Source organism: Erpetoichthys calabaricus, chromosome 1, assembly GCF_900747795.2.
Source record: "Erpetoichthys calabaricus chromosome 1, fErpCal1.3, whole genome shotgun sequence".
NCBI classification, from domain to species: domain Eukaryota; kingdom Metazoa; phylum Chordata; class Cladistia; order Polypteriformes; family Polypteridae; genus Erpetoichthys; species Erpetoichthys calabaricus.
In genome coordinates, this window is record NC_041394.2 from 324,819,081 (window position 1) to 325,395,796 (window position 576,716).

Below are 576,716 nucleotides of genomic sequence, written 5' to 3' on the forward strand. Positions count from 1 at the left end.
TTTCTTTACAAAGTCCAAAACGCATGCTTGCTTTCATTCCTTGAAGTCAACAATGTTCCTCACTCTTTGTGGGCATTGCATGCATTTCAGTTTCCTGAACACTTATTAGAATACTGCGGATGAGAACAGGCCATTCAGCCCAGCAGAGCCTGCCAGACGAATCCATTTAATTCTACCAAAATAGCATCAAGTCTACTTTTGAAAGTCCCTAAAGTCTTACTGCTTAATGTGCTATTTGGTAGCTTATTCCAAGTGTCTATGGCTCTCTGGGTGAAGAAACAACTATCTAATGTTTGTACGAAAACCCTAACCCTTAACAAGTTTCCAACTGTGTCCCTGTGTTGTTGATTAACTCATTTTAAAGTAACAGTCTCGATCCACTGGACTACTTTACTTCATCATTTTAAGCACTTCATGTCACAATTAAGGGATTGTGTTAAAAAAATGCTTTAGTTGCCTCACATTTTTATGCAATCGTTTTGTTCACCCCACTGAATTAAAGCTGAAAGTCTGCACTTCAACTGCATCTGAGTTGTTTCATTTAAAATTCATTGTGGTAATGTACAGAACCAAAATTAGAAAAAAGTTGTCTCTGTCCAAATATTTATGGACCTAACTGTACCAATACTAACATGCCCATGCTGGAACTGCCTACAACTTGCCATGACATTCTTAGGCTACATGGCATTTTTAAATGAAAATGATCTCCATCTGCACGAGAGTTGTCATATTATTTGCAAAAGTTTCTCTACCCACACTAACATGACTGAAAATGCATATGATGTAGCCATTCGCCTACACTGGGCTTGCATAGTTTAATGCTGTGAGTGAGAATAAACATTCTAGGGTTTTCCCAACATCCTTCAAGAACCACAACTTCTTTTGCAAAATTGTCCCATCAAGCACTGCTCTGTCCAGGTCATACCCAAAACTCATGATCCTTGATTGGACTGGTAACACAATGTGCCATGGGATTTATCACAAAATTGTAACAACTGGTAAATGACTTGCTTTTTGAATATTTATACTGAATTTATATGGGAGAAATGAGGTTTTGATGCAAACAGGTAAGCAGCACAACAAATACCATGGCAAGCAACTTCTCTCTGTCTGCCATATTTGAGTATGGTTTTCTTCCATTGAGGGTATAGGAGCCAGTCTTGGAATGTTTAATGTTAATATTAAAATGCACCAAAGGTATTGCTTAATTTGTTTAGAATGTGAGTTTCTCATTACTACATAGATAATGTGTCCTGGCTTGACCAACTAATATTTTGAGTCGAACTGGGTGATTAAAACAAATAACATGCACTCAAAAGCCAGGCAAGACTCGAAATTCAGTAACGAAGAGAGAGTTTCTATTAGAGTTTAAAGGATTTATCTGCAGGTGGGATAAAGTTTGGTGCAACTGCTCACTTTTTATCCCATCGTGCTGATGAACTCGAAGTCACAACCCCGGAGACCACAACCCTAGAAACACGGGATATAACCAGGGCTGTCTTAACGCATGGGCACGCTGGGCAGTTGCCCGGGGACCCCACGAGTATAGGGGCCCTATGCTGTATGGTTTACCAATTAAGTAGCATTTATATGTTGAGATGTTTGTGTTTTTCAAGGCTTGTGTTACATTGTTGAAACGTTTGTGTTGATTAATCTTTGCTGTACAGCATGTTTTTTAATGTTTAAACACTGATTTTGTTGGAACTACCAATACAATAAATATATGTTTAATTTTATCGACCATTTACATTTTTATTCCTGTGAGTTGTGAGTGGTTGTATAGGTAGCCTATAACGCTGTTAAGACAGCCCTAACTACAGTTTCCCAAAATGGCGTCTACTATAGAAAAAAGATATAAGACCCTGAAATTCAGCCCTGATCATTATATAATGGATGATTATGTTTAACACCTAAAGTTAACCTGTAAAAGAACTTCTTTATTGATCAGCTTTATGTCCAGTAATAAGTCAAGCAAACTGACACCTTTTATTGGCTAACTAAAAAGATTACAATATGCAAGCTTTTGAGGTTGAAGAAGGGGCCTCAGTTGCCTCGAAAGCTTGCATATTGTAATCTTTCTAGTTAGCCACTAAAAGGTGTCATTTTGCTTGACGTCTCACTACATTCATAATGGCTAACACGGTACAACACCCTAGTTCTCCAGTAATACAATTTTAAAAGAAGTTCTACAGGACGGTAGTGAGACCAGCTTTGTTATATGGGTTGGAGACGGTGGCACTGACCAGAAAGCAGGAGACAGAGTTGGAGGTGGCAGATGCTAAAATTTGCATTGGGTGTGACGAGGATGGACAGGAATAGACATTAGAGGGTCAGCTCAGGTTGGATGGTTGGAAGACAAAGTCAGAGAGGCGAGATTGCGTTGGTTTGGACATGTGCAGAGGGGAGATGCTGGGTATATTGGGAGAAGGATGCTAAGGATAGAGCTGCCAGGGAAGAGGAAAAGAGGAAGGCCTAAGAGAAGGTTTATGGATGTGGTGAGAGAGGACATGCAGGTGATGGGTGTAACAGAACAAGATGTAGAGGACAGAAAGATATGGAAGAAGATGATCCGCTGTGGCGACCCCTATTGGGAGCAGCCAAAAGAAGAAGTCAGTCCATAGTTAGCTAGAAACATAACTGTTTGATATAGCTTGTTTTCAGTGAGGTAACGATAGTATACAGTTTTCAGATCGCTCATGTAGCATGTCTACAAATTTGACAGGTGAACGTATGACTGTATATTATATACTGTAGAGAACTTACAAGAAAAACTCAAAGAAACATAAGATATACAAGATTTGAACAGGAACATCTTATATGAGAATGTTCTTTTGTATAATCGATTTTTCTCATTATTTTTTTGTAAACTGTTTTGCTTTGAATTTTTACTAAAACTTCTCAAATGAAGACATGTGCGTATATATCAGCAAGTTACAGTGATGGCCTGAACCCCATTAGAAAGCTAGGAAGTTTTGGAAACCAGACGAGTGTAGCTACAGGGAATTAGATGTTGTAGTGAAGAGGGAAGAGCCATGGAATAAGCATGTGTACAATTAGATTCTGTGTTTTCAAAAGCTTTCAATTTTCTTCACTGTTGGTATTTTCAGAACCCTATAGCACTAGAAAGCATTTTTAAACATAAAAACACTAGGGTAGTTTAGACAAAAATGCAAAAATTAAGACTAACATTATGTGTTTTTAAATGAAAACATAGTAGTCTTAGCCTTATGTAAGTGAAGCCTATTACATTAAAATCATGGAAGAAGCTTTGTAGTGTAATGTCGGCCTTATCTGGGGCTGTGTATAGGTAATAAATCCCATTTTTGGTGGACTAATGCATTTGAGATGACTTAAAATAGAAAAAAAGAACTTGATTAAATATTTCACAAAGAGAAACAACTCTAAAGCTTTATTTTAAATGTCATAAAGGTTGTCACAACCAATGCATAAATCTTAAATGATGCACCAAGTAATTGCTGAAAATCGTCATTTTTAATGACAAAGTGATGCAACAAGTCTGGAATTTTGAGAACTGCTTTTGTCAATAATTTGTTTTCCCAGATGGTGTCAGACACAAATGGGAGAAATTCATGAAATCATAGCAGGGGATGTGACACACACATAAAACAATGACAAAGACAAGCAATATAGAGTTAGATTATCATATTTGTTTGGATGCCTCTTCACATTACAGTGCAAACAAAACATTACATTTACAATCTTAATTCACTGACTTAAGTGTAAGCTTAAGGACTGTAAACAGTTGAAAACAAATGTTATTGCAGTTACTCACAGTTAAGCTAGAACTCTGTGATGAAGACTTTGAATCACAAGATACGACAAGATGAAGCAGCTACAACTTACAGTTATTAACATTTTTTAAAAATAAAATCAGTTTTTGTCATCAAAATTTTGCAGCATGACAGTTTCATCGATTATGTTAAGATCAGGGCTGCTGTCATCAAAGGCAACGGTGATGTGCCACACATGACTCTGTTTATATTGCAAATAACTTAAACAATAAAGATGACACCTTTAGAGAGTGTTAAATGAAATTCTCACAGTGCTGACATCCCTGTTACAGCACACCAGTGTGCTAATTTCCACACGATTAAAGCAAAATCACATTGAAGAGTTAATAATAATAATGAAAGACTGATACCAGATAACGCCATGTTTGCTACCTCTGGCATGTTAAGCAGAGATAGTTATAAATTACACAGACAGAAATTTGCACAGCACAAGATGTCGAGAGTGATCCACATGTATTGTTAAGCAGGATGAAGAACAAGGACCTCGGTGTTGGCCTGTATATAGGAAGCGACAGCCTCTAGGTGGCTCAGATTCCCAAGTATTTGTTCATCTTGCTCAAAGCATCGCACACTGTATTGAGATCACTTCTTAATTCTTGGACCACATTTTCAATGCTTCTGGTGTCCTTCAGCATATCCACACTCTGGGTGTAGGGGTTATAGTGCACAGAGAAGGGTCGTTTGATTGTTTTTGCAAAGTCCCTAAGAAAAATAAGAATAGTTGTGAAAAAAAAACATTAGCAAAATAATAATTTCTGCATATAATATTGAGAGAGTCCTAACTTAGCAAATGTTCACTTAGGAAGGCCTTTGCAGAAGTTATGCAGAAACAGTCAAGGACTGCTTTGAGTGAAATAACGCTTTCTATACCAAAATAAGTACACACGAGTTGTACGTGAAATTGGGGTAACCTGATGATATCTAAGGATACACTGATATTAGTGAAACATCCATCCATTATCCAACCCGCTATATCCTAACTACAGGGTCATGGGGGGTCTGCTGGAGCCAATCCCAGCCAACACAGGGTGAAAGGCAGGAAACAAACCCCGGGCAGGGCACACACACACACACACACACACGGGACAATTTAGAATCGCCAATGCACCTAACCTGCATGTCTTTGGACTGTGAAAGGAAACCGGAGCACCAGGAGGAAACCCACACAGACACGGGGAGAACATGCAAACTCCACGCAGGGAGGACTCGGGAAGTGAACCCGGGTCTCCTAACTGCGAGGCAGCAGCACTACCCACTGCGCCACCATGCCGCCCCTAGTGAAACATGCTAAGGGAAATTATTGATCATTTAATTGTTCCAGGATTACCAAATTATGAAGTATTATACACGGAATTGCTTAATCCAAAAGCATTTATGAAGTTTCAGCATTTAAGAGAAACATTATAGTATACAGCAAGAACAGTTTTTTAAAATATTTGTTATATTTATGAGACCCCACTTTCTCATAAACAATCAGGAAGTCCCTAGGAACAAAACCTTGCCAGTAGGTCAGTTCATCACAGAGCACACACACCCACACTCACCCATGGAGGGCCAATTTAGAGGTGCCAATCAAACTGAAATGCAAAGCCCATTAAGACGCGGTGAGAATGTTTAAAGTGGTCATCTAATGCAGTGTTTCCCAACCTTTTTCAGCCACGGCACATATTTCACATTAAAAAAATCACAAGGCACGCCACCAAACAAAAATGTTAGAAAATGTATATTTATTGAAATATAATGAAAATCTAGTCTCAATTTACTCAATTTACTTACTCAGTGTGAAACCTAGGCCTGTTTAGTTGAACACAAAGCTAATATTCTTGCAGGAACTGAAGAAAGACACACACGAAGATCTTCCTCAACAGCTCTGAGTCTCTCTCTTTTTTTCGTCTTTATAGCAGTCATGGTTGAAAAGCCCACCTCACATAGATAGGTTGTGGAGAAAGGGAGCAGAACTGAAATAGCTTTGTTTGCCAGAATGCGGAACTCCTTGGCAGCAGTCAGCCAAAAACTCTGTCCAAAGGTAGATCAGCAAAGCTCAGTTTTAAACCACGATTTTGTCTCAGTTCAGTTATTTCTTCTTGCTCCTTCAAAGTCATGTCCTTTCCACTGCAGTTGAGCTGTATGGATTCCTAACCCAGTCAAGGCAATCAGTGGAAAGTGAAGGGAAATAACATGACAACTTCTGTTCAAGACTTTGCCGATGTTTACCTATTGTCTCACACACTGCAGCACTGTTGTCACTCTGCCATTTCTGGGTGTGTGGGAACATGTTAAGGTTGGCACTTTCGATATGTTGTTTCCAGAGCTTCACCTTTGAAAAAAATCCCTTTATTTTATCTGTACTTGTGAGCAGGTTTTCATTTCGGCTTTGCATTCGTGTGTTCAGGTCATTCAGATGTTGAAATATATCTGCCAGATATGCCAGTCTTGCACACCACTCATCACTTGAGAGCAACTTAGTGTCATCATACTTCTGATTTGTCAAAAATGCTTTAAGTTCCTCCTGCAGCTCATACACACGGGCTAAAACTTTGCCATGGAACAGCCACTGGACCTCCGTGTGGAGTAATAACACTTTATGTTGCGCTACCATTTCCTCACACAGTGATGCAAAAATGCGACTTTTTAAAGGTCTCATTTTCACAAAGTTTATCATGTGCACAACATCTTCCAGTACAGCAGCTAGGCCTGCCGGCAATGTCTTGGCAACGAGTTGTTTCCCGGTGCAGAAAACAATGCGTCACAATGACATCTGGATGTTGTTCTTTTACTCTGTTTACAAATCCTTTGGTCTGCCCGAGCATGGCAGCTGCTCCATCAGTGCAAACACTTACGCAGTTTTGCCACTTCAGTCCTCCTTGTTCAAGGTACTCTGGCACAACTTGAAAAAGTTCCTCTCCTGTTGTTCTTTCTTGCAATTCCTTTCAAAACAGAAAGTTTTCTCTGATGATGTCTCCATGTACAAAGCACACATTTGCCATAAGTTGTGCAAGTCCACTGAAATCCGTAGATTCATCGATTTGCAATGCAAATTTGCTGCTAATGCGCAGCTTTTCCAAAACTATCTTTTCAATGTTAACAGACAAGTCTTCAATACGTCTGGAAATTGTATTATTTGAGAGAGGGACTTAAGCTATTTCTTTAACAGCACCATGGCCGATCATCTCTTTTAAGATAATTTTGCAGGCAGGCAGTATTAATGTCTCTGCTATACGATGTGTGGCTGTTTTGATTTAGCGATGAGTTCAGCAACTTGGTAGCTAGCTTTAAGTGCTCTCTCATTTGTCTTGGTGATTTTCCTAATTAACGCTGCCTGTTTCTCAGTCTGTTCACGCAGTTGAACAAAATAGTCCGTGTTCTTGTTTTGAAGTGATGGGCGTTTTGTCTGGAGATGGCGTTTAAGCTTACTTGGAACCATGGCACTGTTTGACAATTTTTCCCCACACACCAGGCATAGCGGAATTGGCTTGGTTGGTTCCCCAGTATAAGTGAATCCAAAGGTAAGATAACTTTCATTGTATTGTCTTGAGCTCACCATTTTTGCTTTCTTCTGCCCACTACTCATGCTAGGGCCTTCATCTGGGTCAGAATTTTCTCCAGGACCCAGGTCAGATTGACTACTTTTTCTTTTCAAATATTTAGCCATCGCTATTACCTGCGCCATTGTCTCACTCGCAGCATGACTATGTACTTTCATATTTCTTCTTCGTCTTCTTCTGTTTTATTGGCGGTTGGCAACACACATAATTGGAGCAAGAAGTTTTATTGCCCTCTAGTGACAGGCAGAACAAACAGGCAGCCTTAGAGTTCCAATCAGGTGAAACTGGATAATCTTCCATGGCACACCTGATGATTTCTCACGGCACACTTACTGTATGTGCCACGGCACAGTGGTTGGGAAACACTGATCTAATGTGACCAGGTCAAGAATCAGACGCTGTAAGACAGCAACATTAACCATTGTGTTAAACATGCGGGCAGCATTCTCTAAAAAATGCAATTTTTATTTCTCTTCAAAAACGTGAATGGACTGTAAAATAATATTTCTGTTAAGAATATTTTCATAAACACTAGTACCACTAACCCCATTTAACAGAAACACGACACTTTTCACTTTTTAACATAGTTAGTTACTATTATTACAAAGAATATTCTTCACAATGCACACTGTATATGTATTTTATTAAAAAAATAATTGCCTGAATTTAATAGTGATATTGGTCAACATTATTGTAGTGAATCTGAGGTTTCAGCATAAAACTAATAATTTATTATACTTACTTTGTTTTTTTTAAGAGTTAAGAGTTTGTTTTTTATTGTTATTACTGTAAAGTAATTAGGTTGCCATTTTGTGGTAACACTTTCTTATTAGTCCTGCCATTTCTTGACATTTTTCAGCATCATCACCATCATGTTGTTTGTAGAAAGAAGTTTAATATCTGGTCATGTCTCTGACTTTGTTTTGTGATTCTTTGCTTTAAGAGATGATTACCATACCTCATCTCCATGCTTGGATTACTATAAACAACAAATTCTTTGTCATGTCTGCTTTTTTAACAGAAAAGCTTAATACATTAGGAATCCAAAGTTTGACTTTTGACTAGGACGGCTTGGATTACACTTCCGTTTTGATTATCTTTTTCCTATTTTTTTTGTTTCATTTTGAACTTGGCCCCTTTACTGACTCTGACTCATAGAAACCTCCTCTGTCATTGGCAAATTCAGGTAAATTATTTACCCTTTCTTTGACAGTCAGTCAGTCATTGTCTAACCCACTTAGTCCTGAACAGGGTTGTTGGGATCTGTTGAAGCCTATCCCATCTGTCATAGTGAGCAAAACAGGAACAAACATTGGATAGAGAGCTAGTCCATCACAGGGCGAGCAAACACATGTACACACCCACACCCCAATCTCACACTAGGACCAATTTAAGATCGCCAATTCACCTAGCCTGCATGTCTTTGGACTGTGGGAGGACACCAGAGAACATCCATACAGACACGGGAGAACATGCAAACTCAATGCAGGCAGGACAGGGAGACAGACCCTGGTCTCCTTACTGTGAGGCAGCAGTGCCATTACGCGCCCCCCCCCCCCCCCCCCCCCACTTTGTCTGTTGTTATACCAAACTATCAGTTCTGAGACCATCCTTAACATAGTTTTTATTGCTATAAAAATAGATTTTGTATGTAAATGGTAAGTACTTCTTTGAACTGGAAATATATTCTTATGTACTACATAATAAAACATTAAAGTCTCTGTGTCCAGTCCCTCTGAGCAATCTGATAGGTCAGTTTGGCTTTGGTGACACAACAAAACAAGTGTGAGTGTCAGACACATGAGGAGGAGTAAAGATGTAAGACGCATGCTGACAGAGTCATCTTTAAAGACCTGTATTATAAAACCAGATAGGATGTGAGAATGGTGCTTAGAAAATCATGAGAGTCTGAGAAGCAAGCTTTGCAGGAACATGAGCTGCTAGTGAAGAGATGTTCACAAACAGTGTATACCGAGGAATGACGCTGAAGGTTTATGTAGAACAAAAGAGAGCAAATGTTTTTAATTATTCTATTACCTGTCATCAACAGGTACTATGGCTAGTGATCTATAGTATAAGCTATTTGTTCATAGTTCATAAGGAATAAGAATAAGAAATGTGTCACAAAATGTATTTTTTGTTTGTTTATTTCTTTACGTATTTCTTTATTTTTTTATTTATTTCAGAGACACCACATGCAACATGAAATAAATTGTGAAATGAAAATGATCACTTTCATTCATCAAAGATGAGAGGGTAGACAGTATTGAGTCCTGTTTTTTGATTAACGTATCGTGACAGACTGGATGTACGCACTTTGCTTGACTTGGGAATCCTGTGGCTCATGTGTATGCTCAAAGTTGTGACTAAGTGCGTTAGTTTATGAGTGAAAGAAAAGTTTGCCTATAATTAATGTGCAAAGTGACTATTTTAATTCAGGAAACTGCAAATTTATCATTAGGAGTTTGCACCTGAAGTGTCTGCTGTAAATGTGGCCCTTCATGGTCAAAGGTTTATGTCCACTCTACTGAATAATTACCAATCAAAAAGCAGGACTCAATAGAGCCCGCCCTCACAACTTTGACGTTGAAAGTGACAGTTTCTGTTTCAGGGCTTATTTCATGTTGCATGCAGTGTCACTGAAATGAATAAATAAAGCAATAATTAAATAAATGCATAAAGAAATATAACAAAAACATATTTTGTGATACATTTACTTATTTATACTGACATTTCATGTTGTAATTATATATTTATTGTCAGTTTTGACAGTACTTTTATTTATTTGTGAATGTATTTATTACATTTTGTCCAAAATATGAGATAAGCAATGAAATGAAAACTGTCATTTTCACCAGTCAAAGTTGAGAGGGAGGGCTCTAGCGAGTAATGTATTGTAAGTAGTAAATCATTTGTAGAGTGCACATAAATCTTTGGCCATCAAGTGCTACATTTTAAAGGCAGACACATCAGATGCAGATCCCTGAGGGGTTAATGAATTCAGGGCTACTAGAATTGTATAGAAATTCTGGCCAACCTTTTCGTGCCCTCATTTCCACTGTGGACATGTAGTGTTTCAAATCATTGTATGCAGTTTGCTTGCCTTGATAATCCTGTGACTGTGAAATTATCAAGGGAGTGTCACTCCTGCTGACAATTAACCAATCAAAACACAGCACTCTGTAGAGCCTGCCCTCTCAGCCTTAATGGGTGAAAATGACAGCGTTCATTTGAAGGCATATTTTATGTAGCATGTAATGTCAATTAAATAAATACATAAATAAAGAAATAACTAAAGACATAAGAAGATGACATGGCATGTTTAATTATTTATGCTCAAATGTGTTTTTATTTATATATTGTCATATTCCATAATACATCTTTCTTTCTTTCTTTCTTTCTTTCTTTCTTTCTTTCTTTCTTTCTTTCTTTCTTTCTTTCTTTCTTAAATGTTCTTCCATAACTAACAAATGTTGCAATAGATTATAATTAAAGTTTATAAGAATTACCCCATGAAATGGGTTTAAAATGAGTTCACCATCCCTCTTGCGTGTTGCAAAAGGTGACAAGAGGAGGTTGACAATCAGGAGTGGCATCCTGCAGCAAAAATGTCTACTCCGATACTCACATAATTTTGGGAAGCAACAAGGAAAACTGGTTGAACCAAGAACATGGTTGGCAAACCAGCAAAAAGAGAGTGAGAGAGAGTGACGCAGATGGTTCTAAGGGTATTTTTTCCATAATACATGTCTTGCAAGGGTGACATGATGGTGTACAGTGGTAGCATAGCTGCCTCACAATAAGGAGACCAGAGTTCACATCCCTGCTCCTTCCTAAGTGAAGTTTGCATTTTCTCCCCATTTCTGAGTGGGTTTCCCCCCCCACAGTTCAGTGAAATACAGGTGGACTGGAGATACTAAAGTGGCCCTGGTGTGCATGTATTTGTGCATTCTGTGATGGTCTGGCTCCCTGTCCATTGATTGTTCCTGCCTTGTGCCCTATGTTATGGCTCCAGTTTCCCTGCAACCCTGCTCAGGATACAGTGGCTTTAGAAGATGGAAGAGTGTTTCACATTGCCCTATTTTTTCATTTTAACAGTTAAGAGAATTCTGTACTAAGCTGAGGGTGGCACGGTGGCACAGTGGTAGCGCTGCTGCCTCGCAGTTAGGAGACCCGGGTTCGCTTCCCGGGTCCTCCCTGCGTGGAGTTTGCATGTTCTCCCCGTATATGCGTGGGTTTCCTCCGGGCGTTCCAGTTTCCTCCCAAAGTCCAAAGACATGCAGGTTAGGTGGATTGCCGATTCTAAATTGGCCCTAGTGTGTGCTTGGTGTGTTTGTGTGTGTCCTGCAGTGGGTTGGCACCCTGCCCGGGATTGGTTCCTGCCTTGTGCCCTGTGTTGGCTGGGATTGGCTCCAGCAGACCCCCGTGACCCTGTGTTCGGATTCAGCGGGTTGGAAAATGGATGGATGGATGTACTTAGCCGTACTATTCTGAAAATATATTCACTAGGAGGGAAATTATTATTTTTTTTTTTTTTGCTTTTATTCATATTACATTTTATGTGAGTTTCAAACAACCTGTTACAATGGCTGACCCTGCACTCTCAACTCCAAAGGTCATGCGAAAAGATAGTTTCAGCTCAGGGATTAATACAGTGTACCAAATACCAAAAACATAAAAAAATAACAGTTTTGTTAATATTTATTATATCTTAGAATAATATTTATGAAATTAGCAGGAGATGAGAGCCTTTCAGGGCAGCTCAAGTCACAAGGCGGAAAACAGCTCAGGGCAGGGTGACAGTTCATCACAGGATGCATACTTGTACACCCTCACACCTTTACTTGCATTGAAATCACCAATGAACCTAATGCAGACATCTTCTGGTATGTGTAAGGAAAACCAACATACAACTCAGACACAGGGAGAATGTGAAAATGCCACATGGACAACAATCAGGTTTACAATTGAAAACCAGAACTCTTTGCTATCGTTCCTGGCCCTTGCAATAGCAGGTATTGAATAAATTAAAATCTATTAAATACATAGAATGAAGTTGTTAATGAAAAGATAAGTGCTGCCTAGTTATGGTTCTTACATTGTACCTGGAAGAGTAGTTCTAAACTTTCTTACTTTCACCTCCGTAACCTATCACGTGTTCGCTCCTTCCTTTCCTTTTCTAATGCTGAGAATCTTTTTCATGCTTTTATCACATCCCGCATCGATTATTGTAACTCGCTGCTGGCAGGTGCCCCTTCTAATCTTATATCACAGCTCCAGTTGATTCAAAACTCTGCTGCAAGAGTCCTTACACAAAACCAGCAACAGTGAGCACATCACACCCATCCTGCTTCGCCTTCACTGGCTCCCTGTGTCTTACAGAATCGAATATAAAATCCTACTAATAACCTACAAAGCTTTAAATGGCCTCGCACCAGACTACATCAGTGACCTTCTCCATTACTCTGCTCCTGTTCGCCTACTAAGGTCCTCTGATTCTGGTAATGTTGTTGTGCCTCACACTAACCTGCACTCCATGGGTGACACGGCCTCAGACATCCTGAAATTAATGAGATCAGCTGACACCATTCATTCCTTTAAAAAACAACTTAAAACTCATCTATTTAGGAAGGCTTTTAACTTAACTTAACATTCTGCCCTTTCTTTCAGTTTACCTCTCTGTCCAGTTGCTCAGGATAATTTGTGTGTCTGCTATATCACAAATTAGGTTGTTTTTCTTTTAGTATTGAATTTAGTATTTTACTCTGGTTTATTGTCCTTTATTCTATTTAATGATTTGTTATCTGTTTCATTGTTCTATTCAGGAAAACATTTGTATCCAATGTACCCTGCTGTTTTTTTTCTAAGGCTCTGTGAAGCTATCCCATGCTCAAGGCGCTATATAAATAAAATGTTTTATTATTATTATTATTATTAAACTGTCTCTCCAAGGAAAAAGTACACACATTTTTTTCAAATGCTAAAAACATGATGCATGCAGTATGCAAGTATTCTTAACCTTCGATAGGCTGAAGTAAACATTGAGGCTTACATGCTTACCAATAAGCATAAGATACCAATTTAAAAAAAAAACAAAAACACACATACGTCATTCAGATTACATAACGTTATGCTCCTATTTGAGAGCAAAACTGCTGAACAGGTACATCAGGAAGGGCATCCGGTGTAAAATTTTGACAAATCAATATGCGGACAACAATACAAATTTAAATAAGATGATCCGCTGTGGCAACCCCTAACGGGAGCAGCCGAAAGAAGAAGAAGAAGAATGTTTGTTGAAATTATAATTAGCTTTAACAGTGGCTCTACAAACACAGTAAGAATAAAAAAATTGTAAGTACTAATAATAAAGGGGAGAAGAAGGCATAAACTCTCTTTACCTCATCTTTTCTTTTGCTTCCTCAAAACTTTCCGAAACAAAGTACACATCTTGGAAAGTAGTAATGAGGCACTCTTGAGTGCACGTTGTTTTAGGATCAAATGGTTTCACGCAGGCTTTATCGGATAATGAATGCTGAGTTATTATAAAAAGAAAAAGATTTAAATGAAGGTTAGCTTAATAGTAATTGTTCAAGGAGTAATTGTCTAATTCATTAAATGAACAGTGTATAAATTAATGAACTAATTAACTGATTAAATAATTAAACCCCAATTAAATAAATAAACTTCAGATACCTTCAGCTCACCAATTGATGACAGCAGTCCTGCTCCGTAGGCCCGGAGTTGTCCATCCTGCTTACACAGGCCAAACTCTATAGTAAAGAAATAGCACTGAAAATAATAAAAGAATAATCACCAGTAAGCATGTATCTGAGCACCATAACAGCAATGGGCCTTGTTCACTGACATCAGCCCCTCACGTATAGAAATTAAGAACCCACATATGAGTAGACTGCCAATGGTGAGGAATTTTCTTTTATAATATTTTACCCTCTTCAATACAGATTTCATAACTGATTAAACATTTCCTAAGTAACATGTTTATGTACTGTATTTAAATACATGTTTGTGTGGGTATATTGTAAGTGCCCTAAAGGATGGACTGGCAAACTGACTGGGATGAGGGGCGTTTCTTGATCATAATGGATGGTTCAGGATGGTGCTTGATTATTATCCCAGTTGGGGTGGAAGATTGATGGATGGACTGCAGGAGGTCTGTTAAGAGCAGTTACTTCCCCGGTACAATAGATGGCAGTGGTCCTTTGGCATGGCCCCTGTATGGACATCCTGCAGGGATCCATGATATTCAAGGTCCTGAGGGAAAACTCTGTCAAGGTCCTTGGGTGCTGCTCAAGAACATCACATTGTTTTGTGGGGCTTCTGCATGACCCGGACATGCTTCCACCATTCAGTGTTATGGCAGTGGAAGTACTTATGGGTCCAACATAAAAGAAGCTGCTTGACCTAATTCAGGTGAGTTAGAGTGGAAGGAGAAGAAAAAGGGAGAATAAGAGTTGTGTGTGTGTGTGTGTGTGTGTGTTAAGTGGTCTGTGGAGATGTTCTGCTTTGAAATAAATAATCGTACCCTGATCCCTAAGATAGGTGCAAGTATGTGCGTTAGGCAGGCGCCTCATTAATTACTTGGAGGGAGCAGTGTGTGCACACCTGTGCCCCATTAGGAGTAGAAGGGTAGAAAAAGAGTCTGCATGGGTAGAGGGGGAGACAGAAAAATACAAAGAAAGATGGAGATGCCCTGAGGACAATAGGAGAGGCAGGACAAGCCAGCCTAGTTGTGTGTGAAAGGCAGCATGTTTGAAGGTGACACGATGGACCAGATGGCGCTCTAGGGGCAGATCACCCCCCACTGATGGTCCAGAGGAGTAGGTGCGATTGAGGTGGAGTCCCCTCTAAGGATCTGAGGTACACCAGACACAGAGAGAAGGAAGACGAGAAGACAACCGACCCCGAGTGGTCTGGCCGATGCCACTCATGGCAGTCAAGACAGGGGTCGGGTTGTTGAGGACCACAGCTGTGAGTGTCTCTGCCACCTGAATGAGCAATGGGTGAGCTGGGGAGACGATGAGGGAGATGTGCTGGGGCTCATCCAAGAGGGAAAGGTACATTGCCCCTATGACTGTGTTGGTGGTTTTTAATTGCCATTTTAAGTCTTGCTTTTAAACTCACAGATTGTCACTGTGTTATTTATTTATTTATTGCAGATTTTGCACTGCACTTTGGACACTTTGATTTGGACTTACCTCAAAGCATCCAGCCACAGCAAGCCAGAGTCTTTGTGTTCTCAGGGTGAGAAGAATAGCTTCATTAACTGTCATTTATTAACCATCTTTTTATTTAATCATTTACTGGCACAAGAACTTTGGCACCTTGATGCACCTACCCCTTGTCTGGCTATATGTGTCCTCATCTGCTAGGATCATCCCTTGGTTACGTTACAGGAAGGAACCGGAAGCATGGAGCTGACCAGCATCGTCACAATGTGCTATTTTCCTAAGAAGCCTATTTGTAAGGTACTTTATTGTAAAACAACTTGCATTTGCGCCTGGGACTTGTGTCTGTGGGTATGGGGTGCTGCAAGGCTCACTACTGGTCAGTTTTATATATATATTTATATTATATTAGGGAAGGAAAAATCCAAGATACTGGACTCAAGCAGCTTCAGTTTTGTTTAAGCTGTAGTTTTCCATTTTGTTTTCTGTCTAACTGTACTACAGGGGTTACCAGGTATAAAATGGCCTGCTTTCCGCACCTTTTTGCATCACTGATGCTGATAGTTCATGGCTGGTGATAAGCAAAATGATTGTTGCAAAATTGAATTAGCGTTTCTCTCCGCAAGCAAAACTATAAAAATTTGCTTATGGGTGAAATTTGTGCCATTTACACAAGAAGAAAGAAGTGTTTGTATTCGATAATTCTGCATGTGCCTGCATGATATTTAGTGTTTAAATACAGTAAAGTGTTTACCGTATATACTCGCGTTACTCAAGTCAGATCTTAGAACCCGAAAAATTGATCATAAAATCAGACCCCGACTTTTACAACTGTTCAAAAATGCAAAACTTAATTTTTTTTTTTTACATCTTCTTGCTTCCTCCAGTCTCGCACCAGTTTATCAAGATACATCGAAATTTGTTGCAGCAGTGCAGTTACCAATTTCTTTCACCACTTCAACGACTTTTAATTAAAAACCAGCTTCATATTTCCTTCTGATCGAAGGGTCCATCATAGATAAGGGATGCTCTTACGATAAGGTGTAGGAGAGTGTAAGATACAAAAAACACAAAACAGTGCAAACATCGCTTTGGAATAGTTTGGGTATTACCGTGTGATCACGTAGGCACAATACATGGAAGAAAAGGCTGTGTGCTCCGTGGTTACTCTCTCAGGTGGGTGTAGCATATCATAATCTCTTGCACCAACAGTGTGAGTTTTTCTCATTCTACTTATAAAACACCGGAAATTATACGGTAAAATCAAGCCCTGACTTATCTGCGGGAGAACTTAAGTGCGAGTATATATGGTAAATACAGTAAAGAAATCTAGTGAAAAAAAATAAGTTTGCATATCTTCAACAGTTAGTTGCCATGTAAAAACAGGTAGGTGGGTTTGGTAGCGGCATCTTTAGGGGTCGTAAAAAGACAGTAACATGCATGATGGTGCATTTTAGTGTGTCTTTGTGGGAAAAATGAGTATGAAGTCACATTTTTAAAAAGCATACTGCACTCATCCGCAGTGATGTGAATAACATGTATATATAGAATTGATTTTACCAGTGTGGTACGGATTACATCCGTTACACAGCTGCAGAAAAGAGCACAGGCAAATGGGAAGTGTCAATGAGGCTTTAGGGAGCAACATTATTTCTTTCATACTCCAAAAAAACATAGAACTTTAAAAAAATCTCTTTAGTGAGTTTTACATTTCACAAATACAAAATCTCCTGCAAAACATATTTTAGTGTCAGCATCGCAGAATTGTAAGTGATTCAAAACTGGCTTGTTTCACTCATCACGTTTAATGACAATATTTCCCCACAGAACTTTATTATTTAATGGAAACATCTTGTTGTAGAACACATTTAAGAATGCATTTATTTATTAATATAAAATTTCTTAAAATATCAATATTGTGTATGTGGATGGAATGATCATGATTATAAATTAATAATGTGAATGAAAATGTACAGTTTCACAGAATAAAAGAGGGACATTTCACAAAAGCAAATGAACAAATTTCAAAGGCCTTAGACTTTATGAACGGCATCTCAAATTGATACTCCAATTAGCTTCACGGGAAGGTGTTTGCTTTTTTTTTTTTTTCCCAAGTTGAGACATTGACAGTCTTGATAATCCTGTTCACTACACCTCTTCTTATAATTAATATACCACTTACCTCAAAGCATCCAGCCACAACAAGCCAGAGCCTTTGTGTTCTCAAGGTGAGAAGAATTGCTTCATTAACTGTCATTTATTAACCATCTTTTATCATTTAATGATTTACTGGTACAATGCACTGTATTACCTTTGACTTTAAGCTGAAGGTGTTTTATTAAGGCGAAAACAAATTATGTTTGGTCTACATTATGACAATTTTCTATTTCTTATCAGAGAAGCACTTCATTATATATTGTTTCATTATTTGTTAAACGTTTTTGGTCATACAGTAGTAGCATTGTATAACAAGGATTGGCTATGCAGCACTTTGAATTTTGTTGTCTGTTGCTTATTAACTTTATACTTTCACATTGCTAAAATTGTATGTATAATGGTTTATTTTTATAATTCACTGTGTATAGAGGTGTCTGTTAAATATATGACATAATACAGGTGCTGGTCATAAAATTAGAATATCATGACAAAGTTGATTTATTTCAGTAATTCCATTCAAAAAGTGAAACTTGTATATTAGATTCATTCATTACACACAGACTGATGTATTTCAAATGTTTATTTCTTTTAATGTTGATGATTATAACTGACAACTAATGAAAGTCCCAAATTCAGTATCTCAGTATTTTGTCGGTCTCAATTCTTTTGTTTACAACTTCATCAGTTTGTTTTGTCACATATGCACATCACAGGGTCACCATCCGGGTTCCCCCCAGGTATGTAATTCCACTGTGGGCTGAGAGGGGGTGCTACCACTGTGTCGACTTCCTTTGCCTCCAGAGAAAGAAACCGCCCAGTGATGGCAATTGGCTCTGCACCTTCTGGTCCCAGGACCTTAAAAGCCCAGCTGGCCGGAAGGAGGCATCACTCATTGACTAGAGAACAGAGGAGACGGAGCTTCTACAATCCAAGGTTGGATCCCGTAAAGGGAAGCAAAGGTGCGTACAACTGCTGTGCCCCAATAGGGATAAAAATGTTTTATATACTTTTTATATTAATAATAATAATAATAATAATAATAATAATAATAATTCATTACATTTATATAGCGCTTTTCTCAGTACTCAAAGCGCTATCCACACAGGGAGGAACCGGGAAGCGAACCCACAATCTTCCACAGTGTCCTTACTGCAAAGCAGCAGCACTACCCCTGCGCCACCTGTGAGGATATTATATATACAGTATATTGCGATGTTTCTGAACTCTTTTTGGAACCCCCACAACATGACTGTGAACAATTTTTAAAACCTTCTCCCTATGCCCACTTGGCACCACCAGCTGCTCGATATGCCCGTCGCCCATGCAATCAGAAATCACCTGATACAAGAAAACATCCTTAATTAAAAAATGTGGTGTTCTAAAGTTTGGGTCTTCTCTCCTCAGAGAGTAAAAGTCATTTGCAACGTGGGCTTGTTTGAATGCGAAACCCAAGGTGTTATTGACTTGTTGCAGGCGAGTAAACTCCTTCTGAATGCCAGCCGCTGCTTCCTCTGTGTCCGATGCAGCTCACCTCCCACTGCTATTTCGTTTTTGTCTGGGTCCGTACTGGGTGTTCGATCTGGGGAGGCTGTTGGTGTGAGCGACTGCATGGACAAGTCTGCCAGCTGTCTTGGGTCTTCACTTGAGGATTTGTCCCCCACCTTGCTGGACAACCTGCGGGTGCCTCGATGACAGACAAGAAGTCCTCCACAGAGGTGGCAGTCGCACTTCAGTGTGTCGTCCCCGTTGGGTGGGGGGGTCCTAATAAGGTTCAGAAACCACAAAATATATATATATTATATTTGTGCCCTGTGTTGGCTGGGATTGGCTCCAGCAGACCCCCGTGACCCTGTGTTCGGATTCAGCGGGTTGGAAAATGGATGGATGGATGGATGGATATATATATATTTATATATATATAAAATATTAAATAATACTGTATTTAAATATATATATGTATACACTGTCAACACTAGGTGGCACTGTTGCCCCTTTAAACCCAACAGACAGATACTCAGGACACCAGGTAAATGCAACAAGAAGTACTTTCATTCTTTTTTCTTCTTGTACAGTGCCCCTAAGCACCACAGCCACCAATAAATAGGCAAGTAATCAAATAATAAACACAACTCTCACTCTCACTCTCTCTCTCTCTCTCTCTCTCTCTCCCTCTCTCTCTCCTCTACACCTCCCAGCAAGTATTGTCCACCTCCACCCAACTCTGGCTCACTTGCTGGGTCTCCAGCAGGCCTTTATATAGTCCTTGACCCGGAAGTGCTTCTGTTCTTCCTCCCACATGACTTGCCAGTACTTCTGGGTCAGATGGAGAATTCCAGGTCTTTAATTAGCCCGGATGTACTTCGGGGCTTCCGACCTTGTGACTTCCTAGTACTTCCGGGCAATAAGGGAAGCATGACTCCCCAGGTCCTTTCACAGCACCCCCTGGTGGCACCTACAGCACCCAACAGGGCTCAGAAACCAAACTCCAAGTCCCAGAATGTCCTATGGGAACCCGGAGCACCGCTACACTCCAGGGGAGTTGCCATCTAGAGTTTTTGGGGAGACAGTGTAGCTGCCTTCCCCCATCCTTCCATTTCAGGGGCATCCCAGCCAGGCTGAGCTGCCGGCCATCTCTCAAAACACATGCACACAAAGCATTGTAAAATCCACTTGATCCAATTCAGAGTCATTGAGGTTAGAATCATTACAGACAATTGAAAGATGCTATAAAATATAGGCTGTCCATTTCTTTATATTAAAAATTTGTCCTTTTCATATTTAATGCTACTACTCTCCCTGCTTCAGGCTACCACATTTAATCCTTCACATCAGGTATTGACCTGTTGTTCGTATTGACTTTTTTCCGCCAGTACAGTCTTATAGCCGCAAGCCATTAATCCTCCCTGAGACCCAAACCTCTAGCTTTGGCCTCTCTCCTTATTTCCCTGGCGAATGACACTCAATGCTCTGTAATGTCACACATTCAACGCAAGAGCACAGACTCTGTGGGCAGTTGCAATTAACTGCAGCTGCAGGTCTAATGAGTCATTCCTTACCTTTGGTGTCTTGCAGACGTTTCCCCTCATCATCTGTTTGTAAGAATAACCATCTGAGGTGCAGTCAGTCTTAATAAAAGAGTGACTTTTCACATAAGAAAAAGAAAACCTATTGATCTCTAATAACAGGAGAGAACATTATGACACACTGTGGAGGCGGAGTGGACTAAACAAACAGAGAGCTTTACAAAAGGTTAAAGCCTGATTTTAGGAAAGATACAAAACTAAAGCCGCATTGTGGACTTGGGACACAGCACTCAATATAAGCATTACTTATCAGACAAGGGAACAAAAGGACACTGTTTGGAGGTTAGCTGCATGCTCTGTCAATGGTAACAAAATTTAAGACAAATGATGAAGTCCCTTTGGAGGAAACACATTTCCACCTGTTTTAATGCCCATAATAGCAGTCACTTTTAACTCAGATTGGATTTTTGTAATAGACTGGGGATAGAGGAACAGCAAATAGCCTGAATGTAGGAAGTGCCACCAGGGGCCAACATCTGACAGGGAAGAGGGGTCCTTGATAACTGGCCTCAGTGAACTTCTTGTGCTTGAAGGGGGTTTTTTAATGATAAACTCTAGAGGCAGTGAAGTGGTAAGAATACATGCCAAGTCTGTAACTGAAAAGTCAAAAGAATCCTAAAACTGATCCAAAAATCTAAATCCCTAAACAAAGTCTAAATCTTTTATTATTAGAATTACACCAAAAAAATATTGCACTAAATGTTCTCCAGTATCCAAATCTCAGAAAACTGTGGGAAGCATGGGCTGACCTTAATATGGTTGCTCCAGTAATATTACATGGGCTGCATCCCTTATTTTGAAAACACATCTTTTTATTAAATATTTTGGAACTGCTTAGTTTCTCTCCAACAGGATAGCTGCTGCTGAAATGACAAATGATTTTTGTACTTTTCTAGCTTCAGGTGTATTTATGTAGTTTTTCTAATGCCCTTGTGTTTGTTTTTTTATCTTGTCCTCTGCTGCTTGTGATGCTTGTATTTAACTTGCTTTGTAAGTCACCTTGGATAAAGGCGTCTGCTAAATAAATAATAACCCAATGCCTTCTGGGTCTTTATATTCACAATATTCGGGCATCAGTTTTCTGATATGAAATAGCCCGCCATCATGACATTACCAGGTATGCGACTTACATGAACAGAAGCAGACAGTGTCACAACAGGAAAATGGCAGCAATCATCAAATCTCCACTAACCCAAGGAATCAAATTAAAAATAAAATATTGCAATGCATTGTCTCTCTATTATAAAAAAAATCTTGGGAGGGAGACGAGACGTTGTCTTCTCGGAAGACAATTTGACGTCCCGCGAGACAAAGCAGTGAGACAACATCGAAAAGAAGTTCATTGACATCTAACCTAGCAATTGTTGGAAATGCTTTTGGCAGACACACTTCATGTGCTCCCAGCTCTTAAAACAATGACAAGCGACAAGCAGAACACACAGATCGCCAGCAGCAGCAAGCCAGCAGATGATCTGACCACTTCTCCTTAGCGTGCGTTCAAACCCCCCCCCCCCCCTCACAACGTGAGCGGCAGAGACATGAAGTGGCAAAAGGACAGCTGCTGTACAGGCTTGTAAATGATCGATGCGCAGCGTGACAAGCAGAAGACGCAGCTTACCAGCAGCAGCAACAAGCCAGCAGATGATCCAACCGCTCCTCCTTAGTGTGTGTTCAGCCGCACCCCCTTCACAACACGAGCAGCGTTATACGTCCTGCGAGAAAGAGATGTAACCACGTCCGGGGCCGGAAATAAAGGACAAGTATTGTTTCTACAAAAGTTTGAAAGTAAAAGTGAAAATAATAATAATAATTATAATAATAATAATTCATTACATTTATATGGCACTTTTCTCAGTACTCAATAATGCATATGTAACAATTCCCATTCAAATAACCATCTCTTTAAATTGTATATTCAGTAAACCAAACCCGGGGGTGGGCGAGCAAAGCGAGTAGGGGCAGAGACCTCTAGTATTTTTAAATATTCAACAGTTCTATGTGTTTTTTGTAATTTTAAACTAAGTGTGCTTTCACTTGGTTTGAAGTTGTTATATTCTGGAAAATTTGGAGTGGCACTGTGCCATCCCACTAGATAAATCCGTAGCTATGCATGTATGCCTGGTTCCTATTAGCACAGGTCCTGATTCATTATGTTTAGTTTCTTTTTGTGGTTATACTGACATTATTTTGATGTGTTATGAGCATGAGCGCCACCAGGTTGTTAATCTACTGTAGTATGTTGCTCTCCATTTTGGCCAACCGCAGTGCTGCACGTGATGCTGACACACTGCTGCCATAAAAGAGAGCAGTGCTCACCACCTCAAGTCTGAACTTTGTGAAAGATTAAAGGAAAGCGTAGAAATTGTATCATGCAAGAGCACTAGGAACACCATCTGTCATCCTAGGGTGTGGTTTCTTTCATTCACTTTTATTTTTGTGGTTGCTCTCCTGGAGAAACCATTTTGTGTTATTCTTTCTGCAGCCCTTTAGTGAATATTTTTGTGGAGATACAATCTTATCGTTTACAGTTGCTAAGTTTGTTGCTTGTCATGAGACACAGAGGTCATGTGATGAAGTGTGCTATCATTTCCAGTCTATCTAAGATGGCACCACACAGCTGCTGGCTTCCAAGACCAAATGACTTTGTTAAGAGATACTGTAGTTAAGAGCAATTTAAACAAGTTAGGACCATGGCAACCTATTTCTGGTTTATAGTTCTGACTTTGAGGATCATTTCAGTGAGACTCTATTGAGCATTTGACCCATGTGTTCTCCCTTTGCTGCTTTCAATCTCTGATCATTTTCATTCTCTTATTTTTCTCTCTCTCTCAATGCCTTTTAATATAACAGGCTAATAGTTGCCATTTTCCAATTTTGTTTTAGTGGTTTGTTTTGTATTTTGATTTATTTTGCAAAGCTACAGTTCCCATACTGCTTGCACAATACACCATGTAGCATCACATGACCTCTTATGTTGCATTGCTGACATCACAGGATGTGACACTATAAACACAATAGATGTAATTACAACTCATTATTCTCAGTACAGTTAGCTCAATTTCCAAGTAGGACCAGGCTTTGAGTGTTTCCCAAAGCGAATGTGAACTTTTTCCCAAAGTGAATGTGAACTTTGAGGTATTACTGACTTAAGTGAAGACAGCAAAAAAAAAAAAAAACATTATTTTTGCTGGTCTCTCTGTGGGAGTCAGAAAAAACCCCAAGAGCAGCTGAGTTGAGAGAGCAAAACAAAAAAAATGATTATTTTGCCAGGTCAATATCAGTGTTGCACTGGAAACAATTCTCCTTACATTCGACTTACAACTAATATCCAAACGTCTTTGAATTGGCATTGTATTGACACCCTGGGAGACAAGGTCTGCACCAACCGTGCACTCTTTTTGGCTCATCTCAGGTACATGTTTCTGCAATATCGTATGCAATTCTGCACCATCACAATGTGGCAGACCTTTGTGGGGCTGTGCAGCAGTGTGGCTCAGCATGCAGGGAGTGAGTTTTTAGGGATCGCAATGTGTTCTTGGCTCATGATGGTAGCTGGTTTATAAGCCAATTCAGACTTCCAAGAGCTATCCTGTTGTCCGGAGTTGTGCACTGAAATGGAGCCTACCTTACAGATACCATCATACTGAAATCATGTGATCCTAGTTCTATAGAAGGTTTGAACAACTCTTGGGCATTAGGCAATGGGCACTTTTCGGACTGAACTGGCATAACTGGTCAGGAATCTCACAGTCATAACTGAGCCACATCATGCCATCTGTATGGGATGGTGTAATCAGTACCATTGTCCATTGTCTCCCGCTTATCCGAGGTCGGGTCGCGGGGGCAGCAGCTTGAGCAGAGATGCCCAGACTTCCCTCTCCCCGGCCACTTCTTCTAGCTCTTCCGGGAGAATCCCAAGGCGTTCCCAGGCCAGTCGAGAGACATAGTCCCTCCAGCGTGTCCTGGGTCTTCCCCGGGGCCTCCTCCCGGTTGGACGTGCCCGGAACACCTCACCAGGGAGGCGTCCAGGAGGCATCCTGATCAGATGCCCGAGCCACCTCATCTGACTCCTCTCGATGCGGAGGAGCAGCGGCTCTACTCTGAGCCCCTCCCGGATGACTGAGCTTCTCACCCTATCTTTAAGGGAAAGCCCAGACACCCTGCGGAGGAAACTCATTTCAGCCGCTTGTATTCGCGATCTCGTTCTTTCGGTCACTACCCATAGCTCATGACCATAGGTGAGGGTAGGAACATAGATCGACTGGTAAATTGAGAGCTTCGCCTTGCGGCTCAGCTCCTTTTTCACCACGACAGACCGATGCAATGCCCGCATTACTGCGGATGCCGCACCGATCCGCCTGTCGATCTCACGCTCCATTCTTCCCTGACTCGTGAACAAGACCCCGAGATACTTGAACTCCTCCACTTGGGGCAGGATCTCGCTACCAACCCTGAGAGGGCACTCCACCCTTTTCCGGCTGAGGACCATGGTCTCGGATTTGGAGGTGCTGATTCTCATCCCAGCCGCTTCACACTCGGCTGCGAACCGATCCAGAGAGAGCTGAAGATCACGGCCTGATGAAGCAAACAGGACAACATCATCTGCAAAAAGCAGTGACCCAATCCTGAGCCCACCAAACTGGACCCCCTCAACACCCTGGCTGCGCCTAGAAATTCTGTCCATAAAAGATATGAACAGAATCGGTGACAAAGGGCAGCCCTGGCGGAGTCCAACTCTCACTGGAAACGGGTTCGACTTACTGCCGGCAATGCGGACCAAGCTCTGGCACCGATCGTACAGGGACCAAACAGCCCTTATCAGGGGGGCCGGTACCCCATACTCTCGGAGTACCCCCCACAGGATTCCCTGAGGGACACGGTCGAATGCCTTTTCTAAGTCCACAAAACACATGTAGACTGGTTGGGCAAACTCCCATGCTCCCTCCAGGACCCTGCTAAGGGTATAGAGCTGGTCCACTGTTCCGCGACCAGGACGAAAACCACACTGTTCCTCCTGAATCCGAGGCTCGACTATCCGACGGACCCTCCTCTCCAGGACCCCTGAATAGACTTTTCCAGGGAGGCTGAGGAGTGTGATCCCTCTGTAGTTGGAACACACCCTCCGATCCCCCTTCTTAAAGAGGGGGACCACCACCCCGGTCTGCCAATCCAGAGGCACTGTCCCTGATGTCCATGCGATGTTGCAGAGGCGTGTCAGCCAAGACAGTCCTACAACATCCAGAGCCTTGAGGAACTCCGGGCGTATCTCATCCACCCCCGGGGCCCTACCACCAAGGAGTTTTTTGACCACCTCGGTGACCTCAGTCCCAGAGATGGGGGAGTCCACCTCTGAGTCCCCAGGCTCTGCTTCCTCATTGGAAGGCATGTTAATGGGATTGAGGAGGTCTTCGAAGTATTCCCCCCACCGACCCACAACATCCCGAGTCGAGGTCAGCAGCGCACCATCCCCACCATATACAGTGTTGACACTGCACTGCTTCCCCTTCCTGAGACGCCGGATGGTGGACCAGAATCTCCTCGAAGCCGTCCGAAAGTCATTCTCCATGGCCTCCCCAAACTCCTCCCACGCCCGAGTTTTTGCCTCAGCAACCACCAAAGCCGCATTCCGCTTGGCCTGCCGGTACCTATCAGCTGCCTCCGGGGTCCCATAGGACAAAAGGGTCCTGTAGGACTCCTTCTTCAGCTTGACGGCATCCTTCACCGCCGGTGTCCACCAGCGGGTTCGGGGATTGCCGCCACGACAGGCACCGACCACCTTACGGCCACAGCTCCGGTCAGCTGCCTCAACAATAGAGGCACGGAACATGGCCCATTCGGACTCAATGTCCCCCACCTCCCTCGGGATGTGGTCGAAGTTCTGCCGGAGGTGGGAGTTGAAGCTACTTCTGACAGGGGGCTCTGCCAGACGTTCCCAGCAGACCCTCACAACACGTTTGGGCCTACCACGCCTGACCGGCATCCTCCCCCACCATCGAAGCCAACTCACCACCAGGTGGTGATCAGTTGACAGCTCCGCCCCTCTCTTCACCCGAGTGTCCAAGACATGTGGCCGCAAGTCCGATGACACGACCACAAAGTCGATCATCGAACTGAGGCCTAGGGTGTCCTGGTGCCAAGTACACATATGAACACCCCTATGCTTGAACATGGTGTTCGTTATGGACAATCCGTGACGAGCACAGAAGTCCAATAACAAAACACCGCTCGGGTTCAGATCAGGGGGGCCATTCCTCCCAATCACGCCCTTCCAGGTCTCACTGTCATTGCCCACGTGAGCATTGAAGTCTCCCAGCAGAACGAGGGAGTCCCCAGAAGGTATGCCCTCTAGCACCCCCTCCAGGGACTCCAAAAAGGGTGGGTACTCCGAACTGCTGTTCGGTGCATACGCACAAACAACAGTTAGGACCCGTCCCCCCACCCGAAGGCGAAGGGAGGCTACCCTCTCGTCCACCGGGGTAAACCCCAATGTACAGGCTCCAAGTTGGGGGGCAATAAGTATACCCACACCTGCTTGGCGCCTCTCACCGGGGGCAACTCCAGAGTGGTAGAGAGTCCAGCCCCTCTCAAGGAGATTGGTTCCAGAGTCCAAGCTGTGCGTCGAGGTGAGTCCGACTATATCTAGCCGGAACCTCTCAACTTCGCGCACTAGCTCAGGCTCCTTCCCCTTCAGAGAGGTGACATTCCACGTCCCAAGAGCCAGTTTCTGTAGCCGAGGATCAGACCGCCAAGGTCCCCGCCTTCGGCCACCACCCAACTCACACTGCACCCGACCTCCTTGGCCCCTCCCATAGGTGGTGAGCCCATGGGAAGGGGGACCCACGTTGCCTCTTCGGGCTGTGCCCGGCCGGGCCCCATGGGTGCAGGCCCGGCCACCAGGCGCTCGCCATCGAGCCCCACCTCCAGGCCTGGCTCCAGAGTAGGGCCCCGGTGACCCGCGTCCGGGCAAGGGAAAACGCCGTCCAAAATTGTTTTTCTTCATAGGAGGTTTGTTTAACCGCTCTTTGTCTCATCCCTCACCTAGGACCAGTTTGCCTTGGGTGGCCCTACCAGGGGCATAAAGCCCCGGACAACAGAGCTCCTAGGATCATTGGGACACGCAAACCCCTCCACCACGATAAGGTGACGGTTAAAGGAGGGGTAATCAGTACTTGAAGTGGAAATAAATAACTGCCAGTGAGCTCTTTATCGCATCTGCTTCCTCTTCACAATGACTTATAAAATGCACAAACTTGCTCCAGAGAGCAGAAGTTTCTTTGATTGTGCTTAAATACAGGCAAGGTCAGAGTGTGCTGTGCCAGTATGCATCCACTATCTGCCGCAAAAGCAGGGAAGTGCCGGGACCCCAAGTCCCTTATGTTCCTTATGGTCAGAGTGTGAAAAGCAAGATCAAAAGGCAGTTTGCAAGGATTGCTCATTGTCTACACCCTTGTTGTGAACAAAGCATCATCACAGAATAAATTTGCTTTTGTAAACAGAAAGCACCTTCATTCAATTAATCTACAACTAATATGTGGTGCTCAAATGTGTCCGACTAACGTTATTGATCGGTGGTCTGGCTGAACCCACTATTCCTGTATTTATCAAACTAGCTGTGCTACCCATCTAAGATTGGTTGAAATCTAAACTATCGATGTAGACCTCAGTAATGCATCGTGCAATGCACATGTCTCTGTTGTATGCCATTTGATACAGAATTTGTAAAAGCAGTGTTAATTTATGTGATGCACCATCTATTGAAGTGCAAATGCAATGCATTTTATTAGTAAAAAATGTTTGTGATATCCCATCTTTTGGAATGATAGAGACATAAACAAACAAAGTCTCACAAACAGACGCTTATTCTTTTCCTAATTTGGATATTAATATGGGAAACAGACTTCAAGGTCATGATGTATGTAATGGTAACATTGCCATTGCCACTTATGTCGTACAGCACACCCTTTTTACAGACGAAATAAACAGGCTAAAGCAATTAACAGCTAATGCACCTGATGTTATTAAAAATGTTGAAGATGACTGAGAGAAATGTGATTGAGAGAAAATGTCAGTCAACTGTAAAAAATGAGTACAAGAGCATCAGACTAGGACTGATGAATAATTGTAATGTGCAATGAAATGAGATTTTCTGTTCACTTCATTATTCTGCCACCTAGAGTCGCTAAAAAGCCAACATCAAAGCAGTCTGCATAGGACTTACAGAAGATTAAAACTTACTAGAACGTTAAGACAATTTCCACAGCAAGTTTGTGCTTTATTAATCCCGACTTTAGTGTAAGAAGAAGCAGTAGCATGTTTCCGAGCATATGCACATTTTATACAAGGCCCCTAATCTTTCATTTTCTCAAAAAATCTTCAGACACATTTGTGTCTCATAACAAAACCAAAGCGAAGTGAACATTAAAGCCAAAGCTCTAAAGAAAATCATAGAAATCAAAAAACAAGCAACATGCCCTAATTCTAAATTCTTTGTGGAATCACTCTTTCACTTCTTCTACGCTTTCAAAGAACACAAGTGAGAGAAAGTCGAGGTAAGTAATGAGAGACCTCCAAACTAAAGCTGCTGAAACTTGCACATCATCACATGGACATAATATGCTTTTATAGGGTTATTACTATCATGTGCACAGAGTAACGTGAGATTCTCAGTTGCATTAGCTATTCAAAATGCAACACGTCACCACTTTCCCTTGCCATGACTGGTGGATGTAAGGATCTTTTCTACAAAATTATGTCTTTCTTACTTGACAAATCATAGAACATATGTGTCATAGTATGTATGAGTTAGACTAGAAGGCATAGTCTAACATTATTAGTTAACTATGAGCATATTGCTGTTGGTTTGGAACAGAGCTGCTGAAGACTAATGAACAACTTCTTCAACAGATGAAAGAGAGGATGAATAAAATGTGACATAACTTGCATGTCACATACTTTTATCAGTGTTATGTTATAGCCAGGATTCCTTTCCTGGCTTATTAGCTATTTAGAAAAAATGAGAAAAGCCATGCAGCACAACAAAGCTTGCCAGTCCTATCCACTTAACACTAGAATCCCTGAAGCCTATGAAAAAAGTCGTAATACTGGGACACCTTAAATTCCTTTGTACTTCTCCTCATCAGCATCTTTTGTTTTTTAAATGTGTCGATCAGCACAAGCAGCAAGCAGCCTGCTGTCCCATCCCCCCACAAACACAGACGCAGCTGAAGCTCTCCAGGCTCAAGTCTCTTTATCTGGGTGTGAGGTATCTGAAGTTGTAAAGGGTAAATAATACATCGTTATTTGGAATACATATACAGTGTTTCATTTGTCTTCTATGTCTACAACGATATGGGTAAATTTAGGATGACAGGAAATGTGAGGCAAGAAATGTTGAACATATAACTAAAACAGAAATTTTTTTCATGTTATAATATTGACAAATGCAAACATGAAATGTATAATATGTGATGACTGAAGTCCAAATATCAAATAAACACTTTCAAAAAAGGTACAACAAAACAAGTGTGCCTTTATTCAGACTCAAAGCAAATGCATGTTTTTATTATATAGTAGTAATAACAATAGAAGCTCACTACTCAAAATGGAAAATGCAGGGAAGACCCAGGCTCGAACCCACAACTTCCTGATTCAGAAGCAGCTGTTCTTATCTCTACACCAGCCATGCAATTGAAATTTTGGCTTTATCTCTCTATTATAAAAAAAAATCTTTGGGAAGGAGACGAGATGTGATCTTCTCAGAAGAGAAGAGTCGCCAATCCACCTAACCTGCATGTCTTTGGACTGTGGGAGGAAACCCACGCAGCCACGGGGAGAACATGCAAACTCCACGCAGGGAAGACCCGGGAAGCGAACCCAGGTCCCCAGGTCTCCCAACTGCGAGGCAGCAGCGCTACCCACTGCGCCACCGTGCCGCCCAAAGGACAAGTATTGTTTTTACAAAAGTTTTAAAGTAAAAGTGAAAATAATGCATATGTAACAATTCCCATGAAAATAACAATCTCTTTAAAATGTTTATCTGATAAACCAAACCCGGGGGTGGACGAGCAAAGAGAGCAGGGGGCGGAGCCCCCTAGTTTTTTATATATTGGCAGCAACATGTAAAATTAAAATTTTCACTTTCTTCAGTTATATTTTTGAATAAAGACACACTTGTTTTGTTATACCTTTTGTGAAAGTGCTTATTTGAAATTTGGACTTTAGTCTTCACATGTTATACATTTCATGTCGCCATTTTTTCATTATTATAACATGAAAAACATTTCTGTTTTAGCAATGTGTTGAACATTTCTTACCTCATATTTTCTGTCATCCTACATTTACACAGAGCATTGTAGACATGGAACACATATGAAATGCATATACAGTACAGTGGAACCTCGGTTCACAAACGTCTCGGAACACGTACAAATCGGTTTACGACCAAAAAGTTCGCCAAACTTTTGCATCTGTTCACAACCACACACTCTGTATACGAACAAGCCAGTTTCCCTTTCAGTTTGTACATATTCAGTCTCTCCCTGTGCATTTCCTGTAGAGCGAGCGAGCGAGCAAGAGAGAAAGAGTGAGAGAGAGCCACACACACACACAGGTGCGCAAGAGAGAGAGACACACACACAAACACAGGCGCACGCGAGAGAGACACACATGCACACACGAGAGACAGAGCAAGCGAGCGAGTGAGAGAGAGAGAGGGCTGGACGCATAAGGTAGAGAAGGCAGTTAAAGAATGCACTGGGCTTGATTTTGTTTTCACTTCTGTTTACAGCGATCGCTTCGTAGTGTGCATTGTTCCAATGTTACTTTTCTTGGTGGTTTATTAAATTACAGATTTTTCAAATGTTCATTTTTTTCCCTGTGCTTAAAACTCATTAAAAAAAAGTGTTTTTAGCAAGCGGTTCGTAGCGCTATAGCGCAAACTATTGCAGTGTTAGTTGTCTCTGTTTTCTTAGTGTTATTCAATGTTTTTACATTTAGTTTACTATTACGTTGTGCATTCTATGGTATAATTAACTATATTTGTGCTTAAAAACTTAAAAAAAATATTTACATACAGTTCATACGGTCTGGAACGGATTAATTGTATTTACATACAATTCTATGGGGGAAATTACTTCAGTTCATGACCAAATCGGGTTACAACCAGAGTTTTGCAACAAATTATGTGTGAACCGAGGTTCCACTGTATTCCAAATAACGATATATTATTTACCCTCTACAACACCAGGCACCTCACACCTAGATTAAGAGCCTTTAATTGGCAGAACTTCAGCTGCGACAGTGGGGGATGCGATAGCAGGCTGCTTGCTGCTTGTGCTGATCGACACATTTGCAATACAAAAGATGCTGATGAGGAGGTGCGAAGGAATTTAAGGTGGCCCGGGATTACGTTTTTTCATAGGCTACAGAAGTTCTAGTGTTAACTCCTCCAAAATAACATCAAGTTGAGTTTTGAAAGCCCCTAAAATCCCTACTTGGTAACTTATTTCATGTGTCTATGGTTCTCTGTGTGAAGAAAAACTTTTGTTTATTATGATTATTGGTATCGTTATTATTGAACTGCGCATTTATGATTTAGTCGATTTGTTCAATGTATTACTGTGTTTGTTATGTTTGGGAATACTTATGTACTCTTTCTTTAAATGTCTTTATCTTCCTTGTGTTTTGGGAGTGGAACCCCCCAAGAGGTGGGGCCACCTCTTGCAGCACAGCAATGGACCACCTCCAGCTATATAAAAGGGACCCTGGGAAGAGGAGTTTCTGTGGTTCACTGCATGTGTGGTGCACTCAAAAAAAAAAAAAAAGAGTGGCCACAATAGTTTTTTATTAATGTAAAAAATTACCAAAAGTGATGCAATTTGGGAAACAATGGGTTCCTGTTATAGAGTGGACCATGAAAACGGACAGTGGAACAGAGCAGTAATCAGTAGGAACGTGTTTCACACTGAAGTGGTTCCCTCAGGGTTGCAGTAAAGGGACGAACTTCTGTGCGCCCCCCAGATACAACTGAGACAACAAACTGAAAGCGGTATGCTCTCATTGCTGCTCCACTTTATCTATTCCACAGGTTAGCATACAATAAATTAGAAGATTTTACCTTTTAACTGAGAGTCAAGTATACTCAGAATGCTACAGTAGTATGGTGATATGCATTGCTAAAGAGATACTAAGTCAAAACTCGCTAAATGCAGGCGGCAAGCTATTTGGTTGCAGAGACCACTACCGCTCTGCAGATAGATGGCGGTGCTGTGGATCACCACCTGGACAAGAGTGCAGTTTTAAATAGTTGCTCGGCTCCTAAACACTTGGTACTCTTGCTAAATGTATATTTTGTAAACTGTATTAGGTGTAAATAAGTTATAGAATGGCTGAGATATTTGTAGTGAATGGTTATTGTTGTATTCTGTTATACATGAATGAATATGAAACGATTAGTTTATGAAAGTATTTGAAATATAATGAGTAGCATTGAACCAAGCAAGTTTTTGGTTAATGCTTAATGCTGTTGTTTCATACCTTTAGAAATGTTATTTAAAAAAAAAGAGTTATATAATGAAGAAACTAGTTGTGCCTCTACATATACTGTAATTTAATACAGTATATAGCTTGTTTTAAATACAGTATTTCTGTAATCTTTTTCTATATTACCCTAGCGGCTAGGGATTAGTTACTGTATGTACAACTGTATGTGTATGTGATCCTGTTTATTGAGACTCTTGGTGGCATGAAGAGGTGTTGGGAGGATACCTTAGAATGTGAATATAAAATAATGAAATAAATATGTAGGGTTATAATGACTTTATTGAATGTGAATAAAGAGATGCAACTTGGACATGAACTGAAAGTGGTGTGCTCTCATTGCTGCTCCACTTTACAAAATCCAATAGATAGAAGACTTCAGGGCTAAAGACCTAGATTACATCACCATTGAAGGCTGGTGGAGTTCAGTTCCACACCTGGTTAATGTAGCTCATCCTCTGGTGGAGGCGAAGTTCGCATACACTTTGGGTTTTGCTATGTTTTTTATTTTTGTTGCTGTGGCCCGCTTGTGGGGTCCGTAACACATGTGCTTGGGTGGAGTGGAGTTTTTCCTGTTAATATTGCTTTGTTTCTTTGACTTCAGGTTGCCTTATTGACAACTCTTTTTGCCTCTTTTTGCACTTTCAAGCAAATTTTCTTATTTTTGTTAATAAATTTCCATTTATAAAGATTTTTTATGGACCATCAATCTACAAGCCAGGGGTTTACTGCAAATCTCTTTCTCACATTTTGATTTAGGACATATACCCTGTATATATATGTTTACTTTTGAAGCAAAAGTCCATTTGGCCTGGTGTAGGCTGAAGTCCACCATTGAAGTGGGTTTGCCTGGGAGAGAGCCTTATTTGGTCTAAAGCCATGTAAAATTAGCACAAAATGGTGGTGTCCAAAAAACAAAATGGTGCTATAGTGATGTCAACAACGATGGAAATATCTCTCTATTATAAAAAAAAAAAAATCTTGGAAGGCTTGGAAGAAGACGATATGTGATTTTCTCGGAGACACTATTACGTCCCACGAGACAAGGCAGTGAGACAAAAGGACAGCTGCTGTACAGGCTTTTAAATGATCAACGTGCAGCGCAACAAGCAGAACACGCAGCTCGGCAGCAGCAGCAGCAAGCCAGCAGCTGATCTGACCGTATCTTCTTAGCGTGCATTTTGGAATTAACCAAAATTCACATCACTAAACAAAATTATGCTAATTGGATCTTAACATACATATTGCATCACCATGCTAGTAAATTGAATCTCCTGCACTGTAGGTTCATGCCAGAGACATAAAGTACTGAATTTCACTTTAATCAGGTTAATCGGGTAATTGCTCCTTTTATTATCAATATACTTTACTAATTCATTCATAGTGTAACATCGCCATATCATTAGCTTTATCTGGCCTTATGCATTCTTCATGCAGAATAAATGTGAAAGTCTGAGCTCATAAGGTTAACATAAACGATCACATTAGAGAGAGGTTTGAATGCTGGGTTCAGCTCTTGGCCGTTGCACCCTAAGTGTAGAGACTGTATGTTTTTTCTCAAAGCACTTCTATCTCCGAGCCCCCAGACACACAAGTAAGGCTGAGTGTTGACTTCCCACCTTACACTCTATTCAATTGTGACCCTGTACTGAAGTTAGCAGGCTGAAGAAATAGATGCATCAATGGATGGACGTGATGTGCAGAATTTATACTTTACACACAGGCACTGCACCAGCCAGCCAGAACAGTGCTTGAAAAAAAAAGCATTTCTGAACTGAGGTACTTAATAAATAAATAAATAAATCAATCAACAGTGCAAGATTTATATTATTGGCATACGAATTTGACACTTCATTTATTTATTTAGCTCAATGGTCAACTACCATGAACAAAAAATGTAAGCAGTAGCGCTTTTTATCTAGTGGGATGACAGCCTTTAATATTTTTAAGTTTAGTCAATATTATTTAACAGACCTCTCTACAACCCTAAATTTGAATGAGAGAATACAGATATTAAATGGAGGGATAGATAATTTAAAGGCATTCATTAAATGGAGTTAATAAAATACCAATACAACAATAATATGAAATGACTAAAGTACAAATACTTATGATAAAATAAGGTTTGGCATTGAAATTAGATGTGCATTATTATGTAAGTTGTTTATTATTAATTGTATTATTAATGATATGGAGCACACAGACAGTATTATCAGACTTCAACAATGCTTGGGGTCAATTTTGCCAACTCTGTGCCACAATAATGTATCCCTTACAGTTACATAAACAGAAGCCCTCTGTGTACATACACAAAGAACACACCCTTCAATTTTACTATTTTAATTAATTTATTTATTTTTGTTGTTTGAGCACCCTGTGCCACCGAGATGCCGCTCTGGGTGGCTGCCAATGTCACCCATACCTAAATCCACCACTGGGTATGTTTAATTGTATTTTAAATTGGGCTTCTAGAAATCCTGACAGTTGAAATGCAGTTTTATTACATTTATGTTTTTGTAAACTGCATGGCTAATGTAAAAGTTGCTTGCAACTTTTCATTCAATTTGTGTACACTTTTGTGCAGCACAAGTATTACAGTAAGGAATGTAAAAACCCAATTCATACTACAACAAAAACATATTCTGAAAATAAGTGTTGTATTTTGTATCATATAAACTTTTTGTTTTTATATTAGAAATGAACGCAGCTTTTTTGGCACACTGGTTAGTTTCTTTCTCACAGCTACAGAGTGCTGAGCTCTGGTTCAGGCCCAGGCACTAGCTGTATAGAGTCTGCTCATCTCTGTGGCTTTTCTCCGTGTACTGCAGCTTTTCTTCTGTTGATGTGATGTTAGGGTGATAGGTGACTCTGATAGGTGATAGGTTGCCCCATTCAGACTTCTGACCCCGCGATGGAGTGAACCAAGCCCTGAATTTAGCTGTGCGAGTTCGGTGACATATGCATACACATTACAAATGAATATATACTCAAGTGTGTATAAGGTCCATGCAGAATGATACATCAGGGAGATGCTGGATGGTCTTTGCAGATGGTTCATAGAAGCAGTGGCATGCTGATTAATTAAAGTAAATAAAAATTACATTTGAAACCCATCTTCTCATTTAATGCCAACAGGGACAGCTAAAAGACCACGCTGCACCATGATGTTAAACTGACTTCTATAAGGCCACCACTATGAATTTTAAGAAGGTCAGCCAGATGCTAGTTTAGGTGCCTGGACCAACCTGTCACCCTTTCGAAACTGAAGAAAATTGCAAAACCTCTTAAAGTTTATAATGAAAAAAATTGTGAATTCATGTATAGTCTTAATACTCAATGAGGAATTTATCTTGTCTCTAGTTAATTGCAAACCACTGTACATCTGACCTCATTTTGCCTGTCAGTTACTCCTTTGAAAATGTCTACTGCCATCTTATCTCATAAATTAAAATAAGCAAAGAAAAACCTCAAATGAAGCTTGTTCTGAGACATATGCCCATCCGCATCACTGCAAAATGTTTCATAAATGTTAAACAATAATAGTAATACTTTTGATATAGTGTGGAAGAAACAAGCTTCACTCTTAGTTTAGGGGAGAGAATTCCAAGCATTTTTATTCAAAATAATAAAAAGAATCATCATGAAAGCATGAATCCCATGCATTTTATAACACAGCCCAAGTCGGTTTATGATACGTCCTGCATGTAAAACCCCTCCAGAAAAACAGCAATATTACATTTTGATCAATTGAATTACAAAACATGTCCTCTACCTGAAAAGGTAAGTTTGTTTATAAGCTATATGCAGTATAGTCTTCTGCTGTGCAAATATAATGATAATTCTTTACATTTATATAGCACTTCTCTTCCTATGCAAAGTGATTTTCATATTAAGTGGGAAGCCACTTCAACCACCTGGATGCGAAAGTAAGCTCACCACACATTAGCTATTAGGTAGTGAACTGGTGAAAGAGAGACCCAATCATAGACAGGGGATGAGTAAGCGACCAGAATGACTAGGCCATGGTGGGCAATATAGCCAGGGCATCGGGGTTCACTCTATTCTTTATGAAGGATGCACAGGAATCTTATATGACCACAAAGTGTCAGGACTTTGGTTTTAAATCTCATCTGAAGGATGGCACCATTTTTACAGTACAGTGTCCCCTGTCACTGCATTAGAAAATTGGGATCTACATTCAAACCACATAGTAAGCACCCGCCTATATATTTATGAGCCACAGCATGAAGTTATGGGAAAAAGTAGTGGAAGCTAGGTTAAGAAGGGAGGTGATGATTAGTGAGCAGCAGTATGGCTTCATGCCAAGAAAGAGCACCACAGATGCGATGTTTGCTCTGAGGATGTTGATGGAGAAGTTTAGAGAAGGCCAGAAGAAGTTGCATTGCATCTTTGTGGACCTGGAGAAAGCATATGACAGGGTGCCTCGAGAGGAGCTGTGGTATTGTATGAGGAAGTCGGGAGTGGCAGAGAAGTGCCTAAGAGTTGTACAGGAAATGTACGAGGGAAGTGTGGCAGTGGTGAGGTCTGCAGTAGGAGTGACGGATGTATTCAAGTTGAAGGTGGGATTACATCAGGGATCAGCTCTGAGCCCTTTCTTATTTGCAATGGTGATGGACAGGTTGACAAATGAGATTAGACAGGAGTCCCCGTGGACTGTGATGTTTGCTGATGACATTGTGATCTGTAGTGATAGTAGGGAGCAGGTTGAGGAGACCCTGGAGAAGTGGAGATATGCTCTAGAGAGGAGAGGAATTATGGTCAGTAGGAACAAGACAGGATACATGTGTGTAAATGTGAGGGAGGTCATTGGAATGGTGAAGATGCAGGGAGTAGAGCTGGTGAAGGTGGATAAGTTTAAATACTTGGGATCAACAGTACAGAGTAATGGGGAGTGTGGAAGAGAAGAGAAAAAGAGAGTGCAGGCAGGGTGGAATGGGTGGAGAAGAGTGTCAGGAGTAATTTGTGATAGACGGGTATTAGCAAGAGTGACAGGGAAGGTCTAAAGGACGGTAGTGAGACCAGAAGAAGAAGAAGAAGTAAGCACCCTCTACTGGCTTCACCAACACCTCTTCCAGCAGAAACCCAAGCTTTCCTAGATGGTTTCCCATCCAAGTACTGGTCAGGCTTGAACCTGCTAAGTTTAGGGATGGATAACCTCTTCTGAAGTGCATGTGGTATGGCTGCTGAAATCTAAATGCTTAAAGGCCCAGCCCTTGAATGTAGTAAATATACCACTTGCAAATTCTTAGGCCAACGATTAGAATTAGAACTACCATATTCTCCTCCAATAGAACTGAGAGCTCACCACTTTAAACATTTCAATTAACCTCTGACATTCTGACGCTTTTGATGTTGCCTTTTAAAATTAGGTGTGTGATAACCATTCTGGAGGTTTATTCAGGGTGGATGTTTCTATAATTTGACCCACCAGTTAGTTGGCAGGGGCCAAAATCCCTAAGGTATACTTCCAGAATCTTTTTCAATCAATGCCTCAAAGAATTTTGGCTATTCTGGAGGTAAGTGGATGTCCTACCTATTACTAGATGTAGTGAACCTAATAAAATGGTCACTGATTAAATATAAAGTATATACACCCGCAGGCCACAGCAACTTAATTAGAATGTAAGAATGAATGTTGAACAACTGAGAGGAGGTCATCAAGCTTGTTAACTACTTTGTCAGCTACCTCACCTCGATAACCTGGATGAATCCCAACTCACCTACCATTTTATAACAGGAACAGGATTAAAACACAACTACCAGAGGAGTTCCATAAATTACTGCTTCTCGAAATGCTTTATTAAAGATCAGTTTAGCAATACTTGAAATACTTTCCTCACTGGCTCAGAAGTTTCAGAGTGATGCAAGTTTGGCCCTACTCTTAGGACTAGCAATAAAAGCATTATTTTATCAGTTTCCTAATTTTGGAAACTATTCCAAATGTCACCAAGATTTAGGAGAACTTGTGAGCTGCCCTACCTCGCTAGGACCTGCCAGAAGATGGTGTTCAGACAGAGGTTGGAACACACATCCTGGGAAAGGTGGAATGTTTTCAAAACGTTGGATAACAAAGAACCCATAAAACAATGCTGATTTGACAAAGATGGAATATTATTTGTAACAAATCTTGTATGTTACATGCTCAATCCATCAACACGAAAAAGCCATGAGCTGTCAGATTAAAGAGTTGGTAACATTACATTTTTAGGCCACAGGGAAAAAGTAGCTTTGTAATAGCGATGATTAGGATATGTCAGATGCAAGCATTCCTTGAATGTTGCACCAAACTTTGAATGCCCTTACAAGGCATAATGTAATACACAGATTATACATTTGCCCACAACACATCGTGGGCTAATGTTAAAGCACAGCTGCATTCATGCAAATCTGCATACACATAAAGATCATTGCCCCAAGTGTGGATTAGCACACATATGTAATCATAAGCAATATCACAGTATCAACACAGAGGTGGTCATGGACGCCAACTGTACTGCAGTAGCCAGCATATTACTCTGTAGACAAGAGGGGCTGGATGGGTGATGAAACAGTGAGCTCTCCAGTCCACAAACCCCTGGAACATTTGCTTTACACCTTATAATCCAGGGAAGGTTCTAGAGGTCGGATGGAGACTTCTGGGGTTTTAGAATCAAAAAAGGGAGGCACGGCACAGCACGCAACTCTGGAAGACAATCAGGAACAGTACAAGAGGGAAGGCAACTTCAGTAACAGTACACGAAAAGCCGTGGCTGTTTTCAATGTAACTGTTACTTTACGAGGCATTTCCTGCGTACCTTAACAGCGGGAAGATGATTCTTCTGATAGTACAGGTATGGATCAGTAATTGTTAAATAAATGTGCCTGTTATTGGGCATAAGTCTTATTCACTGTGTGTCTTGGTCTTTTAATCTCGATCTTTACAATATCACTCATGATGTTACAAAGTGGCATCAATTATGTGCAGTTTAGCCCTTATGTCTTCTTTCTTTTTCCTCTTTGATTGTTATCATTATTATTATTATTATCTTTGTGGTGAAGCCTCAACATTAGTATCAGAAAACCACAAAATGTCATCATGTGTGTCAATTTGCGTCAAGGGATGTCATAAAATCTTGAAGCCACTTATTTTCAAATGTGGACTGGTAGTGGGATGCTTTGTAACTGCTTCTCATGTCCTACTCTTGAGTGAGACAAATTCTTATCCTAGTCAGATTGTTGGTGCAATTCCTAGGAATAATTTTGAGATGGTTCATAAATACAGACCGCTATCAGGCAAAATAAAAATACTATGTTAGGGGTGCAGGGGAGTGAAATCATAGAAAGAGAAAACCTTCCACTTGTCACATATATGCATTCTAGTTTCCTGTTAACATCACATGACACTCTCAAATCAAATCAGGGTAATGGTGGGCTGCAGCCTGCCCAAGCAGCACTGGGTGCCAATCAGGAAAGAGCACCGGTAAGTTGCAGGGCCCACTTACTCACATACCCATACTTGCACAGGGCCAGTTTGGGGTTGCCAATTAACTTTACCTGCATATCTTTGGAAAAGTGGGAGTAAAAATAGTTAATCCAGAAGAAACCCCACTGACATACATGACAAAATTGTAAACTCTACACAGACAATGACTGGGCGCAATATTTGAGCTAACAGTGCTAAGCACTATGCCACTATGTTGCTCTTGCTTCCAGTTACACTGCTAAATGTTATTATAACAGGGTGCCTTTTGTGGAACATTCCAACCTAAAAGTAAAAGTAACCAACAAAAGGTTTATTAAATCAAAAGTTACTTGTTGAAGTGGTTTGTCTGTGTGCCTAACTGGACAGCACCATCCACTTACCTCTTCATTTCTGCCTTCTTCTCTATCATTCTTAACCCCTTTTTTCTATTATTAGCCCTTCTTCTCACCTCATCTTTCAACTACAAGATCTCTAACAAGTTGTATAAGGCAAGCATTTCTACTTCATTCTCAGAATTACTTCAAAACTATCCCAGGATGCTCTATTGGTCCCAAATCCCTAGGACTCTTGAGTAATGTTCTCTTTACATATTTAGATAAGCATAAAGACCTCCGGTCATTCCCAGTATCAGAATTGGGTGTATAGACCTGCATTATCCTATGCTGGTAAGTTAGGGAATTTAGCTCATGTTCAGTTAGCCCCCACTAGTATTTTTCAGTCAGTGGCCACAAGCCTGTAAGCCATGTTTATATAGTGCATCCGGAAAGTATTCACAGCACATCACTTTTTCCACATTTTGTTATGTTACAGCCTTATTCCAAAATGGATTAAATTCATTTTTTTCATCAGAATTCTACACACAACACCCCATAATGACAACGTGAAAAAAGTTTACTTGAGGTTTTTGCAAATTTATTAAAAATAAAAAAACTGAGAAAGCACATGTACATAAGTATTCACAGCCTTTGCTCAATACTTTTTCGATGCACCTTTGGCAGCAATTACATCCTCAAGTCTTTTTGAATATGATGCCACAAGCTTAGCTCACCTATCCTTGGCCAGTTTCGCCCCTTCCTCTTTGCAGCACCTCTCAAGCTCCATCAGGTTGGATGGGAAGTGTTGGTGCACAGCCATTTTAAGATCTCTCCAGAGATGTTCAATCGGATTCAAGTCTGGGCTCTGGCTGGGCCACTCAGGGACATTCACAGAGTTGTCCTGAAGCCACTCCTTTGATATCTTGGCTGTGTGCTTAGGGTCGTTGTCCTGCTGAAAGATGAACCGTCGCCCCAGTCTGAGGTCAAGAGTTCTCTGGAGCAGGTTTTCATCCAGGATGTCTCTGTACATTGCTGCAGTCATCTTTCCCTTTATCCTGACTAGTCTCCCAGTCCCTGCCACTGAAAAACATCCCCACAGCATAATGCTGCCACCACCATGCTTCACTGTAGGGATGGTATTGGCCTGGTGATGAGCGGTGCCTGGTTTCCTCCAAACATGACGCCTGGCATTCACACCAAAGAGTTCAACCTTTGTCTCATCAGACCAAAGAATTTTCTTTCTCATGGTCTGAGAGTCCTTCAGGTGCCTTTTGGCAAACTCCAGGTGGGCTGCCGTGTGCCTTTTACTAAGGAGTGGCTTCCATCTGGCCACTCTACCATACAGGCCTGATTAGTGGATTGCTGCAGAGATGGTTGTCCTTCTGGAAGGTTCTCCTCTCTCCACAGAGGACCTCTGGAACTCTGACAGAGTGACCATCGGGTTCTTGGTCACCTCCCTGACTAAGGCCCTTCTCCCCCGATCACTCAGTTTAGATGGCCGGCCAGCTCTAGGAAGAGTCCTGGTGGTTTCGAACTTCTTCCACTTACGGATGATGGAGGCCACTGAGCTCATTGGGACCTTCAAAGAAGCAGAAATTTTTCTGTAACCTTCCCCAGATTTGTGCCTCGAGACAATCCTGTCTCAGAGGTCTGCAGACAACTCCTTTGACTTCATGCTTGGTTTGTGCTCTGACATGAACTGTCAACTGTGGGACCTTATATAGACAGGTGTGTGCCTTTCCAAATCATGTCCAATCAACTGAATTTACCACAGGTGGACTCCAATGAAGCTGCAGAAACATCTCAAGGATGATCAGGGGAAACAGGATGCACCTGAGCTCAATTTTGAGCTTCATGGCAAAGGCTGTGACTACTTATGTACATGTGCTTTCTCAGTTTTTTTTATTTTTAATAAATTTGCAAAAACCTCAAGTAAACTTTTTTCATGTTGTCATTATGGGGTGTTGTGTGTAGAATTCTGAGGGAAAAAATGAATTTAATCCATTATGGAATAAGGCTGTAACATAACAAAATGTGGAAAAAGTGATGTGCTGTGAATATTTTTCGGATGCACTGTATGTCTCGCAACCATATAGCAAGACAGGAAGCACCAGGACTCTAAAGACTTGGACCTTCTTCCTTTTGCATAGATATTGGGAGCATCACACACCCCTTTCCAGCAACCTCAAATGATGGACAGATGCGAATGTACGCTTACTTATTTGGCTAACGCCTTTATCTATGATACAATTGCTTACATTTCTTTTGGTTTTCCAATTGGAGCACAAGCAGGTCAAGTGACTTGCTCAGGGTCACAGTGTCAGTAGCAGGATTTGAACCCACAACCACAGGTTTTAAAGTCCAGAGCCTTAACCACTACATCACACTGCCTGAACCAATTACAGCAGCAGCAGCTATTCCTGTTCTGCAGCTAAAATGAAGTCTGTCTGAGCAACAGCTACTTCAAGCAAAATAGCTCACAAGAAAATATTAACAGCTCTGAAAAGCAGTTTCAGTAATGAGTTAGATTACGTTTGCATTTGTAGAAGATGAAGGACAGCATTAAGGGATGTGCATACAGCAGGGAAAATAAGTATTGAACGCGGCAACATTTTTCTCAGTAAATATATTTCTAATGGGGCTATTGACATGAAATTTACACCAGATGTCCAAACTAATCCACAAGTACAAAGAAATCAAAACAAATAAGTCCATAAATTAAGTTATGCGTCATAAAGTGGAATGACACAGGAAAAAAGTATTGAACACACTACTGAAATGTAAGAATTTGCTTTTGTTGGTAATGACAGCTTCAATACAGCCTCCTGTATGGAGAAACTAGTCACATGCATTTCTCAGGTGTGATTTTGGCCCATTTTTACGCTCAAACTGTCTTCAAATCTTGAAGGTTCCAGGGTTCTCTTCTATGAATTCTATTGATCTTCAGTTATTTCCATAGATTTTCAATTGGATTCAAGTCAGGTGATTGACTGGGCCATTCTAGTAGCTTAATTTTCTTTCTCTGAAACCAATTGAGAGTTTCCTTGGCTGTGAGTTTGGAATCATTGTCTTGCTGAAATGCCCACCCTCGTTTCATCTTCAGCATCCTGGCAGATGGCTGCAGATTCTTATCAAGAATGTTCCGGTACATTTCTCCATTCATGCTTCCTTCAAATACATGAAGTCTGCCAGTACCATGAGATGAGAAACAGCCCCACACCATAATGTTCCCACCATCAAACTTCACTGTTGGTGTGGTGTTTTTGGGCTGAGGTGCAGTGCCATTTCTCCTCCAGACATGGTGTGTGCAATGACATTCAAAGAGTTCATTTTTGGCCTCATCTCACACCCGACTCTATTCTCCCAGTATTTCATAGGCTTGTCCAGATGTTGTGCAGCATACTTTACATAAGCTTCAACATGCTTTTTCGTTAGCAGTGGAGTCTTGCGCGGTGAATGTGCATAGAGGTCATAGAGGTTGAGTGCATTACTTATTACTTTCTTTGAAACAACTGTACCTGCTAATTCCAGGTCTTTCTAAAGCTCTCCGCGAGTGGTCCTTGGCTCTTAGACAACTCTTCAGATTATTCTTTTGACTCCTCTGTCAGAAGTCTTTTGAGGAGCACCTAGTCGGGGTCGGTTTATAGTGAAATGATGTTCTTTCCACTTCCGGATTATGGCCCCAACAGTGCTCACTGGAACATTCAAAGGTTTAGAAATATGTCCGCAACCAATGCCATTAGTATGTTTTGCAACCATAAAGTTGCAAAGGTCTTGAGAGAGCTCTTTGTTTTTACCCATCATGAGATGCTTCTTGTCTGACACCTTGGTAATGAGAAACCTTTTCATAGGCCATCAATTTGGACTAAACCAGCTGACATTCATTTGCACTGATGGGAGCTATCAGGATTGCTTTCTAAATCCTGACAGATGTCCGCTGGTTTCTTGGCTTTCCATGCCTTTTTGAACCTCCTTTTCTTCATGTGTTCAACACTTATTCCCTGTGTCATTCTACTTTATTAATATACTTAATTTATGGACTTATTTGTTTTGATTTGTTTGTATGTGGCCAGACTCCAAGATCAAGTAGTTTCTAATAAGCTTGCACGCAGTTTGTGTGAGGAACTTGCAGATTTGGGTGCAACTGCCAATCCTAATGTGATGTGGGAGACCTTCCGTGACAAGACCCTGAAGGTTGCTGAGGGTTGTGTTGGTGTTACCGGTGTTCTCAGAAGGAGGTGTTTCATTTCACAGGGCACCCTGGATATCATCGAGAGGAGTCGCAGCGCACGGCTCAATGGCAAGTCTGTTCTGTACTGGGAACTGAGAAGGACGGCTGCGACGGGTCTGAAGGCAGATAAAGAGGCGTTTGTTAGAGGAATCTGTGAGCAAGTGACACACCATCTGTGGTCTAGTGGCCCACATCCTGCTTACAGAGGAATCAAAGCATTATGCACATCTGAATTTGTTCTTCAGAAAGTCGCAGTCAGGGCGACTGATAGAACTGTCCTTACGGATGACACTGCAGTTGTGACCCGCTGGTTGGCTACTTTGAGAAGTCGTTCAAAGCCGATCCTCCGGCTAGGACATAGGATATCTCTGGGTCCACAGTCCTAGTGGCTCATCCTTCAATTAGCTGTGAACCATCCAGTCTCACTGAGATTGCACAGGTGGTGAACCAGCTCTCCGGGTTGGGTAGGTTTTTGGGGGTAGGCTGCAGGGATCTGTGGTATCCGGGGTGAACTTCTCCAGGCTGGTGGTAAGGCTGTCTTCCTGGCATTCCAAGCAATCTTTGCTTCCATTTGGGAGACTGGCATCATCCCAACTGACTGTAAAATGGGACTTGTCGTCCCTATATGGAAAGGGAAGGATGATCACCTGGATTGCAACAACTACAGGGGGATAACACTGCTCTCGGTGCCGGGTAAGGTCCTTGCTAGGGTCATCCTCAATAGGAACCGTGATCACTTGCTCACCTACCAGCGAATGGAACAGTCTGGCTTTATGCCTAAGAAGTCTGCCATCGACCGCATCCTAGCACTAAGGGTTCTCATGGAGTGCAAACGCAAATATCGGCAGAGTTTCTTTGTAGCCTTTGTTGATTTTTGTAAAGCGTTTGACTCAGTTGATCAAGCTGCCCTGTGGGACATCCTCAGGGTTCGCAGGATCCCCTCAAGGTTGCTGGATATCAGGGCTGGCCTGTACACTGGTACTGTGAGTGCTGTGCAGATTGGAGGCAGAACCTCTCCATTTTTCCAGGTTGATTCTGGGGTTTGTCAGGGATGTGTTCTTGCTCCTACTCTGTTCAATGCTTGTATGGACTGGGTGTTGGGCAAGGTTGTGGGATCCAGCGACTGTGGGGCATCTGTTGGTGAAGAAAGATTCATGGATCTTGACTTTGCTGACGATGCTGTGATCTTTGCGGAGTCAATAGAGTCTCTGATCGGGGCACTCGAAAGACTGAGTGAGGAGTCTGAGTGTCTGGGCTTGTGAATGTCCTGATAAAAACCAAGATCCAGTGCTTTAATGACCTCTTGGGCACAACCACCAGCAAGCAGTGTGTTTGTTTCTGGAGAGAGTGTCAACCATGTCTCTGGTGACTCTTACTATGAAGTCAGTAGATGGATTGGGAGAGCATGGGGGGTCATGAGGTCGCTGGAAAGAGGTGTGTGGCACTCCCGATATCTATGCAAAAGGATGAAGGTCCAAGTCTTTAGAGTCCTGGTGCTTCCTGTCTTGCTATATGGTTGTGAGACATGGAAGCTATCCAGTGACCTGAAATGAAGACTGAACTCATTGGTACTGTGTCTCTCCAGAAAATAGTTGGGTACCGTTGGTTCGACTTTGTGTCAAATGAGTGGTTGCTCATGGAGTCCCAAATGAGGCACATTACCTGCATTGTGAAGGAGCGTCAGTTACGGCGCTACAGCCATGTGGTGCATTTCCCAGAGGGTGATCCAGCTCATAAGATCCTCATTGTTAGGGACCCAAGTAGCTGGACCAGGCCAAGGGGTCGCCCGGCGTAACACCTGGCTGCGGCAGGTAAAGGTCATTTCCGGAGGGTGGGACTTGACTGCATGTCTGCCAGGGGGGTTGCCAACCGGGATCCCGAGTTGTTTTGTGGTGTAGTGGGTGTGGCAATGCACTGTACCAGTGCATACTCCTCAACTTGACTTTATGTGTGGATTACTTGGGTTGTTACCAACATCTGGTGAAAATGTCATGTCAATAGCCCCGTTAGAAATATACTTACTGAGTAAAACGTTGACGCATTCAATACTTAATTTCCCTGCTGTACATATAGAGGGCAAATGTTGGACCAGACTATTTCTTGGTCATAGTTACTATCAAGATGAAGCTCATGACACAAAAGAAAGAGCAGTGGGTTAAGAAACTCTAAGATTGCAGTAGGCTTAAGGACTATGAAGTGAATAAACTACACCAAAATAATCCCATCAACTGCTTCAAAACCTTACAGCACATCACTAATATAAAAAAACAATAGGTGCAGTTTAACAAGACAGTGAATGAAGTGGCAGAAGAATAGCAGTTTGAGGAGTCAAAGGATAAAAGAGAGAACATGGAGGTTGATAGACGAGCAAAGTCAGTGAAGGCCAAAAGAGAGCAGGGAAAGGAGACTTTTTCAACAAAGTTCAGAGACCTCAATCATCTTGTCAAATGCAGCTGAAGAAGAGGTAAAAGCATGGCTTGAATAAAACAGTGAGGATGTAGAAAGAGCTGCCAAGAGTAAAAATCACAGGAATTCCCCAAGATCATTAAATACCTTACTGGTATAAGAACCAACTGCAGTGTTTTTATGAAGTACAAAAACTGCAAAATTCTGCTAATAACAGAAGAACAAGGAGAAAGTAAGCCAAAGCCTGCAGAGATACTTGTAGGTTTGGACATCCAATGCTACCATCACGTGGTGGTGATGTAGGTGAAATATTGGTCAGAGCAGTCAAGGCTATGCATAAGAAAAAGATTCTAGGGGAAAAAAAGATAACAGTTAAATTGATTGAAAACAACACTCCAGAAACAGTGGCGAAGGTGGATGAGTTTAAATACCTGGGATTAACAGTACTGAGTAATAGGGAGCATGTAAGAGAGGTGAAGAAGAGACTGCAGGCTGGTTGGAGAAGAGTGTCAGGAGTAATTTGTGACAGACGGATACCAGCAAGAGAGAAAGGAAAGGTCTACAGGACAGTAGTGAGACTACCTATATTATAAGGGTTGGAGACGGTGGCACTGATTAAAAGACAGGAGACAGAGCTGGAGGTGGCAGAGTTAAAAATGTTAAGATTTGCATTGGGTGTGATAAGGATGGACAGGATTAGGAATGAGTACATTAGAGGGTCAGCTCAGGTTGGACAGTTCGGAGACAAAGTCTGAGATGGCGTTGGTTTGGACATGTGCAGAGGAGAGATGCCAGGTATATTGGGAAAAGGATGCTAAGGTAAGTGGAAAAGAGGAAAGCCTAAGAAGAAGTTTATGGATGTGGTGGGAGAAGACATACAGTACAGGTGATGGGTGTAACAGAGAAAGATGCAGAAGACAGGAAGATATGGAAAAAGATGATTTGTTGTGGTTACCCCTAATGGGAGCAGCCTAAAGAAGAAGAAGAAGCTTAAAAGAGCAGACAAGTACCGAAAGACTGGGTTAAAGGAAAATGTGGCAGAATGTAACAACTGGTGAAGCATCACAAAAAAGTCTGACCCCAGAAGATAATTCTGAACTACCATGCTATACAGGCTGGAAATTGATGGCAACCTTCATAGTAAAATAGCAGGTTTCAGAACTGGCAAATACTGCACAAATTAAGTCTCTGTACCAAACCCGAAATTCTATTATCGGATGGACCTTGCAGTGACCTTCTTTAATGTATACAAGGCCTCCAACATTACCCATAGACAATCCCTCTAGAAGATATGAGCAAACTACAGGAAACAACATATTTTCATCAGAATCTTCAGGAGCCTTTATTTGGAAAAAGATGTAGAATGACTACACAGAGTACTTCAGCAAAGACATAATGGTGTGGTAGGAATGCATCCATAGCATATTCCTGTTCTTTTTGGTCATTATATTTGTAATGTAAAGAGTAACAAGTAACATCACTGCTGGGATCCCAAGGAATCCAGATCACCCAATGCTAAAAGAATTGGATCTTGCAGATGATGTACTCTAGTTGACGGAAGTCATGGGCAGACTGTAAGATCTCACAACCAGGCTAGTGATAGAGGCAAAGAAGGTCACACTCAAGATACATACAGAAAATTATATACAACCCTAGGAGTTTTTTGATAAAATATAAATACCAATGGGCAGAAGAACGTGAAAAAACACAGACACTTTTAGAAATACAGGATGGTATAACTCATCAAGTGGGAAAGCTGCATGCCAAGATGGCTACCCAGTTTTATAAAAAAAAATAAATAAATTGGCAGTTATTGTTAACATTTATAGAAGCCAAATTTAGCCAACTTCTATCCTAAACATTCTACTAAGCACTAATAACAATATAAGAATGTGCAACACTGAGTGTGAAGCGACTGGGATGAGAATCAGCACCTCCAAATCCGAGACCATGGTCCTCAGCCGGAAAAGGGTGGAGTGCCCTCTCAGGGTTGGTAGCGAGATCCTGCCTCAAGTGGAGGAGTTCAAGTATCTCGGGATCTTGTTCACGAGTGAGGGAAGAATGGAGCGTGAGATCGACAGGCGGATCGGTGCGGCATCCGCAGTAATGCGGGCGCTGCATTGGTCTGTCGTGGTGAAAAAGGAGCTGAGCCGCAAGGCGAAGCTCTCAATTTACCAGTCGATCTATGTTCCTACCCTCACCTATGGTCATGAACTATGGGTAGTGACCGAAAGAACGAGATCGCGAATACAAGCGGCTGAAATGAGTTTCCTCCGCAGGGTGTCTGGGCTTTCCCTTAAAGATAGGGTGAGAAGCTCAGTCATCCGGGAGGGGCTCAGAGTAGAGCCGCTGCTCCTCCATATCGAGAGGAGTCAGATGAGGTGGCTTGGGCATCTGATCAGGATGCCTCCTGGACGCCTCCCTGGTGAGGTGTTCCGGGCACGTCCAACTGGGAAGAGGCCCCAGGGAAGACCCAGGACACGTTGGAGGGACTATGTCTCTCGACTGGCCTGGGAACGCCTTGGGATTCTCCCGGAAGAGCTAGAAGAAGTGGCCGGGGAGAGGGAAGTCTGGGCATCTCTGCTCAAGCTGCTGCCCCCGCGACCCGACCTCGGATAAGCGGGAGACAATGGATGGATGGATGGATGGACAACACCACAGTCCTGGTCTCAATAATTCATTATTAAAACTTAGCATGGGAAACCCATAAATGAATCCTTTGAATAATTATTATCATTTGACTTATACCCACTCCTCACAAAGTTAATTGTGCACACTTTGGTGGTTATTGACTTTGAAGTAACTGGTTTGTGAAACACAATGAAGCAAAGCTCAGAGCTTAATAACCAAATATTTCAACAAATAAAAGCTATTAAATCAGAAGAGAACTCCAGAGATGGCAGTTTAGGATGAATTAGCTGACGAAATTTGCAACAATTAGAATATTCTGACACATCACACTGTTTGTACTCACAATTAGGTGTGAAGTGTAACTAGTTGGAAGACAGCATAGTGGGAAATGCCACTTTCTGCAAAATGTGCAAACACAACTATACACTATTGTGTAAAGAGTGTTAATGAATGTGAACCATGGGGCTCCTTGGATTAAAAACAAGGAGATCATCTCAGTCTTTAACATGGAGAACCTCCTCATCCAACACTGTTTAGGGTAAGCCTAAAATTTTCTTATCCTATGCACTCTGTAATTTATTTTTCTGAAGTGTGATTGGTGATGTAGCATTTTCTCGTCTGGGTTCGATTTCTGCCTTGAACCTAATGTCAGACTCTGTTGAATTAGGTGGATTTGTTAATGAATGAATGCCTTCAGACATACGTGCTTAGGAGATCCAACAAGGTAGGTCTCTCTGAGTCTTGGGCAGAAACAATTGCTAACATCTTCTCTCATTTTCCCCTGTACTGCCACCTGGCAAATGACTGATGTCACTTCCTCCCCAATTCTGAAAGCCAAGACTCTCCCGCTTTTTGCTCAATTTAAGCCTGCAATGGACTGAAATTCAGAGTTCGATAGCAGGTCCACAATTGAGAATGACAGAACTCCTCTACAGAAGCATTGGAACTTATTTGTGTTTGTCAGATAACACCGTAAACCATTCTTTCCTTCCTTTGTTCTGGCACCCTTATTATACACCCTGGAGGTACCCCAACCCTTCATCATGTTGCATTCTCCTTATAGTAATGATTGTAATAAATACAATTTTCAGATAGCTACGAGGGTACAAAAAGTAAAGGCGTTTTGAAAATTACATGGCAAACGCAACAGACAGAAGCTGACACAATACAAAACTTTTGCAATTGCTTATGGGTAGTTCAAACGCACATAAGTCTGCCGTTAGTCTAGTTGAAACCAAGGTCAAATGAACATGGACAATCTGCTGCAGAATTGCACCACTGATAAACAACGCAGAGTAGTGAGATTCCTTTGGGCGTGGGAAGTGAAACCTGTTGAAATTCACACAAAAATGTTGGCTCAGAACGGATGTGAAAACAGCATGACTGAATGAAAAGTTTATGAATTGGAAGAAAGGCTTAAAGCTGGAAGAACAAGTGTAACCAATGAAGCTCAATATGGTCAACCATCAACATCACACACACAAGCCCACATTAACATGGTGAATGACTACATCAGAGAAGACCTTTTCTGCCTTTGCTGCATATTTGGATATCAGCTATGCATCTGCACATGCCATAGAGCATGATGACGTGGGGTAGCATAAAGCTTGTGCAAGATGGGTACCCAAACAGCTTACTGACCTGCACAAGACAATTTCAACAGGTTTTACTCCCTCTGCCCAAATAAATCTCACTATTGTACAAATGTTCAACAATAATGCAGTCCCGCAGTGGAGTGCCCATGTTACTTAGCTCTAGGCGTCAATGTGACTAACAGTCGAGCTCTGTGCTTTGCATTGTCAAACTACCCATAAGCCATTGCAAACTTGTTGTACTGCGTCAGCTTCTGTCTATTGCCGTTACTGTGTAATTTTGAAATTGCCTTTACTTTTTGATTCACCCTCATACATATCAACAGAAAATTATATGGCATAATAGTAAGTAGTATTCAAAAGAAAATCTTTGCTAACTCCAACCAGGTCCTTAGAGGGAACATTGTGATTGACTATCCCTCTTTTTATACTAAATGTCTGTATACTCTATAGCTATACAGACTCATGAGCATGGTGGTTGTCAGATGCCTAGACAGACTGCTTTTGAACATTTGTGCATCTGAAGATAGTGTCTTTCTGAATGTACTCTATGACAGTAACAGTAAAAAGACCAAGTGTGCAGCTGATGACATGGTGGTCAAGTATGTAGAATGCAGTTAAAGGAAAGAACCTGACATATTTCAAAACCCTTACACTGCTTTCATGTGGTAAAAATTGGAATGACTTTGACACAAAACTCATTCCAGCATTTACCACACCCTAATAAATAGGTTAAAATGACAGGCTAGGTTGGTAGAGATAAAGTGTGTTGGCACAAATGTTTATTGAATGTCAAGCAGGTTACATGAATTACCTGCCATTGTGACAGATGTTTACTCAATGATGTTGACCTCCTTTGTAAGTTACTTTGAACAAAAGTGTCAGTTAAATGAATAAATGTAAGTATGGCGCTATAATTTACCTGATCTGAAACTTAAAATCCGAAGTGCTGCCAAAGTAAACTGCTATCTCCTTGAACAGATGGACACTGCTATGGTGCAAACAGACACACTTTACAAAATGTTCAAGTGATGGCTATTTGTATACATGGCTGGGGCAAAAAAAAGAACCTCCCTGAGTGTATTATGGACATACCTGCATGTTGCTACGATCCCTTTAGTATGTAGGCCACAACATGTATTATTCTAAGCTAAAATGAAAACTAACCTGACATGGTTGTCTCCAAATAAAACATAATTGAGGTAATTCACTAAAAATAACAGCAGAAATGGTCAAAAGTTCATAAAACTAAAATGAAAATGAAATTACAGAAGAGAATAGTGTAGAAATAAAAAACAAATTTAAAAACTGGAACTTAAAGAACCTTGATAGATACAATATACGCACACATACAATATACAAATAAGCTTTAAACTGCCCTATTTTCCAGAGTAAGAATCTTATCGCCACTTCCCAGGTGTGATATTCGACAAGTATATTAATATAGAAATGAGAATCATTAGCATCCCTGCCTCAGTTTCACTGCTCTGTAGGCACCAAGCCTTAGCTTCTCTCTTACCAAAAGCGAGCACATATCACCAATAATAAGATATGTGAAGTCTTTTAAAATTATTGTGAAAGCCCTCTGAATCTGACAGCTCTCAGGAGTCTGGTTTCTTTGCAGAGCAGCAGCAGCAGCCCCTTGCCTTCGCCCAACACGTCCAATGAGAATTACTATCATTTGCATTTCTTACTTTTTAAAAATAAAATGTGACCCATTTTTCATTTAACTCAAATGTAGTCAGATGAAGGTACCCCTTTAGGCCATTGCGGGAGCCTGTTGCCAAAGATATGATGAGATCACAAATCCCCTTCTGTCATCGCCCTCACCCCATCATACTATCAATTCAATTTAGGTTTTTGTATAGTGTTCTTCACTGAGTGCTGGTGCAGAGTGCTGTACCAACTTCACAGTCACTTTACAAATGACTCATTACAGAATGAGTACACATAAATGTTTAAACAGACAGGAGAACACAGTGGTTCAAAACTGATTAACATAAATGGAGACCTGCAATGACTGTCCTTTAGCTAATTGTTGAATTGTCATCTCCTCTCCCTGACACTCTCCCCTTCATACTGTCGGGCAGTATTCCATTTAACCTCCCTTTCCCATCACAGGCATGCCACTATGATCCTTACATGCAACAAGTAGGTGGAAAATTCTTTAGATCTGTGAGTTGAACGAAAAGCATATGGTAGCAGGATAGCATTCAGAAGAGGGACTTGTTAAAGTGTGTGAATAAAGCTATTGCAACATTATTACAGAAATATGTAATACTGTGACGGACCCATAAGTCTATGGTCAGAACTCATAGGGTTCAGAGGATACATAGAATGCTATTAGTTGATTGTATCCTCAAGCGTAGAACTGATAAAAAGAGTTTTAAATTAAATTTAAGAAACAAAGATTCTTTTAAGTCCAGGTCAGACTTTATGATTTGTTGGTTTATGATTCACAGAAATGCCTAACCATGAGTTTGTCATCAATATTTGAATAGAAATTATTTTGTGAGTTTTGTGACCAATTCTGAAAAAAAAACACATATGATTCTGAAGCAGTGCTACTTAAATGGACCCAGCACCCCCCGGGACTACTGCACTATTGGCCATGAGGGCTGCTGGCTGGAACAAGGTAAAGGGAATAAGATATTTGGGTGTTTTTTTGTTTCAATACTTCACCACAAAATTGCTTTACGATTACACTCATTGGATTATGGTTTTCTCTGGATTTATGTTCTTGTCCTCTTCATGCTTGGTCATGGAATTTCATCTGGGTTGGAAAACGTCTTCGTCTGCGAATTTCATCTGGGTTGGAAAATGTCTTCGTCTGCTGAGTGCTCCCGACTTATACAAATCTTCACTAACATCAGCATCACGGTAGGACAAAACTTTACATAACTTTCAGGAGGTTGTTCACATGGGATTTCATTTCATAACTACACCACCATTATCTGCACTTGCCAAAGTTAACTATGTTGTATGTGTTTATCGTTTTGTGCATATTGTTTTGTTGGATTTCTTTTGTATGTGCAATATTAATCATTTTTATCATTTACTACCATACATATACAGTACACACACATTTATCATAAGTTAAATTTTGACAAAAGTTACAGTTAATTAAAGAACTATACACTCACTGGCCCTTTATTAGATATACCTGTTTAATTGCTTGTTAACACAAATATTTAATTAGCCAATCATATGGCAGCAACTCAATGCATGTAGGCCTGTAGACATTGTCATGATGACCTGCTGAAGGTCAAACCGAGCATTAGAATGGGGAAGAAAGGTGACTGAAGTGACTTTGAACATGGCATGCTTGGTGGTGCCTGACGGGCTTCGGATTTCAGAAAGTTCTCATCTACTGGGATTTCCATGCACAACTATTTCTAGGGATTACAGAGAATGGTCCGAAAAAGGGAAAATATCCAGTGAGTTGCAGTTCTCTGGGCCTTGTTTATGCCAGAGGTTAGAAGTGAATGGCCAGACTGGTTTCAGCTGGTAAAAAGGCAACAGTAACTCAAATAACCACTCGTTACAACTGAGGTAAACAGAAGAGCATCTCTGAATGCACAACACATTGAACCTTGAAGCAGATGGCCTACAGCAGCAGTAGACCACACTGGCGGACACTAATCCCAGCTAGGACAAGCAACTGAAGCTACAATTCACATGAGCTCACCAAAAATGGACAATAGAAGATTGGAAAAACGTTTCCTGGTCCAATGAGTCTCAATTTCTGCTTCAACATTCAGATGGTTGAGTCAGAATTTGGCATCAACAACATGAAAGCATGGATCCATCCTGCCTTGTATCAATGGTTCAGGCTGGTGTTGGTGGTGTAATGGTGCAGGGACATTTTCTTGGCATACTTTAGGCCCCTTAGTACCAACTGAGTGTTGTTTAAATGTCACACAAGAAATCGACAGCAGAAACACGAAATGCAGTTTATAGCATTCCATGCAGTTCTTGCTCAGCGGTACACATAGGACAAACTTCAAAAAGAATTGCAACACGCAGGAACATCACAACGCCGTCAGAAGAAATGACTCACGATCACTGATCTACACGTATACTAAATCAACAGGACATACATTTAACTGGGACAATGTACAAGTAAAATTCAAGGCCAGTACTAAAAGTGCCACAGAGCTGGCCGAATCCTGGTTATCAAATGAGAACGGCATCAACAAACACTTGGACATAAATCCAGCATATGCAAACTTAAGAAGAACATATTCATAATAAACAAGACTTTACACCCAATACCCCCCCCCCTCCTGATCACACTGACTTAGCTGCCCCCCCCCCCTCCACTACGTAATTTTTTGCTATATATTGCCTTTGATTCTTGGCAGGGGTTGAAAGCTCAGGAATAAAAACAACTTTATGATACGTGATTCATTTTTCACCCCTTGTGGATCTCCAGCTGCACATGCATATATATATATATATATATATATATATATATATTGTGGTGTGTGGCTGGCTAAATATTCCAGCCCTCACCCCCAGGCCGCCAGATGGAGCTCTCCCAACAGCGTGGACGTTCCCCGAATTCCAGCAGGGCCTCATGGACTTTGTAGTTTATATGCACAGCCCTGCTGGATACCTTGGGGACCACCAGGAGTCGCTGTGGGGAGACTGCCGGACTCTTACTTGCCCTATAACCCGGAGGTGTGTCATGATCACGTGACAAGGGGAAACGACGTGCTTCCGGGTTGAAGAAAGGAGCTTTTTATCCGACCCGGAAGTGTTCATGATCACATGGACAGAAGGGAGAAACACTTCCGGGTCAGGGTGTATAAAGGACTCATGGGAAAGCCCAGACATTGAGCTGAGCTGGGTAGAAGGGTGGCAACGTGTCTGGGAGTGGAGGATTGATTATTGTATTGTTTATTAGAATTATTATTATTTGAGTATTGTGGAGTGGAGGGTGCTTTGTGCACTGTACATTGTCCAAATAAATATTACTATTGGACTTTTACCTGGTGTCTGGAGTGGTCGAAGGGTTCAGGAGGACAGCAAGGGAATCAATCTGTGACAATATATATATATATATATATATATATATATATATATATATATATATATATATATATATAATGTGGAAGATTGTGTGTTCGCTTCCCGGTTCCTCCCTGTGTGGATAGCGCTTTGAGTACTGGGAAAAGCGCTATATAAATGTAATGAATTATTGTTTATGACTGCAGTGTACTCATCTTCTGATGGCAACTTCCAGCAGGATAACACGCCATGTCACAAAGCTCAGATCATCTCAGGCTAGTTTCTTGAACATGACAATGAGCTCACTGGACTCAAATGGCTTCCACAGTTACCAGATCTCAATCTAATAGAGCAAATTTGAGATGTGATGGGTTTGAGATTCATATCATGGATGTGAAGCTGAGAAATCTGCAGCAACCGCATGATGATATCAGGTCAATATGGACCAAAATCCAAACAAGATGTAGAACCGTCTCAACAATGATCGACATGATGGGATTCACCTGGGCCAAATTGCAAGTGTCATAGCATGGTGTCTGAATACTTGTGCCAATGTGATATTTTACAAAAATTTCTAAAATCCTGTTTTCACTTTGTCAGTGTGGGAATATTCAGTGTTTCCTGATGAAAAAAATAATTTAAATGATTTTAGCACAAGGCTGCAACATAAGAAAATGTGAAAAAAGTGAAGGAGTCTGAATACTTTCTAAAGGCACCATACATTAAACTGAAGTAAAAATTCTCTAAAGTTAATCAATTCTGTATTTCTGGTTAGTGTCACATAAATAATGTATAGATGGTCAGTTCTGAGGACTGGAGGAAGTTATTGGCTATTTCCTCCTTGTTGGGGAGACGTCTTTGACATATTCTAGAGGTATTCTCATAGGATTCTTTCAGAGATTCTGACAGGCATTGTAGCTTAGTGATTAAGGAAATTGACTTTAAAGCACAAGAATGACAGTTAAATCTCACCCCTGAAAAATCACTCTGTGATCCTGAGCAAAGTGTGTCATCCTGCCTTTGCCGCACTTGCACGGTGAATGTAAATTCTTGCACTCCAGGTCTGAACTTGTAAAGTGAAGCGAAAAGAAGTTTAAAATAGAAAAACGCTGAATAAAACAAAGGTTATTTGTTTGCTTCCACAGTCAAAATACAAGCCATGGTGACTCTCTACTGACCAAGTGTAAGTGTGCTCTGTGATGCACTTGGTAAAGTTCAGCTGTCATGCCCTTCACCCTCGGCGGAAATGGAAAATGTTATGCTAACTGACTAAAAAGACATTAAACATATTTAATGATGATAATACATTTTGTTTGCGTAGCACCTCTTAATAGACTATCCAGTAAGCATTCTGTAAGGTACATTAATAGCACTTACTTAAATTATATTTGCATTTAACTTATTAAAAATCTATCTGTCCATTTTCTGATAATTCCATCACAGGCTTACAACTGCTGGGTTTCCTATCCAGAAGAACTGGACAGAAGGCAAAAACAAACCCAAGACAGGATGCCTTTTTGTTGCAGGGTTCTGTTACACAGACACTGACTCACACACACTCACACACACACATCAGGCTGTGGTAAGTGGAAATAAACCGATTAATTAAAGGGTTCATACAGTTATTGCTGGCCACTGCTTATGAGCTTCTGTCGTGGTGTGAAATTTTGTATAAAAGTTGATAAATATTTTGTATGTCTTTATTTGTAACTTAGGCAAAGCAATGTACTATTAGTGTTACATTAGTGAGAAGTATTCATGTTTACTCCCTAGGACTAAGTCAGGATAGTGAATTTTACGACAGGGTTGGGGAAAGTGCCTCAAACCAGTTTGGCAAGTGTTTCTCTGCAGCTCTCAATCAACCCCCACAGGAAAGCCAGATTGCCTAGCTGGCAAGCTTCACTGGGGCAGGTGTGAAGCTGTTCTATTCCCCAATTGGTCTGAAGTATGGCTGTTTGGAACTGGCTTGTATCAGAAGCCATTAAGTACCATGACGTCCTATTGGCTCTAGGGGTTGGACAGAAAACCTATAAAATTGCTTGCTTACCTCATTCTCTCTCTCTGACCAACTGATCAAAGACTATCTCACACACCATGAAATGAAAAGGACAACACAATGAAGAGCACAGCTTGGCAGCCATACTGAACAGGCATGCGGCCTGTTCTGAAGAAAGCTGACCACAAATGATGCCTTAACTAGAGACATCTTAAGTAACTAACAAGTCTGTGTGCCGCCTGAAACTAAACATCAACATTTATCAGGTTGTATGGCTGCCAATATGCGAATGTACTTTGCTTATTGTTATTATTTATGAATGTTATCAATAATACATTATTTAAAGTGTAACTTAACTCCTGCTTGTCCTTTACTACACCTAATTTCCTGAGGTTATACATGCAGAAGGGAAGGTGGGAAGAAGTCATATAGTACAATACCTTATAAGTAGTAGTAAGTCTAAGGGATTTGAGGCATTCTGACAAAGGCTACATATTAATAATAAAAAAGGGAAAGTAGAGTAATATAATACTCTACCAAGACAAAACAGCTTCTCAACCCACACACAGGAAGTGTTGCTTGTTATATATGATGTTATTGGTAAAGAATAATGTTATTTTTTTTTTTTTTAATTTTATTTTCAATGTGCTATTTCAGGTGATCCTAGGTATGATGTTAAACTGTATCAGTTCCTGCAAGTGGTCCTTCAATTTGCAGGGAAAACTCAGGGGTTGCTGGCAGGATTGGCACTCCAGCCACCGTTAAAAACTTCACGCAGCTCCGGAATGACAATCATTGAGGTTTACAGAGAGTTCCTTGGACTTCATGGCTTTTTTTTTGTCCTAAGTGGCATTTTGAATTCTGGACTTTCTATACACAGGTATCCGACCAATTTAGTTTACCGCAGGTGGACTCCAATCAAGTTCTTGACCAGGGTTGGGCAAAGTCATTCCTGGAGGGCTGCAGTGGCTGCAGATTTTCTTCCACCGGAAGCCGTTTCAGGTCCAGTGTAAAATGCACCTGCTGCCTTAACTCAGAGAGTCCCAGTCAGGATGTAGCAGGCAACTCTCAACTGGAGACAGAAGGAGAGGATAGAGTCTCCTTGTTTATATAGTTATTGGTTGTGCTTCACTATACAAATTGCTGGGTGGATTAAACATTATTTGAACCCTTGACTGTGTTTGGTAGTTTTGGGTCTGGAGTTTGAGGCCCACTGGTGCCCACTACTGGGTATAGCTGTAAAATTCATCTTGCGCTACTAAGGTTGCAGTTGTATCTTTTTGGGTTTGGAGTTTGCTCAGGAGTTGCCCTATAGTTCACGGCTGGATGACCTTCTTTAGACACAAACCTGAGGAGATGGTGGTGCTTGGGATGGTGGAGTTCACCCCTTAAGAGGATGTTTAAGTCAATATGAGTTGGGCAGGGACCCAGTCTTGTAAAAGTTTGCTAAAAAATTAATGGACTCTAAATGTGTGTTGTTGTTGTTGCAGGTAGTATGGCTTACTGGACACAACCATTGTCATAACGAAGCACAACTGACATTAGCATGTCACTTCATCTTCCAGTGCTAGAAATACTGAGATTAGTATGCCAGTCATAGTGAAGGCTTTGGAACAGACATTATAAAGATAAGGGTGGCTGGTTTCTTTGCTGTTTAACATTGTCATTAACACAGATGCCCATTATTTAAGATAGTAGAAGTTTTTGAATAATTTATAAAGCAAGGATCATTCTTGTTGAGCTAATCTATGTACATTTCAGCAGGTGGTTGTAAACATCAACACATTGTACTTCTTTGATAAAGACAATCAGTTAAAAAAAAGCTAGAAATACATGTCAGCAAGGGGTTAAATTGAGCAATATTTTATCAAAGTATTGTGAATAAACGAAAACATTTGAGCAGCATGGATGAATTGGTTGCTTTAATTATCCATCTATCCATTTTCCAACCCGCTGAATCCGAACACAGGGTCACGGGGGTCTGCTGGAGCCAATCCCACCCAACACAGGGCACAAGGCAGGAACCAATCCCGGGCAGGGTGCCAACACACCGCATGCTTTAATTATTTATAGGTAAAATGAGAAAAGAGATGATTTAAAGGGAAGCAACAAGCAGTGTGCCTCATCACAGATGATGAATTGTCAAAAAAGAAAAATCTATAAGCCAATGTTTTTTTTTACATTATTTTATTAGTGAAGTATATTTGGTTATAATTATAATCATTCAGGCTTCCAAAGTAATTTTTCATTTAATTAGTGATAATCGATTCTAAGTTTGATTATTTTCAACTGCAGCCAAGCGTGCCAAGTTTACTTTAACGGAGAGGTGAGCTTGGCCTACTTCAGTATCTTCTGCCGACATCCTATTAGCTACTTTACTACCCTTATTTAGGAATCAAAATCAAAATTAATGACATTTCAGTTTTTACTGTATTATCAATTGTTTCTGTATTCTGTTAATGCAGGAGACAAAAGGGTGATGCCTTTTGAAGAACACAAACTTTTAAGCTTAGATAGACTTTGAATGTTCCTTTAGCTCTTGAATGCACAGACAGCAGTTCAATTCAGTTCAGCTCAGTTTATTTTATATAGCGCTCTTCACTAACTGCAGGTGCAAGGGACTGAATACAGAATTAGTACAATTAAAGACACAGGTTTAGTAAAACACACAGAAAATAAATTAGAAACTGATTAACATAAATGGAAGCCAACTAATTCTGTCCATTAATTAATTGTTGAACTTTGGCCAGTACTTGAGTCCGTGGTTGTACTGTGGTAAGCATGGCTGCAGATGTTCACCTCTGATTTAATCCCTCAGCAGGGCCTCCATATCTACACTGGAGAAAACCGCTTGGTTCTAAAAGCTAAGATGTATTCTCTTTGCTTCCCAATGGTTTCTTCCTCCTGGTCCTGTTCTTCCCAATTATTTTAAAATCTAAAGACAAGTGGGAGACTATCTGATACACTTTGAAAAGTATTTTGTTAAAGTATTTTTAAAGAAGTACTCTTTTTATTCCCACAAACATGGCATGAATTTATTTAGGCATCAGTGCTGCTTAAAGATGAATATTTGGAAAGTCTTAATGCTTCTGGTGCCTTGTTGACTACCAGTGTAATATTTATGTGTCAAGAAAATATATATACATATATATTATATATACATACATACATACATATATTATATATATAGATATATATTTATATTTATTTGCAGCTGGAGATCCACAAGGGGAGAAAAATGAATCACGTATCATAAAGTAGTTTTTATTCCTGAGCTTTCAACCCCTGCCAGGGGTCTTCATCAGAGGATAATGCTTAGACTTGCAAGAATCAAACGGCAATATATAGCAACACATTAAGTGGGGGGGGGGGGGGGGGGGGGGGGGGCAGCTAAGTCAGTGTGATCAGGGTATTGGGTGTAAAGTCTTGTTTATTATGAATATGTTCTTCTTAAGTTTGCATATGCTGGATTTATGTCCAAGTGTCTGTTGATGGCGTTCTCATTTGATAACCAGGATTCGGCCAGCTCTCTGGCACTTTTAATACTGGCCTTGAATTTTACTTGTACATTGTCCCAGTTAAATGTATGTCCTGTTGATTTAGTATGCGTATAGATCAGTGATTGTGAGTCATTTCTTCTGACGGCGTTGCGATGTTCCTGCGTGTTGCGATTCTTTTTGATGTTTGTCCTATGTATACCGCTGAGCAAGAACTGCATGGAATGCTATCAACTGCATTTCGTGTTTCTGCTGTCGATTTCTTGTTTATAGCATTAAAGAGGACTGTGCGCAGATTGTTCGTGGGTTTGTGTGCTATTCTGATGCCTGACTTGGCCAGGATGCGCGCTGCACTTTCAGACACCTTGTGGTGATAAGGGAGTGAGTGCCAGGTGGGGTGGGGGTTCTGATTCAAGTCGATTATTTGCTGAGTTTTTTGGCGTCTTCTGTGTAAGCTCCGACTAATGAATGTTTTTCAGTATCCGTTTGAAGTGAAAAGATGGAAGAGATAGCGTCTCTCATTCATTTTTGTTTCCTTCGTGTTACAATGGGTGTGGACTCTTCTGAATAGAGTTTTAACACAGCTCCGTTTATGAGATACTATGAGGGGCCAAACAGGCCATAAATCATATATTTCTGTGTGTAATCTATTGGTTTACGTGTGAACACTATTGGTTTATGAATATTTACTATCGGTTTGCATGCATACTTAATTGGTTTGCGTGCGTACAATACTGGTTTCATTCATATGAACTATATTGGTTCGTGTCCGTATATTATTGGTTTGTGCGTGAACTATATCCGTTTGTACGTGCATACCACTGGTTTGCATATGAACTATATTGATTTGCATGTGTATATCACTGGTTCCAGTACGTTTGTTATTGGTTTGTTAGTGAACTGCATTGGTTTTCGGTTGTATATTATCGGTTTGCGAATGAACTATATTGGCTTGCGTTCTGTGTCGGTCTAACAATGGATTTGCGTATGCACTATATTGGTTTCATGCACGTCTTATACTGGTTTCATGTGGGTAACCTGTCGATTTTGCGCTTGAACTCAATTAGTTGTATGTGTGCACTATGTCGGTTTCGTGTATGAAACATATTGGTTATGCGTGCGCACCCTATCGCAACTCTGTGTATGAACTATATCGGTTCTGCGTGTGAACTATTATTGGTTGTTCACGTGATCTTCAGAGGAAATGGGCGGGGCAAGAAACAGGAACTCAAGGGCCGGTAGAGTCATGGAGTGTAAAGAGATGTGTCTAGGAGACGGCACTATATGTTTTTTCCACACCATACATTTGCGAAAGGACTTGGTGGTAATTATTACTATTTAACAGAATCTACCCTTGAGTCTGTAATGAACACAAGGCTGAAGTTAGGTATGTATTTTGGCCGACTTCTTATTCAGTCCCATCTACATGCTTTATTGCAACCCGCAGCTGTACTTCTTCACACAGTATTTGCAAAACTGTTACTTATTCTAAAGGCAAAATATTCAACATTTACGATTGACGTCTTTATGCAACATAACATTTAGTTACTATTAGTTAGATTTATTATGCCCGATGACGCCGCACCGCGCCGCACAGACAGGTGAAGTGACTTGCTCAGGGTCACACAGTGTCAGTCTCAGGACTTGAACACACGAACAAAGGGTTGAAAGTGCAAAGCCCTAACCACAATGCTTGTGCATCTATAACGTGTATATTAATTGACTAAACGTGTCAATTCTTTGAAAAGCTAAACATTTAACATTTAGGACCTGCATGGGTCAGTTCCATCATATTGGGCCACCTTACCTTTCACAGTTTTGTGAAAAGGCAGATGCGTTTTTTTAAGATGCAGCGGAGTTTTGCTCTGCCCAGTGCGAGTATCAGGGTGAAACTGACAAAGTATTCCCACTTTAATATCAGATAAATGGGATTTACTGTGATATTTAATGGGCACTGTAAAGTGTTAAATGACGTTGGACCACCTTAATTTTCATAGTTTTGTGACATTGACATATATAAACTTGTCCAGGACAGATTCATTTGTTAAATTAGAGTCTAACAATTTTGACCCGTGCAGGACCAAAATGTGGAATATTTATTTTTTTCAAATAATGGATCAGTCTGTAATGATGCCGATTAATGTACACACTGTATAATATTTTGCCTTGCTGTTATAATAGAATAAGAAGCTGGTTTGCAAAAGCTGTGTGAATAAGTAGCTGACTGCAAGCTTATACTGGGAGTAGCTAGGAGTGAATAAAATGCCAGCTGAATGCATACTTACTGTAACTTCAGCCCTGTGATCATTTCAGAATTAAGTGAAAATACTGGTAAAAATAATTACCATCAAGCCCTTTCACAAACATATAGTGACGTGCAAAGGTATTCAATCCCTTTAAAAGTCATCCTAATTTTCTGCATGACAAAAGATTTGTCCACATATTTATCCATTTGGTATTTTTAATGTGAACTCTTGTGTTGTAACAAAACGTTATCAAACTCCAAATAACTTAACTAAAGAAAAACTCCAAAGTGATTGTTTGCCTAAGTATTCAAGCCCAACACTTTCATACTTTGTCATTCTTTTGGGGTACGTAAATGAGCACATTGCTCATTCTTCCCTATTCTTCTTGGCATTATTTCTAGGTACCCTCTATGTTGGTGGGATGGCATCTCTGAACAGCAGTTTTCAATCAGTGCCCCAGATTCTCAACAGGGTTAAGATCAGGGCTTTGACTTGGCCATTCCGAAACATTCACCTGTCTGTTGTTGATCCATCCCAGTGTCACTTTGGTCTAATGCTTAGGGTCATTGTCATCTTGAAAGATGAATCTTCTCCCGAGCTTTAAATTCATAGCAGACTGGAACGAGTTCTTCTGCAATATTGTGTGGTATTTGTGCCCATCCATTGTCCCTTCAACTCTGACAAGATTCTCAGTCCCAGCACATGAAAAACATCCCCATAGCAAGATGCTGCCACCACCATATTCCACTGTAGGTCTGGTGTTTCTTGTGGCATGGACAGTGTTTGTTTTACGCCACACATTCTGTACCTCTTTGAAGTCTGAACAAAAAGTTCTATTTAGGTTTCATTTGACCATAAAACCTTCTCCCCACATTTGACTGGAAAAGCGCCATATGTGCTTTTATGTGGACCATCTTAAGGAATGGCTTCTTTCTTTCCACCCTCCTGTAGAGGCCTGTTTAATGGAGAGCTCTTGAAATTGTGGACCCCTGCACCTTCACTCCAGTTTCAGCCAAAAAGCATTGCAAACATCTGAGAGTGACGGTTGGATTTCTAGTTTCCTCTCTCTCTCCAGTTGATGTCTAACTCTGATGTTCAGTTGTGAGGGAGGGCCTTTTCTAGTAAGAGTCTGGGTGCTGTGATGAACCTTCCACTTTCTGATGATCGATCCAGCAGTGCGCAATGGGACATTCAAACTCTTGATATTTTTATAGTTATTTCCTGCAACCTTGTGCATTTCAATAACTTTGTTTCTCACATCAGCAGAATGCTCCTCTCTCTTCATTTTTTCAGTGACTGTCTACCAAAGACTACGGCCCCTACAAAGGGGGCTTTTTATATCCAGAGAGAAAACAGCACCTCATTATGTTTAATTATGACTGTCAAATGTCTGCCACCTTTGTAATTAATTTGTCATTGGTGTAAACCTCGAGCTTCCAAAGCACAGAGGTTTAAACACTTATGTAAACACTAACTTTGGAGATTTTCTTCTTCAATTAAATGTCTACATAAAATAGTTTATTTTTGACTTTGGAAATGTTTTGTTACAGCATAAGAAAAAATACTGAATGAATAAATATGTGTACAAATATTTTGTCTTGCATAAAATTATGACAACTTTCAAGGGGACTGAATACTTTTGCACATCACTGTATGTTTGTGAAAGGGTTTGGTGGTAATTATTTTTAAGTTAGGTGCGCATTCAGCTGCCTTTTTATTCACTTCTAGCTACATCCAGTATAAGCTTGAAGTCAGCTACTTATTCACAAACCAGCTTCTTCTTCTACTGTATATTAACAGCAAGGCAAAATATTCTACAGTGTGTACATTAATCCGCAAATTGATCCATTATTTGAAAAAAAAAATATTCCAGATTTTTAACCAAAATTTGAACGGGTTGAAAATGTTAAACTCAACTTTAACAATGGAATCTGTCATGGACAAGTTTATATTATGCGAATTAATATACACGTTGTAGATGTGCAAGCATTGTGGTGTAGACCACCAGGGCCGTATTCATTGTTCATGTCTGAATTTAGCAACCTTTTATCTGACTTGGCTATAAATTATGATCACGTAGTACTGATGGGAGATTTTAATGTACACATTGATGTGGAAACTGACACTTTTAGCAAATGTTTTACTTATTTGTTAAATTCAGTAGGATTTTGTCAGAATGTCAGAGGTCCAACTCATAATCATAACCACACATTAGATTTAATTATAACTTACAAAGTTGAAATTCAAAATTTAATTATTACTCCATTAAATGAAGTTATTTCTGATCACTACTTAATTACATTTGATTTAGTCCTGCCCTTGCCAACACACTCCAAGATTAAAACAAAGACAGTGCGACATCTAGATTGTACTTCTGCTTCAAAATTTATAGATACTTTGAGTAAGTCGAGTGTAATTGTAGATCAGTTAACATCAAATGTAAACACGGAAAACAATTTAGAAGAGCTAACATCACATTATAATGTGACCTTGAGAGATGCTCTGGACACAGTGGCACCCCTTAAAACAAAAGTGATCAAAGCACATAGAAACTCTCCCTGGTTTAATGAAAACACTCGAGCTCTTAAATTAGAGTGTCGAAAGCTGGAACGCAGATGGAGAACAACAAAGCTACAGGTCTTTCAAATTGCATGGACAGAGAGTGTTAAAAAATATAAAAAAGCCCTCTTTAAAGCTCGGTCAGAATATTATTCTACATTAATAGATAGCAATAATAAAAATCCTCGGGCACTGTTTAGAACAGTGGCTAAATTAACAAATGGAAATTCAGATCAACAGTGCAAAATACCAACAGACATCAGCAGTACAGACTTTATGAACTTCTTCAATGAGAAAATTAAAAATATAAGATCCCAGATCTCTGCATCACAGTACAAACCAAATACTAGCTTAGCAGACCCTGTCTCACATTGCACTCAGCACTTTAGTAATTTTAATCCTGTAACTGAGCAGGAAGTTTTAAGTTTAATTTCTAAAATGAAGCCCACTACTTGTTCCCTAGATCCAGTGCCAACAAAACTAGTAAAAAGTGCAATGGATGTTCTTGCAGCGCCTATCCTAAACATTATCAATAGTTCATTATTGCATGGCACAGTACCTGATGCACTAAAAGTGTCAGTCATTAAACCATTACTTAAAAAGTCAGACCTTGACCCACATATACTAAATAATTATAGGCCTATTTCAAATTTACCGTTTCTCTCTAAAATACTAGAAAAAGTAGTCGCCAGTCAGCTTCAGACACACCTTATGCATTACAATTTATTTGAGAAATTCCAGTCTGGTTTTCGCACTGGTCATAGTACAGAAACGGCACTAACACGGGTTGTAAATGACATTCTGATATCCTCTGATGAAGGAAACTCCACTGTAATTATGTTGTTGGACTTAAGTGCAGCATTTGACACCATCGACCATTCTATTTTACTGCACAGGCTAGAAAATGATGTTGGGCTTACAGGCACCGTGCTCGCTTGGTTTAGTTCTTACTTATCAAATCGATTCCAATATGTACAGAAATGTGCTGACAGTACTCCATCATTATACACAGAAGTTCAATATGGTGTCCCGCAGGGCTCAGTACTGGGACCTTTACTGTTTTCACTGTACATGCTTCCACTGGGATCTATCATTAGGAAACATAATGTTAATTTTCACTCGTATGCAGATGACACCCAGTTATACCTTTCATTTAAATCAAATGAAGTTTCTCCAATGTTGTCTTTAATTAGTTGTGTTAGTGAATTAAAGGAGTGGATGAATAAGAACTACTTGTCTTTAAATACAGATAAAACAGAGATGTTAATTGTTGGAGGGAATGATGCTGATCACAACAATATTCTGTCATCATTTAACTCAGTGGGAATCCCTGTCAATTTTACTGAATCAGCCCGCAATCTAGAAGTTATCTTTGACTCTAGCATGTCATTTAAATCGAATATTATAAAGTTGTCCAAGACATGTTTCTTCCATCTTAAAAATGTTAGGAAATTAAGGCGCTTTTTAAATAAACAGGATTCTGAGAAACTAATTCATGCATTTATCTCTAGTAGGATTGACTACTGCAATGCGGTGTTCACTGGATGTTCAAACTGTTCTTTAGACAGCCTCCAGTTAATCCACAATGCGGCTGCGAGAATTATTACAAGAACAAGAAAATACGAACACATAACTCCAGTTCTTAAATCCTTACACTGGCTCCCGGTTAAGTTTAGGGCAGATTTCAAAATCCTTCTTTTAACATATAAAGCATTAAATGGTCGAGGTCCGGCTTACTTGTCTGAACTTATCATGACTTACAAACCAGAGCGCACATTAAGATCTCAAGATGCCGGTCTGCTTATGATTCCAAGGATTAATAAAATAACAGTGGGAGGTCGAGCTTTTAGTTACAGGGCCCCTAAACTGTGGAATGGCCTGCCTGCTACTATAAGAGATGCCCCTTCAGTCTCAGCTTTTAAATCCCGGCTGAAGACTCACTACTTCAGTTTAGCACATCCTGACTAGAGCTGCTGATTAACTGTACAGACTGCATCTCTGTTGTTAGTCATTAGCACTTAAACATAAGTAACATGACAGTTATAATTGTATACTAACCCTCACTTATTCTGTTTTTCTTCTCGGTACTCAAATGTGGCACTTGGTGCCATGGCCCACCTGCCAAGTTGTTTTGCCTGCCTAAGGAAAAGTCATCCCAGATGGAGGATCGCGGGAATCGTGGGAAAGAGTGGTCCTTTCATCGGATTGGCTGGCCCAGCACTGTTTCAGCCGTGGAATGGCCAAATGGGGGAGGCAGCTTGAAGGATGAGGTCTCCAGGACTCTATACAAATCCAAATCTTATTATGGGATATATCATCTACTGTTAAATTCTGCTCTGTACTTCTAAAATTTATTTTTTTTATTTCTTACTATATTGAGAAATTGTTCTGTTCTGTGTACTGCATTGTATTGTATTGACCCCCTTCTTTTGACACCCACTGCACGCCCAACCTACCTGGAAAGGGGTCTCTCTTTGAACTGCCTTTCCCAAGGTTTCTTCCATTTTTCCCTACTAGGTTTTTTTTGGGAGTTTTTCCTTGTCTTCTTAGAGAGTCAAGGCTGGGGGTCTGTCAAGAGGCAGGGCCTGTTAAAGCCCATTGCGGCACTTCCTGTGTGATTTTGGGCTATACAAAAATAAACTATTGTATTGTATTGTAGTGTTTAAGACTGCACTTTTAAACTCTGAGTTCAAGTTCAAGTCCTGATAATGACACTATGTGACCATAAACAAGTCACTTCACCTGTCTGTGCGGTGCGGGGGGCACTGGGCGAATCTAACCAGCAGTATCTAAATGTTGTATGTTGGATAAAGGCGTTAGTAAATGTAGAATATTTTGCCTTCAGAATGAATAACTGGTGATATACACACGCAAATCAATATAGTTCATATGAAAACCAGTGGTATGCACGTAAAAAACGGATATAGTTCACGCACAAACCGATAATATACGGACACGAACCAATATAGTTCATATGAATGAAACCAGTATTGAACGCACGCAAACCAATTAAGTATGCATGCAAACCGATAGTAAATATTCAGAAACCAATAGTGTTCACACGTAAACCAATAGATTACGCACAGAAATATATGATTTATGGCCTGTTTGGCCCCTCATAATATACCGGGTGGTTGCTGGTGAAGTGTAATATCTTATATATATGTAGATATGTATAGATATGTGTATATATATATATATATGTATAGATATGTGTATATATATATATATATATATATATATATATATATATATATATATATATATTGTGAAAGTTTATTGTAGTTTATGAGTGTGGAGTGGAGGGTGCTTTGTGCACTGTACTTAAAGAAATTAAAGAAGTCTTGGACTTTTATCCAGTGTCTGGAGTGGTACCTGAGGGTGATAGAGGTGGCTCCATGCCTCTACTGCTACAATATATACACACACACATATATATATATATCCATCCATCCATCCATTTTCCAACTCGCTGAATCCGAACACAGGGTCACGGGGGTCTGCTGGAGCCAATCCCAGCCAACACAGGGCACAAGGCAGGAAACAATCCTGGGCAGGGTGCCAACCCACCGCAGTATATATATATATATATATATATATATATATATATATATATATATAGTGGAACCTCGGTTTACGAACGTCTCGGTATACGTACAACTCGGTTTACGACCAAAAAGTTCGCCAAACTTTTGCCTCGGTTCACGACCAAACACTCGGTTTACGAACAAGCCAGGTTCCCTTTCGGTTTGTTGATGTTCATTCTCTCCCTGTGCATTTCCTGTGCAGCAAGCGAGAGAGAGCACGAGCACGCGCACGCGCACACACACACACACACACACACAGAGAGGCAGCGCAAGAGACAGAGGGCTGTACACACACACACACACACACACACAGGAACACGCGCGAGAGAGGCGTGTGCACACACACACAGGAGCGCTCTAGACAGACACACTGTGAGCTGCAAAGCTGATCGCACCCCCAGAGAATACAGAGGCCCCTGGGAAAACCCCTAAGAAACATGGACAGACTACCTTCACATTTCTCCTTTCCCTTCTTGCCGGCTCTGTCGCCTAATATGCCTCTCGTGCGGTGCTCCGCCTTCTTAAAAAGCCTGCACGGGCTTCTTTCAGTTTGTTAAATTGGTTGCTTGCTTCTCCTTCTTTCTCTCTCAGACAATCTGTGCTCCTGGCGGAGCTGTCATCTCTGACTTGTCATGGAGCACGTTTAAACTGTTGAAAAGAGACAAATGTTTGTTTGCAGTGCTTTGAATAAAGTTCCTTTTTTTCTACAACCTCCTGTGTCTCTGTGCAAATCTGTGACCCAAGCGTGACAATACACACAGGCGCTCCAGGCTCGCAAAAGAGAGACGCACGCACACACAGGCGGGGGAGAGAGAGAGGCGCGCGCTAGAGAGACACACACAGGTGCTCCAGGCTCGCAAAAGAGAGACGCACGCACACACACACAGAGCGATTGAGGGACTCATAAGTTAGAGAAGGCTTGTTTTTGTTTTCAGTTATGTTTCCGGTGATCGGTTCGTAGCCTGCATTGTTGCAGTGTTACTTTTCTTGGTGGTTTATTAAATTACGGATTTTTCAAATGTTCCTTTTTTCCCCTGTGCTTAAAACTCATTAAAAAAAGTGTTTTTAGTGAGAGCGGTTCCTAGCACTATAGCGCGAACTATTGCAGTGTTAGTTTTCTCTGTTGTTAAAGGTTTTCTCAGTGTTATTCAATGTTTTTACATTTAGTTTACCATTACGCTGTGCATTCTATGGTATAATTAACTATATTTGTGCTTAAAAACTGAAAAAATGTATATATTTACATACAGTTTCTACGGTCTGGAACGGATTAATTGTATTTACATACAATCCTATGGAAGAAATTGCTTCGGTTCACGACCAACTCGGTTTACGACCAGAGTTGTGGAACGAATTATGGTCGTAAACCGAGGTTCCACTGTATATATATATATATATATATATATATATATATATATACAGTATATATAAATAAATTTGCCAGTCTCCTCACTCACTCACGTCCGTCCGAAGCCGAATGCGCAGCCGCCTTCTGCGCACATCGCCTTCTGCGCATGTCCGAAGCCGAATGCGCAGTCGCCTTTTGTGCAGCTGCCCAAAAAACCTTACGAGACCAACATCACGGCAGGCGGCGGATTTACGGTCGCGAAAATTCAAAGAGAAAGGCGACTTCGATTAAAGCTCTAGAGGCCTGAAAGGCGATTTCGACTACAGCTCGAGGCCTAATTACGCATTCATTCAATACACCTATATCAGGTTTGTGGTGCTTATAATTATTACTATTCCACTCGTGCCCGTTTCATCTTACGTTGTCGAAAAGGGCTCTTTGTCTAGTATATATATAAACATTCATGAGCCCCCACAAATCAGCAATCTGGTAATCTGTAACTTTTCATCTTACCTTTTTTCTTCTTCTTTCTTCCTGAAAATAACTTACTTTAAACCATTAAAATAACCATAATCAGCAGAGTTCAAGAAGTAAATTTCAATAAAGAAATCTGTTCTTAAACAGGCATAAACATCCACAGTGTCAAAGCACATTTTGTTTCTCTTTGGTGGACTAAGAGTGTCCCCACTCCTGCCATCTGTCACAACCATGGAGAAATGTTAACCTCCTTAGCATTAACCCCAAGCCTCTCTCAGGCTAGGAATTTTTTGTAAAAACAGTTAATCCCGAGTGTCTCTCTGGGATAGCTGTTATGATCCAATGTATGGAGTGTCACACGAATGTGCATGGGAGATAGCTTAAGGGCTCTTTTGATAGTAATCATCTTCCTGGAACTGTTGCCTGACATCTTTTTTCCTTCGTGATGAAGGATTTAAGAGTCTTAGCAGACTCAACACTATCAACTGCCAGACGGTGTTCAGAAGCCATTAAGAAGGCTAACAGAATGTCATGTTACATAGTGCCCTGATGTGTGGAGTGCAGGTCACAGGAGGTTCTGCTCAAGGTTTATAACGCACTAGTGAGGCCTCATCTGGAGTACTGGGTACAGTTTTGGTCTCCAGGGTTCGAAGAGGTCCAGAGAAGAGCAACTAGGCTGATTCCAGGGCTACAGGGGATGAGTTATGAGGAAAGATTAAAAGAGCTGAGCCTTTTCAGTTTAAGCAAAAGAAGATTAAGAGGTGACATGATTGAAATTATGAAGGGAATTAGTACAATGGATCGAGACTGTTATTTTAAAATGAGTTCATCAAGAACACATGGACACAGTTGGAAACTTGTTAAGGGTAAATTTTGTAAAAACATTAGAAAGTTTTTTTTTTTACACAAAGATAGACACTTGGAATAAGCTACCAAGTAGTGTGGTAGGCAGTAGGAATTTAGGGACTTTCAAAACCAGACTTGAAGTTTTTTTTAGAAGAATTAAGTGGATAGTACTGGCAAGCTTTGTTGGGCTGAATGGCCTGTTCTCATCTAGATTGTTCTAACGTTCTTTCTCCTACTGCAGAATGGAGGATCGACAGCCAGACCATCTATGAAGGTCACTTCCATCATCTACTCTTCTGAACCCGCCTCGTCCTGCTGGGCCATTGAAAACTGGCTCCAATGCCATCTTTGTACAGTCTGCAGTATGACTTGCATCTAACAAGATGTTTGCTTTGTTATTTACAGTAACTTAACCATCAATTATACAGGGATCACTTTGGTGCCCCAACTCTTCATGATCTTTTGTTTTTATTTGTTACAATCTTAAATCTGAAATAACAATTGGAACAGTATTCTGCTGCCATCTATTGGATAACATAATGTCATGCAGTAACATCATCAAATAACATCGTATTTCTATGCAGTTTGCCACAATATAGTAACTCTGCAATATTCATAAGTGAGACAGAGCCTTCAACAAAGACGTACAAGGGCATAGAAACAAAAAGCTGTAAAGTCAGTTTTACAACAAACTGAAATTAAACCATTAGCTGAATCAGGCAATAATGAAGACAATGTGAATTGGTCATTGGTCTGATGTTAACACAGATAGTGAATCTGATGCATACAGTGTTGAATGAAACCATTGTGATAAGCCTGGTAACTTCAGTCACTTGAAGCTGCTGCATGGTGCCATATCAATGTGATGAAAAGGCACAATGATCGTGATGAAGTACAGAGCAAGCAAGATGTTAGACCGCTAAGCACCATTCATAATACAGCAAATGTTCATTTCAGGGGAAATGTGGAAGTCACTAAGCCTTGTGCTGTGGTAGCCTACACTTGCACAATGGGCATGTTGATCATTCAGATCAAACATTGACGTTCTAGGCCATAGGTTCCCAACCTTTTTTGGGTTTTCAGAGCCCCCTTTTTCAGAGTGATTCGATAGCGTCCCCCTTAGGTGAACTATACTATAATATATATTGAAAAACAAGGACAGATTTTAAAAATTATTTTATTAGAAGATATTAACAATATTGGTGTATTGCTCAAAGTATGAATAAAAAAATATATATTATTAAAAAAAATAATATAATTTTATTAGTGAAAGGGCTGAGCTTGGTGTGATGACATAATTTTTAGATGTTTGGTGCCATTTTTGTCATCAGTAATCTTAAATTGCTGCATTCCACTACTGACAATCTGTTTCTTTTCTTTGTTAAGAAAAGCCAAGCAAAATGACACCTTTTATTGGCTAACTAAAAAGATTACAATATGCAAGCTTTCGAGGCAACTCAGGCCCCTTCTTCAGGAAAGATGTAATACATATTGTAATCTTTTTAGTTAGCCAATAAAAGGTGTCATTTTGCTTGGCTTTTCTCTACATTCATAATGGCTAACATGGTACAACACCTTAGTACTACAGATTTTCTTTGTTAATAGATTGCTGACCATGTTAAATCTATTTTCGGCTAAATATGATGATGGGAGACTTGTAGATCGTCTACTTCGTGTTGCCATCAGGGAAAAGTAAGTCTTCCCAATGAAGAGGCCTTTGTGCGAGAATTAAAAGATTTGTTGTTTGGTGAAAGTGAAATCCACATATGCGAGTGGCAGACACACGAAGTGGCTGGCGTGTAGCGCAGGCAGGGGGATTCCACTTACGGTAAGTTTTCCTTTGAATGTAATCTGTAGGTACCACACTGTAATTTTAGGTTTACACTTGCTCTGAAGAAATTCTGAAACAATGAGGCATTGATAAAAAACTTCTCACGTATTTATAATAATGTTCAATGAACCTGTCAAAACATGCATAGATTCGGTCCTGTACACGTGCATTAATCTTGTAAGGACATGCATGATCTGAGAATGCATGACTTGTGCAAACTTGTAAATATAATGTACCAATACCTACTATTTAATACGGACGGGTCTTTCTTAATGGACATTTAGAATGATTGGTTGAAACATGCGTTCGATGATTTTTAGTATTAATCAAACTTTTCAGTGTGTTTTTGCGAGTATTGCCCAAGGGGTCGGCAGCTGGTCCTCAACGCCCTTTAATATGTCTTGGACCAGAAATACTCCCTTAGATTTCTTCAGCGCCCATTGGTCGGCAGTACTGCCCCCATTGGGAACCTTAGTTCTAGACTCTCATTCACAAAAAACAGAAAATTTTTTTTAAGATTAGTGCAGAATGAAACACACTTCTACTCTCCCGATTGCAAGGTTGGGCTGTACATTGAGGACTGTTTCAAAACACGAAGGACGTGTAATAATCTGCATCACTACAGCAGTGGGCACCAGATGTACCTTTCCCACTGTATTTATGTTGATATTTTGGTATATAAATGTTTCTATCATAAACAATGACATATCCTGTTGAAAAAAATCAATGTTTTTGATTCATTTTTACTGGGGTAAACAAAGCCCTATGAGGTTAATGTGAGTCCTCACAGACAAGTGAAAAGAAGAGTGGCAGACATCTGCTTTAAGTCGTTTTAGGGCACTTCAAAAGATTTGTTGGACTAAGTAGATGTTGATGCCCAAGACTGAGATCAATAACCAAGGCTAATAGGACAATACAAAAACAAAGTCATAACCAGAGAATAAGCTGAAGTCTTGCCTTCATTTGCAAGCAGTGTTCATATATTACTTTAACACAGCAGCCTTGATGTTATGAGTCATATGGCATATTCATCACATGCCTAGCTGGCATATAGCATCATAACTACCAGACACAAAAATGGCAACACCCATGAAAATCAGAGGCACAAAATGCAGAGAATGTGAGGTTACAAAAACAATGATAAAAAATATAATTAAATCAATTAATGAAACAAAAATGGAAAATTATTTACATAGTCCAGACTGCATTATGTAAACCATTTGAATTTTAAATTATTTATTTAAAGGTAGCAAGAGGAACTTCAAGGAATTATCCAAGAGAGGAGTCAGACAGGGATAATCTGTAAACACTATAATCATAAATGTGAGCAGAATCAACGTGGTAAGCAGAAATCTCTTAAAGTCTTTAAGCGCAACATGTATTCATTTTTTAACCCTACTCTATCCTGAGCAGGATCGCAAGCAAGCAAGCATAGAGTGCAAAGTAGGAATGACACCTGGAGGGGGCACCAAACCATTGCATTTTATGAAAAGTGAAAACCAAATGAAAACCTAAAAAAAAATTCAAGTGCTCATGAAGCAAGTAAGACTTTTTTCTTGATGACATCACGCTCATGCAGTTTGTGCACATGCAAATCACCCTAACAGCACACAGAATTGTAAAAATGGAATGCAAAATTGCACCAGTGGTGATGTCACCAAAAGAATCTCTCAAAATAGTAAAGCAAAATCAATATATATATCTGTATGTGTGTGTGCGTGTGCGTGTGTGTGTGTGTGTGTGTGTGTGTATATATATACAGTGGTGTGAAAAACTATTTGCCCCCTTCCTGATTTCTTATTCTTTTACATGTTTGTGACACAAAATGTTTCTGATCATCAAACACATTTAGCCATTAGTCAAATATAACACAAGTAAACACAAAATGCAGTTTGTAAATGGTGGTTTTTATTATTTAGGGAGAAAAAAAAATCCAAACCTACATGGCCCTGTGTGAAAAAGTAATTGCCCCCTGAACCTAATAACTGGTTGGGCCACCCTTAGCAGCAATAACTGCAATCAAGCGTTTGCGATAACTTGCAATGAGTCTATTACAGCGCTCTGGAGGAATTTTGGCCCACTCATCTTTGCAAAATTGTTGTAATTCAGCTTTATTTGAGGGTTTTCTAGCATGAACCGCCTTTTTAAGGTCATGCCATAGCATCTCAATTGGATTCAGGTCAGGACTTTGACTAGGCCACTCCAAAGTCTTCATTTTGTTTTTCTTCAGCCATTCAGAGGTGGATTTGCTGGTGTGTTTTGGGTCATTGTCCTGTTGCAGCACCCAAGATCGCTTCAGCTTGAGTTGACGAACAGATGGCCGGACATTCTCCTTCAGGATTTTTTGGTAGACAGTAGAATTCATGGTTCCATCTATCACAGCAAGCCTTCCAGGTCCTGAAGCAGCAAAACAACCCCAGACCATCACACTACCACCAGCATATTTTACTGTTGGTATGATGTTCTTTTTCTGAAATGCTGTGTTCCTTTTACGCCAGATGTAACGGGACATTTGCCTTCCAAAAAGTTCAACTTTTGACTCATCAGTCCACAAGGTATTTTCCCAAAAGTCTTGGCAATCATTGAGATGTTTCTTAGCAAAATTGAGACGAGCCCTAATGTTCTTTTTGCTTAACAGTGGTTTGCGTCTTGGAAATCTGCCATGCAGGCCATTTTTGCCCAGTCTCTTTCTTATGGTGGAGTCGTGAACACTGACCTTAATTGAGGCAAGTGAGGCCTGCAGTTCTTTAGACGTTGTCCTGGGGTCTTTTGTGACCTCTCGGATAAGTCGTGTCTGCGCTCTTGGGGTAATTTTGGTCGGCCGGCCACTCCTGGGAAGGTTCACTACTGTTCCATGTTTTTGCCATTTGTGGATAATGGCTCTCACTGTGGTTCGCTGGAGTCCCAAAGCTTTAGAAATGGCTTTATAACCTTTACCAGACTGATAGATCTCAATTACTTCTGTTCTCATTTGTTCCTGAATTTCTTTGGATCTTGGCATGATGTCTAGTTTTTGAGGTGCTTTTGGTCTACTTCTCTGTGTCAGGCAGCTCCTATTTAAGTGATTTCTTGATTGAAACAGGTGTGGCAGTAATCAGGCCTGGGGGTGGCTACGGAAATTGAACTCAGGTGTGATACACCACAGTTAGGTTATTTTTTAACAAGGGGGCAATTACTTTTTCACACAGGGTAGGTTTGGATTTTTTTTCTCCCTAAATAATAAAAACCATCATTTAAAAACTGCATTTTGTGTTTACTTGTGTTATATTTGACTAATGGTTAAATGTGTTTGATGATCAGAAACATTTTGTGTGACAAACATGCAAAAGAATAAGAAATCAGGAAGGGGGCAAATAGTTTTTTACACCACTGTGTGTATATATATATATATATATATATATATATATATATATATATATATATATATATATATATATATATATATATATATATATATATATATACAGGTGCTGGTCATAAAATTAGAATGCCATGACAAAGTTGATTTATTTCAGTAATTCCATTCAAAAAGTTAAACTTGTATATTAGATTCATTCATTACACACAGACTGATGTATTTCAAATGTTTATTTCTTTTAATGTTGATGATTATAACTGACAACTAATGAAAGTCCCAAATTCAGTATCTCGGAAAATTTGAATATTGTGAAAAGGTTCAATATTGAAGACATCTGGTGCCACACTCTAATCAGCTAATTAACTCAAAACACCTGCAAAAGCCTTTAAATGGTCTCTCAGTCTAGTTCTGTAGGCTACACAATCATGGGGAAGACTGCTGACTTGACAGTTGTCCAAAAGACGACCATTGACACCTTGCACAAGGAGGGCAAGACACAAAAGGTCATTGCTAAAGAGGCTGGCTGTTCACAGAGCTCTGTGTCCAAGCACATTAATATAGAGGCGAAGGGAAGGACAAGATGTGGTAGAAAGTGTACAAGCAATAGAGATAACCGCACCCTGGAGAGGACTGTGAAACAAAACCCATTCAAAAATGTGGGGGAGATTCACAAAGAGTGGACTGCAGCTGGAGTCAGTGCTTCAAGAACCACCACGCACAGACGTATGCAAGACATGGGTTTCAGCTGTCACATTCCTTGTGTCAAGCCACTTTTGAACAAGAGACAGCGTCAGAAGCGTCTCGCCTTTGGACTGCTGCTGAGTGGTCCAAAGTTATGTTCTCTGATGAAAGTAAATTTTGCATTTCCTTTGGAAATCAAGGTCCCAGAGTCTGGAGGAAGAGAGGAGAGGCACAGAATCCACGTTGCTTGAGGTCCAGTGTAAAGTTTCCACAGTCAGTGATGGTTTGGGGTGCCATGTCATCTGCTGGTGTTGGTCCATTGTGTTTTCTGAGGTCCAAGGTCAACGCAGCCATCTACCAGGAAGTTTTAGAGCACTTCATGCTTCCTGCTGCTGACGAACTTTATGGAGATGCAGATTTCATTTTCCAACAGGACCTGGCACCTGCACATAGTGCCAAAGCTACCAGTACCTGGTTTAAGGACCATGGTATCCCTGTTCTTGATTGGCCAGCAAACTCGCCTGACCTTAACCCCATAGAAAATCTATGGGGTATTGTGAAGAAGAAGATGCAATACGCCAGACCCAACAATTCAGAAGAGCTGAAGCCAACTATCAGAGCAACATGAGCTCTCATAACACCTGAGCAGTGCCACAGACTGATCGACTCCATGCCACGCCGCATTGCTGCAGTAATCCAGGCCAAAGGAGCCCCAACTAAATACTGATTGCTGTACGTGCTCATACTTTTCATGTTCATACCTTTCAGTTGGCCAACATTTCTAAAAATCCTTTTTTTGCATTGGTCTTAATTGATATTCTAATTTTCCGAGATACTGAATTTGGGACTTTCATTAGTTGTCAGTTATAATCATCAACATTAAACAAAATAAACATTTGAAATACATCAGTCTGTGCGTAATGAATGAATCTAATACAGTAATCCCTCCTCCATCGCAGGGGTTGCATTCCAGAGCCACCCGCGAAATAAGAAAATCCGCGAAGTAGAAACCATATGTTTATATGATTATTTTTATATTGTCATGCTTGGGTCACAGATTTGCGCAGAAACACAGGAGGTTGTAGAGAGACATGAACTTTATTCAAACACTGCAAACAAACATTTGTCTCTTTTTCAAAAGTTTAAACTGTGCTCCATGATAAGACAGAGATGACAGTTCAGTCTCACAATTAAAAGAATGCAAACATATCTTTCTCTTCAAAGGAGCAAACAAATCAATAGGACTGTTTGGCTTTTTAAGTATGCGAAGCACCGTGGCACAAAGCTGTTGAAGGTGGCAGCTCACACCCCCTCCGTCAGGAGCAGAGAGAGAGAGAGACAGATAAAAAAATCAATACGTGCCCTTCGTGCTTTTAAGTATGCGAAGCACCGTGCAGCTTGTCGCTTCACGAAGCAGCTGCACAGAAGGTAGCCAACGTGAAGATAATCTTTCAGCATTTTTAGACGAGTGTCCGTATCATCTAGGTGTGCGAACAGCCCCCCTGCTCAATCCCCCTACGTCAGGATCAGAAAAAGTCAGCGCAAGAGAGAGACAGAGAAAAGTAAGTTGGGTAGCTTCTCAGCCATCTGCCAATAGCGTCCCTTGTATGAAATCAACTGGGCAAACCAACTGAGGAAGCATGTACCAGAAATTAAAAGACCCATTGTCCGCAGAAATCCGCGAACCAGCAAAAAATCTGCGATATATATTTAAATATGCTTACATATAAAATCCGCGATAGAGTGAAGCCGTGAAAGGTGAAGTGCGATATAGCGAGGGATCACTGTATACAAGTTTCACTTTTTGAATGGAATTACTGAAATAAATCAACTTTGTCATGATATTCTAATTTTATGACCAGCACCTGTATATATATAGTGAGAGATTACCAGCATCAGGGGGAGATGGCTTTTGAAGGGTGCTATCTCACTCAAACTGGTACTTGGCAGCCTCCCTGGGCTGCAACGGTGCCTTGGATTCCCACAGGGCTGTATGGGAATTGGTATTTGTTGGCTCATCCCTGTTGGGCTCAGGGGATGCTACCAGGGGGAGCTGTGGAGGCTGCAGAACCCTACTTTGGGCTTTCACCACACCTGGAAGTGATTCCAGACCTCGCTAATGAGTCACCTGGTGCACTCCCAGGTGCAGCATAAAGGGAGCTGCCCGCTTTCATTCTGGGAGCCACAGCCAGAGTCAGGAGGAGGGAAGACAAAGCTTACCAGGAGGAGTGCAGGCAGAACGAGAGAAGGAAGACAAGAGAAAAGAAGAAGTGCTGTAATTTGCTCTTTGTGTTTTTGTACTTTGCTGCTGAGGGGAACAATTTGGGAAGTATTTACCCATGGAAATGAATGTGTGTATTGCTGCACTTGTGACCTTGTCTGTTGTGTCAAATGTTTGGGTAGTGCCCGTGCCCCCAGTAGTCACTATATATATCCATTAATTCCTGACAAGTCTTTTGTGTATTGTCAGGATTGAAAGAGATTCTATGTGTTGCCAGTGTGCAAAAGTGGATCTGTAATCCTGCTTCATCTGTAAATAAGTACACTCTCTGTTGTCACAAGGTGAGGTCCATGGTGGGGCAAATGTTAAAAAAAAAACAAAACAAAAAGGACTGGGACTTTGTGAAGTGTGGTCTACTGTCACACGGGGAAGCAAAATGGTGGGGTGGGGGGATAAGGGGGGGAGAGAAAGAGAGCAAGCTATATCTAATCTATCCTTTTAATCCTTATACTTATAACTTCCAATGTAACAATAGGCTGCATGGCAATAACTCGTGGGAAAATTGGAAATTAAGGTTAAAGCTGTCTCACTTCCAGTTAAGACTATAAAATGACATCAAAATTCAGAATCAATGTCTCCATGATGGGACAGTTAACTTTCTAAGCTGGAATGTTAAAGGCCTGAATCACGAATTAAAGAGAAAGAAAGTATTTTCTCACCTAACAGGTTTATATGCTAAAATAGTATTTTTACAGGAGACCCACTTATTAAGCAAAGATTAGTTCCGGCTGCAAAAAGACTGGACTGGCCAAATATTCCATTCCAGCTTTACAAAGAAAACTAGGTGTGTGGGAAATCTCATACATAGAACAGTCTCATTTGTGGTATAAGATGTAGTATCTGTATAGGTAATTTATTTAACTGTAAAGTGATTTTGATAAATGTTTATGCACCCAATGTCGATGATAGGGAATTCATGCAAAATGTATTTGCATCCATTCCCAATGTGAACACTCATAAAATTATAATGGCTGGGGACTTTAATTGTGTTTTAAATCCACTCTTAGATAGGTCTCCTGTCACAGAGGTGATGACATCTAATACTGCAAAGACAATTACACAGTTTTTAACCAACTTATCAGACCCCTGGAGATTTCTAAACCCAAACTCAAGAACATATTCCTTCTACTCACCAGTGCATCATTGCTACTCAAGAATTGATTATTTCTTTATAGATAATAATTTCTTGCCAGCAATTAAATATTGCAAGTACGACGCTATTGTTATTTCTGACCATGCCCCTCTGATTTTGGAGCTGAAATCATTATGCCCCACATACTCATCTCACAGTTGGCATCTTAACTCACTTCTATTAGCAGATGAGAACTGTACAGAATTTATATCAAAACAAATCAGTTTCTTCCTAGAGACAAATACATCCTCAGAGGTCTCTGTAAGAATACTCTGGGAAACTCTAAATGCCTTCTTAAGATGACAGATCATTTCATATCTTTCCCACAGAAATAAATTAGAAACCAAGAAGGTAACATAGCTAACCAGCAAAATTACTAGAATAGATCAAGAACATGCCAGGTGTCCAAGTGAAGCTCTTCATAGGAAAAGACAGGCTCTGCTTTCAGAGCTCAACCTCTTAACAACCAAAGAAACTGAACAACTCATTTTTAAATAAAGACATCATTACTATCAATATGGAGAGATAGCTAATAAGCTCTTAGCTCAACAATTCCACAAGCTAGAAGTTCGCAATACAATCCCAGCAATCACCAACACAAACGGAGATAAAATCATTGACCATAAAAATATAATGCACACATTTAGAGACTACTATAAATCATTATATTCTACTGAGTTCAAATAAGACAACACACAAACTAATGCACTTCTGGATACATTACAGATACCACAAATAGATCATTTTATTGCAGAGGAATTGGATAAACCACTGGCACTATCAGAATTACTAGATGCTATAAAGTCACTTCAGAGCGGTAAAGCAGCAGGAAATTCTAGCTCCCCTCTTATTAGCAACATTTACAGAAGCTAGAGACAATCAAATCCTACCTCAAACATTTGCCAAGCATTAATCACCGTCTTTCCTAAACAAAACAAGGACTTATTACAATGTGCATCATACAGACCAATTTTACTTCTGAATAATGATGTTAAGATACTCTCCAAAATCCTAGCTAGAAGAATGGAGAAAGTGCTGCCTTCAGTAATATCACAAGATCAAACTGGATTTATTAAAGGCCGACCCTTAGCTTCCAATCTCCGACGCCTGTTTAATGTAATATATTCACCTGCAAAGTCAAACACCCCGGATATATTGTTATCGTTGGATGCAGAAAAAGCATTTGATATGATTGAATGGAACTACCTTTTCATTACATTAGAGAAATTTGGGTTTGGCCCGAATATTTGTACATGGTTCAAACTACTGTATACCAATCCAGAAGCTTCAGTTTGTATTAACAACATTTGCTCAGACTACTTTAAACTAGAACATGGTACCAGACAAGGATGCCCTTTGTCATCACTGCTTTTTGCAATCGCCATTGAACCACTGGCAGTTCACTGTCAAAATGTTTATCAGATAAAGGGGATTATCAGAGAAGGACTGGAACAGAAAATTTCTCTATATGCAGATGATATGGTTTTGTATATTTCAGACCCAGAAAACACTGTGCCTCCAGTTTTAACAGCACTTACAGAATTTCAAAAAATCTCTGGTCTCAGAATTAATTTGAATAAAAGTGTGCTCTTTCCAGTGAATTGTCAAGCATACAATATTAAATTGAACATCTTCCCTTTTATTATAGCAGATCAGTTTAAATACCTAGGGGTAAATATCATAAGTAAACATAAAGCTCTTTATCAACCAAATTTCGCCATCTGTATGGAAAAAATTAAGCAAGACTTGCATAGATGGTCAACCCTCCATCTCATTCTAGCTGGAAGAATTAACGTTGTTAAGATGAATATCCTTCCTAAGCTTCTCTTTTTATTTCAAAGCATTCCAATATACATCAATAAATCATTCTTTAAGCAATGTGATTCAACCATAATCTAATTTATTTGGAATTCAAAACATACATGTATCCAAAGAGCAACCCTACAAAGACCTAAGACAGAAGGTGGCATGGCTCTACCTAACTTTCAGTTTTACTACTGGGCAGCAAACATGCAAGCTATAAAAATCTGGACACAAATAGATGAACATACACAGGCTTGGTTCGCAATAGAAATAAAATCCTGCAGTACTTCTCTATATTCCCTGCTTTGTGCTCCAATAAATGCAAGTTATCGCCAATATACTAATAACCCAATTCTGCTTCACTCACTAAGAATATGGAACCAACATAGAAAGCATTTTAAGATGGAGAAGCTTTTAACTTTGGCACCTTCTGCATGAGAAGCACCTTTTTCAACCCTCACAAACATATGCAGTTTTTAATATTTGAAAAACATTTGGGATTAAATTGCTTAGAGATCTTTATATAGACAACATCTTTGCATCCTATGAACAATTACATTCCAAATTAAATTTTCCAGCAACACATTTCTTTCACTATCTTCAAATTAGAAACTTTGTCAAACAGAGCCTGCCCGATTTTCCCCATTTCCCACCTTCCTCTATGCTGGAAAAAATATTGCTCAGTTTCGAGGACTCAGACAACATTTCTGCAATATATAAAAATATTTTAAAGTCCCTCCCTTTCAAAGATCCAAGAGGACAGTAGGAAAAGCATCTCTCAATCAACATATCAGAAAAGGAGTGGAAGGTAGCAATGCAGAGAATTCATTCGAGCTCCATATGCGCAAAGCATACAATTATTCAACTCAAAATTATATGTCGAGCACATCTGTCTTGCTTGAAATTGTCTAAAATGTTTCCAGGGCAAGATTCAACCTGTGAACGCTGCAATGAAGCTCCAGCCTCACTGGGTTTGTTTTCAATCCATTTTTTTATAAAAATTAATCTGTTTGTATGGAATGATTACAATCAAATCAATAAAATTATAAAAAAAAAAAAAAAAAAAAAAAAACTTTGGTTGTCCTTCACCAGTCCATTTCTCAGAACCAGCTTTCTCAGAACCATAAACGCTGTGGAGGTGGCTTTTTGCATATAATGCCTTTAGAAAGTTTTCAGATTCTTTCATTTGTTCACATTTTCTTATGTTGCATCCTTTATATTAAAATCACTTAAATTATTTTTCACTCATCAAACAACACACAGTGCTCCAGAATAGCAAAGTGATTTTAAGATATTTTTGTAAATTTATAAAAAATAAAAAAACTGAAATATTCACACAATCATATAATGGCTCAGGTGCATCGCATTCTGTTGATCAGCATTGAGATGTTAGGAGTTTGCGTGTGGTCAATTCAGTTGATCGGACATGACAGGGAAAATTAATCATCTGTTTATAGAAGGTCAAAGTTGAACAAACACCAAGCTATGAGTTGAAGAAATTGCCTGCCGAACTTAGAAGCAGGAATGTGTCAAGACACAGATATAGGGAAGGCTACAAAAATGTCTGCATCATTGATGCTTTCCAAGATTACCTTTGCCTCCATAATTCTTAAACAGAAGATGCTTAAAAAGTCCACAACTCTTTGTAGAGGTGGCTGTAGTTCACGCTAACCAGTCGTGAAAGAAGTACATTAGTAAGAGAGTTGATGAAGAACCTGAGCTCCAGAGAATCTGTGTGGAGATTGGAGGAATGTACAGAAAAACCACCACCACTGCAACACTCCAAATATATTGGCTTCATGAAAGAGTGGCCAGATGACACATGAAAGCCCTTCTAGAGTTTGGACTTTCAGATTATGAGAAAAAGATTCTCTGGTCTGATGAACTCAAGATTGAACTGCTTGTCCTCAAAACTAAATGTCATGTCTTGAAGAAACCAGGCACCACTCATCACATGTACAATACCATTCTAACAGTAAAGCATGGTGGTCACAGCATTGGGTTCTTTTTCAGAAGCAGGGATTTGGAGATTAGTCAGGGTTGATGAAAGCTGAACAAAGCAAAGTACAGAGATATTCTTAAAGAAACCTGCTCTGAAGCTCTCTGAACCACACTTATCAACAGGACAAAGACCCTAACCACAAAGCAAAGACAATACAGGAGTGTCCTAGAGACAACTCAGTCAACACTTCTTGTGTGACTTTGGGCTATTTAAACATCTCTAGAGAGACCTAAAATAGCTGTCCTCTGATTGTCTCAATCCAAACTGACAGAGTTTGAGAGGAACCTGAAGAGAAGAACTGCAGAAAACCTCAAAATCTGTGTGTGGAGCTTTTCCTGCCAAACCCAAGAAGAATCCAGGCATGGAACCACTTCAAAATTTGCTTCAACAAAGTACTGAGTAAAGGTTCTAAATACCCATGGCAATGGGATATTTCAGTTTTTTATTTTAATACATTTGCAAAAATTCCCCAAATCCTGTTTTTCGATTGGTCATTCTGAGATATTAAGTGTTACAAGTGAAACAATTAATTGACGTGATTTTAGCATAAGGCTGCCACGTAACAAAATATGTAAAAAAAGTGAAGGTCTCATATTACTTTCTGAATGCACTGTATGTCCTTAAGCACATGGCTATTTTTAGTTTTGAAGAAAACCTCAGCCCTTTACAGTGAGCAACACCACAATATTTGACATTCAAAATAGCCCTGAGTGTCATAATTTACAGGAGATATGACCACAACATGGCTGGGGATGTCCTCCTTAATATTTAACTTCCTAAAGAGCTGTGGCTGTTGGTGACCATAGGTAATGTCACAGTCCTCTCTTTTAGTACTATGCACTAGAGATCCTTGTCACCCTTTTATATCCAAGAGGAAAGTGACTATTTAAATTTTTAATGAAACTGAAGTGAAAGAAGGGTGTGTGCCTCTTTTAGTATCCCAGGTTCACTAGTGACGCTTTCCCAAATTAAGACATGGATACCAACTTCAGGCAGTGATGTCCCATTTTTCACTTAGCTAATTAAACAACGGTGGTGTTCACTGGGCCATGCCTAAATAAATCACACAAAACCAGTAACCCTCACTCCATCCCAGTTTCTCTGCTATTATTGAGACACATCTCTGCCAGAGACCCTTCACTGGCCTCTGGCTTTGAAGCACACAGACATTTATGTTTAAGACTTTTACACCACACTGAAATTTCATCATTCTTTGTTCAGATCCCATAAAGCTAGAGTGAACTCTAGTGGTCATTTGTTCCTCTGCCTATCTGAGTTCTCTTTAGTGTAATAATGTGGCAATCCTGAATGGCTAGTGCTGCTGCCACACAGCTCTACAGACCTAAGTTTCTTTGTTGACTCTTTGTTCATTATCCTCCATGTTGTTTTTTTGTCTCTAAGTACTTTTTAGGTACATCAAAGATGCGCTAGTTAGTTGAACTGGTTACTCAAAATTTAGTGACTAAGGGTGTTTGCATTGTGCGTGGCTTTGTGATGGACTGCCATCCCATCAAAGGCAGTTTTTCCCGATGCTGTGGGTGACAGACGCTAACACTCAGGAGTAGGTTGTGGAAAAGGAATGAGAAAATGGATGGATGGAATTCCTGGGGACTATTTAATGAATTAGGGACAATAAAGGTGAAATGCTAATCCATAAAAGTATTTTATGTTAAGGTTAATTCCAAATTGGCTCTGTATGAGAGAGCTTTGTGAGCAGATCCTGGTTTCTGCAAAGTGTTATCAAGATAGGATCCAGTCCCCTTTGACCCTTTTAAAAATGTATGTTTTTAAAAAGTTATGGTGCCTCCAGAGGATTCTCAACTTGGACCCTCTTCCCAAGCTGGCTGCCCAATTGGCTGGCATGGGTTCTTCATAAATAATACCTCTGGTCCACTATTTTTCATATCATTTTTACCCATTCCAGCTGGGAGCCAGAAATTCATTGTATCATTTTTCAAACTGTCAAACAAACAATCTTCTACAAATGTTAACCTTTTATGGGAATTAACAATATGATACACAGAAATAAGGTTTTCACGTTTAAATTTAAGAAAACATAAATGATTCCAGCAGAAATGGGGTACACCGTATGACTGTGCTGCCATTTTAGAAAATCACAATCGTAATTTCTCAAGATCTTTAAATGAGCTGCAACATAAAGGGCTGTCAAAAAGCTTATTGAATAATCAGCGTCACTGCACAAACAGCAGCAGGTAGCGACTCACGACAGATTTTAATTAGACAACCGCACTCTGTGGTGTGGCAATCTCAAAACATGCAATGTGGAAACACTCACTGTGGCTAACTTCTGCACTTCTTCATCTGAAGCTCCCAGCGATGCCAAGCCTATTTCTTGTGAAAACTGGGCAAATTTGGGGTCAGCAAGCAGAGGAACGTGTCCCAGCAGCTCATGGCAAGTGTCCCTGAAAGCAAAGCGATTATTGTAGCTAGGGTATCATTCACAGATTGTTAAAGGAAAGTGCTAATAAATAGAAATTAATTATTTTATAGCTTTCTTTTACCAAAGGACAAAACATCTGAAAAGAGCTTAAATTCCTAGATAAGTTATCTGTTAAACCAAAATATCAATATTCAGTTCTGACAGAGGCAGGCTACAAATCCTAAATCTCACAAAATTAACAACATCATTTGTATGGAATGTCCTGTTTGATTTTAAACAGAAGTCATGAACCACAAAGCTATTAAAAAGCAAAACAACATGACAACTCTTTCAAACTCAAAGCAGGAGCAGCTCTGGAGAGTGTATTGGTCCATCACAGTGTCCATTCTCACACTCACACACACAGGGTCACTTGGGAATTGCCCATTAACCTAACCTGTGGATGGATGGATAGCTCAAGAACAGAGAAACCCAGGGCACCAAAAGCATAGCATATGATAACAACACTAACCACATTGCTTAATGGTAGATCGATAGACAGACAGACATACAGACAGAAAATGTGCTATATGATAGATAGATAGATAGATAGATAGATAGATAGATAGATAGATAGATAGATAGATAGATAGATAGATAGATAGATAGATAGATAGATAGATAGATAGATAGATAGATAGATAGATAGATAGATAGATAGATAGATAGATAGATAGATAGATAGATAGATAGATAGATAGATAGATAGATTTGGGGAAATGGGAAGAAAAGTCCATACAGACACTTGTATACTCCACATAGGCCAGTACCAGGCCTGACATTTGATCCCAGGATACTAAACCCATGAGACAACAACTCTGCTCACTGCACCACCCCTATACTGTATATGAATTTGTAGAATTAATAACTTCTTGTACTGATTAAACAATCTCAACCTACCACATAAAAGCAACCTACAGTAAATCCTTTAGTGACTTCCTATAAAATGAAGGAAATGGCAGGTGCAGGATGGGGAGGAGCTAGGAAGCTGCTGATTTTGCTGACTGTTTGAATAAAAGCTTCTTTACTAAATAAAGTCTTAATGCTGTTCATGCTAGTCCCAGAATAATGTTATCTATCTATCTATCTATCTATCTATCTATCTATCTATCTATCTATCTATCTATCTATCTATCTATCTATCTATCTATCTATCTATCTATCTATCAGCACATTTTCTGTCTGTATGTCTGTCTGTCTGTCTATCGATCTACCATTAAGCAATGTGGTTAGTGTTGTTATCATATGCTATGCTTTCTGTGCCCTGGGTTTCTCTGTTCTTGTTCTTGTTCTCAGTTTGTCTGGGACATTTCTTTCTGTAAGTACTCCAGTTTTCCTTCCCACAAGTGGTTTGATACTTGTATGCTATATCATAATTCCACTTTTTCATTACAGGATTGCTGAGACTTTTTGCAATATTCCAATTATAGCAGATAGCATAAGGTAATTATTATTATGAGAGTGACAAATATTCATAGTTACCTAGGACACTGAAAAAATATATTTATAGAATTTCTTTATTTGCTAAATTAAGTTAACATAAATTTACATATTCTGTTATATTTGTAATCTAACATACTGTGTGTGTGTGCATGTGTGTTTACTGTTATATATTTGCCCTGTACACAGTATATTATTTATTTAAAAATAAATACACAATGTATCTTCATCAGTCTTGGCTAGTGAATGTACATTTGGAAGTGATTATGTCTGGCATTGGTTCACTGTGAATTGTTTCCAACACTATCTGTCACCCAGATAGTGTATAGGAATGTGAAAATAAAACTCTGTTTTCTATAATTTATAGGTTTCCGTTTTTTGAATATTAGCCAAAAAAAACCTGTATAAAATAAAACATTATCTCTAACAAAAATCCTCTCTGTGGTTGTCATCTTGGCAGTCCCTGAAACCTGCTGGGATCCAGACAATAACAACCATCATCCTTATGATTGTCCATTTACTATAGATATCATTTGCATTCATTTAATGAATGGAAAGTGGAAAGAACTATAACAGAAATGATAGTTATAACCTTTATAATCTTTATTATGGTTGGCAGTAGTTAAGAGCGCTGCATTTCAACTCCAAACAACTTAGCTGGAATCCTGTCCCAATCACTACCTGCATGAGAATGCATCTGAGTACATCAAATTGTCCTTCTACATCCTAATGATTTCCTTTGTTAGGTAAATTAGAAACTGTAAACTGGCATCTTGAGAGTGAGTGTGCGTGCGTGTGTGTGCGTGTGTGTGTGTGTGTGTGTGTGCGAGTGAAAGTGCCCAGTAATGTGCCCACCTGATGTTGCTGGGATAGCCATCTGATGATTAACTTTATTTGAATGTATTCATAATAGAAACTGATAATAATAATAATACATTTTATTTATATAGTACCTCTTTCATGAGCAAAGTGCTGCTGTACAAAGAATCAGGATTTGAACTGATTATCCGCACACAGTTAGGCAGCTGCATCAACTACTGTGCCACCATACTCCTCATTGAAATAAAAATAACAAAAATATAATTAATTAATCACTACTACTACTAGTACTACTACTACTACTACTACTAATAATAATAATAATTAAAATTTGTGGGTAGTGTCATCCTTTTGTCAGAAGGGGACCTTGTTTTTTGATTTCCTGGATAATCCAGTTACTGATTGTGTCAGGGTTGTCTGCAGGATGTTGGTATTTGCTGTCTTGCAAAGGAATCACCGCTTTGAAGTCTGGCTGGTTGAGTATACAAACAATATCAAGTTGTGATAACAGACCTGCTCCTTCCTTGGAGGATGTGTGTATTTACCTGACTTGGAGATTACATGTCTGACGCTATTGGTTTCTAATCAGCATATCTTTACTTATTCATGGTTGGTAACAATACATTTTGTTAATTTGTGTTTTCATTAATTGTTAAACCCAGGAAATATAGATGTGCCATTGTTTAATCCGATTGTCCAGAACTGATAATGGCAGGGACTGAAGGAGATTTAAACTTCTGGGCAGGAGAAGGCAAGAAGGAGGAGCAAGGACAGTCCACAGAGAATGCTGCCAAGACACTTGGACAGAGCACAGGGGCTCGCAGGCAGACAAGGGTACGTGGTTGGCACGACGTGAGGCACAAGGACAGCAACACTTCCAGGGAGGAAGAGACAGCTCCACAAGGAGATGCATGTTGTGGGTCCAGCGAGAGAGGGAAGCCGCATGAAAGGACCAAGCAAAGCTGGCAGACAAGAAATGAGGCATGACTAGGTCACAGCAACACAAGGAGCCCAGAGTGGGAAAAAAAAGGAATGACGAAGAGATGCTGACAGGGATTCAATGTTTTGACACAACTTCTGTATGGAAACAAGTGTCCGGTGAACAGAGTGCATCCGTGGACAGCTGAACAATCAAGTGTTGGGTTAGCACAGTGCGCAAACTGGACTCTGAACCACTAAAGGTTGTATCCTCCAATTCTTGTTTATAACGGACTTTTAGAGTGTGGACTGTGTGTTTTCCTTTTAAAAAAAGGAAATTCTTTCCTGATATGTTTAGATTTTGTTATGTTCGTTTATCTTTTTAATGTAATTTATATTGTCTTGTGTAATAGAACTTACTGTGGCTTTTTTTTTCTGAAATTACTGTTGTGTCTTTCATTATGTGTTTAATCACCTCCCAATTTAAAGAAACCTGTGTGCTATTTTCAGTAAATTTCAAGAGTTCCCAGTCTCTTAATAAAACTGGGTGGCGTAGTCGGATAATTTAATGGTGACTAAGTTAGATTACCTGTAAGTGTGACCAGACACCTGTTACACTTTACATATTCTTTACATACGTTCTTACATTATTTACATCTATCTATCTCTCTGTCTATCTATCTCTCTATCTATCTATCTATCATTATTATTAATATTATTTCTTGTTACTGGAGATCCTTTTCATGCTTATTTTATTTAATTTTATCATATTTTATTTTATTTCTTTTTTTATACTGAACCAACCTCTGTTTCTGTTTTTAGTATTAATGAATAAATGGAGCAAGACAAGAGCCACTGATCAATACAAAACTAGTTAAATTAATTAAAAGTCTATAGTTTTAACTGATTGTTTTTTAATTTGCAGGAGGTGTTGTTCAGTATGTACTTTTGGAAAAACTATTAAAAGGTCTGAGTTACTGATGAATTCCAAAAATGGATTGCTTGATTGTTTTATTTATTTCCCAACTGAAAAATATACCTACCATTTGTCCATTCATTCTCAAGCTAGCTTAATCCAATTCAGTGTCATGGAGTTAAACAATTATAAATACATAAAATGTCTTGCAATATCTATATAAAAATTAAAACATTGGGCCATTACAGCCAAAATTCAAGACAGATAGATAGATAGATAGATAGATAGATAGATAGATAGATAGATAGATAGATAGATAGATAGATAGATAGATAGATAGATAGATAGATAGATAGATAGTCTTTTGCATTGACTTTATTTCTCTGTGTTATCCTCGCATTACCATGTTCTGTCCTGTCCTAACTGTTATTTAATTCCCTATGGATATTTTTATAAAGCATATTTGTATATAAGCTATTGATTGACAAGGAATTCTTGGATATTTGCACACAACATCAGAAAAGTGATTTGTTTTTTTTTTGATTATTGAATAAATCTCACAGCCCTGAGGGCCAGAAATTTCCGACATCACCAAAAGATAGATTGTGGTTGTTCCCAGTGACAGCAGTCCGACTGCAAGTCAGCACCACCAAATCCCACCTGGACCCGTTCTTTTTCATCTTCACTTTATTTATGCTTTGTGTACAAAAATTAATACAGAAGAATAATTATCATCACTAGGTAATTAATATCAAAAATCAAAAATTAATTGTTTATTCCTTCAATCCATATAGCTAACATTGTTTAAAAAAGATAATGTAAGTTTTTGGAATTACATATATTTTCAACATAATTAAAACTATGAATTAAATAAAATAATGATATATTATTAATTTCACCAATAAGAAGGAATTAAGCTTTGTGAGGCTTATTAGAATATTATTTTTAAACAAATGCCATATTTTTCTAAAAAGTCATACTATACTGAACCCTAACATTTCATATGATTACAGTAGCCTGTTTTTTCCTTATGCTTTAAGATGTTAAGATGCTAACATCTTCTGATTTCCTTGGCTCTTTCCATTTCTGTCTTCTGTACTCTGTAATTCAAGCTGACTGCATTAGCAATATCCCTTAAGAAGTCAGAATTGTTGCTGTTTCCATCTGTTCAGCATTGCTATTTATCAGTTCACATATCTGACTTCCTACTTCACAATTATTTTAGGATTTAAGAAGATGACCTGAGTTCATAAGTATAGCATTAGAATTCTCTATACATTTTTCTGTTCATATTTTTAATGTGACAACTGTTTTCCATTACACAAGAAAAATAAAAAAACAGTGCAGAGTGCAAGCCTTAGTTACTTTCTATGCAGTATACTACATGTTCTGGCTGTTCTGGGGTCAACCACATGGAAAAACAGAAGAAGGAATTTAAAATGGCAGACTAAGAGTCCTCTATTCCTATCTGCAGCAGAGACCACCTCCACCAACCAAAAGGACTGAAAAGCCTCTAAGCCACGCCTCTCTGTCAGCCTCAATGCCATTTAAAAGACAGCCCTTAAACCCAAGTCTGTCATTCAGACCAGCAGTAAATCAATCAGAAAGATAAGATGTCAGCAATTTACTTGAACGACCTTAGAAAAGATGACAGACAATGTTTGTTGCAAGGACACAGACACGTGTGGTGTGTACCCCCCAATGTCTACTCTATATATTTATAAAATCCTAAGCCTAAACGTGCAACAATTTTGTACAATGATTTATGTGATGTTTTTATGTCGTGTGTTTTGTCACGCTGTTAATTGGGCTTATTTTAAAACCTACATATATATGTTTGGTATCATTCTTTTCAGAATTTATCAATGTGATGTTGTTATGTGATATTGTTAGATTTTCAGATTCTTATTCCATTTTTTTTTTAGGCTGCAACTGGGGTTTGGGTGCCAAAGGGGCTTATACCATCCATCCATCCATTTTCCAACCCGCTGAATCCGAACACAGGGTCATGGGGGTCTGCTGGAGCCAATCCCAGCCAACACAGGGCACAAGGCAGGAACCAATCCCGGGCAGGGTGCCAACCCACCGCAGGGGCTTATACCATATTTTTAAATACAATTGCTTTCTCTAACAGAGCAGCTCAGCTGTGGGATAGATGGGGGCCCAGCACTCACCCCCCGGTTTGGTGAGCGAAGCGAGCAGTGGGTGGAGCCTCCTAGTATATGTTTATTTATATATCATTCATCCAACTTCTAAATCCTCTTATTCTGAGAAGGGCCACATTTCAGTTAGAGAATATCCCAGCAAATATTAGGTAGAAAGAGCCCCTATACAGGGTGTCAATTCATCGTAGGGAGAACACGCACACATATTAGTCCACCTAACCTGTATGTCTTTGGATTGTGTGAGGAAATCCACATAGACTTGGGCAAAACAGTCACGCAGGGACGAACTGAGATGTCAATCCTGGTCTCCTTACTGTGAGGCAACAGTGGTACCTTGTACAGGGGGTCCTCGGGTTACGACACAATTCCGTTCCTACAACAGTGATGTAACCTGAATTTTGGTGTAAGTCGAAACACACCCTAGCCTAAGTCACTTACCTATCCTAACACATTTGCAAAATCATAATCTAGAACATAAAAACACAACTAAGCCACAGAAAAAGGAAAAGGACATAAATATACTATACTATACATTGTATTGTAGTAACAGAAAAAATAAGGGAAAAAAAATCCTTACCTTTATTACTTGTCACGTCTCAATTTTTTAAAGTTTTTATGGGAGTGAGTGTTGCAAACTCGAAACGTCGTATGTCGAGACGTTGTAACCCGAGGACCCTCTTTAGTTTGTTTGTTCATTTTATATATTGTCAAGTTTGTGCGCCATAAAGGCATCTTCCAGGCTCACCTAAGATATGTGTTACCACTCTGAATCAAGAGAGGGCATTGTCACTAACAGTTTTGTCTCCTTTTTCCCTCATAGTGCTGAGACCCTGCCCCTTGAGGGCAACAGAGCCAGAAAAGCCCCGCCCATTCTGGTCCAGGCATATATAAAAGGGAAAGGTCCCCAGAAGGTATGCACCTCATTTGGACCTGAGTGACTGACTGACAGGAACTCCTTCAGTGGCAGAACCACCCAAAAACACCATTAGAGAGGAATAAGAGGCTACTCCAGATTTTGTTTGATTGTGTGTCTGTTAACGTTTGTTTTATGTTTATTTCTTGCAAATTAAACAGGGTGTTCCCCAGTTATTTTGGGACTTGCTCTGCCTTCTCACTCATCCCCCTAATATATATATATATATATATATAAATATATGATATATATAATACAAATTATAATATAAATAATATAAATATCCATCCATCCATTTTCCAACCCACTGAATCCAAACACAGGGTCATGGGGGTCTGCTGGAGCCAATCCCAGCCAACACAGGGCACAAGGCAGGAACCAATCCCGGGCAGGGTGCCAACCCACCGCAGGATACACACAAACACACCCACACACCAAGCACACACTAGGGCCAATTTAGAATCGCCAATCCACCTAACCTGCATGTCTTTGGACTGTGGGAGGAAACCGGAGCCCAATAATATAAATATAATATATATATATATATATATATATATATATATATATATACTGTGTGTATATATATATATATATATATATATATATATATATATACTGTGTGTATATATATATATATATATATATATATATATATATATATATATATATATATTAGATATATATATATATATCAGATTGTGATCAGATCTATGCATGTAATAATTTGATTTACAACCTGTCAAATAAGTGAACCAGCTGCCGTGGTGCAACGTCTTTGCCTCATATATATATAGTCACACATGTGTGATTAGGGGGCAGCTCGAGGGCCTAAATAATAGTAGTACCACTCCAGACTAGGGGGCCACGAGCTGCACTAACTTTCTCTCTCTGTCCTCTGCAGGCTATCTCCGGGAAATCCCACTAGGTGCCTGTGCAATTGATGACGTCATTTCCGGTACCGGTGCTATCGATGACATCACTTGAGGTACCAGTACCATGGATGGTGTCACTTCCGGTCTTGAAGAAGTTACTTCCTGTTCAGCGCTACGGTTGACGTCACTTCCAGTCTCAACGACATCACTTCCGATTCCGGTCCACATAATGTCACTTCCTGTCATGGCCTTTAAAGCCGCCATCTTATCAAACCAAAATCATTTCTGTTTTGGACTTCAACCTGAACACATACCCATGTCTTTCTTATTACAATATATATATATATATATACACTGTGGTGGGTTGGCACCCTGCCCGGGATTGGTTCCTGCCTTGTGCCCTATGTTGGCTGGGATTGGCTCCAGCAGACCCCTGTGATCCTGTGTTCGGATTCAGCAGGTTGGAAAATGGATGGATGGATATATATATATATATATTGTGGTGGATTGCCAGCTTCCTATTCTGGCCCTCACCCCCAGGCTGCCAGGTGGAGCTCTCCCAACAGCATGGACGTGCCCCGAGTTCCAGCAGGGCCTCATGGACTATGTAGTTTTTATACACAGCCCTGCTGGATACCTTGGGGACCACTGGGAGTCACTGTCGGGAGGCCAGTAGACTCATATGTGCCCTATAACCTGGAAGTACGTCCTGGTCACGTGAGCAGGAGAGATGCCGTGCTTCCAGGTTGAAGATAAGGACTGTTTACCCTGACCCGGAAGGAATAAGGAATTGTGGACTGTTGGGCAGGAACACCTTCGGGTCAGGGTGTATAAAAGGACTCTGGGAAAGCCCATACACTGAGCTGAGCTGGGAGGTAGGGTGGCGAAGTGTCTGGGCGAGGAGGAAAGAGTTTTGTGATTAGTTATTGTTTATATGAGTAGTGTGGAGTGGAAGGTGCTTTGGGCACTGTATAAGAAGAAAATAAAAGAGTCTTGTACTTTCACCTGGTGTTTGGAGTAGTACCTGAGGGTTCAAGAGGTGGACACACGCCTCTACTGCTACACTGGCGTAGTCGGCAGGATTCTCTGGCCATCTGTTGGCAGGGGACCTGAATTTCAAATAAATAGTGTGTATGCAGACGACCCTAAGAAGGTCCCGCTTCAACACACACGAAGGTGAAAACACCACCCGCTACAGAGAGTGCTGCGTTAGTGAGCCTTATTATACTTCGGACCACGATGGGGAAGAAATCCGGGAAGAAGACTGGATCTATCCAGAAGACTTCGGTCCCAACTGGTGTTGAGATGCTGTGGACTTACCTGACAGGCGGTGAGTAAGACCGGGCGCGGTTTAAAGCCGAGCAAACCCAAGCGGGGCGGCAGCCGGAACGTTGCAGGATAGCGACTCCAGAAGACTATTATAAAGAACTTGAACTGGATCGTCTACGTTCCCAGGTATGTGCTGGAGAAACGCCCGAAGCGCCGGGGACATTTTATTCCTATTTTGCAGAGGCCTGTCTGCACAAAGCGGACAGAGAATCGGACGCCCGCCTCATACCTAGGCAAGATGGCCACGATAAAAAGAAGTCGGACCGGTCTAGGAGTCTGCAGAGGCGAAGCCCATACGTGGAAAACCACCACATGACCTCGCGCGATGGATGCCAGGACGGAGAAGGTCATTTTGGATCCTTAGGTGAGGTCATACATTCCCCGAGGGTTCTGAGCTCCCTGAAAAGGAAGGGGAAGGCGAGCGAAGTAGCGCCGATATTAAATAAAGGAAAAGAGGAGCGGGATGTGACTGAACGGTCCTGCTGACAAATTAGAAAAGGCAGATCGCAGTCAGCCGCTGGAGGCTACCCGATCCTCTTCGGACTCCAAATCCCAGGCGCCTGTGCGCGACCCAGCAGAACACGTGCCAGAAGCGGACGTGCTCATTGGCTCCCGGCTGGCAGGTAAGGAAAATAAGGAAGCGAACTTACCTCCGGCCGAAGTAAATAACTTTGTGGACTTACGGGATCTCGAGAAGTACCTCGAGCCCGTATATACTTTCTTTCAGGGCTTGAAGGAAGTGAAAGAACGTGTGGAGGAGCTGGGAGCTACAGCCAAGGCGCCGCTGAAAGGACTACTGGAATACCTGCGGCGATTAGGCCAAGAAGCCCCGGTCTTGATTGATTCGGCGGTACAGGTAAGCCGAAGCTGTACCGTATATAATAGAGGGACACAGTGCGATCCGGCCCCGCGGTTAATAAGTAGCGGATGCCAAAGCGCTGTGTGCCTGACAGTAGAGCGTGGCATGGTAACCGAAAGGTCAGGGGAAGGAACGAACGAGCCGGGGCATGCGTATGACGCGGCCTCCCGGAGCGAATCGAACCTCCAGACCCCAGCCCGTGTGTTGAGCGAGGTGTCGCTGGTAACAGGAGGGGCGGGGGAAGTGCCGATCGCACCGGTACAGCTAAACAGTGCTGTTACCCGGAGTGATACGGTGCTGATGACCAGGAGGAGTTCTCCCAACAGCATGGACGTGCCCCGTCCTGGAAGTACGTCCTGGTCACGTGAGCAGGAGAGATGACGTGCTTCCAGGTTGAAGATAAGGACTGTTTACCCTGACCCAGAAGGAATAAGGAATTGTGGACTGTTGGGCAGGAACACCTTCGGGTCAGGGTGTATAAAAGGACTCTGGGAAAACCCATACACTGAGCTGAGCTGGGGGATAGGGTGGCAAAGTATCTGGGCGAGGAGGAAAGAGTTTTGTGATTAGTTATTGTTTATATGAGTAGTGTGGAGTGGAGGGTGCTTTGTGCACGGTATAAGAAGAAAATAAAAGAGTCTTGTACTTTCACCTTTTGTTTGGAGTGGTACCTGAGGGTTCAAGAGGTGGACACACGCCTCTACTGCTATAATATATATATATATATATACTGTATATTTATAAACTTATCTGTAGGATGAAAACTACTGTATATTAATATATTTGATTCTTTAAAAGATCATTTCAGTCACAGGTCACCACACTCTGCCTTTTATTTTACATTGCCCTTTGTTGTTGTTGATTTAGCTACTCCTTATCCAAGTATCAATTCTTTTATAATTAAATAAGGGATTAGAAGAACCTTTCCATTTTTACTGTGCTTTAAATTTTACAGTTATTACAAGACTTAAGTGCATATAAAAAGCACATCTCTCCCTCCTAGACACATAGAATGAACTGAACAGTTTCATTTATGCACAAAGTAAAAGAATATAATAAAGTCCATGTTATAAATAAGTCCTGAATGTTCAATAGCAGAGGTTTAAAATTATTCATGGTCTTTATTGATCCCTATTCAGGATATGTCAGAGTCTTTAGCTGAGGCTAAGAGGCCTTGTGACATGAGCCCCTCGCAGATAACAGCCTGGAATTAATGCCCACGTGTTATTTTCTATAACATATCGATTGAAATCCCCATCAAACAGCTTTGTAGCCAGTCTGTTAAGGCAAGAGACTTACGGTTCAGGAGTGTAGAGGGGGTCAGTGCCATGGCGAATATACTGCGTGCAGTTGAAGACTCGGTAAGCAAGTCCCGCTAGGAAGTCTCTGGGTGACAGGTAGCCAGCTACGGGTCGCACTGTGAATCCAGACCTCTCTGTAAAGATCAATGAATGCAGGCGGCGTGAGCATTGCTGATTCCAGCACACTGCACATTTAAATACTGCTTATACAAAAAAGCAGCAACAATGGGATACAAAAATATCTGTCTGTAATGTAGTTAGATGGGGATGAAATGGATATGTGATGACATTTTCAAAAGCACTCTGGACCAGGGTTGTGGATGTTTCTTAAGCTAGCAAATGGCACAAGGCAGGAACAGTCCTAGACAGGGCAGCAGTCCATCACAGGGCAGACACGCAGACACACACACACACACACACACACTAGGGCACATTTGGTATCGCCAGTTCACCTAACATGCACAGTGGGAGGAAACTGGAGCACCTGGAGGTGTAGACAAAGGCAGAACATTTAAACTCCATGCAGTGAGGACCCAGGATGCAAACCCTGGTCTCCATACTGCAATGCAGCAGCACCACAATACTGCCCTTAAGCTAAAACAGAAGGAAGGAAAACAGAAAAGGTGCAAAAATGCAGACTACCTGGTAATTTTTTAATTAGAAATGTCCATCAGCCATTATTAGATTTGACACTTTTTAAAGGCATGTAAATTTTACATAAACGTAAAATTTTACAGAGCAAACAAAAGACAATACAATAAAAAGAGATCACTGATTTTGGAGAATATTTTTTGGAGTTTTAAGAAGAGGGCGAGGCACGGGGGGAGGGGGGGGGGTTTCCTAAGGGTCAGGGTCTTTGCCTCCTTTCATGGATGCATCTTCATATATAACATCATATAGCAGGTGATGGAGGTCCCTGTTGGGGTACCAGTCGTATTAAGTTATGTATATTACATCAAAAATTTGGGGGGTCCATCTTGGGGTTATTTTAAGCACATTCAAAAATTATGGAACATCAAAGAGTGGGGGGGGGTCCTCTGGGTGTGGGAATAAATAGTAAATGAATGAAAAGCTCAGTACAAAAAATTGGGGCCTTAGCCTCTAAAGCCTACAAGTAGACTCTTGCATGAACCATTTCAAGCACAACAGATCACACTGTAGTGGCAAGCATAAAACATGTCAATATGGAATTTACCGTATATACTCGCGTATAACTGCGGTGGGTTGGCAGCCTGCCCGGGATTGATTCCTGCCTTGTGCCCTGTGTTGGCTGGGATTGGCTCCAGCAGACCCTCGTGACCCTGTGTTCGGATTCAGCGGGTTGGAAAATGGATGGATGGATACTCACGTATAAGTCGGGTCCTGAAACCGAAAAATCAATCATAAAATCAGACCCCGACTTATACGCCCGTTGAAAAATGCGACACTTAATTTTTTTTTTTTACATATTCTTGCCTCCTCCAATCTAACACCAGTTTCTCAGACACATTGAATTTTGTTGCAGCAGCGCAGTTACCAATTTCCTTCGCTACTTCAATGATGTTTAATTTAAAACCAGCTTCATATTTTCTTCTGATCGAACGCTCCATTGTAGATAAGGGATGCTCTTCCGATAAAGGTGTATGAGGGTGAGAGATGCAAAAAACACAAAACAGTGCAAACTTGGCTTCTGAATACTTCGGGTATTACAGTGTGGTCACGTAGGCACAATAGAGCGAGCGAGCGAGCGAGAGAGAGAGGCTAGGAGCACATGGTGATACAGCGCATTGCCACACCCACATAGAAAAAAAAGGCAGTGTGCTCTGTGGTTACTCTCTCAGGTGGGCATTAGCATATCATAATCTCGTGGACCAATAGCATGAGTTATCCGCATTCGACTTATATGACCGCCATTATAAAATACCAGAAATTATGCAATAAAATCAAGTCCTGACTTATCTCTGGGAAAACTTATCTGCAAGTATATATGGTATATGTTTATTGGACATTTTTGGGTTAAACTAATAATACCTGTATACAGCACTAGCATCCCAATCTGGGTTGCTTCCTATCCTGCACCCTTTCCCCACAGCCTTGAAACTGGGGTCTGGGTCAATTGATGCACAGATTTTATTTGCATTAGTACAGGAAATCAAAAGGTGAGCAGTAAAAGCTTGTAGATAGCAAGGACAGAAAGAGGTACACATAATAGGGTAATAAATGCAATGGACCACTTCCTCAACAAGGACACATGGCTACATAAGAGTAAACATCAAAACTTCCATTTAAACATTCAGCAATAGAAGATATTAGTTTACACATTATATGAGATGCATAAGGGGTTGTTTTGTATTAATTCACTAGAATAATTAGGCAAAAATGAAAGGTTCAAAATGCAGTAGTTTGACCAGTTTCTTCCCTTAAATGATTTTCATTATTGAACCTAGCTTCCCTTTACTCGTTCCCTCCAATGTTTAGCAAAAGCCATTTAAAGAAGACCTTTGGCTGCTGGTGATTTGCTCAGATTGAAGACCAACTATATATATATTACTACTATACAACTATAACTATATATTCAGGACAACCCCTCCTAACACCCAGAGGCTCCCAGGTCTGGTGATGTACTGCCATTTTATACAGACATCCTTATCCTCCTCATATTGTGGTGCTGCTCATTTCATGTCTGTGCTTGACTCATGTTTTGTACTTCAGGCCTTCTTTATCATATCCCTCTTGCGTGTGTCACTTTTTATGGATGAGAACTCCAGAAAACCATTTTAGAAATACAGCAAACAGACATCCTCCTCCCCTTTTCCCAGTTAAGGACTGGCTTCACACATACACTGTAGACAACAGCATTCTAACACATCAGAACAATTTGTGGAAAAAAGAGTAAATTCAAAAACAAATTTAGTTTTTGAATGGAAGGCACATAGTCATGCTGTTTATCAGCGGTGGTCACCAAAAGTGCACAGAGCCTAATGGGTTGGGAAAGAGTTATAGAGAGAAGGCTTGGGGAAGAGACCACCATAGGGGAGGAGCAGTTTGGTTTATGCCATAGAGAGGAACAACCTATGCAGTCTTTACATTGACACACCTTGTAGAGAAGAATCAAGAAAAGCAGAAAGGACTGCATATGGTGTTTATACATTTGGAGAAGCCTGGTGTCATGTCAAGAAGTCTGGATGTACATGAGAGAGAATGGAGGACCAGAAATGTGTGTGAGGATTGTCCATGAGGTGTATGATAGAGTGAGGACTTGGGTTAAAAGCAGTGTTGGGGTAACAGACAAGATCATAGTTAGAGTAGCTCTGCACCAGGGATCTTCTTTAAGTAAGTCCTTACCTCTTTGATCTGGTTATGGATGTTTTGAGTCATGGGATAAAGGACCAGTTCCCCTGGTGTAGGCTTTTTGCTGATGACTTTGTGTTGTGTGGTGCCAGAAAAGAAGTGGGAAGTGCTTTGGAAGATAGAGAGTTGAAGATAAATAGGAAGAAGAAGAAAGAATATCTGAGGTTTAATGATGATCAGAATTCAGAAGTTAGCCAGCAGGAAGAGCTTTTAAAAAGAATGGATAAGTTTAAATATCTAGGATCAGTGGTAGCCGAAGATGGAGAATTGTAGGCAGAGATAACCCATAGAGTGCAGTGTGGATGGAACAATTATAAGAAAGTATCAGGCGTATTGTGTGATTGAAGAATTAAGGCAAAGGATTTAAAGGTCAGGTTTTTAAGACAGTGGTAAGACCAGCAATGATGTATGGAGCTGAGAAATGTGCAGAAAAGGGAGCACAGCAGGAGAAGAAGTGAGATGTGGCAGAAATGAGAATGTTGAGATGGATGAGCGCAGTTACAGAAAAAGGACAGAATAAGAAATGAGATAATCCGAGGTACAACAAAACTGGGAGAGATATCTATGAAAGTGCAGAAAAGTACTAGATTTAAGATTATTTAGATTAGGTATCAGCAAAATATATTACAATCTTGTATTAAAAACAACACAATGTATTAATGGTTAAAAATTGGTCAAAACAGACAATAAAATATTTAAAACACAAAAATACACTGCAGAACATAAAAGATAATGAAAAGGAAACAATAATAAACTAGTCTACTATATAATAAAATGCTAAGGTCTGTCTATGTGTGTGTGTGTGTGTCTGGTCTGATTGGTCAATTTGGCATTAGTGATGTGACTGAAAGAGGAAGGGCAAGCGTTAGGCACACTAGGAGGTGTCAGAAGGCATGCTGAAGGCGAACCCTAACCCTAATCCTAATCCTAACTCTAACCCTAACCCTTCAAGGATGGAAAGTTTTAAAGTGGACAGGAAATAACAGAGTCTCAGAAGCAGAATTTAAGGGAATGCACTCAACAAAGGAAGTGCTGGACAAGAGAGGTTCAGAAACACAAGGATACCGAGGAAAGGCACTGAAGGTACTCATAGGGCAAGAGATAGCAAATATTTAAAAAGGCATTTTGTTAGTTATTTTTGAGAGGAAGCGTGGTTAGTAATAATATTAATAACACTCTCAACAGAAACTCAATCAGGAGAGATCCTATTAGTGTTAACAGGCCTGCCTCTTGATGAAAAGAAGATGATAAGAATTTGGAAACGCGTAAAGAGTTCAGGACTTTCACATTTTAGATGTAGACCAGAAGTAGGAGAGTTTGTGTTTGTTAACATCAACTTCACGTGACAAATGTGAGCAGATGAGGCCTGTTCTGAGATGCCTGCCATTTATCTTGAATTTCAGAATGCATTTAATAAGGTGCCAAATGAGAGGTTGGGCATCAGACTAAAAGAAGTGAGGGCTCAGGGTTTAGTATGTAGATGCGTGCAGAATTAAGGAACCCTATCAGAACTGGTTGATGTTCAGAGTGGTGTTCCATAGTGGTCGATGCTAGGGCTGTTGCTATTTTTAATATATATAAATGATTTGGATAAGAAGAGAAGTAACAAGCTGGTTATATTTGCAAATGATACCAAGCTAGGAGGATTGTCAGATAATCTCAAATCCATTAAGTCATTACAGGGGGACTTGGACAGCATACAGGCTTGGGTAGATTTGTGGCAGATGAAATTTAATGTAAGTAAATGTAAAGTATTATACGTAGGAAGTAAACATATTAGGTTTAAATATAAAATGGGAGGACTGAAAACTGAGAGTACACCTTATGAGAAGGATTTAGGAGTCATAGTGGACTCAACACTATCAACTACCAGGCAGTATTCAAAAGCCATTAAGAAGGCTAACAGAATGTCAGTTTATATAGTGTCCTGAGGTGTGGAGTACAAGTCCAAGGAGTTTCTGCTCAAGCTTTATAAGACACTGGTGAGGCCTCATCTGGAGTACTGTGTGCAGTTTTGGTCTCCAGGGTACAAAAAGGACATAGCAGCACTAGAAAAGGTACAGAGAAGAGCAACAAGGCTGTGATACAAGGGAAGAATGATGAATAAAGATTAAAACAGCTGAGCTTTTTCAGGTTAAGCAACAGAAGATTAAGATGAGACGTGATTGAAGTGTTTAAAATTATGAAGGGAATTAGTCCACTGGATATTTTAAAATGAGTTAATCAAGGACACGGGAACATGTTGGAAATTTGTTACGGTAAATTTCGCACAAGCATTAAGAAGTTTCTGTTCACACAAAGAACCATGGAAATATGGAATAAGTTACCAAGTATTTGGTAGACAGTAGAACTTTAGGGACCTTCAAAACTCAACCTGATGTTATTTTGTTATTTATGTGGATAGGACTTGTAAGCTTTGTTAGGCTGAATGTCTTGTTCTTGTTTAGATTATTCTAAGGCACTGTGACCAAAAAAGTAAACTTAATCTGCACTGATCTTATTGGAAGATTGGCTAAATAATTATACTTTTTGCTCTTTGCCCCTCACTCCCTTGCTTTTTTCCATGATGTATTCCTAATTTTTCAAAGTTTCAGGTGGTAGCGCTAGTGCTGGACTCTGTTGGGTCAAATTGGTTCAGCTGGCCTGAAGCCAGCCCTGGAGTTAATGGCAAATGATCTTGGCATTTTTGAGGATTTAGAATTTGACAAAATTAACATGTAAAAGAATAAAAGAGCAGAATCTTTCAACTTTATTCATAGCTGTGACACGTCCTGACACGACAGATGTGGCATTCACGTAATTGATAATCTGAAATTCTTTGTAACTGCAGTTCAGTTTGTTGTTTTTAACAGCCTGAAGACTGTATGTTTGAGTCTGTAACATGTATTTAATGAGGCTTTAAAATGTATCTCTTAAATATGTATATATTACGCTGTTTGAATTATCTATGTCATTATTGCAATGCCTGCTTCACAACCCATAAAATTGACTTTAGATTTCAATTAAAATAACATTCTCAAACTCAGTTATTCTAATTCAGGGTTATGGGAGCTGGAGCTTATCCTTGCAGACCCAGGAGCCAAGTAGGAACTCAGCCTGGACAGGCGGTTTGACAGCATTAGCTGTGTGAATGTTATTTTGTTTGTTTTTTATTTAAATTGCACTATGAAATGTGTTCCTTGTTCCTAATGTAGAGGAAGTGTGTATCTTTTCATAAATGGAATTGTGGACAGAGCTTTAATTTCATCGTATGTTAGCACAAATACACCCTAAGTTGAGTTGTGACTCATTATTATGTACTGCAAATTCACACAACCTACAATTCTACTAATAATGCAAAACATGGTAGGTTTAATAGTTTTATGGCAAATGGATGATTTTATTACTGATTATTTATGAGTACATTGTATTCCCATTCAGGTTTGATTTGTTAAGTGTAGATAATGTGATGTCAACATTCAATGGTTTGTCAGCACATTATCCAATCCACTGGAAAGTCATTTTAAAATCCTGATAAACTGACTCTACACCAAGGACATTGAACAAAAACAACATTTATTTATATGGCATGTTTTCATACAAATGATGTAGCTCAAAGTGCTTTATAAGATGAAGAAAGAAAAAATATAAAAATAAAATTAGGCAATACTAATTAACAAAGAATAAAGGTCCGATGGCCAGGGAGGACAGAAAAAACAAATAAAACTCCAGACGGTTGGAGAAAAAAGCAAAATCTGCAATATTTCTGAGGCCATGAGACCGCCCGGCACCCCCTAGGCACTCTACCTAACATAAATGACCTCAATCAGTCCTAATGGTTTTCAGGCTTCCCGTGGAAGAATTAGACAATGATGGTCATGTGGAGGATGTTGTTACTGCTACTACCGTCTCTGGCCCTGCTAAAACTTTTTACACAAATGGAAGGCCTCTTAAATGAACTTGAAGCAACCCCCACCAACATGGACTGAATTAGGGTCACCACCTAAGAAAGTGTGATATGAGTGTACTGGCAGCAGCAATGCTCCTCACCTTTCTAGTGAACAAAGAAGGCACCTCCAAGGGGTGGTATTCCATGTGTTCATACTGGATGGTCTGGAAGGGATACAGGTAGGGGAAAAAAGGAAGAGGAGAGAGGGGAGGGCAAGCTGGGACAAAGCCAGGAATGCTACCTCTCAACACTAGAAAGAAGGCAATCCGGCAGGTACTAAGGAAGCAAAGCCCTCTTTATGAAGAATTAATGAGACCATGGAGGAATGGGAAAAGGATAAAGAACCTTCTGGCCAATAGAGGTCAACACAAGGTTTCAGTACGGCAGTGCAAAGACTTGTGATCGTATTTGTCTAGCTTCTAAGAATTACTCTAAAAGTCTGACAAGGATAAGAATCTGTCCTAGCCCAAAGTAAACAAGAGAAGCATCCCACACTCACTCCATGTTTGAGAATGGATAATGTTATGATTTTATAGTACCCTGAGCATCAAAATGGCACTCATGAAGGCTTTTCTAATTACCTTGGAAATCACAATGACATTTCAGTTTTCTAAAACTATCACTTCACCACAAAGATAATAATAATAATAATATAATAATAATAATAGTAATTAAAAAGAAGAAGAAGAAGAAATAGAAGATGGAAAACATAATAAGGTAGGATATTGCACTATAAGCTGTAAGTAAACTTTGCCACTTTGCAACAACATTAAGAACAATGCTGAGATGAAAAGACCGAGACACACACCGAATGACAGTAGAGCCAGATAACAAACAGGTTTATTTAACAATGAATAGTCCCCAGCCATATTTCAAGGAGACTTATCTACTCACTGTTCAGGCCACAGAAAATGTGTCTTAAAGTAACGGTGACTGAAACTAGTTATGGCTATTCCGGCACTGTTTCTGAAGTCACATTCATTCTTCCAGTGTTCCTGATTGTCTTCCAGAGTCGCTTGTCACATCTGTCTCAGTGATCCCCCTTTAGCTTTTCTGAGGCTCTGTTTATGTTATTTATGCCCTGGAAGTCTGTTCCTGCCTTTCTGAAACCCCTCCCAGGCTTTTAAAGTGTAATATGAATAATCCAGGGGTTCACGGAATGCAGAGCACAGCTTACCTATGTGCCAGTCACCCATTGAGGCCACTTACTCATCGACAGATAAATGTTCCGGCTACTATAATACAATCTGCACCCATGACCACCTGTGTGTTGATACTGTGATATCGCTTGCAATTCACTTGTGTATGCTCATCCACATTTGGGGTAAAGATCTTTATGGATGTGCCATCAGTCACACTGACAATTCCAAGAAAACCAGCAGTTTGCATGAATGCAGCTTAATTTGTGTTGGGGAAATGAATAAATCTACATATCACCTCACGCTTTGCTAGTGCATTCAAAGTTTGGTGCAAAATTCAAGAAATAATTACTTTTGACATATCCAAATCAGCGGTATTACAAAATGTAACATGCTTAATTTCGGCTCATAGTGCATAGTTTCTCTACTTAGAGGGGGCAATCACGTGATGTACAAGATTGGTAACTAATATTTTTCCATCTCTGTCAAATCAATATCTTTTAACGAGTTTATTGTTGTCCATTTCCAAAACATTTCACCTTTCCCAAAATGCATGTGCAGGTCGATGCCTGAAAGCCATCTTCTGGCAGCTCCTAGTGACTTACGACAACTCAGTAAACCCTGGTGAAGTTAGTTTAGGAAAAGTAATAAAATGCTTATACTTCTATTCCAATAAAAGGCCCAAATTTGCATCACTCTGAGATTTTTGAGCCAGGTAAGACCGTTTTCTTACTTGAAATGTGGGCACTGCTTGAAGTTTGTCAGCAAGGCATCTGCCTTGACAGACGTAAGAGAACTGGCAGCGCAGGGGAATGACCACTAGCTTGTTGTTTCTATTCACATAAGCCTTCAACTGTCCACCTCTTTTCTTTGGGAATTTCACTGTTGTCTTCATCTTCAACTTATCGAACTCTGCCAACTCCTCATTTTTTAATGGCAGAAAATGAGAATCAAGTGTACCAAATAAATAGCTGGATTAAAACTACTGTAAACTGACACTTTATTAATAGGTTACTTTTCCTGGATTGCAAGCAGTACACCCTTTTCTGCCATGCTGTGCGACTAAGCCCTGCCAGGGACCGGCGTAACCTGTACATGATCATCTCATCTTATGTCCAGTGCTGCTGCAATAATAGTAATGCAGGTATTTTCGCTTCAATAAAATAAGTATTGTGTTACATTGCTTATTACTCAAGAAAATAGTCGAACTATGCAACGGCCAATACTGCCTGTTCAAATCATTCTTTATGCAGCCTTCAGATAATTTAAAATGCTGCTGCAAGAATTATTACAAGAACCAGAAAGTATGAACACATAACTGCAATTCTAAAGTCCTTACACTGGCTCCCAGTTAAATTTAGGGCAGATTTCTTAAATCCATGTTTTAACCTATAAAGCCTTAAATGGCAAAGGCACTGCTTACTTATCTGAACTTATCATTACTTACAGACCAGAGTGCACTTTGAGATCTCAATATGCTGGCCTGCTCTTGATTCCAGGATTAATAAAATAACAGTGGGAGGACAAGCTTCTAGTTACTGTGGAATGGTCTGCCTGTTACTGTAAAAGGTGCCCCTTCAGTCTCTACTTTTGAATCCCAGCAGAAGACTCACTACTTCGGTTCAGCATACCCTGACTAGAGCTGATGTGCATACTGCATTCCTGTTAATAGTCATTAGTACTAAAATATAAGTAATACGAAGTTTATAAACTGTTACTAACCCTCCCCTATTCTCTTTCTCATCTCAATATCCTCATGTGACACTTGGGGCCATTGCTCTACTGCCAAATTGTTTGCCAGCCTATGGAAAAGTTGTCTCAGATAAAGGGGCGTGGGACAGAAGGGTTCTGTCATCAAATTGGCCGGCCCAGCACTGACTCAGCTGTAAAATGGCCTGTAGTGGGGAGGTGGGTTGTTGGCCGAGGTCTCCAGGACTCTGTGTCTGGCTGGTCTGACTTCTTTTCAACAATCTGGCCTTGGTTCTATAATTAGCTGATGGATGGATGTTGTTGTTTTTCATTTTTGGAACATTCTGGGTATCTCTGTTTCATTTCTTTTTTTTTCCTTTTCCAGATAATCTAAGGCTTTTGATGAGCTGTCAAAGAAATGCAAACAAAATTTATGTTGTTTTTGATGCATTTGAACAAATCTGTATTCTCAAATGTGATAGTTGTGTATTTAGTGAGTGGTATAATCTGTTCTTTCATTTTGCCTTGAGAGTTGTCTCACCTGCAATTGGTGATTAGCACTGTGCATGAATAAAGTAATTTGTACTGTTGTGTTGTATTTCTGAGGTGGCCATGACAGAGTGACCATTTTGCTCTGTGAAGAGGATTACTTGTGTTCTATTTTGTGTATTGTATTCACCCAATTTTTTGACACCCATTGCACACCCAACCTACCTGGAAGTTGGTCTCACTCCGAATTACCCTTAACAAGATTTCTTCCATCTTTTTTTCACTGTACAGTATTTTTGGGAGTTTTTGTTCTTGTCTTCTTAGAGAGTCAAGACTTGGGGTGGGTGGCTGTCATAAAACAGGGCATGTTAAAGCGCATTGAGTCATTCCTTTTGTGATTTTGGGCTATGCAAGAAATAAATTGTTGTTGTTACTTTTAACACATTTCTCCAAACACTCCTCCCATGATCATCCTGCTGAGCTTAGCACTGTATGTTAAGCTCCTCAACATAAATTTAGCAATTTCTGAAAGACTGAGATTATTTCAACTAGGAGAAGGAACAATGTAATTGCTTGAGCATTTGGCTCAGGAAATTTACCTTTGTGGACACTTCCATCATTTTCTTCCCGGAGCTGGTGGATGTGTGTGTAGCCTAACAGAGTGCAATATGGGTAGACTATGAAATCCTTAAGTATAAACTGGTTAAGGGTTTACATGGACAAGTAAATGGACTACTCATGGAGAAATCTGTGTGTGTTAACTTGGTTTCTCTAATACAGGATTAAGGATTTACATTGGCATTTTAGAAAATAATAATAATAATAATAATAATAATAATAATGCATTTTATTTATAGGGGCACTTTACATTAGCAGTAAATCTCAAAGTGCAACATAAAAGGATTAAACAAAGGCAAGGCAAGATAAAAACAGAGATAAAACAACAATAATTATAGCATTCTTGTTAATAAGCTTTCCTAAATAGAAAAGTCTTTAACTGTTTTTTAAAACAGCCCACCATCTGCTGTGTTCTCAGGCTCTCTGGTAGTTGCATTCCAGAGCCGTGGAGCAGCGGCTGCAAAGGCTCGGTCTCCGATTGTATGAAGTTTGGTCACAGGGGGGTGAAGGCGGTAGGTATTTGTAAAACGGAGGTTTCTTGTAGTGGATTGTAATATAAGGAGTTCTTTAAGATATTGTGGAGCATTTCCATGGATACACTGGTGAGTAAACAAACAAGAGTCGGTATTCGATACGGAGATGGATAGGGAGCCAATGAAGTGACCGAAGGATTTGTGAGATATTGGTGAGATAAAATGGGTTTCTGTGAATAACCAGGTTGTTCAAGTAACTGATAACAGATGGTGAGAGTGTGCTGATTCATTCTTTCATTCACACTTGCTTATTCCATTTCCAGTTTTTTGGGAACCAGGGACCTACCCTAGAAGAGATGCCAGTGTATCACAGCATACACATCATGTTACAAGAAAGATGTTTAGTTTCTGTCTGGGAGCATCTTTATGCTTTAATTCCACATGTGTCTCCCTTGTTATTTAGTATTTAAATAAAATAATAAATAAAACCCATGAAGTGACCAGGTGGACATGTGAACCCAGATCTCTAGAAACGTGAAACTGCAAAGCTAACCACTGTCACCCCATAATATACTCACAATAAATAAATTTGGCAGGGTTGCTCTTGTTTCATATAAAATAATTGCCTTATTTTTCTGCCTGTTGTAACAATGCTGATACATGCAGACGTGATGGGTGCAGACAGGCGGCAGAGAGGCAGCAATTTTGTGGGTGGAGTTCCTTGTTTAAAAAAAGAGGGAGTCAAACAGATGTTAAAATATGCAGATGGTAATTATGAGGAAAATAAATATTACAAATTCTGATCACGGACTGCATGAACCTTTTAAAGAACTATTAAGAAGCACAGAAGCCTCAGAAGAGAGGTTAATTATAAGGCCAGGGCCTGAGGAAAAGCCTCATTAGTCGCAAGGCAGGGGAGTTGTGCTTCCATTGGAATGTTCTCGGTATCTGCGTTTCCTTTTTTTTCTTTCCTTTTTCCAGATAATCTAAAGCTTTTGATGAGCTGTCAAAGAAATGCAAACGAAGTTAATGTGAAAGTCAATTTTCTTCACCGATTTCAAGTATGCTACGACAGACCATCAATATGTTAAATGAACATAAGCACGTCTGACTCCTACAAGCATCAGTGGCTGAACCAGAGCACATCCTGGCCTAGTTTCTCAATTTTCGGATTGTGTAGCATTTGTTACCACCATTTTTATTTTTTGTACATTTCAATTATTCTGGGATTTTCAGCGTTGTTACTTTTTCCCACTATAATACGGTCCTGCACTTCCAGGGTGTTTTACCGAACCAGGAAGTCTCAAACTACACCCATCCATTCACTTTCCAATTTTTCTTTCCTTACAGGCTCACAAGGTGGCATATTATGTAAAGCAGGGACCATCCACAGACGGGACAATGGTCCCTACACACTCATACATACCAGTCCAGTCTGAACTGACCAGTGTAACAAGTGGTGAACAGTGCTTCTTTTAGGCTGGAATTTTCATTCCATGTTCAAGGGCGAATCAAAAATTATCCACACTCCGGATATATTAAAACTTCTGTTGGCAGCACTGTCTTTTCGTACGAGGTCCCTTTCTCCCCAGTCACTGCTCTGCAGGTGTGAATGTGTTACGTCAGATCATTTGTAACTGCGGTGTGAGAAACAATGGCTGCCCTATTTGTGATTTCAATGATAGAAGAACAACGAGCAGTGATTTGTTTTTTTGTTGTCTGAGGGTGTGCCTGGTGCCGATATTTATCGAAGACTTTGTGCACAGTATGGAGAAAGTGTTTTGTCGTGAAGAAGTGTGTATGAATAGATAGAGAAGTTCAAGGAAGGCTGCACAAGTGCCAGCCATGAAGAAGGAGCTGGATGCCCATCCACGTCCACAACTGACGACAACATTGCCTATGCAATAATCCACGACAGACTTGGGTTTCCAAAGAAACCCTACGAGGATGAAGATTCACATCTGATGAAGATAGTGGTGCATTTGTGGCTCGCAGCCTAAAACATTTTTTAATGAAGGAATGTGAAAGCTTGTTGGCAGACGGACAAAGTGTATTGAAAAGCAGGGAGATTATGTCGAAAAATGATGTCTTTGTCTTTTCTGAGAGTTGATTAAAATAAATTCAACAGCTGAAGTGTGGATAATTTTTGACTCACTGTTGTATTTCAGGGGTTTTGCTCCTGTACTCTGATCTTCCTCACCCACTCTCACATGTGTGCCAGTTTGGTTAATTAGTGACTCTAAATTGGCTCTTGGTGGGTGTGTGCATGAGTAAGCCCTGTGATGGACCCCCTGACCTGTCCAGAAAGTGTTCCTGCCTGGTGCTGACTTCTCTCCAGCCCCCAATGAACCAAAAAGTCATTAAGAAAGTATGGAAATGTAATATCAAAAAAAATGAACATAACACATTACACTCTGAAAAACCAAGTTCCAATAATTACTGAAATGAGTATTTACTAGACCATTAAATAAATAGTGATTCTGGGTAAAGAGGTAAACTTTAAGCAAGGATTAATAATTAAGGGAGAGAAGCAAATAAATAGTCAGGGAACAGCAATAACAAATATAGGAATAAAAGGTAAAGAGAAGCTAAAAAAAAAAAATAAAAAAAAAACTGGAAATTATTAATATCCAAACCATAAACTCAAACCCAAAACCATAAGAACTGAGAAACGTTAAGAGTCATAAAAAGTTGTTTACAATACTCAATAGTACAAGAATCCTAAATCTTAATAAACTGGAGAGCAATTCCAAATGAGCAACCGTAAAAGTGCAAAACCAGCAAAACGGAAAGAACAAAGTAAAAGGAAACACGCAGGGAGAACTCTGAAGAGGCTGCTTGTCGGCCCTTAATGTCCTTGCTTAGAGAGTATTAGCTCAGAAGATGGCATGGAAGCATTGCCAGAAAGTCCTTTAGAGCTGCACTCCTAATTCACCAGTTAAACACAATACACAAACAAAGGACACTCGTAGTTAGCCGTAGATAATCTTGGATTTCCATTTACCAACACACCCAGCACTACTGATTACCAGGCTAGAGTGTATCTAAAAACAGGAACATCCAAATAATAAATAAGACTTTATGACTAAGCTACCTTGCTAACATTTCATCTGATATATATTTTCTTTGATTCCTGTATGTCTAATCATTTTCCTCTGATGATGACACCTTGCTGGTTGTCAAAAGCTTAGGAATAAAAAACTCTTTTAATATACATGACTCATTTTCTCCCTTTGTGGATCTCTAGCTACAAATATGCTAACCGTATCACAGACCTTGGCTTCCAGAGCACATCTAAATATCAATGGCTGCTTAAAACTAAAACACCTTAAATCTGGGTTGCCTACTGTGCTTTCAAGCACTAAATAAGCACAATACAAGTTACACATTTTTGGAATGCAATCAAACCTGAACATCAACCATGGCAGTGACCCCTGTTGACCACAGCAATAAGATGTAAAGGGTTTTATCCATACTTAGAATAAACATGATGAGTTAACAAAGTGTTAGAGAAAGAAAACAAGAAATAGGTATTCAGTACTATAGGGACTACCTGAAGAGATCTCTCTGCAGCATAAACCCTGCCTGAAGTATACTGTGGATCTGGATGAGCAGTCATAGAAACGGGCATGACAACAGATACGAAGGGAAGGCTATGCAAACAAATAAGTCTGTGATGTAAAATGGTACTCCAGATAACATAGATAGATAGATAGATAGATAGATAGATAGATAGATAGATAGATAGATAGATAGATAGATAGATAGATAGATAGATAGATAGATAGATAGATAGATAGATAGATAGATAGATAGATAGATAGATAGATAGATAGATAGATAGATAGATAGATAGATAGATAGATAGATAGATAGAACTTTATTTGTCCCCAGAGGAGATTTGGGATTTTATAGAAGCTCAATAAATAAATAAAGGGGCAAAAGTCACAAACAAATACGAGACTTCTGGTAATGGATTCTCCCAATGTTGGATTGTTGCTTTATAAGCATTGCACAGTAATAGAAACAGATAGAAGGATCCAAGGCCAAATAACAAGTACAGGGAAGAAGCTGGAGTGGCAATCCAGTTCCTGAAATTGTTAAGGGTCTTCTTATCTATCTATCTATCTATCTATCTATCTATCTATCTATCTATCTATCTATCTATCTATCTATCTATCTATCTATCTATCTATCTATCTATCTATCTATCTATCTATCTATCTATCTATCTATCTATCTATCTATCTATCTATCTATCTATCTATCTATAATTAGAAACACACTTGTCTTGCTTCAAGTGGAAATTGGACTGAAGGGTCATGGCACCAGGTGTTTCCCTCCAAGCCACCGGATGGTGTTTACTCGTGACAATAAAGACTCTAACTACTGATCCTACCAGAACAGTGGCATCCCTTGAACAATTTACATTTTATTCATGCTGTATAACCAAACAGCAGAATTAACAGAACTTTAGGGGTTATATCTCATTTGTGGAATGTGCTAAATGTATTCATTGTCATGTTCTGTTTTGTGATGGATAAATAATTGCTGATAAAAATGAATTCTATACAATAATACTTCAAACATTATTATAACAGTGTCACATAAGTTAGGGAACACCAAGATTAATCAGAAAATGTTTACATTATAGAAGTTCTTTAAACCTGCTTTCTTATAAGAACACGTTTTGTCAAATCTGGCTTGTTTGACAATCCCTTTGTTAGGTTTGCTGTCAAATGATGGAGATATTAGGTAGATAATAACACTTACTGAAGAGTAACATCTACTGGACACACCACCTGATGCTTTACTTTTCCAAGATGTCTTTTTCTGTTTGTCCACACTTAAAGGATTCCTTTGTGAAATTAAAGTCATCAAATGAAGATCAATCCATTATTTCAGAACTCCTGTGAAACGGCCTTTGCTGTGTTGCATTAGGATGCCTGATATGCGTAATCAGACTTTGTTTTTGCTTATGCTCATCTACTGATGATACAGAATTAGCCATTCAACTGGACTGACCCTAAAAGTAGCAATTACTCTGAACTGGAGATTGCATCCCATTCTCTCCCAAATCATTGAAATATGTGTGTTATGTGTTTCCACCACATTTGTTACATTTTAGTTGTTATACTAATGCACATTACTTTGGCTTCAAAAAGTAAATAACATAATTTAATTGTTCACTGATTCGCTTTCAGCAATGTATAAAACTGCCTTACCAGCTCCACTAACTACGCTTATCCACAATTATGTGCTTCTGTTAACACATTAAGTGTCATATCATTAGAGAGATTGGCCTGGTGTTTCACTTTACGAGCCGAGCCACAAGAATGACTGGCCAGCATAGTGGGTTTCAATCACAAGCTAAATACATTTTATTGTGAAATGATCACATAGATCAGTTGTCAGTGTTCATTTAAAACTTGCTTCAATTTCTACTTGCTATAGTTGAAGCTGCTCTGCCCATGTTCAGTTTTCTTTTTGTTCATATTCACGACCATTTGTTGTCTTCAGTATTTCTGACAACACTCCAGTTGAGACCGCTATGATACTTCTTCTCACCTATTTTGGTGCACTACTGATTTTCTCTTTCAAAAATGTGCATCACCTTCCTTCTATTTTCGCACAATAAACACCATTGTGTTATTTGCTGTTCACACTCAAAAATGTTTTCATGTACTTCTTCCATATCCTCAGTCCCATTACTATCAATCACAATAGTCGTGCTGCAGCCAGACGTGTAATATTATACGTCTGGAGACAAGCGTGAGTAAATTGTGTTTAAAACTGGGTGGGATCAATTAGACGGCTCACTGAGTGTCACATTTCTAAACCAATCCGATGTACGAAGCAAGTGTGACAGTGGTGAGGTCAGCGGAAGGAGTGACAGACGTGTTTAAGGTGGAGGTAGGATTACATCAGGGATCAGCTTTGAGCCCTTTCTTATTTGCAAAGGTAAAATGAGATTAGACAGGAGTCCCCGTGGACTATGATGTTTGCTGATGACATTGTGATCCGTAGCAATAGTAGGGAGCAGGTTGAGAACTCCCTGGAGAGGTAGATATGCTCTAGAGAGAAGAAGAATGAAGGTCAGTAGGAACAAGACAGAATACATGTGTGTAAATGAGAGGGAGGTCAGTGGAATGGTGAGAATGCAGGGAGTAGAGTTGGCGAATGTGGATGAGTTTACATACTTAGGATCAATAGTACAGAGTGATGGGGTTTGTGGAAGAGAGGTGAAGAAGAGAGTGCAGGCAGGTTGGAGAAGAGTGTCATGAGTGACAGACGGATATCAGCAAGAGTGAAAGGGAAGGTCTACAGGATGGCAGTGAGACCAGCTATGTTATATGGGTTGGAAACAGTGGCATCTGACCAGAAAGCAGGAGACAGAGCTGGAGGTGGCAGAGTTAAAGATGCTAAGATTTGCATTAGGTGTGGCGAGGATGGATAGGATTAGAAATGAGGACATTAGAGGGTCAGCTCAAGTTGGATGGTTTGGAGACAAAGTCAGAGAGGCGAGATTGTGTTGGTTTGGACATGTGCAGAGGAGAGATGCTGGGTATATTGGGAGAAGGATGCTAAAAATAGATCTGCCAGGCAAGAGGAAAAGAGGAAGGCCTAAGAAAATGTTTATGGATGTGGTGAGAGAGGACATGCAGGTGATTGGCGTGACAGAGCAAGACATAGAGGACAGGAAGATATAGAAGAAGATGATCCACTGTGGCAACCCCTAACAGGAGCAGCCGAAAGAAGATGTTATATAGTGATGAAATAGTTAAAATGACAGAAAGATATTGTAGCAAACAGAGGCACTTCTCAAACATGTGGAGCCCAATAGCTGCGGTGGTCTACGTGGTGTGTGTAGTTGTGTGTGTGTCTCCACTGTTGCAGCACTCATTACAATGTGCAAATGAATTATTAAGTTTCAGTTACCTTGTGCTACTGAACTCCTTAATGGATGATAGGAATTTCAGCTTTTTATTTTCTCTCAGCGTCTTTTCTTCTGTATCATTTACTCTCTTTCTAATGTCCCGGCAGCAGATTAAAATGTACAGACTGGAGGAATTGAAAGCGGGAGTTTTAGGAAGACGCCCTGTGGGTGTAGACTTTGACGGGAAGGATTTTGCTGCTTTTTAATAGGTTGTCCACAGACATGTATTCTCATTTGAGAATCATGTCTGGCCCTGCAAAACTAAATCACAATGTCCTATTCAGCATTTTTAAATGCATTTCACACTTACCATATCCTGCCTTTCTTGTGTCATCTACTTCATAATCCTGAACACATTTCCCTTCCTTTCCTTATTCTACAGCTCACTTGCAAACTCCCATCAGTTGGCTTCTTGTGTCCTTTACAGACACTTTTCTTGAATTTTGCTTTGCTTCCTTCTAGACTGCCTTGTCACTTTGTGTCTTTTTTTCTGCCACCACTTACAACATCTGCTCCTTTCCTCAAATCCCATCTGTTATGCTTTGTTCCCCTTGAGATTTTTTTTTTCTCTTGAAAAAATTTTTTTAGAATACAAATGTGTGTGGGAATAAGACTTGCTTTTTTCAGGAACTTTTCTGTGTGGATTCTTTGTGCTTTAATGTTTTCTGAATATAAGGATGAATTAATTTGCAATGTTTTTTTGTTTTGAATTTGGGTGCCTCCAGGTTGTGATTCCAATTGTCAGCTCATTGCTCCTGGTTGCCTTTGAAAGTTGTCTCGGATGTCACCACACCTTGCATCATCAACACAACCCTTAAAATCTGGTGCAAAGATTTGTTCTCTAGCCATGATTTGCATAAAAACATAGCACTTTCTTCTCACTTTCTTCTCAAATTTCTAACTTTTGATCTTACCGTTTTCTCTCTGACTTTAATTTCTGTTTAGCATATACACTTTGGTGCAAGAAAGGTTTTGTCTTTAAGGTTTTAGCTCATTTTTGGTTTTTGACTACATTTCATCTCCTGGAGCTCTTCTCGGACCTTGGCAGAATACCACCTCCACCTGGTGCCAACATGCCCATTCAAGCTACCCATTACAATTACCTCTCCTGAGTTACCCCAGAAGTCATTTTCATCAAACTCATCTTTCTGTTCATCACTATGGACTCTTTGTGGTGCATATATCAAGGCTATATATTGTCACGCATGGGTACATATGGATCCCCCACAGCACTCTGGTGACACTTTCAATACCACTCTGGGGCGAGAGGGGGCGCACACGCCAACTGTATAATCTCTTCCTTCCACTGCAGTATCGAGAAATTGACCAGTGAGGACAACTGAGCCCCACCCACAAACTCAGCCACTTCCTGTCCCGCCCTATAAGTATCGACATCCACAGAAGGAATGTAATCAGACTAGAAGCAAAGATCCTGAAAGTCAGATGTTCCTGAACTTGATCCACTTGAAAGAGCCTCACAAGCAGAGAAGCCAAGTAGGCTATTCAGGTATTTTCTACTCTTGTGCCACCAAGTGCCTATTTTAGTTCTTTTGCTTAAACCCAGTTGGTCCCCGAACTTTTTCCGAGGACTCCTCTGCAGTTTTGTTGCTTCCTAATATGTAAGTTATTTACCTAGAAACACCTTAACAGAGACAACATGCTCTTTCCCACTGTTCACCTTCACCACTATATCTGCCCATTTTTCACACACAGGTACCCTAGCCCCAGCAGTGATATTCCCTCCCAAAAGAACTTGTACATTCCATCCATTCATCTAAGCCTTCTTCGACTTTGTCTCCTGTACGCAGCACATATTCTCTTCAGCATTTCCACCACATTCCCCCAAATTTTCCTGTCTCACTCCCAATATTCCAAGTCACATTTGCTCTCCCTCCTTCACCCCACTGCTCATCACTGCCACTCCTTTGCCACTAAACCAGCCTCCATACAGTGCATCAGGTCTGGGGCAGCCACTTGGTACAATGGCTTTCCCTTGCTCTGTTATTCTGAACTCTGTATGTCATAACCAACAAAGTTTAGGAGTAGAAATACTTAAGAAGTCCTCCCTGACTGCGGAATCCTTTAGTCAGTGAACTTATTCAAAGAACAGCCTGCCACACAAGAGCAAACTGAATTAAAATGCTTGGTGACATTGACATGTCCAAAAGGGCTGGCCTTCAAACACTACTCTGTGGACATGTGTCACCAGCTTTTCCTTTCTAGGTATAAAATTATCGTCTCCAGTAAACTTTGTTTGTAACAATTCTGAATTCAAATGTCGCCAGCAGTCCAGGGTCGATTTTTTGATTAAAAAATAAATGTATACCAGTTGCAAATTACAGCTAAAGGAATTATGGGTATTTGTGGAAAAGGCACTGACCCTCTTATAGAATGTCACTTTTAGAATCTTCCAAGTTAGAATATTAATCCATCTCTGCTTTAAATGTATTGTTCAGTCTGATTATATCAGTAGATAAATGTGCAAATACACAAATTCGTTCATATTATAAAAATTTTACTCTTCTCCAACAAGAACCATCTGCACTGATTTGCTATAACATTGCTAATTAAGAAAAGAAAAACACTATTAAAACATGCAAGAGACTAAACCATACGGCACAAAGTCTTTTTTACATTATCAAACCACATTCATTCACGATGTACCTTTCAGGAATGCCGACACATCCTCGAGCTGGGGAACGTTGTCTTCTCTGTATCCACAATACTTGGTGAGTAATGGAAAGTTTTTGAGGTACTCCTGGCAGGCATGTGTTGGGTACAGCTTTGTCAGTTCTCGGAACACTGTGCCCCACGTTTTTATTTCTTCTTCTGTATATTCAATTCGAGGAATTGGCTGTCCACTGGAGAAAAAAACAGAGAAAATATTTAACTGGAGAAATGTTTGCAGTAATAATGGTGCATAACTTGCAATGCCTACAATAAACTCGAATGGGAATCCTGTGAACATGGATTTGATGCAGTCCTGCAGATTGTCAGGTGGCAGTGGGGGGGCAAAATACGTCCATTTAATTTTCTGAATGAAGCCAATAACACATAATGGCTTTTAATAGCCCTTACCTTTGGCCATACAGGGTACACGCAATGCACACAAACACACTCAGTTCCTTTTCTCCAACTCAGTTTGCTCACCATAGGAGTGAGTAGGATTGCCATTTCTAATATAGTACAACACATGGAACTCTGGGTTACCGTTACTGTGTTGCACTTGTTGGAGGAGAGCTGCTACACTTTTTTCACATGAAAAATGTATTTTAAAGTTAACACTGCTTAAGGATTGTATCAGTAGGTCAAAGATAACATTTAAGGAGAGAGGCCAATCTTAACATGTCCTGGCCAGATAAGCAAGAAAGTCCCTTAAATTATTTTTGTATTATTTCTATATCACTATTATACTGTATTGAGGATTACTTGTGTTCTGTTCTGTGTATTGCACTGTATTGACCCCCTTTTTTGACACCCACTGCACACCCAACCTACCTGGAAAGGGGTCTCTTTTTGAACTGCCTTTCCCAAGGTTTCTTCCATTTTTTCCTTACAAGGTTTTATTTTGGGAGTTTTTCCTTGTCTTCTTAGAGCAGGGGTCACCAACTCCAGTCCTGGAGGACCACTGTGGCTGCAGGTTTTCATTCTAATACTTTTTTAATGAGTGCCCTGTTTGTGCTGCTAATTAACTTTCACTATTAATTTAATTGCTTTTCTAAGATTTGTTCCCCTGAATTTGTTCATTTTTTTTCCTTAAATGGCACCCACACAGAAATGTGAGGTGAGGGAGCCAACAGAATACCAATTAAGTCTGGGCCTCAAACTCCAACCAATTTCACTCCAACCAGTTGCTTAATTAGGTGCCGAGTCTTGTTGTTAATTAAATGTGCTCTTTAATTCAGTGGTTTGTTGTTGCTCTCCTGGTACATTAACAGACATTTCTGAAATTGTTGCTTTTCTCTTTTCTAAGAGCCCTGGTTAAATGTTTTGGGGACCAGAGCAGATAAACATTCCTGAGACTTTCATCTTCCTTTATTTTCAGATATTGTATGATGGACACCAGTTGTTTTGGCTCACTTTGTATCTCATTATTATTTGGCTCTAATTAAGGAAAAAGAAACAATTAAGGGGTCTTAAGGTGTCTTCAGGAGCAAGTCAATTAAAATTAGTTCAAAAGCAGTTAATTAGCAGCAAAAAACGGTCACTCATTAGGAAAAGGGTTAGAATAACCTGCAGCCACACTGGTCCTCCAGGACTGGAGTTGACGACCCCTGTCTTAAAGAGTCAAGGCTGGGGGCTGTCAAAATCAGGGCCTGTTAAACCCAAATGCGGCACTGCTTGTGTGATTTTGGGATATACATAAATAAATTGTATTGTATTGTAAATTGTGTGTGGCACGGTGCTGGCCCGTGTCTGCGTGGGTTTCCTCCCATAGTCCAAAGACATGCAGGTTAGGTGCATTGGCGATTCTAAATTGTCCCTAGTGTGTGCATGTCCTGTGGTGGGCTGGCGCCCTGCCCAGGGTTTGTTCCTGCCTTGCTTCCTGTGTTGGCTGGGATTGGCTCCCGCAGACCCCCTTGACCCTGTGTAGTGGGTTGGATGGATGGATGTAAATTGTATTCCTTGGATATGATATAATCAGTGGAAAATGAACAAATTGTATATATTCTCCATCCTTGTAACTGGTAGCAGCAAGAGGTTGCTATTGAAGATCCGGCAGGGTTAAGTGAATGTTTGCAGAAATACATAGGGGTTCCTGCTTGCCCATCTCAAGGCAGTGTAACTTCCATCACCAGAGCCCTTAAGCTGTCTCCCAAGTGCATGCTCGACTATACAGTATATATATATATATATATATATATTTGCAGTTGGAGATCCACAAAGGGAGAAAAAACGAATCACGTATCATAAAATAGTTTTATTCCTGAGCTTTCAACCCCTGTCAGGGGTCTTCATCAGAGGATAATGCTTAGACTTACAAGAATCAAAGGCAATATATAGCAACACATTCAGTGGGGGGTGGGTGGAGGTGACTAAGTCCATATGATCAAAGGGGGGGGGGGGTGTATTGTTAAATTAAAGTGCATATGTCCTTCTTAAGTTGGCATAAGCTGGGTTTATGTCCAAGTGTCTGTTGATGGCATTTTCATCTGATAGCCAAGACTCGGCCAACTCTCTGGCGCTTTTTGTACTGGCCTTAAATTTTACTTTCACGTTGTCCCAGTTGAATGTGTGTCCTGTCGATTTAGTATGTGCATATATCAAAGAGAGTGCGTCCTTTCTTCTGACGGCGTTGCGATGTTCCTGTACACGTGTTGAGATTTTTTTTTGACGTTTGTCCTATGTATACAGCTGAGCAAGAATTGCATGGAATACTATAAACTGCGTTTCGTGTTTCGGCTGTCGATTTCTTGTTTTTAGCATTAAACAGGACCGTGCGCAGATTGTTGGTGGGTTTATGTGCTATTTTGATGCCCCACTTGGTCAGGGTGCGTGCCGTGCCTTCTGACACATTATGGTGGTACGGGAGTGAATGCCAGGTGGGGTGGAGGTTCTGATTTACGTCGCTTGTATGCTGATTCCTTTGGCGCCTGCTGTGTAGACTCCGATTAATGAATGATTTTGAGTATCCGTTCGAGGTGAAAAGTTGAAACAGATAGCGTCTCTCATTAGTTTTTGTTTCCTTGGTATTACAATGCGTGTGGACTCGTTTAAATAGGGTTTTCACGCAGCTCCGTTTATGAGATACCGGGTGATTGCTGGCGTAGTGTAGAATCTTGTCTGCGTGGCATTGTTTGCGGTAAACACTTGTGGTCAGGGTGGCGTCACTATTTCTTTTGATGTAAATGTCCAGGAAATTGATGTGTCGATTATTTTCTTTTTCCATTGTGAACTGGATTGCAGGGAATATTGTGTTAATATGATTGAAGAATTCATTCAGCTGGTTCTTTCTTAATATGACGAATGTGTCGTCTACATAGCGTATCCAAATTTTGGGTGTAATCTGGGATAAAGCTATGTTTTCAAATCGTTGCATTACCAGTTCAGCTAGGAGTCCCGATAACGGTGATCCCATCGGCATGCCTTCTTTCTGTGTGTAATACTTGCCGTTGAAATGAAAGTGCGTTTTTTGGCAAAGTGATATTAGGTGCATTAAGTCTTTGATGGACAGTTTGGGTCTTGTCTCTATGGTGGGGTCACTATCCAGTTTCATTAATAATGTTTCTGTGGCCAGTTGGATCGGGATCATGGTGTATAGCGATATAACATCAAACGAGACAATGATCTCGTCCTCGGCGATGGATACGTCATTCAAGCGCTGTAATGCCGACTCAGCGCTGTTGACAGAATAATCGGAGTCGTCCGTTAAATGTTTAAGTAGTTGGAAAAGTCTTTTTGACAAGTTGTATGATGGTCCGCCTATTAGGCTAACCACTGGTCTGTATTTTAGTGGTGTTTTGTGTATTTTTGGGAGTCCATAAAATTCCGGGCAGTTAGCATCATTGGATTTCATTTTGTGAAAGTTCTGTACATCCAGGCGGTTACCATTTCGGAGTTTTGTCAGAGTATAGTTTATTTTATTCTGTGTGGTTTTTGTTGGGTCGTTATTTAGCTGTTGATAAGTATTAGTGTCTGAAAGCATTTCTTCTATAGCTGTGGTGTATTGTTCTCTGTCTAGGATAACAGTTGCGCCTCCTTTGTCAGCTGGTGTAATAATAATGCTGTTGTCATTCCTTAAAGATCTTAAAGCTTTCTGTTCACTTGCCAGAATACGTGTGGTTGGTTGTCTTGTGTGTAGCTGGCTGGCGACGTTGCATCTTATTTCTTGTCCCTGTTCTGTTGGTATTTTTTCAGTTGCTAAGATATGTTCTAACGAACCGAGGAAGTTCATGTTAGATGCGTCCTTATAATTGAATTTTAATCCTCTGGAGAGAATATTGTGTTCTGTGGTGGAGAGCCGTCTTTTGGATAGGTTGTGTACTCCGGGTTGGGGGTTGTTCATATATTGATTTCCAGTGAGTTTACCCCATTTTTTGTTGAGTGTATTTCGTTTAGAAATACGGTTTTTGGAAGCGGTGTCCTGGATCCTTTTTGTCCATTCCTCCGTAACCGTTTGTCCACATGTTGTGATTAGTTTAGCGTGTTGCTCCATAATTACAGATCGGTAAAAGTTTCGTTGGCGGTGTGTTTCCGTGATAAGTTCGTACAAAACTCGTTTAGTAAACTGTTGCATGATGGTTGACATTTTCGGGATGTTTGTTGGTGGCTTGAAAAACTCTTCTTCCTCCACAGTTGCATCAGGCACGATGTAACTCCGAGATGCCTACGATTCAAGCCACCAACGAACACCCCGAAAATGTCAACCATCATGCAACAGTTTACTAAACGAGTTTTGTACGAACTTATCACGGAAACACACCGCCAACGAAACTTTTACCGATCTGTAATTATGGAGCAACACGCTAAACTAATCACAACATGTAGACAAACGGTTACAGAGGAATGGACAAAAAGGATCCAGGACACCGCTTCCAAAAACCGTATTTCTAAACGAAATACACTCAACAAAAAATGGGGTAAACTCACTGGAAATCAATATATGAACAACCCCCAACCCGGAGTACACAACCTATCCAAAAGACGGCTCTCCACCACAGAACACAATATTCTCTCCAGAGGATTAAAATTCAATTATAAGGACGCATCTAACATGAACTTCCTCGGTTCGTTAGAACATATCTTAGCAACTGAAAAAATACCAACAGAACAGGGACAAGAAATAAGATGCAACGTCGCCAGCCAGCTACACACAAGACAACCAACCACACGTATTCTGGCAAGTGAACAGAAAGCTTTAAGATCTTTACGGAATGACAACAGCATTATTATTACACCAGCTGACAAAGGAGGCGCAACTGTTATCCTAGACAGAGAACAATACACCACAGCTATAGAAGAAATGCTTTCAGACACTAATACTTATCAACAGCTAAATAACGACCCAACAAAAACCACACAGAATAAAATAAACTATACTCTGACAAAACTCCGAAATGGTAACCGCCTGGATGTACAGAACTTTCACAAAATGAAATCCAATGATGCTAACTGCCCGGAATTTTATGGACTCCCAAAAATACACAAAACACCACTAAAATACAGACCAGTGGTTAGCCTAATAGGCGGACCATCATACAACTTGTCAAAAAGACTTTTCCAACTACTTAAACATTTAACGGACGACTCCGATTATTCTGTCAACAGCGCTGAGTCGGCATTACAGCGCTTGAATGACGTATCCATCGCCGAGGACGAGATCATGGTCTCGTTTGATGTTATATCGCTATACACCATGATCCCGATCCAACTGGCCACAGAAACATTATTAATGAAACTGGATAGTGACCCCACCATAGAGACAAGAACCAAACTGTCCATCAAAGACTTAATGCACCTAATATCACTTTGCCAAAAAACGCACTTTCATTTCAACGGCAAGTATTACACACAGAAAGAAGGCATGCCGATGGGATCACCGTTATCGGGACTCCTAGCTGAACTGGTAATGCAACGATTTGAAAACATAGCTTTATCCCAGATTACACCCAAAATTTGGATACGCTATGTAGACGACACATTCGTCATATTAAGAAAGAACCAGCTGAATGAATTCTTCAATCATATTAACACAGTATTCCCTGCAATCCAGTTCACAATGGAAAAAGAAAATAATCGACACATCAATTTCCTGGACATTTACATCAAAAGAAATAGTGACGCCACCTTGACCACAAGTGTTTACCGTAAACAATGCCACGCAGACAAGATTCTACACTACGCCAGCAATCACCCGGTATCTCATAAACGGAGCTGCATGAAAACCCTATTTAAACGAGTCCACACGCATTGTAATACCAAGGAAACAAAAACTAATGAGAGACGCTATCTGTTTCAACTTTTCACCTCGAACGGATACTCAAAATCATTCATTAATCGGAGTCTACACAGCAGGCGCCAAAGGAATCAGCATACAAGCGACGTAAATCAGAACCTCCACCCCACCTGGCATTCACTCCCGTACCACCATAATGTGTCAGAAGGCACGGCACGCACCCTGACCAAGTGGGGCATCAAAATAGCACATAAACCCACCAACAATCTGCGCATGGTCCTGTTTAATGCTAAAAACAAGAAATCGACAGCCGAAACACGAAACGCAGTTTATAGTATTCCATGCAATTCTTGCTCAGCGGTATACATAGGACAAACGTCAAAAAAAATCTCAACACGTGTACAGGAACATCGCAACGCCGTCAGAAGAAAGGACGCACTATCTTTGATCTATGCACATACTAAATCGACAGGACACACATTCAACTGGGACAACGTGAAAGTAAAATTTAAGGCCAGTACAAAAAGCGCCAGAGAGTTGGCCGAGTCTTGGCTATCAGATGAAAATGCCATCAACAGACACTTGGACATAAACCCAGCATATGCCAACTTAAGAAGGACATATGCACTTTAATTTAACGATACACCCCCCCCCCCCTTTGATCATACGGACTTAGTCACCTCCACCCACCCCCCACTGAATGTGTTGCTATATATTGCCTTTGATTCTTGTAAGTCTAAGCATTATCCTCTGATGAAGACCCCTGACAGGGGTTGAAAGCTCAGGAATAAAACTATTTTATGATACGTGATTCGTTTTTTCTCCCTTTGTGGATCTCCAACTGCAAATATGCAAACCGTATCACAGACCTTCTCTTCCATATATATATATATATATATATATATATATATATATATAACCACCCATACAATCAGACTGTGATTCAGACTACGAATGCCGTGAATATATATATATATATATATATATATATATATATATATATATATATATATACTCCATTGCATCCCCTCGTGGGGATCGAACCTTGGACGAGAGGGCATGGTGGACGTTTGCCGACTTGCAGACCAACCACATGCGTTACCTGATAGGTAACCCCATATACAATCAGATCGTGTTTCAGACTACGAATGCTATGAATGTAATTACTCCAATCTCCAGGCTGTCAAATAAACAAACCACACGCCGTGGCACAGCGTAAATGGGTTTCGCCTCTGACACTGACGTCCGAGGTTCGATCCCGGGGAGGAGATGCAGTGGAGTGTGTATGCCTGATGAGCCCAAATAAGAGCGAAACACATGTTGCATACTCTTTGCATTATTTGACAGTAAACTATACAACTATATATATACTGTATAGTCGAGCATGCACTTGAGAGACAGCTTAAGGGCTCTGGTGATGAAAGTTACACTGCCTTGAGATGGACAAGCAGGTCACACCAACCGGGAAGGAACTTTGTTGAAGAGGCATCAAGTGTGCTTTTTGAGCTTTAGAACATTAGAAGAATTCCTTTTGGACTCCTGGTTTTTGTTATGCTACAGGTCACCACAGTCTTTATGGGGGCCTCCTCACTGGCTGAACAGCACCCCAAAATTCAACAAGTGGTGCAACCAGCAGTGGCAGTTCCCAAGGGAGACCTGGCTGAGTTCATGGGGGAGCAGGCCCTCTAACTGGAAAACTGTCCACAAAGTTATAAGTTCCAAAAATACTTTAGCAAATCTCAGACAAGGAGAGGGTAACCATAAACCCCTGGCTGTACAATAAAGAATCATCATAAAAATAAGTTTTATTTTCAAAAGGCCCTGAATCTCCAAAATGCTCAAAAAGTGCAAAAAGGCAAAAATAGATGTTCCTGAGGACACCTGACAAAGTCCCAAAGTAGAATATTAGAAGTGTGGTCAAACACCAAGCATGAGACACAAGACAACAGTTTATTAAATACAGCAGAACTCAGCAACAGCAATAGCAGACAAATGAACCGCATTAGACCGGTGGGTTTTTCCTGCCTTTATAGGGCTGGGGGAAGTTCAGCACGGAGACCGACAGGTGGTGCTGCCTCTTGGGAAATCACCCACAAAGAACAGAACTATGCAATGATGAAGAATTATGTAAATAAGTATAATAAGCATACAGAAAAAAACAGAAAAAGCATAAGCATAAGCTGTAAGCATAAGCATACAGAAAAAACAGAAAAAAACAAAATTAAAACGAAGGCATAAAAGGAACTAAATAGTGAGTACAAAACATAAAAAAGTAGAACCATGACAGTTTTGACCCCTACTTTAATGATTCTGATTTTGTGATTACTGGATTTGATTGCCTTTCTAGGAAAAACCTATTTTTGTTATTTTTTGTGGTTATTTTTTTTTTCATTAAATAAAGATTTAATAATTAAAAAAAATGTGATTTTCTTTAGGAACAGAGGATTAATGTGTTTTCCTCTTATCCATTTGTTGTGAACAGTATTTGAACTTTAATAACTTTACCTCCATTTTTGGGCCAGGCCTCCCATTCACGTTGGGATTAGGCTGCCTATAGTGAGGCCTATTCCAGGGGCCCAGACCTGAATTGGCCTTTTGTCTATATTTTTAGATGGAAGAACTTCTTTTTTGGCTTGATGGTGTAAGGAATTTACATCAACCAATACCTGAAATATCCTTTACAATGTTAGGCATTGGACTTCTGCCCCCTGCAGGGCAGTTCTTCACATTGTGTTCAATGAAATTGGGATAGATTTTGGCACATTCAGAATTCAGTCTGCAAGGTGCCTCTAATGAGGAGTAATATCTCTGCAATGTACAATATAAAAAGTTGTGGAATCCATTGAGTCACATTAAGAAAAATTAAGGCTTATGAAATATTCAATGAGGAAACATTTGATGGAAATAAAATAGTAAATTGTGCAGAGACTGGCATCCAAACCAGAGCTGATTCCTGCTACCAAGCTGCCAAGACACTCCATTGGACGATGTAGTTTGGAAAATTGGATAAATGGACAGATGGTAACTGAGTCTTCCCCTGGTAATAGGCTTACTTCAGTTAAAAAAAAAAAAAGTTAGTGGCCAGGGGACTTAAGCATGCCAATTACAAGTGGGCACCTGCCTGTTTTAGTGACTGATTGACAGGCGGTACTTCAACAACAGCTTGTGTGAATTCAAAGTCCCAGTTCATATTTAGTTAACCCTAAGAAGTGGCCAACAAACAGCATGCTATTTGCCTTCTAATTACACATAATGGTAGGATATACATTTTTATATCAGTTTTTTTTCTCTCCCCCAAATGTTCTTCAAAAATGTAATAATATCATGACAGGCTTCTTCATTGAATAAAGATTGTTAGAGACACAGACTAAGAAAGGTTCATCAGGAGGAGCCGCCATCCACCACTTTTGGCAAGTAAGATGGGCCGCATTTCCCTGATGTCCCGAGGTGGGGCTGACTTTGCTCCAATGATGTTTCTGATGTTAGTGTGCTACTGTATTTGGAGACAAGCAGTCCATACTGATGAGGCTGGGAAGTCTAAGAATAGTTGTGAGTTCCTTTGGTTATTAAATTAAAAATTACTGGACTGGGATTTGAACTCATGTCTCTAGAGTGATAAGTCAGCACTATTAACCATAGTACCACACCAGAAACATCTATGCAAGTCTCAAAGTAATGGCATTAAACCACTTTGTGGTGGCATTTGCTGAGTGGCATCATAGAAGTAAAGACTGTTTTATGGACGGCAGACAGTGTAACATAGTGGTTAGGGCCTTGGACTTCAGACCCTGAGGCTGTGGGTTCAAATTCCAGTACTGACGCTGTGTGACCCTGAGCAAGTCACTTCATCTGCCTGTGCTCCAATTGGAAAAACGAAAGAATTGTACTTCAAATGTTGTGAGTTGCCTTGGATAAAGGATTCAGCCAAATAAGTAAATGTCTAATGTCAAATTCAGGGCCAGTGAGAAATGAAGACAGTAAGATCCTGCCATTTAATAGAGCAACCCTTGAGGTTGGATTGACTCTGGGACTTTGCGACAAGATGAGGTGCAAGTAAACAAAATTAAGCTTCCCTTTTATCTATTATTCACTGTCCATAGTGAATAATATTGTAAGGCCCATTTCTGAACAGCAAGCCTTAGATTGTGGAGACTATGGCTTTGCCAGCAGAAGTAGACCTAAAGAGTTCACTGAGATCTCACCTCAAACTCAAGAAGCAGACTTCAGGCCTGCAGAGGCCCAACAAAAAAGGTAGGCTTATAAACTTTCCAAAAATTAAAACAAACTCAGAAAGTAAAGAGGACATCCATAAAACCCCTGCCCCATCCCTCCAAAAAAAATCAAAAACAAGAGCTAAAAAGACAAACCAAAGTGAAAAAGGAAAATAAAAAGTTTGTAACCCCATAACACAATCCTAGTAACAAAAGCAAAAAAAAAAAAAAAAAAGAGAATTAAACTCTTACTTTCCAATAGTCAAAAATCCCAGGCTATATAAAAAGTTGAAAGACAGAAGTTAACCCCAATGCCGCAACAACTATGACATGTACTGCTGGGATTTTAAATAGAATGGCGTTACCCCAGCTCCGGCTTCAGCTCCATTGTCAAGGTGAACTCAGTGTGTACAAACTATTAGGGACACCTGTCCACCTGCAATTATGTAATCAGCCAATCATAAAGTCATGCAGGTACAGGTCAGCAGCTTCAGTTCATTTTCACATCAAACACCAGAATAGGGAAATACTGTGATCTCAGTGATTTTGACTGTGGCATGATTGCTGCTACCAGCCATCTGGTTTGAGTATTTCTGCAAATGCTTATCTCCGAGGATTTTCACAACACAATTTTTTTATTTTTAATAAATTTGCAAAAACCTCAAGTAAACGTTTTTTCACGTTGTCATTATGGGGTGTTGTGTGTAGAATTCTGAGGAAAAAAATGAATTTAATCCATTTTGGAATAAGGTTGTAACATAACAAAATGTGGAAAAAGTGATGCGCTGTGAATACTTTCTGGATGCACTGATACATAGGCTTCAGAAACATCATGCCCATTGCACCCATATGTTAAGACAGCCTTTCTTTACCTCTGTGAACAAATTGCTTCCTGTCATCGGCCTTTTCATTGAGCGCACTGCTGCCAGCTCCTCCATAATCTCAAAGTCTTTGTTATCCCGTGTACAAAGACGAGTAACTGAGCTGTATCGTGGACATCACAGCATTCGTCCAGAGCCAAGGAGAAAAAGGCAAAATTGACCGCTTTGTTTTGCTGCTGAAACTCCAGATTTCCTACAAGGTCCTCAATCCTTCTTATTACGGTTTCGCCTGGCATGGGGCACGTTCTGAAATGCTTCTTTTTTCTCATGGGATATTAGCGGTCTGGAGCCCACCAAACACTCTGATAAACACACTTTTTTACGATTTTGTAGGGTATCACAAAGCTAGTCTTGACTGCTCCATCCATGGATGTGTAAACCTTGGTAAAAAGTCCTTGTTGCTTTTGTAGCTTAGCTAGCAAAGTTTCTGATGTCTGTACTTGCTCTACAACAGTGACACTCTTACAGTATATTTCTCTGCGCGCTTTCAGGGCCACCTTAACGTATGGGCATAAAGGACACTAGCCAGGGGTCCCAGGAGCAAAGGAGCCCACGATGTTTCTGATGCCTAGATATGTTTCAAAACAGGGGTCCCAGTGCACTACTTTGCCTGAGGGTCTATGACGCTATTAAGAAGGTCCTGCTTTTAGTCTTGTAATGGCGATTCAAATAAATAGTGAATAAACACTTAGAAACCACTGTTTTATTAAAAGTCTACATTCTTTATCAATCTTTCTTTTTTTAATGTGAGCTGACAATTTTGAGGGCTAACAGCTAAATCACCTTTCTCGTATATGTATATTCATTAACTCATTTATGTACAAAAAAAAAAAAAATAGCAGTCACCTTCAACATAAAAACAGTGCAGTTGTATTGCATGCATTATGTGTAATTATTATGTTTGATTCCTATTTCCCATCCACCACATGCGGGCCTGTCAGGGACAGCCAAAAGGCCGTGTGGCCTGGGGGCCGTACAATGCCCAGGTCTGCTATAGGTGGCAGTTGTATTTGTTAAAATCAAAGAAAGTGCTGCTTAAGGTCTGGTGAGTTACATAACACTAACTGAGGCACATTTCTTATAATGTGTCACAGAAAAAATGCAGTCATGTTGTACTATTGTTATGATCAGCTGCTCTGTTTAAATTTCTTTTTGGTTTTCCTTGGGCTTTAAACCAAAAATATTCTAAACTAGGGCTTTGAAACCCAAGGAATTCACTTTTTTTCTTTATTCGTTTAAAGTTAATTTAATGGTGCTAAAATTAATTGTGAACTCCCACAGCACCATTTTATTTATCTTATGGGTGCCATCAGTTGTTTTTGGTCCCACTGGACTGACTGAATGGTATCTTTTTTGTGAGTTTGTAAAGATTTGGCACTTACTCTTATTACTAACTGGGGTTTGACGGTGATATCCCCTTTCTACTGGGCCTTATTGGAAGGGTTTGGGACGACATGCTTTGGAACTCTTTGGGGTTTGGTTCACAACAGTTCTTGACTACACTTCATCACCTGGTCCCTTACTATAAATTCATTGCCATATTCACTTTCACAGGCAGTACAATTATGGTGTATTGTCGACAACAGTGAAGTTCAATCAACACCTAATATGTCACTGTGGTCTTTGTTTTTCATATGCTTTGCACTCATATACATAAACTGTGACATATTATTGTTTTGTACTTTCAATAAAATATGCTTTTCATTTTTGCTTGTTATTAATTATTATTATTCCTGTTTCCTTGAATGTTTCTTCTTTTTGTTATACATGTTTGTTTTCTTATTTTCATTATTATGCTGATCCATCTAGTGGAAAGCATTTCTTTACTTCTGCCAGGAGATTAATTGAAGAAGTTTTTTCTTTGATGCGACTTTTAGAAGAAGGAAGTGAAGCTTCTTATTTAACTAACATAATATTATCCTTAAATTACAAAATACATTACCACACCCTGATGTTATAAGACATACAGGAGTCTGCAGATTATTGTGAGAGGTAGAAGAATGACTTGGAGATGATAAACAGAGTGTGACCAATTAGGTTGCCGTTTCACTTTTCAGAACTGATTCAATTACAGAGAAAACACACTTTCAGACAGGTAGATGTTTTGACAGTGTGGGATTAGATGCAGGTTTCGGCGAGTCTCAAATTTCATGGTAATAAAAACCTTTAAAGCCCATTAATATACTATGGTTTTTGTTCATTACCCAAGTGAGTTTTCTTTCTTGTAGATTGTTCACAGAGCGTGTTAGGGCTGCTGAAGATGCCTGTGAATTTTTTCATTTCCATGAAGTAAGATAACTGGATTCAAATGAGTGAAGAAGTTTTTCATGTTTGCTGTGCATCTTTAAAAGACTTTGATAATGTCCTTTCAAGTTCAAGAATTAGTGTATTTAAAAGGACTTTTCTCAGTGTTATTTGTGGGACCCTAGATCCGATATATGAATAGTGGTACCACAAGTGGGGTTAGGCAGAAATAGATCAAAATCTGCAACAGTATGGTTCTCAACATATTCGACTTCCTCCTGACCGAGAGGAAAGGGATTCTATCCCTATTTGCACTAGAGTTATGCTGCAGAAAGTGTCCCTTACCAATGACTCTGAGTGGTTTTTATTAATCTTTGAGTGAACAGCCACGATAATGCTATGGGAGAGAGGGAATTAGGCCGCAATCCTGGCCACTCTATTGCCTGGCAATAATCAGCAGGCTATACAGAATATTCTCTTTGACTGGTTGGATGATTATTATTTTTTAAGCAGAAAATTATTCTTTGTACCTCTCTAGGTTCTCTGGCCAAGGGAAGAAAGTTCAGAGTCAGGCAAACTGATACAAATCTTACAGAAAGACCTTAAGCTGAAGACTTTGTGAACATCATTCAGAACTGGTTCCTGGGTGATCCTGTGGAGAGTATCACAGAGAAACTTGCTAGGGATGGGAAAGCTGAATAGAATAAGTGATAGGCTCTGTGAAGAGATGCTTAGAAGAAATATGCTGGATTCAGTAAGAAGACAACTTGGAGGGAGAAAAGCTATCCAATTCCGACACCTGCTTCTGAACTGGCGATTTATCATTATTCAGTTCTTTGTGGAGGAAATGAAGATTGACACGTGTTTATAGCAGAGCCTCACCCTCAGAATTCTGCCAGTCAGGGTACCAGTGCTCCAGTGGTTAGCAAGGGACCAAGCCAGTATTCTGGTCAGAAGATGCGGCCATGGCAACTCTGTAGTTAGGAATGAACACGCTGCCACACACATGTGCATGGGAGGCAGCACGGGGGTCTGACTAATGCTGAAACGCATGCACAGGGGGTGATCAATTGTACTAATGCCTTTTCTCCCATTCTTACAGGAGCAATAAGAACTAATCTCCTTCCTCTTCTGGCTTCAGACCACACCCCCTGATGACCTCACATCCACCTTCCTTCCAAATGACCCACCTCTTCCTGTCCCTCAACTATAAAATCTCACCACCTTTCCTCTGCAGACAGTCCTTGTTGATGACTCAGTCTCGGCAGAGCATCATGCAATCTTTTTGTTTCAAGATATCTGACAATATACGGGGTGGTACACCCACAAACCTTTTTCCTGTCTTCGTCTCTCATTACAACGCTTAAATACAGGGCTGAAAGTTTACTTTGGTAACCAATCATGTACCGTTAGAATGGCTCTTTCGGCAAAAGGGTACCAATTCTAGACTCACTAGATATTTTTTTTCAGTTACAACCATTTTATTTTTCTGTCCTGGTGCACTGCACATTGCAGAGGATGTCCTTTCTGAACTTGCTGGCCTGCTATTGGAAAGTCAAATGAGTGACAAAGATTATTACAATTTCTATGTGGCTTTAAAAGACTCTAATTAATTTTTCATTCAAGTTCAAGAATAGAGCTTTTAAAGTGTTTTAAAGAACTTTTCTGAATGTTATTTGTGCAGCTCTGGACCAGATACATGACAGCAAGCTTAAACAGAGTCAAGACAAGCAAGATGTTAAAAGTGAAAAGTTAAATATACCAGTAAACCAGGAATCAAAAAACCAGAATGAGAATCAGTAGTCAAAAACAAAAAGAAAAAACTGACACTAGGGCCTACTTTGAAGTAAAGGAAATTATACTAGAGAGTTTCAAGATGTTGTTTATCCACTGAGGGATAAAGAAAAATCCATAACCATATTTATAGCATCAGTGCTGTAATGTCATTGGCATGACACTAGCAGTCACATGATTCATCCCAAAAAAGAAGAACAAAAAACTAATCTTTGTGAGAATAAATCAAAATGAAAAATACACCTCAAAACCAGTTATCTGATTACAAAAAAAAAAAGAAGAAAAAAAAATCATTTCTAAAATGGATTAGACAGCACGCCTATCACTCGAAAGCCCCACGACACCACAGTCACTGACATGCTCATTACTGGGACTTCTGAATGATGCGTCTCCATAAACTTCCAGCCTTGGAGTTTAAATGTTTACTCATGTTCTGCCACCCGAAGGTAAAGATTGATTTTTATTTTGAATAAAAAGATCAACACATGAAACTGTAGTCAAAAAGTCAGGCCAAGTTCACTATCAAAAAATGAATAAACTGAGACATCCAACCTTAAACACCAAACCAAAATTGTTAATCAGGAAAAAAAACACACTCAGAGAATTGTTATCTAGAAAAACAAGTAAAGAAAATCTGCACTAACAAGTCTTTCCAAATAGGGTTTGCAATGTCAGAAAACCAAAAAGTTTATGATTCTGATTTATATACCTTTGTCCCAGTGATGTCACACACCATTCAGAATGTCAAAGCAACTGTCAACAAAAATTCCTTAATGGAATACTCCACCCAAAAATGATATTTTATTTAAATTTTACTTACCCCTAGTGTGTTTTATAGTGAAGGATGAGAACATTTTTTTTCTCACATTCTCATGTAGAATGACAGAAAATGTATCATATAATAGAACATAATGATCACCAATGCCAGACAACAGGAAACAACATGAAAATGTCCATGGAAAAAAAAAAACATTCTCACGTAACTCGTGTTACATAATCCATCTATTTGTTATCCAGTCAAATGCTCAAAAGATACAAAAAGTAGGCATTTTTGCTAAAATATTATTAACATTTACATCTGGAAAAAGCAGCATGCTTTGTAAACAGTACAACACATTCCAGCAATTCTGTGCTCTTGTATTGAAGACAGGGTTCTTGACCAATGAATGAGGGAGAGAGGATGGTCTTTAACTCAGACACTCATTTGCATGTATTTGCATTTGTTCTTCATTAATGAGAGCTTTTCCCTTAAGTGATTTATGTTTTGCATGTTGTAAGTATTCAAATGGGCAACTTTGCATGTGGATTATGTGACACAAGACATGTGGATGTTTTAATATTGATTGCTGTTGTCCTTTGTCAGTCGCCTACTGTGACTGTTGAATCTTCCCTACTTTCTGCATGAAACCATAAAATTACATTTTTTTTGGCTGTTACTATAAAACACATGGGGTAAGTAACATTTAAAACTAATATTGTTTTTGGTTTGAGTGTTACTTTAAAATGGTGGCACCCAGGGGAAAACAAAATGGCATCACAGAAGAACTCTTTTAACATTATGAAACTAATCTAAAACAAGAAACAAATGTCATAAATTGACTCCTTGGACTTCAAAGCTCTATTCTATATGTAGAATTTTTGATAAAAGTCAAAGGAAAACTTGGGAAAAATTAAGTAAGATGATCATAACAGTCTGTTTCTGTCTGCCATGGAATACTGTGAATCAGTGGTCCCCAAGCTCGGTCCAGGGGACCCCCTGGGGCTGCAGGTTTTTGTTCTAACCAACTTCTGCTTTTAGTTGGACCTCCAGCCTAATTAAGTGAGCTGTAGTGAGCTGAGGTCAATGAAGAAATGATAAAAGTAAGTATGTTAATACATGTTAATAAAAATTAAACAGTTACTGTATATGTGATACTGTATTTTTTGTTTTACTTTGTATTTATGTTCATCCTGATTTCCATTCTGCCTTTCCATTATTGACTAATTAGTAGGTCAGAAGCTTTAGCAGTTGCAGCCTTCCATCATTTAATGTTGTTCGCCTGGGTGTCTGCTTTGGTTGTTTTTAATTGTCACTATTAGGATACAGTGACTGGAGTGGGGAAAATAATAGAAAAACAACAGAAAGAGTTTAAAAAGCATTTAAAGCCATTGCAAAAAACTGAAGTATTTCTAAAAGTCCTATAATATAACACCATGCTGCCATGCTTTTCTGAATGCAGAATAAGAGATCAATTATTAGTAATTATTATCACTTATTGTGACTCTGGTTGGAACAAACACCTGCAGCCACAGGAGGATCCCAGGGCTGAGTTTGGGAACCATTGGTATCAATAATACATTTACGGTTAAGTAAATGCTAACACTTACTGATAGACACGTATATGATAGTTTTATTGTAGAGTTGTTTTCTGTTTGGGACTGGTGGCTCAATGATTAGTGCAGCTGCCTCACAGCACCACGGAGTTGGTTTCTTTCCCAGTTTGCTTACTAACTTTGTGAAGTTTGCATGTTCTTGACATGCATCCATTAGTTAACTGCTCTTATTCCAAAGACTGAAACTCCAAAATGTGAAGGGTCTGTACACCAGCATTCCATCCGGAGCTGGCTTCTATTTTGGGCTCAGTGCTCCCAAAAGCCTGTAAAAAGCTTTTTTGAAATTTTTGCACCAGTGAAATTTATTACTGTTTACAGATAACTAATTAAATATTACTACTGGAAAATGTTAGCATTTGAATGATGTGCACAACTGAAAGGAGTAGAGAAAAAATAGGAATCTTCATTAAATCAAAGTGAGTCTCTGTACAAGGTAGATTGTCATCAACATGGGCATTAAGGGTTTTAAGGGAAACACATGTCTTTGTTAGAAAATTAGAAAATTTATCAGATGTGTGATATTCTTTGATTTGAAAGGCACTATAAAGAATTATAGTCTTTAGGAACACCACTGGAAAGTATATAAAGTATTAGAACTGTGTGACTTTGGGGGTGTCACTTAGATAGATAGATAGATAGATAGATAGATAGATAGATAGATAGATAGATAGATAGATAGATAGATAGATAGATAGATAGATAGATAGATAGATAGATAGATAGATAGATAGATAGATAGATAGATAGATAGATAGATAGATAGATAGATAGATAGAAGATTTGGCTTTTTACATAAGCTGTTTAAATAAATAAACAAATAAATAAATAAGTATTGAACTAACATTTCTTACATTTTAGAAGTATTTCAACAATTGTAGTACACCTATATAGCACCATAGCATTCTGCTAACTACAGCAAGACCCTGCATAAAATTGTACGTTTGTTGTGTTGTTACATTTTAAGTCATTCACGTCCCTTCTCAAGGTTACAAGTATAAAACACAAAGCAGCACAGGCTGTCAATGATGATTTTCAAAGACATATTATTGGCACTCAAGGATGCGATGCTATTCCAGAATGCACTGGTCAGTTTCACACATACAGAGCAAAGATGCTTATTTCTTCAAAGATCACTGTAGAAATATCATTTTATGATGGTATGACTGTGACAATGGCCAAGACCTATGCACTAATGCCCTCTAATGGCTAGCAGATGCAGATTACTTTCATAATGCTTAAAGAAAGACATAGGCATGAATTGGTAATCACAGCTTGCTTTTCATGTCTATCTATTATATAGTACCATTCACATCTATCTATCTATCTATCTATCTATCTATCTATCTATCTATCTATCTATCTATCTATCTATCTATCTATCTATCTATCTATCTATCTATCTATCTATCTATCTATCTATCTATCTATCTATCTATTAAGAGACAGCCACCAATATCCAAGTATTTTATCTTAAATGTTACTTTATTACTTTGACTTATCTTCTAATTAGAGCTGAAACTTACTATTTGTAGTTCATGGCCACATCCACAAAGTATTTTCGCCGTTGTCGATAAACATTATCCTTAAAGCCCTAAAAGATAAAGAGACAAAAGCCGTTATTTGCATAGAGTGTAGATATATGCCGCAGTTAAATCCAGGAAATATCAGACATGCAGATGAGGAAGTAACAACTTCATGATTTTTTTTCTTCCACAGAAATAAAAGCTGAGAACTGAGTGGCTTCAGGCAATTTTGAAACCATTACGTGTTAATTAGAGTGGGCTTGTGCAGTTTACTCGGCGAGAGGTTGATCCCATGACTATTGTGACTATTAGCACATTCTTACCTCTCCAAGGTGTCATCTGGAAAAGTCACAGGTCATTTGCCTTATTTGTTATGATAATAACTCCATTATTTTTTCATGTATTTTTTTTTCTCTGTGTAATAGTTCTTTACCGGTGGTTGTTCTCTTTTAATTAACTTTTCTCTGTGAAGGTCTCAGTTTCTCCATCAGTATTTATAATGTGTGGGATTTCAGCACTTTGGACAGCTCACTGTGTAATTGCAGCACTCTTTAGCTCTATCTAGCACCACCTAAAGTAAATGTTCTTTTGTCATGAACTTAATCTTATGTTTGAAGATGAACACCAGTTGACCACAGTCTGTCTTATCCACCATGAGTTTCACGTGAAGTAATGAAATTAAAGATTGTTGCATTTAACAGACCCCAAACACCTTTCCTTTCTCTATTTCTGCAATGTCAATACAGTTTGAGACTCCCCCTGTGCTTTTCTTTTTAATTTAAAGAACCAAACACAGTTTTTTTTTTCATACTAAATATCATGTCAAGGTGCTTTACAGGTACAATACAAGTGTATTCTCTATTTCTGAGCACTAGCATGTTGAGACTCTATTGGCAGCCATGAAGTTCAATGTGTTCAAAGCATCCCAGTGATCAGTGTATTCAATAAATTATATGTGAATACACATTCCTGGGTTTTAAAGTATTATTCTTTTAAATATAATATATACTTCAATTATTGCTAATATTAAATGACATTGCTTCCTTTTCCTTTTGTTATTCCCTTGTTTTCATTATTGTATTGTATCGGTCTCTTTAGGGAAAGTATTTCTTGGGCTCTGTCAGGAGAAATACTAAGAAAATGGATAATTTGCAGAGATTTGTAGCAAAAGGAGATGAAGCTCATAATTACAAACTGATTGGTTTATTGTATCAAAACAATATTAAGTTAATATCATAAAAAGTGTTCTCACACCCTGATATCCGAGAACCTTAAAGCTGCTGGACTACAGACATGCTGGAGCACCACAGCGGCTGACTTGCTCTACCCAGGGACTTCTGAACTGTTGCCCTCTGTAGCCTGCACACCCTGACTGTATGTGTAGAATACAAAATACACCTCACCTAACAGACATAGAGAAAGACAGACAGACAGACAGGGAGTGTCCACACCACTGCAGCAGGAGTTCATTCTGCTGACATTTAATGGAGTTACCTCAGCAGAAAATGCCATGAATTATACACTGAATGATTCTCTGGTACAAGCTAAGTAAGGACATACATACTGTATTGTGGTTGGTCTCTGTTGTTGTCATCATGCCACACTTGTGGCTGACTAGCTCTCCAACTCTAAACCTGGTCCATCCATTAAGATGACGCTCATACTCCCTCTAGTCATATGAGGTGTCAGTGGCCAGGGCTGTAAGAACAACCTTCTTCTTTGGAGTTCATCTAAGCCTCCTTTAAACTGGCACCGCAAAGACACCATCAATACCACTCGTCACTCTCTAAGCCTGCAGAACAGCCGCAAGAATTCAGAATTGCGCTGCTTTCTCATTCCTCTTCTGGTGAGACACTTTCAGCTCGGTTCTGTCCCATTGTGTCACCATTTAGCTCCATTCTCATACCCATCTTTTCTCTATTGTGTAACTTTAAATGGGAAGGGTGCTATATAATTAAAATTATTTTCTTCATGGGGTGCCTTGAGTCTGTGCAGGGAACAATGAAATCTTAAGATTATCAAGATATTCTGGTGCAAAACATACTGCCGTGTGTCAGAAAGCTCCATCTCAGCCGCAGGTCATGGTCCCTCCAACAGGATAATGAGCCGAAACACACAACTAAAAACACCAAGAATGGCTAAGATCAAAACACTGGACTATTCTGAAGTGGTCTTCCATGAGCCCTTATTTGAATCTTTTCAAACATCTATGGAAGAAACTGAAACATGCAGTCTGGAGAAGACCCCTTCAAACCTATCACAGCTGGAGCAATTTGTTCAGGAAGGGTGGGCCAAACTACCAAAGGACAGGTGCCGAGGTCTCATTGAGAGCTCCAGGAATCAATTGTGTGCAGTGATTGCCAACTCTAAAGATTGTTCAATAAAATATTAGGTTAAGGGTCCTATCATTTATATCCATGCCATTTTCATTTTATTTTTATATGAAATATTCTGTTGAATCAAAACAAATTAATACAAAATTACAATGAATTAATACAAAAAAAACCCTATAATGGATGCCAATTACTTTTATCTGTTTCATATTATTTCAATTATGGGTTCTCCTTTTCTCATGAAGGGGTACCAAAAAATTGTGCACATCTATATAAAGTAAAAAAGGTACAGGGAATAAATTCCTTACCTCATACAGCACTCTTCATGGTACATTACACAAATTACACATTACAGGATGACACAAGAATTCACACAGAAAAGAATCTCAGGGCAGTGAATATGTAAGAGGTGACTAGTTGTCTCATTGACAAGGAGGTGATGTTCCTGAACTTTATATGTTTGTGGCTTTTTTTGGAAGATTTTAGAGATAAGCAATCTCAAGACATCTGTGTTACTTCCGCATGCTTCAGGAATCCTTTCCATAATCTTAGAGATGTGCTGTCCTAAATGTTTTGCAGTGCATTAGATAGACAGTGTGAGGGATGGCCGGGATGCCCAAAGGATGGAAGGATGGGGGAAGGCAGCTTTTCCAGGACACTGCCTCCCCCAAAACGCTAGATGGCAGCTTCCCCGGAGTGCAGAGGTGCCCTGATTCCCGCAGGGCATCCTGTGACTTGGAGTCCAGTTTCTCAGCCCTGTTGGGTGCCGTGGGTGCTGCCAGGGGCAGCTGTGAGAGGACCTGGGGAGTCATGCTTCACTTGCAACCCGGAAGTACTAGGACATCATGAGAACGGAAGCCCCAAAGTACTTCTGGGCTGATTAAAGAATTGGAATTCTCCATCTGACCCAGAAGTGCTAGCAAGTTACATGGGAGGAAGAGTAGAAGCACTTCCGGGTCAAGCACTATTTAAAGGACTGTTGGAGATCCAGAAAGTGAGCCAGAGTCGGGAGGAGTGTGACAGAGCTTGCTGGGAGGAGTGGAGGAGAGAATTATTGTTATTATTATTAAGAATATTGTGTTCATTTAATTGCTTGTTTAGTGAGGCTGGGGTGCTTTGAAGAAGCACTATTTAAAAAAAGAAATTATTAAAATACTTCTTAGTGCTTTTACACTGTGTCCTGAACATCTGTCTGTTGGGTTTAAGGGGCAATAACGACCCCTAGCATCGACTCAGTTACGCTAGATAGATAGATAGATAGATAGATAGATAGATAGATAGATAGATAGATAGATAGATAGATAGATAGATAGATAGATAGATAGATAGATAGATAGATAGATAGATAGATAGATAGATAGATAGATAGATAGATAGATAGATAGATAGATAGATAGATAGATAGATAGATAGAGTCATATGAAAATGTTTGGGAACCCCTCTCAGCCTGCATAATAATTTACTCTACAGTACTTTCAACAAAAAAGATAACAGTGGCATGTCTTTCATTTCCTAGGAACATCTGAGTACTGGGGTGTTTTCCAAACAAAGATTTTTAGTTAAGCAGTATTTAGTTGTATGAAATTAAATCAAATGTGAAAACTGGCTGTGCAAAAATGTGGGTCCCCTTGTAATTCTGCTGATTTGAATGCATGTAATTGCTCAATGCTGATTACTTGCAACATCAAACTGGTCAGATTAGCTCATTAAGCCTTGAACTTCATAGACAGGTGTGTCAAATCATGAGATATAAAGGTATTTAAGGTGGTCAATTGCAAGTTGTGCTTCCCTTTGACTCCCCTCAGAAGAGTGACAGCATGGGATCCTCAAAGCAACTCTCAAAAGAACTGAAAACAAATTGTTCAGTCTCATGGTTTAGGGGAAGGCTACAAAAAGCTATCTCAGAGGTTTAAACTGTCAGTTTCAACTGTAAGGAATGGAATCAGGAAATGGAAGGCCACAGGCACAGTTGCTGTTAAACCCAGCAGGTCTGGCAAGCCAAGAAAAATACAGGAGCAGCATATGCTCAGGATTGCAAGAATGGTTACAGACAACCCACAGATCACATCCAAAGACCTGCAAGAACATCTTGCTGTAGATGGTGTATCTGTACATCGTTCTACAATTCATCGCAATTTGCACAAAGAACATCTGCATGGCAGGGTGATGAAAAATAAGCCCTTTCTGCACTCACGCCACAAACAGAGTCGCTTGTTGTATGCAAATGCTCATTTAGACAAGCCAGATTCATTTTGGAGCAAAGTGCTTTGGACTGATGAGACAAAAATTGAGTTATTTGGTCATAATAAAAAGCGCCTTGCATGGAGGAAGAAGAACACCGCATTCCAAGAAAAACACCTGCTACCTACTGTCAAATTATTTGGAGGTTCCATCATGCTGTGGGGTTGTGTGGCTAGTTCAGGGACTGGGGCCCTTGTTAAACTCGAGGGTCGGATGAATTCAATTCAATATCAACAAATCATTCAGGATAATGTTCAAGCATCAGTCACAAAGTTGAAGTTATGCAGGGGTTGGATATTCCATCAAGACAATGACCCAAAACACAGTTCGAAATCTACAAAGGTATTCATGCAGAGGGAGAAGTACAATGTTCTAGAATGGCTGTCACAGTCCCCTGACTTGAATATCATCGAAAATCTATGGGATGATTTGAAGCAGGCTGTCCATGCTCGGCAGCCATCAAATTTAACTGAACTGGAGTGATTTTGTATGGAAGAATGGTCACAAATACCTCCATCCAGAATCCAGACACTCATCAAAGGCTATAGGAGTTATATTTGCAAAAGGAGGCTCAACTAAGTATTGATGTCATATCTCTGGTGCCCAAATTTATGCACCTGTCTAATTTTGTTATGATGCATATTGCATATTTTCTGTTAAACTAATAAACTTAATGTCACTGCTGAAATACTACTGTTTCCATAAGGCATGGCACATATTAAAAGGAAGTTGGTACTTTGAAAGCTCAGCCAATGATAAACAAAAATCCAAAGAATTAAGGGGAGCTCCCAGACTTTTTCATATGACTGTAGATAGATAGATAGATAGATAGATAGATAGATAGATAGATAGATAGATAGATAGATAGATAGATAGATAGATAGATAGATAGATAGATAGATAGATAGATAGATAGATAGATAGATAGATAGATAGATAGATAGATAGATAGGGCAAGTGCCAGGCAAGATCATCTGGCATTCGGTCCAGGAGAAAAGGGAGACCCTTGCCAAGAAGGGAGGATAGAATGGAAGGACAGTGATGGAATAGCATCCAATCTGGGTTAGGTATGGGACCCTTACCCAGATAAGAGGATCAGTGAGGGAAGGCTTCGATTTCAGAATATTTTTTATCCCTAATCCACTAGATGGCAGCATCCCAGGACCTTGCTAACCATGTGGACGACTGCAGGGCATGATGGGAGTTGTAGTGCCATGAATCAGCCCCATGGGTGAGCCAAGGGGGTGCTGATCCAGAAGTGCATCCGTCAGGCTATGCCCTGGCATCGTAAGTACTCCTGGGTCCAACATAAAAGGAAGCCATCCAGCCTCCTCCACTGGAGTCAGAGTCGGGAGGAAGGCAGGTGGCACCCATGGAGGAGGTGGACAGAGAGAGAAGAATTTTCTCATTATTGTGCCTGATAAATACATAAATAGGAAGAACATTTAAGAAGAAGGAAAACTTCTGACTTCGCAAGCCCAGTCCCAGTCCCAGTGAAGTGTTTATTATGCAGATGTATTGCTGTTGGTATAAAGGAGCCCCCCGTCATGTTTTCTGACACACTTCTGCTGAATGATTCATTGTCTGAAAGGCCTCAGTGTGAGTGTGTCAGAGAGAAGATGTACAGCATTGTTCATAATGGCACTCAGTTTTGCTTTCATTTTTCCTTCACTATGACCTCCAGGGGGTCCAGTGTGTCTCCTCTAAATGAGTGTGCCCTTTTAATTAGCTTGTTGGTTTGGTGGGCCTCTCTTGAAGTGATGTTACCAGTCCAGCACAACACAGTGTAGAAAATCTCACAGGTGATCACAAAGTTAAAGAAGGATGTCACTTGAAAGGAGCACAGTGTCCTAAGGGGTGCTGTGATAGTGATGGCTACGAAATGCACTATAATAAAGATTGCTTGATTAAGGACAGATCAAGCTCTGTAATATTAGCACTACAAAACCCGAGTTTCACATTAAGGCCGAACAGTATACTGAAAACTATTACATAAAGTTCTGAGCATGGAAGGCACTATATATTTAAGAATAAGGGGGGGCGTGCAGAATAAGATATTTAAGATATTATATAAGATATATAAGAATAAGGGGAATATGCAGAACTGTAGTAACTACAGAGGGATAAAATTGATGAGCCACAGCATGAAGTTATGGGAAAGAGTAGTGGAAGCTAGGTTAAGAAGGGAGGTGATGATTAGGGAGCAACAGTATGGTTTAATGCTGAGAAAGACCACCACAGTTGCGATGTTTGCTCTGAGGGTGTTGATGGAGGAGCATAGAGAAGGCAGAAGGAGTTGCATTGCGTCTTTGTGGACCTGGAGAAAGCATATGACAGGGTGCCTCGAGAGGAGCTGTGGTATTGTATGAGGAAGTCGGGAGTGGCAGAGAAGTATGTAAGAGTTGTACAGGATATGTATGAGGGAAGTGTGACAGTGGTGAGGTCTGCGGTAGGAGTGATGGATGAATTCAAGGTGGAGGTGGGATTACATCAGGGATCAGCTCTGAGCCCTTTCTTATTTGCAATGGTGATGGACAGGTTGACAGACGAGATTAGACAGGAGTCCCCGTGGACTATGATGTTTTCTGATGACATTGTGATCTGTAGCGATAGTATGGAGCAGGTTGAGGAGACCCTGGAGAAGTGGAGATATGCTCTAGAGAGGAGAGGAATGAAGGTCAGTAGGAACAAGACAGAATACATGTGTGTAAATGAGAGGGAGGTCAGTGGAATGGTGAGGAAGAAGGGAGTAGAGTTGGCGGAGGTGGATGAGTTTAAATACTTGGGATCAACAGTACAGAGTAACAGTGATTTGTGACAGACGGATATCAGCAAGAGTGAAATGGAAGGTGAACAGGACAGTAGTAAGACCAGCTATGTTATATGGGTTGGAGACGGTGGCACTGACCAGAAAGCAGGAGACAGAGCTGGAGGTGGCAGAGTTAAAGATGCTAAGATTTGCACTGAGTGAGACAAGGATGGATAGGATTAGAAATGAGGCCATTAGAGGATCAACTCAGGTTTGACAGTTGGGAGACAAAGTCAGAGAGGGGAGATTGCGTTAGTTTGGACATGTACAGAGGAGAGATGCTGGGTATATTGGGAGAAGGATGCTAAGGATAGAGCTGCCAGGCAAGAGGAAAAGAGGAAGCCCTAAGAGAAGGTTTATGGATGTGGTGAGAGAGGACATGCAGGTGGTGGGTGTGACAAAGCAAAATGCAGAGAACAGAAAGATATGGAAGAAGATGATCCGCTGTGGCCAACCCTAACAGGAGCAGACAAAAAAAGAACAAGATGGAAGGTACTATATAAAGGATAATGTTGATTAGTGCTGCAAAGCTCTAGCAAAAGAAAATGTGTACACTACCTTTAGGCTCTGTGCTGTAATGTAAATTACTTTATATGCTGTATTGTGATAGTGTTGGCTATTAAAGGCGCTATGAAACAGTGTCACACAAGTGCACTTGGGAGTCAACCGAAGGGACCAGACAATGCCAATCCCACACCAGGCCAGGGGGTGGCGGGTTGCGCTAAACCTCTCTATTTTCTCTCAGCAGACCAAATACAAGAAATCCTTCCTGTCCCGGCCCCGAGGACGTCACTTCCTAGGAACAGACTATAAAAACCCGTCATCTTTCATACCTAATCAGTTCTACTTTGGACTTCGAACCTGTACACATTGTATTCCACTAAAAGCCTTTCACAGCTAGGGAAACTATACGGGTGGCTGTCCCAAACCTTTGTTGTGTGTCCAGTCATTTATTTCACAACAGATTGTTTGAATGAGAAGAAATTAAGCTCTGTGGTGTCAGAAGTACAAAGCCTGAGTTCTTCATTAAGGCTGTGTACTACCCTGAATGGTATTTAATAAGGTTCTGCTTATGGAAGGCCCTATAACAAGATATCCTGAAGTAAGGCAATACAAGAAAATGTGAATAGCACTTTGTGGCTCTACAAATTATTTTATAGGGTGTATTATGATAGCAACAGGTATGAAAGGTGCCATGTAAAGTAAGCTGCACAGACATATCTATAGTGAAACTTGCGCCCTCTGGGTTGTGTAATGCAAATAGCTTTGATAATGTGAGCTATGAAAGGCACTATATAAAGTCCATTGCTCCTACTGCCCTTTAGCTATACTGTTATGGTTATTTTACATATGTCTGTGATGTAGGACCAGGCTTGAACAGCCTGCATTCACTCTTGAATCTTTCCTTTATACTTTATGGCTTTATTGACGTCATCTCTAATAGACTTTATTTTCTATGACGCCTTATAAAATTTAGGAGGACTGAAATTCTTACACTTTCTCCCTAGCCTACTTGGTTCCCTGTCATGCTGATTCCATCCCCGGTAGCCCTCATCTCCTACGGCCGCTCAGGTTGGCACCCCCTCTCTCCTGATGCTGCTGTTACTGCTGCATGTGCACTTGGGCCGGCAGGGTCTTTATGATATATGAGTCCTCACCTCAAGCTCATATAAAAATGTGATGGGTTTTGCCATACGTTATTATGAGAGAACAGTGAAAAATGTATCCCTAAGAGCATTTTTCAGTGTTTTTATTACCTTCTCAGAAAACTGAAAAGCAAAGCTGAAACTCTCCTAAGAAATCAGGGAGGTAAAAGGCAGATGATCTGTCACATCGGCGCGCTGTTTCATTACAAATGCGGAAGCAGCTTTGGCTTTTTTCTTTTGCTTTGTTGTGACTGCCATGAAGAATTGTTGTGATCTGATAATTATTAATGTCGGCCGCACATTCTTGCTGTACATCACACATCCACTTTTTTAAATGCTTTGTATGGTTGGGCGGAGGGTTGGCAGCACTGCCTACTGTAAGGTGAAGGGGTGCACATATCCAGGGACTGGCACTGCACTGTACATCACTGAGCATTAAACATCTCAGCCATTGATGAGTCGCTTTTGTGAGGTACTTGAAGATCGCATTATATGAAAAAGGGTTACTGGGCTGATCCAAGTAGTTTAACGTGAATCTCACAGGGAAGTTAATGGAAGAAATTATTAAGAACAGGATTGAGCAAGAACAGGAGTTTTACTGAACAGCCAGCATGGGTTCAGACGAGGGAGGTCGTGTTTTACTAACATGCTGGAATTCTATGAGGAAGCAACAACAAAAGGATACGATCAAAGTGGAGCAGATGGTATTATTTATCTGGAGTTTCAGAAAGGATTTGATAAGGTGCCACATGAGAGTTTGGGCATCAAACTAAAATAAGTGGGAGTTCAGGATGATGGGTGCAGAATTGGCTCAGACACAGGAAGCAGAAGGTGATGGTGTGAAGAACCTCATCAGAACTGGCCGATGTTAAGAGTGGTGTCCAGCATGGGTCAGTACTAGGGCCACTGCTATCTTTATATAGCATAGCATTTCTTTATATGTACATAAATCGTCCGGACAAGAATATCATCAATAAGCTGGTTAAGTCTGCAGATGATACCAAACCAAATGGAAGGGCAGTGTAAGTGCCCAAGAGGATGGACGGGCATCCTGGCTGGGATGGTGGATAATTTCTTGCCCGGATGGGAAGTCAGGATGGATTCACAGATGAGCTGGCCAGCAGGACAAGGTAATTACTTCATGCCTGGCTGGAATAATATAATTGTTGGACCAGTGGAAGCCGGAAGCTGGGAGCAGTTCCATCCCCCAGATGGCAGGTGACAGTGGTCCTCTTGTAGAATCCCAATTGGGAGACCTGCAGGGGTGCTTGGATGTTGGAGTCTGGAAGTGCAACCCTTTTGGGGGAGGACCTCCCTGCTTTAAATATGACCCAGAAGTGCTTCCAAGAAGACATATTGTGGTGCCGGAAGCATTCCTGGGCCTGTTGCCTTACGTCGGAGAGTCGGGAGGCAGTGGGCAACACTCTTGGAGGACAGAAGGAGGAAGAAGTTGATTTGAATTCTGTGTAGTTTGTTGATCATTGCACGCGTAATTGTTGGAAAGGAGCTTTAGTTTAATAAATACCTTTTATTTAAGCCTAAAAGCGTGTTCGGAATTCCTGTGTCTGAGGTTTGGGGCTCAATGGTGCCCCCAGGTGGTTACAGCACAATATGTGGAATCAGCAAAATTGTTATAGAGAGACTTGGAAAGCAAAAATATAAATGTAAATAAATGTGAACATATTAAACATAGGATGTAGAAATGTTAGATTAAATACACAGTGGGACGTCTGAAACTTGAAAGTATCCCTTATGAGAAGAACCCAGGAGACATAGTGGACTCATCACTGTCAACATTCAGACAATGTTCGGAAGCCAGCTAACAAAATTTTAAGTTACATAGCGCCCATGATTTGTGAAGTACAAGTTGTAAGTGCCCTAAGGGATGGACTGGCACCCCGACTGGGATGACGGGAGATTCCTGGCCCAGTTGGGAGGCCATAATGCATGGACACTGTAGATGGAGGCATAAACTGGCTGGGATGGGCCTTGATTAATAGCCTAGTATGGGTGGAAGATTAAGAGAGAGACTGGGGGAGGTTGTCTATCAAGAGCAGTTCAATCCCTAGTAAAGCAGTGCTCCTCTGGCATGGCCCAATTATGGACACCCGTAGGGATCCATGCCATATATAGTCCTGATGGACAACCCTGCTGAGGTACTTGGGTGCTGCCAAAGGGTGCTGCAGGGAGATGAGCCTCCACCTGACCCAAAAGTGCTTCTGCCATTCTGTGCTCTGACACCAGGAGTACTCCCAGGTCCAACATAAAGGAGGCCCCTTGGGTCGGATGAAAGAGGACAACATTTGCCTTGAAGTGTGTGGAGGGAGATTATTGAATTTGACCGCAAGATCATTTTATATGTTGGAAGGTACGCTGGTATAATAAAATTGACTTTATTTGGATTGTTCACTGTGTGGGTACTTTTGTGTTTGGAGTCTTTGGCTCTGAGGTTACAAAGTCAAAAAGTCAAAGGAGGTCATCCTTAAGTTATATAACACGCTCATCTGGGGGTACTGGGTTCAGTTGTGGTCTCCATTTTACAAAAAATTATGTAACAGCACCAGAAAAAGTTTAGAGAAAAGCAAATGGGCTGAGAGGTCTGAGATAAGAGGAGAAATTGAAGGAGTTTAAGCATATGGATACAAGAGGCAGCATGACTGAAGTGTTTAAAATTATGAAGAGAATTAGTACAGTGGGTCCACACTGTTACTGAATGCTTCAGCAAGAACACAGGGCTTGACTGGAAACTTACTAAGTGCAAACTTTTTACAAATCATACAATGTTCTTCTACAAACAAAAAAAACGGCAGACACAAAATATAAATGACCAAGTAGTGTGGTGAAGAGTAAATTTTAGGGACCTTCAGATCTCAAATTGATGCTATTGTGGAAAATCTAGGAGAACGGGATTGATGAGCTTATAGGGATGAATGGCCTGTCAATAAGCAAATATCAGGCACAGGTCCCTTAAAAATTAATTACACGCACCTCATCTTGTTTTGGATGCAGAAGAAAACCCTGGCAAAAACTCACATGGAGCTGTTAGACTACCGTGCTACGCACTCCTGCCACAATTATATGATATTACTAGCTGATTACCCAGTGACTTCGCTCACTGAGTGCAAGGGAAAAAAATAAAATGTAGTCTATAAGTTATTAAACAGTAAAACATTAACATTTTAAGAAGTAAAGATACATTGAGTACTACTTGAGTGGTTTCGGGTAAACTACATTTTAAAGGCGGTATAACACAACAGGTAAGTAGTACTAACAGCAGCTAAAATGTATTTGGATCATCTCTCAGTAGTAGATCCCTTATGAAAGGCGCTACACGACCGCTGTGGTATAGAAATTACATTTTCTATGTGATCGTCCAAATTTCTGCTTGACAACCTTACACTATGTGCCTGTGATTTTAGAGAAAAATAATTCTGATAAATGTGGAAGCTGCCCTTTCGTGGTTAACGGGCAGAAGGTCCAAACAATTTCCAAGTCTAACACTTTACATGAAGAGGTCTATACATCTTCTTAGATGTAAACTCTCCATCTTCTTAAAATAATTGATCACAAAAGCAACCTTGAATGTTGCGGGGTTTTAGTGACCTGAACTCACCTTAAGGGATAGTAAGTAGTAGTGCAGGGCAATTTACAAACAGAGTCCTGCTTTGATGGCGCCGATTACACTCATTCACAAAGATTTCCACTCTCCCAGGAGCCGACGGGGCACTTGAAGTGTCACAAACAGTGCGAGAAGAGAAGATGCTGCCCGAAACTGCGAAGCTCTCGACCCGGTAGAGCATCCCGACATTCCGCGCCTCCCAGCATCCACTTTGTTCTCACGACCCCTCGCAGCTGAAGGCAGTCTTGTCTTCACACTGTTTACAGCTCGGCACAGTTAAAAAGTAGAAAGACGCAAAGCTGTTTTCCTCATCTCTTCTACTATCAAGTACTGCCAACTAAAAAAAACTTACAATGTGGTAGTTTCCGCGACAGTCACATGGATGAATAAATAAAACTTCTCTGTCAGAACGCGCCTGGCGGCAGACAGCTCAGCACTGTAGTCCAGAGAGGAGGGCTGGGAGAGGGTTGACGTGGGGCGCACTTCTATGGTATAGATCGGCATGTTTGTGTTTACTTCTTTTTAATATCAGTAAAATAACTCTCACACAAATAATAACAATTCATAAAGACGATATAAAAATGGCGTCCACAAACGAAGTGATTAGTTCCTGTATTATAATATGTTCTGTTGTCATACGTAATTTCCATATCGCATGGTCATACGTAATTTCCGTTTCATATGTAATTTCCATATCGCGTGGTCATACGTATTTTCCGTTTCAAACGCGAAAAGAATTTTATATATATAGATATGATGTTGAACCATACTACACCTTTTTATAAGCCAGCCTAATCCTGAGAAGGACAATGGCGGGGGGCTGGAGTCAGTCCCAGCAAGCAGAGGGGGCAAGGCAGGAACAAGGCAAGAACAGAGTGCCAGTCCATCAGAGGGTGAACACACCAACACACAAACACAGACGCACTCATCCACTCAGGCCAATTTAATGTTGCCAATCCATCTAACCTGCATGTCTCTGGACTGGAGGAGGAAACAGGAACTCCCAAAGGAAACCCATGCAGACAAAGGGATAACATGCAAAACTGCATGCATGCAGGTGTATTATATTATATTATATTATATTATATTATATTATATTATATTATATTATATTATATTATATTATCTATAATAATAAAAGGCAAAGTCCTCACTGACTGACTGACTCACTCACTCACTCACTGACTGACTCATCACTAATTCTCCAACTTCCCGTGTAGGTGGAAGGCTGAAATTTGGCAGGCTCATTCCTTACAGCTTACTTACAAAAGTTAGGCAGGTTTCATTTAGAAATTCAAAGCGTAATGGTCATAACTGGAACATATTTTTTGTCCATACACTGTAATGGAGGAGGCGGAGTCACGTATCGCGTCATCACGCCTCCTACGTAATCACGTGAACTAAAAACAAGGAAGAGATTTACAGCACGAGTCACACGCGGGAACGAAGGTAAATGACGTTAATTTTTGACTGTCTTTTAATACTGTGTAAGCATACATATTAACACATGTGCAATTAAACGTGTGCATTTACGGGGTGATTTCTCAGGCTTAAAAGCTCACCTTTTATCAAACGCGGGAACAAAGGTAACTGACGTTGTTCACTGTCTTTTAATACTGTGTAACCATACATATTAACACATGTCCAATTAAACGTGTGCATTTACGCGGTGATTTCTCAGGCTTAAAAGCTCGCCTTTTACTAAAAAGGTAAATGCAAAACTATTTTCAATCAGTTTATTGAAACGCTCCCGTTAAGGATTGCAATAACATATTCGCGAGATAAAAGAATGAAGTAGGGGGAAATGGAGGAACAGCCGCAAACAGCGAAGAGCAAAAAATTTATTAAACAATTGAGAACGGAGCGAGTTAAGCATACAAGCATGTTCATAAGGGAAACAAAGCACGGTGTAAAACGTAAGTTTAAATTAAGTTTATAGAAACGCTCCCGCTGCGGATTGCAATAACATATTCGCGAGATAAAAGTTTAATGAGAAGACAGGAGGTATAAACGAACCACACGCCGTGGCGCAACGTTAGGGGCAACAGTTTCAACCATTCTATGATCTGCTTCTCGCAACTGAAAGACGGCACATGGCGGATGTTAGCCGACTTGCTGACCACAACGTTAGGGGCTTCAACTATGGCGCTGACGCCACATCTCAGTGCCAACACTTTGCAGACTGTACTTCAAAGACACGCCCTCCTCACTGGACAGTTAAAAACACCAATCAAACTAACGATGACATCAAGTATTACCCAATCAAAACTAGGAAAGGAGGCATCTTCATAAAATGCGTGTGGGATGATTTGCATGAGACGCTGCTTTAAAAAAAAAAATGATAAAAAAAATACGGGATAAATCCCGTCCAGTATTGATTCAAAACGGGACGCGCAATTTCATTCTCAAACGCGGCACGATTCCGTATTTTAAAGGACGGGTGGCAACCCTACAGTGCCAGGTAACCACCCATACAATCAGATTGTGATTCAGACTAGGAATGCAATGAAGGTAATTACCCCGATCTACATACAAGGCGAAAGTCTTGCAACATTCAAAGATGATGGTTTGGGATAAGTACACCATACAACATAAAACAGCTTATGAAGCCTTGAACCGAAAAAAGCAAGATCTCAGAGATCGTAAAAAAAAAAATAGGAGGTAATGTCGTTTTACTCGCTGTAGATTTTAGTCAAACATTACCAGTTATTCCACGAGGGAGACCAGCAGATGAACTCAACGCGTGTTTAAAATCCATGCTTCTCCCACGCTCTGTTATATGTCGCGTGTTCTCGGGTAGGTGCACCAAAAAATTTATACATTTAACCATGTAATGGGCAAACAAAAAATGAGGTATACCCAAAGGCACTGCAGTAGTACTTAATGTAACTTTACTTCTTAAATGTTAATGTTTTACTGTTTAATAATTTATACGCTTCTTATATGTTGTTCAAATTCTTTTATCAAAATACCACTGACAGCGCAATGCACGATAACACGGAGTGAATACACCATACGCATCCGCCCACGGCTGCCCTGCTGTGCGCAGATAGGAGTTGATTCTACAATAAAATAAAATAAACATAAAAAGAGTAAAACAATCATCACCCATAAACTGTGTGTGTGTGTATATATGTGTATATATATATGTTGATATGTGGATGTGTATATGTATATATATATATATATATATATGTAGATATGTATATATATGTGTATATGTATATGTATATATATGTTTATATGTGTGTGTGTGTATTTTATATATATAAAACACAGCAACACTCATAACAAAGACAACACAATTACATTGACAATCATGTTACGTTATTTTTAAAATGTTTCCTTTTTTTTTCATAACCTCTTTAACACACTACTTCTCCGCTGCGAAGCGCGGGTATTTTGCTAGTATTATATTATATTATTCATTTCATAAGCCTGCTTATCTAGAGCCGTGTCATGGGGAAGCTGGAGCCTATCCCAACAAGCACTTGGCACAAAGCAGGGACATCCAATGGAGAGGGTACAGGCCCATTGCAGGATGAACACACACACTTTCTAACTAAGGCCAGGCTACCATTGCCAATCCATCCAAACTGCATGTCTTTGGACTCTGGGAGGAAACCGAAGAACCCGAAGGAAACACATATGTGAAGTTTCTAAACTCTTTTGGGACTCTATCTAACGGGACGACACCGAAGAACGTCCCGAAGTGCAATCGCCGCTTCTGTGGAAAGCTGTTTATTTGTTGCCGGGGCAACCGCAGGCTCCCAGCGCTGTAGGGGCTCATCGCAAAAGCAAATCCGAGCCGATCGCGGTCACGCTATAAGTGCCTGTCATCAATGGGTGATGCAAGGAACATTATAATTGAAGGGAGCAGTATAACTTGGCCACTGACCTGCCTGATGGCTGTGTCTGTGTACAGGAGAGTGGTAGATAACCGTGCTGTTCCTGTTTCAAGCAGAATAAAGCCAGTTTTGCTAAGGTACTGAGACTCAGCCTCGTGTTTTGGGGTGCAAGGCAGGGACTCACACATCACAGTGGGGAACACATGCAAACTTCACTCAAGGAGGCATATTATATTATATTATCACAGTCCAAAAACATGCAGGTTAGGTGGATTGGCGATTCTAAATTGGCCCTAGTGTGTGCTTGGTGTGTGGGTGTGTTTGCATGTGTCCTGCGGTGGGTTGGCACCCTGCCCGGGATTGGTTCCTGCCTTGTGCCCTGTGTTGGCTGGGATTGGCTCCAGCAGACCCCTGTGACCCTGTGTTCAGATTCAGCGGGTTGGAAAATGGATGGATGGATTATTTGGCATTTGGTACACTACAGGTATATTAATCCCCAAGAAGAAACTGTTTTGTCGCATGACCTTTGGAGGTCCGAACACAGGGTCAGCCATTGTACAGTGCCCCTAGAGCAAATTTCAGGTTAAGGGCCTTGCTCAAGGGCCCAACAGAGTAGGATCCCTTCTGGCAGTAATGGAATTTGAACCCACCAGATACCAGTGCAGATCCTTAGCCTGAGAACCACCATATTACATTATGTTATAATTGTGTATACTTGGTCACTGCATACTATGTCCATACCCGTTTCACATCTCTCATATGTCATTTTTGGTCATTTCACTCTAATCAAAATTCAGATGGATAAAGAAACAAAATCACATCTTTTAAAAATTGCATTTAGATGGAGACAGCTTTACAGAAGGCAACTTACAGGATGATCTGCGTCCAGCTCTGAACCATACATGAGCACTCTGTGAGAGCATTGATCCAGCTCAGCTATTTTTCTTGGGAACCAGGGAACACCATCCAGTTCTGTCAAGTAGATAAAAGGCAAGTAAAGAAAACAGAGATGAGCTGAGACGGTGAGTAATGGCGCCACCATGTTACAAAATGAGGCCAAATTAACATGTTAGCCAATGTGATGTAACCAAAGCAGCCATTTCTCCTCAAATCTCTTGTTTATTACTTTAAAAGCAAGAATGTGTATCACCTTACAAACTGTACACCATTTAATTTCTTCAACTTTCTTAAAGCATTCTGGAAGGCCTACTCTCAACTGCACCATTGTTGTGATTCATGATGGAGAGTTAGTTAGCAAAACGCAGAACGGGTTTTTGAGAACATCACACTAGAATGATGAATTCTCATTTGTTGTTTTATTTTTAAATTAGGTCTTTAGAGAAATGAGATATCGAGGAATGACATGCAGGGTAAGTAACACCAAATGGACCAGACTGAAGGAACCTGGCCAATATAACCATATTGATTCAAAGCTGACCAGTGCATAATTTACATGTACTTATTTGGCTGACATCTTTACCCAAGGCAACTTATAACATTTATGATACAATTGGTTACATTTCTTTTGGCTTTCCAATTGGAGCACAGACAGGTCACATGACTTGCACAGGGTCACACAGGGACAAAGGTGGGATTTGAACCCACAATCACAGGGTCTGAAGTCTAAAGCCTTAACCACTACACCACACTGCTTACTTAATACTTAGCTAAAGCCCAAATTGGTCTTGGTCTTCTTGGCTCTTTCTCTGTCTTTTCCAAACCTCAAGTCCGCAATCTTGGTGTTACCTTTGACAGTAACCTCTCTTTTGAGAAACAAATAAATTCTGTAATCAAGAGTTGCTTTTTCCAACTTCATCTATTAGGTAAGATAAAGCCTTTTTTATCTTCTAGGGATCTTGAGATAGCTACTCATGCCTTTATTTTTTCTCACCTCGATTACTGCAACTCGCTGTATTCTGGGATTAACAAATCCTTGATACACAGGTTACAGTTGGTACAAAATGCTGCCGCTCGCTTTCTGGTTGGGGCAAGAAAGTCTGACTCTGTCTCTCCTATTTTAGCTTCTTTACACTGGCTGCCTGTCAGTTTTCGAATTGATTTTAAAATCCTGCTGCTAGTTTTTAAATCTTTACATGGGCTTGCTCCTGCCTATTTATCTGAACTGTGTGTTTTACACCAGCCATCCAGAGTGCTTAGCTCTTCTGGTCAGCTGTCTCTGGTTGTCCCTCGTACCAAGTGTAAAACCAAGGGGGACAGGGCTTTTGCAGCTGCTGCACCTCGCCTGTGGAACTCTTTACCTCATCACATAAAGGAGTCGTCTACAATTGAACTGTTTAATACAAGATTAAAGACTCATTTCTACTCACTTGCATTCAGTTACCTTCAGTAATACTGATGGTTTCCTCTTTGTGATTATATTACATTACTTCTATTTTTCATGTGTATAACATTACTTCTATTTATTATGTATTTTATTTTATGTTCATATATTTTATTTCTATTTATGTTTTATGTTAATTTGTTCTATTTTTGTAAAGCACTTTGGCCACAGCATTACTATGTTTGTTTAAATGTGCTATATAAATAAATTGACATTGACATTGAAGCTGTGGTAAATCTACTGCCATTGCTCCAGCAATTTTTCTAGTATTAAAGTAACATGAAAATATAATAGCTAAAGACTTCAACCAGGACCCATGCAGAATTAGCTATTTAGAATCCTAATAGCTGTACAAGCAATTTACACGATAGCAAAAATCACCTGACATATGCTAGACAGGAGGTTTGAGCATATTACAAAATTCTATTTACATATTAAAAAACATTTTCAAAGATTTAACTAACAATGACTAAGCATTCTTCGGTTTTTATGTTTTCTGACACCATTTTTCTTAGTAACAGAAATATTGTAGTTCTACCCAGTGCTTGCCATCACCAACCCATTGGATTCCTATCCCTTCCATCACTCCTGTAGGAAGCTCGATGGCTCACTGCTGCCACACAAGTTGGAATCCATGACAACTTGTATTAGCTTCCCTGCAGCTGGCACTAAAAATGCCAATTTAAATGATGGAATACTAGCTTTTACTAATGGTGACTCAGCAATGAATCCTTCCCCAGGCTGATGCAAGAGTCAGTTCCATTACAATAATAATAATGATCATTGTCATCATCATTGTGTAGCACTGCACAGTGCTCACTGGCACCAACCCAATGGATTTCTTGATCTTTACATCACTCTTTTTGGTAGCTCACCTCTGACCTGAGAAGGGCCGCTTGCTGTGGCCACATTTTTTGGAATTCATTTGCCACTTTGGTAGGCCGACTGATTTTATCAGCTCCCATGCAGCTGACACTGAAGATGTTCATTTCAATGATGGAATGCCGGCTCATAATGTTGGTGACTTAGCGATGAAGTCATCCCCAGGCTAATACATGAGTCAATGCTATTACAATAATAATAAAAATTATGATTAATATAATACACAAGCTACATAAGCCCATGCTGTAAAAAGCCTGGGGTCCTAGAAACTATTGAAATCATCAGAAAAAAACTGAAATGTAGAGATGTCTGGTAATTGAAAGGAACTACTCTGGGCATCTCTTTCCTAGGAGGTTTTATTTTGTAAATGTGCTTGCATCGTTTGTGCATTAGCAGGGGAAGGAAAAGTAAATAGGATACTGTATGTTAGTGGCTAAGTGACTGTTTCTTTCTTCTGAGGTTTCATTTTGCTGACGTGCTGGCCTCGCTTGTGTTATTAGCGGCTAAGTGAGTTTCTGTTTCCTCAGAGGTGGAGCCCTTACCCCAACTCCACCTCTCACTTCCTGGGCTAGACAGACACACACACACTTCCACGTGTAGATGTTTATATATTATATTATATTATATTATATTATATTATATTATATTATATTATATTATATTATATTATATTATATTATATTAGCTGTGTAAGCCCGTGCTGTAAAAAGCCAGGGGTCCTAGAAACTATTGAAATCATCAGAAAATAAAATAAACTGAATGTAGAGATGTCAGATAATTGAAAGGAACTCCTCTGGGCGTCTCTCTCCTAGGAGGATTCGATTTTCCGCCGTCCTCGCCTCGTTTGTGCATTAACAACGGGAGGAAAAGTAAAATGGATGCCGTTTTGCCGATATTAGCGGCTAAGCGACATTGTCTTTCTTCCGAGGGTTTCATTTTGCTGATGTGCTGGTCTCACTTGTGTTATTAGCGCCTAAGCGAGTTTCTGTTTCCTCGGAGGTGGAGCCCTTACCCCGATGTCCGGGCCGGACAGACACACACACTTCCACGCGTAGACGTTTATATGCATAAGACAATAACCAGCTCTGAAATAATTATTATTAATATAACAAAAAGAAACAAGTGCTAACCCAGTGGATTCTCACGCTTGACATTGCTCCATCAGGTAGCTCGCTGTTCTTAGGACGTCTCACTGTTGCTGCACTGTGCGTCTGATTTTTGTTATCTGGAGAGCAGTTTTTGACTCTTTGGCCTTGTGTTGCCCCATTAGGTTTATCTTTTTGCCTTATATTTTGTTTTTCTTTATTTAATGCATTTTAAAACAACCTTTGTAGTGTCACAAACTCAATTTTTCACTTGCAGCCAACAATGGGTGGGGCTGTGTGCGTTCCCTATTTGTGAATTTAGCTCAATCATCTGAGCAGGGGGAATAGAGTGATCTCCCTCAGGGAACTGAGTACGATCAGTAAAAAGGGGTGGGGGTGGGGTTGGGGGTGTTGGCAGGGAATCCCATCCAATCAACAGAGTGTTATATGAACCAGGCACAGTTGTCGATGCTTTACCTCCTCTGGGCATCAAGCATGATCGTCAGAGCAGGGGTTGGAGAGGTTGTCTACAGGAGGGCTGCGAGCCTCCTGTGATGTTGCCACTGTGAATTGAGTGCTGGTAGTTTCGTCCGGGGTTAGGGTCCACCACTGCCCACCAGTTGAGAAACACTGCTTTAAAATATAAGGAACCTTGTATTGTTTTGGTCTATTGGTCAGAGGTTTATGGTCATCCTCTCCAAAAGAGTATTTTGTTTATGCGTTGTGCATTTAAAAAGTTTTTTGAACTTTTAAAGTCTGGGCCCCTTTTAGGGCTGTATAGGCCAGAGAAGCATGCCATTTGATTTTGGGGCCAGGCTGCCTTGGGTGAGGTCTTTTCCTAAGACTGACCAGTGAAGTTCTGGTCAGGTTTTCATTTATTTTCATTTTCATTTTGTCAACACTTGTGTTGCCCTCCAAGTTAGCATGGTAATTAAAACGTAGGCAAACTGAAGACTGGAATATGACATTAAAAAGCAGGGCTGCACCTAAAGTGGCAGCCTGCATGGCAGAGTTTGGCATACTTTTCATGCATATGTAATTTAAAGTATTTAGAGTATATGTTACACCAAATAAAAAATGCCATAGTACATTTTCACATTATAAGTGGAAACGGTGTGGCATAGTGGTTAAGGCTTTGGACTTTCTGAGGCTGTGGGTTCAAGCCCCACTACTGACACATGAGCAATTCAACATGAGCTCCAATTGTAAAAACACAAACAGAAACATAACCAGATGAATCTGAAATATTGGATAAAGGCGGGAACCAAATAAAAAATAATCACACAGCAGCTACAAACAACACAGCATGAAGGCGCATGCCCCTCCACCAGTGCCGGCACACATTCCTCTCTCTGGTGTCAGACTGGCTCTGTCATTAGGGATAGGCCTTCAAAGCAGATGGACCAAGAAGATCTCCAACACAAAAGAGACTGCAGGACTGGACCGTGTATTCAGGCACAAAAAGCATAAGGGGGTAATTATTGATATGTTCAGCAGAGACCACTAAAGTCAGCCACGTTACTGCAAATTAGTTTAAAATGATGAAAGCTCAGAAATGATCACTGCAGAAATGATAGCTTCCATTATTTCTTTGCCTGGCATGAGTTAATATCTCTTGCTGGATTCTGCTTAGGAATCGTTTAATTATTGTCAAAGTCTTCAGATACCAAACATGTACCTTCACTTCACTGGGCCTGTACTGAACATTCTACAAAAAACAAATGAATCGAATGTGGCAGAACAAGAGATAATAAGAGGTAATTTCTTCAGAAAAAAATGAATGGAGGTTTTCTGCCATATTATGAACAGCACTATTATTAACACTTGATTTCACAAATCGGCAAATGTCACTGTTTAAATACAAGCCTGGGTCAAGGAAAGAAAAATGTCCAGTTTTGTAAACTTAGAAGAACCCCTAAGAAAATGTCTGTTGAACCCTGGTCAATTTTAAAATGAATACATTCGGCCATTAGAAATAAGGTTTTCTTCTACCTCAGGGCGATCAACAAAGCCAAGCCATTTTTGTCATTCAATGACCTACAAATGCTTATTCACGCTTTTGTTATGCCTCATTGAGATTACTGTAATGCCCTGTATGTTGGGGTATCCTGTACGACACTGTCTCGAATGCAGCTGCTAGAGTTTTCACCAGCAGCAAAAGAATGGATCACATCTCTCCAGTGTTGGACTCTCTTCGTTGGCTCCCTGTTAGTTACAGGGTGAATTTTAAGATGTTAGTGTTACTTAGCTGATCTTCTTGTTCCATATTCGTCAGGCAGGCAGCTGAGGTCTTCAGATCAGCTATTGCTTACTGTCCCACACACACGGTTGAAGCTGAGGGGCGATCGCGCATTTGCGGTGAATGGTCCTAAATTGTGGAACAGTCTGCCCCTCGTAATAAGGTCGGCTCCCTCACTTCATTGTTGTATGCACTTTTATTCACTTGCTTTTAGCTTGTGAGTTTGAGTGGTTACATCTTTCTATTTATATCTTTTATATTGTGTTCATCTTATATATTTTTTTTTATTTTGCATAATTTTATATAAGTTATTTATGTTTGTGTGTTGGGATATGTGTGTTCATGTATGTATAATATTTATTTTTTAATAATTCTTTATCTGGCTTTTATTTCATACTGTTATATTTTCTATGTAAAGCACTTTGGTCAACTTCTAGTTGTTTAAAATGTGCTATATAAATAAAATAAACCTAAAAACCTAAGGTATGGTAATGAACTAAAGTGATGCTTTCAGAGGAGGAAGACGAGCGTTTTGAGGTCTGGTTGTTCTGCTTACTCATCATGGCCCTAGAGGGGATGAAGTGCTGCATGTTGATCAGCACAGGCAAGTCATAATGTCACACGTGACATAAGTACCCTATAAAGTGGTAACCCTGAATGTGAATAGCATCAGGACACATCCCAACTGCTGACTCCCTCCACGTGTTTAAGAACCCTGCTGTTCTGTGAGTAGCCAACAAATTGTTAACGAAGGCTTTTTGCTCTGTAGATAATTGTTAATTGATTATTTTTCCTTAGGTTAACTTTATAGCTCTTCATTTGTAGTGATCAACTTTTGTAGTCTGACTTGCTATCCTTGTTCGAAACAGTCCCTAGACCAGTGGTTCTCAAACTGTGGGGCGGGCCCCCCTGGGGGGGGGGGCGCGAAGTAACAAAAAGGGGGGCGCGAAGATGTGAAAAAAAGAAAACAAGAATCGAAAATAGGAAAAATATATCTATTGAAACCAAAACAAATTAACTTAAACGCATTCTGATACTAAAAAAATAAATATAGAGTTAGATAAATGTCGATAAAAGTTAAGTAGGTATAATAAAATATGCATCTATGATATATCATTAATTAAAAAAGAACAAATTGGTATTAGTGGGCTCCTTTCAAAAAAACATTAGGGGGGTGTGATTGAAACTGTTATGAAAACTTGGATCGCAAATACTTAAAGGTTGAGAAACGCTGAGCTAGACTGATGTCACTCGATTACGTTGACCTCCTTTGTAACACATCTGCTAAACAAATCTATCTATTATATAAAAAAATATTGGGTCGAGACATGATCATCTCGGAGAGACACTTTGAAGTCCTGTGAGACAAAAGGACAGCTGCTGTACAGGCTTTTAAATGATTGACACGCCATGCAGATCACGCAGCTCAATAGCAGCTATCAGCAAGCTAGCAGCTGATCCGTCTGCATCTCCTTAGCGTGTGTTCAGCCCCCCCCCCCCCCCCCCCCCCCCCCCCCCCCTTCACAACACAAGCGGCAGAGATGCGAAGTGGCTAGCGTAAAGTGCGCCCCCTAGTAAATATAAATGTAAGCAGACATTACCTTTTCAGGGTGCATAGTATTACACATGGAATTTACTTATAAGACAGAGTCCCAGTGGTGGAGATCAGTCCGACTGTCAAGAGAGTTCACAGCTACATCATAAACTTACCATTATACAGAAAGCCCATGCTGTAGAAAGCCCGGGGTCCTAGAAACTATTGAAATCATCAGAAAAAAAATCGAAATGTCGAGATGTCAGGTGATTGAAAGTTTCTTTGGAGGTTTTGTTTTGCCAACGTGCTCGCCTTTCTTGCATATTAGAAGTGGAAGGAAAACTAAAAGGGATACCATTTTGCCAATGTGCTTGCCTCGCTCCTGTATTAGCCGCTAAGTGAGTGACTCTTTCTTTGTAGGTTTTGTTTTGCTGACGTGCTGGCCTCGCTTGTATAACTTCAGACGTGGAGCCCTTACCCTGACTCCGCCTCTCACGTCCGGGCCAGACAGACAGACGCACACACTTCCATGTGTAGATGTTTATGTATGATATATAACAAAAAACAAACTGGCCAGCCATTCAACTAAGAACAGACATGGAGCAGTTCAAAATGTCTCAAAAATAAGGTAAGGCAAATATTTTAATCAATTTTATTAATCAAGACATAATATAATTTTACAATTGCATACAAGTATATACTTATATGAAGTTTTAACATAAACATAAGGATAAGAGCTGAATGTAACTAAAGGGTTAACTAAATGTTGTTTCAAGCCTAGGGATGTGAGAAAGCCACCAAGATAGTTGCTAAGGTTAAAATGAAGTAGATGAGTAACAAACACCCTTCTAGAAAATGGGAATAAACTAATGGGAAAGCTCAAACACCCTTCCTATGATGTGGTGCTAAAAGCAATAGAAGAGTCCGCAGATCACCCCTATTATAGGGCAATATTCAGATTAATGGGAGAGTCAAAAGAAGTCAGAAAACACTGGTGGCACTCGTTGATTGGATGAAGCTCTGCATATTATGCAAATTAAGTGTCAGATGACGTGATGTTTTAGATGAAGTAATGTAACAGAGAAGTATAAAAGCAGATGGATTGTTATATTGATTGCTCACTCCATGGACTGAGACATTTGTCAATATCTAAGTGCAAATAAAGAAATGTTCTGCCTTTTCATCTGGTTTCCATGAATGACTTTAGCTAAATTTTTTCTACAACACAAACTGTTTAAGAAAATGGAAAGAAAAGTACACTGTCACGTAGGCAAGTTACCAGAGTGTGTTGGAGGCTCCACGCAAAAGGTAAAACAGGGGATGGGTTTGGGGTGAGGACACAGTCGCTAACTTTCCATATTTCTCAATCCCATAGTGGAGGAGAAGCCTGTAGAAGACCAGTGACCTCACATCCCCTTGGTTTACACTGGAAGTGCCACTGCTTCTAGTCCCTATCACATAAAAGAACAGAGCCGTCTGGAAGCTGGCATTCATGTTTTCATTCATTCTGCTTTAGTATTGTTGCTATTAAATGAGGTCCTATGGAGACATTTTATGCTGCCTTATCACATTTTCTTTAACAATACTTATCAATGTATGTATATTTAATAAAGAGTTAGTGAATGTATTTATATTTTTGTGTATAGGCAAAATCAAGGCATAAATAGTCCCATACACAACGAGTTACTTATAACCTCACAATTATTACCAATATTCCACCTTGATAAAAGGATACAGTAAGTATCTGTGTATCTGTATATCCGCCAAGCTACTATGTCTGTCATTCCAACAGATGGAGCATCACAAACATTTGTAATAAAATGCATTGCATTTGTCGTTCCAACAAATGGTGCATCACAAACATTAATACTGCTTTTATGAATCCCATACCAAATGGCACATAACAAAGACATGTGCATTGCATTTGTTGCATGAAACTTATACTAAAATTTGTTTTGCAGATGATTTCACAATTGTGAAAACTCACTTAAAAGAGCTTTGGGAGGTTTAAAAGTTTTTTTTAGGTGAGAAACAAACAATACTGCTCTCTGAATCCACTGTTTTTACGAATCCCATACTAAATGGCATATAACATAGACATGTGTATTGCATTTGAAATTCCAACAGATAATAATAATACCTTTAATTTATGTATAAGGTCTTTCCCATACTCAAGGTGATACTATTTATTTGACATGTACTTATTTAGCTGACACCTTTATCCAAGGTGACTGACAACGTTTATGATACAATTGGTTACATTACGGGGTGGCACAGTGGCACAGAGGTAGCACTGCTGCCTCGCAGTTAAGGAGACCTGGGTTTGCTTCCCGGGTCCTCCCTGCATGGAGTTTGCATGTTCTCCCCCTGTCTGCGTGGGTTTCCTCTGGGTGCTCCAGTTTTCTCCAACAGTCCAAAGACATGCAGGTTAGGTGGATTGGCAATCCTTAATTGTCCCTAGTGTGTGCTTGATGTGTGTGTGTGTGCCCTAGGGTGGGCTGGCGCCCTGCCCGGGGTTTGTTTCCTGCCTTGCATCCTGTGTTTGCTGGGATTGGCTCCAGCAGACCCCCGTGACCCTGTAGTTAGGATATAGCGGGTTGGATAATGGATGGATGGTTACATTACTATTCTTTTTCCAGTTGGAGCACAGGCACGTCAAGTGACTTTCTCAGGGTCACAGAGTGTCAGTAGTGGAGTCTGAAATGAAACCACAGGGTCTGAAGCCCAACACCTTATCCACTACACCACACTGCCTGCTTAAGATGGCACCTCACAATAATTTTTAGTAATGCATTTTATTGTTACAAATGTTTGTGATGTGCCATCTGTTGGAATGACAAATGCAGTGCATTTTATTACTTCGTATATTACAAAATACATTCCAATCAATGGTGCACTGGAAATGTTAACGCTGAGGTCAATGTTGATTGTCTAGATTTCAGCCCATCTTTGATGGGTAGCAAGGCTAGTTCACCTTAATAAAAGGAAAAATTGTGAGTGTGCTCCCCTCGATTTTCTCGTATACTGAGATAGAGGAAAAGGTCATCAGTACCAATTTCAGTTGAGCTGTATTTCTCAAATATCATATCTCTTTGTCATCATAACTAATTGATAATATCGATACATAATCATTTATCTCTATTTATAATCAAACTTTATATTAAAATGATATTTTCACACTTAGGGATGTCGAAATCGGTGGTGGAATTTTTTCATGATTACATATGCATTACCTAGATTACGTGCAAAGTGAAAAGAGCTATAGTCATCTAACAACATAGAAAAAGTGTTAGTATTATATAATATTTGTTGCAATAAATTTCTATAGGTAAAATTAAATGTATTACCAGGAACACGACAGGGACATAGCAGCTTATTGCAAATTATTTAAAGATCTGTCAGTAATTTTTCATCTACTGCTTTTCTGTTGGAAAGTTGTAGTGAGCTGGAGCAATACCAGCAGTATCCAAGAAGAGCCAGCCATGAAAGAAATACCTGAGCAGCATGAGAGACACTCACTCAACTTGTATGGATACATACAGTATTTAATTTTATCTAAAATCCCAACTTTCGGGTGTGGGAGCAAATCAGAGTGCCCATTGAAAAACCTTTACAGGATGGCATGCAACTCTATGCAGCAACCAAATTAGAAAATGGACTTTGGTGTCTGGAGCTGAGGGGCAACAATGCTAACCACCTCTGCTTCTTTTCCATAAATCAATACTTGGCATCTTTCTGCACTAATACCTGTTACAGGAAGCATTACTAAACCATTCAGTATTAGAAAAGAAGAAGTTGGCAGTACCTTCCTCTTCGGTCCAGAGGTTGTCGGGAGGATTCAGGGTGATGATGCTTGTCTGGAGCTTGAGAACCTGCACCAACTCATTGAATTGTTTCTTGCTGCAGTTACAGTCAGCATAAATTTCCACTTCAGAGTTTCTTCTCTTGGATTTTCTGGATTCTATGTGGGCTAGGTTGACGTGCTTCTCCTAGAAAACACAAGACAAGTAACCTTAGTGCCATTCCGTTCTGTGGTGAGACACATTGCCTACGTGTGCATGGGTCTAAAGATGCCTAGGCCTTCATTGCTTTTTTCTAACTAGTTTCTTCCAACACATGGTTATAAGAAGCCTCAGCCAGTCCCGAATGCATTGGGCCAAGGCAGTAGCCAAATCTGGGTTTGCTGCCCAACTCACACACATCAAGCTAATTTAGAGACGTCAGCTGACCTGAATGTTCTTGGGGAGCAGCACCACATAAATTGCCCTCCATGGCCTAGTCATTCTGGCCCTCTAATCACCCCCTGTCTCCAACTAGCTAACTATCTCTCACTCCTTAACCACCTAATAGCTCAGTGGTTCTCAATCTATAGGGTGGGCCCCCCTAAGGGGGCGCGAAGTAACAAAAAGCGGGGCGCGAAGATGTGAAAAAAAGAAAAGAAGAATCAAAAATATGAAAAATACATCTATTGAAACCAAAACAAATTAACTTAAACTTCATTCTGATACTAGAAAAATAAATATAGAGTTAGATAAATGTTGATAAAAGTTAAGTAGGTATAATAAAATATGCATCTATGATATATCATTACCCCTCCTTTAACCGTCACCTTATCGTGGTGGAGGGGTTTGCGTGTCCCAATGATCCTAGGAGCTCTGTTGTCCGGGGCTTTATGCCCCTGGTAGGGCCACCCAAGGCAAACTGGTCCTAGGTGAGGGATGAGACAAAGAGCGGTTAAACAAACCTCCTATGAAGAAAAACCATTTTGGACGGCGTTTTCCCTTGCCCGGACGCGGGTCACCGGGGCCCCACTCTGGAGCCAGGCCTGGAGGTGGGGCTCGATGGCGAGCGCCTGGTGGCCGGGCCTGCACCCATGGGGCTCGGCCGGGCACAGCCCGAAGAGGCAACGTGGGTCCCCCTTCCCATGGGCTCACCACCTATGGGAGGGGCCAAGGAGGTCGGGTGCAGTGTGAGTTGGGTGGTGGCCGAAGGCGGGGACCTTGGCGGTCCGATCCTCGGCTACAGAAGCTGGCTCTTGGGACGTGGAATGTCACCTCTCTGAAGGGGAAGGAGCCTGAGCTAGTGTGCGAAGTTGAGAGGTTCCGGCTAGATATAGTCGGGCTCACCTCGACGCACAGCTTGGACTCTGGAACCAATCTCCTTGAGAGGGGTTGGACTCTCTACCACTCTGGAGTTGCCCCCGGTGAGAGGCGCCGAGCAGGTGTGGGTATACTTATTGCCCCCCAACTTGGAGCCTGTACATTGGGGTTTACCCCGGTGGACGAGAGGGTAGCCTCCCTTCGCCTTCGGGTGGGGGGACGGGTCCTAACTGTTGTTTGTGCGTATGCACCGAACAGCAGTTTGGAGTACCCACCCTTTTTGGAGTCCCTGGAGGGGGTGCTAGAGGGCATACCTTCTGGGGACTCCCTCGTTCTGCTGGGAGACTTCAATGCTCACGTGGGCAATGACAGTGAGACCTGGAAGGGCGTGATTGGGAGGAATGGCCCCCCGATCTGAACCCGAGCGGTGTTTTGTTATTGGACTTCTGTGCTCGTCACGGATTGTAACGAACACCATGTTCAAGCATAGGGGTGTTCATATGTGTACTTGACACCAGGACACCCTAGGCCTCAGTTCGATGATCGACTTTGTGGTCGTGTCGTCGGACTTGCGGCCACATGTCTTGGACACTCGGGTGAAGAGAGGGGCGGAGCTGTCAACTGATCACCACCTGGTGGTGAGTTGGCTTCGATGGTGGGGGAGGATGCCGGTCAGGCGTGGTAGGCCCAAACGTGTTGTGAGGGTCTGCTGGGAACGTCTGGCAGAGCCCCCTGTCAGAAGTAGCTTCAACTCCCACCTCCGGCAGAACTTCGACCACATCCCGAGGGAGGTGGGGGACATTGAGTCCGAATGGCCATGTTCCGTGCCTCTATTGTTGAGGCAGCTGACCGGAGCTGTGGCCGTAAGGTGGTCGGTGCCTGTCGTGGCGGCAATCCCCGAACCCGCTGGTGGACACCGGCGGTGAAGGATGCCGTCAAGCTGAAGAAGGAGTCCTACAGGACCCTTTTGTCCTGTGGGACCCCGGAGGCAGCTGATAGGTACCGGCAGGCCAAGCGGAATGCGGCTTTGGTGGTTGCTGAGGCAAACACTCGGGCGTGGGAGGAGTTTGGGGAGGCCATGGAGAATGACTTTCGGACGGCTTCGAGGAGATTCTGGTCCACCATCCGGCGTCTCAGGAAGGGGAAGCAGTGCAGTGTCAACACTGTATATGGTGGGGATGGTGCGCTGCTGACCTCGACTCGGGACGTTGTGGGTCGGTGGGGGGAATACTTCAAAGACCTCCTCAATCCCATTAACATGCCTTCCAATGAGGAAGCAGAGCCTGGGGACTCAGAGGTGGGCTCCCCCATCTCTGGGACTGAGGTCACCGAGGTGGTCAAAAAACTCCTTGGTGGCAGGGCCCCGGGGGTGGATGAGATACGCCCGGAGTTCCTCAAGGCTCTGGATGTTGTAGGACTGTCTTGGCTGACACGCCTCTGCAACATCGCATGGACATCAGGGACAGTGCCTCTGGATTGGCAGACCGGGGTGGTGGTCCCCCTCTTTAAGAAGGGGGATCGGAGGGTGTGTTCCAACTACAGAGGGATCACACTCCTCATCCTCTCTGGAAAAGTCTATTCAGGGGTCCTGGAGAGGAGGGTCCGTCGGATAGTCGAGCCTCGGATTCAGGAGGAACAGTGTGGTTTTCGTCCTGGTCGCGGAACAGTGGACCAGCTCTATACCCTTAGCAGGGTCCTGGAGGGTGCATGGGAGTTTGCCCAACCAGTCTACATGTGTTTTGTGGACTTAGAAAAGGCATTCGACCGTGTCCCTCGGGGAATCCTGTGGGGGGTACTCCGAGAGTATGGGGTACCGGCCCCCCTGATAAGGGCTGTCCAGTCCCTGTACGATCAGTGCCAGAGCTTGGTCCGCATTGCCGGCAGTAAGTCGAACCCGTTTCCAGTGAGAGTTGGACTCCGCCAGGGCTGCCCTTTGTCACCGATTCTGTTCATAACTTTTATGGACAGAATTTCTAGGCGCAGCCAGGGTGTTGAGGGGGTCCGGTTTGGTGGGCTCAGGATTGGGTCACTGCTTTTTGCAGATGATGTTGTCCTGTTTGCTTCATCAGGCCGTGATCTTCAGCTCTCTCTGGATCGGTTCGCAGCCGAGTGTGAAGCGGCTGGGATGAGAATCAGCACCTCCAAATCCGAGACCATGGTCCTCAACCGGAAAAGGGTGGAGTGCCCTCTCAGGGTTGGTAGCGAGATCCTGCCCCAAGTGGAGGAGTTCAAGTATCTCGGGGTCTTGTTCACGAGTGAGGGAAGAATGGAGCGTGAGATCGACAGGCGGATCGGTGTGGCATCCGCAGTAATGCGGGCGTTGCATCGGTCTGTCGTGGTGAAAAAGGAGCTGAGCCGCAAGGCGAAGCTCTCAATTTACCAGTCGATCTATGTTCCTACCCTCACCTATGGTCATGAGCTATGGGTAGTGACCGAAAGAACGAGATCGCGAATACAAGCGGCTGAAATGAGTTTCCTCCGCAGGGTGTCTGGGCTTTCCCTTAAAGATAGGGTGAGAAGCTCAGTCATCCGGGAGGGGCTCAGAGTAGAGCCGCTGCTCCTCCGCATCGAGAGGAGTCAGATGAGGTGGCTCGGGCATCTGATCAGGATGCCTCCTGGACGCCTCCCTGGTGAGGTGTTCCAAGCACGTCCAACCGGGAGGAGGCCCCGGGGAAGACCCAGGACACGCTGGAGGGACTATGTCTCTCGACTGGCCTGGGAATGCCTTGGGATTCTCCCGGAAGAGCTAGAAGAAGTGGCCGGGGAGAGGGAAGTCTGGGCATCTCTGCTCAAGCTGCTGCCCCCGCGACCCGACCTCGGATAAGCGGGAGACAATGGATGGATGGATGGCTGGATATATCATTAATTAAAAAAGAACAAATTGGTATTAGTGGACTCCTTTCAAAAAAACCTTGGGGGGGGTGCATTAAAACTGTTATGAAAACTCAGGTTGCAAATACTTAAAGGTTGAGAAACACTGTAATAGCTCATGAGTGGTGAGAATACTGACACAAAATGGCTGCCATCATATCACCCAGATGGATGCTGCACATCATTGGTGGCTGAAGTAGCTCCTCCCTCTCTATGTAAAGTGCTTTGAGTAGTGAGAAAAGCTCTATATAAGTTAAGGAATTAATTTAATTAATTAAATCAATTAACATAATAAACATTTTGGTTTTGTATTGTTTAATTATTACATTTCACACATAGAATTGTGAAGTTTTTTGTGCAATAATCTATGGAGGTCCACTCCTTCAAGTAAATACTCCTCACATTCTGTTAGTAATGAGCCTCGGAGTCAGTGGATTTTCCACATGGATGTTAATTTCCAATATGCTAGTAGATGAAAGCAAGGGGAATGAACCTGTTGTTCAGTGTTTGAACCTGGTACCTCCACTTCCCAAGGGAATCCTGCATTCTGAGAAAAGGAAAGTGACCCAATGGGCCACGTGTATCGCCTGAATTTCAGGATACTGCTAGGGCTGATTGGTTTATTCTTTTTGGGACCAGATACACCTTTCACCTACCTCGTGATATGATAGTCTTTTTTTTGGACGCATCATTTAATGCTCTAACATCAAACCATGGACTGAGCTGTTTTTGTATATACTGTATATACTCACAGAGAAGTTCTCCCGCGGATAAGTGAGGATTTGATTTTACCGTATAATTTCTGGTATTTTATATTGTCGTTCATATAAATCGAATGCGGAAAACTCATGCTGTTGGTCCAAGAGATTATGATATGCTAACGCCCACCTGAGAGAGTGACCACAGCGCACACGGCCTTTTTTTTCTATGTGGGTGTGGCAATGCGCTGTATCAGCACGTGCTCCTAACCGCTCTCTCTTTCTCTCACTCACTCTATTGTGCCTACGTGACCACATGGTAATACCCGAAGTATTCCGAAGCGACGTTTGCATTTATTTGTGTTTTTTGTATCTCACACCCTCATATAACTTTATTGTAAGAGCATCCCTGATCTACAATGGAGCGTTCGATCAAAACAAAATATAAAACTGGTTTTAAATTAAATGTTGTTGAATTAGTGAAAGAAATTGGTAACTGCGCTGCTGCAACAAAATTCGAGACATCTGAGAAACTGATGCGAAATTGGAGGAGGCAAGAAGACGAAAATAAAAAATAAAAAATTAAGTGTCGCATTTTTGAATGGGTGTATAAGTTGGGGTCTGATTTTATGATTGATTTTTTGGGTTTCAAAACCCAACTTATACGTGAGCATATACGGTAATACATTTAATGTATATTCTTAGGTTGTGGTGTTTTGGAGACAGTGGTGTACTCATTTGCCATTTATTACAATATGACATTTTCTTGTATATATGCTGCTGTTGACGTGTGATAATCACGGGGAAGGTGTTGAAGAGTCTGGGAGGCTTAGTGCTGGCCTAGTCCCAAATCATTATTAATGTTAAGGGGTAGCCCCCTAGGGGAGACTGTCCAAACTGTTGGATGTGATATATTTAGGATTTGCTGCAATATAGTAGCATAAGAAAGTGTAAACTCCACTCAGACGGCGTCCATCTCAAAACTCTGAAAGGGTGCAGGTGAGACCTCTCAGCTGCAAAGTATAGAATAAGCATCAGGCTTGGAGAGATTTGCTGCACTCCTTCACTTTAAGTCATTAGCTCTGATTTGATTTTTCACACCTTGTTCTCACCAGTCACATCTGCGTTTGTTAATAACCTGCTTTGTAAGATGAGGCCAACTACTTGTGTACTGGACCCCATCCCCAGCAGACTACTTAAATCCTGCCTTCATGCCTTAATCCCGACTGTTACAACAATAATAAACTCATCACTTGACAGTGGCTCTGTGCCGCTCACTTTTAAAATCTCGATTCTGTAACCCCAATGTTAAAAAAGTCTGGTCTTGATGCTGACAATCTTAACAATTTTCGGCCTATTTCCCACTTACCTTTCCTGTCAAAAGTTCTCCAGCATGTTATAGTTTCCCAACTCACCAATTGCTTAACTTCTGATAATTTGATGGAACCCTTTCAGTCTGGTTTCAGGGCACGGCACAGCTGTGAAACTGTTCTTCTACGGATAACTAATGATTTGCTTATGGCAGCAGACTCTGGACAAATCAGCATATTAATTCTGTTAGACCTCAGTGCAGCATTTGACACTGTCAGACATGACATTCTACTGTCCAGAATGGAGAACATGCTGGGCATCTCTGGCACTGCCTCCAGTGGTTCAAGTCCTATCTGACTGATAGGCAAGAGTTTATTAGTCTTGGCAACAGTAGATCCAGCTCAGCGCCAGTCACACAAGGAGTTCCTCAGGGCTCTGTGCTCAGCCCTCTGCTCTTCTTTATCTGAATGCTTCCCCTTGACCATATTATTCATAGCTATGGACTGGGCTATCATTTTTATGCAGATGATACTCAACTCTACTTCAATGTTAAAAGTGGAACTTCATCAGAGCTTTCTCAGCTCACAACCTGCCTTAGTGAAATTAATACCTGGATGGAGCAGAACTCTTTAAAATTAAATTGCAAAAAATCTGAACTCCCGCAAATTGGGGCTAAAGTGCAACTTAATAAAATGAGCTCCTTCCCAGTCCATCTTAGTGGTGATCTCATCAGACCTGCCTCTACTGTAAAGAATCTTGGTGTCATTTTTGATTCCTCCTTTCTTATTCCGCCCACATAAATCACATTAAGAAACTTTCTTACTTTCACCTCCGTAACATATCCCGTGTTCGTTCCTTCCTCTCCTTTTCTAATGCTGAGAAACTTGTTCATGCTTTTATCACATCCCACATCGATTATTGTAATTCCCTACTGGCAGGTGCCCCTTCTAATCTTATATCACAGCTCCAGCTTATTCAAAACTCAGCTGCAAGAGTCCTTACTCGAACCAGCAGCAGTGAGCACATCACACTCATCCTGCTTCGCCTTCACTGGCTCCCTGTGTCTTACAGAATTGAATATAAAATTCTACTAATAACCTACAAAGCCTTAAATAACCTCATGCTAAACTATATCAGTGACCTTCTCCATCACTATGTGCCTGCCTGCCCACTAAGGTCCTCTGATTCTGGCAATCTTGTTGTACCCCACACTAATCTACACTCCATGGGTGACAGGGCCTTCAGCTGTATAGCGCCCAGACTCTGGAATGACCTACCGAAATTAATCAGGTCAGCTGACTCTATGAATTCTTTTAAAAAACAACTCAAAACTCATTTGTTCAGGAAGGCTTTTTAGCTCTACTTGACTTTATTACCCTTCTCTCAGTTTACTTCTCTGTCAAGATGCTCATGTAACCTGTGTGTGTGTGCTATGCCATCAATTATGTTGTCTGTTAGGCTTTTCTCTGAATTTACTATCTTACTCTTCTTTATTTATTTATCTGATTTGTACAATGCTATGTACTGTATACCCTGCTGTTCTTTCTTAAACTAAGCATGGGAAAGGCGCTATATAACTAAAATGTATTATTATTATTATTAATAATAATACTCTTTTATCCAAAGCAAAGCAAAAATCCCATGTGAATGGTACAGATCTGTAGACTCTACACAGACCCATCGCCTGGGCATTTCTGTGGGCAGCCACTAGCAGTATTGTGAGGGACAGTTGTACGTTACTGTGCTGATTACAGTGATCCCTCGCTATATTGCGCTTCGCCTTTCGCGGCTTCACTCCATCGCAGATTTTATATGTAAGCATATTTAAATATATATCGCGGATTTTTTGCTGGTTCGCGGATTTCTGAGGACAATGGGTCTTTTAATTTCTGGTACATGCTTCCTCAGTTGGTTTGCCCAGTTGATTTCATACAAGGGACGCTATTGGCAGATGGCTGAGAAGCTACCCAACGTACTTTTCTCTCTCTCTCTCTTGCGCTGACTTTCTCTGATCCTGATGTAGGGGGTGTGAGCAGGGGGGCTGTTCGCACACCTAGACGATACGGACGCTCGTCTAAAAATAAAAATGCTGAAAGATTATCTTCACGTTGCTATCTTCTGTGCAGCTGCTTCCTGAAGCGACATGCTGCACGGTGCTTCGCATACTTAAAAGCTCGAAGGGCACGTATTGATTTTTGACTGCTTGTTTTTCTCTGTCTCTCTGTCTCTGTCTCTGTCTCTCTCTCTCTCCCTGCTCCTGACGGAGGGGGTGTGAGCTGCCGCCTTCAACAGCTTTGTACCGGTGGTGCTTCGCATACTTAAAAGCCAAACAGCCCTATTGATTTGTTTGCTTTCCTCTGTCTTTCTGACAGACTGTGCTCCTGACGCGCACTCCTTTGAAGAGGAAGATATGTTTGCATTCTTTTAATTGTGAGACGGAACTGTCATCTCTGTCTTGTCATGGAGCACAGTTTAAACTTTTGAAAAAGAGACAAATGTTTGTTTGCAGTGTTTGAATAACGTTCCTGTATCTCTACAACCTCCTGTGTTTCTGCGCAAATCTGTGACCCAAGCATGACAATATAAAAATAACCATATAAACATATGGTTTCTACTTCGCGGATTTTCTTATTTCGCGGGTGGCTCTGGAACGCAACCCCCGCGATGGAGGAGGGATTACTGTATACACTTGTTGGCCTAATTCTTGTGCTAGAAAGAACCACAGCTACACCAGAGAGTAGATAACACCCTTTTCCAGCTTGCTTCAAGTGCTTTAATAGATTTGTATACGTAAGTGCATGTGTGGTATCTAAATAAAAATAAATGAATACAATAAGTGCACAAATACAAATGGAATACATATATGAACATAACTAATTAAATGTCAAAGTTACATAGTATTCAGGAGGAGCAATGTTAAACATCAATTACTCAACTTTAAGTATTGTTTAATCAAACCAGTAGGTGGCACTACCGTATTAACCAGAATTAAAGGTACAGCATAATGCCCAAGACGGCATTCGTTTACAAAAAAAAACCTTTACGTTTAATACTGCAAAAATCAACACATTTTAACGTCCTGGAGCAAAATAATGTACGGCATATCTCTCCCCAAAGGTCAACAGAGCACAGACTTAACAATATGTTCATTCGCAAACAGCAAACATAGCCATAATAGCGCTTTTGTATACTTATACTGAACATCAACATACTGTAAGTTTCAACATTAACTAAGATATTAAGTTACAGTGGACACTGCAAAAAAGAAACAACTTACTTTATCAGTAACGCACAACACACAGTTACAAAAGGTAACAGCAAACTATAACTTGAAAAAATGCAAACAAGCAGGTAGAGACTGTGAGCACGTTACAATTCAGCAACAAAACGCCGTGCATGTGCAATAATCTTGTGCGACGTATCTTGCCTAGGTTCAGTATGAAGCAGGGAATTTTGTACAGCCGCCCCACAAATTTACACTGTAAATTTGTAATCCACAAAGGTCCCTGCTGAATTTTCAAATAATTATGTTCTGATCCTGAGGCATTTCCAGGAGTTCAATTAGTTTGGCCACTGGACGCATGTATTTATTCCCTTTAATGTCCATTTCTACAGCTCTTATTCTTCCATCGTCACTTGGTAAGACCTTCATAACCCATCCGATGGGCCACTGAGCCCTAGGTAACTGCAGATCCACTGTCAAAGCTACCTGTCCAGCCTTAAGATCCAGATTAGAATTTTGCTACTTCTGTCGGAGCTGAAGATTTGGCAAATAAGACTGAATGAACTGTCTCCAAAAATGATCAGCAATGACCTGGCTCTGTCTATAATGTCGGCATCCCAGAATTTGACTAGGTCCATACACAGCTTGAGGAAGAGGTGCATCCTGCTGCCCCATCAGCAGTAAGTTAGGTGTGATAGGGTCCGGATCTGCTATGTTTGATGACACATACCCTAGCGGCTTACAGTTGAGAATACCTTCAACCTCAATCAGCACAGTCATCAAAACTTCCTCCGATACAACTTGGTCCTTCAAAATGACTTGTAAGGAAGACTTGACAGATTTAGTTTCCCTCTCCCGAAATGTGGAGCATGAGGTGGATTAAGCATGAAATTAATTTTTTGGTTAGATAGTCGGGCTTTCAGATCTGGTTCCAATGCAGCAAAGGCCTCCTGGAGTTCCTGATCACCCCCTCTGAAATTGCTGCCCTGGTCATATAGGAATTGATAAGGTTTCCCTCTTCTTGCCACAAAGTATCTGACTGTACGTAAAAATGAATCTGTATCCATGCTGCATAGCAGGTCCAGATGTACACACCTTGTAGTAAGGCATTTGAATATTATACCCCACCCTTTCTCATGTCTTCTACCAATACGGATTATATAAGGGCCAAAACAATCAATCCCTGTTGACCAGAATGGGGGATGATGAATTCGTAGTCGAGCTGAGGGGAGATCAGCCATTTTAGGTACAACTGGTTTACTGCGCCACTTCCTACACTCCACACAACTTCTCTGATGTTTCTTTATAGCCTGACGACCTCTGAGTATTTAGTAGGTTCTTTTTAATTCGGCAAATACTTTTTCGGGACCAGCGTGTAAAAGACGATTGTCATAATCTTGAATTATTAGCATTGTTACTTGGTGGTCTGGGGCTAGTACTATAGGATGAAGTGTGTCTTCAGGTAGTGCAGTAGCCTTACGGAGTCTGCCTCCCACTCTGAGTAGACCCAAGGAAGTATCAAGTGATAGATCAAGTGATATTAAATGGCTGTTAGAAGACACAGGTTTGTTAGCCCTCACAGCACTGATTTCTTCAGGGAAGCACTCACACTGTGATCTCTGCAAGACAGCAACTTCTGTTTCTATGTGTGCTTCTGCAGACATGGGTGAAGCAGCCACCCCATGTACAGGTCAATGTGTGGCCATAATGAGATCATCCCATGTTTTGCAGTTACTCCAGTCAAACGTGGGAGTGTTGTTAACTGATACATTACCACAAAATGCAGACTTACGGAGCTCCTCTGATTCCTCTATCTTCATGATCGGGCAAACAGGATAATGAGCTGGAGACTGATGTACAAATGCTGGACCATGATTCTATCTGCTAGGCTGAGATAAACTCAACAGGGTCTTGCCACGGGTAATGTAATCAGCAGGATTACTGTCTGAATCAACATAACTCCAGTTCTCAGATCCAACCAAATCCTGTATCTCAGCGACTCTTGTCCCCACAAACACTTTATACTGGCATGACTCAGACCAGTGCAGCGCTGTGGTTGAATCTGACCACATGGTTGTCCAAGTGATTGTCAATGTGAGTTCCTGATTCAGCATCCTTGCCAACTGAGCTCCAGACAGTGCTGCACTAAGCTCAAGACGGGGCATAGATAATTGCTTTTTAGGTGCCACTTTGGATCTTGCCGTGACAAATGCCACATGAATCTGGTTGCTCTCCTCTATCCGAAGATAAGTCACAGAACTATATGCCCTTTCAGAAGCATCACAAAATACATGTAGCTCGATTGCAAAGGAGGACCAGTCACATGCAGGAGTGTAACAGCCAGCGGGGAATTGTTATGTTCTGTAGATTGGGAAGCTCCCCCATCCATTCCTGCCAGTCTTGTAGGAGGTCTTCTGGTGTAGGGTCATCCCAGTCTACATACTTCCTCCACAACATCTGCACCAGGCTTTTGGCTCTGGTAGTGAAAGGAATTATATACCCCAGTGGGTCATATTGAGTTGCCAGTGTCCGATACACATTCCTCATTGTAGGTTCTGCTCTCTTTGGTAGGGCTGTCCTTCAACTGCTTCCGTTGCACATCTGGATATCTGTATGGAATGAGCTTTCCGGTCAAGCCACTCTGCAAGATCTGGTAGAGTGTATGTTCTGGCACTGTCACTCATAATAATGTGTTTATTAAAGCAATGTTCTATAAATGAATCTCTATAGTTCGCAGGCTGTTTAGCTAGCAATGTATCTACATGAGATCCACACTGTAGTTCAGCTCTAGCGGTCCCATCCATAGCATTAAGCATGCCCACCAAAGTGTTGACAGCAGTAGCAAAGTCCTCAAAGCCTTGAGCATCACCTGGCCATAAGGCTAGAGTGTTTAGGATTGACTTTAATTCACACTGAACTAAATGTTTTGGTTGACCTTATCTTTGCTATAAAGCTTGCATTGCACTAGTGTATGGGAATGGGTGATGGACATACCTTTTAGCAATCTGATAAGCAGTGGGTAGCTCTAGATGATCCAGCAATATCTGGTACTTATAATCTTCAGTTAAATGGCGATGAGGGCCAAGGATACTGTCCAATCCTTTTTTAAGCATGACAAAGTCACTCTCTTTGCCTGAAGAAAAGACTGCTAACTTTGGTTTTGGTATGCAATATGATGATGCAATTGCCATTTCCATTAATCCAGGCACACTAGGGTCAGTAGGAGTGTAAATGTGCAGAGGAGGCTGCCTTTGGTAGTGCTGATGCAGAATTAAATTAGAAATTGAGGACCTTGGCAGCGGTTGAAACGATGTCTGCACTGGAGCTGGTGGGAACTGTGGCTGCACTGGAGCTGGCTGGAACTGCGGCTGCACTGGAGCTGGCTGGAACTGCGGCTGCACAGGAACTGACTGTGGCCAAGAATATGATCTAGAGAATCTAGTCAACTGTCCACAAGATTGTGAACCTGACAGGGCTACTTTACCGGTGTAAGGAGCTGGCTGAAAAATTGACTGTGCCCTGTGTTGTGGATAATGGGACACAGGACTCTCAGAATGGAAGCAATCCTCAGTTTCCTGCGTAACACTGTCCATAACAATCTGAAGTTCCCTCATCTCATTACTCAGAGCTCTCCAATGTGACTCTAAGCGCAGCCTATGTACTCTCTGGCTCGAAGGACCACTTTGTGAGGGACAGTTGCACTTTACTGTGCTGATTGTACACTTGCTGGCCTAATTCTTTGGCTAGAAAGAACCGCAGTTACACCAGACAGTAGATAACACCCTTTTCCAGCTTGCTTCAAGTACTTTAATAGATGTGTATAAGTAAGTGTATGTGTGGTATCTAAACAAAAATAAATGAATATAATAAGTGCACAAATACAAATGGAATACATATATGAACTTAACTAATTAAATGTTGAACTGGAACATTATTACATAGTATTTAGAAGAGCAATGGTAAACATCAATTACTCAACTTTATGTATTGTTTAATCAAACCAGTAGGTGGCACTACCGTATTAACCAGAATAAAAGGTACAGCGTAATGCCCAAGACAGCATTCGTTTACAAAAAAAAAAACCTTTATGTTTAATACTGCAGAAATCAACATATTTTAACATCTTCGAGCGAAGTAATGTACAGCACATCTCTCCTCAAAGGTCAACAGTGCACAGACTTAACAATATGTTCATTCGCAAACAGCAAACATAGCCATAATAGCGCTTTTGTATACTTGCACTGAACATCAACAAAAGTTGCAAAATTAGCTAAGATATTAAGATACATTGAACACTGCAAAAAAGAAAACAACTTACTTTATCAGTAACGCACAACACACAGTTACAAAAGGTAACAGCAAACTATAACATGAAATAACGCAAACAAGCAGAGACTGTGAGAACGTTACAAATCAGCAACAAAACGCCGTGCATGCGCTATAATTTTGTGGGGCGTGTCTTGCCCAGGTTCAGCATAAAGCAGGGAATTTTGTACAAGTATGAATGTCCAAACTAAAATGAAATGCATCCCAGTGATAGTTCTGAAAACTATCTGAGCAAAACATTGATATCAAAAGAATAAATGGAATAAATGGCAGTGATACTGATGTGCTACTTAGATTAGATTAGATTAGATTAGAGAAACTTTATTAATCCCAGGAGGAAATAAAGATGCATACAGAAGCAGAAACATAAAAATTCAGGACACAGACTCACAGGACAGATAATACTGCCAGTCAATCAATCAAAATAAATAAATGTATATTGTGCAGATATTTCCAAATGAAATTAAGGAGTACATCGGGTGGAAACATTGGATTGCTTGATGGCAATGGGCTGAAACGATCCCCAAGGGCACTTCTTGGCACACCGTGTTGGAACGAGCCTGCGGTTAAATGTGCTCGAAGAGACCGCCACCTGGAGGGGATGGGGGGTATTTTTCATGATGGCATCCAATTTTGCCACTGTCCTCTATTCTTCAACAGCTTCCAGTATGTCCAGGGTTCACCCTGTGGTGGAGCAGCTTTCCTGATAAGTTTGTGCATCTTTTGAGCTCAGGTTGCTTCTGCAGGAGACTGCAATATAGAACACCACACTGGCCACTAAGGACTGGTAGAACATTCCCAGCAGCTTGCTGAACACATCTAAAGACCTGATTCTCCTCATGAAGTCCAGTCTGTTCTGGCCCTTCTTGTACAGCACCACCATGTTGTCAGACCAGTCCAGTTTGTTGTTTATGTGAACCCCCAGGTCCTTGTAGCTGTGTACCATTTCCATATCCTCCTGCTGAATGGCCACTCATCTCAGAGGCTCCTTGGATCGCCGGTAGTCCACCACCAGCCCTTTTGTCTTGCAGATGTTGAGTTGCAGGCTGTTGCCCCTGCAGCACAAGATAAAATCCTCAACGCTGACTCATCTAAATTATTAATGCAGCCTATGATGGGTGAGTCATCTGAAACTTTCTGTAGATGGCAGGTGCTGGTTTTATGCTGGAAGGGTAAACAGGAAGAGAGACAGGACAGTTCCCCGTGGTCCTCCAGTATTACGCACCTCCATTTCTGACACACAGTCTCTCTGTTCGTCAGATCAATTCAGCACTAGACTGAAAGATGGTTTGTTACAAGATATCTGGACTGACAGCAACAGAATGGACCTTTTAATCAAGAATTAACCAAAGACCTTCATTAAGCCGAGGCAAGCAACCAGAAATTCAACCAATCAAAAACACCGTAAAAGGCTTTGAGTGCAAAGGAGGGTGATGCCGGCTTAATATAGAACAATAACAATCAAGTATCAGTCAGTCAGTCATTATCCAACCCTCTATATCCTAACATAGGGTCATGAGGATCTGCTGGAGCCAATCCCAGCCAGCACAGGGCACAAGGCAGGAACAAACCCTGGGCAGGGCGCCAGCCCACCGCAGGGCGCACACACACACACTAGGGACATTTTAGGATCACCAATGCACCTAACCTGCATGTCTTTGGACCGTGGGAGGAAACCCACGCAGTCACGGGGAGAACATGCAAACTCCACGCAGGGAGGACCCGGGAAGTGAACCCAGGTCTCCTTTATGTGAGGCAGCAGAGCTACCACTGCGCCACCATGCCCACCCTATCAAATACCATATTCATCATAGAGTATACTACAAAGTCAGGATTAAGTCAATAATTGTCGACACTTTTGGGATCATTTTGTTTTGGGGACGTTGTACAACTTTCCCTGTGCACATGTGGGACCATGAATGTGTCTGTGGTCACAGTGGTAAAGTTTCAACCTTGATCTTGATTCTATTGTTGTTTTCTAGGAGTGAGCAGGGCCACTCTGCTCTCCATTTGCACCAATAAATGCAAGGAGCAACAATCCAGTTTTCACAGGCTTGAGCCTTTCTGCACAATATGGAGGCAGAGATTAACCACAGCGGAGTGTTTACAAATGGAGCAGGAAGTTCAGAAAGGTTCAGACAAGTGTTGAGAATGAAGAAGGAGCGGGACATCCCATCCATATCCACTACCGACAACATCATGGAGCAAGTCTGTATAATGATTCTGACAAACCAATGGGGATTGGAACAATTTCATGCTGATTTGTGCATTTTATTGTGTGTATTCCTTTGCTCTTTATATTTCATACAGTTGTGTGATCTGCCACTGTCTTCCTGATTCCATTTACTACATGAACTTAACTGAGCCATGATCATGTGATGTGGTGGGTGTGGTCAAATGAATCAAGTTGTGCTATTGGGTAAAGATAAACCCTAATAAAAATCCAGCCAAAAACACTAACATTTTTATTATACCTAACTAGCTGTGTAAGCCTGTGCTGAAAAAACCCGGGCACCTAGAAACTATTGAAATCATCAGAAAAAAATTTGAAATGCATTGTCATTGGTTTCATTTTACGGATGTGCTCGTCCCCCTTGCCTATCAGCGGTTAAGCGAGTTTTTCTCTCCTTGGAGGTTTTGTTTTACCAATGTGCTTGCCTCGCTTGTGCATTAGCGGCTAAGGAAGTTTGTCTTTCCTCGGTGGTTTCATTTGGCGACAGAGTCGCTTTCTTTCAGCCTCATGCTGTAGCCTCGTACTTCTTTCTTCTGTTTAACTTGGGGCCGCCTTGATGGCTCTCTGAGCTTCATGCTGTAGTCTCGCACTTCCAGGCCGGACAGACAGACACACACACTTCCACACGTAGACATTTATATATAAGACTATTGTTAGAATAATTAATTGAGGTAATTATATTTAACAAAGCTGATTGTTATTTTAGAATAATTAACAAACTAAGAAATTATTAACAAGTAAGCCTAGAAACAATTAACTAAGTCACCAAATAAAAGATTTTTTTATTTTATTCTGTAAACAACTGCAACAGAAAAGGCATCAAAATAGCCTGACATCAGTAAAGTGGCTTGTCCACTAGGTGGCACCAATACATCAAAGAACCACTGTCATGTCACTGAAAGCTAACAGGAAGAAGCCTTTACATCTTGCTCTGGGGATGTCTTCCAAAGCATCAGTGGAGATTCTTCCAGCATTAGGGGCTGCAATCTCAAGACCTCCAGCCTCCAGGTGATTGGAGCCTTGGAAAATCCCAGAATATCTCTTTGTGCACTCACTCCCTAACTTTCATGTAAAGAATCCAGCAACAAGTGCTGCTTATTAACACAGAGAGAGAGACACAGAGAAGTCAAAGAGAGAGTGTGTTAGAGGCACACTGCTGACACCTTGGGGTAAGGATGATATTTTTTCATGTAGAGTACTTACTTTACTTTTCTTTGTCCTTAGTGGCACATTACACTTGCACATGATGTTTCCATTGCTTTTGGGTTTTTTTCTGCTGTCCTCAATGCAGTCCTCCAGGTGAATCTGGCAGTCTTTAGCTTCTCCTCCATAGTGCACCTCCATGTTTTTCTTAGCACTCCTCGCTTTGTTTTGTCAGTGTTCTGCTACCTTTACTGGGAATCTGGAAGGTATGTGACACACACACACATGTCCTAGCCACCTCCATTACCATTTCTTAAGGATGATTGCAATGCTTTCCAATTGGTGATATTGTGGAGCCTTGCAATGGATTTTGTGGCTGGCGAGTGCATTTTCATGAGTTTTGTTAATGAAACTCGAGAGTCTGTTTGTGTCCTGCTGGGTGCTGGAGCCATACAGGAAGACTTAAAGAATATTGCTTTGATAAATTCTTAGGTTGGTGTTTCCTGAGGAGCTGGATAATTACCAGAGAGATCAAAGCTTGGTAAAGTATGATTCCGAGACGTATCTTAAAGTCTTCTTCAGCTCCAACTTGATACCCAGGTAACAGAACTGTTTGACATTCTCTGTTTCTTGGTTCTTAATAGTAAATGTTTTTTACTTTTGGTTTTTTTTTTTGGTAGTGTTAATATTGAGTCCAATAGGCTTCTTGAGATGATCTGATTTGTTTTTCAGACATGTGAGTGATCAGAACAAGGGCATCTGCGAAGACAAGTGGGGTAAATACTGTCCATGTGTTGTTGAATAGTTGTCATTCTCATTACCCAGTCAATCATCTAAAGCATGGTGTCCAGGGTTTCTGGTGTATTGGGCTGACAGGTGTCATGCATGCTCATCAGAGGGTCACATTTGGGACTCATTAGAGGTAAGCACTCCCACTTCAGGACATGAGGGGGGATTGCGGCTCACAGCATTGTCTGTTTGTCCACCTACAGCTCTGAGTAGATGCCCAATGAGATAAACTGACTCCACCCCTTCCTGTTTAGGGACTATAAAGTGAAGATGTTCCAGGAAGGAGGCATATCATTTTGGGAAAGAGAAGACCATCAGGTGGAGCTCCTACCAAAAGTCACTCCTGCTCTACAGAGCTGTACTCCACTTATTCTGGAAGCACTTCTGGATATTTCTGCTTTTGTGCCACTGTGCACTTGTTTATTTTGCCTGACAACTTAGTGATAATTAGGGACAAACATGCTGGTGCCCCAATATTTCATTTTTTGAAGACAGACCTAATTTGCAAGGGGGACTGAGGGCCAAACATTAGGTGAGGAATCATTTACTATATTGGTTGTATCTATCCATCCATACACATGTCATAGTTGATTATTAAAATGTTATCAACCTGTAAAGGAACAGTGATGGATACCTTATGTTTTTTATTTAGTAAAACGCTCTGAGCAAGGTGAATAACGAATCATTAGATCAACAGAAAAGTAAGACAAATTACTGGTGGTGTGAATACCTAGGGGGCTGCCATTCTAAGATGTATTGTACGGCTTTGGAGAAAACCAGGAGATGGAAGATACCGTGAAAGGGCAACGGAACAAAGCAGTCAGGCGACAAGTGAGTAGTTCAAAAAACAAAAGAGACAAACAAAAGCCAGAAAAGGGTGCAAAACCAGAACAAAAAAAATAAAGTTCATTTCCTGGCTTAAATCAATTCAATCAAATCAAAGTTATTTGTCACATACAATTATAAATATAGTACAATATGTAGTGAAATGCTTACCTAATGAAGTTCAAGACTTTGCATTAAACAAAATATAAAAGGACAATCTTTTTCTTGTTTTTTAAACATTTTGTCGATATAATTATTAATCACGGTTTTGGTTTCTTTCCTACATATACAGGTAAAATTCCATTACATCGAATATCTTTACAACAAAATTCTAATTACAATGAAGTATTTTTATGGTCCCATGTGACACGAGTCTATAGAAATCTTGTTACTACGAAGTACATTCAGCAGATACTTTCATTACAATGAAGTGATCTTGAAATGCCTGAATGAATCGTCCACAGAGCAGTTAATTTTGTGGTCGCAGCTCAGTTGTGCACAATGATCCCAAAACAGAAACATTGTAAAAAAATTTCTTTCTTTGAACTTTGCTCGTATTGTTTTTTTGCTGTTTTTGTTTTCGGTGGTTTTCAGTGATAATTTTTACTTATTGCTCGTCAACATTTGAAAAACATTCATTGGAATTTAACTCATTGTCACCCTCCTATAGAGACGGCAGACACGAAAAAACGATAACAGTTCATATTAAAAAAAAAACTTTACATTTTTGCAGCTCTTGATTGCGGCAAAATGAAGAAAAGACGGTGCCTGTGAATTCGGAATTTCGCCGTCAACACTGTGAACTTTCTTGAAAGACCGAGCAAAAAAAGAAGAAAAATCTCGGGTTGCACACTATGCAAACTGCTGCATTTGAAGACGTTGCAAAAGCCATTTTTATGTGGTTAAGTGATGCTCGTTCAAGAAACATTCCTATTAATGTGAAACTCATTCAAGAAAAGGTGAGGTTTGTAAACTCTCTTGGGACCTCCCATAACTGGACAACATGCCGAAGAGCATCCCGAAGTGCGATCACCGCGTTTGTGGAAGACTGTTTATTCATTGCCGGAGCAACAGCAGGCTCACAAGCTCTAATGAGGCTCTTCACCAAAGCAAACAGAAAAGATCTCGATGGATGATGCAAGGAACATTGTAAATGCAGGGAACAGGATTACTTGGCCACGACCCTGCCTGACTGCTGTGTCTGTGTATAAGAGAGTGGCATATCACCTACAATAAATAAACGTGCTGTTCCTGTTTCAAGCTGAATAAAGCTGGTTTTGCTAAAGTACTGAGACTCAGCCTCGTGTTTTGGGGTGTAAGACCGGGTCTTATAGCATGACCCCGATCTTTTAGGAATCGCTTCTGTGGTGCCTCACTGCACCGCTGTGAGCCTGCTCTGCCCTGCCCCGGCAACATACAGACAATCTTACACAGACACGGCAATCACACTTTGGGACACACTTCGGTGTGTCGCCCCATTGGTGGTGGTGGGCGGGGGTATGTGGTGGGATCCCAAAAGAGTTCAGAAACCTCACAATATGAAGAAGAAGAAAAGGATGATTCGGCTTCTGATTGATAACTGTGCTGCTCACAACATGCTTTGTGTTGAATTCCCCTCACCCAGTTGCACAGCAGTGCTTCAGCCATTGGATTTGGGCATCACTCGCACCCTGAAAGTGTAAGGAAATGCTGAGAAAAATTCTCGTCAGCATAACTTGTAGACAGGAGAAAATTAAAATTAATGCGAAAGAAGTTATTGAAATGATTGCAGACGCCTAAAGAAAGCATTATAGCAACAAAAACAAAATCTCATTACAACAAAATATTTTTTAGGTTCATGGAAGTTCGTTGTAATGGAATTTTACCTGTATTTCATTAATTAATATTTTTGTTTAAATTAGTTAATAGTAAATATTTTGCTTAATGTTATGTCTTTTCCTTACATTTACACTTTAAATATTTGTTCTTTATATTGTGTGCCCTACTAGCTCCTTATTGAACCTAAGGGGGTGGGCCCCCTGACTTTAGCGATAAAAGCAAAATTATTGAAGATGAGATGGTATTTACTGTGGTGTGAAATTTTGTATACAGGTTGATAAATATTTTGTATGTCTTTATTTGTAACTTAGGTAAAGCCATGTAATGTTAGTGTTATATCATAGATAAGAACAGTAATAGTTTGATTTTTAACTAACCACCCACCCCCCTTTAGGACTGGGTCAGGTTAGTGATGAATTTTATGACAGGGTCTGGGGAAAAGTGTCTAAACCAGTCTGGCAAGTGCTTCTCTGCAGGACTTTCTCAATGAACCCCCACAGGAAAGCCAGACTACCCAGCTGGCAAGCATCAGCTAAATAAATTATTTTGGGGGCAGGTGTGAAAAGTATTTTATGCCCCCATTTGGTCTGAAGTATGGCTGTTTGGGATCGGTTTGACTCAGAGGCCATTGTGTAGCATGGCGCCCTATTGGTGTAAGGATTTTGTATAAATTCAGTTGCTTTACCCCTCTTTCTCTCTCACACACCATCATGATGAAAGAGCATCTCACCTACCATGAACTGAAAAGGACAACACAATGAAGAGCACAGCTCGGCAGCCATATTGAAACAGGCATGCGGCCTGTTCTGAAGAAAGCTGACTAAAAATGAAGACTTAACTAAAGACATTTTAAGTAAATAACATATCTGTGTGCCGCCTGAAACTACACATCAGCATTCATCTTGTTGTATGGTTGCCAATATTCAAATGTACTTTTCTTATTGTTATTATTTATGAATATTATCAATAATACATTATTTAAAGTATAATTTAACTCCTTCTTTTCTTTTACTCTCTATAATTGCCTGAGGTTATAGATATAGAAGGGAATGTGGGAAGAAGTTATAAAGTACAATACCTTAGAGCAGGTGTAGGCAACGTCGGTCCTGGAGTGCCACAGTATGTGCAGGTTTTTGTTCCAACCCAGTTCCTTAACGAGAACTCAATTATTGCTGATGAAGCACATATTGCTTAAGTGACATTTTAATGCTTCATTTTAGTGGTCTCGCTTGTTAAGGTTCTCCAACCTTAATTGCTTATTTCAATCTTAAACTGCTGCATTCAGTGTTTTAATTGCTCCTTATTAGCAATAAGATGTAAAACAGGGGTAGGCAATGTCGGTCCTGGTGAGCCGCAGTGGCTACAGGTTTTCATTCCAACCCAATTGCTTAATTAGAAACCAATCACTGCCAATCTCAGACCTTATTTAATTTTATGGCTTGTTAGTCTGTGCAATGTAAGGCTTTTATATCGTAGATTTTTTTCCTTTCCAAGGATATCATCCAAATGATTTGAAGCCTACAACAGATCATTTTCAGTCTGTCACATTTTTCTATTAAGTGTTTTATTAAATCAAACCGTGCATGATGAACACACACAGATGTAATTGGAAAAAAGCTAGCTGGAGAACTGCTGGCTGCTTTGTCTTTTACATCTTATTGCTAATAAGGAGCAATTAAAACACTGAATGCAGCAGTTTAAGATTGAAATAAGCAATTAAGGTTGGAGAACCTTAACACGCGAGACCACTAAAATGAAGCATTAAAATGTCACTTAAGCAATATGTGCTTCATCAGCAATAATTGAGTTCTCGTTAAGGAACTGGGTTGGAACAAAAACCTGCACATACTGTGGCACTCCAGGACCGACGTTGCCTACCCCTGCCTTAGAGAACACACTTTCCATTAAATATGTCAACTACTGATGCACCATATTCCTGGGCATTGGAAGTGTGTTATTGTCACACTAATTTTTTTTTCTTGTGACCCAGTCTTGCCTTTCTTAGTGTCTTTGAGACCTAGTTAGAATTTGTAAATCGCTGCAGACAGTCATAGTGGAGCAATGTCTATTGAATAAACTGCCTGCAGTGACCCATCAGAAGACACTTTGCAAACGATACATAAACCTTTCCCATGAGAGATCCTCTGCGACCCAAAAAGTGGCAGCCCAAGACCCATTTTGGGTTGCGACCCATAGGATAGGCTGGAGGAATATGCGTCATACTGAGCAAGACGCTTACCTGAAACAGACGGAGAGCTTTCACTAGGCAGCCAACTTCATTTCTAAGTGAAAACACTACAGCAGTCTTTCCGCCTTCTGTGGCTTCATTCTTGCAGTTTTGTCCATCTGATTTATTCTCTTCAATTTTGGTAAAAATGCTCCGGCTTTGCTGTAAGAGTAAAAACAGATTTTATTTAATTTGGAGGAATGATCCTGTGAAGAGCAATAGGTTAAACTGAGCACCTCACACAGGGACATAATTGGCTGGGGCCTATGTCTCTTACAAGAATATGAGAACTCTAATATTCCTTTATCGTTACTGATGCATATCAGGGTTTGGTACATGTATTTAGAAATAAAATCCCAGAAAAAAATTTAAATGTATGAAGCCTACTGAGAACATTGAATGTGAAAAACAGAATGCTGTATTCTTGTCATTACCATCATCATCATCTCCACCAATCTTTCAATCACAGTTGCTCTGAGACAATCTTGCAGACTTCATAAAGTGTCTAGTGATAGTACTCATTGTCAAGCAACTCAAATAATTTATGAGTAACAGAATGACCATGACCAAAAATAGCATTAAATGAGTTTAAAAATAAATGGAATAAATTATTATATTGATTCTGTAGAACTGAAATGACATGGATTAAACAATAAAAGAAATGCAAATGTAATTATAAAATTGCCTTGTAATGCTAAGCCCACCATAGAACACATACGTCCAGACACAAACATGTCAGATTAATTTAGAGGCCACCTAACTGCACGTGTCTGGGCGATACGAGGAGATTTAGCACATAGAGGTCCAGTGGTGGAAAAATCGGGACTGGAAAGTGTACAGATAGATGAATACATACACTCACAAGCACTTCCATAAAGCTGTAAAGCAGAGGTGTCCAACTCTGGTCCTGGTGGGCTGCAGTGGCTGCAGGTTTTTATTCTAACCAACTTCTTAATTAGTAAGCCGTTTTTGCTGCTAATAACTTGTTTTGCCTTAGTTGTAATTGACGTGACTCAGACCCACTTAGTTTTTTTATTTTCCTTAATGAGCAGCCAAACAATAATGAGACACAAAACAAGCTGCCACATGACCAGCTCACCTGAAAATAAAGAAGGGTGAAGGTCTCAATCATTTTGGTCAGCTCAGGTCACCAAAACATCTTGACGACGGTCTTGGAAAAAACAGAAAATCAACAATCTGCTGTGACAGAATGAGAGCAGCAACAAGTCGTGATATTCAATAACGGCTTTAATTAACAGCAAGATGAGCTTCTCATTAAGAAACTGGTTGGAGTGAAATTGGCTGGAGTTTTACGTTCCAATTTAGCTGGTCATCTGTTGGCTCGCTTCACGTCTCATTTCTGTTTGGCTGTCATTTAATGAAGAAAGGAATCAATTCAGAGGACTGAATCCTTAAAAACAGGGCTATTAAAATGAAGGGAAAAGGAGTTAATTAGCAGTGAAAACTGGTCACTGATAAGGAAAAGGATAAAAATGAAAACTTGCAGCCACTGCGGCCCACCAGGACCACTGGAGTTGGATACCCCTGCTGTAAATGGTGCATAGATGTTTGCACACTTTCATTTTAGTTTCATTTCTACTGAACTCAAAGATGAGCCTTTTTCCTTGAGCAGTTGAAGCAGCTCGGCTAGGCCACAGCACCGATGCTCTCTGCCTGCTTTTTAATTTCTAGCTACCCTCGTCGATTACTCTGCTGACAAACTGAGGGAGAGCAACTGCTAGAAGTTATTCATAACGGCCCAGGAGATGTGCTTGGTTTTCAAGACAGAAACAAGAACAACCAGATTTCTAAATACGATCGAAAACCAAGGGGTTTACCCATTATAGGAATCAAAATGAGAATTGACAGGGGTTGTTAACAAGAGCACAACAATTCAACCAGAGCCAAAATGCTAAGGCTGAAAATTAAACAAAGACGTAGAAAACTATGAGTAGTTACCAGAAAATCAGAACCTGAACCAACATTTGTTCACAGTTCAAATCTATAATCTCAGACACAGGGCTACTAGCGCAACACTAAGTGAATCTTCATATCACAAAGACCCCCGACAGGTGGACCATAGCAACCAGACAAGGGGCCACATATATAATACCGTGCGTAGAATTCACACTAAAACACTTGCGTATGGACAACATTGGAAATGTGTATACGCACAAAAAAATCTAGATGCATAAAACTGTGCATATGCCAATTTCCACACACTTCCCCTGAGTAAATCCCAAAGTGAAATGTAATGCCCTTGTATGCGCCTACAGCCCCACCCCAACTCCTCCGATATTTGAAAATAAAAATCAATTTAAATAGACCCTTCTCTTCAGTATTTTGTTAAAAGACAATGGCAAAAGCACGTGGAAAAAAGAAGAATTTCAGCAAATGTGAAGTGGAGGCAAGGAAAAAGATATTATTTGTTGGCTTAAGCAGTGGTATAAGCAACAAAAGGAAGCTATGAAGTGATACAGCGTGGCGGAGACACCTGAAAGTTCAAGTTCAGAAAGTCGCACAGTGCCCGAAATAAAAAGAAATGGTCAGATATCAAAGGCGAGTTGCAGGAGTAACAGCCCACCGTCTATTTATTCTGTTTCAGACAATATTACAAACACAGACCCCCATGCCCAGGACGTGAATCCAGGGGTTGATGGTGCAGCTGTGCCCAACACATCTTCGGGCGCTGGCTGCACACACACCTCTGCCTCAGAAACCGCAGGGCGACCATCTGGCTGTTTGCTGACGGCCGCTGTTTTGGAGTGCCGTAAGAGATGTGGCCAATAAACTAAGGAACTTAAGGGCTGTACTATGTGATATTGACCACAAATTAAATTAATTGGTTAAAAAATAAATGCTGCCTCTGATTACGTTCTGCTAATTACATTCAAATGATTTTGTAACTCTGTCCGTTTTGGCTGATCATTTGGTGGGTCGGGGCAGATTCTCCCTACCACTTCTCTTCGGGTATGGGCAAGCCACGATTGTGTGCCACATTATATATGCAGCACTCTACACGCTTTCATAATGTGGAGCCAATGCTGAGTCCAAGCCAGGTAACAGGTCTGGATGGAGTGGAGCAGCAGTCCATTGCACACCCCTCACACCAGCCCAGTATGAAATCACCAGCCAACTCAACCTGCACACCTTTAACATCGAGAAGGAAAACCCACCCAGACACAGGGGGGGTGGAAATGACCAGAGGTTGGAGGCATGAGGGGACAGTGCTACTGACTGTATCACCATGCTGGCTCCATTAAAATTATAATTTAAGCAAAAAATAAATACCCTAATAAATTACATTTTCTCACTTTTCATCATAGCAATAACATTTCAACATTCTACCAAATCTGAGCATACCTCTGGTTTACAGGGCTCTTCACAGAGGACAGGTTCAGCACAGTTACACACATTTACAACTATAAAAAAATTAACATTACAGTAGTAAACCACATAACATAAATGCACACAAGTTTAAAAAGACATGCAACTCAAAAATGAATATGAACAAACCAGGAGCAACCTAAAGTATTGATTATCAAAAATAAATTTGACAGGGCTAGCTGACAACAGAGGGGAGGGATAGATAGATAGAGTGCATCTGGAAAGTATTCACAGCGCATCACTTTTTCCACATTTTCTTATGTTACAGCCTTATTCCAAAATGGATTAAATTCATTTTTTCCCCTCAGAATTCTACACACAACACCCCATAATGACAACATGAAAAAAGTTTGAGATTTTTGCAAATTTATTTAAAAATAAAAAAAATTGAGAAATCACATGTACATAAGTATTCACAGCCTTTGCCATGAAGCTCAAAATTGAGCTCAGATGCATCCTGTTTCCCCTGATCATCCTTGAGATGTTTCTGCAGCTTAATTGGAGTCCAGCTGTGTTAAATTCAGTTGATTGGACATGATTTGGAAAGGCACACTCCTGTCTATATAAGGTCCCACAGTTGACAGTTCATGTCAGAGCACAAACCAAGCATGAAGTCAAAGGAATTGTCTGTAGACCTCGCACAAATCTGGGGAAGGTTACAGAAAAATTTATGCTGCTTTGAAGGTCCCAATGAGCACAGTGGTCTCCATCATCCGTACGTGGAAGAAGTTCGAAACCACCCGGACTCTTCCTAGAGCTGGCCGGCCATCTAAACTGAGCAATCGGGGGAGAAGGGCCTTAGTCAGGGAGGTGACCAAGAACCCGATGGTCACTGTGTCAGAGCTCCAGAGGTCCTCTGTGGAGAGAGGAGAACCTTCCAGAAGGACAACCATCTCTGCAGCAATCCACCAATCAGGCCTGTATGGTAGAGTGGCCAGATGGAAGCCACTCCTTAGTAAAAGGCACATGGCAACCCGCCTGGAGTTTGCCAAAAGGCACCTGAAGGACTCTCAGACTATGAGAAAGAAAATTCTCTGGTCTGATGAGACAAAGATTGAACTCTTTGGTGTGAATGCCAGGCATCATGTTTGGAGGAAACCAGGCACCGCTCATCACCAGGCCAATACCATCTCTACAGTGAAGCATGGTGGTGGCAGCATCATGCTGTGGGGCTGTTTTTCAGTGGCAGGGACTGGGAGACTAGTCAGGATAAAGGGAAAGATGACTGCAGCAATGTAGAGAGACATCCTGGAAGAAAACCTTCTCCACAGCGCTCTTGACCTCAGACTGGGGCGACGGTTCATCTTTCAGTAGGACAACGACCCTAAGCACACAGCCAAGATATCAAAGGAGTGGCTTCAGGACAACTCTGTGAATGTCCTTGAGTGGCCCAGCCAGAGCCCAGACTTTAATCCGATTGAACATCTCTGGAGAGATCTTAAAACGGCTGTGCACCGACGCTTCCCATCCAACCTGATGGAGCTTGAGAGGTGCTGAAAAGAGGAAGGGACGAAACTGACCAAGGATAGGTGTGCCAAGCTTGTGGCATCATATTCAAAAAGACTTGAAGCTGTAATTGCTGCCAAAGGTGCATCGACAAAGTATTGAGCAAAGGCTGTGAATACTTACGTACATGTGACTTCTGAATTTTTTTTATTTTTAATAAATTTGCAAAAACCTCAAGTAAACTTTTTCCACGTTGTCATTATGGGGTGTTGTGTGTAGAATTCTGAGGAAAAAAATGAATTTAATCCATTTTGGAATAAGGCTGTAACATAACAAAATGTGGAAAAAGTGATGCGCTGTGAATACTTTCCGGATGCACTGTAGATAGATAGATAGATAGATAGATAGATAGATAGATAGATAGATAGATAGATAGATAGATAGATAGATAGATAGATAGATAGATAGATAGATAGATATGTGACCAGATTTTCAAAGTCCCAAACTGGGATGCAACTTACTAATCAATCAGAGTTTTCAGCTCATTATCATACATGAATTAAACCAAAGTTTTGTGGGCATTGGTATAGCTCTGTCGAGTGATGTTTTGGTCACAATATATATTTATTAAGTAGCAAACATGTTTAAAATGGGACATTTTGTTATATTTCAGTTATTAATCTGGACATACGGTCAGAAAACAGTGCTGTCCCAGAAGAAACATGGAGTCTAGGCCCCCTAAATTTATATTATCCTGTAAAACTGGAAATAGCAATCTGCAGTGGAACATTTAAAGCGGTCTGAAAATGTGTGACGAGTTAGAGGAGAGAGGTAGTGTAGAGAAGGGAGCTTAGAAGTTTATTAGTGATCAGTTGAAAATATGTGCTGAATTGGTGAGGATGAGAAGTTTTTGAGAAGAATTTATTAATTGGTTTCTTTAAACAATTATTTAAATTGTTTATGTTAAAGAAAGATCAGTGTAATTTGTAATTCTAATTGATACAGTAATTGTTTCTCATATAATACATAATTATTGAATTCAAATTGTTCTGATTTTGATATAATTTTATAGTTTTTGATACAATAATGGTATTTTAAAATAAAAAATATCTATCTATCTATCTATCTATCTATCTATCTATCATATAGTGCCTTTCAGATCTATCTATTACACACTCATCTAGTGCTTGCCTACCTATATATGAGTATGTGACTGGATTTATGCCAATTACTCTAAGTGTGTGTCTTTGTGTGTACAAACAATGATGGAATATTCACAAGAAGCCTAAGTAAAAATGTTTGTTCAGCTAGAAATATTAGAAAATGTTGATGACAAATCCATATTGTGTGTAAGGAGTTCTGGAGGCAATGGAGACTTAATAATGTTAAGTACATAAACTCTGGTTGACCTTTTTATTTTATTCTATTTTATTGTTTCACAAGTACATGATAAGGAACAGCAGACGTCTGAATGCTGTCTCCTCTTGAATGTACACAAACGATTTTCAGCCCATTAAAAAGCATGCCATACTTTTGGGTTTCTTTCCCCACACTTGCACACAATTCAAGTTCTTTTAGGAAGCCTTCCATCCCATAATACTAAAACAGAGAATCGGTACCTACTGTTTGGTTGCCCAGATGGCCGTCATCAAACATAGCCGAATCCAAGGAGTATCCTCGCCTTGCCCAGTACTTGCTGGAGAACATCATCATAGCTGGCTGCATTTTGACCACAGCAGGTAATCACACCTTTACACATTTAAATAAAATAAAAGAGAAGAGAAATGTCAAACAGCTGCTAACGTGTCCAGTGCCTCGAGCCACACTGCTTTATCCTGTGCTCCCCCTGCCCCGACTTTATATACCATCCCAGCTGATCAAGATAAGCAGAGTTTCCTCTCGCTTGAATCAGGAGGCTGCTTGACAGATAATCCCTGCCTGCTTTTTAGAAGAAAGCAATTACTGCCAATGAGAACTGAGAATGTTCCGGAAATATGTCTGGGAACTGAGGAGAGTTTATCACTAGAATGGTGAAGATTCAGAGTCTTTAGATTTAAAATACATACAGAGAATAAATTTTAAAAATTGCCACGGCTGATAGTATTTAATCATAAAAGGCCAGTCAATGAAGCCTGATGCTTTTCAAAGATGTTTCCAAGTAAAAGGTATCAGCTGGAATGACAAAAAAGGTAAGTTGCTGGCAAAATCATTCAGTTAAACGAAGGACTGATGATCACATCCGCAGACAATCATAATTTGTAAAAAAGAAATACAAAGTGAATGGAATTGAAGTGAACTATCTTTATATACGTTAATGCAAAGAATTAGGGAAATAAATGTACAGTCTTGACAGTTTAATGTAGTGAATTGACATTTATACATGTTATTAAATCCTGGCCATATATTTCATTGAATTGAGTTGTTTGTATTTATGCATTTTATTAAATCCTGGCCATATACAGTATTTGATTTCTGACAAAAATTGCTTAAAGTAAACAAAGTTTATTCAATGAGCCGAATTCATTGATCTGGTATTAGGTGGTGGAAATGTTAACTGAGTCCATTTTTCTCCTATGTGTCTTTATCAAACCAGTTGTCTCCAATGCAGCCTTATGGAGTCTTTCCTGGGATCATCTGTGCAAAGCAGATTATAAATTACAGTGTATGTCATATTTTTAATTTAAAACAAATACAATGGATGGTTTATTTACTCTTGCAACTTCAATTAAAAAAATCAAGAATATAATCATACACACATAAAGGTTGTGAATTCCACGGAATTCTCTGGATTTCCTTATTAATTGCTCAGTCATGGACACACTAATATACACAAAGAATTGGACCTCATCTTGTCAATACTGACCACAGTGTTTACAAACTCACAGTCCAGGCTTTTGAAAGTGGGTGACCCACCATGATTATGACTTGTCACGGACTGGAATTGGACATGTGATTAATTGGAGATGCCCTGTCCTATTAGAAAGATTAGTCGGCACGACTCGAGATACGTCTATACATGTGAAGAACCAATAGAAGTATCAGAGGACCTTAGAAGAATAATTGAATAGATGCATGGAAAAGAACTGAAGGTAAGTCAAACAGTCCAAAAATGGAGGAAATCCATCTGCAAACGTCATGGCAAGCATACAATGAGCAATGCCAAAAGTGAAAAAAGAAACCCAGCATACAAATAAAGGACCTGCAGGACAGAGTCTCTATTCTTGTGTTCACTAAAAGGCAATCCCTGAACAAAAAAGTTCAAAATCATTCTTTAAGCCAGCATTTCTCAACCTTTAAGTATTTGGACCCGAGTTTTCATAACAGTTTTAATTGTGCCCTCCTAACGTTTTTTTGAAAGGAGCCCACTAATACCAATTTGTTCGTTTTTAATTAATGATGTATCATAGATGCATATTTTATTAAGTTAATTTGTTTTGGTTTCAATAGATGTATTTTTCATATTTTCGATTCTTGTTTTCTTTTTTTCACATCCCCTTTTTATGTTACTTCACGCCCCCCTAGGGGGGCGCGCCCCACAGTTTGAGAACCGCTGCTTTAAGCAGCTTTCAGTTAATTTGAAATGGTACTGCAAAAGTCAGCACAAGAACCAAAAAGTACGAACACATAACTCCAGTTCACACATCCTTACACTTGTTTCCAGTTAAGCTTAGGGCTTCTTCTTGCACATAAAGCCTTAGACAGCCAAATCCCTATTTACCTCTCTCAACTCATCATTACTTACAAACCAGAGCACACATTAAGATGTTTCAAAGATTAATAAAATAATAGTAGGAGGTCAGGCTTGTGTTTATAGGGTCCTGAAGCTGTGGAATGATCTACCTGCTACTATAAGAGATGCTCCTTCAGTCTCAGCTTTTAAATCTTGACTTGACTGAACACTCACTTTAGGCAGTCCCTGAGTTAAGAACGTCTGACTTAAGAATGGAGTGCCATAAAGCCTAAAACACTAAAAATCTGAGTTAAAGGCAACGATTCGTTATAACGAATGGATGCACTACAGTACTTTGTGACTCTCATGACAACATTGTGTGGATTCCAGCTTAGGCAGTTCGAAGAAGTAGGTCGGATCACGGGGCCATTCACATTGTGCTGAGTGTGTAACTTTGCATTTGGTGCATATTTTTCTGTTATTTACCCTTGTAACCATGCCTCAAAAAGGGTAAATCTGATGCAAGAACTGGTGGTGGATCAAAAAAATAATTGAAAATAAAGTGGAAATAATCAAATGGCAAAACGCCATTGACTATTAGAAAGTGTTAGGCGACAGTCAGTCGATGATCAGAACAATTTTAAAGATTAAAGACTCTTTCTTTCTCTCTTCAGTACAGTAGTGTATGCAATTACTTTTATTATTATGATCTATATCACTATGTTTAAACTGTTTTAGTGGATTTGGAATTGTTTCTTAAGTGTTTATATATAGAAATGTAAAATAAACACTATACACTAAGGCAAACATTTGACTAACTGACGCTAACTAAGAACTGTAAGTATCAGTTCCGATTTACCTACAAATTCAATTTAAAGGCAGACTTAGGAACAGATCTCATTCATAACCTGGGGACTGACAGTACTATAGTCCAGCATACCCTGACTAGAGCTGCTGTGTCGCTGTCTGTTAGTCGTTTGTACAAAAATATAAGTAATATAACACTTATAAACTTTTACTAACCCTCATCTACTCTGTTTCTCTTCTCAGTGTCTTGTTGTGGTACTTGATGCCACCAAGCTGCTTTCGTGTCCATGGAAAAAACACTTGGAATGCTGGAAGACAAAATATGGAAAGATTCTGTCATTAGGGTGGTTGGCCCTGAACCAACTCTGCTATTGAATGACCAGGAAGTGGAGGGAGGCCAATTGGCTGAGGTCTCCAGGACTGTCACTGTGTTTGAGTTTGTCTGGTATAACTGACTGTGGACCATCCAGAGGTTTATTTTCTTCAGACATGCTGCTGAGTGGAGTTTTTTTTCCCTATCCTTATATTGTTGGTGTCCATTTCTGCTAATCAGTCTCCGTGTTGTTTTCCTGTGTGTGTTTAAACAAATTTGTATCTTTATGTGTACTAATTCTGTATTAGTCATTTGTAAAATTTATACTTGCATTTCACCTGTGAACTTGTCACAGTGCTCTACACCTTCGATCAGTGAAGAGTGCTATACAAAAGTAATCTGAATTGAAACATTGTTGTAAATCTGAAGTCTGGATGTTCTGCAACATTTTCAGGATGGATAAATCAAAACTTGAATAGCTGAAACATGCTGTGTTAGGATGGAAAAAATCTCCTGCCACATTACTGCACCTCCATTGACCCATCTGTTAAACTGTTGAAGTTTACTGATGACACTATCCTGGTTGGCCTGATCAAACATGGGGATGATTTGCCATCTCAGCTGGCCACTCTTAATTTGAATTCCCTGAAAACAGCAGAAATGATGTTGGACTTTAGGAGAAAGTCCTCATATCTTACTCTCCTAGTTATAAATGATGTCACTAGCAACAGGGTAGAATCAGTTACATTTCCGAGATGAAAATGTAACAGGCCTTATCGAAGCATCAGCTCACTCAAAATATAAAATGCTGCATGTTATTCAGACAGCAGAAAAGATTGTAGGCCTGAAACTGGACTCAATTGAAGTCCTTTATGCATCACAGGTCAGGAAAATGAGCTTGGAAAATCTGCAAAGACTACATTCACTCGGACAACCATTTCCTTCGTCCTTCGGTTATTACCATCAAGGAAACGTTAACAGTCACTTAAAGACATATGAACAGTTTCTTTGCTACTGCAGTCACTATGGTTAAGCACCATCTCTGAGTTGTCTGTCTTGTCTTGATTTCTGTTCTCCTCCATTCAATAGAGATTATGTTTAATTCATATAGGACTTAATATTACTGGCAGGAGTGCAATTCTGCTTTACTATATTGTTTTATATATATGTGTTTATTGTAAATAATGTTGTGATGGTACCTTGTATATTGTCTTTAATTCTATGTACACCAAGAGACATTTCCTAGTTCAAGTTCTTCCATTTCACTATTATTGTAACCACATGTGCTCCTGCAGACACATAAAGCTTTACAAATGGTTTTATCCCCTTGCCCTGATCTGTGCCTCACTACAGATTGGGGTCACCAACTCTGGTCCTGGAGGACCACCGTGGCTGCAGGTTTTCATTCTAACCTTTTTCTTAATGAGTGACCTGTTTTTGCTGCTAATTAACTTCTTTTGTATTAACTTTAATTGACTTGTTCTTGAAGACTCAGACCCCTTAATTGTTTCTTTTTCCTTAATTAGCAGCCAAACAATAATGAGATACAAAATGAGCCAAAACAACTGGTGTCCATCATACAATATCTGAAAATAAAGAAAATGAAGGCCTCAGGAATGTTGATCTGCTCAGGTCCCCAAAACATTTTAATAACGCACTTACAAAGATAAAATCAACAATTTTGGAAATGTCTGCTAATAAACACCAAAATTAAAAAAATGGTTTAATTAATGACAAGAGTTGGCACCTCATTAAGCAGCTGCTTGGAGTGAAATTGGTTGGAGTTTGAGGCCCTGACTTGGTCTTCTGTTGGCTCACTCACTTCACATTTTATTTCTGTTTGGGTGCTGTTTAAGGAAAGAAAATGAAGCAATTCAGTGGAACAATGAAGAAATTCAGGGGAGCAAATCTTAAAAAAGTAATTCAATTAAAATGAATTCAAAAGAAGTTAATTAGCAGCACAAACAGGGCACTCATTAAAAAAAGGGTTAGAAAGAAAACCTGCAGCCACGGTGGTCCTCCAGGACCAGACTTGGCGATCCCTGCTTTAAACCATTTGTATTGGCTTCCCACAAAAAAACAGCATCACCTAGTGGTTGGAGGATGGTGGGCATCCCTTGTTTCTCCACAATAAGAGTGGAAGCCTTGAAGAGAGCCCAAGAATATCTCACAGATGGAAGACATCCGCAGGAAAGAATGGGGAGCAATTTCTAAAATAAGGACTTAGAGACTCATAGCTGGCTACAAGTCTTCTGAAGTGGAAGAAGACTTTAACATAATGCTATGATGAGGGACTTTTAGGTAAACGAAAATGGTTGCTTAATTAGGTTCCAATTCTTGTTAATTAAACCCGTTCTTTAATTCCATGGCTTGTTGCTGCTCTCATTGTGCAATAGCAGGCATTTCCAGAATTGTTGATTTCCTCTTTTCTGGGAGCAATGTTAAAATGTTTTGGGGACCTGAGCAGATCAGCATTCCTGAGACCATCACCTTTCTTTATTTTCAGATATTGTAAGATGGACACAGTTTGCTGGTCATGTTTTGGCTCATTTTGTACCTCATTTTTGTTTTGCTGCTAATTAAGTAAAAAGAAACAATTAAGGGGTCTGAGTCTTCAAGAGCAAGTCAATTAAAATGAATTAGCAGCAAAAACAGCTCACTAATTAAGAAAAGGGTTAGAATGAAAACCTGCAACCACTGCAGCCCTCCAGAACCGGAGATGGGGATCCCTGGTATAGAAGGTCCCACTATTGCAAGTGTGGACAAAAACAAGCCATGAAGTCCAAGTACCTCTTTATAGATCTCTGCAAGCAAAATGTAGTGAGGCACAGATCAGGGCAAGAGGATAAAACCATTTGTAAAGCTTTATGTGTCTGCAGGAGCACATGTGATTACAATAATTGTGAAATGGAAGAAGTTTGGAACCAGTAGGACTCTTCCTGGACTTGTTCAGCTGGTCAAACTAATCAGGCAAGAAGGGTCTTGGTCAGAGACGTGACCAAAAACACAATGGTTGTGAGAACCTTTCAGAAAGAAGACTCTCTCAGCAGCACTGCAATCGGACATTTATGGTAAAGTGGCTAGATGGAAGCCACTCATGGGAAAAAGGCATTTGACAGTTTTCTAAGAGAACACGGAAAATGATTCTCTGGTCTGATGAAACAAAATTGTACTCTTTTAGGCAGAACTCCAAGCATTATGTCAGGTAAAGACCAGGCACTTCTCATCAACCGCCTAAAATGATCACTATGGTGAACCATAGTGGTGGCAGCTCCAAAGCTTCTCCACATCAGGGACAGGGAAACTGGTCAGAATCGAGGGAAGGATGAATGCTGCCAAATACAGAGAGGGCGATGTTTCACCTTTCAGCACTACAATGAGCTGAAGCATACAACCATGGCAATGTTGGAATAGCTTCAGAATAAGTCTCAGACTATCCTTGAGTGGTCCAGTCAAAACCCAGACTTAAACCCCATTGAACATCTGTGCAGATACCTGACAACAGCAGTTTACAGTTGCCTCCCTTTCAAGGATCTTCTAGAACAGAGGTGTCCAACTCCGGTCCTGGTGGGCCGCAGTGGCTGCAGGTTTTCATTCTAACTCTTTTCCTAATCAGTGACCAGTTTTCACTGCTAATTAACTCCTTTTCCCTTCAAATTAATAGCCCTGTTTTTAAGGATTCAGTCCTCTGAATTGATTTGTTTCTTCATTAAATGACAGCCAAACAGAAATGAGATGAAAAACGAGCCAACAGATGATTTTCATTTTTTTCTAAGACCACCGTCAAGATGTTTTGTTGACCTGAGCAGACCAATATGACCGAGACCTTCACCTTTCTTTATTTTCAGGTGAGCTGGTCATGTGATGGCTGGTTTTGTGTCTCATTATTGTTTGGCTGCTCATTAAGGAAAAATAAAAAACTAAGGGGTCAGAGTCACGTCAATTAAAACTAAGGCAAAACAAGTTCATCAGCAGAAAATCGGCTTTCTAATTAAGAAGAAGGTTAGAATGAAAACCACCAGCCACAGAAGCTCACCCAGACTGGAGCTGGACACCCCTGTTCTAGAAAGAATGGGGGGAAACTGCCCAAATTCAGGTGTGCAAAGCTTGTAGAGATTTACCCAAGAATACTCGGAGTGCGGTAATGGTTCACCTTTAAACGCAACAATGACCCAAAGCACACAGCTAAGATAACGCTGGTGTGGCTTCGGGACAAGTCTCAGATTGTCCTTGAGTGGCCCACACTTAAAGCACATAGAATATGTGTGGAGAGACCAGAGGAGAGCAGTTTGCAGACATTTCCTATCCAGCCTAACAGAGCTTCAGATGATCTTTGACTAAGAATGGGATAATCTGCCCAAATCCAGTTGTGCAAAAGCTTTTTAAATGATGTCCAATCAATTCAATTTGCCACAGGTGGACTCCAGTGAATTTCTAGACACATCTCATGGAGAATTAAAGTAAACAAGAGGCACCTGACTACAACCTGGAGTGTCACAGCAAAGGATCTGAATACTTGCAAGAATAAGAGATTTCAGTTTTTGATTTTTAATAAATTTGCAACCCTTTATGTAAACACGCTTTCACTTTGCCAGTCTTGTATATTGAGCAGATTGATGTGGCAAAAATGTCAAACTTACCCATTTAAAATTAAATCTAGATCACGATAAAGTGTGCAAAAAGTGAAGGTGTTTGAATGCTTTCTGAAACCACCGTCTGTGTTTTGTATAAATTGAAGTCATATTTATTACTTAATTCAGATTATTCTGAAAGCACATTCTGTATTTTGTAAGAATTGAAGTTGCATTTATTTTTATTATTTAATTCAGATTATTACTCCAAAAAGCCATGCTCTTACCACCCAGTCCACAGGGAAAAATGTACATGGAGTTAGAGAGCCACAAACTTATAGAAAAACACACCAGTTTGCGACACATGTTTTAGACATACAAAAGCATTGCCAAGCAGGATAAGATGCTGTGTTTTCTGCGACCTGCATGTAACTTTGAGAAAAGCATTTCAGACAATCATCTTATTTGTGATTCACTGAAAGCTGTGTGACTAGGGAGGTTAATAAAAAAAAGAATATATTGATTGACCCATTGAGCACTCCATTCACTAATATAGGTACTTTCTCCATTTTGCATGTAAAATTCATTTATGCTGCCCTAAACTAACACTTGTGCCATACGTCACCGGTTCAGGTTTCCTTCCCTGTACTGTACATGGCACCTATTAAGGTAGCTTCTCTTTTAAATTCCTGCCATGTGTATTTTGAGGCTACTGCAATGTGTGCGTGGTTTGGTTTCAACAAAGCTTTAAAGAAAATGAGAGCTGTTGACACACCAGTTCAAGATGGAATTAAAGACAGTCTCAAGTAGTCTCATTTAACACTACTGTGGACAGTAAATTGTGGATAAAACTCTACAGCTACTGTATATATTTAATTCAAATAGCACGCTGCCTTATTATTAATAAACAGCTTAAACACGACTGTCTGTTGACATGGACTCCACACAAAGTAGTAGATAGCCCAACATTGTTAGCCTTTCTTATTGTTTCAGTACACTGCTCCTTGTGCTCCAAATAGCCAGCAAATGAATGAACACCTGCAAAGTACTAAAATACAAAGCTTCTCATAAGCTACTGTATGTGATAGGCCTTGTGAGATCACATCTTGAACAATTTGTGACCTTTTGGCTTGTATTACGAAGACACAAACTACATTAGAGAAGAGGATCTCATGCTTAAGCTTTCTTCTTAAACAAACTGTGACTAAGAAGACTGGCATAGTGTCTAGGTGGGCGCAAAACTGGATCAAACACAAGAAGTAATGAGTTATAGTGAGAAGTGTTAGAATTGGTGCCCCATGGGGTCACAGCTGGGGCTGCTGCTCTTTTAAAGTACTGTACTGTATGTTTATGTAATATACAGTACATAGATGAGCTCAGTAGGAAAATAAACAGCAAGCTAGTCAAGTCTGAAGATGATAACACTCTGGAAAATGGCGGAATGGCAGATACTGTAGAATCAGGTGAATCAAAACAGAGGTACGTGGAAAACATATACAGGCTTGGGCAGATGAAATTTACATGAAGTAAATTGGTATTACACACAAAGTATAAAGGTTACAATGAAATACACAGTGGGAGGTTTGTAAATTGAAAGTACAGTGTAAAGAGTCATACTGGACTCATCACAATGTATATCCAGGGCACAAAAGCGATTGAGAAGGCTAACAGAATGTTAGGTTACATATCACAATGTGTGGAGTGCAAGTCAAAGGAGGTTACACTTAAGTTATATAACACACTTGTGAAGACTCATCTTAAGCATTGTGTATGGGTTATGGTCTCCATATTACAAAATAGACATGGCAGCGCTAGAGAAAATCCAGAGAACAGTGACTCGGTTGATTCTGGGACTGGCAGGTATGATGTATGAGGAATAATTGAAGGACTTGAACAACGGAGATTAAGAAGTGACATGACTGATGTGTTTAAAATTACGAATGGAATTAGTAAGTGGATCCCAATCAGGTCTTCAACAAGAGTATGGGACATGATAAGAAGCTTGTTAAAAGCAGATTTTGCACAAATGTTAGAAAGTTTGTCTTCAAGCAAAAAACCACAGACACATGGAATAAATTATAAAGAAGTATTGTAGAGAGTAGACGTTAGGTACATTCAAATCTCAACTTGATATTATTACTATTCAAATTTAATCAACAACAGTCCTGGAAATTCCAAACAACTTTTTTCCTGTGATAAATCATTTACTCAATCCTCACACGTACGCCTGTAATAATTTCACAGAGGAGCAGTGCAATAATTTTATTGAATATTTCACCTCTAAGGTGGACATCATCCGCTCCTCATTATCTGCCTCCAGCCCTCCATCGCTGGATGTTTCTACATCAAAGCCAATGGGCTGCCTTTCCCAGTTCCTCTGTATCACAGTTAAAGAAGCTGAGGGCATCATACAGAGGATGAGGCCTTCAACGTGTTCATTGGACCCTTTTCCTACTCCTCTGGTAAAAGCTAATGTATCAGATATAAGCCCTGTTATTGCTGATATCATTAATCACTCTCTCCAGAGCAGATCAGTCCCACTGGCCTTGGAAAACCGCAAAAATTAGACCTCATTTAAAAAAAATCCTCTTTGGATCCTGAAGTGATAGCAAACTATTGTCCAATCTCCAACCTTCCATTTTTGTCTAAGGTTATGGAAAAGGTTGTTTTGGTTCAGCTTCAGGATCAGTTCAAAAATTTCAATCTGGTTTCCGAACTTCTCACAGTACAGAGACAGCCCTGGTCAGAGTCACCAATGACCTCCTGATGGCTGCTGACCAGGGCTCTCCATCACTCCTTATCCTCCTGGACCTCAGAGCTGCATTTGATACGGTAGATCATAATATTCTCCTTCATCATCTTCACTATATAATTGGACTTTCTGGCATTGCTTTGGAGTGGTTTGAGTCCTATCTTACAGATAGGGCTGGGTATGTGGCCTTGGGGGATGCTAAATCTCATACCCACGCTGTCACCTGTGGAGTCCCACAAGGATCAGTCCTTGGGCCGACCTTCTTTAATATCTATATGCTACCCCTGGGTCACATCATCCGCAAGCATGGAGTTTCATTCCATAGCTATGCCGATGATACACAGCTCTATGTGAGACTGGATTCGACTTCTCTTACACCTCCATTAACTCTTTCCTCTTGCTTGGATGAGATTGCGACAATGGATGTTCAAGAACTTCCTCAAGCTGAACAGCACTAAAACTGAAGATCTTTTAATTGGCACTGGCACCCAACCCCCCCCATCAACTTCGTTCCTCTGTAAATTGTATTTCCTTTTCTGACCGTATCATTACCCTTTCCCCTTCTGTTACAAATCTGGGTGTCAAGTTGACCCCCATCTGTCATTTGATACACATGTCCATCACCTTTGTAAAACTGCATTCTTTCATCTCCGAAACATAGCCAATCTCCGTCCCTACTTCTCCCTCTGTGATGCTGAAAAGCTGGTTCAAGCCTTTGTCTCATGCAAGCTGGATTATTGTAATGCACTCCTCCCTCATCAGGATCCCCAGCAAGAGCCTTCAAAAGCTCTAACAAATTCAAAATAGTGCTGTAAGAATCCTGAGGAGGGTGCAGAAATATGAACACATTTCACCAATCTTTCGGTCACTTCATTGGCTCCCTATCCATCTCCACATCGAATACAAACTCTGTTTGTTTACTCACCAATGTGTCCATGGAAATGCTCCACAATATCTTAAGGAACTCCTTATACTACAATCCACTACAAGAAACCTCCGTTTTGCAAACACCTACCGCCTTCGCTCCCCTGTGACCAAACTTCATACAATGGGTGACCGAGCCTTTGCAACCGCTGCTCCATGTCTCTGGAATGCCCTACCAGAGAGCCTGAGAACACAGCAGATTGTGGGCTGTTTTAAAAAACAGCTAAAGACTTTTCTATTTAGGAAATCTTATTAACAAGAATGCTATAATTATTGTTGTTTTATCTCTGTTTTCATCTTGCTTTGCCTTTGTTTAAACTTTTTATGTAGCACTTTGAGATTTACTGCTAATGTAAAGTGCCCTATAAATAAAATGCATTATTATTATTATTTCAGGTGAATACAATCAATGAGCTTGTTAGGCTGAATGACTTGTTCTCATTGTAATTGCTCAAGTTAAAAAAAATGAAATCATAAAAGGAGGTTATCTTAAAATATGCCATTCATTAAGAACCAGATGGCACGGATAGAATCCTAAAGTAAATTCTGTACATATTTTACAAATTATTTCTTCACACTGAGAACTGTAAGTACAAGGAACAAGTCACCTAGTCATGTAATCAAACGTATAACCATGGAAACATTCAGATTATTTTTTACAGTATTTTAGGCATATCAGTTGAACAGGGATTGAATATCCTATCCTTATCTAAGCCTTTTCTTGTGCTTTTAGATAATAAACCAGTACAAACTGCATGGTCAGCTGTTTTTAATTTTTAATAGTTTACCATTTTACATTTTGACCCCAACTAACTTTGTCAGAGCTGGTCCACTGTTCCGCGACCAGGACGAAAACCACACTGTTCCTCCTGAATCCGAGGCTCGAGGTGGACCAGCTCTATACCCTTAGCAGGGTCCTGGAGGGTGCATGGGAGTTTGCCCAACCAGTCTACATGTGTTTTGTGGACTTAGAAAAGGCATTCGACCGTGTCCCTCGGGGAATCCTGTGGGGGGTACTCCGAGAGTATGGGGTACCGGCCCCCCTGATAAGGGCTGTTCAGTCCCTGTACGATCAGTGCTAGAGCTTGGTCCGCATTGCCGGCAGTAAGTCGAACCCGTTTCCAGTGAGAGTTGGACTCCGCCAGGGCTGCCCTTTGTCACCGATTCTGTTCATAACTTTTATGGACAGAATTTCTAGGCACAGCCAGGGTGTTGAGGGGGTCCGGTTTGGTGGGCTCAGGATTGGGTCACTGCTTTTTGCAGATGATGTTGTCCTGTTTGCTTCATCAGGCCGTGATCTTCAGCTCTCTCTGGATCGGTTCGCAGCCGAGTGTGAAGCGGCTGGGATGAGAATCAGCACCTCCAAATCCGAGACCATGGTCCTCAACCGGAAAAGGGTGGAGTGCCCTCTCAGGGTTGGTAGCGAGATCCTGCCCCAAGTGGAGGAGTTCAAGTATCTCGGGGTCTTGTTCACGAGTGAGGGAAGAATGGAGCGTGAGATCGACAGGCGGATCGGTGCGGCATCCGCAGTAATGCGGGCGTTGCATCGGTCTGTCGTGGTGAAAAAGGAGCTGAGCCGCAAGGCGAAGCTCTCAATTTACCAGTCGATCTATGTTCCTACCCTCACCTATGGTCATGAGCTATGGGTAGTGACCGAAAGAACGAGATCGCGAATACAAGTGGCTGAAATGAGTTTCCTCCGCAGGGTGTCTGGGCTTTCCCTTAAAGATAGGGTGAGAAGCTCAGTCATCCGGGAGGGGCTCAGAGTAGAGCCGCTGCTCCTCCGCATCGAGAGGAGTCAGATGAGGTGGCTCGGGCATCTGATCAGGATGCCTCCTGGACGCCTCCCTGGTGAGGTGTTCCAGGCACGTCCAACCGGGAGGAGGCCCCGGGGAAGACCCAGGACACGCTGGAGGGACTATGTCTCTCGACTGGCCTGGGAACGCCTTGGGATTCTCCCGGAAGAGCTAGAAGAAGTGGCCGGGGAGAGGGAAGTCTGGGCATCTCTGCTCAAGCTGCTGCCCCCGCGACCCGACCTCGGATAAGCGGGAGACAATGGATGGATGGATGGATGGATAACTTTGTCAGTCAGAAGTACCAGGGCTTAAAAGCTGTGCATACTACACCATTTGACAGCAAGTGCTTGCCAAGGTTTAATTATTCTATGTGTCCCAATACTGTATGGATCCTTCTGTTTGATTATTAATGAAGTTTTAGGCTATTGTTTAAAACTTTTAGACATACTTTGTTAATGCTGTATTTTTTCTCTGCCTTTCTGTTTGAACAATAGAAACTTTCTTTATTCTTCTTGCTTTGTTCTTCTTCTTGTTGTTAGAAAAAATGGTATTTTTTATATGTCTAACAAAGAAAGATTTAAATTATGTTTCTAACTGCAGTATGCTTTTAAGTTTATCACATGTATGCAGCCATAATGCACTCAACACTATTCCTTGAGCTATTTAACTAAAAGCCAATAATCCTTTCAAGATCATTGTGCTTTTTAAATAACTTAATCTTGTTTCTTATTCAATATAATGCACATCATGCCTTATACAATGCTCTTTCTAAAATCTGCTTCTGACCCTATTCTGTGCCCTAAGTAAATGCTGAAATGTAGCTGTAAAAACTACTTATGAAACTGAATTACATACAAACTTATTGAGATCCCAAGTCTAACCTGGGAACAGACAATGCACATTATAAACAGTTTTATACCAAATCAAAAGAAGACACTCTGCTATACTTCTATTTCAACAAATTTAACATATAATAAAGAGTACATTTTAATATGTGAAAATAAAAATTAAGTTTTCAGATAAACAATTTAATCGAACCTTTAAATGATTCCATAAAAAGAAATGCTCAGTGTTTAAGTAAACCAAAGCCAAACTCACCTTTAATAAAAACAGATTAGTTCATGAAGAAATAAAGATAAGTAGCGACTGTAGGCAAAAACCTGCTGTAAAAATCTGGCGGCAATTTCCGCATGTACAGGATATGAAAGATCATACAGATATAGGTTACAGATAGACACCTTATAAATGAAAAGCATTTTAAGGAGAGAAAAAATATAAAATACTGTATACTGCATTCAACACATGCCTATTTTAATACTTAAAGTTTTCAACATCTTTTCTTATTACTGAATGCGAGTTCCCTTTAAAATCCTGATATTTGGCTGATGTATGCTTTCATCTTAAAAAATCCAAGCAAGGACTAGACACACTCCACACCACGTACTGCAATTTGAACAAAATACAGTAGTATGTCAAGAGGATGCAAATGTTCCATTTTTAAGAATATTCTTTCATCAGCAAAGGTGTTATTGTTCTTCTCTATTGTTTTTGAAAAAATACTTTGCTTCATATTAATAACATCACTAGTTAGATAACACTTTGGAACTTTGTCAATAAAGGCATTAACATACTAACTGATAAGAGGCAAAATATGAGCTAAAGGCATGTGAAATACATGCTTGACAGGTCTGTGTCAATACAGTGTACTTTTGTTTTTCCATAGGATTATATAACTTTACAATAGAACAAATACTGCACATATAAACATATATGTGCATGTATTAGGTTGTTTAAAAACATACCCTCTTATTAGGAGAATAACTTTTGGACCTAACTATATTTCAATTAAAATGTAACATTACAGATATAACTGCCATTTTCAAAAGAGAAAAACTGTAAAGACACCTGACAAACATGTCTCCAAATAACATGAAGCCCTTGATCCTTCAGAAATTGGCAATATGCAAAAATCACACATTAAAGAATTGCCTCTGGATTGTTTTAATTTGGAAATGAAACCAATTTTGGTTTAACATTTAATTGGGTTTTGCTCTGCTCATATTAACAAAGCTCATCCTCTCTGCCAGAACTAACTTTTTTTTATTTCAGCAATACAGAATTTTCAAAATGTTAATTAAAAAAATAAAAAAACAGTATTTGACTTTAATTAAACAAAAGCCAAATCCAAAGATGAACGTTAGCGTCACATAACTCAAATGGAATGATCATTTAGAATTAAAGGACAACATGGTACAAGTAATTACAAAAATAATTCATTCTTCAGTTATGTTTTCTCTAGTCTCAAAATACAAGAATTCCTCTAAAATGCTTGACTTTGAAACCACATGTTAAGAAACACATCTTTCAAGTTGCTGGGAGAGTATTTTCTCATACAAAGAGAATAATTTATTAGTATTATACATTTGCCAGTTTGTAAACATTTTGTGAAGTCTCTCGATGTCTTGAAACTTCATCATATCCACTGGCCACAGAGTTCTTGGACAAATCGTCCATTTGTGCAGTTGTCCTGATCAAACCTTTCTCAAGAGTTCCGTTTTTAACTGTTTGTATTGTAGGAATTAATTTCTCATTTCTATCATCCATAATTTCTGAAACTGAATAAGGTAAATCCTGAAAGAAAAAAAAACAGTATTACTGAACAGTTTTGTGTATAAACAAAGAACATTTAAACAATGGAAAATCTGAGTAACTATCTGTGTAAATATTTTGCCATAATACTTCATCCATCCATCCATTATCCAACCCGCTATATCCTAACTACAGGGTCACGGGGGTCTGCCAGAGCCAATCCCAGCCAACACAGGGCACAAGGCTGGAAACAAACCCCGGGCAAGGCACCAGCACAACCACACCACAGGGCACGGGCACGCGCGCGCACACGCACACACACACACACGCACGCACACACACACGCACACACACCAAGCACACACAAGGGACAATTTAGAATCACCAATGCACCTAACCTGCATGTCTCCCTAGTGTGGGAGGAAACTGGAGTACCTTCCCACTCCAAATACGTATTTCAAGGTTATGAGGCAAATGCATTTTCAAGCTTTCCACTGTCTTATTTTGAAATTAATGGCAACACTAAAAATGAGCAAATACTCTATAGAAGCAAAGTATTTTTTTTCCAAACTACCAAAAAAGTAAACTGTCTTTATTTTATTATTTATATATGTAGAAACTTGCAGGCATACAAATCGTAACATATGTTAAATTAAGGCTGAATATAACTGAATTATTCTTTAATATTGTGATATGTCAAATTCCAGCTTGGATCTTGAAAGAGTATTGTGCAATGTGAGGTGAATGTCTACTCTGGGAAGTTTCCAAATGGATTACAACTTAGCTGGTTGCATTAGACAGTTTGTAAGAAAGTAGGCAACAAGGCTGACTTTCTGGAAGATAATGAGGAAGCTAGCTATTTAAATTAAAAGACTATTTTCTTGTTTTATGTAAACATCACATATAAGAGCTGCTAGAGAAGGCATACTTTTTAACTATTGGTGGTAAACTGCTTTATGCTTTAATTTTTTCTGTACCTTATATAATAAACTAAATCATAGACATGTGAAGGCAATAGTGCTAATGAACTTATCTTTATTGTATTGCACAGTGCTATTCTGCCCACTTCACTTTTTTCACATTTTCTTATGTTGCAGCCTTATACTAGAATTATTTAACTCTTTCGGGGCTAATTACATTTTTTTTACCAGTTTTGGCCCAAAGCTTAATATTTTTTCAAAAACATCAGTTTTCTGAAAAGTACACAAAGTAACAGTTTCACACATAAACCAACACAAAATATTTTTTTATGACAAATGTCCCTGTGTTTTATGTTCCATGAGCCTCTAAACTATGTGAATTCACATAAATCTTATACAGCATAGCCCTGCAAGGTATGGTAACTTTAGAAGCAGCTAATGGTGTGCACTGCCACATTACACTGCTTGCAGCATGTGTTACACTGGTGCAGCTGTTTCAGGCACCTGTTCTTGTATACTGTGACTGCTGTGGCAGCTGGCAGCCAGGAGAAGGCCGCCAGTGGCCATCTTCGATCAGCTGTCTTTAGGCAGCTGCTGGCAGCCATCTTTCTGTAGCCAGCAGTAGCCAAGCAGCCAGTAGTGACAGAATGCAGCAACAGACCTCTGGAACAGCAGCACCAGTGTAACACATAATGCAAGCAGCATACTGCTAGCAAACAGAGCAAAACTATAACTTAACAGGGGGTTTTGTCAACGTGTAAAGCTGATTACCACCATCTACCTCTGGATGTTGACTACTTTCGACATCCGCCTCAACCCTGTTGACATCTCCCCGAAAGAGTTAATCTTTTCTCATATTAAGTAACACTCAGTATATCAGAAAACAGGATTTTAGAAATTTTAGCAAATTTAATAAAAACAAAAAACTGAAATATCATACCGACCCATGTATTCAGACAGGTATTACACTAGAAATTTGATTCAGGTGTATCCCATTCTATTGATTATTTTTAAGATGTTTTTACACCTTGTTTATAGTTCACTTGTGGTAAATTCAATTGATTAGGCAAGACACACCTGCCTATTTAAGGTCCCACAACTGACAATATGTATCAGAGCATAAACCAAGCCATGGGGTAGAAGGAATTGCCTGAAGAGCTTAGAGACACAACTGTGTCAAAGCACCAATCTGAAGAAGGCTACAAACATTCCTACAGCATTGAAGGTTCACAAGAGCACAGTTGCCTTCATACTATAATTCTTAAATGGAAGAAGTAAGGAACAACCATGACTCTTACTAGAGCCGGCCAACAAAACTGTGCAATCGTGGGAGAAGGGTCTCTGTAATAGAGGTGACTAAGAATCTGATGGTCACTCTGGCTGACCTCCAGGGAACCTGGAAGGACAAATATCACTGCAACACTCCACCAATATTGGTTTCATGGCAGAGAGGCCAAACAGAAGTCTCTCACCAGTAAAAGACACACAAGAGCCTCTTTGGAGTTTGTAAAAAGGAACCGAAAGGATTATCATCCTGTGAGTAATAAGATTCCTTAGTCTGATGAAACAAAGATTAAACTGTTTGGCATTAATTCTATGGCAGGGACTGGATACAGAAAAGGGTTAATCACATTCAGCAATGCTGGTAATTATTTAACACAATTAACAAAGCAATGTAGGCCAAGTGAGGGATCTCTGTTTCATTTTCTGGTCAAGACAACAGAAGTACTATTCTATTATCCTTTTATAATGTAAGAATAATAGAAGATTGTTATATGCAAGTCTCTCATTCTATATGTAATGTGAAGCTTGTAACCTATAGTTATTCCCTGTTGTGGTGTGAAATTTCGCATATAAGTTGATAAATATTTTGTATATCTTTATTTGTAACTTATAACACTAATGTCTGTCATTGATAAGAACAGTAATGGTTTGATAGTTAAGAACCATTCCTTTGTAATTTTACAACAGGGTGGGGGGAAGTGCCTAAAATAAGTCTGGCAAGTGGTTCTCTGCAGGACTTTCTCAGTCAACCCCCACAGGAAAGCCAGACTGCCTAGCTGGCAAGCTTCACCTTAACACATGGTTTTGGGGGCAGGTGTGAAGGTATTCTCTGCCCCATTGGTCTGAAGTATGGGTGTTTGGAATTGGCTTGTATCAGAAGCCTTTAAGTACCATGACTCACTATGGCTGCAGAGTATGGACATAGAATCTATCAATTTGCTTGCTTTACCCATCACCAGCTCTCTCTCTCTTACAAACATCTAATGAAAGAGCATGTCACACACCATGAACTGAAAAGGGCAACACAATGATGAGCACAGCTCAGCAGCCATATTGAGACAGGCATGAGACCTGTTCTGAAGAAAGCTGACCAAAAATGAGGACTTAAGTCTGTCTGCTGCCTGAAACTACACATCAGCATTTATCAGGTTGTATGATTGCCAATATTCAAATGTACTTTGCTCATTGTTATTATTTATGAATATTATCAATAATACATTATTTAAAGTGTAATTTAACTCCTGCTTGTCTTTTGCTACACCTAATTGCTTAACGTTATAAATGTAGAAGAGAAGGTGGGGAGAAGTTATAGTTATAAGTTATAGAAGTTATAGTACAGTACCTTATAAACAGTGGTAAGTCTGTGAGATTTGAGGCATTCTGACAAAGGCTACATATTAATACGAAAGAGGAAAGTATAGTAATATATTACTCTACCAAGACAAAACATTCCCTGAAGTAGGTCCATTTGTAATATTCTGGTATTTCCTTTTTTTAGTTTTTGCTAACCTAAACTTTAAATTTAAACTTCAGGCAGTTTACTGCTTATCTTCTTACCATTTTAGGTCTTTCTTTAATTGTATTTCCACTAATTAAATTAGAAGAAAAACTGGAAAAACCGAGGTGTTCTAAAAGTTTTCACCGGTAGTGTACGTACGTGTGCGTGTGTATATATATTGTGGAACATGGCCGGCCTTTTATCCCGGCCAATACCCCCAGGCCGCCAGGTGGAGCCCTGCCTGCAACATAGAGGTGCCCCGAGTTCCAGCAGGGCATCATGGACAGTGGAGTTTTTCATCACAGCCCTGCTGGATACCATGGGTACCTCCAGAGGATGCTGTAGGAAGGCCCAGAGACTATTATGTGCCCTATAATAGTCAAGAAGAAGAGTTTTTATCTGACCTGGAAGTGTTCCAGGTCACGTGGACAGACAGGGTGAAACACTTCCGGGTCAAGGACTATAAAAGGACTATGGGAAATCCCAGACGGCAAGCTGAGCTGGGTGGTAGGGTGGCTAAGTGTCTGGGAGTGTGAAGGATTGTTTATTGATTGGATTATTGTGTTTATGAGTATTGTGGAGAGGAGGGTGCTTTGTGCACGTTATAGTTCAAATAAAACAAATTATTGCACTTTTACCTGGTGTCTGGAGTCAAGTCGGAGGGTTCAAGAGGACGATAGCGCCCTCTATCTGTCACAATATACACATCTCTTTTGTTTTAGGAGCTTGCCTCATTCTTTGCCTTGGTTGCACCTGGAGGTACTGCATTTTCTTTATGAGGTTCAAACACAGTGTGTTGGTCCTCTTGTTGCTAGTAAAATCATGTCTTCAGAGTAACTGGTAATCAGTTAGTTGCTGTTTTCAGTAAGACGGACATGTGACCTTTCTCTCTCTGACTGTGCACTTGCTATTCCTCAGCAAGTTTTGGATGAATGTCAGCACTGTTCAACTCCAATACAAACAAGTCTTCTACCCTTCCAATCAAGCCCAGTTGCCCTTTGGAGTAAAGGGGTTGCTTCAAACTCTGCTTCAGCAACACCTTATAAGCAATGAGTTATGGACAGCCAAAGTTACGGCCAAGTTGAGAACTGCAAAGCTTGATTGGAAGAAAGGTTCTGGGGCTTACAAGGGTTTGTAAAGAACACAATATACAGTGCATCCGGAAAGTATTCACAGCACATCACTTTTTCCACATTTTGTTATGTTACAGCCTTATTCCAAAATGGATTAAATTCATTTTTTTCCTCAGAATTCTACACACAATACCCCATAATGACAACGTGAAAAAAGTTTACTTGAGGTTTTTGCAAATTTATTAAAAATAAAAAAAACTGAGAAATCACATGTACATAAGTATTCACAGCCTTTGCTCAATACTTTGTCGATGCACCTTTGGCAGCAATTACAGCCTCAAGTCTTTTTGAATATGATGCCACAAGCTTGGCACACCTATCCTTGGCCAGTTTCGCCCATTCCTCTTTGCAGCACCTCTCAAGCTCCATCAGGTTGGATGGGAAGCGTCGGTGCACAGCCATTTTAAGATCTCTCCAGAGATGTTCAATCGGATTCAAGTCTGGGCTCTGGCTGGGCCACTCAAGGACATTCACAGAGTTGTCCTGAAGCCACTCTTTTGATATCTTGGCTGTGTGCTTAGGGTCGTTGTCCTGCTGAAAGATGAACCGTCGCCCCAGTCTGAGGTCAAGAGTTCTCTGGAGCAGGTTTTCATCCAGGATGTCTCTGTACATTGCTGCAGTCATCGTTCCCTTTATCCTGACTAGTCTCCCAGTCCCTGCCGCTGAAAAACATCCCCACAGCATGATGCTGCCACCACCATGCTTCACTGTAGGGATGGTTTTGGCTTGGTGATGAGCGATGCCTGGTTTCCTCCAAACGTGACGCCTGGCATTCACACCAAAGAGTTCAATCTTTGTCTCATCAGACCAGAGAATTTTCTTTCTCATGATCTGAGAGTCCTTTAGGTGCCTTTTGGCAAACTCCAGGCGGGCTGCCATGTGCTTTACTAAGGAGTGGCTTCCGTCTGGCCACTCTACCATACAGGCCTGATTGGTAGATTGCTGCAGAGATGGTTGTCCTTCTGGAAGGTTCTCCTCTCTCCACAGAGGACCTCTGGAGCTTTGACAGAGTGACCAACCACCAGAGTTCTTGGTCACCTCCCTGACTAAGGCCCTTCTCCCCTGATCGCTCAGATTAGATGGTCGGCCAGCTCTAGGAAGAGTCCTGGTGGTTTCGAACTTCTTCCACTTACGGAAGATGGAAGCCACTGTGGTCATTGGGACCTTCAAAGAAATTTTTCTGTAACCTTCCCCAGATTTGTGCCTCGAGACAATCCTGTCTCAGAGGTCTACAGACAATTCCTTTGACTTCATGCTTGGTTTGTGCTCTGACATGAACTGTCAACTGTGGGACCTTATATAGACAGGTGTGTGCCTTTCCAAATCATGTCCAATCAACTGAATTTACCACAGGTGGACTCCAATTAAGCTGCAGAAACATCTCAAGGATGATCAGGGGAAACAGGATGCACCTGAGCTCAATTTTGAGCTTCATGGCAAAGGCTGTGAATACTTATGTACATGTGTTTTCTCTGTTTTTTTTATTTTTAATACATTTGCAAAAACCTCAAGTAAACTTTTTTCACGTTGTCATTGTGGGGTGTTGTGTGTAGAATTCTGAGGAAGAAAATGAATTTAATCCATTTTGGAATAAGGCTGTAACATAAGAAAATGTGGAAAAAGTGATGCGCTGTGAATACTTTCCGGATGCACTGTAGGTCGGTTTCGCGGGTGCATATAAGACCATCCTTTTGGCTGACCCTGGTAATAGCACAGTTTGGCACCAGCTTTTTGAGCCAGGTCTTGTGTACTAGGTGAAGCAAAAATTGATAATGTCAGTTTGCCCTACACGGGAAACTAGTCAGAGTTGAGAGGAAGAGGGAAAGGGAAAAGAGCAGAGATATCCTCAATGAAAACCTGCTCCACCAGGGCACTCTTAATTGCAGACTGTGCCAAATGTTCGCCTTCCAACAGGATAATGAACCTAAGCACAAAACAAAGGCAATGCAAGAGAGGCTTAGGGTTAACTCTGCGAATGTTCTTGAGTGGCTCACCCAGAGTCCAGACTTAAATCTATTTCAGTATCTATGGAAAGACCTAAAAACAGCTGTCCACTGACAATCTCCATCCAAATGGACAGAGCTTGAGAGGATCTCCTGAGATAAATGACAGAAAATCCATAAATCCAGATGAGAGACGCTTGTTGTGTCGTGTACAAGAAGACTGTAATTTCTGCCAAAGGTGCTTAAACTAAGTACAAAGGAAAGGGCTTGATCTTATGTGAATGAGATGTTTTGCTTTGTATTTTTAATACATCTGCATAAATAATTAAAATCATTCTGCTGTTGCTTGATGTGGAAAAAATTATTTTAAATGATTTTAGCAAAAGGATGCAACTAAACAAAATGTGAAAAATTTGATAAGGGTCTGTATGTAAGAATGTGCATAGGTAACTACTGTTACTAACTGGTAAAGTAGTTTTGCTTGTAGATGACAGAGATATTCAATTAATATACTGTATATATTGCAAAAGCTGCAAAACAAGTAATGCAAGCAAACATTTCAATGTTTTTCTTCTTTCTGTTGAAAACACAGGTTCATTATTGTATTCAAGTTTACATTATTCTCATAACTACAATTCTTACAAAAAGTGACTCAGTTTTTAATAACTAAATTAATTCATGTATTTGTTCAAATTTAAAAAAATATCAAGACAAACCTTGCAGTTTTTGATCTGTAAACAGATAGATTCAGCTTTACAAAGTACCTCTTCAACTTCTAGCTTCATTGAAAGTTCATTGATGTGCTACATGTTAAGACACAGAGAGTTTAATCAAATCAGTATCCATAGTGACTTGTTGTCCTATTATAAGATCATCACAAAATATAACACAATCTTATTAGTGAGGTCTCAAACATCCATTAGATGGGAATTATACTTAATGTTAGTATTTTCGGACATGATACCCCTATTCCTCTACCTTAGCCTAATTTTCCTACTATAATATTATCATATCTATAATATTACCACATTAAAAAAAATCAAAATATTCCAATTCCATGATCCTCCATTACTCCTTTACTTATAGTATGTCCAGGTCACTTTTAATAAAATGAATGTTGCTCCCAGATTTAATTTTAATTCAAGGATTACTTTTCTTCATTGGCCTTGCAGTGTATTGCAGTTAGTTTCATGATTTTGAAATGCTAAACATACCTCTTTTAATATTATATACATTATTGACATCATAGGGCTATGTTGTTTTATCTCCTTCTGAACTGGAATATTATCATTAGACTTTTTTGTCAATTCTGTTTGTTCCTGGCTTTTCCTGTCACCCTTCACCTTATGGCTTCCCATTCAACACCCTATTCTGAATGTCATTAATGAGATTTTCTTCTCAAACATTATCATCCAGTTCTGCAGACTACACATGATAGATTATATTATGTGATTCAAATTTGGAATCTTATCGAAAAATGACTTGGCTGTGCATTAAAAAGGGATCTCTTACTCTTATTTTTAAATGTTACAGAATGCTGTCAGATAGAAGAGGAAGCAAATTTGCTTCTTGATCATGTGCTCACTAGATGCTCGTATGCACAGGTTCCTCTGTTCTCAACATTGTTAGAATTACAATCATTTTTAAAAGACCACCGAGTCCTTTTCAAATCTATTTTGCATTTTTCTCAAATTCTTCCCCATTCTCTAAAGGTTTGTGTACTTCTCCTAAAGATATCTTCTATAACTTCTCATTTAACAGCTTAAGTCAGAAACACTGACACTTGACCGTTAACTTCACAACATTATCCCTTGTTGGATTTATTTGTCATTTGTATGTGCCAAAAATCCCTGTCAATTTATCTTGCTTTTGTACTGACGTTTAATTCAGCAGACTACAGAATAAAATATTATAAAATTTACTTGATGTTTTATGCCACCTATAACCGCTCTGCCTACTTGAAACCTCTCAGTTATAGAATGAGTTATGGACAGCTCTACTGGCAATTCCTATAATATATTTATGGACACAGAGATTAATTAAAATAATTTTACTGTACTGGACTTGCATCTTAAAATACAAAAAATGTTATGAAACCAAAAATCATATCTGAATAAACAACATATTTTTCTTACTGTAAGATAATTCAGTAAGATTGTATGCATGAGCGATGACAATTCTTTAATAAACAGAACCTCTTTTAGATTTACTTTCAGGGCTATGCTGGCAAAAAATGAGTCAAAAAAATGAACTGAACAACAGCAAGACCAAAACAGAAGTACTCTCCCCCTCTTTATTCAGGGGTTAATGTATATGAGCAGGTGTGTCTTCTTTGAGTATGTACATTAAGCCTAAGAATTTCAGCCAACTTTACAACTAGCTATTTAATTAGATGACGCAGGCTATGGAAACTTTTAATTCAGCAAACTTAATATTCAATAAAGCCAGATGCTATTCTCTGATTCAAAGCTCAATTAAAATGTACAACATAACAGTGTGACAGTTGCAACATACTGTACATTTTCTTTTCAGAAGGTTAAAAAAAAATAAGAGTTGCTTCCCTGTAACAAACAAATGTGTACTATGCATCCCACAAATATCCTTTCATGCTTTCTTAGCTATCCATTTTGTTTTACAGACTTGTCAGCAATCTTAGTCTGATCACTTGGCTTTGACACAGGTTCCAAACTGCTGAACACAACTGGTACATAACAACACATCTGCAGCTGCATGTGGATGCCTGCAGAAAACTATCTTACTGCATACAATAATAAGTTTTTCATACTGCTATTCTCCTGCTGTTAAAAGTCAAATTCACTCATTACCATATAAACTAAGTAGTTTAACAGCGATACTATGGTTATCATTAGTGTCTAATGACATTGTATTGAAATAAACAGAAAAATTAACATTAAAACATTTTCATTAACATTAAAACATTTTCAAAGTAACTTGTAGAGAGCACTTAGGATAGTGCTGATTCAGATTTTCAGATACATATACTCTCAGTAGCCACTTTATCTAGTACTGAGCAGAATCTACTTTTGTTTCCTGAGTATCCTGATTTGTTTGAGTTATGGATCCAACAGGGTGCTACAAATATCCCCAAGAGATTTTCATTAATGATTACTCCATAATATCGCATGGTTCCTAAAAATTATTCAGCTGTGCATTTACAGGTGCTATGTTTGAATGAGATCTGGTGACTGTAACAGTTACTGGAGTAAACCGAAGTCACTGACATGTTCACAGAACCAGCTTGAGAAGATGCATGCTTAGGGATAGTGGGGTAGACTGTGGCCATAAAGGGATACAATTGGTCATCACCAATGATTAGACATGTTAAGACATTCAAAGGGACACTCAATTGGTATTAAAAAGTCTAATTTGTACTAAAGAAACTTTCTCTGCGCCATTACTGAACTGGGAAATTATGTGAGAATCACATGGGAATGATACTTGAAGGTCTCAGTCACTGCACTGCAGATTATATTAACTTTCAAGTCATCAATGCAGTACACGTGAAAGACAATACCTTGCTTTCCAAACAACAGGCACTGGTTTTTTAAGAAGCTAAAAGGTCTCCTGAATTAGAAAAAGAAAACAATCAAATCCAGTGACAAAGAGGCTCTGAAGGATACACAGCAGGTGCTAAAGAAAATGGTGAGTGAAGGAAAGCTTATAAAGCTAAAATAGAAAACAGGGAGTAGATGTAGAGGCGGTGCACTCCTACAAGGATTTGGGGGTGTCTACATCAATGACAGGTTGGACTTGTCTCGGAAAACAGAGGATCTATATAAGGAAGAACAGAGCAGGCTCTATTTCCTTATCAGACCGTGTTCCTTTAATATGGGAAGTGATATCCCTTCACATCCTCCACAACTTTGAGGGCCAATTTGATTTCTTTGCTGTGGTGTGCTGAGCCAGTAACATCACTTTAAGAGAGACCCAGCAAATCAAAAAACTAATTTAAAGGACAGGCTCATTTATGGGACTCATTCTAGGCCACCTGGAGGTAGTAAAAAAAGGAGAGTGCCATTATGAACAATGCTGCACATCTTCACACTGATATACTTGATACCGAGTAGTTTTAGCCAAAATACTATACAGCAGAAGTGTTTCAAGAAACGGAAAGAGACTCCTTTTTAACCAACAGCAATACACCTGCATAACACCTAACTGTGACTTCCAAGCCAACAATTTTCTTTAGTCATTCTGGTGTGTGTTCAGAGCATAGTGTATCATTATATACCAGTAACGGTACACTGCACGATAACGTGCAGTGAATACACTTGACTTGATCATTCATAGTTTTCATCCTCTTTCTCTGTACGTTTTGTATTCATTTGCTCAGTGGTTGATGCGCTTGATGCTTCCTGAGCAGCTCTTCTTTTCTCCACCCTAGCGGCCTGCTTCTTTTCTTCTTTCGTCAGCATCTTTTCATATTAAAACTGATTAACACTAGAATTACCAGAGCCTACGAAAAAACTCGTATATCCGGCCCACCTTAAATCGCTTCTTAAATCCGTTCACACCTCTCCGCCAGCATCCTTTGTCCTCTAAATGTGCTGATAAAAGACAAGCTGCCAGCAGCCGGCTATTCCATCCCCCCACCGACTTAGAACGTGAGCGAAGTTTTCCCAGCTCACGCCTTGATTGATTATGTGGGAGTGAAGTGGAGTTTTACAGTGGAAATAAGAGATCATTATTCTAAAGTAATCTGTGTAAACACATTGTTAAAACAGAAACTTTGTCATATTTTAGTAATAAATGTTACAAAATGTAGTAGGCATAAACTATAGAATGTGTAAAGCCCGAGTTCCAAAGATCAAATAAACACTTTCACAAAAGCTTCAAGGACAATACAACAGCCTCCGTGGCGTAGCGCGTTAAGATTTGCCTCTTAGAGCACAACAGCTCTGCTGCCTTTCAGACCTGAGTTCGATTCCCCGCTAGGGATAAAATGTTGCTTTTTTTTTTTTCTTTTTAACCTCAAACGGACGTAAAATTTATAAATTGGTATGCACTGTCAGTTAATGAGATCGTTATATTTTCATGTGGGATGCTCCTTTTAAAATATTTTTTTAACAATTGAGACTGCAATTAACAGGAACAACTGTCCTTATAACTGTTATTTTTAAGATCCATAACACACAGACAGACGAGCACTGCGTAATAGGGAGACAGAGAGGCAGAGATATATAAATAAACAGGGAAGGCACATGTACTGAAAGAAGAAAAAAGATCAACGTGCGTTGTTCCTGTACACTGAATGAGATCACCCGCTCTAACATCACCCCTCCCCCCCATCTGACTCTCTAAGTAAGATGGGGGGGAGGGGGGATTGGGGAGGGGTGATGTTAGAGCGGGTGAGCTCATTCAGTGCTACAGGAACAACGCACATTTTATTTATTTTTTCACTTAAGCTGGCACTTAAGCCTTTAATCTGGCTCAAGAATGATTTAAGATATGAAGAGTATGGGAAAGTGACGGTGAAGGTGGTAGAGATGAGAACAACGCCCGTACACATGCGCCGCACTGCCGTCCTTCTGCACACTGCTGAGAGTTGATTCTACAATAAAATAAAATAAAAAGAAAAAGAGGAATAACCTTGGATGTCAGTCATCACCCCGAAAGTGAACAGTAGACGAGGCAGACAAACGGACAGCCACATTAACGTTTTTTAATAAATAAATGGATGAAGACCTTCTGTGAATATGCAAATTACACCCTGGACAGAGAAAGAAAGAAAGAAAGAAAGAAAGAAAGAAAGAAAGAAAGAAAGAAAGAAAGAAAGAAAGAAAGAAAGAAAGAAAGAAAGAAAAGGGAAGGTAGGTAAGTCAGTTTGTTCGTTAGTTCATTAGATCATCTGTTCATTCTTCTCTGCTCTGTTCTACCACCAATGCCCTGTATTGTTGACACAAGGAAAAACAGACTTAATCTCAGATTTACAGTGGCATACGTGTTATGCCAGATTCTAAACCTACCCTCAGCAGGTTGCAGAAGACACTGTGAATCATCAAACCAGCCTTTTGTTTTTTACCTAATCTTCAATTGCCGTTTCTGTAGCCTCATCTTCCTGTTCTTGGTCAAAAGAAAATGAACCTGGCAAAGACTTCTGTTGCTTCTATGAACAGACCCACCCTTCCGCATACCTCTGTTACAAAAAGCTGTTATTTGAGTATTTGTTTTTTTTTCTTGGCTCGATAGCTTGAATAAATTCTCATTTGGCCTTTAATTAAATGGGGATTTTTGCTCACAGACATACTACTCACCAGATGCTATATAGTTATCTTGTAAGCTCTATATATAGTAGGGCATAAAAATCCCAGAGCGTAGCTGTTTCTGACATGCTGAAATTACCACATCTGGCTTGCACAATCATGTCACAGTAAAAGCTGATTAGATTCCATATTATGTACTTCCTAATATTTGGTTGAACAACAAAAAATCCTTCACTGCAGCTGTAATGTTTAATCACTTTCTATAAGTCCTTCTTAATATGTTCAGGTTTTTCATTTATCAGACACTTCTAATACCTATTTTACACAAATCAGGACAAAATCAAACCATCTAGGTGGAAGCTCTATGAACATGTGAGCTTATATAAGAAACTCAAATAAGGATAAAGACTGGACAATACATTTCAGGTTACGTATCATTACAATAATGCTGTTATAAACTAGAAATTGTATCTTCCTTTCTCTAATATTCTCTTTGGTCTCCTTTTAACGTTTCTCTTGTGACCTTGTGGGTCCTAGACTTTAAGTGGCTGTAATAGCACTACATTAATTTGTTTTCTCATTCAAGTTGTTCACATCATTTTAGCAAGGGAATGGGCAGAGATGGCTCCTTTCTCTCTGTTTACAGTAGTGTGTTTATTTATAATTATACTTTCTTACACACAAAAAACAGTTCACCAATATATTGCAAACATATTTTAGATTTGATGATCTTTAGAAATAAAAATAGTTTGTTAGTTCAAAAATAGCCACCTGAGCATACTTTGGTAAATGAACAAAAAATGTTAGGGTTATTACAAGATTTCAGGTGAACAGACGTAATGTGATAGGACAATGTTTAGGTGTAAATGGTTCAAAAGCATGAAAGTAAACATTCCAAATATAACACACAGTAAATGTTATATAGCTAGATAGTCACCACTGCCCAAAGCTGAGAAAAAAAACAAGAACAAGCAGCAGAAGAAGATATAAAATATGTTATAACATATATTGATTGCAGTAGAGTGTTGTAGAGTAGAGTGTTAGCCATAGATTGATACAGGAGAAAGTAGGGTGAAATGACACCTTTTATTGGCTAACTAAATAATTACAAATGCAAGCTTTTGAGGCAGCTAAGGCCCCTTCATCAGGCAAGGTGTAACAAAGAAACTGAAAAATACTCTAGCTTATATTGGGACAGCAAAGTGATTTTTTTCTTTCATCTTAACAACCTTTTTGTTCAAATGTTAGCAAAATAAATACACCTGAGATGAATTAACCCTGAAAGAAGAGAACAATGAACTAATAAAATGTAGAGATGAGATAACCATCACTAGAGAAAGTCCTGCAAGGTTTTTTTGAAGTGTATTGTCTGTAAGATAGGCCACTGATATAGTCAGCTGGTCAATCAGTCTTGTTAGTCCACATATCTGGTCATAAAACTCTTGTCTCTATTCAGACCATTTTGTAGAGTGTTGAATTTAAGCATACTTTTGTATTCCCTTTCTCTCCGCTCCTGTCGGGTCTTGAAATTACCCATAATCACAGTGATCCTCACATTCTTTATGCTGTGGCCATTACTGTTAAAGTGTGCTGCCACCGGAAGATCAATACTGTTCTGATTAATATGAAATCTATGTGAGCTCATTCGCTGGCGCAGTGTCTAACTAGTTTCCCCTACATACAGTCCAGTGTTGGGGCACCTTATGCACATGATTAGGTAGACCACATTAGCAGATTTGCATGTGAATGGACCCTTTATTTTATGCTCCTGTTGGCAATGTGGTATAACTACCTGATCTGTTGTGTAGATATGTGCACAGGTGCCACACCTGTTCTGTAGGCAGGGAGATGTGCCACTTGCCGCCGAGCCACATATAGAGTTTTGGACAATCAGTTGTTTGAGGTTTGGTGGTTGTCTGTATGCAAGGAGGGGAGGTTCTGGGAATATATCCTTCAGTTTATTGTCTTTCTGTACCATGGGCAGAAGCTCTTTCATAATTTTGCGAAGTGTTTTCAGATGTGGATGATAAGTTACAACTAGTGGGACCCGGTTCTTGGTTTCTGCACCTTTGTATTCCAGAAGGTTTTCTCTGGGTATAACCGTAGCTCTCCTGATTTGTAGGTCTGTTGATTTGGGAGTGTATCCTGGTTTGATGAAGTCTGTCCTGAGTTTCTGCAGTTGTGTGTCCTGATCCACTGGGTCTGAGCAAATACGATTGTAACGTATTGCCTGGCTGTAGATGATGGAGTTCCGTATATGCTTTGGGTGGAAACTGCCATTTCTTAGATATGTCCGTCTGTCTGTTGGTTTGTGAAAAATAGAAGCCATAAGGGTACCGGTCCTTTATGCGAATGGTAGTGTCCAGAAAGCTGATTTCTGTTTGTAAATAATTTAAGTTTTATGTTAGGGTGGACTGAATTGTAATTCCTATGGAAGCAAAGAAGGTCTTTTTCGCTTGCGGTCCAGATTATAAGAATGTCATCTATGTAGCGAAGGTATAGTATTGGTTTTATTGCACATGTAGACAAGAAGTCCTGTTCTAATCTTGCCATGAATAAGTTTGCATAATGGGGTGCGAAACGACATCCCATTGCAGTTCCCATTAGTTGTAAGTAAATGTCCTGACCAAAAGAAAACACATTGTGAGTTAGTATGAATTTTGTCAATTGTATCACTGGCTCTGTTTGTAAGCCATGTTATTGCAGGTACATCTGACAGGCCACAAAAAGGTTGTTAAGATGAAAGAAAAAAATCACTTTGCTGTCCCAGTATAAGCTAGAGTATTTTTCAGTTTCTTTGTTACACCTTGCCTGATGAAGGGGCCTTAGCTGCCTTGAAAGCTTGCATTTGTAATCTATTTAGTTAGCCAATAAAAGGTGTCATTTCACCCTACTTTCTGCTATAATATATATTGGTCATCCCCAAGGCAATAGTCTGCTCTGAATATACAGCCACACACGTTCTGCTACATCTCTGGGTTCAGAGCTACCCAGAGGACTCTGAAATAAGAAAATAATGGGAAATATTTTACACCTAAGGATTCCTCACATTGTACTTCTGTTTTTTCTTGGCTTCATGGGACTAAATTAGAACAAATAAGCAAGCTTCATCATTTTGGATGCCTTAGTCTGTACTTCTGTTTCTTTACAGCTTTAAAATGTAGGTCAATAGGGACCTAAGTATGCACTATGCCCACACTAATCCATCTAAGTTCATCTGACCTAGAACCAGAAACTCAAGAGAATTTTCTCACCCTGCCTGGCTTGAGAGAGAGGATGAAATCAATGCCTAAAAAGTCTGCCTTTACTGAAGACTTAAAAATGTAATAAATTACTAATGTATTCAAATCTCGATGCCTATTTTCAGAATGCAACAATCTGATCTGATAATAATGAATGTCTATTTTTATAGTTGTTTAAATGTTCCTTCATTATCAGCATAAGAGATAATGCTGAAAAAGTCAAGGTCAAGAGTTCAGTTCTCATCCCTAACCCATTATTAATCATTAATTTTAGAAAAACTAAAGTAAGAAACCAATGAATGGATTTTGTACATGACAATTACAGGGTGTTTTTTAATCTATTTTATTCCCTTTGGAGCATAAATTGACCTTTGGAAGAATTAACTTTGTTGATGTATCAATGAAGATACTAAAGGAAAAGATAATAACTAAAAAAATCCAATGAATATATTCTACCTTGAGAATTTCATTAAATCCATAATGTTCATCCATTATTTTCTGCTTTTCTGAATCTAGTATGGCACAACATACTAGTAAATGAAAGTTTTTGCAAGGTAGCCCAGTCCACATAACCTTAAAAGAAAAGATGTATGTTAAAAAATAAAGCAAGAGAAAAAAAAATATTTTCATCATATGTATTAAAACCATTTTATGTTATTTGTATATTTTAGGATAACCAATCCTTCAAAAAAAAAAAAAAAACTTTTTCATTTACATTGCAATTAAAGTACCAATACATTGATGAGGCAAAAAAAAATCTATGAACACAATATACTAACAATTAGATAGTCAAGGAAAGCATTACCTCCCACAAGCGCATTATATTAGGAAAACTGAATTCTCTCTTGAAGAGTATTAGTAACCATCGGAAACAAAAATACAGGTATCCCGAGTCCTGTGATTCTGAAAGTTAAATATAAAGAAAACATACTGTACATTATTGAAGAACACTTTTTACGCTTCATTCATAGAATGATATTTACACTGTACAGGCCCAAAGCACTGGAATCACCCCAGATAAATCACAAAGCCTGCATGGGTTTCAGCTGTTGAAATAGGAAAATGAATGATACTGTACAAGAGTTGGGTTAAAGGCATCTAGCAAATAATTGCAATTTCTATTTCTGATGCTTTTCAAAATTCAAATCTATGCAAGCTGACAAACTGGGAAGTCAGCTATGTGAGTTTCCACCTGTAATGTATGGAGATCATTTTAATTACTTTGTTTATTCTTTGGCATGGAATGTAAGAAACTGAAAAATTACAAAGAAAAACTAAGTATACCAATGCCCCCACACTGTTAAAGTAAGTCAAGTTCTCTTTCACTGAGTTTTTGTTTTTAAAAGTAGAGGTACACACCAGCCAGAAAACAGCTCTGTGTTAATGCTTGTTCACTCATCAGGCACTATGGAAACGGCAGGGTGCTCCTGCATGTCTGACCAGATGAAGCCATGCAGTCACACCAAAGCATTTTTGCAGAAAGCAAAGAAAGATTTTACATCACTTGTCAGCATATTGTGTGGTTATTTACTGCTATACGGAGTGCAGCCTTTAAAACTGACTTGGCAAGAACAGCTTATGTGCAGCCACACTGAATTTCTTTATGACAAGTGTTTATGCTAATGGGCAAAACAGTAGATTACCTCTTCTGTAAAAAATTAAACAATTCAGTCCCACCTCTAGCATCTTTTGGTGCCTGGTCTTTCTCATTTTGCATTTGATCAGGAGAAAAGGCAGCTATAAAGTTTTAAATATTGCATACTTTGTGAGCCTGGTAGCCATCCATTGGCATAGGGAATACATTGACTATTAGCCACTCAATTTGATACAGCAATGCATTTTTTTAAATTTCAGAGTTTTAAGCAATGAAAGAATAACCCCAATAACACAAAATAAACTTGCAAATAATACACCCCATGATTCAAATACAACACTCTTAAGCAGTGTGGAAACAGTGCAACATGTTGTAAAGCCACCCTTTTGCTACACTGCACAAAGTTGGCAAAGCATTAAACGATTTCTCTACAATGCTTTTCCTTTCAGCACTAGGATTCTCCAGTTCTTTAAAATAGAGACACATTACCTTCTGTGTAGATGGTATGTGTCTTTCAGCATTTTCTTGCATAAAGAAGAACGCACATAAGTATGCTGTCTTAAGTGGATTTGTTAAATTATGTACCTTCACATAGAAAGAGTAGTGGCTTAAGAGCAAAGTATGTTCAGTATCCACATTCAAATCAGAACTCTCTTGTACTCAAAGCATTCCTGGTTCAATATCTTATTTTTTTCAAATTATTGTGGGAATCTCTAATGGAGCAAATAGTGAGGATTTTGTGTAGCTCATGACTACTGGAACTGTCCTCCCTTAACACTAGAATTACCAGAGCCAAGAAAAACCTCGTAGACCCGGCCCACCTTAAATCTCACCGCACCTCTCCGTCAGAGTTTTTTGTCGTGTAAATGTGCCGATAAAGACAAGCAGCAAGCAGCCTGCTATTTCATCCCCCCACCGCCGCAGACCGTGCACAAAGTTCTCCCAGTTCATGTCTTGATTATCTGGGAATGAAGTGCTGGAGGTTTAGAGTGGAAATAATAGATCGTTACTTGGAACAAATGCATTTCATGTGTGTTCCGTTTCCACAATAATCTGTGTGTAAACACATCATTAAAACAGAAACTTTTTCATATTTTAGTAGTAAATGACAAAATGTTGGCATAAACTATATAATGTATGAAGCCTGAAGTCCAAAGATCAAATAAACACTTTCACAAAAGGTTCAAGGATGATACAACCGCTTCCATGGCGTAGCAGTAAGATCTGCTGACTTGTAATCAAGAGTCCCCGGTTCGATCCCGACTGACTCCTATATTTGCCATTTTCAGTAGTGAGCTGCTCTTATTAATATTATACAGTACACACATACATTTAGTTTGCGACTGTAACAGACGGTGTACATTTATAGTACTTGTAAAAGTTACCTTTTTTTTTTCACTTTTATTCTCTCAGTCACGATCACGATACATACTACCACCACCCCGGGGATCTGATGCTGTTAGTTTTTATTTGAAACTGGGAATAACTATAGATGTGAGTGATATTTTGAGGCAATGGAACTGGACATTCTCTGATCTGGATGGATAAAAGCTGACACACAAACGCTGGTGGATCTGGATAAAAGCTGACACACAAACGCTGGTGGATCTGCCTTCTTTGTATCTCACCGTCACTTGATTTTTTTTATTCAGTTTTATTGAGTGTTCCTGCTCACGCTGAATTAGTATGCACCTTATGGTCTATGAAAAACAAAGATATAGGTATATATAATATTTGGAATTATTCATTTTATGACCTGTACAGTACATTTCGGAAAACATTGTGGCACGGACACAACATTATTCATATTATTCATATTCATCCACATAACATCTTGCGGTTGTAATCAATGACCATGTGTTTTTTATTTCCCGATCTTGCCAGCCTGTATGTTGCTGTATGGTGCTGTTTCTTTTGTAGGACATGCAGAGGAAAGAATAGTACAGAGAGGTCAGTTCAGCACTATATGCAATTATCAAATTCAAATCTTAACAGTTCACACACATGCAAGGACTGTCCTTTCTACATTTACGACATGTGTACCTGTTGCAATGTACACGCTTCTCTCTATGCTGTGGTTTCTATTACACACCTGAAAGAAAGTGACAATATATGTGGCATTCTGAAGAAATCATTTTATGACCTGAATAGTACCAATCAGAAAACATCATTGCACTAATGCAATATTATTTGAAAACGAACAGCATCAGATCGGGTATGAATTTATGCTGGCGCTGTTACTTAGAGTCAGGAGGGGCGAAGTTGTTTTGGGGGGTATAGTGTGATCGTGATTGAGAGAATAAAACTGAAAAAAGCTAACTTTTACAAGTACCATAAATTTAAACCCAATGTCCCATATATTTGTCTCTTTCTTTTTTTCTCCATGCTGCATTGACATCATGCACCAAAAGGCGTAACCATACTCACTGCTGAACATGACCTGGCTGCGATCAATGCACATGTACTGTGCAGGGCATATATACGGTGGCCACTAAGAAAAGAAGACTGTTCATGGCACACCTTGCAGAGGAACTTCGATGTCACATCTTACTGGAAAAGGCGATGGAAAAAGAAAAGGAGAATGCAACATCGACAAGGTTCTGTTCCAGACAGCTGCTTTCACCAGGAAAGTAAACGGAGTCAGCATCAGGTGCCCTTTCAATGTAATAGGAACCAAAGCATAGAGAGATGTGTGCGCATTGCAACAGGTACACATGTTCTAAATGTAGAAAGGATGGTCCTTGTGTGTGTGTGTGTGTGTGAACGGTTAACATTTGAATTTGATGATTGCATATAGCGCTGAACTGACCTCTCCATACTATTCTTTCCTCTGCATGCCCTGCAGTACAAAAAAACAGCACCATAGAGCAACATGGAGACTGGCAAGATCGGAGAAAAAAAAAACACATGGTCACTGATTACAACCGCAAGATGTTATGCGGATGAATATGAATAATATGAATAATGTTGCGCACGTGCCACAATGTTTTCCGAAATGTACTGTACAGGTCATAGAATGAATAATTCCAAATATTATATATACCTATGTCTCTGTTTTTCATAGACCATAAGGTGCATACTAATTCAGCGTGAGCAGGAACACTCAATAAAACTGAATAAAAAAAATCAAGTGACGGTGAGATACGAAGAAGGCAGATTCACCAGCGTTTGTGTGTCAGCTTTTATCCATCCAGATCAGAGAATGTCCAGTTCCATTGCCTCAAAACACCACTCACATCTGCAGTTATTCCCAGTTTCAAATAAAAACTAACAGTGTCAGATCCCTGGAGTGGTGGCAGTATGTATTGAGATCGTGACGGAGATAATAAAATTAAAAAAAAAACTGATAATCAAGCCATGAGCTGGGAAAACTTTGTGCACGGTCTGCGGCGGTGGGGGGATGGAATAGCAGGCTGCTTGTCTTTATCAGCACATTTACACGACAAAAGACGCTGATGGTGAGGTGCGATGGGATTTAAGTTGACCGTTTCTACGAGTTTTTTCGTAGGCTCTGGTAATTCTAGCGTTAACTGGGAAAGCTCTAGGCAGAAGTGTGTACAAAGTTTCCAAAAGAAAACGGCTGCACCTAATTTGCTTTGAAAAATAAGTCAGGTTTTGCAACTACCACAGACTAGAACTAAGATGGTAATTTCCAACTATTAAATGCAAAGCATTATCATGTTCTTTTTTTCTACTTTTTATGATTAAATTAATATTTAGGTGAGGGTGGACTTTTCTGGGTTCCAGGGCCATGAGGTTGATCCATTACTGAAAAACACTTTTCCATAGACTATCTGTACATGGCCAAAAATTATTAGTAATTCAGTCAGTAAGTGAATCATTGACATATAGCTTTATATATACAGTGCTGTGAAAAATTATTTGCCCCCTTCCTGATTTCTTATTTTTGGCATGTCTGTCACACTTAAATGTTTCAGATCATCAAACAAATTTAGATATTAGACAAAGATAACCCAAGTAAACACAAAATGCAGTTTTTAAGTGATGACTTTATTTATTAAGGAAAAAAAAACCTATCCAAACCTACATGGCCCTATGTGAAAAAGTAATTAACCCCCTTGTTAAATCATGAAGTAACTGCAGTTAATCACATTTTTTTTTGGAAAGCTGAGTTCAACTTCACTAGCCACACCCTGGCCTGATTACTGCCAGACCTGTTGAATCAAGAGATCACTTAAATAGAGCCTGTCAGGCAAAGTGAAGTAGGCCAAAAGATCCCAAAAAGGAAGACATCACGCCACAATGTAAAGAAATTCAGGAAAAGATGAGAAACAAAGTAATTGACATCTGTCAGTTTGGAAAAGGTTACAAAGCCATTTCTAAAGGAGAGACCCATTATCCACAAATGGAGAAAACACGGAACAGTGGTGAACCTTCCCAGGAGTGGCTGGCCTAAAAAAATTTCCCCAAGAGTGCAGCGACGACTCATCCAAGAGGTCACAAAAGAACCCAGAACAACATCTAAAGAACTGCAGGCCTCACTTGCCTCAGTTGATGTCAGTGTTCATGACTCAACCATAAAAAAAGAGACTGGGCAAAAATGGTATGCATGGCAGAGTTCCAAGGCGAAAACCACTGCTGACCAAAAAGAACATAAAGGCTTGTCTCACTTTTGCCAAAAAAACACCCCAAGACTTTTGGGAAAATGTTCTGTGGATTGACAAAACAAAAGCTGAACTTTTTGGAAGGTGTGTGTCCTGTTACATCTGGCATAAATGTAACATCATACCAACAGTCAAACATAGTGGTGGTAGTGTGATGGTTTGGGGCTGCTTTGCTGCTTCAGGACCTGGACGACTTGCTGTGATTGATGGAACCATGAATTCTGCTCTCTACCAAAAAATCCTGAAGGATAATGTCCGGCCATCAGTTCGTGACCTCAAATTGAAGCGCACTTGGGTTCTGCAGCAGGACACACCAGCAAGTCTACCTCTGAATGGCTTAAAAAAACAAAATGAAGGTTTTGGAGTGGCCTAGTCAAAGTCCGGACTTGAATCCAATTAAGATGCTGTGGCATGACCTTAAAAAAGCGGTTCATGCTTGGAAATCCTCCAGTGTGGCTGAATTAAAACAATTCTGCAAAGAAGAGTAGGCCAAAATTCCTCCACAGCTATGTGAAAGACTCACTGCCAGTTATCGCAAACGCTTGATTGCAGTTGTTGCTGCTAAGGGTGGCACAACCAGTTATTAGGGTTAGGGGGCAATTACTTTTTCACATAGGGCCACGTAGGTTTCGATAGTTTTCTTCCTTAATATAATCATCTGCGGTGGGTTGGCACCCTGCCCGGGATTGGTTCCTGCCTTGTGCCCTGTGTTAGCTGGGATTGGCTCCAGCAGACCCCTGTGACCCTGTGTTCAGATTCAGCGGGTTGGAAAATGGATGGATGAATGGATAAATATAATCATCACTTAAAAACTGCATTTTGGGTTTACTTGGGATATCTTTGTCTGATATTTAATTTTGTTTGATGATCAGAAACAATTTAGTGTGACAGACATGCAAAAAAATAAATTGGTAAGGGGGGCAATTACTTTTTCACAGTACTGTTTATATATACATATATATATATATATATATATATATATATATATATATATATATACATACATATATATATATATATATATATACACACACATACATATATATACATATATATATACACATACATATATATACATATATATATACACATATATATATACATATATATATATACACATATATATATATATACACATATATATATATACATATATATATATACATATATATATATATATACACATATATACATATACATATATATATACACATATATACATATACATATATATATACACATATATACATATACATATATATATACACATATATACATATACATATATATATATATATATATATATATATATATATATATATATACATATCTATATATATAAAAATAAAATCAGGGGTGAGCAAAAGTAGCTTTACAGTTATGAGTAGGTGAGGCCAGCAATTTGAACACTTGCAAGATTGTACCAAAGTGCACTGTGCCAATACTTTGAGTTAATAAAGCTATTGTAATAATCATAACCTGCATGCCTTTTCCCATAAGAACAGCTATAAGCCCATTTTTGCCCACCCCTGATATATATAGTAGCCTGCTATACCATCCCCCCACCGCCTCAGAATGGGCAAGAAGTTCTCCCAGGTCCTGCCTTCATTGATTATCTAGGAGTGAGCTACCCAGAAAGGTGAAATAATTTGATGTGTGTTTGTGTCTACAACAATTTATGTAAACACATTGTTAAAACAGAAACGTTTTTCATGTTTTAGTAATAAATGACAAAATATAGACATGAACTATATAATGTGTGAAGGCTGATGGCCAAATATCAAATAAACACTTTCCCAAAAGGTGCAAGTACAATACGACTGCTTCCGTGGTGCAGCGGTTAGAACTGCCGACTTATAATCCAGAGGTCTTGAGTTCGAAAACCATCTCCCCCGCAAATTTACCGTTTTGAGTAGTGAACTACTCTTATTGTTAATATTATACAATAAAAACATACATTTGATTTGTGTCTGTAACAGCTGGTGTACATTTATAGTACTTGTAAAAGTTAGCGTTTTTTCCCCCCCCACTTTTATTCTCACAGTCACGATCACGATACAACATCCGCCCCAGATCTGACACAGTTACTTTTTATCTGAAACTGGGAATAACTGTAGATGTGAGTGGTGTTTTGAGACAATCGGAGTGGTGTTTTGAGACAATCAAACTGGAAATTCTCTGATCTGGAGGGATAAAAGCTGACACACAAGCGCTGGTGAATCTGCCTTCTTTGTATCTCACTGTCACTTGAATTTTTTTTTTTATTCAGTTTTATTGAGTGTTCCTGCTCACTCTAAATTAATATGCACCTTATGGTCCATGATGTCAAAGCCGCACTGACAAATAAACAGACACATAGGTATATATGATATTTGTAATAACTCATTTTATGACCTGTATAGTACATTTTGGAAAACATTGGCACTGATGCAACATTATTCACATTATTCATATTCATTCGCATGCCTTCTTGTGCTTGTAATCAAACTTCAAACTTGCCCATGCAGTCTCCACATTTTGGTACAGGGTACTGTTTCTTTTGTAGTCCCAGGACATGCAGAGGATAGAATAGTACAGAGAGGTCAGTTCCGCGCTATGTGCAATCATCAGATTCAAATGTTAACCGTTCACACACACACACCCAAGGGCCGTCCTTTCTACATTTAGAACATGTGTACCTGTTGCAATGTACACACTTCTTTCTGTGCTGTGGTTACTATTACACTGAAGGGGCAGGGGGAAGCGGCGGTCTTGTCGATGTTGCATCCTCTTTTGCTTTATCCATCTGCTTTTCTTGTAAGAAGCAACGATGAAGTTTCTCTGCAAGGTGATCCATGAACACTCTTCTTTTCTCAGTGGCCCCCATGCATGCTTTGTACAGTACATGTGCGTTGATCGCCGCCAAGTCAAGTGTATTATAGCACACAGCAACCGGCCACCTGCGTGCTTCTGCTCACACTGAATAGGTTCACGCACTCTGGTGCACAATATCAACACAACACCAGGCAAAAAAGAAAGAGACAAATTTATGTGACATTTTGAAGAAATCATTTTATGACCTGAATAAAACCAATTAGAAAACATCATTGCACTAATGCAATATTATTTGAAAATGAACAGCATCAGATCGGGTGTGAATTTATACTGGCGCTGTTAGTTAGAGTCACATCAGAAGGGGTGGGGGGGAGGTTATGGGTTTGCGATGGTGAGCGTGATCGTGACTGAGAGAATAAAACTGAAAAAAAGCCAACTTTTAGAAAAAGCTATACATTTACAGCTGATCACACATCAAATTATTTCACCTTACAATTCTGGGTAGCTCACTCCTGGGTAGCTCACTCCTAGATAATCAATCAAGGCAGGAACTGGGAGAACTTCTTGCCCGTTCTGTGGCGGTTGGGGGATGGTATAGCAGGCTGCTTGGGCTTATCGACACATTTACAAGACAAAAGACGCTGACGGAGAGGTGCGAAGGGATTTAAGGTGGGCCGGATTTATGAGTTTTTTTGTTGGCTCTGGTAATTCTAGTGTTAATCTCTTCTGGATAAGCTTGTAATTGACTGAGGTGAGAAAGCCTTTTTCTGCTTTAGACAGGTCCTCCAAAGAAATTGGATTTAACTTCATTGTTGATTTGTATTCCTTCATATGTTCTGTGATTAGTATTTTTTGTCTTTCTGGGCTATGTCCAGATTGGCTTACCATACAGTATATCCAAATGCCTTTCTTTCTTCTTTCAGATGCAATAGTGCTTCTTTGAATTCAAGGAACCGTGCTTTCTTTATGCTTAACCATTCTGAGTAGTAATTTAAAAGTACTTTTACTGTTTCAGTTTTCTCTTTGGCACTTGTTGAGTTTACTATACAGCCTTTGATTTCTGGATCATCTTTAATAAGCAAGTCCCCTTCGCCTAGTCTTTTTGGCCATTTCATGTTCTGGCTATAGCAGGAAGTTTGGGCTTTGAATCCATGTCTTGATGAAGCTTTCTATGGTCGACCCTCTTGATGCCTGGTCTGCTAGGTTTAGAGCAGATGTGACATATCTCCATTGCGAGGGCTATGAGTGCTCTCTTAACACTGTAACTCTGTCGGCAACAAAGGTTTTGTAGTGCGCACTTTCATTTGCAATGTACCTTAACACAGTGGTGCTGTCAGTCCAAAAGGTTTACTCTTGCAGGGGAATTTGCAGTTCATGTTTTAGCATCTTGTCTATTTTGACTGCTGCCACAGCTGCTGTTAAGTTTAAAATTGGTATGATGACAGGTTTCAGTGGTGCCACTCTTGATTTCCGCATTAGAAATGAACAATGTCTCTTATTTATTTACTACTTCAGTAGCTTCTCCAAAATTGTGCATTTGTGCAGACAATATGTGACCAAATCCAATTGGTTTAATGCACCTGTTTACATTGCAATCAATAAGTAGCTTCAAATAGTCCATCCATTATTTCCGTTGTTGGACGTACTTAACTTCCATTTCTTCATCCTATACAAATTTCTCTTTACACAGTTCCCTTAAAATAAGCTTAGCAGGCAATATAACTAGTGCTAAAAATCTAAGTAGATCATATATTGAACTGATCACTGACTCCCTTGAAACACAGGGCTTGAAGATCTTTGACCAATTTTATGGCTTGCTCTTCTGTAGCAACTTACTTTTACAGTCATCAATACAGAAATTGTGAAGCTCAGTGTTAATTGCTTCTTCAGAAGCTGTGCCTCTGGCATCCTCAGATGCTCATCTTAGAGCATAAGAGGCACAACTGGGTGAAGAAGTAGCACCAAAAAGATGTACTGTCATTTTGTATTCCTCTAGTCCATCGTTTAGATCACCTTTTGGCCACCATAGAAAACAAAGAAGATCAGTATCTTCATCTGTAACTTTCACTTGTAGAACATTGATTTAATATCTGCATTAGTGCAACTGGCTGCTCTCTGAATCTTGTAAAAACTCCAATGAGAGTGTTAGTTAGGTCAGGTCCTTTCAGCAACTGTTCATTCAGTGAGTACCTTTGGTACTGTAAGTGGCTGTACAGTCAAATTTTTCTTTGGATGATATACTCCGTGGTGTGAGATGTACCACACTCTCTCTTTTTTGAGTGACAACTGTTCTGTGGGTACCTTAATAGCATATCCTTAATCTAAAATGTCTTTCATGAAAATTTTGTAATCCTCATGGAACATTGGGTTCCTTTTAAGTTCTCTCTTGAGGCCAATAGCACATTGCTCTTCAATGCAATGACTGTTTGGCATTTTAAGTGTCTCTTCTTTAAAAGGCAGATTAATGCAATAGTGTCTGTCCAATAACTTTGCAGACTCTGAGACTATGCACATGAACTTAATGTCCTCCTGTGACATATCCTCTTTCTCTTCACAGTTGCTCTCATGAAAGTCTATTGTATTGCTGGAGTAACATCTGTTATATTTCCAATATTGACACACGATTGACTGTACAACTTTGCAGTCTTTCACTGTCTGTCCCCTTTATTAAGCCATTAACAATCCATCCAGGAGCAGTTTTCACAGCCTGAGGACTTTCACCTCTACTGTGCACGACTTGCCATGGCTTTAGGGATGTTTGTACCTATTAACAAGCCAACTTCTGCCTTTATCTATGGCAGATACACATCCTTGAGATAGGACCATCTTGTGATATCCTCTTGCATTGGGATGCTCTCTCTTTTCACTGGTATATAAATTTCAGTGTGTAAACTTCTGGCAATTCGATAAAAATGTTTTCTTCTACCCCACAGACTTATAACTCCGATAAAACCGAACATTTTACTAGTTTCTGTCTATTTACTTTGTCCTTTTCTCAAGTGCTTACATGGACTTGGGCCTTTCTTCCAGGAATATTTAACTGCTCTTGCAAACATTCTGTGCATAATGTAGTTGAACTGCCACAGTCTATTAGAGCATATGATTCTATATATCTTTCACTCATTTTAGACTTAACTTTAACTGGGACCACAGCTAGGACACACTCTTTACCGGCCCTGGTGGCAATGCATGTCTTTAATGGTTCCACAGAAACATACGAAGAAGAAACATTCTTCCTTTCTGACTCAGTGTGCTCCTTTTTAGGAGGTGTGGCTTTATCATCGGTACCCATTATCTTGTTAATATACAAAATGACTGGATGTAAATGGGAACATACTGTATTTGGCATTTAAATTTTTCTACACAGTCTTTACTAATGTGTCCTTGCTTAAGGCACTTAAAGCATAAGCCTTTAGATTTCAAAAAGTCAATTATACTTTCATATTTTAGTTTCTGGATTGCACTGCACTCGACAAGACCGTGACTGTCATTGAAAAATAGACAGGGCTTACCGCATGCACGACCAGCCGTCTCCACCTTTTTGACTGAGATGTATGATTCCCCCTTTCTGCAGCAACAGCAAAGCTTGTAGCAAAACTGCCTTTTCTTAAGCGACTATTCAGTGGAAACTTCCCTTGATCAGTCTTGTCCTTTTCCTTCTTAGAGGTAAGGCTTTGAGGTGTTGAGCCGTACGCAGGATTCAAGGCTATTGTAGCTTGTTCTTCCAGAAAGTCCACTAGGTTGAAGAGTCATGCGTCTTCTCTACCTTCAATATTCCAAGCTACACGTTGCCACTGTCCTTGCAGTTCTTGTGGAAGCGTTAAGATTATGGTACAAATGATTTTGCTGCTTTCAAATTCATATCTGTTCTTCACACTGGACATAACGCTCATACAGCTGCCAAAAAAGACAGCATAATCCCTCAGACCTGCTCCATTGTCCGACTTCATTTGCGACAACCTTTTGGCTTTCTTTATGTATGCATCTGCTGTCTGTAGTTGGTTTCCATAGAAGCTTTCAAGCTTCTTCCTGGCCTTTTTGTAACCTTACGCTGGTGGCAGGTATCTATAGCCTTTTAACAATTTGATGCGGTTAGCCTTTGGTAAATTGTGCTAAGAAGTCTAATTTATCTTGGGGGTTCTCCATCACCTTGTCAATAGCACGATCACATGCTATAATAAAGTCCACACAGTCTATTGGGTCACCATTAAAAACTGGGACCTTCCTATACAGTACATAAGGAACTGGAGCCTTATTTTGCTGTTTATAATGTTCTTGGTGAGGCTCATATTTACTTTCATTAGTATACAAAGGACTACAAATACTTGCACCATATGACTCTTCATTCATCTCATTTGGTTTTTCAGGAACATTACAGGGATCTGGATTACTTGGAATGTGACTGTGTCCTTTAAGAGCACTCAGTCTTGCATTGGATTCTGTAATTGCTGCTTCTAACGCCAATTGGTCTCTTTTAGTCTTTAGCTGTGCCTCTTCCATATCTAGAACCTGTTGCCTTTTTGCAGCTTTTAGTGTGAGCAAGCAGTACTGCGTCTGTCGCATCTTGTGCCCTGATGACACTAACAGAGGTAGCTGCTGAACTTTAAGTTTTTGCAGATACTTGAGAGACACTGTCAGCAGGAGTGACAGTTAATCATTTAACTTTTAATATTCCATTCTCAAGGCCCAGAAATCTGTCTCAATAATAGTGCTTATTTTTTCAGAGTTATATTAATTTTTCCTTAAAGTCTTTACATACTCCATCAAGCTGAGTAGCTGTCCAAATTTTTCATCTACTTCCGACTGAAGATCAAGACATGGTTCTAAAGGGTTGGCCAGTAACATACATCTGGAGATTAACCTGGGCTGTGCTGGTTCGATGAGCTTCTCACTGTCATCATAAAGATGATACCCCACTGTTGCATCACAGTTGTCAGGGCGACCACTCAGGCTTGTGCATGGAGATGTCATGTCGATCATACACCAGAACAGGACCCCTTTAAGGTATTTAAGTTCTTTTATCTTAGTTTATACAGTCACACAAGGAGCGCTTGCAGTTCTTTCAAATGTTCAATACTGATCAAACAATGTGCAAAATCATGCAAAGATTAAGGTACCTGTGAGTCTTTCGAAACGTTGTTTTCTTCCATCACAAACCAACGTCAGGTTTAAACAGACTGGTTTCAAACTTTTAGTGTAGCTGCTGGTAGGTAAGGCAGGATCAAGCACGAGTCAAACGCGTGCCAAAAGATATCTCTCAGTCCAAAAATTTGTTTTAAAAGGGTTTAGTGAAAATCCAAAGCAAACAATAAAAAGAAAAAACATGGGAAATATGTCTCTAAACGTAGCCTTTTCTTGTAAAGCTTCAGTTGTTCTCTATACTAGAAGAGGTTTTACTTCACATTCCATACGTTCTAAACATACGGCACTGCACATTCAATAGAGCAAGTTGCGTTACATATTATTGGGCACGTTAAGGCAATACTAATTCAATTCTGCTTATGGGGGTTATAAGAACCTTTTTTAGACTATGTACTTTTTTATAGGCAAACATTTAACATAACTAAGCAAAAACTTCTACTTACTTGACATAACCTAAATTACTAGCAAATGGCTCTTACAGTACATTTTTTATTACAGCATATTGTAATGAGACCATTTAGGTCACTTGCATGGCAATTTGTGACATTAAATCTCATAATATTTATTTTCAACCTGAAGTGTCACAAACTGAATGCAAGTTATGTAATCTAAGAATTCACTATTGAACTATTATAGCTGATCAGATTGCCTTTAAACCTCATATTATTTATTTTCAACCTGAAGTGTCACAAACTGAATGCAAGTTATGTAATGTAAGAATTCACTATTGAACTATTATAGTTGATCAGATCTGTGTACTGTGTTTAACCTAATACAGGTAATTCGGGTCTTATTCCTACATGCAGCTTTCTTACTGTTCTTGATCAGCCAAAGTAGATTGGTCACTACTGGACTGTGTGAAAAGCAAGAACAATGTGGGGATATGGCACCAGCAGTTTTCACACTAAATAACTGTTAGGAAGTTTCATACAGAATAAGACCAGCCTAAATCTTAAAGTTTAAAGTCCAAATTTGTTGGATAAATTGTATTAAATACAAATCTGCTATTAAAAATGGCATCATAAAAGAGTGTCTTGTTTGTCAAAGTATCAATGGGTTATTTATATTCCCAAGAGACAGCATCATTCAAAGATCTGTTAATGTGATTAAAAATTGGCATGGGTCCATGACGCCTGGAACAGAGCCATTCATTAACATCACTGTCAGTACTTACAAGAGCTTTACTGCACCAGATGTGTGTATTAAGGTTTATATAAATATGCTCATAATTATAAATAAATGTGTGCATAAATAAAATTTAGGGTTGTAAGGCAGTAACAAAAAGTGGAATATCTTATAAATAAAAAATATCAAAAATGAGTACCTAGATAATTCCAGAAATTGAGGTCTAACAAACGTAGTAAAGTGCTGAGCTGAACAAGCTGGGACTTCATACCCTGCATTTGCTCTTCAAAGTTATGATGCTGTAAATAAACAATTCACAAAGTAACTATTATTTTAATTTGCTAGTTAAGGTAACCACACTTTTATATGTATATAGATATATAAAGACATAATTCCATCATTTGCCATTTTACAAATATATTGGGGAAAAACAAAGACACATATAATTGTCATAGTTACTCATTTGCAAACTGAAAATTAATTAAAAACATGCATTTATAAATCTATCAGATTTCTAGCAGCTAAATGGCATTACTATGTGTGCAATGAGAAAATTTCAGTTTAGTGATTTTCAAGCTAAACATCAACAGAATCATAATGCTTTCTGTCGTCTTTATGAGCTTTAATCAGAGGATAACAATTTTTGCCGTGTATAACAATTTACTTAAATGGCTTCCTTCCTTTTTTGCATCCCTTCTGAAGGATCAAAATCATTATATAAATTCATAAATTAAACTACACTTTGCCCTTATGGTTTGGTGTAAAAAAAAAAAAAAAGGAATCTAAATGTCTTTTAATAATGACACACTTGTAGAGACTATTCAAAATAATGTATGTATACTTCTGCTCAAATACACAACAACATTTAAAAGCTGTTCATCTAGGCCACTAAACTTTTCAGTTATTTATACTATATTACTATTATACTTCAGCCCTTAAATGTAAGATGTTTTAAAGCTGGAATATTTACTAATTATTTTAAAATGTGTCCCTGTTTGTCCCTGAAGTGATGTTGTATTCTGTAATTATATAAAAAAATTACTTAACATTCTACATTACTGTCTACAGCTATAACTATAAATGTACTTTCTGCCTGTTGTATTTGGCCATCAAATAGCTATAGTTTGCAAAAGCTTTATTATAAAATGCATACTCTAATAATAATATTGCAAGTTCTTTGAAAATTCTGAAGTCAGTTTTAAGAAATTATTAAGTAAATTTATTTTAGAACTTAATTTTTTATACTGTCAAGACAACAAAATGTGAAATTTATTATTCTAAAGCATAAAAAGGCCCATTACCACTTGATCCATAAATGAAACAAAGCACCAGAAGGCATCCACTTCATTTTCCATTACATAGAGAATAGGTGAAAGTAAATCACTCATTCCTTGCACATATCCTAATGGGAAAAAAAATTACTAATGTTAAACTGCAAATGATAAAAAGGTCTTTGAGTAGAAAAATGGCTAGTCCTGAAATAATTCTTACAGCTGAATTAAATTTGGAACAGCAAAACCAATAAAAAAATATAATATGCTTTCTCATTTTATTTTCTCTCAATTAAATTATATATAACCTAAGAAATATTCAGACTTTTGTATTTTACATTGACAGGCTTAGAATGCTATGTGCCATATTTGCTGTTATATATCAGTTGTTATTTCTATATTTTTTATGACCTTACTTGGAAATTCAGTTTAGTTTTAGTTTCCTTCATTATACATTTTTAGTTTTAAAGTAGTTTTTATTTCACAAAGACATTTCTATTTTATTTTTATACCTATTATTTTCAGTTTTGGTAATTATGGCATGTTTAAAGAGCTACTATAGAGTTTAGTTTTGTGTCACAATCAGAAAGAACTGTACACTTAACGGTTTTGGATATAATATTAATTTAATGTTAGTGGAAGCTTACTACACCACATGATTTATTATTTGGTTTTGTTTTTGTCTGATAAAAACAAGAATAATCAAAACCAGATGCTGAATATGAACAATTTTATAATTTTAAAAATATTCTCTATGTCATTTGTGCTAAACAAATGTGCACTGACCGTTGGCACTTTTCGTCTTTTCCTTTTACTTGTAATGAAATGTAGGTGAATTTTAAGGTTTAAGGGGGTTTTAACTCTAACTGTCTACAGCACACAACATATTCTGCTCCAAGACAATGTGCTTATAATGAATGCCTTCAATATTGCATTCAAAAATCTTCCATACTGGGCTTTGATATTTTCTACCATCCATATTGATTTCTGATTCATCTCAGGCACATACAATTTACTGACAGAATTATGCTACCTGGAGATCTGAAAAGATCAAAAATCAGAAAATACATTCTACTGTGTTCTGACAAGTGTGATCATGAAAATCATGGGGGCTTAGGAAAAAAAGGAATCAGTGTGCAGACCCCACCTAGCTCTATTGAGGGAAACAAAGAAAAACAAGCATGTAATGTGAAGGTTAGAGGGTAGTGAAGCTTGAATAGGCCATGCACAAGAAACCCTTAAGCAATATGAGAATGGACGGGCACAAAACAACAGAAACAGTATCTGGGCTATGGAACAATATATACATTTTCTGAATGTGCTTTTCCAGAGCAGGATTGCAGGAAAACTGGAGCCTACCCCAGCAGGTTTGGACGGAAGGCAGGAAAAACCCCCGGGATGCAATATGTATGATATGGCTGATGTTAAGAACAAAGAGAATATGATATTTCAACTATCTATTTTGAGAGAGACGGAAAAACTGAAAAAAAGGGGGACAGATAGTTTAAAACATAATTTTGCCACCAGATTATTTTCACAATATCAGGTAATTTGAATTGTGAATGTAAACTAAAAAAAGGTAAACTAATAAATATAGAATAAATACAAAAACAAAACAAATTAGTATGGCAAGTGATTGTCAACAAAATGCAGACACCTGAGAAATAAACTGACACGTTACTCACTCGTGATTTTTCTGTCCATACGGTAAAGGTTTTGTTGACCAGCACATTCTGATTTCAGGCGTTTGAATTACATGTTGATATACAAGAAGTGCAAAGAAAGGCGGCACAGTAAATCAATTTCTATTTCACACACTTTACGCGCCCGTATTCAGCTCGCTCTGTCACCTCAAATGCTGTGTGAACACCTGTCCTCCGTCACCAGCCACAGTTCATTGGATGAATATGTGCGGGCGGTTCATGGTCGATTACTTTCTGTTTTAGAGTTAAAAGTTACAAGGGTTAACGACTAATGGCAAGAATGTTCATTCAAAAACTAAAACTATTTTTAGTAAATTATTATTTTATTTCAGTTAGTCTTTTCAGCTACTTTAATAATTTCATTTAGTTTTAGTTTTTCAATTATGGTTTTATTAATTATTGTATTTCAGTTTACGAAAATGTTTTTTTAAATAATAGTTTAAGTTTTGATTTTAGTTTTTGTTAACTATAATAACCTTGCTACGCGCATTATCAAATACAGATTAAACACTAAACAAACTCAATACACATGCAGGCACGATGATGCTTTTTTTTTATTAATAACTTAATAAGTGCTTAATATTTGTCAGTTGAACTTACCAAGATCAAAATCATACATGCAGTATGTCATCAGAATATCATGAAGTAAAAGCAGTCCTGGATTATCTGTACCTTCATAAAATGCGTTGGTCCGATCAGTTCTGTTGACATCTTTCTCTGTCAATTTAAAAACAATTGTTAAAAACATCCTGTTAACAGAAAAGCAGTATTAACTTGAAAAGCATAAATACATCACCATACTATAGAACACATAACAGCCACAGTTTTGATTAACATTATCACAACAGACCAGGTTTAACAGGTGCTTCCCACAATTTCCTTTCTAAAATTCAATCTTCTGACATCAATTGCCTAAACTTCTATTCACATCTATTTTAGTCTCTTTATAGTGTCATTTCTGCCACCTCCATAATTGGACACATCTTTTTTCATTCTTCACTGATCTGTTCACATGTCCAAACCACTTAAACATGTTTCTTCTCAGCAACTGATGTATCTATCACATCTACACTAGTCTTTTCACTCAACACTGCATTCTGTATTTCTCAGAGAAAAATCTGTGCATGAATTCAATCATTCTTATTAAGGTCTTTTTTATTTGCACATTCTGCCTTAATTAACCATGTCTTTTTCCTATAAAATATAACGTGAATAAACTGTTTTCCTAATGCCAATGACGTTGCCTTAGAAAAGATAAAAGGAGTCATCCCTGAAACATCCATTATGTCATCCTTGCTGCCACTGGTAAGTCTGCATCTGCAGTGATTTTCTACATATTACTTTACTAATAGAGATCCACTGATACTCAAATTCTTGGCTTATGATGACAACTGATGATGCCAGTATGATACTATATCAGTCAGTCCCGATATATGTATTTATACATTTTGTTTATGTGCAAACTGCAACTATTTTTCTGTACAAACTGATGTTTTGAATAAGCACAGACAAAGTAAATCATGTGAAGATTTTCCTTAAATATTTCTAATAATCTAATAAAACTAAAGTACACTCAACTATTTTACAATTGTGTCAAATGGCAGCATGGTGTATTGTACCTGTGAATGTCAGAAGACTGGAATTTGTTTTTCTCAAATGAATGCTAAACTGACAATGAAGCAGCCATAAATGCAATTGTTTCACTTTTAGTTTTAATGTGGGCAGTGAAACCCATTAAGACAACTTATTGGACTCATATTATAACTCATATTATAAAGTGACCTATTAAACAATTTTAATTTCTATTACTTCTGTACTTATCCTTTCAGACATTCCGTGCTGTACGTGCCATTTAAATTGTCATGTCAACGTAAAGGTACTGTTTTCTGCTTTACCAATACTGAGGGCAATGTCCTCAAAACTGCAGGTGATTTCAATGTCATGCTTACTATATGTGAGAAACCTTGGAGGCATGAAAGGGCTGGTATGAAATACAGTGGATCAGGAACAATCTGAAAACATGATGCTGACCTAACAGTAAATTGTTGAACTGTGTAAGACGTAATGGAAGAAATTTACACCAAAAAAAAAAAACACAACATCATTCACAAGAATTTAGGTTCAAATTTAATATTTATGTCAGATATAAAGCAGTATTATTAGTACAGTACAAGGAATTTCTTATTTGCAAGACACAAATACACTGCTTCACTAAACTATTAATGTGTGTGTTTAAAATGTAAAACAGCTTTTGTTTCATTAAAGATGAAAATTATTTTTTTAATTTACAGAATTTTCTGCATTCAGGATAACAAAGCCAAGTAACTGATAAACTTAAAAAAAGACTGAAAAACTATAGGTAAACAACTGTGATAATTTTCAAAATGTAAGTGCTTCTTTTGAAATAAGCAACTATATAGCCTTGCAAAGCAATACAGCAGCTAACTCCAAAAAAAAAAAAAGTTAAGTAGATATGCCTCTAGGCAAAACAATATGAAGAACAATACTAGACTACTATTTTCAGTGGCACTTTCTTGAAGTTATTAATTCAGAAGATGTAAAGAACAAAACTGTTTAGTGTTAGACACTGATTAGAATTCCCATGAGCTACTGCCATCATTATATCAATCAGGTGACATTTGAAAAACACAGCAGCAGTAAAGCTTGCTGTATACAATTCTAAATGCCAGAATAAATCTTCTCTTTGAATGATTATCACAAAAAGACACAAAGCACAAAAACGAAATCTTTCCGGGAAGCATCATATTCCTAAACAAGGTAATCATGAGACTATAACAGAATTTTCACCTTGTAGAAAAGTTTGATATCCAATCCAACTGGTAGATGTAAATTAAAATTACTTATCAAGAATGTATTTCAAAGAACCACATAAGTACTACAACATTCTTAAAAATCTAGTTCAATTTTTTGCTGTGCACTTCAAAAAACAAAAGCAGGCATCAATTATCCACAAAAGTTCACCCATTTCTATACATCTACTGAGAAGCAGTTCTTCAGTTAAGTATCTACAGAAAATGGTTTATTTTGACTTTGGAAATGTATTGTTACAGCATAAGAGTTCACATTAAAAATACTGATTGGATAAATATGTGCACAAATTTTTTGGCATGCAGACTTTCAAGGGGATTGAATAGTTTTGTACACCACTGTTTATTACATTAGTGATGCTATAGTAGGCTGCTAACATTCTTGTACACCTTTTTGCACAATGCTGCATATTTATTGTATGTTTACTGTTACATTTCCTAGGATACTATAGATATTGTCTTAAATAATGTTCTCGTACTTGTACACAGAACAGCTCTACATAAACCATACTCTTATGAGTGCTGCTACTGTAGACTTAAAAACAATCATATGCATGCTGTGTATTTACTATTATTTTTCCTTGCAATCATATTGCCTAATCTAGGTGTTCTTATAAATCACACTTTGTCTCTGTTACATGGCCCTTTATGTCTTGCACCATGGCCCTGATTTAATGTAATTTCATCTCTATATATACACCAGTATATGGTTGAGATGGTAATAAATAAAACTTGAATACCTGTCTCTGTCACACATACAATGTTGTAAAATTCTCATGTTAACCATATTAGGAATTTACTAGGATTCACTTATTCATTCAAACCACAGTGACCCAGCAACTTCTCAGGCCAAGAGATTTCACACATGAAATTTACATCTAAGAAAAGAAGTTGTGGATTATGAAGAGTGTTCAAAATGACTGAAATTTATGTCCTTTTGTGAGCATCAATAGTTGAGTGATATGCTTGTTCGATTGGTATGTTTTAATTACTGTACTATACTGTAGCTGAATCACAAAGATTAAGTTGACTGAGGGCTAAAAATGTTATAAAGATTCAAACATGAATGTTAGGTTATTTTTTACTGTTTCAGAAATCTGCACTAACCTTAGTTCCATATGCTCCATTTGTTAATGGGAAATAGCAGCTGTAAAGCGCAAGTAGTCACAACTGCATCTGCAACTAGGCTCAATAGTTTCCTTGTTGGTTTAGATAGGAATGATTTTTAAATAATGCACCTTCTTCCCATTTACAAATGCTTTTCAAACATTTATAAAATAACTAAACTTTTGTGAAATGATTGAGCAATATGCTGAGACTTACTGTATAAGATTGTTTAACTTGAATAAATATTAGCATACATATGTGAGGACACACTTTGATATTTTTTGTGCTTTACCCAGCAATTGTCTTCCTTTGTTCATGCACAAAAGCCCCTTCCAGTCACCAGTCCATCTGATGAGAGGAAGAGAGAAATAGGAGTAAGTACTAGGCCAGGCAGAGAAGTAATTGTAAAGTGATCAAATGTAGACAGGCCCAGGCAGTCATAATTCTTTGTTATTCTAACTGTATTATTATGTGTCTTGTAGCTCCTTATCCCTGTGCCTGTTTCTTTTATTTTTTAATAAAATCCTTTTTATATACTTTACCATCTGTGGCTTGTTTTTAAGAGGGATTGGCGGGTTGCTAGCTGTCTGCTCAAGAGCTGTCCCTACAGGCTACAAAATCAAAGAGCAACACAAAACCAACTATAAAATTCATACATACAGTACATAACACCATTATAGGTTCAGTATCCCTTTAAGTATTCAACTAAACAGACAACATATTGCAGTGGCTTGCAAATAATAAGCAACAAACATGTATCCTGTGAAAGAAAATTTAACTGCTTGCTAGCTACTAAGGGTTAAAAACTGTTTTATTATAACAGCAGGCTATTCATTCAGGTGTCTGTCATAAAACAGGTTGTAGTAAGCTGACCTAGGATAACTTCCTTCTTTAGGAATGTGTCTGTTAGACACAGGAAAGATGACCTTTCCTTCTTTGGAGTCCCTCTTGATACATACACAAAAAAGAAACGGTTGGCCAATTTGCGTAATATAAGATGAAATGCTTAGATGCTGTTTCATAAGTAAGGGGGAGGGAGGAAAATGAATATTACAAGCCGAATGAAACAGGGGAACTTTGCTCTTCTGCTTTGCAAAGCATGAATCCATGTATTCATCTGTGACTAAATAAAGACTGATTGATTGAACTATTCCGGTCTTCCTTGGGGGTTACTTCCACAATCCTAAGTGCCAAATTTTGCATTTTTAAATCTGTCCCTTCCTAAAAGAACAACATCATGAAAAGTAACATATAATCACATGAAGACCTATGCTGCACTAACTGGAATATGGTATAGCTAGAAAAGCTCCTACTTTAAAGACAATGGAATTCATATAAGGTTAGATGACTAGTCTGCTATAATATCAAAATGCCCATGAAAAAATCTCAAATTACTCCAGAGCCTAATGTCAGTTATTTTGGTCATATGTGCACAATATACCAATTTAACCATTTCTAGAAAGTTGTCTTGTAAACAACACTGAAGTGTGCTTAATTGGGACTACACTTTTTAATTGAAGTCTTGCCCCCAAAACACCCTCAATTAGTGGCCAGGAGTCCTATCTTTAATTCAAATTTGCAATCTCATTTAAAAACACTTCACCAATATGCACCAAAAATTTTTCTAGAAATACTTTATTTTAACAACATTAAAAAAATGATTTTTCTATCAATCGCAAAGCTTTATGAGAAATCAACCCATTCTTTTCCTCTTATATAGAAATATAGGCAAATTGCAATCAGAATAAGTCCATTCTTAGAAAATTGCATGAAATGAATGAACAGATATACACAAAAAGAGTAAATAATAAAAATATTTTTCAGTCCTAATATTGCAGTCCTATTTTATTGCACTACTGAATCACAGTAACTTTAATAAAGTTGTCAAACCAGTTCTTGTTACTACAGCAGGTCTTTAAATTAGTAATTGAAAATAAATAAAATCTTAAATCAAGCTTTTTGCCCAGGGCACTAAATGAAAAGGAAATAAGTAAATAATACAATCTTAAATATGAAAATCTTTCTTTAAACCAAATTTTTTGGAAGCATTATTTGATGTTTTTTCTAAGATTTTTCACATTTTTATAGTATGTATCATAATGGGAGTTAGATATGAAAGGCAAGTGAGGATATGAGATGGGAATGGAGAAGCCTCACATAGATTATTGCAGTTACCTCTGCCATTAGTTCTAACACCACATTGTGCTATATTAAGTGTGTCATATTTGAAGGGATTGTGCATGGAGTAAAAACCTACCCAAAGGCCCCAATCATTCTTTTTCCAGGATCCACATATGAGGAAGGAGTGAGAATGTCCATCTAAATCCTTTTCAGTGACATACTAAGCTGGATTTGATTTTTGCATTATCTGTATGAGACATTGCATAGTAATGCCAATCACTAAAGTGAAGGATATAATGATTAAACTAGTTTAATTAAAAACATGAAATCAAAGCATGATTTATTTTTTCTTTTTCAAAAAATTTTATAGGGCTGGAATTGACACATTATTCCCCATAACTGCCTGAAGCATAGTATATGCCTGAAAAACCAAGAATTTCACTAGATATACACTGTAATTTGTCTGCCTGGAATGTTGCCAACCAGGATCCTAACTAGTTTCGCTGTGTGGGGAGTGCAGAAATGTGATGTACCAGTGCATGCTCCCAAAACTAACCTGACACTGTAATTATTGTATTACTAGACATTAAGCCCGTTACAATAACGGGCACTAGAACAGTAGTGCATAAACATTAGTAGGAACAGTCTATATTAAATGGCAAGGGACCTTGAACTCATTCTGTTTCTTGTCTTAATTTTTTTTTTCTAAAAACTTTTTGCAAGAAGCCTAAAGTAAAATAATAATAAAAATAAAATAGAAACGTATATGACAATACAGTAAGTATAATTAATATTACATTTATCCTCTCCTCTGTGGCTGTTGATTGATGTGTTGTGTCTGTTTGAAGATCTCCTATCCTGCCTCTCTTTATTTTAGCTTGCTGTGGCGTCTCTCCAGCAAGTACTGTGCAGTTCCCCAGCAAGTATTTTAATCTGTGCTGGCATGCAGCTGATTATTGTATGTGTGGCAACGGATTTTATGTGCGCGGCCGCGAGTACCCAATCAGCACTCTCCCCAGCAATGATGTCCTTTATTAAAGAGTGCCCCGCGCATGCGCACTTCACCAGAAGACACACACACACACGGACACATGGACGCATACAGGGTTTTTATTAAAGAGGATACTTTAAACCTTGACCTTTATACCACTTTGTTAACAGAGATATGATATCATTAAAGCATGATAGGCACACCAAGACAAACTAAAGAAATGCAAATTGAAATTACTATCATGTTTATTAAACAAAGGAATCACTTAAAACCAGTTTGACTAAGATTACATACTAGCACTATGTAATCTAGAATAGGATTGTGACACTGGTTACATATTTCTTTAATCCTATGACATCATTTTCTACAGAGCATTACAGCTGCAAATAGATCTAAGGGCCAGTTTATACTTCACAGTCAGAATGTGTACACGCACGCATCATGGCTGCCACTCGTTCCCATAGTTCATTTGACACGTCATTTGAGCACTTCCTCAGAAATTAACGCTATGCATGCATGAGTTGCAGTACCAGCAAAAAATCGGGGGGAATGGGCGCAGTATACAGTACACCCCCAAATTTTGCGGGGGTTATGTTCCTAGAGTACCCACAAATTGTGAAAAACCGTGAATTTTGGATGTGGTTAAAAAAATGGCTATTTTTATAGTTAAACCCTAAATATGCCCCCAAAACACTTTCATTTAATTTCATACTCAGCTTAATACATTACCTAAAAAAAAGAATGTAAAGGTAAACCCGTATACTCACAGTACTGTACTGCTATATCTCCCGCAGTGCTAGAATGTAAAATACCGATGTTACCGCTATATGTACTGTAATTCATGCAAGCGTGTTTTCATTGCCAGAAGCCTTAGAAGGTGCAGGGTGTTTCGACGGCATCTTGGGGCTTTAAGCCTTAACCTGCCACATACTTGGGAGTTAATGCATCCCTGTACACCAAATACTTTTTTGTTGCACTTTAAGTAAACGTCACAATTTACAAAGAAAAAGTGAAATTTTAATGGAACACATTTTTTTTCATACAAAGAGCATCACAATTACTGCAACACTGATAATTTTTACACACTGCTAATGAACTGTAAAAACTATTTAAAAAGTACTGGAACAATATGTACAAGGTGTAACTGACTCCATGGATGAAATCACGAGTCAACTGTGCTTGAACTGGCTGCACGCAAGCAAACAGAGGTAAGCGCTGATGCTGGCAGGCTAGTCTAGTGCAGTGGCTCAATCACAGGGACAGTGAGGCTGCAGTGCTGCAGGATGTCACGCTTGGGTCACAGAATTGCACAGAAACACAGGAGATTGTAGAGACAGGAACTTTATTCAAACACTTCAAACAAACATGTCTCTCTCAGAAGTAAAACGAGTTCAGTATGCAGTTAGTTCTCGTTTAAAAGAATAGGCAAACATCATAGGGGAGCACAACGGGAGTGGGACCCGCAGCAGGAGCAGAGGATGTCTGGGGGAGGAGAGAGAAACAAAGTAATCAGACAAAAAGGGCACGGGCTGTTCAGGCTTTTAAGTAAGCGTAGCGTCGCGCAAGAAGCATATCACGCGACAGAGCAGCCGCAACTAAGGGAGTAATGTGAAGGTAGTCTATCAGCATTTTTTAAGAGGGTTTTTTGAGGAATGTCCGTGTCTTCTAGGGGTACGTTCAGCCCCCCTGCTCACAAGGGACTGGCAGTGGTCATGAGCTGGCTGCTCAACGAATGTACGGCACTGACTGATCAGCTCCTGCATGCTCGCAAATGGCACTGGGAAACGACTATAGCTGGTTGTGGCGGTTTAAGAGTTAAGAGGAACAAAACAAGAACACTCAGCTGGAGATGCATCAACAGTCAATCAGCAGCAAGAAGAAATGAATAACGCTGTAGCAGTCCAGTGCCGCTAAGATTCACACCGTCAAGAAGATGGTGAATTATTTTTATGGTGGAGATTCCAGGGATGCACCCTGCCTTGGCCCGACCCGCACACACTCACAAACAGACAAAAACAAAGCAAACCAGTAATCAAACAGCAAATAAAGAATGTAATAAAAACAAATGAAAACAGTGATACCACCCCTGTTCCTCTTATGGTGATTACACATTAAATACAACACAGCACAAAGAAAACACACACAATAAATCATGAAAAACGGCAACGGATGAAGTGTAATGATGAAAATAGATAGTCCAGAGATCCACATGCTGAATGGGAATGTAAAGATAGTCCTACCGCTGGTTCCTGAAATGGTGAAGATGGGTGGACGGGTTCAGGAGCGCTCCTTTCTTTGCAGGATGGCCATGAATCCATTTACAGTACTCATGTACACAGGCAGACAGCAGACAATTCAGACGCCAATCACGAAACGATCCAGGACAAAACCAATAAGTACAGGTAACCCAACAGAAGGCAGACAGACAGGAACTTGAAACACAAATTACAAAGATTTTTTTTTTTTGGTCACCGGCCCCCTTTTTAAAAGCCGTGCTGACATCCTTTGACCCCAACAGCCCCAGCAGAAGACCAAACGGAGCCACTGCAGGGACTGCTGGGAGTTGCAGTTTCAAATTTTATTGGCTACTTTCACCATCTCAAGCTGCGTTATCCTCTACAGTTGCTTCCTGTTCTCTCTACAGTACAGGATTTCCATGAAAAAAGCCATAAAAATTGTGGTGGATATTTGTGGTTTCCGCTAACAATTATGAGATAGGTTCTAAGGAAAAATCCATGAATGACTGAGGCCGCGAACTCTGAACTGCGACTTCGCGGGGGTCTACTGTAATAAAGTCGAATGGATATGTCAGTCTGTTTACTATCTACACGTGACAGCAAGCCACTTTGCATATCCTACAGTATCGATGTGTGTGCTTCAATGTTTGATTAATGGTTCGATGTAGTGATGCAAAATGCCAACGCACAAATGCTTTAGTGGTGTTTTTATATTCAAGCGTAGCATATTCCCCAACGTAATGACACAGTACATTTTAAAGGTCTCACATACCATCTTTTATGACTTTTTTTTTTTTGTACCTTCACAACCACATCAGAATGTATAGCAGTGTACTTGACTCACAGAGAAAAAAATAGAGACACAGTGAAAAGGTGTATTTTGTGATTAAAGTGGAAATTTCAGCGTTAATCTCGAAATTTCCACTTTAATCTTGTAATTTATTTTATCATTAAAGTAGACCGTCATAAACGTCATCTTAAAACTGACCCTACATGCTTCTGGGGCTTCCTCCTGAACTGACAGCAGCGGGAGGCAGCAATCACCACATAGAACATCTATACTTGATATCACTTTCATGATGAAATGTGTTAAAGTATGTATGTTATATTTTACAGATAATTTGTTAACTTCACTTAAATAATGAATACTGTTAATAATTACACATATGGGGGCGGCACGGTTGCAGAGCGATAGTGCTGCTGCCTCGCAGGAAGTCACATCCCTGGTGTTCCCTGTCTGGAGTTTGCGTGTTTTCATAGTGGGTTTCCACAGTGTGTTCCGGTTTCCTTCCAAAGACATGAAAGTTTTGGGATTTGACGATGCTAAAACGACGCTTGTGTGTGTGTGTGTGTGTGTGTGTGTGTGTGTGTGTGTGTGTGCTTCTATGCACCTTGTGATGAGCTGATGCCCCGTCCAGGGATCGTTTCTGCCTTGCGCCTGAAGCTTGCTGGAATTGGCGTATCCCTGGAACATCCATCCTTTTCAGAGATATTGTGACAAGGTGTCCTCGGAATTTAATGAATGTTTCAGGTAATTCACAACACAGCGCAGCGAAATGTTTTCTCATCGTGATGATACCTCACTCTGCCTCCTAAAGTACGTGTACAAGTATAAACATTACAAAGCTTTTGTAGCAGAAGCATCCGCAGGCGCTGAGTGAAGTATAAACTCAGCCTTAGGCTGTTGAATAAGATAGCATTTTTGAAGCACTTTTGTTCTGGAGATGCATGCATCCACAGATCACAAGATGAAATCTGGCACCAGTTAATGGTCATCACTTCTACTTAAATGTATGCATATGCCCTCAAACAGAACATAGCATCCACTGAGCCTGAATGTTGCCAACACAAATGCTGAACATAATGCAGAATGAATAAAAACATAAAATTAAAACAATAAAGTTTTCAAGGAATCACGCTCACTAGAACTAAGGCATAAAACTTTCTTATTGGACTTGAGCAGTTTACCAGTCAAGAATGCCATATTTTTATTGAGCAAACCTGAAGTAAGCTGAAATGTCAAAAGAATATAATAAAAAACAAAAGTGACTTCTTTGTGTGGACAGACAATAATGTACAACTGCTTTTGAATGTTACAAATGCACTGCGAGTGCTGCCAAAATAAATACAGCAAAACATTTGAGTGTATCAGGGAACAATACCTGACAGTAGATGAAGAGAAGTTATAAAAGGACTATCCCACACTAAAGATGAGATCATAGGAGACAAAACTGAAAACAGCACCTGACAATCATACTTTAGCATTTTTGAAAAGCAAAGTTTTCCTCATCCTCACTGGTATGTGAGATCAAAGTATAAGGGCTGAATAGTTGAAATCTTAAGAACGCAAGAAATTTGCCAAATGAAAGGAAGACCATTCAGTTCATCAAGAACGTCTGTTTAGCTAATAGCTAAGCTGTCACAATATCTATTCCAGCTTTTTCTAAAAGGTTGTCTAAGTTTCTGCTTCAACTCCTGTCTCTGTAGTATGTTCCAGAGTCCCACAACTCTTTGCATAAAAAAATGGTCCTGGCTTCAGTTTTAAATACACCTCCTCTTAATTTCCACTGATGTTTTCTAGTACATGATTGACCCTTAAGCCAAAAGAATATTACTGGTTCTACAAAGACGTCAAATGGTGAGCAAATTCCCTGAAACAACTAATGGAGAAGCTAGGGACCGAACCCAAGACCTCAAACATAGAAAGCATGAACTGAACTGTTTCCCCTGCTTATAATAATGTTTGTTTGGCCAATTTTTGATGACCCTCAATTTCATAATTATTTCATAATTAAAAGTTCGAAGAAAAATGCATTTAAATTGCAAAAACTGAAATGTATTTTCACAACCTTTACTGCTTAAGTACACTTTTAACTTAATGTATAAGGCATTTTAAAGAATATTGTCTATTAAAAAAATAAAAAACAAGAACAAAAATAAATGCTTTACACTAAGCCAAAAAAATGTGAATGCTTTAGTGTTTTATTTTTCAGTCTATACTATAATTTGAAATTACCTATTAAGTTTTTGTAGTCTCTCAATCTTGAATTTCTTTTTTCTTGTTCTTCACTTATTGATTTCCACTGCAACTTCATTCTGAAATACTCATCACTAAAAAATTATACAGACTGAATCACATTTTATTTTTAACAACACATTTTTAAATCCATTTAGCATCAGATACAAAGGGAATTATTAAATAATTTTAATATCTATTCATCTCAATTTTAAACTTTACTGACAATTGAACAATAAAACATTAGAAATGTTTTCCAGTTGCCTCATATCACTATTGTAAAATAATCTAATGCAACTGTAATTCATTGGCTCTATGGCTCTTTCCTCACAAAAGACAATGAGCATGTGAGTTAAATTAAAAGTAAAAATACTAAAAATGTATAAATAACTGGAAGCATTGACTATGTAACTGCAGAAACTGAAACAGTAACTATGCTGCTGAAAAACAATTTCCAAACATAAAAAAAAAAAGTTAAAAATACTCACGTTTTTCTCTTTTGCAGAACCTTTCTATATTCTTTAGTGCTATCCCAAGGATAATAACCCAATAAAAACTTCCAGGCTTCCTTTCTTGCAGCATGACAAAGTCCCTAAGAAAGTTAGTTCTATTAATTAATAATCTAGCAAATGAAAATCATGATGTTTTAATTCTATTTTCTTTTAATTTTTTGATGATATTTTACAAATGGAATATATATCTAACAAAATGAATGTAACTTTTTAGCATACATTAACTATTTTTCTGCAAATTGTATACTATATCGCTAATATAGGTGAAAGTGAAAGTTGATCAGATAAGAATTCTGGCTGTAAGAGGACTCTTTGGATTGTAAAGTGTCTGCCCCAGTATAGTGTGACAAACTACTGCTTGACTAACTTAGAATTCCAGTTTACAACAGGAATGAAAATCTAATCGCAAAATATACTGTATACAACAACTTTTTTGGAAGAAAAAAAAAAACAGTAACACATTTGCATGTAACATTCCTAGCATGGAATAAATTTACATTTATTATTTCTATAGCATGTGATCAAAGAAATATTCACTTCTTGCTCCAACCCAGAGTCTAATCCTTAAACCATGAACTTTAAAGTAAAACCATGTCACTAAATTAGATGCAACAGCACACACTTTTATTAACACAGTGCAAATTACTTCAAAACCATCAGTATCCTATACAATATCCAGAAGAACTTTTATTGCAAGATGATTTGTTTTATTTTCAGCATATAGCACTTGAAAATATAGAAGTCACAAAAACTAATATTTTGGTACTAAATAGCTAACAAAGTTTCAAAAACATAACAGTACCAGCTTGTTTACAGTAAATATCTATTAACACAAAATGTCCAATACAAGCATTAAATCCATCCATCCATCCATTTTCCAACCCGCTGAATCCGAACACAGGGTCACGGGGGTCTGCTGGAGCCAATCCCAGCCAACACAGGGCATAAGGCAGGAACCAATCCCGGGCAGGGTGCCAACCCACCGCAGGACACACACAAACACACCCACACACCAAGCACACACTAGGGCCAATTTAGAATCGCCAATCCACCTAACCTGCATGTCTTTGGACTGTGGGAGGAAACCGGAGCGCCCGGAGGAAACCCACGCAGACATGGGGAGAACATGCAAACTTCAAGCAGGGAGGACCCGGGAAGCGAACCCAGGTCCCCAGGTCTCCCAACTGCGAGGCAGCAGCGCTACCCACTGCGCCACCGTGCCACCCACAAGCATTAAATCTGTATCAATATTACTCTATGAAAGGAGAAATGTAACTGAAATAAGTTCCCCATCTAGCTATTAATATTAGTAAAAATACAGTAATTTGTTAAAATTATATAAATAAGAAAAAACTTGGAAAAGAAAAGAACTTATTTATTGTATAACTAGTCATTTAGCCCGTTACAATAATGGGCGCTAGAACAGTAGTGCATAAACATTAGTAGGAACAGTCTATATTAAATGGCAAGGGACTTTGACCTCATTCTTTTTGTTGGTCGTATTTTTCTTTCTTTCAGCCTTTCTTTTGTTGATGTTTACTTGCTGAGCTGACTGTTCTTCGTGGGCTGCCGCCGTGTATAGTGTGTCTTTAATTTTCTGTGACAGTAATACTGTCTTGTACGTTCGCTGGCTTGTACATCCGAATACAGGCGTGCGCGTCGGTAATATGCCTTTAATCTCCTCTGACAGTAATACTGGCTTGTATGTGGCTGTAATATGAGTCACTATATTGTGTACCTTTAATTTCCTCTTGCAGTAATACTGGTTTGTATTTCCGTAAAACGCCTGTAACTTTCTCTGACAGTAATATCGCGCATCGCACCGTGCCCCGCGCATGTGCACTTCACCAGAAGACACACACACACGGACACCTGGACGCACACAGGGATTTTATTAAAGAGGATGGGAATATGAATGGTATATGATGGGCAAGAAGATCAGGGGCTTGCTGTGATTGTTGATGTATATCTGGGACTAAAAGATTAGAGCTAGGTGCAAGAGAGGGTCTTAAGCCACTGAAGCCTGCCACCTCCCAGCGTCACTGTCTATTTCTAAAGCCACCACATGTTTATATCAGTGAGGGCACCTTTCCTATGTTATTAATTAGTTCAAATTCTGCTTAGCTACAGGTTGAAAATGTTGTTTTTTTACAATAATAATCTGCAGATAATATTGTTTAATCAGTTTAATCTTATGTATGATTACATAATTGCTTTTCCCTTCCATTTATTTCCAGAAAAGTGACTTTTGTTGTGTTCTGTTAGTTAACTTATCTAAAGTAGCAGGTGACGGGCACCGCAGAGACCTCACATGCATCCACAGTTACACATATAGTAGAGTTAGATGTGGGAGGACTAGCAACTTAACATTTGTAGGAAGTAAATATTGAGGTAAAATTCATATTAAGTGGCTATTTGGCTTTTCTATACTGGCTATTTCATAATCCGCTGCATTTGTTAATACCAAAATAAAATTCATTTAGTGTTTATATGCTTCGAAGGATAAGTTACATCTCCCTATTAACACAACATGCCCTGTGTTAACAGAGTCATGTAATCAGTGAAACATGCTGTTAGCAGAATAGGCAAAACAGCATACTTCATAGCTGAATTATTGAGTATAAATAGCAATAGGCAAAGTAGTTTTCTAATTCTGGATTTAAACACAGGCATAAACACATGCACATGCTAAGATAAATCAGGTAGTTCAGGATGATATTACTCTTTATAACCTATTTCAGAATCATCAGCTCAAATTGTTGTATCTACACAGTCTCTGAGGGGATTGCACATTATCACTGTGGATTTTCTCCTGGCACTCCATCTACCCTCCACATCCCAAAGGCATGCAGAGTATGTTGATTGGTGAGTCTGGCTGGGTGTGAGAGTTATGACTTGTAATAACATCCCAGTTAATACTGATTAGTGCCTTGCATGGAACACTTTTGAAATTCAACCCTAGCAGCTCTATATTTGGACATGCCAAGTTTACAAAATGAATGAGGTAATGAGTATTTGCATATGTCAATGTGAAAGAAAATTTAACTGCTTGCAAGCTAGTAAGGATTAAAAGCTGCTTTATTATAACGGCAGGTTATTCATACAGGCGTCTGTCATAAGATAAGGTGAAGTAAGCTGAACTTGGGTAACTTCCTGTAGGAACGCGGCCATTAGACACAGGAAAAATGACCTTTCCTTCTTTGGGGCCCCTCTTGACACGTACACAAAAAAGACACGGTTGGCCAAATTGATGAAATACTTAGATGCTGTTTCATAAGTAAGGGGGAGGGAGGAAAATGAATATTAAAGCTGATTGAAACCGGAAAACTTTACTCTTCTGTTTTGCAAAGCATGAATCCATGTAGTCATCTGTGACTGTATAAAGACTGATTGATTGAACTATTCCTGTCTTCCTCGTGGGTTACTTCCACAACAGCATTATGTGTTTGGCCAATGGGAAATATGTTATACAAAACAAAAGAAATTCAATGGAATATTGTTACTTTAGTGGAGATGTAATCACAGAATCCAGAAACAACAACAGAAAGGATTTTTTAATTTAAAAAAGTATCTCTTATAATAGTTCATTTAAATCAACATTAAAGCACAAATAAATATAGTACATAATGGACTAAAATCAAAACAAAAAGTAAAAGGTCTAGAAACAAATTGACTCACCCCTTTGAAAATACTGTGCTTTATATAATTAACGTTATGCATTTTTCCCTCATTGTCCATATTTGCATGCCAGTCCTCAAGAGTCACAGGCTCTTTCCTCTGGACATCTGGCCTTGAACCTAAATCAACCTGCAAAAGTAAAAAAAAATATATATATATTTCTTGGTCTCCATAACTATAAGTCAGTCTGAAAAAACTACCCTAATAACAAAAGCATTATATGGAAGCTATGAATTTGAATGAAACATATTTGATCCAGATATGAATTGTCATTATGTCTTGTGCCAGTTGCCATTCACAAACAAGGATTCTGTTTTTAATTTGTACATACTAACAAATCATTTGTAGGAAAACTTTTTATTACATTGTGGAAAGAGCTCAATCAGAAGGAGTAGCAGATTTCACAGAAAGAAGCTAATATATACATGCATTCTCAAACTTTCTTAATTCAATTAATGATTGAAATGGCCATAGCCTAACCTAGCAGAGATGGATGCAAGGCAGGAAAGAACCAAGCACAGGTTGCCCATCCATAAGATCACACACACATACACCCACACTAACAATACAGGCAGTAAAGAGTGTCTATTTAACACAACGTGCATGTCTCTGTGGATGTGAGAGGAAATTGGAGTACCCCAAAGACAATCCAGAAAGATATAAGAAGAATATACAAGGAATGTTTGTTAGTGGTCACATCGCTGTTCCCAAACAGACAACACAAATAAAGAAGCTGAAAAGACAGGCTGGCACATTCATATGTATCTTCACAAGAAGGTTTGTTGTGTCTAACAGCACAGTCTCAAGAGTATGGAGGAGATGGGCTGTTAAACAGGGATAACTGGACAGGGCCGTAGAAGGGCATCAACCCAGCAGGATGGTTGTCTGCTCCTTTGTGCAAGGATGACCAGGAGGAACACTGCTAGAGCCATACAAAATGAACTCCATCTAGCAACTGATGTGCATGTTTCTAACAAACTGTCAGAAACAGACTCCGTGAGGATGGCATGAAGGTCCAACATCCTGCAGTGGAACCTGTGCTCATAGCTCATCACTGTGCAGCTCGATTGGTATTTGCCATAGAATACCACAAATGGAAGCTCCACTATTGGCGTCCCGTTCTCTTCATACTGAGCACATGTGACAGACCTGAAAGTGTCTTCGGATACTATGGTGAATGTTATGCAGTCTGTAAAATCATCAAGCATAACCAGTTTGGAGGTGGGTCAGTGATGATCAGGGGAGGCATATCCTTGGAGGGTCACATAGAACTTCACATGCTGGGTAACAGTGCCCTGACTGCTGTTAGATACCAGGATGAAATCCTCAGAGCCACTGTCAGACTTTAAGCTGGTGCAGCAGGCCCTGGGTTCCCCTTGGTGAAGGACAATGCCTGACCTCATATGGCCAAATAGTGTAGGCAGTTCCTGGATGACAAAGACATTGATGCCACTGACTATCCCACATGCTCCCAAGACCTGAATCCAATTGAGAATTTATGAGACATTATGTATATCTGATGCCGGGAAGTGGAGCCACAGAATGTCCAGGAGCTTATGGATGCCCTGCTCCATGGCTGGGAGGAGATCCCACAGGAAACCATCAGCTGTCTCATCAGGAGAATTCTCAGATATTTTCAGGACTGCATACAGGCACATGGGGGCCATATACACTACTTAGTCACATTATGAGTTGCCATGATAAAATTCATGCCAGTTGGATCAGCCTGTGATTTCAAGTTTTGACTTTAATTTTCAGTGTAATGTTGCATCAGTTGGTGATTTTGGTTTCCACTGACAATTGTTACATCATTTTGTTCTCAACAAATTAGAAACTATTACTCAGCAAATAATTCCCCTTGAATATTTCATTAATCGAGAAATGATTTAAGTGTTCCCTTAATATTATTGAGCAGCACATATTCCAATATACAAAAACAGGTCCAAAAGGCTATTACTGAAAACGAGTGTAAATAATGACAATAATCTTGAAATTCAATGATATTCTGATTAATTACCTGAGAGTTAAGGAGCGAGTTGAAGAATTGAGCACAAGGTTTGAAACAACCATGTGCAGGGCATATTGGAATGATATGCATATCTTACTGTATTTATTTATCTATTGTAGAATGCAGTGCACGGTTTTCATCTGTATAATGTGGACAAGAGCTGAAAACATTTTCCAAAATGGAACACTAAGTTAGCAGGAAAAACAAGGGAAACAAAGATGTTTTAAGGTAAACCAATAAGTAGTCCTTCCTCCCATGTTAATATTTTTAACTGCTTCCCAAAATTCATCCTATAATAGCATCGACATTTATAGAAAATTGGGTAACTATGTGAAAACAGTTAGGACACGGGCCACACAAAACATTCTAACACACTGAGCTTGAATAAAAGTTTATTTTTATTTGTGTTGAATCTGCATGTAAGCCCAACATTTGTGCCAGTTTCCTCTGGTTTGAATCTAACTGACCTACATAACTGTCCAAAGTTAGGAACTTTTCATAGGGCTCCATTCAGATATGATTTCTGCTTTGTTTTACCTTTAACCCATGGATGCAGACACAAACATCCTTGTTAACTGTAATTTTCTGTATTTTTTCAGTTAGACCAGTTTTATTGTTGAGAGTCAACGACAGCCCAAACCTATTTTGGTATGTATGTATATAATATACAAACTCTAATATTCAAGGGGCTTTACTTCATTAGTTACATACTAGGGGGCTCCGCCCCCTGCTTGCTTCGCTCGCCAACCCCTGGTGTTGGGAAATTACAAAAAGCGTGATGTATGAATGAGATATAGCATAGTGTGAAGGTGTAGATGACGCATATAGGAAGCAAATAAAGTTGTCCATGTCCAAAAACGGGCTCAGAGAGGTAGATGCCAACCTTGTCCATGGTTTGTCCTTGTGATTTGTTGATGGTCATGGCAAAGGTAGGTTTAATGGGGAACTGTCGCCGTTTAAGTGTAAAAGGTAATTCCAGGTCAGAACTTGTAAGGTCAATTCTAGGAATTAGAACAGTATTGTTAGCATGTGATCCTGTAAGAAGTTTTGCTTCAATAACATTGTGTGTCATGGTGTTGACGACTAAACGTGTACCATTGCATAAACCCTGTTTAGTGTTAAGGTTTCTTAATAGCATGATTATTGTTCCGTTTTTAAGGCTAAGATTGTGTTGTGGTAATCCGGCTGGGTTAATAGTGTTCAAATATTGTAAGGGGAAATTAAGATGGTCATTGTCGTCATCAGAGTCAACTTTGTCAGAGCTGTGCCTCTCCAGGAAGTAATGAAATGACCTGGTTATTAATGTGATCAACATTAATATTTTTTGGACATAATATAGTTCGTTGTGTTAAAAGGGGTATTTGGTGTAATGAGATTGCTGTTCCATATATCTCCGTAACTAAGTCGTCGCAGATAAAGGGTTGAGGAATTGTAATAATATCTGGGTGAAGTCCATCTGTATTGGTGAGTGTACCATCTCCCAGTTGTAATAACCAATTGTTATATTCGGGATCTGGACATCGCATGTTTTGTACCAACTGTATCTTTTGAAAGCAATGGCAATTGTCTGCGTATTTTAAGGTGGACTGAAGAATAGCTGAGCGCATGGCATGTGGAACAATAGCTAAGCACTGTCTAAAATCTCCTCCTAATAAAAGTACCTTTCCTTTAAAGGGAATATTATTATTCATCAACGTTTGTAGAAGTTTATCAATGGTGTTGAGTAAGTGACTGGATGCCATTAGATGCAAACGCAAATGAACTATTGTAGGATCTAATGCAGTTCATAAAGTTTTTACTTTCAGGTACTTCGTTAGTTAGAAGCTTCTGTAGATATGCAGGATATGAATGTAAAGGAGGCAGTCTAATTTGACCCTTTTGACAACAACGTGTAAATTTATTACTTGTATTGCCAGTTGTTTCTTCAGGGAAGTTAAGTGAATGACAATGATTGCAAAATGACATTCATTAATCCCAATGAATTTTCATGAATAGTGGAGTCATTATAGAACGCGTTGTCAGCTAACAGGCGCAATCGTTTAGCAGGTGTCTGTCGTTGATGTCCTTGACGTGTATCTTTTGTCTGTGCCGTTTGAGAGGCGCGGCGTTGTATGTGCAGGATTTGGGACGTGCTATTCTGGAGCTGTAATCGATTTGCCTGTGCTGTGTGAGAAGCCCATTGCAGTTTACAGCGTTCACTGTTTGTATTGAGCCTTGCCCGTTTTTGTATGTCGGTTAGTCGAGCTTTCTCTTTTTGGAGCCTTGCCTGCTTGTTTTCCGGCATTTCAGATGCGCGTTGTAGACGTCTGCGTTTATTTATTTTGTCCCTTCGCTGCCGTTTTTGTATCTCTGAGACTCGAGTTGTTTCGTTTTGAACCCTTGCCTGTTTCGATGCAGCACTTTGAGATGCGCGCTGCATGCGTCTACGTTCACTGTGTCTGTACATCTGTGCTCGTTTCTGTAAATGTGTTAGTTGAGCTTTGCGTTTTTGGAGCCGAGACATTTTTTCTTCCGGGGTATCAGAAGCGCGTTGTAGGCGCTGACGTGTATTGTTTTTTTTCATGCGGGTTCGTGTGTTTGGTCCCGTCATTCGAGCCGTATCGTTTTGTACCCGTGATCGTGAATTCATGACTTGTTTGTTCTTCAGCGTTAGAAATATGGATAAGTAATAAGGAGGATCGCACTCACTGTTAATATGGAGCCTTTTCTGTGGTTGAACGGTTAATAGTGCATCAGTGTAATGAGATAGACCTATGCTGCATAATTTGAACGTGTTCAGATGACGTATGTTTAATACGGACGGTTCGTTCAGTAATGGGGCTGTGTGTCTCATTTCTTATTTATGTTAGTGTGGTTGTGGGTCCGAATCCTCCTTTTTGTGTATGTTTCGTGTGCTATGTCCGTAGTCTGTCCGGTTTCGTGTCCAATGGGTTTATGTGGCGCTCGCGTCTGACTTCTTTTTTTTGTGTGCTAGGGGCGCGTTGCCTCACTTTTTTTTATCTCTGTTAGTGGAGGGGGTGTTTGTGTGTCGTGGGTCTGAATCCTCTTCTTTGTGTGCGTATCGTTTCGTGTGCTATGTGGCGCTTGTGTCTGACTCCTTTCTTTTTGGTGTTCTAGGGGCGCGTCGCCTCATTTCTTATTTCAGTTACTGGAGGGGGGCTTTGTGTGTCATGGGTCTCAATCCTCTTCTTTGTGTGTGTTTCGTTTCGTGTGCCATGGGCTTCGTGCGGCGCTGTGTGCGGTGCCGGCGTCTGACTCCTTTTTTCTGTGTGCTAAGGGCGCCTCATTTCTTATTTTACGTTGCTTTCCATCCGGTTTCCGTTGCTTGGAAGGGGGGTTTTGTGGGGGCGCCTGCGCAGTACGTCTTTTGCGTCCACGGCCCATGTCCGGATGTCCCTGCGTCCATCCGGTTTACCATTCTCGTTTAGTAATATGGATTGCACTCAAATTCTCAATGTGCTTGTTACACAATCCTCCTCATCATGTAACAGACATAGATTCTGAGTTGTCAGTTTATAAGACACACCTATCTAGCAGTGTGTGGAACCTCTTTTGGCCTTCAGAATAGCATGAACTCGTCTGGGAATGGACTCTAAGAAGCTAGATGTGTCATTCAGGAGTGCTGTACCATGCATAAATTATTTCAGTTGCACAAACTTGCTGTAAACAGATCTTTCCACCTCATTCTATACATGCCTTGTGACATGGTGCATTATCATGCAAGAAATATCCATCTTAGTGTAAATAACCTTTAGTCAGAAAATGGATGAACATTATTAGAAACCATGTTTGGTTACAATTTGCCATTTAGGCATTCTTCAAGAGGATATCAGAGCCTCTTCTGAGTGCTCGGAATATATTCTGCACACCATCACATTGGCCTGTAGTGTTGAAATTGCTTGTGCCTAATTCTGGTTCTGCAATAAGCATTATGCAAAAGTTATCTTTTGTCCACTCCTCAACAGCCCTGTTTTGATGCTTCTGTGTCCACTGAAGACACACTTTCTCATTTTTCGCAGATCACATCAGCACTGGACATGGTCATTGTAGCCCATTCAAGATAAATTTCAGTAAGTGGTGTTTTCTGAAATAAACATTCTACACACCCATGTTAAATCTGAATGTGATATGCCTGGTGGCGGCCCATTTGTTTACTTGTACAATTATCACAATTTTCATTTGTCACATGATCCACAAGCCATTTTCATTCACGATATTTTCTATCACAGCAACTTTCTGGCTTTCACACCAGTTTTGGAAAACCCTTTAAATGGCTGTACCTGAAAAGTCCATGACAGCAGCCATCTGGGAGATACAACCAACATGCCTAGTGTTAATAGACATGCCACTTTCAAAGTCACTAAAGGTTACTCATTTTCCCAAATCCAACATTTAAGTGAATACTAACTGAAGGCATAAAAATTGGTCTTCATGATTTATATCACCTGCGGTGGGTTGGCACCCTGCCCAGGATTGATTCCCTGCCTTGTGCCCTGTGTTGGCTGGGATTGGCTCCAGCAGACCCCCGTGACCCTGTGTTCGGATTCAGCGGGTTGGAAAATGGATGGATGGATGGATTTATATCACATGCTGCCATTGTGATGCATGACATGTTAGAATGTATAATTTGTATGATGTTGGGGGATGTGACTAAAAGTCTGGCAATTAAGTGTCTATATAAAATAAATAGTAAATGAATATCAATCTCTTTAAAAAGTAAAAACAGAACTGTATTAACTGCCCCAGTCTCCACATTCAATATATTAGAAAACTTCCATTTCTGTGTGTGAAAATTGTTTCCTTTAACCACCATTCTTTTATTATGTACTTGTATGTAATTTTTTTTGCACAAACCAGTTTGCTACTACCCTATGTATCCTGCATACAGGCAGAAGTAGTGAGTGAACAGTTTAAGCCTGAAGTAGAACAACCCTAACCATAGCCAAATACATTGTCAGCTTGGGAACTGTGTGATTTTCTTGTTAACAATAATGGAAAAAGATGTTTGAAAAATGTATTGTATTGTGAACCAAAAATTAAGATACATACCATTTTATCAGATTTCTGTATCATTACACCTCTGCTGTACTACTGTGTAATTGTTGACAAGTGCCCTTCAGAAGAGCTGTTGATCTGAAGTTGGAGCATTGTGTTACAAAAATAAAGTCATAAATGCACATGTAGTGATCAAAATTTTTATGAAGTTAAAAAGGGCTGTTTATATACATATTTAGATTAATAGAAATAGGCATGGAGATTACACAGAACAACTTAAAAACAAAACTAAGAGTACAGAGACTTACTCGAGTAATAACCTCAAATCCTGGCTCTTCCTGGTGGTTAATTTCAAGTCCAGGTATTGCCTCATTCAGTAAGTCTGCCATTTCTGTTGGTGGTCGTTCCTGATGTACTGAATCAGATCCTTGAAATGCATCAATTAGGTACTTTGTAACTTTAGAGAAACTACCCATTGTTGTTGTATAAGGATCTTTCTTAAATTTCTAAAACAAAATGTCAAACACAAAATTAATTTGAGATTAGAAATAAATAAAAGAAACAAGCAATTCATCTAATTTAAGAGAACAACATTATAACAAAATTTCAGGTAATTTAAGCCAAGGTGTTTGATGTCTTCTACAGTAACATCATGAGATATACAGTATTAAGTTAGGGGCTGAGTTGCTCGAAAAAGGCTAGAATCAATGGAAGCGACATGGAGAAGAAATCCATACCAGATATAGACAGCAAGAGAGACAGAAGGAGACAGAGAAATAGATCAGCAAAGGGAAGAGAGATCCCTGAAACATTTTCTCAAGTAGCAGAGTACTGTAAGAAGTAACACTCTTTGCTGGTATGCTCCAAGTCATGAACGTAGGATGTCCGTTAATAATAATAATAATACATTAATAATAATAACATAATAGAACGTCCCATACTGCGGTGGGTTGGCACCCTGCCCAGGATTGTTTCCTGTCTTGTGCCCTGTGTTGGCTGGGATTGGCTCCAGCAGACCCCCGTGACCCTGTGTTCGGATACTGCGGGTTGGAAAATGGATGGATGGATCTTTCCCATATTCAAAACAATTCACAGAAATTTAGAAATAACAGTGTAGGAACAACATTAGATACATACAGTATAATGTCCATAATATACAGTGCATCCGGAAAGTATTCACAGCGCATCACTTTTTCCACATTTTGTTATGTTACAGCCTTATTCCAAAATGGATTAAATTCATTTTTTTCCTCAGAATTCTACACACAACACCCCATAATGACAACGTGAAAAAAGTTTACTTGAGGTTTTTGCAAATTTATTAAAAATAAAAAAACTGAGAAATCACATGTACATAAGTATTCACAGCCTTTGCTCAATACTTTGTCGATGCACCTTTGGCAGCAATTACAGCCTCAAGTCTTTTTGAATATGATGCCACAAGCTTGGCACACCTATCCTTGGCCAGTTTCGGCCATTCCTCTTTGCAGCACCTCTCAAGCTCCATCGGGTTGGATGGGAAGCGTCGGTGCACAGCCATTTTAAGATCTCTCCAGAGATGTTCAATCGGATTCAAGTCTGGGCTCTGGCTGGGCCACTCAAGGACATTCACAGAGTTGTCCTCAAGCTACTCCTTTGATATCTTGGCTGTGTGTTTAGGGTCATTGTCCTGCTGAAGGATGAACCGTCGCCCCAGTCTGAGGTCAAGAGCGCTCTGGAGCAGGTTTTCATCCAGGATGTCTCTGTACATTGCTGCAGTCATCGTTCCCTTTATCCTGACTAGTCTCCCCAGTTGTCCTTCTGGAAGGTTCTCCTCTCTCCACAGAGGACCAGAGGAGAAGGGCCTTAGTCAGGGACGTGACCAAGAACCTGATGGTCACTCTGTCAGAGCTCCAGAGGTCCTCTGTGGAGAGAGGAGAACCTTCCAGAAGGACAACCATCTCTGCAGCAATCCACCAATCAGGCCTGTATGGTAGAGTGGCCAGACGGAAGCCACTCCTTAGTAAAAGGCACATGGCAGCCCGCCTGGACTTTGCCAAAAGGCAACTGAAGGACTCTCAGATCATGAGAAAGAAAATTCTCTGGTCTGATGAGACAAAGATTGAACTCTTTGGTGTGAATGCCAGGCGTCACGTTTGGAGGAAACCAGTCACTGCTCATCACCAGGCCAATACCATCCCTACAGTGAAGCATGGTAGTGGCAGCATCACGCTGTGGGGATGTTTTTCAGCGGCAGGGACTGGGAGACTAGTCAGGATAAAAGGAAAGATGACTGCAGCAATGTACAGAGACTTCCTGGATGAAAACCTGCTCCAGGGCGCTCTTTACCACAGACTGGGGCGACGGTTCATCTTTCAGCAGGACAACGACCCTAAGCACACTGCCAAGATATCAAAGGAGTGGCTTCAGGACAACTCTGTGAATGTCCTTGAGTGGCCCAGCCAGAGCCCAGACTTGAATCCGATTGAACATCTCTGGACAGATCTTAAAATGGCTGTGCACCGACGCTTCCCATCCAACCTGATGGAGCTTGAGAGGTGCTGCAAAGAGGAATGGGCGAAACTGGCCAAGGATAGGTGTGCCAAGCTTGTGGCATCATATTCAAAAAGACTTGAGGCTGTAATTGCTGCCAAAGATGCATCGACAAAGTATTGAGCGAAGGCTGTGAATACTTATGTACATGTGATTTCTCAGTTTTTTTTTATTTTTAATAAATACAGGATATACTAAACATTTAAAGAAACACTAAGACACAATAGACCAGAATAAAATACAAAAATACACATACTATGAGAAAATCATGAACAAAAAACATAATTTGCGGAATAAGTACAAGTCATCCTGAGCATCCTGGGTAAGTTAAATGCCTTTCTGAATAAATGTGTTTTAAGTTGTTTTTTTAAAAAGAATACGTTGAGTCTATTATCTCATATATTAGGGTAGGTTACTTCAAACTCTGGGTGCAATAGAGATGAGCACAGGCTAATTTGGGGCACTCAAAAATTAATGGACTTTAGTGGGTGAACAGGAGCGAAGTGATGAAGGAAGTTACTGATGTAGTCTGGTGCAACACCTTTTATAGTTAGTACTAAGTTATTAACAGAATTTATTCTTCAGTCATGTAAGTCACAGGGAGCCAGTGAAGGAAGAGCAGGGTTTCTGTTATGTGCTTTCTTTTGCGGTTCTGTGTAAAGAGTAGAGAGTTTTAAACCAACTTAAGCTGTAATAACAGATAAGAAGGGGGACCTATTTCACAAGTCAATGCGGGATGTAATAAAAGCAAAAGCAAGATTCTTAGCATTGGAAAAGGAAAGGAATGAGCGAACATGGGATATGTTACAGTGGTGGAAGAAAGAAAATTTTTTATTGTTATTTATGTGGGTAGAATAAGAAAGCTAAGAATCAAAAATGATACCATGATGTCTACAACATCATCACCAAGGGTGACTGAAAAGGAGCAAACCTTTGTAAGCGGAGATTTAGTGCCAATTAGCATGACTTCAGTTTTGCTGCAGTTTAAAATTTTAAAGTTATATTCCATCTAGTTTTAAATTTCATTGAGGCACTGGCTCTTTCTTACTCCTGCATGTCTTCTTCCTTTCTTTAACTTCCACAATCTTTTTCTTGTTTTCCTTTTTTCTTTTCTTCCCTAACATTTGCACTTCCCTGTTTAAAGTGGGGTGAGGTACAGCTGCAGTAATCACAGCTCCAGCGCTAATGAGGGACACAGGAAAACCTGCACACGTACAGGAAGTGCAGGGCCACCCGTTTCCACATCTCACTGCTCAGACCACACTACCATGCCCCACCCAAAGACACAATTGTGAAATATTATTTACTTATTTAAAACCTGCCAATAAGTCATGGACTGCCAATCAGCGGTGGACCTCACTTTACCATAGCCCCCTCATCTTGTCTTGAGCTATGAGCTGTTGTAATGTAAATGTAACTTGGATGTAGTCACCTCAATTAGAGGTGCACACACAATTGATTTTTGCCAAGTTCCAGTTAAACTTAACATATCAGGGTTGCAGTCTGTAATGAATTCTGACAGTATTATTTGCTTTGACATTGACAGATTTTGAATTAGGCAAAGCACTGTTAGCAGCTAAGAGTTCATTGTGCACAGATCCACATCCACACTTTATTTCAATGTAGCACAGATTTGGCAGACTGATTCCCTTATTCCCAAAACCCTGTTTAGGATGATATATTCCAGAACAAGTGCTGCTGGTGAACTTCACAGTTGTTTCCTGATAATGGTGACGACCCAATCCTTAGTGCAGATATTTGGGGTGCCGCACAATACCAATGTCTTTTAGGACATTCCAGTCTGACCATTTGCTCTGGACAAATTGTTTAATATGCAGAAGTTTATTGTGAGAGCATTTCAGCATAGTGGAAAGCCAGTACTTATCTGAGAATGGCAAGCCAACTAAAAGGCAAAGTAGCATAGCAGGGAAGGTGAGTGGCAACAACAAAGCAGGAAAAATCCCATAGAAGTATAATGATGCCACTGGAGGTTTGATCCATCACAAATGTGGGAAATAATATAAGATACATGTAAACATAATTACCATAGTTCAGCGGTTACTGCATATAGCAATGGACAACTGCAAGAGCCCAAGGAAACATAAAAATGCAATCAAAGGACCGATGATGTAGACACTGGTCCCCCATGGTAGTCCCCATGGTATACATCCAAATATGCTCCCTGAAGTGAAATAAATTTAAAGAAAGTAGCTCAAAGATGAACATTAGGAGCTCTAAAGATGTCTGTTTCCTGCCAGTGTCAGTCGATTTTGGAAGAAAAAGATAATAGTTTTATAGCAGAGCAGAAAAGAGAAGGCAGGTAGCAAGAAAATAATAAATAGTGGTTTAAGAAAGGTAATCAAACAGGAGTCCCGTGGGATAAACAGGCCAGCTAGTCACTAAATGTTATAGAAATCCTGATACCAATTAAGACAGGTGTTTGGTTCTAGGTGTTTTATTTGCTTGCTGTGTGTTTATGTTTCTATTACATGTCTTTGTTATTCTTCCAAAATGTTTTCAGCCAACAATTATATTCAAGTCTGTGAGCCATTTTGCATTCATGGGGTAAAACTAAACAAGTCCTTGTGATAACTATTTAACATAAACAAAATGACTCCTCATTTTAAAAATTTGATTTTCGTGTTTTTTCTTGCTTGTGTCCTCTGTGCAGCAATACGTTTTTCCTGTATAAATACCTGTATAAGGCCAAATGTGGTGTCATCAAGTAGATTCTCAAAGGATTGTGAGAGACCTTTGCTGTTGTTGTTGGCAACCAAAACATCCTTCTCAGGAGACCTAAAAAACAAATAGGAACAATATTATTTGTCCCATTGTATAAAGCATCATGAAGTAATGTAATTACCAAACTTTGCATATAATCATTCTTAGATGCATTACACAACACAATATAATTAGCTTCAGTTAATGTGTGCCTGTTGAATATATTGTTGGCTATATTATCTTAATTGCAAGTTTTTCATCTTTCTACATTGATATTTAATATGCAAAATTCAGTAGCTTTGATTGTATGAATAAAAAAGGTTTAAAATAACAAATATGCTGAAATCAATTAACATCTGCTTTCCTTTTCAATAATGTTTACATAAATGGTAAGTTGCCTGTGAATGGCTTTTGAAAATGTACTACCTACAGTGCCCTCCATAATGTTTGGAACAAAGACACATTTATCCTTTTTTACTGCTCTTCTTCACAGTTTAAAATTACAAGTCAAACAATTTAGACATGATTAAAGTGCATATTGTAGACTTTAATTTAATTGTATTTGCATACATTTCATTCACATCATGTAAAAATTACAACAGTTTTTATACACTTTTGTTCTTCCATTTCAGGACACTATCATGTTTGGAACAATTAGCATCAGAGGTGTTTGTGATCACTCAAGTGTGTTTCATTCCTGCATAGTGCAGGCATATGATATCTACGCTTGCTTCTACCTACAGACTACCTCTGTAGTTGTCATTGTTCAACATGAGGACAAAAGCTTTGCCAATGTAAATCAAAGAAGACATTATGAAGCTAAAAAAAACAAGAATGGAGCCATTGGAGACATTGGTAAAACCTTACGATTACCTAAATCACCTGTCTGAAATTTTATTAAGAAGAAAGAATGCACTGGTGAGGTCAGTAATCGCAAAGAGACTGATAGGCAAAGGTAGACTTCCACTTCTGATGAAAGAAGAATCCTTACTGTGGTAAAGAAAAATCCCCAAATGTCTGTCTGACAGGTCTGAAACAGTCTTCAGGAGGTAGATGTGTGTGACAGAGACGACTATACACAGAAAACGTGTGACGGAGACGACTATCCATATTACTAACCGAGAATGGTAAACCGGAAGGCAGACGCAGGTACACGGCGATGGACGCAGGAGACATAGTGCGCAGGCGCCTACAGCGCACGTCTCATAAACCGCAAGCGAAGTCTGATCCACCGCGAATGAAGGAGTCACGGCTCAAAAACGAAAGAGCTCAACTAACGAAGGAGTCACGGCTCAAAAACCAAAGAGGTCAACTAACGTAAATAAGACATGAAGCAACAACGCGCCCATAGCTAACGACTAATGACACAGCCACACAGAAAACAGGATTCTGCACTGCACCCCAGAGTCAAATGGAAGACACTACGGAGTCTGCAAAGGTCCACAAAGATAGTACGGAAGGTGCAAGAAAGTACGAAAGGCGCAGGCGCCTACAACGCGCTTCTGAACTAAACGTCCACACTACACAGCATGGTCCGGGTAATAAGAATAAACGAACTCTCCGTATTAAACGTACGGCATCCTCACACGTCCAAACCATATAGCATATGTGAATCACATTACAGTAATGCATTATTAACAGTACAACCACAGAAAACGCTCTGTATTAACAGTAAGTGCAATTATCCATATTACTAACGGTAGACAACGGATAACTAATGGAGTCACGGTCACGGCTCCAAAACGATCCAGCTCAACTAACGGAGCAACAAAAACGAGCCCGCATGGATAAAAACAATAAACGTAGGCGCCTACAACGCGTGTCTGAAACCGCGGAAGCAAAACTGTCTTGGCTCCAAAACCAAACAGCTCGACTAACGGAGCTACAAAAAACGAGCCCACATGGACAAATACAATGAACATAGACGCCTACAACGCGCATCTGAAACTGCGGAAGCAAAGCAGACACGGGTTCAAAATGAAAGACCACAACTGACGGAGATACAAAAACGAGCCCGCCTGGATAAAATCAATGAACGTAGGCGCCTACAACGCGAGTCTGAAATGCCGCAAGCAAAGCAGGCACGGCTCCAAAAAGAAAGAGCTCGACTGACGTGACTACAAAAACGAGCCCGCCTGGATAAAAACAATGAACACAGGCGCCTACAACGCGCTTCTCAAACAACGCAACCAAAGGAGTCATGGCTCCAAAACGAAACATCTCAACTAACGGACATACAGAAACGAGCCCGCCTGATTACAATTAACGAACGCAGGCACCTACAACGCTTTATCTGCAATGACTTAATGACGGAGGTGTTTGGAACAGCAATCTCATTAGACCAGATACCACTATTAACACAACGGGCTATATTATGTCCAAAGAATATGGACGTTGATCGCATAAATAACCAGGTCATTGCGTTACTTCCTGGAGAAAGCCGCCTCTTTCTAAGTACTGACAATGTTGATTCTGAAGACGAGAATGAGCATCTTAATTTCCCCTTAGAATATTTAAACACTATTAACCCAGCCGGATTACCACAACACAATCTTAACCTTAAAATCGGGACAATAGTCATGCTATTAAGAAACCTTAATACTAAACAAGGTTTATGCAACGGTACATGTTTAGTCATCAACACTATGACAGACAATGTTATTGAAAAGAAAACTTAAAGGGACGAAAAGCCCAAAACCAAGCAGGAACTGAAGATGGCTGCATTAGAGGCTTGGCAGAGCATCAACAGAGAAGATACTCAGCACCTGATAAATCTATGAATTGCAGACTTCAAGCAAACAATGAATGCAAGGGATATGTAACAAAGTACTAAATATGACTGTTTTAATATACTGACCACTGCTATATCTCAAACATTATGGTGCCCTGAAATGGGGGGAACCCTATATGAAAGTGTTGTTATTTCAATATGGTGCGACTAAAATGTATGCAAATGTCCCTAAATGAAAATGTGCACTTTAATCACATCTAAATTTTTGGATATGTAATTGTAAACCGTGAAGCAGAGGGGTAAATCAAGGAAAAATGTGTTGTTGTCTCAAACATTATAGAAGTACTCTTGTGTCAATGTATTATTTTACATTTTTGTGATACCTCTTTAACAAAATGTGCTCTCTTTTTTGTTATTTTAAATATTATTTATTGGCTTAACTGGGATGTTGAAATTCTGTATTTGGCTGCATTACTATTAAAACTAGTTTAAAGCATACTGCATTAGAAGTCACAATAAATGCCTATATATAGTAAAACAAGGACAAACAACTCATAAGCATATATCTCAATAATGAGAATTACATCTCATACAGAGTGAATTTTATAATAACATTTAGTAAAAAATACACAACTTTAAATTGCTAAATCACAACACTAAAGTGTAGGAGTACCAACACAGAAGTCAAACTGTCTTTCAACCCAGTACCATCCAAGAGTTTAAGAAATAAGAGGAACAAAGTTAAACAGGTGTGATTGCAGTTTCAGAGAGGTGAAATAATGCATTTCTGTTTTATTCTTTGGGGAAATTTATTTGAAGGGAGAGTGGAAAAAAAAAAACGAGCAAAGTAAGTGACCTTACAGAGTCATCTTATTTCAAATCCTTCTGCCATGCAGGGTGACATAATTTCTCCAATTTGCCTATAAAGTAAATGACTGTTTTTTTGCTGATATACAAACAAACACAAGTTAGACAGATATCAATATTAGCACATAAAAATATCCAGGAAATGACAGTTATCACATCATTTTAAAGTAAGTAAAAACAGAAGTGTCAGTTTCAGAGGCAGCTACCCTGTTTCAATAATAAATGCCTACAACTGTCCACTCCTAAGTGTGAATACTGTTAAACTAGCTTATAGCATACTGCAGCTGGTAAGTAAATGCTTTGTAGTCACATTTGTGTAAAGTTGGTTCCTAGCCTGATTTAGTAATTTGCATTAAAAATATATGGATCAAAGTAAACACATTATAAACTGATACTTAACAGTAACCATACTGGCCATTATTTCTTTCTGCAAAAATCTGTGAATGTAACTATATAAAATATTTATTAATTGATCCAAGTCTACCAAAACCTGCTTCATCTAATGATCCCACTGATATGCTTTTAAAGAGTTAACAAAAGTCCTTAAAAAATGTTATGGAAAGTTCTTGTTTTTGCAACTGTTTCACAATGTAATTCAAAAACCTGTTCAGAAAAGTGTGAAGACTGGATCACACAATTGGACTATCAGAATAAATATGATATACCTACATAATGTCCCTATCTGGAAGAGAAGGGTGATCGCCTGGATTGCGACAACTACAGGGGGATAAAACTGCTCTCGGTGCCGGGTAAGATCTTTGCTAGGGTCATCCTCAATAGGATCAGTGATCACTTGCTCACCTACCAGAGGATGGAGCAGTCTGGTCTTTTCGTAAAGCGTTCAACTCAGTTAACCAAGCTGCCCTGTGGGACATCCTGAGACTTTGCGGAATCCCCTCAGGGTTGCTGGATATCATGGCCGGCATGTACACTGGTGCTGTAAGTGCTGTGCAGAACCTCTGCGTTTTTCCCAGTTGATTCTGGGGCTTGTTAGAGGTGTGTTGTGTCATTGTTGAGGACCCGAGTGGCCAAGGGGACACCCACATAACACCTGGATGAGGCAAATAGAGGGTCATTTCCAGAGGGTGGGACTGGACTACATGTTTGCCTGGGGGGTTGCCAACCAGGATCCCAAGCTGTTTCATCATGTGGTGGGTGTGGCAACGTGCTGTACCAGTGCATGCTTCCCAACCTGACCTGCATAATCTTCAGTCTTAACCACAGAATCTGTTGAAACACTTTAGAAAGTAATAAACAAGAAACCCCAATCATGGCTTTCAATTCACTCCAGTAACCCAAATATTTTTATGTTATTTCTTTTGCATCAGTGTTCCATATCCAGTAGTTATTTTTTACAATCACTAGTTCTGTTGTAGCATAGTCTTTTAACTGCACAAGAAGCACTCTTTGCAGTTTACTTAGTTCAATCATAATATTCGATTGGGATTAATAAAGTATCTATCTATCTATTTATCTATCTATCTATCTATCTATCTATTCAGTATTTCAACATTAATTCTGCTAGCCAATGTTTGTATTAATGTTGCTTCAAAATTAGTGATAAAAAATTTCTACTAGGTTGCCATCTAACCTGCCATTCATAACCTTAGGCCTCCGCAACTTGTTCAAAGGCAAAATGCCAGTATCATAAACAGGATATACAAAATTGAGTGTTGAAAGCCTACAATGGAATGGAAGTAGTACTGTAAATTGAAGCCAGCTGAAGCAACCAACATGTGCAGTAACCCTGTCCAAAGCATGACGTAACTATCCCGTCAAGTAACGAAGTCAATGCTTTTACAACTTTGTGGTCATCTTTATTTATTTTCTTCTTAATTACCAAAATGTTGTCACGAAATAAATTTCACTGCAAAGGCCCAGCTTAAAACAGTAAGCTGTTGTCAATAGTTTAAAATACACGTCTCACAGAATATTATTTAATAAAGATATAACAATAAGGACAATGACCATATTCTACAGTTCTCACATAGCAAAATATCAAATAAATAGTAACATGTACACAACACACACACACACACACACACACACACACACACATACATACATATATATATATATATATATATATATATAGTGAACCACCACGGGGCACTCCTGACACAGACAGATGCTAGGCATAAGTGCAGCACACCACACGCTTTATTTACAAGTGGGGAAGTGCTTTACCACCAATCCCCACAACAGCACAGTATGAAACACCAATATACAGTTCCACAGCACTTTCTTTCCTTCTCTTTCTCTTCCTCGTTCCACCTCCATTCTTCCACGCACAAGCTTCGTCTCTCTTCCTCCCGACTCTGGCACCCCAAGTGAAGTGAGCAGACTCCTTGTATGCTGCTCCTGGGAGTGCTTCAAGTGGCTTGTTAGCCAGATCTAGAATCACTCCTAGGTGTGCTGGAAGCCCAATGTAGGACTCTGCAGCTTATCTTGGTGGCCCCCAAGGAAACCAACAGGGCTGTCCCAAACTCCAAATCCCATGAAGCCCTAAAGAAATCCATGGAGCCACAGCAATGTTTGTATTGCAAACCAATATTAAATAAAAAAAAAAAAAAAACTTTTTATTGAACTATTCTTTTTTCAAATAAGTAATTTTCATTGTTATCCTTTTTATTACACATCAATCTTTATATTATTAAAATAAAATGGCTCAAGATCAAGTCTACTTTTAGGTTTATACAATGTTTTATATACTGTAGTTGTAGAAAAGGCTATTACATGTCAAATCCTGTTATAGTGAATATCAAACATTTATTCAACCAGAAAGGGCTACTGAAGATAATAATGCAATGCAAAAGATACTTAATGCCATGCCTATACTTTCGCCAAGTCTTTAGAACATGGCAACAGACAGACAGTTTCTATCTTATGTAGGAGGAGAACGGGCATCCCAGATGAAATGGGGAAATATACATTACCCAGACAGGAGACCAGAACGACGTCGAAAGCATATTCGCCAGTGATCAAGAAAAATAACCGAGTGTCTAGCCGGCAGGAAATAATTGCTGGGAACTGTGAGTTGTTCTATTCCCAGTATGCTAGGTGGCAGTTATCTTCATATGAAAACCCAGTCAGGACACCCGCAGGGATGCTTGGGAATTTAAGTGTGGACGTGCAGCCCTGTTGGGATCCCTACATATTGATAGAGAGAGCTGTCAGGGGAGGACCTCCCTACATTTCTTACGGCCCAGAAGTGTTTCCCAGAGGATATGACATGACATCGGAAACAATCCCAGGCCGGCCAAAAGGGAAGCCCGCTGCCACACACGGACGAGTCAGACAATACTCGGCGGAAGAGAGAAGGAGGAGGATTGATTTTTTTAATTATGTGTTTTCATTGTGCTTGCGCAACTGGTTGAAGAGGTGATTTGGAAGGGTGCTTGTGAGGAGAATAAAAAGCCTTTATTTTATTCTACAAATGTGTGGTGCTTTACTGTGTCTTTGTTTTGGGGCTCTCTGGTGCCCCCTTGTGGTCATACTTGTTAGACCAAAAGAAAGTGATAGTCTGTCACAAAATTTCCGGTCTCGGCGGTCCCATCGAGGTTCGCTGAGAAAGTAGGTGCGACATCATACAGGTAGAGCTGAATTTGGAGTCTGTGCTCCACCGAGCATCCACATGGGTAGTTGTGTCATGTGCGGATACTATACTGTTCGAGTTTCATAGCGCTTCTCAAAGTTTTCTCTGCAATGAAAAAAAAAACTGAGAAACAGCGTCAGTTCATGCTGAAAAAAAGTTATATCTAACGTCTTATTTTCAAATTAAATTTTTTTTGCAGTTTAAGAAGTGATTTTTTTATACAGGTATTGTAAAGCTTGGGTCACAGAGTTGCACGAGAGACAGGAAAGCAAGTCCAGGTTTCCATGGAAAATACAGGTACTTTATTACTGTGCAGAGAAGACAGCTACAGTCTCAAGACTTTGTTCAAAATAGGAGCTGTTAGTTCAGTATTCTAGTACACAAGGCAGGAACCATGACATGGGGGCAATTATCCTACTTTAGCTCCCATCTTCAGAATGTAAGAACACCAGCAGCTCGGAATCACCACTGTGGCAGACCAGGAAGAGTGTGAGGAAGAGCAGGTCAAAGCCCAGTGTTAAATGTTCTAAACATTATGCAACAAGCATGTTACATGGCAAGCCTAATCCTGCAAAGGACAACCAATTGCTTTACCCTTGGTTTACTGCTTATCAGATGCAGCAGGGCAGCTACGGAGCTGTCCTTGCACCGCTGCTGTTAGAGATGGCGAATTGCTGGCGACACTAGTCACAATAGTGTATGCATTTTCTCCATATTTGTTATAATGAAATTTCTGTTAAAACAAAATATTTTTATGGTCCCCTGAATTTCTTTACAATGGGATTTCACTTGTATTATTCTACTATATCACTATTAGTATAATCATTTTGTATTAAATTTAAAAATAATCTTATTAGGTATATTTTTGTTTGCCTTAAAAATCCTAAACATTTTTTAAACTTATTTCTTGGTAAAACAAAATTATATTGATCCTCAGAAAACTACACTGGAGAATGAAAGCAGAAGACTACTACTTCTTCTTCATTTTACCCACTTCTATGTGGAATCAATGTGCTTGATTAACCTTCTCCATGCAGCTCAGTCCTTCCCTAGTCAAACCTCTTCCATTAAATCTGCTTTAACCTTCTCCGTTCACATCCACGTTGGCCTCCCTTGCATTCTACTTCTGCTTTCTTCAATTTCAGCAATTACAGTCTTGTTTAGTTAACAAATAACAAAAGCACTATAAACATCACATCACAAAACCCATACTAGTGCTGCTATTATAATTTATTTTCTCAAGACTCTCACATTAGGAACTGGATGTACACAAAAATATACAGAAATGGGATCTAAACACATATTTTCTTAACTTGGTTGTACTTGCAACTGAATACGGATCCAAGCTCCACTGTAAATAAAAAAGCAGGTATTCTATTTTGTTTTATGTTCTCCCATTTGAACTGCTCAGTTATGGTTTATATCCTAATAAAATAACTCTGTCTTTCAATTAAAATATCCACAACAGACATTTAGCTATGTTAGCCATCAGTTACATAAATAAGACTGATATTCATCAGTGGCTGCATACCTCACTCATGAAAGCAGAGTGATCTACCTCAGCCACTCAGTCAGATAACTAATAAGCAGATTGTTTGTGAATATGATATACATGTACAACCATGATTTCAGAAAGTTGGAACACTACAGACAATGCTAATGAAAACAAAAAGGAGTGATCTGTAAATTAAATTCACCCAGTACTATATTGAAAAAACTACAACAACATGATATTTGATGTTTTACCTTGTGAATTTGTCTTTTGAAAATATATACTCATGTCAAATCTGAGGACTGCATCATGCTCAAGAAAAGTTAGGACAGTCAAGTTATACAGTGATCCCTCGCTATATCGCGCTTCGCCTTTCGCGGCTTCACTCCATCGCGGATTTTATATGTAAGCATATTTAAATATATATCGCGGATTTTTCGCTGCTTCGCGGGTTTCTGCGGACAATGGGTCTTTTAATTTCTGGTACATGCTTCCTCAGTTGGTTTGCCCAGTTGATTTCATACAAGGGACGCTATTGGCAGATGGCTGAGAAGCTACCCAACTTACTTTCTCTCTCTCTCTCTCTTGCGCTGACGTAGGGGGGTGTGAGCAGGGGGGCTGTGTGCACCTGCTTCCTGAAGGACATGCTGCACGGTGCTTCGCATACTTAAAAGCTCAAAGGGCACGTATTGATTTTTGACTTTGTTTTTCTGTGGCTCTCTCTCTCTCTTCCTGCTCCTGACAGAGGGGGTGTGAGCTGCCGCCTTCAACAGCTTTGTACCGGCGGTGCTTCGCATACTTAAAAGCCAAAAAGCCCTATTGATTTTTTTTTTTGACTGCTTGCTTTGCACTCCTTTGAAAAGGAAGATATGTTTGTATTCTTTTAATTGTGAGACAGAACTGTCATCTCTGTCTTGTCATGGAGCACAGTTTAAACTTTTGAAAAAGAGACAAATGTTTGTTTGCAGTGTTTGAATAACGTTCCTGTCTCTCTACAACCTCCTGTGTTTCTGCGCAAATCTGTGACCCAAGCATGACATTCTAAAAATAACCATATAAACATATGGTTTCTACTTCGCGGATTTTCCTATTTCGCGGGTGGCTCTGGAACGCAACCCCCGCGATGGAGGAGGGATTACTGTATTACCATTTCTTTTAATAACACTAAACGCATGAGCACTGAAGATATAAGTCTGTTAGTTTAGTAAATACAGTTTTCCCTCATTCATCAATTATGCAGGTCTTCAGCTGCACACTGGATTTTAGACCTTAAGTCTGTTAGTTTAGTAAATACAGTTTTCCCTCATTCATCAATTATGCAGGTCTTCAGCTGCACACTGGATTTTAGACCTGACACTAAATGTAGGGGTGTAGTTATGTTTATTTAAATTATACAATGGACTACAAAAAGTAAATGTGACATGATGTTTGTTACATCACCGTTATCTACTGAATATATAGTGTTCAAACAAAAATCAAATCTTGGCATGTCAACAAATTCTAAAGAAGGAAAAACATTTCAAGGGGTACTTTTTCAAATGACTGCATATCTACAGCATTTTTTAGCATTAGCATATTGTTAGGAGGGATGTCATAATACCAGAATTTTTGTATTTGACACCAGTACCAGTGAAATTTTATGATTCTCAATACCTTTCGATGCCACGACAAAAACAGAAATCCCACTCAATTACTTTTTACCTCCATTTATTGAAGTGAAGAGTGCCTTTTTCTGTAATCCAATATAAACTATATAAATATTAACAGTAACAAAAGATTTAAAACATTGGCATACACATGACCCAAGAATCATTTAAGTAGTATTGGCATTCATAAAAATCAAAATACAATTCAGAGCTTGAATTTTAATGTGTGGGAGAGATGGTAATAGGATTTCAACACAGGGTTTATAAAGAATGATAAATCATTGACCTCACAGGTGGCGCAGTGGTAGTGCTGCTGCCTTGCAGTAAGGAAACTGTGGAAGATTGTGGGTTCACTTCCCGGTTCCTCCCTGTGTGGATAGCGCTTTGAGTACTGAGAAAAGCGCTATATACAGTAAATGTAATGAATTATTATTATTATTTATTATTACGTGATTTATCTTAGCATGTGCACATTCTAAATTTATTCTCTTGACATTATCTGGCCAGTAACTTTAAACAACTGCTTAAAATGTATAGTAAATATAAAAACTCAAACATTATTATATATGTACTGTTGAATTCATAGATTACAAGATAATTCAGGATATTCCATTTAAACCATCTTTTTAAAGCTGTTTTTGTAACAGATTCAGGGTGCATATTCGATGGTTCAAAAGTCTCTACACATTACCAATATTATCCTATAGTACTGTATATTAAAAGATTTGCAAAAGGCTTGTCAATAAAATAAAAGTCAAATACCATCAAACACAAATTATGTACTATGTAAATACACTTTTGAAGCAGAAGTCCCCATTTCCTGAATTCCCAATATTGAATTCCGAGCTATGGCAGCACTTTGTCTGAATGTTTAGCTTAACACTCATTTTCTGCAGCCAGGGTTGGAAGTGTCCACAAGATAAACTTTCTGAGACAAATGCGCAGGCAATAGCATTATTTCTATTCCTGGTTGAGGAAGACCTAAGAAATACTATATAACAGCCAAAGAAACCTTGTATTATTATTTTATTAAATTTAACAGCTAGCTATTTATATTCAAGTCAAACAGAAATTAAACTAACATTGATTTATCCCTCCAAATCCTTATCCTAACGCTTTCATTATTAAAGACACTGATAAGAACTTTAATAAACGCTATCAGTTTTTAGCTTTAATATGATAGTGAAGCAAGTGCATGCAAGTGATGAGACAACTGGCATGACATTTTCTCCAAAGATCAGGCAGAAAAAAACAAACAGCTCTTGAGGGGTAGAATTAGGTTATGAACAAATGCATCCTATTTCACAAAAGCCAGGGTTAGTGACAAAGGGCAAGTCATTCATTTTTGTGCCCTAGATGTGAAAAAAGCGTATCAGGCAAGGAAATTATTTTATAAAAGGACACTTTTTTGCATGAGCTCTAGAATAGAAAAATGTATTAGTACGTTATTCCTCTTTATATCTTTTTTTAACGGGGTGGGGTGTTTAAAATTTCCTAAATGTACTCATAATAAAAAAGTATAAACAATTCTGGCAATGAAATTAACATATTAATGCAGCTATCTGCCATTCTTTCAGACGCATTTAAAAATAAAGAGGGATCTCTTTACAAGACTTGAAGATGTATTATTAAGCACTAGGGGGCTTCGCTCGCCAACCCCTGGTGTTGGGTAATTATAAATAGCGTGATGTATGTATGAGATATAGCATAGTGTGAAGGTGTAGATGATGCATATAGGAAGCCAAGAATAAATTGTAAGGCACAGTGTAAAGATTTATCGGAAAATTTCTTTGTACACAACATTAGTAGTAAAGATGGTGTGTTGTTCTTGAATGAGTTTCTCTTGGCATCATTTCTCATTTTCCGGTGCTTGGAGGGGGGCTTTGTGTGGCGCCTGCGCACTACGTCTTTTGCGTCCACGGCCCATGTCCCTGCGTCCATCCGGTTTACCATTCTCGTTTAGTAATATGGATATGCTCAGCTTTCGTCCTGCTTCTTTGTATCTCACCTGGTTTCTCATACCTTATTAATGACTCTTATAAAATAAATCATTTTCTCATCACTTCCAGTATTCACACTCATCACTTCCAGTATTCACTCAGTTATAATTTATAAGTTGGCTGAAGGCAGTATAACTGTTTTAAATAACTTCTCATCATTACTAGGTAGTCAACTATAACATTCTTGCCTTCATTATCTTCTAACATTAACTTTTTTGATTTAACAATAGCATCCTGATGCATGAAGATGTTTTTGCTCAAAGGATTCTGAATTTGATGTTTCGACCTAGAGCTGTGAATAAAAACTGTTAAAAAACGTTTAGCCCATTTGATTATGAAATCCATTTAGGAGAAGAAAAAAACACTTAGCACCTAAGGGCCATTTGTAAGTCTGGCACTTCCTTGAACAGGTCATTTACTTCTTGGCATTTACTATAAAGCAAAATGAACGTACACACATGTAAACTATCGTACTCTGCATTGTATAAGTAGATCTTGTCTACCTGAAAAAGGATGAAATGCACATTTTAGAGGAACAGTGCAATCCTTGTGACCTTCCAGTGCTCAGCAGAGTGCGCCAAAAATAAGCTAAAAATTAAACCTCCCAATTATGAGGTACTGTAATTCAACATTAAGTCCGTAATTGTGTGTAAAAGTATACACGTTTCTAATTGTTCATACAAAACTTTTATCCAAATATCATGGATTTTAACATCCCCTATTACTTTTTTAAAATTTTATTGATTTTATTAAAATCAAATAACATTCCATACACAAGTTTTACAAAAAAGAAAAAAAAAGGGGTTAGAAACAAATCAACCCCCACCGCTGAGAAAAAGACCTAGGCCAGCAGTGTAAAACGTTATGCTAGTAAAGATAAGTGAATAGATAAATTAATAGATGAATAAAGATAAATGGAGTATAAGAGGGGAGAGAACCTGCTTCATCTATCTAAATGCTTATTGTAAAATGTTATTGATTAGATCCTGCCAGGTTTTGAAAAAGGTTTGTACAGCTCCTCTAAGTGCAAATTTGATTTTTTCTAGTTTCAAATAGTATATAACATCAGTTACCCATTGACTTAGAATAGGTAAGGGTAATAGGTAGTTAGGATTCTTCCAATTGAGCAAGATACATCTACAGTAATCCCTCCTCCATCGCGGGGGTTGCGTTCCAGAACCCCCCGCGAAAGGTGAAAATCCGTGAAGTAGAAACCATATGTTTATATGGTTATTTTTATATTGTCATGCTTGGGTCACAGATTTGCACAGAAACACAGGAGGTTGTAGAGAGGCAGGAGCTTTATTCAAACACTGCAAACAAACATTTGTCTCTTTTTCAAAAGTTTAAACTGTGCTCCATGACAAGACAGAGATGACAGTTCCGTCTCACAATTAAAAGAATGCAAACATATCTTCCTCTTCAAAGGAGTGTGCGTCAGGAGCAGATAATGTCAGAGAGATAGAGAAAGGCTTTTAAGTATGCGAAGCACCACGGCACAAAGCAGTTGAAGGCGGCAGCTCACACCCCCTCCGTCAGGAGCAGAGAAAGAGAGAGAGACAGATAAAAACAAACAACCAAAAATCCATACGTGCCCTTCGTGCTTTTAAGTATGCGAAGCACCGTGCAGCATGTCGCTTCACGAAGCAGCTGCACAGAAGGGAGCAAAATGAAGATAATCTTTCAGCATTTTTTGACAAGCGTCCGTATCATCTAGGTCTGCTCAATCCCCCTACGTTAGGATCAGAGAAAGTCAGCGCAAGAGAGAGAGAGACAAAAGTAAGTTGGGAAGCTTCTCAGCCATCTGCCAATAGCGTCCCTTGTATGAAATCAACTGGGCAAACCAACTGAGGAAGCATGTACTAGAAATTAAAAGACCCATTGTCCGCAGAAATCCACGAACCAGCAAAAAATCTGCGATATATATTTAAATATGCTTACATATAAAATCCGCGATAGAGTGAAGCCGCGAAAGGCGAAGCGCGATATAGCGAGGGATTACTGTACATGCTAGTAATGTAGTTAAAGGCAATTGCAGTTTGTTTGTCCTTCTCCACTTTAAGCCCATCAGAAAGTACCCCAAACACAGTTGCTAGGGGATTAGGAGGGATTTGGACACCAGGGCTGTCTGAAAGGCAACCAAAATGTTGTTAATTTGGTACAGGCCCAAAACATGTGGCCCAGTGAGGCCGGAACTTGATTGCAGCGTTCGCAGGTTGGATCTTGCCCCGGAAACATTTTGGACAATTTTAAACGAGAAAGATGCGCTTGGTATATAATTTTGAGTTGAATAAATGTATGCATTGCACATATGGAGCTCAAGTGAATTCTGTGCATTACTACTTTCCACTCCTTTTCTGAAATGTTAAATATGAGATCCTTTTCCCACTCTTCTCTTGGATTTTTGAAAGAGAGGGACTGTAAAATAGTTTTATATATTATGGAAATGCTGTCCGAGTCCTCGAGACTCAGCAATATTTTTTTCCGGCATGGATGTAGGTGGGAGGTGAGGAAAATTGGGCAGGGTCTGTTTAACAAAGGTTCGAATTTGAAGGTAGTGAAAGAAATGTGTTGCTGGAAAGTTAAATTTAGAGCGTAATTGTTCATAGGATGCAAAGACATTATCTATGTACAGATCTCTAAGTGATTTAATCCCAAATGTTTTCTAGGCATTAAAAACTGCATATGTTTGAGAGGGTGGAAAAAGGTGGTTCTCGTGCAGAGGTACCACAGATAAAATCTTCTCTATCTTAAAATACTTCCTACATTGGTTCCATATTCTGATTGAGTGAAGCACAATTGGGTTGTTAGTATATTGGCGATATATTGTATTTATTGGGGTGTAAAGCAAGGAATATAAAGAAGTACTGCAGGATTTTACTTCTATTGCAAACCAAGCCTGTGTATGTTCATCTATTTGTGTCCATGTTTTTATAGTTTGTGTGTTTGCTGCCCAGTAATAAAATTGAAAGTTAGGTAAAGCCATGCCACCTTCCGCCTTACAGTAGGTCTTTGTAGGGTAGCCCTTTGGATATGTGAATGTTTTGAATTCCAAATAAATGAGGTTATGGTTGAGTCTAATTTCTTAAAAAATGACCTATTGATGTATATTGGAATGTTTTGAAATAAAAAGAGAAGCTTAGGAAGGATATTCATTTTAACAATGTTAATTCTTCCAGCTAAAGTGGGATGAAGGGTTGACCATCTACAGTTAGGTTCATAAATATTTGGACAGAGACAACTTTTTTCTAATTTTAGTTCTGGACATTACCACAATGAATTTTAAATGAAACAACTCAGATGCAATTGAAGTGCAGACTTTCAGCTTTAATTCAGTGGGGTGAACAAAACGATTGCATAAAAATGTGAGGCAACTAAAGCATTTTTTTAACACAATCCCTTCATTTCAGGGGCTCAAAAGTAATTGGACAAATTAAATAACTGGAAATAAAATGTTCATTTCTAATACTTGGTTGAAAACCATTTGCTGGCAATGACAGCCTGAAGTCTTGAACTCATGGACATCACCAGATGCTGGGTTTCCTCCTTTTTAATGCTCTGTCAGGCCTTTACTGCAGTGGCTTTCAGTTACTGTTTGTTTGTGGGCCTGTCTGTCTGAAGTTTAGTCTTCAGCAAGTGAAATGCATGCTCAATTGGGTTAAGATCAGGTGACTGACTTGACCATTCAAAAATTTTCCACTTCTTTGCTTTAATAAACTCCTGGGTTGCTTTGGCTGTATGTTTTGGGTCATTGTCCATCTGTATCATGAAATGCCATCCAATCAATTTAACTGCATTTAGCTGGATTTGACCACAAAGTATGTCTCTGAACACCTCAGAATTCATTCGGCTGCTTCTGTCCTGTGTCATATCAATAAACACTAGTGTCCCAGTGTCACTGGCAGCCATGCACGCCCAAGCCATCACACTGCCTCCCTCCACCGTGTTTTACAGATGATGTTGTATGCTTTGGATAATGAGCTGTTCCACGCTTTCTCCATACTTTTTTCTTGCCATCATTCTGGTAGAGGTTGATCTTGGTTTCATCTGTCCAAAGAATGTTTTTCCAGAACTGTGCTGGCTTTTTTAGATGTTCTTTAGCAAAGTCCAATCTAGCCTTTCTATTCTTGAGGCTTATGAGTGGCTTGCACCTTGCAGTGAACCCTCTGTATTTACTTTCATGCAGTCTTCTCTTTATGGTAGACTTGGATATCGATACGCCTACCCCCTGGAGAGTGTTGTTCATTTGATTGGCTATTGTGAAGGGGTTTCTCTTCACCATGGAAATGATTCTGCGATCATCCACCACTGTTGTCTTCCGTGGACATCCAGGTGTTTTTGCGTTGCTGAGTTCACCAGTGCTTGCTTTCTTTCTCAGGATGTACCAAACTGTAGATTTTGCCACTCGTAATATTGTAGCAATTTCTCAGATGGGTTTTTTCTGTTTTCACAGCTTAAGGATAGTTTCTTTCACCTGCATGTAGAGCTCCTTTGACCGTATGTTGTCTGTTCACAGCAAAATCTTCCACATGCAAGCACCACACCTCAAATCAACTCCAGGCCTTTTATCTGCTTAACTGATAATGACATAAGAACGGACTTGCCCACACCTGCCCATGAAATAGCCTTTGAGTCAATTGTCCAATTACTTTTGAGCCCCTGAAATGAAGGGACTGTGTTAAAAAAATGCTTTAGTTGCCTCACATTTTTATGCAATCATTTTGTTCACCCCGCTGAATTAAAGCTGAAAGTCTGCATTTCAACTGCATCTGAGATGTTTCATTTAAAATTCATTGTGGTAATGTACAGAACCAAAATTAGAAAAAATGGACCTAACTGTATGCAAGTCTTGCTACATTTTATCCATACAGATGACAAAATTTTGTTAATAAAGAACTTTATATTTACTTGTGATGTTTACCCCATGGTATTTAAAGTGATCTGCAATGATAAAAGGGCAGGTGTACAATCTAATATTGTATGCTTGAGAATTCACTGGGAAGAGCACACTTTTATTCAAAATTGATTCTGAGACCAGAAATCTTCTGAAATTCTGTTAGTGCTATTAGGACTGCAGGCACAGTACTTTAAGCGTCTGATATATACAGTACCATATTATCTGCATATAGAGAAACTTTCTGTTCCAGTCCTTCTCTGATAATCCCCTTTATCTCAATGGCATTTTGACAGTGAATTGCCAGTGGCTCAATGGCGATTGCAAAAACCAGTGGTGACAAGGGGCATCCTTGTCTGGTACCACGTTCTAGTTTAAAGTAGTGTGGATTAATGTTGTTAATACAAACTGAAGCTTCTGGACTGGTATGTAGTAATTTGATCCATGCACAAATGTTAGGGTCAAACCCAAATTTCTCTAATGTTATAAAAAGGTAGTTCCATTCAGCCATGTCACATGCCTTTTCTGCATCCAATGACAATATCATCTCCGGGGTGTTTGATTTTGTTGGTGAATATATTACATTAAACAGGAGACAAAGATTGGAAGCTAAATGTCTGCCTTTAATAAATCCAGTTTGGTCTTGTGATATTACCTAAGACAGCACTTTCTCCATCCTTCTAGCTAGGACTTTGAAGAGTATCTTAACATCATTATTCAGAAGTGAGATTGGTCTGTACGAAGCACATTTTGTTATTATTATATTATTATTTTGTTTAGGAAAGACGCTAATTAATGCTTGGCGAAAAGTTTGAGGTAGAATTTTTCTCTAGCTTATGTAAATGTTGCTAATTGAAGGGGAGCTAGCGGAGTTGAGAATTTCTTATAAAATTTGGCAGGGTAGCCATCAGGGCCTGCTGCTTTCCTACTCTGCAGTGAGTTTATAGCATCTAGTAATTCTGATAGTGCCAGATGTTTATCAAATTCCTCTGCACTAAGAGTATCTATTTTTGGTATCTGTAACGCGTCCAGAAATACATTTGAATTGATTTGCTTCGATGTAAATACTGCACAATTCTCATCTGCTAATAAAAGTGGATTAAGATAACATTTGTGAGATGAGTATGTGGGGCATAGTGATTTTAGCTCCAAAAGTAACATCGTACTTGCAAGATTTAATCGTAGGCAAGAAGTTGTTATCGACAAAGAAATAATCAATTCTTGAGTAGCAATGATGCACTGGTGAGTAGAAGGAATATGCTCTTGAGTTTGGGTTTAGAAATCTCCAAGGATTTGATAAGTTGTGGTCAGTTACAAACTGTGCAATTGTCTTTACAGCAGGGGTCCTCAGTCACAGTCCTGGAGGGCCGCAGTGGCTGCAGGTTTTTGTTCTAACCCTGTTGCTTAATTAGAAAGCAATTCTTGCCAATAATTTAATTTCATAGATTGTTAGTGCTTTAACACTGCTATGTCAAGTAATTCTCATATCTTAGATTTTCTTCCCCTTTCTAAGGATATCATCCAAATGATTTGAATGCTCAAATGGATGAGCAATTCTCAGTCCTTCACTTTCCTTCCAAGTATTTAATTAAACCCAATAATGCATTATAAATACACACAGGTGTAAATGGTAATAAGTTAAATGGAGAAATGCTGGTCTCTTTTGTCATTTGCATGTTATTGCTAATTAGGAGCAATTAAAAAACCAACAATACAGCTGTTTAAGACTAAAATAAGCAATAAGGGTTCAAAATCTTAATGAGAAAGACCACTAAAGTGAAGCAGAACTGTTACTTGAACAATAAGTGCTTCTTATTAAGCAATTGGGTTGGAGCAAAAACCTGCAGCCACTGCGACCCTCCAGGACTGTGATTGAGGACCCCTGCTTTACAGTGCTAGATGTCATCACCCATGTGGCAAGAGACCTATCTAGGTCTAGATTTGAAACACAATTAAAGTCCCCAGCCATTATAATTTTATGAGTGTTCACATTGGGAATGGATGCAAATAAATTTTGCATGAATTCCCTATCATCAACATTGGGTGTATAAATACTTATCAAAATCACTTTACAGTTAAATAAATTACCTATGACAATCACATATCTCCCTTTTGGACCAGATATTACATCTGATACTACAAATGAGATTGTTCTATGTATAAGAATTCCCATACCACTAGTGTTTTTTTTGTAAAGCTGGAATGGAACATTTGGCCAGTCCACTCTCAGTGCAGCCAAAACTGATCCTTGCTTAATAAGTGAGTCTCCGGTAAAAATACTATTTTAGCGTTTAGACCTCTTAAGTTAGAGAATACTTTCTTTCTCTTTAATTCGTGATTCAGGCCTTTAACATTCCAGCTCACAAAGTTAACTGTCCAGTCTTGGAGACATTGCTTCTGAACTTTTGTTGTCATGTTTTAGTCTTAACTGAAAATAAGACAGCTTTGACCTTAACTTCCAATTTTCCCAGGAGTAATTGCCATGAAGCCTACTGTTACGTTGGCACTTATACTTATAAGGATTAAAAGGATATATTAGAGATAGCTTGCTCTCTTTCTCTCACCCCCAGTCCCCCCACCCCACCATTTTGCCTCCGTATGTGAGGCTGGACCAAAATACTATTTTAGCGTTTAGACCTCTTAAGTTAGAGAATACTTTCTTTCTCTTTAATTCGTGATTCAGGCCTTTAACATTCCAGCTCACAAAGTTAACTGTCCAGTCTTGGAGACATTGCTTCTGAACTTTTGTTGTCATGTTTTAGTCTTAACTGAAAATAAGACAGCTTTGACCTTAACTTCCAATTTTCCCAGGAGTAATTGCCATGAAGCCTACTGTTACATTGGCACTTATACTTATAAGGATTAAAAGGATATATTAGAGATAGCTTGCTCTCTTTCTCTCACCCCCAGTCCCCCCACCCCACCATTTTGCCTCCTTATGTGAGGCTGGACCCTACTTCCCAAAGTCCCAGTCCTCTGACATACCCAGAGACAGAGCATGTCCAAAACAAAACAAGCCCCCCAGCAGCGGCGTATGAGGAATAAAACTGAGATATCTATTGCCAATACAGTCCAATTACTATAAGCATAAAATATAATCTTCAGCAATCTTGAGATAGTAAAATAGTAAACCCAGGGAATGGTGTTAAAAAGTGGCCTTGGATAAGCATAGTAAACCCTAATAATACAATAATAACAACAACAATAAACCAAGGGTGTGATGTTAAACAGTCTCCTTTATAAGAGTAAAAAAGAAGGGAAAAAAAAGGAATTATTAATTTCTTCCACACATACATACATATACGCTGTGGCAGACAACCAGGGATCTTGCTGCACCGGGACGCCTGGAAGTAGGTAGGAACACGAGAGGGGCACTGTTTTTCCCTGGGCATAAGAGGGTAGCCACCCTGGATTCTATCAGGGCCACGGAGAAGAATGTGGGGAGCTCAACCCTGTCGGGACCCGTGGCCACCACCAGGGGGCGCCTGGATGGTCCTGAAGCCCTGGAAGCAGGTACACCCAGAGTGTTTCCTGGTGCCCCTGCAGCACTTCCGTCACACCAGAAAGTGCTGCAGGGAGAGCATCGGGAGCACCTGAAGCACATCCAGGTGCGTTATAAAAGGGGCCGCCTCACTCCACTCGGGGAGCCGGTGTCGGGTGTAAGAGGATGGAGCTTGCGAGAGAGGAGTGGAGGCAGCTGAAGGAAAGGACCGATTACTGTGTGTGAGTTAGCGGAACTGGACTGTGCACAATAAACATTGTAAATAAACCATGTGTGTTGTGGACATCTGGTGTCGTGTCTGTCTGTGGCCAGACTATCTTTTACAATGCATATAATTGTACTTAAAGCATAAGCAAAAAGTGGCCAAGAAGGGAAGAGGATGCATAATTACAGTACCAGTATCCATGCAAGCAGATCAAACAGCTGGCAAGATCTTCTTTGCCATGCCATGACAGGATGAGACTTACGATCGTATTTCAAAAAAGTGTCATGATCGGTTTTCTTAACTCTTTTTCTGCTTCCTCCGTAGTGGTAAAGATGTAATGCTTGAATATCCATTTTCAGTTTGGCAGGGTACAAGAGGCTGTATCTGATCTCAGCTTTCCGTAAGCGCTGTTTAATATTGTAAAAAGCTCCACGTTTAGCAGCTGTTGAGGGTGAGAAATCTGTGAAAATGCGAAAGTGGTTATTTTCAAATATAATCTCTTGTTTCTGTCTGAGATGTGACATGTAATTTAAATTGTAATTTTTCGAAGCAAATGATAAAACTGTTAGGTTTAGAGGTATTTGACCGTAAGCTGCTCCTATTTCGGTGTCTGATTTACACTTCTCTCCATTTATTTTGGAGAATAGCTCAGCTACAAATTTCACTGGGTTTGGACTTTCACAATTCTCTGGGAGACCATTGATTCTAATATTATTCCTTCTGCATCCATCTTCCAGTGCAGCAAATCTGTCTCCGAGCTTTTTGCATTTGAAATTTGCAGCCGTTGCTTTCCTGTCAGCTGTTGTTGCCAGATGTTCAGCTGTTTCAATTCGAGTCATGAATGTTTGCTTAACATCCCCTATTCCAAACTCTTTATATGCTTATCTTTTTTTCCTTTAAAATGTATGGGTTATTGTTTGATTTAAAACTGCCTGATTTTATTAACAATTCCATTCTTTAGCAAAGTCTTGTCTGTTTACTTACACTGCATTGTTCTTTTACAAACAACATATGACTTCCTTGATTGCAGCTGGATCTAGTAGTATATAGTTCCCCAACACCATTAATTTGGGTTAAGGAGTTATCAGAATTTTTCTTTATTATTATTACAGTATTTTAGTGTTGTGGCTAGAAGAAAAAGCACTTACAGACTGGGTAACACAAGTTACCTGGAGTGGTCAGTGGAGCAGGCTGGCAGAGTAAGCACTTATTGACCTGGAGGGGCCAGATACAGAAGAGAGATAATGAATATGCAAGAAAAAAATGCAAAGCTTTTCCATAGCCTTCTGGAAGACTTTGTTCAGTCCTGCTTGGGGGTTTAAACAGGACTGCTGTGATTTCTGTTAGGCATCTCACAGTCCAGCAACTATCAGCAGGTCACGAGAGCTTGTGTATGGATGAGGGGAAACAAAGACAGAGAAAGCTAGAGGAGCTAACACATGGATATTAAATTAAGAATAATCTGCACAGAGTGACCTAGGAGAGTTTGCATGTTACAAAGAGGTTGTGGAGATGCCAAGAGGAGCAATGAAAAACCACTTGCCGGAAAAATAGCAGGGATTTAGAAGTACATCTGCAAGTGTATGAAGCGAAGGAGTGTTAGTGAAACAGTTCTACATTCACATGGAGGGGACAAGTCGAGGTAAGCCACCTTGCTCCAGTGTCCAGGTGTGTACTTCTGGTTTTGGAGGTGTTCCCCTTGGACCCCCACAGTAAAGAAATTTGCTTAGCCACTCTTCAGTTAACAGATTGCCCATGTTTATCAAAAACATATGTTCACATAAGTACATGCCACTCTTTCTGTGTGACATCTCATTCTGTTCTGTCTTTTGCCAATGCTTGTTACACCATGTTAGCATATATTTAAATATAATTTCTAGGTTGCTATAGAAACAAATCCAATATGTAAACAACATGTACTTGACACCTAAAAATTATCAAAAAATGAGACTAATTTCTCACAAATTCTGCTACTATGCCCTATTAAGACAGGTAAACTTTTTCATGCATACCTTATGTTAATGTGCTCTTGTTGATTTATGCTCATCTGATGTAACTATTTTTTCCCTCTTTTCTAGCTGATAGTTATACGAGGGTTGTCTGGGTTCCGCGCGGAATTTTATCGTTTGTCGAGTGTCAGCCTGTCGAAACCTGTTCTGCTGTGTAGAGGGATTATTCAAGTGGTTGCATGTTTTTGTTCAGATGTTTTGCTCCCTCTCTTCCTTCAGAATGAACACGCAGCCGGCGCTAGCGGCGAAGCTCCCAACTCCGTGCGTGCGTGACTTTCGAGTGATGATTTTTTACGACTTTTCTGATGGTTTAATCTGTTCGGTGGAACGCACCATGTTTGCCATCTTTTTCAACATCGATGGCATTGTCGCGTCAATTCCGCTGATGGAGGGGACAACTGTCACCTCTGAGTGGTACACCACTCAGTGCCTGCCTGACGTTTTTTCTGCGATGGCTAGAGGCCGGTCCAAGAACTTGCAAAGGCACTTTTTGCATCATGACAATGCGCCAGCCCACACGGCTAATGCGACGAAGCATTTCATTGAAGACAGTGGTGTCAACGTTTTGAACCCGCCACCCTACTCGCCTGATCTTGCATCATGTGACTTTTGGCTCTTCCCAAAGGTGACAGAACCCTTGCGAGGCCACAACTTTGAAACTCGAGAGGAACTGATTGCAGCTGTCAAAGAACAGCTGGACAACCTCCCAAAGACAGCCTTTTGCGAGTGTTTTGCGGTGTGGGTCAGAAGAGCCCAAAAGTGCATTGATGTTGGCGGTGAATACTTGGAAAAAGTTTAAAAAGTATCGAAGTACATGAGAAAAATAGAAAAACAAAAACCTTGGCTACTTATTTCGAGTGATTCCGCGCGGAACCCAGACAACCCTCGTATTTATTATATTCCAATGAACTTTATATTGTTTTGTTGAGTATTTGTGTATGCTTCTACAAAGCACCTCAATGATCTGTTCTGTGGAAAACGTTAAATATAGTAAACACACACGACTGGATTTTCTGTCTCATATATTTTTTGACCTTGGGATATTAAACCTCTCCTTTTACTCCTAACGGGAAAATCGTTTAATGTCTCTCTGAGCCATAATTATCTTCTTGTCAGTTTTCAAATTACTTATTTACTGTTTTGGCTTGGTTTTAGAGAGGCTGGAGACACAGAAAACTGCAAAGTGTTACAAAACACATCATTGCTAATTTTCAATCTAAAAGTTTTCAAACCATATTTTTTACATGTATGTTGGTTTTCATTTTCTCTGCTTATTCTAATTAGACTTTAATGTTTAATTTAAATTCATTTTTAATTAGAAGACTTAATTAGGAAGAAACAAAGCATCACTAATTAAATAGGGGGAGTTGCATATTTTTTTCTCAATTTTCGAAGCAAGCAAAACAATTTTAATCTTTTTCTACAGAAATGATAGAAAACGATTATGACAGCTGTTTCACAGGAAAAATTCACATCACATCAATCAGAAGCAGAAATGTAAACACTTGAGATTTAGAAAATACATTGACAGCACACAAATAACCAACACAAAAACTTAAAATGAAATGGATGACCAATATTTACTTTAGAAGGCAGAGTTGTTAAAATTAAATGTGAACTGCTTATTTAAACCTGAAAATTAAGTACATTTAAAGCATTTACAGCTATCTGGCATTTAAAATCTAAACTATATAAAAGAGGTGACTGGCTCATGCCAATTAACCATATATCAGCAAGCTTAACATGCCTCACTGGTAGATTAATGGAAGCATTTATTAACAAAAAGATCGAGCATTATATGTCAAGAACAGAGGAGTTGGCAAACTGTATATTTTTCACTAAGATTATGGAACTGTATAAGAATGCAACAAAAGCATATGATCAGAGTAATGCATATAACATTATTTATCTTGATTATGAGGAAGGCTTTTGGTAAGGTACCAAATGAAAGTTAAGTACCAAATGAAAGTTAAAGAATTGGAAATTCAAAGTGCAGTATGTAGATGAATGCAAATGAATGCAAAATTGGCTTAAATAATGGAAACAAGGGATTATTTTAAAATCTTTTAGGACTGTTTCAAAATTGAGTAAAGTTAAATGTGATGTCCCACAGGATTTAGCATTGGGGATATTGCTGTTTTTTAATATGTATACAGTATAAATTATCTTGATAAGAATAACAAGGTGGTTAAATTTGCAGATGATACTATAATACTGTGGGTAAAATGGCAAATAAAATGGAATAAAGGAAATCAGGGACTTGAACAGAATTCAGGTTTATGGCAGATGAAATTCAACATAAATACAATTAAAATATTACACAGAGGAAGCAAAAATGTCTTTATAGTAGAAGATTCTTCATCATCTACATCCAATGAGTGTACAGAAGTGATTAAGAAGTCTACTTAGATGTTACATTAAAAAGTCCAATGTGTGGAGTAAAAGTCAAGAACGGTTATAGTTAAGCTATATACTAAACTACTGAGATTGTACCTGGAATATTATAGAAACACTAGAGGAAGTACAGAGAAGAGTAATGAAATTGATTCTGGAACCATGGGAAAGAGGAAAAATTTAATATTTTTAGTTTAATCAAATAGTAAGTAAGAGGAATAATGATGTAATTGTTTAACTACAAATGGAATTAGCACAATGAATCCCAACTGATAAATCATTCAACAAGGACACAGTCAAGGGCAGATTTAGAAAACTTGGAATATCTTTCTTTACGCAGATGTATGGAACACTTGATCAAGTAGTGTGTTTAGTGTTTTGGAGACCTTCAAAACTCGACTTGAAGTTACTGTGGAGAAATTAGGTGAATAAAGAAAGCAAGCTTGTTCAACTGAACAGTCTGTTCTCATCAAGAGTTTTCTAATATTCTAAATGAATGCTTACGAAGTGTATTTCTAAACATTAAGCCAGTTTTTTTTACTGCAGTCAAGTGCAGTTACCGAAATAGAAATATTATACAGGAAAATTTGAAATTATGTTAACACAGTTAAAAAACTGCTTTAAAAATGTTTACATTTTACATGGAATCTCCTGTCATGTATCGCATGCATCCAAAAAGAATTGTGGACAAAACAGTGCAGTAATTCACTCTTACGTAATCACTCTACTGTGAAAAAGTACTATTGAATAATGCTGAGAAAATACTTAAATATAAACTTTAAAAACATACAATAAATGTGCAAAATGGGCTAAAATTCTGGAAACACAATAATCAAAACCTAATTATTGACAATTATTGCAAAAACATTGGTGAAAGAAGAATGCTCAATTAAAATAGAAAATCCTTTTGGCTAGAAGAGAGGCTGATAGTACAGAGGGACTGCCTTTTTCTAATTTTAATGGGAACTGACAAGATCCTCAGCTTTCATTTATTCAAGATCTGAGAAAACTGTACCACACACTGTCAAATATGCATTCAATGGCCTTCTCAGTTATTCTAGTATTTTTACTAATTTAACAGTGTCACAATGATTAATCTGACAGAAGAAACAGATAAAAAAACCCTACTCTACATTGGCATCATCTTAAAAAAATCACATTTTACTGGTATTGGCATTTTAGACAAAGGCTCTTATTGTACACTACAGAAACTGAAGTACAGGGGGGGACAGATCAGTAGTCCAGACACATGGGAGTACCAGTTTTTATTTCCAGGCAACCAAACTGCAAACTTGCAAAGCCCACTGGACTACCAGATGTTTCAGGCCTTTGTTCCATGCAATATTTTCCTAATTAAAGACAATTTAATAAAAACAAAAAGACACTATTCTTCATGTATGATCTTAACTTTGGTGTTGTTTTTAAAGACAGCTGCTTATAGCGTTAGATATCCACAACCATCTTCTAAAGCCTGGTTTATATGTGAAGCATCCCCATGATTGTGAAGGCAGCACAGAAAAAAAATGTCAGATGCAGCAATATGAGTGGGGTTTTCACTGCATGCTGTACACGGAATTGTTTCAAACTACACAGTGATACGGGCACAGTCATGTGTACTCTAAATGGTAAATTTCAAGCACAGGCTGGCTATGAGATTGCCAGAATGATGAACAAAGGGCTCAATATGACGCAACAACTGTCTTGGCTTGAAAATGGATATATTTGGTAAGTTCCAAGGTTTTATGTGCCCCATAGCCTCCAAAAGCCTAGAACTTACCAAATACGTCCAAGCTGAGACAGTTGTTGACATTGTGAAGTGTCATTGTGGGTAAGATATTTTTTTAATTTATAGAAAGCGCTTAAAATTAGAACACAATTTCGCATGTCAAATACATATATAGCATGTTTACGAAGAAATAACTTTAACTTAAAAAAATACCAAATTTATTCTTTAATGGGTCTACACACACAAGTGAGCAATATAGTGAAATTGTGCAGCAAATCTATAAAGCAAGGAAGAGAAAAACTAACTGTAAAGCAAATCAGGCAGTGAGGATATGACTGCCAAAACTAAATTGTATCTGCTCATCATTTACTGCAATATAAAGAAGGTAATAATTAACACATACTTGTTACAGATTTAAAAAAAAGAAAAAAAAAAGAAAAAGAAAAAAAAAATTTAGTAGAGGATAAGATTAACTCTTCCATTATTGTTTCTACACCAGTTACAAGTGAAAGGAATCATAGTTACAAGTACCATTACGACAAACAAAAAATATACTAACTTTCAAATCCTGGAAGAACTTTTTTAGAGGATTAATTACCAAGAATATTCTGCAAAGTAATGATGACTAAAGGGAGTAGACAGCAGCAAAACCAAGTCAGATGTAGAGAGCATCCAGAACCCACCTATAAAAGTGATCTTTTGTTTTCAGAAAAAAAAATTTTAGGAGTGTAAAAGGTGAGAAAGCATAGCAACATTAGACTGTTTTCTTGTACTAGTCAGCTTGCAATACCAATGAAATGCTGATGCAGTACTGAGGCATTTAATGAAATGTAAAAGTTCGAAACAAAAATGCACATTGATGCAGCAGGTAACTTTTTTCAACTAACAAGACTTAATACAGCTGAGAAAATGACCTAAAATATTCTGTAGCTTACTGATCACATGTGCTGGCATGAATGTTCCAACAATGCTCCTGGCACAACTTTTCAATTGTTCAGCCTCAGGAAATGGTTAACCTGGAAATCAGAGGGCTATACTCCATTACAAACAAATCTTGCCTTATGCAACTACATAAAAGGCATGAGAGGAATCTTACAAAAAAAATAAGATATCATCATTAACAATGTGTACTCTGGGCTCCTAACAGGTATACTGGAGGTTGTGAAAATGCTCCTTGTTATTAGCAAAAAAAAACTGCAGTTATGTGAACATGATTTCTCAGGCCTAAATCTCATCTTTATTAACATAAAGATCTGTTTAATTGTACAAGCATGACAAATTTAAATGCAGCAGTATACACAGATCACTGGTTGTGGTCAAATAAACATGTATGACACTATAAAGAACCTGTTGCACCTCAGAATAACCCTGAAAGTCAAACCACTGATGTTTTTAACAGAGAAACTAATTGGTGGGGTCTAAATCAGGTACGACCAAAATTTGAGAATACAAAATTAAAGAGATATTTCAGTTCATTTTTGATAAATTATTTTTGTTTATGTTGGTAAAATCCCACACACACATCAACATGACATAATCCTTTAAGAAACAACTATTTGCTAAAATATTCCCTTCACATACACCAATTTTGTTTATATTGTGGTAGAAAAGTGCTATACATTCATGAACAACAAAACTTTACAGAAAAATGTTGCTATAAAAAGTTATAGATAACCTTCCACCCCACATATAAAGCTGGCTACCAGAAAGTGTACCTGGACTACCAAATTTACAAAGGTGGTGGCCCAGCTGAGTACCATATGCGTTCACTATTTGTTCATCCCTGAAGTATTGTTTTTCCTTCTTGCCTATAGCACTGAGTTTTGAGGGATGTTGAGGTAGTTATGAAACAATTTTGCACAATCTTGTTTTGTTCAATCAGATCTCAGGCTTGAAATACATTTTTAGTTCAGTTTGAAGCCTTTTTAAAATCTTTACCATTAAGCAGGACTTTTTTGCTGCAAGAATGGTTGATCAGACTTTTCTCCCTTTGCCATGCAGGTATATTTTAAAATATGTTGGTTTTCTGCTTACTATTAGGAAGTAAGGGTGTATTTCTGGCTATGCATGTGCAGCCCACCATGCCCCTTCTTGCAATAAATTGTTCATCTCTCTCCTCAACCCCCTCCAATCAGTCATACTCAATATTTACAAAAATAATTAACAGAGTTTATCATTATACTGCTTGTTGGCAGAATCTACACTCTGAATGCTAAAAATAAGTGAAGAACTCATCCTTAATCTTAACTTTTTCAACCTATCCCAATGTAGTGTTCAAGGTGTGAAACCTCAGCTACATTCTAAATTAACCCAAAATTGTATTTTGTCTTGATATGCTAGTGGACCATACTGACTGCCTGTTGGGGCATGGGCTCTTCAGGTCTTCTGAGTAGTTTTTTAAATGCTATATTTTTACACAGGGTGGTATGGTTAGTCTTAGAACTCCAGAATGCTGGGTCAGAATTTCACGCTGATGTCTGTGTGGGGTTTGCATGTTCTTCCTGGGTATAAATGGGGTTTAATGAACACTCTGATTTACCCCCTCAACCAAAATCAATTGATGTGTATGAACACGTCAGTGAGTGTTAAGTGTGTGTCCTGTAAAGGTCTGAAAATCTCTCCAGTGCTGAGAGCTAAACATAAAGATTCTGATACTATAACAACCAAATATAAGATAAAATAAAGAAGGAGGTGGGGAATTTCAAAATTATATGCATGAAATAAAAAAAAAACAAATGCAAAAAAGAATATAACCACAAGGGTTACTGCATTAGTAAAAGTAGATAACTATAACCAAGTGATAAAAAATATAACTGCCAAATCAAATAATCAAAGATCTAATCAACTGTCTGAGAGGCCCTCTACTAGTCCAAGTTAAAATGTATCATTGTGTATAAAGTACAATGATGTTTTTACTAGCATGTTTTATGATACCAAAATAGACAATGGATATAAACACAGACAGTGGACACAACAATATAGATAAAAAGCAAAATAAGCAACTGCTGAGAAGTCTTTAATTAGTTTTTTTGGATAAAAACTTTCCATGAACCCAGGGGTGCAACTATCTGCTAATGTTCTTGTAATGCGATGGTGCAAGATTGCTAATGTTAATAATTCTACTTGTCACTGTAAGGAAATGGATATGACTGGTGTCCTGAAGTGGAAATTGCAGTGTGCCAGTAATATTCTCTGCTTTGTTATCGTGAGCTGAACAGATGGCATACCAGGATGTCATGCTGCCATTGATGACTAAATCCAGCATGCACTTTTAGAAGGTGAACAGCATAGATAGAGAAATCTGGGCTTTCCTTGGGCATCTGAAGAAATAAAGCAGATGCTAGTTTGTCTTATTGTTGATAAGTGCTGATTTCACTTTACGTTATCAGTGATGGTAACTCAAAGAAATTTAATGGTGTGAACCTTTCCACAGCATGCACATCAATGTAGGTGGTTGGTATGGTCCAGCTTGTTGGTTTAGCTGACATTAAGAGAGAAAGATTACTAGTTTTCAATGGCACCACAGTGTAAAAAGGTGAATCTCTTCTCTGTAAACTGTGTCATCACTGTTGGTAAAGCAGACTTATGATTGTGGTGGGGGTTAAAGTTATGTCTGGCCACACAGTTACAGGTGAATGAGGACTAGACCTGATAGTCCAGCCCAACACATATATAGATAAAACAAACAGTCAAAAACATGATAGTGTAATATACCATGTAACAATCTAGAGACCTCAGATGGCCTTAAGAAAGGTGTTTCAAAAGTACTCTCAGTCTAAAGAGAATTAGAACACAACAATGAAATCTTTTACTAATTTTCAACTCACTGTAAGACACAGCATTTACAAAAAAGGGATTTGGTAAGTATATATGGAGGTGCTTTAAAAACCCCGCCACAAGGGATGCACGAACCAGTGTGTTTCTTGATGCCAGTCCCAAGCCTGGATAAGTGGGGAGAGTTACATCAGGAAGGGCATCCGGTGTAAAATTTTGTCAGATCAAAATGCAGACAACAATACAGATTTCCGTACCGGATCGGTTGAGGCCTGAGTTAATAACAGCCGACACCAGTACTGTTAGCCAGCAGGGTGCTGGTGGGAATTGGGCTACTGTTGGCCGAAGAAAGAGAAGAAGAGGGGGAAGGCATGTCCAGAGTCAGGAGAAAGGTAAAGAGAGTGGACCTGAGGGTAGGAACTTTGAATATTGGCAGTATAACTGGTAAGGGGAGAGAGTTAGCTGATTTGATAGAGAGAAAGAAGGCTGATATATTGTGTGTGCAAGAGACTAAATAGAAGGGAAGTAAGGCCAGGTGGATTGGAGATGGGTTCAAATTGTTCTATCATGGTGTGGATGGAAGGAAAAATGGGGTAGGAGTTATTCTGGAAGAACAGTATGTCGAGAGCATTTTGGAGGTGAAAACAGTGTCAGACAGAGGAAATTGAAAGGTGTGATGATGAATGCTGTTAGTGCATATGCCCTGCAAGTTGTGTGTGATGGATGAGAAATAAGATGTCTGGAGTGAGTCAGAGGAAGTGGTGGAGTATCCAAGCGAGAGAGAGTGGTGATTGGAGTGGTTTTCAATGAGGAGATAAGGAGATGATGGGTAGGCACGGTGTCAAGGAGGAGAATGCAGAAGGTCAGATGGTAGTGGATTTTAAGAAAAGGACGGGCATGGCTATGGTGAATATGTCTTTTAAGATGAGGGAGGAATATGCACACAGGTAGATTATATCCTATGCAGGAGGGTCAGTCTAAAAAAGGGGTGTCCAACCCGCGGCAGCAATTATAAACTAACAAACAAATAATTTATTGTTTCTGATATAATATTTGAAGTGTCTTTTGCCACCAAGAAGTGAAAGATATAGCCCATCCCGATGATTCATTTTACTGTTGCATCGTGTTCATGCAATTAGATGACTATGCATATAGCACAGTCACGCGTCACTCGATACATCGTACATTTCATTATTTGTGCACAGTTTGACTGCAGTTATACGGCAAGACAGTTGAATTGAGACTGAGCGTGTTTCTGTAAATTGAGTGAACAAAACAGAGTGGTTATTGATATACAGGTAAAATTCCATTACAACGAACATCTTTACAACAAAATTTTCATTACAACGAAGTATGTTTATGTTCTCGACAGCTTCCCCATATGACATGAGTCTATAGAAATCTTGTTACTATGAAGTACATTCAGTAGATACTTTCATTGCAACGAAGTGCACAAAAGACCTTGAAATGCCTGAATGAATCATCCACAGAGATGTTAGTTCTGTGGCCACAGCTCAGTTATGCACAACGATCCTCAAACAGAAACATTGTAATTTTTTTTTCTTTCTTCGAACTTTCCTCGTACTGTTTTTTTTTTTTTTTTTTTTTGTTGCTATTTTTGTTTTCAGTGATACCTTTTGCTTATTGCTCGTCAGCATTTGAAAAACATCCATTGGAATTTAACTCATTGTCACCCTCCTATAGAAACGGCGGACACGAAAAAACGATAACAGTTCATATTAGAAAAAACAACTAATTTTTTGCAGCTTTCGATTATGGCAAAAAGAAAAAAGACGTTGCCAGTGAATTCGGAATTTCAACTTTCTTGAAAGACAAAGCAAAAAAAGAAGAAAAATCTCGGGGTTGCAAACGTATGTGTACTGCTGCATTCGAAGACATCGAAAAAACCGTTTTTATGTGGTTCAGTGATGCTCGTTCAAGAAACATTCCTATTAATGCGGCACTCATTCAAGAAAATGTGAGGCTTGTAAACTCACTTGGGACCTCCCACAACTAGACAGCAAGCCGAAGAGCGTCCCGAAGTGCGATCTCCGTGTCTGTATGGGGCAATAGCAGGCTCACAGATATGCTGCGTTTCTCCACCAAAGTAAACAGAAAAGATCTCGATGGGTGATATGAGGTTAGGAGCACGTAAATTGTAACTGCAGATAACAGGATTACTTGATCACTGATCTACACGACCCTGCCTGACTGCTGTGTCTGTGTATAGGAGAGTGGCTGATCAAGCTACAATAAATAACTGTGCCGTTCCTGTTTCAAGCTGAATAAAGCTGGTTTTGCTAAAGTACTGAGACTCGGCTTCGTGTTTTGGTGTGCAAGACAGGGATTTATAGCGCGACCCTGATCTTTTATGATTTGCTTCAGTGGCGCTTCACTGCAGCGCTGTGAGCCTCCTATTGCCCTGCCTCAGCAACGGACAAACAATCTTCCACAGACGATGCAATCGTGCTTCAGGAAGCACTTCAGCATGTCGTTCCCATTGGGTGGGGAGTGGGGGGTCTCAAAAGAGTTCAGAAACCTCACAATATGAAGAAAAAAAAAAAAGGGTGATTCGGCTTCTGATTGATAACTGTGCTGCCCACAACATGCTTCCGCATTTAGATAATGTTCGCGTTGAATTCCTCCCACCCAATTGCACGGCAGCGCTTCAGCCATTGGGTTTGGGCATCATTCGCACCCTGAACGTGTATCATCACAAGGAAATGCTGAGAAAAATTCTCGCCAGCATAACTTGTAGGCAGGAGGATGTTAAAATTAACGTGAAAGAAGCTACTGAAATGATTGCAAATGCCTGGATACAAGTTAAAGAAAGCACTATAGTAACAAATATAGACTCTCATTACAACAAAATTTCCGTTACAACGAAATATTTGTTAGGTCCCTGGGAGTTCGTTGTAACTGAATTTTACCTGTATCTGTTTTTATCTTCTGTTTTAACATAGTTGGTTTTTTTATTTTTTTTTAAAGACAAGTATATTTTCTTACTTCGCTATTGAACCTTGCTTTCTATATTCCTGCCGTTCTTTAATAAAAATAAATATTATCATTTATTTCTATTATTATCCTAATCTTTTCCCTTACCAAATAAATAGTTTGAAAATTTTTCTAATTTCAGCATGGCCTCTACATCTCAACAAAAGACCGTATCTAAAAAAGAAAATATACCAATGAAAGAAGATTATTCAATGAAAAATGTACAGAGGACTACTTTTTTGTTGAGATGAACAGTAAGGCACTCTGCTTAATCTGTCGTGATTCCACGACAGTGGAAGTATGTAAGAGTTGTACAGGATATGTACAAGGGAAGTGTGACAGTGGTGAGGACTGCTGCAGATGCATTCAAGGTGGATTTGAGATTACATCAGGAATCAGCTCTGTGCCTTTTCTTATTTTCAATGGTGATGGACAAGTTGACAGATGAGATTAGACAGGAGTCCCTGTGGACTATGATGTTTGCTGATGAAATTGTAATCTGTAGTGAGAATAGGGAGCATATTGAGTAGATCCTGCAGAGGTGGAGATATGCTCTAGAGAGGAGAGGAATTAAGTTCAGTAGGAACAAGACAGAAAATGTGTAAATAAGAGGGAGGTCAGAGGAATGGTGAGGATGCAGGGAGTAGAGTTGGCGAAGGTGGATGAGTTTAAATACCTGGAATAAACACTAGAGAGTAAGGGGGAGTGTGGAAGAGAGGTGAAAAAGAGAGTTCAGGCAATGTGGAGAGGGTGGAGAAGAGTGTCAGGAGTGATTTGTGACAGACAGGTATCAGCAAGAGTGAAAGAGCAGGAGGTGGCAGAGTTAAAGATATTAAAGGATGGATAGGATTAGAAATAAATACATTTGAGAGTCAGCTCAGGTTGGACTGTTTTTTGAGACAAAGTCAGAGAGGTTGATGATGTTGGTTTGGACAAAAGCAAAAGAGAGTTGCTAGATATACTGGGAGGTAAGAAGAAAAGAGGAAGGCCTAACAGGAGGTGTATGGATGTGGTGAGAGAGGACATGAAGGTGGTGAGTGTAACAGTGTAATAGAAGACAGAAGGATATGGAAAAAGATGATCCACTGTGGTGACCCCTAATCAGAGCAGCCAAAAGAAGAAGAAGAAGATATGGAGGTGCTTTAAAATTATCCCACAGAGAAAACAGTAAATTCATATTTTACATGGTATCCACAAAGAATCCTATGATTAGATCTACGGATTCTCCGATCAGGTTTTTTAAGGCTGATTCTGATCACCGATTTCATGTTAGTTGATCGTCCAATTCTGATATTGATTCCGATTTTTTTTTCCTTTATACATTCTACACTAGCCTCCTGCATAACCAGACAAATAGAAGTTTTATGTCCTATATTAAAGTGTATTTTTATAATTAAACTATAGAGCACAGGTGTTAACTGTTCATTTTTTATTAACAAAATTAAATTCTGTAAGCTTACTGCTCAGTGAAAATAAAATACTAAAATAAATAAAATGTTCTTAAAATACATACTTTAAATAATAAAATACAAAAAGGTTCATTTATAATACATTTGGCATAAAAGAAAATAAAATGCTTCTCATAATAAAATGTCAAATTGTTTAGTCTTTTAAGTAATGTACCTATCTGAAACAAGATGTAATTAAAAATAGCAGTTTTCACCATTTCTCTAACAACAAAAACAAATATTTTCTCACACAATCAATTCATTGATATTGGCAATTAAACACTGCTTAAATGTAAATATATATTGCCACGCTTGGGTCACAGATTTGCACAGAAACACAGGAGGTTGTAGAGACAGGAATTTTATTCAAACACTGCAAACGAACATTTGTCTCTTTTACAAAAGTTTAAATGTGCTCCATGACAAGACAGAGATCACAGTTCCGTCTCACAATTAAAAGAATGCAAACATATCTTCCTCTTCAAAGGAGTCAGGAGCAGAGAATGTCAGAGAGAGAGAGAGAGAGAGAGAGAGAAAAGCAATCAATCAAAAACCAATAGGTGCTGTCCAGGCTTTCAAGTATGCGAAGTACCACGTGGGAAGCATATCGTGCGACAAAGCAGCTGCAAGTAAGCCCAGCAAGCAAGGCAGCAATGTGAAGGTAGTCTTTCGGCATTTTATAGAGGAGCGTCCGTATCCTGTAGGGTTGCGATCAGCCCCCTAGCTCACACCCCCTCCGTCAGCTTTATTCACATTTTCGTGAATTAAGCGACACTCCAAACCTGGTTCAAACAGAAGTGACAGGACATCAGCATTAACATGTTCAGAGCCGGGTCGATGCCTCACAGTAAAACTGTAAGGTTGCAAGCCCATTCATATCCTTCTGACCGTATAACCACTGAAGTGGAGCATGATCTGTCGCTAATATGAAATTTCGACCCCATAAATAATAACGAAGTGCTTCCACAGCCCATTCTTTCACTAATGTGAAATTTCGACCCCATAAATAATTCTTTCTCAACTAGCCGATGCCTGCTATAGCATATGGCGGTGTAAGAATAGGAACGGAAAACAGTGAGAAAGGAATTCAGAAATCAAGAAGAAATAAATACTTAATGAAAGACGCAGTGTGCATGAAGAATTTCCGGCTAAGCAGGATTACACGTGAAAAATAAATCAGGCTTTCCAAATTTGCCATGGCATCCTGACAGTTTTGTGGAATGTATCTTGGACTTCCTGGAAATGTGGACGGTAATATGAACATTTTGCCTACACATACATTGTTATTTTCAGCGTTTGCTTGCAGTGTGCCTGATAGTCCTTTGTATTATTCCACACGCAGATCTTGTTGATGTAATCTGAGATAGTTGAGACGCGTGCCCTCTGTTTTAACATACGCATCTACGACGTACTGTTGGAATAGTTTGCCGCTGGAGTTCAAAATATTAAATGTATTCCTCATTGCTAACCTAAACACGTAAAATTGGCTTTGAGTAAGCCTTATTCACTTGGCGCTTCTTTTATCGGGAACATGTTGTAAATCTTTGTGCCAGCCAATGTCTCCGTAAGGGAATAAAAGTGGGTAATAAAAGTGGGTAAACCATAGGATCGCAATTCATATTGAGGGTGGAAATCTGTTTACAGGAGTTGCCTATGGGATAGATGCAAATGTCCCTTTCGGCAGGCGTTTCGCCATCTTCTCCGACGAAAATCGCTGCAATGTCGGGGCATTGTATCTTCGTAAATCCTGCCTAGGGTTTTCCTTGAAAACCATTCATACAGATGCTGTTGGATTGGACTGAGCAATTTCATGCGTGTGTTTGTATGATTTAGTGAAGGGGTTGATGGTTCTGAGCATGGAATCTAGCTGGAGAAGTACATTTTCGCTGCATGCAGAGTTTGCTTTATTTTGTAAGCGTACTTAAGTAGCTTGCGCTGTGTCAAAAACATACACCTGTCCATATCCTGGAGAGATAGAAGTGTTAGCGTATAGTGGAGAGATTTGGTGATAAATTTGCCCATGTATTTTAAAATTGTATGGTCCGTGGCCAGGAGGTTGAGTTATCTGTGCACCCATGGAAGCAAACGCTAGAGAAGAGTTGTATTCTCGAATGTGTTCACAATAATTTTTAGCTTCTGATGTTTGCTGTGTAAGAAGCTGTTGTAAAGACACAGGTGGCTCCCGCAAAGGTGGTAAAACAACTTTACCGTTGTGGCAGCACCTCGAGGATTTATTACGCTCAGCAGGCCAGTATAGTGCATGACACAGAAGAGGATGAACAGGAATCGAGAAATGCCGTGTTCGCTGCGTGTGGGCGGGACCAGTTTTGAAGTGGAAGCAGGACGAACCAGAAGAGAAATATATATAAGAGATAGTCGAATAACTGCGTTCCCTAGGAAGCAATTTTCTACTCAAAAATGTTATAGGGTGCTCTTCCCCATCAAAAACCTGGGACAGGATGGCGCCTACACCAGCGCAACGCACCTGTGGAAACTGAGAATAAGAAAGTGCTCATAATTGCCGATTCCATAGTGCGGAATGTTAGAATTCCAAACTATGTTAAACCAGCAGTTCATGTTAAATGCCTCGCAGAGGCCAATATTTCTGGCATAGAGGCCACATTGGACCGTGTCGCCGACGATTAAGTATCTACCTTATTGCTGCATATTGGCACTAATGATATTTATTTACAGCAATCTGAGGTATTAAAGAGGAACTTCATCTCTCTATGCACCAAAGCTAAAAGAAAATGTTGGAATTTAGTTGTATTTGGCCCCTTACCAAGATTATATAGAGGGGATGTGATTTATAGCAGATTGCATTCCCTTCACTGGTGGCTAGAAACCTGGTGTGCAAATAAAAGCATAGCATTTGTGAACAATTGGGATGATTTTTGGGAAAGGCCTGGATTTTTCAAAAGAGATGGACTTCATCCTAACTGGAGGGGATCTTATGTATTATCCCAAAATATGGCAGCAAAACTGCCTGGTTGACTGATTAGAGCACCATCCAGGGCGCAGTCATGTGATCTTAAATCACAGGCTGTTGTTTATCCCACCTGTTACTATCCTGAAACTGTTACCCAAAATCCCTGTTGTGGGGCATCCAGTAAATTTAGTCTTGATACAAACCTTAAATTAATTGATAACCAAAAAATAAGGTGTATAATTAGACCAAGGGATAAAACCAGACCCTCCACCAGGGGCATCTGTAATAGAAATTTACTTCAAATTAAAACAAAAAATATATCACCAGTTCAGAAAGAAGCATGCAGTTTTAAATGCTGCTTATTGAACATTCATTCTCTTGGCAGTAAAGCTGTTTTGGTAAATGATATTATATTAAGTACAAAATCTGATCTGTGTCTTCTCACTGAAACCTGGCTTAGTAAATGTGACAGTGTCCCCCTAGCTGAGGCATCACCAGATGGATACTCGTTCCTTCATAAGTCTAGAGATTCTGGTCGAGGAGGAAGACTTGGAATAATTCACTGTAACAAAATGCAAATCACTTCTAAAAATTTAGGCAACTTTACATCCTTTGAGGAATTCATTTTAAATATTTAAACAGATTCCAACACAATTATAGTGCTAGTCTACAGACCACCATGACTGAATTTAGCAACCTTCTATCTGATTTGGCTATAAATTATGATCACGTAGTACTGATGGGGGATTTTAATGTACACATTGATGTGGAAACTGACACTTTCAGCAAACGTTTTACTTATTTGTTAAATTCAGTAGGATTTTGTCAGATTGTCAAAGGTCCAACTCTTAATCATAACCACACATTAGATTTAATTATAACTTACAAAGTTGAAATTCAAAATTTAAATATTACTCCATTAAATTTAGTTATTTCCGATCACTACTTAATTACATTTGATTTAGTCTTGCCCTTGCCAACACACTCACAGATTAAAACAAAGACAGTGCGACATCTAGATTGTACTTCTGCTTCAAAATTTATAGATCCTTTGAGTAAGTCGAGGGTAATTGTGTAAAGTGAGCGACAGCCGTGCATCATTTGCGCGAGCGACCTGATGCTATGCAGTTCGGTCTATAAATGATAACCCTGTAAAACGACTGAGGTTCACAGCAAATCTTTCGAGTGGTCATTTTCATGCTTATGTTTCACAAAAAAAGTATCCTCTTCTGAAAGTTTCGACTTCAAATATGCCAAAGGTTATTATTACCAGAAAAATAACAACACAAGGATTAAAAAGACCCACATCTCCACTGCGTTCATTAATGACATGTTGCTGAAGTCCTTTGACGGAGAAGAAATGGTCTACAAGTCGATAGACACTGTCTGTAATGCAGATGAAGCTGTTAACTATCCGGTAGAGTTTTTAAATTCCCTTAAACCATCGGGTCTTCCATACCATAGGCTTACTCTGCGGAAGAGCACACCCGTAATGCTCCTTCGAAATTTAAATCCACCAAAACTATGTAATGGCACTAGACTGCAAGTCAAAGCCCTGCATAAAAATGTAATTGAAGCCATTATTTTGACCGGGTGTGCTCAAGGACAAAAAGTGTTTGTGCCGCATTCCTCTAATATCCAATGACCTCCCCTTTGACTTTAAGAGACTGCAATTTCCCCTCAAAGTATGCTTCGCCATGACGATAAATAAGTCTCAAGGCCAAACTTTGAAATACACTGGCGTAGATTTAAGGGAAGATTGTTTCTCCCACGGTCAGTTTTAAGTAGCTTGCTTACGCGTAAGTTCGCAGACGAGCCTGGTAATATTAGTGCCGCCCAATAAACAACCAAAAAATATTGTTTATAAAGAAATCCTCTAAAAACCAATTAAATATTTACACTTCCACGGTGTCAGAAGTTCCACGCGAACAAAGTCACGGGCAATAACTATAACTTCATATATATATTTCCGAAAAAAAAGTATATTAAAACAGAGTCCCGCGCAGACGAAGTCGCGGGTAAAAGCTAGTCTTTAAATACAGATAAAACAGAGATATTAATTGTTGGACGGAATGACGCTGATCACAACAATATTTTGTCATCATTTAACTCAGTTGGAATCCCCATTAATTTTACTGAATCAGCCTGCAATCTAGGAGTTATCTTTGACTCTAGCATGTCATTTAAAGCGCATACTACAAAGTTGTCCAAAACATGTTTCTTCCATCTTAAAAATGTTAGGAAATCAAGGCGCTTTCTAAATAAACAGGATTCTGAGAAATTAATTCATGCATTTACTTCTAGTAGGATTGACTACTGCAATGCGGTATTCACTGGATGTTCAAACTGTTATTTATACAGCCTCCAGTTAATCTAAAATGCGGCTGCAAGAATTATTACAAGAAGAAGAAAATCCAAACACATAACTCCAGTTCTTAAATCCTTACACTGGCTCCCGGTTAGGTTTAGGGCAGATTTCACAATCCGCCTTTTAACATATAAAGCATTAAATGGCCAAGGTCTGGCTTACTTGTCTGAACTTATCATGACTTACAAACCAGAGCGCACATTAAGATCTCAAGATGCCGGTCTGCTTATGATTCCAAGGATTAATAAAATAACAGTGGGAGGTCGAGCTTTTAGTTTCAGGGCCCCTAAACTGTGGAATGGTCTGCCTGCTACTGTAAGAGATGCCCCTTCAGTCTCAGCTTTTAAATCCCAGCTGAAGACTCACTACTTCAGTTTAGCATATCCTGACTAGAGCTGCTGATAAACTGTACATAGAGCATCTCTCTTGTTAGTCATTAGCACTAAAACATAAGTAACATGATAGTTATAATTGGATACTAACCCTCACCTATTCTGTTTCTCTTCTCGGTACTCAAATGTGGCACTTGGTGCCATGGCCCACCTGCCAAGTTATTTTGCCTGCTTAAGGTAAAGTCATCCCTGATGGAGGATCGCAGGAATCGTGGGAAAGAGGGGTCCTTTCATCGGATTGGCTGGCCCAGCGCTGTTTCAGCCGTGGAATGGCCAAATGGGGGAGGCAGCTTGATGGATGAGGTCTCCAGGACTCTAAACAAATCCAAATCTACTGTTAAATTCTGCTCCATACTTCTAAAATTTTTATTTATATACTGTATTAAGGATTTGTTCTGTTCTATGTATTGTATTGTATTGACCCCCTTCTTTTGATACCCACTGCACGCCCAACCTACCTGGAAAGGGGGTCTCTCTTTAAACTGCCTTTCCCAAGGTTTCTTTCATTTTTTACCTACAAGGTTTTTTTTTTGGGAGTTTTTCCTTGTCTTCTTAGAGAGTCAAGGCTGGGGGGCTGTCAAGAGGCAGGGCCTGTTAAAGCCCATTGCGGCACTTCTTCTGTGATTTTGGGCTATACAAAAATAAATTGTATTGTATTGTACACCAAATGCACTTGCGTCTGTCTGTAGAACAAAATCCTTGGAGAAGTTGGGATTCTGCAAAACCGGATAAGAAGACAAAGCAGTTTTCAAATCACAAAAGGCACGTTCACAAATTTCTGTCCATAAAACAGGGCGGTTTTTCCTGCCTCTAGTAAGATCTGAAAGAGGAGCAGCCCTATTTGCAAAGTCAGGGATGAATCTTCTGTAATAACCAGCAAGCCCCAGAAAGGCACATACTTCTTTCTGCGTTTCTGGATGTGGATAAGCAAGCATCTCTTCCACTTTTCTAAATTGTGGTCGGAGTAAACCCCTGCCCATAGAGTAGCCTAGATCAGGGGTAGGCAACGTCGGTCCTGGAGTGCCACAGTATGTGCAGGTTTTTGTTCCAACCCAGTTCCTTAACGAGAACTCAATTATTGCTGATGAAGCACATATTGCTTAAGTGACATTTTAATGCTTCATTTTAGTGGTCTCGCTTGTTAAGGTTCTCCAACCTTAATTGCTTATTTCAATCTTAAACTGCTGCATTCAGTGTTTTAATTGCTCCTTATTAGCAATAAGATGTAAAACAGGGGTAGGCAATGTCGGTCCTGGTGAGCCGCAGTGGCTACAGGTTTTCATTCCAACCCAATTGCTTAATTAGAAACCAATCATTGCCAATCTCAGACCTTATTTAATTTTATGGCTTGTTAGTCTGTGCAATGTAAGGCTTTTATATCGTAGATTTTTTTCCTTTCCAAGGATATCATCCAAATGATTTGAAGCCTAAAACAGATCATTTTCAGTCTGTCACATTTTTCTATTAAGTGTTTTATTAAATCAAACCGTGCATGATGAACACACACAGATGTAATTGGAAAAAAGCTAGCTGCTTTGTCTTTTACATCTTATTGCTAATAAGGAGCAATTAAAACACTGAATGCAGCAGTTTAAGATTGAAATAAGCAATTAAGGTTGGAGAACAAGCGAGACCACTAAAATGAAGCATTAAAATGTCACTTAAGCAATATGTGCTTCATCAGCAATAATTGAGTTCTCGTTAAGGAACTGGGTTGGAACAAAAACCTGCACATACTGTGGCACTCCAGGACCGACGTTGCCTACCCCTGGCCTAGATAATGAGTCTCAGACATACCCAATTTACACTTCTTGGGGTTTGCTGTCAAGCCAGCCTGTCTTAAGATTTCAAGGATAGCCTGGAGACGTTCTAAAAGTGTTTGCCAATCATTACTGAAAATCATGACATTGTCAAGATATGCCCTGGAATACTCGGAATGAGGACGAAAGATCTGGTCTATCATACATTGGAAAGTTAGAGGCGCACAATGAAGACCAAATGGGAGTCTAGTAAATTCATAAAGTCCGTCAGGAGTCGCAAATGCTGTTTTCTCACAACTGCCAGCCTCAAGAGGCACCTGCCAGTAACCTTTCGTGAGATCTAGCGTGAAGATATAGGTCGCCTGACCCAGTTTTTCCAACAGCTCGTCAACGCGTGGCATTGGATAAGCATCAAATTTAGAGACTTTATTCAATCGCCTGAAATCGATACAGATGCGAACCGTGACGCCTTGTTTTGGGACTAATATGACTGGACTACACCAGTCACTTTTACTTTCACGAATTACACCTAATGCCAGCATCTTTTTGACTTCCTCGCGCAGAATATTCCGTCGCACTTCCGGGATCCGATACGGGCGCATCTGCACCCTAACACCAAGTTCAGTAGTGATTTTATATTCTGCAAGGTTAGTCACGCCTGGCAAGTCTGAAAAAACATCAGTTTTCCGTTCAATCAAAGATTGAGTCAGTCAAATTGTTTCCAATGGCAACATCAGTCTGAGAGACAGAAGCCAAGGAAGTGTAAACCCCCTGCGAGTCATGCCATGCCTTCAAGAGATTAACATGTAAAATCTGGAATGGTTTACGCCAGCCCGGTATTCTAACCTTGTAAATCACCGGCCCCATACGTTCCTCAATAATTACAGGGCCCTACCATTTCTCTAGGAATTTGTGCGGGTCTGAAGGAATCAGAACCAGAACATGATCACCAGGTTTGAATTCACGGAGCTTACAGCGCCTATCGTAAAGACGTTTCTGGGTTTCCTCCTGCTCACGTCGCTGATGCTCCACAGCAATAGAAGAAAGTTTAGAAATTCTATCTTGCAACGAAATTACCCAACCTGCAAAGCTCGGCACGTGAGCTGTTGTCTCGATTCCTGTCCATTCCTCTCGTACCACATCCGAGATGCCTCTCGGGCGCCTGCCAAACAACACTCGCCTGATCATCTGTTTTAAAGTTTTGTTAAATCGTTCAGTCAAACCATTCATCTGTGGATGGTAAACAGTGGTATTCTATTTCTTAATAGCAAAGCTGTCACACAATTGTTTCATCACGCGAGAAGTAAAAGGTGTGCCCTGATCAGTTAAAATTTCTCTAGGGATGCCAATATAAATACAAGTCTCGCACAAAGCTTTGGCTACAGTGGAGGAATTGGCTTTTTTCAAAGCAGCCACTTCCGGATATCGCGTTGCATAGTCAACTAACACAAGCATGTATTGATACCCATTTTTAGTCTTAGGTAGCGGGCCTACTATATCTAATCCCACCCGTTGGAAGGGGACTTCCAAAATAGGCATAGGAGAAAGGGGAGCCTGAGGAGGTTTATAAGCAGAGACAATCTGGCAATCAGGACAATAAGTACAGAATCGCTCCACATCTTTCCCCATATTCAGCCAATAAAATCAATTTGATAAACGTTCTCTAGTCTTATCAGGTCCCAGGTGCCCACCCAAGATGTGAGAGTGAGCTAACTGCAAAAGAATGTCCCGATGTACTTCAGGTACAACTAACTGTTCAATAAATTTCCCCACTAAATGATCTGATATCACTCTAAAAAGGCAGCCATCTTTCTCAAGAAAGTGTGGGGTTTTTAAGCCCCCGGATGCATGCTCTTGGTAATAAGAGTCACTAGCAGAGCAAGCCTGTTTAAGTGCATATTCTAATGAGCTATCGGCATGCTGCAAACTCACAAAATCCATCTGCTTGCCAGTGCTCGGTTCTTGTTCGGAGGCATTTGCAAGTTGACAAGTTGTAGATGGGCCAGCCAGCCGCTCTAGGAAATTGGGGGTGTCTCCCTCGGTCTCGCTGGAGAGATCAGGTTCAATATCTAATCTGGGCTCTAGATCTTCCCCAACAGCCACCTCGGGTTCAATATCTAATCGGGGCTTGAGACCTTCCCAATAGTCACCAGTTCTTCTTCCCCACCACTAAGCTTGACAGGGGACGACTCACTGACTGGCGGCTGACATTCAGTCATGAGTCTAGGAAAAAGGGCATTCCTCCTGACAATCAGTAGGGACCAGTGGCAGGAGTCCGAAATGACAGACCAAACTTTAAAATGCCGACCCTTATATGTTAAAGGAAGAAGCAATGTCTGATAGTCTTTAACATCTCCATGTACACAACGTATGTTTACAGTTTCAGTGTTACACAGGTACCTGTCGTCAAGACAGTCCCGTCTGACAATACAAAGGTCACTTCCCGAGTCCAATAATGCAGAGATCTCGCGGCCCCCCCAACTTCACCGAGATCATTAAGCCATCCTTTTTATCTGAAGAATAAGGAACACGGGAGCAACAAACCTCAGCCAGACCAATTTCCATCGACTGAGCAGGGGATAGGCGACATTCCCTCGCCAAGTGGCCAGGTTGATCACACCGGAAGCATCTTTGTTCAGCTCCACTGCCGAAATATCCATGGCCTCCTGCTTCCCCAGATGTGGGTGCTACATTAACAGCCGGATCCCCTGGAGGTCTTCCTGAGTAAACCCAATTTTCAGGTTTAACAGCTCGTTGATGCTCTAACCTCTGTTCAATGCAACGAGCATTCCCAGGGTGATCCCTCGGAGGTTGCAGAACAGCATAAAGAGCAGCAAATCCCCCGCTTTTTCTCCAAGCAGTTTGAGAACCCTCCAAACGTTTGGCTAAGATCATCAACGACTCAACATCATGACGAAGAAATTCATCTCGGAGAACTGCAGGTATCACTGCCAGCACTATATTCATGACAACCTTTTCCACAACGTACTCCATCTTGTTTTCCTCTAACCAGCAATGAACTGTATAAATCAAATCTTGTATCTGTGCACAAATGGGACCGTCCATGTCCATGTTCAGTTTCCAATCATGAAGCACAAAACCTTTAGCCAAAAAGCTTGTAGTTTTACGTAAAACAACCTGCCACTTCAAGAAATCATAATCTGCGAGTTTATCGCGAGGCACATTCCGTAAGGCAAGTAAGGCATCCCCAGACGAAAAAGGGGTGACGATAACAGCCCGGTTTCGTTTGTCCCATCCCATCAAAGTCGCCACATGTTCAAAAGCTAAAAGAAACATCTCTGGGTCATCGGAAGGACCCATGTTCGTCAGCACATCCTTAGAATTAGTAAGAGGAGCAGGAACTGAGTCATCCTCTGGGTCGGTAGGAACCGGGACATTTTGAGTGATCTGACACAACTCCTCTGCATTCATCTGTGCAACCACCCCTGGTACCACTTGTCACGCTTGGGTCACAGATTTGCACAGAAACACAGGAGGTTGTAGAGACAGGAACTTTATTCAAACACCGCAAAGAAACATTTGTCTCTTTTTCAAAAGTTTAAACTGTGCTCCATGACAAGACAGAGATGACAGTTCCGTCTCACAATTAAAAAAAATGCAAACATATTTTCCTCTTCAAAGGGGTCAGGAGCAGAGAATGTCAGAGAGAGAGAAAATCAATCAATCAAAAGCCAATAGGTGCGGTTCAGGCTTTTAAGTATGCAATGTACCTCGCGGGAAGCATATCGCACGACAAAGCAGCCACAAGTAAGCCCAGCAAGGAAGGGAGCAATGTGAAGGAATTCTTTCAGCGTTTTATAGAGGAGCGTCCGTATCCTGTAGGGTTGCGATCAGCCCCCCAGCTCACAATATGCATTTGTACGTTTTAATCATTTTAAATCATTAATTGCACTACAGCTTTACACTGTTAAAATATACATTTACTATAGTCATACAGGTGTTTTTTTTTCTTCAGTGTATAAACTAGACATTCGTAATACTTGAGGTGCCATTATAAAATATGGATTTTACCATTTTAATTATTTAGTACTTGTTTTTTTACCAAACCGTATACTGCATGACACAGAGCAACAAATAACACAGTACAAATCTTTAAAAAAAATCATATTGTTTACTAAGCTGAGATTTTCAACTTTGTCTTTATCTTTTTTTATTCTAATTAAAAGTGTAAGCTGCTGCATTTAAAACAAGCATGCTGTACAAACTCAAGCGGTGCCCGTTTTAATTTAAAGGACAAAATAAAGGTCTGAATTCCTTAAAGTAGCTAGTTGCACAGGACAACTTCAAAGATATATATTTTTTAAAGTTTATTACTCCACTTTCTTTAACGTAAAGACTAATATACCATTCGCCTCTCGTTCACTGATAAAATAAGCTTCCACTCACTGCTCTTTGTTTACACTGTAGGAAGTTTGCTGCAAAAGAAAAAAAAAAAGCTAGCTTAACTTCAGTAATACCTTGTGAAAAGGAGCACTATGACTAAATAACCACAAAGTATAGAAAAGCAGGGGCTGAAAATATTGCTTTTTGTGATTGGCTTTTTTACCGATAATGACAGGTTCTTTTTTTTTTAGTGATAATCATCCGATTTCAATCAGTGGCCAATCGATTATAGCATCCATAATTAGATCAATGGATCCACTTTGTGGTAGTGATGTCCATATTATTCGAGTTCAATAGAATACAAATGGATCAGCAAAGCAAAGGCATTCACATGCGGGTAAGAACACTTTTACACGGTTGAAACGGTAGTTTACAACTAGAAAGGTAAGAGTTGGAACAAATTTATAAAAACAATAGAAATGTTAAATAATCAAAGGGTGTGAAGCAACACTTGGATGGAGGGGGGGCAGTGTGGTGGTAGTGAAAGAAAAGTATTGTGGAAAGAGAAAACTTTATGGAAGAAGTGGCTTAATAAACCTTCTATTATTTGAACCCGGGACTCTGTGTTTTCGTGTTTGGGGCTTGATGATGCTCCTGATTCCATCACAATTGTAAAACAAAAGCTGTTTTAAGTTTATATGAAGTCTGTGAGTCTATAAAAGGATGAACAGGACATAGGTTCATTACGGTAGAAAAAGATCAAGTTTGAGGGAGGATGGGTAGGAGAGAGAGAAGGGGGTTTCTGACTTTTAAATGGTAGAAAAGTTGAATTTCTTCTTATTGCAAAGTCTCTGATACAAACAGAAAAGAGTGTATCATCTGCCCCAAGCATTTATCTTTTTCTAACACCTTGAACTTCTGTATTAGTGTTCCCCTAAAGACAGAGTGGATGAAAAGCAATGGGATATAGAAGAGGTGTTAAGGATATCCTTTTTTGTAACAGTGCTTATAGGAATAAACCCTCTAAGTTATTTTTTTTTTGTATTAACATAGGCTTCAAGAGTGCAACAGTTTTTACCAGTTTGCAGTTTTTGATGAAATTCAAACCTATGGCATGTAATAAGTAGTCCCATTCAATTTTATCAAAGTCTTTTTAGAAATGAAATCCCACTCGGTGTTCAGATAATGATAATATTATATTAAACAGATAAGAAGATTAAAGAAAGATTGCCTGCCCTTAATAAATCCTTTCTGGTTCTGTGAAAAAACAAGAGCTTTTATCAGAGCCATGGGTCAAAATTAATCTGTATGACTCACATTTTAGACTTTCACTTTTTTGTTTTAACACAAAAAGATAAAAAGAAAAAAGTAAACTTTTTTCACGTTGTCATTATGGGGTGTTGGAGTACAGTGTAGAATTCTGAGGAAAAAAATGAATTTAATCCATTTTGGAATAAAGCTGTAACATAACAAAATGTGGAAAAAGTGATGCGCTGTGAATACTTTCCGGATGCACTGTATATTATTATATATATATATATATATATATATATATATATATATATATATATATATTATTATTAGAAAAATATATTACTGCAATACCTTTTTGCATTTTAATTTTAATGCATTTAATATCTTATTGATATTTTGCTATTTTACTAAGGTGATCAAATACATTATCAGAAAGAATTTTAAAATTTATTTTCTATATATTATATATATATATATATATATATATATATATATATATATATATATATATATATATATATATATATATATAGTTATATTTCTTTAATTCTTGTGTTTATCAATAAATTTTATTATTTTGATTGTTAAAATGAGTGTGCTTCAGTTACCTTGATATAAGTCTAAAAGATTAAGACCCGCCTCCTACAACACAAAAAGGTAAAGTAAATAAAGTAGGAGCCTTACCAAATTAATTACTGGCATTGCCAGAGGCAAAACAGATCATTGATTAATCACGTTAAATCTCTCCTGCTTTTCTACACTCCACAGACATTTATTTCTAGCATTAACAACTTTAGGCACAGTTACTGGTTAATCCAGTGGAGTACTTACCTAGTCTGTTAAGGAAACTATCATGGACCAATTATTTATAGATTCTGATTGGTATAATGTTGCATAACAATTTTAATGATGCTATTTATTGTACACTATTTAACAGATATTGATTGATAATCAGTATATTTTTTGGTTATAAGGATAGTAAAATCCCCTCTTGTTAAAATCTCATTTATCTTTTCCTCATATCCTTGACATGAAAGAGCCAAGAGATGTAATCCATCCAGCAAGTTCCATTTATGTCCCTGGTCTTTTTCCAGTAGGCTAGGCCTGGTACTCCTCTGAAGGGATGTGTCCAGTAAGCATTCTAACTATTGTACATAGCCAAGCTACCTCATCTATCTCTTCTCAATCAGAAGTAGTGTACCTACTTCCAAGATCCTTCCATATGTACTCAGAATTTCTTTTCGTAAACTCAAATGTTCAGTTTCTTTTGCCTAATATCCATTGTACAAGTGGTTCAGTGATAATTACTTATGTATGTGTTATATATTTAGAAGATGTCTTTACCTAATTACTTATAAGATGAGAATTAACTGGAATTATCAGCATTTACTTAGGATGGTATTACTTAAATATAAAATTGTCTTTATTTGCAAATTCGTATCTTGTTAAAAAAAATGTCAGACTTGAAATTGATGGTATAAGTTACTACTTAAGTTTGTTTTCCTGCTTCCTGAATTTTTTTTAAATTCCAGCTGGTAAAACTGAGTGGATGAACATACCAATGATGGCAATACTAATAAAAATTTTAAAATTCTTTCTGATAATGTATTTGATCACCTTAGTAAAATAGCAAAATATCAATAAGATATTAAATGCATTAAAATTAAAATGCAAAAAGGTATTGCAGTAATATATTTTTCTAATCCAACTACAAGGTGAGAAGGAGCCACTGGTTATCCCAACCAAAACTATGTGTAAAGCAAGAGCCATCATGGTTGGGGGCGCAAATCTGTCAACGATATATTCACATATTAATTCCTATTCTTCAGAATAGAAAAGGTCCGGCAAAAAAGTTATTGAATGAATCAGTTCCCTCCCTTCCTTCCTTCCCCTAGGGTAAAGGCTGTTATGACTAATCATTTTATTCTGCGAGCTCACTCACGAAAAAATTTTACATTATAATTATTGTAAAATTCATAAAAAATATATAAAAAAAGTTTTCCTTTTTTTTTTATATATAAAATAGAAAGTGTCCAGTTTCCCATTAAAAAACTCACAGCATTTAATTTTTACATCTTCCACATGACATAGGTGATGTGTCTTTTAACTGCCAGTGTGCATGGTGCTACATGGTGTATAGAAAGGTGGAGGAGTAGTTATCAATGTTATCATAAATTATTACATCCATGTATAAGCAGCAAAATATGTAATAAAGCTGGGAAATACAAAAAGTATATTTTTTAACCAAAAGTAAACCATACAGATTTGCAAAAGTATTATACTATATACTAGACATTAAGCCCGTTACAATAACGGGAGCTAGAACAGTAGTGCATAAACATTAGTAGGAACAGTCTATATTGGCAAGGGACCTTGACCTCATTCTGTGTCTTGTCTTAATTTTTTTTTGTCATAAATATTTTTGCAAGAAGCCTAAAGTAAAATAATAAAATAGAAACGTATATGACAATACAGTAAGTATAATTAATATTACCTTAGTGTAAAACTTTGGGCAAAAACGCTTTCTCTTTTAGCGTTTTTCTGACGCTTATTTTCTTTTTCTTCAATCGATCTATTTGTTCGGATTTTTCTTTGTCTTTCAGCCTTTCTTTTGTTGATGTTTACTTGCTGAGCTGACCGTTCTTCCAGGAGATGTTGCTTATATAGGATTTGATTGTCTGTGTCTTTTGTCCTACTTGACGTGACCCTTTTTTTGGGTGGCATGTTGTTAGTAGACAGTCACAGTATTATAGGCTTGTACGTCCGTAATATTTTCTGTTACAGTAATACTGGTTTGTATGTGGCTGTAATACAGTATGCGTCACTGTATTGTGTGCCTTTAATTTTCTCTCGCAGTAATACTGGTTTGTATTTCCGTAAAATGCCTGTAATTTTCTCTGACAGTAATACTGGCTTTGATGTCCGTAATATGCGGTTTAATTTTCTGTCACAACAGTGGGCAATCAGCAGAGTCTCCCCAGCAACTGATGTAATGTGTGGCGTGCAGCTGATAATCGTGCCTGTGGCGTCTCTCCAGCAAGTACTGTGCAGTTCCCCAGCAAGTATTTTAATCTGTGCTGGCGTGCAGCTGATTATTGTATGTGTGCCGTCTCCCCAGCAATGGATTTTATGTGCGCCAAAATAAATCTACTTTAAAAAGTCATCCTATTGTAATATCATGAAAATTCATATATTTAGGAACACCCCTTCAACAACTGACACTTTACCGGGCCAAGCTTCTTAATCGCAAATCTGACATCCTCAGAGTGAACACTTGCACAACAAAAAAACACTAATCCCACCTCTTTGGGGAAGCTGGTCTCCGTGTCTCAGTACCTGATTGGATTTTTCGTGCCTTATGTTTTAGGTCTTACCTCATTTACCGAAATCCGATTGGATCGGCCGCACGATATTTTATAGGTCCCGCCCTCTCTGTCTTGTGTGACGTGTCAGGCGGCCTTTGAAGCATCTGCTAGAGGCCAGTGGCTCTGCCACTCATTCCGCCCTTCCCTGTACTTCCGCCTTGTCCGTAAAATGCGTTTAATTTTCTGTCACAACAGTGGGCAATCAGCAGAGTCTCCCCAGCAACTGATGTAATGTGTGGCATGCAGCTGATAATCGTGCCTGTGGCGTCTCTCCAGCAAGTACTGTGCATTTCCCCAGCATGTATTTTAATCTGTGCTGGCGTGCAGCTGATTATTATATGTGTGGCGTCTCCCCAGCAATGGATTTTATGTGCGCGGCCGCGACTACCCAATCAGCACTCTCCCTAGCAATGATGTCCTTTATTAAAGAGTGCCCCGTGCATGCACACTTCACCAGAAGACACACACACACGGACACATGGACGCACACAGGGGTTTTATTAAAGAGGATACTTCCTGGACCAGCTGCTATTATTACCATCAGCTTTAATGTAAAACAACTGCTGCAGGACAAAAATGATTGCCATGTCAGTCAAGAAAATACACTTGGTTCGAGTATTCCACAAGTCACTCAAACAGCTCTGGACAATTAACCCTGGGCAGCATGCCACCCATCATAGGGCACAATGAGTTCATTTTGAATAATAGATTAAACTAATCCACTCATATTTGAGTATGTGAAAACATACACAGACATGGGAAAAATGTGCAAATTCCACTAAGACAATGACTAGTGCAAGATCTAAATCTATTATTGGATCCTATTTATTATTGTATATCATTAAATTATTTGGAATTAAAATTGCCTAGAAGCTAGGCTTTCATGAGCAATGCCTTGAATGTGTCAGATGTTATACCTTCATAATGTGTGTGATGTGGGGCAGCATTACATTATACAGATGAACTTTACATAAGTTGTGATCATTTAGTTTAAAGTGAAATTACAAAATCGGAAATTGCTTCCATATATCGATATTTAAAATGTAAGTTTTTGTGTTAGTAGCAAGCTGAATTTCTAGCTGCCACTGACACAGCCCTTCACTGTAAATGAGAACCAAGTGTTGACAATGTAACAAAATTCTGTTTTTAAAAACTAATATTGAATTATATTCTGTACAATGCATTGAACCTCTTTTTTATCCCAAGTTTGAAGTCACAATGCATGGAACACACAATGTAAGCCATTTAATGCAGACGTTTAGTCTCCATCTGATAGCAAAAAGACTTTTGCAATAAGGAAATGAAGGGGTGAAATTCAATCTAATAGGTAATTATCGTTAGTTATGGATTTTTCCACAGAGTTTCAAATTAAATTAAGTCATACTAATATCTATTCAAGTAGTCTTCAGTTAAGTTGCCTACATTTAAAAATTTTACATCCTTAGTATTTAATTCTATAAACATTAAAAAAAAGGTTTTGCTTCTGGATGAACCCATAAGATTTAATCTTACTGTATGAAAACACTAAATGCAGTTTCTTGGAAAGCAACTATAAACTCCGGTGTTGCTAGATTTTAATTAGCCTATATATTATAAAGAATTTCAGCACTGCATGTCTAGCTCATGAAGTTTTCCATACTTTTTTTTACCTGTTTGTTAGTGAGAAAAATTAACTGTATGGGGAAAAAAATAGGGCAGTACCAAAACAAGTATGTACTGTGTGTAAGAATAAGCTTGGCAAGGAACATCCAAAAATCATATCTTCCTATATGTAAAGCACCTCTCTTATTTGTCCTATCCACTGCCTAAACATTTTACGCTGCTTTGAGCACCATCTGTCTCAATTTTCTCAACTCTTACGATCTAAGCCAGAATTCTTAAGAAGACTCACTGTGTCCAAGTACCTACACTAATGGAGGTAGTTGCATGGAAGCTTCTCTTAAGTGCTTTCAAGCATGAGCCCAATGTCTGTGCCCTCTTTTCCAGGCTCTTCACTGGTTCATTTCATGACCTTTTGCCAATCTAAACGCTCCTGCTACATCGTATTTCTTTCCTCTAGGTCCTATTTTTTTATAATCTGATTTTAGTTTCTAAAGATACTTTTTATGTATTTGTGAAACAATGGGCAACATATTTTGTTCTTTATAAAAAATATGGATATAACCATAGCACACACAAAATAACTAAGCGCTCACATATGATAACTTTGTATTCTACATTATACACAGTATCAATGATAAACAATAACTATTATGTGTAAGAAAGTAGCACAGTGACAGCTAAAGATTAATACTTGAATTTGAGCTTTGGGCTATAGCATGTTCTATGGAGACTTCATTACAAAGGAGATTCATTCTCAGAAGCTTTGTTGACTGAAGTTTTAATTACAAAATTACAGCCCAGGGTCAAGATGCCCCCCTCTCCCAGGAAAAAAGCTGATCCATATAATCAAACCAACATTTTACTTGTCACTCCAGGTAGCATATGTAAGAAATATCTTAATAAAAGGTTATAGTCATACTTAACAAAAGTGTTCATAAAAATTAAAACACAAGTTTTATTTATAATCCAGTCTGGTGCACAGTGGTTAGCACTGCCATTTTCACAGTTGGCAAAAACTCCCAAATCTGACCTGCACCAAAGTGCTTTTCCAATTATGTACAGTAAGTATGCTGGTGACCCTTTATATATATATATATATAAAGTCTCTCTCTAATGGTTCATTCAGAGTGTGGTTTAAATGGTAAAATCATTTGATATTATTGGTCAATTTATTAAACTTATTATTCACATATTGGACATTTCTTGGCAGGAAAATTTATTTAAATAATTTATTGTAATTTTATTGATTTATTTTTTCCCCAAAATATTTTTGGATTTCTGTTTGGCCATGGGCACAATAAGATGTTTTGTGATTTCATGTTCTACTAGGTTCTTCTCTAAGATTACATTTATTTTATTGTTCTCTGATTTTTATTATTCTATTATGAAAACAGTTGTAATAGTTCTATAACAGTGTTTCTTAAATAAATAGATATAGCAACTGCATCCTTTCATCTGATTCTTTTCATTTATCATAGGAACAAATACATTTGACACAGAAAATAATCACAGTTTAAATCACAATCACAACATTGGTCAAAAATATTGCAATTCAATCTACTTTTCTAAAATAGTACAGCCCAAAGAATATGAAGATCCTCAGACCGACAGCTTTAGTCTTCTGTATCACTGTCTTGAGGGATTTTTTTCTTTGCATATTAAGCATACTCAAGTCGGGAAACGGGAAAATGCTGGATCCCTCATTGTAATCAGGAACCCTCCTGTAAGCATCTAACAACTTTGTCTATTTGTAAAGCACAGAAACTGGAGAATAAAGAGAAAGGGAATCAGAGGATCTTAAGTCACTGTTCGTATCACTTTCAGCAAGATTTCAGATGAAGGAAAAAATTTTTTACGCTTAGGTAAAAAAACTAAGTTGTATCTGTATTTCCCACCCCTATAACTCTAAGACCCATCTTTTAGATCTATCTTCCATGTTTCCATTTTTTAATTTGAAGTCTGAAACGCCCAATCTTAAAAACATATTATTCTCTACAATATAATGAAGATTTCTTTAACCGGGTTAGCCTGTTCAGTGTTCATCAAATGTGAATCTGTTATAATTTCAGTAATTAGGGTTTGCATGGGGTTACACAGAACAGGCATCTGTTGCAGCAAAAAAATACTCAGCTCAATCCTGTCATGCTCATCAATGGAGACCATACCTGGTGTGGATGAAAGTGCCTAATAATTTTCATACACTGAACGAAACCAACAGATTCCATTTAATGAAATTTTAAATGCAGGAGCATGAAAGACAAAGGTTAAAGTCAACAATGGAGGAACACAAGGGGTCATATTCTATGAGATGTTACATGAAACCTCCCAAATGGACAGAATTCTATCATTGCTACAAATGCAGGACTGTCACAAGAAAATGTGCTCTTTCTAGTACTTTTTAACGAAGTCGAAGGATGAGTTTATCATCATGCACATACAGCTTAGTTTGATTCTAAGATTCATAAACATATTGTTTTACCAGTCAATCGCACAGAATGCAGAATAATTAAATTTGTCAAAGGGGCAATACTAACTCCTCTCCATTAATTACATGATAACTCTGAGAACATCAACAAAGAGGAAATAAGGATATTTAACAGTTGGTCTGCATAAAATCCACAGGTCTTGTATGAAAAGACCAATAAAATGGTTAAAAATTCTTAGATGGAAAAACAAACTACTATACATATAACTCAGTCTGAATTACAAAACTTTCCAAAGATCCTTCATGCTCTCTGTATAATTAACATGTACCAATAACTTATGTCATGTATGATTTTAAATACAGCAAAGAACTATTCTCAATTAGCACATTTTTACACTGTAATAGGAATACAATCAAGTAAGGGCTTTTTACCTTTGTTACAGCTTTGGAAACATTCAATTAAAAAATTAATACATTAGGCCAGTAATGAAGATTATGATTTTAGTATGTTTCCATGCAACTATTGAAATTTATTTCAGAATGGGCTATCTTTTTATTGTTCAGAGCAAATTCGAGTTAGGGTAATAAAAGTATCATTTAATCAGCTGTAAAGAATTGGTTTATACTCACTCATTTAGTGACACATATTTCTTAAGGCAGTCTAGAAAAGCTTCACTTCCTCCTTGATGAAAATGGAGATCAGGTAACGAAGTATCATCTTTGAGGTAGATGGTTAGATGTGACCAGCCCTCCTTCTTTACTTGCACTGCTTTAAGGTCGCACACATTAAAGAAAAAGGCCCATTTGCTTCTTTCATGGGCATGATTTGATGCACCTGGAAAACACCCAAAATTATACTTTAATAGAAATGGAAATAATGTTCACTGGTATTTTGAGTAGTCAAGAAATTAAGATGTTTAAAAAAACAACAGAGACAAATTGCAATAATTTCTACTGTACATTAAGGCAAAAGACATGTAAAGTAGCAAAGAAAGTTACTCATTTCTAAACAGCAGTAATATCAGGAACAGTAAAAAAAATAAATAAATAGCCACAGGTAAGCATAAAATATAGCTCTAATAAACACAATGTCAAAGATATTTTTTTAACCTGAGAATTTAATTGCTGTCTTTTTAAAGCCAGGAAAAACCATGACCCAATGTAAATGACTTCACTTCATAATACTGTATATCACAGGTTTAGGAGCGATACTTTAAAATATGCAAACATAGACCTGACGAGTTGAACACTATTACAGCAAGTGTTACTGTTGACAGTACATAAATGTGACAACTTAAGATCACCCAAAATCTCAAACAAACAAAGTTAATTTTCTCCCTGAACGTTTCAGCTAATTAAATAGATGCACAAATGCAGTGAGTTCTTGTGACGTGGGGATTTCACTGTATTAAAGCAAATTCACTGCCACATTCCATAAAAAATTCAATCATTTTTAAAAGATGACATTTTACCAGTACAGCTCCATTTATAATTTTTTCCCCAAAGTTTTTAGAAATTAGAAGGCTGTGAAATAAGAGTGATGGTATAAAATAAGAGGTTTTACTACCTGCGATACTTACAACTGATCCTCGATGCAAGCACAAATATACAGTAATCCCTCCTCCATCGCGGGGGTTGCGTTCCAGAGCCACCCGCGAAATAAGAAAATCCGCGAAGTAGAAACCATATGTTTATATGGTTATTTTTATATTGTCATGCTTGGGTCACAGATTTGCATAGAAACACAGGAGGTTGTAGAGAGACAGGAACGTTATTCAAACACTGCAAACAAACATTTGTCTCTTTTTCAAAAGTTTAAACTGTGCTCCATGACAAGACAGAGATGACAGTTCTGTCTCACAATTAAAAGAATGCAAACATATCTTCCTCTTCAAAGGAAACAGAGAGTAAAGCAAACAAATCAATAGGGCTGTTTGGCTCTTAAGTATGCGAAGCACCGGCGGTACAAAGCTGTTGAAGGCGGCAGCTCACACCCCCTCCGTCAGGAGCAGGGAGAGAGAGAGAGAAACAAAGTCAAAAATCAATACGTGCCCTTTGAGCTTTTAAGTATGCGAAGCACCGTGCAGCATACTTAAAAGCTGCACACAGAAGGTAGCAACGTGAAGATAATCTTTCAGCATTTTTAGACGAGCGTCCGTATCGTCTAGGTGTGCGAACAGTCCCCCTGCTCACACCCCCTACGTCAGGATCACAGATAGTCAGCGCAAGAGAGAGAGAAAGAAAAGTAAGTTGGGTAGCTTCTCAGCCATCTGCCAATAGCGTCCCTTGTATGAAATCAACGGGGCAAACCAACTGAGGAAGCATGTACCAGAAATTAAAAGACCTATTGTCCGCAGAAATCCGCGAACCAGCAAAAAATCCGCGATATATATTTAAATATGCTTACATATAAAATCCGCGATAGAGTGAAGCCGCGAAAGGCGAAGCGCGATATAGCGAGGGATCACTGTACTATTGCTTTTTCTTACAGTAATGAGGTAACAGATATTGACTTTAGATGGTGGTATTTTCTGCATGACCCAAAAGAGAACTATAAAATACAGTGTCTACTATAGCTAACTATAGAAACAGACAGGGTTAAGGGAAAATGGCCCTCTTTATAATTTAATATCTGTACAGGGGAAGAAGTTTTTCACAATGTTATCCTTTTTTCCAAGACTATGCTAGTGTGGAAAACACATTGCATTTAAAAAAAAATAAAAAATAAAAAAAGTAATCTCTCCAAAGATACTGTACTAGAGCTGTCAGATCGAATCGCCAGTACAATAAAAATTTTTCAGTTCAATGTTGTATTATGCAAAGACTTTCTCATTAATGCAAATTGAAAATAACTGCCAAAATCCTGATTTTTCTTTTAAGTATTATCATATTTTAATCCTCAAATTTAAAAGTGTTTTAGTGTCAGCCATGCACAATTAGCTACCTTAGCCAACTCGCAGCGTCACACAATTAGTTTCAGTCTTGGTTAGCTGCTGGCTTGATACATAATGACTAAAACAGACATAATTAACAAATATTCAGGCCACTTTAATTACATTTTGTGTTGTACAGGAGAAAAAAAAAAGACTCCATTTAGTTTAGTCCATCCCGTGCTACAAACTCAAGTCTGGTCTATACGCTCTGGATTCATACATACTTAGAAGAATCAATTTGAAAACCAAACTTTCAATTTCAAAGTTTTCCATGCACAGTAGTATTTTCAGATTGTCTTATAAGAGTTTATAATACACACTGAAATGGTAAAATCGCAAAAAATCTTTATCATTGGGGTGGCAGTGGCTAGGATGCTATTTAATTACGGAACAAACAGAAGTAAATCAAAATGCCAAAAGAATATGTGAAGAATGGCCTTTTCTCATCTAATTCCATCTAATGTTCTAATTTGACCTTATGTGTTCTGGCCTCATAGTCTAAAAAAGCTGCTTAGCTGGGTCAAAAAAAAATAACAACCATGCAAATTGTGCTTAAGCAATCATGGGCAATTTACTCTGGCCCAACTGTGTACACACAGAGAATCACTTTTTTGTTTATGGTTTGTTAAACCAAAACATTCTGATATTCACCTAATAAAATTTGATTAATTTGATTTGACTCACACTTTTCATTCCGCTTCACTTCAATGTAATTAATCTGTACACATTTTTGGAGTAAAAATTGGAGGAAGGAACTGAATGCCTACAACATTGTTGGTTAAGACACAATGCCTTTACCACTTCATTGCATTTCCTTTCCAGTCATGCGCATTCCACTAATCATGTCCTATCCCAGAATTACACTTTATTCCTTTACTCAGGCATATTTATTTCACCTCTCATATGCTCACTTCACAGCAAATTACAATTTCACAAGTGGACAAAAGTCAATAATGCATTACTGGACAGAATATTCACATACTGTATTCTTATAGGGCGGCACGGTGGCACAGTGGGTAGCGCTGTTGCCTCGCAGTTAGGAGACCTGGGTTCGCTTCCCGGGTCCTCCCTGCGTGGAGTTTGCATGTTCTCCCCATGTCGGTGTGAGTTTCCTCCAGGTATTCCGGTTTCCTCAAAAACATGCAGGTTAGGTGCATTGGCGATTCTAAATTGCCCCTAGTGTGTGCTTGGTGTGTGTGTGTGCGTGCCCTGCAGTGGGCTGGCGCCCTGCCCAGGGTTTGTTTCCTGCCTTGCGCACTGTGCTGGCTGGGACTGGCTCCAGCAGACCCCCGTGACCCTGTAGTTAGGATATAGTGGATTGGATAATGGGTGGGTGGATGGATGTATTCTTATAGACTACTTCTACTAATGTATCATTATGTTGAGCAGCTGTGTTTGAACCACCACCAAAAAGTGTAGGACCTTCACTACCTTTAGTGAACATTTGTCTGTATCATGCTCCCTTTTCTCTAGTGCGCAAATACTAGAAAACAATACTATCTATTTAAAATTATACTCAAAAAGTAATGTTCAACTTAGATCCAAATATGAAAAAAAAACTAATCTAAGAAATATTTAAAAATTTGTCAGTACATTTCATTCAAACACTCACACCAATGCAAGATTGTAATTGCAGACCACACTCATAAATATGACTTTCTAAATTTTGGTTTTGAATTTGATTTTATACAATTTCAAGCTTATTTTGTCCTTCAGTTTTATTACTAATTTCTAGACTTGTATATCAACTCCAGCCTTGTCCTGACAAATATTTTTATCTTGCTCAAAAAACTACATCTCATTCTAACAACATATTGAGACCTATAAGGACTATTTTATTAACAGCTGCAACAGTGAGGGTCTTTTCTTGTCAAGATCCAATGTTAATGATCTTAATGAATGCCACTATTATCTAGACAGAATGTATGATCAGCAAGAATGGAAGGGGAACTACTTTTTGGACTGAAATTTAGGTTCCAAATACTAATCATTCAATGCAACATCAAGATCCACAATCACATCAGAATGAACACACTCATGGACATCGAGACACATTACAGTGGTAGTGATGGGGCATGAGTGAAGACAAACAGTAGCTTCCAATTCTTATGAAAATCAACAAAAACCTGGCATAGACTCACAACTTTGGCAGTAACACTGAAAAGGACAAAGGAACACTTCCACATTATGATTGTTGAATTACTGTTGTAGTGACTTACTTATACTTATTGCATATGGCAAAATCTTACTCTTAAAATCTAATTAAGTTTTATTTGTCCTTCCTGGTGCAAGGAATAAAAAAAGCGACTAATAACATATTAGGAGGTTGACTTTAATTTTACTTCTGATATATTATTGAAAAGCGTTATTAGTAATAAATGAATAATTGGATGAATCAATAAATGTATACAAACCGTCAACATTTGAAGGTTTCTTTTTGAAGGAGACTGTATTTAGCATGTCCCACTCAGCCTCATAGCTGAGTTGATTGTCAAGATTCTTATGAGACATTTCCTTGGGACTTTGTGTCCACTGCACAACTGAACTAGAATCCTATATTTGAGAGAAAAACAGCAAAACATTCAATTAGTTTGAAACGATACAAATAATGATGACAAAACATAATCAGTTCTTCTTCAGATCATTCAGTAAATTACAAGACACTAGCGTTGATCAGAGAAATATTGTAAAGGGTTTTTCTCAGTGAATATGCTCTGTTTGCCAGTGACCTTGTTCACTGAATAATTTCTAAGAAATTCACTGTGTGGCCGGCATAAACAATTTATTTTGTTCTAGCCCACCGCCCCCTCAATGAGATTTTCCGAGGCCAGTGTCACATCACACAGGTGTAGCTGTCATGTTGGATAGGAATGTCACTACTAAATTGTGCATGCACAAAACTTTGATGTATGTGTACTCCACCTTTTGCTTTACAGTGAAGACCGATGTGCTTCACACATACATGATGGCACTACCTGATCAGTATGTGATTAAAAAAAATAAAAACTTGCAATATTATCATTTGAAAGGTACATTAGCCAACAATAATGACAAATTAAAGAAAATACTTATTTGTGCTGCATGGTTTCATTGCAAGAAGTGTCTTCATTACTAGATTAAGCTTGCTAATCTCCTCACTATATAGGACGGGTCCGATAGTGACAGCCGCTGTGTGGCAGAGCCACTCAGTGCCCTGAGGACTGTAATTCTATGGGTGCACAGGGATCACTGTTATTTACTTGGCTGCAGTGATTGAGTTGCGCAGGTACATTCCAACAGGGCAAATGGCAATATAATGCTGATCCTTAAACCTCAAAGATCTGCATGTCTAACTTGTGTTCATGGAGTTCCAGTTTTGGGGACAGTGATTGGCTGTACCACGCAGAAGTTTATGAAGTTGTGCAGTGGTTAACACTGCTGTCTCACATCACAGGTTACATTTTTGAAGTTCCCAAACACTTCCACGATTTCAATAAACTTACTAATAAGCCTAATATACACGTCTTTGGAATGTCACTGAAAAATGTGCTACCTAAGGAAAAGTCATGTTAACAACATCTGCATAGTGACATGCACACTGATGCTGTGAGTATTAACTATTGCCCATCAGAATTCAGTCTGCTGTCTTGAAAAGAAAAGATAACAGAAATTATTCTAATGCTTTATTGCTTGTTTATTTCTGGTTGCAATCACAGGTACCTATCAAGTTAACAATCTCTTAAAAGGATTTTGGTGTTTATGTTGACATAACATTTCCATAATCTCAGTAGTATGCAAAAACAAAAGGTGTGCAATTCTTGTCATTACGCTAGAAAAGACATAGCACATTATCACCAAGTATTCAAAAATATCAGAAGAACCCATTCCTGAAAAATGTGTTAAATAGTGAATCCCATTTAAAAAAAAAAAAACAATGAAAATTTGGGGGAAGTTTATTTAAATAATTCTAACAATTCTTTTTTTTACTTCATCCATCCATCCATCCATTTTCCAACCCGCTGAATCCGAACACAGGGTCACGGGGGTCTGCTGGAGCCAATCCCAGCCAACACAGGGCACAAGGCAGGAACCAATCCTGGGCAGGGTGCCAACCCACCGCAGGACACACACAAACACACCCACACACCAAGCACACACTAGGGCCAATTTAGGTTTGCCAATCCACCTAACCTGCATGTCTTTGGACTGTGGGAGGAAACCGGAGCGCCCGGAGGAAACCCACGCAGACACGGGGAGAACATGCAAACTCCACACAGGGAGGACCTGGGAAGCGAACCCGGGTCTCCTTAAGAAACCATAAAAACAAAGCATAACATAAGAGAAAACAACACAGCAAGTATAACAGTACTCTCAAAAGACACTCCATGAAAATCAGCAACAGACCCATACCTAACAAAGAGTATCTGAGAAAGACACTGGGATAACTCATCCACATTTTAACTGACCAAACTTACAATGATACAGCACAAAACAGTTATTACCTGAATGGGACACAATTGGGAGGGAATTAGTACAAATTGTGAAATATGTTTTCCTACATCAGGAATCATCCATACAAATGCAGTGCTTGCTGCAAGCTGATTATGTTTATCATAAAGCAATAAACCATGTAACCACTCCTACTGATCAGGCAGAACAACCTCATACATTTTTATTTTTATTAGTAAGACATCAAGCCTGCAGCATAATAGAAAAGATGGAATTGAAATCACCAAGTGCTATTATGGAGGTCAACTGCTGGCATAAAATGATATGAAAACAGAAGAACTTTGCATTTATGACTAATGTGGATTGAAATATTGAATATTCTTAGAATTCTAAAGCCACACAATGAAAACAATGCAAAATGTTACAGTATAATGCTGATGAAGTATAAAATACAAATTATATTGCTGTGCAATATAAGGAACAGGATGTCAAGTAGAATCATAAGCAAAATAAAACATCTTTTCTTTTTCAGTCATCAAAAGAAGGAATAACAGTAGTAACCCAGCAAATGTTTGTTTCAGGCTTTTTTATCCTCTTTTTTATTTTTTTTCTTCTAATCCTAATATGAGCTTTTGTTTATCTTTATTCTCAACAATATTTCATAATGTGCTACATGTTTCTTAGTTGACAATTTAAACCTTACTACTTTATCAAGCAAGCAGCAGAAAAATTTTATTTTTTATGTTGTTCATGCCGGTCCCAAGCTTGTATAAATGGGGAGGGTTACGTCAGGAACGGCATCCGGTGTAAACTTTTGCCAGATCAATATGCGGACAACAATACGGATTTCCATACCGGATCAGCCGAGGCCCGGGTTAACAACAGCCGCCACCAGTACTGTTATCCAAAAGGGTGCTGACAGAAATTGGGCTACTATTGGCCAAAGAAGAGGAGGGAGACGTGTCTGGAGGCAGGAGGAGAGGAGGAAGGTAAAGAGAGTGAGGAACTTTGAATGTTGGCAGTATGACTGGTAAGGAGACAGAGTTAGCTGATGTGATGGAGAGAAAGAAGGTTGATATATTGTGCATGCAAGAGACTAAATGGAATGAAAGTAAGGCCAGGTGGATCGGAGGTGGATTCAAATTGTTCTATCATGGTGCGGATGGGAGGAGAAATGGGGTTGGGGTTATTCTGAAGGAACAGTATGTCAAGACTGTTTTGGAAGTGAAAAGAGTGTCAGACAGAGTAATGATTATGAAGCTGGAAATTGGAGGTGTGATGATGAATGTTCTAGGTGCATATGCCCTGCAATTTGGGTGTGCGATGGATGAAAAAGATTTCAGGAGTGAGTTGGATGAAGTGATGGATGGTGTATCAAAGGCACAGACAGTGGTGATTGAAGTAGATTTCAATGGACATGTTAGTGAAGGAATAGAGGGGATGAGGAAGTGATGGGTAGGTATGACGACAAGGAGAGGAATGAAGAAGATCAGATGAGAAGAGAGAGAAGGTTGGATGATTTGGTGATAGTGAATCAGGAAGTGCAATGGATTAGCAAGGAGAAAGTAAGGATAGCTATGAAGAATACTTGTGGAAGCATGGAAGTGTTTAGGAGAGATGGTAGTGGAGTTTTTATCCAGATTGTTTAATAGAATTTTGGAAAGTGAAAGGATGCCTGAGGAGTTGAGATGAAGTGTACTAATACCAATTTTTAAGAATAACGGGGATGTGCACAGCTATAGTAACTAAGGGGGATACAATTGATGAGCCACAGCATAAAGTTATGGGAAAGAGTAGTGGAAGACAGGTTAAGAAGGGAGGTGATGATTAGTGAAAAGCAGTATGGTTTCAAGCCAGGAACTTACAAGAGAAGTGTGACAGCGGTGAGATCTGCGGTAGGAGTGATGGATGCATTCAACGTGGAGGTGGGATTACATCAGGGATCAGCTCTGATGCAATGGTGATTGACAGGTTGACATACTATATTAAACAGGAATCCCCATGGACTATGATGTTTGCTGATGACACTGTGATCTGCAAAGAGAGTAGGGAGCAGATTGAGGAGACCCTGGAGAGGTGGAGATATGCTCTACAGAAGAGAGGAATGAAGGTCAGTAGCAGCAAGACAGAATACATGTGTGTAAATGACAGCAAGGTCATTGGAATGGTGAGGATGCAGGGAGTAGGGTTGGCAAAGGTGGATGAGTTTAAAGACTTGGGATCAACAGTACATAGTAACGGGGATTGTGGAAGAGAGGTGAAAAAGAGAATGCAGGCATGGTGGAATGGGTGGAGAAGAGTGTCAGGAGTAAGTTGTGACAGATGGTTATCAGCAAGAGTGAAAGGGAAGGTCTGCAGGACAGTAGTGAGATCAGCTATGTTATATCATGGGTTGGAGATGGTGGCATTGACCAAAAAACAGAAGACAACAGTTAAAGATGTTAAGATTTGCATTGGGTGTGATGAGGATGGACAGGATTAGAAATTAGTACATCAGAGGGTCAGCACAGGTTGGGCAGTTTGGAGACAAAGTCATAGAGGCGAGATTGCGTTGGTTTGGACATGTGCAGAGGGGAGATGCTGGGCATATTGGGAAAAGGATGCTAAGGAGAAAGCTGCCAGGCAAGAGGAAAACAGGAAAGCCTAAGAGAAGGTTTATGAATGTGGTGAGAGAGGACTTGCAGTTGATGGGTAAAACAGAGCAAGGTGCAGAGGACAGGAAGATGATGTTGCTCAGCATACACATTAGGGATGCACAATTATCATAAAATTCACACTTGATCAATTTACATTGATAACTTTGTATATTTATTTAAATTTAAATAATATTTTAAATACAGTAGTACTTTAGGTTTCCAACTGCACATACTGTATTCTGTATACACATAGTGCAGCAACATTTCAATATAGCCATTTTCTAGGTAACCTCTTAGAAATTGTTAATGTGAACTGTTAAATGCTGCTTTAGTTGAAAATTTAAAATTTAGCTTTTAAAACAAAATTTTCTAGTTTCATGTTTACAATAAAGATATAGGACACTTATTAAATACTTCACAGTGTTTATAATATGATAAATGCAGTAAATTACTGACATCTAAAAAACATGAAATAAAATTTATGTATAACTCACCCATTGGACTCTTTTTATTAAAACAAAATCTTTAATCCTGAAAAATCACCACCACTCACCTTTCAAAATTATAAAATTTGGGAAAATGTTAAATATGGGAATGTTAAACTAGGGTTCTGCTGTATTAAGAAAATACAAGTTGCATATGTAAGTAAAATCAAAGTACAGAATAAAATCTTAAAGTCTCTTAAAATCTTAAATCTCCCTTAATGTAAGATTAAGAAGTTAATGTAAACAGAACATGACAGCTCTATTTTACTTGAATATAAAAACATTATACAGTGCATCCGGAAAGTATTCACAGCGCATCACTTTTTCCACATTTTGTTATGTTACAGCCTTATTCCAAAATGGATTAAATTCATTTTTTTCCTCAGAATTCTACACACAACACCCCATAATGACAACGTGAAAAAAGTTTACTTGAAGTTTTTGCAAATTTATTAAAAATAAAAAAATGGAGAAAGCACATGTACATAAGTATTCACAGCCTTTGCCATGAAGCTCAAAATTGAGCTCAGGTGCATCCTGTTTCCCCTGATCATCCTTGAGATGTTTCTGCAGCTTAACTGGAGTCCACCTGTGGTAAATTCAGTTGATTGTACATGATTTGGAAAGGCACACACCCATCTATATAAGGTCCCACAGTTGTCAGTTCATGTCAGAGCACGAACCAAGCATTAAGTCAAAGGAATTGTCTGTAGACCTCCGAGACAGGATTGTCTCGAGGCACAAATCTGGGGAAGGTTACAGAAAAATTTCTGCTGCTTTGAAGGTCCCAATGAGCACAGTGGCCTCCATCATCCGTAAGTGGAAGAAGTTCGAAACCACCAGGACTCTTCCTAGAGATGGTCGGCCATCTAAACTTAAGAGATCAGGGGAGAAGGGCCTTAGTCAGGGAGGTGACCAAGTACCCGATGGTCACTCTGTCAGAGTTCCAGAGGTCCTCTGTGGAGAGAGGAGGACCTTCCAGAAGGACAACCATCTCTGCAGCAATCCACCAATCAGGCATGTATGGTAGAGTGGCCAGACGAAAGCCACTCCTTAGTAAAAGGCACATGGCAGCCCGCCTGGAGTTTGCCAAAAGGCACCTTAAGGACTCTCAGACCATGAGAAAAATTCTCTGGTCTGATGAGACAAACATTGAACTCTTTGGTGTGAATGCCAGGTGTCACGTTTGGAGGAAACCAGTCACCGCTCATCACCAGGCCAATACCATCCCCATCCCAGGCATGGTGGTGGCAGCATCATGCTGTGGGGATGTTTTTCAGCGGCAGGGACTAGGATAAAGGATAAAGGGAAAGATGACTGCAGCAATGTACAGAGACATCCTGGATGAAAACCTGCTCCAGAGCGCTCTTGACCTCAGACTGGGGCGACGGTTCATCTTTCAGCAGGACAACGACCCTAAGCACACAGCCAAGATATCAAAGGAGTGGCTTCAGGACAACTCTGTGAATGTCCTTGAGTGGCCCAGCCAGAGCCCAGACTTGAATCCGATTGAACACCTCTGGAGAGATCTTAAAATGGCTGTGCACCAACGCTTCCCATCCAACCTGATGGAGCTTGAGAGGTGCTGCAAAGAGGAATGGGCGAAACTGGCCAAGGATAGGTGTGCCAAGCTTGTGGCATCATATTTAAAAAGACTTGAGGGTGTAATTGCTGCCAATGGTGCATCGACAAACTATTGAGCAAAGGCTGTGAATACTTATGTACATGTGATTTCCGTTTTTTTATTTTTAATAAATTTGCAAAAACCTCAAGTAAACTTTTTTCACGTTATCATTATGGGGTGGTGTGTGTAGAATTCTGAGGAAAAAAATGAATTTAATCCAATTTGGAATAAGGCTGTAACATAACAAAATGTGGGAAAAGTGATGCGCTGTGAATACTTTCCGGATGCACTGTATGTACCATTACTAATATACAGAAATTTCAAGATTATTTAGATAATACATTGTTACATGCTTCTGCAATTCTGTCATTTATAAAATGTGAAAAAATACATATAAAGTACCATCAAATAAAAAAGAACATAATTGTTTGAATATTTTTTAAGTTCACCACATTTTTACACAGTATTTGCATATTATCAGGCAACTAACTGTTACACATGTAAGATATGGCAAAAATGCTATCAAGCTATGATGCTATACAGCATTTCATGTTTAGAAAAATGTTACAGGATACTCAACCAATCAAAAAGTGCAGCCTATCCAATCACTGACAGCAACAGTTGTCTTCTTTCCCATTTGTGCATTTTTTCCACTCTAACTAATAACTGATACAAAGTATTGCTTGGATCTGTGAACAATGTGGTGCTACTTTGTCAGTGCTACACCACAATTCCAAAACTCTGATCATTCAGGAATTTATGTTTGGAGTTTGTTCAGTGAAGTAAAAATGGGTATGTACAGTCATGGCCGAAATTATTGGCACCCCTGGAATTTTCCCAGAAAATGCACCATTTCTCCCAGAAAACTGTTGCAATTACAAATGTTTTGGTATACACATGTTTATTTCCTTTATGTGCATTGGAACAACACAAAAAAACAGAAAAAAAGCCAAATCTGACATCATGTCACACAGAACTCCAAAAATGGGCCGGACAAAATTATTGGCACCTTTTCAAAATTGTGGGTAAATCATTTTATTTCAAGCACATGATGCTCGTTTGAACTCAACCACACCTGAAGCCAGTTAAAATGGAGAAAAGTTGACTCAACCTTTCTGTTGTGTGTCTTGAGTGTGTCACACTAAGCATGGAGAACAGAAAGAAGAGCAGAGAATTGTCTGAGGACTTGAGAACAAAAATTGTGGAAATATATCAACAACCTCAAGGCTACAAGTCCATCTCCAGAGATCTTCATGTTCCTTTGTCCACTGTGCACAACAGAATCAAGAAGTTCACAACACATGGCACTGTAGCTAATCTCCCTGGACGTGGACGGAAGAGAAAAATTGATAAAAGACTGCAACGAAAGATAGTCCGAATGGTGGATATACAGCCCCAATCAACTTCAAAACATATTCAAGCTGTTCTGCAGACTCAGGGTGCAATAGTGTCAGCTCAAACTATCCGTCGACATCTGAACGAAATTAAACGCTGTGGCAGGAGAGCCAGGAGGACCCCACTGTTGACACAGAAACATAAAAAAGCCAGACTGGAGTTTGCCAAAATGTACTTGAGGAAGCCAAAATCCTTCTGGGCGAACGTCTTGTGGACAGATGAGACCAAGGTAGAGCTTTTTGGTAAAGCTTATCATTCTACTGTTTACAGAAAACGGAATGAGGCCTACGAAGAAAAGAACACAGTACCTACAGTCAAACATGGTGGAGGTCCTAAGATGTTTTGGGGATGTTTTGCTGCCTCTGGCACTGGATGCCTTGACTGTGTGCAAGGCATCATGAAATCTGAAGACTACCAAAAGATATTGGGGCGCAATGTAGGGCCCAGTGTCAGAAAGCTGGGTCTGCATCAGAGGTCATGGGTGTTCCAGCAGGACAATGACCCCAAAACATACCTCTAAAAGCACCCAGAAATGGTTGAAGACAAAGCGCTGGAGAGTTCTGAAGTGGCCAGCAATGAGTCCAGATCTAAATCCGATTGAACACTTATGGAGAGATCTCAAAATTGCTGTTGGGAGAAGACGCCCTTCAAATCTGAGAGACCTTGAGCAGTTAGCAAAAGAAGAGTGGTCGGAAATTCCAATTGAGAGGTGTAACAAGCTTGTTGATGGTTATAGGAAGCACTTGATTTCAGTTATTTTTTCCAAAGGGTGTGCAACCAAATATTAAGTTGAGGGTGCCAATAATTTTGTCCAGCCCGGTTTTTGAGTTTTGTGTGAAATTATGTCAGATTTGGCTTTTTTTCTCTGTTTTTTTGTGTTGTTCCAATGCACATAAAGGAAATAAACATGTTTATACCAAAACATTTGTAATTGCAACAGTTTTCTGGGAGAAATGGTGCATTTTCTGGGAAAATTCCAGGGGTGCCGATAATTTCGGCCATGACTGTATGTATGTATGTATGCATGCATGCATGTGAGTAAGTGTCCTGTCTTATCCTGCCCTGCACCTGATATGCTCAGCTCTAAACAGGGTAATTAATGAATACTCCTCAATTTTTACTAGCAGTCCTTAAGTACTGGATTGATTTCAACAATGCATGTCAGATTTTAAAACACCTACATCTTGTTTCCAAAAGAAATCCTCTCTGCTCAAGCCTGTCATATTTGACAATGTTTTATAGTCCAGCAATTTACTCAGATGCTCTTCTTCACACACATTCTGATGCTACTATAACTTTTTTGAAGTGTGAGGGTCTCATTTATAAAACTTTGAATGGGTACAAGAGTTAAAACAAAAATGCATAAAACATGAGTTATAAAATTTAGCATATGCAAAATACAAAATGCACTTAGATCAATAGAAAAATCGATAGATGGATAGAACTTTATTTGTTCCCAATCACAATCATCTTGTAATTGAGCACACAAGAACACACTTTGAAACCCAGTAGGTTGCCACCCTGAAACAACCATATATTTACTATGCTAATCATCCTTATATATATATATATATATATATATATATATATATATGACTTGCTGACCAACCACAAGCGTTACCTGGTAGGTAACCACCCATACAATCAGATTGTGACACAGACTACGAATGCAATGAATGTAATTACCCCGATCTACATGCTGTCAAATGAATGAACCACACGCCGTGGCGCAACGTTAGAGGCTTTGCCTCTGGCGCTGACGTCCGAGGTTCAATTCCCCAAGAGGGGGGTGCAGTGAGTGTATATGCCTGATGAGCCCAGAATAAGGGCGAAACACGTGTCGCGTACTCTTTGCATTATTTGACAGTAAACTATTTCAACCATATATATATATATATATATATATATATATATATATGTGCAAACACAATTCTGAAAATCTTCATTGGCTGGTAAAGCAGCCTCCCACATGATGCAATAAGAAACAATCACATGCATCTATGGTGCTCACCACAGCATCGAAGTGTGAGGACGAGGAAAGACATAAGGTGCCAGCATCTGAGTGAGTATCCACTATCGCCTGGCAGATTTAATGATATGATTGATATTACAATAAATTGTATAGGCTACATGATAAACTGCGGGTTAAGCCAGTTTACGTGCCTACAAGCCAGCCATTGCATACAGCAGCACTGTGAGCAAACCATCTACTAACATTACTTAGCCTCGAAATAAATTAATCATGGATTGACTAAGGCCACCTAGTTTGAAGTTTGTCTCATCTTTGCATTACAGATGACTTATATGATAATGAAATGTCGCTACTCACAGTTAACAAAAGCAGCATCATTCCCATTAGGTGCCGTTATTGCTAATTAATTGCCCTGATCACATTAGAAAAACTGTGGGAGCCCAAATCAGCATATATGCCAGCTATCATAATGGGCCAAAAAAAAAATCTTACCAGTCTTCAAAAACTTGTTTCATTTGTATATGGCCATTCATAGTTTTCAAGTAGTGTCAGACCATTAGGCTATGAATAGTCTTGCAGGGAGAAAAGGCGTGAAATTTAGAGCTTTCTGTACACAAAGAGTGAATCATGTGTGTGTTTTTACTGCTCTTTAGTTTCTAATCCTGAGAAAAGACAACAGGTAGGCTACTTAACACTAGAATCCCTGAAGCCTACAAAAAAATGTCATAATCCTGAGCCACCTTAAATTCCTTCGATTAGTGCTCAGAACATGTGGGATTTCCCCGACTACCCCAAAACCAAATCACTCATTGTACTCTCTGTTTTGTTCTCTTTCCCAAGAAAAAAAAAACTGTCTCTACCCTCTGCTCTTTACTTTGCCAATATCCTATAAACCTCTGCCCTGGATTTCTGTTTGGTCCAGGGAACTTTCTCCTCTTCCTTCACTCCTTTCAAGGGACACCGTTCTCTCCAATATAAGGTTTTGTTCTAGAAATCCAAACTACCAGCACAACCACTTTAAAATTCTAAATAGAGTCTATCCTACCCCTGCTGCAAACAGTTTCTGGTGGGCCTCACTGCTGATCCAATTATGTTCCCTTGGTTTACCTGGCACTTTTCTCCACATGTTCTGGCACTGTCCCCCCGCTGTCTTTTCCTTTTGGACACACGTATGTTACCTAATGTCTTCCTTTCTTTCCTGTAGTATTCCTCGGTTACCTCAAATCTTTCTTCTTTTAGACATTTGCAGGCTTCTGCTCAAACTCTCTGAATTCAAGTTATTCTGTCTGGGCACCTTGGCGGCCAAACTAATTATTGCCTCCCACTGGAAGACTACTGAATGTATCACTGTCAACAACTGGCAGTCCTCCTTCTACAACATTTGGAGTTGTCTACAGCGTGGATTAATGAAGCTGCCACTAGGGTTTTTTTTTTTTTTTTTAAATCCTTTGACTTGTGCTGGGTGGAAGAGAGTGAAAGAAGGTGAAAGAGGGTAGGAGTGGGTGAGTTGGGTTACTTTGTATGCTATTTCCATTTGTTGATACAGTATATCCTGTGAATTTGTCTTTACTTAATAAAAAGTTGATCACAAAAAAAAAATTACAAGACACTGCACTGAAAGACTGAATTTGATGTAATTAAACATACCTACAATACAGTAAAACAACTCAAGATTCTTATATATTACTTAGCCTTTTTTCTAAGATTTTAAAATATAATTAAAATACTGTTTGTATAATCAATTCAGAGCTTGTATATGGGACTGTGAGTTCACTCATATGTTGGGTACAGCATTTCTAAGTGTTGGTAACAATGGATAAAGACATGAAGAGCTTCTTTCTGCCTTTTACTGCACTTCTTAACTCTAACTGTTCTTGTCTAAAGAGATTATAATAGTTCACTCATTCTACGAGCTCAACATGTTATTGATGGTCATGGTTAATCTAATTGTCTGTATCAAAATCTAAAGTTCCTAATCACTATGTGCTTATCTTCAAAATAAAAAATCATTTTTTTTAAATACACAAATTTTAACTGTTTTCTTTCATGTGCTTGTTAAAACTTCTGTTTCTATCTCAGCATCTGATAATTTGTGGTTAATTTTCATGTGGGGGCACAAATACAACTAACACTGTTTTCTCCTGAAAATCACTTATTTCATTACCATTCATACATCCACCACTTTTCTACAAACTTAAGTTTTCAATTTTTTAAATGTCTCCAGGAAGTCCAGAGAATAAAACAATAACCACAAATGTTTAACATTTTACACCTATACAAGTAAACTGGTTTAACTTCATACCTATAAATTAAAATGTAAAGTAATAAGTTCTATTTTTACATGTTTATTTAGAATGCAAAGGTGGAGTAAAGCAGCGTGGAAAAAATAATTTAAAGTTTTAATTAAAGAAGCTGTATAATTACAATGCCTTCATCTAGAAGACTGGTTGCAATAAAAACCCGCAGACACTATATAAATGTCACCAATGAAGCATCTTCCTTAAAAACACACTGTGAGTTTGACTTATCTTGTACAAAATTATAAAATAAAATGTATATACCTTTCCAGCACAAAGCATACTTGATGAATCAACAGAATCTTCCAGTTGTTTATATTCAACTATCACTTCACAATCCTTAAAAAAAGAAAAATCCAATTTACCTTTCTCATAAAAACAATGGTATATACACTAGCATTACAAAATTAACAATCTGCAAACAGTGTTTATGTAATTACACTCACAAAAATTTGGCATTACTCTGAGAACGGCAATAAAGATTTTTATTACTGATTTACAATTATTTGCAGTGGTGTTTTTAAATACTTAATTGTTTAAAGATCTGGCTAATTAAAATAAAAAAACATAGCAACATTCAGGACAGTGATCAAAATAAATACTGAATACAAGTAACCAAAAGGCACAAAAAAAAAAAAATCACCCCAGCATGGATCATAGTTATGCAAGCTGATGTATACTAGAAGTCAAGAAGAGATCTTAAAAAATGTAAAGTACTACAAAATATTGAATATCTATGAATATAACCTGCAAAATCTATATATATATAATTCACTAAGCCGCCAGCGAGCAAGACACCCATGGAGCACGCAAGATGGAGCCACGCCCACCAACTCTAAGACCATTGGATATGACGACAACTCGCGCAGCCACGCCCACCAACTCGGACGCAGCAACTCACAAAACACGGCGTCATTGGATACGGCAACAACTCACAGTGCCACGCCCACCAACTCGGACACAGCAACTCACAAAACAGGGCGTCATTCGCGTTCGTCTCTGCTACACTCCACATGCACCTCTAAGCCACGTTGACTTTTCATTATTGTTTCGGTTACGACGCATGACCGCATCCACCATCGCAAACTGTTTTACATGCCATGGTCTTAGAGTTGGTGGGCGGGTCTCCGTGAGTTGCTCTTGCGAGCGGGCACATGACCAGGCAGTGTGTATGTTTCAACTGCGAGGGTGGATGCGACAGGACCATCTAAGAAAAATCATCTTTGTCGCGGATGTGAATCGGTGTCTGCAGCGTGTGATGGCGGTCCTCCAATTGTCAGTCACGGACAATTGTATGTTTCCCTCTCCAGAGTTCCATCTTTTCATTCACCTACAGTTGTATCCTCAAACCCACCCCATTTGGACAACTGTGTCTTTCAGGAAGTGTTCACCCATCAATACATAATTAGCCGCAGGTTGGCTAGTGTTTAATATTTTATTAAAAATCTATTTGTTTTGTCAATGTCTTATTGGTGTGGAGAAAAGAATATTTATGATGTGCATGTCCAATACAGCATGCAATAAATAGCCTGTTGATGCTAAAAAATAAAGTTGGGGTGATTAGTAGGTTCACAGGGTACGGTTAACAAGGAATTGAGCACTCATTCCAAGGAAAGCACTGGATCAAGTAAAAATGGGATCAAGCTGGTTTGAGAATGATTCTTTTAAGTATGTGAAAGATGTGTGACAAAAATGTAAACAGTGAAGTAAATTTACACTTAGTATGCCATGAAGGTGGCCAACCATAGCTCTATGTCCTAAGTAGACTAACAAAATTAGTAACACGATGGTATGTTTGTGTTATCAATCAAAAACATGACTGGCTCTAAAAAAAAAAGTTATGGAAAAATCCACTTTAAGGTGCTTTCTGTGAAAATCTGTAAATAAGGAATGATGGTAAAAGTGGGTTCAAAAGACTATGGGAACAACACAGCTAAATATGACACTCACTGCTAATGTTATAGCATATTGTATGTCACTTTCATAACAAGGAGTTTTCTGGGGGGAAATGGACAATGCTGCATGATATTTTCCAAAATTGCTTGTAAAATACATTTTTCCCATTTGATTCATGAATTCCTGATCTTTACAAGTAATTTGTGTTTATATTTTTTCTTTAACTATCCTTTTCTCCTCTAGTTGATTAATTGTAGCATTCTAAAAGTATTGATTTGCTCCTATTCCTGTTCTGTTTCATTCTTGAACCTGAGATCCCCGATTTACTGTTGCTTTAAATTAAAACTGTTAGATCGGGTTTATACTTAATGCAACATGACGCGTGCGCTTGTTGATGCTACTGCTACATAAGAGTTGTACTGTTTATACTCGCATACGTACTTTACGTATATCTGGTAGATTCTACCAGGTAGCAGTGCAAGATATTATCATGGTGAGAAAACTTTCGACTTCACTGTGTTGTGAATTGCCTGAAACATCCATTAAATTCCGGGTACACCTTGCCACAACATCTCTGAAAAGGATGACTGTGTAATGATTACATCCAACAATCCAGGGATGCACCCATTCCAGCATTCTTCGGGCGTGAGACAGAAACAAAGTCCCTGGACGGGGCATCAGATCATCACAAGGTAAACACAAGGATAAATACACACTAGCGTCATTTTAACGTCACCAAATCCCCAAACCTTCATGTCTTTGAAAGGAAACTGAAGCACACTGTGGAAACCCACCAGGAAAACATGCAAACTCCAGGCAGGGAACACCAGGGATGTGACTCCCTGTGTGGGAGCAGTGCTACCGCTCTGCCTCCGTGCCGCCCAAACATGTGTAACTATTAACAGTATTCATTATTTAAATTAAGTTAATGACTTATCTGTAAAATGTAACATACATACTTTAATGTATTTCATCATATAAGTGATACTAGCTGACGCCCGCCGTAGCATACGGCAGTGTAAGAATAGGAACAGAAAACAGTGAAAAAGGAATTCAGAAATCAAGAAGAAATAAATACTTCTTGCAAGACGCAGTGTGCGTTTAGAATTTCCAGTCAAGCAGGTTTACATGTGAAAGTGATAAATAAACCAGGCTTTCCGAATTTACGTACTATGGCCATGGCATCCTAATAGTTTTGTTGCATGTATCTTCGACTTCCTGGAAATGTGGATGGTAATATGATCATTTTGCCTACACGAATGTTGTTATTTTCAGCGTTTGCTTGCAGTGCGTCTGCGTACAGATCTTGTTGATGTAATCTGAGATAGCTGAGACGCGCGCCCTCTGTTTTAACATACGCATCTATGATGTATTGTTGGAATAGTTTGCCGCTGGAGTGCAAAATACTAAATGTATTCCTCATTGCTAATCTGTACGTGTAAAATTGGCATTGAGTATGCCTTATTTGTTTGGCGGTTCTTTTATTGTGAACATGTTGTAAATCTTTGTGCCAGCCAATTTCTCCGTAAGGGAACAAAAGTGGGTAAACCATAGGATCGCAATTCATATTGAGGGTGGAAATCTGTTTACAGGAGTTGCCCATGGGATAGATGCAAATGTCCCTTTCGGCAGGTGTTTCGCCATCTTCTCCAACGAAAATCACTGCAACACCGGTGTGACATGTCGAGGCATTGTATTGTCGTAAATCCTGCCTAGGGTTTTCCTTGAAAACCATTCGTACAGATGCTGTTGGATTGGACTGAGCGATTTTATGCATATGTTTGTATAATTTAGCGAAGGAGTTGATGGTTTTGAACATGGAATCCAGCTGAAGAAGTACATTTTCGCTGCATGCAGAGTTTGCTTTATTTTGTAAGCGTACTTAAGTAGCTTGCACTGTGTCAAAAACATACAACTGTCCATATCCTGGAGAGATAGAAGTCTGTCCATATCCTGGAGAGATAGAAGTGTTAGCGTATAGTGGAGAGATTTGGTGATAAATTTGCCCATGTATTTTAAAACAGTATGGTCCGTGGCCAGGAGATTGAGTTATCTGTGCACCCATGGAAGGAAACGCTAGAGAAGAGTTGTATTCTCGAATGTGTTCACGATTATTTTTAGCTTCTAATGTTTGCTGTGTAAGAAGCTGTTGTAAAGACACAGGTGGCTCCCGCAAAGGTGGTAAAACTACTTTACCGTTGTGGCAGCACCTCGAGTACTTGTTGGATGTATTACACTCAGCAGGCCAGTATAGTGCATGACATGGAAGAGGACGAATAGGAAACGAGAAATGCCGTGTCGGCTGCGTGTGGGCTGTACCGGTTTTGAAGTGGAAGCAGGACGAACCAGAAGAGAAATATATATAAGAGATTAAGTATAAATCTAAGGATTCTACAAGAGCAAAGAGCTGGAATATCGTACATTTAATGTGTTCTGTGAGGCAATTGCTGCTTGCCGCTGCTTACAGTTCAAGAGGAAGCACCGAGCGATTAACAACTGGGTCGGTTTTAAGATAACGTTTACGACTGTCTTTTTTAACGATAAAATAAATTAAAAACTTAAAGTTGACAATTTGAGATTAAAGCTGAAATTTCCACTCCTTTTCACTGTGTCCTTAATTATTTTCTCTGTGGCTCACATACTCTGCCATACATTCTGATGCTGTTGTGAAGGTGCAAAAAAAAAAAAAAGACGACACAGAAGATTGTATGTGAGACTTTTAAAATGTATTGTGTCATTATGTTGGGGAATATGCAATACTTGAATATAAAAGCACCAGGAATGCATTTGTATGTCGGCATTTTGCTTCACCCCGTAGGATCCGCAAAGCGGCTTTCTGTCACATGTAGATGGTAAACATGAGACTCTGACATCATGTTCTAACTTGATCACACTGTGCCCCCAGACTTTTTGCTGGTATTGCAACTCACACGTGTCACGTTAATTTAATTTCTGAGGACGTGCTCAGAGGACGCGCCAAATGAACGCAGGGAACATGTGGCAGCCATGATGCGTGCACGTATGCATTCTGAGCATGAACTATATATCGGCCCTTAAGCATTCATCGCAGCAAACAAAAGCTGGTCTTCTTTCTTATTAAACATAATGGTAAATAACTGACATATTTCTGTTTTTCCTTTTATTATTATAATAACGTTTTGAATTGAAGAACTGCCTCTCTCCCTAATTCATTGGTCTTGAGTCCTGTCTTTAATTCAAAAAGTTCTTCTCATGAAGAATTAGGCTTCCTGTTTATATGCATACTGATAATTCCAAAAGTAACTATCTATACATATTAATAAAAGGCAAAGCCCTCACTGACTGACTGACTGACTCATCACTAATTCTCGAACTTCCCGTGTAGGTGGAAGGCTGAAATTTGGCAGGCTCATTCCTTACAGCTTACTTACAAAAGTTAGGCAGGTTTCATTTCGAAATTCTACGCGTAATGGTCATAACTGGAACATATTTTTTGTCCATATACTCTAATGGAGGAGGCGGAGTCACGTATCGCGTCATCACGCCTCCTACGTGATCACGTGAACTAAAAACAAGGAAGAGATTTACAGCACGAGTCAAACGCGGGAACGAAGGTAAATGACGTTAATTTTTGACTGTCTTTTAATACTGTGTAAGCATACATATTAACACATGTGCAATTAAAAGTGTGCATTTACGGGGTGATTTCTCAGGCTTTAAAGCTCGCCTTTTATCAAACGCGGGAACAAAGGTAACTGACGTTGTTCACTGTCTTTTAATACTGTGTAACCATACATATTTACACATGTGCAATTAAACGTGTGCATTTACGGGGTGATTTCTCAGGCTTAAAAGCTCGCCTTTTACTAAAAAGGTAAATGCAAAACTATTTTCAATCATTCTATGATCTGCTTCTCACAACTGAAGGCACCGTGGCTGATGGTAAATGACGTTAATTTTTGAGTGTCTTTTAATACTGTGTAAGCATACATATTAACACGTGCAATTAAACGTGTGCATTTACGGGGTGATTTCTCAGGCTTAAAAGCTCGCCTTTTATCAAACGCGGGAACAAAGGTAAATCACGTTCTTCATTGTCTTTTAATACTGTGTAACCATACATATTAACACATGTGCAATTAAACGTGTGCATTTACGGGGTGATTTCTCAGGCTTAAAAGCTCGCCTTTTACTAAAAAGGTAAATGCAAAACTATTTTCAATCATTCTATGATCTGCTTCTCACAACTGAAGGCACCGTGGCTGATGTTACGTCACTTGCTGTCCAACCATAAGCTTTACCTGGTGGTTAACCGGACACTCACTTCACTCCCTTTCGGGAATCGAAGCTCTGAGATTTTCATTTGTTCTTAATTAAAATTTAAAAGCAATACTTCACCGCTGCTAAGCCCCTCTAGCGCTGACGTCCGAGGTTCGATTACCGTAAGCAAGTGCAGTGAGTGTGTAATTACATTCACGGCATTCGTAGTCTGATTCACAATCTGATTGTATGGGTGGTTACCTACAAGGTAACGCTTATACTTGGCCACCAAGTCAGGTCGAAGTGATCACTCGAGTAAACGCAGCTTCACAAAAAAACAGATCCTTAACAAACTGTTATTAGTATATTTTCCCTCAATTTAAAAACGTTTTATTTTCTTCTTAATAAAAATTTAAAAGCGGTACTTCGCCGGTGCGAAGCGCGTAGATTTGACCGACTGACACATACAGACATATTCATGAGTGCAGGTACTTCGGAAAGAAAGCACCGTGTAAACCTAAAGTTTAAATTAAGTTCATAGACCTACAAAAGGTTGCCATTCATTTGAGGCAAGATTGCTTTTCTTCTGTACAACTATACGTTGCATTCTCAAGAGTGTGCTTGCACGGCTTCAGATATATATGTATATATATATGTATGTCTATATATAAATATGTAAGCTTATAAGTACTGCCTTACTTCTCTTTAAGAAAGGAAGATGTAATGATACTTGATTTAAACAATTCCATGTCTTCCTGGGTTTGCGTAGCTTATTGTCAATATCTTTACACCGGTTTTTAACACTTATTTACTGAAACAGGCTTTCACGAAAAAAGTTAGGGCTTTGCTACAGGATACACCCTACACAAGTTAAGCAAGTAAAAATAAATTATATATTTCTGTTTTATTTAAACCTTTTAAGTTCGTATGCATAGCCCCATTTGGCTGTTTAATTTTTTTTTTTCTTTCTTCAGTAATATTTAATCTCCTTAAAGAAAAAGAACATATCCATTTTACTTTTTTTGTATCTCTTTAGTAATATTTTAGTGTAAAAGGATAACCAGTATTTAAACCTTTTATGTTACTTTATACATTTATTTTACACAATGTTGAAAAATTAATAAGAAAGCTACATATTTTGGCAGCTGCTGCTTTCAATTTCAATGAAATGAAAAAAGCTCTCCAAGAGAAAACGTCAATGAAGAACAAACAGTTTGCACTATCTAAAAATCAGAAACCCTCATTCATAAAAGTTTGCTGCAGATGACTTAGCTTACTGTCAATATCTTTACACGTTTTTTTAAGACTTATTGACTGAAACGGGCTTTCACGAAAAAAGTTACGGCTTTGCTACAGGATACACCCTCCACAAGTTAAGCAAGTAAAAATAAAATATATATTTCTGTTTTATTTAAACCTTTTAAGTTCGTATGCATAGCCCCATTTGGCTGTTTAATTTTCTTTTTCTTTCTTCAGTAATATTTAATCTCCTTAAAGAAAAAGAACATATCCATTTTACTTTTTTTGTATCTCTTTAGTAATATTTTAGTGTAAAAGGATAACCAGTATTTAAACCTTTTATGTTACTTTATACATTTATTTTACACAATGTTGAAAAATTAATAAGAAAGCTACATATTTTGGCAGCTGCTGCTTTCAATTTCAATGAAATGAAAAAAGCTCTCCAAGAGAAAACGTCAATGAAGAACAAACAGTTTGCACTATCTAAAAATCAGAAACCCTCATTCATAAAAGTTTGCTGCAGATGACTTAGCTTACTGTCAATATCTTTACACGTTTTTTTAAGACTTATTGACTGAAACGGGCTTTCACGAAAAAAGTTACGGCTTTGCTACAGGATACACCCTCCACAAGTTAAGCAAGTAAAAATAAAATATATATTTCTGTTTTATTTAAACCTTTTAAGTTCGTATGCATAGCCCCATTTGGCTGTTTAATTTTCTTTTTCTTTCTTCAGTAATATTTAATCTCCTTAAAGAAAAAGAACATATCCATTTTACTTTTTTTGTATCTCTTTAGTAATATTTTAGTGTAAAAGAATAACCAGTATTTAAAACTTTTATGTTACTTTATACATTTATTTTACACAATGTTGAAAAATTAATAAGAAAGCTACATATTTTGGCAGCTGCTGCTTTCATTTTCAATGAAATGAAAAAAGCTCTCCAAGAGAAAACGTCAATGATGAAGAAACAGTTTGCACTATCTAAAAAGGAGAAACCCTCATTTATAAAGGTTTGCTGCAGATGACTTAACTGAAAATAAATGAATAGTTCCTATGTGTATAATACATATTTATCTATTTTACTTATGCCTTTATTCCACCAACTTACAACATCTGAGGTACAATTTGTTACATTACTTTTGTTTTTTGCAGCACAGGCAGGTGAAGTGACTTCCTCAGGGTCACACAGTGGTGTCAGTACCAGGATTTGAACTGACAAGCTCCGGGTTTACTGAAATATTACTGAACAAAGAAAAAAAACGAAAATGGGCAAATACGGCTATGCATACAGATGTCCATCCGTCCATTATCCAACCTGCTATATCCTAAATACAGGAGCCAATAAGTACATATGTTTATATACAGTATATATGTGAATGTATGTATGTATATATGTATGTCTATATATATATATATATATATATATATATATATATATATATATATATATATATATATATATATATATATATGTAGATATGTAAATTTGTATATGTATATATATGTTTATGTGGATGTGTATATGTGTATATACGTATGTATATGTAGATATGTGTATATGTAGATATGTATATATATATGTATATGTATATATATGTTTATGTGTGTCTGTGTGTGTATATTATATATATAAAAGACAGCAACACTCATAACAATGACAACACAATTACATTGACAATCATGTTACGTTATTTTCAAAATGTTTCCTTTTTTTTTTTTCATAACCTCTTTTACACACTACTTCTCCGCTGCGAAGCGCGGGTATTTTGCTAGTGTAACAATATTTTAGCAAAAAAGCATGCATTTTTCACATTTTGAGACTACATCTGGACAACTGACATGTGGATTATGTGACCTGAGTAAAGTGACTTTTTTTTTTTTTAACTTCCATGGGCATTTTTCACATTGTTTGTCATTGTATAGCACTGCATGTAATTGGCTTCTATTTGTCTTAAGTGGAGGATTCCTTTAAAATGCGTTGCCTTTGCACTTGTTACTAGGAAGATAACAGTGCTCAATGTTCATTCACCATTCCTCATTTTTGATGTTGTCATGCTTAAGGATGTCACAAGAACTGAGGCTAGAACAACTGGTTGATAACAAAATTGAGAAAGGGTAAAGAAGGTAATGTTTTTATAGTTTCGGTAGTACAGAGTGAAAGTTAATACCAATACTTATGTGTGACTGCCTGCGGTGGGTTGGCACCCTGCCCGGGATTGGTTCCTGCCTTGTGCCCTGTGTTGGCTGGGATTGGCTCCAGCAGACCCCCGTGACCCTGTGTTTGGATTCAGCGGGTTGGAAAATGGATGGATGGATGGATGTGTGACTGCAGATAGAAGAGTTACTTAGGAATGCTTAATAATATGTGAGGAGTTGTGATGCTATAGCACCACAGGTTAAAGGCAAAAAACACAATGCTTTGTATTACAAGCAGGAGTATTTCACAGTACAATTGTGAGAATTGTGTTTACAATTAAAAAAAAAAAAACACACACACACAGGCTTTTATTTTTGCCGCTTTGATTCCATTATTGAGTTAGTTCAAAAATAGATTTGTGCATGCTTTATGTGCACAATGATATGACCTATGAGATGTGTAGTAGTGTGTGTGACTTGTAGTGTAACGCATTTGAATGAGGGAGATGAAATGAGGATGAGATTAATCACTTTTAACAGTACATAATACATGGTCTCAGGAATGGAAGCTTTGTATTCATTTTATCATTGTAATGAGCATGTATACACTAAACATCAAACCCATCCACATTTATGCAGTAATAAGTATTATGTAGTTTAACCAGCATGTCTTTGGGAATGGGAGGAAACTACACAATGACAGTGCCAACAACAGTTGTAGCAAATAAAAATCGAGCCAAGCTTCAAACAAAGTGTCTCTCTCCCTATCTTGGCCTTGTCTATGCAGACAATGAAATGAGCTGCTCCACTTGTTAACACCAAAATACAATTTATTTAGTATTTCACTGCTTTGAAGCAAAACGCACATAACCCTAAGAATGCAATCACAGAGACTGTCAAAACAGCATGCTTCATTGCTGAATTGGAAGGAATGTGCAAACACTAAATATGTGTCATTCATTTGGTTACTAAAACCAAACTAATATTCTTAAGTATAGCAGCTAAAATGTGACAAAAATCGATAAAGCACATGTCATATATTTGAATGGTATGTTGCTGGATGGGATATAGTCTTTCACTTTTGATTAATTAACTATATGTAAAGTCAGCCTAGTTAAATCATTTTATAATTCTGGATTAGTACACGGGCATAAGCAATAATAATGTCTGATTACTTGACTGAGTATCCATTAAAACATAATATAGCAAAGGCTGAGTTCTGAAATAACAAATTAAATTAAAACTGACAATCAAACTGAGTTTGATTTCACACTGGAAGCCATAAAGTTGGGACAAAGGTAAAAAATGAAGGAGACATTTGGAAATTTAAAAGCACTAAGAGTTTGTGACTTTTAAAAATGCATTTAAATTGACTCATCTTTTAAATATTACTGTTTAGAAAGATGTGTAACCAGCTTATAATGCAAACAAAGTCTCATTGTAGAAATATTGCAAATCTAACAGATGGATTCTCTGACAAATGAGATTTTAAAAGCATGTTTAGATAAAAAGAAAAACCTTAAAGAGTTTAAATGAAAGTAAATTCAGTTATCTTGGCACAAATTAATTTAAAAGTACTGATATAATAATGTTTGAATCAATATTGATTTTAAGCATTATTTTTCAGTTACTAGAGAAAAAATGTTAGTGAATAAATTTAGTTCATGCACAGGATAAGATAAATCCAGAACTCCATGATGATCTCATTCTTTACAAACACTATGCTGAAATGCCCCAAGATTACAACACACATACACATTCCCTATTTGTTGTTACAATGAGTGAATCCCCATGTCTATTACAAATTAAATTCAAGCCTTGCATTTATCTTTGATATTAATAAAAACCAATAGTATTTTACTACATTGATACTGCTGATAGTTAGTAATTATGTATTTTATATTGCATTACAGAAAAATGCACAATAATGTTTATCTGAATGATGGAGGTACTTTTAATAAAACAAATGGGATTCTGTTTTTGAGTGGTATCAAATAGGTATCAGGTATTGTAGAATCTTACTGATATTGGCAGTGACTACAAAAATTCTGGCATTGTGACGACATCTCCAGTCAGGATGCATCTCACAGAAACAACTGATATTCAGTTTAGTGATTTACTACTGCCTGTGGACAGCATCACCAAACTATATAAAAAAGCTTTGGACTCATACAACCTAATGATATCAATGAAGCAATTCTTTATGTAAACAAAGTTGGATATATTTAAACAGCACACTGAATTGCTTAAGCACCAGGGTCAAAACCATCTAACACAGCTCCTAAATCCAACATTTTTCTCCTTTTGATTGTCTACATGTTATTTATCTTTTTCTCTTACAAGATCTACAAGGCAACATTCAATAAAGCTAAAACCAGATTTGCAACAGACTTAGACAAAAGTTCAATCACAGAATACTTTTTCAGCACCAACATTAATGAATGTTTCCTCATAATGGTGGTATGCTTAAACTAATGTTGCAATTAATCCTAACTCAAAAGTTTTTTTATTTCACTGGGAGAGCCTCAGTTAATAGTGTCTAAAATTACAATAAAAGCTCATAAATAACTACAAAACAAAAGCAAGTTCTGACAATTTTACACACCTTACACAATATACTTTATTTCATTTGTATATGAAAAAGAACACCGGTGTTGTATCTTCCAAGACAATTATATGTATTCCACAGTTTACCTTTAAAAATTTAAATGAAATAAATAGTACCTTTTCAATAAGTCGCAGCACACCTGAAACCAGGGACTCTTGATCACCACTTCTGTCTTCATGTGAATGTATAAAAATGGAGTCTTGTTCATATATCACCTGTAAGCATCATTGAATAAATCAAAACGACTATTAGACATTAGATGTTAAAGATGCACGCTAATACCTAAGTTACTATACATTATTTTTATAGTATTAATACTTTTTAAATTAAATTTAAAAAATGCAATAATACTACTACTGCCATAATAACAATGCCATTCCTTGAAGTTTCAAAAATCTAGCAATACTGTTCCTTAATTTGTTTTTGTTTTATTTTGTACATTATGTCTAAAATGTTTGTTTTTTTTCTGATTAATAGTGCGATTTTTTGGCGATATATTAGCCTTGGTCTTGCCTTACCCCAGTGCTACTAAAAATAATTTGACTACTAATAAAGATTTTCAAAATCAAATTTAAACCTTAAAATTGTCTTTGCAAAGGAATCATTTAATGAATTACAGAGGAAGCTTCTTTAGATGTTTTATAGGGGCTTCTATGCACAAGGCAATGTTGTGTACAGTATCAGGTGTCTGAATGGTAAAGAAATTTATATTAAAAAAAATAAATAACAAAAGAATAACCTTTTCAGACATATTGTAACACTGAACAAACTGAATGTCTATATTTGTGGTAAAATTAAATGTGAACACATGACAGACCATTATTAACTTACCTATAATCTTAAATACTAAGGTGTTGTACCGTGTTAGCCATTATGGATGTAGTGAGAAGTCAAGCAAAATGACACCTTTGATTGGCTAACTAAAATACTTAATCACACCTTGCCTGAAGAAGGGGCCTGCATTGCCTCGAAAGCTTGCATATTGTAATTTTTTCAGTTAGCCAATAAAAGGTGTCATTCTGCTTGACTTCTCATTATAATCTTAAAGAAACAGGAAACACGTTAAATTTGAGGCATATTCTGATTTTGAGTGTGATTAAAATTTTGCCCTGACTTGTTAGTGAACTGCAGTCATTGTGCACTAAACAGGCTCACATATGAATGGCATCTGCTCAGCATTAGACCACTAAATACTACAGAGGATGATGACATCGGAAGGAATATTACTGGCATACAGATTCCATCCAGATCAAACATAATATATTCTGCCTTAAAAAGACATAGTATTCTTAAAGAACCTAGTTATTTAGTATAGAAACTTCTTCACCTTCCCCCATTCTGGTAAAACACTACAGGATTAGAAGCACAACCACCAGCAGATTTAGAAACAAACTTCAGTCACAGATCGTCAACTGCCATTCATACTGACAACTTCATGGTTGTTTCGTGTACATGTATATACATTTCAAATATATATTGCATTCAGCATATGACATATCTTATTCTTTGTCTTTTTTAAATTGTTGTGGGTATTAATGAACATGAAATTAAGAATTGAATTGTACTCTATACCTGTGACACTACTACTAATACCTCTTTCAACAGTCCAGTGGAGACATGCAAGTATGAATTTAATTTTACACATCAATAAACTTGAATTGTACTTGTCATTATGGCTTCATGCTTCACTCAAAGATTAATGTAAGCTACTCTGTATCAAAATAATTCTTAAATACACATAAGCTGAAGGCAAGTTAACTGCCAACACAAATGAAATCAAATATAGAATGAATGCAGACCTATGAAGGTTTACAACACAAATGTCCTCCAATACTGAATCCTATAAAAAAAAGTAATCACTGCGATGAGCAGATTCTTTTCTACTATACAGTGCCACAGGGTTATTGCTTGTTTGATTTTTGGACAGGTGGGATGGTGATAGGCTGCTTGGCTTATAATGAGTCATACTAGTGCTGGGCGGTATGACCAAAATTCTATATCATGGTATTTTTCAAAATTATACCGGTTTCACGGTATTCAACTGTATTTTTTTCCCCCATATATGAGTGGATGTTAACCACATTTTCCACTGCAATTACTGCAGTAGACTGGCTAAGAATAATCTATTCCACTGTCATGAGAATTGTACATTGTACAAAAAATATTTTAATGTGCACACAAGTATTAATACAGGTTTGCATGGCCCCATAAACTGATAGTTTTCAAGGGGGTGGCACTAATGAAGAGAAGGAATCACATTGCATGACAGATGCAGTCAAAATATTGAACCTCTTTATCAAACAAAGTTTGCAAACAACTTAAACTAAAATTTTGACAACATATTTTCAACCAACCAAAGAGGCATTTAGACTTAGTAAAATATCCAGAGGTGCTTGTCAAAAGTTGTATTGCACTGAACATGTCACAGAAAAGGAATAAATAGTAAATATTTTTTGTAAACCAACTACACTTTCTGTTAAGATTAACAATTTCTGTCCACTGACACGTTAAAGTGACTTTTTAAACTACTTTACCATCATTAAACTGCATAATATTTAAACTAATAAATAATAACAAAAAAATAAATAATAGTGCAACTTCCAGTAATAATACAATTACTTCAAGCCCAGGTGCATTACACAGTATTCACCAAATAAAAATAAAATAAAATAAAACAAGTGCAACTTGGTGATGACATCTTTACCAAATGAGCCATCATTAAAGCAAATTGCATTAATATGGACCTTGCTTCAAGCTAATCTATATACTGTACATAAATAATAAAACTGCAACTTGCATTTAAAATGCTATTTGTGGTATTGCCCTACGGAAGCGTATTAGGGCCACAGTGAAGAAAAAAAAACTATACAGTAATCCCTCGCTATATCGCGCTTCGACTTTAGCGGCTTCACTCTATCGCGGATTTTATATGTAAGCATATTTAAATATATATCGCGGATTTTTCGCTGGTTCATGGGTTTCAGTGGACAATGGGTCTTTTAATTTCTGGTACATGCTTCCTCAGTTGGTTTGCCCATTTGATTTCATACAAGGGACGCTATTGGCAGATGGATGAGAAGCTGCCCAATCAGAGCACATATTACGTATTAAATGAAACTCCTCAAATATATTGTAAGCATGGGGGCTGTTCACACCCCTAGAGGATACGGCCGCTCCTCAAAAAACGCTGAAAGACTACCTTCACATTGCTCCCTTCCTTGCTGGGCTTACTTGTGGTTGCTTTGTTGCGCAATATGCTTCCTGCACGGTGCTTCACATACTTAAAAGCTCAAACAGCACCTATTGATTTTTGATTGTTTGCTTTTCTCTCTATCTCTCTGTTACTCTGGCATTCTCTGCTCCTGACGGATGGGGCTGTTCGGGATTCCAGATGTGGCGTCACTACTGCGTTACAAAGCCTGAGTATAACCTCTTTGGACTTGTACTCTACACATCGTGCTATATAACCTAAACTTATGTTAGACTTCTTAATGGCTCCTGAACACTGTCTGGTAGTTTACAGTGTCGAGTCCACTACAATTCCTAAATCCTTTTCAGGGGGTATTTTCGATTTTCAAAACTTCCACTGTGTACTCAAACCTTACATTTTTACTTCCTATGTGTAACACTTTACATTTGATTACACTAAATTGCACCTGTTACATATCTGCCCAAGACTGCATGCTGTCAAATCTGTGCCTCCGGATTACAGTTTTACTCGTGCTGATCGCCAAGGAAAGAGAGGTGGAGGGCTAGCAAACATTTACTCTAGCAGGTTAAAATGTAAAAATATCAGTTTTGGTAAGTTCAAGTCTTTTGAGTATCTCGCCATTGTTATTCAGGGAGATTCTCACGTTCTAGTATTATCCGTGTATAGACCTCCTAAATTCAACGCGTCTTTCTTTGAGGAATTCTCTGACTTGATGTCAATCTTAATTACGAACTATGACGCACTCTTAATAGTCGGCGACTTTAATTTTCATGTAGATAATCAATGTGACCAAAAAGTAAAAGAATTTATGAACCTCCTGGACTCTTTTGATTTGAGACAGCTCATTAATCAGCCTACACATAAAGCAGGTCATACGTTAGACTTAGTAATTACTAAAGGACTAAAAGTTGATATAAAGCAGGTCATTGATACGGGTCTTTCAGACCATTTTCTTCTACTTTTTAATATAGAAATAATGATAGAAAACACTCATGAGAAGCATATTGTTAAAAAACGCTTCTTTGACTCATCAGCAACTTTAAAACTTACAAACATTCTAACCAATCAGTCCGTTTATAGTGCCAACTATAATAGCGAGGAGAATGTAAATAGTAAGGTGGAAAGATTTAATACTAAAGTGAGGGCTGCTGTTGACATAGTTGCACCTGAAAAGACGGTTAAAAAATCTTCTAGCATTGTTATACCTTGGAAGACCCAAAGAGTGTCTGATTTAAAGAGAACATGCCGTAGAGCTGAGCGTAAATGGAGGAAGACTAAACTAACTATTGACTATGAGATATTAAAAGTTAAAATAACAGAATACAATAACACAGTTCGTCTTGAGAGGCGCTGCTATTTCTCTAAGATTATAAATAACAATGCTAGTAATCCCAGAGTCTTATTTTCGACAATTGATCATCTGTTAAACCCAGGTAACTCAAAGGAATGCCTCCTAAGTACTTCCAGTAAAACCTGGGAGGCTATCGCTGTATTTTTCAATCAAAAAATTAATGATATTAGAAATAACATAGTATATCTCCCCAACACTAAGGATCCCCCGAAACCCCAGTACTCCATAATAAATAAATTAGAGTCTTTCACTAGGATAGATTTACCTGATTTACATAAAATAATTTCTCAAATGAAACCATCCACCTGTGCCCTTGACCCAATACCAACAAATTTTTTCAAAAAAGTATCGGGTGTGCTTATTGATAATGTTCTTGACATAGTAAATTCGTCATTAGATACGGGGGTCTTCCCAGACTGTCTTAAGACTGCGGTAGTTAAACCCCTACTTAAGAAAAATAATCTCGACCCCTCTTCTCTTGAAAATTATAGACCCATCTCTAACCTGCCTTTCTTAAGTAAAATTCTAGAGAAGGCAGTCATTATGCAGTTAAATGAGCACCTCAATAAACATGCTATTCTTGATAAATTTCAGTCAGGTTTTAGAACAAATCACAGCACAGAAACTGCACTCGTTAAAGTAGTAAATGACTTGCGGGTAAATGCAGACAGAGGCCATTTATCTGTTCTCATCCTCTTAGATTTGAGTGCCGCATTTGACACTATTGATCATAATATTCTTAAGAATCGCCTTAGTCAATGGGTGGGCCTCTCTGGCAGTGTCTTAAACTGGTTTGAATCCTACCTGGCAGGGAGAAAATTCTTTGTTAGTTGTGGTAATTATAACTCAAAGACACATGATATTCTATATGGTGTTCCACAAGGCTCTATCCTGGGTCCACTGCTCTTCTCAATCTACATGCTTCCATTAGGTCAGATTATCTCGGGACATAACGTGAGCTACCACAGCTATGCTGATGACACACAGCTGTATTTATCAATAGCACCTGATGACCCCAAATCTCTTGATTCGCTAACACAATGTCTAACTTGTATCTCAGAATGGATGAATAGTAACTTTCTCAAATTAAATAAAGAAAAAACCGAAATCTTAGTGATTGGCAATAATGGATACAATGAGGCTATTAGAAATAAACTGGATGCATTAGGATTAAAAGTCAAATCGGAGGTAAAAAGCTTAGGGGTAACCGTTGATTGTAATCTGAATTTTAAATCGCATATTAATAAAATCACTAGGACAGCATTTTTTCACCTAAGGAACATAGCAAAAGTTAGACCTCTTATATCATCGAAAGATGCAGAGAAATTAGTTCATGCGTTTGTCTTTAGTCGGCTAGATTACTGTAATGCACTCCTCTCAGGACTACCCAAAAAAGACATCAATCGTTTGCAGTTAGTGCAGAATGCAGCTGCTAGAATCCTTACCAGGAAAAGAAAATCCGAACACATTTCTCCAGTTTTGATGTCACTACACTGGTTACCTGTGTCATTCAGAATTGACTTTAAAATTCTGCTTATGGTTTATAAAGCTTTAAATAATCTCGCCCCGTCTTATATATCGGAATGTCTGACACCTTATATTCCAAATCGCAACCTCAGATCCTCAACTGAGTGTCTCCTTAGAATTCCAAGAGCAAAACTTAAAAGAAGTGGTGAGGCGGCCTTCTGCTGTTATGCACCTAAAATCTGGAATAGCCTGCCAGTAGGAATTCACCAGGCTAATACAGTGGAGCACTTTAAAAAACTACTGAAAACACATTACTTTAACATGGCCTTCTCATAACTTCACTGTAATTTAATCCTGACACTCTGTATATCCAATTCATTATAATAACTATTCATTCAAAATTTGTACTAACCCCTAATCTCTCTTCTGTTTTCTTTTCCGGTGTCCTATTGGTGGTGGCTTGTGCCACCACCATCTACCCAAAGCACCATGATGTTCCAACAATGATGGATGGATTAAAAGCCAGAAGTCTGTATAACCATCAGCATCAAGTGACTCCGTGAGAACCCTAACTACAAAGAGGACTATTTCATTTATGTTAGGTAGAATGCCCAAAGGGGACTGGGCGGTCTCGTGGCCTGGAACCCCTACAGATTTTATTTTTTTCTCCAGCCTTCTGGAGTTTTTTTTTTGTTTTTTCTGTCCACCCTGGCCATCGGACCTTACTCCTTTCTATGTTAACTAATGTTGTCTTATTTTAATTTCTTATTTGTCTTTTATTCTTCTTTTCTTCATTATGTAAAGCACTTTGAGCTACTTTTTGTATGAAAATGTGCTATATAAATAAATGTTGTTGTTGTTGTTGTTGTCTGTAATGATTCAACACATTCTAAATTATATGCTAATTCATCTGTGAATTTCCCATTGGGATTAATAAAGTATCTATCTATCTATCTATCTATCTATTTAGCTTGGTATCATCTGCAAATTTAACCAGCTTGTTACGTACACATATATTATTATCCAAATCATTTATATATATTAAAAAAAATTGACAAAAGCACTGATCAAGCAAGTAGGAATTGAATATCGCTCCCAGTTTCTGTTCTTATGTAGATTTCTCATTACCTCCTTATCTGGTTTCCACACACATTGTCAAAGATATACTTGTATGGTTAACTTGATCACTCCACATTGGGCAAGTTGACTATACATGCTAAGGTGTGTTGTTAAGTCAGCCCTGCAATGGACTGGAATCCGCCTCTGGCCTCCCAGGCTTCTGAATCAGGAATGTTATGATATAATGTAATGTTGTATCTTATAATCGCAAAGACGGGGAGAACATGCCAACTCCGAATAAACAGTGACCAGGCCAGGATTCTAACCCAACATTCTAATGCTAGGAGACTGTAGCCAACTGTGTGATTACGTTAACTGGTGTTCTCTCAATTAACCTCTATGGTTACTTTCTACTCGCGGTGAAAGGCACATTAGGAAGTGCAAAGGGAATGAGCAAACCGGCAACATTCGATTCTGTACCAGACACGCCCCTTCACGACACTACTGTAATGATGTTCACAATTATATAAAAACATATTTTAAAGTATTAGAGACGGGAAGGTGGAAAACAACTGAATATACGCATGTGCGTTTTATTTTTCTGGATCATACTACAGGTATTGGTGACAAACTCTGAACATATACGTTTGTTTAAATTTCAAACAGGAACTCACTTCATTTAACTGATAGAAAGACAAACATATAAAAGATTGTTCTGTTTTCATTTCAGAAACCACGCCACAGCCTTTTGACAGATTTTTACACTGAAAACATGATCTGTAAGTACTCGCTTCTTCTACTTATTACCTCTTTGTGAAGTAACAAGACAATAGACCGGTTTGTGATATACAACAATATACGGATAATGGTTTCATGGAGTTCTTCACCCATTCCTTCTACCATGTTGCTTTATTTCACGGTATCTCTGAGTAAGATTAATTTTCAGTACCTTGCCAGCCGCAGCAACCGCCATGTCGCCAGTCGATGTTTACGATGACGTTGCACAGCTCACGTGCCTGTCAGGCTCCCATAACAACACGGGCAAGCCGCCTTCCGCATTCAGCGCGCAGTCCAACTGCAATGATCGCTTCCGGGGTCACTTCCGGTTGTCTCCGCGCACAAGTGACGGTGAATCGTGGAATTAGTGCTGGGTAGGTATTAGAAAGCAGTTTGAAATTATAAAGGATACGAGGCAATTTGAACGTTTACGCCCTTAACATTGGCTGACTAGTAAGGGAGCATAACATAATTTATTGGTATTTTGGTGGGTACGCTAAAATGATGCGCAATTGTACATCAATTTGTTTCTATACGGTAGTAGTGTACGGACTGCAAGGTAGCGCAGTACTGCTGCTTCACAAAGTAAAGAACCGGTCCGGACGCACTGGTGGGCTGATATGTAATCGGTCTACGCTGGTACTCATGGTTACTACCACATTTAACAGATGACTATCGTTGAGTCAGCTTGCTCACCGACTGACTTTAAGTCCACGTTGTACCTGCCATACGACCCATCCCAGAAAATTAGTGGGTATGTACTAATGCCCCCACGTAAATAATAAAATTTATTGTGTAGCATGTTTTGAGTACTTAAAGCATTTGGTAATTTAATAATACATTTTATCCATAAGTGATTTCAAAGCATTCAGAAGTAATTCTTAAGTCTTTAATTTATGTCAAACGTCCCCTGACTTACTGATAAAAGAAAAACTCCCACATGTGATCGATGTGTATGGGGTTTGGTAGTTGGGGCTGGTCTACAGTCATTTTTGGCGCCCTGCTTGCACTATGAGTGCTACACCCATCATCTTCAAGGTCTCTGAGTCGCAGAGAATAAAGTAAATGATGACTACATTTAAAGTGAATGGCATAAATCTAAAGAACAGAAAAAAACGATAGGCTTAATCTTTAAAATTATGCGAGTTTATGTATGCTGTATCAAAGCTTGTATCATTAATTAGCCATTCATGCGCTGATGACAATTGACCATCACAAACCAAGGTTTGAAAATTTAACTATGGAGCGCTGTTGCAAATGCCTACAAAAGCAAGAATATCATATGCTGCTGTTCCCATTCTGTAAATCAACATAGACAGATGTTTGCTTTTCAAAACTATGTTTTTCTGGATTTCTCTGCAGCAATGTCCTTGATCGAATCACTAAAATCCAGTTTCCGAAGCAGATCATTCTCAATGGACATCAGAGTCAAATGATTCTGTCATTTATGTTTCTACTCTTAACTAGCCTGAGCTTGCAGAAAGATCGCTCACCACTTGCAATTGTGACAAGCATTATCAGGTAAAGCCTGAAAGCAATGCCTACATTTGGGAAGATGCCATGCAATTTTTTTTTTTTTGTATTTTTTTTTCTTTCTCTTAAGATACTGTAAAAGCTAGAGGAGTTAAATGCCTTTCGTGTTTATGAATTCTATGAACTTGACAATCTGCAAACCACTGCTCCACCATGCCTCAAAAAATAAAAGACACAGATGGAACAATAAGCACAAACAAAATACAACCCACAAAAGAGCAGTTAGTGAAAACATGTTTATTTATGTATGCAGTCATGGCCAAAAGTTTTGAGAATGACGCAAGTATTGGTTTTCCACAAAGTTTGCTGCTTTAGCGTTTTTAGATCTTTTTGTCAGATGTTTCTATGCTATACTGAAGTATAATTACAAGCACTTTATAAGTTTCAAAGGCTTTTATTGACAATTATATATATTAAGTTTATGTGCAGAGTCAATATTTGCAGTGTTGGCCCTTCTTTCTTTTTCATGACCTCTGCAATTCACCCTGGCATGCTGTCTGTCAATCAACTTCTGGGCCAAATTCTGACTAATGGCAGCCCATTCTTCCATAATCAATGCTTGGAGTTTGTTAGAATTTGTGGTTTTTTGTTTGCCCACCCGCCCTCTTGAGGATTGACCACAAGTTCTCAGTGGGGAGTTTCCTGGCCATGGATCCAAAAGTTTGATGTTTTGTTCCCCGAGCCACTTAAGTTATCACTTTTGCCTTATGGTTCGGTGCTGCATCATGCTGGAATAGGCATTGTCCATCCATCCATTATCCAACCCGCTATATCCTAACACAGGGGTCTGTTGGAGCCAATCCCAGCCAACACAGGGCGCAAGGCAGGAGCAAATCCCTGGGCAGGGCGCCAGCCCACAGCAGGGCACACACACACACACACCAAGCACGCGCTAGGGACAATTTAGGATCGCCGATGCACTTAACCTGCATGTCATTGGACTGTAAGAGGAAACGGGAGCACCTGGAGGAAACCCACACAGACATGCTGAGAACATGTAAACTCCACACAGGGAGGACCAGGGAAACAAACCCAGGTCTCCTTACTGCGAGGCAGCAGCGCTACCACTGTGCCGCCGTGCCGCCCTGAAAAGGCATTGTTTGTCACCAAACTGTTCTTGGATGGCTGAGAGAGGTTGCCTTCTGAGGATGTTTTGGTCAAAGGACTTGAGATTGTATATGCCACATCAACCAACTTAAGGGGTTCACCCCCTAATAGGAAAAGAGGGATCAAAGTCACTCCCTTTTACAAAACTTTCATAAAACTGGGATCGGTTATGTAATCATGTGGAGAGTCATTTTATGCTATGTCAAGTTTGCTGATCATGAATATGATAATATTTTTAATGTTTGATTCTTTACTAGTGGTCCAAGCCTTCTAAGATCCACTCCCAGAAGGTTAAAAATGCCAAATTTCAAACATAAGCATGTGGGGTATCATTTTAGACTGTGGTGGGTTGGCACCCTGCCCGGGATTGATTCCTGCCTTGTGCCCTGTGTTGGCTGGGATTGGCTCCAGCAGACCCCCGTGACCCTGTGTTCGGATTCAGCGGGTTGGAAAATGGATGGATGGTATCATTTTAGACTATTTCAAGGTCAGTAATAACAAATATGTTATTTTTGATTTTTTCCATTAGAATCAGGGATATTTAGAATTTAAACATTTAAATTGTAGTACATCATTTAATATTTCAAATATATACCACAACCATTCTTGTGTATGTTTTCTTGTGTAACCCTGACTAAATAAAGAAACCTTTAAACCTTTATACTTATGCCTCATTAAGTAAATAATATTTCTTATGAAACACCTTCAAATAGGGTGGAGCCATTCATATGTTTTCCTTTTTATTTAAGCTCTTAACAGTTGTCTTTCACAGCTTTTGTGCCCTTTTCATTGTGTGTGTATATTGCACCCTCTCCCTGTATTTAGTTAAATATGGTATAGTATGATATTATGTTTTCCCCTTATGTCCTAGAGACATGATTATTTAGTTGAGTAGAGACCATATTAGCCCAGTTTGCAAATGTGCCTTAACACTGACTGGAAGATGAACATAATAATAATAATTCTTTAATTTATATAGTGCTTTTCTCACTACTTGGAGTGTTTTTTATAAGCAGAGGAGAGCCACTTCAACCACCGCTAATGTGTAGCATCCACCTGGATAATGCGATGGCAACGATTTTTGCACCAGTGTGCTCACCACACATGAGCTATTAGGTGGTGAAGTGGTGAGAGAGACAGCCAATTAGAGACAGGGGATGATTAGGGGGTCAGAATGACTAGGCTGAGGTAGGCAGGTTAGCCTGGACATTGGGATATAACCTGTACTTCATGAAGGATGCCCAGGAGTCTTTTATGACCAGAGAGAGTCAGGGCCTCTGTTTTACGCCTCATGCAAAGGTTGGCATCATTTTTATATCACAGTTTCCCCGTCAATTCACTGGGGCATTGGGATCCACATTCAAACCACAGAATAAGTGCCCCCTGCTGGCCTTAACAACGCCTCTTCCAGCAGCAACCCCAGCTTTTCCTATATTCTCTTCCATCCAAGTACTGGCTGGAGCCGAACTTGCTTAGCTCCAGGTGGATGACCTTTTCTGAAGTCTATGTGATTTGGTTGAATGTGAATGATGGTAATGCTGGCCAGCAGTACAATACAGATGATAGCTCTATCCAGTGAGGAAACACTTACTTTGTCAGAACATGATGTAAGGAGAGCTTTCAGGAAAGTGAACACCAGGAAGGCATCAGGTCCAGATGGCATTCCAAGACCTATTTTTAGGATCAATGCCTATCATCTTGCACCAGTTTTCCAGGTAATATTTAATCTCTTTTTAACACAGTTTGTTATATCAATATTCTTTAAAATATCCACCATTTACCCTGTACCTAAAAAAATCACATGCAACCTGCCTAAGTAGCTACCATCCCATTGCACACCTATAGCAAGATGCTAGTCAAGAATTACATATTCTATTCATTGTCAAAAGAAGTACTCTAGATCCATTACAGTTTGCATATTGCTCCAATAGGTCCACAGAGGAATTTCATCGCCTTAATCCTACATGAAGTACTGGTCCATTTGGAGAACAAATTCTATTTATAGTGTCACGCTTGGGTCACAAAGTTGCATAGGTTCATTCAGGGTTTTCAAGGAACAGAAACTTTATTCGAATACAGCATAATAAAGCAGAGGATGTCTGGAGAAAGAGAGACATGGCAGTGAGACACTAGGACAGCCGCATTGCGGTCTTTTAAATGTGCAAAACCGCGAGCAACAGGCCAGAACACGCGGTATGGTAGCAAGCAGCAGTCTAGCACTTGATCTGCAAAGAGGAGATGAAAAGCTGTGTTTCCCACTGTATCACTGTTTAAAGGGGGTTTCGGAGGAATGGCCACATCCTCTTGGGGCCACGTTCACAATAGGCAATAGATCATTATTTAACACAATAAACCTCTCTGAGCTCGTCATGAAGTTAAAAGATCTGTGTATGAGCATTTCACTGTGCAGTTGGGTTTTTAAATTCTTGGCAGGCAGATCCCAAGTAGTTCAAGTGGATGGCCACAATTTTGTCATTCCTCACTCTGAACAAGGACTCCACAGGGCTGTGTTTTGAGTCCTCTATTGTACTTTAACATCATTGTCCCATTTGCTGATGACACAGCTGTGGTAGGCCTGATCTCCAACAACAATAAGCAGGCTTACCTGGCTGAAGTGGAGAGTCTGTCACGCTGTAGTCAGGACAACAGTCTACTCCTGAATGTTAGCAAGAATAAGGTGTTGATTGTGGACTTGGGAGAAAACAACAGAGGCACCACCACCCATTCAGTATTCATAGCACTCTGATGGAAAGGGTGGAAATAATCAAATACCTTGGTGTCCACATCAAAGAGGATCTGACATGGTCCCAGCTGAAGCTTATCTCAGAAGGCTCAGACAAAAGGCAAGAAACAAATCTGGGTATGGCAGCAGTCCATGATAGGGCACACAGTTTGGGGTCTCCCGTTAACCTAGCACACACTTCTGTGGTAGGTGGGAGGAAAACTGGAGTTTTCAAATAAGAGGTCAAAAACACACAGGGAGGACATGCAAATTCAACACACATAGGAAGATGCATGCTCTTCACTGTGAAGTTCTCTTGGTGCTCTCATCTACAGTGTAAAGAGTAACCTTTAAGACTGTTCTATTGTACTTCTGCCATTTTTCAATTTATTTCAATCATTTTTGTTTAGATATTTTCCTTTAACAGATGTGTTAAAAGTAAAAATGACACACTGATTGTGAAATTAGTTAGTTAAATTAGTTAGTAAAACCTGCAACCAAAGGTTTCCCCTTTAGGACTGAACTTGAAATCCACTGAAGTACACGATACTGAACTGGTTTAAGGTAGCCTACACATTGTTGAGAAAATGCAGAATGCATAAGAGGATACATCTGAATTTGCATCACGGCACTCTACATTTTTGGGCAATTTTTATTAATTTGTAATGCATCCATACCACACACAAAAGCCATTCAGAAATGTATGACGTTGACAAACCTACAGCATCCAACTTTTCCAAACAAAGCCTGTCATGAAGCAGATCTCACATTACTGGGTTTTAAGCAGCCTAGATATCGTGTATTGCCTGGCACTTTATAAATTAAAATTACTGCATTAGTCCTTTATGTTTATTTCCTTTTTCCTGTTACATGCAGAACAAATGCAAATAAATAAAGGAAATGCATTGGTTACATAAAAGCAGCATTATTCCTTCACATTTGCAAAGTTCTGGGTTTGAAACCTGGCTGTGGCAATGCCTTTATGGGTTTTTCATATTCTCTCCATGCCTGCATGAGTTTTCCATTTCACATTCCAAAGAGACCATTAAGTCTTTCATCCTTGTTTTGCTAGCTGATAGCTAATTTATCCTAGAATCTTATCCAAACATTTTCTAACCCGTATATTTCATGGAGGATTTGCCTATACACCTCCAACTATAAATATAACAGCAGCACATGTCACTTTCAGAAATTCTCTGATGATTCTGCACTTATGGGGTGTATTGACAAGGGGGATGAGACACAGTATAGGAGTCAGATGGAGAACTTTGCTTCCTGGTGCAGAAAGAATTGTCTACAACTTAAAATGAGTAACACCAAGGAACTAGTTATTAATTTTTGCTGCACAAAAGCCTCTGCACACAGTCACTATTCAGAAAGTGGATGTGAAGTGGATATATATAACCTGCTCAAAAAAATTAAAGGAACACTTTGAAAACACATCAGATCTCAATGGGAAAAAAATCCTGCTGGCTATCTCTACTGATATGGACTGATATGGTAATGTGTTAGGAACGAAAGGATGCCACATCGTTTGATAGAAATTAAAATTATTAACCTACAGAGGGCTGAATTCAAAGACACCCCGAAAATCAAAGAGAAAAGGTTATGCGGCAAGCAGATGAGTCCCATTTTGCCGAAATTTCATTTCAGCAACTCCAAATCGTACTTAGTAGTTTGTATGGCCCCCGTGTGCTTGTATGCATGCCTGATGGATGGTGTCCTGGAGGATCTCCTCCCAGATCTGGACCAGTGCGTCACTGAGCTCCTGGAAAGTCTGAGGTGCAACCTGGCAGCTTCGGATGGACCAAAACATAATGTGACACCCAGAGGTGTTCTATTGGATTGAGGTCAGGCGAGTGAGCGTGGGGGCCAGTCAATGGTATCAATTCCTTCATCCTGTAGGAACTGCCTGCGTACTCTCACTATATGAGACTGGGCATTGTTGTGCCCCAGGAGGAACCCAGGACTCACTGCACCAGCATAGGGTCTGACAATGGGTCCAAGGATTTCATCCTGACACCTAATGACAGTGAAGGTGCCAAAGTCTAGCCTGTAGAGGTCTGTGCGTCCCTCTATGGATATGCCTCCCCAGACCATCACTGACCCACCACCAAACCAGTCATGCTGAATGGTGTTACAGGCAGATTGACGTTCTCCACAGCTTCTCCAGACCCTTTCACGTCTGCCACATGTGCTCAAGGTGAACCTGCTCTCATCTGTGAAAAGGACAGGACGCCAGTGATGGACCTGCCAATTTTGATATTCTATGGCAAATGCCAATCAAGCTCCACGGTGCCAGGCAGGCAGTGAGCACAAGGACCACTAGAGGAAGTCAGGCCCTCAGGCCACCCTAATGAAGTCTGATTGTTTGGTCGGAGACATTCACACCAGTGGCTGGCCTGCTGGAGGTCATTTTGTAGACTCTGGCAGTGCTCAGCCTGTTCCTCCTTGCCCAAAGCAGCAGATACTGGTCGGTCTTGCTGATGGGTTAAGGACCTTCTACAGCCCTGTCCAGCTCTTCTAGAGTAACTGCCTGTCTTCTGGAATCTCCTCCATGCCCTTGAGACTGTGCTGGGAGACACAGCAAACCTTCTGGCAATGGCACGTATTGATGTGCCTGCCATCCTGAAGAAGTTGGACTACCTGTGCAACCTCTGTAGGGTCCAGGTATCATCTCATGCTACCAGTAGTGATACTGACCGTAGCCAAATGCAAAACGAGTGAGAAAACAGATGAGGAGGGAAAAATGTCAGTGGGCTCCACCTGTTAAACCATTCCTGTTTTGGGGGTCATCTCATTGTTACCCCACTAGTGCACCAAAGCAGCTGAAACTGATGAACAATCCCCTCTGCTACCTAACTGACCAGATCAATAGCCCAGAAGTTTCATTGACTTGATGCTATACTCTCATTAAAAGGGTTCCTTTAATTTTTTTTGAGCAGTATATATACAAATATGCCCAAATACGTATAGACGCATTTTAATCTCATGAATGTAATGGTAAAGGGTAATATAAAAGTATATAAACTTGGCTTAAATGAATATACAAGAATGCAATCTTTTCAGATTCAAGATATTATGGACTTCAAGGGAATTTTTTCAGCCCCCGTCAACTCTTGTTTTCCCTACACTATTCTTCCAGCAATATATAAAAGTTTTTTTGGAGGGTAGGGTGGATTAGCAGTAAATGATAAAAAGTAGTCAATGGTAAATTAACAGTATTTAGAGATGAACACTCTGAACCCCGCTATGTGCTCGACAAATTAAGCCCCCAGCAGTCCACCATTTATTTGGAATTGGGACCCTGTTTAGATCTTACTACTACTCCACATTCAGGTAAACAGAAGATAAACAGTATAACCAGTATACTTGGTAAGTGACTGGGTACTGATCCTGGTTCACTTCCCACCTCTGCCCTACTGTGTGTCTCTCAGCAAGTAATATGACCTGCCTATCATCCAGATATTAAAAAAATGGAAAACATTTGCACAATGTATGTATGTAAAATTCCTGGGAAATATGCTGCTTTTTTTATGCTAGACTTGTTTTGTGGTTAAGATAAGGTTAATTGTGTCATGTGCGTTAATTGTTCTAATGGTTCCTTACTTTTAAGGTCTACAGCATTTGACTTATTTTGGTCTGTTTTGAAACAATCTGATGTTGATTTGATTACTTTGACCTCATTTTTAAGCTGCTTTGGATAAAAGCTGAATTGATAAATTGAAAAGTGAATATGTTTGCTGTTAAAAAGGTTGGTTGCTTAATTAAAGCAACATTTCCCTGTTTCATGTCAATTCAGACAATATCTTAAATTGCTCTGCTTTACAAAATACCGCTAGATCAGGGGTGTCAAACTCAGGCAGGAGTTTTTAAAGCAGCCTGCTTTGTCAGCATTGAAAACATGTTACGTACAAGTCGTGATGACCTTTCATTTTCACAAAAATCCCCTTTGGCTGCTCCCATTAGGGGTTGCCACAGTGGATCATCTTCTTCCATATCTTTCTGTCCTCTGCATCTTGTTCTGTTACACCCATCACCTGCATGTCCTCTCTCTCCACATCCATAAACCTCCTCTTAGGCCTTCCTCTTTTCCTCTTGCCTGGCAGCTCTATCCTTAGCATACTTCTCCCAATATACTCAGCATCTCTCCTCTGCACATGTCCAAACCAACACAATCTCGCCTCTCTGACTTTGTCTCCCAACCGTCCAACCTGAGCTGACCCTCTAATTTCCTAATTTCTGATCCTGTCCATCCTCCTCACACCCAATGCAAATCTTAGCATCTTTAACTCTGCCACCTCCAGCTCTGTCTCCTGCTTTCTGGTCAGTGCCATCGTCTCCAACCCATATAACATAGCTGGTCTCACTACCGTCCTGTAGACCTTCCCTTTCACTCTTCCTGATATCCATCTGTCACAAATCACTCCTAACACTCTTCTCCACCCATTCCAACCTTCCTGCACTCTCTTTTTCACCTCTCTTCCACAATCCCCATTACTCTGTACTGTTGATCCCAAGTATTTAAACTCATCCACCTTCACCAACTCTGCTCCCTGCATCCTCACCATTCCACAGACCTTCCTCTCATTTACACACATGTATTCTGTCTTGTTCCTACTGACCTTCATTCCTCTCCTCTCTAGAGCATATCTCCACCTTTCCAGGGTCTCCTGAATCTGCTCCCTACTATCGCTACAGATCACAATGTCATCAGCAAACATCATAGTCCATGAGGACTCCTGTCTAATCTTGTCTGTCAACCTGCCCATCACCACTGCAAGTAAGTAAGGGCTCAGAGCTGATCCCTGATGTAATCCCACCACCACCTTGAATGCATCCGTCACTCCTACCGCAGACCTCACCACTGTCACACTTCCCTCTTACATATCCTGTACAACTCTTTCATACTTCTCTGCCATTCCCGACTTCCTCATACAATACCACAACTCCTCTCGAGGCACCCTATCATATGATTTCTCCAGGTCCACAAAGACGCAATGCAACTCCTTCTAGTCTTCTCTATACTTCTCCATCAACACCCTCAGAGCAAACATTGCATCTGTGGTGCTCTTTCTTGGCATGAAACAATACTGATGCTCACTAATCATCACCTCACTTCTTAACCTAGCTTCCACTACTCTTTCCCATCACTTCATGCTGTGGCTCATCAATTTTATCCCCCTGTAGTTACTACAGTCTTGCACATCCCCCTTTATTCTTAAATATCGGCACCAGTACACTTCTTCTCCAATCCTCAGGCATCCTCTCACTTTCCAAGATTCCATTAAACAATCTGGTTAAAAGCTCCACTGCCATCTCTACTAAACACCTCCATGCTTCCACAGGTATGTCATCTGGACCAACGGCTTTTCCATTCTTCATCGTCTTCATAGCTGTGTTTACTTCCTCCTTGCTAATCCGTTGCACTTCCTGATTCACTATCTCCACATCATCTGTCTTCTCTCTCTCGTTCTCTTCATTCATCAGCCTCTCAAAGTACTCTTTCCATCTGCTCAACACACTCTCCTCGCTTGTGAGAACGTTTCCATCTTTATCCTTTATTACCCTAACCTGCTGCACATCTTTCCCAGCTCGGTCCCTCTATCTAGCCAATCGGCACAGGTCCTTTTCTCCCTCTTTAGTGTCCAACCTCTCATACAACTCATCATACGCCTTTTCTTTAGCCTTCGCCACCTCTCTCTTCACCTTGCACCTTATCTCCTTGTATTCTTGTCTACTTTCTGCATCTCTCTGACTATCCCACTTCTTCTTTGCCATCCTCTTCCTCTGTATACTCTACTGTACTTCCCCATTCCACCACCAGGTTTCCTTTTCCTCCTTCCTCTGTCCAGATGTCACACCAAGCACCCTTCTTGCTGTCACCCTTACTACATCTGCTGTAGTTTCCTCTAATTCTTCATGACCACCCAGTGCCTGTCTCCTTCAGATTGACTCTTCTGCATAGGATGGAATCTACCTGTGTGCAACTTCCTCCACTCTTGTACGTCACCCTGTGTTCTTGCCTCTTCTTAAAATACGTATTCACCACAGCCATGTCCATCCTTATGGAAAAATCCACTATCCTCTGACCTTCTTCATTCCTCTCCTTGACACCATACCTACCCATCACCTCCTTGTCTCCTCTGTTCCCTTCACCAACATGTCCATTGAAATTCACTCCAATCACCACTTTCTGTCCCTTGGGTACACTGTTCATCACTTCATCCAACTCACTCCAAAAATCTTCTTTCTCACCCATTGCTCACCCAACTTGCAGTGCATATGCACTAACAACATTCATCAGCACACCTCCAATTTCCAGCTTCATTACTCTGCCTGACACTCTTTTCACCTCCAAAACATTCTTGACATACTGTTCCTTCAGAATAACCCCTTACTCCATTTCTCCTCCTATCCACACCATGATAGAACAATTTGAATCCACCTCCGATCCACCTGGCCTTACTCCCCTTCCATTTAGTCTTTTGCATGCACAATATATCAATCTTCCTTCTCTCTATCAAATCAGCTAACTTTCTCCCCTTACCAGTCATACTGCCAGCATTCAAAGTTCCTACCCTCAGTTCCACTCTCTTTACTTTCCTCCTCTCCTCCTGCCTCTGGACACGTCTCCCCCCTCTTCTTCGGCCAACAGTAGCCCAATTTCCGGCAGCACCCTATTGACTAACAGTACTAGTGGCGGTCGTTATTAACCCGGGGCTCGACCGATCCGGTATGGAAATTTATATTGTTGTCCGCATATTGATTTGGCAAAATTTTACACCGGATGCCCTTCCTGATGTAACTTTCCCCATTTATCCGGTCTTGGGACCGGCACAAAAAAACACACTGGTTTGTGCATCCCCTGTGGCTGGATTATCCCCTTTATAGTGCATTTCACAAATAGATCATATCTATATATAATTTACATCTAGACCTGTTATTAAAATGCATCTCCAGTGTCCACTTGCATTTACTGGCGCAGTGCAGCATATTGTAGCCACTAACCCGTAGAAACAATGGAAACGGCTGTTTATAATGACCCCACACAAAAAAGTGAGAAGAAGGTGACCTGCCTTACTACTATAAATATGTTTTAGCACAGGGGTCGCCAACTCCAGTCCACTGTGGCTGCAAGTTTTTATTCTAATCCTTTTTATTAATGAGTGCCCTGTTTGTGCTGCTAATTAACTTTCAATTTTAATTGAATTGCTTTTTAAGATTTGTTCTCATTGTTCCTCTGAATTTCTTCATTTCTTTCCTTTAATTGGCACCCAAACAGAAATGAAATGTGAAGTGAGTGAGCCAACAGAAGACCAACTAAGTCAGGGCCTCAAACTCTAACGAATTTCACTCTAACCAGTTGCTTAATGAGGTGCCCATTTTTGTTATTAATTAAACTCATTCTGTAATTCTGTGACTTATTGCTGCTCTCATGGTACATTAGCAGACATTTCTGAAATTGTTGAGTTTCTCTATTTAAGAGCACTGTTAAAATGTTTTGGGGACCAGAGCAGGCCAAAATTCCTGGGCCCTTCACCTTTCTTTATTTTCAGATATTGTGTGATGGACACACAGTTTTTTGGGCTTATTTTGTATCTCATTATTGTTTGGCTGCTAATTAAGGAAAAAGAAACAACTAAGGGGTCTGAGTCTTCAGGAGTAATTCAATCAAAATGAATTCAAAAGAAGTTAATTAGCAGCAAAAACTGGTCACTCATTAAGAAAAGGGTTAGGCCAGGTTTATACTTCATGCGATGCAACGCCTGCTCCAGTGGACGCTCCTGCTACACAAGCGTTTTATTGTTTATACTTGCGTGCGTACCTTTCGTAAATCTGGAAGAATCTATCAGGTGGTAGTGCGAGATATTATCACAGTAAGAAAACGTTTGGGTTCGCTGTGTCGTGCAATTGCCTGGAACACCCATTAAATTCCGATGACACCTTACCGCAGTATCTCTGAAAAGGATGTTTAATAGTTAAATTCCTCAATCCAGGTATGTGTCCATTCCAGCAAGTATTGGGCACGAGGCAGAAACAATCCATTCACGGGGCATCAGCTCATCACAAGGTGAATACAAGCCCACACATACACACATTGGTGTCATGTTAGTGTCACCAAATCTGCATATCTTTGGAAGGAAACTGGAGCACACTGTGGAAACCCAGCAGGAAAACATGTAAACTCCAGGCAGGGAACACCAGCGACGTGACTCCCTGCAAGACAGCAGCACTACCACTCTGCCACCGTGTCACCCCCATGTGTGTAATTATTAACACTGTTCACTATTTAAACGAAATTAATGATTTATCTGTAAAACGTAACATACATACTTTAATGCATTTTATCATGAAAGTGATATCAAGTATAAAACTAAGGATTCTAATCGTGCAGATAGGTAGAATATCATACATTTAATGTGTTCTGTGTGGTGATCTATTGCTGTTTGCTGCTCTTGTCAGGTCAGGAGGAAGCCCCAGAAAAAAAAGACGACACAGAAGATGGTATGTGAGACTTTGAAAATATGTGACGCTTGAATATAAAAGCACCACGAATGCATCTGTATGTCGGCATTTTGCTTCACCACATTGAACCATTCATCAAACATTGAAGCGCGCACACCGATCTTGTAGGATCTGCATAGCAGCTTTCTGTCACATGTAGATAGTAAACAGAGACTCTGACGTCACGTTCCGACTTTTATCACACTGCGCCCCCCAACTTTTTGCTGGTACTGCAACTCACGCATGCATCGCATGAATTTCTGAGGACCTGCTCATAGGACACGTCAAATGAACGCTGGGAACGCGTGGCAGTCATGATGCGCACGCGTTCTGAGCGTGAAGTATAAACGAGCACTAAGAATGAAAATCTGCAGCCATGGTGGTCCTCCAGGACCGGAGTTGGCAACCCCTGTTCTAGCATGTTGCCAAGGATGTCGCAGTCTCCTGAAGGATATGGTAGCTTAGCTTCCTACCCCCTTTCACTGGCAGTCCACTCAATTCTTAAGGCTGCATGGGGGTCAGGGCTGGCCACCCTTTCCATGACTTGTTTAGCTTGATTGTTATATGAGGATAAAAATTTTATTTACATTTCAACTCATGTTAAACGTGATCGCTATCCATTTCTGACCATCTCCGATTATGGTCTGTGCGATCCAGCATTGTTCAAGTTGCATTGTTTGATTCTCCACAATCTGTCATTCTTCAGATTTTTGGATTTTGTTTTACTTTCCATTGCTTTGCCTCCTGATAAAAGAAAACAACTATCACACATTTGAAAGGTTCCATTATCTCTTCCTTTCAATGTTTCTTTAAGGCTGCAGAGATATACGTCTGTCTTTACAATTCCGGTTGCTCTGTTCAGTGGATTAATCTTCAGTGGAGCAGAGTGCTGGAGGTGAAGTCTAACTTAAAGGCATATCGCTTAAGTATGGCTCCTTTTATCATTTAGACTCTCTCGACCTAGATCCTGCATGTGCAGTAAATCTTAGTCATATTTCCTCAAAGACAGTCTTACAAAACTATAAAGATCTCAGGTTTGTTTTCACATTTTATTTCTGACTCTTTTAGTTACAAGCATTAAAGGTGTCAGAAAGGAAGGAAAGAATGGGGCGATAAGGTAAAGGATAGACAAATAGACAAAAACCTGCATCATTTGTGCAAAGAATGAAAGAAAGAAACCACATTAGAGATGAAATTAAGTTATGCTGAAGTTGTTTAGAAATAAAAAGGTGAATGTGTCTGATCTTAGCGTCATCAAGGAGTTATGATGCAAGAAATTTAGGAGAGGTTAAGCAAATCTCTCTGTGATGAACAGAAATGTCTGAGGATGATATTTTAGTTTTTTTTTTCTGAATGGCAAAGACTAAAACACACCAAGCAGAAACTACAACCTTGGAGTTTAATCTGTCAGGCAAATCTCTCTATTTAAAAAAAAAATCTTGCAACGATATGAAACTTTTTTCCTGCGACAAGACATGATCTTTGGAAGAGAGACAGAGAGACACTTTCACGTCCCACGGGATGGACAAGTCACATCATACTTACAACCTTCAGACATAAGTCCCGTGATACACATGCAGAGCAGGTTAGAGATAATGGAAGTAGGAAAATTCGAAAGTCTCAAAAAAAATGAGAGTAAAGACCACATTAGCACAAACAAATGGAAAATATTACTTGGTGAAATAACGGAACAGCGAAAAGAGATCGCATAGTGTTTGAGGATGTCTGGGGGGATTAAGCATTCAAAGCGCCGCACAAGATGCAGATCACGCGGCACGGCAGCAGCAGCAAGTCAGCAGCTGATCGAGCAAAGAGGAGGTTAAAAAAAACTGTTACTTGTTTCTCATTGTATCACCATTTATGAGGGGTTTCGGATGAGCGACCGCGTCTCATTGGAGTGCGTTCAGCCCACCTCTTCACAACGGCGCGTTGGCAAGCAAAGCAAGCAGGGGGCAAAATTCCATAATTTCCATTAAAAAAGAGTTCTTAAGCTGATGTCACATTACGCGACTTTTAGGTATAGGGTATGTCAGACTTACCAACTAAAGTTGCCGATATTGTCGCAGAACGACATCAATTTAAATGATTGAAACTCACTGGGCATGTCAACTTTATCGACTATGTGAAAACATTCCAGCACAGTTGAGCATGCCCCTTTTATTCTGACAGCCAATAGCACGCTGCCTGACAGACCTGGTGCTGTATGAAGAATTAACAGTAACGGCTATTCTTTTCCATTCTGTCATGGTACATATAACATGAGGCATCAGAAGATGGGCCTCCCTTGTGTATTAGAGGTCCAAAACAGCTACATTCCTTATTTCTTGAGCAGATGAGCACTCATTGATTGTCATTTCTCATTCACACAGAGCCTACCCCTACAACTAAAGACAAAGCCAAACAGGTTTTGATTTTATCGGAGCAGGTTGCAGACTAGTTGGAGTGAGTCACTGGGTGTGTCACATTAAGCAATTGATTTGCAAGGCTATGACTGAAAATCGCTGGAATGTCTAAGGTGATATGCTGCTGTGTTCTGTACCATGTTGGTACCCTGTTCCATAGTTGGTAGCCTGCAATTGTTAACAGAACTAAATGTTTTAATTCTTCTTCTTGAGAATTTATTTTTTTAAGTAAAGAACCTGAAATATTTATGGTCATCCTTTGGTGTTAAATATGAATATGTCTGACATGTCATCAATAGAGGCCTGTAGAGCTGCATGAGGAAAGTATCGATGGCATTAAACACTGAATGCTGTCATCAACATGGACACTAAAAAGAACAAAACAATACATAAACTCATGTATCCTGCCCGAAATAGCATAAATTTAGGTAAAATAAATTTTACCTTCACAAATTCCTAACACTATTAAACAAACTGGACAAACATGTCCTCTAAGCAGACTTCTGTACTTGTTGCCTACCGACAAAAGCACACCTGATCCTCAGTGAAAGCTTGTTTCTGCCACACTGCCTGCAAGACGCTGCTTCCTTGTCATCTTCAGCTGCCTCCTTTTGGCCTACTTAAGTATATCATGATAGCTTCCCAAGCTGTCAAAATACCAAGGGAAAAGTAAGTACTAAATGAGCATCAAGCAAGTAAAGGAGCTCTGGGGGATTATATAAGATGAATGTGGATGACAACATCTGGGAGGAATCCTGTATTATTTCTCCTGGGCATAGAGTGTGCACATGTGAACTGATACTAAGAGTTAATGACCCCTCTAACCATGAGAGGAAGGCTGTAGAAGGGCATTAGGATGGGATCCTTCATGGGACAGGCTGGAAGCTGTCTTAGAGGTCCAAGTATTAAGGGCTTAAACCGACCTTATATCTAAAATGAAAATATGGAGTTTGGAGGAAAGTTCAGGCCAAAGGCCCACATTGAGAAGGATATGCCAGAGGTTATGGAACATGCTTTTCAAAATTCGCAACCCTTATTTAGGCCCAGTGGAGATGTAGTGCTTCCTTTACTGTTTATTTGGTACCATTTGTTCAATTCATTAACTTTTATAATTTTAATTGTTTTAATCTTCCTTTACCTTTAACTGCAACTGTTTAAATCTAAATCTGATTTATCTGTTAGGAGCTTAAAAGGAAAACTTCTGAAAGGCAACTCAAGCAGAAATTGAAGTGTTTTTGAACAAAAGGTAATGAAATCAGTTTGGTGAAAATGAAATGTCTGTCTGTCTGTATATCTATCCGCTTTGCACGAGAGAACTACTTAATGGATTTAGATCCCGTTTTTTTCTATTTTTTTGCTTGAACATTCCGGTTGATTTTCTGACTTCTCTCATTTCGCTATGTATCAGAGTTCACTTGTGGTACCAATTTATTTGTGCAAATCCGAGAGACACGCAGTGGGCCGAGGGGAGGGGGGTAGGGCACTCCTCAGTCATGCTTCAGCCTTGGGGTGTATCTTATATCCGCTTAGCTATAGTGAGAAAGAGAACTACTTCACGGATTTAGATCTGTTTTTTTTTCTAGAATTTGCTTGAACATTCTGGTTGATTTTTCTACTTCTCCCATTGTGCTAAGAATCATAGTGCGCTTGCAGGAGCGATATATTTGCGCTAATCCGAGACAGAGACTGCGGGCCAAGGGTAGGGGGAAGCATGACGTCAGGAGTAGGGTCCTCCTAACTCATGTGCCAGCCTCCTTTTGAGTCGCTCACCCTTTGTGTTTTGAAGTTTACCTTGCCTCCTCTTAGCTAACGATGCCTGTTTGTTTATTGATTTTTAAAGTTTGTCCTGTTTCACGACTACGTGGGTGGAGATGCAGGGGATAGCTAGTATTGTATAAAATACAAAACTCAGTAATTTTGCTTCTCACACTTTTCCTATGTTACTGATGGGTGTGTCTGAGTTGACAGCAAGCTTATGAATTCCCTAGGCAGGACATTCATGTGTTATCATGTGTAGCCTAACATACTAAACATGATTGACCAGAAGAGAGGAGGAGCTGCCAGCCCAGGAAATCCCACATCTCATAGGACACTATACCATTCGTCAGTAAGGCTGACCAGTTATCCACATATGCCAGATTTTACTAATATTCTATTTGGAATGCCTCACTAATGCTACCCACTGATAGCTCTAGTACACTCTTAAAAATCATGGTTCTTTAATATTTGGCACTTTATGGTTCTTTACTGGGTTGTTGGGATTTATTGCAGCTCTATTGCTTGAAAAGTGGTGAGGTAGCCTTCTGCTGTTATGTACCTAAAATCTGGAATAGCTTACCGATAGAAATTCGGCAGGCGAATATGGTGGAGCACTTTAAATAACTGCTAAAAACCCATTACTTTAACATGGCTCTCTCATAGCTTCATTTTAGTGTAACCCAGATATTCTGTACATGCATTGAAAATTTTTTAATGGCTCCAAAATCCGTACTAACTCCCACTTTCTCTGCTGTTCTTTTTCTGGTTTTCTGTGGTGACAATCTGCGCCACCACCACCTGATCAAAGCACCCGTGCTGTCCCTACATTGATGGATTAAAGGCCAGAAGTCCACATGACCGTCATCATCAAGTTCTTTCATGTGAAGCCTGAATACCACGAGGACTGATTGAGATCATTGATTTGAGGTAGAATGCCTATAGGGGGCTGGGTGGTCTCATGGCCTTGGAACCCCTGCAGATTTTTTTTTTTTCTCCAGCTGTCTGGAGTTTTTTTTTTTTGTTGTTTTTTTCTGTCCTCCCTGGCCATCGAATCTTACTTTATTCTTTGTTAATTAGTATTGCCTAATCTTATTTTTATAATTTTCTTTTTTCATTCTTCTTTAAGCTACATCATTTTTATGAAAACATGCTTTACAAATAAATGTTGTTGTTGTTGTTCTTGCTGACAAAGCCCAATTTCATTCTCAGAAGGGTTCTTTGCATATGAAATTAGTTCTTTAAAAAACATTGTAATATGTAGGAGAAAATTTAATTTTTAATATTTGGTAAGCTACCAAGCAGGATACTAACAGATTATATGGTAGAAATCAAACATTTTCATTAAAGAAAGAATCTTATCCTCTAACAGGACGAGCCTGATAAAACCTTTTTGAGTCAGTAATCAGGCAGGAGAAAGCTTGTCCATCTGCCTCATTTGTTTACCTTTGCAGCACCGCACTGAAGAGGGAGCATCCATCACAGCAGTCTGTTACAGCATGATGAGAATGGTCACAATGTTAAAGGTGTAGGTCTATTTTATAAGCTACTGAATTACGTAACAGTGTCAATCATTACATACATTTATTCTGATTGGTTCGTTGGTTTACATCCAAATAATCTGTATAAAACTATATACCCTTTGGGTTGAGCTGCCACCCTTGAACTTTCTGTGTATGTAACAACAGTCCATTCTGGTTGTTCACAGAACATCTGCTGACTTCTTAGTCGTCTTTCAGTACATTTTGTGTATTACATCAAACCTTTCATTCTGGTACATTCTTTGCTTACTTGACCATCTCAGTAGTTTTCCAAAACCAGTTCTTATATTTTGCAATGCACACTGCACGCCAAAATACTTAACTATTGTTACATCTAAATTATTCTCTTACAATTAAAAAAAAAACAGGACTTAGCCTGTGTTATTGTATGCAGCAAGAATCCTTTTTAAACCATGAATCATTAGTATTTCACAAATCTGTTACCACCAATCTGTAAATCTGTAGATCTGTAAATCTATTCATGGTTATTTGCTGTACGGAACCTGTTACAGATCTAAATACATAATGGTTCTTTCTGGAACCTTATTGTGGATGGGTCTTTTTGGAACCAAAATGGTCCCCCTATGGCATCGCTCAGAAGAACCACTCTGGTGCCTTTAGTTTTAAGAGTGTAGGGGCAGATTGAGAAAAAAGATGTCTTCCAAGCTTTAAGAAATTACAGGCCAAGGCTGATTTGGAAGTGATTATCCCAAGAGAAAACAGCTGTTGTTGTACAACATATAAATGAGAGAGAAAGAAGGGGTGAAGTTCAGCAGCACAAAGTCATCGGACAATAAGGGTATGTCAATAGAAAATAAAAACAGAAGATGTCCTATGCTTTGTTTTTGTCGGCTACTCCAGTAGGCTGCTCAAAAAGGTCTAGCAATTTGGTTTGGCAGGACCTTCCTCTCATTAACACACACTGACAGTTATTTAGTATACTGTGTTCATCTGGGTAGTCCTCTGAGGGTGACAATAAGGGTGTAGAATTGAAGATCCTAAAGGTTGCTTCTGGAGCAAAGAGTCTTGGTAGTGATGGCCAAGTCCTGGAAGGGCCCATAGCTGAAGTTCCCCATCTTTGTAGGGGAAAACTTTAAGCAGTAATGTAAGTAAAACCAGGAATTTGAGAAGACACATGGTTTCCTGTGTTTTTTGTACACCAACACACTCCAGCTGTCTCACACACACTACGTGATGCCGAGGACTTCCTCTCCAGCCTCTCAGTGAAGGTCACCCCAGAGTACCAGTTCTGATATCAGAAAGAGAAATTTGCTCTGATGTGCTTTTTCCTCTTAATGGACTGAACCCCGTTATTTATCACTTTGCGTTTATAGAAGTGAGTGCAAGCAAAGGGCTCTAAATGGACACAATGAATTGCTAAGTGTGCCATAAATTATGAGATCCTTTGTGAACACTGAATACGATATAAAAAAAATAATGAAATATTAATGCATTCTGCAACCATTTACAAAGTTCATATGTATTATATACTGAGAGGAAAAAAAAAATACTGCGATCATGAAAGTGCAATAACTCTTTTCAGTACTTATGCATTATTCAGAGCAAGTAAGGGAAAAACAAATGACACGTAGCATATGTGCAGGCCCTCGTATATACACTGTGTGGTAATGTGTGTAGGCCTTTGGCGAGCAGTGGCTCAAAAGGGGAGTAGGGGCACTTTATGAGAGCGGAAATAGGGCTCACTTTTATTTCTGTCTATTCTGCTTTCATGGGAAATCTGGATGTAACTTCAGGAACATAAAATTCACAAGCTTGGCAAAAAATTGTTGCTGACTATGTTAGATTAATCAGAAAAGATACTACGTGAACATTTACTTTTTTACCCAAAGATGAAAGAGCAAATAAAGGAAGTCTACATCTACTTGTAGTTACATGTAGTTACTTTCCATTTTAACTGCAAGACTTCACATCACAGCACATCAAACTGAAGATTTCTTTCCTCTATAAAGTGGCAGTTATGTGATGTGAAGCCTAAGAACTGATCATTGGGTCTCATAGATCACTGTTAGTTTTTGTGCATTAGACTTTCAGCGAGGAAAAGTTACAAGTTTTATGACACGGAACCTTGAAGTACAAGGTAAAATGATTTTATATATACTAAATTATGCATTAAGATTTCTCAGTAACAGAAACAAAACAAAAATAACACTTATTAAATTCCCTTTGCTATCTAGGTGTTGTCAGCTTTTGTATTTTATAGCAAAATCTTCCTTTTTTCATCCCTTGCTTTGATAGATTATAATGACTTTATCTCTTGTCAATAGTGAAATCTTTCTCCATTGTCAGAAGTAGAAGGTCAGAAAGCCATTCTTGTCCACATAGACTGGACATAAATGAACTGTGCTTGGAAAAATTAAATCCAGCAGTCGCCATTGATATGAAGAACAAAACCAGCTAGTAGCCGACCTGACTGAACTCAAATACTGTAGTACTGCCAAGTTGCCCTAAATCAGAGTCCATAACATGGCAAAAGTGGAGTTAAGGCCTCCAAAAGCTCTGAACATCAGAGACATCACAAGGTGAGCATAAAGGATCTAATGGCAACCTACGCCACATGAGAATGTATGTGACTCTGAGGAATGTGAAATAGAATATTTTAAAGACTTCCATACTCATCTGGTAGAGCTGGCATCACCGCCTCCTAAGGAGCTCAATTCGGGTTAGGCGAGTGCTTGAATGGCAGACCATCTAGGAAAGGCTTGGGTTGCTGCTGGAAGAGGTGTTGGTGAGGCCAGCAGTGGGCACTTACTGTGTGGTCTGAAAGTGGATCCCAATACTCCAGTGCAGGGACGGAGACACTGTGCTGCAAAAATGGTGCCGTCCGTCAGATGAGACGTAAAACCAAGTTCCTGACTCTCTGTGGTCATAAAACAACAACAACGTTTATTTATATAGCACATTTTCATACAAAAAGTAGCTCAAAGTGCTTTACATAATGAAGAAAAGAAAAATAAAAGACAAAATAAGAAATTTTAAAAAAGGCAACATTAGTTAACATAGAAAAGGAGTAAGGTCCGATGGCCAGGGTGGACAGAAAAAAAAAAAAAAAACTCCAGAAAGCTGGAGAAAAAAATAAAATCTGTAGGGGTTCCAGGCCACGAGACCGCCCAGTCCCCTTTGGGCATTCTACCTAACATAAATGAAATAGTCCTCTTTGTAGTTAGGGTTCTCATGGAGTCACTTGATGCTGATGGTCATACAGACTTCTGTCTTTTAATCCATCCATCATTTTTGGAACATCATGGCACTTAGAGTAGATGGCCACCACCAAAAGGACACCGGAAAAGGAAACAGAAGAGAGAGTAGGGGTTAGTACAGATTTTAGAACCACCATGAATTCAGCGGGTTGGAAAATGGATGGATGGATGAATAGTTATTATAATGAATTGGATATACAGAGTATCAGGATTAAATTACAGTGAAGTTATGAGAAGGCCATGTTAAAGTAATGTGTTTTCAGCAGTTTTTTAAAGTGCTCCACTGTGTTAGCCTGGCGAATTCCTACTGGCAGGCTATTCCAGATTTTAGGTGCATAACAGCAGAAGGCCGCCTCACCACTTCTTTTAAGTTTTGCTCTTGGAATTCTAAGGAGACACTCAGTTGAGGATCTGAGGTTGCGATTTGGAATATAAGACGTCACACATTCCGATATATAGGATGGGGCGAGATTATTTAAGGCTTTATAAACCATAAGCAACATTTTAAAGTCAAAATTTTAAAGTCAAAAATTTCAAAGTCAAAGGGATAAAAGATCCCTGGGCATCCTTCATGAAGTGCAGGCTGTATCCCAATGACCAGGCTGAACTGCCCACCTCATTCTGCTCTCCTAATCACCCTCTGTATCTAATTGGTTATCTCTGTCACCACTTCACCATCTAACAGCTAATGTGTGGTGAGCATACTGGTGCAAAAATGGCTGCTGTTGCATCATCCAGGTAGGTGCTCTCACTATGTAAAATGCTTTGAGTAGTGAGAAAAGAGCTCTATGCATGGAAAAAATTATTATTATTATGATTATTAATATTATTACAAACGCTGGCCAGGATATTCACTAACCAGTCTGAATTAGCCTCACCAAAGCAGGCAGCCACAACTACTACTACTACTTCTACTAGTAGGCTTTGGCCTTACTAGGTCCCAAAATGGGAAAACTGGTTATATAGTTCAAAATATACTTAATGTTCCAAAAAAGCCCCACCAGAAGAAAAAACTGAGCAAAATTGTGGCTTTTGACCGAAAAGCAACAACATCCATCCATCCATCCATTATCCAACCCGCTGAATCCGAACACAGGGTCACGGGGGTCTGCTGGAGCCAATCCCAGCCAACACAGGGCACAAGGCAGGAACCAATCCTGGGCAGAGCAACAACAACAACAAAATTTATTTATATAGCACATTTTCAAGCAAACAATGTAGCTCAAAGTGCTTTACATGTCCGATGGTCAGGGAGGACAGAAAAAAAAAAAACTCCAGACTGCTGGAGAAAAAAATTACATCTGCAGGGGTTCCGAGGCCACGAGACCACCCAGCCTCCTCTGGGCATTCTACCTAACATAAATGACATCAATCAGTCCTCATGGTATTCAGAGTTCTCATGGAAGAATTTGATGATGATGATGATGATGAAAGCAACAAGAATTCTTTCTAAACTATTTAAAAAAAAAAAGTTCAAACAGAAAAAGAATAATAAAAGGTGCTCAACAGAGCAGAAAGTAGTTCTCTGAAAAAAGTAACCTTAAAGCAAATAAGCCAGAATGCATGAAGCAGAGCAAAAATGAATAAGTGTCACAAGTTGGTGCTTATCAAACAAGACTAAGAGAAATGAAAAAAAAAAACCCACCAAATATATCTCAAACCACTCTCCACTACTGCTCATGTAGCTTAAGACATAAAGCCTAAGCTTTTGATGACCTTCTTAATCATTCACAGAAATTTAAAACATGGCAGCTACAAGAAGGTGGGCAGTTGGCACTGCTGTCGTACGGCTCCAAGAATCTGGGCGCATTTAACACATCCATCTCCATCTCTATAATGGTTTATGAGTTTTTAATTGAAATCAACTCAAATTTTATTTGTCACCAACAGTTATACGCATAATGCAAAAAGTAGTGAAACATTCATTTACAGAAGCTCAAGAAAAATATTAAAACCATAATAAACAAGAGCCGCTCGAACACACAGAAGTACTCCTAGCTTTGGTAATAAGAGAGCTGCTGCCATCTGATAGCAGGCTTGTGGGTGGCAGTAAGATGGTCAGCCCTCTCCAGATGTGTCACAGGTTTATATCTAATGTTGACCCTGCTCAGGATAAAGTGGGTTTAGAAAATAGATGGATGGATGGCATTGAAATTTAAACTGAGCAACACAAATATGATTCCAGTCAACACTCCATGTGTTAGACTTTATAGAAGTTTTGACTATTGTTTTTTTTTGCAATTATTTTTATAATTATTAATGTTTTTAATGTTTGAATGGATTTTTAAATTAAATTGAAGAGATGTTGTTGTCAATGCAGATCCGAGCTTTGGCCTGTCTTAACTGCCTTACGGAAAAGCTGTGAACTTGACAGATATCACATGATGAGCACAAACGATCTGATGGCTACCTACGTCTATATGAGAATGTAAGAAACACTGCAGAACTTAAAGTGGGATATGTTAAATATTCCCATACTCAGCTGGAAGAACTGTGATCACTGCCTCCAAAGAAGCTCTGTTACATTATATCACAGGAGCTGCTACTCTGAAGATGGAATGGTTGAAGACCCGGAGTGTGGATAAAAGTTCCAAGCTCATCTGAGGATGGAAGAGGCCAAGATCTGAAGTAAGGATAAAAGTAAGGTGTACAAGATTTAGACCATGCCTGACTCTATATAATGAGAAATGTTTTGGTTGTGTTTATATAAGTTGTGTGAACTGCTACATCTTATGGTTGAGTTTCGGCAAGTTCAGATACTGTGACATTTTGGGTTCTGTGGAGAAGTGGTTTACACCTCCTATTTCAGACTCTTTTTTAATGCTGGATGGGTGTCATCAGACCAAGTGCAAAAATCAAGAGGTTGGACTGGAGATTTATGTGAATGGGCAATGGCGAAAAATGGAGTGCATACATTTAAAACTAAATGTGTGATTCATACATTGAAATTGGGGAGTGAATTCTTTCACACTACTGCCCAGGGAAATACGATATATCATCCCACCTACAACCCTGTTAGCATCAGCTCTCTAATATTAAAGTCAGACTTTCTTACGCTGGAGATATTATATATCACAGCTGGCCTAGGACCACCTTGGTATCCCCTTGGAACAGTTGGAGGAGATGGCAGAGTATCTGAGTATCATTGCTTAGACTGTTGCCCCATACCCAAGACCCGGATCTGGATAAACAGTAGAATATATATAAATGGATAAATGGGCCTGGGGGTTTTGAATAAATTACATTGTAAATGTATGATCAAATAGTTCATACATACCGTATATGCTCATTTAAGTTCTTCCGCGGAGAAGTTGGGACTTGATTTTACCGTATAATTTCTAGTATTTTATAATGTTGCTCCTATAAGTCGAATGCGGAAAACTCACCCTATTGGTCCAAGAGATTACGATATGCTAACGCCCACCTGAGAGAGTAACCATGGCGCACACGGCCTTTTTATTCTATGTGGGTGTGGCAATGCGTTTTATCAGCACGTGCTCCTAACTTCTCTCTCTCTCTCTCTCTCTCTCTCGCTCGCTCGCTCTATTGTGCCTACATGACCACGTGGTAATACCCGAATTTTTCCGAAGCGATGTTTGCACAGATTTGTATTTTGTGTATCTCACACCCTCATACAACTTTATCGTAAGAGAATCCCTTATCTACGAAGGAGCGTTCGATCAGAAGAAAATATGAAGTTGGTTTTAAAATAAAGTTATTGTAGTGGCGAAAGAAATTAGTAACTACGCTGCTGCAACAAAATTCAATACGTCTGAGAAACTGGTGTGAGATTGAAGGAAACAAGTAGATGTAAAAAAAAAAAATTGTCGCATTTTTGAACTGGCGTACAAGTCGGGGACCGATTTTATGATCGATTTTTCAGGTTTCAAGACCCGATTTATACGTGAGTATATACAGTAATTAAAAAAAATTGCACATTTATTCTGTCATATAAATGCAATATATTTTTAGTTATCAGTTGATCAAGTAATAAGTCACTTCTTCAAGTAATTTAAAATTTTCATAATTCTTTCATTTACATAAATTCAGGAGTACCCATTATGCTGAAAAGAAAGTGCAAGTTCATAAACGACTTGAACAACAAATATACTTGTTTTATTATCATCTGCGGTGGTCTGGCGCCCTGCCCGGGGTTTGTTTCCTGCCTTGCGCACTGTGTTGGCCGGGATTGGCTCCAGCAGACCCTGTGTTAGGATATAGCGGGTTGGATAATGAATGGATGGATCAGATTACCATATTATATCAGATTTACTGAGAAAAAAAGCTTCAGTGGAAAAATATAAAAGAATGTAGATAAATGCAAATAAACTAAACTGAAAAGAGTAAAATAATTTTAATTTTACTACAAGTGAATTTACCATGTGTATTATTTTTTACAGGTTTATGACAGTTAAGGTATCCCAGCAAGAATGGAAGGAATGAAATGTTAATTTAAGAGACTTGACATATTCAAAATATTTATTGGCTTATTAGTTTCCCAGTGACTGTGATTGTGGCCATCAGATCATTTTAAAAACCATAAGACAGTATAAAGGCATATTAAGGCATCATAAGGCATCTTCATTTTTTGATCCAAATGTCCTCATTTCCAGAGAAAGAGAGTTGACAGCTTTGGGTGGGTGTGAGGAGGGCTCAGCCGTTCCCCATGCTCCCCCTGGCGTTAGGTTCAACTTCCATGCTCCAATCCCGTGGCACCAAAAAGAGCCAGGGGGACTGCCCTCTGTCATCGCGGCCGGGTAAGAACTCCAGCCTTCCGTCACAAGCATTATATTGACAACATAAATGGCGTATCCATCTAAGCACATATTTCAACTGAACGACAACTGACAAAATACTGCAAAAGTTGTTCTGCTTATTTCCTGGTAACTTCTGCTCACGTGTTTAAGGGTGTGGGGCACAATCACAAGAATTTTACTGTAGCTTGTTCATCGGTGTTCTGCTTTGCTAGTTTGAGATAACATATTAGCTGCAGGTTGAGTTTTTAAAATTTGCTTCTGTACTTTATTCTGAGGGACAGACTCCAACCCCTCTGTGACCCTGCACAGCATGAAGCAGGTTAGAAAATGAATAGATGGATGGATGAATGGATGCTGGCTCCATGCCGACAGTACATGATTAATTTCAACATGATTCAGAAGTCTTTGGTCTGCTAATGCACTTTATTTGCAAAACTGTTAGCTTTTCTCTCTCCTCCGCTGAGGTGGCTGCTGTCTCCAGTGATATTTTAGAATGATAACCACAGAGTACATTGTCAGCCGATATTTAGAGATGATTTGCTTACCATGCATTCATAGACATGATGTTACTTTTTTTGACTTCTTTTAATATTTTGAAATATCCAGGTAGCTTCACTGATGTGCACTATTAGTGTAATCAATAATTTGAGTGTAGTTGACAGCTTTTTAATCACAACCTAAATAATATAGCAGCCATATCTACAGTATCTATCTAATGCATGTCTAGTAATAAAAATATATTGACTGGTTAAATCTAAATCTCATTCGCGGTGTAGGGAGAATAAGAGGCACTTTGTAGATGAGAATTACAGCTAACGACCATTGTGGCTGCTGGATTTTTGGTTCTGTATTTGATTTGAAAGTAAAAATGTTTTCATACGTTGAAGTCCAGTGGAGATTCCCACAGAGATCACGGTGGATCTTTCTGTCTTATTTGTTTTATGTTTGGAAACTGGCAATTAATCTGTCACATTTTTAACATTTAATAGAAAAACGGGCAGTTGCGGTTTTGCATGTTAGGTTTTCTACTGAGTTTCTGCACATGCCAATACTTTTTTGTTAAACAACATCTATAGAAAATATAAAATAGCAGGCTTTTTGAATTCATATTTTAATGATTACTATGCACTTACAGAAATCAAAAATATGTGGTCTACTTGAAATCTTATTCCAGTGTGATGGGTACAATGTGCTTTGAAGCCGAGGACGGGCCTCTTTTAATAGAAGTGTACAATAAGAACGACAAGTTGAAATCAAGAAGGCAGCTCTGTGCTTTCTTTCTTTTTTATATTTCATAGATATGAACAGAGTCAATTTATTTGCAATTTAATTGACTTATAAAGAATAGCACACAGTTTCTGCTTTAAAAAAGAATATATATTGTGAACACTAGGGGGTGCCAGTGAACCCCCACACCCCAAACATGAACACACCAACACAGTCCCGAGGTCAAATAATGGGTGTCTATTACAAATACCTTGTATACCCAAGCACAAAAACATCTTTCTCCTCCTCTCCTCTGTCTACCGCACACTGCTCTCCTCCAGTCGAGTGTTGCCTTCTTTCCTCCCAACTCTGACTCGTCTGGACAAGGCAGTGCGATCCCTTTTATTGAGGACCCGCAAAAGTGCTTCTGGTGCTGGAGCTGTGGCTCACTGGAAGCACTTCTGGTTCATAAGGAAGTCCCGAATATCAAGGAATGTGTACTCAGTGCAGCACCCTCTTGAGGCACCCACAGACCCCAGCGGGGCCATGTTTCCGGACTACAATTCCCAGCATTCCCTGCTGGTTTCCAACTGGGCACCGATATCTACGGCCACTGCCCTCTAGCATCCGGGTGGAATAAACATCTCCCAGAGACAGACCTTCCCTGTCCTTCCCTTTTGGCTGTGTGGCAGGCGGCTGGCATCCATGCCTAGCCAGGATGCCCCTGCACACTATATTCAGGGGGAGCAGCCCTGGAGACTGCAATACCTCCCCCTGAATGCTAGATGGCCGCCCCCCTGGGGTGGAACAGTGCCTCGGTTTCCCACAGGGCTCCCTGGGAATTGGAGTTGGGTGCAGCCCTGTTGGGTCCCGCAGGCACCGCCAGGGGGTGCTGTGTTTGGGACTCCTGAGCCCATGTGGGCAGTGTATGCATCACACATGGAAGTGCAGCCGGAACTCTGTGATCAAACAGCTGGAGCACTTCCGGGTGAACTATAAAAGGAGCCAGCTACCACCACTAAGCGGCCAGAGTCGGGTGAAGGAGGACAAAGTTGCCTGGGAGAAGGAGTGGTGCTGCCAGAGAGTTGTGCTTGTACTTGTGTGCTTAATACTTGGGACTGTGTTGTGTCTGCGGGTACAGGGAAAATGTAGCCCACAGACGAAGAAAAATAAACAGTTTATTTATTTTATACGTACCTCCTGTGTCCAATCTGTGTCGGGTCGGGCGCTATACAGCGTCCATCTTACAGCTGGGATGTCCATTCATCCACCTGGGGAGTCTTGTTTGGGTAAGGAACCTTCCTCTCTCTTGGTATGGATGCCCGTCCATCCCATTTGACACTTAAAATATATATATATTGTGGACGCTAGGGGTCACTGTTGCCCCGTTGAACCCACCAGACAGACGTCCAGGACACACGTTAAAAGCACCAAGAAGATTCTTTAATATTTTTCTTCAATAAAGTGCCCAAAGCACCGCACACTCCACAATTCTCTAATAATATAATAAACAATAATTAATAACAATAATCCTCCTCTCCACCCAGCGGCTCCGTCACTCTACCACCCAACTCCAGCTGGATCTGCTGGGTCTCCAACAGTCCTTTATGTATTCCATGACCCGTAAATGTTACTCCTCTTTTTCCGGGTCAAACGTCACATCATCCTTCCTCAAGTGTTTCGGAAGTACTGCGGGCTTCTGTCCTCGTGACCCCGAAGTACTTCCGGGTTAGCATAACAGTAATAGTCCCTCGGTTCTTGGTGAGCTCCCTCTGGCGGCACCCACGGTACCCAAAAGGGCTGAAGAGATGGACTCCATGTTCCATGCTGCCCTGCGGTAATCCGGGGAACCATTTCTATCCAGGGGAGTTGTCATCTAGCGTTCAGGGGAATGTAGTGCCCTGAAAAGGCTGCTTTCTTCTGTTGAGGGGTGTCCCGGCCCGACTGAAACGCACACATATACATATATATACAAAGTAATAAATTTTGGCTGAAGAAGGGGCCTGAGTTGCCTCAAAGTCTTGCATATTGTAATCTGTTCAGTTATCCAATAAAAGGTTTCATTTTGCTTGACTTCTCATTGCATCTACTTGTGTACAAAACTCTTTAAGTCTGACTATTACAAAAGGTGGTAGAAGAGAACTATTGAATCTGTCTAATTATTGTTTTTTGTGTCACGTTGTACTACCAGAGTAGAAAGGGGAAGAATTTTAAATTAAGGACTGGGAGACAAGTCTTTCATGAGGTAAATGTCTAACATGGGGAAAATAAATAATTCAAATGCCTAAGCCCAATACTTTAGATTAAGGTTGTGCTCAAAAGGAAGGTGAACTCAAATAGCAAAACAAAATCAAAGAGAAACAGTCGAAAACAGGATGAGAGAGGCATCTTTGGAATTCAGAATCTCAATCAAGGAGGCCTGGCACACCAACACCTTAAAAAGCATTTTTAAGAGAGATGAGATAAGACATTTTCAGAGAGATAATTTCAGGTCCCGTGAGACGAGACTTTGTGCCAAGAGATGAACTGAAAACCTAACAGGTCCAAGCAGGGGCAGAAATAAAAGATAATAGAAGAAGAAAAGACAAAGAGTAGAAGACAAAGTAGAACATCGTAAAGAGGTTCAAAAACGTTGGCGCAATACACATGCAGAGCAGGTAACAAACAAATTATTACTCGGTGAAATAACGGAACAGTGAAAAGACATTGAATATATGGACATAGGTGATGTGACAGAAGTATGTAGATATTGTTTAGCTTTAAACTTAAAGTCAGAGACTTGGAGATCATCTAATTCGTGTTGCCATCAGGGAAAAGTAGTGTTTCTTCCCAATGAAGAGGCGTATCCACCAGAATTAAAAGATTTGTCATTTGGTGAAAGTGAAATCCACAAACACTACAGGCAAAATATCCGAATCTACGATAATCTGTTCGCGTTCGCATCATTCAATGCTCAAAACATAGACTTACACGATTCTGGACCATATGCTATGAGAATCTGTGGTCCTGCAACAATTAAGGCTATGACAAGTTTAATTTCGAATGAAACCACAATTCGGTCAGGTTTATATTTATGATCACAGAGAACAGAGAAGCAATGCAACATAGAATTGAAAGAGTTAAACGATTGGATGTATTAGAAATTCTATAGCCAATAATGGATACAAATCCATACGTCCAAAAGTATCGCACAAAACACGGACAAAGAAGTTTTCTTGGATTTATATATGAATCTGAAAGATCACGCTCACATATATAGTATAATAAACCCACATGTGATGAATTGTCAGCGATAATAGTTTCAAAAGATGGAGATATCAAAGACAGAGTTGATATTCGGCAGATTCGGGAAATGACTAGCGCTTAGGGCTCACACAGGAGTTGGCGAGCGAAGCGAGCAGGGGGCAGAGCCCCCTAGTCTACATAAAAAAAAAAGTTTTTCCTCATGTAAATTAACTACCTTTATACAAAGTAGTCTTTTTTTGCCACGGCAAATAACTAAAAAACTGCATAATATTGAAAAATAATAAAACCAGCAAAAAAAAAAAATCACCTGATTTACGGAACATGTGCCCTTGGCAACACGACTGCATGATATGCAATGCAAATGATGATTCTATGGCTATGAACTTGGTTTGCTTTGTTTATTTATAAATGAACTGAGTTATTGTGATGTTTGACAAAATTGTATCAATTGTATTAGAAATGGAAGCACTGAGCCTACACATGTGTGCATTTTCATTTGAATCAACTTATAATCACTGTGTATGAGCATATGTTTTCCAAAAATCATTTTGTAAACTTAAAAATATGTTAATTGTGAGTCACCATAACGCAATTGAGTTATGGCAATATAGTCTAGAAAAGACTAAAAACATGCTAATTTTGAGTAAACCCATTTTAAATTAACTGCATAATAGCGAAATACCCCATGAATCATTTTGTTTTTTTCCTGTTTGGAAATTTAGAAGACATTCAGACGTGATATGATTAAACAGAAATAGACTCAGTATGGGAAATAAAAGCACATTTTCATATAGAGACTCGCTCATATAAGTGGTCCTCTGCTTCTGAGTGAGGTCTCAGGAACGCTTGATTAAATTCATTCCATCTTTTTTCTCTGTCTCTTTATAACTTGAATCATGCCGACTACTCCAGTCCATTGCAGCGAGTGGTATGAAGACTCATCCCGGGCAGATCTTACATTTCAATTAATGTTAATACTATATGGTGTCATCCCTGTTATGACCATATATATGCAAGATATAAACATCCATCCATTCATTATCCAACCCGCTATATCCTAACTACAGGGTCACGGGGGTCTGCTGGAGCCAATCCCAGCCAGCACGGGGCACAAGGCAGGAAACAAACCCCGAGCAGGGTGCCAGCCCACCGCAAGGCACACACACACACACACACACCAAGTACACACTAGGGACAATTTAGGATCACCAATACACCTAACCTGCATGTCTTTGGACTGTGGGAGGAAACTGGAGCACCAGGAGGAAACCCACGCAGACACGGGGAGAACATGCACTGAAGGTCTCCTAACTGCGAGGCAGCAGTGCTACCCACTGTACCACTGTGCTGCCCCAGATATAAACATATGAAATTAAAAAGATTGAATTGCTCTTAATATGGTTCTTTCTGTTTAATAATAACAATAAATAGAGCTGGGTAATGGAGTATAAATGGAATCAACAAAATGCAATTGTTTGTTTTTTTGCTGCTACTGTTTTTATATTATTATTTAAACATTTTCATGGCATTTAGCTTAAATAACAGGGAATGCACTATATAAGAATATACTGAATTAAGAATATTCACAGCTTCATATTATTTTAATTTGTGTTTTTATGATTACTAATATTAGTACCATATATGGGTAACTCTCTGAGCCTAAGTAATGGGAAATGCGTTATAAAAGAATAAATGAAATATCTGTGCTATTAATATTAAAATTAAATATGTACATCGTAATGAATCTGACTAATGGGAGATGTGCTATAAAATGATAAATAGTATTAAATATATTGAATTCTTTTTATCCTGCGTTATTATCCTTCTTAATATTAGTATATACAGCATTGAGTCTGATTAATGCACAATGTGCTTGTTGTGACGTGAAATTTTTAATATAAGTTGACAGCACTAGGGTGTTGTACAATATTAGCCTTTATGAATGTATTGAAAGTCAAGCAAAATGACGCCTTTTATTGGCAAACTAAAAAGATTACAATATGCAGGCTTTTGAGGCAACTCAGGCCCCTTCTTCAGGCATCTTGCATATTGTAATCTTTTTAGTTAGCCAATTAAAGGTGCCATTTTGCTTGACTTCTCACTACATATATACGTTGATAGGTATTTTGTATGTTTTGTGATTTTCACCTTGGGATTAATAAACTATCTATCTATCTATCTATCTATCTATCTATCTATCTATCTATCTATCTATCTATCTATCTATCTATCTATCTATCTATCTATCTATCTATCTGTCTGTCTGTCTGTCTGTCTGTCTAACTGTCTGTCTGTCTAACTGTCTGTCTGTCTGTCTTTATTCATAAGTCAGACAAAGCAAATGTAATATTAGGGTTTTACTTCATTAATGAGAACAGCAATGCTTTCACGTCTAACCATAACCCCCCCCCCCCCCCCAGTCTTTAGGACTGACTCAGGATGTGGAATTGATTGCAGGGTTGGAGGAGGCGCCTCAAACTGGTTTGCTGTGCAGGACACACTCTCTCAACCAACCTCCACAGGAAGAGCCAAACTACCTAGCTGGCAAGCTTCAGCTCAATGGGGGCCGGTTTGAAAAAGGTAGGGTGGGGAATGAAGAATCAGACCAGCTTGGCAAGAGTGAGTGTGTTTGGACTGAGAGCCTAAAAGCCATCTACACAGCCATAAAAAAAAAGCATCTTGGGGATGATTTCTACCGGAATTGTATTGATCTGCAGTATGGCAGTTTGGGATTGGTTTTGAATCCAAGGCCATTCTGTACCACAACGTCCTATTGGTGTAAGGATTTGGACAGAGAATCTATACATTTTGTTGCTTTACCCGTCCCTCTCTCTCTCTCACACACACACCATGGACATAAAGAGAACACACTGAGGAGCACAGCTCAGCAGCCATATTGAGACAGGTATGTGGCCTGTCCTGAAGAAAGTTGACCAAAACTGATGACTTGATTTTAGACATTTAAGTAGCTACAAGTCTGTGTGCCGCCTGAAACTACACATCTAGCATTTATCAGGTTGTATGGTTACCAATATTCACATGTACTCTGTTTCCTTATTATTATTTTACTAGCAAAATACCCGCGCTTCGCAGCGGAGAAGTAGTGTGTTAAAGAGGTTATGTAAACATATATATATACATATACATATATACATATATATACATATCTACATATACACATATCTGCATATACATATATATACATATACATATATATATATACATATATATATATATATATATATATATATATATATATATATATACATATACACATCCACATATATATATACACATATCAACATATATATACACATACATATACACCAATACATACACACACACATACACATATATACATATACACATACATACATAGTGCGTTGTAACATGGGCTGTGATTGTTACATGGGAGGGAGACAACAAATCACAGCTTCCCACTTTCTAATCGGGCCTGTGATTGGTGCTTTGACTGATGCCCAGATCCCACAGTATCTCCCCTTAGGAGAGGCGTTAGGCAAGTGTAATTCAATAGCGGTGCTGCAAGTTTAGCTTTACACCTGTTTTTAAGGCTTATTGACTGAAAGGAAGTTAAGGAAGTAAAAATAAAGGTATATATTTCTGTTTTATTTAAACCTTTTAAGTTTGTATGTGGGCGGTATGGTGGTGCAGTGAAAGGTGCCAGTTAGGAGACCCGGGTTCGCTTCCCTGCGTGGAGTTTGAATGTTCTCCCCGTGTCTGTCTGGGTTTCCTCCGGGTACTCCGGTTTCCTCCCACAGTCCAAAGACATGCAGGTTAGGTGCATTGGCTATTCTAAATTGCCCATGGTGTGTGGGTGTGTGTGGGTGTGTGCACCCTGCGGTGGGCTGGCACCTTGCCCGGGGTTTGTTTCCTGCCTTGTGCCCTGTGTTGGCAGGGATTGGCTCCTGTATTTAGGATATAGCAGGTTGGATAATGGATGGATGGACATATGTATGCATAGCCCCATTTGCCTGTTTTCGTTTTTTTTCTTTCTTCAGTAATATTTCAGCAAACCCGGAGCTTGTCAGTTCAAATCCTGGTACTGACACCACTGTGTGACCCTGAGGGAGTCACTTCACCTGCCTGTGCTGCAAAAAACAAAAGTAATATAACAAATTGTACCTCAGATGTTGCAAGTTGCTGGAATAAAGGCATAAGTCAAATAGATAAATATGTATTATACACATAGGAACTATTCATTTATTTTCAGTTAAGTCATCTGCAGCAAACCTTTATAAATGAGGGTTTCTCCTTTTTAGATAGTGCAAACTGTTTCTTCTTCATTGAGGTTTTCTCTTGGAGAGCTTTTTTCATTTCATTGAAAATTAAAGCAGCAGCTGCCAAAATATGCAGCTTTCTTATTAATTTTTCAACATTGTGTAAAATAACTTTATAAAGTAGCATAAAAGGTTTAAATACTGGTTATCCTTTTACACTAAAATATTACTAAAGAGATACAAAAAAAGTAAAATGCATATGTTGTTTTTCTTTAAGGAGATTAAATATTACTGAAGAAAGAAAAAAAAAAAAACTAAAACAGCCAAATGGGGCTATGCATACGAACTTAAAAGGTTTAAATAAAACAGAAATATACACCGTTATTTTTACTTCCTTAACTTGTGGAGGGTGTATCCTGTAGCAAAGCCCTAACTTTTTTCGTGAAAGCCCGTTTCAGTCAATAAGTCTTAAAAAGAGGTATAAAGATATTGACAATAAGCTACACAAACCGACCAAGACATGGAATCGTTTAAATCAAGGCGCGAGTCGAACAACACCATCCCATACTATTAGTTAACGATTAACACATTTCTATATGTATTGTAAGCATACAATACAACTGATAATATGTTGCACTTATTTATCTGGTGTACCGACATTTTTGCGCGTTTAACGGCTGAAATCCAACATGGTTTGTGCCCTTCAGAATGAAAACAGTTTGCATTTACCTTTTTAATAAAAGGTGAGCTTTTAAGCCTGAGAAATCACCCCGTAAATGCACACGTTTAATTGCACATGTGTTAATATGTATGCTTACACACTGTTTCTTCTTCATTGAGGTTTTCTCTAGCATGTAGATCGGGGTAATTACATTCACGGCATTCGCAGTTTGAATCACAATCTGATTGTATGGGTGGTTACCTACCAGGTAACGCTTATGGTTGGCCAGCAAGTCAGCTAACATCCGCCACGGTGCCTTCAGTTGTGAGAAGCAGATCATAGAATGGTTGAAAATAGTTTACTGTCAAATAATGCAAAGAGTACGCGACACGTGTTTCGCCATAATTCTTGGCTCATCAGGTGTACACACTTACTGCACTCTCTTACAGGAATCGAACCTCGGACGTCAGCGCTAGAGGGGCTTCACAGCGGTGAAGTATTGCTTTTAAATTTTAATTAAGAAGAAAAGAAAACCTTTTTAAATTGAGGGAAAATATACCAATTTGTTAAGGATCTGTTTTTTGTGAAGCTGCCTTTTGTATGGGTGGTTACCTACCAGGTAACGCTTATGGTTGGCCAGCAAGTCAGCTAACATCCATCACGGTGCCTTCAGTTGTGAGAAGCAGATCATAGAATGGTTGAAAATAGTTTACTGTCAAATAATGCAAAGAGTACGGGACACGTGTTTCGCCCTAATTCTTGGCTCATCAGGCGTACACACTCTACTGCACTCCCTCTCGGGAATCGAACCTCGGACATCAGCGCTAGAGGCGAAGCCCCTAACATTGCGCCACGGCGTGTGGTTCGTTTATTTGACAGCATGTAGTTCGGGGTAATTACATTTACGGCATTCGTAGTGTGAATCACAATCTGATTGTATGGGTGGTTACCTACCAGGTAACGCTTATGGTTGGCCAGCAAGTCAGCTAACATCCGCCACGGTGCCTTCAGTTGTGAGAAGCAGATCATAGAATGGTTGAAAATAGTTTACTGTCAAATAATGCAAAGAATACGCGACACGTGTTTCGCCCTAATTCTTGGCTCATCAGGTGTACACACTCACTGCACTCCCTTACGAGAATCGAACCTCGGACGTCAGCGCTAGAGGGGCTTCGCGGCGGTTAAGTATTGCTTTTAAATTTTAATTAAGAAGAAAAGAAAACCTTTTTAAATTGAGGGAAAATATACCAATAATAATTTGTTAAGGATCTGTTTTTTTGTGAAGCTGCCTTTACACAGCCTGTCCGCTGTTTTATAAACGAACGCCATATAAGGCTGTCCTTTCTCCTTCACAGTCAGTTCACGTGATTACGTGTGAGGCGTGATGATGCGATACGCAACCCCGCCTCCCACAGCCAGTGAGCTGCAGTCCATTACTGTATATGGACAAAAAAGAGGTTCCAGTTATGACCGTTACGCTTTGAATTTCGAAATGAAACATGCCTAACTTTTGTAAGTAAGCAGTAAGGAATGAGCCTGCCAAATTTCAGCCTTCCACCTACATGGTAAGTTGGAGAATTAGTGATGAGTGAGTGAGTCAGTCAGTCAGTCAGTGAGGGCTTTGCCTTTTATTAGTATAGATGAATATTATCAATAATAATTAGAAACAGTGCTAAGTCTATGGGATTTGTTGCATTCTGATAAAGTCCGCACAAGAAAGAATACAAAAGGGGAAAGTAGAGTAATATAGAACTCTAAAAAGACAAGGCAGTGCTACCTAGCAACTTCTATTACATACAAAGCTCTTTCTGTTGCTGTTATTATTGCTCTTGCCATTATTTTTTGCTGCTATTATTCATGGTGGTTGTTGTTGTTGTTAATATTGTTCTAGTTTCTCTAGTTTTACTTGACAACGCTAGTTATTCTAATATGCTTTCCCTTTTCATTACCTTTCTTATCTCTACATTTCACACAAGCATGGCCTACACACAGTGAAGGGCCGCGGTGCCGTCTGTCTTGTATAAAGCCCAGTTTTCTCCGCCAGGAAATTAACTTTGTGTTCTCCCAGATCCCACCGCAGATACCTGCCTCGAGGCTACAGGGCTTCTTGTCTCACAATGAATTTCGTCAACGGTTCTTCTCATTTGTTCCTTTGCAACAATCTCGCTCTGTCATCAGGTGCGGAGCAGGCACATCCTCGCTTTTAGTCTTTGCGAATTTGTTCATGTGCAATAAAGTCAGCTCTTTGATTTAAGAGATAAAAACTGACAACAGGATTACTGTTGTTTTTTTTTTTCCTTTTCTCCACTTTTATGAACACCCTACCTTAAATCAATAAATATTCTTTTGCTTTTTGCCATTGTATGGCCATCTCTTTTGAACAACATCAGAGCGCCCCCTACTCGCTGAACTGAAATAAAGCAGAACTGGTGGAGCAGCCATGTAAGTTGTAAGGCACTTAAATGTATGTGCATTTAAATATAAAGAGAACTGACACACAGTATACTGCTCTTAGTCTTTGGAGCACAAGATTGGCCATTCAGTATAATCCACTGACTTCCGTGGTGAGATGACTTAACTAGCCTGTGTGTGCGTCGCACTGTACAAGCATCAAAAGAAGTGTAGTGCTTTGTAAAGTGTTCTACCTTAGAAAGGTGTCATATACAATTAAAAAGCTGCTGACAACATGTATAACCCTGAGAGTTGTCATATAAACGAGCCAGAGACATCAAAAAAAGTTTGGGACAGCCACCCGTATATTGTGCCCTGGCTGCAAATGGGTAAATGGTTGAGTTGTTGACTAAACTGGGTCCAAAACAGAACTGATTTTGGAATAGAATATGGCGGCTTTAAAAGCCAAGACTGGAAGTAACATCACCGGGACTGGAACCGGAAGTGATGATGTTGGGAAGTGACATCATCAACGGCTCTGGAACTGGAAGTGATGTAGTCGGGACTGGAAGTGATGTTGTCATAGGCGCCAGCAGCAAGCAGGATTTCCTGTGGATGGTCTACAGAGGATTAACAGAGAAAGTCAGTGCAGCTGGCCACCCCCTGGTCTGGAGTTGTACTACTATTATTCAGGCACTTTAGCTGCCTCCCAATCACACGTGTGTGACAGAGTCATGAACAAGAGTACAAAGATGATCCCCACAAGTGAAGATCTCAGACAAACAGTTCCTGGAAAATAAAAATCTAACAGCTAATATCATCTAGACAGAAATTCACCAAAAAAGAGAGTCTTCTAACACTTCTGAAACACATAGAGGGAATCTATCCACACAGGGAGGAACCGGGAAGATTTGAACGTACAGTGCATCCAAAAAGTATTCACAGCGCATCACTTTTTCCACCTTTTGTTATGTTACAGCCTTATTTCAAAATGGATTAAATTAATTTTTTTCCTCAGAATTCTACACACAACACCCCATAATGACAACGTGAAAAAAGTTTACTTGAGGTTTTTGCAAATTTATTAAAAATAAAAAAACTGAGAAATCCCATGTACATAAGTATTCACAGCCTTTGCTCAATACTTTGTCGATGCACTTTGGCAGCAATTACAGCCTCAAGTCTTGTTGAATATGATGCCACAAGCTTGGCACACCTATCCTTGGCCAGTTTCGCCCATTCCTCTTTGCAGCACCTCTCAAGCTCCATCAGGTTGGATGGGAAGCGTCGGTGCACAGCCATTTTAAGATCTCTCCAGAGATGTTCAATCGGATTCAAGTCTGGGCTCTGGCTGGGCCACTCAAGGACATTCACAGAGTTGTCCTGAAGCCACTCCTTTGATATCTTGGCTGTGTGCTTAGGGTCGTTGTCCTGCTGAAAGATGAAGCGTCGCCCAAGTCTGAGGTCAAGAGCGCTGTGGAGCAGGTTTTCATCCAGGATGTCTCTGTACATTGCTGCAGTCATCTTTCCCTTTATCCTGACTAGTCTCCCAGTCCCTGCTGCTGAAAAACATCCCCACAGCATGATGCTGCCACCACCATGCTTCACTGTAGGGATGTTGCCAGGTTTCCTCCAAACATGATGCCTGGCATTCACACCAAAGAGTTCAATCTTTGTCTCATCAGACAAGAGAATTTTCTTTCTCATGGTCTGAGAGTTCTTCAGGTGCCTTTTGGCAAACTCCAGGTGGGCTGCCATGTGCCTTTTACTAAGGAGTGGCTTCCGTCTGGCCACTCTACCATACAGGCCTGATTGGTGGATTGCTGCAGAGATGGTTGTCCTTCTGGAAGGTTCTCCTCTCTCCACAGAGGACCTCTGGAGCTCTGACAGAGTGACCATCGGGTTCTTGGTCACCTCCCTGACTAAGGCCCTTCTCCCCCGATCGCTCAGTTTAGATGGCCAGCCAACTCTAGGAAGAGTCCTGGTGGTTTCAAACTTCTTCCACTTACGGATGATGGAGGCCACTGTGCTCATTGGGACCTTCAAAGCAGCAGAAATTTTTCTGTAACCTTCCCCAGATTTGTGCCTCGAGACAATCCGGTCTCAGAGGTCTACAGACAATTCCTTTGACTTCATGCTTGGTTTGTGCTCTGACATGAACTGTCAACTGTGGGACCTTATATAGACAGGTGTGTGCCTTTCCAAATCATGTCCAGTCAACTGAATTTACCACAGGTGGACTCCAATGAAGCTGCAGAAACATCTCAAGGATGATCAGGGGAAACAGGATGCACCTGAGCTCAATTTCGAGCTTCATGGCAAAGGCTGTGAATACTTATGTACATGTGTTTTGTCAATTTTTTTATTTTTAATAAATTTGCAAAAATCTCAAATAAACTTTTTTCACGTTGTCATTATGGGGTGTTGTGTGTAGAATTCTGAGGAAAAAAATGAATTTAATCCATTTTGGAATAAGGCTGTAACTTAACAAAATGTGGAAAAAGTGATGCGCTGTGAATACTTTCCAGATGCACTGTAATGCGTACCACTGAGTGCCGCCATCTTATATAGGTGGTTACTAATGAAAAAGTAGATCACATGAGCTTCTCTTTCACATGACCAGTAATTAGCATGGGAGTAGTAGATAATATGGCCACATCCACTAAAGACAAGCACAAAATACAGGATCCCATGATAACCAAAAATGCTAAGATGGTGTTGAAATGACATCACAATGATACAAATTCGGAACTAACTTGAAAGGGATTGAAAAACCAACATTCATCATATGGTTGTCACTCGGAAAAATTTTCAAGTCTGATGTATGTCCAGAGTGACCTTCATATCAGCACAGAACCTGCCGAGCTCTTTTGCATTCTGCATCCTTCCCACCCCTTTCTGAAAAGGTCAGCACGTTCATTGTTTGGCTAAAATTCAAAGGGCAATTGAATACAAATGTCACCCAATTATAAATCTTCCTGCTACTGGCTAGCCCTCTTTATTCAAATATGCATTTATTCTAAATAAAAAAATGTCTGTTCTCTCCTGGGCCGTGGTGATTGCCAGTTTGCTGATAGTCTGGGTGTTTAGTCAGTGGAGCGCGGTTGTTTTAATTTCTCAAATATCAATTGCAAAGAAAAAAATGACTTTAAAAAAACGACTACATGCGCTTCCAGAGTTTGACTTGTCTATCAACCTGATGAAATAAATGGATTAAAAGTGTAGGATGAGGACATTTATTTATGATAAAGGGGAAAATCATTTGAAGGGAGATTAACATTTGTCCTGGTTTAGAAGAAAAAAATATTGAAACCTTTCCTCTGGTTGGTAGCGAGTGGAATTTAATTAATTTTTCTGTTGCTCCATTGACTTCTGCATTGAAACAAAACAATGTTAAGCGGCTCATTTGAGGAGATGGTAATGGGAGTTTAAAAACATTGGTTGCTTCTGAACCAGTTTGACTTTGTTCTTTATACTAGACTTTGCACTCAAGAGTATTGGATTGGTTTTGGATGGAGTTCCACTTGACAGGTGCTATATAACATAAACATTGGCTCATTGACTTTTTTTGTGACCAGTGGGCAGAATAGCATGAGCCATTTCTAATTGTTGGGGCACCAATTGGGTGTCTCGTTTAATAAACTAAGCAAACAAAAATTGTGGCACCAATGAAAAAGATGGCACGTCAGATAAATAGATAGATAGATAGATAGATAGATAGATAGATAGATAGATAGATAGATAGATAGATAGATAGATAGATAGATAGATAGATAGATAGATAGATAGATAGATAGATAGATAGATAGATAGACCACCGTGTAGAAGAGGGCGCTTGCCACAACCGTCTGATAGAACATCTGCAGCATCTTATTACAGATGTTGAAGGACGCCAGTCTTCTAAGGAAGTATAGTCTGCTCAGTCCTCTCTTACACAGAGCATCAGTATTGGCAGTCCAGTCCAATTTATCATCCAGCTGCACTCCCAGATATTTATAGGTCTGTACCCTCTGCACACAGTCACCTCTGATGATCACAGGGTCCATGAGGGGTCTGGTCTTCCTAAAATCCACCACCAGCTCCTTGGTTTTGCTGGTGTTCAGGTGTAGGTCATAGGTATAGGTGTAGGTGTAGGTGTAGGGTGTCAGTCTAGCAAGCAAAAGGCTTCCCACGTTTGGGAGGTGTAGGTAACTCGAAGGAGCTTGCTGCATGTTGGATTCCAGGTCCAAACTCAGACATAATCCTATAGAGACTATCAGGTCTTATAGAGCCCCCATCAAAAGGGTGCAGGACCAGCTCTGGGCACTACGGTCGGGCTAGTTGCTATAACTTGGTGGCTTCCCAAAGCAGTGCATGGAAAATTACAGATAGATAACATGAGTGCCAACTCTCATCCCAGTGTGGCACAGCTTACCTCAGCAGAGCCAGGATGGTGATTCCCTGGTGCACAAGTGTGGCACCATCCACCATGAACCAGGCAGAAATGGCATATATTTGCATTTGGAGGTTACTATTGTATATAATGCATTTCAATTTCTATTGAGGAATTCATTCAGGGTGAATCCTTCTGCTTAGCATCAACACTCTGCTGCTCATCCTTCTGAGACAGCAGTGGTGAGATTCAAATTTGAGGTTCTTGGAGTACATAATAGCCTTGTTACCCAATGTAACTAGAGCTTTGTTAAGGCCATGTTTCATTTAATGACTTTTTAAGCAATTTTCAGTCCTAAACTTTATTTACTTAATCTTACCGAGTCAGAGGCAATTGTTGGAGTACTCCTGTGAAGGCCACCAGTCTAGGGTGACATCTCCAGTGACTCCCTCCAACTACTCTGTAAGTCGCTCCAATAAAATCAAAAAGGTTTGATTTTCTCTTTAGTTGTAGGGCTGGGCAGTTTGTGCATGAAAGCTGACAACCAATGAAAGTTCATTTGGAAGTACAATTCACATAATGCAGCAGTGAACAATAATAAAAATATTAAAATATTAAAGAAATGTGTCATGTTTATCTTTATGCCTTTGGGTGATTAGTTCATCTTCTGTTCACTTAACATTTTACAGTAACAGACATTTTAAGCAAGGATGCCCAAATGTTTGCATGCCACTGTCATTTTGGACTTCACTGTCATGTTTCAGCCAGCATTTTCCCCCTGGCCAATGTTCACAGTGTTCATGTCTGTATTATTTAATTTTGTATTATTTATTTGTATTGTTTCTTTTGTTTATAATGTACTGTCTTCTGTGGGTGTGTTGGAAAAGGGGTGTGGCCTAGGTGGGTGTGTAGGTGGTTCCCAAAAGGGCGGGGTCACCTGCCAGTCACCACCTGAAACAGCCCTCCACCCTGTTTAAGGGAGGGCCTCACATAATTCTTGACGGTTCATTGAACGCGCTTGGCGTGGAGTGTCATTGTGCTTTTTAATTTTGCTATTGTTTTGTGATTTCCCCAGATTTTTGAAACTGTGCTTTGTTTTTGGCTTCATCTTTGGATTTTACATTGGTCCTGTGTCTGTTGATATTTTTGAATCTCTGCTCTGTTTTCGACCATGAATTTTGGATTCTGCATTGTTTACTGTATCACCTTAGTGCTCCTTGGAGCCTTGGGGCTTGCAACGCCTTTTTGCTAAAATTTTACTTAATAAGGATTTGTCTTGGCCCTTTTGGTTTCTAGTTGGGGTTTTATACAGTGTTTTCTCCCCCACTAGTGGGCTTTGGTACCTGTGCTTTCGGATTTCCTCCGATCATGACACTCACAAACAGAAGAAAGGATTGTCTGTCTGATGTCTCGTGTTTTACAAAATGGAAAAAAGCAACCAAAAAAAAGGCAGTTATTGGCTGTCAGAAAAAGGGGCGGGCACAACTATCTCGAAGGCTGAGCCCAGACACCCTATGAAGGGAGCTCATTTCAGCCACTTTTGTCCATAGTCTAGTTCTTTAAGTCCCTACCCAAAGCTTGTGGCCATTGGTGAGGAAAAATTCAGGTCCATCAGTATTGGCCTTTTTTCTCCTGTATTTACAGTAGTCAATATTTATTTTCCTTTCATTATTTAATGTGGCACCGGTACCATCATCACAACGTGATTGTCCATTGCAATGGGTGTGAATTTGTTGTCACATGACAATCATGACCGTATATCTGTTATTGATCTTTAGCTACTGCTTTTTAACTTCTACTTTTGCTTTGGTTGCCACTCCTAACGTCCTTCAGATTTTAACCCTTGCATGTTTTTTGACCATTTTTTCCTCTCCTGGTCCTCCTTTGTTTCTTTTAATCTTCGTGGCAACCCCCCCAGGCAGACGTGCGATCTAGTAAAAATGACCATCTACAGTGGTGTGAAAAACTATTTGCCCCCTTCCTGATTTCTTATTCTTTTGCATCTTTGTCACACAAAATGTTTCTGATCATCAAACACATTTAACCATTAGTCAAATATAACACAAGTAAACACAAAATGCAGTTTTTCAAATGATGGTTTTTATTATTTAGGGAGAAAAAAAATCCAAACCTACATGGCCCTGTGTGAAAAAGTAATTGCCCCCTTGTTAAAAAATAACCTAACTGTGGTGTATCACACCTGAGTTCAATTTCCGTAGCCACCCCCAGGCCTGATTACTGCCACACCTGTTTCAATCAAGAAATCACTTAAATAGGAGCTGCCTGACACAGAGAAGTAGACCAAAAGCACCTCAAAAGCTAGACATCATGCCAAGATCCAAAGAAATTCAGGAACAAATGAGAACAGAAGTAATTGAGATCTATCAGTCTGGTAAAGGTTATAAAGCCATTTCTAAAGCTTTGGGACTCCAGCGAACCACAGTGAGAGCCATTATCTACAAATGGCAAAAACATGGAACAGTGGTGAACCTTCCCAGGAGTGGCCGGCCGACCAAAATTACCCCAAGAGCACAGAGACGACTCATCCGAGAGATCACAAAAGACCCCAGGACAACGTCTAAAGAACTGCAGGCTTCACTTGCCTCAATTAAGGTCAGTGTTCACGACTCCACCATAAGAAAGAGACTGGGCAAAAACGGCCTGCATGGCAGATTTCCAAGACGCAAACCACTGTTAAGCAAAAAGAACATTAGGGCTTGTCTCAATTTTGCTAAGAAACATCTCAATGATTGCCAAGACTTTTGGGAAAATACCTTGTGGACTGATGAGTCAAAAGTTGAACTTTTTGGAAGGCAAATGTCCCGTCACATCTGGCGTAAAAGGAACACAGCATTTCAGAAAAAGAACATCATACCAACAGTAAAATATGGTGGTGGTAGTGTGATGGTCTGGGGTTGTTTTGCTGCTTCAGGACCTGGAAGGCTTGCTGTGATAGATGGAACCATGAATTCTAATGTCTACCAAAAAATCCTGAAGGAGAATGTCCGGCCATCTGTTCGTCAACTCAAGCTGAAGCGATCTTGGGTGCTGCAACAGGACAATGACCCAAAACACACCAGCAAATCCACCTCTGAATGGCTGAAGAAAAACAAAATGAAGACTTTGGAGTGGCCTAGTCAAAGTCCTGACCTGAATCCAATTGAGATGCTATGGCATGACCTTAAAAAGGCGGTTCATGCTAGAAAACCCTCAAATAAAGCTGAATTACAACAATTTTGCAAAGATGAGTGGGCCAAAATTCCTCCAGAGCGCTGTAAAAGACTCATTGCAAGTTATCGCAAACGCTTGATTGCAGTTATTGCTGCTAAGGGTGGCCCAACCAGTTATTAGGTTCAGGGGGCAATTACTTTTTCACACAGGGCCATGTAGGTTTGGATTTTTTTTCTCCCTAAATAATAAAAACCACCATTTACAAACTGCATTTTGTGTTTACTTGTGTTATATTTGACTAATGGTTAAATGTGTTTGATGATCAGAAACATTTTGTGTGACAAACATGCAAAAGAATAAGAAATCAGGAAGGGGGCAAATAGTTTTTCACACCACTGTATCTGCCACAGCTAGGTGTTACGTGGGTGTCCCCTTGTCCTGGTCCAGCCACTTGCGTCCTCAACAATGAGGATCCTGTGAGCCGGATCACTCTCAGGGAATAGTGACACATGGCCATAGTGCCGTAACTGATACTCCCTCATAATGTAGGTAATATGCCTCATTTGGGAGCCCATGAGTCAAGCCAGCAGTACCCAAGGATTGTCCGATGTGACACAGGTCACTGGATAGCGTCCATGTCTCGCAGCCATATAGCAAGGCAGGAAGCACCAGAACTCTAAAGGCTTGGATCTTTGTCCTTTTGCATAGATATCGGGAGCGCCACACACCCCTTTCCAGCGACCTCATGACCCCCCCATGCTCTCCCAATCCATCTACTGACTTTATAGGAAGAGTCACCAGAGACATGAATGTCACTGCTACGGTAAGTAAACCTCTCGACAAGGTCGACACTCTCTCCGTAGACAGACACACTGCTGATGGCTGTGCCCAAGAGGTCATTAAAGAACTGGATCTTGGTTTTTATCAGACTCCTCACTCAGTCTCTCGAGAGCCCTGATCAGAACTTCCATTGACTCAGAGAAGATCACAACATCCGTGAATCTTTCTTCACCAACAGATGCCCCACAGCCACTGGACCCCGCAACCCTGCCCAACACCCAGTCCATACAAGCATTGAACAGAGTAGGCGCAGAACACACCCCTGACAAACCCCAGAATCAACTGGGAAAAACACAGAGGTTCTGCCTCCACTCTGCACAGCACTCACAGTACCAGTGTACAGGCTGGCCATGATGTCCAGCTAACCTTGAGGGAATCCTGCAAAGTCTCAGGATGTCCCACAGGGCAACTTGGTCAACTGAGTCGAACGCTTTATGAAAATAAAAAGGTGATCATCTGGACTGTGGCAACTACAGGGGGATAACACTGTCTTCGGTGCCAGGTGAGGTCCTTGCTAGGGTCATCGTCAATGGGATCCGTGATCACTTGCTCACCTACCAGCAACCAGAGCAGACTGGTTTTATGCCTAAGAAGTCTACAATTGATTGCATTCTGGCACTGAGGGTTTTCATGGAGTGCAAACCAGTAAGTGACCAGAATGAAATGGTTTCATAAAGACTTGATCTTGATAGCGTGGAAGGTGAACAGTCACTGGTGTTGGTATGGGGGGAACCCAGAGAAAAGCAAAGCATTGGCCAGACAGACATTGGTTCAGAAACATCAGGGCTTCATCTTTGTCCCCAACTCAGATATTTTCTGGCAAGGGTCTTTCTGACTGGATTCTGAGTGGTTGTCCCAAAATATTAATTTAACTTTGTATTTATGCCCTGTACAACTGTATTGATGATGGGTATGGGGCCCAAAAGTGTACTTTTTCATGAGCAACTGAATGTCAATGACAACCATGGAGTGTTGTGTTGCTCTTGAACTTTAATGCAAATTAAGTAGGCCAACATTTGTGCTTGGTGCCAGAGCACCTTGGGCTGAATGTAAGTAATTAGCTTGTGCGCCATTCTTATAGGCATAAGAGTGGTACACTCAGGAGAAGAGCAGAGCAGAGCCATCAGGTGTTTACCACTTGGTAGGTGTTTGTAGGATCTAGTAAACTGAGGTAGTGGCTAGAGAAACATGACACAATGGTAGATCTTGTGAAGTAGCAGAGGGGTAGTAGCTCTACAGCAAACATTAAAGTAAAAGAATGGTGGATAATAGTGGCAAAGGAGGCATTCAAGTCAAAGATGAGAACTTTCCAAGCACTGCTCACTGGTGTATTGTTGGATTTGGTAAAGGGGTGTAAGATCTTTTCATTTAAGCACTGATGGATAGGAGTGACATGGAAGGCACTCAGGTCAAAGTCAAGAACCTTGCAAGCATTGGCCACTGGAATATCCTTGGAGTTGGTGGAGACATTCTAACTCTACAGCAGCCATTGAGGTAAAATACTGGAGGACAGAAGTGGCAAAGTAGGCATACAGGTCAAAGACAACAGCCTTATAAACACTGCCCTCTGGTAGATTGGTGGATTTGGTAGAGAAGCACCAGGTCTACAGCAGCCATGTAATTCAAGAACTGGGGAATAGGAGTGTTGTGGGACACATTAAGGTCCAAGATGTGAGCCTTGTAAGCACAGCTCGCTGGTAGATCTTTAGATTTGGTAGATTCATACTAACTACAGCAGCAATTAAGGTAAAGGATCTGAGCAGGGCCGGATTTATATAAAAAGAGGCCCTAGGCTATTCCACTTATGAGGCCCTTTCACCTTCCATTTTTAAGTTTGTAAATTACATGAGAGATAATAAAATTTTGCTAACAATTTTAATGTAGGCCCCTCTTGATCTTGAGGCCCTAGGCTGAAGCCTAGTTAGCCTATAGGAAAATCCGGCCCTGGATCTGAGGATAGTAGAAGAAAGGTAGGAGTACAAATCAAATATGACAGCCTTATAAGCACTGCTCGCTGGTAGATCGGTGGATTTGGTAGAGACGTACCTACTCTACAGCAGTCATTTAATTCAAACACTGGTGGCTAGGACTGTCGCAGGAGGGATTCAGGTCAAAGAGGAGAGCCTTATAAGGACAGTTCACTGGTAGATCTTTACATTTGTATTAAATGTACAGCACCCATGGAATTAAAGGATTTGTGATTAGCAGAAGTAAGATTGGTGTTCTAGTCAAATATGACAATTGTTGGGTTGGGTAGAGACATCCTAATTCTAAATAGATAGACTTCATTTATCTCTGAGGGTAAAATAAAATTTTACAGAAGCACAAGAAAAAAAATGTATTATAAATTTTTATAAACAGAAGACATTGAGGTATTTGAACACATACAGGAAGTTTTCAGAGAGACTATGAGGAAGAAAAAAGATTTGCTGAAAGAAGAATTGGAAAACCATTCAATGGGAGTTCTGGAAGGTCACTGCGTCTGCTTTTAAAAATGACTCGAGATGAATACTTTGACAGGATGGTGTATGATGATAGATAGATAGATAGATAGATAGATAGATAGATAGATAGATAGATAGATAGATAGATAGATAGATAGATAGATAGATAGATAGATAGATAGATAGGCCATATCCTTATGTCACAAGGTCATGAGACAATACAGATAGGTGAGATTTAACCAGCAATTCCAAAGTTGTTGGGAATATTATGAAGGTTGTGTTTAAAAACACTCCTCTATCCAATACAGATATCAGTGATAATTGCTGGACTAACAGAAAGAAGTGGCGTGTTCCATCAAGATGCCGTCTCCATGGTATTAAGACAAACCTCTCGTCCTGAAGAAATGCAGACTGTGTGTTAGCTGCCAATCAGTGGACCAGCTCAGCACCTTTGCTCAGATCTTGAAGGATTACTATGAGAGTCAGATGTCTTACGATCACAAGAGTATGGGGATACACGGCATCTGTACATCTGTAAAGGGGAGCCGTGTCCATCTTTAGCTTTAAGTCTAGTTCGTAATTTGATTCAACCAAGAATTACTATTATTATGTCCACCCCCCATTTCAAAATTTAGCGAGAATCCAGTTTCTGTGGCATTGCTGCTGTCTGCAGGTGACGTCCTTCTCTCCAATGATGCACTTGGAATGGGGTCAGAATGATGGCGCCCCTTTCAATCCCAGCAGCGAGAGGTTTGCTGTCTCGTAGGGAGAGGGGAAACATAACATAATAAACAAAACGAGGTAGTCAGAGAGAGAATGTGAACAACATGGCCAAGTAATTAAATCATTAGGCTTGAATATCCATTCCAATGACGATCTCCGCAAGAAGTATTCTTAGTGTTTTTCTCTCTTCACTTTCCGTCCAGATATTTCAAATAAACCAGACATTTCACAATGAGTACGCACAGGTGGTAATGGAAGATGGGGAACTGCTGGTTCCTTTGCTATTTCCAGTTTATTGCTAAAAAGGAGCACTTAAAAAAGTTAAGGCAGATGTTTAAGACTTACATGACTCGTAAATTAAAGGTGGATAATTCTCATTAAGTGGGACAACAAAAATGAAGCATAAAAATGTTGCTTGAACAATAAGTGCTCCAACAGCAGGAATCCACTTCATATTAAGAAACTGGGTTATGGAAAAAATGTGCAGCCACTACAGATCTCCAGGACTAACTTTTGCAGACCTCTGGCTTTGGCTGATGTGTTATCAGTCAAATGAGCTACAAAGCAAACTTGAATGAATTATGTGGGCAGTCAGCCATGATGATTACAACTTCTATGGGTTCAATAGGGAGCATTAATAGGCCGGATTTAATACCTGCAAATGCACTGTGGAAAAGTCATCCATCTTACAGACCCCCGCACTCAAAGCAGAACAATAACACAACAAACCAGTCCTGGCACAAATAATAATTTATACTTAATAAAGAATAATGTAGCATACAATCCATGCCAGGCTCTGCACAGACATCGCCAATACTGGTAGGATTGATGTGGCTGTACTGGTCAGGATACTCACTCATTCTCTTCCTCGGTTAGCTGAGGTGTTCTTCTTCAAGTGCTGTCGTAGTGTGGAGACCTTTGTAGGGTGAAACCTTGGGGACGGAAAAATTTAAAGGGTTTTGAGTAATTCAGCCATTGTGGTGCTCCAGAGTGTCCGAGATCCAGCATCTGTGGAGTCTCAAATGCTAGGGTCTGGTAACACTTTTTCTAACCTGAATATAATATTTGTTTGACACGACAAACCGTCCTTTGGTTAGACATTTCTGGAAATAATGTATTTTTTCAGTGCTCCTCCTGACAGAGCCAAAGAAATACTCTCACAAACTGACATTCTATTGAAAGCAAAAAAGCAGAATGTCTAACAAAAAGGAAAAGCAAGGAATGTAATCTATAGTATTAAGTAGAAATAAAATGCTTTTGAAATAATAATATTTCATAAGGGCGACAGGGTTGCGCTGCTGCCTCGCAGTAAGGAGACTCGGGTTCACTTACCGGGTCCTCCCTGTGTGGAGTTTGCATGTTCTCCCCGTGTCTGCGTGGATTTCCTCCCACAGTCCAAAGACATGCAGGTTAGGTGCATTGACGATCCTAAATGGTCCCTAGTGTGTGCTTGGTGGGTGTGTGTGCCCTGCGGTGGGCTGGCGACCTGCCCGGGGTTTATTTCCTGCCTTGCGCCCTGTGTTGGCTGGGATTGGCTCTAGCAGACCCCCATGACTCTGTGTTTGGATTCAGCAGGTTGGATGATGGATGGATGGATATTTCATAAGCAAGTAATGTATACAAGTGTAAAGCTAATTAAAGTTAGGTCTGTATCTATTTGGATAGTGACATCATTTTCATAATTTTGGCTCTACATGCCACCACAATGGATTTTAAATGAAGAAATAATTACACGATTGAAGGGTAGACTTTCAGCAGTAATTCAAAGGGTTTAACAGAAATGTCGTGTGAGCCATTTAGGAATGACAGCCATTTTTAAACTTGGCCCCTCCCCATTTCCAGGGGCTCAAAAGTATTTGGACAATTGACTGACAGGCTGTCCCATAGCCAGCTGTGAGCAGGTCCCTCATTATTTCATTTACTGTTAAGCAGGTAGAAGGTCTGCAGTTGATTCTAAGTGTGGAATTTACATTTGGAAGCTGTCACTGTGAACTCTCAATATGATGTCCAAAGAGCTGTCCATGCAAATAAAAACAGGCCATCATTAGGCTGAGCAAACAAAACAAACCCTTTAGAGAGACAGCAGAAACACCAGGAGTGGTCAAATCAACCATTTGGTCCATTCTTAAAAAGAAGGAACATACTGGTGAGCTCAGCAACACCAGAAGGTCTGGACAACCATGGAAGACAAGTGTGCTGGATGACCACAGAATCACAGGTGGTGCAGTGGTAGTGCTGCTGCTTTGCAGTAAGGAGACTGTGGAAGATTGTGGGTTCGCTTCCCGGTTCCTCCCTGTGTGGATAGCGCTTTGAGTACTGAGAAAAGCGCTATATAAATGTAATGAATTATTATTATTCTTCATGACATTTAGCCAAACCAAGAACACTCTCTGTGAGGTAGGCCTATCAAAGTCTGCAATCAAGAGAAGACTTCATGAAAGTAAAGACAGAGGGTTAACCACAAGGTGCAAACCACTGGTGAGCCTCAAGCATAGGAAGGACAGATTAGACTTTTCCAGAAAATATATCTTTAAATACTTAGTCCAGGTTTGGAATAGTTTTCTTTGGACAAATGAAACAAAGATCAATAGGTACCAGAATGATAGAGAGAAGAATATGGAGAAGAGACAAAACAGCTCCTGATCCAATGAATACCACATCATCTGTGAAACATGGTGGAGGCCGTGTTATGCCTGATCATTCATGGCTGCCAATAGAAGTCAGTCACTGGTGTTTATTGATGATGTGACTGCTGGCAAAAGTAGCAGGATGAGATCTGAAGTGTCCAGGGCTGTACTGTCCACTCAGATTCAGACAAATGTTGCAAAACTGATAGGACGACACTTCACAGTACAGATGGACAAGGAGACAAAACATACTGTGACAGCAAGCCAAGAGCTTTTCAAGGCAAAGAAGTGAAATATTCAACTGACCTCAACCCAACTGGACATTCATGTCACTTACTGAAAACCAAACTGAAGGCAGAAAGTCCAACAAATGAGCAGCACCTGAAGACAGCAGCAGTAAAGTCCTGGCACAGCATCACTAGGGTGGAAACCCAGCACTTGGTGAAGGCCAGGGGTTCAGACTTTAGACACTCAGTGACTGCAAGGGATTTTCAACCAATAACTGAAAATGATTGGTATATTTGTGATGTTAGTATGTCGAAATACGTTTGATCCCCCGAAAATTGGGAATTTGGTTTGGGGGGTTGGGGGGTATATATCCTGTATAAAAATGGGTGTCTTTTCTAAATGGCTCTTACAATGTTTCTGTTAAACCCTTTAAACTAAAACTGTAAGTCTACACTTCAATCCGATCTCGTTTCCTTCATTTCAAATCCACTGTGGTAGTGTACAGAGGCAAAATGATGAAAATTGTGTCACTGTCCAAATTTTTATGGATCCGACTGTAAATACAGAGACCACCAGGTGTTTTAAAGGTTAATTGAACAACACTGGGCAGAACATGGGTGACAAGGTTTACAGAAAAGCTCTTACACTCTTAATATGATCGGAAATGCCTAGAAAACAGTGTGACATGAGATGTGGCACCCTACACGGATCAACAAGTAAAAGCTGGCTACATGAGCTTGTTGGGGAGACAGTACTTTAACAGGGTCTGTCACTGATAAATATCTACCACTGACTGGACTGATTTGGCTTGAGCACGCTGGACTTCCATTGTCTGGCGTATTACGGATTAAAATGAACCGACTTGTAGAACTAAACAGAAATCTCACTCATTTTCTCCACCATGGCTTTGTTAATGTTTTGTTTGCGGCTGCGAACCTCAGCAGGATCAACAGTTGAGAAGATAATATGAGATGATGTTCTTTTGCTGTTGTTGCACGTTGCCGTGTATTAGTAATTTCTAGCATTATGGGAACTATACATTATAATGAAATTTAAGGATTTAATTGTTTATTTATGGAAGGAGGCATCTTTCTGCAAGTAAGCCATTATAATTTCCTCCTCCCAGAGTGTCAGGATGTGATCAGCGTGAGGAAGGGCATCATCTATGACAGAGAGGGTCAGAACTAACCAGCGATATCCAGCGTTTTACGACTTAATTACCTGTATACTGTAATCTTTCTTTCTTGTTTGCCAGAAACTACATTTGAGTAAGATTTGAAACTGGAGAAAATGCTGACAGGCACAAATCAGATAAACTGGAGAAATGAGTTATGACTAAATGGAACTGGTCACTGCTTCAGAAGAGTCACTCAACACCATGATGCCCTTCTGGTCCATGAGGTATGACAGGAAACCAAAGGACTGGTAAAAGTTCTCTCGTTCTCTCTCTCTCTCATTTTCCTTCCTGAGAAGACATCTGTCTTGGTGGCCATATCCACACAGGCCATACTGCCCATATCTGACAAACCATTCAAAGGTAATGCAGGAGCAAAGACCAAACTAGACCAGAAACTAATCATCATAATAAGACAGACAGCCACCACCTAGTTAAAATAATACAATCTGATAACAGGACTGATGCTCATTGTACTCTGCCATTTTGAGCATATTAACTATACTACATAAACTAATTGTCTGGAGTTACTGATTTAAAAGAAGGGGAAGTACTGAACAGCAGCAGCAGTTATTCCCGACAGTGTGGGAAAAGTATGGGATTTAAGGTCAAAAGAGTATAAAGGGGAATACAATCAACCCAAGGATGACAAAAACACTTGGGTGTTGGATCAGTGTGAACAACAAGTCTGTGCTTACTGATCTCCATTTCCTGACAAAAGTGATGCTAACTGCACTGGCTCTGTGATTTCTCCATTGGCAAGTTGGTCAGGTTTGCTTGTGTGCTTTTTAGTAGAGTTGTAGGCGCATGTTGAGTATGGCGCTTGTAGTGGAGTATGTTGGGGTGAACCCCATTCCTGTTCCAACAGAGCTACTTCTTTTGTTTACAGACTGAAATCACAAGCCATCCACCCATCCATTATCCAACCCCCTATATCCTATCTAGATGGTCACGGGGGGTCTGCTGAAGCCAATCTCCGGCAACACAGGGCGTAAGGCAGGAAACAAACCCCGGTGAGGGCACCATCCCACCGCAGGGCACGGGCACACGTACACACACACTAGGGACAATTTAGAATCAGCAATGCACCTAACCTGCATGTCTTTGGACTGTGGGAGGAAACCCACGCAGACACCATGCAAACTCCACGCAGGGAGGACCCGGGAAACGAACCTGCGTCTCCTAACTGCAAGGCAGCAGCGCTACCACTGCGCCACCGTGCCTCCCGCTATCACAAGCCAACCAACTATATCATACAATAATGGAGAAGAGCCATGTTGTCCGCCAAGTAGGAATGGGCTGGGCTGGGCAGTGTGACTCGGTAAGTTAACTCTGCATTTTTATCATAGCTAGACTGGAGATAGTGCAGTTAAAGATCAAAGTCTAAGAAACTGGCAACATTTTTAATAAAAACAGTTCAGGGCCATGCCCTTCACGCACCATTCAGTATGACATGGTGCTAAACAACGGACCAATACAGAGACTTACCTGTGCCACTTAGTCTGCTCGTACTGCAACTGAAACAAAATGGATCTCTAAGCAGTTCTGACATATCCTGATCTGGTCAATCAACTTGGCCACATATGTATAAAATACTTTATAACATGTAGAGTGAGTGTAAAACAAAACTAACCACGGAAGAAAAAGAGTGGATGGACATGGTACTCGCCATCCCCAGATTGCTTACAAATTCTGCCATGTTATGACTGAAAATGACAACACATTTAAATTGCATTTTTAGATATTTAATAAATAATTCTCCACATTCTGAAGAGCCTTACTCAATTTTAGTGAAATATAAAAGTGAATGAAAATTCCAGAATGTAATAAAATCCATCTCAGAAAAGCATTCACCCCCTTTAGTATGTAGGCCTTTAATATTTGGCGGTTGTCCCAGTAGCTTTTCCAGTATCAATCTCCTGTTGTATACTTCACTACTTAAACAGAGTCTCTGCTTGTCTGTCTGTCTGTCTTCACAGCATACAAAGCCAGATGAGCACAACAGAAGTGAGGAACAGACAGACAGAAATCTGGTCAGGACTTAAAAAGAAAGTTACAGGCATGGATATCAGGAAATGGAGCTCACAAAAAAGTGCAGGAATCTTCAAAGAACAGGTCATCCCCTTAAAACAAAGTAGACGGGAATGAATAAAACTGGCCAGAGAAGCAACCATAGCTGTGAAAATCCAACAGCAATGTCACAACTTAGGTGGGAGTCAGATGATAATTATCAGGTACTCCTCCAATACAGGTTGTGTAGCCGAGGGGCAAGGAGGAAGCCATAAAATAAAAAAGGCATCTAGGAACTTTGGAAAGAAAGTGGAAATAATAATCTTTGCATTTATATAGCGCTTTTCTCACTACTCAAAGCCTTGCTCAAGGGCCCAACAGAGCAGGGTCCCTATTGGCATTTACGGGATTCAAACCGGCAACCTTCCGCTTGCCAGTGCAGATCCCTAGCCTCAGAGCCACCATAGAGATCTGTAGTCTAGAAAAACAAGAGTTATATGGCCTTAATGCCAACTACTTACAGAACGCCGTCGCAGGGGCAGCATTGTGTGGTGGCAACTTACTGGCAAGCCAGTCAAAACTGAGTGTGACATGAAAGAGGCAAAATGGAGATACAGTGCCTGTAAAAAGTATTCGCCCCTTTGGATGTTTTCACATTTTATTGTTCTACAAAACTGAATCACAGTAGATTTAATTTGGCTCTTTTGACATTGATCAACTGAAAACTCCTTGATGTCAAAATGAAAATGAATTTCTGTAAAGTGATCTAAATAAATTGCAAATATAAAAGCACAAAATAATTAATGTCGTAAGTATTCACCCCCTTCACGTCAGTATTAAGTAGGTGCACCTCTGTCAGCCATGACAGCTTCGAGTCTGTGTGCACGGGTCTTTCTCTATCAGCTTTGCACATTTCGACATTGCCATTTCTCAATTCTTCGTCATAAAACTGCTTATGTTCTGACAGGTGGCATACGGATTATGAGTGAACAACCTTTGTCAAGTCCAGACACAAATTCTCAATTGGATTAAGATCCAAACTCTTGACTTGATCACTCCAGGATATTGACATTGTTGTAGCTTCTTGTACTTGTGTAGCTTTGCCTTAATTCTTGAGATCATCATCATAACAGAAAAACAAACCTTCTCCTAGGTTTCTTGCAGACTTGAAAAGGTTTTTCTCCACAATTTCACATTATTTTGCTGCATTCATTTCCCCACACAACCCTTCTAGCGTGTTTTCTGCTATTTAGTGTAATGACCAAAAAGCTCAACTTTGGTTTCATCAGACCACAGAACCTTCTTCCAGCTGACCTCAGAGTCTCCCATGCACCTTCTGGCCAACTCAAATAAATAATAATAAGCACATAACAGCTTTGTTAATTAATCTATTTTTTAAATGCTACCTTTCTCTTTACCACTCTCCCAGAAAGCTACAAGTGTTTTTTTCTTCATTCCAGAATCAACTTTTTCAAGGATTGTTAATTTTTCTTTCAGCGTAAACTGACACGGTTTCTCACTTTTGTTTTTGTTCATCGTAAAGAAAACTTTGAGAAGTGCGATGATACTCGAGCAGAACTGTATCCGCACACAACTACCCACATGGACGCTCAGTGGAGCACAGACTCCGAATTTGGCGATTCCCGTAGGATGTCTTGCCTACACTCTCACCAAGCCTGCCCGAGACCGGAAATTTCACAACAGACTGTCTCTTTCTTTTGGTCTAACATAAAAGACTCGGCAAAAGTGTAGGCGCTGCATTAAGTATTTTTTGCATTGCAATATATTCGGTGTCCGTTTTTGGTCAAAAAAAAATGTTCATTATACTGAAATTTACATTTTGTGAAAATGAAATCCATTAAACGATATAGTATGAACTTTTGTCTGGGCCATCAAAAAATATTTGTTACTCTGAAGATTTTGTTACTTTGGTATTTGCTATAACGGGATTTCACCAGTATGTATGTGTAGAGTATAATTAGAAAATCGTTGATGGTGATGAACAATTAAGAATAGCATTTGCAAAGTTGTAACACAAGCTTTAATGTATGCCCATTCACGAGAGGTTTATGATTTCGATTAAATCAGTCATCAGCAGCTCAGTCATAGTCATTTTGATAATTTAATTTTATTTTGACGTGTCCGTCTTATATGCCGCACCAATTTGAGAATTAATGCCTTGTTTTCTTATTTCCTTCTCTTCAACTTGTCTTTTAGGAAGGCATTCAAATTCAGGTTGTACTTGCCCAAGTAGTATGTTGTTAAAAGGTCAGGTGTCAGGTCACTGTTTAAGTTGAAACTATGCCATTAATTTTTAAAAATTAGTTTGTGATCACTTTACATTACTTTGGTGATTCAGTGTATACTAGTTAATTATTTATGTATTTATTTTACGATTGCATGTTTTCATGTTAAATGTGATTAATCACAATTCCATACAATTATGCAATTAATTAGTTAATTTTCCATCCATTATCTAACCCCGCTATATCCTAACTACAGGGTCACGGGGGTCTGCTGGAGCCAATCCCAGCCAACACAGGGCGCAAGGCAGGAAAGAAACCCCGGGCAGGGCGCCAGCCCACTGTAGTTAGTTAATTTCTTTTAATCGATCACCATCCCTAATATATACAAAGGGGGGGCCAAAACACATACACACTTCAACAAAAGAAAAACCTGTATTAAAGTTGTGAAATTAAACTTATACAGATAACAAGGGATGAGTTTAAGTCACTTTTGACTTCTACATTTACAACACGTGCTCAGAATTTGTTACCAACTCCTGTGGCGAGCGTGGAAACTGTTCTAACACCATAGCTGAGGAAGCAGGACTTGTTGCTGTATGAGGCCACCTGGATCTCCCCTTGTGCACATCACACACGGTACCACGGGTTTCAAACTTATCACAAATACGTGCCATTATCAGGCATGTTGGTGGCTCTGCTGCAAACTCACATCTCCATTGTTGTTGTACTTCAACAACATTCTCAAATTTAAACCACGACTTTAAAAAGGTCTTGCGCTCCTCAAATAACTGTACCCCTGCTGTTCTGTTTGAGGGTCCTTCCTGTTATGTGGTGATGCTAGCATTCATGTGAGTAATGACATCTTCTGATAGAACATCATACTACACATCCTTACCGTAACTCAATTCAACTTCAGAAAAGTCCAGAGATAACAACTATTAAGAGTGTGTATACATACTTGTCTGGCCTCCTCAGTGTATGTTTTACAGACACACACAAACACTTACAGTTAATGTCAACTTTACCTTCCTGTTCCATCTTATTTATAAACACCCCCTTTTTCTTACTCTTGAGTATCAATAAGATAGACCATAAGTAATCACATAAACAAAATAAAATCTGGAGAAAGTCATAATCCCACTGTTGGACATAACAATCATACATTATCAAAAATCTCTATGAAAGAAAAATCTTGTTTGAAAAGCAAATATAAATCTTATGTTCTTTATGCAGTTAATAAAAAGTCAAGAACGTGTGCAGTTTACTGATAAATTATGTGCAGTGGCACATAATTCCTAATATTAGGTTAAACCTTGCCAAACAATATTTAAAAATAAATGCAGATGGTTGTGGATTTCCATACTACCTGAACTTATGCCTCAGCCACCATGAAAATGTGCCACTAGGTGTCAGTGGTAGCCTGAAAATGTAAAACATTTTTGACATATTGTAACATTCTCAATCCGTTACAGTGTTGTGGAGGACCAGGGCCTATCCTGGAGGCACTGATATCTGGTCAGAACCAACCCCAGAGGGGGCACCGGTCCACTACAGAGACCACTTATGCAATTGACTCTGATGGGGGTTGGTAGGGATTGGGTGGTAACTTAGACTCCCCAATTAACCGGACACCCACATCTTTCAGACTGGAGACCATAACCCCGTTCATGCACAGGGAGAAAATGCCAACTCCACACTGACATGAGGACCACCGGTATGAGATTCAATCCTCTGAGAACTTTTGAGAGAGAGCAAAGCTAACAGTTACAGGCAGCTCTCACTTGGAACGGTAAGCATAAAAAAAATCTCCTTTCAGAAGAATTCCTGGTATGATAAGCCATTTAATATTTTATACAAAGCTTCAAACCAAGGCACTGAAAAGAATTCAATTTGAACATCAAAAATTTTCTGTGGAAAAATCTAGCCAGTGCATTATTACATATTAGCGTTTTGAAGCTCCTCATCCTTAGCGTCCTCCTCTTCTTCTTCTTCTTCCATCTGCCTTCAGACCACTGGATGGCACCCATGCCATTTATTCATTACGTTGAGAGAGCCAGCTTAATCAGCTGCTGCCTGGGCGCCAACGAGGTTACCCTAGTAAATGTTTAATAAGGACAATGTAGGACACCTAAGAATTGCAAATTATTATAATTGAATCTAATACAAAACACTTAATATGGCATTTCAAAGTAAGTAGTTAAAAAAAATACAATTCAAAAAAAAAATAATAATAATAATGTGTGCTTTCACGGACATTGTTATTTCCATTTTACAATCATTAACAAGACACATTTCTACACCTGCATATTTTCCCAAAGCTTGTAAAAGCAGATAAAATATTAAATATGTATTGTAATATATATTTTAATATTTATATCAACTCAGCAAACAGAGTGAAGTACAGTTCAACTAAGCATTGATAATGATGGCCAGTGCAAAAATCTGAGAAAATTCACCAAATTAAAAGAAAGGCAGGAAAAAAAAAAAAGTCAAACATCCGATGGGACCTCACCACAAAAATATGTAGGGTAGGAATATTTATACATTTTTAAAGAACATGTACATAAGTTATTAAATAATAAAGATCTCATTTAAAAGAAAAAAGATGATTTTACATGAGTCAAATCTACATGCACAATAATATCCATGTCATGAATTAATAAAAATGATGGTGGGCCCCCGTGGTAATTGCTCGTTTGCTTTAATTGTTATGTAGGAGAGTAAATACCGGCTGTCTGCTCACACACTCCACTAGTTTAGCGTTGTTTTGCTCAGGTCTTTTCAGTGTTATAAATGGGATTATTAGAAAATACTGTTAATCGGATTATTTCCAAGAGTAGGAATATGGGGGAAAAAAAAACAAACAAAAAAAAAAAACCCAAAGGACCATACGATGGCAGATATGGCAGTCTTCATGGAACCAGGAGGCAAGTGTGAAAGCTCCTGAAGCGTTAGCCCGATGAGCAGCATCCTCCGCCGGCCGCAGCAGCATTCTGTGGTTCATCGTCCACAATCTGTACGCCTCGTCGCGCTGTGCCCGCCTGGTTTGAACCGTTGCCTTTTGCCCGCTCATCTGCTTGTGCTGTTTCAATCATTCCTGTTCAGAAGTGAATTCACAAATACAATCAGTGCAGTTTGCACCCAACTCCTGATCTTTCATTTCCAGATATACAAAAACAATTGTGGCAAATTCAAAATTGCTCCTGATCAATGATAAACATTTTATTCAAAATGCACATACGACATACATATATGAGTTGTGTGAAACCTTGTTTTACAGATGTTTATCTTGCATGTAACAACAGTGCACGACAATCACAAAGGGGGCGAAGACCTGAATTTGTGCAAATCCTACAGAAGTCCCTGGAAATGGAATTCCAGTTGATCTTTGGGCAGAAGATTCAGCCATGCTGGGTGTTAATAGCGAGGATGGAGCAGGATTACAGTTTGTTCGGTGTGGATTTCTTAGTGGTATAACACACAACAGACTGAGCACGAGTTGTGGTTTATCTATACCTGAACTGTTGCTTTTGCTTCCATTTATTTTCAAACTGCAATTCTCACCTTTCGTATTCCTGATAGGCAATAAATCAGTTCCTTTCCAAGTTCTTACTTATTTATACAATTTAAAAAAAATACTATGTTTTAAATAAATATTAATAGCTACATAGGGAACTTATTTCAGTTCATTTTCTTCTTTCATATAGCAATATTGATAGCGATTTTATGCTAGTATTGGTCATTTTGTATTTAGTTACTTTTCAATTGTTGATGCTACTCTGTTGGGTATATTTCCAAAAATGTTATGTTTAGTCAAAGACCCTCCACTAGAAACGCACATTAACTGATGCCATTTTCACGTCACTTGATTTGCAATCTGCTTTATGTGAAAGCCACTGAGCCACCAGAAGCCTCTTTGTGTTCTGTTTTTAACTTCATTGTAAAGTGCTATTAAAAAGCAGTCATTTATTATAGTCTACTAACAAATGTAACTATTACTTTTGAATATGACTCATTTTTACAAAACTATTTTAAAAACAAAAATATAACAACTGATTTTTGGATAAAGTAAATTAAAAAAGTGAAATGTTCCAACTTTCATATCAGTCTAATTTGTGGCCAAATATACCTGAATACTACGCCATGTGTACCTTGTCTAACGTGTTTAATGCGTTACTTACCTCTTCTCTGTGCTTTTCAGTGACTAATGAGAAAACATTTCCATCTCATGTTTTCACGGAAAATGGAGATAAAGTTTATAATAGAAAAGGTGACTCCTTTGATAAACACTGTCAAAGATACTTATATTCACAGCATGCAAAACACATGCATCTTTGTTAAATTATTACTAAACACACACTACTGGGAATATAAATAAATAAATAAAATCAGTGCAGAGCAGGAAACGCATTCACATTTTAAATGTAAAACGCGTTCCATCACAAAATATGAAAAAGTGTATGCAAAAGGAAAACAGGAAATGTGATTTTCTGTCTCTTTAATTTTCATATAGATAATCAGTGTGACCAAAAACTAAAAGAATTTATGAACCTCCTGGACTCTTTTGATTTGAGACAGCTCGTTAATCAGCCTACACATAAAGCAGGTCATACGTTAGACTTAGTAATTACTAAAGGACTAAAAGTTGATATAAAGCAGGTCATTGATACGGGTCTATCAGACTATTTTCTTCTACGTTTTAATATAGAAATAATGATAGAAAACACTCATGAGAAGCATATTGTTAAAAAACGCTTCTTTGACTTAGCAGCAGCTTTAAAACTTACAAACATTCTAAGCAATCACTCCGTTTATAGTGCCAACTATAATAGCGAGGAGAATGTAAATAATAAGGTGGAAAGATTTAATACTAAAGTGAGAGCCGCTGTTGACATAGTTGCACCTGTAAAGACAGTTAAAAAATCTTCTAGCATTGTTATACCATGGAAGACCCAAAGAGTGTCTGATTTAAAGAGAGCATGCCGTAGAGCTGAGCGTAAATGGAGGAAAACTAAACTAACTATCCACTATGAAATATTAAAAGTTAAAATAACAGAATACAATAACACAGTTCGTCTTGAGAGGCGCTGCTATTTCTCTAAGATTATAAATAACAATGCTAGTAATCCCAGAGTCTTATTTTCGACGATTGATCATCTGTTAAACCCAGGTAACTCAAAGGAATGCCTCCTAAGTACTTCAAGTAAAACCTGTGAGGCTATCGCTGTATTTTTCAATCAAAAAATTAATGATATTAGAAATAACATAGTATATCTCCCCAACACTAAGGATCCTCCTAAACACCAGTATTCAGTAATAAACAAATTAAACTCTTTCACTAGGATAGATTTAGCTGATTTACATAAAATAATTTCTCAACTGAAACCCTCCACCTGCGTCCTTGACCCAATACCAACAAATTTTTTCAAAGAAGTATTGGCGTGCTAATCGATAATATTCTTGACATAGTAAATTCGTCATTAGATACGGGGGTCTTCCCAGACTGTCTTAAGACTGCAGTAGTTAAACCCCTACTTAAGAAAAATAATCTTGACCCCTCTGCTCTTGAAAATTTTAGACCCATCTCTAACCTGCCTTTCTTAAGTAAAATTTTAGAGAAGGCAGTCATTATGCAGTTAAATGAGCACCTCAATAAACATGCTATTCTTGATAAATTTCAGTCAGGTTTTAGAACAAATCACAGCACAGAAACTGCACTTGTTAAAGTAGTCAATGACTTTCGGGTAAATGCAGACAGAGGCCATTTATCTGTTCTCACCCTCTTAGATCTGAGTGCCGCATTTGACACCATTGATCATAATATTCTTAAGAATCGCCTTAGTCAATGGGTGGGCCTCTCTGGCAGTGTCTTAAATTGGTTTGAATCCTACTTGGCAGGGAGAAAATTCTTTGTTATTTGTGGTAATTACAACTCAAAGACACATGATATCCAATATGGTGTTCCACAAGGCTCTATCCTGGGTCCGCTGCTTTTCTCAATCTACATGCTTCCGTTAGGTCAGATTATCTCGGGACATAACGTGAGCTACCACAGCTATGCTGATGACACACAGCTGTATTTATCAATAGCACCTGATGACCCCGATTCTCTTGATTCACTAACACAATGTCTGACTTGTATTTCAGAATGGATGAATAGTAACTTTCTCAAGCTAAATAAAGAGAAAACTGAAATCTTAGTGATTGGCAATAATAGATACAATGAGGCTATTAGAAATAAACTGGATACATTAGGATTAAAAGTCAAGACGGAGGTAAAAAGTTTAGGGGTAACTGTTGACTGTAATCTGAATTTTAAATCACATATTAATCATATCACTAGGACAGCATTTTTTCACTTAAGAAACATAGGAAAAGTTAGACCTCTTATATCAATGAAAGATGCTCAGAAATTAGTTTACGTGTTTGTTTTCAGTCGACTAGATTACTGTAACACACTCCTCTCAGGACTACCCAAAAAAGACATAAATCGTTTGTAACTAGTGCAGAATGCAGCTGTTAGAATCCTAACCAGGAAAAGAAAATCCAAGCACATCTCTCCAGTTTTGATGTCACTACACTGGTTACCTGTGTCATTCAGGATTGACTTTAAAATTTTGCTTATGATTTATAAAGCCTTAAATAATCTCGCCCCATTTTATATATCGGAATGTCTGACACCTTATATTCCAAATCGTAACCTCAGATCCTCAAATGAGTGTCTCCTTAGAATTCCAAGAGCAAAACTTAAAAGAAGTAGTGAGGCGGCCTTCTGCTGTTATGCACCTAAAATCTGGAATAGCCTGCCAGTAGGAATTCGCCAGGCTAACATAGTGGAGCACTTTAAAAAAACTGCTGAAAACACATTATTTTAACATGGCCTTCTCATAACTTCACTGTAATTTAATCCTGATACTCTGTATATCCAATTCATTATAATAACTATTCATGGTGGCTCTAAAATCTGTACTAACCCCTACTCTCTCTTCTGTTTCCTTTTCCAGTGTCCTTTTGGTGGTGGGTTGCGCCACCACCATCTACTCAAAGCACCGTGATGTTCCAACAGTGATGGATTAAAAGCCAGAAGTCTGCATGACCATCATCATCAAGTCCTTCCGTGAGAACCCTAACTACAAAGAGGACCATTTCATTTATGTTAGGTAGAATGCCCAGAGGGGACTGGGCGGTCTCGTGGCCTGGAATTTTATTTTTTTCTCCAGCCGTCTGGAGGTTTTTTTTGTTTTTTCTGTCCCCCCTGGCCATCGGACCTTACTCTTTTTCTATGTTAACTAATGTTGTCTTATTTTAATTTCTTATTTTGTCTTTTATTTTTCTTTTCTTCATTATGTAAAGCACTTTGAGCTACTTTTTTGTATGAAAATGTGCTATATAAATAAATGTTGTTGTTGTTGGTGTCTTGGTGTCTAAATGGTAATGTCTTTGTGTTTGGTCTTGTGTGTGAACTGCTTGTAATGAGTGAATATTAAGGATATAGTAATTTAAGAATATTAGTCAGAGTAAGTAACATACAAATAAGGATTAGAGATCAAGGGCTTAAGCAATATTAGCCCTTTAAGAAAATTAGCCAGAATAAGGTATAGTTCATGCTGATTGCCGAGTAGATGCAAACAGGAGGCAAGGACAGGAAAAGGACTTGCCTTGTACTGTTTTGCCTGCAGCGTCATGTTTGAGAAATAAGCCATACTTTTTTTAATCGGTTCAACAGAGCTGAATACCTGCTTTCAAATCCGTTTGAGTAGCAGAGTGCTGGCAAAGCATTTCAATGAATAAGAAGTGTGTCTTTGTGCACAAGTAATCCTTATACAGTAAAATATGCTTTATTCTGAAAAAAATTACCCAAATACCGTACACTACAGGAGTATCTACGAAAACTGTCACTATTTTTAATTACATGGTGATGTGGCAATTTAGCCTAATATTACTCCATACGAATGCAAGCTTTTGAGCTCAGGAGTTGAATTTTCAACAAAAACACTGGCTGGGTTAAGGATTCTAACATTGTGTTTGTCTGTCCTGTGAGGTTTTGCTGCACTGTTTAAATATTAAAGTGGTTTGCTTTGCAATAATTCATTCCAGTAAACACAATTTTCTCTTAAATAGGTGGGCAGTACAGTATAGTGGCTAAAGCACTGGAATATAAACCCCATGGTTGTTGGGGCAGTTCCCACTTATGCTTCAAGGTGGGACTTTAAGCACATCAATCGGCCTGTGCTCTGAACATGAGAAAGGTGCTACATAAACAAAATGTATTACTACTATCATTACTGCTCCAACTCAAAAAAAAAAAAAAAAAAAAAAGATAAAATGTATCAATAGTTCAAACGTATCCTTTTTAGTTACCTTTGATAAAAGGCATCAGATAAATATAACCGTAATAAAAAAATTAAACTACTGATAATAAATTACTGTGCTATTATTTACCCAATAACATTAAGGAGTCACCCTCAATTGAACCGTTTAAAACGATATTAAAGATGCATTTCTATTCTCTAGCTTTCTGTGACCTTCAGTGATACTCATGGCGTCCCTCCTCTTAGTCATTTGTTTGTTTCAATTTACTGCTGGTTTGTATGAAGTTTTATTGTATTGGAACTTATTGTATTTTATTTATGTTTATTGTATATTTTATTGTAAAGCACTTTGCCTACAGCATTACTGATGTTGTTTGAAGTGTACTCTATAAATAATTTATAAATAAATTCATGTTGACACCTTAAACTTTCAAAAGTCTGTGTACATCACTAAAGAAATAAGAAAAAAATATTACATAATGCTTACTTTTACAGAGATCCAGGAAAAGTTCCTCTATTCCTTTATTCAGTTTTGCTGAAGTATGATAGTGTTTTGCTCCAACAGATTCTGCGTACCTTCATGTGAAAATAAAAAAAGTGAGTTGCATTAAGTCCCAAAAAGATAACTGTGGGGTGCATGAGGAGCCTGGCATGAATAAATACAATTGACATAAAACACATTAAAAAAGCAGCAGAAAGACCTGGGACTAATCCTTCACCCTGGCCTATCATATCTTTACAGCACTCAAAGATGACCCCATTTTGCTTTGCCTCTTTTATCATTATCCATACCTCATCATCTGGCAATTATCCATAAAGTGATAAATGGGAGTTATGAGGATGTAAAGCTTTGTATAAAAAAAACATAAAAAAGAAAAAAACAAAAACAGTGACTGCACTCTCGCTTCCTACGAAAGCAGGGAAATGACCCAGAAAACATCAAAAAAACTCTTTAGCTTCTTTAATGGCATATAAACAAATATATCATAGGGCCTCTAAGTAGATGTTGTATAGCCATAATGAGGCCAAATGAGGTAAGACGTTCACGTTCAAACAGTGACATACATTTGTAGATCCTCTGAACTGTCCACCTCCGTTCATATTTTTTTGATCTAGTAGATTTCATGTAGTATCACAAATAATTGCAGTACTATACTAGGTTTCTTGTGCTCCTCTTTGTACATCTTTCATATGTTTTATTAATTTGGTACTTTCCTGATAAATATTTTAAACTCATTTTATGCATACCTTTCTTGTGAAATGCTTCCATTGTAATTTAAATAATGCCATCTGTCGATTAACAAGGAGGAAACACTTACTGTTCCTCAAAGTACAAAATTTAATGCAAAGAGTTGTTTAATTTTTGAAACACTTGAACACTCAAAGTGGTTAAGTTATAAAAAAAAAAAAAAGAAAGAGATACAGAGAAGTATTGTATCTTCTGGTGTCTGGCTGCACAGAATGCACTCCTGGGAGAAAAACACAAGCAAGAAAATGTATGCGTGATGCGACAATAATGTGTGTTCTAGGACTTAGTCAACTGTTTTGAAAGTTAAGAGTATTTGTCATTTTTGTGTATTAATTTCATCCAAGAGCCATATCACTCATTTTGGCTTATTAAATATTGTTGTAACTATTCAAAAATAACTACAATAACAGAATGGAATTACATGTTTTAGAGTACACAAAGCACAGGGTTTTAAAAAGAATTTAAAAATAATATCACCCAGTTAAAAAACAAACAAACAAAAAAAGTTCAATTGTTCAATGACTCCACATTCCCCTGCAATGAACTGGCACCCTGTCCAGGATTTGTTCCTACATTGCGCCCTGTGCTAGCTGGGATAGGCTCCAGCACCCCCCATGACCCTGTTCAGGACTATGCAGGTTAGAAGATGAATGACTGACTCCACATTCCAACTCATGTGATGTGAAAATTGTGTCAACTGACTAATGTCCTGTTGTTAGTTGGGGACTGTGGTGAGTTTCCGACTAATTGCAATTTGTATTTCTTAAAGGTAACATTTTTTAAAATATGTACTCCCTTAAAGTCTGCTAGCAAGTGACTGATGTGATGGTGCATTCCCAGCAACGTGCAAGGGTCTTCTGCCATTTCAATTATGTATATTTAGTTTGACATTTAAAAGAGGAAAATAGTCAAGTTAAAATATCCTTTTCAATCACAGTACTTGAAATTTCAAAAATATGCCTCACTAAAATTGCAGCTTTACCAACAATATTCCTTAATGAAAAAATGTATCAAATTTCAATGAAATCAGTCTGTAGGGAGCCGAGTTGTTTCATGTGGAACGACATAGACAGAAGAATAACAGGAGCTTTTATAATTTAGGTGACTGCACCTAACAAAGGATTAATGACTGAATTTTCACATTTGAGTAATCACAAGGGATCTGTGTTTCTTATGAGCATCACTCGCAACAATAAGCCCGGCTCTGTTTTCTTTTTGATTAAATCACTTTGAGAATACAGAGAATCAGAGATGTGCTTTTGCAACATTGTTTCGAACATCATTATTGTTTAAAAGCAGCGGCCTTCAAATGCATCATTTAAACATCTTTTAGTCTATAATTGCATTTACTTGGGAGCTTGTTGAAATGCTCCAAGCATGCACTCAGAGAATAGCACTATCCAACAATGAAGTGAAGTGAACAGCAAAGTGTTGGTCAAAAGTGCTCCATGCTTTATTAGCATTCTTCAAACCAAATAAAAGGTGTATACAGTACCCTCCATAATGATGGGGACAAAGACACATTTTCCATTGATTTACCCCACTGCTCCACAGTTTACAATTACAAATCAAACGTTTCAGATATAATTTCAGACTTTCATTTACAAATATTTGCATACATTTCAGTCACTTCATGTAGAAATTACACCACTTTTCTTACCTGCCCCCCCCAACCCCATTTCAGGGCACCATAATGTTTGGGACACAGCAATGGAAGGTCTAACAAAGCAGTCATATTTAGGACTTTGTCACAAATCCCTTGCATGCAATGGCTGCTTGAAGTCAGAGATTCAAAGACATCACCAGGTGCTGAGGATCTTTTCTCTGCTGATGCTCTGCCATGCCTCTACTGCAGCCATCTTCAGCTCCTTCTTGTTTCAGGGGCAGGCCCCCTTAAGTTTTCTGTTCAGCATATGGAAGGCCTGCTCATTTGAATTTAAATCAGGTGACTCGGGTTGGCCATTCATAAATTTTCCATTTTTAGCTCTAAAAAACTCCTGCGTTGCCTTAGCAGTATGTTTGGGATCATTATCTCGTTGTAGGATGAAACACCGTCTAGTGAGACTGGAGACATTTACTGGATCTTGAGCAGATCAGATGTTTCCATACACCTCAGAATTCATTGTGTGACTGGTGTTAGCAGTTCCGTCATCAGTGTGGCAGGACCTGTGGCAGCCATTCATGCTCAAGCTATAACATCCCCAACACCATGATTAACAGATGAGATGGTGTCCTTTGGATCTTGGGCAATTCCTTTTCATCTCCACACTTTGCTCTTGCCATCATTTTGATGCAGGTTCATCTTTCTCTTATCTGTTCAAAAGAACTTTAGAATTCTGTAGACAATTTTATGTACATTCCACAAACCGTAATCTGGTCATCCTATTTTTGTGACAAATTAGAGGTTTGCATCTTGATTTCTATTCATGAAGTCTTCTGCAGATAGTCATCTCCGACACATCCACATCTGCCTATTGAATGACACTCCAGATAGTTGATTTAGGTAGTCCTAAGGTTTAACCAATGTGTCTAATGGTTTTACTCGTTTTTCAGATTCATGATGGCTTCTTTGACTTTCATTGGCACAGCTCTTGTTTTCACGTTAAACAATAGCAACTACGGACTCCAAAGGGTAGAAGCAAGCCAAGGTATTTTATGGCTACACTAATGAAGCAATCAAACACACCAAAAGAATCAGAAACACCTGTGACACCAATTATCCCAAAAATTGTGTGCCCTGAAATGGGGAGGAGGGGGGAACCATGTAGAAAAAGTATTGTCATTTCGACGTGGTGTGACCAAAATGTATGCAAACACACTTAAATAAAAGTCTACGATGTGCACTTTAATCACATCCGATTTATTTGATTTGTAATTTTAAACTGTGGAAAGAAGGGGTAAATCAAGGAAATGTGTGTCTTTGTCCCAAACGTTATGGAGGGTACTATACACTGTATATCCTCACACACCCCATTTTAGGTCATTCTTTGCATTTCAACTGATTAAATTTGAAGAAAAACTGGGGTGTTCTAGAACTACAGTGTGTGTGTTTGTGTGTATTTTATATATATGTGATATATAAAATATACACACACATATATATTAAAAGGTACAAAAGATGCCTCCACAAAACTTACTAGTTATGTATAATTTTTTTCTCAAAGCCAACAATGCATAAAGCTCAACATGCTTGGCATATTAGCCATCCATCCATCCATTTTCCAACCCGCTGAATCCGAACACAGGGTCTGCTGGAGCCAATCCCAGCCAACACAGGGCACAAGGCAGGAAACAATCCTGGGCAGGGTGCCAACCCACCGAAGGCATATTAGCCACTAGATTAAAATATGCTTAGGTAGGAGAAATGCATCTCACATACAGAATTTAAAATTAATATGGCTATCTAATGGTCAATTTGACTGACCTATCCTGGAAACACTTTGGCCTTAAACAAAATGACCCAAAACTGAATGACTGAAGCTATGGTGGCAGCACTCCTTACTCTGACAATTAATATGAATTAACTATAACCATCAACATTAAAAAAAATTTTCCCGAGCTAAATTACATTATATGGGTAACTCATTATTTTTAACATTGTGTTGAGATTCAACAGCAAAAGCAACAGAAACATTCCTACACAGTTGTCTTTGGTGATAGATGTACAGTGGTGTGAAAAACTATTTGCCCCCTTCCTGATTTCTTATTCTTTTGCATGTTTGTCACACAAAATGTTTCTGATCATCCAACACATTTAACCATTAGTCAAATATAACACAAGTAAACACAAAATGCAGTTTTTCAAATGATGGTTTTTATTATTTAGGGAGAAAAAAAATCCAAACCTACATGGCCCTGTGTGAAAAAGTAATTGCCCCCTTGTTAAAAAATAACCTAACTGTGGTGTATCACACCTGAGTTCAATTTCCGTAGCCACCCCCAGGCCTGATTACTGCCACACCTGTTTCAATCAAGAAATCACTTAAATAGGAGCTGCCTGACACAGAGAAGTAGACCAAAAGCACCTCAAAAGCTAGACATCATGCCAAGATCCAAAGAAATTCAGGAACAAATGAGAACAGAAGTAATTGAGATCTATCAGTCTGGTAAAGGTTATAAAGCCATTTCTAAAGCTTTGGGACTCCAGCGAACCACAGTGAGAGCCATTATCCACAAATGGCAAAAACATGGAACAGTGGTGAACCTTCCCAGGAGTGGCCGGCCGACCAAAATTACCCCAAGAGCGCAGAGACGACTCATCCGAGAGGTCACAAAAGACCCCAGGACAATGTCTAAAGAACTGCAGGCTTCACTTGCCTCAATTAAGGTCAGTGTTCACGACTCCACCATAAGAAAGAGACTGGGCAAAAACGGCCTGCATGGCAGATTTCCAAGACGCAAACCACTGTTAAGCAAAAAGAACATTAGGGCTCGTCTCAATTTTGCTAAGACACATCTCAATGATTGCCAAGACTTTTGGGAAAATACCTTGTGGACTGATGAGTCAAAAGTTGAACTTTTTGGAAGGCAAATGTCCCATTACATCTGGCGTAAAAGGAACACAGCATTTCAGAAAAAGAACATCATACCAACAGTAAAATATGGTGGTGGTAGTGTGATGGTCTGGGGTTGTTTTGCTGCTTCAGGACCTGGAAGGCTTGCTGTGATAGATGGAACCATGAATTCTACTGTCTACCAAAAAATCCTGAAGGAGAATGTCCGGCCATCTGTTCGTCAACTCAAGCTGAAGCGATCTTGGGTGCTGCAACAGGACAATGACCCAAAACACACCAGCAAATCCACCTCTGAATGGCTGAAGAAAAACAAAATGAAGACTTTGGAGTGGCCTAGTCAAAGTCCTGACCTGAATCCAATTGAGATGCTATGGCGTGACCTTAAAAAGGCGGTTCATGCTAGAAAACCCTCAAATAAAGCTGAATTACAACAATTTTGCAAAGATGAGTGGGCCAAAATTCCTCCAGAGCGCTGTAAAAGACTCATTGCAAGTTATCGCATACGCTTGATTGCAGTTATTGCTGCTAAGGGTGGCCCAACCAGTTATTAGGTTCAGGGGGCAATTACTTTTTCACACAGGGCCATGTAGGTTTGGATTTTTTTTTCTCCCTAAATAATAAAAACCACCATTTACAAACTGCATTTTGTGTTTACTTGTGTTATATTTGACTAATGGCTAAATGTGTTTGATGATCAGAAACATTTTGTGTGACAAACATGCAAAAGAATAAGAAATCAGGAAGGGGGCAAATAGTTTTTCACACCACTGTATGCATATTTATAATTTTTAAACAGTTCATTATTGTCTTTTTTCAACAAGGGTGATCAGTTCTCTGCTTCTGACATCCTCAGGTGCTAGACAGGATGGAGGAAACCCAGCCAACAATATTTTTGGTAGTATTGGTTTGATCACATTCTCATCTGTGTGTCAATGTACTAGTAATCTGATTTCCCCCCGGGTGTCCTGCTATGGTACCTAGCTCCACTGCTACTTCAATAAAGTGATTCCTTTTGGCCTTGTTGGATTTCATAGAACAGCACAGAAATGGCACCACCAATGAGAAGCCATCAGTGCTTCACAGACACTTGACTGGGCTGTAATAGGTCCTAGTAGGGGGTGACCAGTTGGTCTAGGTCAGCTAGATTTTGAATATGGCCATACCCATGGGCCTGGGTGTGACAACAGTTTAATTTTATTAAATATTTTTCTGTTATACATTTCCAACTGGGTTTACAGCAATAGGAACTTTAAAAGCTAACATTTGCACTTTTTCCCCCTCTGTTCTGATTATGAAGTAGATGACGGTCACTGCTATGTTAAACTTTAAAAGCTAACATTTGCACTTTTTCCCCCTCTGTTCTGATTATGAAGTAGATGACGGTCACTGCCATGTTATTTGTTGAGTAGTATGCCATTGTAATGTTCTGTTTTTCTAAAATAAGATTTTTGGGTGTGTTATGGCCCCTACAGGCAGGCAACCCAGGAGGCACAAAAGAGACACTGGGGTCATGAATGACTCAAACACTTCCACATACACTCTTGGGTGGGAGGATAGGGATCAGGTTGCCCATTTTAATGAGCAGGTGGCTGGAGTGCTTGGTTTAGACTTGATGTCCTTTCAAAGGTGCAGAAATCCCAGAGGACAGTATAGAAAACTCTAGTCTGTAGTCTCCGTATCAAAAATAGCACCACTGTTGATCCCAGTAGGGATTCTCGGGCTTGGCTGGAGATAACCTTGAGACAATGGTTACAACTACCTTGAGCCAGAAGATCGTTCGGATGTAGAATCAGCAGGCAGACCTTGGCAAAGGCTTACTGATGAGAAGAGAACAAAATCCAGTGAGCGAGAGTGTGAAAGACATACTGCAAGTGGAAGATGTGCGTGCCCCATTGTGCTTTACAGGAGGGCAAAAGAGGGAGTCACTCCTCCACATAACTAGTATGGATGGTATAAGAATTCCACTGCCAGCATTATACATTATCATTTTGTCTATTTATTGCCATTTTATTTTTCTACCCAAGTTCATTTCTCCCATGTGTTTATTTAACAAGCTGCACTATATGTGTATATTTTGACATTATTCTTGAATAGTATGAATGCCACCTACCCAGCATAAAGTAACCCTTAAATTGTATTGTATAAGGAGTGTCCTGCTCATTGAGCAAAGCTAAATGGCGTTAACCACCAATAGTAGACACTAACAGTAGACAGCATGTATAAAAAAAAAAAAAAAAAAAAGGAATAAGGAAGAAAGAGCAGGCACAGATACAATGCATCATTGCTCCTCAGTATATATCATCAAACTGTTATCCATCCATTTTCCAACCCGCTGAATTCAAACACAGGGTCACGGGGGTCTGCTGGAGCCAATCCCAGCCAACACAGGGTACACACAAACACACCCACACACCAAGCACACACTAGGGCCAATTTAGAATCGCCAATCCACCTAACCTGCATGTCTTTGGACAGTGGGAGGAAACCGGAGCGCCCGGAGGAAACCCACGCAGACACGGGGAGAACATGCAAACTCCACGCAGGGAGGACCCGGGAAGCGAACCCGGGTCTCCTAACTGCGAGGCAGCAGCGCTACCACTGCGCCACCGTGCCGCCCCAAACTGTTATTCATTTTCAAATTATTTTAAGCAGGTCATGCATATCATATGACAGCAATCAGAATAATCAGTTTACAATTCATGCTGCTTTTTTGTGATGAAAGCAGAGCTGTTGCATTTAAAGTTTATGTAGCAGGATGGATTGCACTGGGCAGTTATGTCCTGATTAGTTGGCTGTAGGATTACATTACTTTCTCTTAAGTAACATCATCTCCTTTTTACACTTTTCTTAGCACAACACACTTACATTTCAAGTTACCACTGCTTAAGTAAAAAAAAATACATTTTTGTCACGCATAGCTTTTTTTTCTTTAAAAACAAAAAAACATGGAAGTCACAACAGTGAAAAAATTTGCTCTATTGCTGTGCTCTTGTAATAATACCAACAGTGTGTGATTTATAACCTTAATACCAAAAACACAGAAAAAAGCTAATGGAAAAGGAAACTTTCAATCAAAATTACAGAAAAGGCATGCAATTCGGGCATTCATAAAAACATTCTAGTTCAACATGCTCAGAGAGTGTATAATTCAACTAAAAATTCATCATTTGTATTCATCCCAATTCAAACTGTCTAAAATGTACCTAGGGCGAGATTTAAACTATGAGCAATGCCATCCAGAGCCAGCGTCACAGGTCAAATGTTCTGGTAATTTCCTACCACTTAAATCAAAAATGTTTGTTTCTTTCCACAACAGCACTGGACCTAAACTCACTGCTGTTAAAGTATTACAGGAGTACTTGACATAAGACCAGATAGGATAGACATGTACTATGAAGGGAAGAAAAGAAAATCACTCTATATGAAAGAAGACTGATTCAACTGGGAGAATAACTGTCTTCTTTACGTCACAGGGAAGGTAATGTTCAATATTACATTAAACTGGACAAACACTAATGGTCTTTGTGAGGATCTATTCAGAATTTGACCATCAATTGATTATTGTAATTGTAATGCAAGCACAGGTTTTTTTTTTATATAAAATTTTATATAAAAACCATATTCTGCTTTAGATGGAGCTCTTGCCATGTAACTAAGTTGTATAGGGGACAAATATTGAGTTTGATGGATTTTCTCTGGAATATATTATTGTATCAGCTATGTTTTGTTCTGATTATTTTTAGATATTAGATAATAAAAGAGAAAAAAAAGAAAATATGTTTGCTTACCCTTCTGCTTCTTGAATTGCTACGTGCCTTTCTTTGTCAAGGTCTATTTTATTACCTGAAAAGAAACAGCTTTTTTAAAGAAATAAAGAACTTAACTGTGAACACAACTTTCTAATTAAACGGAACAGAGTCACCTTACCTACTATACATAAACAAATTTCATTACCCAACATTTTTCTTAATTCTTTTACCCAGTTTTTCACCTGAAAGACAAAAGTAAACAAACATTAACTAAGATGAGTACTGAACAATCCTTCAGCCTATGAAAAGTATAACACTAGGCCAACTTTTGATAATGTAGCAATTAGAAGATTACATTTTACTGTTATTTGGAAAGTGAAAAAAAAAAAACAAAAAAAGAAAATCAGAGCACACAGAGAAAAAATACCCCAATATGCAACACGGAGCAAACGTCAAAACTCCATTCATTACCAGCTGCACTATAATAGCAACTTACGGTTAAATTATAGATGTCAAAATATTCTTGATAAAAACAGCAAGTATACATCATCCTAGTTTGCCAACCCAATCCAATAACATATGGGATGCAATAAATTAATCAGAACTCAAATCATATGCTTCAAGGCACTAAAAATAAAACAATGCATGTCACAATACTCCTTGTGATAGTGATTTTTCTTCTACTAACCAAAAATGTGCTTGTCAGGTTAACCAGCTACTATAAACATTCCCAGTATGAGTGTGGTGGATATCCAAGCGCATCCTGTGTTGGATTGATACCCCAGGCACAGCTGGTCCCTGCATCTGGTCAAGCCGGCATAAGGTTTCAATATGCTGCAAACTTGAATGAACTGTGGACAGTCACAATATTATCCTCAGTTGTGGTTCAACTTTAATAAAATATATCTATGTTTATCTATAACCATGATGAAGCATAAATGTTGAATAGTAGGGCATCAATCATACAGTACATACGGGGAGGTCTACTGAAATTCAAAAAAGCATTCTTTGGTAAATCCTATATCAGAAACCTGGGGAAAAAAAACAATCTGGTCATGAAATAAGCACCCAAAGGACAGTTAAAATGTGTTGAAATCTCAGGCTATAATTGCTGTCTGCCAAGGACCTTGATGGGTATCAGTTACTGCTGGTAAATGATAATGTAAGAAAAATTCTGAATCATAAAGATCTGTATATAATGCAACCAGAGGGTTATTTTTACTGAATACATGTTTATTTACTTTATAGATAATGGCTTACTAAATCAAGCCAAACAGCTCCTTTCCTTGTCAGTTTATTTCTATTTCAGTTAAATTATTTATTATTATTATTTATTTATTTACACTTTTCTTGCTTTAATTGTCTACTTTTATGGTTACAAAGACTACTTTACTTTCTACAACTTCAAGCAGCAGGATAAGCAAGTTGGTCTTGTATAGATTTGCTAAAGTTGCTGATGGGACTACGCAACTACAAGCCTTTTCACTAACTGGAGATCTGTTTTGTCATTAAGAGTGGCCATCAGATGTATGAAAAAGAAAACTATAAAATGGTAAAAACATCCCTCTTGTGTTAAACACAGGTGGTAGTGCAGCATACTGGTTAAGGACTTCAAACCCTGAGGTTATGGATTCAAATCCTGCTACTGACTCTGTGTGATCACAAGCGATTCACTTCACTTGCCTGTGCTCCAATTAGAAAAACAAAGAAATGCACCCAATTGTATATCAAAAGGTGTCAGTCAAATAATAAGCAGTAGAAGTAGTAGGAGCACATTAAATGACTAACTGAGGTTACACAGAATGTTTCTCGGTATTCAAATTTTGTCAGTGCTTTTTGAAAGGGAGTGTTTGAAATTTTAAAAAATGTATATAACAGGCTTTATTTGAGATAACTCAACTAAAAGAAACATTCCAGAAAAAGTGGTACAGTGGTAGCCCAACTGTTTCATATGGATCAACAGACATGATGTCAACAGAAGGTGCTTTCCGCAGTTTATGTGAACACACCTATAAAAGGCTTTTTCATCAGTGTATAAACAATAACTTTCAAGAAGCACAAGAGTTAGTTATTTTTACTTTTGCAAAATGCTTTTTTTTTTAAAAAAAGAGCCTAGATATTAAAATTAAGAAGAAGAGAACAAAAAAAGTTTAAATTAAACAAATGGATACAACTCCTATCCTTTGGCAGCACACCCACTTCTACCTACAATGTAACACGCAGTTCTCATGGCTTTGCTGAGTTAGCTTTTCTGTAGTTAATTTTAGAAGCATGTACTCAACATTTTTCACATTCAGGGTTTAAGAGTGTGCTGGAAGTGTAGCTGATGTGTCTTATCAACTCAGGATGTCTCCACTCCTACGGTTCTGGTAACCTTAAAGGGGAAGTTCAGCTTTTGAGGGGCTCACTAAAATGCTTACCAGCAGTGGTGCTCATTCTCCAAACTAAGAAAAGAGCAGGCTTGTTTTTAAGATGTATTTGAAATAGGTTTTGACCTTGAACTTATTTTTTTTCTTTCAGTGGTACTGGTGGGGTCACTTAAGCTTATTAAAGGGGAACTGACATTTTTAGCAGTGTTTTATAGTAAAAAGTACTCTTTAATGTGTGATTGCTTTGATAAAAGAGAAAAAACAGCATGAAACAAATCAGAAATTTCTGCATAAAAGAGCAGCATACTGGTGAAGTCACAGGCTTTTGGAAGATCTCAAATCCCAAGAATCAACAGGGCAGCATGAAATATGATGTGCAGGGCCAGCCCATCCCCTCAGCCTCCCCTTCAAATTACTGTTAAGTGTAGGATTTGTGCAAACAGAGCAGGCTTTTATGGTATAGTTGTAGCGTATTTTTTGAAAACATGGCCAAGTACAACATAATAATTATGTTTCAAGAGTTGTTACAGGCAGTAGAACACTCATTTGATTTTTGATACGAGCATGAAATAATGTAGGAGTGTGAGCATCCCAGTTTTTACACTCAGTGATTCAATGTGAAATGTAACTTTATTTTTATTATAGCAGGTGAGAGGACGCTGGCGCATGCTTGTTGTTGCCGCTCTGCCCTGTTAACAACACCTTTCTCAAAATTCGCCTTAATTCTGCACTTTCTTACGCTTGTTTTATTTCGTTTATTGTATGTATAGTTTGTGGATACAGCTGACTTGAATTGCATGGATTTGGCTTAATATTTACAGATTTTATGGACTCCACTTTACTGGGAACAGCTGAGTCTGTGGATCACGGGACGAGACCTATGAACATTTCTTTGTACCTGGCGATCTAGCACCTCGGGATGATCTGTCTCCGTGATTATATTCGCTATGCTGATCTGCTCCCGTTTCATCTTACAGTACCTTACGACCGGGAACTGATCTGATGTTCATACTAACCTGGTTTATAGCTTATGGCTCCGGGGCGATCACGCCTGAAATCACCAAGCGTTACTGTTTATGGCTGTGTATTGGAACATCCAAATCCTGCTTCCTCCTCCTGCTGCTTGCTATCGCCGCTCACCTACGCTACCACACCCGCCTGTCCTACCGGCTCCGTTGCGCTATGCTGCTTCTACACTGCTATCAGCCAAGTATCACTCACTATTTTAGCGCTTTGAGTACTGAGAAAAGCGCTATATAAATGTAATGAATTATTATTAAACACTAAAGTACAAAAACAAAGTAGAAAGTAACACTAAACCGCAACACCGACAGGAACATCGGCACACCGCGTCTACTAAACACTAAGAAACACTAAGTAGAAACACTAAAGGAAAAAATACTATTCAGTACGTACCGTGTCTACTAAACAGTAAATCAGTAAAGGAGAAAGGACGGCAAGACCACGTCAGCTGTGGAGCTCAGCTCGGAGCGAAATGAAGTGAATGAAATGAGGTGAATGGGAGGGGAGATGATCACGTGACTCCAACACCCGCCTTAACTCTCCGTCCCTCCACAAACACAGCCATACGGATCCCAACTCTCCTTTATATGTATAGAAGATATATACAAAAATGTAAATGTTCATTTGTTCAAAACCTTAAATCTCCGAAAGTTCTTCACCGATTGCTTTGAAATTTTGACACAACGTTGCATTCGAATACGCGCGTGTTTTTATATACATATTATATAGATGTCACACCTGTTGACAGGTAAAAACATGCTTTTTTTGAAAACACAGCGCCATCTGTTGGACATAAAAGCAACACACGCTATACTAAATATTTTACAATTCTATTTCAATGTTTCGATCAAATACATTTGTAAGTACGTGAATAAAGGCAGCGACATGGCAATTTTTGGCGTGCAACCAGAAAGAAGTGATGGGAATGCAGTCATACTGTGCAATTTCATCGATATGTATTAGGCTGGAAGATACATAAGCAGCAATGAAGCTGTATGGCGAATTCTTTCATTTCCCATACATGAACGAAGTCCAGATGTTGTTCACTTAGCAGTACATCTAGAAAATGGACAACGCGTTTATTTCACAGCTGCAAATGTGCAACAAATAGCCCTGAATCAACCGGCTACAACGTTAACTGCTTTCTTTACGTTATGTCAAAATGATGTGTTTGCGAAAACACTGCTGTATTCGGAAGTGCCTACGTATTACACATGGAATGCGATTAGAAAATCATTTGAACAACACAAACGAGGAGAGCGAGTCAACGGACAACCTGGCATATTCAAAGAAACTACGATAGGCAGACTGTACACCGTGCATCCCAATCAAGATGAATGCTTCTTTGTTCACATGCTGTTGGTAAATGTGCCCGGTCCAACGTCTTTCCAGCAATTGAGAATTGTCAACGGTGTTACACATGCCACTTTCCGTCTGAATTTATTGGAGAATGACAGACACTGGGATGTATACAGTAATGACGCGTGCAACATGTCACATCCAAATCAAATTCGTGCATTGTTTGCAATCATATTGACCGCCTGCTCTCCTTCATCTCCAACACAGTTATGGGAGAAATATAAATCGCACATGGCTGAAGATATTTTCTGTCGAATACGCAAGTAAAATTCAAATATAAACATGGATTTCACAGCAGAAATCTACAACTAAGCGTTGATAATGATTTGTGCTTAGAAATCGCGAACAAAGTTCTCAATCAATTGGGAATGCCATCACAGAATCGATCTGCTGCTGCTTCGATCGATGTAGAATTGCGTCGTGAACAAAATTACAACACGGGTGATCTTTTGTCGTATGTGCAATCAAATATTCCTAAGCTAACGCTTCAGCAAAAAGGCATTTACGATCAAATAATGCAAACTGTCAATAACGGGGTTGGAGAAATCTGGAAATTGGGAACGGAAAGGTGCCGGTTGATCCGACCTCAGGACGAATTTCATTGCCTCATAACTTCTGCAATTTAGTGACGTCAAAAGAAGAATTGGTTGAAAAAGTATTTCTCAATATTCAAACCAATTATAAGAATTACGATTGGCTGAGTGAATGAGCTATTCTTGCGGCCAAAAACAAAGTCGTCTACGAACTTAACAATATTATTCAGTCTAACATTCTGCACAGACAATGGAACAACAAAAAATATTGTATACCCACAAGCATTGTGAAATGAAGCATATTAGAAACGTGCGCTCTTTTCTTTCTTTTCCATTTAACCAGACTGAGCCACAGCATCACGTGGCCGGTTACAGCTATATTATATATATATATATATATATATATATAGTAATATATATATATATATATATATATAGTATATATATATATATATATATATATATATATATATAGTAATATATATATATATATATATATATATATATATAGTATATATATATATATATATATAGTAATATATATATATATATATATATATATATATATATATATATATATATATATAGTGGGTACGGAAAGTATTCAGACCCCCTTCAATTTTTCACTCTTTGTTATATTGCAGCCATTTGCTAAAATCATTTAAATTAATTTTTTTCCTCATTAATGTACACACAGCACCCCATATTGACAGACAAAAAAAAGAATTTTTGAAATTGTTGCAGATTTATTAAAAAAGAAAAACTGAAATATCACATGGTCCTAAGTATTCAGACCCTTTGCTCAGTATTTAGTAGAAGCACCCTTTTGAGCTAATACAGCCATGAGTCTTCTTGGGGAAAGATGCAACAAATTTTTCACACCTGGATTTGGGGATCCTCTGCCATTCCTCCTTGCAGATCCTCTCCAGTTCTGTCAGGTTGGATGGTAAACGTTGGTGGACAGCCATTTTTAGGTCTCTCCAGAGATGCTCAATTGGGTTTAAGTCAGGGCTCTGGCTGGGCGATTCAAGAACAGTCACAGAGTTGTTGTGAAGCCACTCCTTCGTTATTTTAGCTGTGTGCTTAGGGTCATTGTCTTGTTGGAAGGTAAACCTTCGGCCCAGTCTGAGGTCCTTAGCACTCTGGAGAAGGTTTTTGTCCAGGATATCCCTGTACTTGGCCGCATTCATCTTTCCCTCGATTGCAACCAGTCATCCTGTCCCTGCAGCTGAAAAACACCCCCACAGCATGATGCTGCCACCGCCATGCTTCACTGTGGGGAATGGCAGAGGATCCCCAAATCCAGGTGTGAAAAACTTGTTGCATCTTTTCCATGAAGACTCATGGCTGTATTAGCTCAAAAGGGTGCTTCTACTAAATACTGAGCAAAGGGTCTGAATACTTAGGACCATGTGATATTTCAGTTTTTCTTTTTTAATAAATCTGCAACAATTTCAAAAATTCTTTTTTTTGTCTGTCAATATGGGGTGCTGTGTGTACATTAATGAGGAAAAAAATTAATTTAAATGATTTTAGCAAATGGCTGCAATATAACAAAGAGTGAAAAATTGAAGGGGGTCTGAATACTTTCCGTACCCACTGTAATATTATCCATATTACTAACCGAGAATGCTAAACCGGATGATGGACGCAGGCACATCCGGCAATGGGCCGTAGCTGCAAAAAGACGTACTGCGCAGGCGCAAAAAGAGTCCGCGAGAGTCGGCTGAGGAGCCGAGAAAGGCGGACAAAAGAGGGCGAGAGAGGCGGACAAGACCACAGAAAAAAGGAGTGAGCACAGGAAAAATGGAGAAATGAGGAAACGCAGGCAAAGCACGAAACACATTGCAGGCGAAACTAGACCCAAAAAAAAAAAAAAAAAAAAAAAGAGGCTTGCGCACAACAGCAAGGCACCCCCCCCGCCCCCCTTCAAGGAACCGGACGGGACACACACCAAGAGGGGGATTCAACAAGCCCATGGAACACAAAAAAAAGAACACAAAACCACCCCACAGACCCTACAAGCAAGGGACGGGACACACACAAACAGGGGGATTCAACAAGACACAGGAACACAAAAAGAAAGAAGACGCTCGCGCGACAACAATCCTCAACCCAACCCCCCCCCCCACACACACATCCATAAGAAGTGACACCCAAAGCCACATATTCTAAAGTGAACATCGACACCTTCACACTAGACAGCATAGGTGTCAGCATTGGTGGATCTCCTTACAATAAAGCACTATTAACCGTTCAACTGCAGAAAAGGAAACATATTAACAGTGACTGCGATCCTCCTTATTACTTATCCATATTTCGCATGCTGAGAAAGAAACAAGTCATGAATACACGGTCACGGGTACAAAACGAAAAGGAAATGATAACAGGAACAAACACACGAACACGAAAGAAACAACAAAATAGACGGCTATGCAGCATAGGTGGATCTCATTACAATAAGGCACTATTAACCGTTCAACCGCAGAAAAGGCTCCATATTAACAGTGAATGCAATACTCCTTATTACTTATCCATATTTCTAAAAGAAAAAATGACTCGACTCCAAAAACGCAAAGCTCAACTAAAGCTTCTAACTAACGATGTACCTAAAAGTAAAAACTTTATGAACTGCATTAGATCCTACAATAGTTCATTTAATATGCACAAATCTACATCCTAGATCCACATGACGCAAACTATCAATCAAAGTGCTGCATCGCAACAGGCACGGATTCAAAACGAAACACCTCCCGTCTCAGACATACGTTAATGGCAGCGAAGGCTACAACGGGCTTCTCACACAGCACAGGCAAATCGATTACAGCTCCAAAACAACACGTCCCAAATACTACACATGCAACAACGCACCTCTCAAACGGCACAAGCAAAACATACACCAGGAAAATTCATTCGGATTAATGAATGTCATTTGCAATCATTGTCATTCAGTTCACTTCCCTGAAGAAACAACTGGCAATACAAGTTATACATTTACACGTTGTTGTCAAAAGGGTCAAATTAGACTGCCTTCTTTACATTCATATACTGAATATCTACAGAAGCTTATAACTGACGATGTACCTGAAAGTGAAATCTTTATCAACTACATTAGATCCTACAAATCGGAATCCACTATGAACATTAACGGTGGCACTGCACGTGACATCCGTCTTGAAAAAATGTTGTTTATTGATGAATGTTCAATGGCATGAACAAACGTTTATGAATAATAATATTCGATTTGGAGGAAAGGTACTTTTATGAGGAGGAGATTTTAGACAGTGATTAGCTATTCTTCCAGATGCCATGCACTCAGCTATTGTTCAGTGCACCTTAAAATACGCAGACAATTGGCATTGCTTTCAAAAGATACAGTTAGTAAAAAAGATACGATGTCCAGAACCAGATCATAACAATTGCTTATTACAACTGAGAGATGGAACACTCACCAATACAGATGGACTTCAGCCACATATTATTACAATTCCTCAAGCCTTTATCTGCGATGACTTAGTTACAGAGAGATTTGGAACAGCAATCTCATTAGACCAAATGCCCCTTTTAACACAACGCACTATATTATGTCCAAAAAATATTAATGTGGAAAACATAAATACCCAAGTCATTCCATTACTTCCTGGAAAGACACAACTCTTTCTAAGCTCTGACAAACTTGACTCTGATCACAACAATAACCATCTTAAATGACCTTACAAGTTCTGAGCTGGAATTACCTTTTACACTTAAACGGCGTGTAAAAAGAAATTTTCAAATAAACCTTTACACTGTGCCACACACTTTATTGTTTGCTTTCTATTTGCATCATCTACACCGTCACACTATTCTATATCTCATTCATACATCACGCTCTTTGTCATTCCCAACACCAGGGGTTGGCGAGCGAAGCGAGCAGGGGGCGGAGCCCCCTAGTATATATATTATATATATATATATATATATATATATATATATATATATATATATATATATATATATATATATATATATATATATATATATATATATATATATATATATATACATACACACATACATACATACATACATACATACATACAACACACACACACACACACACACACAAACACACACACACACACACACACACACACACACACACACATATAAATACAGTATACATACACATATACATCTATACTAATAAAAGGCAAAGCCCTCACTGACTCACTCATCACTAAACTCTCCAACTTCCCGTGTAGGTAAAAGGCTGAAATTTGGCAGGCTCATTCCTTACAGCTTACTTACAAAAATTAAGCAGGTTGCATTTCGAAATTCTACACATAACCGTCATAACGGTCGACAACGTCCGCCATGTTAAACTTTCTTATTTATGGCCCCATCTTCACGAAATTTGGTAGGCGGCTTCCCTGCGCTAACCGAAACCGATGTACATACTTATTTCGGTAGTATGACACCACTGTCGGCCGCCATATTGAACTTTCCAATGGTCTTTGTTACTTAATGGGCCCATCTTCAAGAAATTTGGTACGCGGGTTCCCAACGATAACTGAATCCTACTTACGTACATATATATGTCCATAGCCTGCAACTCGGTCCACACTCTGAATCCTCCAGGCACTCCTGAGCATAATCTAATTTTGAAGGTTGGGCACCAATAATGTTACTTTGTAATGGCACGAGACTTCAGGTCACATGCTTGCAAAAGAACCTAATTGAGGCAACTATTTTTTACTGGCGGTGGCTCAGGGGAGAGAGTTTTTATTCCTCGCATCCCCGTTATACCCTCTGATCTCCCATTTCAATTCCAACACCTCCAATTTCCAGTAAGGCTCTGCTTCACAATGACAATTAATAAGTCTCAGGGACAGACCCTACAAAAGGTTGGCATTGATTTGAGGCAAGATTGCTTTTCACATGGCCAAATATACGTTGCATGCTCAAGAGTAAGCTCAGCGCACAGTTTGGTCATATTACAATTACAAAAAATGCATCTTTGAAAAACATCTTCTGCTAAGCGAGATGGTTAATGCATAAGATTGGCCAGATCAACATTACCAACTATAAAAAATGGCCAGAGAAAGGCTTGTTACGTTAACTAAGGACTTGAGAGCGTGCATTTGTGTGCCCTGTGACAGAGTGGAATCCCAGATCATACTGCCTTGTCCTTGATGCTGCTAGAAAAGTCCAAACTGCATTAAGCAGATTTTGAAAATGGCAAGATGGGTGCAAGAAGAAATGTCTTCATTCGATTTCATGTTATCATTGTTGAGTAAAATAATCAGATCACATCTTAGCTTTTATTTAATTAAGTATGGTAGTTTATTCTGATGTTTGGAACCAAAATTACACAACAACAGCCACAGAAAGCATTTAACTAACAAATAGGGAGGAGTAAAAGAAAACAAAAAAATCAGCTTTTTAAATTCCATCCATCCATCCATTTTCCAACCTGCTGAATCCGAACACAGGGTCACGGGGGTCTGCTGGAGCCAATCCCAGCCAACACAGGGCACAAGGCAGGGAACCAATCCTGGGCAGGGTGCCAACCCACCGCAGAGCTTTTTAAATTTCACTTGTTAATTGCCAAAAAACACATCACTTACTTTAATATGTGGCATCATTAACTCTGAAATTCCTGCCATCAGCATCAAATTCTTATCTAAAATTAGCCATGCCTAAACTAACGCGTATTTTACATTTTAAACATAAAGACAAAAAACCGAGATAAATGATTCAAGTTTTTGGTCAGTATTTTGTTATTCTTTTAAATTGCTATTTAAACATGATTTTATGTCCAGTGTGAAAAGACCTTAACACCTCAAGATTTGCAAGCATGGTTTAGTATTGACATTTACACTGCAGCCTATTTTTTCACTCACATAATTGTCTGCTACAGTGGTTAGTACTGATTAGTCACAACTCCAGAGTCTTCAGTTTGAACCCTGGTGCAGAGTATTGCCCGAGTAGAGTTTCTCTCCTTATTTGTATAGGTCTTCATTCAGGTATCCCAGCTTTGTTCAAGAGGTGCAGGTTACATGAATTAGAAACTCTAAATTGGCCTATTGTGCAAGAAATGTGTGTCCTGCGATACTAACTTGCACCTAACACTGCCAGGACTGGCTTTGATTCCCTGCATCGCCAAACTGTATTAGCAGGTACAAAATAGATTAACTATACTGGGGGGCGGACTGTGTTCTTAAAATGTTAAACGCTGAAGTGTTTATATGTGTGCTTACCTTTTGAAATGAGTCCTCATCTGTGATGTCATATACTAATATCGCACCATTGGAGTCTCTGTAATAAATGGGACCAAGAGCATGGAACCTTTCCTGACCTGCTGTATCCTGTAAGTATCAAGAGATGAAAAAAACAATAATACATTAACAGAATACACCATTTCAGGGTCAACAAAAGCTTTTTATTTACATTCTGGTTTAATTCTTAATAAGTCTTGTTTGTTCTTGGATACATTTTATTAAATGTTTTTGAGCACCACAAAATAATTTTTCAAAACTTGACATTACCTTCATTGTGGTCACCACCTTATTTCTGCCCATAGCACTTACATAGCATGACTTGCTTATTGGGCCAGTGATGTGACAGACCACTAATTAAACATAACAGAAAACCCACATACATCCCTTCATTTTTGTTTCAATCAAAAAGAAACTGCAAGCAACCTCACATTAAAAAAACAAAGTTATTAAAACATCGCAGGCTAATCCAGTATATGAAATGCATACATCTCTGCCTTTATAAGAGGGTTCAGGTGCTTCTCCAGCCACTAACACTAACTGCAGATACAGCAATCGTGTCTGCCGACCTTCTTTTAGGGTTACCATTCAGAAGTGGATTCCAAATCTTTGTGAAGTATCATTAAATGCTGAAGACACATGAGGGAAACACAATCATGAATAAAACAACAGAACAATAGTACAATGAAAAAGAATAAAGATATCAAGTGTTAACTAAAAATAAATAATCAGATAAAAGTTTTTAAATTGAAGGAATAGCAAACTTAAGCAAATTCCATAATATTAAAAAGACAAGTGAAAAAATCTTATTTTTGATAATGTTTTTTTCTGGTAAAAAGATGAATATGAAACTAAAGGGCATAATGTTGGCTTTTATTTCTGGGCAATGTTTTACATATGCAAACAATATTTAAAAAAAAAAAAAGTGTTTAGTCCCCCAATTTCAGCTATGTAGAAGCATTGGGACAAATGAAATCTGAAGCCAAATAAAATTAGTTAAAGTTAGTATTTGGTTGCATATCCCTTAGCTGCCCAAGTCTGTGACCAGTCGATATCCCTAGACTCTTGTGAACTTTATTTGGCTTGATCTGTAAAGCTTTAATGACAGCCAGCCTCTTTAAGTAGGGGCTTTTCAGAGTTCAGTTACTTCTTCAGTAGATGAGATGCATTCTCAATTGAGTTTGAATTGACTCATCCAGTTCATATCTTTTCACTCTATTTCTGATTAACTTCTTGGTTGGCCATTGTCTTGCTGCAATTTGAACCTCCATCTAGTAAGCTTAGAAGAATTGATTTGGAAGATTATCAGTACATTTCAGCATTCATCCAGCTGCTACACCATCAGTTAAAAAAAAAAAAAACCAGTGAGACAGTTCCGGAAGTTTCTGTGCATGCCAAAGCCATGATGATGCCTCCTCCTCCTCCTCCATGCTTCACAGATGAACTTGTACGCTTATGATCATTTGCAGGCCCTCTCTTTCTCCACACATTTCCCTTCCCAGCTTTACCTCTTCTGTCCATAAAACTTTGCTCCAGAGCCCTCCTAGCTCATCTTTCAACTTCTTTGCAGATTCCAGCCTATCCTTTCTGTTCTTGGTGCAGATGAGAAGTTTGCATCTTGTAGTGTAGCCATCTTCTTCAAGTCATCTGAATTCTGACACTTTCAGCCCTGCACCCTGAAGATTGTCTTATATCTTTGAATGTAATTTTTGGGCTTCTCTTCTTATCTCTAACAATACTCCGGTCATCAGCTGCTGTGGTCTTCCCTAGATGGCCTGCTCATTGAAAATGCTTACACCTCTAATAGTTTCCTTCTTTCTCAAAATATTCCATACAGTGGATATGGGAATGCAGAGTTTCTCACCAATAATTAATGATCTGTATTTGCTTTAATCTGATTTTCAAAAACTTTTGATTTTCAATCATAAACAGTTCTGTAGTTTTCATTTTGTTTTTGTATCTTTGATGCCAAGTCCAAATGCAAACTCCAATGACTTCAGCCAACCGTACATACTTGGAGTTCTACATACAGAACCACCTGTCAGACATTTGGCTCAATACATCTAAACACAACAAATGTCATTTAATGTGAAAAACACTGTCCAGAAATAAAAGCTGAAAATCTGTACTTTAGTCACATATTCTTCTTTTCACCTAGAATACATAAGGATGTGAATATAGAACAAAACTAACCCATATCACCTCAATGTCCAAATATATTTGCTACCCACTGTGTAATTATATTTAATTATATTTTATAATGTGTTTTTAATACACTACATTTTGCAGTATTTATGTACCTTATTTGAATTCTAGTAATAGACTTAAATAAAAGAAACAACAAAGAGAGTTCTGATTCAGTGCAGTTCTCCGTTTAAATTCCAGTTCATCTTATCACTTATTGCTGAATTCACTGAAAGCTTGTCAGAGTAGGTTAGATATAATGAACTTCACCCTGAAAAAGGTCAGTGTTTCAAATGCAGAAGCATTTAAAAATGCAAGATATAATAAAAGTTAATGAATGGCAGTAGTGCTTTAGTGAAAACCGGGGAGTGCTTGTTATAAAAGTGTTTTCTATGTATGGCAAAAGTCAATTTTGACTGAAAAGATAAATGGAAGGGAAAAGTACTACAGAATTTAAATGGATGATAGCTACACAAATGATTATATTCATTCAGAAGCGAAAAAAAAGACAAATGGGATCATATGGATCACTGAGCTTCTAAAACCAGATTCTGAGATGGGTTTGCCTTAGCAGTGCAAAGTGCTGTCCTTTACTGCCAAAGTGCTCAATGAAATTCTGGCCTATTCAGCACTACCTGCTATGCCATAAAAATATCTGCCACACACTAACTTACTAAAACTATTAAAGCTCTGCATGATAAATGTATACATATACATATGCCCCTGATCCCTGATGGCAGTGGCCTCTTTCAAGCAGGATAATGCGCCCTACCATACTACACAAATTGTTTAGGAATGGTTTGAGGGTCATGACAAAGAATTCAGGTTGTTGAGTAGGCCTCCAAATCCCCCAGATTTCAAACCACTCAAGCATCTTCGGGATGTGCTGGAAAAAACAATAATCTATGGAGGCCCCACCTAGTAACGTACAGGATTTAAAGGATCTGCTGCAAATGTCTTTCTTCCAGATAATATAGGACACCTTCAGAGATCTTGTGGAGTCCATGCCTCGACGGGTTTCAGCTGTTTTGGCAGCATGAGCCAAACCTAAACAATATTAGGCCAGTGGTTTTAATGTTGAGGGTTATTGGTGTGTGTAAAGCTTTAAATGGCCTTGGCCCTACATATCTATCTATCTATCTGAACATTACAAGCAAGCTGGAGCATGTATCACAATCTCAATAATGTTAATAAAATAACAGTTATAAAGTTTTGGGCCTAAAAGCCATGGAAAAATCTGACTACTTGTACAAAAGATGGTATTTTGGTCTCTGCTTTTAAATCCAGGCTGAATACTTCCTAATTTTAGTCCCACATAACCTGACTAGAGCTGCTGTGCAACCGTGCACATTACCATTTTGTTACTTACTGTAGCTGCACAACTGTACTAGTGTGACAATCATTCTGAACTACCTCATTTACATTTCTCAATTTGGTATCATGGTGCCACTGCTATATTTTCCAACTACTACTGTTTTTCATAGAAGCGACTACAAGTATACTTGGGTTTTATGACCCAGGACATCAGTACCGGGGCTATATCTGACTTTGCATTCAACAACCATGGACCTTCAGGGCTTTAGTTTTTCCAGTGAAGCTGTTTACTGGAGTTTCTGTGTTCTTCTCCTCTCCTGTCAGTTTGCTGTTTATCAGGTATAATGTTAACGGACTTGAATTGTCATGATTTGCTTATACTAAGCAAATTTGAAATTGCTCTGGTAAACCATACGTCATTTACATACACAAGCAAAAAAGTTAGGTTAAACTATTTTTGTTATTGAATTATAGCTCTAAGGTTTTGCAAGAGCACTAAGTCTGTACTCTTTGAAGAACATCAAACAAAAATAAACTATAAATGAAGGTGAAATAAAACAACTTACCCATATTGCAAGATTTACTCGCTTCCCGCCAATATTCAATTTCTTTGTTAAGAATGATGCCTGCAGAAGAAAGAAACCCTGTTATTTTTCTATTTCCTATGTACCAATGAGCACAGTTCATTACGACCAAATCACATAAAACATACCATACTGTATACCATCCATAACACACATTTCCAGTAGTGGTTTGCAACTATAAAATTGTAAACTTAAAATCCTGCCCCTGAACCACCGTCATAAAAAGTGTCATGCCATAAAATTTCAAAGTTATGTGAAAAACATAATTACACAATAGAAGTTTCCAAATCCCCTATGATTCCCTCCTCCCCTGGGCTGATGAGTCGGAGTCATGGAGTTGGAACAATTATTGAGTTACTGAAGACTCCAACTATGACAAAATGTAAACTGTAATATAAAGGTGTTAAAATTTTCAGTTTCACATATGGTGATTCAATTAAACTATTATTTCTTCTAGACTTTTGATAAAAAATAAAGCTTCTTTTTCAGCTTTATTAGTTTACCTTTACGTTTAATGTTACTCAGGGTTTGTAAGCAATGGCAGCATTCCAACAACGTTTAGCCTAATTATTCACACTGGTAGTGATGAAGTGCTTTGTATCTTGTATGCTGTCAATCAACATAGTATAGTATAGTATAGTATATATATATATATATATATATATATATATATATATATATATATATATATATACACACATATATTACATACATACATACATACATACATTACATACATACATACATACATACACACACACACACACACACACACACTGGAACCAAGGTTTGCGAGCATAATTCGTTCCCGAAACGTACTCGCAGTCCAAACCACTCGTATATCAAAGTGAATTTCCCCATAAGAAATAATGGAAACTCAGATAATTCGTTCCACAACCCAAAACTATTCATATAAAAATGATTAATACAAAATATAAAGTAAAAATACATAAAACAAATTAACCTGCACTTTACCTTTGAAAAGAATCGTGGCTGGTGTGAGTGAGTTTCTAAACTGTTGTGGGATTGCACCCAACGGGACGACACGCGGAAGAACGTCCCAAAGCAATTGCAGTCTCCCAGCGCTGTAGCAGTTCGCCGTAAAAGCGAATCCGAAAAGATCTCGGACATGCCATATGCGCCTGCCGTCGATGGGTGATACAAGGAACATTATAAATGTGCAGGGTCCTGCCTGATTGCTGTGTCTGTGTATAAATAACCACGCTGTTGCTGTTTCAAGCTGAATAAAGCTGGTGGTGCTAAAGTACTGAGACTCAGCTTCGTGTTTTAGGGTGCAAGACAGGGACTCGCACGGCACAGCACACACGCACGCGCGAGCACACACAGTCACAATGCTAATGCTGTAGTAAACAGTATACGCTTGTACTGATGCTGACTATATGAGTGAGGCGTGCCGACTCAGACGGAGAATAGGAGACGATTGCCCACAATCCCGCAGCGAGACAGAGAGAAGAACTATCAGCTCAGTTGTGATCACATTACACTCAGCAGACAAAGCGTATACATACTACTCGTACTGCAAGACCTCGCTCGTTTATCAAGTCAAAATTTATTAAAAATTTTTGCTCGTCTTGTAAAACACTCGTAAACCAAGTTACTCAAAAAACCTAGGTTCCACTGTATTATAGATTATAATATAGATTAATATATATATATATATATATATCTCCATATTACTAACCGAGAATAAACCGGATATGGACGCAGGGACATGGCGATGGGACCATGAGACATACTGCGCAGGCTCGCGTCTCATAGACCCGCAAGCGAAGTCGTATCCACCGCGAACGAAGGAGTCACGGACCAAGAACGAAACAGCTCAACTAACATGAGAAATGAAGCAACAACGCACCCATAGCTACCACTAACGACACAACCACACAAAAAAGAGGATTCTGCGCTGCACCCCCCCCCCTCCCCTCAAAGTCACACGTAAGATGCTACGGAGGCCTCACAGGTCCACAAACATAGTACGGAAGCCGCAGACATCACCGCCATATTGTGAGTGGCACTACTGCGGAGTGAAGACGCAGGCGTCACCGCCATATTGTGAGTGGCACTACTGCGGAGTGAAGTTAGGAATAATGTGCTGCTTGGAATTGTACAAACCGCTGAACGCTTTACACCAAATTCAAACACAATACAGCTCAACGATACAAACACGAGCCCACCTGGATAAGATCAATGAACGCAGGCACCTACAATGCGCGTCTGAACCTGCGGAAGCAAAGCAGGCACGGGTTCAAAACGAACGAGCTCGACTGACGAATATACAAACACGAGCCCGCCTGGATAAAATCAATGAACGCAGGCGCCTACAATGCGTGTCTGAAATGCCGCGGCAAAGTGGGCACGGCTCCAAAACAAACGAGCTCGACTAATGTATTTCAGGATACCCAACGCCGGGGGTAGGCAAGCGAAGCGAGCAGGGGGGCGGAGCCCCCTTGTATTAGTCGAATTACAAAAAGAAGAGTTGGAGGTACTGGACACTGTCTCAGAGTCAGAGTCAAAGGTTTTATGTACTGACTCCATAACCCTGTTACTCCCTAACAAACACACTGGAAGACTGTGTACCAACATCCCATCCAAACTAATGGGTGAGCTGCTTTTGGCACTATTTTAAATGATGGCAAGTTTTACTTATTCACTGTGGCACCTACAAAACTCTCTCTCAAGTTTAGGATTAAAGCAATTATGAATTGTATGAATCCTGTGGTAGAACATGAAGATCCCCTACTCTAACAGTGACACTTCGCAATCATTATGTTGCAAAACGCAGTACAAACTTGTGTAAATGACTACATTTTCAAGAACAGCAATAATGTTAGTCATATGTTCTTGGGAAATACTATTTAATCAATTTGTATTCTGCCAATTTTCTTTAAATGAGTTCTTAATTAGACCCTCACAAATTCATAAAAATGTAAAACCTTTGCTGGTATTATATTATCTCCAAATGTTTTCAGCAGACACACAAGTACAGTGGCTTTTTTGACACTGATCAGCAGAAAAAGATTATTCAGTGTTAATGTGAAAACAGATCTCTGCAAAGTGATCTAAATTAAGTACAAACACAAAATAAGGCCTGTGTGCCTGAATGAGTTTTCAGGTATTCTGTTTTCCTTCCCATTATAAAGACATGTGTATGTGTGTGTGTGTGTGTGTGTGTGTTAGGGTAACTGGCAGCTAAACTGGTTGTGAGTGAACAAGCATCAGTTTCCCACAGCTCTCAAATTAATGAAAAGTTACACTGACACAACAGTAATTACTAAAGGAATTGTAAAACTCAAAGCCATGGTTGCAGCACTGGCAGAGTGAAAGCTGCACGTTTGCAAGGGGCATTACGTTGAGGGGCTTGCAGCTCCCACAGGAGTGTGGGTGATGAAGAAAGAGTAAAATTACAAACTGCTTTTCACAATTATAAGAAGCACTTCCTTTACAGTTGCCGTCACTACTATGGTTTAGAAAAGTTGGACAGACTTTCATTTCTGCTAAAAAAAAGCCTCGCACACAGTTTCAAGCACACTCAAGATTAGCACAATTTACAGCTTTAAGTGATCCTTGGTTCTCAGAAAATATTAAGCCACTGCACCAAAAATGAAAAAGAAAACACACAACACAAAAAAATCAGAACTTCTACTTAAATAAGATGCATGCAGAACAGAGACAGGGTAACTGGGTATGGTTTTGGGAGATGTAAACCAGGAGGTCACGGGTTCAGACTCTACTACTGACTTACTTTGTGACCCTGAGCTGATCATTTAACCTGTTGGAGATCCTACTGTAGAAATCCAGTAGGGCACACCAGTGTAGTCCTTTGCTGGCTACAGTACTGGAGTGCAGAACTACAGGTTTACACTAATTAGTAGGCAAACAAACTCTTTATTTCTACCTTGCGTACCTAAACCAAGTGTTGCAAACAAAATCATGCAAGGAGCAAATAATCTTTATATATAATCTTCATTTGGATCTTGATCTTTGTTTGTCCACGACTTCACTGCCTTGTGTGGTGTTCCTGCTGTGTTCAGTAGAGGGCAGTAGTGATGGAGGAGGAGAGGAAGTGAGGGGGAGGATCGTTGGATGAGGTTGGAGTGTGGTGATTAAAGAGGATTGAACTAAAGGAGACTACGTGCTGTTTGTACTGGCTGAATACACAACACCTTGGTTGTTACTTTGTTTACAAACACTGTCGATACCACTCTTTGTGTTTAGATCTGGCGTCGACACCTGCTTCATTGTCGAGACTGTGTTTTTTTTGTAATTTCTATCGACTGTGGTTGGCAGCACTTTGTCCAAATCGAATGTTCACCCACTTCTTGGAGTCGGCAGTCAGAGTATATAAGTCGGACACACTTCTGTGATTTTCCATCAGTCGGCGTTTGGAGTTCAAGAAAGAAGCATTGGTTCTTCCTTACTCATTGGATTGCCACAAAGCAACCTACGAGATTGGAGAAAGGTTGAGAAGAGATCGTGAGAGGAAACGACAGCGTCATGAAAACGAGACGGACTGTGAACGGAGAGAAGCAGAAATGCTCCTCCACCACCACATAATTACTATTCGGACAGTGATTCCGAGTAGGCCGTTCCTATCGAATTAATGTCCAAGGGTTTTGTTTTGTAATTTTGTTTCCCTTATAAAAAATCATAATGCTGTGCGACGAAGGGCCCAGTTCACGACTGGCAGCCGCGTTTAAACAGGGAGCCCTTCACAGACAACTTTAACATGCGCAACGTAGTTGGGCACACATGGCTAGTCAAACATAAATGTTAAAACTAGAAGAAGCTAAGCGACTAAAGCAAGTCTGACATCCTTAGAACAGTATGTGTCAATTCTGATAATCTTTTAATGGAAGAAGACCATTCTAATGCTTTGGTAGCATAGACTAAAAACATGCACAGTCAGTCACCCTTTATTTTAAACCTAGCTGACACTAATGCATTTCTTTCTTTTTTTTTTTTTTTTTTTTTTTTTTTTTTAAATTTGTTTTGGCCTTCCATCCATACTGAAACATATTTTTTGAGCACTTAAAGTAAATATTTTCCAAAACATTCTCCTAAATGATTAAATCTGTAAATACAATATCTCACATAGCAGTGTGAATAGGCAGATCTTTTCCAAAATATCAGTGAATGATTGTTATGACATCAAGCAGCAGCTGAAACACTGTGACAATAATGTCCTTTAATTTCCCCCTAGGGACAAATAAAGTTTTATCTATGATCTCGTCTTTACTGGCAGATCAGTCCTCTCCTAACTTTATAGAACTAGCTGACCTTCATTGCACCATGATACATTTTAATGTTTTGCTATATTTAAATTTGACATGACTCCCAGTCCAGATTTTTGTGACATTGCCTACCTTATACTTGTATGTAATCTTTAAAAGCAGTTGTACAGAGACCGCTTAGTGACTAGATGAACAAGCAAACTCGATGGACTGATTGATCTCCTCTCATCTATCAAATTTCTTTATGTTGGTATGTCTTTCAAAACAAAGAAGTCCTGTTTAGCATTTTCTTCAGGTACTCTGTTTTTTCTACGCTTTTAGTATTTCAATTTACTTTACATCTGCTCTGTAAACAGTACTTCTGGCTATCAAATGCACATAGCCAATATGAAATATTTATTCATTTTGGCTGTTTCAGTATTGATGACAAACTTTCAGCAATTGATCTGAAAACATTAATATGGATAGAAAACTTTTGAAACAAAAACTGTTGTTGTTGTAGTAAATGAACCTGTATTAGTGTGGACTAACTAGAATCTCACTGGTAACCAGTATAGAGATGTTAGCACTGGAGTAACACGCTCACTACACTTAAGGCATGTTCACAGTCCTAGTCCTATTGCTTTGTTCTAAATCGGTGGCGTTTCTTTATTTTATTTCAATTTACAGTTAGCTCACTTGTGTTTCAAATTGTGAACTTTCAAACGAGCTAAACATATCAGTAAACCTCCAATTGGAGTGACGTGGGCTTCTTTCATTGGGCAGAAACATCAAAGGGAAAAAATATCACAGTTGCATTTTCCTTAAGACTAGTTATGCACTACTAAATGTGTGTGCTGAAGGACACATTTCAAACAGCTGACTGTACAACACAAGACAAGATCTGCTGATGACATACACTGATGGGCTTCAGTTTTGTGAAAATTATGTGATAAATCTATTTAATTTATGATATTGCATACTGACAACATAAACATAAATTTAGCTCATCTGAAATTATTCATCTACTGTATTAACTCTTGTACATATTTATTATTAATGCATTTTTATTACTCTTTAATGTTTTTTTGTATCGGTATGCTGCTGCTGCTGGAGTATGTGAATTTCCCCTTGGGAAATAAAAGTATCTATCTATTGGATACTTTGACATGCCTGATTAGCACTGACTATCATGTCAAAGTTAGTGTGTGCACTGAGTGCATGCCACATGTAAGCGTGTGGGGTATTCATGTGTGATGTTTGATCGGTGGTCTCACAGGGCACTGATGTTCATGTCTTGCCACCTCTGTATGTGTTCTGATTGACCTGATCACAAGTAATTTTACACCATTTCTCTTTTTTAAAAAAAAAAAAAAAACAAAAAAAAAAACACGATCAACTGTTGTTCAATCGCACGCACGAGAGTCTCCGAGGCAATATCAGGTGCTGCTCTGATTGAGCGAGTAATTGCGAGAGTTGTTTAATGCAAATTGTGTTATATTTGTACCTGTGTGTGCATTAATTTAAATTTTTAACATCTGAAAAAAAACTGGTCCAAATAAACTAGGTGTGAAAACTTATGACTCCGTTAAAACATGAACAGGAACATTCTGGATCAACTGAAGACCTGCCACAGATCCTTGGCATAGAAAATAAAAAGGGCATTATAATAGTCCAGACACAATGACAAAGAAACAATAAATAATTTTTCTCAGTGTTCTGAAAAGACAGGACTCTTTCTAATTTTAGAAGTACTTCTTGGTATTAAATGAAAAATTCAACAAAGACCAAAGTTTCTATCAAAGTGTTTGACATAAGTTGATAAAGTGTCAGGAATGTCAATTGCCTAGAATTACAGGTTCCAATAAGAAAAAAACTTGTGTTTTATCTTCATACAGTCTTAAAATGTGTGTGACATTTCAGTTCATAACAGCTGCCAGACAATTAGAAGGTTTGTTACTGTTTTTCAAGGACAATGTAACTGTATATTTGTTGCATTAAAATAAAATGGAGCATTAAAATGTTGCATCAGTTGACCTAGAAGTAGTATGTAAAGCACCCCACATGCACCACACTCACATACCATGTTATCGTGAAGGAGCCAGCAGCCACTGCTCACATTGTAAAAATATAACAGCCTTGTGTGACCTGCTAGTGGCTACTGTACAGGACTGTAAAACTATATAGTTCTCTTCCTATCATCAACTCCCACACAACTCTAACAATGCTACGTGACCTGCCATTATTAACATTTTGAAAATACAGATTAAAGTCCAGTGTAGCCCCTTAGGTGTTAAGTGTGCTGCACTGTAAACAATGGCTCTCTCCATATGACTAAATACAGGATGAGCCAATATCAATTATTTCCACTTCAAATTAAAAATGAGAAAAATAAATAAACTTGATGTAATAACTTTTGAAATATGCTGCCTTGGTGGGTTCCACCAGGCTATAGATTTGACAGACACCATAACTCTCTCAACAGCAAAATATTAAGACACCATCTGCATATTGTGCCCTTGGTAACGCACTGCCTTTCTAATTATTAGCAGACAGCTGGTGTGCTGCCAAGTTGGTCACCACCTGTCAAGACAGATTTATAGTGAAATCTTGAAGGAAACTCATTCTGATTACAAATTTAGTGTTGGTGAAAAACATCAAAATTAAGTCAGCTTGTCAATACTTTTATTAAGAACTAGACATTAAGCCCATTATAATAACGGGCGCTAGAACAGTAGTGCATTCTCTTTGATAATTTTTTTTAAGCTCATTTTCCTGTTCTTCTATAGATCTATTTGCTCTTCCGAGTCTTTCTCTTTTAGCATTTTTCTGACACTCATTTTCTTTTTCTGGGTGGCATGTTGTTAGTAGATAGTCACAGTAATATAGGCTTGGACGTCCGTAATATTTTTTGTTACAGTAATACTGGCGTGTATGTGGCTGTAATATGCGTCACTGTATTGTGTGCCTTTAATTTTGTCTCGCTGTAATACTGGTTTGTATTTCCGTAAAATGCCTGTAATTTTCTCTGACATTAATACTGGCTTTGATGTCCATAACATGCGTTTAATCTTCTGTCACAACAGTGGGCAATCAGCAGATTCTCCCCAGCAACTGATGTAATGTATGGCGTGCAGTTGATAATCGTGCTTGTGGCGTCTCTCCAGCAAGTACTGTGCAGTTCCCCAGCAAGTATTGTAATCCGTGCTGGCGTGTATGTGTGGCGTCTCCCTGGCAACGGATTTTATGTGCGCGAAAATAAATCTACTTTTAAAAGTCATCCTATTGTAATATCATGAAAATTCGTATATTTACGAAAATACGATTCCACTTACTAAATTTGGATAAACTAAAAGGACAACAAACTGGGGTGGGGGGGTGTGAATTAAACAAAAGGCCACAAGGGGTGTTCAGGGGGCAGTTACTTTATTTCTTGCCATAGACAGAGCAGCAATGAGAAACTTCAAGAAGCACCAAAGCACACCATAGTGAAAAATGGTGCCAGGTTCTCCTAAATCAAGTTCATGATATAGGTTTGGTACTTCTCAAGATGGAGATACAGCCCAGTCAGATAAATAAAAGGAAGGGCCACTTTGCATGGGTACTCATTCATTTAACGGGTGCTGTGGAAACAGTTGCATGCTCCTGAAATTGCTGGCCAGGAAATATCATGCAGCTATGGTGTGAAGATTTTTTATAATTTAGATTTTCACCACTGTTGGCCTGTATCCAAAAATGTGAAATGTTTGATAAGATGGATGAATATTTACATGTCATGGAGAGTCACAATGAGTTCAGGTATTGTGGCATTTGCTTGTTGCAGAGATCCAGACTTACATTTAGTTCAGATTTTCACCTGATACGATCAGATGTAGTGGAAAAGGCAGGAGTGGGGGCGGGAAATGTGTGAATCAGCAATGGTGAAAAATTGAGCATAATACAATTAAAACAAAAACGTGTTATTTAGTCTTTAAAATACAGACGACCTGATGACCCCAAATCTCTTGATTCGCTAACACAATGTCTAACTTGTATCTCAGAATGGATGAATAGTAACTTTCTCAAATTAAACAAAGAAAAAAACGAAATCTTAGTGATTGGCAATAATGGATACAATGAGGCTATTAGAAATAAACTGGATGCATTAGGATTAAAAGTCAAATCGGAGGTAAAAAGCTTAGGGGTAACCGTTGATTGTAATCTGAATTTTAAATCGCATATTAAATCAGATCACTAGGACAGCATTTTTTCACCTAAGAAACATAACAAAAGTTAGACCTCTTATATCATCGAAAGATGCAGAGAAATATAGTTCATGCGTTTGTTTTCAGTCGGCTAGATTACTGTAACGCACTACTCTCAGGTCTACCCAAAAAAGACATCAATCGTTTGCAACTAGTGCAGAATGCAGCTGCTAGAATCCTTACCAGGAAAAGAAAATCCGAACACATTTCTCCAGTTTTGATGTCACTACACTGGTTACCTGTGTCATTCAGAATTGACTTTAAAATTCTGCTTATGGTTTATAAAGCTTTAAATAATCTCGCCCCGGCTTATATATCGGAATGTCTGACACCTTATATTCCAAATCGTAACCTCAGATCCTCAAATGAGTGTCTCCTTAGAATTCCAAGAGCAAAACTTAAAAGAAGTGGTGAGGCAGCCTTCTGCTGTTATGCACCTAAAATCTGGAATAGCCTGCCAGTAGGAATTCGCCAGGCTAATACAGTGGAGCACTTTAAAAAACTACTGAAAACACATTAATTTTAACATGGCCTTCTCATAACTTCACTGTAATTTAATCCTGATACTCTGTATATCCAATTCATTATAATAACTATTCATTCAAAATCTGTACTAACCCCTACTCTCTCTTCCGTTTCCTTTTCCGGTGTCCTGTTGGTGGTGGCGTGCGCCACCACCATCTACCCAAAGCACCATGATGTTCCAACAATGATGGATGGATTAAAAGCCAGAAGTCTGTATGACCATCAGCATCAAGTGACTCCGTGAAAAACCCGAACTACAAAGAGGACTATTTCATTTATGTTAGGTAGAATGCCCAGAGGGGACTGGGCGGTCTCGTGGCCTGGAACCCCTACAGATTTTATTTTTTTTCTCCAGCCTTCTGGAGTTTTTTTTTTTTTTGTTTTTTCTGTCCACCCTGGCCATCGGACCTTACTCCTTTCTATGTTAACTAATGTTGTCTTATTTTAATTTTGTATTTTGTCTTTTATTTTTCTTCTCTTCATTATGTAAAGCACTTTGAGCTACTTTTTGTATGAAAATGTGCTATATAAATAAATGTTGTAGTTGTTGTTGATTTGTCATGTTACTGCCTAGGGAGACAATACACATTAATCAGGATGATGTGACTTAACTCAAGAACAGAAATTATTCACTTTCATATTAATATTCTAATGACCTAATCATTCTTTCTCTAGAATGCTGTTGGACTTAACCAGGGGGACATCGGAATGATCAAACTTCAATTAGAATGTTGGATTTGTGGACAAAACAAGCTGAATTTGTTATATTGGAAGTCTTAGAATGAAAACATGCAGTACAACTTGAGCAGATCTGATCACATCTTACACCCACCTACAAGCATGCGATTGACAGCACCAGCTCTCTTATTCAAGCCAGCCTGTTCTTATGTATAATTAGGGGGTGTGGGATGGGGGATTGTTTGTTTGTTTCATATATTTATAGATAAACTAGTCATTTAGCCCATTACAATAAATGGCGCTAGAACAGTAGTGCATAAACATTAGTAGGAACAGTCTATATTAAATGGCAAGGGACTTTGACCTCATTCTTTTTGTTGGTCGTATTTTTCTTTCTTTCAGCCTCTCTTTTGTTGATGTTTACTTGTTGAGCTGACCGTTCTTCGTGGGCTGCCGCCGTGTATTGTGTGTCTTTAATTTTCTGTGAAAGTAATACTGTCTTGTACGGCTCTATTCAATAAGGGCGCATAGATAATTTAGTTCAAATGGCTCTGGAATATGTGAAGAGCAACAGGTGCTGATATTTATTTATGCGCGCCTTTATTCGCTGCGCCCAATTGAGGACGTCCTTTTGAGGCTCGCCTTTTTGTGCGCGCCCGTATTGACGGATACCGTCTTGTACGTTCGCTGGCTTGTACGTCCGTAATATTCGTCTGTACGTCCGTAATATACCTTTAATTTTCTCTGGCGGTAATACAGGCGTGCGCGTCGGTAATATGCCTTTAATCTCCTCTGACAGTAATACTGGCTTGTATGTGGCTGTAATATGCATCACTGTATTGTGTACCTTTAATTTCCTCTCGCAGTAATACTGGTTTGTATTTCCGTAAAACGCCTCTAACTTTCTCTGACAGTAATATCGCGCATCGCACTGTGCCCCGCACATGCGCACTTCACCAGAAGACACCCACACACGGACACCTGGGCGCACATAGGGATTTTATATATATATATATATTATATATATATATATATATATATATATATATATATATAGATGATTTTTTTCCACTTTGGGGAACAAATAAAGTATACCTGTGTCTGCATAACATATGTGTGATTTTCTAAAACGTTTCAGTGATAATGTTAGCTATGATGAGAAAATTTCTCATCAAAAATGACATGTCTCACAGCCACCCACTGTCCTCAAAAATATACTAGCCGTGAACTGGCCAAACTGAAACAGCAGTATGTCCAATTTAAGATCACACAGCTTTTAAGTTAGATATGACAACTTATTACAATACAGAATGAACATATGAACATGATGTGAACAAAGGACTCTGAATGTGTGCTGAAGCAACACTACCACTGTGTAGCTGGGTACTATGTGGACCGTAAAAGGCTGGAAAAATCATTGAATCAATGTATTCTCTTTTTAAAGCTATTCTTTTCCACATTAGTACGTTGTGTTTCCTTGTACTATCGTTTCCACATTGGCCTTCTGTTGGCTTTGTTGGAGCATAAGTTGTAAACTTAGCAACTTCAGGTAGAGACACAGACCATCTGCATATATGGACATTTTTAGAACATTATGACAAGAACTGGCCCTTTAGCCCAACATAGCTCACCAATCCTATTAACCTAACATCTCCAAAAGAACATCATATTTTTTAAAGTCTGTAAGATCCTACTGTTAACCACATTACTTGGTAATTTATTCCATGTGTCTATGGTTCTTTGCATGAAGAAAAAATCTTTCTAATATCTGTATGAAATCTTTCTTTACCAAGTTTCCAACCATGTCCCCATGTTCTTGTTGCAGAATTTATTTTAAAGTAACAGCCGGTATCTACTATACTTATTCATTTCATAACTTTGAACATTTCAATCATGTAATCTCTTCATCTTTGTTTGCTAAAACCGAAAAGGTTCATCTCCTCTAAAGTTTCTTCACAACTTGTATACCTAGGTCCTGAATCAGTCTAATTTCTCTTCTTTTGACTTAATGTAGTGCACCCATGTTTAATGTGACAATAACATATGCTACATTCCAATCTGTTAGAACATTCCCTCATCTTTATTAATTAGGGGGCTCCGCCCCCTGCTCGCTTCCCTCGCCAACCCCTGGTGTTGGGAAATGACAAAGAGTGTGATGTATGAATGAGATATAGAATAGTGTGAAGGTGTAGATGATGCAAATAGAAAGCAAACAATAAAGTGTGTGGCACAGTGTAAAGGTTTATTGGAAAATTTGTTTGTACACGCCGTTTAAGTGTAAAAGGTAACTCCAGGTCAGAACTTGTAAGGTCAATGAAGATGGTCATTGTCGTGATCAGAGTCAAGTTTGTCAGAGCTTAGAAAGAGTTGTGTCTCTCCAGGAAGTAATGCAATGACTTGGGTATTTATGTTTTCCACATTAATATTTTTTGGACATAATATAGTGCGTTGTGTTAAAAGGGGCATTTGGTCTAATGAGATTGCTTCTCTGTAACTAAGTCGTCGCAGATAAAGGCTTGAGGAATTGTAATAATATCTGGGTGAAGTCTATCTGTATTGGTGAGTGTACCATTTCCCAGTTGTAATAAGCAATTGTTATGATCTGGATCTGGACATCGCATGTTTTGTACTAACTGTATCTTTTGAAAGCAATGCCAATTGTTTGCATATTTTAAAGGTGCACTGAACAATAGCTGAGCGCATGGCAAGTGGAACAATAGCTAAGCACTGTCTAAAATCTCCTCCTAATAAAAGAACCTTTCCTCCAAAGGGAATATTATTATTCATCAACGTTTGTAGAAGTTTATGAATGGTGTTGAGTAAGTGACTGGATGACATTGTACATTCATCAATAATTAACAGTTTTGCAAGACGGATGTCACGTGCAGTGCTACTGTTTATGTTCATAGTGGATAGCGATTTGTAGGATCTAATGCAGTTCATAAAGTTTTTACTTTCAGGTACATCGTTAGTTAGAAGGTTCTGTAGATATTCAGGATATGAATGTAAAGGAGGCAGTCTAATTTGACCCTTTTGACAACAACGTGTAAATTCATTACTTGTATTGCTAGTTGTTTCTTCAGGGAAGTTCAGTGAATGACAATGATTGCAAATGACATTCATCAATCCCAATGAATTTTCTTGAATAGTGGACTCATTATTGAACGCGTTGTCAGCTAACGCAAGCATTTAGCAGGTGTCTGTCGTTGATGTCCGTGACGTGTATGTTTTGCTTGTGCTGTTTGAGAGGCGCGTCGTTGTATGTCCAGTATTTGGGACGTGTTGTTTTGGAGCTGTAATCGATTTGCCTGTGCTGTGTGAGAAGCCCGTTGTAGTTTACGGCGTGCATGGTTTGTATTGAGCCTTGCTCGTTTTTGTATGTCGGTCAGTTGAGCTTTCTCTTTTTGGAGCCTTGCCTGCTTATTCTCCGGCATTTGAGATGCGCGGTGTAGACGTCTGCGTTTATTTATTTTGTCCCCTCGCTGCCGTTTCTGTATGTCTGAGACGGGAGGTGTTTCCTGTTTCGATGCAGCACTGTGAGACGCGCCCTGCATGCGTCTACGTTCAGTGTGTCTGTCCATTTGGGTTTGTTTCTGTAACTGTGTTAGTTGAGCTTTGCGTTTTTGGAGCCGAGACATTTTTTCTTCTAGAAATATGGATAAGTAATAAGGAGGATCGCACTCACTGTTAATATGGAGCCTTTTCTGCGGTTGAACGGTTAATAGTGCCTCATTGTAATGAGATCCACCTATGCTGCATAGTGTGAATTGTGTTTGGTCCCGTTATCCGAGCGGTATCGTTTTGTACCCGTGATCGTGAATTCATGACTTGTGTGCCAGGGGCTTGTTGAATCCTCCTCTTTGTGTGTGTCCCGTCCGTTGCTTGTAGTGTGGGGTTTTGGGGGGGGGTTGGGGCGGGGTTTGCGGGTTCGTTTTTTTTGTGTGCCAGGGGCTTGTTGAATCGTCCTCTTTGTGTGTGTCCCGTCCGTTGGTTGTAGGGGTGTGGGGTGCTTGGAGGTGGGTGTGGGATTTGTGGGGCGCGAGCGGCTTCTTTTTTTTTGTGTGCTAGTTTCGTGTGCAATGGGTTTCGTGCGGCGTTTGACTCCTTTTTTCTGTGCTCACTCCTTTTTTCTGTGGTCGTGGCCGCCTCTCGCGGCGCCTCATTTCTTGGGGCGCCTGCGCAGTACGTCTTTTTGCGACTATGACCCATGGCCGGATGTCCCTGCGTCCATCCGGTTTACCATTCTCGGTTAGTAATGTGGATTATTGAAAAATGTGCAGCAAGAATGTATATATACACTCACTAACCTCCCTAAGCATTCTAGGATAAATGTTATCTAGTCCTAGTGATTTGTTAGATCCCAGTCCTTCTAATCCAGCAGCACTTCTCTCTCTACAATTTCCAAATCACTAAATATCTCCTTATAATCCCCGATACTGCTGGGAGGTTACCGACTTCTTCATAAATGAAAATTTCAGTAAAATAAGAATTTAGAGCACTTGCCATTCCACTGTCTGTATATAAATCACCCTTAGTGTTTCTAATATACTTTACCTCATTCTTGACCATTCTTTTACTGCTAATATAGTGAAAGAATCTCTGTGGGCCATGCTTTGCTTTTTCTGAAAATTCTCATTAAAGAAAGACTCCAGCCAAAAATTAGATTTTTTTTTTTTAAATCTGTTACTTATTACTGTAATGTTCAAGAATTTTTTTTTAATCTTATGTTTTCATGGAGAAAGTTTCTAATACAATAGATTTGAATGGGGCCCAGACAGTGAACAACAGCAAACAATGTTAAAATGTCCATTTAAAAAAAAAAAACAAAAACCTCAAGCTACTAGTGTTGTGTAATCGTGTCTGGCATTCATCTGTATGCTTGCAACATTTCAAGACATGTGTTTACCTACCATATTGTTACATAAGCCATGTCCAGAAAATTCTTTTGTAAACTGCCTTTTTATTCTTTGCTCTACGGTTGGTGTTACAGTTGCCATGTACACTTTACACAGCTGTTTCTTTCCCTTGCAACATGTTTTTGAGCACCTTAGTGTGGAGTTATCCTTAATTTCTTACTGTTTCTAATTTATGGTATGAACTTCTTCCAGACTGTACATGTGATTCAAAACCTGCTTCTTAACTGTCATCACACTTAAGCTTGTTGGACTTTTAACTGTTTTAGACCTTGCTGCAAATTCTCAACATCTGCTCTACCAACATTACATCTAATAATATTACTTTTTGAAAAGGTGCTTTGTCAAAACATAGTGTTGTGGTCATGGAGCATTTTTTGATCATTACTCATTTAGATTGGGCATAATGTGTTATGCACTCTTGAGAAAATGTCCATATTTCAATGTATAGGGCCAGCTTTAAATAGCACAAATGGTATTGATTTATTAAATTTACTAGTCATTAAGCCCGTAACAATAACGGGTGCTAGAACAGTAGTGTATAAACATTAGTAGGAACAGTCTATATTAAATGGCAAGGGACTTTGACCTCATTCTGTTTGTTGGTCGTATTTTTCTTTGTCTTTCAGCCTTTCTTTTGTTGATGTTTACTTGCTGAGCTGACCATTCTTCATGGGCTGCCACCGGGTATTGTGTGTCTTTAATTCTCTGTGACAGTAATACTGTCTTGTACGTCCATAATATACCTTTAATTTTCTCTGGCGGTAATACAGGCGTGCGCGTCAGTAATATGCATTTAATCTCCTCTGACGGTAATACTGGCTTGTATGTGGCTGTAATATGCATCACTGTATTGTGTACCTTTAATTTCCTCTCGCAGTAATACTGGTTTGTATTTCCGTAAAACGCCTGTAACTTTCTCTGACAGTAATATCGCGCATTGCACCGTGCCCCGTGCATGCGCACTTCACCAGAAGACACACACACACACGGACACCTGGATGCACACAGGGATTTTATTAAAGAGGATTAAGTAAAACAACTGCAGTGGATGGATGGTGGGATTGATGACAGTTTGTCCAGTATCCCCCATCAACTTTCTATGACTACTAATTACTTCATTGGCCAGCCATTTAGAGCAACATCTGCCAAATTGCACTCTCCATAGGGGCAACCATCATCAAACACATTAATGGGAAAGATTTTATTTAAAAGTCTAATATTATATTGCCGTTTAAAACAACAAAATACCATTTCACACTGCTAAACATTTATTTCTAGGTCTCAAAAGATATAGTTACAAGCTAAGAAAAAAAAAAAAAACTTAGTTAGATAAGAAAAATGATTAACTAGTATACAAAACATAAACAATATGCACTTATGATAGATATCTAACCAAGATTCATTTTCAAAACATCACATATCCATCCGTCCTTCAAAACTGCTTATTCTAGACAGAAAAGATTCATGAACTTGAATTTTCAGTAAGGAGTAGTGCCTGGTGGCTGGATCAATGTCTCCTCCAATTAGAGATCCCACTTCTACTGAGAGAGGTGTTATTTTATTCAAGTCAGACTGTGGTTACAAGCCTAAAATGAATGACAGTTTGTGGATTTTTTTCATCTGAAGGAGCCTTGGTAGACATGTCATCCTTGATTTATACTTTTCTCATCACTTGAAGTACAGAGCTGTCAAAATTAAGGTACGATTGTATTTAAAGCAAAGAAGAGAGAAGTTTAAAAGAAAGGTAGTTAAACTCACCAACCATGATGACTTGTTGATTAGGACACACACATACACAAAAAAGCACTACACATTAAATAAATAATCATAAAAAACCTAGGACAGTGCCAAGAACTGCACTGACATCACTGGACACAAAGCACAAACCTGTCTTACAAAGGCTATCTGATCACCAAAGGGCACCAATTTTCAACCAAAAAAGAAAGATTAGCAAATCTATTTGTGGCAGCAAATAATTTGCCACCACAGTTGCTTTACAAGTCATGTGTTTGTCTAGAAAGAAGGTTTCTTAATTCTGCATGATTTTCATGGATGTGAGCATATCAGGACTGAATTCAACAGCCTGCAAAATAAATCTACTACATAATAAAACACTATGTGTCTATGCGTTCAGTCTTTCTGAGCAATCTCATTGGTCAGTTTGATGATTGAAAGAGGATGTATGAGTGGGAGACACACAAGGAAGAGTAAAGGTGTACGAGATGTGCCGAGAGTTGCCTTTAAAGACGGGGAGTACAAAACCACATAGGAAGTGAGAAAGTAACCTCAAAAATAATGACAAAGTGTCTATGAAGCAGGCTTCATGGGAATGTGTTCGAGAGAGGAAGTGGCAGTGAAGATGTTAATAAAGGTGTAATACACATGCTGATAAGAGTCATCTTCAAAGACTGAAGGGATACAGTCATGGCAGAAATTATTGGCACCCCTGGAATTTTCCAAGAAAATGCACCATTTCTCCCAGAAAATTGTTGCAATTACAAATGTTTTGGTATACACATATTTATTTCCTTTATGTACATTGAAACAACACAAAAAAACAAAGAAAAAAAGCCAAATCTGACATCATTTCACACAAAACTCAAAATCCGGGCTGGACAAAATTATTGGCACCTTTTCAAAATTGTGGGTAAATCGTTTTATTTCAAGGATATGATACTCGTTTGAACTCACCTGTGGCAAGAAACTGGTGCTGGTAATATAGCAATCACACCTGAAACCAGTTAAAATGGAGAAAAGTTGACTCAACCTTTCTGTTGTGTGTCTGAGTGTGCCACGCTAAGCTTGGAGAACAGAAAGAAGAGCAGAGAATTGTCTGAGGACTTGAGAACAAAAATTGTGGAAAAAATATCAACAACCTCAATGCTACAAGTCCATCTCCAGAGATCTTCATGTTCCTTTGTCCACTGTGCGCAACATAATCAAGAAGTTCACAACACATGGCACTGTAGCTAATCTCCCTGGACATGGACGGAAGAGAAAAATTGATAAAAGACTGCAACGAAGGATAGTCCAAATGGTGGATATACAGCCCCAATCAACTTCAAAACATATTCAAGCTGTTCTGCAGACTCAGGGTGCAACAGTGTCAGCTCGAACTATCCGTCGACATCTGAACAAAATTAAATGCTATGGCAGGAGAGCCAGGAGAACCCCACTGCTGACATAGAAACATAAAAAAGCCAGACTGGAGTTTGCCAAAATGTACTTGAGGGAGCCAATATCCTTCTGGGCGAACGTCTTATGGACAGATGAGACCAAGGTAGAGCTTTTTGGTAAAGCTCATCATTCTACTGTTTACAGAAAATGGAATAAGGCCAACGAAGAACACAGTACCTACAGTCAAACATGGTGGAGGTTCTAAGATGTTTTGGGGATGTTTTGCTGCCTCTGGCACTGGATGCCTTGACTGTGTGCAAGGCATCATGAAATCTGAAGACTACCAAAAGATATTGGGGTGCAATGTAGGGCTCAGTGTCAGAAAGCTGGGTCTGCGTCAGAGGTCATGGGTGTTTCAGCAGGACAATGACCCCAAAACATACCTCTAAAAGCACCCAGAAATGGTTGAAGACAAAGCGCTGGAGAGTTCTGAAGTGGCCAGCAATGAGTCCGGATCTAAATCCGATTGAACATTTATGGAGAGATCTCAAAATTGCTGTTGGGAGAAAGCGCCCTCCAAATCTGTGAGACCTTGAGCAGTTTGCAAAAGAAGAGTGGTCGGAAATTCCAGTTGAGAGGTGTAACAAGCATGTTGATGGTTATAGGAAGTGCTTGACTTGTTATGTTTTGCAAAGGGCGTGCAACCAAATATTAAGTTGAGGGTGCCAATAATTTTGTCCAGCCTGGTTTTTGAGTTCTGTGTGACATGATGTCAGATTTGGCTTTTTTTTCTCTGTTTTTTGTGTTGTTCCAATGCACATAAAGGAAATAAACATGTTTATACCAAAACATTTGTAATTGCAACAATTGTCTGGGAGAAATGGTGCAATTTCTGAGAAACTTCCAGGGGTGCCGATAATTTCAGCCATGACTGTAAAACCATATAGAAGAGAAGGATGCCTCAACAATAAGGAGTCCGTGAAGCAGGCTTTATGGGAATTTGTGTATGCAGGTGAAGACACATTCACACACAGACATACATACACACACACGCACGCACGCACGCACACGCAGGAAAGGTTGTGGGTAGTAAATAAATAATCTTCCTTTTTTGCTCATCTCAAACATCTAAATTAATGTTTTGATACAAATTGGTACTCTTTATCAAGGTACCATTAAACGGTATTAAAAAACAGCAAAGACATTCCTAAGGTTAGATATGGCTATCCATCCATCCATCCATTGTCTCCCACTTATCCGAGGTCGGGTCGCAGGGGCAGCAGCTTGAGCAGAGATGCCCAGACTTCCCTCTCCCCAGCCACTTCTTCTAGCTCTTCCGGGAGAATCCCGGAAGAATGGAGCGTGAGATCGACAGGCGGATCGGTGCGGCATCCGCATTAATGCGGGCGCTGCATCGGTCTGTTGTGGTGAAAAAGATATGGCTATTACAGTTAAAAATGACAGCGTTTTACATTATTATTCACATATGATTGTAAAGCCCCATTTCTTGAACCATAACACCAATATTCTAATGGTAAACTCTTTAAGCTCATCCTTAATTAATCATTAATAATTAATGTGTTAGCACAGTTAAAACCTTTTATTCTATTCAATAAATGGTCTGTCTTTGGGTTGGAAGGTTATGACATTACCCATGTTTAATTCTGGGTTTTTAAAACAGCCAAAACAAAACTGCTTTCTCAAGAAACATGACAGTCTGTCATTGCTGTTTTGCGAAATTAATGTTTTTCCATGTAGCAGGCAGTCAAGAAACTGACAATTTCATACAAAAGGTGTCCACTTCTGTCTTCTATCCTAACCAGGTCCATATGCACAACACCACAAGAGGATAAGGACATTGGAGTCAAACACCTTATAAGTCCTCCGGAAGCTGCATCTATAAATAGAGTCATCTGCAACATTGAAAAGACGTAAGAATTTCAAAGACAAAAGCCACATCCGAAACTGACTATTAAAAAGATAATGTTATAATGGACAAAAGATTGTAAATTACCCACAAATCCAATCCACTGAAACTTTTTTGGATGACTCCAAACTTTTGTGCATAATTGTACAGTATGCAGAATCATCCTTCATCCCTCAGTTTAGTATTGCTTTATTTATTACTGATAATAAAAATAAAAACTTGCTCATGTTATATTATGTTATGTCTTTTTCTGCAAGGTTTAAATCTTTAATGGTGTGAGGCTGCTCTATATTCAGCCCAATAACAACTGGGTGTTGTGATGTAAAATGCTTTATATTCTCCCCACAGAGATATCTTGACAAAATCTCACACATCCACACAGCAGGACTGAGCTTCCTGGTGACTTTTTTAACACCTTTGTGGGACTGAGTCAAGTGCCTTTGGGCATATCGAGCAGAAAGTCTGCAGGTCTCAAAGAAAGGAAAGTTCAGCATTTCACAGAGACTTGCTCCTTAGGCACGGACATTCTTGCCACCTCAGCGATGTTGCACATTTTAGCTTTTGTGAAATTTACCATATACTGAATGGAAACTGTAATTTACTTTTTAACAGTGGAACATAACCTCATCTGTATTGTAAAGAAAGCACTTTAGAGTCTCATGTTCAGAACTTTAAGCATCCACTGTCCATACAGTGATGTGCCATCCTGCCAGGTTTAGAATTTCTGCATCACAACACAGTGTCTTTTTATTCCCCACAGTATCCTCCGATGATATAGGATGATCAAAGCAGCTTAGTGTGAAGCTCCCAAATTAGAAGCAAACTATGAGCTTGAAGGCTCTGTCCATACCATTGACTTCGTGTATAATCCTGACCAAGCTATTTAACCTGCCTGTGCTCCAATTCCGAAAAATATTTCAAAATAATCAGCTTTCACTGTAGAAATGTGCTAGATAATGCTAACACCTGATCCTCATCGCTGCCATTCCAAGTACACCTTTGAGGAAGAGAGTGCAGCTAGAAGTTGGGGATGCGCAAATCTCTAACCGAATTAATCTGGTGACACATTATAGGAGTTCTAGTCAGGCAGATTGCCAAACTTAACAACTGCAGTTGCGGTGGAATCTCTGAAGGATATCAAATTACACAATTAGGAATCGACTCCAACGTTCCATCACAGTTTCACATTCTTAAGCTCCACACATTCAGTCAACTAATATTGTGCAAACTGACACGGTCAGTGCCTGTATGAATGTTCAGCTACATTCTCCCATCTTTTTATTTTCCTTTTTCCAATGCAGCTGAAATTGAACTGACAGACACACCTCACTTCTGCTTGCACAGTCCAGAACACCCATGTTCCTTCTTTTCTTGCAGCCACATTCTATGCACTCTACTTCTGGGCAAGTGCTCACTGGTTACAGTCTCTTGTGCATACATGAGCCCATTCCTACTACTTAAGACAGAATTGGTTGAGTCACAGACTGGCCTCACTGAGTTGTGGAAGATGTCAAACTAAATTTACAACAGTCACAGTAGCGAGCTTCAGCTGTCCCTGACTCACTAAAATTATATAAATGAAGTCTGACTGAAAATTGATGGAAAAGTCATGTTGTGCGATGGCGGCTAATGAGGAGAATGAGGTGTACTTGAGTGTTCACGTTGTGTAGTTCAATCTACTAGTCACACGTGTTGTTCACAAGTCTTCTTGCATTATTCTCAGCATCATGGTTTCAGAAAAGATTGTGAAAGTGTTAGAAAAGCAAATGAAAAATAAAATGGCCATTACATTGAATATGAAACTTAAAACTGACAAAGCATAAGTAAACAGCCTTATTAAACATGATTTAATGAAGGACAATGTCTAATTTTGGTTTGTTGTGATGATTAATGTTATTATTAAAAACATTCCCCCAATTTTCATTTACTTTGGAAAAGGGGGTGGGGCATTTTTAGGGCTTAAAAATCTTTTTTTATTTAAATGAATGGTAATTTTGTGTTGGTGTTATGTAAAATGATTTTACATAGGAGTTTCTAGGGACAAATTAACTCCACAAAACATAGGAAGCCTGCAAATATCTTGCTTAGACTTGTGATAGTTGAATCACGTAGTTACTATGTTTTACTCAGTCCACAAATACATTCAAAATATATTTAAGTGGTCAATGAAAGGTGTTGCATAACTGACTGCCTGCTATACTCATTTTCATATTAATAATAATAATAATAATATTTTTTTTTTATAATTTTTTGCATTTATATAGCGCTTTTCTCACTACTCAAAGCGCTTAGCAATTGCAGGTTAAGGGCCTTGCTTAAGGGCCCAACAGAGCAGAGACCATATTGGCATTTACGGGATTCGAACCGGCAACCTTCCGATTGCCAGTGCAGCTCCCTAGCCTCAGAGCCACCACTCCGCCTATATTGACCTTTTCACATTTGCCTGTGCATGTGATTTAATGAAAACACTCAATACAATGCACTTCTGCACTGATGAGAGCAAGGCACTTCCTTTCAGCCTCTATACAACAGGAAACTGAACAAGCAATGTCAGGCATTATGTGTAACTAAGCAAAGATTGTCATGACAGTTTTATTAATGCAAGAACAAGCACAATTATACTTTTTTAAAAAGTTTTTAACCCACTAACCACTGCTGCCCCATAGCAAACTTTTATTACTGCAAATAGGCAAGACTCTGAATGCTTGAGATCAATTGACTGATCGATAAGTAGATGCTCAAGGCATTATAAAAGACAGATAGATGTGAAAGGCACTATATAAAAGATTAGACAGATGGATAGAACCCCCAATTACACAGACAAACATCTCATGTGAGTTTTCCATCTGACTTGTGGGATCACTCCAGTGCAAAAACTGGCAGCTTATGAGGAGACTTGTCATGTTACAATTGTAATCAGGATGTCTCCAATCCAAAAAAAGCCCCTTAGACAAGCCCCAACTATTGAAAAGTTCCTGCATGGTACAATCCTTCTCCCCACTTTACAACACTCAGTCAAATGTGGGTCATTTAAACTCTTAACTGCCTGATCAACATTTAATAATGCAAATGACTTAAAATATAAAACTACCTACCTTATGGCCAGGACAGTGGTTGTCTATGGGCCCAACTGGGATGCCACACAAAAACAAGAGGGGCTACTGTATGTATCTGCCTAGTCACCCTCTTGTTGATTACATGCATATATAATTCTTGTCGGAAATCTGCTGCTCACTGTTCCTCATTTTGATGTTATGAATAGATTGGGATTACCTAATCTAACATTTCAAACTGTAAAATGCAAATTTTTAATAAAAGATAAAAAACAGAACTGCAATTTCCTTGGACAGAAAAATAATGCCTAGGAATTTGCAGAGGTTCTACTGTGTTTAACTACAGTGGAAATTCTCATAGTGAAATGGTCCAAAAGTAAAACAAACTGGGCTTTGTCCATGTCCATTAAATGAATACTTTTTAAACAAATGAAAACCAATATCTTTAAAATCAAAATGCTAACATACACTTGGTGGGTGACTCAGACTTGCAGCAGCAGGCTACTGCAGAGACAGGTTCACAACTTTGTACAAGTCCACTACATTAAGAGTTAGATATGATCACAGTTAGCAATGCATGTCAAACCAAGGCCACTGAAACTTAAATGTGAAAGATAAGAGTGTAGTAGAAGAGAGCATTTCACTTGTTCTTTTTCAACTCATAACAAAAGCCATATTTTATATTTAGTCTGCTGCTCTGGCATTGTACGCCATAGACATCTCTCTATTCAATTACCTATTTCGGATCATAAAATAGTTATGTTTGATATAAGTCTACCTCTTAGCAAATCAAAGGTTCAGCATGTTATTATATTTTGTAATGTTAAAGCATGTAGATTGTGAGAACTGTATTAGTTTACTTAACACTAGAATTACCAGAGCCTATGAAAAAACGCGTAGATTTGGCCCACCTTAAATCCGTTCACACCTCTCCGTCAGCGTCTTTTGTTGTGTAATTGTGCCGATAAAGACAAGCAGCAAGCAGCCTGCTATTCCATCCCCCCACAGCCACAGAACATGCACAAAGTTCTCCCAGCTCATGCCTTGATTGATTATCTGGGAGTGAAGTGCTGGAGTTTTAGAATGGAAATAATAGATCGTTATTTGGAACACATGCATTTCATGTGTGTTCCGTTTCTACAATAATCTGTGTAAACACATTGTTAAAACAGAAACTTTTTCATATTTTAGTAGTAAATGACAAAATGTTGGCATAAACTATATTTTATATATATTAGCCATGTGCGCCCAACTACGTTGCGCGTGTTAAAGTTGTCTGTGAAGGGCTTCCTGTTTAAACGCGGCTGCCATTCGTGAACTGGGCCCTTCGTCGCACAGCATTATGATTTTTTATAAGGGAAACAAAATTATAAAACAAAACCCTTGGACATTGATATCACTGTCCGAATAGTAATTATGTGGTGGTGGAGGAGCATTTCTGCTTCTCTCCGTTCACAGTCCGTCTCGTCTTCATGACGCTGTCATTTCCTCTCACGATCTCTTCTCAACCTTTCTCCAATCTCGCATGTTGCTTTGTGGCAATCCAAAGAGTAAGGAAGAACCAATGCTTCTGTCTTGAACTCCAAACGCCGACAGATGGAAAATCACAGAAGTGTGTCCGACTTATATACTCTGACTGCCGACTCCAAGAAGTGGGTGAACATTCGATTTGGACAAAGTGCTGCCAACGACAGTCGATAGAAACACAAAAAACCACAGTCTCGACAACGAAGCAGGTGTTGACGCCAGATCTAAACACAAAGCACGGTGTCGACGCCAGATCTAAACACACAGAGTGGTGTCGACAGTGTTTGTAAACAAAAGTAACAATCAAGGTGTTGTGTATTCAGCCAGTACAAACAGCACGTAGTCTCCTTTAGTTCAATCCTCTTTAATCACCACACTCCAACCTCATACAACAATCCTCCCCCTTACTTCCTCTCCTCCTCCATCACTACTGCCCTCTACTGAACACAGCAGGAACACCACACAAGGCAGGGAATTCGCGGACAAACAAAGATCAAAATCCAAATGAAGATTATATATAAAGATTAGTTAATTTAAAGCACAACAATTTGTTTAGTGTGAATGTCTGTGTTTTGAGGTGTGACTGGAATACTACAGTCTTCAGTAGTATAAGCCTGGAGGAGATTCTTAATGCAATGCCTATGTTTTAGCTGTCTCTCTACTGCCATCTAGTGCTTCTTCTAATTCATTTGCGGACAAACAAAGATCAAGATCCAAATGAAGATTTTATATATATATATATATATATATATATATATATATATTATAATGTATGAAGCCTGAAGTCCAAAGATCAAATAAACACTTTCACAAAAGGTTCAAGAGTAAGTCAACAGCTTCCATGGCGTAGCGGTAAGATTTGCCGACTTGTGATCAAGAGTCCCCAGTTCGATCCCGACTGCCTCCTATATGTGCCGTTTTCAGTAGTGAGCTGATCTTATTGTTAATATTATACAGTACACACATACATTTGGTTTGCGTCTGTAACAGATGGTGTACATTTATAGTACTTGTGAAAGTTACCATTTTATTTTCAATTCAATTCCCTCAGTCACGATCATGATACATACTACCGCCCTAACCACCCCCACCCCCAGCGGTCTGACGCCAATAGTTTTTATTTGAAACTGGGAATAACTGTAGATGTGAGTGGTGTTTTGAGGCAATGGAACTGGACATTCTCTGATCTGGAGGGATAAAAGCTGACATACAAACGCTGGTGAATTTGCCTTCTTCGTATCTCACCGTCACTTGATTTTTTTATTCAGTTTTATTGAGTGTTCCTGCTCACACTGAATTAGTATGCACCTTATGGTCTATGATGTCAAAGACGCACTGACGAAAAACAGAGACATAGGTATATGAGATATTTGGAATTAGATAGATAGATAGATAGATAGATAGATAGATAGATAGATAGATAGATAGATAGATAGATAGATAGATAGATAGATAGATAGATAGATAGATAGATAGATAGATAGATAGATAGATAGATAGATAGATACTTTATTAATCCCAATGGGAAATTCACAATTACTCATTTTATGACCTGTATAGTACATTTCGGAAAACATTGTGGCACTGATGCAACATTATTTATATTATTCATATTTATTCGCATAACATCTTGCACTTGTAATCACCGACCATGTGTTTCGCGTGTTTTTTTTTTTCCCAGATCTTGCCAGTGTCCACTTTTGGGTGCATTGTGCTATTTCTTTTGTACCCCAGTACATGCAGAGGAAAAAATAGTACAGAGAGGTAAGTTCAGCGCTATATGCAATCATCAAATTCAAATGTTAACAGTTCACACACACGCAAGGACCGTCCTTCCTACATTTACGACATGTGTACCTGTTTCAATGTGCACACTTCTCTCTATACTGTGGTTCCTATTACATTGAAAGGGCACCTGACACTGACTCAGTTTACTTTCCTGGGGAAACCGGCTGTCATGGAACAGAAGCTTGTCGACTGCAACAGGTACACACGTCGTAAATGTAGGAAGGACAGTCCTTGCGTGTGTGTAAACTGTTAACATTTTAATTTGATGATTGCATATAGCACTGAACTTACCTCTCTGTACTATTCTTTCCTCTGCATGTCCTTGAGTACAAAAGAAACAGCACTGTGCACCCAAAAGTGGACACTGGCAAGATCGGGGGAAAAAAAAACAAACAAAAAAAAAAACATGCGGTCAGTGATTACAAGCGCAAGATGTTATGCGAATGAATATGAATAATGTTGCATCAGTGCCACAAAGTTTTCTGAAATGTACTATACAGGTCATAAAATGAATAATTCCAAATATCATATACAGTGATCCCTCGCTATATCGCGCTTCGCCTTTCGCGGCTTCACTCCATCGCGGATTTTATATGTAAGCATATTTAAATATATATCGCGGATTTTTCGCTGCTTCGCGGGTTTCTGCGGACAATGGGTCTTTTAATTTCTGGTACATGCTTGCTCAGTTGGTTTGCCCAGTTGATTTCATACAAGGGACGCTATTGGCAGATGGCTGAGAAGCTACCCAACTTACTTTTTCTCTCTCTCTCTCTCGCGCTGACGTAGGGGGGTGTGAGCAGGGGGGCTATGTGCAGCTGCTTCCTGAAGGACATGCTGCATGGTGCTTCGCATACTTAAAAGCTCAAAGGGCACGTATTGATTTTTGACTTTGTTTTTCTGTGGCTCTCTCTCTCTCTCTCTCTCGCTCTCTTCCTGCTCCTGACAGAGGGGGTGTGAGCTGCCGCCTTCAACAGCTTTGTACCGGCGGTGCTTCGCATACTTAAAAGCCAAAAAGCCCTATTAATTTTTTTTTACTGCTTGCTTTGCACTCCTTTGAAAAGGAAGATATGTTTGCATTCTTTTAATTGTGAGACAGAACTGTCATCTCTGTCTTGTCATGGAGCACAGTTTAAACTTTTGAAAAAGAGACAAATGTTTGTTTGCAGTGTTTGAATAACGTTCCTGTCTCTCTACAACCTCCTGTGTTTCTGCGCAAATCTGTGACCCAAGCATGACATTCTAAAAATAACCATATAAACATATGGCTTCTACTTCGCGGATTTTCCTATTTCGCGGGTGGCTCTGGAACGCAACCCCCGCGATGGAGGAGGGATTACTGTATACTGTGTCTCTGTTCAGTTTTTTTTTTTTTTTTTTTGACATCATAGACCATAAGGTGCATACTAATTCAGTGTGAGCAGGAACACTCAATAAAACTGAATAAAAAAAAAATCAAGTGACGGTGAAAAAACGGTAACTTTCAGAAGTACTATAAATGTACACCATCTGTTACAGATGCAAACCAAATATATGTGCGTACTGAATAATATTAACAATAACATCAGCTCACTACTGAAAACGGCACATATAGGAGGCAGTCGGGATCGAACCGGGGACTCTTGATCACAAGTCGGCAAATCTTACCGCTACGCCATGGAAGCTGTTGCCTTATCCTTGAACCTTTTGTGAAAGTGTTTCTTTGATCTTTGGACCTCAGGCTTCATACATTATATAGTTTATGCCAACATTTTGTCATTTACTACTAAAATATGAAAAAGTTTCTGTTTTAACAATGTGTTTACACAGATTATTGTAGAAACGGAACGCACATGAAATGCATGTGTTCGAAATAACGATCTATTATTTCCATTCTAAAACTCCAGCACTTCACTCCCAGATAATCAATCAAGGCATGAGCTGGGAGAACTTTGTGCATGTTCTGTGGCTGTGGGGGGATGGAATAGCAGGCTGCTTGCTGCTTGTCTTTATCGGCACATTTACACAACAAAAGACGCTGATGGAGAGGTGCGAACGGATTTAAGGTGGGACAGATCTACAAGTTATGTGGTAGGCTCTGGTAATTCTAGTGTTAACCTAAAGCTGTTTTTTCCTCTTACTGCCACTCCATCAGAATAAATAGATTTTATAAATTTGCTGGCTCCCTTAAAAACATGGATGGTTTCATTTACTCATGCTGCTCCCTGGTTTACCTCTGAACTCCAACAGATCAAAACTATTAGCCAGTGGCTGGAGCGTCTGGTTAAGAAAACTGATCTTGATGTACATAGGAAAATGTACTTAGATCATATATATTACAATACAAAAATATTCTTTCCACAACAAAAACTGTATTAGTACAGGAGGGAATAATGCTAGAGCTCTTTTTCTACAGTCAATAGGCTAATTGCACCACCAGAAAATGTCATCCACTATACAGTAACTTCACTGCTAAACATTTCTGTGACTTGTTGGACTTCTTCAATTCTAGGATTAGGGAGATTCAAAAGTAACTTGCATCTCTTAACCTTGCAGAAAATGACATGCTTTCCACTGAAAATGATATTTCTGAGCTTATAACAAAATCCAATTTCTGTACTTGTCAGCTGAATCCAATAACTACTAATTTTAAGTTCTGCTTGCCATACATTTCTTCTTTGATACTAGGGTGATGTACCGTGTTAGCCATTATGAATGTAGCGAGAAGTCAAGCAAAATGACACAGCCAATTGAAGGTTTCATTTTGCTTGACTTCTCACTACATTTCTTCTTTGATAATTTCTATAATTAACTCTTCCCTTGCCATTGGCATGGCTCCTCTTTCATTAAAAATAGTTTAAATTATACCAATTTTGAAAAAGCCAGGTTTAGACCCTGAAACTATTTGTAATTACCAACCTATTTCTCATTTTCCATTTATAACAAAAACTCTTGAAAAGATAGTTGCTTCTAAACTTCAGTCCCATCTTTCAAAAAATTACCTTTTACTTCCACATCTCAGTTCTGTACTTGATACCATATCCCATCAGATATTTTTGGAACGTTCAGCTAGTTTTGGAGTTCCTGGCCTCGTCTATCAATGGTTTTTCTCTAATCTTACTAATAGAAGACAGTTTGTTCAGGTGAAGAGCTTTAGGTTGGACAATACAGTGGTTACACAAGGAGTGCTACAGGGCTCGGTGCGGGAGCCAGTTCTCTTCCTTATTTGTATTGTAATATATATTGTAGGTAATATATTTTGGCTTTATTTATCCACTGATTCTACCTCTGTTTTTCCTCCCAATATTCTTACTGCTTGTCTACAGGACATAAAGTTATGGATGATGCATAATTTTCTTCAGTTAAACAGTAATAAAACAGAAGTACTCCTTCTTGGTGGTAAATCTATCCTTACTAAGGTTATCAACTCTCCAATTTTGAAAAACAATACATTTACAAATATCTCCTGTCAGATCAAGAGTCAGCGTCATTCTGGATGGTACCCGCTCTTTTTCATCTCATATAAATAATGTTTCTAGGATTGCCTTTTTTTCATCTTTGAAATATTTCTAGACTTCGTCCAGTTTTGACAAAACAGAGAACTGAAGTTTTGGTCAATGCCTTAGTTACCTCACGTATAGACTACTGTAATGCCATTTTGTCTGGCATCCCTAAAAAAACATATCTTTTGCAAGTTATACAAAATTCCGCTCCTAGGATACTCACTTGTTCTAAGTCCACTAAGCATATTACAGATTCTTTTCCAACTTCATTGGCTCCCTATTATTGAATACAACATAAAATATTGCTCTTAACATTTAAAGCTCTTCACAATCTTGCTCCTCCCTATCTTAATGATCTTTTACAGACTTATACTCCTCAGTTCCTCTTCTGCATCTTTACTTTCTGTGCCATACATTAAAATTTGCTCTATGGGAGCCCAGAGCTTTCTCTTACAGTGCTCCACAACTCTGGAATTCTCTCTCTGCTCATATTCAAATTCAATAACAAAATTTAAAACTATTCTTAAAACACACATGTTCAAATTGGCATATCAAACATGATTTTATTATATTTCAATACATTTGCTGTTTCTTACTTCTTTCTTTCTGTAAAGATGTTGATTTTATCTTTATCTGTTCCTTTTATATTTTATAGAGGTTTAACTCTGCTGCTGGGAGAGCTCCTCCTGGCGGCCTGGGGGTGAGGGCCGGAGTAGAAAGCCGGCAATCCTTCACACTCTTTGTAAGGTGACCTTGAGTGTTTAGAAAGACACCCAATGAATAAAATACATTATGATTATTATTGTGTGTCCATGAGTGAGATGGAATGCAAGTACAGGAGACAGACACCTAAGGTTGGCATCACACTACAGGACTTCTAGTTGGAGGAGATGTGAAATTTCATAACTCTAGTTGCTGGATTTTCTTACCTTGAGGATGTCAAATTCCACAACTAGTGATCTGTAGTACTAGGGTGTTGTACTGTGTTAGCCATTATGGATGTAGTGAGAAGTCAAGCAAAATGCCACCTTTTATTAGCTAACTAAAAAGATTACAACATGCAATGTTGTATCTGTCCTACTGTCTATACAAGGGGGCTTTGCCCCCTGCTCGCTTCGCTCGCCTACCCCCAGCGTTGGGTATCCCGAAATACATTCTGCAGCGCAGAATCCTCTTTTTTGTGAGGTTGTGTCGTTAGTGGTAGCTATGGGCGTGTTGTTGCTTCATTTCTCATTCACGTTAGTTGAGCTCTTTCGTTCTTGGTCCATGACTCCTTCATTCGCGGTGGATACGACTTCGCTTGGGGGTCTATGAGACGCGTGCCTGCACAGTACGTCTCATGGTCCCATTGCCGTGTCCCTGCGTCCATATCCGGTTTATTCTTGGTTAGTAATATGGATACTGTAAAAACAGAAAATTTCAGTTTCTGTATTGCATCTTGCCTGAAGAAGGAGCACGAGTTGCCTCAAAAGCTTGTATATTGTAATCTTTTTAGTTTGCCAATAAAAGGTGTCATTTTGCTTGACTTCTCACTACAACTAGTGATCACAAGGGATGACAGAATACATGACTTTAAATTTTCAAAGCATCACAAGCTCACCCCATTTTGGCAGCCAATTAATGTACTGGTTTACTAAGTTAGTGGCCATACAAATACTTTCCGAGTAAAGGGAGTTCTACTACAGTTTCAGCTTCTCTTTTTTCGCATTTTTGTTCTAACTTGATATGACAAACACAAGACACAGGAGAGACCAGACTTTCTTATGTTTGATTAACGCAAAAAACACTTTCCTTCTTCGCTTGTAGCTCTATTTTACATATTCTTCTAACTGAATGCTTATTGGCTGTTAAGTCTCACACATGCAGGAAATTTAAGACTTTGTCATATGTTATGTAACTGAAGGCTATACTGTTTTAAGAGACATGTAGTGTGACACCAACTAAAATATTGTGCATCTTAAACTCTTCTCGCGCCACTGCACACTGAAAAAAAAGTAAAATGGTAAAAGAGTTTAATATTTTTAGGAGTGATTGACCAGGATGTTGAGGTTAGTAATCACCACAGCCATGAAAACCAGACATCAAAAGACAGCAGTGAAAGCCCAACATGAAACAATGGGCACAATGACATTATTAACATAATGATACAAATATAGAATGGCCATAAAATTCAAAATTGTGCAAAAATATGAAAAACTTATTCAGCGGCTATCAAAAAACAAACATTACAAAGGTGAATACAATGCAATGCAAGTATTGAAAGCATGTGTCTCATATTTCCTTGCGTCACCATACATGCCAGCAAAAAAGAGTAGCAGTTGTGCTTCTTCTTTCAAAATTACTGCAGCATACAGTAACACTAGACAGCATGTAAGTATGAGAGGCCCCCATTGTGTCACAGCACACTTTTTAATTTTTGCATTCTTTCCCTTCTTTTCAAATGCCGCTTAAGCGTGTAAGTTCAGGTTCTACTGCAAACCACTAAGTGGACAACTGTCCGTTAACCTATTCATAATTTGCATCACCAGTATTCCAATCCAGGTGTCAGAATCTAGAAAGATTGTACAGTAGTGCAAAAGGTCTAGTTTAACATAATGCCGAGATATTTGGTCATTTTAAATTCAGAAGGACTTCAAGAGTCTTTCTGAAGAAACACTGTTGATGCCCAAGTGATTGCAAGTTCTCTTGAAGAAACTTACAAATTACACTGATCCCTCGCTATATCGCGCTTCGCCTTTCGTGGCTTCACTCCATCGCGGATTTTATATGTAAGCATATTTAAATATATATTGCGGATTTTTCGCTGCTTCGCGGGTTTCTGCGGACAATGGATCTTTTAATTTCTGGTACATGCTTCCTCAGTTGGTTTGCCCAGTTGATTTCATACAAGGGACGCTATTGGCAGATGGCTGAGAAGCTACCCAACTTACTTTCTCTCTCTCTCTCTCTCTCTCTTGTGCTGACGTAGGGGGGTGAGAGCAGGGGGGCTGTTCGCACACCTAGACGATAGGGACGTTGCTACCTTCTGTGTGCAGCTGCTTCCTGAAGGACATGCTGCACGGTGCTTCGCATACTTAAAAGCTCAAAGGGCACGTATTGATTTTTGTTTGAAAAACAAACTCTGTCTCTCTCTCTCTCCCTGCTCCTGATGGAGGGGGTGTGAGCTGCCACCTTCAACAGCTTTGTGCCGAGGTGCTTCGCATACTTAAAAGCAAACAGCCCTATTGATTTGTTTGCTTTTTTTCTCTCTCTCTCTGACATCTGCTCCTGACTTGGAGGAAGATATGTTTGCATTCTTTTAATTCTGAGACAGAACTGTCATCTCTGTCTTGTCATGGAGCACAGTTTAAACTTTTGAAAAAGAGACAAATGTTTGTTTGCAGTGTTTGAATAACGTTCCTGTCTCTCTACAACCTCCTGTGTTTCAGCGCAAATCTGTGACCCAAGCATGACAATATAAAAATAACCATATAAACATATGGCTTCTACTTCGCGGATTTTCTTATTTCGCGGGTTTGCTCTGGAACGCAACCCCCGCGATGGAGGAGGGATTACTGTATTTAAATAAATACTTCCAACACTGCTGCACTTGGATCTCAATCTGGGTGGTTTGCCGTGTGGAGGGCGCAGCGATGTGCTGTAATCAGCGCATGCTCCCAACCCAACCTCACAGTACAAAGGAACACCTAGAAGTGGGCGATACTCCATCTGAACAAACTTTTAGAAGTTCACTAAAATTAAATGGAAAACTTGCAAGCACATTTATACATAGTCCATCACAAAACATGGAAGGTAAAAGGAAACAAGAAATCGAAGTGTATTAGTGTCTTCAAAGGTAATGTCTTTGTGTATGATATTAGTACGTGAACTGTGTGTAAAAAGTGACCCCACCACTTTAAGAATAGCCCAGGGGCCTCATGTATAATACTTTGCATAGAATTCACACCAAAACATGGCGTATGGACAAAACTATAAATGTGCGCACACATACAACACTCAGATGCATAAAACTGTGCATAACCAAAATTCTATGCATTTTTCCTTTATAAATATCAAAGTGAATTTTAACATACATGCATGTACTACAGCCCCACCCCAACTCCTTCCAGAATTTTGAATATGCAAATCAATATAAATAGCAAATTAGAAATGAAAGTCCTGCTCAGTGAAGTTAAGGCAATCACAAACTTACTATTTGGTGGCTTAAGCAGTGGTATAAGCAACAAAAGAATATTGATAGGAGTATGGCGGAGTCACTCAAAAGTTCAAGTTCAGAAAATCACAAAGTCTCAGAAATAAAAAAAGAAGTGGTCACGTATTAAAGTCGACGTGAAAAAACAAGTTGCAGCCCACCAACAGATCATTTGCACATTAATAGAGTGGAAATGCTTTCTATTTACATAAGCAAATTCTTTCTCTGAAGCTGTCTTTACAGTAATATGTCCGCAGTCGACCATTCCAATTACATTTAGTAAACCAGACATTGTTGCGAATTCCTAGTTGATGTTTGCCCATTCAACCACAGTGTAAGGAAATCCTATTTATCTGGATGACAAGAAAATAATGCTATCCCACACAGCTGGAATGGGGCAACTCAGTAATGAGTGAGAAATACCCACTCAGTCAACCAGTTCACAATGAAAAGCTCCTGTGGCTAAAAACCCAGAGGTGGACAGAACTTGCAATGGAGCAGGTAGAGCAAAATTCCTCAAAGTCTAGTGCTGGACAGCAATACCAGAAGTAACCCACTTACTCTTAATTAGCTGTTCAACAGTTGTTCTTTTAGTGTTGTAAAGCTGGCTAACTTGAAAACTTCATGCTAGTGACTAGCATTGGGACAAAAGTATGTTCCTTCTTAGGAAAGGACAGACAAACCGTCAGCTAAATGCACTCATCAGCTGCCACTATTATTTGTGAGAGCACTTAAGCAAAACAATTTCTCAGTAAACAGGCTAGTTAAACATGATGGACTAGTCTGTTAAATGCACTTGATAGCATTTTCATCCTTTGCTCATCTATATATGCAACTTGTAACTCCAATGGTTTATCTCGTGCATCTGAAAGAAAACTGCTTCTCAGCATGTGTAAAATTTGGGCAGCAATAGCATCCCATATAAACATAGGTCAGCTTTAAAAAAATCTGCTTTAAGGTATTTTCTCCAATCACTGAGTAAATCACATTCAAGAACCAATCAGGTTGATTTAATAATGTTTTTTTTTATATAAAAAACAAAAAAAAAAAAAAAAAACAAAAACACACACAAAAAGTCCAGTCCAGTTCACTCAGTTTAGCCAAACTTAAAGAATTTGTGGTACAGCAGCAGCACAGTGGAGGTGCTGCTGATGAAAGATGGCTTTTTTAGAAAAGAAAAACAGTTTCTACTGCAGTTGCAAATACGTACACCTTACAACTCAGCCAAATCCTGGTTTTAACATGCTATTCACAAAGCAGTCCTCATCTCCACTTGGTCCTAGGAAAATCAGTGACTTTAGATTACTTCACTGATCTTTAGATAACCTCTTCGAAATATCTTGATGATGAATGAAGTCAGCATGAAGCAAAAGATCTAAGGAGTATCACCTTACTGAACCTTAGCCTCAAAAAATTCAGGCTGTTCTGGAGACAAGAGAGGATCCTACCAGGTACTAGACCTAATTAAGTGGCTACAGAGGATATAAGCAAAATATAATAATAATAGCATTATAAAATAATTAGAAACTGCTAACATACTTCAATACAAACATGTATAGGATACATGGCGACACTAAACCGTGCAGGCACTTGCCTAGTCTAGGGCTGGTTCTCACTTTTAATCCAGTGTTGCTGGGATAAAGTCCACCTTTACAAAACTCTTTAAAATATTTTATCCAGTTATATTATTTAAAAGTGAGACCTTAAAGTAGAATTTGATCCTCTATTCATTAGGACACAATACACTACTTCTGCAGTGGCTAGCACGCATTCTTTTCACAAAAGTTATTGCTTTTATTTTGCTTAATGTTCTACTGCATAGTTTACACTTTTATCACAGCTATGCAATCTTTTGTAAAACTAAGCCAGATTATCTTTCAAGAAATCTTGGCAACCTTTTCTACAAACACTGCATTTTTTGCTGCTATGCACTAGCCGACCTTTAATGTAAGGAGGGGTTTTAAAACTCCCATCAAATTATTTCTGACTTTACAATAGCTCAACATTATTTTCTAAAAATAAGTTTGTTTCTAACATGTATATGGCATTTTCATTAAATGTGTGGATATCACTGTAGCACTAGGGTCTTTATTTCATTATTACTTCACTTTGACCTGCCACTACGCATAACACTTTCAGTGTTTATTGTTGACCAACTACTCTAGTCCATTCCACTATACAGCCTGCCTTTCTAAACGAACAAAAGAAAATGCATTAAAAGGAAAAAAAAAAAAAATCATAGCAATGCTCCTCCCCTTTTACCAGCATTCAATCAGGATGTTTAGTTCCACCACCCTCCATCTGTACCACACATCCACTATAACTGTAAACTGACTTTCTAAGCTAGGCATCAAAAAAAATATATATGTATCAGTTAAAAAAAATATCTGTACATGATTAAATTCAGATTAAAAAGTGACCAGCTGAATAATTTCCACAATCACATCAACACAATATTCCCTGCAATCGAGTTTACTATGGAAAAAGAAATAACAATGCAACCCTGATTACAGGTGTTTAATGTAGGGAATGTTATGCAGACTAAATATTACACTTTGCTAGCAATCACCCCTCATTACATGAAGAGCTGTGTTTAGATACTATTCAGAAGAGTTCTCACCAATTGTAATACAATGGAGACTAAAATGAATGAAAGGCGTCATCTTTTCCAACTGTTCACATCAAACGGCTACCCAAAGACATTAATCAAACATAGGAGATGCCAGAGACCACATTAAAAAAATCGACTTCAACCCAACCGCAGCCCTAACCCAGCACCCCCCTCCCACCTGGTACACACTTCCTTATAGGTAGGTGAAGTGACTTGCTCAGGGTCACACAGTGTCAGTAGCAGGATTTGAACCCACAGTAGGTTAATTTGACAACTTATTTTTATTTTTACTTTTTTATTGTAGTTACCTTTCTTGTCCTGCTCAGTTAAGCACTTAATGCTTCCTTTCTTGTTTTTATATCAGATGCTTTTCAGCATGTTACTTTTTGAAATGGACAAAGCTTAATTAAAAACAAAAATGCTGTCCCCTTTGACAAGCTTGGTTAAGTATTACTTGCATTATTCTTTTGGGAAGGGCTCTCAAATTTCAAAAACAAGGGTTTCCTTATGTGCTAACAATTTTTAAAATGCCCCGAAAACTCACACTGTTTTGCTGTCTTTGAAATCTGTGTCCCAGATGCCACTGGAAAACTGAAATTGAAAATTTTAGGGTTGGAATTGCCCGAATGCCCACAAGGCAATATTACAGCAATGCTTTTGTCATGAAATTAAAATGTTGTCATTTTTTGTTTTCAGTCGAAGGCACTGCAATATAATTCTGCAATATAATGTACTTTTATTAATTACTAGACATGGTACCCGTCAAACAGGTAATAGAATAATGTGAAAATATTTGCTATATCTTGTTGTACCTTCAGTGCCTTTCCTCTGTATCTGCAAGTCTGTGAACACCTCCTCACCAGCAGCTCACTCTTTTGCATTCCCATAAAGTCTCCAATTTACAGGGAAAACTTGGGGGTTGGTTGCAGAATTGGCACTCTAGCCACCATAAAATAACCAAACACTATTCCAGTGCGGTGCTGAGGAGTCACCTGCTGCACTCCGGTCCCAATCCAGGTGGCTCAACGTATAGTGGGCATGCTCCCAACCTGCTTCTCAGACGGTCATTATTTTACAGTTTTATACTTTCAGACTTTAAAGGCGACTCCATCAGGGTGCATCTTATGCCTTTTCTAATGTCTCTTCAATCGGCACTCCTTTTCTCGAGCACATTCCTGTAAGGACCACTTCTCGATCTCTGTCATTATTTTTGAGGAGCCTTTCTCACCTCCTTTCCGGTTTTATATTTTCCATATTTGAAGGAGACTCCCTCAGCAACAACCTTTACTCCACTTCATGCATCTTGCATTCACACTTCCCCTTTCATAGTGTCAAAGCCAGATTGCTCCTTGGGACTGGACACACTAACCTTACTGTTGCATTACATAGTACATTATTTAACTGAAGTTACAAATAAATGTCATATGCCTAATAGGTAAAAAATTTGTTCATCTGTTAAACTTAACAAGGGACAACTCTCTGTTAAATTACAGAACACACAATTGTTCACAATCAAACTTTAGCTCTGGGTGAGCCTTTGGAGTGATTTTTTTTGTCTGTCAACCAGTAATTCACACTAGACACTCCCTTGTCAAAAACATTCTTTGAATATACACAAATGTATTTTTTTTTTTTTTTTTAATTCTTGCGGCTACCTAAATGTCATGAGATACAAGTAGACCATTAATGTGCTATTTTCAGAATATTTTTTTCAACTTTTATGCACAAAAACAAAAACTAATGAAGACTGTTAACTTATCAAATATGGAACATTTTCATGGTAGTTAACCATGGAGGCAGAAAAAAAAAGAAGAAGAAATGATTTGATGTGTCGTATTCACTTTTTATTTTATTGTAAAGGAATATTTGTTTCTGTTTTTTTGTGGCCAACAGAGCCATGTCACACATAACATTAAAAATTGGTATATTAGACAAATTGTAAGAATAGGCCACTCAGCCCAACAAGCTCCTCCATCTTATTCACCCAAGAGTTGTCTAAAATAACATCAAGTCAAAATCTGATGGTCCCCAAGTCGTACTCTCCATCACGCTACTTGGTAAAATGGCAGATTTAAACTCGATTGGCCATCTAGGAAAGGAACATATAAACCTTCTACAGGAGTCTGTAAAGACTACAGCCCAAACAGGATGGAGGACTTCAGTTGGGTTTTTTTGCATTTCCCATTGATTGGATCAGTTTGTGTACATGGAGAACTCTAAATAATGAAAGAAAACCCTTCAAGAGCTCCTGTCAGGTGAAGCCCTATTATTGGTGCGCCAGAGTATTTGTGTTTCAATATGACAATTATGGCAGGAACAACTAATTAATGCCAATGACAACAATCTGTGATAAAAAACAGTTATCAAGAAATTTAGTTATAAATTAGGTGCCATGTTATATATTATATACATCTTTTCATTGAGGAGGGTGGCATGGAGGCACAATGGTAGTGCTGCTGCCTCTCAGTAAGGAGACCAGGGTTTACACCCCGGGTCTCCCTGCATGAAGTATGCATGTTCTCCAGGTGCAGATTTCCTCCCACAATCCAAAAGCATGCAAGTTAGGTGGATTGGCAGCATTATACTGGCCCTAGTGTGTGTTCGCCCTGCAATGAACCGATGCCCCATTCAGGGTTTGTTCCTGCCTTGCACCCTATGCTACCTGGGAGAGACTCTGGCACCCCCCACCACCTTGTTCAGGACAAAGTGGGTCAGAAAAGGGCTGAATGACTATACATTGACCAAGAGTAAGATTAATCATATATATTCTGAAATATATTAGAGCATGTAAATACGGTGGAGGGTCAAGGACCAAAATATTTTAGGATTCCATTTCATGCTATGTTTCTTGCAAGATCTCCAAAAAATTAGTTAACTTGGCACGGGAGCACAACCGCTATGTGGGAGAAAGAAGAAAACACATTGTAAAGGTTCTCTCTGTCACCCACACTTAGGCATAATCTAGCAGCAAGCACTCTCAATTAACACATTTACATGTGCATCAATAACCTGATTATTCACAGAATCCTGAAAAGTATATGTAAAGCATTATTCCGATTAGAGAAACTGAGCAATTGGCCTCTGAAAAACCTGATTAACAGAGGTAGATTTCTTACAAATAATCCAATTATGCAGCCATGTAAACCTGTAACCAGGTTACAGTCAATAATTCTGTAATCTGTGCATGTCAGTCACACTCTGTCTGTCTGCAAAAGTATTTGCATTGCACAAGGTGTCAGCAGTAATGGGAGGAAGCTTCCACAAAATAAAATTCCAGGGGCATATATAATCGCCTGAACATTATTCCTTCACCAGGCTGAAATAATCTGCCTTAATATTTCAGAACTCACTAAATTTACAGTATATTGTTGAGCTGAATGTACAGTTCTAAACTCACTGACAATCTCAAGAGCAGTAGGCTAACACATTAAAAGTAACGTGCATTATACAGTCAGATTATGTTTAAAAGTAACAAGTAACCTAACACATACTTTACTGATGTAAAAATATCTTTGTTACTATTACTGCAGCAGCACAGGGTGTAAAGCAGGAAGCACACGTACCACTGGTCCTTTGGAGGGCTCAATCACAAAGTCAGGCAGAAAAGAGTGTGCTACATGCAATCGGGTAACAAAAACTTATAAATAAAGCATCAATTTGAAACTTATAAATAAAGCATCAATTTAATTAGACATATGTATAATATCATGAGAACACTATCACAGGTGTCATTCTTATTTTCTGATCCACAGTGTCTAATGATCACTTTCAACTCATTTTTTGCACAATTTAATGACATTGGAGAATTTTGACATACAAGAACTCCAGAAGATTACTCGCCCATGTAAATGCAGATTATTAAGAAACCCGGTCTGTGCCTTAACTGGGTTATTCACCTTAACCTGGTTATGTGTGTGCATGTAAGCGCACTCAATGTCACTTCCTTCCATTTCTTTTTTTTTTTTTTTTGCGGCAGCTCAAAATCCTTCTATGACAGGCTGAAATCTAACTCAAACAAAAGGAAAGGTTACGTCTACAAACTATTTTTTTCATGGATAGTGACAGCCAGCGCTGCTGAAAAATGAATGCTTGAAATGTGCAGCACTCAGTCCATGTCACTGGGCTTTGCTGCCTTTTACCAGATGAAAAATCAAACACTACACTCTAGGTAACTTTTGTCAATGCTTAAGAATGGCTTCAGCCTTCTACCTTTGATGTCAACAACAGCCTTGAAAGTGTTAAGCTTGACGTAATGGCTAACAGTTACAAGACTGATATCTATGCACCTTTTAGGCAAATGGAATTTTAGAGCATACTTGAACTATTATTATTAAGGACAACATTGTTCAAGCAGTAACATTTTAATTTTTAATAAAATACTTTCATGTTTGCAGTTTTTAAAACCACCACTTAATTGCTTCAACCAACTAATCAATTAATACAATGATAGCAAATTAGAGGTCTTTCTCTGTTGTAACACTGGTAAAACCAAAATTAACATAAAAAGTTCAACTTAAATGTGAACAAAAACATTTGGTACAGGAACACTGCACCACTCATTATGGGCAAAAGAAAAAAAATAATAATTGCCCTCAGTATAATTCAAACAGTGTTTCATCAAAATACATATCTAGAATATTGATCTCCCAACCTCTAGTTGTTGCATTATCTATGCTATAACCAATCAGGATTACAACAGGGAAATGACCGATTTAATATATCAAATTACATATACAGTACATTGTGCCATTATGTTTGTGGCAAACCCAGCCATCTCAGGGTGTCAGTAGCCATACTCGGGTTGCACACTCTGCCTTTTTTTTATGCCTAACACAACTACTTCTTTCATGAACTTAATTCCAGGCAAAGGAGAGTGTCCCTTCCAACATCTTTGCTGACAATGCTAAACACCTTGAGCATGGGAAAGGTGCTAAATAAATAAAATGTATTATTATTATTATTATTATTACAGGGTTGTGCACAAATGTTTTCTGAGCTGCCAGTCTTTAACTTTCAAACTTTATCTTAATCTGCTCTCCATTCTCCTTTAAGCCCTTTGCTTCCCATTTCAGTATCTTGCCTTTCAGTTCTCCTTCTACTTTTTTTTTTTTTAATAGCAGTAGATGACAGGCATACAACCAGGCCTACAAGTACCTCTCCGATCACTGAAGCCAGCATTAACACAAATACAGTAGTAACAGGCTTGGAACAGACTCCTGTTAGCTACCTTAAAGTTCAAGGATTCTTTCTCATTAGCCATCTCCAGACCATCGCCCCCACTTCCACATTCAATCATATCTCTGAAGCACTAAACTTGCTTTCTCAATATCTATTGTACTTTACTCCTCTAACAGCACCACAACAGATTTATCTTCCAGACCTACAAAGGCAAAATCCAGCACTTTCACTTCTGATGCATTTCAATTACAAGGATTGAACATTTTCTTTGCCTAGGCAAGAAACCAAACGGTACCAAAAGATTCATAATTTTAATCTTGAGCATATTCAGAACCTAACATTGCTTAATGCAGGTTTTCTAGGTCGTTACTGTCACATGCGCAATATACATGTTGCCACTGTCCTTACCTTGAAAGTTCGGCCTTCCTTACCTGAACAATCCTATACAAAATAAATCACTCGATGTACTCATAAAAAAAATGGCACCAATTACCAACTCCATCTCTCCCAAAAGGTGATGGACAATCTATTTTTCATGTGTTATTTTGTATTATTTTTTTATTTGGAAAACAAATACCCCAAGAACCCGCTACAAATGCACAAGCCGAGTGTTCAGGAGCACATATGGAGAACCACAAAGTAGTTCTGCAAACCACTTGTACCTCTGCCTTTTTCTACTTTTCTTTAAGTTAGTCTGGTCCGTAATTTTAATGCTAAACTAGCCGCCTTGTCAATTTAATGCCTCAGCTAAAATTAGACAGATAAACAAACAGACAGACAGACAGACAGAGAAACAGAACTTTAGGTGGGAAGCACACATTCTCTCAGTGAGGCACCAATATGATCGCACTTACATGAATTTAAAGAAGTGTACGTCTCCCTTCTGTCACAATAAGAGATCTACACATCTGCTGCTACTCAACAGTCTCGAGTATTTCTGACACCACTCAGGTAGGATCCCACTAATTTAATTATCTTCAATCCAGTGGTGCACTGCTCACCCTTCTTCACCTTTGCATTCTTAAGTATAGTTCAGCATTCAATTCTCACCAAAAAGTAGTCAATCATTCTCTTTCTGGACCATTTTCAAATTGCCCCTTTCCACTGCATCATCAAACTCCATAATCCTCCGACACTCAAAATATCAAAGCCAAAAAAGCCTTGTAATCTTTAACACGGGCAGGCAAGGATCCATCAAAGTTGCCATCCAGTGCAATAATGGTCCTCAGTAACTCCAAAATGACCCTGGTATGAATCTACCCCTCAATCAACACCACCTCTGGGAACATTCCCAGTGCAGATCAATAATATTACTGCAACTTTTCTTTTTTAAACAGCTGGGGCAGAGGGAAATAGAATGATTTGCACTTGGCTTACACAGTGAGTCAGAGGCAGGGACTGAGCCGGAAACCAACCTTGTGGTTAAAGGCAAATGCTTTAGTCTCGTAGCCAAACTGCTTGCCAATAGACTACAGAAAATTAAAAACTTCAAAAAGAAAAATTAGTGCATTTCAGGTATGTGTGTATTAGGCCTGTCAAAGTTAAAGCATCAATGAGTGTAATCAATTTCAAAATTATTACTGAGTTAATTTTGCTTAATCACATGCATTGTTTCACAACCTTTACTATTTCAGCCAGTCTACTAACGATGGCCTTGAAAAAACTTTTATGATGGAAGCTTTCAATTTAAAGCTCTGCCATACAGTTTAAAGGACAAAAATGTATAGCTTTGTAAACTTAGTGCTGGCAAATTTAAATATCACAGAAGTAGAATGTTTTTGGGAGTATCTAGTAGGAGAAAAGCATGCGAATGTTAAAAGCTAAGGTTAAAATTAGACTACAATCCATGAATGCACAAGTCGATGACTGAAAATCTACCGCTATTGAAAAATAGACAGCATCTGACTACAGACCTCAAAATATAGCTGAACATAAAGGGTGGAAAGAGCTTTTATTTCTAGGCAATGTCTTACATAGAATATAAACAATACAGAAAAAAAGACATTTCTTAGGTTTTGCACAGAGTTCCAACTAAGCAGAAGTACTTCTAAAGTTAGTGTAAGTTGCCTTTATATGCAATAACTGCCTAAAGTCTGCAACTCATTTACCAGACTCGTTTAAGATTATATTTAAAAAAAATAAATAATTACAGTCCAAAGCATTTCACATACACAATACATTTCTATTAGATTTTCTACAACTAAAGAATACACGTGGTAAGAGCACAGGAGCCACATTTACACCACTACTCCAACTGAGACCCGATTCAGATATTCCTACATATCTGACACAATCTGGATTTTGGTGTACACCCAAAAACCATACTGAATCCTTGACAACATATACAAGCCACATTTGTGTGTGGAACTGAATTCCATATCTGATTGGAGTTTAAAAAAGTCACTTTTGAAGTTTCACTCAAGGATGTGGCTTCAGTCTGTCGTATTTGTGCATCATGCAACACATTAAAACAATATGAAAGAACAGTTAGAGGCACAGCAAACTACATTTTTAATAAACTGCTATGGTGTGCCTACTCACTATACTTAGGAAATGAGCTAAAACATAGAAGCTCATTTGAATCAAAAATAAAGAACTACAACCAAAAATTCAGGGATTCATGTTTATGCCTTACTTGCATCACTACATATATACAGCACAGACATTCCATTTACATTTACTTATTTTGCAATGCCTATATTCAAGGAGGTTTACAACATTTGAGATACAATTGGTTACTTTTGTTTAGTTTTTCCAATTGGAGCACAATCCAGTTAAGTGACTTGCTCATGTTCACACAGTGTCAGTAGTAGGAACTGAACCCACAACTTCTGGGTTTCAGGTCTAAAGCCTTAACCTTGACACCACATTAGCTCAATGTGCACATTTAGACCATGAAAACACCACATACTCCACCCAAAACCCATGCTGGCATCAACACCTTGTGGTATAAACTCAGGTGGATTACAAGTGCTCCCCGCAAAAGCCTGAACAACTAACTCTTGGAAGCACGACATCATGGATTCTTCTAAATCGATACCAGGACTAATGCTTTTCTTTATGTTAATAACTGTGAAGCTATTAAAAACTAACCATTACTTTGTTACTTTCTAATAACATACAAGTTTGAAGTCAAGTTTACAGTCACATGTGCCACAGTAAGTGGAATTCTTGCTTGCATCTCTTCAGAATAGCAATAATGAAACAATACCGGCAAAAAGAAACACACACACACACACCAAACAAATTGCACATTGTTACTTACATACACAAAAACAACTGACTGTTTCACATCCTTAAGACTAGTAGGTAGAAGCTGTCCATGCTTCTACTGGTATAAGTGCCAATGGCCCTGTACCATGCAGCAAGAGCGATATAAGCGGCTGTGCAGGATGGTCAAGGTATTTAATAGGTCCGTTTACCTTTCTAAAGCAGTGAGTGTTGAATTTATCCTGATCAAACGGCACCACTATAGTGAAAGATGCTACATAAAACATCAATAAGATTCTGTCATTTGTGGCATAGCAGTGCAACTGTCTGGGCTTACATCCCATGTAGACACTGCCAGTGTAGAGTTTGCATGTTCTCCCTCGCTCCATCTGTGTGGGTTTTCTAAATAATCTAAACTGGTTCAGTGCAAGTAAGTGGGTGCTCAGTCATGCCCTATGATGGACTGGCATCCTATCCTGTCCCTGGTTCTGTCTTTGCCCAGTGCTGAAGGGATTGGCTACAGCTCCCCATTATTGTTTACTTGGCAAAATGGTTAGAAGATGGATGACTGGGTCACACAAAAACTAGAAATAGTGCAAAATAACTGCATTACCAATTATTGGTTCATGTGCTTACCACAGAAGGCTCAGTATAAAATAAAAACTGCTGCTTCACTCAACTTTGTGTGCACTTTTTGTCAACAAACATTGTGACAGGTGTTATTGTATTGGATTTTGAGAATGTTGCATTATGATCTGCTCAAAATAATATTCTTGCTCAGTATCTTATAACACTGACAGTTGTGTATAATGCATATTCATGAAGCAGATCAATCAAAGCTTCAAACTTCTGTTATGACTGTGCAATGCACTTCACCACGCCTGTCTGCCATGGTTAAGATCAGGCAATATATTTCGTTCTTTATTATAAAGACAATTTCACCCATTGAGGGTGTAGGTTTTTTTTTTTTGTTTGCTTGTTTTTCTGATTTCATGGTACAGTATTTAGAAGCTGAACCTTTCTTAAAACGCTGTTGCGAAGATACTTCAGTAAACACTACAATCCCAGATTAGAAGCTAATCGTGATGAGGGTCAACAATTCCTCCAAACCGACACGTGTCGTAAAGGAGAAGCAAAATAACAAATGGAAATACGATGTTCAGGTGATCGGTGACATCTCCATGCCGCTTGCACCTCACCTGCACAGGTAACTTGGCGCTGTATGCGCCCCACTTCTAAATTAAACACTCGCAAGAAACTAGACATAGGGGTGGGACTTGCTCGACCTCTGCCACTGACTTTCCCAAAAACGAAACCATACCGTTCACACGTCAGGCGGCAGAACAGCAGACACCTTGGCGCGAGCTAACAGAAGCTGCCAGCACTATGGCCACGGTGGCCCCTGCCAGTTGTCACCTGCTCAACTGGGCGTTGGCCACTGGGCCCAAGTACAATTCAGTACACAAGCGGCGGTACGAACCTGAAGCGTCGTGATGTGCTTGTCGTTGAACTTGTTCTCGCAGTAGCGCAGTACCAACGACGTCTTGCCTACGCAACCTTCTCCCAGCAGCACCACCTTAAACGAATACGATTTACTGCCTCCTCCCGCTCCGCCACTCGCCATCGCCGAACTGCTTCCTTCTTCAGTGGGGCCAAGAGGAAGAAAAGAGAAAAAAAAAGAAAGAAAAGTCCAAATCCGAAAGGGAAATGTACAAAAATAGAGGAAAGGGTACGGCAGATCAGCAGCAGCTCCACGGACGCACGATCACGTCAGTCATGTGACCCGAGTGACTGCGAATAGATCTAGACGACGGGGACTCCTTTTTCCAAATGAGACAGAACACTTCCACTTCCAGTAAGCTCACCTCGGCCGCGGGACGGTCGCGCAGCAGCTGTATCGCGCAGGACTTAATGGCGTCTCTTTCCTCCTACGTCACGTTCCACGGATCACGTGAGGCAGTGGGGGTGCGCGCGCACGCACGGCCACGGTCTACGTCACAGTCACAGTTGTTCATTCATTCATTTTGCGGGCTTGTTCGTTTACAGAGCTCGGATTTCTTATTCAGCGGCGATGAGGGTTAAGCTGTCCAATCTGTTCGAGTAGATCCGACATCAGTGTTGGAGGTTAATCAAAATTGTTCTGGTTGTAATGTATCCGTAACATTTCTAGCTTTTCTTTTTTGTTGATCCCAGCGCATAAAGGGTATTCAAAAGTAGGGTTCGTTAATTTTTTGTATAAGAAACCTCTTGATAAAACGGATGTGTACATTGGACTTTACGCTTAGTAAGGTAGCATTTCAAAGGTCGGTGAAACTCAAAGTCCTCAAATTATGGCAAAACATGCGGAATACTGAAAATTCTTTATCCATTATACTAGCTGTGCTGTTCGTCTAAGATGGGTTGGAATGTAAGTAATCAACGGAGACGTCGGCGTTAATGTTTGCAGTGCACCGTGCAATTCATTTACTTCTGTTATATGTCATCTGGCATGGGATTCCTAAAATCAGTATTAATGTTTGTGGCACGCCATCTATTGGAATGATAACTACTTCTTCTTTCGGCTGCTCCAGTTAGGGGTTGCCACAGGGGATCATCTTCCATATCTTTCTGTCCTCTGCATCTTGTTCTGTTACACCCATCACCTGCATGCCCTCTCTCACCACATCCATAAACCTTCTCTTAGGCCTTCCTCTTTTCCTCTTCCCTGGCAGCTCTATCCTTAGCATCCTTCTCCCAATATACCCAGCATCTCTCCTCTGCACATGTCCAAACCAACGCAATCTCGCCTCTCTGACTTTGTCTCCCAACTGTCCAACTTGAGCTGATCCTCTAATGGCCTCAGTTCTAATCCTATCCATCCTCGTCACACCCAGTGCAAATCTTAGCATCTTTAACTCTGCCACCTCCAGCTCTGTCTCCTGCTTTCTGGTCAGTGCCACCGTCTCCAAACCATATACCATAGCTGGTCTCACTACAGTCCTGTAGACCTTCCCTTTCACTCTTGCTGATATCCGTCTGTCACAAATTACTCCTGACACTCTTCTCCACCCATTCCACCCTGCATGCACTCTCTTTTTCATGTCTCTTCCACAATCCCCATTACTCTGTACTGTTGATCCCAAGTATTTAAATTCATCCACCTTCGCCAACTCTACTCCCTGCATCCTCACCATTCTACTGACCTCCCTGTCATTTACACACATGTATTCTGTCTTGTGGGTGGCACAGTGGCGCAGTGGGTAGCGCTGCTGTCTCACAGTTGGGAGACCTGGGTTCGCTTTCCGGGTCCTCCCTGCGTGGAGTTTGCATGTTCTCCCTGTGTCTGCGTGGGTTTCCTCCCACAGTCCAAAGACATGCTGGTTAGGTGGATTGGAGATTCTAAAATTGGCCCTAGTGTGTGCTTGGTGTGTGGGTGTGTTTGTGTGTGTCCTGCGGTGGGTTGGCACCCTGCCCGGGATTGGTTCCTGCCTTCTGCCCTGTGTTGACTGGGATTGGCTCCAGCAGACCCCCCGTGACCCTGTGTTCGGATTCAGCAAGTTGGAAGAAAAGAGGATGGATGGATGGATTCTGTCTTGTTCCTACTGACCTTCATTCTTCTCCTCTCTAGAGCATATCACCACCTCTCCAGGGTCTCCTCAAACTGCACACTACAGATCACAATGTCATCAGCAAACATCATAGTCCACGGGGACTCCTGTCTAATCTCGTCTGTCAACCTGTCCATCACCATTGCAAATAAGAAAGGGCTCAGAGCCGATTCCTGATGTAATCCCACTTCCAACTTGAATGCATCCGTCACTCCTACTGCAGACCTCACCACGGTCACACTTCTCTCGTACATATCCTGTACAACTCTTATGTACTTCTCTGCCACTCTCGACGTCCTCATACAATACCACAGCTCCTCTCAAGGTACCCTGTCATATGCTTTCTCCAGGACATCAAAGACGCAATGCAACTCCTTCTGGCCTTCTCTAAACTTCTTCATCAACATCCTCAGAACAAACATTGCATCTGTGGTGCTCTTTCTTGGCATGAAACCAAACTGCTGCTCACTAATCATCACCTCACTTCTTAACCTAGCTTCCACTACTCTTTCCCATAACTTCATGCTGTAGCTCATCAATTTTATTCCCCTGTAGTTACTGCAGTCCTGCACATCCCCCTTATTCTTAAATATCAGCACCAATACACTTCTTCTGCACTCCTCAGGCATCCTCTCACTTTCCAAGATTCCATTAAACAATCTGGTTAAAAACTCCACTGCCATCTCTCTTAAACACCTCCATGCTTCCATAGGTATGCCATCTGGACCAATGGCCTTTCCATTTTCATCCTCTTCATAGCTGTCCTTACTTCCTCCTTGCTAATCCATTGCACTTCCTGATTCGTTATCTCCACATCATCCAACGTCTTCTCTCTCTCGTTCTCTTCATTCATAAGCCTCTCAAAGTACTCTTTCCATCTGCTCAACACACCTTCCTCGCTTGTGAGTATGTTTCCATCTTTATCCTTTATCACCCTAACCTGCTGCACATCTTTCCCAGCTCGGTCCCTCTGTCTAGCCAATCGGTACACGTCCTTTTCTCCCTCCTTAGTGTCCAACCTCTCATACAACTCATCATACGCCTTTTTTTTAGCCTGCGCCACCTCTCTCTTCACCTTACACCTTATCTCCTTGTACTCTTATCTATTTTCTGCATCTCTCTGACTATCCCACTTCTTCTTTGCCATCCTCTTCCTCTGTATACTCTCCTGAACTTCCCCATTCCACCACCTGGTTTCCTTTTCCTCCTTCCTCTTTCCAGATGTCACACCAAGAACCCTTCTTGCTCTCACCCTTACTACATCTGCTGTAGTTTCCCAGCTGTCTGGTAACTCTTCACTGCCACTCAGTGCCTGTCTCACCTTCTCCTTAAACTCAACCTTGCAGTTTTCCTTTTTCAACTTCCACCATTTGATCCTTGGCTCTGCCCTCACTCTCTTCCTCTTCTTTATCTCCAATGTCATCCTACAGACCACCATCCTATGCTGCTACACTTTCCTCTGCCACCACCTTGCAGTCTTCAATCTCCTTCAGATCAACTCTTCTGCATAGGATGTAATCTACCTGTGCGCATCTTCTTCCACTCTTGTACGTAACCCTATGTTCCTCCCTCTTCTTAAAATATGTATTCACCACAGCCATGTCCATCCTTTTGGTAAAATCCACTTTCCTCTGACCTTCTTCATTCCTCTCCTTGACACCATACCTATCCATCACCTCCTCATCTCCTCTGTTCCCTTCAACAACATGCCCATTGAAATCCACTCCAATCACCACTTTCTGTCCCTTGGGTACACTGTTCATCACTTCATCCAACTCACTCCAAAAATCTTCTTTCTCACCCACTCACACCCTTGTGGTGCATATGCACTAACAACATTCATCATCAGACCTCCAAATTCCAGCTTCATAATCATTACTCTGTCTGACACTCTTTTCACCTCCAAAACACTCTTGACATACTGCTCCTTCAGAATAACTCCTACCCCATTTCTCCTCCCATCCACACCATGATAGAACAATTTGAATCCACCTCCAGTCCCCCTGGCTTTACTCCCCTTCCATTTAGTCTCTTACACACACAATACATCAACCTGTCTTCTCTCCATCATGTCTTCTAACTCTCTCGCCTTACCAGTCATACTGCCAACATTCAAAGTTCCTACCCTCAGTTCCACTCTCTTTACTTTCCTCCTCTCCTCCTGCCTCCGGACACGTCTCCCCCCTCTTCTTCTCCTTCTTCTTCGGCCAACAATAGCCCAATTTCCGCCAGCACCCTGTTGGCTAACAGTACTGGTGTCGGTCGTTGTTAACCAGAGGCTTGACCGATCCAGTATGGAAATTTGTATTGTTTTCCGCATATTGATTTGGCAAAATTTTACACCGGATGCCCTTCCTGGGGTAACCCTCCTCATTTATCCGGGCTTGGGACCGGCACAAAGAAACACACTGGTTTGTGCATCCCCTGTGGCTAGGTTATAACTACAATGCATTGTATTACTAAAATGTCAGTGATGCGCCATCTGTTGGAATGACAGAGATATTGCAAATGGAAGGATACACATACATACACTGATCCTCTCATGTAGGTGGATGAAGCTTAATGTGCGTTTGTCCGGTATGCAAATCCACAACGCCAAACCTGTCTACGCAAAACTATGCACATATTCCCTGCTTGTATAGGGGAAGACAATGTATTTCTTTCCAAAATCTTTTCACCTTTGGACACTTTATTTGGTGATTACACCTACACTTTATTCCACCCCTACAAGTTGCATTGATGGATTATTGAGGACAGGGGGCAATATTTAAACAAGTCTGTGTCTGTATATGTACTAATTCTGTGTTTAGTGATTAGTACTCAGTGAAGAGTGCTATACAGAAATAAGTTGTATTTTATTGTACAAGAAGAGAAGAGCCATTTTTTATAACACATATTAGTTTAGGACATGCAACGGTTAACCACTATTTACACTTCATTGGAAAACACAATACAGAATTATGTGGGTTTGTCATCATTTACTCAGTAAAATGTCTTGTTGCAGTCTGAAGCCTGTAGTGAACAAAAAAATAAGCTTCTTAGAACTCATTTGGGATTGCTAATATTACACTGGAAATTCTGTTGGGTTATGAATATTAATGTTTTGCAATTTATATAGAGGGGTTTTTCATTTTTTGCACTTTATGGGGCTTTTTCTTGTAATTTGGTGGAAACATAAGGATGAGCTTCAATAACAGATAGATAGATAGATAGATAGATAGATAGATAGATAGATAGATAGATAGATAGATAGATAGATAGATAGATATGCAAGGGCAGGTCAATAATTATCCACACTTTTGTTCATAATTTCCTCACACACGTGGTTACAGTGGTCAAGTTTCGACCTTGATCAGTCACTTACTCTTTTTGTTTTCTTGGAGTAAACATGGCTGCTCCAGTCTCCTTTTGCACCAAAGAAGAGCAGTGAGTAGTGACCCGCTTTTTATGAGCTGAAGGTGTACAGGGGCTGAATTTTATTCTGGTTCATCAGAATCATGGTATAAGCTACTTGATGTTGTTGTCGGTGGTGTTAATGGATGAGTGTGCTGCTCTTCTTCTTCTTGGTGCTTAACATTTGTGTAACTTTTTTAACTTCTCGATCCATTCCTAATCACTCCACCGGTGGTTAAACTCTGTCTCCATATTGACCAGAAAGCTTTCAGTAGATACACCTTCAGCCCATTAAAAAGGGATCACTGAATGCTGTTCATCTTTGGTGAAAACGAAGAGCAGAGTAGCCCTGTTTACTTCTAGAAAACAACAAGATAAACTGACTGATCAAGGCTGAAACTTTACCACTGTGATCGCAGACACACAATGTTTCCACATGTGTGCAGGGAAAGCTATACAGCCAACCCAAATGAAAAGTGGAGATAATTTTTGACTTACCCTTGTATATAATAAGGGCGTGTATACTGTAATAGAAGGGTCCTTGTTGTCACTTGTAGAGAGTGAAGTGAAAATCTCACTTGCATGCACATGCTCCCACTCTCTAGTTCCATCTCTGTCTGTATATGTACTAATGTACCGAGAGTATTTCAACCTTACATCAAAACCTCTGTCTTGCCTGAGGTAATCTGTGGTCTCTGTCTGCTGCAAAAGGACAATCATTATCTCTGTGTGTAATAAAATAAAGTGCACTGTCTGAAGAACAGACAGACCTGTGCCGTTCACTCCAATCGCAATGAAGTGCTTTTTGAGACTGGTGTTGGGTCATATCAAACAGAACACCCCAGACAGTCGTGATCACTTTTAATTTGTATATCATCACAACCGGTTGAGAGAAGATGCCATTTTGTTTTGTACCACATTGACACATCTGGAAAATAAATACTGTTTTTTGAGAGTCATGTTTATAGACTACAAGTCTGATTTAACACTCTAAACAAGATTCAACAATAGGCTTAATTCTAAACATGTTGACTCAGCGCAATTTTTTAACAAACGTGATTATCTACAACTGCCAGCCCCACCAATCCCAAAAAGAGGTGGCAAATCTAGTTTTACTGGTTATATTGTTTTAGCTTTGGGCAGTTGACTGCCTGTCCCCTATAGTTTTCTCTCTGCGCTTCTCAGCACTTAGATTCGTTTTTCAAGCCTCCATTGGGTCTGGTGGGGTTTATTTTGATGTGAGTAGCTTGGCCATCATGACGGCCCGGCCTCTTCTTTCTTTCTCTCATGCTTTCAGCTAGTCTGGTCCATACTTTTAATGCCAAAACACCCAGCTCTTAAAATGAATCTCCCAAATTATAACTAACCATTTCTCCTTTTAACTAGACACATGTGCATTACAAAAAGCACATTGAAGGAATATTCCACCAAATATTTCATGTTATTTTCTAACCCACTTAACTCAGATCAGGGTAGTGGGGGATGCTTGAACCTATCCCAGCTAGCATAGGGCACAAGGCAGGAACAAACTCTGTACAGGGCACCAGTCCATTGCAGAGTGGGCACACACACATACACACACCAAACACAAACTGGGGAAAATTTAGCGTTGCCAGTTTACCTAACCTGCATGTCTTGGGCCCCACCAAAAATGTATTTTATTATATGCCACTAACCCCATTTTGTTTGTAGAAATGGTACAGAAAAAATTTAGATCTTATGCTTTCATGGAGAACGGGCAAAAAAAGTTTTCAATAGAATAGGTGTCTATGGTGCTGAAACAAAATCAAAAATTTCTAAGAAAAAAAAAATCTCCAGTTACTCGTGTCGCATAACTCTCATGTCAAGTCATCCAATTTGTCTGCTCACAAAGTGCAAAACACGGGCATTTTTTTCTAAAATATTATTAAAATTAATACTTCATGAAGAAGTAGCGCAGGGTATAAACAGTAAGCACATTCACATGACATGGAGCTTCTCCACCTCATTACCTGGTTGTGTCTACAATGCTGATTTTTCCAGAGGTGATTTTTAAATGCAATTTTAGAGCATCCGCTATTTCACTGTCTGTATCTGTTAATTCCCTTTACTATTCCTGATGCACTTGACCTCCTCCTTGACTGTTCTTTTACTACTAAAATACTGAAAGAATCTCTTAGGGTCGTCTTTCACCTTATCTGCTATATTCCTCTCCAAATGTCTTTTAGCCTCCCTGATATCCTTCTTAATGGTAGTCCTCGTGGTCTCATACGCTCTACGATTCACTTTGGAGTTATTAGTCTTATACGCCTTATACAACTGTTTTTCTCCTTTGCAGCATCTTTGATAAGAATTTTGGTTTTGTGTTTTAGAATTAGATCAGATTAGATTTTAGATAATTAGTTTTAATTTAATTTAATTTAATTAGATTTTTGTTCATCTTTTTAATTAAAAAAAAGTGTGGATTAGCGTGAACTGCCTTAATTTGGGGTGTTCAAAAGAAATGTAACAATTTATTTCATAAGGTTGAAGTGAACAAGAACAGTTGCATCAAATAAATGAAAAATTAAAATGTGTGATTCATTTTAAATGTTTAAAGTCTAAATATTCTCAGGTTGTAATAGAAGTTGGTCATTTTTCATTTTTCACCCTATGATTGAGGCCCATAGAAGGATAGATGGCAAGTAAAAAGATCAAGATTAAAAATAACATTATATTCGTACACTTCAGGCCTTTTTGAAATTTGTGATGTTTAACCTTCCTGGAGTGGCTTTTAGAGGGTAAGGACCACCAGTAATATCAAAAATATTGTCATATTCATGATTGGCAACCTCCAAATGGCATGAAACGACACTCCACATGCCTATATTACCAATCCTGTTTTTATAGCTTGTAGCAGTAGAGGCCCCTATCGACCTCTTGAACCCTCAGGTACCACTCCAAACACCGGGTAAAAGTACAATTATTATTTATTTTATAATAATAATGTGCGCTAAGCGCCCTCCACTCCACACTACTCATACAATACAATAATCAACCACTAATCACCAATCCTCCTCTCCCAGACGCGTTGCCACCCTTCCTCCCAGCTCAGCTCACTCGTCTGGGGTTTCCCAGACTCCTTTATAGTCCCTGACCCTGAAGTGGTTCCAGCCCTACAATCCATGAGTCCTCATCACTTCCGGATCAGATTAAAAGTCCTTTTCTTCAACACGGAAGCATGTCGTTCCTTCCGGTCATGTGATCAGGACGCACTTCCGGGCACGTAGCACTCTGCATGCCTCCCTACAGCAGCTCCTGGTGGTCCCCATGGTATCCAGCAGGGTTGTTTATAAAAATTACAATGTTGGAATTCGGGGAACTTCAATGCTCCTGGGAGGGCTCCATCTGGCGGCCTGGAGGTGTAGACTGGAATATTTGGCCGGCCATCCCTCACAAGCTTTAATCTCTCATATCCCATTAGGGGATAAACCCCTGGGGTCGGCTGATGTGGCTTGTACAACTTCAAGTTCTTCTGATTATTTTTTCTGAAGACACTTATTGGTTTACTCTTTATCATAAGAGTGTAATTTTTTGCACACAATATGGTCCAAAAATGGCCTAAAATGTTTGGGGTCTAGAGGGCCAAAAATAGGAGGGGACTCCCAAAAGGGTCAACACCCTGCATAAGACATGTGAAATGGTACATCATATGTGGAAATTTTCTTGTACCGATTAGTCAGCAGGCGTTGAGCAAAAAAACAAAACTGAAGTGATTTCAAAGCGTTCACAATTCATTCTTTAGATCCCAGTGGGCCTGGTTTCTTGACTATTTCTCCAGGAATGGCAGTTTTGATGCATGGCCAGGAATAACAGAAGCCCTCTAAAAGTACTGGAGAGGAGATTATCAGATGGAGATACAGGTGAAAAGACGACAACAACATGATAGGATACATTTAAACAAATGCTAATTTACAGAAGATACTGAAATTTCAAAGAGGCTACACGGAAATCTTCATGGTGAATAGACATGATGCTCAGCTCTTTATTCTAAAATGAATACGTGTTCATGTGAAGGTGGCAAGAAAGGCATGGTGACAGGAAAAGAGATGTTGAAAATACACAGTAGTTGTTGGGAATTTCTTTTTATTGCAGAGACTAATGCGCAACTCTTTCCTCCAAAATGAACATTGCTCTACATCTGAGAAGGTGGCGAGAAATGAATGGAGACAGCAAAATATCAGAAAAAGGTAGTTTAGAAGAGATGCTAAACTGTATTATTGTTAAGATTATTAGGACTTGATTTTCATGGTAGATTGACATGGTAGTCAGTTCTTCATACTGAAACAAATGTGATTCTGCGAGGATGAGAATGTGACAGAAAAAGGGCAGTGACTAGAAGATCTTCAAAAATGGTCATTTTCCAAAAAGTGCTGAAATTTCAAAGCTGTCATCTGAAATTTTTCTACAGATCAGATCTTTTACACCAAGATGAATACACTTCTACAGGTGAGAAGGTGACAGGAAAAGGATGACGATAGAAAGATCATAGTAAATGGTCATTTATAAGAGACTAGCTGTCCCCTGCGGCTCTGCTTGTGTTGTTGTGAGACAGGACAAACTTTAAAAATCAATAAACAAGCAGGTATCTCTAGGTAAGAGGAGGCAAGGTACGTTCCAACACGTGGCGAGAGATAGAGCAACTCGTACGGAGGCTGGCGCGTGAGTGAGGATGGCCCCGCCCGGCTCCCCACTCCTGACGTCACTGTTCCCCCTCCCCTCAGCCCAAAGCCTCTATCTCGGATTTGCGAGAATAAATTGCTACCGCATGTGAACTATGATACTTAGTACAATGAGGGAAGTCGCAAAACCAATCGGAATGTTCAAGCAAATGATAGAAAAAAACCCAATCTAAATCCGTGAAGAAGTTCTCTCGTGAAAAGCGGACAGACAGACAGATGTTGGATTTTATAATATAGAGACAGTGAAATTTCAAAGTGGCTATGCGGAGTGTGTTTCTTCAATCAAAGTAGAATGGATTACAGACCAAAATGAAGCTCATCTTTTTACTTAAAACGGAATGCGATTCCCTTATCTCTGGGAATCTGAAAGGTCACTGTCTGTAGCATTCAGCTCCCATGGCATACGACTTTGAAATGGAAAAAGCCAATCTTACTGACGAGGCCACACTGCTCTCTTCTTATGTCTTCGACGTGAAGGGAAACTGGCTTGTTCTGCTGAGCAGTAATAAATACGTGAATTGTTTCCCTGAAATGCCACAGACATGCTCCATTTGTTTTCAACATGGGCTGACCTTTTTTATATGGGACCTTTAAATAGTTAACATTATGTCAAGACATTTTGCAGGGTTCATGCTGAGAACTGTTTGCAGTACATTAAGCCCAGATACTTTTTGACGCATGCACAATAATTAAGTCATTTAGGACCACACAGGATGTTAGTGGAGGGATTTTATGTTGTGCTCTTCTGTATTGAACACCATCCCAATGCACTGAGAAAGTCCTGTAAGGAATAATTGTCCCTGGGATACAGCAGGTAAAGTGACTCATTCAGAGTGGGTTGGGGCAAAGACCCTTGGGGTTTCATGTACCACCGTCCCTTTACAGCAGCATTCTGTTATTCTTTATATATCCCCTGTGAGTATGGGCATATGAAGTGGCTTATTGTATGCATAGCCATAAGACGAGCTGGTGGTGAAGATGATACCAGTGAGAGTTTACATAGTTGGTGCTCGCCATTTTGAAGGACTGTTCACACATATTTATAATTGGAACATAGCAGGAGAAGCGACTCACTCAGGGTCACACAGGTAGTCATCGGTGGGGATGGAGTCTTTCTGTTTTAAATGGTGTCCTACCATGGGGAGCAGATTTGAGAAATTGGAGAATAAAAACTTTAGTTTGTGTCAACTATTAAGTAATAGCAAATCAGCTGAAAAGGGTGTTGCCGACAACTATAAGCCAGGACCAAAGTTGTAGAGTGCAAGGTATAAGGGTAGATTGGAATTTGGCTTTAAATGGGCAGAAGACAGTAAAACGAACTTGAACTTGGTTAACCTTGATCAAGAAAATTCTTGATTAAGTGAATCAGAAACTTCTGTTTAGGGCGATGGAAAAGTTTGATTTTGGGACTGATTTCATTGGATGGTTAAAAACAATGTATAGGGGTGTGGGTAGTAAAATAATGGGCATCTCAGTAGCTGGATAGCAGAAGTGAGAGGAGGGCACCAAGGCTGCCCTCTCTCCCTTTTTTTGTGTGTTATGTATATAGAACCAGTGGCAGAGGGTTTTAGGAAAAAGGAGGATACTGAGGGCCTAGTCCTGCCTGGGAGTTTAGGAGTTTGACTGAAGGCATCTCAATATTCAGGTGATATGGCCCTGTTTATTATAGATGATTTTAATAAAATTTTTGATACTTTTGAGCTTTTACAGGAACCAAGAAGTTCCAAGTGTCACACACGTGCGAGTAGGAGGCAGCTAAAGGGTCTGAGTAATGGTAATAAAACATCCGACCAGGTGGCGGCGGAATGCGCTGACTGTCTTTCTCATTTCCCTACAGACCTTTCCCGGGAAATCCTGCAAGGTTCCGGCGCCTCAGAACACATCACTTCCGGAGCCGGCCCCTTTGCTAACGTCACTTCTGAAGCTGGTCCCTTTAATGACGTCACTTCCGAAGCCAGCCCCTTTGCTGACGTTACTTCCGAAGCTGGCCCCTTTGCTGACATCACTTCTGAAGCCGGCCCCTTTACTGACATCACTTCCGGTTCCGGACGTTTTGATGACATCATTTCCTCTACAGTTCTTTAAAGTCTCCATCTTTGTCTACTGTAGTCAGTTCTGTTGTGGACTCTGTTCTACGCACATCGTGCTCAAAAACTTAAACTTTTGCAGCTGGGAAAACAATATACGGGTGGCTGCCCCAAATCTTTATGTTGTATTATTGTCACACAAGTTAAAGAAGAATGAATCTTTAGGAATGAGTGAACACTCAGTTATCATGACTTGCATAAAGGTCCTAGGAATTGATTTTTCCTGGACAGGAAGTGGCAAGAGAAAGTGGGAAGACAAAATAAGAGTGATAGAGCATAGACTGAATTCATGGAAAGGAAGAACTTTGACTTTCATGGGTAATGCTTTATTAGTCAAAATGGAGATACAGTCTTCTTGTATGTATTTAGGGACAGTTTTTCCGTTTGTCTCATTATTTGGGAGTGAAGGTTAAAGCAGTGGTGTTTCATTTTGAGTGGGGATGCAGGTGTGAGAGCATAAGAAGATATGATATGGAATGATGTTTGGAAAATGGAGGTAGACATTCTCATCAGTATGTCACATCTTTCAAGTTTTTGACAAATTGAGAAAATGACATCACCCCTATAATTAATGCTCTGTAGATTTCATTTTTCATGAGCTTCACAAACACACAATTGTTTTTTTTCACGAATCAACAACACCTGCCATTTAAATCACATAGTCTCAGCATCCCTGATGGAGGATCGCTTGAATCGTGGGGCAGAGGGGTCCTTTCATCAGATTGGCTGGCCTAGCGCTGTTTCAGCCATGGAATGGCCAAATGAGGGAGGCAGCTTGATGGCTGAGATCTCCAGGACTCTAAACAAATCCAAATCATATTATGTGATATCATCTACTGTTAAATTCTGCTTTGTACTTGTAAAATGTTTATTTTTATACTGTATTGAGGATTTATTCTGTTATGTGTATTGTATTGACCCCCTTCTTTTTGACATCCACTGCATGCCCAACCTACCTGGAAAGGGGTCTCTTTTTGAACTGCCTTTCCCAAGGTTTCTTCCATTTTTTCAAGGGTTTTTTTTGGGAGTTTTTCCTTGTCTTCTTAGAGAGTCAAGGCTGGAGGGCTGTCAAGAGGCAGTGCCTGTTAAAGCCCATTGCAGCACTTCTTGTGTGATTTTGGGCTATACAAAAATAAATTGTATTGTATTTAAATCACGCAATTGTAATCCGACATTTTCATTGGTAGGCGGTCATCCCTCATTGCTCAGTGGAGTCGCTAGGTTTTTGTCTTGCAATATGTAAAGTACTGTGTACATACTAGCTTCTTCCATCATGCTATGACCGGAATGAAGACATATTTGGCCATCACCACTATCTCATAACATCAGGAAAGACCTAGTAACTCCAAAAACTAAAAAAGCTACATTTTGAACAAAATGGCAGTCACTAGGTTTTTGCATTGCACATGAACATTCAACTGAACATGGACTGTGTTTTTATATATCTTTTTACAAGGATTTGCATTTATTTCTTGTACATTATTTCAAGTTTTTTGAGGCTATGTGGTTAAACATTAGTTGATGAGGCCTCTGACAGTGTGGTCAAATTTGATTCCAAAGGCAGAGGAGAGACCAGGAGGTTATGAATATACAGTAGGATTACACAGAAGTACACAGAATTTGCAGATGTTGCTTTGTGCTGCAAACAGAAGGACTTGTATAAGGCTGTCAGGGGTTCAATGAAGAAGGGGTAGAGTTTGACAGTGGAATTTGAAGTGGGGGTATAGACAGTGGTACAGCCAAAAGGGCAGGAAAATACTTTAAAGAATTTGAACTGATTGATTTGTTTCAAACCTTTTTTTTTTCTTTTTCTTGTAAAACTTGAGTTATGTGTATGGAATGTTATTTGATTTTAATAAAATCAATAAAATGTAAAAAAAAAAAGAACTTGAAGTGAGTGATGCAGTGGGGGAGTTTATGTGTGAAAGACAAGAAAGTTTCCAGGGCCAGACTGTGCCCAGGTGGAGAAGGTCAGCCATGTGATCTGGGAGTGCACCTGGGCACAAGGAGTGTGTGCAAATGTGGAAGGATTACTGTAAGAGACAGAAGATTCCTTTGTTTTGTCTTATGATTTAATTTTGAGAGGTGAGGGTCTAGTAGGGAATGATAGAATCTCAAGGGAAGCCATTTTGATATGGATGATTATTAGCCTGGCATGAAGAGGATATGGGGATGCCAGGTATATTCTGAAAAAGCAAAATGTGACCACGGATGGGCAGTGGATACAAAAGAGCTTGGAATAGGAGCTGGAAGGAAAAGTGAAGAGAGATATTGAGAAGTGGGAATTTGTAGCTGCTAAAAGGGTTTGTGGATATTAGGGATATGGGAAATAGGGCATTTATTGAAAAATTATTTTTAATCAAAGATAAATGTATGTAAAATGGACATCAGCCCAATATTTTGGAAAGCTGATGATTTAAGTTATGAAATGAAAATATGGGCATATGAATGTTTTTCAACAAGAACATTTTGTTATACTGTGTAATGGAACATGATATGCTATAATAGCATATTAATTCATTTATAAGTAATAATGTGATTGGTGTGAGATTTGGACAAGAAAAAGTTGCTTTGTGCTTTGTATTGTGTACTGTGTAAATAAATTTGACTTTTATATATACAAAAAAAACACATCTAAATACATTATATATGTATAGGGTGGTCCAGATCTAACTATGCAACTTTTAATGCAATGCAGGAAAACAATGCAAGACAAAAGAATTGTTTGAAATATCTTGCAATAAACGAATGCAGGGCAGGTTTTGCCATCTATCGGCAACAAAAATTATTTTTTGTGAATTCTCTATGTAATAAACTTAATAAGATAGTGTAATGAAAATTGCATAATTAGATCTGGACCACCCTGTATGGTTCAATCTTTCCAGTTTTCTAGAAATTTGAGCACTCTCAGGTGAACTGAGTGTTTTGTGTTGTAAAAGTGTCCAGGAAAGGCAATTTAACTTCAGAGGTTCCTTTTATATTGGTGGACATGTTAATACTGGAAATGTCTAAAATGTTAGCCTTCATGCATACGTCCTGCAAACTACTTACTCAACATTCACTCGGCACAGATAAGCTCAAATGCAAAGTAGGAATATCTCAACCCAGGCCGAGGCTAGCTACCTCAACGTTGATACCTTACCAGGGGGCTACAAGCCATTCTGCTCACGAGGCGTCCCTGCTGGGATTCCCTTACGGTTCGATGTGTCTTCAGATTGCTTCCCCTGAAAGGGCTACACTTCAGAATACCTGAGCAAAACCAAGGAACAGCTACTCCTTTCAGTCTTTCGTATGCTGATTTCTTCCTTTGAAAGGGTTACACAGTCCAGCATAAGCATAAGCACTCTGGTCACTTTATCTAAACTTAAAAATATACATTCTAATAGATAGATAGATAGATAGATAGATAGATAGATAGATAGATAGATAGATAGATAGATAGATAGATAGATAGATAGATAGATAGATACTTTATTAATCCCAATGGGAAATTCACAATGAACAATGACAGTCTTTTAACAATTCATACTTATTTTCCCAGAATTCCTGTCCATGTTTATTTTGCATACACCCTGAAATTTTTATCAAATCCCAAACTTGACAATCTTGGAAACAACCTCATAACTATTACTGAGCTAAAGAGGTCATTTGTGCCTGCTTGCTATTTCAGTTACAGACGCTCTAAGCACACAATTTAGGAGTCATCTAAACAAATGTAAAATAAAAATAGACTTAACTAAAACACAGTACGCCTCTCAGTAAGGAGACCTGGGTTCGCTTCCCAGGTCCTCACTGCGTGGAGTTTGCATGTTCTCCCCGTGTCTGCGTGGGTTTCACTCCCACAGTCCAAAGACATGCAGGTTAGGTGCATTGGCGATTCTAAATTGTTCCTGGTGTGCTGTGGGTGTGTGTGCCCTGTGGTGGGCTGGCGCCCTGCCCGGGGTGTGTTCCTGCCTTTTGCCCTGTGCTGGCTGGGATTGGCTTCAGCAGACCCTCGTGACCCTGTGTTAGGATATAGCGGGTTGGAAAATAACTGACTGACTGACTAAAACACAGTAATTAAATATTATGAGTCTTATTTAGCGTAGTGTAAAGGCACAATTTTCCAACAGCATTTCATTGATGCACGCCTGAGCTAGCAGGGAGTATAGAACCATTACAGTGTAAGCTTTTTTTATATAGTGTCTTTTTATTTTTAAAATCATCCTATTACGGCATTTTATATTTCTGTAATGAATTCACAACAGATTGTGAAGGATGGCGGTTGGTGCCATTACCAGAACACCTCCATAATGGAAGGACAGGGGGAGATGGCTTAGGAAGGGGCGCTTTCTCCCCCAAGCTGCTATTTGGCAGCTCCCCTGGGGTGCAACAGTGCCTCAGATTCCCACAGGGCTTTATGGGACATCGTATTTGTTGGCTCAGCCCTATTGGGTTCCAGGGGTGCCGCCAGCGGATGCTGTAGGAGTTCCAGAGCCCTATTTTGTCGGGGCTCCTGACACACTTTTGAGGACTTCAGGATCTCGCTAACGAGCCACCTGGAGAACTCCCAGGTACAGCATAAGAGGACCCGCCCCCTTCATTCCAGGATGAGGGGTGGAGGAAGAGGAGGACAATAATTACATAGAGGAGTGGAGAAGGAATGAATAAGAGAAGTGAAGCCAAGGGTTGTGGTGTGCTGTGTCTATACTGTGGACTGTACTGCAGGTGTGGGGAACTTGGGAAACGTTTCACACGCACAATAAACATGTGCAGTGCAACACTTGTGCCTGCATCTGGTGTGTTTGGGGAGCCGTACAACCCCTGGTGCTCACAAGATGAAGAATCTTCTTGAGACCATACAGGCAGTTAGTGATGGGGATGGATTTTTGTTATTTTATATAGAGAAACTATTCTATGACACTTTAAATGAATTACTTGTGTAACACATTTCCATAATGTGAGCTGTGACATTTCAATAGCTCATACGGGCTCTGAAAATGAGTTAGCAGTGGTCCCTTATGAATTTATATTGTGCATTTCTGGAGTTATTAATGCAGGGCAAATGAAGTACTTTACAGCTGTTCTCACATTTCTTTAAATTGAGCCGAACAAGTGGGGAGTTAAGGACAGATGTAGATCTTTGTGATTTTATATAGTGCCATTCCACAGTAAACATGCTTATTATGAATTTGTTTCCATATTCCCTACAGCATGAGGGGTGGGAGGTTAAACGGCTTGCTCAGGGTCATACAATGACTTAGTGGTTGTGCTTGAGCCTTATTAATTTAAAAGATGGCTTTCTACACTTAACATTAATCCCAAAGCACTTTATGATTGAAACATATACCAGGTGGTCTTGTATTTCAGCAACTGGACCATGGCAGGTGAAGTGATGCATTCTGTGTCACGCAGGGCAGTGAGTTACCAGAATGATTGCTATAATTATAAATGGCGTCTTTCCATTGTGAACATCATCCTTAAACTCTGTGAGCCACTAGGGGGCGTACCACCACCCTAACCCAGACACAGACAGGCAGGAGACAAGTTTTGCCACACTCCACACGTTTACTTATAGTTTTTACCAGTAAACACAACGCAACACCACTAACACCATTCAGTCACTTCTGCCGCCAGTCCTTCTCCCTCCACTCCTCTTCAGGCTTTGTCCTCTCCTCCCGACTCTGGCCACTTATGGAGTGAGGTGGCTCCTTTTTATAAGGCACCTGAATGGACTCCAGGTGCCTAACGAGCTTCTTCCGGCCACACTTCCGGGTGTGGCGGAAGCGTGACCAAATAAGGCCCTGGAAAGGTCCATGCACCCCCGGGCGGTGGCCACGGGTTCCAACAGGGTTGAGCCTCCATGCTCATAATCCATGGCCCCACTGAAAACCAAGGGGGCTGCCCTCTATCGGCCCGGGCAAGAAGCTGTCCTTCCACACTTTTGGCGTCCTGGCCTTAGCAAGGGCCCCGGCCTTCCGCCACAACTCTTAGCAGCTAAATTACATTTGTTTCATAATTGCATTTATACAGTATAATGGCGGTGTGGGGGTAATTCTGACTTGTATGAATAGGTGTTGTTACAAACTCCACAAAAAGCCATAGCAAGGTTTGGAGCAGCCACCCATATAATTGGTTTCCTGGCTGTAAATTGATGTTTTAAATGGTCGCACTGCTGTGCACAAAACCGAGTCCAAAACAGAACTGAGGGAATAAGGAAAAGGTGGAAGCTTTTAAAGGGGAAGACAGGAAGTGAGATCAAAGGGGTCGGGCTCAGGAAGGTCTTCAGCCATAGGTTTGAGCCCGGACGTGACATCACAGGGGCCGGAGCCGGCAAGGTCTTCTTCTATAGGCTCGGTCCCAGAAGTGACGTCAAGAGGGCCAGGTGGTCTGCAGGCAAGGGAGAAAAAGAGTCAGTGCACTCTGCCACATCCCGGTATGATCTGGAACTGCTCTTACTCAAGCCCTTTAGCTGCCTCCCATGCGCACATGTGTGACAGTGTGCATATATGACAAAAGTGTTCATTATGCTGCCAGGTTCAGTGAGCTTGAGAATGCATGTCTGCATGTAAGTGTCATGGAAGAACCACAGAGTCTGACTGCTTAGCAATACACCGCATGCTGCTGCTAACCCTGGACTGGAAGCCCTGTAGTGGACATGTATGGTGCCAGCTTAGCACACTGCAAACCAAATCCAACCAAGTCTGTCATTCTGTGTATATTTGCTTCAGTTCTGCCAAATAGATTCTATAAGATGCTTTGGCTTTAAAAGGCATTATATAAAGTAAAGTTCAGCAGTCTAGGGTTTGTACTTTGTGAGCATAAAATTCATCTGCATAGCCGTCTCTGCATGCTGCAGCATATTTCCTCTTTGTGACCATACAAAAGTGAATAAGATGGAGGACAACACAAAAGGGGTTTTTCAATTCAGGCATTGGTTTTGTCATCTGCCCTTTCAAAAAATGTCTCGGGCTGGAAGAGATGATGGCCTTGTGCTTGGCAGTCATGTGTCAAAGAGCTGATTCACCGCCGCTTGCCCTCTGAAAGGCGCGGACAGATCACAAGAGTTGTACTTCATGCCTTTGAGAGATTTGATTATCAGTCAGTAGGTTTTTATTTTATACAGTGGCAATCAGGAGGAGCTTTATAAAGCAAACCGGAACACAATACACAATATACTGAAAAAACATTCAGACGTTAAAAGAAATTCAGAAATTGAGGCAAAATTGACATGATTAAGCTACAAAAGAGCTGTTGTGTTCAAGAAATGCTTATAAAAATTAAATATATATAAAAGGGGAACACAGTTAAACACTATTAATAATACACTACATAGATATTGGTTGAATATACTTAAAATATGCAAAATCATACACTAGTACGCTTATAGAATAAATACAGTGCCTTCAGAAAGTATTCAGACCCCTTCACCTTTTCACATGTTATGCTGCAGCCTTGTGCTAAAGTCATTTAAATTCATTTTTCCCTCATCAAACATCACGCAATACCTCAGCATGACAAAGTGAAAACAAACCAGAAGATTCACGTTGACCCAAGTATTCAGATTCTTTATTGTGCCACTTGAAATTTGGATGGGATGCCTCCCATTCTATAGATCATCTCTGGGCTTTAAAGTGCACCTATAGTTAATGCAATTGATTGAACATGACTAGGAAAGGAACACACAGGTCTGTATGAGGGCTCATAGTTTTAGTAAACACCAAGACGTCAGGTCAAAGGAATTGTCTGCAGAGCTTAGAGACAGGATTGTGTCAAAGCAAGAATCTGGGAAAGTCTAAAAAATATCATCAGCATTGAAGGTTCCCAAGTGCACAATATCCTCCACAATTCTTAAATGGAATAAATTGGGAACAACTCTTTCTAGAGCTATCTACCTGGCCAAACTGAGCAATGGCCTTGGAAAGAGAGGTCACCAAAAACTCAGTGGTCATTCTGAGAAACAGTGTGGAAATGGGAGAAACTTCCAAAAGGACAGACGTCACTGTAACACTCCACTGATCTGAACTTTATGTCAGAATGTCCAGACAGAAGCCTCTCAGTAAAAGACACATGGGCACAGTTTGCAGAGAGGCACCTAAAGTACTCAAAGACTGTGAGAAACAAGATTCTCTGATGAAACCCTGTCTGGAGGAAACCAGGCACTGCTCATCACCTGCACTGTACAATTCCAATGGCAAACCATGGCATGGTGGTGGCAGCATCATGTTGTGGGACTGGAGGCTTTGAAACTAGTCAGGGTTGAGAGAAAGCTGAACAGGGCAAAGAACAGAGAGACACTTAATGAAAACATGTTCCAGAGGTGACCTTCCAACAGGACAATGACCCTGATCACAAAGTAAAGACAACACAGGAGTGACTTGTGGAGAACTCTGGGAATGTCTTTGAGTTGCCAAGCCAGTAGCCAGACTTGAACCCAATGGAACATCTCCGGACAGATCAGCTGGAAATAGTTGTCCACCGAGGGTCTCCATCCAACTTCACACAGCTTGAGTGGATCTGAAGAGAAGAAGAAGAAAATTCTGAATCCTGGTGTGTGACCCAGGAGACTCCAGGCTGGAATTGCTTCCAAAGGTACTGAGTGGGATGTCTGAATACTTGTGTCAATGGGATATTTTCATTTTTATTTTTAATATATCTGAATAATTTCTAAAGTCCCATGTTTGCTTCATCATTCTAGAGTACTGAGTGTTTGATGAGCAATAATATGAATGTGAACAATTTTTGCATAAGGTTGCAACAATATTACAATATCTGAGAAAAAAAATATATACAAGGTGTTGTTATTGGCCTTTTTCTCCATTTTTCTGTGATATGCTGAAGTTGTTTGACCGGTAATACCACTCCATGCTGAGGGTTGACACTGTCATCAAATGCCTCGTCTCCCATTCTACCTTCAGATCCAGTGATCAGCGGTGGACTGTTGAGTGATGTCGCTACTGGTTCTCAAGCACCTGGACCCACCTCTTCAGCCTTGCGCACCTCATGACCGAGGCTGCTGTAATCATGGAGACAGTCTAGCTCAGAATGCATGAATGAAAACAATTGACAAATGAGTTCCTACAAACAGAGGAATTTATATGCTTCAAACCGGAAGTACACATAGGGAGAAGGTGATGGAGGTGATGTCATCAGAGGGCAATGGGAAGTGACGTCGTCAGGGCTGGACGTGTGAAAACCCGGAAGTTTCTTCCTGAGACGGAGCGATGTTTTCTGGAGTGGAATTCAAGGTGACACCCATGGACCACAACAGGGATGTCTCAGAAAACTGCAATTCCCAGCCTGCCCTGTGGGTACCCATGCAGGCACCAAAGACTGGCACCTATTGTATTGGGGAAGCAAATAGCACTTCCAGGTGCAACAACATTGCAGAATTAAAGCACTTGTAGGGACAATAGTCCACTGCAGCTCCCCCTGGCGGCACCAAAGCACCCTAACTGGACTGACTATCCGGACTACAACTCCCACTCTGCCCTGTAGGTATACAAATGAAAGTCCCACCGGGGGAATGCTGCAATGCCGTGTACTGGGGGAATATATGACCTCAGGAAGCAGACATCCTCTGTCCTTCCTACTGGGAAAGGTGCTGTCAACCAACCCGCCCATCCATTTTCTGTCTTCATGGTGTCCCACTCGGGAGAACCAATCGCCTTCCATCTGCCATGGCACTCACTATATATACACTCCTAAGTTCCATGGAGCATCAAGTTTATCCTCCGTCTTCAGGGCTGTGACCACCAAGACTGTCATCATAATAGGGAAAATGGAGATTGTACTACCAGAGCATGTCTGGCGACTGAATAAAATGTCTACATGTGACAAGAAATGAGTCTGGTGATCTATTTTTACTAGAGATCTTTGTTTTTATACCAAATGAAAAGTAGATGAATGCAGAATACAGTAAATGCTTATTGCTTTCTTCCAATGTCAATGATGCAAATTTTGATTGAAGGCAAAACGCAGTAATTTCTCGATGCAAAGAAAAAAATATTAATTAAATATTAATAATATTAAATATTAATTTCACTGCAAATTCAGTTTCACACAAATTGTTTCGCTCACCGGTTCGAAAACTTAAACAGAAAGTCAATCTGATGCTTCCATAAACTAGTATCCAGTAGAGGGATCTCTTTAAGGCGTGTACAGTGTGAACAATTGTTTGTTTCATATCTGAAATGTTTTCGAAAGATAATGCAGAGTGCTATGTCAAGAAATAAGATGTTCAAGACAGATGCTGTTTAGGCAGAGATGTCCGTCCCCAATCAGCCACAGGAGAAGGGAAATAAACCATGGTAGAAAGATCTATGTCTACAAGTCAGCAAAATCAGTATAAATGGTGGTAGAACAAAGAGGTCAAACACCACAAGTGTCAGGACAGTGTAGCCCACCAGAACAATTTAAAGTTAGTAATCCACCTATGAATGTCACCAGAGACCAGAGGTTGCTGAAAAGGGGTGTGGCGCTCCCGATATCTATGCAAAAAGGACAAAGGTACAAGTCTTTAAAATCCTTGTGCTTCCTGCCTTGCTATATGGTTGTGAGACATGGACGCTATCCAGTGGCCTCAGATGAAGACTGAACTCCTTTGGTACTGTGTCTGTCCGGAGAGTCCTTGGGTACCGCTGGTTTGACTTTGTCTCGAATGAGCGGTTGCTCATGGAGTCCCGATTTGAAGCACATTGCCTGCATTGTGAGGGAGTGTCAGTTACAACACTACGGCCATGTGGAGCAATTCCCCGAGAGTGATCCAGCTCGTAAGATCCTCATTGTAGAGGACCCGAGTGGCTGGACCAGGCCAATGGGATGCCCACATAACACCTGGCTGTGGCAGACAGAGGGTCATTTCCAGAGGGTGGGACTGGACTGTGTGTTTGCCTGGGGGGGTTGCCCAACAGGATCCCAAGCTGTTTCGTCGTGTGGTGGGTGTGGCAACGCGCTGTACCAGTGCATGCTCTCCAACCTGACCTGACCTGACCTGATTCACCTATTTGACTGTGGGAGAAACATGGAGAAATGATTGGACCAAGGTTCAAAAGCTGTGTTGTGGCAGTGTGAATTGCTTTTCAAGTTGTTTAATAAAATACTACTTAATAAAGGAAAAGCAAAGAAGAAAAATGTTCTGACATCTAGAAATTCCAAAATGTCGAATTGAAATACAAAACAGTGCACTTCAGTCCATATGAAATTGTTAAAGTAAAATAAAAAATGAGCTTTGGGCAAAAAATGGATGTGCAGAGTAGCATATCTTTAACCACAAGCTAAGTGAGTCTGTGCACACAGCCAATCTTAAAGTTTTATTACGAGACAATCACAACAAGAGCAAGCCTAGTCTGGTCCAGCTGGCTCATGACCAAACAAAAGCACTTTATAAACAAGGAAATCTTCTCTTTGAAAAGAAAATTAAAAAAAAAAAAAAACTCTCGAGGGTAAAATGAAATAAATAAGTCAGGTCCTTAACAGCCTGTGTGGAATTTGGTTTAGCGTTCTTAACTGCAGTAAATTCCATGTCACCTGTAGCTCCTGAAATGCAGTCTATAGTCTTAAAAAAAACAGTGACAGGATCTGCTGTTTATAAGTACGGAGTCCCTTAGTATTTCTGAATTTACTACATTAAAGCGCATTACGTGTGAATCTCTAGAAGTCAATCGATGTCACCTCCAAGCCAATGAAATGCTTAGCGCATTTGCCAAAGAGTGTTGTACCCTCTGGCGGGTTGAGTGGCACAAGGCCATTGTGTATGCACTCCCTCTGTAGTTCCCCTTTAGCACAGTGGCAGAAAATGCAGCCAAAATCCAGCGGGCCAAGTTTGAGCTCTGCCACTGCCGTTTCAAGGAGTAAAAATGTTGGGTGTGTTTTTCCAGATCTAAAAAAGGCAGAAATTTGAAAAGTTGGCAATAGAGCAGGAGAAGAATCATTGGTCAAAGTATGTATAAAAGCAAGTTGAGTCTAAAGCTTGTGGACACCAGGGAGCGCTTCAGCTCCCCAAACACCCAACACAAGCAGGCTTAGACACAAGTTAATATGCTAAAGAGTCTAATTGTGGAAAACTCTTTAAAGCAAGTGTTTCCCACCTCAGCAACAAGTATGGAAAGCCCAATATAGCACACAGCAACTCTTTTCTTCATTCTCTCTGTCTTTCACTGCCTCCTCCACTCCTCTTCCCATCTCCCTGATGCGAGGCACGCAGCTCCTTTTATCTAATCACTCAGGAGTGTGTCTGGTGATATGAAGCTGGGAGTCCCGCAGCTACCCCAGTGGCCCCCACAGGACCCAACAAGGCTGTCCCCTGGGACTACACTACCCGGCATAGTTTGTGGGCACCCATGCAGGGATTCAAGCCTGGGCTCACTGCCATCTAGCATCCTGGGGGAGACAAAGCCCTGTGAATGCTGTCTCCTCCTCTCATTGTATCCTGAGGGCATCCTGGCTGGGTAAGAACTTTCCGAACAAGCTGAAAAAACAGAAATCCTAAATGTTAATCAAAAATCTAAAAAAAAAAAATGGAACATCCTAAATCCCTAAGCCTTCCAGAATTTAGCTGCTCTCAGTTTTGTTCTGAAATATACTAGAAACGTGAACACATAACAGAGCATGATGCCCAGATTAAATATCGTCAGCATGCTGACATCATCTGATGCGACTTCCAGCCTTCCCACTGCAATGTAAACAAATGGCAAAATATCAACACCATGTCCCAAAATTGAAAAATAGTAAAAAGTAAAGACAAAATGTTACACATAGTACCAAATGCCAAAAATTGAACTTAAAATAATAAACTCAGGATTATAATAGGGAAGGGTGAGAGAAACAGAAGGATGAAGCGTAGCAGAGGATGAAAGAAAGAGGCCGCTTCTCCTCAAGGTGCTACTTCATAGTTATCAGTCTAATGGGACACAGACATTTTAATTTAGCGCAATGACAAGAAAAGGCTACCACTGAATCCAGACCCCTGAGGTTGAATCCCATCATGCTCTCTGTGGGAGGTTAGCAGCTGTGAAGGGAGCGGCACCCTGAGTGAATTCCTCAGCCAATGACTCAGATTTAGTCTTTCCAACATAACCAGCAAATAGCCAACTTTTCTTAGTAAACATGGATCCTATATCAGACCATTATTTCTGTATTTTCCATCAGTATTAAGTACAGTACTATCCACACTTGCATATTAACTGACTAAAAATGAATGTTAATCTGCATATTAAACTTCATATTTTTTGTAATCATTTACAGATGGTTAAGATACAATCAAACAATCAGAGGAACATGTTCTGTCTCCAGTTATCATTATTAAATTATCAAGCATGTTGATGCCACTGTGGCATTAAGGTGTACATCTAGAGAGGATGGGTTTAGTGAGTGACACAACAACCACCTCCTTCCTCTGAATGTCAATGAGACTAAAGAAACAAAGAGCGTTTTGTTGCAACCAGTTTAACGGCCCACAAATTAGCCTATCAGGAACACTAAAAAAAACTACTCCAGGGCACTGACCACTGCCAGCTCTCAATACTATTCAAATTTAATCAACAACAGTCCTGGAAACTCCAAACAACTTTTTCCATGATAAATCATTTACTCAATCCTCATACCTTCGCCTGTAATAATTTCACAAAGGAGCAGTGCAATAATTTTATTGAATATTTCACCTCAAAGGGGACATCATCCGCTCCTCATTGTCTGCCTCCAGCCCTCCATCGCTGGATGTTTCTACACCAAAGTCAATGGGCTGCCTTTCCCAGTTCCTCTGTACTACAGTTAAAGAAGTTGAGGGCATCATACAGAGAATGAGGCCTTCAACACGTTCATTGGACCCTTTTCCTACTCCTCTGGTAAAAGCTAATGTATCGGATATAAGCTCTCTTATTGCTGATATCATTAATCACGCTCTCCAGAGAGGCTTAGTCCCATTGGCCTTGAAAACCGCAAAAATTAGACCTCATTTTAAAAAATCCTCTTTGGATCGTGAAGTGATAGAAAACTATCGTCCGATCTCCAACCTTCCATTTTTGTCTAAGGTTATGGAAAAGTGGTCCAGCTTCAGGATCACCACACAAAATTCAATCTGTTTGAAAAATGTCAATCTGGTTTATGAACTTCTCACAGTACAGAGACAGCCCTGGTCAGAGTCACCAATGACCTCCTGATGGCTGCTGACCAGGGCTCTCCATCACTCCTAATCCTCCTGGACCTCACAGATGCATTTGATACAGTGGATCATAATATTCTCTTTCATCGTCTTCACTATATAATTGGACTTTCTGGCATTGCTTTGGAGTGGTTTGAGTCCTATCTTACAGATAGGGCTGAGTATGTGGCCTTGGGGGACCCTAAATCTTGTACCCACACTGTCACCTGTGGGGTCCCACAAGGATCAGTCCTTGGGCCGACCCTCTTTAATATCTATATGCTACCCCTGGGTCACATCATCCACAAGCATGGAGTTTCATTCCATTGCTATGCCACTGATACGCAGCTCTATGGGAGCCTGGATTCGATTTCTCTTACACCTCCATCAACTCTTTCCTCTTGCTTGGATGAGATTGAGGCCTGGATGTCCAAGAACTTCCTCAAGCTCAACAGCACTAAAACTGAAGCTCTTTTAATTGGCACCCCACATCAACTTCATTCCTCTGTAAATTGTATTTCCTTTTCTGACCGTACCATTACCCTCTCCCCTTCTGTTACAAATCTGGGTGTCAAGTTAGACTCCCATCTGTCATTTGACACACATGTTCATCACCTTTGTAAAACTGCATTCCTACATCTCCGAAACATAGCCAAACTCCGTCCCTACCTCTCCCTTTGTGATGCTGAAAAACTGGTTTATGCCTTTGTCTGATCCAGGCTGGATTATTGTAATGCACTCATCGGGATACCCAACAAGAGCCTTCAAAAGCTACAACAAATTCAAAATAGTGCTGCAAGAATCCTGAGGAGGGTGCGGAAATATGAACGCATTTCACCAATCATTCGATCACTTCATTGGCTCCCAATCCATCTCCACATCGAATACAAACTGTTTTTTTACTCGCCAATGTATCCATGGAAATGCTCCACAATATCTTAAAGAACTCCTTACACTACAATCCACTACAAGAAACCTCCGTTTTGCAAACACCTACTACCTTCGCCCCCCTGTGACCAAACTTCATACAATGGGTGACTGGACCTTTGCCTAGGGAATGCCCTACCAGAGAGCCTGAGATCACAGCAGATGGTGGGCCCTTTTAAAAAACAGCTAAAGACTTTTCTATTTAGGAAATCTTATTAACAACAATGCTAATTATTGTTTTATCTGTTTTTATCTTGCTTTGCCTTTGTTTAAACTTTAAGTAGCACTGAGATTTACTACTAATGTAAAGTGCCCTATAAATAAAATGCATTATTATGTGATATCATCTACTGTTGAATTCTGCTCTATACTCGTAACATTCCGATTGCACTATAATATTGAGGATTACTTGTGTTCTGTGTATTTTATTGTATTGACACCCACTGCATGCCCAACCTACCTGGAAAGGGGTCTCTCTTTGAACTGCCTTTCCCAAGGTTTCTTCCATTTTTTCCCTACAAAGGTTTTTGGGATTTTTCCTTGTCGTCTTAAAGAATCAAGCCTGGGGGGCTCTCAAAATCCATTGCGGCACTTCTTGTGTGATTTTGGGCTATACAAAAATAAATGGTCTCTGAAAGTCATATACAACACAGAGTGTTCTCCCTGATACATACAGTTGGGAGCATACTCTAAAAGCACCTTGCCGCACCCACCACATGCCAAACCACCTGTGGTGGGGGGGCACCACAGCTTTTCCCAGTGGCTGGAGTGCCAACCCTATCACCAACCCCCAATTTTTCCTTGTAATTTGGAGGACCTGCTTGCAGGGTTGGATGCAGATTAGCATCATACCCAGGATGAGGCACTTCTAGGTTAAGAACCTTGCTCTAGAGCCACTTCTGGCATTCACGATTTGAACTGGCAACCTTTCGATTGCCACAGCAGATTCCCAGCCTCCAAGCCACCACTCCACCCTACACGTACATCATCAGTTAAAAACAGTCACTGAATATAAAGCTTGAGACAGCTATGGTGTGCTCCACCAACCAAAGCAAAAACTCATGAAACCGTTTATCTCAAATTCAAAATCAGGTACCAACACAAGAAATAGGTCTTTCTGAGGAATGGAAACCTTATGAAATAATGCTATCACGCTTTTAGGTTTCCTCTGCGGTTGCAAACGTGTCTGGATTTTGGTTTAGGCATCACACAGTGGTAAGGAAAATACTTTAACTTTATGGTAACATGCCCGTTATCAGAATTGGGACGCATCTAAGTTTAGGTACACCTATGCTGCGCTCACATGCTATGGGACAGATGCTTCCAAAGATTCCCCATGGGAAATTTCTAAATTGAAGTACTTATTTTTTTTAAATCATGCCTGTTCTTGCAGTTTAAAATGGGCTCCAAGTAGCACCAGAACAAAAATCTTAATCTTTTTTTAAAATCACATTTTGCGATTTGACACCTATTCTTAAACAATGCATAAAGAGCTCTTTCATTGGTCCCATATGAGTATGTGGGGGGGGGAAAGAGTGTCCTGTAAAGGACTGGCACAAAATATACATTACTGCATGTACTACAGCAGCCCTGACCATTAAAAGCAAATTGAAAGCTAGGCACATGGAATTAAAGTCATATTAAAATGGCCACCATACACAAGACACAAAAGAGACCTCACTCCATCACAGTTATCTTTTGGGGTCATGACCATAATGCACTTGGGCATCAAGCTCTGTTATACATATATAGAGACTGGAGAAACTGCTCTCATGGCATTTCCCCACCCCAGGAATAACGGCAAGAAAACCACAAATATGCAAATGGTGTGTTGACGTTAGCCCAGATGACAGTTTGGATTGCATGAATAGTTGAAATCTGAATGAATGGCTAGAGTATCTCACATGGGTAACTATCTTAAAAGAACAAGGAAGTAATAAATAATCAGAAACCGGATCAAAGCAGTTTAAACCTATGCTTCTTGTTCATAACACACGTACTGTACAGCTGCCGAGTAAGCTCTCTTCAAATCTTGGTTTCACATTATTTTGCAAACAACTCCAGCAGCCTAGTCTGTTATTTCAGGTTCAGTACAATAATGCTATTTACTGTATCTATACGAGTCTCATTTGTTTCCTGAAGGACACTTTCCAGGTCAAACTCTCCATGAGAAGGGGGAGGGAGAAAAAAAAAAAAAAAAAAAAAAAAAAAAGCCACACAACTTTAGGTTAGGCCTGTTTGCATTAACACTACAAGAATAAGGGCATTTAATAAGGTAAAAACTATAGTTTAAAAACCAAAAAATGTGCTGTGCTTTACTCAGCTGGTTGGACATAATCAAACCCAGCAGCTTTGGATAAAATGTTCAGTATTTTCACTAAAAGTGACAAGCTGAGAAAACAATTCTATCAAAAAATATTAATGAAGACTAATATTTTGAAAAATATAGCACAGAGGCTACAAAGCCAGTTACATAGAGCAAAAACAGATCTGTCGTGGCAAGTATTTCAGAAACTGGGCAGCACAGTCACACACCATTAGACACCCCCCCCCCCCAAACTGCCAAGACACTAGAAAGGATACTCCAAAAAACTGAATCTTAACCTCTGTTGCCATATGCAAAAACACCTTTTGCACAACCCGAGAATTTCCTAACACACAATCTTTTAAAAATCCTCAACATAAGTATCATTGCAAAGCACATAATGGCCCTCTGAAAAGTACTGCCATTTAAAAACAGACTGTTAGCAAGATGTGACAAATATTGCCTATATGTGATGCATTTGTGTGTGCAAACAAAAGGTCACATTATGAGCAGACTTAATGTTTGGAGTCGAGTTTTGGTTTTGAGAAGAACCATCAGTAAGTACCATTCCATAAAAGGACTTACTCACACTCAGTGTACTTTAGCATTACTAACTTAATACTCCCCAACATGGATCACCTCAAAACCCAGATGTCCAGAACAGTGAAGAGTCAAGAAAAACAGCAGGCAATAGGAGAACAAGACTACAGAACCCAGAGCTCAAGTCACCCTAAATAGTTTGCATATTCTGCCCAGGTCTGTGGGAGTTCTCCAGGCGTTTGTTTCTTCCCACACTTCAGAGACATGCAGGTTAAGTTGAATTACTAAAATTGGCCCCGATGTGTTCATGTTCACCTGCAACAGACTTGTGCCCCTTTATGGTCTGGTCCTGCCTTGCAGGCAATGATTGCCTGGATAGGGTTTCAGCAGATCTATGGCAACACACGCACACCCAACACCACTATATATTTTCTAGACAAATCTGTTTTGACAAGGTTGCCCGAGAACATACCAAAAAAAAAAAAAAAAAAAAACAAAACCTCACTGCAATAGCACTCATTGATTGCCATTTTACGGACTGCTTTAATTTAAATACCAGGCTTCTCTGACCTTTCCACAAGCATAAGGACCTTTGCATCCAATTTCATAAAATGCTCTTCCACACAAAACCAGGCTTAACACTTTCAGGTTTTGATCAGGTTACAGATCACCCCAAGCATATTAATTCGTCAGATTTGCCACTATTTTACTATACAATAATCCCTACTCCGAAAGCTCCAACCTTTGCTCTCACCTGCCAATACCTTCAGTATTTACACTGAAACGCCATCAATTTATTACACTACTCTCATGCCAAAGTGTTCATTTTAGGCTAATAGAGGACTCACTTGTATGGACTGTTAACCTGTTTAAAAGAATCTTGAGGTGAATGGGAAGGAGGAAGCAGCAAATGTGTAGATTCACTGCATACAGGGTGCCAGTTAAAAAGAGTGCATCATAATTAAGCCTATATTTTGTAATAAAAAACAGACAGGCACAAATTAGGAAAATTTATTCCAGCTTGCCATAAAGCTTACAAAACAGTGAAATACTACAGTCAAAAATCATTTTAAATAACTGACAGTTTAAATCACCCACAGAAAAATAATTTAGACTTAGATGCTGAACAAACATTTACATACAAATATCCATGTTGCTCTCATTTCCATAACTTATTCCAAAGCAGTGTCACAAAAATAAGAATCAGCAAACAGACTTGGACTTAAATCTAAAAAACAGATTTCTACAGACTTGACAAGGATCAGTTCTCTTTACCATCAACGTCCTGTGATTTCTTTCCCCAGTACCTAGAATTAGATAAAGAGGGGAATAACCATTAACTAAATGTATGAATGAAAATTGAAATCTTACCAGCAGTGAATATACTTACAAGCTTTTGTCAGATTTCTTCATGAGCCTGCGCGTGCATGGGGACAGCATATTGTCCGTTGGACTTCTGAAGATATTACTTAAAAAAAAAAAAAAAAAAAAAAAAAAAAAAAATACATCATACGGACACCTTGGTAATAGAACAATGCAAATTTGTATATTACAAAAATGATCCAATCTGTGGTCCCCATGGTGGTGGAGATTAGAGCTGCTGCCTTTTCGATCCAGGGTCCTGAATTAGAATACGACACTAGTGTTAACTGGCAGTTCAAAAGTGGATCTGTAAGCAGCTGTGCATTTGTGGGGCCAGCTTCCCAACTGAGGATGGATCCTGCCTTATGCCCAATGCAGTCCAAACAGGCATTAACCCCATTCCATTGGTGGAATTGGGGTGGGCAGGTCCAAGAATGTTACTTTCCATAGGGTCAATGTTTAGACAGTGTCCAAACAAAATTGTGCACACACAAAAGCTTATGACAAGTTGGACTCAACCTTAAAGGATGGAGAATGGTACAAACAATGGTACAAAGCAGAGCAAGATGGTTCAAAACATGCTTGACCCATCAAACAGCAGCTTAATGGGAGTCTTGGTACTCCAACAAGGCCGTGTTTAGCGACTGCATGATGTTGCCTTATTCTAGTCTCTCCATCTGAAATCTTTTAAAAATATATTCACCAACACTTTAACTGAAGAACAACTGAATGCAAAAAAGTTTCAGCGCAACAGAGAAATATTCGCAGTCTTGGTATTAACATTTACGTTAAATGTTTTAGAAAGGCCCTCCTCCCCCCCCCTGAGGAAAAGGAAAAAAAAAAAAAAAAAAAAAAAAAAAAACACACCACTGCCTGCCTTCATGGAGTGGTTAATGATCAAGTGCCTTCTGTATCAAATAGCAAAAATAGTTACCTACTGTAACTCATTGAGGTTTATATGCTACCACAAGCAAAATACCAGCACTTTAGTGAACTATCTAAACATTACAGAATATGAATACTTACATGTATAGGGTGTTTCACTTGCTACACAAAGGATGAGGCTATCATGATCATGCCCCATCAAAGACACCTGCTACTCTGTCCCCAACCCAGACAGACCACCTCTTAATATTTCTGCCACCATCTTAAGAGATTAAAGCAATGAAGATAGCAAGAAACTACAAGACTAAAAGTCCCAGTTGACTGAATCAAAACAGATTCCTCATCTGGATGAATATGCTACCATGGTAATCATATTAAAATCAAAAAAGTGTGGACAATATTTGCTTACAGAAAACAATCTGCATATTTAAAAGATCATCAATGACCTTTGAAATTTATAGAAGGCTTGTAGCTATTTCAGGTCACAATATGGAAAAAGATATGCTTAAAGTTACAACATATAACAGCAGTCATGTTGTATGCAAACAAAGGCCTAACCCAATCACATCTGCATTCTATTCTTGCTTTGATCTTGAGAAGCTGCCATAAAGTAATCTTCCATAAAGTGTTTATTCTGTATAGTTTTAGAACTTGCTGAAAAGTAGCAAGTTATCTGGTATTTTCAAAGACAATTTAATACATCACTGAAAAAACCTGTGGTCCCCACATGTTCCGAAAAAAACAGACCACTGTCCCCAATAACAATAGGGAGCAATGGCATTTGCATCCCTTCAAATTAAATGCTTTGAGACTTGTGCCAAGATGCAGCACAGTACAAATATTTAAATATTGGGACCACCTCCACTGTATGAATCGCCAGACCATTCATACAAAAATACACATTGCACTTCATACCATTCCTAGAAATCCAGGACGGTAAAAACTGCAAAGCCAGATTACCATTTATAGACAACAGATCAGCAATTAGCAACGCATTATTCTCAATGCTTAAGACGCCACCAAGTCCTGTAGAAATTTGGACTTTCCAAAAAACAAACAAAAAAAAAAAAACCGCACAACAACCTCCGCCTGTTCAGACTGGTACCATCACATCCTCCATGCTAAACCTTAAGACAGGCACTCTATCATGTACTGTGGCAAGTGCTGCAATTACGGAGTGCTCAAAACAGCACTAACTCCACCATTAAAATTTGCTTAAAGCGCTGCTATCTTAAGCCCAGTAACTAGAAATCATGCAACTTACGGTAGAGATGCATGGCTTAGTTCGAGAAACTTCATTAATTAAATGAAAACGGACAAAAAAAAAAAAAAAAAAAGGAAAAAAAAAAAAGTCACCTTAAACACACTTCGCTTCGATATTGAAATAAGATGCTGGTTAGTCTGTGGGAAGTTAATCGGCCTCCCTCAGAAGGATTGCACGATTTTAGCATTTATCATTAGGATTTCTTTTGAAAATTATACCGTTATGGTTGATCTTGTGTGGCGATTGTTTATTCAATTATATTCGGTAATACACACTTCAGATAACCAGTTAATTGTGCTCATTCCAACTTACTGAACAAGCAATTCACTAACAAGTACTGTACTTTCAAATGCGTTTAATTCAGCCCAGCGTTGCCAAAGGGTACCCCTGGCAGTATGACGTCCAAATCCACGGATAGACAAACAAGCCCGTTTATAATCATCATTTAACTAAACAAGCGGTCTTTGAGCTTTAGGGGGAAATAGGAGAAGCTGGAAATCGGATCGCACGCAAATAAAGAAAACGGACACTGAACCACAGACTCTGCATACACGCGAGGCAGCATCTTTCACCACCACGCCATCTAGAGGAGATATAAATTCTGACTAAGGCTCCGGAGGGATAAAATGGAAATCTAACGAATACATACAGACTTAACTTACTTGTCCCGCAAGTTCTTCTGCATCACTACGTTGGGCGTTGGCGGTTGGAGATTGGGATGTGGCGCATTTTTCAAACCTCTGTCTTGATTCATAACTGCGCTAAAGACAGAAAAAGAAGGGAGGAAAATATTATCCGTATGATATACTTGCGAGTTTCAAACAATACGTCAAACACAATTGCGTTTGCCTTTCTAAACACGATTCTTGAACATGGTTAGAACTACTAACGAAACAAGCAATAAACGTCATTTCAGCCTTTTATAACATTTAGCTCTCATTCTCTAAAGCAACCATTAGTTAATATTTAACTTCTGAATAATTAAAGCGAACACTGTTGTAACTGATTAATAAAATTGTCGGCCTACACATATATTTTTTTTCCTTACCTTTTCAACTACTTCTCTTATCCGATAACCACCTACAGGAGTCGTTTGTTTTGACAAGTCAGCTGAGTAAGTGTGTAGCCGCGCGCTCTCTTTTAAAAGAGTCAAGGAGCGAGCGCACAGGCGACATTCAAATTGACAACTGCGATTGGAGGGCTCCACAGTGACGTCAACGCGCACGCTTTTTCAAAACAAAATCTATTTCACTTCCAGCCACGCCCCTACCTGTTCAGCGCTGCATAGATGTAACATTTTATTGGCTTATATTTAAAAAGCGTACACACCTATGTTGTTTAAAAAAGAACGGTTACGGTTCTAAATGATTTAAAAAAGACGCACTGTTCGGCAAACCATCCTCATAGCTCCAGAAAAATATAATCGAATGCCGATTCGTTCTTTCTTTTTATTCGGATATATCGGTTTTTGTACTACATCAGAGGGATTTGCAGGCTAGGTGAACCGCCTACAGGCTCGCTGGTGTACTGCAAGAGATGGGTTAGCTATTGGTACAGGGTTAAATGGTGTCATTTTTGTGTCATAGACTCTGGCTCACCAAGGTTAACAAACCGGGACGCTATGCATGAAAACCAAACTATGCCTGTCACATCGAGGCGTTTACTCACCCTGTATATAGTATTCAATAGTTTGAAATTGGAATTACCCAGAAATTTAATGTTTTTCATATAAATAATTTTCATTTTTAAGGAACCTTTAATATATTTAAAAATATATATATTCAGAGCATTGCTAATGTTTCAAATGGCTATTAGAGCTTGAAATGACTTACTTATAATTTATTATTCACATATGACTGCAGAGTCCCCTTTTCAATAGTCATCAATCCAGTGCCCTAATGGAAAACTCGACTTATCCTTAATCATGTTTAAATGATAACTGGTTATTAGAAAAACATTTGTAATCCATCCTTCCTTTGGTCGCAAGGTACTGTTATTTATAAAGTTCAATTCTGGATTCAGAAAAACAGCTGAAACATAAAACAGCTGTTTTAAGAAACATACATGTCTGCATGTCAGTGCTTTTTTTCAGAATGAAGTGTATCCCATGTGACAGATTGCCAAAAGCCTGAAGATTTCATACAAGGGTGTCTATTGCTGTTTTGAGAGAAGATGACAAACTGGATCTACCCAGGATAGAAAAAGAAGGGAAATGCCCAGATGGGCAACTGCATAAGAAGAGAAAGACATCAGAGTCAGTAGTTTGACAAACACACACCTTACAGGTCCTCAGTTGGGTTCTTCTTTTTTCTACGTTTTTCCCAGTTGATTCTAGGGTTCGTCAGTGGTGTGTTCTTGCTCCTATTCTGTTCAGTGCTTGTATGGACTGGGTGTTGGGCAAGGTTGTGGGGTCCAGCGGCTGTGGGGCATCTGTTGATGAAGAAAGGTTCACGGATCTTGACTTTGCCGATGATGCTGTGATCGTCGCTGAGTCAATGGAGGCTCTGATTGGGGCACTCAAGAGACTGAGTGAGGAGTTTGAGTGTCTAGGCTTGTGAGTGTCCCGGATAAAAACCAAGGTCCAGTTCTTTAATGACCTTTTGGGCACAGCCATCAGCAGTTTGTCTGTTTGCGGAGTGTCGACCTTGTTGAGAGGTTTACTTACCTTGGCAGTGACATTCATGTCTCTGGTGACTCTTCCTATGAAGTCATTAGACGGATTGGGAGAGCATGGGGATTCATTAGGTCACTGGAAAGGGGTGTGTGGCGCTCCCGATATATGTGCAAAAGGACGAAGGTCCAAGTCTTTAGAGTCCTGGTGCTTCCTGTCTTGCTATATGGTTACGAAACATGGACGCTATCCAGTGACTTGAGACACAGACTGGACTCGTTTGGTACTATGTTTCTCCGGAAAATCCTTGGGTACCATTGGTTTGACTTTGTGTTGAATGAACGGTTGCTCATGGAGTCCCGAATAAGGCACATTACCTGCATTGTGAGGGAGCGTCAGTTACAGCACTACGGCCATGTGGCGCGTTTTCCCGAGGATGATCCAGCTCTTAAGATCCTCATTGCTGGGGACCCGAGTGGCTGGACCAGGCCAAGGGGTCACCCACGTAATACCTGGCTGCTGCAGATAGAGGGTCATTTCCAGAGGGTGGGACTGGACTGCGTATGAGCCTGGAGGGTTGCAAACCGGGATCCCGAGTTGTTTCGTTGTGTAGTGGGTGCGGTAACGCACTGTACCAGTGCATGCTCCCCAACTTGAACTTGACTTGTTTTCCTGGACTTTTTTAACCTGTGCTCTGTTTATTTATTTATTTTTTTGACTTTGCCTTGGGATTCTGTATTGAGACTGTGTTTGCTGTGGATTGCCTTGCCCTTTTATAGCTTTTTACACTATACTTTATCTTGAAATAAACCTTGTATTTTATAAAGATTCGTCAGGGCCCCTTAGTATCTAGTCGGGATGGTTTGGATGGTAATCACCCCCAAAGGGCAATTTTTGAAAGAATTTTTGGGACGTCTGTGCTTTATGGGAATGCTGCTTTGGGCTTGCACTTGCCTAAATAAGGTGAGGAATTTCTCAGCACTATTGTTGAGAATAGAGCTCATGCTCCTGCTGTTTGGCTGTAAATTTCAGATGCCCTTTTGCTTTTGTACATTTTTATTTTAATTCTTTGGCTTTTGGACCTTCTGCTTATTTAATGTTTTTGTTCTTTGCATTCTGATATTAGATTTTGTTCATTTTTGTGTCATTGTGACAATGTTTTTTATTTTGCATTTTGAACCTTTTCTTTATTAAATTTGAACTATTATTGTGGCAAGGACTGTTTTGTTGCCAGGGGATTTTATGGTTGCCCGTTTCTTTTTTAAATCTATAAACATGACTTTGTTTGTGTGTGTGTGTGTGTGTGTGTTTGTGTAAGCCACAAGCCTGCTTTTTAGGTTTCAGGGACAGACTTGCTTTACATTTCTAGGCTTCCTTGAAGATTTGAGGCCTAATTTTTGTTTTGAAGACTTTTTTGTTTTTTGAAGTCAAGCCCCATAAAATCAGTCTGCGTCACTACAGTGTCCTTAATCACACTAAACGGGTTATAGAAGCTGCTCTGCAAACTGTCAGTTTGAGGAGCTGCCACTCATGCTTTACTCTCCTGTCCACCTAGTGTGACCATCACCTATACCTCAATCTGAAGGGTTACCTCCATGTGATGCTCTATACCAATGATGAGGATGTCAAGTCACCTACAGAAGAGTGGGCTGTACAAGAGTAACACAAAGCTTTGTTTGAATGCCACAGGAAAGCTTGATGAACATTATAAGTGCATTGTGTTGAATCTAATTAGACTACTGGTGAGGGGACGCTGGCGCACGCATGTTGTTGCCGCTCCTCCCTGTAAACAACACTTCTCACAAAATTCGCCTAATTCTACACTTTCTTACGTTTGTTTTATTTCTTTTATTGTACGTATAGTTCGTGGATACAGCTGACTCGAATTGTATGGATTTGGCTTATATTTACAGATTTTATGGACTCTACTTTGACTGGGAATAGCTGAGTCTGTGGATCACGGGACGAGAACCTTCAAGCCAGGACCTCGGGATGATCTGTCTCCGTGATTATATTTAATTCGCTTTGCTGATCTGCTCCCGTTTCATCTTATAGTACTATACGACTGGGAACTGATCTGATGTTCTTATTAACCTGGCTTTTGGCTCCGGGGCGATCACGCCTGAAATTACCAAGCGTTACATTTTGTGACTGTGTATTGGAACCTCCAACTCCTGCTACCTCCTCTTGCTATGCTTTCTGCTGATTGTTATGGCTGCTCACCTACGCTACCACACTCGTCTGTCCTACCGGTTCCACTCTGCTGTGCTGCTTCTCCACTGCTATTCAGATAAGTATTACTCAGCATCATGCTAAAATACTCTCATGACAAACTCCTTCTTATTAAACAGTTTGTCCAGAGCAAATGGTCTGACTGCAACATCCTAAAGGACGCCGGTATTTTGCAGTGCCCGAAATATATACATCGCGGGTCAGGTCGCCGCCACCGCCGGGCTGCGAATGAGAAGACCACCGGCAGCATTTGCTCAGGAATACGCCGTCCTTCTCATGACCCTGGAAATAGAATTGTCAGTGTGCCAAATTTGCATTATGTGGGAATAAACCCTGATTGCGGCTCTGTGCAGAAAGAAGCCTCATTATGTAATATTGCACTGTTTAACTCGAGGTCTCTTAATGGCAAAGCATTGGTGCTGTCAGAACTCATCACTGACACCAAACTTGATATTCTGTGTTTAACGGAGACTTGGCAAAAACCAAACGAATTTGCGTGTCTCACAGAGGCGACTCCAATTGGTTTCACTTTCCACTCAGAGCCTCGCAGCTCAAGACATGGCGGCGGGCTGGCAGTAATTATCAGAGAAGACTTAAACGTTAAAAGAATCCCAATTGACTTCCCATTGTCTTTTGAGTGCCTGGCTCTTAAACTAACAACGGAATCAGGTCCTGTCTCACTCATTGTTCTTTATCGTCCCCCAAAATACAATGCATTCTTCTTATCCGATCTGATTGAACTTTTGACCCACCTAAGCTCTTACTCTCAGAGAATTATCCTTCTTGGTGATTTCAACATCCATATTGACACCCCCACATCTAAACTGAGAAATGAATTCCTGTCCTTACTGGACTGTTTTGACTTGACACAACATGTTGATTTTCCAACCCATTGTGGCGGTCATATATTGGACCTGATCTGCACTTCTGGACTATCTGTTGCCAACATTTACAGCACTGATTTGGGACTCTCTGACCATAAAGCAGTATTTTTCACTGTCTAATTACCTCTCCCACCTCTTACCTGTAAACGACAAATTTCTTACAGAAACCTTAAAAATATCCGTCCCTCTATCCTTTCTGGATCCATTTCTGATCTTTTACTGTCTGCACCTATTCCATCAACACTAGATAGTTTTGTTCACCACTATAACACAGCCCTTCACTCAGCATTAGATAAAACAGCTCCTTTAAAACATAAGGAGGTTTCCTTTAAACGTTCAGCTCCTTGGTATAACTCAGAATTGCGATCTATGAAAGCAGCTGGCCGACGCCTTGAGAGAATGTCACGTAAGACTGGCCTCACCGTGCACATCCAGGCTTTCTCCGACCACCAAAGAGCTTACAGAGAAGCACTAACTTCTGCCAAGAACACCCATTATGGCAGAATAATAGAAAGTAGCCATGACAACCCAAGGGTTTTGTTCTCTGTAGTCAATAAACTACTCGAACCCGCATCTGGTCCAACTACCTCTTCTACTGAAGTCTGTGAGGAATTCCTCCACTTTTTCCGTAACAAAATTAAAGATCTAAATAATTCAACCAACATAAATACATCATCTGTTTATATCTCTCCCTGTTTTCCCACTCCATCCAGCTCCTTCTCTAAGTTCTCACCAGTCACGTCTGCGTTTGTTAATGACCTGCTTTATAAGATGAGGCCGACTACTTGTGTACTGGACCCCATCCCCACCACACTACTTAAATCCTGCCTTCATGCCATAATCCCGACTGTTACAACAATAATAAACTCATCCCTTGACACTGGCTCTGTGCCGCTCACTTTTAAAATTGCTTCTGTAACCCCAACGTTAAAAAAGTCTGGCCTTGATGCTGACAATCTTAACAATTTCCGGCCTATTTCCCACTTACCTTTCCTGTCAAAAGTTCTTGAGCGTGTTGTAGCTTCCCAACTCACCAATTACCTAACCTCTAATAATTTGATGGAACCCTTTCAGTCTGGTTTCAGGGCGCGGCACAGCTGTGAAACTGCTCTGCTATGGGTAACCAATGATTTGCTTATGGCAGCAGACTCTGGACAAACCAGCATATTAATTCTGTTAGACCTCAGTGCAGCATTTGACACTGTCAGACATGACATCCTACTGTTCAGAATGGAGAACATGCTGGGTATCTCTGGCACTGCCCTCCAGTGGTTCAAGTCCTATCTGACTGATAGGCAAGAGTTTGTTAGTCTTGGCAACAGCAGATCCAGCTCAGCGCCAGTCACACAAGGAGTCCCTCAGGGCTCTGTCCTCGGTCCTCTGCTTTTCTGTATTTATATGCTTCCCCTTGGCCATATTATCCGTAGTTATGGATTGGGTTATCATTTTTATGCAGATGATACTCAGCTCTACTTCAATGTTAAAAGTGGAACTTCATCAGAGCTTTCTCAGCTCACAACCTGCCTTAGTGAAATTAAAACCTGGATGGAGCAGAACTCTTTAAAATTAAATTGCAATAAAACTGAACTCCTGCAAATTGGGACTAAAATGCAACTTAATAAAATGAGCTCCTTCCCAGTCCATCTTGGCAGTGATCTCATCAGACCTGCCTCTACTGTAAAAAATCTTGGTGTCATTTTTGATTCCTCCCTCACTTATTCCACCCACATAAATCACATTAAGAAACTTTCTTACTTTCACCTCCGTAACATATCCCGTGTTCGCTCCTTCCTCTCCTTCTCTAATGCTGAGAAACTTGTCCATGCTTTTATCACATCCCGCATCGATTATTGTAATTCCCTACTGGCAGGTGCCCCTTCTAATCTTATATCACAGCTCCAGCTTATTCAAAACTCGGCTGCAAGAGTCCTTACTCGAGCCAGCAGCAGCGAGCACATCACACCCATCCTGCTCCGCCTTCACTGGCTCCCTGTGTCCTACAGAATCGAATATAAAATCCTACTAATAACCTACAAAGCTTTAAATAACCTCGCGCCAAACTACATCAGTGACCTTCTCCATCACTATGTGCCTGCCCGCCCACTAAGGTTCTCTGATTCTGGTAATCTTGTTGTGCCCGTCACTAATCTACACTCCATGGGTGACAGGGCCTTCAGCTGTATAGCGCCCAGACTCTGGAATGACCTACCAAAATTAATCAGGTCAGCTGACTCCATGAATTCTTTTAAAAAACAACTCAAAACTCATCTGTTCAGGAAGGCTTTTAGCTCTACTTGACTTTATTACCTTTCTCTCAGTTTACTTCTCTGTCAAGATGCTCATGTAACCTGTATGTGTGTGCGAGACCATTAATTATGTTGTCTGTTTTTTTTTTCAGAATTTACTGTCTTAATCTTCTTTGTTTATTTATCTGGTTTGTACAATGCTATATACTGTATATTCTGCCGTTCTTTATTTATTCTGTAAGTGCCTTGAGCATGGGAAAGGCGCTATATAAATAAAATGTATTATTATTATTATTAATTTTTGATAGTCCTTAGTATAAATTTATTTCATATTTAAAGTAGTTGCTTATTTGTATTGTTTTTTTGGCAATACATTTTGTGTTCTGCTTTTTTATATAGTTGGCACATATTGATAACTATGTTTTCATGGCTGCGGTCATATTGTTTAGAGTTGCTATGCCAGTTGCCAGTCACATTATGTAATGTGTCATCAGGAGCCTCCTATAAAAGATGGAGGCTCACACAGTCATTATCTCAGTTTTGAGATATTTATAAAAACTTACTGTGCTTGTGAAAGACTTTTGGTCAATCTTAGTTTTTTTTTTGGATTTTTGATTTTTGGCAATGTTCACTAACTACTCCTTTTGATTTAGTTTTGACTCTGATGCTGCTCCTTTTTTCTTTTCATTTCCTGTTTTGTTTTTCTTTTTACTCTTTCATTGCTAAGTGCTTTCAAGGTATTTCAGGACATGCATAACTATTAAATAGCAACTATACTGAAAAATATAATGTCTTTGGTCACACTGGTACTTCTCTTAGAAGGTGAGGTTCAATTTAATTTGACCACTTGTCATGTTTTCTGTATTTGGTCATTTTGATCATTCATTTTAGTCAAAGGCCTTGTGAGTATAGACAAGACATAACTTTCTAAATGAAGCTGTGGGGCTTGCAGTTCAGATTGCTCCCCAAGCTAATTTGGCCTCTGACAATCTATGAGCTTCCTGTTACCAAAATGGAGAAGCTCGAGGTAACAATCAGCACATATTTAAATGAATAGTGTGGACTCCCATGTTGCCTTTGTAACACAGGCTAATATGGAAATGGTGCTTTGAAAGTACAAATGTGCGAAAGGTATTACTGACTTTGATCCCCGAGTGAATCCAATAACACTATAGTAAGGGTAGCTGCTACCAATTTAACAACACAGAGAAAGTGGACCATGTAGTCACTGAGGCTGTGCAGCAGGTAAAGTCAGCCATCAGGTATAGAGACATAGTTACTTAGGTCTAGTATGGAAGAGGTGAACTCGGCTTTTGGAAGAAGCAAAATTCCATGGCACAGAGCAATAGAAGACTAGAAGAAAAAGCTTGTAACAGTCAAGGTACATTGTTAGAAAGAAGGTAGGGTGGTGCACAAGAACCCTTTCACAGGCTAAGCAGAGTCAATGGAGAGGATAGGAAACCCTAGAACATCAGAAACTCCCATGGAATTGTATTTGGGAAATGGATGGAATCAGAATCAGGTTCATCATCTGAGCCACCAAAGACATCTACCTGCCTCCAAAATTATTAAACAGGAGGTAGGAGAAGATTCAGTTTTGCTATTCTGCCAGACACCAGTAACATTAAAGCACATCCTTACCAGCTGCAAAACACGCCTTACTGAAGGGCAATATACCGAACCTGGTGGACCTCTGAAAGCTGGAACTTATTCTAGAAGGAAGGAGTGAATTGATAATTGCAATCATCAGGAAGGAAGGATTACAATCAGCAATTCTCTCCCTTCACCAACTTCTGGCTTCATCTTTACTTCTGTCTTTGTACCAGCAGATCAAATCCTAAGGGAACAATTCACGTACAAAGAGTCAAACTTGCTTGTTATAGTGTGGGATTTAAAGGTGCAGGTCGATATTTTCCAGAATCTGACATGTCCACCAGAGATCATCATTACAAGTCCACAGCCATATCTGATTTTATAGTCGAGCTGTAAAATCTCCCCTTACATTGTCGAGCTAACTGTGCCCTGGGAGAAGGCAGTTTATGAAGCACACAAGCCCAAGAGTGAAAAATACTCAGATCCTGCAATAGAAGCAGTTCAATGGGGCTGCAAGACAGAAGATCTTCCCATGAAGGTTGACTGCAGAGGATTTGTAGCCATAACTGCCACCAGGTTATTAGGAAGAATGGGAGTCTAAGGACAGGCCCTCCAAAAAGCCATCAAATCCACATCTGAGACAGCTAAATAAAGTATTAATTGGAAGAGAAAGGACCTCAAACTGACCATTTACCAACATTTCAAGTAAAAATGGATGCACCTTGGATACCAGGTGTCACCATTGAGCCTGTCGTGGGCCTAGCAACAAAAGTTCAAGGAAGGGGGGTACCCACCTGCTGACCCCAATGATAGTCACTAATTCCCCATTCAGAACAAAGGCAAGGAAGAGACAGTAACATCAAATCCTCTGTGCTCAACTAAGGTGTTTAACATTGTCCTACGTTTTTATATTACACGTAAGAATTCAGTCAGTCAGTCAACATCCAACCCACTATATCCTAACACAGGGTCACGGGGGTCTTCTGGAGCCAATCACATGCCAACACAGTAAGGCAGGAACAAATCCCTGGGCAGGGCGCCAGCCCACCGCAACATAAGAATTCAAAAAATGAATATATACATTTGTAAAAAAGTCTCAGTCACTTTTAACTTATTGGTGAAGTAAAACAAATGTTACAGTGTGGCTTAGTGACTGAGATACTGGGTAGTCATCCAGAATGCTACTGGTTCAACCTCAATGTCACTGACTCACCATCAGTGATTCAGTTCCTCTGCCAGTGTTCACAGTGTAGACTTGTGACAACAGCTACAAAAATGAATGCAATGCATTATTTCTGTCCATGCACTTCCTGGTAGTCAGATTCATGTTTGTAGGGGGGGGGGGGGGGGGGGGGGGGTTGGGGTTGGTTGTCCTAGCTGGAATGGGTGTTAAGGAAAGAGAAAGTTCTGGGAAAAACATTTGTTAATAAAACAGAATAATACATGGGAAAAAAACACAGTGTGACATTTAATGTGGAGGTTCTGTTATGGCCCAGTGTGACTAAAATATTTTGCAATGTCCCATTACCTGAAAGCTGATCAAAGAATTATGCATTTTATGCTATCATCATCTAGTGAAGTTGCCAGTATTGGTCATTAGATGGCACTGTTTCACTACAACTGGTGTTTGTTTTTGCAGAGTTCATACTGTACATACCACTCATCTGTTTAAATACTGTGTAAAGACTGCTCAGCTAAGAGGCACAGTGATTACCCATCATGGCTGCTTTTGAGTAGTAATCCATATGGAGTTTCCATATTCTGCACCAGAGTTTACAAATAATATTAAAAATAATAATACATTTATAATATGTTTAGAAATATGTGAATAATAATGCCTTTATAATTATCCATTATGAATTATTTATGTGTGTGTTTCTGTCTGTAAGATGTAATAATTTACTGTACTGTAAGACGTTTGTGTAGGTGATCTGAGCCAGTACTCAGTGAAGGACAATATACTGCAATTTCAAAACTGCATGGATTTTCGTCCAGGTGCTCCTCCTTTTCCCTCTTTTTCCCAGCTAATTGGTCATTGTGAGTTTGCCTAGTGTTTGTGTAGGACAGGCATTACTTTCAGGTTTCATTCCAGCCCTTCATCTGATGGAACTGCAGTAGGCTGCAAACTCAAACCCTTCACTGGGTTTGAAGATGATAATACACAGCCTCCAGTTAATCCAAAATGCTACTGCAAGAATTATTACAAGAACAAGACAATACGAACACATAACTCCAGTTCTTAAATCCTTATACTGGCTCCCGGTTAAGTTTAGGGCAAATTTCAAAGTCCTCCTTTTAACATATAAAGTATTAAATGGCCAAGGTCCGCTTTACTTGTCTGAACATATCATGACTTACAAACCAGAGTGCACATTAAGATCTCAAGATGCTGGTATGCTTATGATTCCAAGGATTAATAAAATAACAGTGAGAGGTTGAGCTTTTAGTTACAGTGCCCCTAAACTGTGGAATGGTCTTCCTGCTTCTATAAGAGATGCCCCTTAGGTCTCAGCTTTTAAATTCCGTCTGAAGACTCACTACTTCAGTTTAGCATACCCTGACTAGAGCTGAACTGTACAGCCTGCATCTCTGTTGGTAGTCATTAGCACTAAAACATAAATAACATGATCGTTACAATGTGTGACTAACCCTCACCTATTCTGTTTCTGTTCTCGGTACTCAAATGTGGCACTTGGTGCCACGGCCCACCTGACAAGTTGTTTTGCCTGCCTAAGGTAAAGTCATCCCTGATGGAGGATCGCAGGAATTGTGGAGTAGAGGGGTCCTTTCATCGGATTGCCTGGCCCAGTGCTGTTTCAGCTGTGGAATGGCCAAATGGGGTAGTCAGCTTGATGGCTGAGGTCTCCAGGACTCTAAACAAATCCAAATTATCTCCTGTATTGAGGATTTGTTCTGTTCTGTGTATTGTATTGTATTGTATTGTATTGTATTGTATTGTATTGTATTGTATGGTATTGACTCCCTTCTTTATGACACCCACTGCACGCCCAACCAACCTGGAAAGGGTTCTCTCTTTGAACTGCCATTCCCAAGGTTTCTTCCATTTTTTCCCTACTAGGGCTTTTTTTGGGAGTTTTTCCTTGTCTTCTTAGAGAGTCAAGGCTGGGGGGTTGTCAAGAGGCAGGGCCTGTTAAAGCCCATTGCGGCACTTCTTGTGTGATTTTGGGCTATACAAAAGTAAATTGCATTGAATTGTATAATATAGATGGAAAAATTCAGTTGATGAGTACAAAAACGTCTCACAACCAAGCAATCTGGGGATTGTGAATGTCTAGCAAGTACACAAACACTTTAACAGGAGTGGAAGGCCAAGCCAAGACATTTGAATGAGCAGCAGGGGGGACAAAAAGCTAAATTAGGCCTTCAGCTACCTAGAGAAAAAGAAATGAAGAACAACCCAGTCACATTCAGTTCAGTTTAATTTGAAAATGGCAGCACCCATCAGAAATGATGATGTAATTGAAGTACTTTTAAAATTGTAAATTGAAAATTAACAGCAGAATGAAAACAAAATAAACAGCAACAAGTAAATCAACATGTTCCAGATAAAGAAAAATGTAAGAAAGAGTACTCAATTGTACTTTAAGGTGTGGAACAGTTTAGTTGCAGCTTCATGTGTATCATTGTGGGCTTGGAGTCAACTATAATGTTCTCCCCCACACCAAGATATATATATTTAAACAGTAAATATATAAGATCCAGTTTCCTCTCACTGTCAAAAGATATACAAGTAGGTAGATTAGAGATTCTAAATTGTCCCCTAGAGTGTGCGTGTCTGTGTATGCATGTTCACCCTGTGATGGCCTGGTTATTGGTCCACATTGTTTCTGCCTTGCACCTTAATCTTTCTTGGACAGTTCCTGCTTCTCTGCAATCCTGCTCTGCATAAGTGGACTTATAGCTCAACATATTGAAAATAAGATAAAACCCAGTTCTTTTCTTTTTAGAGAAGTGTGAACAGACAAAATCCACATATAGTCAGAATTCTGCAGATATCCAGAATGCACTTTAAATGAGGCTGCTGTTTGAACTCTTGAATCAGAATTGTCTGGATATTAACACTTCCCCCTTTAGTTCACTTTCTGTGTAACCTTCAGCTCTTATTGTGCATTGAAAATGAAGATACAGTAGATTACAAAAAATCGACTCAGTGTGCCAAGGGAAAGCAAGCAAGGCAGTGGACATAATGTGAGGTGACACCAGCCAATACAGCCCAAGTGTTACGTGTTTTCTGATGGAAACAGCTCACCTCCAGGGTGTACTTTTGTGAGAGAGTCTTGAGCACAGACGTTGACATAATGTAATTGAATGTCCTCCTCCAAATTGTGAAATTGTTACAGTTTCTCCACATTTTAACCTCTTTTGTGTCCACAGCTTACTTTCCACAGATCTGGCAGTGATAACTGATCTCAAAGCAATAGCTATGAACTCTCTAACAAAAACGATGGAAGATGGCATGAAATAACAACAAAAGTAGGGCAAAAGTGGCCTCAATAGTCAGGTTTTCACATATTCTCTTAAAGGAAGTTCTTTTGGGATCATCTCCTTGGTCAAAGGATGCCTCAATTTGGACAGCTGGCTATGAACTGACAAAAATATATTGTGCAAGGGCTCAACAAAATCAGTTTCTATATGATTCAAACTGTTTTCTTGGTTAACTTCCTCAAAGTAAATGAGACAGGGTGAAGAAGTCACAAGGTCGCAGGGGGTACGTAACATTTGTCTTTTGGTCAATATTGGAGACTGTAAGAAAATGCTTAGTTAGAGATATAAGAAAAAGCTTAGCTTTTATATATTGTTTTAAGGAACTAACCGTTGTTGTTGTTTTGCAGTACTTGTGTAATTGAAATCACAAGACAAAGCCCTATAAAAACTTTGGGATACCCTGGCCGGGGGGCAGATGAAGGGCGGTGTCCTAGGACTGCGCTTCTCTGTCACTTTACCTTTGCCTGGTGTGTTTGAATAAAAGATTTTTTACTAACTTTAAATATATCTCTCTGTCTTCAGTCACGAGAAACGACACCATAGAAAAAGTGTCCACAGTTTTCTGGCGCCCAACGTGGGGCAGGAGACGACCGGCTGACTCCTCAAGCGGGACCACCTCAGTGATCCGTCTTACCAGTGGACTGCCGTCAATCTGAGCTCCGGCAGCAGAGTAAGCAGCTCCGGCAAAACTTAGGACTGCCCTGTCCTGAGAGGGCTCCTGCGAGAGGAGCCTCCGGTCTCCTCTTTGGCTACATCCATGGTGACTGAATGGATTTCCAGACAGAGTTTAAACACTTCCAGGCTGGGGTAAGTTTCGGGGATTTCCAACCGCCTGGGAGGGCGAGTTTCCTGTTGGCCGTCTAGTCATACTCATATCTCAACGGGTTGCTTAAGGTGATGGAGACTTGACCCAAGCAGTTTGACGCATACGAAAGGTCTGACGAAGGGATACTGGCCTCACCCATATCCTAGACTTGGCTGGACGTATTGATGTAGTATTCTGCTGAACCGAATCGGACACGAAGTCACCTGAGCTGGAATCTGGGGATGTGAGAGGACAGGCTAACGGAACATGTAATGGGGTGGATGGAAATATAAATAGAAAAGAGCACAGATCTTGCAGGTTTACTGTTAGGACGGGATAAATAAATCTACATACAAATAGGGAAATACCGTGTTCTCCTGGGAACTGGGACAGGACCGATAGCTAGTGTCTCCCCTTGGGACTAAAAAAGGGAAGGTGAGGGAACAGTGAGTGGCACACTTAATACCTCGCTAATTCATACGTACAAGGGATTAGACGAATCAGTACATAGTTGGAAAATTAATACAGGACTCAGGAAGAACAAGGGGACATAATGGGAACTTATAACAGTAAGCCTGCTAGTCGACGCTCTGAGGGCCCGAAATAATTTATGTTGGAAGGATTATTTTCGGAGGATCAGCAGACGCCACGTAAAAATGGGTCCCCTAGAAGCTCATTGAAAAGAAGTTAGGGTTAGATTTAAAAAAAAAAAAAGAAAGCATGTAGGACGTGGAATAAGCACAGGAAATTAGAAAAATATTATGTAGAAATACACAAGGATGTTGTATGTAGAAATGTACGAGGATGTTGTAACAAAGGTCCGTGTTATGTATGACAGATGGCAGTTGGTTATTAAAGCCTGTATTTATTATAAGGCAGTACAGAAATTAATTATTGGCCGCGGAAAGTTAAAACCAGAAAGGAAAAAGAATAGTTATTTATAGCATCACAGAAAGTGCAAGCAGATTTGGGACCACAGTCGAATGAGAAGCGGAAGAAGAGCGAGAAAAAAGACCCGTTATATCTTGCTCCCCCACCTTTGCTACACTATCCACATCCACAGCTCCCACCTTCTCCTCCAGCGCCCACCGCACCAGAATTAAAAGATGATCCCTCGGGGTCTGGTTTCTTTGAAGAATATCATTATGATCCCTCATTACACACTGATCCGGGGGATGACAAAAGTAACGTAATGGGTGCGGCGGGTGGGTTTCACGATCCTAGAACCTCCATTTCACAACGCACTAGAAGTCAAACCCTATTCCATCAGCCCCCTAATCAAAACACCACCTTTCAATCCCCCTTAAAGTCCCCCAAACCCCCAGGCCCCTTATTCGAATGCCCCCTGATTGAGATCCCAAAAACCCCCCAACATGATTCAACGCAACCTGCAGGAGCCAATAACTCCACTACTGTAATGATACATCGTAACTGGGACATTCAAGAGCTGAAGGACGTTGTGTCCGAATTGCCTGATCCCAAAGTCATCGGTGGGTTAAAAAAAAAAAAAAAAAAATTCATAGAACTATTGCAGCAGCTGTTGATATGTATAAGCCCAATGCCGCAGAATGGACTCAGGTGCTGCAGAGAAAGCTTCTCACCACATGGGCAACTGTAAATCATGGACAACATAACGGAAACCTGTGGCAGTGGAACGAGGCGTTGCCTCAGGGCCGAAATGAAGGTCCCTTTATTACGCAATGGGAACGTGTTAAAAATAATATTAAAGACAAGTATAAGAAAGGCACAGACTGGTCTCTTATCTCGGCTGCCAAACAGAAAAAGAAGGACGGGACAGTAGACGAATGGGCACATCGTGTTCAAGATTTAATAACAAATCACTCTGGCTTAGACAATCCAGACAATTGCAGTAAAGCTGCAGTTCCCCTTTTCGTGTCTGATCTGCGAAGTGACATTCAAAATAAAGTATGCACCTCCTGTATTGGATGGGAGGCTGCCGCGTTTGAGGAACGACAGAGAAAGGAGAAAGAGTCAGACACCCAGACAAAGCTGATTGCAGCACAAATGAACTATTACACTGGTGGGGCCACTCCCGGCAGAAGTCGTGGACGTGGAGGATTTTTCCGGGGACAAGGGCGTGGACGGGGACGAGGTCGTGGATATATGCTACCTAATCCAAGTGGATCACCCACTCAGTTGCCTCCCCGTCCAGATCCAAACGCTACACCTTATGCTTGTTTCGGGTGTGGTGAAATGGGACACTTCCACCGCAATTGCATTATTGACTTTAATGGTGAATGGCACTGAAACTGTTTTCCTCGTGGACACAGGAGCCACGCGCTCAACCCTTTCGCTGAAGGAGGTTCCTGCCTCGAACGAGACTGTTACTGTGCTTATTGCTTCCGGACAACCACATGTTTTACTGGTTTCAAAGCCTCTTCGAGTTCAGCTGCATTCCAGTGGTTCCATTTTAACACACCGATTTCTTTTAAAACAGCTCTGTCCAGTTAACCTTTTAGGAAGGGATCTCATGACAAAACTTTCTCTCTCTATTTCTATGACTGAAAAAGGTTTTTTCTGTTCAACCCCCAAGTTGTTGTGTCAAATCACCCCCATCCTAATCCCTCCTTTGCAGCATGGACTTTAAATATTTCCCCACACTCCATTCTCCTCAAAGCCCTACACTCTTTTCCCTCCTGTCTTTTTCCCCATCTCCAAGTCCCTGACACCTTACATTGCACTGCCCAATATTTTCCTACAGAAGTAGACACCCCCTGGCTAGAATCTTTCCTTACTTCAGGTACTTGCCCCGAAACCCTTCACATCCCTGTATTTTCATTTCATCCACAAAAGGCAGCTGCATCTGTCCATTTCACATGCTCACAGAATATTTTCTATCTAGGCGGCTCAGTGCCTCATATTTCCTAAGCCAAATCACGCACTATTAAATGGGTGGAAATAGGACCATGGGTAGAACAATGTTTTAATAGAACAGACTGGTTACCTGTTGCTCCAGGTATTTTTGATACTTCAGACCATTTGATAACTAAAGTGGTGCTTCAAACTGATTTTTTAGTAAATCGTGCTTTGTGCCGTCTTTCCTCTTTTGCTTTTTCATTGCAAACCACTTCCCCTTCTTGGTTATCTATGCTCCCTGATTCACTGTGGTCACAGGGAAAGAATGATTATGGAAGGATAGCCCATTGTGAGCCTCTGGTGATCTACCCAAAATCCTCCTTCCGCCCGCACCATGCCCAGTATCCTCTGTCTCCCAAAGCAGAGGCTGGCATTTCCACAGTACATTCTGATCTCGTAAAACGCGGTGCCATTATTCCAATTAAATACTCTCCAGTTAATTCCCCTATTTTACCTGTAAAAAAGGCTGATGGTTCATGGCGTTTTGTACAAGATTTGCGACAAGTCAATTCTGCCGTCTTCCCTAGGGCTCCTATCGTCCCTAATCCTTCCACTATTCTTTCTACAATCCCTCCCTCTGCTCGTTATTTTTCAGTGATTGATTTAGCCAATGCTTTCTTTTCCATCCCTGTACACCCTGATTCTCAATTTTGGTTTGCTTTTACTTTTCAAAACAGGGACATGGACCGTCATGCCTCAGGGATACACTGAAGCCCCTTGTGCATATGGACAAGCCCTTGCTCAAAATTTAGTAGGCTTTTGGCCGGACAGAGGTAGTATATTAATACAGTATATAGATGATATAATGCTATGTAGCAATAATAAAGAGGACTGTGCACGAGATACCCAGAAGTTATTGTTGTATCTGGGGGACAATGGCCATAAAGTTTCTAAAGCTAAGCTGCAGTTAATTCAAACAACTGTAAAGTACCTAGGTCATGACATCACTTGTGGAACAAGAGCTCTCTCTAGCGATCGCATTAACACCATTCAAAATCTTCCCAGACCTGTCACAAAACAGCAGGTCATGTCTGTATTGGGCATTCTAGGCTACTGCAGACAGTGGGTTTTAAATTTTACTGAAAGAGCACAGCCGTTGCAACAATTGGCTAATACACCTGGCGTTCCTCTTTCAAGCCAGGTCCAATGGAATGAACAGGCTGAGAAGGCTCTCCGTGACTTAAAAAACTGCTCTTCTTTCTGCGCCTGCGCTTGGTTTACCTTATCATTCTCGTCCATTCACTTTGTTCGTGGACGAAAAGCAGGGATTCATGAATGAAGTATTAACGCAGCTGCATGGGGATAAACAGAGACCGGTGGCCTATTTTTCTAAAAAACTGGATCCAGTAGCCGCAGCGCTTCCTCCGTGCCTTCGTGCTGTGGCTGCAACAACAGAAGCTGTATTAGCAAGCACGGATGTAGTTCTCATGAGCCCCCTTACAGTACAAGTACCTCATGCTGTACATTCCATATTAATACAGGCTAAAACCTTGCATCTCACCACTGCTAGGGCAATACACTATCAGAATGTACTCTGTACTTTGTCAAATGTTACAATAGAAAGATGCTCTACTTTAAATCCTGCCACCCTCCTTCCAACCGAAAATGAAGGTGAGCCACATAATTGTCATGATGAAATAGCAAAGGTTGTAAAACCTAGAGTAGACCTACAGGAAACACCCTTTGAAATTGGAGAAATAATTTTTGTGGATGGATGCTCTTTAAGATTAGAAAACTGAGCACCCTCGACCAGTTACGCAGTGGTCCAAGGGGACCGCCTGCTGGAAGCAAATCGAATTCCATCAAGCTTAAGTGCACAAGCAGCTGAACTCATAGCACTCACTCGAGCGTGTCAGCTGTCCGAAGGAAAGATCGTAACAATTTATACGGATTCCAGGTATGCTTTTGGAGTCTGCCATGATCATGGAAACTAAGGGGATTTAAGACCAGTACTGGCAAACCCATTCAACATCAGAAATTGATCGAATCCCTTTTAGAAGCTATAACCAAACCATCGAAACTAGCAATTGTTAAATGTCAAGCCCACACAGGAAAACAGGATCCTGTTAGCAAAGGAAATGAATTAGCTGACCACTTTGCTAAAGAGGCTGCATATAATAACACACCAATTTCTTTATTCCAACAGAGAAATGACCAGGACCCTGATAACCAAATTATTTCTTTATAGAGTGCAGCCACGGACATCGAAAAAAGAAAATGGTCCAAAGAAGGGTCCCTTTCTGATGGAGTCTGGACTCATAAACACACTAACAAACCTTTTCTCCCAAAAGCCTCTTTCCCAGGAATGGCAAAAATCGCCCATGGCCTCGATCATGCAGGTAGAGATGCCATGGTTCGAGATGTTGAAAAACATTGGGAAGCTGTAGGTTTCTCTACATATGCAGAGCAATTTTACAGACGCTGTGCATTATGTCAGAAGTTTAATGTAGGAAAGGGCACCCAGGTAAGTCCCGCCGTTACACCTAACCCAATGGGTCCGTTTGAACATCTCCAAATGGATTTCATTGAACTAACACCGTCTAAAGGTTACCGTTATTGTCTAGTAATTGTTGATGTGTTCTCCCGATGGGTAGAAGCTTTCCCTTCAAAACACAATGATGCCAAAACAGTAGCTAAAGCACTAATTAAAGAGATTATTCCAAGATGGGGTATCCCTCAAAAGTTGCAAACAGATAATGGCACTCACTTTGTGAATTCCATTATAAATGAATTAACTACCTGGCTCCAAATCAATGTGCACCATTATTGTAAATACCATCCCCAAAGTGGATGCAATGGCACCTTAAAAGCTAAGCTCGCAAAAATTTGTGAACAAACTAATTTATCATGGCTGGATGCACTACCCTTGGCTTTAATGGGATTGAGAGGATGGACACACCGACAATTGGGACTATCGCCATTTGAAATTCTGACCGGACGTCCTATGCCCGTTGGCATGGTTGTAGGTAATGTGAGTTTGCATACTGTGGACAATGATCTTCTCTCTAGTCTTGCAAGTCTCCGAACCTCGTTGAAGGAAGTCCACCAGCAGGTTAATCAGGCCTGGAGGACCAGCCCACCTTCTAAGGATTCACCAATTCCCTTGGGCACCTGGATCCTGGTTCGAGACACTCGGAGGAAACACTGGCATCAGCCTAGGTGGAGAGGACCATTCCAAGTTCTTCTGTCCACATCACACGCTGTGAAAGTTGAAGGATTGCCCGCCTGGATTCACGCTTCACACTGCAAAAGATGGCATCCCTAACATTCATACTCATTTTGATTACAGTTTTACTGTTCTTCCTTCCATTATCCATTTTACGAGTGACATTGACTTTCCAGGTGGGGAAGACTGCCTCATTCCAGGTTGACTTTTGTGTAATTGTCCCCTGTAGTGGCAAACAAGAACAATGGGAAGAGTTTGACAAATATATCTGTGTGAGCTACCCTTATTATGACTCTGATTCAAGTTTTGATTCATCTGACTCTGAATGTGCCTTCTGGAGTGATGTGTTTGCAAATACAGGACCAAATGACTGGGGTTATGAACCCTGGCAGGCCATACAGTATGGCCTAAAGACTCGATTTTCTATTATAAAAGGACACGCCCCTCATGACTGTGCTGAGAACCATTGTAACCCTTTGATTATTACTTTAAAAGATCCCTCTTTGCATGATTCAGGAACTTATGTTTTAGCTGCATACGCAAGTGGTTCTGATCCACTAGGATTTTTTTCAAATTAAGGTTACTAATAATTCCCATGCTACTAAAACTTGCCAGCTTTCTTCTACCTTTCCTCCTGATTCACAACAAACTTGTTAAAATAATGAATGTTTCTACTCTTTCATCCTCCTTTTCTACTGTGTCCAAATATTTCACTGCTTCCATGGCTAAGGCTTATATGTTACACGAGGAGCGAATGCTCCAATTCTCTTCCTCCTCTACTTCTACTCCTTTCCCTTCTCCTATTCTTTCCCGTTCTGCTCCTATCTAACCTATATTTTTGTCTGTTCAAAAGGGGGGAGTGTAGAAGAAAGATGTTCTCCTGAGCACCTTGTACTCTGAGTATTTGGTGACTAAAAACTTTCATTTCAGCAATGCTTGCAAGCTCTCTCTATGAACTGACAAAAATATATTGTGCAAGGGCTCAACAAAATCAGTTTCTATATGATTCAAACTGTTTTCTTGGTTAACTTCCTCAAAGTAAATGAGACAGGGTGAAGAAGTCACAAGGTCGCAGGGGGTACGTAACATTTGTCTTTTGGTCAATATTGGAGACTGTAAGAAAATGCTTAGTTAGAGATATAAGAAAAAGCTTAGCTTTTATATATTGTTTTAAGGAACTAACCGTTGTTGTTGTTTTGCAGTACTTGTGTAATTGAAATCACAAGACAAAGCCCTATAAAAACTTTGGGATACCCTGGCCGGGGGGCAGATGAAGGGCGGTGTCCTAGGACTGCGCTTCTCTGTCACTTTACCTTTGCCTGGTGTGTTTGAATAAAAGATTTTTTACTAACTTTAAATATATCTCTCTGTCTTCAGTCACGAGAAACGACACCATAGAAAAAGTGTCCACACATGTCTTTTAAATGTCTTCTGAGAACTTCTGAGAAGATCACGTATCGTCACCTTGGAAATTTCCTTTCCAGGATTTTTTTATATATAGAGAGATATATTGTCACAGGAGGCTGGGGGTGGTACACAGCCAGGATGCCCAGGAGGACTGGAGGAGGGCTTACGCCTCCCCCAGACCACGTGTGGGCAACCGCCCTGGTGGCTTTGGGGACCATGGGAACAGAGCCTTGAAGCTCAACCCTAGAGGGGCCTGTGGTCACTGCCAGGGGGTGCCCCAATGCCTATGGAGCCCTGGCCCTCAGTACTTCCGCCATACCCAGAAGTGCTGGGGGGAAGAAGACCAGGGACACCAGGAGTGCTTCCAGGTGCGCAGCCGGTACTTCCCCCACACTAGGGAGTGCCAGCGGAGGCTAATCGAGAGGCACCAGGAGCACATCCGGGTGTGTATAAAAAGAGCCGCCTCCCTCCATTCGAGGGCTGGAGTCGGGTGGAAGAGGATGGAGCTTGGAGGAGAGGAGTGGAGGCGGACAAGAGAAAGAGAGAAGAGGCATTGTGAGGCCTGGACTTTGAGGTGATAGGTGCTGCAGTACTGGGTTGTGTGTGTGTTTCATTTATAAATATAGTGTAAATAAACGTGTTCTGGTGCTGAAGTCATGTCTACCTGTCTGTGTCCGGGCTGTTCCCCACAATATATACTAGCTGTCTCCTGTGGCTCTGCCCATGTAGTAGTGAAACAGGACAAACTTTAAAAATCAATTAATAAAAATGTCATTTTGGCCAAGTGGAAGGTAAGTAAGCTCCAACGTCAAACGTTGCCACTGTGTCTGATCATGTTCAGCTCTGATGGGAGAGCGTCCCCTGCGTGGGGAGAAAAGCACATGGCTGTGGCATCTACCCTCTAAAACACACGTGGCTCTGATTTCTCTCTCAAAAACATCAAACGTTACTCCTTAACAATCTGTAGATGATAATGTCTGCTGAACAAACAGGTATCACTAGCTAAGCGGAGACAAGGTCCACTCCAACTGGTGGCGAGAGGTAGAGCGACTTGAACAGAGGCTGGTGCGTGAGTGAGGAGGGCTTGATACTTAGCAAGAATGAAAGAAGTCACAAAATCAACTGGAATATTCAAACAAATTATAGAAAAAAACCAGATCTAAATCTATTAAGTAGTTCTCTTGTGAAAAGCAGACAGATATACAGACATTGGATTTTATATATATATATATAAATTGTAAGGAACAGCTGGCAGCTCAACTCGGCCGGTATGCCCAAGGAATGGAAGGATGGAAGAAGGCAGCCTTTTTAGGGCACTATCTCCCTTAGAGTGCTAGATGGCAGCCCCACTGGGTTGCAGCAATGCCTCAGAATCTCACAGGACTCCATAGAAATTGGAGTTTTGTGCAGCCCTGTTGGGTTCTGTGGGCACCAATAGGGGGCATGCAGGAATGAGCCCTTTGGTGCAACATTTACATCATACCTGGAAGTGCTGCCAGAAGAAGATCACCGGACACCTGGAACAATTCCAGGTGGCCTATAAAAGGAACCAGCTGCCTCTACCTGGGGAGCCAGAGTTGGGAGGAAGGGGGACAAAGCTTTCCCGTGAAGGAGTGGAAGTGGAAGGACAAGAGAGAAGTGAAAGCCAAGGGTTCTGTGTGCTATACTGCGCTTAAGTCTGTGCTTGGTGCTGTGGGGAACAGTTATTTGAAAGTGTGTCTCCAGAAAGGACAGAAATTAAAGTCTTGTTTGGTGCCATGGCGCAACATCAGAGGCTTTGTCTCGGGCTTGATCCCCATATGGGGAACAAAGGTGTGTACACCTGACACGAGCCCCAGTTAGGGTGAAACACGTGTTGTGTACTCTTTGTATTATTTGGTAGGTACTGTATCATATATGAGAATATATATGTTTGTGTATATATATGTCTGTATATACAGGGTGAGTGAAAATTATGTTAACACTAATGGTACTGCTATGTATATATTTATACAGTATACAATTTTTGTGGGCAATTTTTGTGCCACATATGGTACATGTGTTGAACAGGATGGCGAACAGGTTGAGACATTCCTGTAAATCATCTTACACATATAAAGTATGTTTTGTGAATAAATTGTTTACACCATTCAAATGTTAACATAATTTTGAACCAGTTTCTGGCACCACCAGGTCCTTGGTCAATATAAGACATTTTATTCATACAAACAATGAATCTTTTATCTGTGTCTTTTTCCAATTGCCCAACACAAACAGAACATTTCTCTGTCCTATTCTTTGTGTTCTCCTCCACTCCTTTCAGTTGAGTATTGCTTATCCTCTTTCACAGCTCTGACTCCTCAGGCCAAGTAGGGGGCTCTCTTTTAAAGTCCAACCCAAAAGTACTTCTGATGTTCAGTCAATTGCCTCTGGGAAGCACTTCTGGGTCAGACAAAACCACAACAGTCCTTGTGCCATGAATATTCGACAGCAATGAATATTTGCAGAAACCAACAGGACAAGCTCCATCAGACCACAACCTCTACGCTGGCAGGGGGATGCTGTCACCCAGAGTGTTGGGGGACACTCTGCCCATAGTAGGCAGTCACCCCCCCGTCCTGTGATTCCACGCGCCAAAGCACATCCAGTGTGTCCTTCCAAACCACGTCCTGGCATGAAAAGGGAGTATCGCAGCTCCCTCTCTGACGTTCCTTTATCAAGATTCTCCTACCCATATAAGGAAGCAGGGTCTATCCAGCTGGGATGCTAATCCGTCCTTTACAATATATATAAATAAATGTGTCCATGGTGCAATTCTCAAACAACCAGAGAAACAGAATTCATGTGTTAGCTATTCCATTGTTTTTAAAAGAAAGTATTATCAAGGTTCAAAACATCCCTAGACATCTCTGCCCTTGTAGTTCTCAAGAACACGGTGAACACTTTGATGTCGTCCTCAGGGAGCTGTGCAACATGGAACCACTGCTGACCCTTAGGAGACTTTGGCTTCTTTGAGGGGGGACTTCAAACTAAGACTCCCGCTCTTTGGTATGGTAGGGTGTGATATAACATGAATAAGATTAAAGAATTTATATTTTACTGACTTGTAACTTATTTAATCTATATATATATATATATATATATATATATATATATATATATATATATATATATATATATATATATATATATATATATATATATATATATATATATATATATATATTGTAGCAAGATGAGACTTCAAACATGTAAAGGTTTGGGGCAGCCACCCGTGTAATGTGTTCCTGGCTGCAAAAAGTAAAGTATTTGTAAGTGCAAAGCAGTTTACAAGGCTGAGTCCAAAACAAAACTAGCCCTCCAGGGGAAGGGAGTGAGGTTTTATAGGAGGTCTGGCGGAAGTGATGTCGTCCTCGGGACCAGAAGTGGTGTGTCTGTAGTCGAGGGAGGGGTTTCTGGTGGGATTTCCCGGGAAATGCCTGCAGGGAACTTAGAAAGAGTGTTAGTGCACCCCGCCACCCCCTGGGCAGATGTGTTACCATTATTCTCCAAGCCCTTCAGCTGCCTCCTATTCACACATGTGTGACAACATATAAAAGCCAAATACCACTGACTCACTCATCACGAAATTTCCCAAACCATGAGGACTTGCGACTTGAAATTTGGAATGTCAGTTACCCTTGGCCCATAGGTGCTTGGTAAGACACAGTTTTAAAAATTTCATGGTCCAAGCGTGAAGTTTCTTATAGTTTTTTAGACTCATTCACTCCATTTCTTTCTAAAATAAATTTCTTTAAAGTAAATTAAAAATACTTTAATTTTTCTGACGAGTACAAGTTTTGTTTTGATATTTTATAGTTTCCACAAAGCATTTATCCATCCATCCATTTTCCAACCCGCTGAATCCGAACACAGGGTCACAGGGGTCTGCTGGAGCCAATCCCAGCCAACACAGGGCGCAAGGCAGGAACCAATCCTGGGCAGGGTGCCAACCCACCGCAGGACACACACAAACACACACAAACACACCCAGCACACACTAGGGCCAATTTAGAATCGCCAATCCACCTAACCTGCATGTCTTTGGACTGTGGGAGGAAACCAGAGCGCCCGGAGGAAACCCACACAGACACGGGGAGAACATGCAAACTCCACGCAGGGAGGAACCGGGAAGCGAACCCAGGTCCCCAGGTATCCCAACTGCGAGGCAGCAGCGCTACCCACTGTGCCACCCAAAGCATTTATAATTTGTCATTTATTTATCTTTTTAAAATAATTTAGTTAGGTTATTCCAAGGCGTATTAAAGTACATTTTTTTTTGAAGATTTTGATTTTCATACTTTTTTTATTTTGTTCTTTTTCATACTTTCTTCACCAGTTCTTCTATTAAGTTTATACTTCTTTAAATAAACCCATAAAGCTATGACCAAGGAAGGAAGGATTTAAATTGATGAAGTAATGGTCCCTCACCACGTGGTGCGGATGAGTGGTAATGGCGCATGCCTGTTCTCCTAGATTGCTTAGGATCTGTAATTTTTTTATAATCTTAAAAACCCCTTGAAAATCTATTTTTAATATAATTAATATTATAACATTCACCTTCATCTATTTTTATTAACAAATACATTCAGCACTTAAAACTTACTTAGTCTAGTTACTAAATAATACCAGGGGTGGTGATGGGATTACTGGGGCTTTAGTCCAAGACAAGTTTTGATCATCACTGTTTAAGACTTCTATACTTAAAACAGCTAATATTTGAGTAAACCATTTCAAGAAATAATTAGTAACCAATTTGTTTTGTTTATGTGGTAATTTTTGCTTTATGACCTTTATAGGACATATACTGTCACTCTGTATATTTTAGAACACATTTTTCCTGTTGCTATCCCGTAGCGAAGCACGGGTATTCAGCTAGTGTAATATAAACCTTAAAATCAATAAAGCATATATTCTTTGAATAATAGTAATAATAAACAATCCACCCTAATTTTGTCTCAGCTTTGTGGTTTGTAATCATTGAAACTGTGATTTGCTTTAGTGATTTGCCTTACTGGAAAGCATCTCCAAAGTCTGCAGGTTTTCATTCCAGCCAGTTTCGCAACAGGGTGCCATTCTTACTTTTAACTGATCTCACTGTTTAGTGAGCTGTGCCTTTTTATCTCTCTATTGTAGCTTGTATTTATGCAAAACCTTGAAATTCTTAAGCTCCCTTTGGTATTTTCTTTTTAATACCCACTTTTTCTATAGAGTTTGCTCCCATCATTGTATCCAAATGCTAACAACAAGAAGGAGCAATGGCTTCGGTGCCACAGTCATTTGTCTGCTCCTTTAGATAAAGCACATTTTACAGAGTAGACCAGTGAAAATGGCACTCAGGGAGCATCTTACAGGCCTTACTCAAGTAGGAACATCAGAGATTAAATATGCTGGGGTGTCAGAGGTAGTGACCTTTCCTTGTGTGAATTTGGAGAAGATGAAGAATACTGGGAGGATTAATTTCCTCTTCTGTGTCGAAAGTTCCATCCCTTCCACTCCATCCACTGTTTAAGAAAAGAACAAACTGTAAGGCGATGTTCATTAAGGAACCTGTCACCGAAAGAGACATTCTCGGGAGCATTCACTTTTGTTGTTATATTTATTTAATTCTGACTCATAACTAAACCGGGCTCCACCACAGACCCCAAAGCCTTGCCTGTGTTTTATATTGTGTAATCAGTGGGGGATGCCACTGAGCCCCAAACCCCATACACAATCCCACCCAGTCCACTCACAGGTTCAAACAGAGTCCCTTTTATTAATAAATGTTATCTTCACAGTCAGAATAAGTTAACCAAAATATAAACAGCCAATAATCCAATCCTCTTCCTTCACACTCCTCTCATCAAGCTTTGCCTACCTCTTCCTGACTCTGACTGCCGGATTGAAGATGACACAGCTACTTTTATCTTTGACCTGGTAGTACTCCTGAGACTAGGACATGGTCCATCAGAAGCACTTCCAGGTCAAAGTAGGGACCATATCCTCCTGCAATGCCTCCTGGTTTATTCCAGATTGTATTACAAAGACATCAATTCCCCTGATGTCCCTGTGGATATCTGATGGAGGACCCAAATCTCAGGGACACTGCCCTCTAGCATATCTGGAGACATAATACACTGTGAAAGAAATAGCTGGACACACAATGAAGGTTTGGGTCAGCCACCCGTATAGTTTCCCTGGCTGCAAAAGGCTTAAATTTGTGTAAAATATGTACAGATTGGAGTTCAAAACAGAACTGCTCAAGTATGGAGGATGGCGGGGTTTTAAGGCAGTTCAAGGGAAGTGATGTCATTGGGGCTGAATCGGAAGTGATGTCCTCAGACTATAATTGGACACAGGCAGAATTTCACGTGTTTGATCTGCAGATAGAAAAGAGACAGGTTTAGTGCAACCTACTGCCCCCTGGCCTGTCATGGAATTGGCGTTTTTTGGTCACTTTGGTTGACTCCCAAATGCATGTGTGTGACAACCCAAATGCTGGTGTCTCTCCTGGTCCTCCCTGCCAAGTGAGGAGTCTTGCTCTCATCCAGACAGTCAACCTGTCCTTCCAGATTCTTTTATTGTGGCATCCCACCCTGGCAAGTGATCACCCTCAGGGATGCCTGTCCAATTTCTGTGGCACTCACAACTGCTGCTGTGTCTGCACTCCTCTTTGCAGATCATCAGCATTTTGCACTCATGTAAGAGAGCAAACCCTTCAGGAAAGGATCATTTAAAAAGAGCATGGCACAAAAATGCACTGATTTAATGCTTGGCAAAGAATAAAAAAAGGTAAGATTTTCGAAGAACTATGTCTAGGCTAGATAACTGAATTAATGAAATCAATTAAAAGTAAGACTGGCACACTGATTGTAAAGTTGGTTAGAATAAAAAAGCATCCATGTGGTCCTTGAGGACTGGCATTGAAAATAACTATACTAAATTACAAATGGTGATATTTTACATGGCACTTTTTATGGGAATACACGATACACTTCAGTTCAAAAATACACTGAAGGTCAGAAATTACCTATAATTGTTTTTTAATTGTTTTCTTTCAGAATACGCACAGGTTATAGCACTTGCTCAGGGTCACACTGTGTCTCAGGGTCACGTGCCAGACTTGAACCAGCAACCCCAGGGGTTTACACCACGCTGTGTGTCAGCAGACAGCACCTACTGCTGGCTCAGTGTTAGACATGAAGTCACAGCACATGGCGCTCTGTAACTGGGCAGCCATTTTTAACTCTAAGTGTGAGGATTCAGTTAATGTAGTTAAACAGCAGAAGAGAAAATAAGCAGATAAAGTATAATTAGAAAGGTGGCATGCACAGCACATCAAAGTGTGCTTCAGCTTTTAAATCAGTCAAGTTCTAAAGATCAGTTTAAACCGTAGTAACTTACAAGAATGTTATCAGTTTGGTGCAATGGAGTATGACAACCTTGTAATAACAGCAGGTAAATATCTGAAAAGGAAGCTGCAAGTCCAGATAACAGAGAGGAGGTCTGTGAAGATAAAGAACCACAGAAGTTCAGATACGCCATCAAGCAAAACAAGAATGGCTGGAGTCTGTGGAACTGAAAGCAAAACAAATTGACTGCAGATTCAGAAAACAATGTGAAAAGCTATAGGGTGGCGCAGTGGGTAGCGCTGCTGCCTCGCAGTTGGGAGACCTGGGGACCTGGGTTCGCTTCCCGGGTCCTCCCTGCGTGGAGTTTGCATGTTCTCCCTGTGTCTGCTTGGGTTTCCTGCAGGCGCTCCGGTTTCCTGCCACAGTCCAAAGACATGGTGGATTGGCGATTCTAAATTGGCCCTAGTGTGTGCTTGGTGTGTGGGTGTGTTTGTGTGTGTCCTGCGGTGGGTTGGCACCCTGCCCAGGATTGGTTCCTGCCTTGTGCCCTGTGCTGGCAGGGATTGGCTCCAGCAGACCCCCGTGACCCTGTGTTCGGATTCAGCGGGTTGGAAAATGGATGGATGGATGGAAAAGCTATATACCTGTAGGTACTCAGAGCAAATCAATAAAATAATCTTGGCCATTTTATAAAACACAGCACTGATTCCTTAAAAAAAATGAGGATTTTCTATTTCAGTTTCAATTTATTGTGTACAGTGCTGTGCCCTTTGAATTTAGTATTATATTCTGGATTATTCTTTCTTTTATTCTATTTAATGCTTTATATCCTCATTTGTATATTGTTCTATGTAGAAAGAATTTGTATCATTTTGCTTAAAGTGCTTTAAGCATGGGAAAGGTGCTATATTAATAAAATTTATTATCATTATTATTTTTATTATGTACAAATTTACAACCCAGCCACAGGGGATGCACAGACCAGTGTATATCTTCATGCTGGTCCCAAGCCCGGATAAATGGGGAAGGTTACATCAGGAAGGTCATCCGGTGTAAAATTTTGCCAAATCAATATGCGGACAACAATACAAATTTCCACACCGGATCGGTCGAGCCCCGGGTTAACAACGACCGCCACCAGTACTGTTAGCCAACACAGTGCTGGCGGAAATTGAGCTACTGTTGGCCGAAGAAGAAGAATAAGAAGGAGAAGAAGAGGGGGGAGACGTGTCCGGAGGCAGGAGGAGAGGAGGAAAGTAAAGAGAGTGGAACTGAGGGTAGGAACTTTGAATGTTGGCAGTGTGACTGGTAAGGGGAGAGAGTTAGCCAATATGATGGAGAGAAGGAAGGTTGATATATTGTGCGTGCAAGAGACTAAATAGAAGGGGAGTAAGGCCACGTGGATTGGAGGTGGATTCAAATTGTTCTATCATGGTGTGAATGGGAGGAGAAATGGGGTAGGAGTTATTCTGAAGGAACAGTATGTCAAGAGTGTTTTAGAGGTGAAAAGAGTGTCAGACAGAGTAATGATTATGAAGCTGGGAATTGGAGATGTGATGATGAATGTTGTTAGTGCATATGCTCCGCAAGTTGGATGTGCGATGGATGAGAAAGAAGATTTTTGAAGTGATGAACAGTGTACCCAAGGGACAGAAAGTGGTGATTGGAGCGGATTTCAATTGACATGTTGGTGAAGGGAACAGAGGAGATGAGGAGGTGATGGGTAGGTATGGTGTCAAGGAGACGAATAAAGAAGGTCAGAGGATAGTGGATTTTGCCAAAAGGATGGACATGGCTGTGGTGAATACGTATTTTAAGAAGAGGGAGGAACATAGGGTTACGTATAAGAGTGGAAGAAAATGCACACAGGTGGATTACATCCTATGCAGAAGAGTTGATCTGAAGGAGATTGAAGACTGCAAAGTGGTGGCAGGGGAATGTGTAGTTAAGCAGCATACGATGGTGGTCTGTAGGATGATGTTGGAGATCAAGAAGAGGAAGAGAGTGAGGGCAGAGCCAATGATCAAATGGTGGAAGTTGAAAAAGGAAGACTGCAAGGATGAGTTTAGGAAGGAGGTGAGACAGGCACTGGGTGGCAGTGAAGAGTTACCAGACAGCTGGGCAACTACAGCAGATGTAGTAAGGGTGACAGCAAGAAGGTTGCTTGACGTGATATCTGGAAAGAGGAAGGAGGAAAAGGAGACCTAGTGATGGAATGAGGAAATACAGGAGAGTATACAGAGGAAGAGGATGGCAAAGAAGAAGTGAGATAGTCAGAGAGATGTAGAAAGTAGACAAGAGTACAAGGAGATAAGGTGGACAGTGAAGAGAGAGGTGGCAAAGGCTAAAAAAA

General features: G+C 39.5%; 3 protein-coding genes and 1 long non-coding RNA gene across 5 annotated transcripts; all 4 read right to left on the reverse strand.

The window, feature by feature from the left end:
- Positions 1-3,459: 3,459 nt before the first annotated feature.
- tph2 (tryptophan hydroxylase 2 (tryptophan 5-monooxygenase)) lies at positions 3,460-198,848 on the reverse strand. The gene is made up of 11 exons (XM_028818446.2): positions 198,731-198,848; positions 192,287-192,436; positions 169,517-169,700; positions 158,502-158,602; positions 141,135-141,202; positions 121,877-122,073; positions 100,608-100,743; positions 88,934-89,060; positions 14,054-14,149; positions 13,759-13,892; positions 3,460-4,514 (listed from the first exon to the last, which is right to left on the reverse strand). The coding sequence occupies exons 1-11, from the start codon at positions 198,830-198,832 to the stop codon at positions 4,340-4,342; spliced, it is 1,470 nt and encodes a 489-aa protein (XP_028674279.1). The 5' UTR covers positions 198,833-198,848; the 3' UTR covers positions 3,460-4,339.
- Positions 198,849-213,012: 14,164 nt separating this feature from the next.
- On the reverse strand, positions 213,013-371,552 carry tbc1d15 (TBC1 domain family, member 15). The gene is made up of 17 exons (XM_028818454.2): positions 371,442-371,552; positions 363,521-363,619; positions 351,544-351,618; positions 338,857-338,995; positions 334,140-334,344; positions 277,769-277,868; positions 272,849-273,046; positions 265,538-265,666; positions 261,836-261,939; positions 261,348-261,442; positions 249,648-249,764; positions 247,375-247,475; positions 246,273-246,372; positions 231,579-231,676; positions 231,230-231,346; positions 222,024-222,110; positions 213,013-214,571 (listed from the first exon to the last, which is right to left on the reverse strand). Exons 1-17 carry the CDS (start codon positions 371,463-371,465, stop codon positions 214,356-214,358), a joined length of 2,004 nt encoding a protein of 667 aa, XP_028674287.1. The 5' UTR covers positions 371,466-371,552; the 3' UTR covers positions 213,013-214,355.
- Positions 371,553-432,210: 60,658 nt separating this feature from the next.
- Positions 432,211-511,457, reverse strand: rab21 (RAB21, member RAS oncogene family). Of its 2 annotated transcripts, XM_028818472.2 has the most exons (8): positions 511,381-511,457; positions 510,996-511,156; positions 463,822-463,881; positions 459,740-459,847; positions 448,392-448,455; positions 448,253-448,307; positions 439,189-439,277; positions 432,211-433,486 (listed from the first exon to the last, which is right to left on the reverse strand). In XM_028818472.2, exons 2-8 carry the CDS (start codon positions 511,137-511,139, stop codon positions 433,341-433,343), a joined length of 666 nt encoding a protein of 221 aa, XP_028674305.1. In that variant the 5' UTR covers positions 511,140-511,156; positions 511,381-511,457; the 3' UTR covers positions 432,211-433,340. The 2 variants fall into 2 exon arrangements, with proteins under 2 accessions (XP_028674305.1, XP_028674297.1); XM_028818464.2 differs by having other exon boundaries at positions 510,996-511,454.
- A 30,781-nt stretch (positions 511,458-542,238) lies between these two features.
- On the reverse strand, positions 542,239-545,829 carry LOC114664396 (uncharacterized). Its single transcript, XR_003718255.2, has 4 exons — positions 545,733-545,829; positions 545,347-545,445; positions 542,564-542,641; positions 542,239-542,480 (listed from the first exon to the last, which is right to left on the reverse strand). It is a non-coding gene; the product is annotated as an uncharacterized LOC114664396 (long non-coding RNA).
- Positions 545,830-576,716: the final 30,887 nt, after the last annotated feature.

What these genes read in the sequence shown, in the direction of transcription:
- tph2 (XM_028818446.2), bottom strand. Translation starts at nt 198,832, where the DNA reads ATGCAGCCAGCTATGATGATGTTCTCCAGCAAGTACTGGGCAAGGCGA. An exon ending in CCTCTGGACCGAAGAGGAAG is followed by an intron (nt 158,603 to 169,516) that starts GTACTGCCAACT and finishes TCTACTTGACAG; the next exon opens with AACTGGATGGTGTTCCCTGG. An exon ending in CCCCTCTACACTCCTGAACC is followed by an intron (nt 89,061 to 100,607) that starts GTAAGTCTCTTG and finishes CTTTGCTTTCAG; the next exon opens with GGACACTTGCCATGAGCTGC.
- tbc1d15 (XM_028818454.2), bottom strand. Translation starts at nt 371,465, where the DNA reads ATGGCGGTTGCTGCGGCTGGCAAG. An exon ending in AGCACAGTATTTTCAAAGGG is followed by an intron (nt 261,940 to 265,537) that starts GTGAGTCAATTT and finishes TAACTTTCTTAG; the next exon opens with GGACTTTGTCATGCTGCAAG. An exon ending in GATTTAATGAAATTCTCAAG is followed by an intron (nt 222,111 to 231,229) that starts GTAGAATATATT and finishes CTTAACATGTAG; the next exon opens with CACATCAATGAACTTTCAAT.
- rab21 (XM_028818472.2), bottom strand. Translation starts at nt 511,139, where the DNA reads ATGGCGAGTGGCGGAGCGGGAGGAGGCAGTAAATCGTATTCGTTTAAG. An exon ending in GAGTAAATCTTGCAATATGG is followed by an intron (nt 459,848 to 463,821) that starts GTAAGTTGTTTT and finishes TGATACTTACAG; the next exon opens with GATACAGCAGGTCAGGAAAG. An exon ending in GCAATTCAAGAAGCAGAAGG is followed by an intron (nt 439,278 to 448,252) that starts GTAAGCAAACAT and finishes TTTCACATGAAG; the next exon opens with GTACGCAGAATCTGTTGGAG.